The sequence below is a fragment of the Macaca thibetana genome, chromosome 17 (genome assembly GCF_024542745.1).
Source record: "Macaca thibetana thibetana isolate TM-01 chromosome 17, ASM2454274v1, whole genome shotgun sequence".
Taxonomy (NCBI): domain Eukaryota; kingdom Metazoa; phylum Chordata; class Mammalia; order Primates; family Cercopithecidae; genus Macaca; species Macaca thibetana.
Genome location: NC_065594.1, coordinates 89655627 through 90232342, shown reverse-complemented (window position 1 = coordinate 90232342; position 576716 = coordinate 89655627). Strand labels below are relative to the sequence as shown.

The 576716-nt window shown below is 47.3% G+C and overlaps 5 protein-coding genes, 2 long non-coding RNA genes, 1 other non-coding gene and 1 pseudogene across 19 annotated transcripts in view; 5 read left to right on the top strand and 4 right to left on the bottom strand.

Moving 5' to 3' along the window:
• Window positions 1-60552, top strand: part of CARS2 (cysteinyl-tRNA synthetase 2, mitochondrial) — a 66207-nt gene extending 5655 nt beyond the window's left edge. For 4 of the 8 annotated variants that reach the window (XM_050766611.1, XM_050766610.1, XM_050766607.1 and 1 more), the window contains 13 exons: window positions 1999-2049; window positions 6130-6247; window positions 16886-16957; window positions 17079-17184; window positions 22087-22170; window positions 28216-28345; window positions 37775-37908; window positions 40927-40994; window positions 50506-50572; window positions 54302-54440; window positions 55507-55630; window positions 57083-57181; window positions 59446-59994. In XM_050766611.1, coding sequence (XP_050622568.1) covers window positions 6194-6247; window positions 16886-16957; window positions 17079-17184; window positions 22087-22170; window positions 28216-28345; window positions 37775-37908; window positions 40927-40994; window positions 50506-50572; window positions 54302-54440; window positions 55507-55630; window positions 57083-57181; window positions 59446-59754 — 1386 coding nt within the window. In that variant the 5' untranslated portion in view covers window positions 1999-2049; window positions 6130-6193 and the 3' untranslated portion in view covers window positions 59755-59994. Of the gene's footprint in view, window positions 1-1418; window positions 1722-1998; window positions 2050-6129; window positions 6248-13928; window positions 14027-16885; window positions 16958-17078; window positions 17185-22086; window positions 22171-28215; window positions 28346-37774; window positions 37909-40926; window positions 40995-50505; window positions 50573-54301; window positions 54441-55506; window positions 55631-57082; window positions 57182-59445; window positions 59996-60362 lie in introns of those variants that run through there. The other 4 variants (XM_050766605.1, XM_050766604.1, XM_050766606.1 and 1 more) reach the window with 4 other exon arrangements.
• Window positions 46572-48389, bottom strand: LOC126940615 (uncharacterized). The gene is made up of 2 exons (XR_007720832.1): window positions 48294-48389; window positions 46572-48216 (listed from the first exon to the last, which is right to left on the bottom strand). It is a non-coding gene; the product is annotated as an uncharacterized LOC126940615 (long non-coding RNA).
• A 1451-nt stretch (window positions 60553-62003) lies between the features above and the next one.
• On the bottom strand, window positions 62004-86566 carry NAXD (NAD(P)HX dehydratase). 3 transcript variants are annotated; one of them, XM_050766616.1, is made up of 11 exons: window positions 86376-86566; window positions 79658-79808; window positions 77759-77804; window positions 76746-76834; window positions 76406-76468; window positions 74487-74595; window positions 67545-67595; window positions 67364-67468; window positions 66528-66648; window positions 64701-64821; window positions 62004-63645 (listed from the first exon to the last, which is right to left on the bottom strand). In XM_050766616.1, the coding sequence occupies exons 1-11, from the start codon at window positions 86473-86475 to the stop codon at window positions 63495-63497; spliced, it is 1107 nt and encodes a 368-aa protein (XP_050622573.1). In that variant the 5' UTR covers window positions 86476-86566; the 3' UTR covers window positions 62004-63494. The 3 variants fall into 3 exon arrangements, with proteins under 3 accessions (XP_050622573.1, XP_050622574.1, XP_050622576.1); XM_050766617.1 differs by lacking the exon at window positions 76406-76468; XM_050766619.1 differs by lacking the exons at window positions 79658-79808; window positions 86376-86566 and adding an exon at window positions 78381-79220.
• Window positions 86567-124642: 38076 nt separating this feature from the next.
• Window positions 124643-161550, top strand: RAB20 (RAB20, member RAS oncogene family). Its single transcript, XM_050766627.1, has 2 exons — window positions 124643-125175; window positions 160422-161550. Exons 1-2 carry the CDS (start codon window positions 125004-125006, stop codon window positions 160952-160954), a joined length of 705 nt encoding a protein of 234 aa, XP_050622584.1. The 5' UTR covers window positions 124643-125003; the 3' UTR covers window positions 160955-161550.
• Window positions 161551-169037: 7487 nt separating this feature from the next.
• Window positions 169038-177545, top strand: LOC126940614 (uncharacterized). Of its 2 annotated transcripts, XR_007720831.1 has the most exons (4): window positions 169038-170250; window positions 171442-171568; window positions 173563-174600; window positions 175142-177545. It is a non-coding gene; the product is annotated as an uncharacterized LOC126940614 (long non-coding RNA). The 2 variants fall into 2 exon arrangements; XR_007720830.1 differs by lacking the exon at window positions 175142-177545 and having other exon boundaries at window positions 173563-175029.
• On the bottom strand, window positions 172370-372731 carry COL4A2 (collagen type IV alpha 2 chain). 2 transcript variants are annotated; one of them, XM_050766586.1, is made up of 48 exons: window positions 372653-372731; window positions 372234-372321; window positions 372059-372113; window positions 320977-321057; window positions 254796-254930; window positions 254667-254711; window positions 251074-251190; window positions 249705-249776; window positions 249211-249246; window positions 249040-249102; window positions 246984-247019; window positions 244902-244943; window positions 242954-243052; window positions 241245-241280; window positions 240625-240675; window positions 239511-239555; window positions 233495-233548; window positions 232514-232580; window positions 229663-229773; window positions 228998-229147; window positions 221773-221865; window positions 220309-220472; window positions 217060-217132; window positions 216862-216968; window positions 213654-213855; window positions 213203-213262; window positions 212196-212252; window positions 209954-210061; window positions 206466-206687; window positions 205264-205425; window positions 203035-203205; window positions 201903-202046; window positions 199284-199406; window positions 198789-198970; window positions 195583-195646; window positions 195306-195380; window positions 193761-193868; window positions 192927-193034; window positions 191641-191712; window positions 189588-189713; window positions 184062-184178; window positions 182568-182729; window positions 182390-182488; window positions 181877-182023; window positions 181601-181717; window positions 179415-179606; window positions 177813-178099; window positions 172370-173463 (listed from the first exon to the last, which is right to left on the bottom strand). In XM_050766586.1, exons 2-48 carry the CDS (start codon window positions 372275-372277, stop codon window positions 173206-173208), a joined length of 5139 nt encoding a protein of 1712 aa, XP_050622543.1. In that variant the 5' UTR covers window positions 372278-372321; window positions 372653-372731; the 3' UTR covers window positions 172370-173205. The 2 variants fall into 2 exon arrangements, with proteins under 2 accessions (XP_050622543.1, XP_050622542.1); XM_050766585.1 differs by lacking the exon at window positions 372653-372731 and having other exon boundaries at window positions 372234-372390.
• Window positions 216156-222515, top strand: LOC126940601 (uncharacterized; annotated as a pseudogene).
• On the bottom strand, window positions 265331-265434 carry LOC126940911 (small nucleolar RNA U13). The gene has a single exon (XR_007720981.1). It is a non-coding gene; the product is annotated as a small nucleolar RNA U13 (small nucleolar RNA).
• A 281-nt stretch (window positions 372732-373012) lies between the features above and the next one.
• Window positions 373013-526851, top strand: COL4A1 (collagen type IV alpha 1 chain). The gene is made up of 52 exons (XM_050766582.1): window positions 373013-373236; window positions 434104-434163; window positions 462052-462141; window positions 462241-462285; window positions 463461-463505; window positions 463600-463662; window positions 464156-464209; window positions 464405-464431; window positions 465847-465930; window positions 466017-466079; window positions 466632-466667; window positions 467485-467526; window positions 468800-468886; window positions 469409-469435; window positions 469592-469642; window positions 470774-470818; window positions 470906-470959; window positions 472688-472729; window positions 474756-474840; window positions 475418-475453; window positions 477115-477279; window positions 480548-480643; window positions 482775-482858; window positions 483399-483469; window positions 488369-488560; window positions 489137-489305; window positions 491994-492086; window positions 492173-492277; window positions 493877-493974; window positions 495836-495986; window positions 496221-496334; window positions 497016-497183; window positions 497318-497407; window positions 498215-498367; window positions 498541-498639; window positions 498752-498841; window positions 499900-500039; window positions 500508-500634; window positions 500731-500811; window positions 501259-501357; window positions 502456-502506; window positions 504944-505129; window positions 506493-506626; window positions 509024-509096; window positions 510093-510164; window positions 511364-511492; window positions 512781-512879; window positions 513894-514106; window positions 514942-515119; window positions 520608-520722; window positions 523303-523475; window positions 525366-526851. The coding sequence occupies exons 1-52, from the start codon at window positions 373153-373155 to the stop codon at window positions 525445-525447; spliced, it is 5010 nt and encodes a 1669-aa protein (XP_050622539.1). The 5' UTR covers window positions 373013-373152; the 3' UTR covers window positions 525448-526851.
• Window positions 526852-576716: the final 49865 nt, after the last annotated feature.

Here is a 576716-nt window from a genome sequence, read left to right as displayed (position 1 = left end):
GAGTACAGTGGCGTGATCTCAGCTCACTGCAACCTCCACCTCCCGGCTTCAAGCGATTCTCCTGTCTCAGCCTCCCCAGTAGCTGGGACTACAGGTGCACGCCACCACGCCCGGCTAATTTGTGTGTTTTTAGTAGAGACGGGTTTCCCTGTATTGGTCAGGCTGGTCTCGAACTCCTGACCTCAGGTGATCCGCCCACCTCAGCCTCCCAAAGTGCTGGGATTACAGGCTTGAGCCACTGCGCCGTGCCCAATAGAGGCACATTTGTCAAGGTAATGTGAGTAACTTTCAGAATGTTTTTGTTCTCAAGATACCTGATCATGGAACTTTTAACCTTAAGATGAATCACAAGCAGACATTTCTGCTATACATATCTGATGAATGTAGTTTCCTAGCTTTGGTCATTTCATCCAGAGACCCCAGGAGAGTGTTGAAGTGCAGACATGGTATGTGTGGTGGGGGGGATACACGCTGTGTATTGGAGTGCAGGTGTAGTGTGTGTTGGAGTACACACTGTGTATTGGGGTGCACACTGTATTGGGGTGTAGATGTGTGGGGGCCCACACTATATTGAGGTGCACATTGCATTGGGATGCAGATGTGTTTGCTGGGATGCACACGTGCTGTGTTGGGGTGCACACTGTACTGGGGTGCAGACATGGTGTTAGAGTGCACAGTTTATTGGGGTACACACTGTATTGGTGTGTATACTGTACTGGGGTACAGACATGGTGTGTACTGGGGTGCACACTGTATTGGAATGCTGACGTGGTGTGTGCTGGGGTGCATCCTGTGTATTGGGGTGCACACTTACTGGGATGCAGACTGCTGGGTTGCACACTGTGTATCGGGGTGCACTGTGTTGGGATGCTGACGGTGTGCTGTAGTGCACACTATATTGGGGTGCAGATGTGTGCTGAGGTTTACACTGTATTGGGGTGCAAATATGTGTGCTGGGGTGCACACTGTATTGGGGTGCAGATGTGTGTGCTGGGGTGCACACTGTATTGGGGTGCTCATGTGTGTTATGGGGTGGACACTGTGTATTAGCGTGTTGACCTGGGGTGTGCTGGGACGCACACGTGCTTCGCTAACAGGCCGGGGCCCAGCAGCAGAAGCTTGCACTGTAAACGCTCCCCCGGGCGCCGCGCACACAGGTCCAGGCTGGTACGGGGCGCACACGGACGCCTCGCAGGACCTGGGCTAATAAGGAGAGGAGATCGGCACGGTCCCGCCTCTTCCTACGGCCTCCCGGCGCGGCACCGCCCTCCTCCCTCCACCCCTGGCCTTCCCCGCCCCCACCCCTTCGGGCCCAGGTTCTCCACCCTGGCGGCGGGCGACTGGAGCCAGGCCAGAGGCAGGCGCTACCTGAGGACCGCTTCCGGGAGTGGGCGTGGCCCCAAGGGCGTGGGAGGGGCGGGGCCGTGCTGCTTTTGCGCGCCGGGCCGCGTCCCCGGTGTGGCTCCTGTCTCCGCCCAGTCGTAGGCTCTGGCCGCTGACATGCTGAGGACGCGCGGCCGAGTCCTGGGCGCCCCGCTGCTCCAGGCCGCGCTGGGCCTCGGGCCGGCTGGGTGGCACTGGCCTGCGGGCCGGGCGGCGAGCGGGGGACGCGGGCGGGCCTGGCTGCAGCCCACGGGCCGGGAGACGGGCGTGCAGGTGTACAACAGCCTCACTGGAAGGAAGGAACCCCTAATCGTGGCGCACGCCGAAGCCGCCTCCTGGTGGGCCGCGCGGGACTGGGGCACGGGCGGGGGCCGAGCGTGGTGGAGACTTCCCACAGCTGAACGGGATCTGGGCTCGGGGAGGGCGTCGTTCTAGAAGCTGGGAATGCGCAGTGCATTTGCAGGTTTGGGTATGAATTGAGCAAGTATGATAAACCCCGGCTATTCATCCCCCAGAAGTGGTTACTTTAAAAATTATATGATAATTATAACTGAGAATCGAAAGTCCTTTCTTGCAAGTATGTTCCACACGATGGATTTTAACTTTTTTTTTCAGGTATAGCTGCGGACCAACTGTATATGATCATGCGCACCTTGGCCATGCTTGGTAAGTTTCCTGGATTTGAATTTTCAAAGGACCATTTATTTTTGAAAGCCTTTTGCTGATTTATTTTATCTCTTAAGTGGCAACTTAGGGATGTAGAATAATTCCTACATTGCAGGCATTGTGGGAGATGTTACAACCTCGTTTGGTTCTTACAGTGATTCTGAGCACTTACGCTCATTTTACAGGTGAGGAAACTCAGGGAGGCAATGTGGAGCGCTGTAAAATGACCTGTTTTGAAACTAGATGTTTTTTGCTGGGTTTGGTGACATCAAGAGGCCTTTGCGGGGTCCCAGGGTCCTGCTGGTCAGTCATTCCTGGGCCCTACCACTTCTTAGCTTTTCAGCACTGGGCAAGTCACTTTATTGCTTTGAGTCCTGGTTTCTTCATCTTTGTGATGGGGATGATAATTTGGATCTTATAACAATTTTAGTAAATAATGCCCATAAAATGCTGCTTAACACAGTACCTCACATGTGAGATGTCACAGGGCTCGATAGTGATTAACTTTCCTAAGAGTACAGATTGAGGAGATATTGGAACTGGGGTGAGGCTTGGTTTACCTGACTGCCAAGTAGTTGCTCTCTTAACCTCTTAACCATAAGATGTACTGCCTCCTACATTTGCCAAAATTACCACTTTTCCTAATATTTTGTATATTTACAAATATAGTGTACAAAAATTACATATTGTAGATTTTTTAAAACTTAGTATTGTTCAGTCCTAGACTAAAAGTAAAAAGTTACATTTACTCTGTATACTTTTGTTTTTCTTTTTTTGAGACGGAGTCTCTCTCTGTTGCCCAGGCTGGAGTGCTGTGGTGCAATCTCGGCTCACTGCAGCCTCCGCCTCCCAGGTCCAATTGCCGCCTCCTGGCAGCAATTCTCTTGCCTCAGCCTCCGGAGTTGCTGGGATTACAGTCATGTATCACCATGCCCAGCTAATTTTTGTGTTTTTAGTAGAGACGAGGTTTCAGCATGTCAGCCAGGCTGGTCTTGAACTCCCGACCTCAAATGATTCACGTGCCTTGGCCTCAAAGTGTTGGGATTACAGGCATGAAACCCCGTGCCCAGCTTACTCTGTATACTTTATATGTGTGTGTGTGTGTGTGTGTGTGTGTGTGTGTGTATATATATATATATCTATATATCACGGAGCAAGATCGGAGCCTTTTTTTGTGTTTTCTTATAACAAAAATAAAATCATCTAGGAGTCATTTTTCCCCTTTACCTTGGGCTAACATACTGTTAATTATCAAAAGCATATTTTGACATCTTTCTTGAATTATAAAATATGTTGGGGAAATGTTAAAAACAAAACCCCCATCCTGGAAAACCTCTCCACAAAGGTAGAAGAGAAAGAAAAGAGAAAGAAAACAGTTCTGTTACTTGAATAAGCCTTAAACCAGAAGGAGATGAGCTAAAATAACTGCAGAGACAGAAATCTCATCCTTCTATAGAGCTTTGAGGACACAACCTGTCTCAGTCTATGAGTCTGCTATAACAAAATATCCTAAAATGGGACTTATAAATAATAGAAATTTCTTTCTTTCTGGGGCTGTGAAGTCCAAGATGAAGGCACCAGCAAATTTGGTGTCTGGTGAGGGTCTGCCTGCTGTGTCCTCACATGGTAGAAGGTAGAGGGAATTCTCTGAGGTCCCTTCTGTAAGCGAATTAACCCCTGTCAGGAGCTCTCTGCTGCCATGACTTCATCACTCCCAGAAGCTCCACCTCCTAAAACCATCACCTTGGGGGTTAGGGTTTCAACCATGAATTTGGAGTGAAGACAAACATTCAGACCACAGCATAACCCATTGCTTCAGGTGAGTTACAGTGTGGAGTCAGATGACAAGGTAGGCCCATCTCCTCCCAGGACACTGGGAAATGGGGCATTATTTTCCTTGATTACATTTCAGAGGTGGGTCCCAGGTTTCGAAATTTTCTTGGGTTGTAAAACTGCCAAGAGGTTTATTTAGCCATTTAAAAGACTGACATGCATTTGAAGAGGACTGAGGAAGAAATCCTAAAAGTTGTTAGGGAGGGAATCTCTTCTCATTTCCAACTAGGATAATCAAGTCTTGCAGTTTTAATTTGTATAATATTTACCTTTATGAATACAGAAATGAATACGCATCTCAAGTGCACAGCTGAATACCTGTTACAAGCTGTGTCCACACAGGGCCTTCCCAGGGGCTGGTGGGAGCTGGGACTCTCCCCTTGACCACCTTCCTGTCAGCCTGGCCAACCCCTCCAGGCCTTCGCTGGGCTGGCCTGCCCCACCTCCCTCTCCCCGTCTCAGCTCTCCTAGCATTGTACTCCTTCAGTGGTTATTTATGCAACCATCTGACGTCGCTAGCATGATCTAATTATTTCAGCTCCAGCAGGGCAGGAATCCACACGGTGCCTGCGGCAGAAAGGTAGTATTTGAGCAATGGGTAGGACTCAGTTCACTGGAAAGAGACACCCTGAAAAATAGTCTCCACCGTTTCCAGAAAAGGTCAGAGGGATGGAAACCCTGCTTGGGGAAAACAGATAGACCAGTTTGGTGCTGGTGGGAAGGAGCAGGGGAAGGGATGGGGCGTCAGCTGCAGCCGGACTGGGGAGGGTGCTGCGTGGTCTGGCCCAGAGAGTTTGGATTTCACGCCATGGTAGATGGAGTCACCCTGGAGCATTTTGAGGGAAGACTCTTAGCAAATGAATCATTTCAGCAATCACCCAGATGAGCGCACTGGGTTCACCCAGTGGATGGAAAAAACGGGGCAGAAAGAGTCGGGCTAATGGTCTCATGGTTCATGGTGGAGTCACAGAAGCAAGTAGAGGTCTCCTGATGCCATGTTCTTCTGACTCGGCTGCCCGGCACTTGCAAGGGGTGTGTGTGCGTGTTTGTGTATAGAGTGGCCCCTGTGGTCACAGCCTGCCTGCACGTCTCAGGGTCTCAAGTTGCTCATGGCCCTGCATTCTGCAGCTCTGCCAAGCTGTGGAGCCTCTGCTGTCTCCAAGGGCAGTTCCGGGACTCAGCCTGGGCTCCTCTGGGCCAAGCAAGGGACTTGACTCTTGTTTTCATTTGCTTTAGGTTCCTGTAATTTTTTTCTTGTAAATCTCACATCTTTAAGAGTCTTTCCCAACTTGAGGGGAATGAAGAGCATGGTGATGAGAATGGTAATAATAGCTTGTGCTTTTAGAATTCATGCTGCACAGGCAGTAAGACTGGACAGCAGTCCTGTGGGGTGGTGGGACTTTGCCCAATTTATAAGCAAGCAGACTGAGCTGTCAGAGGTTAATTATCTTGTTGAGGAGTTTTGGAGATAGTTTTGTCCCTGGAATCAAGATTTGGTCTCAGCTGTGTTTGGGGAGGGGGCGTGTGGGAGGTGAAAGTGATACAATAACATGGCTAGGATTCCCGCACACCACCCTAAGAGAAAACAATTTTATGAACTAAAATTTAGAGAGGCCACATGGGTAGCAGAGGTGAGCGTGACATTAGGTAACCTTGAGTTTTAAGGTTACTTTTACGGGAAAACAGATGCTTGTGATGCTGAGTAGATTTTAAACCCTTTTAGTTTTACAAGTCTGAGTTACCCCAGTGTAGTATATAAATAAGCTGGCATTTTAAAATATCCTACACTAGTGTATGCATTCTTAGGAGTAATCTTATATGGTTTCAGTGGAATTGTACTTGTTTTGATTTGGTATTTGCTTCTGTGTGTTTTGTCATAGTGACAAATTAGAATTACTCTAGAACATGAACAAGAATGGTGAAAACAGTATCTTAACTGGGAGATTGTATTATGAGTGGATTTTTATACAATTAAATAGACAAACTCACTTAACTCCAAAATTAAAAATGCTAATATTGTGTCCTGAAATGGATGCAATACCTTTGTCAGTTTCTCCTGAGAACCCTTGCAGCCCAGGCCCTGGTGTCATCAGTGAGACAGAGTTTCCTTGTACCTGCTCTGCTGAGCTGTCCGTTGTGTTACACAGTGGAAGTTACGGAGCAGCATGTTAAAATGTAATGGATTTTTTACAAAGATAACTGAGGACTTTGTGTATGAAAGACATCCTGACACTTTTTTTCTTTCAGCTCGTATGTTAGATTTGATATCATTCGAAGGATCCTAACCAAGGTTTTTGGATGCAACATAGTCATGGTGATGGGTATTACAGATGTAGATGATAAAATCATCAAAAGAGCCAATGAGGTAAGTGGAGAAGAGCTACGTTTATTGATAATGCCATTGGTTAGTGTTCTGAGCCCTTCCTGAAAGTGGTTCTTGGCTGGGAGCAGTGGCTCACGCCTGTGATCCCAGCACTTTGGGAGGCCAAGACAGGTGGATCACTTGAGGTCAGGAGTTTGAGACCAGCCTGACCAACATGGTGAAACGCTGTCTCTACTAAAAATACAAAAATTAGCCAGGTGTGGTGGCAGGCTCCTGTGATCCCAGCCCCTCAGGAGGCTGAGGCAGGAGAATCACTTGACCCTGGGAGGCGAGGGTTGCAGTGAACAGAGATTATGCCTCTGCACTCCAGCCTGGGTGACACAGACTCTGTCAAAAAAAAAAAAGAAGATGGTTCTTGTTTGCGTTTTACAAGTAGTTCTCACATCTTACTGTCCATGTGTGGCCAGCGGGTGTAATCTGAGACATGAAAGAGTGGTGGCTCACCAGGGCATCTTTGGTGTCCTAGTAAAGGAAGTTAACATCTATCGTATTGTGTATTGTGATAGTGTTGTGTATTGTGATCGCTGAAGCCTTTTCTGTGGCCTTGTGTCATTACCTCCTTCTGTGGTCACCTGGCTTGAATCTTACTCCCTCCCCTGGCCCCTCAGCCTCCAAGGGAAATGACTTGACTTTCTCTTTACTGAGGGAACCAGGACCACTGTTTGGACATATTCATATTTGTGCTAATGATGCCTTTCATGTCTGTGTCTTTATAGTTTAAAAAGTACTTTTTGTATCTATTTCTATTTCAGTCTCAGAACGACCCTGTGTGCTGTGCAGAGCAGACCTTACTGTGCTTTTTTAAACACATTTTATTCCGTGTTAAAAAAGTATTTGAAGTGATTTCAGATCTACAGAAGAATGACAAGAATAGTACAGAGATCTCCTGCCGCCACCCTGGGTTTCCTCGTGGCCATTGTTGCGCTGCGTTGGGCCATCATCTCCCTGTTCTAGACTTTTCCCACCAGGCCGCCCTGCCTCTCTGCACACGCCATGCAGGCCTTCAGAGCAAGGTCACTGGCTCTCGAGGCCCGCACAGCCCTCCCAGCCCTCCCAGTCAGGAACCGGACATCGATGCAGTGTGCTGGTGTGGGTAACATGGATGTCAACCCACGGGTGTTGTCCCTGTCCCCCAGCGCCTCTTTCTTTTCTGTCCCAGAACCCATTCCAGAGTCCTGTTGTCTCCTCGGTCTCCTTCAGTCTTCCGTGGTTCCCTGTCTCATGTCCTTGGCAGTGTCAAGGATTATAGGACTTTGATTTTGTAGGTGGCTCTCCACTCAGGTTCACTGGATGTGTCCCCATCTTGAAGAAGAGTCAAGAGGTTAAGGTGATCGCATCTTGAGGTTGCACAGACCTTCAGGGGCAGGACTGCTCCCAGGGCTCTGACTTCAGCTCTCTCCGGGCAAGTCCCCCTGCCAGGTGGGAATGGCCTGCGCGTTTGTGGCGGGTAGCAGAAGTCTCTTTCCCGTGCAGGCCGAGGCCCCACTGGAGTCTGGCCCACACCTGGAGTGTGGCCCGCACCTGGAGTGTGGCCCGCACCTGGAGTGTGGCCCGCACCTGGAGTGTGGCGCCCGGCAGGCTTTGGGAAGACACAGTGGATGAAGTTGTACAGGTAGGTGAGACATTGGAGGCGCCTCCTCAGGCTCTCCCTGATGGCCGGGGGCCAGTGCCCCGCACATCACTTCTACCGGAAGAGCTTTGGTGGGTCCTTTGGCTTTACCTGCTGGTGAGGAAGACTTTTCCTAAAGAAGTCGTTCTGATGAAACGCTGTCGCTATTTGCCGCACGTACTGTCTTGCGTCGGCTGTCTCCATTGTGGGTGCTTCTAATCACCATTCTCTCTGGACATTTTTGCCCATTTTCACAACTCACTGTGGTTTAGCATACAAGACAGTCTATTCATTTGTGTGTGTGTTAGGATGACTGGCTGTTTCCTTTTCCTGAATCTGATGAAGGAATTTAAGTAAAGCTGACCTAATTTTGATGTGAACAGTTATCCTAGACGAATTGTAGTCTTGTGATAACCTTTGCCAGTTAGCACTGCTTTTACCAGCATTTGTTACAGTGGAAATGTTCTAACATACGTGAAGTAGAGAGAAGAGCATATGAACCATGCACCTGTCACCGGCGTCCATGGTCAGCACCTGTTCCACCCCTGTTCTCTCTGCTTTTTGTGCAGATCACCTGTGGAGTGTCCCGTGGTGGGCTGCTGTTTGGCAGTTTAACACTCCAAGAGCAGATTTTTCTATTTCGTTTTCCAATGTGGTGCTTTTCTGAAGTCTGGCTAATTAGACGGTGTTTGTCTTAGTCTGTTTTGTGCTGCTATAACAGAACACCACAGACTGGGTAGTTTATAATGAATAGAAATATATTTGCTCACTATGCTGGAGGCTGGAACACTAAGATCAAGGTGCCAGCATCTGGCAAGGGCCTCTTACTGCATCTTCCCATGGTGGAGGGCAGGAGGTCAAGGGGAGAGAAAGAACCCCTGCCAAAGCCCCCTGCCCCCACCCCTCCTTTGTTTTTTCTTTTTTTTTTTTTGGAGACAGGGTCACACTGTCGCCTAGGCTGGAGTGCAGTGGTGTGGTCATAGCAGAGTGCGGCCTTGATCTCCTGGGCTCAAGCAATTCTCCCATCTCAGCCCTCCTCGTGGCTGGGACTCAGCTGTGCACCACCACACCTGACTAGTGTTTTTTTCTTTTTTTTTTTTTTTTTCTATTTTTAGTAGAGATGAGGTTTCTCTGTGTTGCCCAGGCTGGTCTCAAACTCCTGAGCTCAAGCAATCCTCCTGCCTCTGCCTCCCAAAGTGCTAGAATTACAGATGTGAGCCACTGCACCTGGCCGGAAAGCCCTTTTAAGAAGGCATTAAGCCCATCCAAGAGGGTGGGGCCCTCAGGCCTAATCACTTCTTCAAGTTCTCACCTCTTAATACTGTTACAAGGGCAAATCAATTTCAACATGAATGTTTGACAAACATTCAAACCATAGCAGTATTTCTGGTGGTTTTTAAAAAGAACTTGCTGGGGTTTTTTTTTTTTTTTTTTTTTTGAGACAGAATTTTACTCTTGTCGCACAAGCTGGAGTGCAGTGGTGTGATCTCGTCTCACTGCAACCTCCACCTCCTGGGGTCAAGTGACTCTCCTGCCTCAGCCTCCTGAGTAGCTGGGATTACAGACACCCACCACCGTGCCTGGCTAATTTTTGTATTTTTAGTAGAATGGGGTTTCGTTGGCCAAGCTGGTATCGAACTCCTGACCTCAGGTGATCCGCCCTCTTTGGCCTCCCAAAGTACTGGGATTATAGGTGTGAGCCACCACACCCGGCCTGGATTTCTTTTTTTGAAAAAAAATTTACATATACATACTTTTTAAGTCAATGAGATATGAATTATAGCATTTGTCTGTCATTGTGGCTTCCCTTCCTCTTTAACCTCCTGTCACACCCATGCATCTTCCTTTTGTGAAATGGGATGGAACTAGTGACTAAAGATTTGGATTGGAAGTCAGAAGCCACCTTTGGGCTGGGGCGTTTATCTGAAAAGAGGCTGAACTTTGTCATTTGTTGAGTGAACAGAGCCTTCCCTTGTCTCTTAGGCATGAGTCAGAGGAATGGTGTGAGGTCCTTGGGGAACATTTTCACTGAGGTCGCTGTCTTCCTATTTTCTACTGATGTGTCTTTCTCATCATTGGGTAGTCTCCCACCGTGTGGGACTGTTTAGCAGTTCCAGCCTTTTCCCAGTTGTTATTTGTATTGCTTTTGGCTGTTAAAAAGAGTGCTGCTATGAACATACATGCTTTTGTTTCGTTTTCTTATATTTCCTGTGGCTGGGCGCAGTGGCTCACGCCTGTAATCCCTGTACTTTGGGAGGCTGGATCACTTAAGCCCAGGAGTTTGAGACCAGTCTGGCCAACATGGCAAAACCCTGTCTCTACTAAAATACAAAAAATTAGTTGGGTGTGGAGGTGTGCACCTGTAATGCCAGCTACTCGAGAGGCTGAGACACGAGAATCGCTTGAACCCGGGAGGTGGAGGTTGCAGTGAGCTGAGATCATGCCACTGCACTCCAGCCTGGGCCACAGGGTGAGACTCTGTCTTTAAATAAAAAGTTAATTTTCCAAAGCGGAATTGCTAGGTCAAAGGGGAAACAGTTTATTTGATATCTTGCAACTGAGAGTCAGATCATTTGAGAGACTGGCAGTGCTGGAAGTCGGCTCCCACTTTAAACATATTTCTTCACATCCTTACCCCCAGCCTGTAAGAGTCTAGTAGGCTGCATTTAGAAGGCAAGTGCGTGATGTCTAAGGCTGTGCGTGAATGCATAGTCACCAGGTAACCCTCAGCAGAGGTGGTGTTTGGAAATGCCCCGCTGGTAAAGAAGGAAGGTCAGCGGTTCAGGGCTTTCACCTGCCGTCCGTCGGGGCAGCCAGAGCCTGAAACAAAGGCACTTGGTAGCTTCGTGCCTCTCATGCACCTTCAAGATCGGAAAGATTGTGTCAGTCCCCATGTCCTGGTGGCAGGGAGCTGGTAGAGGCTGAGACACCGGCTGAGTTCTGGAGGGAGCCCCGTGGGACAGAGAGGGGGCCCAGCAGGGGATGGGAGGAGAGGTGAGGACACAGTGTACTCGAAGGGTGTCATGGGAGCGATGGGGAAGGTGAGGCAGGAACATTGCCATCAGAGAAGTGGGACAAGAGCCCTGAATCCAGGGAGGAGAGAACTGCAGGAAGGAGGAGGTGACCAGCATGGTAAAGGGAGGAAGAAGCAAGAATTAATTTTACAGATGCCCTGAAGAAGGATTGGTTGTTAACTTTTTAAAAAATATTATGATTAGAATATGAAAAACTTGGTAGAATTGGTGTAAACATTCTAACTGTAGAGAGTATTTAATTTTTGAACCAGAGAATTTCCATACTTGGTACACAGCAAGATCCTAAGATGGTATTGAATAGTTTCTTTCCTTAAAATAATATCTGACTTCAGTGTGATAAAACATGTATCTGAAACCCATAGTTGTGAAAACCTCTGTTTTTTAGTATTTAGTGAAAAGGTAATTCTTTAAGAAATGCAAATCAAAACCACAATGAGATAACACCTCATGCCAGTTAGAATGGCGATCATTAAAAAGTCAGGAAACAACAGGTGCTGGAGAGGATGTGGAGAAATAGGAACGCTTTTACACTGTTGGTGGGAATGTAAATTAGTTCAACCATTGTGGAAGACAGTGTGGCGATTCCTCAGGGATCTAGAACCAGAAATACCATTTAACCCAACAATCCCATTACTGGGTATACCCAAAGGATTATGAATCATTCTACTATAAGGACACATACACATGTATGTTTATTGCAGCACTGTCCACAATAGCAAAGACTTGGAACCAACCCAGATGCCCATCAGTGATAGACTGGATGAAGAAAATGTGACACATGGAATACTATGCAGCCATAAAAAAGGATGGGTTCATGTCCTTTGCAAATAAATAAAGCAAGAATAGGAAAAGTCTATAAAAGAAGAATACTGAGAGGTACTAGCCCTATCAAATATGAAAACTTTTATTTCATTTTATTTATTTATTTTTTTTGAGACGGAGTTTTGCTCTTGTTGCCCAGGCTGGAGTGCAATGGCACGATCTCGGCTCACCGCAACCTCCGCCTCCTGGGTTCAAGCGATTCTCTGCCTCAGCCTCCCGAGTAGCTGGGATTACAGGCATGTGCCACCACACCCGGCTAATTTTTTGTATTTTTAGTAGAGACAGGGTTTCTGCATGTTGGTCAGGCTGGTCTTGAGCTCCTGACCTCAGATGATCCATCCATCTCGGCCTCCCAAAGTGCTGGGATTAGAGGCGTGAGCCACTGCACCCAGCCACCAAATATGAAAATATTTTAAAAGCTATAGAAGGTTTTTGTTTTCATATATATATGTATATACACATATATGTATATTATATATGATATATTAGGATATATAATATATAACATGTATCATATTACATCATAATATACATCACATATAATATGCATTATATTACATATATTGCATATATTATATATAATATATATTTTCTGCACAGCTATATGTGGTAGGATATTATATATTATAATATATAAAGCATATTATATATTTTATATTATATACTATATATCATATATTATGCCTATTGTAAAATTAATTATATAATTATTATATAATTTATATTATACTATATGACATATATACTATATATTACTATATAAGGTATAATATATGATATATATCATATAATGTTATACATTATACATTATGTTATAATGTATTATGCATACAATATATTATGTATTTTATATATTATATAATACATAGTATATGTTATGTATTATATGTGTTATGTATGTAATATATATTTTATATGTGTATATATTTTCTGCACAGCTTTATGTGGTAGGATTGACCTACAATAGATTGCATGTATTATTCAGAAAAGTGCAGTTTGCCAAATGTTGACCTAGGGGTGCCCCTGTGGACGCATCCATCGTCCCTGTGTCTGTGCCCCTCGTGATTCCTGCCTGCACCCTGTAACCCCTGGTGCCCAAAAGCCTGCAGAAATTAAGCTCCTGTACAGAGCGTGCATAAACAGACGATGGAAAACACCAAGAAGTCCAGAACCAGCCTCGATAATTAACGGGAGTTTGTTTTATGATAAAAGATGGCATTTCAAATCAGTGGGGGTGGGAGGTGGATTATTCCATAGCGTGTTGGCAGCTAGGGGTCATCTGGAGAAAAACAAGCCAGAGGTGGATAGAGGCCTCACAGCCACATTCGTGGCAGGTCGGAGATTTAAATATAAAAGAGACCCCAAGGCAAATTTGATAGCCTTATATTGGGGAAGGCTTTGTAAGTTTATTTCCAGATCTAGAAGCCATTTATGAGAAAAGATTCAGAAATATGAAAGATTGCTAAGTATAAGAATGACAGTTTATACATTTCATGAAATAACCATAAAGTTGAAAAAAACTGTGGAAAAATGGAAATTATATCAGCGATACAAAGTTAATTTATTTAATATAAAAATACTTCCGGCCTGGCATGGTGGCTCACACGTGTAATTCCAGCACTTTGGGAGGCTGAGGCAGGTGGATCACCTGAGGTCAGGAGTTTGAAACCAGCCTGGCCAACATGGCGAAACCCCGTCTCTACTAAAAATACATAAATTAGCCAGGCATGGTGGTGTGTACCCGTAGTCCCAGCTACTTGGGAGGCTGAGACAGGAGAATCGCTTGAGCCTGGGAGGCAGAGGTTGCAGTGAGCTGAGATCGTGCCATTGCACTCCAGCCTGGACAACAAGAACAAAATTCTGTCTCAAAAAAAAAGAATTCCTAGCATCCAATAAGAAAAAGACCTACACCACTCAATAGAAACACAGGCATGGATAACTACAAGTCATTTAATGCAGACGGTTCCTAAACATGTGAGATGTTCAGATTTACTCAAAATAAAAGAGTTTAGCTTAGAGCAAAGCACTTCTCAGCTGTCACGCTGACACCATCTGAAAGTTGGCTGACCCTGCGGGTGAGGGCAGAGGAAGACAGACACCTCCAGGTGTTGCTGGTCGGGTGTAGCTGGCACAGCTTGGAAGGCAGCTTACATGAGTGGCCCAGTCCATGAGCCTGTGCCCTCTGTCTCCCACCTAGGACTGTAGCTCAGAAGTGCACTTGGGCTGCTGCGAAGTGACCTGTACACGCTCGTGTTTGTCATGGTGAGGATGGGATGTGCATTGGGACAGGACTGGGTAAGCACGTAGCGACACATCTGGAAGGGGGAGTAGTGGCCACTTTGGAAGGAGCGAGGCAGCTCAGTGTGTCCAGCACGACGGACGTCCCGGGCTTCTGTGTGCTGCGAGGGAGAGAAGCCAGCAGTGCAGAGCAGAGTGTGGAATAGGCTGCATTTGGGGATTCCAAGAAAAAGATGCAAATGTATCTATAACCACGTTCGTGCTTGTGAGAAAACTGGTCACACTATTTTCCTTCTGGGAGGGAAGCCAAGTCTGGGCACCCCTTTATGCCATTGACTTCTCCTGGCAATAAATTACCTCTGCAGAAAAATACAGATGAAGCAACCCGCTGATTTTTATTATTTTATTTTTTATTTTTTTGAGACAGAGTCTCGCTCTGTCGCCTAGGCTAGAGTGCAGTGGCGCAGTCTTGGCTCACTGCAACCTCCACCTCCTGGGTTCAAGCGATTCTCCTGCCTCAGCCTCCTGATTAGCTGGGATTACAGGCGCCTGCCACCACGCCCAGCTGATTGCATTTGCAGTAGAGATGGGGTTTCACCATGTTAGCCAGGATGATCTCCATCCCCTGACCTCATGATCCGCCCACCTCGGCCTCCCAAAGTGCGGGGATTACAGGCGTGAGCCACCGTGCCCAGCCAATCCACTGATCTTTAGGCCCAAAATTGTGTGGAATTTGAGACTTCTGAAGCGGCAAGAAGACACAGTATTTTTGGGCTTTTTCCTTTGATCTTTTGTCCCCTGGATAGACGTATATTAACTCATTTATTGTTGTAAAGGTCTGCTTTGCCACAAAGCTGTACCTCAAGATAGGGGCTGAAGTGTTTTGGAGTACCCACTATGTGCTGGGTGCTGTGTATTTTCTCTCTTTAATGTGGTGTTTATGTAATGTTTTCTTTTACAAAGCTGTCCTGTCCATATATACACACAGTGGTTCTTCTAGCAGTCTAAGGGGGTTATTAGGTAGAATATCTCCATGCTGTAAAGAAATTGAAGGCTAAGAGGTTTGATTATTGATTTGCCCAAGACCCCAAAGCTTAGCACCTGGGTAGCAATGCAGAGTTTACCAGCTTGCTTTCTTCAGTGAGTATTCATTGGCAGGGGTTTCTGGGTTGACTGTGCCACTCAGAGCCCTGGGCCTCAGGGTGACATGGTTGGGACCTGCCCCACGTGTGGCATTGTGCTTGAGAAAGTTTCTCAGTATTCTGGAGTGGTAATTCCTTCACCTGTGAAATGGGGAGACTTGGTTCCTGAGGCTGCACGGAGCGGCTCAGGGAGACTAGCAGGTGGCAGGTGCTGGGCTTGGGGGGGCCACTTGAGCAGGACCAGCAGTTATGATGCCCAGTTCCATTCCAGAGCTTCACAGCGTCTTGTGCATCACTTCATGTAGAGTTTTTCATTGAAATTATGAAATAACATGAGCACACCTCGTCTTGTGTCCCAGCCTCCTTGGATAATGTGGCAGGGGCTGCAGATGCGTGCCCCCAAGGCACCCACATTCAGAATTGATTGTACTGATTTGGTGGTCTATCTCCAGAAACCCAGCCATGGGACCCGAGGGAATGAATATTCCATTAAATCCCAGTTGTAGTGTGTTAAATTACTTCCAAAATATTTCTTTAGAGGTTCCTTTTTAATCTTTCTCTCTTTTTTTGGAACAGAGTCTTGCTCTGTCACCCAGGCTGGAGTGTCATCTTGGCTGACTGCAACCTCCGCCTCCCAGGTTCAAGCGATTCTCCTGCCTCAGCCACCTGAGTAGGTGGGATTACAGGTGTGCACCACCACGCCTGGCTAATTTTTATATTTTAAGCAGAGACAGGGTTTCACCATGTTGGCCAGGCTGGTCTCGAACTCCTGGCCTCGTGTCATCCGCCTGCCTCAGTCTCCCAAAGTGCTGGGATTGCAGGCGTGACCCACGGTGCCCAGCCGCCTCTTTAGTATATTTTTGACTATTTTTTTTCTCCTGAGGATTAAGGGATAAAATAGGAGCCCAGTTTCTTATCATACAGACTAGACTAAGATGATTTTGCCCTTGCCTTAGAAAAGTGGAGGATCCTTGGTATGTTTTGTTTTCTGTTTTACTGTATTTTTATTTTTGTTTTGGAGATGGGGTCTTGCTCTGTCGCCAAGGGTGGGATTGCAGTGGCGCGATCATGGCCGTTTGCAACTTCAACCTCATGGGCCCAAACAATCCTCCTGTCTTGGCCTCCCAAAGTGTTGGGATTACAGGCGTGAGCCACTGCACCCAGCTGGTTTTTTTTTTTTTTTTTTTTTTGAGACGGAGTCTCATGCTGTTGCCCAGGCTGGAGTGCAGTGGCGCGATCTCGGCTCACTGCAAGCTCCGCCTCCTGGGTTCACGCCACTCTCCTGCCTCAGCCTCCTGAGTAGCTGGGACTACAGGCGCCCGCCACCGCGCCCGGCTAATTTTTTGTATTTTTTTTTAGTAGAGACGGGGTTTCACTGTGGTCTCGATCTCCTGACCTTGTGATCCGCCCGCCTCGGCCTCCCAGAGTGCTGGGATTACAGGCGTGAGCCACCGCGCCCGGCGCTGGTTTGTTTTTTACTATGTAATGGAAATTGTGACATTATTTATTCTCTAACCAGACGACAAGGTCAATAAGCCTTTTTTCCTAGCTAAGCTACTAGTGTAAATTCAGTACCTAAAATGAGTGCCCCCGCTTTGGTGAGTGGGCAGGGGCAAACTGAGGCCGAGGCACAGTGGGGCCACGGCCAGCCCATTCACCGGAGGTGGCCGGGGTACGTTTGCTGTCGTGTTGCGCAGGTGGGCATTCTTGTGTCTGGGTGGTTCTGTTGCGAATGCCCCAGCCTCATTAACGTGCACATCTAATCCTTCTGCAGATGAATATTTCCCCCGCTTCCCTCGCCAGTCTTTATGAGGAAGACTTCAAGCAGGACATGGCAGCCCTGAAGGTGAAGTGTGGGGCTGGTTGTTCCTACCATGAGGGTGACAGGGGTGAGCAGTGACAGCTAGTGCTGGCTGACCTGTGCTTCTGCACAACGGAAACACGGTCATGTCTCCACTTTCTTGCAGGTTCTCCCACCCACGGTGTACTTGAGGGTAACCGAAAATATTCCTCAGATAATTTCTTTCATTGAAGAAATCATTGCTCGTGGGCACGCTTATTCAACGGCAAAAGGTAGGGTTTATGTTCCTTTTTTTTTTTTTTTTTTTTTTTCCTGAGACAGTCTCACTCTGTCACCCAGGCTGGAGTACAGTGGTGTGATCTCAGCTCACTGCAGCCTCTGCCTTCCTGGTTCCAGCGATTCTCCTGTCTCAACCTCCTGAGTAGCTGGACTACAGGTGTGCACCACCATGCCCGGCTACATTTTTTTTTTTTTTTTTTGTATTTTTAGTAGAGATGAGGTTTCACCATGTTGGCCAAGCTGGTCTTGAACTCCTGACCTTGTGATCCGCCCACCTTGGCCTCCCAAAGTGTTGGGATTACAAGTGTGAGCCACTGTGCCCGGCCAGTTTATGTTCTTAAAACTAAAACATTACTAGGATTTGGAGAAACTGGACATATTTATGAGTTGCAGGAACATACTGAAATTTACTGTCTGTCTTGATAGAATTTCAACAGCAGAGCTATTGTGGGGTTTTCTACGATATTGTGTCTCTTTGCAAAATGGTTGAATTAATTCTTTCTAAAAATCTTTTGCAGTCACAGGGAGAGGCGAACATCTGGACAGCTAGTCTTGGTAAGAGTCATGGAATCTAGGTGATAGGTATACAGGTGTTCAATGTGTTATTTCATCTTTGTTTAGATATTTTCCTCGCAAAAAGTTGGGGACAAACACAGTACCTCCAGAGACCTGCTCCCTTCTTGTTAAAAGTCAGCCCAGGTTATCCCCCTCTGTTTGGCTATCATTTTTTTCACAGGCCATTAAGAGTGAGTCGCGGGAGTCGGAGGTTGCAGTGAGCCGAGATCACGCCACTGTACTCCAGCCTGGCGACAGAGCAAGACTCCGTCCCCTCTCCCCCTGCAAAAAAAAGAAAAAAAGAGTGAGTTGCAGGGTCAGGCTTGGTGGCTGACGCCTGTAATCCCAGTACTTTAGGAGATGGAGGCAGGTGGATCACTTGAGGCTAAGAATTTGAGACCAGCCTGGGCAACATGTTAAAACCTTATTTCTACTAAGAAGACAAAAAATCAGCCGGGCCTGGTATCGCATGCCTGTGGTCCCAGCTGCTCTGGAGGCTGAGGCATGAGAATTGCTTGAACCCAGAAGGCATAGTTTGCAGTGAGCTGAGATCACATCACTGTACTCCCGCCTGGGTGACATTGTGACACTCTGTCTCAAAAAATAAAAATAAAAAAGTGAGTTGCAGGGCTGGGCATGGTGGCTGATGCCTGTAATCCCAACACTTTGGGAGGCTAAGGCAGGTGGATCACTTGAGTCCAGGAGCTCAGGACTGGCCTGGGCAACATGGAGAGACCCCTTCTCTACAAAAATAAAATATAAAAATTAGCTAAGCATGGTGGCATGCTCCTGTAGTCTCAGCTACTCAGCTACTCAGGAGGCTGAGGTGAGAGGATAGACTGAGCCCAGGAAGTTTGAGGCTGCAGTGAACTGTGATTGTCCCACTGCACACCAGCCTGGGAGACAGAAAAGAAAAAAAAAAAAAAAGCGTGAGTTGCAGATGTTCTGACGCATCAGTCTTGACACTTCAACATGCATCTCTGCATAAAAGGAGTTCAAATGTCATGGTCAGACCTAAGACAGTGAAGAATTTGCAGCTAGCTTCGCGTGTCCTCTCCATATTAAATGTACTCACTTGTCCCCAGGTTTCTTTTATGCTTGACACCCGCCTCCCCACACCGTCATCTAATGAAGGGCATGTGCTGCGTATGCATTTGTTGGTTGAGTCTCCTCACTTTTAACCCTCCTCATAGACTCTTTCTTTTTTCTATTTTTCTCTTTTTCATTTTTCCTGGGTAAACACATGTAGACTCTTTTCGAGACTCCGACAGGTCAGTTTTCCTGCGCAGCGGTCTGTGTTTAGATTGGCATGTTGCTCACTGCCGGTGCTTTCCTCAGATGGCGGATACTAATCTGTCTGGTGGCCCCCAGGCAAGGCTGGCGTCCTGCTGTTTTGCTGCTTCCATGATGAAGCATCTCCATAAATCTGAACTAATCCCACCCATCCCGGCCACAAACCCTGACCACGGTCTCATCTCTCCATGAAGTTCTCCTTCCACCAGCACAGCTGAAAGTGAACTTACTTTCTCAGCCTTGATATTTCTGCTGTACCATTTGGCAGCCAGTTCCGCGCTGCCATAGTTTACTGTTTAATGTATTCGTATTTTGTCCCCGTCTAGATCATAAATTCTCAGACCATAAAAATCTTTTGCTTTATTGAATGACGCCTTAGACTATCCAGCCCACGGCTGAAGATACGCGGGTATTGAATGTTTGTTGCAGTGAGTCAGAAAACATGAAGTACTGCCCTGGACGTTCCTGTCCTTCCTGAGTCCTGCCTGGGGGCATAAGATGAGCACCTGAGGCCCCGAGGACCTGTTCAGTGTGCTCTGCGTATGGAAGTAGCTTTTTACTTGTTCTAATGTGGTATATTTAGAGTTTGTTTCCAAGAAAAACTTTTTTTTTTTTTTTTTTGAGATGGAGTCTTACTCTGTCACCTAGGCTGCAGTGCAGTGGCACAATCTTGGCTCACTGCAACCTCCGCCTCCCGGGTTCAAGCAATTCTCCTGCCTCAGCCTCCCAAGAACAACTTTTTTAAGGACTTAGGTGGTTGAATTAGATTTTGCATCAGAAAACACAGGAATTAGTTTTTTGCTTTCGTGTAACTTGGAATAAGATATGTGGGCCTGTGCTTCTATTTTAGGAATAAACTGATAAATGTTCATGAGTCTTTAGGGATTCTCGTCTTCACAGGCTTGAGGAATGAATGCTATTCGTTGTTTTATTATTGTGTTTTATTATAAACATTTAATAATAGCATAAATATAATTAATTCAAAATACACTTACATTCACTCAAACCCCAGTAATTTGGACTTTGTGACAATTCCACAAGGGCTTGGTTGTAATTTGATCTTTGAACTCTTGCTGAAAAACAATTTGTTCAGCAAACTGATAACATAAACCAAAGTGAAGGGGGAGTGTTTCCCCTGTTTAAGGGAGTGGATTCTCTCCAGTGAAGCCCTCTCAAAGCACTGTTTGTATTCTGACTTTATAGAAAGCAGCTCCCAGGGCCTGGATGTCTCCGTACTGTCCTCTGGTTCATCCCCAGCACCGAGTGCCAGCTTAGTGGTCAACCCTGAATGACCAGGGAGGATGCTGCAGAGACAGGGCAGCATTTTCTGTTGAAACATCTCCTGGCTTTGTTTGCCCAAGCCACCCTGCCCTTTCCTCCCACCAGTGACCGCTGTGCTCAGGGGGGCCTGTCCTGTTCCTGTGCGCCTAGGACTGGAGGCAGGTCCTGAGTGCAGCTTGTGTTTGCCAGTTGCAAAGTTTCCTTGACCTTACCAAGACCAGTGTCTGCAGTAAGAAGGACAGTACTGATGCAAATTAGTAGCTGCGTTAGTAAAGAAGAACGTGAAGGCTCAGACTGTGTAAAGGCTAAAAGTTGCACCCACACCTGGGCCCTGAGGACAGCTACATGCTGCTGTGTGGTTCGAGGGTGCTGGATGGTGACTGCAGATCTGTGGTACTGAGAGTGGCCATAGTCGCAGCCCAGGTGAGCATTGCCTCCTTCCTAGGGAGACACGTGGCCTGGAACACACAGCGGCTGCAGCCTGGCAGCTTTGGAGCATGGGTTGGTGGCGCTGGCTTCCTGACAAAGCTCCCACTCTGAGCGCCTCCTCCCCAGCTCTGCTTTCCAAGGCTTTGTGGTGGAAGTGGCAAGGGCAGCCCAGGCTTGCAGGAGGCTCTGGCGAAGGTTTCTGACCTCAGTCTGCAAAGTGGACCTTGGCGTTCAGCCTCACAGATGCTTCAGTATGCAGATGATTTTGTTTTGTTTTGTTTTGTTTTGTTTTTTGGTAGAGATGGGGTCTCATTATGTTACCCAGGCTGGTCTTGAACTCGTCAGCTCAAACAATCCTCCTGCCTCGGACTCCCAGAGTTTTGGGATTGGAGGCATGAGCCACCGTGCCCAGCCAGGTGCTGCTTTCAGTCTGAGTGACAAGGTGGTTTTAGAAGATGACTGGGGAAAGCAGGAGTGTCTTTGCCAGCTGGTGTGTGACATAAAGAGAGAGTGTCTTTGTTACCTGGCAGGGAACACAAAGCCCAAGCTCTAAATGAAGGTCAGTGATGACACTTCCTTTTTTCTAATTAAATAATTGTCTCAGCGGTTTCCAGAGAACTTACATTTGTGTTTTCACTTTCATATCTGTGTACTCATGATGTGTCCAAATCGTGCATTTATCGTATAGTATTGTTTTTAATTCTGGTTAAAAAATATATTAAGCCAGGCCGGGCGCGGTGGCTCACGTCTGTAATCCCAGCACTTTGGGAGGCCGAGACGGGCAGATCACGAGGTCAGGAGATCGAGACCATCCTGGCTGACACGGTGAAACCCCGTCTCTACTAAAAAATACAAAAAACTAGCCGGGCGTGGTGGCGGCGCCTGTAGTCCCAGCTACTCGGGAGGCTGAGGCAGGAGAATGGCGGGAACCCGGGAGGCGAAGCTTGCAGTGAGCTGAGATCCGGCCACTGTGCTCCAGCCTGGGCGAGAGCGAGACTCTGTCTCAAAAAAAAAAAAAAAAAAAAATATATATATATATATATATTAAGCCAGGCATGGTGTCCTGCCTGTAGTTCCACCTACTGGGAAGGTTGAGGTGGGAAGACTGCCTGAGCCCAGGAGTTCAAGGCTATAGTGAGCTATGATTGTACCGCTGCACTCCAGGCTGAGCAACATAGCAAGACCCTGTCTATAAAAATATAAATACTATATATGTATATTGGGGCCAAGTGCTATGTTCTGTATTTACATTCTAATTACTTGTTAGATGTTAAGCTTGTCTATATGCTGATATTTAGACTGAGAAGTGATGGATTCATAATTGCCTTTATAAACAGGCAATGTCTACTTCGATCTGAAGTCTAGAGGAGACAAGTATGGCAAACTGGTCGGCGTGGTCCCTGGTCCAGTCGGAGAGCCAGGTGGGTTGGCCGGGCTCAGCCCTGTGGGTCCCTGACCTCTGCCTCGGGTCCCAGTTCTGGGGAGATGAGATCTGGAGCGCAGATCCCTCCATTTGCTCAGACACTGGCGGTACCCAGGTGCCACCTGTGTTTTAAATTTAATTCGGTTTCTCTGGATGACTCCAGCTTGTGAGGCATAAAGTTCAAATGGCAAGTAGGGCATTGTCCACCTCCGCCACCAGTGCGCCTGGCTGCACTCCCTGGAGACAGTGCTGGTCTCCTGTTTCCTTCCCAGGATGCAAACCTCATACACGTACACATGCAACATACACATACACATACACATGCAAACCTCATACATGTCCGTCATATTTCCGCATTCTTCTGTGTTTTGCTGTTACCGTACGTTTAATTCCCATATGTGTCTTAACCATGTGTTAAACTTCCAATCTATTTGAATCTCTTCCTTGCTCTATTCTATTCCAGGGAGTTATTAGGTCAAAACCATTTTTATGGAGAAGAAATAGTAAGTGCAGTATATGGAACTAAATTTAAAATAATTTGAAAAGCGTAGTGTTTAACGGAACCAAACAAGAATAACAGGGACAAACCCCAAAGATTGTTCAAGGTGTTTCTGGTTGTAGGCACTGTCTTTCTGCCCCATAAACTGTGCTGATGAATCCTGATCATCCACAGCACTGACCCCTCCGGTTCGTTCCTTCACCCTTTGTGCTGTCCTGTCCCACTCCCTGCACGGGCCGGAACACGGAAGCTCATGTCTTCCACGTGTGAGGCGTGGCTACCAGCCGGCCATGTGGGCTGTGCTTAACACATGTGGAGAAGTTTCTGAGAGTTGTACATTCTGGCATCAGGAAGGTTTTTAAAAATTATTTATTTAATAGATTTGTTTTTTAGAGCCATTTTAGCTTCACAGCAAATTTGAGAGTAAGGTACGGAGAATTCTTCTCTACCTGCTACCCTCCACATCGTCCCCCACACTGTCAGCATCCCCCCCGCATTGACACATCAGGTTCGCCCAGAGACCGGAGTTGGCGTCAGGGTTCACTCTCGGCGCTGTGTGCTCTGGGTTTGGGTGAATGTGTAGTGACATGTTTCCACCGTTACAGCATCATACAGGATACTTGCACTGCCCTGAAAAATCCTCTGTGGTCCGTCTGCTCATCCCTCCCTCTTTCCCATCCCTGGAAATCCCTCGTCTTTCCACAGTCTCTAGTTTTGCCTTTTCTAGATTGTCGTATAGTTGGAGTCATATACTGTGCACCCTTCTCAGAACGGCTTCTCTCACTTAGGAATACACAGTAATTTTCCTCCATGTCTTTTCATGGCTGAGAGCTCGTTTCTCTTTAACACTGAGTCACATCCCAGTGTCTGAATTTACAGCAGCTTACCCACTCACCTACTGAAGGGCATCTTCACTGCTTCTGAGTTTTGGCAATTATGAATAAAGCTGCTGTAAACATCCATGTGCAGGTTTTCAGCTCATTTGGGCAAATACCAAGGAGCACAATTGCTGGGTCCTCTGGGAAGAGCCTTATTTGTGTAAGAAACTGCCCAGCTTCTTCCAGAGTGGCTGCACCATTTTGCATCCCCACCAGTGAGGAATGATTCCGTCATTCCACATCTTCACAGCCGTGCTTTTTAAAATAAATATTTTCTTATACAAAAGCAACATATTTATATAATTTATAATGGTACAAAATTAGGAAATAGAATTATACAAAACAAAGATAATAAAACCACCATTTTTACAAATGGTGAAAAAAGATTTTAATGCGTTAGTGTATGTTATTTCCAAAGCAATGGTGTTTTCTTTTTAATTTTAAATTTAAATTGTTATAATAACACAATAGAAAACACTATTAAAAAATGTCCAACTTGGTTGAGCATGGTGGCTCACACCTGTAATCCCAGCACTTTAGGAGGCCAAGGTGGGAGGATCACTTGAGGCCGGAAGTTCAAGACCAGCCTGGGCAATGTAGTGAGACCCCTTGCTGTCTCTACCAAACAAACAAAAATGCCCAGCTCAGTGAATTTGTGTTCAGTGGAGACCCTGCGGTCACCCCCTAGTGGAAGGAGACAACAATGGCAAGGGAGTGAAGGCACCTGGGTCCTCCGGGTCCCACGCCCTGGCCACCAGCCTCCCTGCCCTGCTTTGGGGGCAACTACTGCCCTAACTGACAGCGGCTACCTCCTCATCTTTCTGAGTGGGTTTAATTGCTCAAACACGTGTCCCTAAATACGACACTTAGCCTTAGCTGTTTCTTATTTGTGTCTTCTTGTTTTTAGTCCTTACGTCCCTCCCCTGGCTTTTCCTCCTTGCTGCTCATTTGCGGGAGAAACATCATGTGTCTCACGGTTCCTGCAGTGGGATTTCGCCTGCTCTGAGTTTTGGAGTGTCTGTAACATTGCCCTCTGTCCTGTGTGTTTTTTGCAAATTGGTAGTTGAATCTAGAGGCTTAATCCAGTTCTAAATTTCTGGAGAAGGCTACTTTGTAGTTGGTGTATTCCTCACTGGGAGACACCTAAGGGCTGTACCTCTCTGTGTGTGAGCAGCCCTGGCCGCTCTAGGCTTAGATCCTTCACTGCAAAAAAGAGGTTGCACGGTGGCGCGACTCCCATTCTATCATTTCTGCTTTATTTGCTGGAATGCCTTTTTTGTTTGTTTGTTTGTTTGATTTTTGAGATGGAATCTCGCTCTGTTGCCCAGGCTGGAGTGCAGTGGCATGATCTCGGTTCACTGCAACCTCCACCTCCCAGGTTCAAGCAATTCTCCCTGCCTCAGCCTCCAAAGTAGTTGGGATTATAGGGGCATGCCATCACACCCAGCTAATGTTTGTATTTTTAGTAGAGATGGCGTTTCGCCATGTTGGCCAGGGTGGTCTTGAACTCCTGACCTCAGGTGATCACTCCCCTTGGCCTCCCAAAATACTGGGGTTATAGGTGTGAGCCACCGCGCCTGGCCCATTTGCTGGAATACTTTTATACAGGCAGACTGTCATCTGCTTACTCAGTGGTACAGTTTGTATAAGAAAGGTAGGACCTTTTCCTTAATTGACCAGTTTTCAAAATAAGGAGTTGGCTTCCATATCTTCCTGTGGCGGTGACCAGTTCCTGTTCTTTCATTGTTAAGAGCTCGTGGGCTTCACTACACGTGCTGTTTTAATCCATTGCTGCCGTCACCTTATTGAGCCTCGGCTTGCCCCCGCTTTTGCTGATGGGAGCAACTCCCAGGTCCCTAACACTCAGCCCTGTTGTAGTTGATAGTTTTGTGGCTGTCCGATAAGATATTCGTGGCTCATCTTGAAATAAGCTGTTTTTCCTGGGAGCCCCATTTTTCTCTTTTCTTTCTTTCCTTTTCTTCCTTTCCCTTTCCCTTTCCCTTTTCCCTTTTCCCTTTTCCCTTTTCCCTTTTCCCTTTTCCCTTTTCCCTTTTCCCTTTTCCCTTTTCCCTTTTCCCTTTTCCCTTTCCCCTTCCCCCTTTCCCCTTTCCCCTTTCCCTTTCCTTTTCCTTTTCCTTTCCTTTCCTTTCCTTTTTTTTTGAGACAGAGTGTCACTGTTGTTCAGGCTGGAGTGCAATGGCGTGATCTCGGCTCACTGCAACCCCTGCCTCCCGGGCTCAAGCAATTCTCCTGCTTCAGCCTCCAGAGTAGCTGGGATTACAGGTGCCCGCCACCATGCCCGGCTAATTTTTGTATTTTTAGTAGAGACGCGGTTTCGTCATATTGGTCTGGCTGGTCTCGAACTCCTGACCTCAGGTGATCCACCCGCCTCGGCCTCCCAAAGTCGTCCTGAGTTTCTAGGCGTGAGCCACCGCGCCCGGCTCCCGTTTTTCTTTTGATGGGAAGCGGTGTTTTGAGAACACAGCGTGGGCACCACGGATGCTCGTTGCTGCCGTCTGTCGTTGTTTCCTGGCCTCTCCCGTAGACTGAGGTGATGAACACATGTGCTCCATAGGTCGCACTGATACTCAAATTCCAGGCCATGGGGTTTCATTAACCCCTCTGTCTGTTCACATGTGTGGTTCCCTTTTCCCCTATGGCAAATCCTGGCCTTTTTTTTTTTTTTTTAGACGGAGTCTCGCTCAGTCGTCCAGGCTGGGGTGCAGTGGCCGGATCTCAGCTCACTGCAAGCTCCGCCTCCCGTGTTCACGCCTTTCTCCTGCCTCAGCCTCCCGTGTAGCTGGGACTACAGGTGCCCGCCACCGCGCCCAGCTAAGTTTTGTATTTTTAGTAGAGACGGGGTTTCACCGTGTTAGTCAGGATGGTCTCGATCTCCTTACCTCGTGATCCGCCCATCTCGGCCTCCCAAAGTGCTGGGATTACAGGCGTGAGCCACTGCGCCCGGCCGTAATCCTGGCCTTGAAGGACACCAGGCATGACAGGATACCCAGTGGGCATCCACCTGCTTTAGTCCATCATGGACCAGCCGTGCCCTAGGCTTGACCACGATTATAAGGTTCCCATGCACGTGCCTCCTCCCCACCCCCACGTGTCTGTGTGTCGGAGTGCCCAGCCTCTGCCTGCCCTGCCTCCTGCAGCCCCGTCCACTCTCCCCCGTTCCTGCCGTCTCCAGGTCTGCGTTCTCCCTGTTGTTTTTGAAGCTCATTCCCCAGCACTTTCTGAAGAAAGAGCCCTTTCTTGGGAACAGTCTTCCCTGAATTTGTGCCTGTGGATGACAGTGTGCTGCCTTCCACCTCAAAGTCAGTTTGGCTGGAAATACAATCCTTGGCCACATTTTCTGTCCTTAAGTATTTTCCTTCAGCATAAGGTGTTCCTGATGCTCTCATTTTCCATGCACTGTGTAGGAATTGTTCTGTTTGCTCGGGTGCCCACAGGATGTTATCCTTAGTGAAATGACTAGCCATGAAAACATAGCCCGTCCAGTCCGACCCGGAAAAAGCATCCGTGTCCACCAAAACGGTTCAACCTCTTTAAATGCATCAAAGGTGTGGACGCCTGTGTCAGCGCTCCCGGGTGGAAAGGGTGATGTCAGGATGTTGTGCACATGGGGCATGCCTGTCCTGGGCAGATGGGACAGTGGGTTTTGGTGAGCATGCACCCCTGGCAGCCTCGCCACACGGTGACGGGCACGTCGCTCAGAGTCTCGGGTCCACCAGCCGCGTTACCTGACATGATCACACGCTTTTCACTCTGTGATTAGTATCTTTTTGGAAAAAAACAGCCCTGAAACTCAGTTACTGATAAACAGAGCATTTCTCGTCAGACAGAATAAGGAAAAATGGGAAAACCCCACCCAGTCCACAGTACACTCCTGAGAAATGAGCCTCTGTGGGTTCCCGGCCACCCACCTCTCCCTGTGCGCTGGGGCATCTGAGATGAAAGCGTTGCCAGTGCTCCTGTTCCTCACGTGGGTGGAACAGGAGTGAGCAAGAAGTGCAGGGCTCCTTCAAAGAGAAGCAACCCGGGGCGCGCTGCCCACCAGCAGCTGGAGGGGCTTCCGTCGGGGTGGCTGGCTGGGTTTCTGTGGTGGGGGGTGACTGGCTGGGCTTCTCTGGTGGGGGTGACTATCCGGGGTTCTCTGGTGGGGGTGAGGTGGTGGTGACAGCCTCGGCTTCCCTGGTGGGGTGACAGTCTGGGCATCTGTGGTGGGGTGACAGTCTGGGCTTCCATGGTAGGGGTAACTGGGTTTCCCTAGTGGGGTGACTGTCGGGCTTCCATGGTAGGGGTGACAGTCTGGGCGTCTGTGGTGGGGTGACTGTCTGGGTTTCCGTGGTGGGAGTGACTGTCTGGGTTTCCGTGGTGGGGGTGACTGTCTGGGTTTCCGTGGTGGGGGTGACTGACTGGGTTTCTGTAGTGGGATGATTGAGTTTCCGTGGTGGGGTGACTGGGTTTCTGTGCTGGGGGTGACTGTCTGGGCTCCTGTGGTGGGGTGACTGGGTTTCTGTGGTGGGGTAACTGTCTAGATTCCCATGGTGGGGTGACTAGGTTTCCGTGGTGGGGTAACTGGAGATGTGGTAGGGGTGAAGATTATCCATGGTGGGGTGACTGAGCTTCCTTCCGCTGATGCACTGTTTGTCATCTGCAGCGGACTCTGACAAGCGTCATGCCAGTGACTTTGCCCTGTGGAAGGCAGCCAAACCCCAGGAGGTGTTCTGGGCCTCTCCCTGGGGACCCGGGAGGCCGGGCTGGCACATCGAGTGCTCTGCCATCGCTAGGTAAGGTGCCTGCCGCTTCGTGGGGGTTGGGGCTCACGTTTCCCTGGTGCCTGCTCAGGGCAGCAGAGGATGTGCATGGGAACAGGTGCAGCCTGGCATGTGTGCCCACAGGTGGTTTTTTGGGAAGAGATTTTCCTGGAGTGTGACAGGCCATGGGAGGCGGTGAACCAAACCCATGACACATCAAGCTTTCCTGACCTCAGCACTCTCCATTTAGTGGAGGGGCTGCTTTTTGGTTCATACTTGCAGCTGCCCTGTGCCCTTACCCTTCTCTGCAGTTGCTGGTCTTCGGGGCCCTGGAGGAGAGTGCTCGCACCTACATCCCCCCTCGCTCTGCACTTCTCTAGCCCCCAAATCCCTCTCCGCCTTCCCGCCAGCTCTTCTAGCTCAGGCAACTCATACGCCAGGGTGCTCTCCCACAACACTGCTCTCCTGACCCACTGTGGCATCCCCTGCTCTGGAAACACCCTCTCTGTCCCTATTTCTGCCTCTCACCGGAGCCTTCTCCGCCTTCTCTCTGGTCCCCTTTGGACATGCCTCAGGTGTCCACACCCTATGGCTCTGCCCGCAGCCAGGGGCCCCTTAGGTGGGGCCTGTGAAAGGCAGCATACCACCCGTGCCCTGTGTCACGCAGCTGCCCATGGGGCTTGCCACGGTTAGTTTTCTTTCTTTTCTTTTTTGAGATGGAGTTTCGCTCTTTTTGCCCAGGCTGGAGTGCAATGGCGCGATCTTAGCTCACCGCAACCTCCACCTCCCGGGTTCAAGTGAATCTTCTACCTCAGCATCCTGAGTAGCTGGGATTACAGGCATGCGCCACCACCCCGGCTAATTTTGTATTTTTAGTAGAGATGGGTTTCTCCATGTTGGTCAGGCTGGTCTTGAACTCCCGACCTCAGGTGATCTGCCTGCCTCGGCCTCCCAAAGTGCTGGAATTACAGGCGTGAGCCACCGCACCTGGCACACGATTAGTTTGTTACCGTGGTGCTGGTTTGTCTGGCCTGACCCTCTGCAGGCAGCAGGGTACCCGGCTGCACGTTTAGACTGTTCCCAGTGTTTCACTGTTACAGATCTCCCTAGTGAATAACTGCGCGTATGTTTCCTATTTGTAGAAATGGGGTTGGTTTGTTTTGTTTTTCCATTATACTTTAACTTATAGGGTACAGGTGCACAATGTGCAGGTTTGTTACATTTGTATACATGTGCCATGTTGGTGTGCTGCACCCATTAACTCGTCATTTACGTTAGCTATATCTCCTAATGCTATCTCTCCCCACTCCCCCAACCCCATGACAGGCCCCGGTGTATGATGTTCCCCACCCTGTGTCCAAGTGTTCTCATTGTTCAATTCCCACCTATAAGTGAGAACATGCGGTGTTTAGTTTTTTGTCCTTGTGATAGTTTGCTGAGAATGATGGCTTCCAGCTTCATCCATGTCCCTACAAAGGACATGAACTCATCCTTTTTTTTATGGCTGCATAGTATTCCATGGTGTATATGTGCCACATTTTCTTAATCCAGTCTATCATTGGTGGACATTTGGGTTGGTTCCAAGTCTTTGCTATTGTGAATAGTGCTGCAGTAAACATACGTGTGCATGTGTCTTTGTAGCAGCATGATTTATAATCCTTTGGGTATATATCCAGTAATGGGATGGCTGGGTCAAATGGTATTTCTAGTTCTAGATCCTTGAGGAATCGCCACACTGTCTTCCACAATGGTTGAACTAGTTTTCAGTCCCACTGACAGTGTAAAAGCATTCCTATTTCTCCACATCCTCTCCAGCACCTGTTGTTTCCTGACTTTTTAATGATCGCCATTCTAACTGGTGTGAGATGGTCTATCGTGGTTTTGCTTTGCATTTCTCTGATGGCCATTGATGATGAGCATTTTTTCATGTGTCTGTTGGCTGCATAAATGTCTTCTTTTGAGAAGTGTCATCTCTTCATATGCTTCACCCACTTTTTGATGGGGTTGTTTGATTTTTTCTTGTAAATTTGTTTAAATTCTTTGTAGATTCTGGATATTAGCCCTTTGTCAGTTGGGTAGATTGTAAAAATTTTCTCCTGTTCTGTAGGTTGCCTGTTCACTCTGATGGTTGTTTCTTTTGCTATGCAGAAGCTCTTTAGTTTAATTAGATCCCATATGTCAATTTTGGCTTTTGTTGCCATTGCTTTTGGTGTTTTAGTCATGAAGTCCTTGCCCATGCCTATGGCCTGAATGGTATTGCCTAGGTTTTCTTCTAGAGTTTTTATGGTTTTAGGTCTAACATTTAAGTCTTTAATCCATCTTGAATTAATTTTTGTATAAGGTGTAAGGAAGGGATCCAGTTTCAGCTTTCCACATATGGCTAGCCAGTTTTCCCAGCACCATTTATTAAATAGGGAATCCTTTCCCCATTTTTTTGTCAGGTTTGTCAAAGTTCAGATGGTTGTAGATGTGTGGTATTATTTCTGAGGGCTCTGTTCTGTTCCATTGTTCTATATCTCTGTTTTGGTACCAGTACCATGCTGTTTTGGTTACTGTAACCTTGTAGTATAGTTTGAAGTCAGGTAGCGTGATGCCTGCAGCTTTGTTCTTTTGGCTTAGGATTGTCTTGGCAATGCAGGCTCTTTTTTGAACTTTAAACCGTATGAACTTTAAAGTAGTTTTTTCCAATTCTGTGAAAAAAGTCATTGGTAGCTTAATGGGGATGGCATTGAATCTATAAATTACCTTGGGCAGTATGGCCATTTTCACGATATTGATTCTTCCTATCCATGAGCATGGAATGTTCTTCCATTTGTTTGTGTCCTCTTTTATTTCATTGAGCAATGGTTTGTAGTTCTCCTTGAAGAGGTCCTTCACATCCCTTGTAAGTTGGATTCCAAGATATTTTATTCTCTTTGAAGCAATTGTGAATGGGAGTTCACTGATGATTTGAGTCTCTGATTGTCTGTTATTGGTGTATAGGAATGCTTGTGATTTTTGCACATTGATTTTGTATCCTGAGACTTTGCTGAAGTTGCTTATTAGCTTAAGGAGATTTTGAGCTGAGACGATGGGGTTTTCTAAATATACAATCATGTCATCTGCAAACAGGGACAATTTGACTTCCTCTTTTCCTAATTGAATACCCTTTATTTCTTTCTCCTGCCTGATTTCCCTGGCCAGAACTTCCAACACTATGTTGAATAGGAGTGGTGAGAGAGGGCATCCCTGTCTTGTGCCAGTTTTCAAACGGAATGCTTCTAGTTTTTGCCCATTCAGTATGATTTTGGCTGTGGGTTTGTCATAAATAGCTCTTACTATTTTGAGATATGTCCCATCAATATGTAGTTTATTGAGAGTTTTTAGCATGAAGGGCTGCTGAATTTTGTTGAAGGCCTTTTCTGCATCTATTGAGATAATCATGTGGTTTTTGTCTTTGGTTCTGTTTATGTGATGGATTACGTTTATTGATTTGCATGAGTTGAACCAGCCTTGCCTTCCAGGGATGAAGCCCACTTGATCATGGTGGATAAGCTTTTTGATGTGCTGCTGGATTTGGTTTGCCAGTATTTTATTGAAGATTTTTGCATTGATGTTCATCAGGGATATTGGTCTAAAATTCTCCTTTTTTATAGTGTCTCTGCCAGGTTTGGGATCAGGATGATGCTGGCCTCATAAAATATGTTAGCGAGGATTCCCTCGTTTTCTATTGATTGGAATAGTTTCAGAAGGAATGGTACCCAGCTCCTCTCTGTACCTCTGTTAGAATTTGACTGTGAATCTGTCTGGTCCTGGTGTCTTTTTGGTTGGTAGGCTATTATTGCCTCAATTTCAGAGCCTATTATTGGTCCATTCAGGGATTCAACTTCTTCCTGGTTTAGTCTTGGAATAGTGTATGTGTCTAGGAATTTATCTATTTCTTCTAGGTTTTCTAGTTTATTTGTGTAGAGGTGTTTATAGTATTCTTTGATGGTAGTTTGTATTTCTGTGGGGTCGGTGGTGACATCCGCTTTATCATTTTTTATTGCGTCTATTTGATTCTTCTCTCTTGTCTTCTTTATTAGTCTTGCTAGCAGTCTATCAATTTTGTTGAGCTTTTCAAAAAACTAGCTCCTGGATTCATTGATTTTTTGGAGGGTTTTTTGTGTCTCTATCTCCTTCAGTTCTGCTCTGATCTTAGTTATTTCTTGCCTTCTGCTAGCTTTTGAATGTGTTTGCTCTTGCTTCTCTAGTTCTTTGAATTGTGATGTTAGAGTGTCAATTTTAGATCTTTCCTGCTTTCTCTTGTGGGCATTTAGTGCTATAAATTTCCCTGTACACACTGCTTTAAATGTGTCCCAGAGATTCTGGTATGTTGTGCCTTTGTTCTCATTGGTTTCAAAGAACATCTTATTTCTGTCTTCATTTCGTTATGTACCCAGTAGTGATTCAGGAGCAGGTTGTTAAGTTTCCAAGTAGTTGAGTGATTTTGAGTGAGTTTCTTAATCCTGAGTTCTAGTTTGATTGCACTGTGGTCTGAGAGACAGTTTGTTATAATTTCTGTTCTTTTACATTTGCTGAGGAGTGCTTTATTTCCAACTATGTGGTCAATTTTGGAATAAGTGTGATGTGGTGCTGAGAAGAATGTATATTTTGTTGATTTGGGGTGGAAATTTCTGTAGATGTCTATTAGGTCTGCTTGGTGCAGAGCTGAGTTCAATTCCTGAATATCCTTGTTAACTTTCTGTCTTGTTGATCTGTTTAATGTTGACAGTGGGGTGAGTCTCCCATTATTATTGTGTGGAAGTCTAAGTCCCTTTGTAGGTCTCTAAGGACTTGCTTTATGAATCTGGGTGCTCCTGTATTGGGTACATATGTATTTAGGATAGTTAGCTCTTCTTGTTGAATTGATCCCTTTACCATTGTGTAATGGCTTTCTTTGTCTCTTTTGATCGTTGTTGGTTTAAAGTCTGTTTTATCAGAGACTAGGTTTGCAACCCCTGCTTTTTTTTTGTTTTCCATTTGCTTGGTAGATCTTCCTCCATCCCTTTATTTTGAGCCTATGTGTGTGTCTGCATGTGAGATGGGTCTCCTGAATACAGCACACTGATGGGTCTTGACTCTTTATCCAATTTGCCAGTCTGTGTCTTTTAATTGAAGCATTTAGTCCATTTACATTTAAGGTTAATATTGTTATGTGTGAATCTGATCCTGTCATTATGATGTTAACTGGTTACTTTGCTCATTAGTTGATACAGTTTCTTCCTAGCAAGGATTGTCTTTACAATTTGGCATGTTTTTGCAGTGGCTGGTACTGGTTTTTCCTTTCCGTGTTCAGTGCTTCCTTCAGGAGCTCTTGTAAGGCAGGCCTTGTGGTGACAGAATCTCTCAGCATTTGCTTGTCTGTAAAGGATTTTATTTTTCCTTCACTTATGAAGCTTAGTTTGGCTGGATATGAAATTCCAGGTTGAAAATTCTTTTCTTTAAGAATGTTGAATATTGGCCCCCACCCTCTTCTGGCTTGTAGAGTTTCTGCTGAGAGATCCGCTGTTAGTCTGATGGGCTTCCCTTTGTGGGTAACCCAACCTTTCTCTCTGGCTGCCCTTAACATTTTTTCCTTAATTTCAACTTTGGTGAATCTGACAGTTATGTGTTTTGGAGTTGCTCTTCTTGAGGAGTATCTCTTCTCGAGGAGTATCTCTGTGACGTTCTCTGTATTTCCTGATTGTGAATGTTGGCTTGCCTTGCTAGGTTGGGGAAGTTCTCCTGGATAATATCCTGAAGAGTGTTTTTCAACTTGGTTGCATTCTCCCCGTCACCTTCAGGTACACCAATCAGATGTAGATTTGGTCTTTTCACATAGTCCCATATTTCTTGGAGGCTTTGTTCATTTCTTTTTCCTCTTTTTCCTGTCAACTTCTCTTCTTGCTTCATTTCATTCATTTGATCTTCGATCACTGATACCCTTTCTTCCACTTGATCAAATTGGCTACTGAAGCTTGTGCATGCGTCACGTAGGTCTTGTGCCATGGTTTTCAGCTCCATCAGGTCATTTAAGGTCTTCTCTATGCTGTTTATTCTAGTTAGCCATTCATCTGATCTTTTTTCAAGGTTTTTAGCTTCTTTGCGATGGGTTCGAACATCCTCCTTTAGCTCGGAGAAGTTTGTTATTACCGATCGTCTGAAAACTTCTTCTCTCAACTCGTCAAAGTCATTCTCCGTCTAGCTTTGTTCCATTGCTGGCGAGGAGCTGCATTCCTTTTGAGGAGAAGAGGTGCTCTGATTTTTAGAATTTTCAGCTTTTCTGCTCTGTTTTCTCCCCACGTTTGTGGTTTTATCTACCTTTGGTCTTTGATGATGGTGAGGTACACATGGGGTTTTGGTGTGGATGTCCTTTGTGTTTGTTAGTTTTTCTTCTAACAGTCAGGGCCCTCAGCTGCAGGTCTGTTGGAGTTTTCTGGATCCACTCCAGACCCTGTTTGCCTGGGTATCACCACCGGGGGCTACAGAGCAGCAAATATTGCAGAACAGCAAATGTTGCTGTCTGATCATTCCACTAGAAGCTTTGTCTCAGAGGGGCACCTGGCTATATGAGGTGTCAGTTGGCACCCAATGGGAGGTGTCTCCCAGTTAGGCTACTCGGGGGTCAGGGACCCACTTGAGGAGGCAGTCTGTCCATTCTCAGATCTCAAACTCGGTGCTGGGAGAACCACTGCTCTCTTCAAAGCTGTCAGGCAGGAACGTTTAAGTCTGCAGAAGTTTCTGTTGCCTTTTGTTCAGCTATGCCCTGCCTCCAGAGGTGGAGTCTACAGAGGCATGCAGGCCTCCGTGAGCTGCGGTGGGTTCCACCCAGTTCAAGCTTCCTGGCTGCTTTGTTTACCTACTCAAGTCTCAGCAATGGCAGACGCTGAGCCTCCCCCAGCCTCACTGCTGCCTTGCAGTCAGACTGCTGTGCTAGCAGTGAGTGAGGCTCCATGTTCATGGGACCCTCCAAGCTAGGCATGGGATATAATCTCCTGGTGTGCCGTTTGCTAAGACCATTAGAAAAGCGCAGTATTAGGGTGGGAGTATCCCGATTTTCCAAGTACCGTCTGTCATGGCTTCCCTTGGGTAGGAAAGGGAATTCCCTGACCCCTTCTGCTTCCTAGGTGAGGCGATGCCCCACCCTGCTTCAGCTCACACTCCGTGGACTGTACCCACTGTCCAACAAGCCCCAGTGAGATGAACCTGGTACCTCAGTTGGAAATGCAGAAATCACTCTTCTTCTGCATTGCTCATGCTGGGAGCTGTAGACTGGAGCTGTTCCTATTTGGCCATCTTGGAAACAACACCAGAAACGGGGTTTAAAAAAAATCACTGTTAACTCATGGATTTTAGTATACTTGATAGCAAATATTTATTTTAATGAACAGTTTTAAAAAACTTACAAACACAGGAAAGGATGATTAAGGTAAACATTTTAAGCTATTAGCTACATCAAAGATTTTCAGATGGATAAATCCAGTCACCCCGAAACCTGTGGGCATCGTATCGGGGATGTGTTTCCTGGCTGGGTGTAGAGGGGGTTGGGTGGGGATAATTATCTCCCATGCGAGGACTTTGCTCCATTCATGGACTCCCAGACTGCTTGAGTGAGTATTCAGCCCTGAGTGGGGTCTCTGCATTCCACCAGGAGGGAAGCCTGGTCCCCCACGACCTGCCTGTCTGAATTTTGGTGGGTCTTCTTTAAGACCCAGAAAGAGATTCCCTTTGCTGCTAAGCCCCCACCACTTGCACTGTGGTTATGCAGCTCATCTGGAAATGCTTCTGTCATTCCTCAGACCTCAAGCTCTGTTGTTAGTAGGAAGCATGGGCCTGACTTTTGATTAAAAAAAAATTAAAAATGTCCAGTCACCAGTCACACTTTTCTTCTGTGTGTTTATCAATACTTAATAGCAGACCGTGGCATATAAACTGGGTTGTAGATTCGTTTTTTAGATTCAAATAATTTCTCTAAAGCAGGTAGAAAACATTTCGTGAGTTTGACGTGTAATGTTACTGTGAAATTCCTTATTTTTGTAGAAAGATTAAATAATGAAGAGACCATTGTTGTTCCTTCTGAGCCTTCTCTGATTTTAAAATAGGTATTAATGTAGATATCAGGAGCGAGACTAACATCGTGAAGGCTGTGGCCCCATCGTTCAGCTTGTGAAACTTTCACGTCGTTGTGTTGGCTTCAGATATTCGTAAAGGAGAATTGCCCATCCAGATACAAATGAGGCCCCTCCCATCTCCTCCTCAGTCCTGGTCCCACGGTCTCCTTCCCAGCATTTGAACTGCAGGGAATGTTAGAGTTACCCTGAGACGACCCATCGCTAAGATGTAAAAATCTTAGAACGTCACGCTACAACGTGTGTTTCTGTGATGCCCGTTTCCTCAGGCTTGAGACCTGCATGTGCAGTCCTTCCCCGAGCACGGGGAGCCAGACCAGTGGGAGCAGGAAGGACCTCCACGGGGTGCTGGCACCTTAGAAACTTCTATATCTATTATCTTAAGAAACTCCACCAGACTGCCGCATCGCCATGCTTCTGCAGCTGGTCCAGGGACACAGCTTCGACTGGCCTGGCCCAGCCTCATTTCCCCCATCAACCCCGTTAATTTTAGTGTGTGGGTTTGCAAAAATGCGGTTTTTGTGGATGCATAGCACAGTGCTGTAGGAGAAATGGCAACATGTGTTGCTTTGAACTCTCTTACCTTGTTATTCCCGTGTGACTGTTAGTTACCTTTGCAAAAGCCAGATGAAACATTGTCACGATTTTATAGTTCCATCTCTTGTTAAAGTTGGAAAGTCACTAAACTCTACCTATTGAAAGGAAGTAAAGGTGGGCCAGGTGCCGTGGCTCACGCCTGTAATCCCAACACTTTGGGAGGACAAGGCGGGCGGATCATGAGGTCAGGAGATTGAGACCACAGTGAAACCCCGTCTCTACTAAAAATACAAAAAATTAGCCGGGCGCGGTGGCGGGCTCCTGTAATCTCAGCTACTAGGGAGACTGAGGCAGGAGAATGGCATGAACCCAGGAGGTGGAGCTTGCAGTGAGCCAAGATCACACCACTGCACTCCAGCCTGGGCAAGAGAGCGAGACTCTGTCTCAAAAATAAATAAATAAATAAAATAAAGAAAGTAAGTAAAGGTAACTTTTTGAGTTAAAAAAATAGAGAAAGAAAGAAAGCAAAGAAAAGAAAGAAAGAAAACAAAAGAAATGAACAAACCTGGAGCCAAAAGAATGTCCCTTTACTAGGATGAAAAGTCCTGAATTATGGGTTTGTGATGACAGGATTTCAGTTTTCATTTGAATCAGTTAAATTATCATGCAAATTGATTTAAAATTGCGATTCATTTATTCATTGAATTAAAAACGCTGGAAGGAGTAAATAGTTGAGGTTAGAAGAAAATATGCTGCTTGATTGAATGAATTCACTACTTTGTACTGTGTCTTGCAGTATGGTATTTGGAAGTCAACTGGATATCCATTCAGGTGGGAAAGATTTAGCTTTTCCACATCATGAAAACGAAATTGCACAGTGTGAAGTCTTTCATCAGTGCGAGCAGTGGGGAAATTATTTTCTGCATTCTGGTAAGTACTAACTTCAGATTTAATTTGTTCTGTTTCAATGCTGGCAGTTCTGCCTTTGTCGGCGGAACAGCTACATTTGGAAATACATAATAGATCAGCTAATAGGTCAAGAAATGGATTTGCCTCTTAAATTATTTTTGAGTTTCAATCATTTGGACATGAAATTCCTTGGATTGCAGCAATGATTATACCTTTTTGGAACTGACTAGAATATGGAAAATGTTTGGCAATGCTGTTCTATATATATTTCTTTCAAGTAAAACTATTAGGAAGGAACTTCAAGTAGTACAATGTAGTGATAATTATGAACACTCCTTTCTGAAGCTATAATATTGTCACTAGACATCTCTGCCATCTTCTAAAAATATTGCCCTTTCTTCCACTGTTCAAACCCCTCATTGATGAACCCCAGCTGTCTGCTCTCAGAAGTGGATGCTACACCATGAGTTAAGCAACACCTCGAACCCAGCAGTTTTGGAATTCACCTGGATGCACTGGAAGAGTCATTTCCAAGTTTACAGGGCCAGAATTAGCTAGTCTTACTACGTTTTGGGAATGGCCAGCTAAGGTATTTGAGACGAAGAAATATAAAGAGTGATAGGATTTGGAGATGCAAACTTTGACATCTAAAATACAGAAAATTAACAAGTACTAGTTTTTGAAATCCTTGAAAGGGAAACTAGGATGTCACAGTGAGGTGACATTAAATGCAGAAGTGCTCCGGTTTTCTGGTCCGCAGCAGGGTTCACTTGGGTTTCTTCATGAAAGTAAATAGATGAGGCTGATTGCCCCAAAGTCACTTCCTCAGTGACTTCGTTCAGGGCTCAGTTCAGCACCCGCTGAACTGTCTGAGGAGCTGGCGTTGCTCCCTCCGCAGGCGCGTTTCTGTCTGCAGATTTATCCTCTTCAGTGGGTCAGGGTTTGTCATTGACACCACGACCTGCCATGAGCCCTTCAGCGAGTGTGGAGCTGGGGGCAGAAAGGGCAGCCTTAGCTGTGTGACGCTTGGCCCTGTCAGGTAATGAGGAGGGCGGGGGTCTAGAAACAGAGGTCGTCTTCACCTTCTAATGTGGGAATGGGAAAGCATTTGCTGTTGTTGTTGTTGTTGTTGTTGTTGAGACAGTCTCGCTGCATCCCCCAGGCTGGGAGTGCAGTGGCACTATCTGAGCTCACCGCAACCTCTGCCTCCTGGGTTCAAGCAATTCTCCTGCCTCTGCTGTCGTAGTAGCTGGGACTACAGGTGCACACTACCACACCCGGCTAATTTTTGTATTTTTAGTAGAAGCGGGGTTTCACCATGTTGGCCACGTTGGTCTCGAACCCCTGACCTCAAGTGATCCACCACCTCTGCCTCCCAAAGTGCTGGGATTGTAGGCGTGAGCCACCGCACCCCGTGGGAAGGTTTTGTTGCTATCTTTCCAGTGATTTTTGTTTTGTTTTGTTTTTTACCACCTATTAAGGTACCAGGAATCTTTTTCATCCTAGTTTGGCCCCAAACAAAACATCAGTGTCTCCTGACACAGGAGAAGTTACACCTGTTCTCCTGTACCTAGTGGATGGAAGAGCTACGTGGGGAGACGCTATCCGAGCCTGTTAGGGCTGCTATAGCCAAATACTAAAAGCGGGCATCTTATGAACAGCAGCAATGAATTCCTCCCGGTTCTGCTGGCTGGAAGTCCTGCGTCCGCGCACTGGCAGATTCGGTGTCCTGGAAGGGCCTGCTTCCCATTCATAGATGGCTGTCAGCTCTCCAGGGGCCTCTGTTATAAGAGCACTGATTCCATTCACACTGGCTCTGCCCCCTGTGACCTTATCACCTCCCACAGGCCCTGCCTTCAGTTACCATCACCTGAGGGCTGAGGATTTAGACAGGAATATGGGAGGACATAAACATTCAGGCCTTAGCAAATGTGTTTCGTTTTCCAAATACCAATTTTGGTGTAATCACGTTATATAGAATTACATATTCAAAGTTATATATGTTTTTTGGAAATCACAATCTAATCAGTTTGTTTGTTTGTTTGTTTGTTTGTTTTTGAGGCAGAGTGTCGCTCTGTGGCCCAGGCTGGAGTGCAGTGGCATGAACGTAGCTCACTGTAGGCCCAACCTCCTGGGCTCAAGCAATCCTCCCACCTCAGCCTCCTGAGTTGCTGGGATGTTGGAACTGCAGGTGTGCCCCACCACGCCCAGCTAATTTTTAATTTTTTTGTAGAGACCGGGTGTTGCCATGTTGCCCAGACTGGTCTCCAAACTCCTGGGCTCAAGCGGTCCTTCTGCCTTAGCCTCCCAAAGGGCTGGGATTACGGGTGTGAGCCACCATGTCTGGCCTGGAGCACTGCTATTTGTGTCAGAAAAAGAGGAACAGTCTTCTGTTAGAAACAGAAAGCACTTCTCTTGGAGATGAGCCTTGTAAAGCTACAGGCCAGGGAGAATTTCAGGGTCAGATTTAGGAATTCCTTAAATGGGTTTGGTTTTCCTCCTGTCTTTCACATACATAGGGGATTAAATAATACCCGTGTCATCAAAGTCTGTGAAAACAACTGCACAGAACCTCTGATTCTTCCCACTCAGAGACCCACAAGCACCACTCTGTTTTTGGACAACGGTCAACAAGCTTCACCGCCAAGTGCCTGATTTGCCAAATGAGAGCTTTGTCTTTTCTTCGGATGCTGTCCGTTAAATCAGTATCTCTGAATTACAGGAAAGGGGAAAATAGATGAAATACTGCTGTCGGCACCACGGTTGCTGGTTCTTGTTTAGCTTCTGAGTCAGCTGGGACACCCCTGCCATCCGCCCTTGGTGTGGGGCTGTGTCCCTGAACCATGGAACAAGGGCAGGTCGTGTCTTCCCAGAAGGCCCAGCACGGGTGAAGATTTGGGGGCAGGTTTATACCAACATACACCGGTCTGTACATTGGATACGTGCAGGTTCCCATTCGTTTCCCGGGAAGCCATGTGTCCCTGAGGCCAGAGAGCCTCCTCACCCAGCTCACACTGAATGCTTTTGTTTTTGTTTCAGGGCATTTGCACGTGAAAGGCAAAGAAGAAAAAATGTCCAAATCGTTAAAAAACTACATTACTATTAAGGTAATGTGCTTTTTGTACAGTATCTCTGAGGTGCTGATAGCTTGTGGAACCCATCTCAGAGGCTTCTGTGTCATTTGAGAACCACAGAAACCCATTCCCAGTGCCCTCTGGCCCCTTTCCTAGGACGAGACCTGCCTCACCCTCCCTCCCACGTTACGTGGCTCTCCGCCTAATCGCGCTCTCAGCTGTGCGCCTCCTGCGGGTTTCCTCAGTCTCTTCTTGGTAGAGCTTACCTTTCTCTCTCCGGGTTTCAAGGCCGGTGCCTTCTTCCTTGTCTTTTCCTTTTATAATGGTTGTTTCTCTCTTGGCACATCTGCTAACTTCCTTCCCTCCCTCATCCACTGCCTCCTACTAGTGTGGCTTTGGGATTTGTTTGGGTTTTGCTGTTTGCCTTTAATAGGCTCAGAGCTGGCTGGATCCTTAACCAACCTGAACAATGTCATCGTGCTGTGGTGCTGACACATGGAATGGGAATTTCCGTGTGTGAATGAAAAACAGGCGCACACACGGAGGGCTCTGGCTGACATAGTTTGAGCTCCTCCTTTGTCTTCTGGCCTGTCTTTAAAGCCAGATTTAATTTAATTGCAAAATAAATGGAGAAGAAGTATCCAGATCTCACCACCTAAACAGCAAACCAGTGAAAGCTGTACCCGTCAGATTTAGGATAAACCAACAGGGACTGCTCCTCACAAAATAATTTGTATATAGTTTCCTTACGTAGACTTTTTCCACTTTATCCCGGGCAAAATTTCAAACCTACAGAAAAGTGGAAAGAAACGTCACTACGGCTGCACCCAGATTCAATGGTTGTGATTATTTTGCTGTATTTGCTGTGTAGGATCTTTTCCTCCTACCCAGCTTAGATTCTCTCGCCTAAATTAATTAGTAAATTAGACTGGCCAAAGACAGATTATCAAGAGAAGAGAAATGTATTAGCGCATGCACAGCACACGTAGAAGTGGAGCAAGGCAGTTGCATGACGCAGAGGGGGGTCGGAGCCCGGCCACAGGGTTGCATGATGCAGAGTGGGGTCGGAGCCCGGCCACGGGGTTGCATGACGCAGAGGGAGTCCCAAACCAGCCACGGGGTTGCATGATGCAGAGTGGGGTCAGAGCCCGGCCACGGGGTTGCATGACACAGAGGGGGGTCAGAGCCCGGCCACGGGGTTGCATGACGCAGAGGGGGTCCCAAACCGGCCACGGGGTTACATGACGTAGAGTGGGGTCGGAGCACGGCCACAGGGCTGCATGACGCAGAGGGGGTGGGAGCCCGGCCATGGGGTTGCATGGCGCAGAGAGGGTCGGAGCCCGGCCACAGGGATGCATGACGCAGAGGGGGTGGGAGCCCGGCCATGGGGTTGCATGGCGCAGAGAGGGTCGGAGCCCGGCCACAGGGATGCATGACGCAGAGGGGGTGGGAGCCCGGCCATGGGGTTGCATGGCGCAGAGAGGGTCGGAGCCCGGCCACAGGGATGCATGGCGCAGAGGGAGTCAGAGCCCAGCCACTGCAGGGACCTTGCTTTATTGAGCTTCACTTTAGCACACTTCGCAGATGCCGTGTCTTTACAGATTGAAGGTTTGTGGCAGCCCTGCACCAAGCAAGTCTGTTGGCATGATTTTGCCAACAGCATGTTCTCACTTCGTTTCTGTGTGTCATATTTGGGTAATTCTTACAATGTTTCAAAGTTTCTCATTATTAAATCTGTTATGGTGATCTGTGATCAGTGATCTCTGATGTTACTGTTGTAATTGTTTTAGGGCTCCGTGAACCACACCCATGGAACTTAGTATGTGTTGTGCGTGTTCTGACTGCTCCACCAACTGTCTGTTCCCTTAAATCTGCCCCTCCTTGAGCTCCCCTGAGACACAAGGTTCATGTTTTTCATTTGTATGTTGTGTCTTTTTAGTTGTTTTTTTAATGTGGTTAAAGAAACCACGTAGTATAAAAGTTATCGTCTTAACCATTCAGTTCAGTAGTGTTAATATGTTCACATTGTTATGCAACAGATCTCTAGAATTTTTTCATCTTGTAAAACCAAAACTGTGGACTCATTGAACAACTTCCCATTTCCCCTTTCCCCAGGCGTTGGCAACAACCCTTCTACTTTCTGTTTCCATGATTTTGGCTGCTCTAGATCTCATGTAAGTGGAATCATATAGTAATTGTCCTTTTGTGACTGGCTTATTTCACTTAGCATGGTGTTCTCAAGATTTACCTATGTTATATTCCATATCAAAATTTCCTTCCTTTAGGCTGAATTATATTTCATTGTTCTTTCTAGGTTTCTAATCTAATCTACAGCAGTATCCACTTTTGTTTTCCCTGTGGTGTTGACTTTTTGAAGAGATTGGGCCACTTGTCTTGTTGAACATCCCACATTTTGGATTTGTCTGTTTTGCTGTGGTGTCATTTAGCTTGTTCTTCTATCTCCTGTAGTTCCTTTCACTGGAAGTGAGGGTTAAAGGGTCAGTTTGACCCAGAGAGAAGCTTTTTGGCAGGAATACCTTGTAGTTGATGCTGTGAACTCACAGTGCATTCCCTGGGGGCTGCAAGGTCAGGTTGTCCTGTGATTCATGATGGTGAGTTTTACCATTTGTTAAGGAATGACTACCAGATCCCTGTACTGCAGAGTTTATTTTCTTCTTATGAATATGAAGCATCTGAGCAGTGGCATGCTGTGTGGTATTTTGTACCCTAATAAGCTTCCACCCTATGGTTTTAGAGGCTTCACTTTGATCATGTATTTCATTGGTTATTGCAAAGTCATGGCTGTCTTATTGTTCCCTCTTTTACATTTATTAGTTGGCATTCCTCTTAAAGAAAAGAGTTTTGTCTTTCTTTTTGTAGTAGACAGAGTCAATGATTTATATTTATTCAGTGTATTGTCAATTCAGTCGTTATCTTTTTGGTGTTGAAATCATCCTGGATTTAGCCAGGGAAGGTTCTTCTGATTGGCTCCGGCCCCCCAGGGACAGGCCCCTTGGCCTCTCTTGTGCCCTCCTGCACCTGCCTGCCTTTTGCTTTCCTACCCAGACCTGCTGTTTCTCCAAGCAGCCTCCCTGCCTTTAAGGGGAAATGGGATTTTGAAGGCAAGATTTGGGCACTGCGATGTTGATCGCTACCAGAGTGACACTGCATCTAGGCTTTGTCAGGGGTCAGAGCTAGGGGAGAGGAAGATAAACCTATACATACAAAATAGATTCATTATTTGGGTTACTTTTGATATATCCAAATAAAATTTAATATCACAGGGCTTTTTAGTTTTAGCTCTTTATTTTCCTCTCTTACAGTAAACATCTTATAAGAGCATATCAACTTTTTGTTTTATCTTAAAATACACACAAAATAAATTTAAAAACTTAATACCAATATTACTGTTAAAAGTAAAACTATTGAGTAAAACTTAAGGCTTCTTTTTATTTCTTTTTAAACTAATAGCTTTATTGAAATACAACACACATACTACATAAGTCACCCTTTTAAATTGTGCTGCTTAGTGGTTTGTAGGATATTCACAGTTGTGAAACCATCACCACTATGTAAGAACGTTTTTATCACCTCAAAAGAAATGCCACACCCATGGGCTGTCACTTTTCACTCCCACCTCCTCCTAGCCCCTGACAACTTTCTGTTTCTGTGATTTGCCTATTCTGGACTTAAATTTCTTTTTCTTGTAGACTGCATCCCACTAAAGCTCTGTGGTCTGAACATATACTCACAGTGTGTAATGATCTCCTTTCATTAACACAAGAGGTTCACTTGTTCTGTTTGTTTCTGGTGTGATGGTCTCTCTCTTCCCCTTTCCAATTTACTTTTTGTTTTGTTTTGTCTTTTTTTGAGAGAGAGTGTTGCTCTCACCCAGGCTGTAGTCCATTAGTGTGATCTCAACTGACTGCAACCTCCGCCTCCCAGATTCAAGCGATTCTTGTGCCTCAGCCTCCCAAGTAGCTGGGATTACAGGCCCATACCACACACCCAGCTAATTTTTGTATTTGTAGTAGAGATGGGGTTTCACTATGTTGGCCAGGCTGGTCTTGAACTGCTGACCTCAGGTCCACCTGCCTCGGCCTCCCAAAGTGCTGGGATTACAGGTGTGAGCCACTGCATCCGGCCCCAATTTACTTTTCTTTGTCATATCTGTGAAACATTTGCAGGGTTCAGCATTAACACTAAAGAGAGCATGGAGAAGGCCGGCCTGGAGCCTGCCTGCACCCATTCCCTCCCCAGCAGCCACAGTTGTGTTCTCTGTTTTGGATTCACTTTCCTGTGTTCCATTGTAGGAATACGATAGGCCAATATGCATAAACCTTTCTCCTCTGTCTCATTCATGAGGCAGTGTCATATGCGTGCCGCCTTTTCCCTAACAATTTAAGTGAGGTTTTAATTTGATTAGTGACGTGATGGGTTTAATTGCAGAAAGTTTGGAAACTGCAGACAAGACAGAGAAGCAAACGGTAGAAAAATTCAAAGGTACTAAGGAAGGAAAGCGGGCCTTCTGCCCGACTGCATTCACTGTTGCCCGGCTTCTCTCCTGAAGCAGCGGTTGCTTGGTTTCTTCGGAGCAGGTGTGTGTTCGCACATCTCCCCATAGCTGTGCTTCTCATTTTCTCTTCACACACAGCGGTGTCGCTTTGCACTTGCTTGATTCACCTCTTGGCCTCCGTCGCTTTTCTACCATGTGGAGTTGGTTCATTCTTTCGAATGGCTGAGTAGTCCAGTGTGTGGGTGCCGCTTAATTTAAAGAATCCCCTACTAATGGTCATTTAAATCCCACTGCATTTTCCACTAGGGTATGTGCATTTTAAATTTTCACAGACATTGCCATGTCTCCATTATTTTTAATCTAGCGGCCACGTAGTGGCTCGTGGCAGTGAGGCACCACGATTTTATTTCCCCGTTGTTGGACTTGTTTGTGAGACCTGTACTCTGCAGGCTACAGTGCTGTGATGAATATCCTTTAGCTAAATATCTGTGCACATCTAATGGTGAGTGACTTGAGAAAAGTGCCTTGAGGTAGAAATCACACATCAGAAGATACAGGCACATTCAGAAGGTTTTGGACACAGCCCCTGGTGATTTTATCGAGTGTCATTTACATTCCCACTGGCAGTAGATGAAAATAATCTGTTTCCCAGGTCTCTCCATCATCAAATTAGAATTGTAATCAGGTTACCTTTTGTCATTTTTTTTTTTTTTTTTTTTTTTTGAGAGAGGGTTTCACTGTCACCCAGGCACCAGGTGCAGTCCCAGCTCACTGCAACCTGAAACTTGTGGGCTCCAGCAAACCTCTCACTTCAGCCTCCCAAGGAGCTGGGACCACAAGCGTGCACTACTGCACCTGCTAATTTTGTATTTTTTGTAGAGACGAAGTCTCACTGTGTTGCCCAGGCTGGTCTCAAACTCCTGGGTTCAGGCAATCCTCCTGCCTTAGCTTCACAAAGTGCTGGGATTACAGGGGTGACCCACGGCACCTGGCCCATTTTTCGTGTTAATTTGTGAAGAACGACAACTGGATTTTAAATTTCCATGCCTTTGTCTATTTGCTGTGTTGATTTGTCTGTATGTATTTACTGATGATTTTTCTTTTATATTTTTGGTAGCTCGCACCTACCCTCAGCCCATAGTTCCTTGGGAATGTTAAGGTATTGCCTATATCTGAAAAACACACGCCAAATTCCTGGTTTCCAGCGTAAGACCCTTTTCCTGCCGGTCCTCTTTGTCTTGGAGATAGACTTTAGAGTAGCCTGGGTGGAAACCCAGTGCTTTCTGCGTAATCGAGGCCACGGTCCACGTAGAAGGAGCTCAACCCTGGAGCTCAGATATGGTTTAAAACCTGCTTTCTGGTTACTGTACCTCTCAAAGCAAGCTAGGGCCTAGCCCAGAAGAGAGGCTCTGGCGCCCGCTTCTGCCCAGGGGCTCCAGGGGTGTGTGCAGCGCTGGCATCATACGAAGTCCCTCGGCAGCTGGCATGTGCACCCAGCGGGCTCCCTGGGAGTGTGCATCCTGTTACCTCGTGAGCTCACTGGGGCTCACATGGCTTGTTACCGTCCCCACCCGAAGGCCTCTGGCCTGGGCTCTGGGAGTTTGCTTACCTCCTGGAGAGTTCCAGCGCGAGCTTACCCTGCCATAGCCACATTTTGCCTCTCAGGTAGCCGTGGCAAGTTGCACGGTGGAACCAGAGTAGTGCAGAAACTTGCTGATATCAGCTGGCACAGAGCAGGAACACGCTAAAAAATTAATGTCCATGAGCACCCACAGTATTCAAGAGTTTTCACATCATTGTGAGAATACTGGGTAATGAAGAAGTTATAATATGTTTCCCCTTTCTGTATTATTAGGAAACAGTCCATAGAAACTCAATGCTCTAGAAAGATTAGATTCCAGATTTCTGTTAGAACTACTGTAGCTCGCTGCAGTAGCTCCCGCCCCCCCCAAGAGCGGGGAAGATAAGCCTTTAATGTTGTTGGGGTTTCAAAGAACTACTAGATTTGTAAAGCACATTGAGGCTAATTCTGCATATGTTTCCATTCTGAATGAGAGGAAAACGCCTTTGAAAGAAGGCCAGGTGGAATCCTCTTTGGAATGAAGTAGAGAGCATGGGAGCCTGTATGCGGAGTGGTGTTTCCACACCGAAACGTGGAGACCTAAATAGGGCGCAGCCTGAACCGAAACCAGCAGGACGTGGCTGTGTGTGTTAATTGGAACCACAACACCTTGGGTGAGGGAGGGTCTTGAGTGAGCCTGCGAGTTGCGAATTAGAGGACCCAGGAATAATACCGCTTTTTTCACAAGTTGGGAAGGAGCACCCAGGAGATGGACAGACGGAAATTGAATTCCAGTGTGATTACTGATGAATTACTGTTGGATTGGACAGGGGCTCTTCACACACACGCACACACACACATACCCCCCAGCCCCCCTCCCCACCCCGGGCCCCTGTGGCTGCCTGGTGAAGTCTGTGGACCCAGCCTTACAATTTGCTTTAAATACATAAAATAAAATACATAGGATCCCAAAGGCCGTCGATACTGAAGTAGAGGAGCATGTGCTCTGCTTGACTCAGTGGTTAGCTCAGCGTGGGTGGGGTCTGATTGCTGCCGTCCTCTCGTGATTTGTGGCGTGTGGTGTCATCCCTGAGGGGTCACCTGTGACGGCTGTGGCCACCGCGCCAGGCTCTGTGCTTCGTGATTTGTGGCGTGTGGTGTCATCCCTGAGGGGTCACCTGTGACGGCTATGGCCACCGCGCCAGGCTCTGTGCTTCGTGATTCATGGCGTGTGGTGTCATCCCTGAGGGGTCACCTGTGACGGCTGTGGCCACCGCGCCAGGCTCTGTGCTTTGTGATTCGTGGCGTGTTATGTCATCCCTGAGGGGTCACCTGTGACGGCTATGGCCACCGCGCCAGGCTCTGTGCTTCGTGATTCGTGGCATGTGATGTCATCCCTGCAGGGTCATCTGTGGCAGCTGTGGCCACCGTGCCAGGCTCTGTGCTTCCCGATGTGTTTGCTGCCTGCACTGACCATCGAAGGAAATGCCCATTTTAGTGCAAGGCCGGCAGAAATAAACACATAACTGTTTAACCATCCCAGTTCACAGATCTCCCCGCCCTCCCACCTTCTCTCTGTGGGCCCCTAGGAGGTCTGTGGACCCCAGGTTGAGCACCCCTGTGTTAGGGGATTGGCCCAGCAGCTTTCTCATTATGCCACCCCACATGAGAATGGCTCTCACTGCCTCAGGCACAGGCAGACAGGGGTTGGGCTGTGCGGTGGGGGCTGACCTCCTTCCTGGTGGAAAGCAGACCAGACCCGCTCAGTCCTCTGAAGGGAATGAGCCCCGGAGGCAGGTGGAGCAGTGTGCTCCTTCTTCCTGCTCAGCAGCCCAGGGAGTCTCCTCCTTCCTACCGGGTGGGTGGGTGAGGCCGCGGCAGCCTGCCGCAGGGACGGCCCCTTCTACCCCAAGACGCTCTTCAGTTGCATTTGTTTTGCTCTCGGTACGGTTGTTGAGCAGCATGGCCTTAGGCCAGTCTTTTATGCCTTATAAAATACCATGCGTTGAGATACAGTATTTTGAGCTGGACTCCGCCGTCTCCAGCTCACTCTCCCCGGCAGCTCTGTGCTCCCACGACCACGCTGCGGAGGACGCGGGTGTCCGAGCTCTGGCGAGCGGGTGCAGATTGCAGGCTGGAGTCAGCCCCTGTGCTGTGGGCTTGTGTCGCTGCCCATCAGCCTAGAGATGAGGGGATCAGGTTTACCCGAGGGAGACGGAAACGCAGTCCTCACTCCAGCAAGGCCGGCGACAGCTTCCTGCACAGAGGACAGGCAAGGGGTGAGCCAGTTCTGTCTTCTGAGGTGGTGGCAGGAAAGGGGGCTTCGGTCAGAGCTGGCAGCATGTGCTGCTGATCCAGGCAGGGAGCCACGCGGGCTCCCGTTGGAGCGCGTCCCTCGCCGGGGGTGCAGCCGGAGCTCAGCTTGCTTTCTTGGGGCCACGCTGGAAGCCCAAGCTGGGCAGAGCCCTCTTCCTTCTCTCCCCCGCCCTGAGTCTCATCTCATCTCTTGAAAGTAGCTGCCAGAGCGGAGCCCTGAGCGCCCCACAGGAGGCTTTGCCGAGTGCCGTGCTGCTTTTGCAGTGCCTCTAATGACCTCTCCTAAGCCTCCTCATGCAGAAAGCTCCACTTCTTTCTGGACAGACGTTTTCTAAATGATCTACAGGACCATACTGGTTGGGTTCTGAGTTTTACTTATGTTTAATCAGAGGCAGGGCGGTTTAGTCTTCAAGAGACAGACTTAGCACATGCTTTAAACTCAGTGTTTACGAGAACTGTGCCACCAAATAGGATGAGTGAGGCTGTCGCCCCTTGGCTGGACTGAGCCGGAGGTCAGCTGGGTCTGAGGTTAACCGCAAGCTTCTCCTGGGGGCCTGCAGGCAGCCAGAGCTGGTGTGCCTCCCGCCGCCTAGCTGGTCTCTTCCTGAGCATAGCATCCCTCCATGCGGTCTGTCCCACGTCCCTGTCGTGTAGACAGAGAGCCCAGGCTGAGCACAGCATCTCTCCATGCGGTCTGTCCCACGTCCCTGTCGTGTAGACAGAGAGCCCAGGCTGAGCACAGCATCTCTCCATGCGGTCTGTCCCACGTCCCTGTCGTGTAGAGAGAGAGCCCAGGCTGAGCACAGCATCCCTCCATGCGGTCTGTCCCACGTCCCTGTCGTGTAGAGAGAGAGCCCAGGCTGAGCACAGGACACTCCTCCCGGAGCCTGCGCAGGTGGGGAATTTCAGGCAAACCGGCTTTCTCCTCTTGCTCTTTCCACAAATACTGAGATCGAACATGGAAAGTTCAGTGAGGAAGGAAATCACCAGGAAACAGGTGGTAATTGTGTTTGGAGGGCTCATTTTCATCAAGATTCCTGATTTCTTGATAAGTAGAGATAAGTCATGTAATTGTAGTAAATAACATATTCTCTGAACAGTGCAAAGCGTAAACGCAAAGCCTCGTGACTGCCTGTCTCTCGCTTTACCAGGACTTTCTGAAGACCTTTTCCCCTGACGTCTTCCGGTTCTTCTGCCTGCGGAGCAGCTACCGCTCAGGTGAGCCGGGCGCACGTGGAGTGGACTCCTCCCCAGCTCGGAGACCGTCATTCCGACAGGACTGAGAACAGCAAAATGCAGGCCAGAGAATAGGCAGAACCTTGTGAGTGCAGCTGCTGGGGCCTGGAGGTTCAGGTTGAGAGTGAACCCAGAGGACGAGGGATCCCAGTGCTGGCCCAGGCTCAGCCCGTAGTGGATGTGGGCTTCCTCGTCAAGCTCGAGTCCTCCCCACTCCTTCTCTGTGGGTCTGGACAAGTCGTGAACCCGCAGCACGTCGGCTTCCTGCTCTGTGAACTGGGAAATTGGAAGGGGCCAGCCTGGCACGGCCCCTGAACATGGGAGCCCTCAAACGTGACCCTGCCTGTCCCACCCAGGGACAGCGCTTCCCTGAACAGTGTGTAGCAGAGCCAGGTCTCCTGGATGGGTGATGACGGTTCCTCCCATGCTGCACGATTTTGTTGCTGCCCCAGGCTAGGCTTTTGGCCAGGAGTTGTCTAGCACTGGCCTGGCATGGTGGCTCACGTGTATGATCCCAGCACTTCGGGAGGCCAAGGCTGGCAGATGTTTTGAGTTCAGGAGTTTGAGACCCGCCTGGGCAACATAGCGAGATCTCGTCTCTACAAAAAATACAAAAGGCCTGGTGCGATGGCTCGTGCCTCTAATCTCAACACTTTGGGAGGCTGAGGCAGGTGGATCACTTGACGTCAGGAGTTCGAGACCAGTTTGGCCAACATGGTAAAACCCCATCTCTACTAAAAATACAAAAATTAGCCAGGCATGGCGATGTGTGCCTATAATTCCAGCTATTCAGGAGGGTGAGGCAAGAGAATTGCTTGAGCCTGGGAGGCAGAGCTGCAGTGAGCCATGATCATGCCACTGCACTCTAGTCTGGGCGGCTGAGCAAGACTCTATCTGAAAAAAATACAAAAAATTGGCTTGGTGGCAGGCATCTATAATCTCAGCTACTTGGGAGGCTGAGGCAGGAGAATCACTTGAACCCAGGAGGTGGAGGTTACAGTGAGCCGAGAAAGCACCACTGCACTCCAGCCTGGGTGACAGAGCAAGATCCTGTCTCAAAAAAAAAAAAAAAAAGTTGTTATCCAGAGCTGGATCCCTGGTGACGGGTGAGGGCTGGGGACAGTGGCACTGCCTGCCTGGCTTGACCACCTAACTGGCAGTAAGGTCCCAGTGTATGGCTAGTGCTGCAGCAGCAGGGCTGGTGTCCTCTGAAGATGGTGACAGTTCCTTGCTGGTGAGCGAGGGTTGCTGCCCTTCTGGCCTCTGGTGTCCCCTCTGCTCCGTTGACACTGGCGTGTCCCTGGGCCACTGCTGTTGCCACGCCACCTCACTCTCCCGCTTCTTGTCCTCCTACGTAGCACTCTTGCTCTCAATTGATGATTTCACCTTTTTAATGAAGACGATGGGGGTGGGGACATGCAGCCAAAACAGTGGATTCTCATTCCCCCACGGGGTGAGTCTATCTGGCCAGATAGATTTTATCTTTATGTCACACACAAAGCTTTGGCGGGTTTGGGTGAGCCCCTGGGCTGGTCCCATCCGTCTCCCTTCACTGTGCTGTGCCTGCAGAATCTCACCTGGGCCACGGCCTGGCACAGGCTCCCGGCCTGCGGCTCTTGTCAGCTTGAGTGGGGCACACAGACACCTGCATGTTTGACCACCGAAAGGCTACCTTGGGCCATGTCTTTATCCTGGCTTCGACACCATGTTGGCTTTCTACTGCAAGTTCAGGGTTTCTGAGATGGGGTCTGAACCTGTCCCCTGGTTGGAACTGCAGTGCATCAGCCTAGGGGACCTGTGCTCACAGGCGCGCCAGCCTGAGACGGAAGTGTCACCAGCCTCGTGCTCACCTGACCTTGTGCAGCATCTGTGTGTGGTGTGCACTTAAACACAGTGAACACAGACCAACCACGCCGTGACAGGAAGAGTCGGGAGGCGAATGGGCTGGAGAAACTGTTCCTGCCTGGCTCCGTGTTGCTGGAAACGGGCAGAGGCGGTGGGGATGAATCCCGTGTGCAAGTGCAGAGCTTTCTCCCCGGCTCGTGCTTGTTCCCCTTGTGGCTGGGGGCTGTGGTCCTTTCAAAGCTGTTCCCCGTGGATCCCTTCCCAGGGGCTCTTTGCCCTCAGAGGCCCCTGCCCCCCTTCTTCTCGCAGATTGTGGCAGGATTAGGGGCAGCGCCTTGCATGACTGTCCTAATCGTGTGCAGTTCCTTTCGAGCTTTGAATATGAAGTTTGGTCTGAAAAGCAGCTTTCTCAAGCCTGGGCAGCTCTTTCCGGAACACATTCCCAGTGGGAATTTCGGGTGGGATTCAGGAGGCACCGATCTGCCGGTGAGGGATTTCTAGGAACACAGGGTTAGCGGGACGTGGATCCCCACGGTGGGCACGACGCCCCCTCGAGGTCAGAGGTGGCCATGAGGCGCTGGGCCGTCGCTTGCTGTCTGAGCTTCCCGCGCGAGTGGTGTGGGAGTTCAGGATCCTCCCAGACATGCTTTCTTCACCTTTGGGAAGACGGAGGGTGACAGTGGTGGCATTCCCGTGCCGTCTGTGCTGTGCTGACACTTTGGGGAGGCGTCCCCGTCTGTAGAGCAATCCTTGTTGGAGGAGTGCAGCTGTCCTTGACTTTGAGGCACAAGGCGTCTCCGTGCTGGACATCTGTCTGCCCCACCCCTCTGATGCCCCATCGTGCTGTGTCATTAATGGTAATCTTATTCTAACAGCCTCCCATGCGTTTTAAATGTTGTCAGATCACTTTGTGGGTTTCTGGCTTTTTCTCTTCTGTCAAGCTATTCAAAGCAAAAACTGAAAGTGAATTTGGAAAAAAAGGAAAAATGTTAAGTGAGATATTAAACAACCCTGGGGGAGATTTTCACTGTGTTGCTTCCCGCTTGAAGCCGTGTCTGACTTTGGAATTCTCGTTTTGAAATCAGGACTTGTAGGCATGTTAGGATGTAATTTTCGGCATATGTGTCCAGATAGGCTCTTTTTATTCCTGTGGTTTTCAAAGAGCTTTTTGAAGCAGCGCTCCTCAAAAGCACGGACTGTGGCCTCAGACAGTCTGGGAAGCAGAGTAGGCACAGAAACGAGAAGAAGGTTTTAGAAATGTGTGGCTGGCTCTGCTGATACGCAGGGATGTGTGATCACTGTGAAGCGATTCATTCCTGTTGTGTCTCACTCATCAGAATGCAGTAGACTAGAAACCACCAGAAATGAACAGATGTAAACAGAAACACTGGCCCTTCATCCAGGTGGCCTAAGCAACACCCACAGACTCTAAAGCTAGGTCTGGGGACTGCTCCTCCCTCCCGCTATGGGCCGCCCCATCACACACGGGCACTTTCCAGGGGGCGCCTTCCCTAGAGGTGCCTCTGACCCCAGGGTGGGGCTCCCTCCATCCAGAGCCAGCTGTTGATCCGCACCTCCATCCATCCATCAGCGGAAATGCGCCTCTCAGCTGGAAGCCCCGGGAGCATTTCTCCACCACCACCTTGTTCTCCTAGGGCAGGTGACACTGAGCTGGGACAGACCCTGTGGTCTGTGTCCAGTGGGCCTAGGGACTCGCGGTCACTGGAGGGCAGTGAGGGCCGCATGTCCCGCTCTCCGTGTGGTCCCCGGGTGGCAGTGCCCTCAGAGAACACTGTGATTCTGCTGGACGAGGGCAGGGGCACAGCATGCTGGGCACCGCCTCAGGGACCATCTCTTCCTCCTCAGCCATTGACTACAGCGACAGCGCCATGCTCCATGCCCAGCAGCAGCTCCTGGTGCTGGGCTCTTTCCTGGAGGACGCACGTGCCTACATGAAGGGGCAGCTGGCCTGCGGTTCTGTCAGAGAAGTGATGCTGTGGGAGAGGTAAGAGACCGCCCAGCACGCGGCGTGGCGCCCCTCCTGCGGCCTGCTAGGCGCTGCTGGTGGGCTCCTGAAGGGGAAGAGCGGCCCCAGGAGACAGGGCGCTGGACAGGTTTAGGGTCAGGGACTTTGCGGAGCGGCCCCCAGGAGACAGGGCGCTGGACAGGTTTAGGGTCAGGGACTTTGCAGAGAGGCCCCAGGAGACAGGGCGCTGGACAGGAGGTTTAGGGTCAGGGACTTTGCGGAGAGGCCCCCAGGAGACAGGGCGCTGGACAGGTTTAGGGTCAGGGACTTTGCAGAGAGGCCCCAGGAGACAGGGCGCTGGACAGGAGGTTTAGGGTCAGGGGCTCCCGAGACGTCCCAGGGAGACAGGGTACTGGGCAGGAAGTGTGCCTGGGGCCCTCGGGCTCTGAGCCCCCTGCTCAGAGTGGCTTTGGGCTTGGATTCCCTGTGCGAGGAGCAGAGCTGCTCATCCCTCCCGGTCCTGACCGTGAGGAGCCAAAAGCTGTGAAACACACAGGACTGGGCCCACAGCATCGCCTCCACTCCCCACCCACGGGTGTCCTGGGCAGTGCTGCACATTCATCCCAGTGTGCAGAGTCTTCCAGATGGTCTTGGGGACAACCCACCCCTGCCGCTTCAGCAGGGCAGGCTGCCAGTGGCCACGGGAGGCGGAGATCCAGGAGCCCTGGGCCGGGCCTCCCCAACCTCTCTTTGTGAGTGGTCAGCCGTGCTGTCTATCCCCCACTGAGTCTTCCCTGCCACTCCCCTCAGTGTCTATTGATTTTTAAAACCATCATGGAAATGCCCACGTGTATCTTGTGTGTTAAAATACAAGTGTCACAGGTGACTCTGCTCTGGGACTTTTTCCTGGGGTAACATGACAGTTTGCAGTTGATGTTACGTAATTTTCTGCTACTCAGGAACTCACAAGTCTGGGAATATGACCTAGACAGAGTCCCCAAATTAAGAGCCCCCAGCGTGTCTGCCTGGGGAAGGACTGGCACGGGGGCCTCCTGGGGAGGGTGGGGCTCCCTCTGCCGCAACAGTTCCTCTCCTCTTCCCTCAGGCTCGCCAGCACCAGGAGCGCCGTGAAGGAGGCCCTGGCAGATGACTTTGACACACCCAGGGTAGTTGATGCCATCCTGGGCCTTGCGCACCACGGGAACAGACAGCTCAGGGCGGCCTCGAAGGTAGCTCAACGAGCAGGTGGCCTCGCGGTCCCGCTGCCAGGGGCATGGGTCGGGTCCTCTGGTGGGTTTTTCTCATGTCGGCTGGGCGGGCTCTCTGCTGATTTCGCCTCCCGCAGCAGCTTCTGTGGAGGAACTCGTGGAACCCGAGTCTGCGGCTGACACAGGATGGCACCCAGCTCGGGGCTTGACCCTCCCAGGCCTCAGGGCCACCTGGAGAACAAGCTCTCGGGAGCCCCTGAAGCTAAGAAATTATGTGTGCGTGATCCTCAGGGGACACATTTCATGTCCCCACTGCGTCCATGGCACTTTCCCAGAGAGCTTTTGTGGGGAACTTTTAAAGGAAAGACCCATTTACCCCAATGCACTGTTATGCAGTCTGCACCCCAGTGTGACGACCACACCAAGCACCCCGGGGTCTCAGCCTGGACCTGAGAGTCACTGAAAGCGTTTGGGGGGGTGGGACAAAGACCGTGGAGGCGGCGGCAGGCTTTGGTTCCTGCACTTCTCAGGGTTTCCCCTGCCAGGCTCTGGGAGGCGCAGCGTCAGGAGCCCTGTGACCTTTCATGACCTGGGAAGCCGAGGCCATCCGTGCCTCTCCCATCTCTGGAAACACCTGTGAGCTCTGGCCACGTGCTCTGCTAGCTGGGCATCTCTGTGGGGGTCTCCATCCCTGGCTGCCTGCAGTGTTGGGTTTCAGAGCATCAGCAGGTGGGGCAGGGTGCCATGTGCCTGTGCCAGGTGCCTTTGGTCCAAATACTGCAGACGTGTAGGGCTCACCTCTGAGGGGAGCGGGCATTTGAGTCACAGCTGGGTGCAGGAACAGGCTGCCGCACACTGAAGGCAGCCAGGCCAGGCTGGGGCAGGTCCCGGCCAGGCTGCTCCTGCACGGGAGCTCCTCCTCCTCAGCCGTCCGCCCGCACACTGCCGGCACTACCAGGCTGGCCCAGGTCTAGGGCAACAGGGGCCTCTTGTGGCAAGGGGTGGGGACAAGTAAAGAGGCTGGCGCCTGCGCTTTTCCTTCCCAACCTTTGCAATTTTGGGGCACCTGCGAACTAAGGCTAGTGGGGGTCTCTGTGCTTGGTGACTGACGTGAGCCACATGCCAGGATTTCCTTGTTTTCTGAGAAACCCAGCCCAGTGCCCACTCAGCCTCCACCTACCATGCGCCGCCTGCCATACTCCACGGTCATGCTTTACCTGCAAAGCCTCATGGGCTAGTCACCACCCACATGACTGGTGGGTAAAGTGAGGCACAAGAGATTCCTCATGCACCTATAGTTGTATGGTCTGCAGTGAGGTAGCCGATGCCAGAGCTGTGTCCTCCCTCCATAGAAGCCAGGAGAAAGGCCAGACTGGTGACCTGTTGAAGCCTTTGTCTTTTGACGTTGAATTCCATTTGCCCACTGCCATCAAGACCGCTTTTCAGGAGATTCCGCTGCATGGTCTCTTACAGGAACCTGGAGTGCCGAGAAGTCCTGCTGTGTTTGGTGCCATCATCTCTTACTTTGAACAGTTTTTTGAAACTGTTGGAATTTCTCTGGGCAATCAACAGGTAGGTCGTATTATTTTAAATGCTTAATTCTGGAATTTTCTCCATTTTTGTCCTAAAAGGATAAAGGGACAATAACCTTTACCCTTTTAACTTGGAATAGATCACGATGATGCCACACTAATTTATTTACCTGTTTAAAAACATGTTATTTTCCTGGAAAAATAAACACACTCAGAGCCAATCCTTATTAATTGGAATTGCACAGTTCTACTTCTGCAGTTGGCAAACTCTCGTGCGCAGAACCAGAGATGAGTCCCTCTCAGCAGCGGTGTCGCCAGCTCTGCACACACGCTTATGTTGAAAGACTCGCAGAATGTGCAGAAGTCACAGGCACACCGGTCACATTTCTTCCTGACCCATTTGAGGGCAAGTTGGCGGCCTGAGCCCCCTTGCCTGTCGCATGCTTCCTATGGACAGGACAAGCCCCCCGACAGGTACGAGTTGCACCTGCACCTTCCCAGCGAGGCTCACCCTGGCTGCGCAGTGAAGGTGGACATTGCCAGGCTTCACATTCCTCCTCTTCCCTTGTAACTGGAGCATTTTTGCAGAGAGACTTGGATCCTATGAAAATACCCCCTTCCTTACCAGGCTCACCTGGAACTTGATTATTGCATCAGTACGGATTTGAGGTTTCCTGCCGTATTCTTGAAGTCCCCCCCCAATCGCTTTTTATGAGTATATGGCTGAGGAGGCCCCTTGGAACTGGTGCTGTATCCCTGAACGTCCCTGTCATTCTCTGGACGCCCTTGGAGAATTCTAGCACAAGGCGCTCTGGCTCTGTTGGGGTGTGGCTTGGCGGCTGCTGCCTGGACGGAGGCTGCCACTCTAGACCAGCTGCCCAGCACCCCAGGGTCCCGCTGCTTGGGACTGGGGCCCGAGCAGGTGTGCTGGAGGCCTGGCTCTGGGCTGGACACGTCTCGCTGGCTCTCAACAGAGAACGATATGTCTTTTCCAAGTTTGGCTCATTTATATACCTGTTGATCACCTGGTAGTTTCTCTTTCTGGCAGTCCAGCGTCTGTTGCCGATCACGTAAGAGTCTACTGGTGTGAGATGACCAAGTCTTTGCAATGTACATGTTCATTTTTAGGGTGGCTTTCCAGAGTCTGTATTGAGTAAGAAAAGTGGGATCTGGCCAAGCTCTGCCTAGTCCTTGTCAAAGATACCTCATTCACCTTCCTCCGGCCACAAGGGCTAACGTCTGGGCCCACTCTGGGCTCATATTTTTGTAATAACAAAAATCGTCTTTTATCATGGAAGCACTAACTGAGGGGTGTATGCACTTAAGTAGTTTGACACCAAAGTATAAGGTGGTCTGTCCGTTTCTTTTTTATTTATTTATTTATTTATTTATTTTTTGAGACTGAGTCTGGCTCTGTCGCCCAGGCTGGAGTGCAGTGGCCGGATCTCAGCTCACTGCAAGCTCCGCCTCCCGGGTTTACGCCATTCTCCTGCCTCAGCCTCCCGAGTAGCTGGGACCACAGGCGCCCGCCACTTCGCCCGGCTAGTTTTTTGTATTTTTTAGTAGAGATGGGGTTTCACCGTGTTAGCCAGGATGGTCTCGATCTCCTGACCTCGTGATCCGCCCGTCTCGGCCTCCCAAAGTGCTGGGATTACAGGCTTGAGCCACCGCGCCCGGCCGTCTGTCCGTTTCTTATTTTACACACATGAATTTAACAAACAGGTACAGCTGCCCCTTCCATACTGCCCCAGGATCCCTTCTCAGTGGGAGGACAGCGCACAGGCCTTCCGCCCCAATCCCGTCCTCAGCACCTGCCCCTTCCACACTGCCCCAGGATCCCTTCTCAGTGGGAGGACAGCGCACAGGCCTTCCGCCCCAATCCCGTCCTCAGCACCTGAGGCTGTGACTCTCAGACCATTTGCCGAAACACATCTGCAAGCGCTCAGCCGCTGCCCCCAGCCTCATCCTCAGGTTGCTCCTGATACCTCGGCCACACTTGCGTGGGGTCTGGAACCCAGGGAGCACTTGTGTTCAGGGCAGGGTGGTGTGCAGCCCCCAGCCCATCCTTCTAACTCCCAAGTGAGCATGAGTCAGCCTTGCTTGGATGACAGATACTCAGAGTTGAGAGTGGAGACTTGCCCAGAGCCCAGCGCTTGCGGGCTGTACCCAGCCCTGCCAGGCCCAGAAAGAGGCCCAGCTGTAGGCAATCAGGGAAGCCCAGGGCTGGGTGGGTCTCAGCCCAGAGCCCAACCACCTGGGTGTCCACAGTCTCCAGGGGATGTAACCGTGCCCTGCCGGCTTCAGTGTGTTTCAGGAGACGGCAGCGAGGCCACCTTGCGTGGTGTGGTGGAGGAGCTGGTGCGGTTCCGGCAGAAGGTCCGGCAGTTTGCGCTGGCCAAGGCCGAGGCCACGGGGGAGGCCCGAGGGCAGCAGCTCCTAGAGAGGCAGCCCCTGCTGGAGGCATGCGACACCCTGCGCCAGGACCTGACTGCCCATGGCATCAGCATCAAGGTGAGTGCTGCACCCAGGTCAGGGACATCACCTCAGGAGCTAGGTAGATCAACAGGTGTCACACAGACATGGAGCCATCGGAGGCCCAGACATCCCCCGTGACCATGCTTGTTTTTCTTTTTTTTGAGACAGTTTTACTCTTGTCACCCAGGCTGGAGTGCAATGGCACGAACTCGGCTCACTGCAACCTGTGCCTCCCAGGTTCAAGCGATTCTCCTGCCTCAGCCTCCCGAGTAGCTGGGACTACAGGCGTGCGCCACCACGCCCGGCTAATTTTTTTTAGAGAGATGGGGTTTCTCCATGTTGGTCAGGCTGTTCTCAAACTCCTGACCTCAGGTGATCCTCCTGCCTCAGCCTCCCAAAGTGCTGGGATGACAGGTGTGAGCCACCGTACCTGGCCCATGCTTCTTTCTGAGAAACCCATCCCTGTGATAAATGAGGTGGGAGGGCCGTGACGGAGGGGCCAAGTTGGCTGGAGGGGACGCTGAGCACGGGCACGTGGGTCCTGCTCAGCCCCCGCCACCTCCTACAGGTGCTGCACAGCTCCTGGCCTTCTGCTGGAGGCAGTGGGGCCCTTTCTAAGCGCCCGGCCAGCTTTTTAGGACAGGCCGGTGAGGGAACAGGCATCCTGAACCTGGTCACGCTCGTCAGCCCCCTGTGCCACGTGACGTGGTGTCTGCTCAGAGTTGGACCTCACTTTTCTTCTCCAGGACAGAAACAGTACAACGTCCACGTGGGAACTGCTGGATCAAAGGACAAAAGACCAAAAACCAGTGGGCTGAGGATGCAGCACAGCCATGAACCTGCTCACGACAAGATGCACCTGTGCTTTATGTTAAAGGCTTTATGTTAAAGCTTCCTGTCGGGGCTGCTAGATCAGCATTAAAGTAAGGGAACCAACAGTGTCCCACTGGCATCTGTTAGTAATTAAGCCTAAACATTCACTGCGTTCTGTGGCTACAGACTGTCGACTGAGTGAAGTGGTGTCAAACATTCAGTAGCATCCAACAGCACATGTGCCTGTGCGTGAGACCCACTGGCCCTGTGCCCAGGTAACAGACAACACAGGAACAGAAGAGCAGGGACCCAGGGAGGCGGCAGGACGCAGCCTGTCTCCTCCTGAGGGAGGGGCTGGGGATGGGTGAGGTGGGTGGGCCACGCAGCAGCACAGTCAGGCAGAGCAGGAACGCCAGGCCATGCTAACTCTGGGAACCCCTCCCCCAGCAAGAACACAATCTTAGTTTGTTTCTGTGGTTACAAAAGTATCACATTCACCATAGAAAAAGTGCAGCTGAGAACCTGTCTGCAGTCCCGCTGCCGTCCTGACAGCCGCAGGCCATCTGGGTCGTCATGGTCTAAGCACAGCAGTGACGGGTCGAGCTGGGCCTGGGAAGGGTGGTTCCGGAGGAGTCCGGGCAGCCAGGCTGACAGCCAGCTGGCGAGGTGTGACAGACAGGATTCCTGAGCGGGAGGTGGTGGCCAGTGCACAGCAGGCTGCCTGGGCTGCAGGTGGCCTCCTAAGCACCCGCCTTGCGCCGGACCTCGCCTTTCTGTAGTAAGCCCAGCACCACAGCTGTCAGTGACTCAGCAGGGCGACCCTCTCCACTCTTCCCGCTCGCAGAGCCTGGGCCAGGCCTCTCCCTGTCGCACTGGCATCTCAATCCCACGGGCACAGGCAGCAGCAGGACCTGTGACTGGGGGTACAGCCTTGCTCATCGTTTAACCTGAGGCACAGGTCTCCTGTCTACAGAGAACAACGCCAGTTCAGAAGTCACTCACCTAGAAAATCGCCCTAGTAAAGCTACCCACATAGAAAAAGTCCCCAGAGGGCTCTCCTTACAATGAGGCATCTCGACAGAGCTGCTCAGTACTGGGGCACTCTGTCCCCCACAGCCAGGCCACTGCCTCACGGGCTGCCCACCCACCCGCACACACTTCCCCGTTGGCTCTCCTGGTCCAGGGAAGCTCCTGGGAGCCTGTCTGGCTGGAGTGAGTGCATGAAATACGTGGGTTTGAGAAAGAACAGGGAAGCAATGAGCTGATCGTAAAAAAAACCCATTCTCTCCTTTAAGTAAAGGGATGTTTTACTTAGAACAAAAATTTAGTCATAAAAACCATACAAATAGTTCCTGTGACTGCTGAATCCTATTTCCTAAGGAAAGAAGGGGCTGCCCTGGGCTTATCCTTCAAGGCGCTTTATCGAAGCCATCATGGGGGGGAGGCGCTGGCAGTGAGGGCAGTCTCACAGACAGGCTTGTATACTTTTATCTCCCTGGTAGCTCACCATATCCTCACCTAAGAAAGTTGAAAGGTGAGCTTTAGCTGTTTAAGGAAAAAAATACAACGCTCAATTTAAATTAACCAGATCTGTCTTTTAATAGTTACCAGAATCTGGATGTTAATTCCCCAAAGGAAAAATGTCCATAGCACAGTTTTTCTGGAAAAGTTCACATTAGACGTGAAGCTTCTTAAGTTAGGTGTCAGATTAGTAGTGACAATCTATTTTTTAATCTTCAAAGTTCCTAGTTTTAAAGAAAGTAGAATCCATTTGGGGCGTGCCTACATCGCAGGGTATCACTCAAGAGTCATCATCAGGCCAAAAAGACTCTGAAGGGAACCAGGAGGGTTTGGCCCTTGCAGTGGAAAGGCGTTCCAGAAAGTATAAGAGAACACCCTAATGCATGCGTCAGGCACAAAACTGTACCAAGCCCCACTAAGACATGGGACCAGAGAACATGTCAATGTCAGGCCGCGCCAGGAAAACCACCCATACAGACAACAGAAGCTAACCCGAGGTCGACACTGCCATGAAGCGTATTAGCTGAAGTGCAGTTACTACTGTCTTTACTGGACGCAAACATCCCTGAGGACACGGCCGCGCTGCTTCCTAAGCACACAGGACCACGACAGTCTCTCCCCGGGTCTCCTTAGTGCCATCGCTGCACCAGGCCCAGCATGCCCCAAGTCCTCCAGAGCCTTCTCCTGAGACAGCGCTAGGGGCCATGTCAGATTCCAGGCTGCAGCCCTCCATGGTGCCCGTCCCCGGTCAAGTCTGCTCTGCTGGGGCTGGTGGGTGTCATGGGGACCTCTGTGCAGACATGGACACTGGAGAGCGTGGGAGAGGAGGCATCTAAGCTCCCCGCCCACCCACTCAAGGGTCAGCGTCACTCATGTTTCCTTCTGTTCCCATGGTGCCTCCAAAACGGTTTCCAAACAAAGTGATCACTGATTACCCTGGAGGATGTCAATAAGCCAACCAAATACCAGCAGCCAGATACCACCACGCTAATCACCACTTGAAAAGACGACGAGCTGGAGAACGAAGAGCCCTCTGATGGGCCAGTCAGAGGAGGCGCAGTCAGTGCAGTCAGGACTCGGAGACACCCGGGGACCCGTGCCCGGCTCCCTGCCGGAGGAAAGACTAGGGGAGGGAAGCAGGAGAGAAATGAAGGGCGTTGGCAGAGAGAGAAACAAGTAGAAACTTCGCTGATTTGGGAGCACGTTCGAGAAATAAAGAATTCTCTAGCACGTTGAGCTGCTAAAGAATTCTTCATTCTCACGTGATTTTCTTCATTTCTGTCTTCTCAGTTACTACCAAGGAGCTAAGGAGAGTTCAGGAATACTTTGTTTAGTGTCACCATAACATCTCCAACCACGCATTAAGTTTAGCCCAAAACTGCAATATTCCAAATTCTTAAATTCTCAACAGCAACCAATTTATGCTCGAGTTGAAACTCTGGCAAGCACTGTGCGCCTTCAGCACACACGTGGCTCCGGATTTTCCCATCACACACACGCTCTCCCCCGTCCGAGGTGCCTACTTCCTTCTGGTCTGCGTGGGCTCAGGTTTCGAAGAGCTTGCGGAAGGCGGCCCCCACCTCGGCGATCATGTCGGAGGTGGTGGTGGAGCGACCGTGCTTCTGGAAGGCTTGGTGGTTGCACTGCCTGGTGAGAGAGCAGGCGCCGAATGCAGCCACCAGGAGAGGGCTGGACCTGCGGAGAGGGCGACAGCGGGAGGTGTGGGGAAGTGGGCGTCGTGGTCCGGGGGCCACAGCCACCCTGGGCTCTGGTTTTGACTCCTGTTTCAATCTTGGGACCCCAAATTGTCAATTTCAAGTCTAACATGCCTCTGAGGAGAAAGCAGCTTTAGCACAGCGAAAACCACCATTAACCCTCCACTGCTCCCTGGCAGGAGGCACATGGGAAGTGTCCATGTACTCAGAGACGGGGCCAGGGCCCGCGGCGCGCCAGCTGTTCCTGGGGAGAGCCAGGCGGCACATGCTGCTCAGCCCTGTTTGTGCTCTCAGCGCCTGGGTGTGGAGGGCATCTGAGGTCTGAGAACGTGGATTCCTGCTACCAGGGCTCCATCTCCCGGGAGAGGGGCGGAGGGAACCAGAGTGAACCCAGCAGAACGAACGGGAAGACTCCTGCCCTGCCCACGCCCCGACCTCCTAGTTCATGTGGGCACACCTAGTTTGGGGGCTGGTCCCAGACTCTGCCATCCCGGCAGTGAGGACAGACGGGGCCACTGGATGACAGGCCTGCCCACCCTCCAGAAGCCCAGGCTTGCCGCACCCAGCGCCTGCAGCCGCCACCCTGACGGGCTCACACCAGAGCGACAGAGGCGCCCAGAGGCGTGGGGACTGCTCGCATTCATAAAGCCCTAGAGTTCTGCCGTCTCCTAAAGAAAATTCACATCTTTCAGAACAAGTGCCTAAGCCAGCCTTGACCCTGTTTTCTATGTAAACCACTCAACTTCCTAGAACAGCGTGCTGCTGGGCCTTGATTGCACCTCGGAACTCTCTGGAGCACTGTGAAGACCACCTCTGCCCCGGGCCCCATCCACAGTGAATGAGGGACAGGCCCAGGCCAAGTGTGGGGTGGGAATTCTGCCAAGAGGGTTCGCCTGTGCCCTGAGATCTCTCCAGTGAAGCCTAGAGTTCGTTCTCAGTGTTTCCAGGGCTACTTATTCAACGCGTGAGCTACTGAAATAGCTTAGAAAAATCAGACGGCTTCAAAGTAGAATAAATGAAGACATGTGGCCTTACCCATTTGTTTTCTCCGGTCCAGCAAGGAGCGCCCAGTGTACCAGGACACCCAGGGAGCCCGACAGGAGGTCTCCTTGCCCTCCACACCTGCGGCTGCTGCCTTCCTGGCTGCACACAAGCACTGCACAGGGCAGAGGCGAGAGCAGGTGTCAGCATGGCCATGTGGACGAATGTGACAGTAGCCATGCATGTGGAAGGCCACACGGCAGGCAGAGCCACACCCTCCAGGAGCAGCCCGAGGCTCCACTCACATCCTGCCCGCTACGGCTTTTCCCTGTTTGTTCCAAGGGTTGGAGGCAGCCTCTGTTTTACAAAAGAGGAAATCAAGGCACACAGTGGTGAGGCTGCCCCGGACCCGGCTGTGTAGCACAGCAGGTTGGTGGAGACACCTGCAGCTCAGAACCGCCTCAGACAAGCCCAAGCAGGCGGCTCTGAGCAGGGCGGCACCAGCCTCCAGCTCCTCCTACCGGCTCCTGGAGGACGAGCCCTCGCCTGCAGCCCACACTCCAGAGCGCACCTTAAACCACAGCTCAGTCATAAAGCGCAACACCAAGCAAGGCCTCCACTGGCCTCATAACGTCACCTGTGCCTGTGTATGTGGGAATTCTCTGTTTCTTTGGAAAATGTTTTGAAAACCAGGTGTTACACTGTCTGAACCTGTTAGACCCAAGAGAGCCTTCCAGTGATTAAAAAACCCTCATCTCAAAGGTGTCAAGAGTCCCTCTGAGAACATGTGCCCTGTGTTCCTTGTGCACAGGTGTGTGTGAATGTGTGTGAATGTGTGTGTGAATGTGTGTGAATGTGTGTGAATGTGTGTGAATGTGTGTGTGAATATGTGAATGTGTGTGAATGTGTGTGAATGTGTGTGTGAATATGTGAATGTGTGTGAATGTGTGAATGTGTGTGAATGTGTGTGAATGTGTGTGAATGTGTGTGAATGTGTGTGTGAATGTGTGTGTGTGAATGTGTGTGAATGTGTAAGGACGTGTGCGAGGCTGCGAGCACGACCGTGCATGTGTGTAAGTGCATGAGTGTGCGAGGGCGTGTGTGAGGCTGTGTGAGCATGACTGCATGTGTATGAATAAGTGCATGAGTGTGTGCAAATGTGTGCATGTGAACGTGAATGTACAAATGTGGATTGGGCACACCGCCCACAGATGCCTCAGTGTTCTACCCTGATTTTGGTACCTACTCAGCAGCCTCACAGCTCAACAGGTGAGTACATTCGCTATTCATCATCTCTTCAGGCCTGAATGGAGGGGGGCTTCCATTTTCAGAGCTAACAAGGGCATGGCTCCCCAGATGCCTCGCTGACGCTGGGCCCGGCCTCCGCCCCGCTCTCACTTGGCTCTTGCGGAAGCCTCCCCAGGCTCTGGCTGAGACTCGCCACACTCAGCGCCTGAGATTCCACTACCAGCAGCCCCAGGGCTTTCTGCACTTTCCAGTCACTTTGATAAAAGAGAATGAAATGCAATACAATACAGAATAACTGCGGGGATCATGGATGCCACAGGTGAGACGAAGGTGGCAGCTGGGGAATGCCCTGCTGTTGCACGCACCCTCCCGCCACACTGCCTCTCATAACTGAGGCATGGGAATTCAGCCGGCGGGTAAGGCCCATGGCTTTCACCACGGTCACCTCCCCCGGCAAAACAGTGAGAAGTCAAAACATGGACTCCGGAGAAGGTGTGGGTGACAGCAGGAATCCCTTTGTGCGAATGCGCGTGAACACGTGTGCACGGGAGAGGTCTTCCAGGGCTCGCACTCAGCACGGCCACGCTGACTGACCTGGCACCAGCCCATGCACAGAGGGCAGCCGCCACTCACCCTGCTGGCCATTGGAGAGGATGTCGCGCTCTCCTTTCTGGACCACCGTCACATTGCCCAGGGCCTGGCTGAGTCTCAGCACAGATCCATGGCGGTCGTCGCTGTCCACAGGGCCTCTGAGCTATGACAACACAGGAAGAAACAGAAAAAGCAAAGTCTTCCTCAGACACACGACACACGACGTGACGGATGGCCCTGTCCCGTCCGCCATGAGACGCACGCTCTCGTGCCTAAAGGGATCACCCAGGCACCTGCTAAAGGCCACGTAGGTGGAAGGAAGCCCAGAATGTCGCCTGCAGCGAGTCCTCCGGGCAGACGCCGACACGGTGCCTGCTGCAGTGCCCGTCCTCTACTTGGTCAGAGCAGGCTGAAGGAGGACCGCCCAAGGCTGGGTTCTGAGAGCTTTGTAGGAGTAATACGAATTCCAGTTGTACTGGACGCTAACACTGACGGGACACTCACCGTGTGGGACTCACGGCTTCACACAGGGTTCCTCATCTCATCCTCACAACCCCGTGAAGTAGATGCCATCATCACATTACAGACGAGGCACTCAAGACACAGAAAGTGATCTGTCCACAGTGTGCTGCAGGAGGGGCTGGCTGACCCGAGTCCCTGCCTGTCCCAAGCCCACTACGCCATCATTCATCCAATCCAAGAGCACTAATGCGAAGACGGGCCATCCACCGGGAGAGGCACAGCGATTACTTGCAGGTCTGCATCCCTGCAGAGATGTGCCCACAGGGACAGGCTGGGCAGAAGCATGGAGCGCGTCCTTCACCCTCTTCAGGACGAATGGGGCTTGCATCCACCCTCCAGGGAGTCCACTGACTCACCACAGCATCATACAGTCTGCTGAACTCCATGTGGTTGGGGGTGAGGACCGCCTTCTGGTAGCCTTGGATGAGGGCTGGCTGCTGAGCGACCAGCCACAGGCCGTCCTGCACAGAACAAGGAGCCGTGCTCACTGCACAGGCCTTCCGGGAGTCCGAGCCAGGAGGAGAGAGGTCAACTCACCGCGTCAATGACGACAGGGATGTCCCTGGCCTTTGATGCTTCCAAAATGCCCTGCCAGAAGAGAAAACCAGGCTGAGTACCACGCCTGCTGCCTCTGCTATGGTGTGGATGGTGTCTCCTGAAAACTCACGGTGAAACTTAATTGCCAATGGAAGGGTCCTGGGAGGTGGAGCCTTTAAAAGGTGATGTGGCAGTGCCCTCATGGGTGGGTTTAATGACCTTTAAAAGGGGCATAAAGGGTCTCTCTCCTGCCCTTCTGCCCTCGCCAGATGGACATCCACCTCCAGAACTACGAGCCAGTAAGCGCCTGTTCATTGTCAGTTACCCAATCGGTGGCACTGCTATAGCAGCACAAAACAGACTAAGACGCTTTTCCCAACAGCAGTGAAAGAACATTGAGCAGACTCTTAATTAAATGCAACATCAGGTCATCAAACAATAAATGGAAAATAATCAAGTAAATGAATAAAATAGAGAAGCAGAAAGACCCAATGAACTAGCAGAGCCCCTAAATAAGGCAGGACACTGGGAACTCTGAAAGGCGAAGCCCAGTGGAAATGCTATAAACAACAGCTGGGCTCTTAGGCTAACTCATGAAGACACACCCCCCGCCCCAGCGAGGGCTTCCAGTTCTCCAACAGATACTAATCCGCAGCATTCGGAGGCAAGAAATCTGAATTCCTGAGAATTCCCCAAATCATTAGTCATGATGTATTTTTCATATCACTTTACTTGCATATTTTAAAGTAGTAAGTGACAATAATAAACAGAATCATTTTTCCCTGATAGGATTACAGTGAAGGTGTCAAAGGTTTTCTATTAAAAAAAAAAAAAAAAAACTAGATGTATAGATACATACACGTATATGTAATCAATATTTGGTGGCTTTTATTATTATGAACCAATATATTGTGATAAGATTATATGCCGCAGTAGCATGTAAAGTGATCTTGACTTGATAGACACCTGATAGTAGAAAACATTAAGATAGAGAGCATTAAACAAAATACATGCCAAGTCAGAATAATTTAAGGTATTGAAAACTAACGTCAGGTATGTGAAATGAAAGTTGAAAGCTGACAAAGCGTTAGCTGCTCGCCTAACGAAGCGCTCGTTCCAGCTTGTTTGTGACGCCCATTCCAGCTGTGGGTAAGCGTATACCTGGCTCTGACACGGGTCGGAGCATTAGCAGTGTGTCCTGAAGCCCGTTCCCAGGAGGTGGGTACCTGAGACTTCCTGAAGCTGATTTCCTTTATTAACAATAAAAATTCTCTGCTTGCCCTGAGTTTGGCTTCACCGGTAAAGCCGGCAGGCTTCTGCTAGTTCAGATTTTAGATCAGCTTCTGATTTCGTGTTGCAGGATTTGGCAACAATCTGACATTTTCATCTGTTTCTGTGTTTTCTTTTAATGTATTCGCAAAGAGTAGTCAAAAGTGAACATTCAAACCCTGGAAAATGCAGTGTTACATGGGTCTCCTAGAAAGATACGCGCATCAGAGCACCCAGCGCAGCAGGGTGTCCCCACCCGTGGGAAAGCAAACCACAGTATGCTAGGGAGAAATCTGGAGGCATCTCTCCAAAACTGAAACGTCCATACTCTTCGATTCAGCAACGGAACTTCTAAAAATTTATCTTCTGACACCCAAAAGAGTGGACAAAATACATAGGTTCAGGACACCACTGATGTTAACACGAAAAAAGCGGAAAACAGTGTGAATGAACTAGTTAAACACACTGCAGTAGATCCGTAGTAAATTCTGATGTAGCTGTTAAAAATAATGAGGAATATCACATACCCTGCCGTGAAAGTCCCCAGGACACACTGTTAATGTGTGTGAAAAGAGCACAGTGTGAGGACCAGGACACACCGTTAATGCGTGTGAAAAGAGCACAGTGTGAGGACCAGGACACACCGTTAATGCGTGTGAAAAGAGCACAGTGTGAGGACCAGGACACACCGTTAATGCGTGTGAAAAGTGCACAGTGTGAGGACCAGGACACACCGTTAATGCGTGTGAAAAGTGCACAGTGTGAGGACCAGGACACACCGTTAATGCGTGTGAAAAGTGCACAGTGTGAGGACCAGGACACACCGTTAATGCGTGTGAAAAGTGCACAGTGTGAGGACCAGGACACACCGTTAATGCGTGTGAAAAGTGCACAGTGTGAGGACCAGGACACACTGTTAATGCGTGTGAAAAGTGCACAGTGTGAGGACCAGGACACACTGTTAATGAGTGTGAAAAGAGCACAGTGTGAGGACAGGTGCATTGGTCAAGAGCCTGCGCTCTAGATTCAGACAACGTGGGTTCAAAGTCAGCCCAGGAGCCAGAAGACTTAATGTTGTTAGACATTCCCCAACTGATCTTCCGTTTCAACATCATCCCTACCAAAATCCCAGCTGCCTGCTCCACCAATCAGCAAGCTGATCCAAAACTGGAACGCACAGGGCGCGGGAGAGCCGAAACAACCTTGAAAAGAACGAATGTGGAGGACGCGGGCTTTCTGATGTCCAGGCTTCCTATGCAGCCACAGCAGTCAAGACTGGGCAGTTGCAGGACAGCTATACAGACCAACAGAACAGAAACAAGAGTCCAGAAATAAGCCCTCACATTTAGGGTCAACGGATTCTCAGGTAGGATGACAAGACAAGTCGGGAGGAAAGAAGAGTCTCTCCAACACAGGGTGCTGCAACAATGGGACACCCACAAGCAAAAGCCTGATGCCGCAGCCTTCCTTCTACCACACCATCAGCTCAGCATGCACCACAGAGCTAAATGTAACAGCCAAAACAATAAGGCTCTTAAAATGTAGGAGTAAACCTTGGGTTAGGCATATGCTTCTTAGATAAGACACCAACAGCACAAGGGACAAAAGAAAAAACAGCTAAATTGGACTTCAAAATTAAAAATCTGTGTGTAAACAAAACCATCAAGGAAGTGAAGAGACGACCTACAGAATGAGAGGATATCAGCAAATAGTCTGATAAGGAACCTGTGTCTAGAATGTATATGAAGAACTCCTAAAAGTCAATAATAAAAAGGCAGTTTTCAAAATGGGGAAAGGGTATGAGAACAGACACTTCTCCAAAGAAGATACCCAAACAGGCCACGCATGGTGGCTCACGCCTGTAATCCCAGCACTTTGGGAGGTTGAGGCGGGCAGACACCTGAGGTCTGGAGTTCGAGACCAGCCTGGCTAACATGGTGAAACCCCATCTCTACTAAAAATACAAAAATTAGCTGGGTGTGATGGTGGGTGCCTGTAGTCCAAGCTACTCGGGAGGCCGAGGCAAAGGAATCACTTGAACCCAGGAGGCAGAGATTGCAGTGAGCCAAGATCATGCCATTGTATTCCAGCCTGGGTGACAGAATGAGAATCTGTCTCAAAAAAAAGAAAACAAAAAAAGATACCCAAACAGCCAATGAGCCCATGCGAAGATGCTCAACAGTATCAGCGGCCAGGAAAACGCAAACCAAACCACAGTGAGGTCACTCCACGCCCACTAGAGTGGCTGCTAATAGACAACAACAGTAACGAGTGCTGGGGACAATGTGGCGAATCAGAGCCTTGCACCCTGCTGGAGGGAATGGAAAATAGCGCAGCCGCTATGGGAGACAGTGGCAGGGCCTCAAATTTTGAAACACTGACACCCAGGAGAGTGAAAACACATCCACACAAAAAGTGGAAACCAATTTTCCATAAATTAGTGAACAGATAAAGCAAAGGTGGTGTATCCATGCAATGAAATATTAGAGGTAGAAAAAGGAATGAAGTACTGATACATGCTACTACACAGGCAACTCTAAATATAAAATTATGCAGAGTGACGTAACTAGTCACTAAACAGCACACGTTGCGTAATTCCATTCATATGAAATGTCCTAACAGGCGGATCCAGAGGCAGACAGCACACTAGCTGAGTGGCTGCCAGGAACTGGGGAGACTGGGGAACAGGGAGCAGATGCTAACGGGGATGGGCTGCCTCTGAAGGCAATAAACATATTCTAAGGCTGATCATGGTGATGGTTGCACAACTGTGAATATACTTGAAGCTACCGAATAGTTCACTTTAAATGGGTGAAGGGTATGGTAGGTAAATCATCTAAATAAAGTCGCTTTTAAAAAACCACCTCTGCAATTTCCTTGCTATGAGACCCTGCGGGCGTCTTGAACCCTTGCCAGGACTCAATTTGTCATCAGAAGAATGGGGATATGAATAGAAATCGACCTAAATGGGTTGTTTTCAGGCCTACACCAGATGATGACCTCATTCAGGAATGTCAACGAAGTAGGAAGCCTCTGCTCCGCGCCAGGCACGAGCTGGAAGCTGACGAGGCGGCGGCGGCCCACACTAGATGACCTGAGGGCTCTCAAGACCACGGTGAGAGTGTGCGGGAACCTGAAGGCAAGGTCCGGAGTCTGGGCAGCAGGGGCAGCGATGGACGCCCTCACCTCCCACCTTTCACACTTCCACGCTGCAGAGTGGCTTTCTAAGACACCAGTTTTTAAATTATGAACTAAATTCACAAAGAAAAGAACCTGAAGCAGAGAACTCTGGCTTGTTCACCTTTAATTCATCCGCACCCCCAGGATGCAGAGCTGGACAGGGAGCAGCAGCCGTGCACCGCAGACCCACAGCTTGCAGATGGGACTCCCCACTGACAGCCTCTCCCCGGGGATGACAGAGGGTTCTCCTGCTCCTAAACACGGCCACCTCCTACTTCTCGGTGAGCGGGTGAGACCTTAAAGCTCAAAGTCGGGCTCTGGTGCTAACTCCATGCTGCTTTCCCTGGTCTGTGCAGTGCCAGCCTGCGTCTGCCTGCCTCTCAGATGACTCATCCTGCACTGCTTGGCTCCGTCACTCGCCGCCTTCAAGCCCCGCAGCCTCAGAGACCCCTCCGTTAACTAAGCACTCAAGAGAGTGCCATGCGGATGGTTGGCATTTTCAGGGTGACTGCTGATCTGGGGAACACAGAATGGCCAGGCACTTTCTAAGGGCTTTAAGCATAGTCCCTCACTAATGCCCGGCCTCTGATCCCCATGCAAGCACCACGCCTTGCACATGTGAGCGCCCTGCGGCACCAGGCTGTCTGGCACACTGTGTCTTCCCCCAGGAGCTCTAACAGGGGTCCCCTGGAACTCGAGAAAGGGCCTCAGAGGGCAGTCCCTGAGATGCATCCCCACAGGAGCACAACCCCTAGCAGAGACACACACCAGCCCAGGGAGCATCAGAGGATGCAGGGAACACAGAGCTGACAGCCATCCCATGTTTTTACCGCCCCTGATCCCAGGTGGTATTTATTTACAGCAGACACAAAGTGATCAGAATAATTTTCATCTTTTTGGATTCAGGTGGGCATAAGATGAACTTGAAGAAATAAACAGCAGCATCAATGAGAGTACATGTGCATGCATGTGGACACGGACAAGCTGGCCGTGTCACCTCACAGCCTGATGTCAGCAAAGCATGGCACCAGGGCTGTGCGGGAACAACAGCCCAGGAGGCTGAGGGAACCCCACGGTCCCCAGCGAGAAGGGGGTGGCCTGGGAGGTACACTCAGGCCTGACCCCAAACATCTGTCAGCTCCTCAATCCTGCTCACCCTCTCCTCACATCAGGCATAAAACATCAGAGCAACTCCACACACACCTGCAGCTGCTCCGTGAGAAGCAGTTGGGCCCGGAGGGAAGCAGATGTCAGCACAGCTCCTCACCACCTTTGCACTGTTTCTCCTCCGTCCCTCAAATCTTATCTCAATCATGCCACGAAGAGGCGCACAGAACACTGTTGCGGGAAGTCAGGGACCCCGAACGGAGGGACCGGCTGAAGCCGCGGCAGAAGAACATAAATTGTGAAGATTTCATGGACATTTATTAGTTCCCCAAATTAATACTTTTGTAGTTTCTTAAACCTGTCTTTACTGTAATCTATGAACATAAATTGTAAAGATTTCATGAACATTTGTCACTTCCCCAATCAATACCCCTGTGATTTCCTATGCCTGTCTTTACTTCAATCTCTTAATCCCATTTAATCTCTTAATCCCATCATCTTCTTTGTAAGCTGAAGAGGATGAATGTCGCCTCAGGACCCTGTGATTGTGTCAACTGCAAAAATTGTTTGTAGAGCATGTGTGTTTGAACAATATGAAATCTGGGCATCTTAAAAAAAGAACAGGCTAACAGCGATGTTCAGGGAACAAGAGAGGTAACTTGGAACTGGCCGCCGGTGAGCCGGAGGGAACAGAGCTATATTCCTCCTCTTTCATAAGCAAATAAGAGAAATATCGCTGAATTCTTTTTCTCAGCAAGTAACATCCCTGAGAAAGAGAATGCGCCCTGAAGGTAGGCCTATAGACAGGCCCTTAAATAAGCCCTGGTCTCCTATAGTGCTCCCAGGCTTACTAGGACGGGAAAATTCCCACCTAATAAATTGTGGTCAGACAGGTTGTCTGCTCTCAAACACTGTTTCCTGATAAGATGTTATCAATGACAATGTGTACCTGAAACTTCATTAGCAATTTTAATTTCTCCTCATCCGGTGGTCCTGTGATCTCGCCCTGCCTCCATTTGCTTTGTGATATTTTATCAGCTTGTGAAGTATGTGATCTCTGTGACCCACACCCTATTCGTGCACTCCCTCCCCTTTTTGAAAATCGTTAATAAAGACTTGCTGGTTTTACGGCTGGGGGAACATCACGGATCCTGATGTGATGTCTCCCCTGGACACCCAGCTTTAAATTTCTCTCTCTTGTGCTCTTTCCCTCTATTTCTCAACCCAGCCGAGACACTTAGGAAATAGAAAAGAACCCGCGTTAAACATCGGGAGCGGGTTCTCCCGATAGAACACTACACAAAAAGGAAGAGAAATGCCTCTGTTCCAACTTCACGCCTACGGGCTAAGCCTGTCATGAGGAAAGTGAGTGAGTATACACATTACCTGGACATTTCTGAGAAGCACATCATCTCTACCCAAGCCAGGTCCTACGACAAGAGCGTGCAGCCGGGGGAGCCACTTCTCCACCTCATCAACAGCACTGGGGCTGTCGCTAAAGAAGGAAAGGAAGGCCAGGATGGTTACCCACAACTCCTCATTTATTTACTGTCATGTATTTGTTTACATTTTATTTTGAAAAAATAACTTACAAATAGTAATGACTTTTAAATAATTTCTGTAATTTAGATTTATTATTTAATCAGTACAGAAGGCTCCCATGTACCCTTTGCCCAGCCTCCCCTGAGGTTAACGCCTCACACACCCACATTCCGGATCAGCATAACTAACTTCACATTGGTTCAATACCATTCATTAAACCACGGCATTTTCCAAATTTCCCGTTTCCTCTTGATGTCCACTTCCCGTTTCAGGACCCAAACCAGCCCCACACTGCATGTGGCCATTGCCTCTCCCTGATCTATCTTTTAATGCCCAGATTTAGATGCCCAGCTTTCAACAGTTAAGTCAGAAAAAGAGTGATGGCTATTTTCAAAATAGCCAGTTTGTTTCTATCGCATACACGTGTGGCTGTAAAGCCTATGTTGTGTGCTTACACACCAGGCCCCACACAATGCACTGATCCTGCTGCAGTTTCTCATTCAGAACAAGGCAGGGTTTTGCTTTTTCTGACCTCCTTCCTGTTTGGTGTGTCCTCTCCTTGAGCCCACTGTTAAGGCTTCTGTCCCCTTTCCTCCCTGACAAGCTCCCTTCTCAGGGTCACCAAGAACCCTACACTGTGAGATGCACCATCTGTTCTCAGGCCTCATCTCAAACTGACCCAGAGTGGCACACATAGGCCCTTCTAGTACTGTCTGGAAACAGCGGCTTCACTGACTCCTGAAGCCCCTGCTGCCTCCTCCCCAGCCCATGCTCCCAGCATCTGAGTGCCAAGCCCCCTACCCAGCACCCCTCTGCCTCTTACTCCCTCATCTTCCAGTTTTAAGCACCGTCCACATGTGCATGACTCCCAAGTCCATGTCCCCACTGTCCAATGCCCACTAGCCACATCCCTTGGATGTCTGACTGGCAGCCAAACTGCACCCCACACCCAATGCCTCATCTTCATCCCACCCAAGCCCGTTTTTCCACCACGTGGAGTGACACCTCGCTCAGACCAAAACCCTTGGTGGAGTCCGTGCCACCTGCCTTTTCCAATCCAATCTGTCAGCAAATTCCGCCCCCAAACTTTCCAAACATACCCAGAATCTGACCCCTCTCACCATCTAACTGCACCCTTCCCTCCCACAGGCCCTTAACACAGCCTCCACCCCGGCCCCAGGGGCCCAGCCCAACAGCCGCCAAGGAGCCTTTATGAGCCACACTGGCCCTGCCCTGCCCACTCAGTGCCGCAGCCACAGCCCTAACAGCAGCCCCACACCCTGTGGGGCCCAGCCCTGCACCTCTTGGTCACCCGACACATCACAGCGCCCCACCTGGAGCTCTGCGCTGGCTCCTCCCCGGTGTGGAGAGGCCAGGCTCTACCCAGGCGCCATCACACTGTGCTGCCGCCCCAACCACCCCTCTGCCCACTCTCACAACCCCCTCCCTGCTGCCGCTCTCTGCGGTTCCTTCACCACCTGACATCCTGCTCTCCCTTGTCTGTCTCCAAAGCAGCGCAGCCCAATGCAGTCTATGTGAACACACACAATTAAAAGCAAACAAGAGCAAACGCTCCGCTCCTGCACCTCCCAGCTACATTTCAAGCACTCAGTGGCCACAATCCTGGACGGCAGAGAGAACACCTCCACGCAGCAAGCTCTACAGCACAGGCTGTCTGGAGGAGCCTCACGGGGGCAGGTGTTTGCCTGCCCAGTTTGACGCTGACCCATGGAACGCAGGCTACGGCCTGGCACCAGACATACCTGCTGAGTGCACGAAAGGTCTTGTTACTGCTCAGCGGCCCTTCGTTTCCACCTTCTGCAAACCTGTCAGACACAGCCCACAGGGCCTCACTGCCTCTGGAGCTGGGCCCCGGCCATTTCCAACAGGCCCAAGTCCCCCCAACCCACCTCTCACCCCTCCGTGTTTGTCTTATTCTGACCACAGAAGAATGGGCTCTTTTGTTCCCTACTTCCTTTACAGCACCTGCTGACAAACTCAGAGGATGGAAAATCCATCAGACACTTCCGGTGTCAGTGCAAAAACCCCAAATGGTGCAGGAGGGAAAGAGAACCCACGAGAACCCGGCGCAGAGCGACTCACAGAACTGGGTGGACGATCAGCTCCGGACTGTAGGCCTTAATCACAGGCGCGGCCGCACTGGCGCAGAACACGTGGGACAAATCTGCGCCCTGAAGAAGGAGCACAAGAGGCTGACTCAGGAACCTGGTCCACAGGCACCGGAAGGCTCCGGCGTCGCTGCCCACCCACCAGACACAGGTGTCCAGTGCCCTGGTGACATGCGCGAGAAACGTACTAGTTCGGGTTACACCCAGCCAGGTGGCTTAGCAAAGGGCCAGGGCGCACAGCACAATACAAGAAAGACTTTTGCCGCCGCCACAGAGGCAGGGTCAGAGCCACACACACCAGCACAGCCCAGCTCAGCCTGGTCACCCTCCAGGAGGAAGGGTCACAGAAAGAGGCCGGTCATTAGCACTTGCTTCGTGCATGGGAAACTGCAGGATCAACTGCTTCAGCTGGGACCTACAAAGGCATCCCAGGTTCACTGTGGTGGAGTACAATACAAATCACACTTTAGGTTTTAAAAATGGGCTTCAATTGAGGCCAGGTGAAGTGGATCATGCCTGTAATCCCAGCATTTTGGGAGGCCAAGGCGGGCAGATCACGTGAGGTCAGGAGTTTGAGACCAGCCTGACCAACACAGAGAAAACCCATCTCTACTAAAAATACAAAAAAAATTAGCCGGGCTTGGTGGCAGGTGCCTGTAATCCCAGCTACTCGGGAGGCTGAGGCAGGAGAATGGCTTGAACCCAGGAGGCGGAGGTTGCTGTGAGCTGAGATCGTGCCACTGCACTCCAGCCTGGGCGACAAGAGCAAAACTCCATCTCAGAAAAAAGAAAAAAACAAAAATGGGCTTCAATTGAAGTGATCTTGTTCATGCACAGGATGTCAGGATAGACTTAAGGGTGTTTCTATTATCTATGACTACCTTAAGAAGTTATTTAGATTTCCATCAGAAAACATTTGCTTTAATCATTATTTAATCAAACTCTCCACCAGAAAAATCCCAATGAAGAACTTTGAAGTAAACATACCACTTTGAGAGCTGAGATTGCTGCAAAATATGGGGCTCCAGTGTACCTAAAAAGAAGGTATTTAGAGTCAAAAACTTCTCAGAATAAGGTAAGCATACCTTGATCAATAAATAGTTTATCAATAAAAAATAGGCATAAATAATATAGACATGGTTTATCAATAAATAACAGACATGAAGCACAGAGCACAAATCCAACGCCTAGAAGATGCTCAGTAAATGTTCAATGAACATGAACTGGGTTAGACTAGAAATGTCTATCTTTTCTTTTTTTTTTTTGAGACGGAGTTTTACTCTAGTTGCCCAGACTGGAGTGCAATGGCGCAATCTCGGCTCATTGCAACCTCTGCCTCCTGGGTTCAAGCGATTCTCCTGCCTCAGCCTCCCGAGTAGCTGGGATTACAGGCATGTGCCACCACCCCCAGCTAATTTTGTATTTTTAGTAGAGACAGGGTTTCTCCATGTTGGTCAGGCTGGTCTCAAACTCCCGACCTCAGGTGATCTACCCGCCTTGGCCTCCCAAAGTGCTGGGATGACAGGCATGAGCCACAGCGCCCAGCCAGCAATGTCGATCTTTTACATAAAACCTTCATGCATTTCAGGAGAGGGAATCTCTGGCTTACGTAATGCCTGCAGTCTCTCTGCAATGTGAATGTTCAAGGTAAGGAGCTGACCGCAGGCTTCTGCCCAGAGAGAAGAAAGTGACAACCACATGTTCAGAGCAGTCGGGCATGGAGAGGGTCCCAGATCGGGCAGACCCCGTCCTCCCAGAGTAACAGTCAACAGAGGCCAGACGGGGGCCACTCAGGACAAACAAGAAACAGCACCCACACCCAGCTGCCTCCACCTCACTGTTCTGGACTCGCTGCACTCCAGGTCTAAGGGCACTTCAGGCACAGAAAGGAAGAGCCTTGTCCTGGCATCAGATGGGCAAATGCAACCTTTATGCCCATTCCGAGCAGTGAAATGTTTTGCTAACTCAAGAAAAACAGACCTGGGCAAATGCTGACACAAGTCACCTTACATGGCCTTCTCCTGCAAAGCGGTGTCAACAAAAAGTGTTGTAAATGCAAAAGAAAGGACAGACCAGGCAACATACATGCACACCCTCTCACATCATGTGAAAACGAGCCTCACTAATAAGAGAAATGCATTAACACAAGAAGTCTGTCGACTTGACTAGCAAAGGTTTTCCTCCAAGGGCTGCAGGGAACAGGTGCTCTTGGGAAGCAGCTCACAGTAACACAACGGAGGTCCGATTCAGCAGCGGCACCAGCATGTAAATGCATGCACACCTGATCCAGTCACAACTCTCAACACACCCGATGGCACGACCAACAGCTGCAAATGGAGGGATGGGCAAAGAGAGATACCACACACATGCAAACAGAAAGCAAGCAGCAAGAGATTTCCGTCAGAGGCAGAAGGTATCCTTCACACCCAAGGACAACTTACAAACAGCTACGCACCAAACACAGCAGCAAAACAGAACGGAGGCAAGCTGGGGATTTGTCAAATTTCATAAATGACTTTCAGTAACATCTTTAAATTGACAAAGTAAACCCACAGGCTGCTGAGCGTTTCTATCCTAAACACAAAAAACATGCTTGTGGTATGAAGTCCGGTTAAATACGGAAAAGCAAAAAGTGGAAAAACAGGCTCATTCCCCCACTACAAGCAAAACTTAACACTGACACACACGAGGGAACACTTCAGGCAGAGCTCCTCAGAGTTGTTTCCTAGTTAATGAAAAAGTGGATCACTGAAAAATACTGAGTGTCCTATCAGGCTGCACTTGGAAATGATTACTGAGGTCAAACTAGACGGCGTGAATGACAGGCAGGTAAGCAGCCAGCCAGCAGCTGACTTTAAACACCAACGTTGCACATCAGTTACTTACTCCTGACAGCCTCCAACTACGCCTATTCTTCCATCTTGTCCTTTGTGCTTTGTGGAAGACAGAGGAGGGATAATATTTCTCACCAGCTGCAAAGTATTTTCCATATCCTTTATTGAATGTACTTTACGTAGCGAAAACGCTCTCTCTAAAACTGAAAGACAAGAAAGATGAATAATTCAGAAAGGTAAACAGATACTGTTAGTACACATCATAGCCCATTAGCCAAAACTCTCTCCAAAGTTAGTATGAATGCTATAGATTTTTACCCAGTGGTTTTATTTCTGTAAGCAAATACGATGTTCAAAATTATATTAACACATGTCATTTTTTTTTTTCTTTTTTGATATGAACTCTTGACTCCGTCACCTGGGCTGGAGTGTAGTGGCGTGATCTCAGCTCACTGCAACCTCTGCCTCCCAGGTTCAAGCAATTCTCCTGCCTCAGCCTCCTGAGTAGCTGGGATTATAGGCGTCCGCTGCCACACCTGGCTAATTTCTGTATTTTCAGTAGAGATAGGGTTTCACCATGTTGGCCATACTGGTCTAGAACTCCTGACCTCAAGTGATCTGCCAGCTGCAGCCTCTCAAAGTGCTGGGATTACAGGCGTGAACCACTGTGCCCAGCCTGAACACATGTAATTAACACATATAGTAACATATGCTATTTATTTATTTATTTGAGACAGAGTCTAGCTCTGTCACCTAAGCTGGAGTGCGGTGGCACGATCCTGCTCACTGCAACCTCCGCCTCCTAGGTTCAAGCGATTCTCCTGCCTCAGCCTCCCGAGTAGCTGGGATTACAGGTGCCCACCACTACGCCCAATTAATTTTTTGTATTTTTAGTAAGGACGGGGTTTCACTATGTTGGCCAGGCTGGTCTTGAACTCTTGACCTCATGATTCATCTACCTCAGCCTCCCAAAGTGCTGGGATTACAGGCATGAGCCACCATGCCAGGACAACACATGCTATTTCGATCAGGTTTATTTTTCAAATGTATGAGAAATTTTGGAAGACCATTTAATTTTCCAGAAAGTTTTACCATTTTATCAAGTCAAAAATGCATTATTACTTAATAAACTATCTTACTTCATTTCAATTTCCCTTTAGGATTATTAGGTCTTTGCTCTCCTCACAAACTGGAAAGCAAGTTCCCACCTGTAATCCACTGGGATGCTCAGAAGCCTGCCAGATTCCTCATATTACTCCCAACTGTATTCCAATACTCCACTGGATATTAATTAAATAACCTAAAAATTGCATTCTAAATATGGCACACTTCTTAAATTGGGTTCAAAGTGGCACTTAAAGTAATTTCATCATCTTGAGTTGTCTCTAAACGGCTACACTTTAATTGGCCTTTCTTGAAGAGCTTCCTGTGTTGTATATTTTACCTTAATATTTAAAACAGCTCGGCTATGAGAGAAATGCTGGTATGTTCTATAGAGCTCAATGAATAGATAATAAAGCATACATTCTCCCTAGAATGAAAGGATCTTTGCAAATATAAACAGTATTTTTTCAAACAAGGCGCTCAATATTTTTATCCTTCCAATTATCTCAGCAGCAGAGAGAAACCAGATGTGTCACAAGTTCCACTGACGGCAGCCCAAAGCTGACTGAGCGCCTCATGGCAAAGAGCTTCGTCTTTTAACTCTTACAGTTGGCCGGGCGCGGTGGCTCAAGCCTGTAATCCCAGCACTTTGGGAGGCCGAGACGGGTGGATCACGAGGTCAGGAGATCGAGACTATCCTGGCTAACACGGTGAAACCCCGTCTCTACTAAAAAATACAAAAAAAACCTAGCCGGGCGAGGTGGCGGGCGCCTGTAGTCCCAGCTACTCGGGAGGCTGAGGCCAGAGAAGGGCGTGAACCCGGGAGGCGGAGCTTGCAGTGAGCTGAGATCCGGCCACTGCACTCCAGCCCGGGCGACAGAGCGAGACTCCGTCTCAAAAAAAAAAAAAAAAAACTCTTACAGTTTTACTTTTTAACTCAACACAATTTTTAAAGGAATTTTCTTTCTGAGTAGATGTAACTGCCTTAGCTGACAGAGCAGATGCGGAGATCCCCCAAGATAAAAAGATCCTATCAATCCCCATCAACCCAAAACCCTCAATCTCCTGACCTTGTGATCTGCCCATCTCGGCCTCCCAAAGTGCTGGGATTACAGGTGTGAGCCACCGCACCCAGCCCAACCCCAAACCTTTTCACCTTCTTCCAGACCAACACACGCTAAGACCCGGCACAGAATCACTATAATCTGTGGACCTAGAAGAGACACAATGAGGCTTTCTGTGCTACCTGCAGGGGACTGATGCGCCCATCCTTGAAATTCCTCCAGGCAGGCTAAATTATGGTTTTAAAATAATACACTTGTCTAGAAGAGACATTAATGGGGTCGGGTGTGGTGGCTCACAGCTATAATCCCAGCACTTTGGGAGGCGGAGGTGGGTGGATTACCTGAGGTCAGGAGTTCGAGACCAGCCTGGCCAACATGGTGAAACCCCATCTCTACTAAAAATACAAAAATTAGCTGGGTATGGTGGTGCACGCCTGTAATTCTAGCTACTCAGGAGGCTGAGGCAGGAGAACTGTTTGAACCTGGAAGGTGGAGGTTGCAGTGAGCCAAGATTATGCCTGGGTGATACAGCGAGACATTGTCTAAAAAAAAAAAAAGAAAAAAGAAAAAGACATTCATGGATATCGATCAGCACCCTGTCTCTGTCATGGGGAGCTGTTCTATGCACTGAAGGATGCTAAGCAGCATCCTTGGCCTCTACCCAGTCAGCAGTGCATGCACACACACCCAGTGGTGACAACCAAAAATATCTCAACACTCCCAAACGTCTTCTGCGGGGGGCAAAATGAGCCTGAGTTAAGAACCACAGTAGAGATGCACGCGTGTAGTTTTAGCACCTTTAAATATACCAGTACTTCAAATTAAATCATATTTAAGCTCATATAAAATATAAATTGTGACTTATCACAGAGAAAAACAATTTAGTCAGACTTCAACTTACAGATATTAAAAATTAACATCTATATCAATGCACCCTGCCTGATGAAACCAACTCCGAAATGGTAATACTCAATAAATGTGTGTTTCTCACAATAAGGAAAGGAATAAAATGGTTACACCAGATAATACTGTACATTTTCCAGGAAGCTTCTTTCTTCCAATATGCAAGATTCATATCTTATGAACATCTGTATCTTAAATTTCAGATTTAAGTCTTAAAAAAAGTACTAGAGGTGAGGTATGAAATATTTAATGTTTATATCAAAAAGGGCAAATATCATAAACCGAGATTTAACTACTCATTTGCACTTTGCCTCATAGTTGAAACAACCCACACATTACCAAAAAGGATTTGACACAAGATCAGGCTGCATCCGCAAGTCGAGGTGGAGCACCTGTCGGGTGGAGGGGAGCACTGCTGCCCCCGTGCAACCAGTGTCGCCCAACACCCCCCCAGGAGGGCAGGGCCGGGCCGCCTCAGGGCCACAGCTGCAGCGCCAGAGCTCCCAGGTGTGCTGTGTTCCAAGTGCTTGTCCTCTCCACACCTGCTCCTCAGAGCGGAAAAGCTTCCCTTCTGCACCACACTTTGCTGAAAGTCCTCCCATTGCTTTGGCACAGGGGTACTGGGATAGTACCTTTTTGATCTTTTTGGTTATGAAAGAGGAGATGTGCTAGTCCAGGCATGGATATGCTTAAAGCCTACAGGTTTTAAAGCAAATAATGATTTTTATTGTTATTCAAATAACGACAAGAACACATACAATTTTTCTTCCACTTCAAGGTAAGCCTTATTAAAATGGCAAGATATCAGGGGACTTAACATCAAATACCATATACAAATATGGGCCACTTTCTAAGGCAGATTTACAGTAGGTTAAGCATTAAAGTCCCATTTAACACAAGCCAAAAATGTCAACTCTGATTTTGTGAAAACACACTACATCCACATAGCAATCTTTATAATACTTAGAAAGAAAACATGGGGGTAAATCCTGTTTTGAGCTATTCTTTCATCTTATATAGAAGGTAGTGTTTTGGAGCCCAAAATGTGCAAATCACCTTCATAGCAACTTGATTAACCCATCAGCGGGAGTCGCCTCCTCCTCCTGTTACGTTGTGAAATCTGAAGACTTTGTCAGATTCCCAGTTCCCTGGCCATGATGCTACTGTAAGGGCTGGGTCTAAGAACCTGGAGAACAAGCAGCATCATCCAGAAACTGAATATTTAAAGACTTACACATGAGAACAATGGTTCTCAAATGTAAGCTAGCTTAAAATTATTTTAAAACCATAACATAATTGATAGTAACTTTTTTGCTATATAATTTTAAAAATTCAAAGTGATACCAAAAGTAACTTTTATTACATGTGGGGTTCTGAAACCTTTCAAGCACACAGACAACCTACATGGTAGGGGTTGACCTGGACATAAGAAGGAAGTTCTTATGTCTGGACTGGTGGAGAATCACCACCCTACTGTCTGCCCGCAGGAAATGTGGCACCTTCCGCACACTGCAACACTGACTGCTTCCATATGGGACTCTATCACCTCGAACACAGCCTGGCACAGAACAAGACACTTGATAACTATTCGATGAAGTAAAGACATCGCGATTCACTCTCCTCACTAACAGCCAGTTTATCTTTCTTTTACAGAGAAGGAAACTGGCGCCCAGAGAGAAATCTGTGCAGATGCTATGGGTAGTAACAAGCCAGGCCACGAGACACTATTTTACCAAAGTGCTGCCATGTTTTTGTTTTTATTTTTGTGGGCACATAATAGGTGTAAAATGCTGCCATTTTAAGGCAAAATAAGAAGTACAGCATTTTCACTTAACTAGAATTGTATTAACGCCAAGTAAAATCCAGGCTGCTCACCAGCGTTCACCTAAGATAAACAGCTTCCGTTAGCAAAAGGGCCAAAGCAGGTCAACTACACTTCCCAGCATTTGGCAGTGAGGCAAGTTCCAGCTGGCTTACTGACGTCACCATTTGAACTTATCCACAGAAACATTTACATATAAACATCAAAGCTCTGAAGGATAAAAAGGCCTTGACAATAGGTGGCTTCAGATTTATCCCATTCAGTAACTCTTCAGCACAATTCTGAGTCTGGAAGAACAGGTCATATCTGTTTGGCTTTTGTTTTAAGGAAGCATGTCTGGGGAAGACTATCATTGCTGCTTTGTGCTAAAAGTGCTTTTAGTACTAGAAAATTCTACCTAAAAAAAAAAAGTACTTTAAATTAATGTGAATTATAACTAATTCAGAGCATCTAACAACAATTCCTAAGGTAACTGAAATATTCCCTAAAGCCTGGATGGGAAGTCAGTAATATACAGCTCTACATGGCTTTTCGTAAATGTTTAGCAAATCAGTCTGATAATAAATGCTCAACCAAGTGCAATGAAAAATCTTGCTACTAATCATGGTGTGTGAATTTAAGGTAAAGAGCTACAAATAAATCTCTAATTAAAGTGGTGTTAACAAGCCTCCCTGCTGGTGTGACTGAGGTACAGTGTAGAGTACCCTCTCAGCGCCACCCAATGCATTCGGAGTGTGTGATGAAAACAAAAAGCCAAAACTCTGACGATTCCCAACATATACACAAGGTAAAATCTGTCTAACGACTACAGCAACAAATGGTGCATTTAACCATTTCGGCCACTTACTGGCTGGAGAATCCTGGCTAAGTCACTTTCTCTGAGCTTCTATTTATCTTCTATACCAAGATGGATAACACCAATCTGTCCTTATGAGAAATGAGATATACAAGAGCTACTTCCTATATAAAATACGTTAGATACACCAATACCCACAAGGCAAACAGAAAGAGAAAAAACCCTATGAAGAGATGGGGCTCCAAGCACTTGCTCAGCTCCTGCTTACATTCTGTCTACATAATCCGTTCTATTTGAAAAGGCATCTCAGCGTGCAAGGACCAGCCAAGGCCAGGGCAGAGCCCTCGGGGGCATCTGGTCAGCGCTCCAGGTTCTGGGGATGACTCAGGTGAGCCTCCCTCCCCAAGGGACCTCCTGCACGCACATACACACCCTGGCACGGGGCGGGCGAAGGAGGCCTGGCTGGTCGAGTCCTTTTCTGCGGTCCTAGCGTCGCAGTATCCAGTCCCTCTCGTCCAAGGACGTGGAGGGTCTGTACTTGCACAGTGGCACTGGGGCTTCAAGCAGGGGATGTAGACGCAGCCCTGCTCCTGGTGTGCGCGAAGCCCGCTCAGCCGGGCAGCTCGCCTGCACGCCCGCCGCGTCCCTGGACCCCAGGAGGGCCCCCGTCTCCACCTCGGACCAAACAGCAAGTCCGGAGTTGGCGAGCATCTTTCCCAGACCGGGAGCGGGGACACAGCAGAGCAGACGGATCCGACCAGCGCCCCACGGCGCCCCAGGGTCCTCCTACCGGCCCTCGGCCCCCCGTTCCCCGGCCGCCGCGCGGGCTCCGCCGCTCACGCCCGCTCCCGGGACGGGCACGGGCTCCAGCCCCGGTGCCACCTTCTGCCCGTCTGTCACCCCGCGCAGAGGCTCCCGTCACCCCGAGCCGCGCCCAGCCGTCGCAGCGCCATTCCAGGAGGCCTCCCGCCTTTCCCTACCCCGCCCCGCAGGCCACACGGCGCCCTGGCCCAGCGCGCGGGCTGCCCCTCGGCGACGCCTCCCCATCGCGAGCCAGCAGAGGCGGTCTGCGGTAGGGTACCTGCGTCCAGTGGTGGCCTGTACAGCGCGAGTGCGGCCGAGAGCAACGCGACAACAGCCGTGGCGGCGACTGCAGCCCCGGCCCCCGCCCGTGTGACCATCCCCGGGCCAAATGGAGTCGACCTTACCTCGCCTGCAAGCCCGGATTGCCCCACAGCGAGGACTCAGGGCCATCGGGCAGCATTCCGGGTTCCCAGCTGCCCCCGCGCCGCCGCCGGAAACACAGTCATTGGAAGCTTTTTCCGGTTTCCCGACCGCCCCCGCGCCGCTGTCGGAAGTGGGATCCCAACTCGCTCAATCACACCCGGTTCTAGATGATTGACAAGCGCGACGCCCAAACCGGCCTGGCCCCAGCTCTGGCCTAAGAGAGTTCGGCTGGAAGGCAGGTTGAAGAGTTAACAAGGGTCTGGGTCTGGTTTGTGTTTATTGGCCCATTTTCAGGCATGCGGCGTTATAGAAAATGATTTTGCCGGCAGGTGGAGTGCCGAGGCCCACTATTTGCCCCCAGCGTGGCAGTCAGGTGCCTTTCTGCTCCAGGCGCGGCCTCTGCCTTGAACCTCAAACCAGCTCACCGTGAGGCCCCCTCAAAGACTTACAGCCATTTAAATAGTCTAAGCCAATGGAATGGAAGTGAGCAGGCACTCATTAGCCTTCAAATCTCTTTTAAGCAACATAAGAGCCAAAAACCAAAAGTCAAAAGACAAGGTAACAAAATTATGTGCATTGAGCACATATTTATAAATTATGAATGCATTGAGCACTTATTTATAAATTATGTGCATTGAGCCACCATAATCTGTTCGTAGCAATTAGCTATACAAAACACAAGCATTTTGTTAAGCTGCTGAGGCATCTCTGTGCCCATCCTTGCTTTGGAGGATCTGAATTAATTTTATTCCTCAGAATTGGCCCTTACAATCTCATGCTGGGCCTGGAGGGATTGTATAGTTCAAATTCTGGAAGTACAACAAACACAAGGAACTAACAATATTTTAAATAAAAAGGTCACGAGCCCTGCCTAGTTTTGCAGATGATAGAAAAAAATTAAACCTTCAAATTATTTAGTATCTAGGCATAGAATAAATTACATTATTTCAAATAAAGGCAAAATTATTAAATGAACCTTAATGTTTTTGAATATAGGCCTGTCCCTGTGTTTTATGAAAGCAGTTTACTTTGAGTGTCACCTTTGCCCGGATCTAAAGGTGAGGCTTTGGTCAACTTCAGTTTGGTGTCAGTTTCTGGTAGGAGTCAGTGCCTTCTTTAGATGTGATATGTGTACCCAGGAGTCAAGGCCCTGCAACTTAACAGCACGAAAATTAGTTAATAGACCCTGATAAGTACTTTCTCAAGGGGCTAAGGGAGTTCTTCAGCTGATTTGCTTCCAGTAAATGTAATTATCAGGCCAGAAGTCGTGATTTTGGAGTTCATGGTCTGACTGGAAGCTGTGAAAAGGTTCTACAGCCGGGCTCTGCGGCTCGTGCCTGTAATCCCAGCACTTTGGGGGCCGAGGTGGGCGGATCATAGGTCAGGAGTTCAAGACCAGCCTGGCCAATATGGTGAAACCCTGTCTCTACTAAAGATACAAAAAAATTAGCCAGAACATGGTGGCACGTGCCTGTAATCCCAGCTACTCGGGAGGCTAAGGCAGGAGAATCACTTAAACCTGGGAGCCGGAGGTTGCAATGAGCCGGGATCTTGCCATTGCACTCCAGGCTGAGCAACAGGGTGAGACTCCATCTCAAAAACAACAAAAAAAGGCCGGGCGCGGTGGCTCAAGTCTGTAATCCCAGCACTTTGGGAGGCCGAGACGGGCGGATCACGAGGTCAGGAGATCGAGACCATCCTGGCTAACACGGTGAAACCTCGTCTCTACTAAAAAATACAAAAAACTAGCCGGGCGAGGTGGTGGGCGCCTGTAGTCCAAGCTACTCGGGAGGCTGGGGCAGGAGAATGGCGGGAACCCGGGAGGCGGAGCTTGTAGTGAGCTGAGATCCGGCCACTGCACTCCAGCCTGGGCGACAGAGCGAGACTCCGTCTCAAAAAAAAAAAAAAAGGTTCTACAACCTTGCAGCAATTAATTTTTATAGTTTTAATAAGCCCAGCAATAAGACTACCTCAGAGACTTAATTTAGGATTTTGATTTTGAGGACGTTTATTAAAGATGTTAAAAGGCTCAAAACATCTGATCCAAACAGAAGCACAGGTTATTGTAAAATAACACTTACTTACTTAACAAAAGTAATAATCAAAAGACTTGAAAGACAATACAGAAGGTAATATGGATGTAAAAACCTTGACCCTTTTACATTTCAGTTTGTGCATTCAAAAACCTAATAAAGACAGCATCAGAATTATAAAATCTTGTCTCTTAAGCCAGTTACCAAAAAAGCAAAGAAAAATCTTCTGCAGTGACTGCTTCTCCTTATGAGAAGCCCACTTAGATAACCTGGAAGTCAAGTTTGATGAAAAAGTACTGGAATTTAATCAGACACAGGAAGAGTGTGTTCAAGGTTATGAGTATACCAGGGGAATACATGACTCTTAGGAACAGCATGAGAAGTTTCTTGATTACACTGAAAATTTAGACATATCAAAAAAAGCCTAGAGTACAGAATGGAGGAAAACAATGTTTTCTGTTTTGACCTTCAAGATAAAACATTTCAGCCTTAGGCCATAACAGTCCAATTGAAACCAGAGGAAAAAAGTTACAAGAGCTGACAAAAAAGCTGAAGGAGAGAGTTATCATCTCAGGCCTTCTCAAGAGAGAAAAATCAGAAACATTATAGAATTATTATAAAAAGCAAAAGTTCAATTAATTTTATTGAAAGCAAATCGATACTTCAAGGCAGCTTTGTTTTAACATACAGGACTATTATAAATGATTTCCTTTTTTAAAACTTCCATTAAAAACAATTTTTAAAAAATTTTTTTTCTAAGACAGAGCCTGACTCTGTCACCCAGGCTGGAATGCAGTGGCACAATCTTGGCTTACTGCAACCTTCGTCTCCCAGGTTGAAGCGATCCTCCTGCCTCAGCTTCCTGAGTAGCTACAATTGCAGGCATGTGCCACCATGCCTGGTTAATTTTTAACTGCTTTTTTTTTTTAGAGACAAGGGGCTTGCTATGTTTCCCAGGCTGGTCTCAAACTCCTGGCCTCAAAGGATCGTCCTGCCTCAGCCTCCCAAAGTGCTGAGATTTCAGGCATGAGCTACCACTCCCGGCTGCAAGTTTGATTTTGAGGTAAAAACAAAACGAACCCAAAGCAACAAAGCAACAGGGAAATACTTGCATGTGCTGCAGTTTCATAGCTACTGTTTCTGAAGCTGTATTTTAAAATCTTGCTGTTCTCTCAAAGTGCACCGACTCCTGGGAGGGGAGCGCTTTTCCCCTCTGCAAAGCCAGCTATTGCTGGGGCAAAGGACACAGGAGGGTAAAAGCCCTGGGGCTGGCTGGGTGGGAGGGAAGGAGGGCTTCCTGCTGTAATGGTTAATCCTATGGTCAATTTGTCTGGGACACAGCAACCAGATATTTGGTCAGACACATATGAAAATTGCTGTGAAGGCATTTTTAAGATGAGATTAACATTTAAATCAGTTGACTTTGAGTAAAGCAAATTATCCTTCACAATGGGGGTGGGCCTCATCCAATCCGCTGAAGGTCTTAAGAGAAAAGAACCACCTTTCCTTAGAAGCAGGGAGCTCCGGCTGCAGACTGCTTCAGGCTCCCTGGCCCCCAGCCTGGCCCCTGCCCTACAGACTGTGCATCTGCCAGCCTGCATGATTGCGTGAGCCAATTCCTTAAACCTTTCTCAACACATGCACACACACATGCACTTGCATGCACACACACCCTACTGGTTCTGTTGTTCTGGAGAAGCCTCTCCAATACAGCCACCAAGGGTGAAAAAGGGATAAAAAGGCAGAAGGCTGAGTACAGTGGCTCATGCCTGTAATCCCAGCACTTTGGGAGGCCGAGGCAGGTGGATCAGCTGAGGTCAGGAGTTTGAAACCACCCTGGCCAACATGCTGAAACCCATATCTACTAAAAACACAAAAATTAGCCAGGCATGGTGGCGGATGCCTGTAGTCCCGGCTACTCAGGAGGCTGAGGCGGGAGAATCGCTTAAACCTGGGAGGTGGAGGCTGCAGTGAGCTGAGATCATGCCACTGCACTCCAACCTGGTCGACCGAGTGAGACTCTGTCTCAAAAAAAAAGAAAGAATAAAGAAAAAGTAGATAGGCAGATAGCACCCCAAACAAAAATCCGACAGGTGAGGTCTGGGGTAGAGGAAAGAAGGTCCAACTAGGAATTGGGGGCTGTGGGTTTTAGTTTACGTTCTGCTAACAAAAGGGATATGTGATTATTTTTCTTATTTTTTCTTTCTTTTTTGAGACAGGGTCTCACTCTCTCACCCCTGGCTGGAGTCCAGAGGGGAAATCAAAGCTCACTGTAACCTCAAACTCCTGGGCTCAAGCGATCCTCCCCTCTCAGCCTCCCTCTGCTTTCTCATGTGTAAAGTTAGGAGGTGGGGTTTGGTATCCGTGGCCTTTCTTGCTCTGAATGTTGTGACTCAAGCTCTCATTGTTCCTCCCGTGGCCAGTCCTGTGTGTGGCTTCCGCCTGCTCTGGGCAGTGAGGTAGGTCTGGTGCCGGTTGGCCCCTCAGCTTCAGTCTCCGTGTGAAAGGCCTGGCACCTCATTCTTCAGGAACAATATTCAGAAACAGATGGTAGAACTTACATTTTCTTTATGATTGAAACTTGATCTTGCTATATCCAAGTGGAGGTCACATAGACTAAAGATTAGCCATTCGATCATAGATAAGAGAGGACATGTGTGACCAGGCATAACACAAAATTAAAAGCAAAAGAGCATCTTCTCATCCCAGGGAGTGGGTAGCTGGTGGTAAGATCCGTGGGTTCGTGATGGAAGTCCAGCTCTGTCTCCAGAACCTTCTCCTAATCCCAGCCCAGTCTCCCCCCTAGCTGTGCTCTGTGTACCCGGCCTGAGGCCACATTCTCAAAGTTCCTGAGCATGCTGGCCCTAAAACCCTGGCCCCTCTGGGGACTCTGCTTACGTTTTCCGTTTTCCCGCGGTGCTCAGGAGTTCCTCACAGTACTTTCCCACGGCCTGTGGGAAGATGCCCTCCACAGAAATGGTTCAGGCCAAGTTCCCAAAATTGATCTCTGGGGCCGAGTTTATGGGGAGACATGGCATGCCAGGAGCCTGCTCAGGAAGGGGGACCCTGAGCGACCTCTTTCTGGCCTTGCTTTGCTCCTTTTGTCTAAGCCAGGGGTGTCCGATCTTTTGGCTCTGGGGGCCCCATTGGAAGAATTGTCTTGGGCCACACATAAAATGCACTAACACAAAAGACAGTTGATGAGCTAAAAAACTCAGAACGTTTTAAGAAAGTTTACGAATTTGTGTTGGGCCTCATTCAAAGCCCTCCTGGGCCACATGTGGCCCGTGGGCCTCGGGCTGGACAAGCTTGGTCTAAGCGTTTTGGTTCTCGACAGAATTTCTCTGCATTTTCCCTGTCCACGTTTCTGCCAGGCCACCTCTCCTGTCACGTGGGACGCCTCCTACGTATTTATTTGCAGGCCCATGATCTCCAGGTTTCTCGTAGTTTTAGACAAGGGCAAATCTGGGGAAACCCTTGGCTGCAGCTTGATTCAGCAGAACCGCGGAGCATGTGCCCTGGCAGGTGTTGGCTCCCCGGGTGGAGAGCCGCAAACCAGATCTGCCCCACCTGGTTCTCAGGGCCTGGCAGGGAAGGCACCCGGACCTGCTCAATTTCTTTTGAGCGCATTTTCTTGTACAAAATAGCCTTTCGGTCTATTTAGTGCAGTTTGATTTTTTTTTTTTTTTTTTAAATTTAGAGACGGGGTCTTGCTATGTTGACTGGACCGGTCTTGAACTCTTGGCCTCAAGCAATCCTCCCACCTCGGCCTCCCAAAGTTCTAGGATTACAGGCATGAGCCACTGCACCCAGACTGATTTTTAAAAATTATTTCATTATTGTGGTAAAATATACATAAGATAAATGTTAGCATTTTAATCAGTTTTAAGTGTACATACAGTTCAGTGGCATGAACTGCCTTCACACTGTTGTGCAACCATCACGACCGTCCACCTCTAGAACTTTTCATTATTTTAATCAGAAACCCTGTACCCATAAAACGCCGACTCCCTGGTTCTTCCCTCCCCCAGTCCCTGGTCCCACAATTTCACTCTCTGTCTCTATGAGTATGACTGTAATTTTTCAGAATTAAGGGGAATTACTGAAGAAAAGAAACCAAACATTGAGTAAGCACAAAGGGACTGGAATTAGCAAAACACTGACAAATAATTGCATTCTTATTAATTTAATTACGTTGGTGGGAGGTGCTGCTTTTCCTGCCTAGTGAAAACCGGGAGACAGTGTCTTTGTTGTCACACCTTACCCATCATTTTCAGCTTTATGATGAAGGAGAATATGGTTACTGGATACAGCCAGAGGAAAAAACAAAATTTATTTCCAGGATCAGGCAAACTTTATCTTTCAGACTTAAGGAAAAACCGGTCTGGCTTGGGTAGACTTCGTTCCCCTGGGGGCTTTTTTGAAAGGCAGAAGCACAAAGGTACATGTTGTTACCCATAAAAATTAAGTCGTCTATTTTCTGAGTGATTGCCATGATTCATCATCTATTTCAAAAGCACAAATGATCAGCAAAAATGTTGATGCAGTTATGGATCTGCTTGGCCGCGACTGGGATGCTTCTCTCCTCAGCCTTCTCTCTCAGCTGTCAGTTGCAGCAGAGGCAGCACCCTCAGGGGCGGTGGGGGAGACACAGGCAGGGCCCCTGGAGGAGCACAGAGCTGCCTCTGCAACTGCACTCCCACTGCAGCTCCACACGTCACTGTCACCGTGCTGGGGCCAGGGAGCGATTCGTTATCAGCATCTCAGACGACCACGGCCCTTCCCATGTTCCTCACACGTGTATGTGGTGCTGTCGGGGTATTCTTATTCATTTTCTCCTACATCAGACTGCCACTGCACCTGACCTTCATGTTAATATTTTAATATGTTTTAATTTTTTGTGTGCATGGAGGACTTCACAGGAAAGAAATGAGGATGCACAGGAGCAGTTAAACATGGGGCTGGGAGCCGGGCGTGGTGGCTCACACCTGTAATCCCAGCACTTTGTGAGTCTGAGGAGGGCAGATCACCTGAGGTCAGGAGCTTGAGACCAGCCTGGCCAACGTGGTGAAACCCCATCTCCACTGAAAATACCAAAATCAGCCAGGCGTGGTGGCATACACCTGTAATCCCAGCTACTCAGGAGACTGAGGCAGGAGAATTGCTCGAACCCAGGAGGCAGAGGTTGCAATGAGCCAAGATTGTGCCACTGCACTCCAGCCTGGGCGACAGAGCAAGACTCTGTCTCAAAAAAACACAAAAACCAAAAAACAAAACAAACCCAAAAAACAAAAAAACAAACAACAAAAACCATGGGGCTGGGGTTCTATGCCCTTTTAACAAAGGGCTATAAATTGTGGAGACATGACAAGACAAAGGAAAAAGAGTTTGGGCTTCTAGAGGTGGTAAACTGTGGAAAGGTGAGCATATGAGGAAAACGAACAGAAGGGAAGAGTTATTTAGTAAAGCTAGTTCACGCAGATGCATCCTGGTGCTCTCTCCATCGTCACTGATAATGCTGTTCTTCTCTTCCTGGTATGAGAGATGGGGACACCCTCATGAGAGAAATTTACGCCCAGCTTTTAGGCAGAGGGGGGAGGGCAAAGAGCCTTTCTTGTGTCTACTTTTTCTCAATTGCCTTCCAGTTCAAAATCATCTTTACGCCAAAGTGGCATATCTTGAGTTGGCATATTCTAATCCCCTTCTATTGTAATATATAATGGAAACTGAGACTTCAGCAGTGCTACTAGAACTTTCTGTGATGACAGAAATGTTCTATGCCCGCACCGTCCTATATGGTAGCCACTAGCCACGTATCTATTGAGCACGAGAAATGTGGCTTACAACTGAAGAGCTGAATTTTAAATTTTACTACATTTTCATTCATTTAAATTTAAATACACATATGTGGTTGGTGTCTGCCATTTGAATAGTAGAGCTCTACAACATTAAGAACTTAATCAAAAAACACTCACTTAGCTCTGAGCATGAGAAATTTTACAGCGTTGTGTTACCTACGACACCTAATACTCCAGGTTAAGTTTCCTGATGGGACATTTACTTTTTAGTTTAATATTTGCCTGTAGTGCCCTCTACTGTCTCTAGGATCACTGTGTTGGGAAACGTCCCCAACTTGAGTTCCTTCAGATGACATTCGGTTCCGCAAGCCCTGCAGTTTAGCCCAGAGCTATCATTATCAGATGGTTTGTATTTAGGTCTGATCCTTCAAACATAACTTCTGATGAAGATAACATTTAAACCAATAAAGAATTATGGGATTCTATCTTATTAATGAAAGGATCATAGACCTTTGGGGATTTTTTTTTTTGGAAGGAGTTTCACTCTGTCACCCAGGCTGGAATGCAGGGGTGCGATCTTGGCTCACTGCAACCTCCACCTCCCGGGGTTCAAGCAATTCTCCTGTCTCAGCTTCCTGAGTAGCTGGGATTACAGGCATGAGCCACCACACCCAGCTGATTTTTGTATTTTTTAATAGAGATGGGGTTTTGTCATGTTGGCCAGGCTGGTCTTGAACTCCTGACCTCAGGTGATCTGCCCGCCTCAGCCTCCCAGAGTGGTGGGATTACAGGTGTGAGCCACCACGCCCAACCTGGGATTATTGATTCTCCATTGTTTCGTTCAATCTTTCCTTCTTGACAGAAGTAATAACACTGGGCATTGTTAAGGGCTTATGTCTAACATGCACGTTTATATTCTGTGTTAGAGTAAAAACAGCCAGGAAATCTAGGACTTGATTTGCACGGGTCTGAGGCATATGTGGGGCAAAACCGCAGGAGGCTCTGAAAATGATGTCAAGGAAATCAAGTCCAATCCAAAAAGTGTGGAAACCCAAGGAGTCATCTTCAGGAGGGGGTTACAACTGCCATTTGTTTTATAGATATATTAATTTTATGAGTCAGAATCATTTCTCATAGTTGACTCAGAGGCAGGGGAAAAAAAGAGAGAGAAGTCAGACTGTGTTCTGCTTAGGGGATATGGAACTATGAAATTCAAAACAGTATTTGGCATAGTTAAACTTTCGTGGAGAGAAAAAATGATGGATTTTAGGGAGGAAGATCATTTTCATACTCAGTATGCCACATGAATCATTAAGTAAAAATTCAAATATCAAAGTTTTATTAACTTCCCTCTAGAAGACGGGAGGACAATTGGAAACATGAATAAACTGAGCATGATGGCTCATGCCTGTAATCCCAGCACTTTGGGAGGCCAAGGCAGGAGGATCGCTCAAGGCCAGGATTTAGAGACCAGCCTAGGCAATATAGTGAGATCCCATCACTACAAGAAAATTTAAAAAGTGGCCGGGCGCGGTGGCTCAAGCCTGTAATCCCAGCACTTTGGGAGGCCGAGACGGGCGGATCACGAGGTCAGGAGATCGAGACCATCCTGGCTAACACGGTGAAACCCCGTCTCTACTAAAAAATACAAAAAAAAAAAACTAGCCGGGCGCGGTAGCGGGCGCGGGAGGCTGAGGCAGGAGAATGGCGTTAACCCGGGAGGCGGAGCTTGTAGTGAGCTGAGATCCGGCCACTGCACTCCAGCCTGGGCGGCAGAGCGAGACTCCGTCTCAAAAAAAAAAAAAAAAGAAAGAAAATTTAAAAAGTTAGCTGAGTGTGGTAGCATGTGCCTTAGTCCCAGCTACTCCGGAGGTTGAAACTGTAGGATTGCCTGCACCCAGGAGTTTGAAGCTGCAGTGACTGCACTCCAGCCTGGGCGACAGAATGAGGCCTCGTTTTTAAAAATAAATAAATAAATAAATACACAAAAGTAAAAACAAAAGAAAACATAAATAAGAGTACAGAAATTCATATAGGTTTAGATGGATCACAAATAAATATTTTTATTTTATTTGTTGTTTTGAGAAATAGGATCTCACCATGTCACCCAGGCTGGAGTGCAGTGGTGTGATCTTGGCTCACTGCAGCCTTGACCTCCAGGGCTCAGGCGATCCTCCCACTGAGCCTCCCAAGTAGCTGGGACCACAGATGGCACTCCACCACGCCTCGCTATTTTATTTTACTTGTTTGTTTATTTTATTTATTTATTTTTTTGAGACAGAGTATCACTCTTGTTGCCCAGGCTGGAGTGCAATGGCATGATCTCGGCTCACCGCAGCCTCTGCCTCCCAGGTTCAAGCGATTCTCCTGCCTCAGCCTCCCAAGTAGCTGGGATTATAGGCATATACTACCACACCTGGCTAATTTTTGTATTTTTAGTAGAGATGGGGTTTCTCCACGTTGGTCAGGCTGGTCTCGAACTCCCAACTTCAGGTGATCTGCCTGCCTCGGCCTCCCAAGGTGCTGGGATTACAGACATGAGCCACAGCATCCGACCTATTTTATTTGATTTGTAGAGATAGGGTCTCACTATGTTGCCCAGACTGGTCTTGAACTCCTGACCTCAAGCAAGCCTGCCTGGGCCTTCCAAAGTGCTGTGATGACAGGCATGAACCACCACACCCAGCCAGCAAAGAAACATTTTAAAGAAAAGCACAAAGAGCAAACAATAACACTGTCTTGTCTTCACCTCAAAATGCCAGATGAATAAATCAAACGTAGGAGTGCTCGGTAGAGCAAGAAAAATTTGCAGCTCTGCATCTGCGGAAATTAAGAGACACTCTAGGTAGCAGACTTGGCGCCTGATGACGTTTCTAATCTGGACCATCATGATATGGTTATGGGTATAGATTTAATTAGACATCTGAGAGGCAGAATCAAAATAATGAAGGCTATTGAATTCAGTTCAACAAATATGTAACTATGCTTCATATGCACAGATCATCTGCAAGATGCTGAGGATAAATACATGAACAAGCACAGTTTCTGATGTTGACCCGCTTAGATCTGGTGGGTCCAGGAAACACAACTCAGGTGCCCAGAGCCACGCACGTTAGCCCTGTGGAGTCCTGAGAAAGGAGGAAGAACAGCTTCGGGGGGCCACCCAGAACCTTCACACTGGCTGACATGGATAGAATTCTGCCACTTGAAGCAGGAAGGCTAGTTCTGCCTCCAGGTCTGGAGGTAAATCCATTCGGACCCAACCTAAGCACTGAGCTCACTTGAGCTCAGGAGTTTGAGACCAGCCTATGCAACATGGTGAAACCCCATCTCTGCAAAGAATACAAAAACTAACTGAACATGGGAGCGCACACCTGTGGTCCCAGCTACTAGGGAGGCTGAGGTGGGAGGATCACTTCAGCCCTGGAGGCAGAGGTTGCAGTGAGCCGAGATCGCGCCACTGCACTCAAGCATATGCAACAGAGGAAAACCCTGTCTCAAAAACAACAACAACGAAGAAGTACTTTCATATGCTACAACACGGATGACCCCTGGAAGCATTATGCTACGTGGAAGAAGCGTGACACAAAAGTCACATGTTGGTTCAGTTGTTGTGAAGTATCCAGAATAGGTAATGTATGGAAACAATGCTGATTAGTTGTTGCCTAGGGCTGGGAGGCAGTCGCTGCTCATGGTTTCTTTTAGGAGTGATGAAAATGTTCTAAAATTGAGAAAACAGTATGAGTGGACTTGCCCTACTTGCTGCTAAGAGCTGTTATCAAGCTATAGCCATTAAAAGAGTGTGTCATTGCCGAGAAGACAGGTATACAAACGGAACTGAATAGAGAGCCCTACACAGACCCATACACCTACAGGAACTCGGTGTCTTCCCTTTCACTCCACGACTTACTTCTTGCCTTTCTAACTGCCTGCCTAAACGGGGCTAGGGGCTTCTCAGACATCTTCCAAGTGGTGCCATGATGATGAATTTGACCCTTATGAAAGCTGTATTAGCCTGTGCTTACGTTGCTATAAAGAAATACCTGAGGCTGGATAATTTATAAGAAAAGAGGTTTAATTGGCTCATGGTTCTGCAAGCTGTAGAAGAAGCATAGAGCCCATATCTGCTTCTAGGGAGGCCTGAGGAAGCTTCCAATCATGGTGGAAGGTGAAGAGAAAGCAGACATGTCACATGTGGAAAAGCAGGAGCAAGAGAGAGAGAGAGCGAGCCAGGGTCAGGGGCGGGTGGGCGGAGTGGGGGGGCACTCACACAGTTTGCAACAGCCAGATATTGAGAGCATGCTATCACGAGGACAGCACCAAGCCATGAGCGCTCTGCTTTGTAACCCAAACACCTCCCACCAGGCCCCACCTCCCACACTGGGGATTACATCTCAACATGAGATTTGCAGGGGACATCCAAACCATATCAGAGGCGTTTTACTTTTGCAAGGAGAATCAACACTTTGTTCCAGCCACAGATTCTGTAGCTAGCTCACAAATTCTTACTTTTCTCATCTCTACTGAAGAGTGTCCTAACACTGTTGAAGCCTTTCACTGCAACTGCAAACATAATTTGAGAGCCTGGAAGATGTGTGAATTGCATTGTTCTCATACTTGAGAAAGGTGCCAGATGCCTGTGTGTGTGTGTGTGTGTGTGTGTGTGTGTACACGTTTTCTTTACAAATTTAGAACCAACATGTGACCTTTGTGTCACACTTCTTCCATGTAGCATAATGCTTCCAGGGGTCATCCATGTTGTAGCTTATGAAAGTACTTCTTCGTTGTTGTTGTTGTTTTTGAGAGAGGGTTTTGCTCTGTTGCATACGCTTGAGTGCAGTGGCGTGATCTCGCCTCACTGCAACCTCTGCCTCCAGGGCTGAAGTGATCCTCCCACCTACACACCCAGAGGTTGGCTGAACCCAAACATGATAAATCAAAAAGAAAAAAAGAAAAAAAAACACGGGCCGTAAGACAATGGTGCGATGAGAGGTGGATGGAGAAGGTCTCATCACAATGAATCTTCCCACCCGGTCCACGCATGTGCTGTGGCTTGGGGTTTGCAAACTCCTGCAGTGAAATGTTGATCCTTGACCTAACTAAATCGCTGTGGTAAATCAGCTCTGATGTGCATACAAAACGGAGTTAACCAAAAGAAAGAAACATCAGTCTGTAATACTCATCCATTGGTGTGGCCTCCAAAACCTCCCTTCGCTTAATTAATATTTTAGAAAATTATTTGGTTGAGGAAGGTGAGTCCCAGAGGTGTTGAGTGGGATAAACTAACTGGAGCAGGAGCAAGTCCCAGAGGTGTTGAGTGGGATAAACTAACTGGAGCAGGAGCAGGGAAGGTCTGTCCTCAGATCCCAGCTCTACCGCTTCTTAGCATGATGCGTGATATCCACGCCTCTAGGACCTCCGAATGTGGCCTTGTTTGGAGATTAGCTCGTTGCAGATGTGACTGGTGAAGCTGAGGTCATGCTGGGGTGGGTGAGCCCCTGACCCCACGTGTCCTTACAGGAGGAGTTGGTGAGAGGATGCAGACAGGGGAGAAGCAGGCGTGGAGACGTGCGAGAAGGCAGATGTGAAGGTGGACAGCAGAGGAGTGTGCTACAGGCTGGGAGCATGACCAGGAGCCACCAGGACTAGAAAGAGGCGTGGAATTCCCCTGCAGGCTTCAGAGGGAGCACGGCCCTGCTGGTGCCTTGATTTCAGACCTGCGGGACAATAGATTTCTTGGTTTTAAGTCACGCAGCCTATGGGACTTTGTCACAGTGGCCCCAGCACACATAGATAATAGCATCTATCTCAAAAAGTCACTGTGGCCGAAGATGAAGTGGTTCCACCGAGTCCACCTGCAAGCTTCCTCTGCAAGGCATTCCACAGACAACCAGCCTGAGGAGGCCCTGGAAGCTGGAAAGGAGAAGGCAGCTGCCAGCACTTTGGGGCCGGTCCAGGATGTGCTGGCGACTGCTTGGGTTTTCTCTTTGCTCCTTGAATCCCAGACTTGGTGTTGAAGCAGCAGCAATCCAGAGAGGCCAAGGGACACAGTCAATAAGAGCCCCTGAAAGCCAGCTCTGAAACCAAAGCCCCAGGAAAAGGGCACTAGCGGGACCGAAAACGCAGACAATTATTGTTCTCTCGCAGCCAAACACCTGCGCCAGAGAAGGCCAAGAGGCGGGCCGAGGCTTCGAGACCTCCACCCTCACCAGGCTGCGGTGAGGCCCCCAGACCCCCACCCAACCCCTGACCTGCTGGGGTGGCATCAGAGAAGGCCAAGTGGGGAGCCGGGACTGTCACCTCTGTCAGGCAGTCATGAGCCAACCCACTGCACTGTCAGTGGAGACCATGCTGGGAGCTGCCACCCACTGAACAGTAATAGGGAGCTGTTTCTTGGGTGTCAGTAGAGCGCAGGTGAGGACCTTGGATTTGTAATCCCCCCCTTGGGAGGCACCTGTGTGCCCTCCCTTAGCTCTGAGGGAGCAGCATCAGGGGAAGCCACAAGACAAGGCTTCATTAACATCCAGACTGTCGTAACATGATGTGCAAGCATACGGCATTTGCCAGACAGCCACGTACCACACCCAGACCAGGAAGCACAGCATGTTGATGAAGAAAACCGTGAACAGGTGCCTGCACTGGAAGGACAGAGGTGGGACTCCCTGAAAAGGATTTTTTGAAATAAATGAAACATTCGGCTCAGCAAAGAAATAGAAGTTATAAAGAAGAAGCAGATAGAAATTTTAGAACTGAAAGATCCAGTAACCAAAATTCAAAATGTAATTTATGAACTCAATAGCAGAACAGAGGGGCTGGGGGTAGAGGAAAGAATCAGTGAACTTAAAGACAGAAAAATAGAAATTGCCCCATCTGAAAAAAGGAGAAAACCTACTGGGGGAAAAAAGAGAGAGAGAGAGAGAGAGAGAGAGAAATGAATAGCACCTTGGAAACCTGCGGGACTATAAAAAAAGATGACATTTGAGTGATCAGAGTCCTGGGAGGAGACAGAGGGGCGGGGCTTAAAAGCTACTTGAAAAGTGACTGAAAACATCCCAAATTTGGCTAAAAACATCAACCTACACACCCAGAGGTTGGCTGAACCCAAACATGATAAATAAAAAAAAAAAAAAAACCCATGCCAAGACACATCGTAATTAAACTTCTGGAAACTTAAGACAAGGGAACAATCTTGAAATCAATGAGAGGGAAACGAGAAAAACAGTTCCAATAACAGCAGAATTCTCCCCAGAAACCTGGGAAGCCAGAAGGAAATGGTGCAACAGGTTTCAAGTGCTGGAAGAAAAGAATCCAGTGTCCTAGACCCAGTAAAAATACCCTCCAGGAATGAAAGAGAAATCAAAACATTCTCACATGAAGGCAGGAGAGTTTGTTAGTGGCCAAGCGACCCTAAGTAATGGCTAAAGGAAGTTCTCTCCACAGAAACAGTTGTTCAATAAAAGGAATCCTGGAACACCCACAAGGAAACAAGAACACACTGGGCAAAAATCAAGGCAAATGTGACAGACCTGCCTTCCCTTTTTGAGTTTTCTAAACTACATTGGATGTTTGAAGCAAAAATCATAACACAGTCTGATGTGGTTCTAATTGTATATGTAATTTTAAAGGACATTGCTGGCTGGGCTTGGTGGCTCACGCCTACAATCCCAGCTCTTTGGGAGGCTAAGGTGGGAGGATTGCTTGAGCCCAGAAGTTGGAGACCAGCCTGGGAAGCGTAGTGAGATCCCACCTCTACAAAAAATAAAAAAAAATTAGCTGGGCATGGTGGCACATGCCTGTAGTCCCAGCTACTTGTGAGGCTGACACAGGGAATTGTTTGAGCCTAGGAGGTTGAGGCTTCAGTGAGCTGTGATTGTACCACTGTACTCTAGCCTGGGTGACAGAGCAAGACCCTTTCTCAAAAAAAAAAGAAGAAGAAGAAGAAGAAAATTACTCAAGGTGGATAGGAGGACATTATATAATAATAAGACGGTCAATAAATCAAGAAGACATAGTAATTCTAAAAGTATATGCAGCAAACCACAGAGTTGCAAAATATGGGAAGCAATGCCTGAAGGAGCTGAAAGGTGAAATAGACAAATCCATAATTATAGTAGACTTCAATACCCCTCTCTCAACAATTGATAGGACAATTACACAGAAATAAGCAAGGGTACAATAAAAGAATTAAACAACACCGTCAACCAACAGGATCTAACGGACATTTACAGAATAACAACAGCAGAACACACATTCTTTTCTTTTTTTTTTTTGAGACGGAGTCTGGCTCTGTCGCCCAGGCTGGAGTGCAGTGGCCGGATCTCAGCTCACTGCAAGCTCCGCCTCCCGGGTTCACGCCATTCTCCGGCCTCAGCCTCCCGAGTAGCTGGGACTACAGGCGCCCGCCACCTCGCCCGGCTAGTTTTTTGTATTTCTTAATAGAGACGGGGTTTCACCGTGTTAGCCAGGATGGTTTCGATCTCCTGACCTCGTGATCCGCCCGTCTCGGCCTCCCAAAGTGCTGGGATTACAGGCTTGAGCCACCGCGCCCGGCCCATTCTTTTCAATTGTCCATGGATAGACTATATCCTGGACCATAAAAGAAGCTGCAACAATTTAAAATAATCTAAAACATACCGGTATATTTCTTTGACCATAATGAAATCAAACTAGAAATCAAAAGCAAAAAGATAATAGGAACATCTCCAAACACTTGGAAACTAAACAGTACACTTCTAAATAACGCATGGGTCAAGCAGGGAGTCTCAAAGGAAACTAAAAAAGACATTAAATGGCTGGGCAGGGTGTCTCACGCCTGTAATTCCAATATTTTGGGAGGCCGAGGTGGGTGGATCACTTGAGGTCAGGAGTTCGAGACCAGCCTGGACCACCCAGTGTGGCAAAACCCCAACTCTACAAAACATGCAAAAATTAGTTGGGCATGGTGGTGCGCACCTGTAGTCCCAGCTACTTGGGAAGCTGAGGCAGGGAATCATTTGAGCCTGGGAGGTCAAGGCTGCAGTGAGCCAAGATCATGCCACTGCACTCCAGCCTGGGTGACAGAGTTAGAGCAAGACACTGTCTCAAAAAAATACAAAAAATAAATTTCCTGTTTTATGCCAGGCATGTTGGACTTAGGGCCCATACTACTCAAGTATCTTAACTATCACATCTGTAATCCCAGCACTTTGGGAGGGCAAGGTGGGCGGATCACTTGAGATCAGGAGTTCAAGACCAGCCTGAACAACATGACAAAATCGTCTCTCTACTAAAAATACAAAAATTAGCCAAGTATGCTGGCATGTGCCTGTAATCCCAGCTACTCAGGAGGCTGAGGCAGGAGAATCACTTGAACCTGGAAGGTGGAGGTTGTAGTGAGCTGAGATGGCACCACTGCACTCCAGCCTGGGTGAAAGAGCGACACTACATCTCAAAAACAAAACAAAACGAAACAAAACAAAATAAATTAGTTATATCTGCAACAACTCTCTTTCCAAATGAGGCCACAATCTGAGGCACTAGGATTAGGACTTCATTGTATCTTCTGAGGGACATGAGCCAGCCCATGGCAGGCGGCCTGAGTATGTGTCCCGCTCTCACTTCTGCCAGGTCAGGGATGAGCAGCTGCCCACGTTGCTCTTCCTTCCTTCACCCTACTGGCCCCATCTCCATGTGCTCCAAACTCCCAGTGTCTATTTCCATGGCTGGTCTACAGCAGCGGGCTGCGGTTATCATGAACTCATGCCCACGAGTGGCTGTAACTCAGACCCAGGGGACCTGGAGTACACAGCGCCCAAACATCCAACCTGGAGGAAGAGGCTGGAATCTTCACCGCAGAGTGACCTGAAGGAACCCCCTCCCATTCATTCCTTCAGAGATGATGGTTGCTGACAGTTTAGTATTCACATCCCATACTTTTTCTTTGCGTATCCAAATATACGCCACGTAGAATTAAGAAAAGATTTTACTGAATCATCATTGCACAACTTTGGAGAAAATAAAGAATTCAAAAGTTTTCTTTTCTTTTCTTTTTTGAGACGGAGTCTTGCTCTGTCGCCCAGGCTGGAGTGCAGTGGCCTGATCTTGGCTCACTACAACCTCCGCCTCCCGGGTTCACGCCATTCTCCTGCCTCAACCTCCCGAGTAGCTGGGACTACAGGCGCTTGCCACCACGCCCAGCTAATTTTTCATATTTTTAGTAGAGACGAGGTTTCACCGTGTTAGCCAGGATGGTCTCGATCTCTTGACCTCGTGATCCACCCGCCTTGGCCTCCCAATGAGCTGGGATTACAGGCGTGAGCCACAGCGCCCAGCCCAAAAGTTTTCTTTTAAGTGAAAGAAGCCGATCAGAAAAGGCTACATACTGTATGATTCCAACTATACGATATTCTGGAAAAGGTAAAACTATGGAGACAGTAAAAGGATCAGGGGTTGGGGGAGGGAGGGAAGGATAGGAAGAGCACAGAGGATTTTTAGGGCAAACTATCCTTCATGAGGGCCGGGTGCGGTGGCTCATGCCTGTAATCCCAGTACTTTGGGAAGTCGAGGCAGTTGGATCGCTTGAGCTCAGGAGTTTGAAACCAGCCTGGACAACACAGAAACCTCATGTCTATAAGAAATAAAAAAATTGGTTGGGTGCGGTGGCTCACAACTGTAATCCCAGTACTTTGGGAAGCCAAGGCGGGCAGATCACGAGGTCAGGAGATTGAGGCCATCCTGGCCAACATGGTGAAACCTGTCTCTACTAAAAATGCAAAAATTAGCTGGGTGTGATGGCGCGCACCTGTAGTCCCAGTTACTCGGGAGGCTGAGGCAGGAGAATTACTTGAACCCGGGAGGCAGAGTTGCAGTGAGCCGAGATCACGACACTGCACTCCAGCCTGGTGACAGAGTGAGACTCTGTCTCAAAAAAAAAAAAAAAAAATTAGCCAGGCGTGGTGGGCACATGCCCCTGGTCCCAGCTACTTGGGCGGCTGGGGTGGGAGGATCGCTTGAGCCCAGGAGGCAGAGATTGCAGTGAACCAAGATGTCACCACCGCACTTTAGCCTGCACGGCAGAATGAGACTCTGCCTCAAAAAGAAAAAAAAAAAAAAAAGGAAAAAAGCGGCAGAGTGAGACTCTGCCTCAAAAGAAAAACAAAAAGGAAAAAAAGAGAAGAAAAAAACAAATTATCCTGCGTGAGACTATAATGGTGGATACAAGTCATTATACAGTTGTCCATACTCATAGAAAATACAACGTGAAGAATGAACCCTAACTTAAACTGAGGACTTTAGTTTACAATTATGTATCAATATCAATTCTGCCATTGTAATATCTGTGCCAATAGTAATGCAATATTGACTCATCCACTGTAACAACTGTACCACACTAATGCCACACTGTTACTCACAGGGAAAACCGCGACAGAGGGAGTGTGAGGGGGACATGGGAACGCTGTATTTTCCACTCGATTTTTTTGCAAACCTAAAACTGCTAAAAATCTATTTATTTAAAAAAATTTTAGGCCGGGCACGGTGGCTCAAGCCTGTAATCCCAGCACTTTGGGAGGCCGAGACGGGTGGATCACAAGGTCAGGAGATCGAGACCAGCCTGGCTAAATACGGTGAAACCCCGTCTCTACTAAAAAAAAATATACAAAAAACTAGCTGGGTGAGGTGGCGGGCGCCTGTAGTCCCAGCTACTCGGGAGGCTGAGGCAGGAGAATGGCATAGACCCGGGAGGCGGAGCTTGCAGTGAGCTGAGATGCGGCCACTGCACTCCAGCCTGGGCAACAGAGCGAGACTCCGTCTCAAAAAAAAAAAAAAAAATTTTTAGTGGCTGTGCATGGTGGCTCATGCCTGTAATCCCAGCACTTTGGGAGGCCAAGGTGGGAGGATCACATGAGGTCAAGAGTTCGAGACCAGCCTGGCCAACATGGCGAAACCCAATCTCTACTAAAAATACAAAAAATTAGCTGGGCGTGATGGTGCACACCTGTAGTCCCAGCAACTTGGGAGGCTGAGGCAAGAGAATTGCTTGAACCCGGGAGGTGGAGATTGCAGTGGGCTGAGATCACGACATTGCAGTGGTGCAATGTTGGTTCACTGCAGCCTCAAACTCAAGGGCTCAAGTGACCGTCCTGCCTCAGCCTCTGGAGTAGCTGGGACCACAGGCATATGCTACCATGCCTGGCTAGTTTTTAAATTTTTTGTGGAGACTGCATCTTGCTATGTTGCCCAGGCTAGTTTCAAGTGATTCTCCCCCTTCAGCCTCCTGAATCACTGGGGGGAAATGTGGACAACTTTCTATGTAACCAGCACAGAGATGAAACTAGCAAGGCACCTGGCAGGTGTCCGCGGAGTTTATTTAAAGAGCAAACCCACTTGATCAACGGGAGATCCCTCGGGAGGTAAAGGATCCTGTGGTCAGGTGGGTTGGGAAGGCCCAGGATCAATTTTCAAAAAGAAGGAAGTGGGGAACAGGGTGCAAGACAAGTAGATTGAAAGGCTAAAGCGACTGCGAGACTGGTCCCTGCCAAGGTCGCAGGTGACATTGGTTTCAGTGTCTGCTCTGTAGGAGCAGGTCCCCCAGAGTGGGTGGGGGGATGGACAAATGGGCAGCGGGACGCCCAGCTGCTGTGATGACCTCTGGGGCACGTGGGAGGGAGGGAAGGAGAGAGGTGGTTGTGTTGGGGAAGAGGGACCTCTGTCTGCGAGCCCACAAGTCGCCCTATGGTGGTTTCGTCCCCACCGTTTCCTTCTGGGTGAACTTTTCTATTTCACGTTTGGTGACATTGGGGAACTGACATTGGCCTCCCTGCTCTCATCTGACTCAGCTCTCCCCTGCGGTGAGGGCAGGGCTCAGCTTGGCCGTCTCTGCACAAGTTCTCCATCCAGCAAGAGAAACTGACCTGCTAACCAACGAAGGCTGAAAGAGGAGCCAGGGCCAGGTGATCCTGCCAGCGGAGGTCACCACGGAGCTTCCCCAGAGGCTGCACAGAATGAAGCGGCTTGCTGGGCAACAAGGCTCTGAGGTCAGGGCTGACATCGGGGGCAGGAGGGTGAGGATCAGAATCAGCATCCGGTGACGTCAGCCTGCATTTGGGAGCCACCCAGAAGTTCCATGAGTGTCAGAGAGAGGCTGGAAGAGCAGATGGTAGCCCCTGGGGAAGGCATCCTGTCCAGCGAAGAAATGCGTTCCTTCTCCTGCAGGTTGTGAAGAGCAGCAGCAGATTTAAATTTAGTAGGAGCAGATGCATTGCTTCAAATTCTGGTTTTGAGTCGTGTTGAAGCCAGATACACTTTTTGCTCAAAAGTAGAAAAAATGCCCCTAAGTCCAGCATAACGAATTTGCTGAGTGCACTGCAGCCATCTGAAGATACATGGATGTGTGAAGCACAACCACATTGCACATCTTAGAATGTGGAATGATTTTGCACACCAATTCCTGGTGATTCCACTAAGGAAGTAAAAATAAAGGACTGTGCTGTCTCTTTCATCTCTGGACTGCGGGGGTCTTTGTCCAGGTACTGGTGGGCAGCTTGGACCAGTGGAGCCTGTGGGAACTGCCGCTCAGCTCTGTGGCTCCTGCCTGATGTCCTTGGTGGGGGACGTCACCTCTCATGATCGGTTTCTTCTGTAAAGTTGGAAGACAAAGCTTGCTTCCCAAGTCTATTGTGAGGATTAGCCTGATAAATGTATCTTCCAATGCTATTGTTGAGTCTTTTTTTTTTTTCCTAATGTGTAAGTAGTCACTTCAGATCTTGATTAAGGAGTGGTTCCTGTCTGCAGGTTTTGGGGGGGTCTCTGTGCAGTGTGAGCTAGTCTGTGACCTGTGTGGCTCTACCTAGAAGGGAGTAGATCCCCTCTGCTAAAATTGATTGAAAAATCACAGTGGCTGATTGTTTAGCATCCTTGAAATTTGTAAAATCTACAGCAAACCTAACTCTGATGTGTCATACTTCACATTGTCAATATGCTCTTCTATTGCCTTCTCAGAGTCCACGTACTGTTAGTGAGGGATTTTGGCTTTTCCAACAGGTAAGACTAATTTTGGTGCACACTGAGTATGCCACAGTGCTTTACTAAATCCTCTGGATCTTTAACGGTATGTTAGTTCTCAGAGGCTGCTGAAACACGTACCACCAACTGGGTGGCTTAGAACAATGTCAGCGCCTTGTCTCCCAGCCTTGGAGGACAGAAGTCTGAGGTGTCAGCAGGGAGCCAATCTCCTGAGGCCGCGTAGGAGCCTCTGTCCAGCCTCTCTCCCACTCCCGGCACCTCCGGTGTGCTGGGGCTGGTAGATGGCGTCTTCCTCTCAGTGTGGCTGTGTCCAAATCCCTCCCTTTAATCAGGGTGCCCGCCTATTGGATTGAAGCCCACCCTAATGACCTCATTTTAACTTGATTGCCATGTAAAAACCTTATTTCCAAGTAAGGTCACATTCTGAAGTACGGGGGGTAGGATTTCAAAGTGTCTTTTTTTTTGGGGGGGGCACAATTTTACCCATAATAAAGGGCATCTTTGCTTCTGAACCATTAGCTGATTGTCTTGCTACCATTTAATGAAAATTCATTTGTAGTTACAGTTGTGCCATCATTTCATTTTAGTGTTTATCTCTAAAGAAACTAAGTTTGGTTCTTTATTTTCTTTCTTTATTCTTTTGTGATGTGAACATATCATCATTTAATTTTTATATGGCTTTTTAAGTGGATGTGACTCTTGGTTCTTTTCTTCCAGCACTAGATTCACTCTAGAAAATGACACAGAGTGCATCGCACAGAAGTGGGTACAATCCTAACTGCAGAGGAAGTTTTTCTTAGTAAAGTGCTGTATTTTAAAAATAAATGATTAGATCTCGCATAGAGGAATCCTCCCTTACATTCTGGAAAGAGCTTGCAGTCTATCCAGTTGAACTGACCTTCACTGATGAAATTAAAGTGTAATTCAGCTGGAGAGCAAGTACTCAAACGGAGAAGAAGAAAGGCAGCCCCTCTGGGCGGGTTTGTGTTTTTCAGCTGAGTGTGGGGATTGTGAACAACGGATATGTCCTTGTGTGGAACATCGGGCCTCTGTTTCTTAGGAGTTACAGATGTGGGGAGAATTCATCCATCTTTCACCCAATTATCTATTGTTTGTCTTCAAAAGGTTTCTCTTTTCTCTTTTCCTTTTGTTCACTTGAGGTAAAAGTGTCTCTTGTCGGCCGGGCGCAGTGGCTCACCCCCGTAATCCCAGAACTTTGAGAGACCGAGGTGGACCTATTACTTAAGGTCAGGATTCGAGACCAGCCTGGCCAACTTGATGAAGCCCTGTCTCTACTGAAAATACAAAAATTAGCTGGGCATGGTGGTGCATGCCTGTAGTCCCAGCTACTCTGGAGGCTGAGGCAGGAGAATCACTTGAACCTGGGAGGTGGAGGTTGCCGTGAGCCGAGATTGCGCCACTTCACTCCAACCTGGGCGACAGAGCCAGACTCTGTGTCAACAAGAACAAAAAGTGCCTCTTGTCGAAGATTAGGGTCATAAAATCAGACCTGTTTCAATAATTTAGTTATTCAACTGCCTTAAACTAAAAAAGACAGAATCCCTTAGGACCTAGGTTAAGGCCCCGGACAGCTAATAGGAAGTTGTCTCGGATGTCTCGGCATTGCTGTGTTACCCTTTTGGGTTTACATCTGACATCAATCACCTTTTCACTTTTTTTTTTTTTTTTGATGGCTCTTAAGTTAGCTTATCCCTTACTATAGCATGGTCCAGACAGTTAAAGTTCTCAGGGGCTACTTTGAATTCTTCAGCTACTCTGGTAACAAAACCATGAGTGTGCCTTTGAGTGAAGGGCTCTCCACCCTACCTCCCTGCACTTGGGAGAACTTCCTCCGTCTCTGCTGTCCGTGCTGCAGGAGTAGATGCTGCAGGAGTAGATCCTGCAATGCAGGGACACCTGGAGGCTTTGCCATCAGCACCCTGCCTGATGCAGGCGACGTGGACTCACAGAACACGGGCAGGGGGTCAGCTCTGTTGGGCATCGCCGTGCACTGCGGCTGGGTAGGGACCCTCTTGCCATCTGCCCTGTCTTTTGCCTGCAGCATCCCTCACTGGTGCAGACGACCCGGTGCAGACACGTGGACATCTTCCTACCCTCTTTTGTACAACGTCTTTGGTTCCATCTCTTTAACTGCAGTGATCAGCTCACTCCTTGCCTTGCTTCTTGACTGATTTGCAAGTCCCAAGATCCTCCAGGGTGTGCCTTGGGAGGGGATGTGTCTCAGGAAGGACTTTGAGGGGCTTCAAGAGACAAAGAAAGAAGGATGCTGGTGTCAGCGTGGCAGCCGGGCATGCTCCTGGTCAGAGGCAGGGTCCAACCTCGGGTTCAGGTTTGGGGGCTGCCCCGGCCTCTCCCTGCTCCTCGCTCTCTGCCCTCCCGGTACAAACACCTGTTTTCTTTCTAAGCCCCAGGCGTCACCGGGGTGTCCCTGAACTCACAGGACACCTCTTCAGTTTTCCTCGAAGACTTTGGGTCCTTAGGGTGTGGGCCATTTCTTTCAGAAATCTTCAGGTCCTTATAACCTAGTAATCAGGATGCTTTTCCTCTGGGTTCCTCAGTCCGAGAACATCTTAGAAACGTGAGTTCTCTGACCACAGCCCAGGCCTGCTGAGGAAGTGCTGGGTGGAGCTGGGCTGCCTCTGTTTTAAGGTCAGCTGGGAGCCTCTGCCCTGGGCCAATACCTGGGTTTATCTCACAAATGGTCCCTGGTCCCATCCCCCAGGCTGGGGGCCCTGTTATCCATCCATCTCACATCGGCTCCCTCACCAGACATCTTTGCTCTTGTTCTAAGCAGGGCAGGTGTGCTCAGCAGGTGAACCCAGCAATTTCGCTCCCTCAGCCTCACTTATTTCCAATGTCTGAGATGCCCATCGTCCGCATGATGTTTGCCCAGGCTGTGTTCCTGTTTCTGCTTCTCTATCCACGGGCCCTCAGCAAATTTCTTCCAGGAGGCCTGGCTTCCCCTAGTTCTAAGCATCACCGCATCTACAGTGCTTTTGAAAACATTCACAAAGCATAACAGAGTGAGAGAAGCGTCCTCCCCTCACACAAGTCCCAGGTTTCTAGGATTTGAAAGACTTATGTTAAGAAGGTTTTAAAATAGTTACATATTTTCCTCTTTTTGTTCTTCTACCTCCCCTCCAAATGTAGGCAATTCCTTCTTTATTCTTCCCCACAGTTTATTTTTATTTTCTTTTTTTTGAGTCGGAGTCTTGCTGTGCCACCCAGCCTGGAGTGCAGTGGCGCGATCTCGGCTCCGAAGGAAATGAATGAAGGAAAGGAAAAGCATGAAGGGAAGATTATGCTTATCTACATGGATATCTGTGTTTAATAAGGAGAATAACAGCTACCAGATATGAATTGCTGGATAGTGGAAAGTCACAGGACTCAAACAGCTTTCCTAACGGCTTGCTAACTGCAACTTCTGTCTCCTGGATTCAAGCGATTCTCCTGCCTCAGCCTCCAGAGTAACTGGTATTATAGGTGCGCCTTGGTAATCCGCCCGCCATGGCCTTCCAAAATTCTGGGATTACCGGTATGAGCCACTGCACCTGGCCCTTCCCCATAGTTTAATACTTTAGGCTTAGGTTTTTCTTTTAACAGTTCAAATTCCCCTTGCTAAGCCCTGTGAATAGTCCTTTGCAGATGCAATAAGGAACTATTCCAAAGTACTTGCTGGCCGGACACACTGGTGCACGACTGTAATCCCAGTACTTTGGGAGACTGAGGCAGGAAGATCTCTTGAGCTCAGGAGTTCGAGACCAGCCTGGGTAACATGATGAAATCCCATCTTTACAAAAATACAAAACTTAGTCAGGCGTGGGGGTGCACACCCGTAGTCCACCCCACTTGTGAGGCTGAGGTGCGAGGATGGTTTCAGCCTGGGAGGCAGAGGTTTCAGAGAGCGGAGATCATACCTCTGCACTCCAGCCTGGCCACAGAGCCAGACCTTGTCTCAAAAAAAAAAAAAAAAAAAAAAAAAACTTGTTGAGAGCTGCGGTCTCACTGTGTTGCCCAGGCTGGAGTGCAGTGGCTATTCACTGGTATGATCATAACTCACTGCAGCTGAACTCCTGGGCTCAAGCAATCCTTTCACCTCAGCCTCCAGAGTAGCTCAGGCCACCACGCCGGGCTGAATGTTTTTAACATTATACCTACAGGTCTTTTTTAAGTTGTGCAAATTCATCCACTGTTACCTCCTTGACTTACTTGTCTTACCAGTACTGCAGCCACTGGCTAGAGCATCAGATTGTCTCTGACCGAGGAGAGAAGAGATGATGGTTTGTCTTCTCTGTGAAAGCATTGCCTTCTCTGTTGTGGATGTGCCCATGTTGAAATATTTCACTCCTTACTTTGTTTTTGAGACGGAGTCTAACTCTGTCTCACCCAGGCTGGATCGCAGTGGCGTGATCTCAGCTTAGTCAGCCTCTGCCTCCCGGGTTCAAACGATTCTCCTGTCTCAGCCTCCTGAGTAGCTGGGACTACAGCCACCCACAACCACGCCTGGCTAATTTTTGTATTTTTAGTAGAGACGGGGTTTCACCATGTTGGCCAGTCTGGTCTTGAACTCCTGACCTCAGATGATCCACCAACCTTGGCCTCCCAAAGTGCTGGGATTTCAGGCGTGAGCCAAGGTGCTTGAACACTTCTTCCTTTTTACATCTCTTGATTTTGTATTCCTCACTGACTCCAGCTCAAGTTTTCAGACTCATTCAGTCCACAGATATTTATTGAGCATAAGTGAGTGCTGAGAATGTTGTCCACCCCCTCTCCCTTTTCCCTGACTTCAGCCCCTGGCAGTGTGGACCACACGTGATGCCCATTATGTCTCGACGCTCGTCCACACATCTGTCTCATGATGCATGTGGGTCTTTATGTTTGATTTCCCCCAAACGGACGGCCACCTCCTTGGGAACAAGGACAGAGGCCTCTTTTCCCCCTAGTGTGCCTGCGCTGCCACAACAAAGCATCCAGACCTGGTGGCTTTGAAGCATCTACATTGTTGTCTGGGGTATATACCCTGGGGTTCGCTGTCACACACCAGGAAAATTTAGGACATGGATGCACAGCAGGAGTTTAGGAGGGGAAGTTTACTAGGCAGAAGAGAAAGAGAAACAGTTCTTTCCATAGAGAAAGGGGTCTCCAATCGGAAAAGACTGGCTGGTGGTGAATGCGCTGGTTTTATAGTCCAGTTTGAGGAGGCAGTGTCTGATTTACATAGAGCTCACAAAATGGTTTGATCACGTATGGCGTTTACATAGCATACCAGGAAGGCTGGTCACCCCACCCTAATCTTATTATGCAAATAGGCTTTCCAGTTGATGGGCGATCGGTGCCATTTTGTCTGCTCCTTTACCTTACACGTGGCTGGCAGAGAAGGGAAGATGGAGCCGCCATCTTCAACATTTCTAGTCCCTAGTTCCTGCTAGCATTCACCTGTGCACGCTCCCAGCCTGCTTGTCCATGTCTGTAGCTCCACTTTACAGGCTGCTCTTCGTTAGAAAATGATTTGGGGCTGCTTTTCATTAAAAAGAAAAGCCTTATTGAGGACTCTCATACCCTTACTATCTGCCTAAGTGATTTCTTAACTCTTATATCAGCTTCCACAACAGACCTTTGTTTTCTCACAGTTCTGGAGGCTGGAAGTCCAAGATCAAAGTATCGGCCGGGCTGGGTTCACCTTCCCACCCATGTGAGGCCTCACATGGCTGCCCCTTGGTCCATGTGTCTGTGTCCTAATTACTTCTTATAAAGACACCAGTCACATTAGACTAGGACTCTCTCCAGTGACCTAATTTTAACTTAATCACCCTTTCAAGGCCCCCTCTTCAAGCTCAGGCTCAGTCTGTGGTGCTGAGGGTTAGGGATTCAGCGTGAATCTCAGGGGGACTCAATTCCACCCTCAACACCTGTATTCTCTAAGACACTCGTGCCGTGAACAATAACATGGGCATTTAATTGATTATGCTCTCTCCGTTTTTCACTATTTTTAAAAGATGTGTTTATTTATTATAGTATTCCAAGCCCTGTGCTCAGTGCTGGTGCCATAAAGAAAAGACAGACGTGCTTCCTCCCACAGAGGGGCTCAGAATTCCTTCAGGCACCGCTCACTTTTGGGATGGGCAGAGCAGGCTAGTGCTGCAGAAGAAAAGATTTTCTAAAACTGTTAAGCAACATACGAACATACGATTAAACATTATTCACGTCCCACTGAAATACTGAGGGTCACTGCTGTCTCACTATCCATCATTACGGCTTTGGTGATTTTTAAGCAGGGGAAGTGGTTTCCACATGGTCTCCGTTGATTTTCTCCCACCTGTGAGTGGATGTTTATGGCTCTGTGAGTCAGTGTGCCCAGCAACCCCGTAAAGAGGACAGAGTCCTGGATCCCCCATTTTGATGATTTAATATAAGTTCTTATATAAAATTATAGTTAAAATGTCAGCAAACCCAAAAATATTTTCTTCACTCCAAGCTGTCCTTGAGGCCATTATCAAGTCCCAGTTCCTAGTGCGGGACCCTCTCTCAGACCCCAGATGTGGGCTCACGCCTCTAGCACTCGACCGGAAATAATAGCAGATGCTTCCCCCCCACCTCATTCCAGCACCCCTTTGAATAAGACAGAATGTGCGGGCAACCTCCATGAACGAACGTCAGAGGGGGCCATGGCGTCAGGACTGCACTAACAAGTGCTTTCCTTATCTGTGGTTGTCACGCGTTCTACACAGTTTGCTGTGCCTCATTATTGAACAGAGGTGCAGAGAGGAATGTTTCTGTTATCAAGAGAGGAATGTCTCTGTTGTCGGTTCAGTTTAACCTTTTTTGGGGGCGAAATATACATATGGAGGCTAAAGCATCTCCACCTGGGATGCGATCTGCCAGGTTCACTTCTGACTAACCCCAGTTCTGGGAAGGCCTCTAGGATTTCCAGTTTATCTTGTGCTCCTTGAGTAAGAGCAGGTCCTCATTGTAAATCCTGCCCCTAGGCTGAAACAACCTTGATGTTATCATCCTTCAGTTGCCTTGTACATCCCCTCTGAGTCACCCTTTTGCTTTAGTACAGAAGGCCTGTGTCTGGCAGGTAAGGGCACCCAAGACACAGACACGGTTTCTGTTTGTCAATCTTGATTAAATGTTTCTTTTCTCTTCTCTCCTCTCCTCTCTTCTTTCTGTCTCTCTCTCCCTCCCTCCCTCCCTCCCTCCCTCCCTCCCTCCCTCCTTCCTTCCTTCCTTCCTTCCTTCCTTCCTTCCTTCCTTCCTTCCTTCCTTCCTTCCTTCCTTCCTTCCTTTTCTTTCTTTCTCCTCCCTTCCTCCCTTCCTCTTTTTCTCTCTTTCTTTTCTTTCTTTCTTTCCTTACATGGAGTTTCACTCTTGTCACCCAGGCTGGAGTGCAATGGTGCAATCTGGGCTCACTGGAACCTCCACCTCCCAGGTTCAAGCAATTCTCCTGCCTCAGCCTCCTGAGTAGCTGGGGTTACAGGTGTGCGCCACCAGGCCCAGCTAATTTTTGTATTTTTAGTAGAGATGGGGTTTCACCATGTTGGCCAGGCTGGTCTTGAACTACTGACTTCAGGTGATCCACCCACCTCAACCTCCCAAAGTGCTGGGATACAGGCGTGAGCCTTCCCACCTGGCCTTAAATGTTTATTTCTAGGAAACTGGGTATGTCAGCTCTTTCTTCAGCCTGTCAGTTTCCTTGGACTTCAAGGGTAGGTTTGCACAGACCTAGCCACTGCAAAACAACACTGATCTAAAATTCACCACTTTGGCCGGGCGTGGCAGCTCATGCCTGGAATCCCAGCACTTTGGGAGGCCAAGACAGGTGGATCACTTGGTGCCAGTAGTCATGGCAAAACCCCATCTCTACTAAAAATACAAAAATGAGTCAGGCGTGGTGCTGCACACTCGTGGTCCCAGCTACTCAAAAGGCTGAGACACAAGAATCGCTTGAACCTGGGAGGTGGAGGTTGCAGTGAGCCTAGATCGTGCCACTGCACTCCAGCCTGGGGTGACCACATGAGACTCTGTCTCTAAGAAGAAAAAAAATTATAAGATTGTCTTTATACCCGAAATCCACCTTTTTGAAGCTCATAGTCACTTTATTTCCATTTCTATAAAATTCCATTAAATTAGCTTTGAAGACCTAGGATAATTTTTATGATAAACAGAAAATGAACTGAAGGAAGGCACCAGTGTTAAATCAAATGAAAACAATTTCTGAAATCTAAGAAAAAATGGTGCGGGCAGATTGTTGATGTAAGTCCTTACCTCATTCTAGCACTCACTGAAATTCTATCTTTGTCGACATCCTGTTTAAAATGGAACCCCCTGCCACCGCCTCAGCCTGTATTCCTCCCGTCTCCTCCTCCCTTTTCTTCATCTAGCGTTTAATCAACACCAAGGGTGCTATATCCTGTGTGTTGCTGTGTATTTTGCTGGCTGTCTTTCTCCCAGCAGGTGCTGAGGCCCAGGATGCTGTCAGTTTCCCTCACTGCTCTTTCTGGGTTGGGACTTAGAGTAGAATGGGTGCTTTTGCTCCTATCTGCTGAATGAGTACATAATAAATGGGCAATACATTTTTTGTTTTTTTTTTTTTTTTTTTGAGCCGAAGTCTCACTCTGTCCTCCAGGCTGGAGTGCAGTGTCGTGACCTCGGCTCACTTTACAGGCTGAGGTAAAGTAACCTCCGCCTCCTGGATTCAAGCGATTCTCATGCCTCAGCCTCCCAAGTAGCTGGGATTACAGGTATCCACCATCACGCCCAGCTAATTTTTGTATTTTTAGCACAGATGGGGTTTCATCACGTTGGCCGGGCTGGTCTTGAACTCCTGACCTCAGGTGATCCACTTGCCTCAGCCTCCCACAGTGCTGGGATTACAGGCGTGAGCCACCGTGCCCGACCTACATTTTGTTTTTAAGAAAGAAGAAAAGTAGCTTAAAAGATAGTTGTTCTACAACAAAGTACCTAAAAATGCTCCTTAGCCATTTTGCAAAATCTAACAGAAACAATCATATTTTCTTATTTCTTTTATGAGACTATTAATGGTCACAGAATTTCTCAGTTTGCATCTATTTACAAAAAATGAACCACATAATTTTCTTGGCCTCACAGCACATTTCACTGATGAAACTGGAAAATTAATTACCCTGTTAAGCCAGTGGTTTAAACCAGACAGAATAAACATCTAACTTGGTGCTAAACAGCTGGTTTAAATAGACCCTTAACCCTGTACTACCTCCTTCCTCAACACTGCTTCCTGCATGTGAATACGGTGATTTATAGTCTTTAAGGCATTTTTGTAAGGAGTGGCTGAAATTCGACATGGAGACATTCTCTTGGTTTAGTTTTTCAAACTGCTGGAAAATTCCTTTAACGTTTTCAACAAACTTGCTCGGTGAATTCCAGGTGCCAGGCACTGGGGTAGGTGCAGGGAACAGTCCCTCCCTCCACAAACTCTAAAAGCAGCAGTGAGTGTTTCACGTGGTGTTTCAGTTCACTAGTGAATTTATTAAAATGTGTATTGATTGAGCATCAATTGCCTTCCAGGGCCAGGCACTTGGGAGACATCAGAGAAACAAAACACAAAGATTCCTGCCCTCATGAGGCTTCTTCAAACATTTACTGAGTGGCAGAATGTGCTGAGAAAGGGACAATGCACTCGGTGAGGTGTCGAATGAGGTTAGGACCTGCTCCCTGACCCGAGAGAAGTTTTAAACTGCTAGAGATGATGACAGTCAAATGAGTCCGTGAGTCATTGTCAGGGGCTAAACTGCATGGAAGAGGCTAGCAGGGTGGTAGAAACTCAGATGAAGGAGCAGGAAAGGGCTCCCCAGAGGGAGAGGATTAGAAGGGGGTGTGCCTGGGCTGCACCTCATGGAATTCCTGAGTCCTGCACAGAATTCCAAACCTGCACAGATGAGGGGTTGGAGGGCTTTTGAAGTGGGCAAACTCAGTGAGCAATGAAGTGTAGAAATAGCTGGTCATGATATGCTTATGGGATGTTGCTTCTGGCCTCACCAGGGAGGGGAATTCATTCATTCTTCTGCGACTCAGTGCTTTCTTCAGTGCCCATTGTGTGCTGGGTGCAGTGGTGTTCACCAGGCACAGTGGTGAACAACACAGAGGTTTCTCCCCCATGGAGCTAACACCCTAGAGAAGGAAACGGCACCATCAAACCTGTAAATGAGCCACATACAGGGCAACAGGGGGTAAAGTAGGTGGGAGAGCAACTGTAAAAAAGGGTGGTAAGTGTGAGTGCGTGTATGGAGGGGGGCAGGATTTGAACTTGTGGAGATAGAAAGTAGGGAGCTGTGGCAGGTCTCTGGGCAGAGAAAGCAGTGGTTATGAAAGGTTAGTGTGACAGTGATTGGGACGGCAGGAGCTTGGCGTTAAGGAGACCAAATAGGAGTGGATTCTAACTATTTCGGTGTAAGAAGGTTCCAGACAAGTGGGTGTCTGTGGGAAAAGAGAGAGAAGATGTTAGAGGGATTTATTTAGAAGGGAAAATCCATTGGGCTTGGTGATGAATTGGATATGGTTATAAAGATGGTGAATGAATGAATGACTCTGCATTTAGAGAAGGGCAGATGAATGATATGGTGGGTTGCCATATTGAGAGATCCATGTGGAAAGGCTTAGTAGGTGGATGAAGAAATGGACAAAGAGCTCAGGTGAGAGAAGCAGACGGGGGGTAACATTTGGAGAATCAAAAATCATGCTCCAGGAAGTGATTCAACTTCCTGATGGTAAAAAAGTAGAAAGAAGTGTAAAAATTCTAGGCGAGCCTTGAACACCTGCTGAATAAATGGAGAGGTATACCATGTCCATAAATGGGACATTTTCATATTATAAAGATATCCACTCTTCCTAAATTTAACTATACATGTCATTAATGTGTTTCCTAAGGTTAGATACATTGATTTCAGAATTCAGATGGAAGAGTAAAGGTTCCAGAATAGTCAAAGGGACTTTGTTAAAGAAGGATGAGGGGAACCTGCCCTAAGACAGTGTGGTGCTGTCCAAGGTTAGAAAAATATAGGAGTTGGACAGATAGAGGGTCCAGAAATTGATACTTATGTAACTGACTTTAGCTGATGGTTTAAAAATCAGTGAGAAAGGATGAGCTGTTTAATCAATGGTAACAGGTCAATTTGCTTTCCAAATCCATAACATAAAAATAAACTTAACTCCCTACCTCCTCCCATAGAATAAATTAAAGATGGGTTAAAGCTTCACATATGAACATTAAAACCTCTCATAGACTAAAGAGGGCTACAATTCTTTATCATTCCTCCCATGCAGACATAGAGTGGACTTCCCTGGCCCTTGAAGCTGGACCAGCACTACACTTTCTTGACCCACATGGAGAAGTCATGCTGAGACTTCTGACTAGGCTGTAAGAGGCCTCGTCTCTTCCACTTCATCTCTTGGCACATGCTCTTTGGAGCCCCGAGCTGCCTAGCAAATAGTTCAGCTGCCCTGCCGGAGAGGACATGTAGAGGGTCCCGGGAGCACGGTCTTGTGGGGATGACGACCACATGAAGGAGCATTGGAACAGCAAGTGTGTGAGTGAAGAGTCCACTGGGGTCCTCCAGCTCCACTCACCTCCAGAGACTCAGTCCCAGCTGCTGTCTGCTTGCAGCTACCTGAGAGGCCCGAGTGAGATCAGCCGAGCTGCCCAGCCAGACCTAGTTACCAGCGGAACCACAGACAGAAGAATTGTTTTAAGTGACTCCATTTGGTGGTGGTTTGTTATGCAGCAATGGGCAACTGAGATGACGCCATACATTGTCTATAACTGCTGTCGTGTGCTGAATTGTGACCCCAGAAACACGCTGAAGACCTCACCTCCGATGCTGTGTTTGGAATATGTGTGCACCTCCAAAATTAAGTTGTGTTGGAACTTAAACAACAAGGTGATGGTATTGAGTGGTCTTCTGTCTCTTCTGCCATAAGAGGACACATGGACAGCATCATCTATGAGGAACAGGCCCTCACCAGACACTAAGCCTGCCAGTGCCTTCATCTTGGACTTCTAGCCTCCAGAACTGAATACATTTCTATAAAGTATCCAGTCTCAGGTATTTTATAATAGCAGCACAAATGGACTAAGACACTCAATGTTTCAGAATATGATCTTATTTGGAAACAGGGTCAATGCAGACGTAACTAGTTAAGACGGGGTCATACTGCAGTAGGGCAAGCCTTAATCAAATACAATTCATGACCTTATAAGAAGACAGAAACTTGGACAGAGAGAAGAGACACACAGAAAGAAGACAGCTACATGAGAACAGAGGCAGAGGCTGGAGCCACAAGCCAAGGAGCTCCTGTGGCTCCTAGAAGCTGGCAAAGGCAGGAAGGACTCTCTGTTCGAGTCTTCAGAAACAGCATGGCCCGGCCGAGGCTTTGATTTGGATGCCTAGCCTCAGAACCGTGAGACAATAAACTTTAGTCGTTTAAGCCATCCAGCTCATGGTACTTTGTTATGGCAGCCCCAGGAAATGAATAAAGCTATGAGCATACATGGTAAATTACCTTTCAAATGGAACTGAAAGGCATGTACCGAAATCAGGAACATGATTACCTTTGGAGGAGGAGAATGTTAACCTTCTGACAAAATCAGTTCTTGGAAGTAGGGACACAGCTGGCATCTTTCATATTATTCTCTACTTTAAATATATTTTCCAAAACAAACAAACAAACAAACAAACAAATCTCCAGGTAAAAGGATGAGAGGATTGAAGCTATGTGAGAACATGGAGGGATGTGAATCCCAAGAGGGAATGCCAGAGGAACACTGGAGACCCGGAGGGCACAAAAGCACATGAGGATGGAAGGAGCTCGCTGGATTTAGAAACAAGCCAGTCCCGGCTGGTGCAGTGGTTCGTGTCTGTAATCCCAGCACTCTGGGAGGCCGAGGCAGGAGGATCACTTGAGGTCAAGAGTTTGAGACTAGCCTGGGCAACATAGCAAGACCTCATCTACACAGAAAAAAAATAGCCAGGCATGGTGGCACACACCTGCAGTCCCAACTACTCAGGAGGCTGAGGTGGGACGATCACTTAAGCCTGGGAGGTCGAGGCTGCAGCGAGCCATGATTGCACCACTGCACTCCAGCCTGGGCGACAGATGAGACTCTGTCTCAAAAAAAGGAAACAAGCCAGTCATTGGCGGCCTTAGGAGGCAGCTTCTTTAGAGAGAGGTGGGCACAGAAGTGAGATGGCGCAGGCGCAGGAGAAGAGGGTGCTGAGGGAAGTCTGGCCCTGAATGAAAGGTGACAGGGAAGATGGTAGTGAGAGGAGGCTGCAGCAGTAAACACAGGTGCCTCAGCTCCCAGAAGGAACAAGGAGGCAAGGGAGCAGCCAGCTGCACTCCTCAGCGTGTAATGAGCACAGGGCCCCGTGCAAAGGAGAAATCAGCTCCACTTGGAATCCAAGTGATTCCAGACCATTATTACCAGTCATACAAGCATGAGAACCCTCTCCTCTCCTCCTGTCACAGACCATCCCTGATGTTTGTTTGGTGCTTTTTACCCTTCCAGCACTTTCCTGGGCAGCACTGCGCTTGCACCTCCAAACACAGGATTGGGCAGGATCGATGGGATGACTGGCAGATGAGGAAACAAAGTCAGAGCTCCAGCCTTCATACCCGCTTCCCTCTCTTGGTCTCAACATTCAAAAAGATGTGTGCGCTTCATGAAATTCCAGGGCTTTGCTTCCTCGCTTTGTGGCCAGTGACTCTGTGGGGCTGGGGGTAGTGCACATTGATCCGTGTTGGATCACCTGGTCTCCAAGCTCGAGTCCCAGCCCATCCTCATTGTCCCTGTGCAGTGGGCCATTTAGACCTACTCACAACCTTGTGGCCTTGGTTTAGTTTGTTTAAACAAAGCTATTCACGTTCTATTTCATTGTGACCCTCTCCAGGGCAGAAACGAAACTTTTTTTTTTTTTTTTTTTGAGACAGGGTCTTATTGTCTCCCAGGCTGAAGTGCAGTAGTGGCACAATCACGGCTCACCACACTCTTGACCTCCTGGGCTAACGTGATCCTCCCATTTCAGCTTCCTGAATAGCTAGGACTGCAGGTGCACACCACCATGCATGGCGAATTTTTTCTGTCTTTTTTGTAGAGACAGGGGTCTGCCCATGTTGCCCAGGCTAATCTTGAACACCTGGGCTCAAAGGATCCATCTGCCTCAGCCTCTCAAAGTGCTGGGATTACAGGTGTGTGCCACTGCGCCTGGCCAACAGGAACCAAACCTGATTCATGTGTCACCCCAGGCCAGGCACTGTAGCTTGTGTGAAAATTGTCAGAATCGAAATGGAGTCACTAATGTTAAGAAAACCCTGACAAATAGAGCCAGGGAAGGCCATGAAGAGAGGGTTTTTTTTTTTTTTTTTTTTTTTTTTTGAGACGGAGTCTCGCTCTGTCACTCAGACTGGAGTGCAGTGGCGCAATCTTGGCTCACTGCAAGCTCCGCCTCCCGGTTCATGCCATTCTCCTGCCTCAGCCTCCCGAGTAGCTGGGATTACAGGCGCCCAGTAGAGACGGGGTTTCACTGTGTAAGCCAGGATGGTCTCCATCTCCTGACCTCGTGATCCACTTGCCTCAGCCTCCCAAAGAGCTGGGATTACAGACGTGAGCCACCGTGCTCGGCAAAGAGAGGGTCCTTGTGCCTGGTAACAAAAAGGACTCTCTGGAAAAACCGCAACCTTGCACAAAGGTCACTGCAATCTCCCACAAAAAACAAGTCCTGCAAGGACATGGCCCAGCCACTGGCTGTCCTACTTCGAACTGACATTGCCTTCGTTATGGATCTTTGTAGCCACAGATAATTATTTTCAAACAATTGTGCAGTCCGCCTTATTTTTTAAAAAACCTTTGCTTTCTTTGCCTCCCTGAATATGCACAAGTTTACTATGGCATGCATATTTCTATTGCAATGCTCTATTGCAAAATAAGTATCTTTTTCTTTTAGACATCCTCTCTGTTATTTAGGTTGTCACTTGCATGCAACAGGCATTGAATAAATGCCGAATTGACTGAAATTTGTTCTGAGGATGAAGCAGTGCTGGCTGAGAAGGAGCCGGGGTCTCCTGGTGCATTTTCCATGCCCCAGAAGGTCCACTTCCACCTCAGCCCCACACTGCTCAGTCTCAGCAACCTGACGTGCCAGGGCTGAGCAGGTATGATAGGCCTTGGCATTCCTGCCTTGTCGGAGTCTCAGGGTCTCAGGGCACCTACCGAAGGAGGCAACGGGCCTATTTCCCTTTACAGGACACCGGTTTTAACCTGCTCAGGGTCTCACCGCCTTTCTCAGCCAGGCCAGCGGCCAGAGCGACACTGTCCCCAGGGTTCAACTTAAAGTCCATTCTACCTCTCATTTTCTCTAAAAAACCCCAACCAACCAACCAACAAACCAAATTCCACACGCTGCATATTTTAAAAGCATTTCAAGGTTTACTCTAAAAAGTAAGGAGGACTTGAGAGGCCGGGGCGGGTGGATCACGAGGTCAGGAGTTCGAGACCAGCCTGGCCAACATGGTGAAACCCTGTCTCTACTAAAAATACAAAAATTAGCCGGGCATGGTGGCTCATGCCTGTAATCCCGCCTACTCGGGAGGCTAAGGCAGGAGAATCACTTGAAACCGGAAGGCGGAGGTTGCAGTGAGCCGAGATCGCGCACTGCTCTCCAGCCAGGGCAACAAGAGCAAAACTCCGTGTAAAAAAAAAAAAAAATAATAAAAGGAGGAAATATTTCTCAAGTAGCGATTGCAACTTCCATAGTCAAATTTTCATTCCAAGCCATAAATGGAGATGACTGTCCACTTTTCAGGTACAAAATAGGATAAAAGGCTTCTTGCAAAAGTCAAACAGCAAAACCAAAATCCTCCACAAGCAAAACCCTCCACTAGAAAGCGCCCCCATCTGTAATCTCTAACAGTGAGAGCCTCAGGACGGGCTCCGCAGACGCTCATTTAAAGCAAACTTTTTCAATGACCTTGAGGGTGGTTGCACTTACACGCACGCGGAGAAGCAAATCGACCGCAGCTGGAAAGGCGCTGGGTCGAGCGTGAGAGGAACACGCTCTCACGTGTTCCTCTCCTAAAGGAGCGTGGAAGAGAGAAGGGGGTTCCCCAAGGGCCCCGGCCCTTCCACCTCGCTCGGCCCCGCGGCCAGGCTCCTCGCACCGCAGCCCCGACCGTGCAGAAGCGGAGAGGCGGAAGGTGCTCCCAGAACTTTCATTTTCCATCCTGCAGCAGTCCCGAGCCTCGGCTGGAGAACTCCCGTTCTTGCGAAAGCGCGAGGTCCGGCAGGGGCGGGGTGGGGGCGGTGGGGGGAAGGGGATGGGGCGGGGCCGGGGCGGTGAAAGGGCCCGGGGGGCGGGGCGAGGCCGCCGCGGTCCGGGCCCCCGACGTGCGCTCCGGGTTCCGTAGCCAGCTCCTGCCCGGGCGCGCACACGCGCTTCCTCTCTTGCGCTCCCGGGCGTCCGGAGGCGAAGGTCCCGGAGCGTTCCCGAGAACCGGGTCGCGGCGAGTCCAGGGTCCGCTCCACCAGCTGCGCGCGGGGCGCACGAGCCGGCCAGCCTCCGGGAAAGGGTGCGGGGCGCCGGGGGTTCCTGCGGGAAGATGAGGAAGCCCGACAGCAAGATTGTGCTGCTGGGGGACATGAACGTGGGGAAGACGTCGCTGCTGCAGCGGTATATGGAGCGGCGCTTCCCGGACACGGTCAGCACGGTGGGCGGCGCCTTCTACCTGAAGCAGTGGCGCTCCTACAACATCTCCATCTGGGACACCGCAGGTGAGGCCGGCGCCGCCTGAGCCACGCCGCTCTGGGGCTCCGCCGGGGACCGGGGGCGCGGGGCTTCCAGCAGGGCACCCGGCCGCGCACAGGGTCCCGGCCTCGGACAGCAGATGCCTTCTTCTCGGGGTTTCCCACTCGTCCTCCCTTGCTGGTTGGGCTGAGATCTGCCTGCTGAGCCACTCAGTGACCTCAGCGACAATCCAGTTTGCAGAGAACCCGCTGGTCACTTGTGTACCTGAGCGGCCTTTGCTCCCGAGCCCCGCGTTCCTGCTCTGCTGCCCTGGGAACCAGAGACGCTCCTCGGTGGCTGCTTTGTTGGGTATTTTCAGTTTTTACGTACCCGTAGGAACATGATCTCCTTTAAGATTCACTTGAGGGAGGCCGGGCGCGGTGGCTCAAGCCTGTAATCCCAGCACTTTGGGAGGCCGAGACCATCCTGGCTAACACGGTGAAACCCCGTCTCTACTAAAAAAAATACAAAAAACTAGCCGGGCGAGGTGGCGGGCGCCTGTAGTCCCAGCTACTCGGGAGGCTGAGGCAGGAGAATGGCGTAAACCCGGGAGGTGGAGCTTGCAGTGAGCTGAGATCCGGCCACTGCACTCCAGCCTGGGCGACAGAGCAGACTCCGTCTCAAAAAAAAAAAAAAAAAAAAAGATTCACTTGAGGGGTGAGCAGAGCTGGTGTTATTAGCCCCTTTTTAAGAAAGAGTAAAATGAGGCATAGAGTGGTACCCTGCTGGGTTTACTCAGGAGAGAGGAAATAGAACTGGAGCCTCCGGACCTCTCAGCCCGGAGCATATCTGCCTTTTACAGTTAATCTTCTGCTTGATCTTGGCTCAGATACGTCATATGGGTTTGGAGTGACTTCCGGTGGAAGCATTTGTAAGATAGGTAATGAGTTATTTTTAGTGTGTAGTATTTGTGACTTTTCAAAAGTACAACTTAGAAGATCTCAATTCAAGCTTTCTGTTTAACATTGGAAAATAACACTGGTGATTGTAGCATTGCAATGGAATATATTTCCTTCTCCTTACAAAAGAATAAGATATTGTAAGTGAAGAAACTGGATTCGTGTGACACATTTTCAATGAGTGTGAGTTTTTAGAAGCCTGAAACTCTGAAAGTTCTGACTTCTTTTATGTCAGCATTTCAAAAAGTCATATACCCAAAGGCCCCGTCCAGAGTTCTTAAATTGCCATCTTGGGTGCGACAGTATGCTGAATAAACAAGATGATAATTAATTCTCTCTTTAAAACTGAATTAACGAAGCTCACAGAGGTACTTCCAGTTCTCCCCCTCCCTTTTGCCTTCTTTGATGCTTGCTTTTTCGTTATTATTATCCCAGTTAACATAGTGACTAGTTTATTGGCAATCATCTTGTGAAAACAATGTCCCCAGGTAAAGAGGTGCATTTCCCGGATCTTTGCTCCAATTCTGTCTTCCGCCCCAGGCTGCAGGGTGAGGTTTACTGAGCTGACTCCCTCACACTGAGCATTTGTTAACGATGGAACGCATGCTCTAGAAGTCAAATCGAACCCACTTCACGAACCCAATTTCCTTTTGTACAAAGTCAAATGGAACCTAATTTGCTTTTGTACAAAGATTTGCCCCTCTGCTGCTTTCGCTGGCTGGCTGGGATTTACTGCTGCCCTTGGTTTACAAGTAGCAAGGTTAATGTAGGAGTGTTATTGGGGGACCCAAACCGAAACCCCTGTAGTGGCTGCCGTTGGAGGCAGACTCTTACCACACGGGGTGTTTCTGGAACAAGAGCTGCCCTGCAGTGCTAGAACAGCCCCTGCATTGGAGGGAATGAAGTAGCAGTTTTGTTTCGACTGGCCTCTTGCTTCTTCAGCACCAAGGACATGATGCAGCTGGAATCTTGATCACCAGAGGATTTTGCAATTGTGCTGATGTGATGCCCTAGATGTCTTGAAGCGTTCCTGGGGGCAGCAGCTCATTTCCTGGCATCCGAGGCTGCTGCTGCTTGTTCGAAAGATCCTAAGGGTGAATTACTAGAACTCCTCAGAACAGAGGGTGACCAGGCCCCTTCTCCACATTCCTGACTTCCTGTGTACTCAGGCGGCCCTGGCCCAGAGTTGGCAGGGACACAGGCCACCCTTGCCTGCCTCCTCAGTGGTCTGTGGCCTGCCTGGGTACTTGAAGGAAAAAGAGAGGTAGGAACAGATACCTTTTCTATAATTATTGGAAATTCAGAATTTAACTTTTAGGGGACCTTATTCTTTTCCTTCTTTTGTTTAGCTCCTAAACTTTCTCTCCATCACACAGACATTGCTTTTCAAGTTGTTTTTGTTGTAATTGTCATAACCGAGGCAGAACCGATAAGGACCAGCCGGAGCAGGAACCATTTTCAAAGTTGCTTTTAGCAACACAAGGCACGGTGGGCTGGGGTGGAGGCGCAGGTGTGCGGAGGGTGACAGGATGTTTAATAGTAAAAACGATTGCACGGGGGTCGGTGTATACCCAGTGCCTGGCTGCTTGTAGCCTGTAAGGCAGGATGGAGCTGAAGAGGGTGAAGAGAGTTGGCAGGGTAGATGTACATTACCCTATTCCATTGACACAACAGCCCTCCAGAGGGAGGTGTGATTATTTGCATGTTAAAGATGGGGCCGGGCGTGGTGGCTCACACCTGTAATCCCAGCACTTTGGGAGGCTGAGGTGGGTAGATCATGGGGTCAAGAGATCAAGACCATCCTGGCTAACATGGTGAAATGTTAGCATAAACATAAAAAATTATTAACATAAATAATTATTATATCCTAAACATACAAAAATTATCTGGGTGTGGTGGCACACACCTGTAGTCCCAGCTACTCGGGAGTCTGAGGCAAGAGAATCACTTGAACCAGGGAGGCGGAGGTTGTGGTGAGCCAAGATCGCGCCACTGCACTCCAGCCTGGCGACAGAGCGAGACTCTATCTCAAAAAAAAAAAAAAGAAAAAAAAGATGGGAAGACAGGGCCACATGGTGGCTCCTGCCTGTAATCCCAGTACTTTGGGAGGCTGAGGCGGGCAGATCACCTAAGGTCAGGAGTTCAAGACCAGCCTGGCCAATGTGGTGAACCCCTGTGTCTGCTAAAAATACAAAAATTAGCTGGGTGTGGTGGCTGGCGCCTGTAATCCTAGCTACTTGGGAGGCTGTGGCAAGAGAATCGCTTGAATCCTGGAGGAGGAGGTTGCAGTGAGCCAAGATCGCGCCATTGCACTCCAGCCTGGGTGACAAGAGTAAGACTCTGTCTCAAAAAAAAAAAAAAAAAAAAAAAAAAGATGGGAAGACAGCAGAAGTTAAGTGGGATTTAGACCTTGGTTCAGCCAACTCCAACTCACTTGTCTCATTATGCCGTTTTAGGGGGCACTTGTCACTCCCAGCCCTCGTCTAATTGGGCACACACATGTGGAGTGGTTGCTGTGCATGGGTGGGCGCATCCAGGAAGCAAAAGGAGGTTGCCCAGCGAGGAGGCAGAGCCCTCGAAAACGTACCCCTGTGCTCCTCTCTGTCTGCTGGTTGCTCAGGACAGTCTAAAGTGTTGCCTGTTGTTGGCAAATATAAACTGAGCTTCCCTGGTGCCAGATACTTGTTCCACAGCAGTGAGCAGGCCCGCTGGCTGCTGCTCTGCAGGCTCTGGATTCCAGAGGAGGGGGAAAGGCAGGCAAGAAGTGAGTGGTACAGCTTCACATCTGATCATTACTTTGAAGAAAATACGACAGGCTGATGAGAAAGCGGCTGGTGTGCCCAGCACAGACCTGGTCCCCAGAGCCCTGGAGACAGAATGCCCTCCGCATTTGTTTTCCTTCCCTTCTCAAGGCCGTGGCCTGGTGGGTGGTGGGAGGGGGGGCACTACCTGACTCACGTTTGCATCCCCAGCACTTGGCCCCTGAAGAGCCAGCTTGGAAGGCAGCGGGGAGCCCAGACTTGAGCCGCTTCCCTATGCTGGCATCCAACTCCAGCTGTGTCTCTGGGGACTGGGTGTTGGAGAGGGTGAGTGCGTTTTGCATGTGGAATGGAGGCATGTCTGTGGGAGCCTGAAGCCAGGCTGTGACAGACAGAATAGTGGCCACTGCAAAGGTGAGACATCCTGGTCTCTTGAGAGTCCTCTGGCCTTTGGGTCCTTCTGAGGCACCAGCAGAAGGTTATGTGGCCACACCAGGGCCTCCTCTCCAGCACAGGCATTCTGGATGGTGGACCTCTTAGTGTGAGCCTCCCAGCAATCTGCCTGAGGACTTCCCACATCACCAAGTCCTGCTCTCTTCCCTCATCCTATCTGTTCTTCCTCATCTTAATATAAACAGCCAGGAAAATCCATACCTTCAACACTTTGCTTGGAAATCTCCTCAGCTAAATATCCAACTTCATCACACATGGTTATGCTTCCCTCACAGCTGTGGGGCACGACTCAGCTGAGCTCTCTGGCACCCCATCCTCACTCCTCCACTTCCGATAACGCAGTCCTCATTCCGACCCCAGGCTTCCACCTGTAATTGGCTCCTCCTGGTGGAGGTGTTCACTCTGAGGATGCAGGTTTTCTCTGCCATGCTTCTCGCTTCCTTCTGATTCCTCACCAGCAGGGCTGTTCATGTGCATCTTCCTGCCAACCATCTGTTTAGGCCAATCCAGGCTGCCTTCTCATGATCCTCAAATCCTCCCAGATCTGCCATTGCCCAGTTCTAAAACCACTTCCATGTTCGTAACAGCCTCTCTCTGCTCCCAGTTCCAAAATCTCTGTCAGTTTCCTATTGCTGCTATAACAAATTAGTTACTTAAAACAACACAAATTTGCCTGGCATGGTAGCTCCTGCCTGTAATCCTAGCACTTTAGGAGGCTGAGGTGAAAGGATCGCTTGAACCCAGGAATTGAAGACCAGCCTGGGCAACACAGGGAGACTGTCTCTACAAAGAATAAAAATGTTAGCCAGGTGTAGTGGGGCGCACCTGTAGTCCCAGCTACGTGGGAGGCTGAGGTAAGAGGATTTCTTGAGCCTGGGAGCTTGAGACTGCAGTGAGCCATGATCATACCACTGCACTCCAGCCTGGGCAATGGAGCAAGACCCTGTCTCAAATAAATAAATAAAAATTAAAACCATAGATTTATTGTCTTTAAGTAGTCCAGAGGTCAGAAGTCCCAAATGAGTCTCTCACTGGGCTCAAGTCAAAGCTTGCAGGATTGCATTCCTTTCTGGAGGCTGAGGGAGGAACCTGTTTCTTAGACTTTCCTGGCTTCTGGAGCCTGCCTGATTTCCTGGCTTTATCCTCTCTCCGAAAAGGCAGTCCAGTTAGGTCTGTCCTCTACAGCATCCCTCTTCTAAGGGTTTAAAGGACCCCTGTGATTTTGTGGGATCCATCCTGGTCCTTGTTTTTAGGGTGGCTGACTGGCAGGCTCAGCGTCCCTCACCCACGTGACGTGGGCACAGGTTCTGGAGATCAGGGCATCTGCTGACCACAGCCGTGGCCGTGGCTGTGTCACCTCCTTTTGCATCAGACTCCTCCTGTATAATAAGGGGAGAAAGGGGCACCTGTCTGAGCATTATTAGGAGTCAGCAAGTTAAGACTGGCAAAGTTCTCAGAACAGCGGCCAGAATGAGGAAGCACCATGTGAGTTTTGCTAAACAAACATTTGTCTCCTGGCCTTGGGTGCCTGTCACTGAGATTACACCAGCAGGCATGTTACAAAGGGAGGAGGGAGGCTCAGCTGGGCCCCCAGCAAACAAGTCTCTAATAAATGGGGAGGCCATGGCGAGGGGAGGGAAGGTGGGGGACACTCGCGGTGGCCATGGTAAAGAGTGAGAATAAAAGTCGTCGTCCGCCATCCGAGGGCTCAGCAACCTGGGAGACCCGGCCATACTGAATTTCTTCCTTCGCTGTTTGCAGTCGAGCAGGGGGCTGGTTGATGACTGGTTTCACCCGCAGAAGGCAAAGGCTGATTCACGTTTGCACTTCCCTGGCATCCTCTGCCCGAGCTGCGAGGAAACAGTTCCTCTATCTGTCTCAGCTGAGCTTTGGCGTGAGCCTTGCAGACCCCAGCGTTCTTGGTGCCAGAACCCAAGGATGGGTGGACGGCAAAGATGTGGAAGAGAGATGGGTCCAGCCTCTGGCCTCTTTAGAGGATGCTGATGGCTGACCCACCTGAGAAGGGATCAGGGTGCAATGGTCCTGGAATCTGTGTCACAGAAGGCAGGACTGAGAAAATGGGGGGGTTCTGTGGTGTGGAATAGAGAGGACTGGAGTTGCAGTCCCAGGAACTGTTTGCTGGAAGGTTGTCATATGGAAGAGGAATTCAAGCCTCATTTGAGTTCTACTGGGGCGTGTTAGAGTAGTGGGGGGACTTGTGGCGGGAGAGCAGGTGTGGCCTGTGTGTAACGGCTGCCTCTGAAACTCGCGCTTCCAACACTTACAGTAATTGCCACTGTATGCGGCTTCCTGCCACGTGCCAGGCCCTGTGCAGGCTCCATACTCCTGGGCTACATCCTTTTCTCACATCTCTGCCTGGGAGGCGTCAACGTTGCCGTCCTACAGACTGGGAAACAGCATCTTACAGAGGGGAGGCGGCTCCCACAGTCGATCCCTGACCGTGCCAGGGCCGCTCAGCTTCACAGCCTGGTCTTCCTGCCCTTGGGAACCCAAGGTCTCGATGCTGCTTGGCTCAAGACCTAGAGTACGGGTTTCTCTGTGGATCAGGTCCCTCCCTCCCAAGCCGAAATGCAAGGATTTTTCAAGGAAAGGCTCATGATGGATTTAGGGTCTCAGGTTCTCCAGGTCCTCTCTGGCCTCAGAGATGCTGTGAACCCAGGCTGGGCTCTGCAGCGAATGAAGATGCTGCTTTGCTCATGTAGGCTCTTTCCTAAGCCCCGGGCGAGATTCTGAGCAATTGGTTTAAGAACTTTCTCTTTACTTGAACAACTGCAGTGCAGCCCAGGAGAGGATGCTGGAGTTTTTGGTTATGGAATCTTGGTGCCTGGAGGAGGGAGAATGTGAGTGCTCATTCAGGTGAAGTTAGCTGAGAGATTGGCCTGCATCCTGTGAATGCAGACTGCTGTCTGCCCAAGGCAGAGCCCAGGTGGCTTTTGTGAAGGACAAAGGTGGCTTGTGGGTGAAGGTGCCGAATGAGAGGGACAGTTCAGCTCTGAGGACCGCGAGCCCCCACCTCTCTCCTTCCAGTCCACATAGAAGCCTCAGCCCCCAGCCCCATGACAGCTGCTCCTTAGGGAATGGGTGGAGGCTGTGTCATACGTGTTGCTGCTTCAGGTTGGAATTGTGGTGATGCTGTGGGTGGGCCTGGAGAACAGCTCTCTTTGGCAGGGACCACAGGGGTGGCTGAGGGTCCACACTTTTGACTGACCTGCGAGGACTGCACATTTTTTAAAAGCCTTGAGAGATTGGTGCAGAAGTGAATGCACAGCCTGCAAAACACGTGGAGCTAGGGGGATTTTATTTATTTATATAATTATTTAATGTTTTTGAGACAAGGTCTCAGTCTGTTGTCCAGGCTGGAGTGCAGTGGGGTAACCACAGCTCACTGTAACTTCAACCTCCCAGGCTCAAGCAGTCCTCCCACCTCGGCCTCCTAAGTAGGTGGGACCACAGGTGTGCACCACCATGCCTGGTCAATATTTAAATTTTTTTTTTTGTAGAGCCAGGGTCTTGCTACATTGCCCAAGCTGGCCTTGAACTCCTTGGCTAAAGCGATCCTCCTACCTTGGCCTCCCAGAGTGCTGGCATTACAGGCGTGAGCCACTGTGCCCAGTCAGGAGTCAGATTTTAGCTGGCTTTCCTATTATATTAGTTCCTGTTTTAGCCTCACTCAGGAGAGGCTTCTGAGTGGTTTTTGGGGTCTTAATATGGTGACCCTCAACCTGACAATTAGTGTTTGTGTGACTGGAGACCATTTGGTCAATTACATGGTCTTTCTACAGATCCGGGGGCTGACGCAGGCCTGCTGCTGGTTGTTGTAAATAAAGTTTTATTGGCACAGCCACATGCATATGCATACAGTTAAATGCATTGTCTATGGCTGCTTTCACCTTGTAATGGCAGAGTTGAGTCATTGCAACAGAGACCAGACAGCACTGAAAGCCAAACATATTTACTGTCTGGCCCTTTGCAGAAAACATTTGCTGATCCCTGGTTTAGGTTGTGTAAAGGAGATAATGCTTCTCTAGAAGTCTGTTCCCATAGGTATAGACACTTCTAAAAAGGTTTAACATTCAGCAATTGTAGGACCCCAAGATTCAGTTCAACTCAACAAGCAGCTCTCAAGTTTCCACTGTGTGTGTGTGCTGAGCTAGAGTGGAGTGAGGGTGGATTTAAGATGAACATCAGCTCCTACTGAACGAAAGATCTTGGGAGAAATGCCAGTTAAGGTTTGTATCTGGAAGGTCAACCTGCAAAACCCCAGGTGCATGTGGGTCCACATGGTCACCTCTACGGAGGACTCTGAACGGGTGCCTTCTGGGTGCAAGGCTTCATTTGTAGAGTTCCTCTGCTTTATTGGCCAGCAACAGTGGCCTGAATATGAATGTGGGTATTAAGATAGGGGAAAGAGAATTAATTGATTGTCCTGGCCTCAGCAGGAGTGGACAAAGCGACATTATACTCGGAGATTGCAGAGCACAGTGGCCGCTTGCGAGCAGTGTGCGCTGGGAGGCTCGGCCCACAGCCTCCTGGAGTGGCGCCTGGGAATCCCGGGGTGCCAGGGGACCTTGCGGGCTCTTCAGTGCGCTGTGGTTCAGGGGAAACTTAATGAAGGTCAACTGTGTTTGTTAACGAGCACCTGAGTCGCATTGAATGCCTTTGGGAGACACTTTCACGCTTTGTTATCTTTAAGTTCTCTGGAGAAATACAAAATTTTATTTATTTATTTATTTATTTATTTATTTATTTATTTATTTAAGATGGAGTCTCCGTCTTTCATCCAGGCTGGAGTGCAGGTCTCGGCTCACTGCAAGCTCCGCCTCCTGGGTTCATACCATTCTCCCGCCTCAGCATCCCGAGTAGCTGGGATTACAGGCGCCCGCCACCACGCCCGGCTAATTTTTTGTATTTTTAGTAGAGACGGGGTTTCGCTGTGTTAGCCAGGATGGTCTCGATCTCCTGACCTCGTGATCCGCCTGCCTCAGCCTCCCAAAGTGCTGGGATTACAGGCGTGAGCCACTGCGCCCGGCCCTATTTATTTATTTTTAATTTAAATTTTTTTTTTTTTTGAGACGGAGTCTCGCTCTGTTGCCCAGGCGAGAGTGCACCGGTGTGATCTCGGCTCACTGCAAGCTCCGCCTCCCAGGTTCAAGCGATTCTCCTGCCTCAGCTTCCCGAGTAGCTGGGATTATGGGCTCCCACCACCATGACCGGCTAATTTTTGTATTTTTAGTAGAGACAGGGTTTCACCATGTTGGTCAGGCTAGTCTTGAACTCCTGACCTCAAGCAATCCACCCACCTTGGCCTCCCAAAGTGTTGGGATTACAGGTGTGAGCCACCGCGGCCATCTTATTTATTTATTATTTTGAGACAGGGTCTTCTTCTGTCACCCAGACTGGAATGCAGTGGTGTGATCTTGGCTCACTGCAGCTTTGACCTCATGGGCTCAAGCAATCCTCCCACCTCTCAGCTGGGACTACAGCACCACCACCTCTGGCTAATTTTTGTATTTTATTTTATTTTTTATTTTTGTAGAGACATGGGTCTCAGTATGTTGCCCAGGCTGGTCTTGAACTCCTGGGCTCAACAGATCCTCCCTGCTTGGTCTCCCCAAGTGCTGAGATTACAGACATGAGCTACCATGCCTGGCTGAAAATTTATGATGCCAGATCAAAATTGCTCTTCTTTCTGTATTGAGATTTCATATAACATCCCTCTCCAAGAAAAAGAAATTTTGTACAAACATACACACATGTACACACACACACACACACACACACACACACACACACGCCTAAACAGCTGTTGATTCTTAGGATAATGGATTCATCACTGCAATGACAGAGTTCCGTGGTCCAGCTGGCTGCGAACGCTGGCCCAGGCAGGTTCCAGCTTCGTTTCAACCCTGGCTTCCCTGGTGCTGTCTCCTCTGTACCTCACTGAGGGGTCTTTCTGCCAGGCCTCCTGGATCTGGTCAGCTTCCCTGCCCAGAGCCCCTCCAGCACTCCCCAGCTTATCACTCCTCTTGTCTGGCTGCTGGCACCTGAGCCCTGATGCAAGATTTGTAGTTCGTCCTGTGTGCTCTTTTCTCTGTTCTCACAGGGGCTTACAGCATTTCTGTCTCCGGGACTGTCCCCGCTCCTAGCAATTCCCAGCTTGAATTTTATCCCATCTTTCAGTGAAGTATTTCTTGGTCTTTGTAGCAGAGGGAAGAATTCCTCCTTTCACCAAACTGCTACAAAGTGACCTTGCACCCATAGTACATACTGCTGGTTGTCTGTTTTTCTGATCTCTTTTTCTTTCCTTGGATTTATAAACTCCTTGGGTTTTACTCACTTCACGTTTTCCATAGAATGTAACATTTTGCTCTGTGATATTTTTGAAACTAAGTTTTTGCTGAAGGAAACTTTTGAAAACGGTGGGAAAAATTCAGAGAGTGACATTAGCAGTTTCATTTTCTTAGCGATGTATTGACCTTGAATGATAAAATTAGTGTGGAAATATAATTGTCCTGAGTGCTGTGACACAATAGGCCATTGTGTGCGTGGTAGGAAACTGTTGGTCCAGGGCATTAATTATATGGTATCCTAAAAAACTTCTTTAGTAGCTCTTGATTTCTTTTGAGTTCAGTATCATTACAAATCTATTGAAAAGACTAACACACCAGGACCGTGCTTCTGGGAAGATGGAAAAGATGTATTTTCCCCTACTATTCCCTCTAATTACAGCCAGAAACCTTGGATTTTATATTAAAAGCAAATGTAAGACTCTGGCAGGTGGCAAGGAGAAGGCAGATCCACTAGGGACCTCGGGAATGTGTTTCAGGAAAAACTCTAAACCCAAGTTTCTCCTTTGCTCTCAAAGCGCCACAGTAATCATTGACCAGGAAACTCCTGTGACCGAAGGTGCAGGGTTTTCCCCAACACCACGCAGTGGACACCAGCTGGGTGTCCTCCAGTTTAATTCCAACACTATCCACCTGGAGGTAGCGTCTCATACCACAGGGTGAGGGCTCAGTCCCACAAGACGGCCCCTTCCTTCCCCTCAGTCTCAATTCCAGGCCTCTGGAATTTCTGATCCACCGGCTTCAGGTGAGGGTTCCCACGACCCCCTCTTTGGGTTCAATTACTTTGCTGGGAAGTGGTTGCTTATGTTTGTTTACTGGTTATTAGACAGGATATTGCAAAGGATACAAATGAACAGCCACATGAAGAGACACATGGAGCAAGGTGTGGAAGGGGTGCCACGGAGTTGGGGTCCACGGAGTTGGGGTGCCACAGAGTTGGGGTGCCCTCGTGGCATGGGGGTGAGTTCTTCTTCACCTTCCTGTCGGCCTCCACGTGCTCGGCTTTCCGGGAGCTCCCTGAATCCTGTTTTCAGGGCCTCTTATGGAGACTTCATTGGTTGTCTGTGATTGAGGCATGGGCATCATGTCAAAATGTGATTGGAAAGGCCGGGTGTGGTGGCTCAGGCCTGTCATCCCAGCAGCTTGGGAGGCTGAGGAGGGTAGATCACTTGAGGTCAGGAGTTCGAGACCAGCCTGGCCAACATGGCGAGACTCTGTCTCTACTAAAAATACAAAAATTAGCTGCGCATGGTGGCGCGCGCCTGTAGTCCTAGCTACTCAGGAGGCTGAGGCGAGAGGGTTGTTTGAACCCAGGAGGCAGAGATAGCAGAGGTAGTAGTGAGCTGAGATTGTGCCACTGCACTCCAGCCTGGGCAGCAGAGTAAGACTCCATCTCAATTAAAAAAATTAAATTAAAAAATGAATTTAAAAAAGCGTGACTGGATAAAAAGGGTGCAATCTAAGCCCAGCAAGGCCTGTCTGTTTAGGTTCCTCAAGGCTCTCTGCAGCATTCCTTCCTCTAGGGTATGGGGCAGGCCCTCTCTGGAGGGAGGGTCTAATGACCCCCTGTCAGATTAGAGTCCTGCCTGGGCCAGGTGAAAGGAGGGCAGGGGAAGGTCAGAGAGAAAGATTTTGTTCCTGAGGCCTAAGGCACCCAACATTATAACAAAAGACCGTAACAATGGCTGTAAGAATCCTGAGCTAGGTGAGTTCCCTGGATTCCAGATTCAGGGCTGAAGAAGCTAGAAATTCAGAAATGCCAAAGGGCACAGGCAAAATGAATCTGCATTCAGGAATTCAGCTTTTGTCTGAAATATTCCTTCCTGCTTAACCCAAGCTGATACAAATCAACACACTTAACTTTTAGTAACTTATATTCTAACACAGACCAAGCTAAGCTTGTAGTTCCAAGCAAAGCATGTCGTAAATGTCAGGCCTCTGAGCCCAAGCCAAGCCATTGCATCCCCTGTGACTTGCACGTATATGCCCAGATGGCCTGAAGTAACTGAAGAATCACAAAAGAAGTGAAAATGCCCTGCCTCCCTAACCGATGACATTCCACCACAAAAGAAGTGAAAATGGCCGGTCCTTGCCTTAAGTGATGACATTATCTTGTGAAAGTCCTTTTCCTGGCTCATCCTGGCTCAAAAAGCTCCCCCACTGAGCACCTTGTGACTCCCACTCCTGCCCGCCAGAGAACAACCCCCCTTTGACTGTAATTTTCCTTTACCCACCCAAATCCTATAAAACGGCCCCACCCTTATCTCCCTGCACTGACTCTCTTTTCAGACTCAGCCCGCCTGCGCCCAGGTGATTAAAAAGCTGTCTTGCCCTGTATTCCCAGCACTTCGGGAGGCTGAGACGGGCGGATCACGAGGTCAGGAGATCAAGACCATCCTGGCTAACACGATGAAACCCTGTCTCTACTCAAAAATACAAAAAACTAGCCGGGCGAGGTGGCGGGCGCCTGTAGTCCCAACTACTTGGGAGGCTGAGGCAGGAGAATGGCGTAAACCCGGGAGGCGGAGCTTGCAGTGAGCTGAGATCCGGCCACTGCACTCCAGCCTGGGTGACAGAGCGAGACTCCGTCTCAAAAAAAAAAAAAAAAAAAAAAAAAAAGCTGTCTTGCTCACACAAAGCCTGTTTGGTGGTCTCTTCACACGGACGCACATGACAGTAAATATTTGCTGATTTGTTTTGTGGACTCACAAGATGCTGATGGCAACGGATGTCTTTCCTCCCTCTGGGCTGGCCGCTGTCCACACACTGGTCTGAAGCCTCCGCTACCTAGTGCTAGGGTTCTGCAAGGAAGTCAGGGCAGTGTCCTGTGAAAAACTGGCCTGGAAGGTTTTGAATCATCACACACATGTTCAGGCCTCTGGGTTCTGTAGGGACCCAGCCCTTACCTTGCTGGGGCCCCTGGGCTGTGAGAGTAACAGGCATTTATCGTGCTTCTGGGTGCCAGACATCACACTCAGTGCCTTCTGGCATCGTCTGTTGTTCCGGCATCCACTCTGTGTGCTTGGTGTTATCCTCACCTCTCGGTGCACATGAGGAAGCTGAGGCCCAGCGAGCCTAGGGAGCTTGCCCCAGTTGCATTCCAGGTTGGGGAGTGCAGATTTGAGGTGGGTTTTTGTCAAAGTCCACCCTTCCTGGCACTGAGCTGGTTAAGAGGCTGCGATGGAGCCAGGACCCCTCACATTGGAGCAGTGCACACAGACACACCCCGCATGAAACAGGAACAGAACAGACCTAACCAAGAAATCAGGTGTGCCCACCGTGCTCCCCTGGTGCCTTCATGAGGATGGAGGCGGGTGAGACTGAATTGCGGACATTTCTAGAATGACAGGAGTTTTTTGCGGTTTTTTTGTTTTTGTTTTTGTGTTTTTTTGAGACAGAGTTTCATTCTGTTGCCTAGGCTGGAGTACAGTGGTGTGATCTCAGCTCACTGCAACCTCCACCTCCCAGCTTCAAGCAATTCTCCTGCCTCAGCCTCCCGAGTAGCTGGGACTACAGGTGCACACCACCACACCCGGCTAATTTTTGTATTTTTTGTAGAGATGGAGTTTCACCATGTTGGCCAGGCTGGTCTTGAACTCCTGACCTCAAGTGATCTGTCCACCTGGGCCTCCCAAAGTGCTGGAATGACAGGCGCGAGCCACCGTACCCAGCCGAATCATGGTGTTTTCTAATCTATCATTCTGCCTTGCATTATTTAAAATTAAAAAAAAAAAATTGTTGGATCAAAAAGATGTAGCATTCTAACTGAAGTTGCCTTGAGGATACAGCGTCTTTTATTTTTGTATTCTGTTGACCAGGTTTCCTATTTATATTTTGAAAGTTCTTAATTTTATTACTAAGAGCCTTCACGGGCATAAAGAGTTGCTCTGGTGGTAGATACACAGTTATAGAATACCTGCTACAGGAAACTGTTTTTGCTCCAGGTTATATCTGAAATGCTTACCTATATTTGAAAGTAAGTGTTTAGATACAAAGAATAAATGGGACGGCCTATTTGCAATATTGTTGTGTGGGCTGATTAGCCAGCATTAGCCTGTGGGGTCACGCAGTCTTCCCAAGACTGAGGTTCCAGTCTGCAGACTTTGGCCTTATATTATAGCTTTGGCCTTAAATTATAGCCGATGCTTCCACAACACTTAGTATGTGCCAGAGGCTATGCAAAACGCTTCCCCATTTTAGCTCCTTTAATCCTCTCTGGGACTGTAGTAGGTAGCAAGGTTTTTCTCCAGGAAGTGGTGGAATGGGATCTGATCTGGGCAGACCTGCCCGAGGGCTTATGTACTTAATCTCACCACGCCTGCTGTGTCCTTCATAGAAGTGACTTCTGTCCTAAAGTGAGAGTGAAACCGGAAAAGAATTGCTCCAGATATGCATTTACTCACACAATGTAATAAATGTACGTCGGGCTACATTCTGTTTTGTGCATGGGGTGCCTGTGAACTAGAAGAGTCCTGCTGCACCCAACGGTGGTAAATGAAAAATAGTTTCAACCTGTGGCCTGTCTCATCACTAACAAGATTAATGTATTAAGATTCCTGTTAACACTTTCCCCAGGTGGAATTACATGCACTTCATTCACGTAGGAAGCTTGCTGCACCTCGTGTCTGAGATGCGCTTTCTCATTTATGCAGAGCCAGCTGGTTCAGTGTGTTCGAGGCAGGGGTCCGTTCCCTTCCCTGACCTTGGCTGCTCTAGCTCAGGACAGTCTGGTTAGAGGAGGCGCCGTGTAGACCGCTGTGATTTGGCACAGCAGTCAGCTTCCTGGCCTTGACTGGTGGCATTCCAGGTTTCTGACATATGAGTCCTTGAGGAGGAAGAACACTTTCTATTGTTTGTGGTACAAAAGTTCAGCTTGGCCAGGCGTGATGACTCACGCCTGGAATCCCAGCGCTGGGGGAGACTCAGACGGGAGGATCCCTTGAGGCCAGATGATAGATACCAGCCAAGGCAACATAGCGAGACCCTGTCCCTACTAAAAATTGAAAAAAAATTGCCAGGCATGGTGGTGCACGCCTGTATGTTCAGCTACTGGGGAGACTGAGGTGGGAGGATCACTTGAATCTGGGAGTTTGAAACTGCACCACTGCACTCCAGCCTGGGCAACAGAGTGAGACCCTGTCTCAAAAAGAAATAGACAAACAACCCAAAGAACAAAAAACAGAAGTTCAGCTTGTACTGTTCACAAATGCTCCAGGTCGGTTAAGATTTGTGAGCCTGTGTGTCACCCAATGCCATGCCATGACACACGCTTAGTGGCCCTGTCACACAGACCAAGGGTGGCCTGCAGAGCTGCTGAGTGCATCAATAAAAAATGAGGCATATCTACTTAGAAATGGAAGACTCGTGTAACCGTGCTTCCCTGTGGGTTGGAACTGCCTTTCGGGACGCTACCATGTCATGGCATAACTTGAAATGGCTTACGTTGCCCAGATAGATGAATTCAGGGGTCGTACCTTTCCCTCACAGCTGTATTTGGCATCAGCAGGTTTTCCTTTTAGATGAATCAGTTGGAGCACTTGTAGAAAACATGATGAAGATATGATCCTGTCTCTGAGTCTCAGTGATCTCGTCTTAAAACTGCAGTAGTAAACTTTATTTCCAGGGACAGCTTAAATAAGATGACAGATGTACAGGGGCCTAGCATGGTTCTCGGCTCTCGGTAATACAATGTCGTCTTCTTTCTCCTGGCACATCGTAGGTTCCCTTAACCTTTGTAAAGGGTGATAAGGATTAAATGGCTGAGGCTTTTTTTTTTTTTGGTGCCTGTCTCATGGGGTTTCTCTGCTATGTGAAGGAATCACTTTCAGAATTATGGATTGGAACGGCTCTGGTTGGACATTGACGTTTCGTCTGCCTTACTGTATGCTTGGTCCTGGTTTCCGAGTGAAGACTACGGGATCCACGGTGTTTCTGTGGAGTCAGATCATGAAACAGGAATGTAGAGCTCAGAAGTAAATGCAACATTTTTCCCCACGTCAAGGCTCTGTAGTGATTAATTGCTTAATAATAGAGAATGAAGGACTGTAAAGAGGTCCTTAACATTACAGGGCGTATTTTATAGACTCCTATTGTGTCCTTTTTATATGTTGCTTTATATTTCCTTCTTTTTGAGGGGGAGTGCAGGAATTTTATCCTCTTCCCGAGGCGGCACTGATGCACTTCTCTGGACTTGTCCAAGCTCCAGGGGGCCCATGTGTCCACCTCAGTCACCACCTCAGCACAAGGAACTTCAAGCTCCTTCTAGTTTTAATATCCTGATGTGTGTAGAGTGAACACTCAGTGAGTGTGAACTTGCTCATTCGTTTATTCAGCACTTTTTGGAGGACTGCCCATAAATCAGATGCTCTGCTAAGCGTGGGCAAGTGGCAGCAGATAGAATACACAGTCCAGTTGGGGAGACGGACCACAGACAAAGAGCATTCACAATACAATTTCCAACACGGGCTGTGACGAAGAGTAGGGGGTGCTAGGATGGGCACTAATTTGGGAGATCTAATTTATTTATTTAATAATTTTTAAATTTTTGTGAGTACATAATAGGTGTATATATTTATGGGGTACATGAGATGTGTTGATATAGGCATGCAATGCATGATAACTGCGTTGTGGAAAATGGGGTATCCATCCCTCAAACATTTATCGCTTGTGTTACAAACAACCCAGTTACACTCCTAGGTATTTTTTAATGGAAACTGTGTTAGTCCGTTTTCATGCTGCTGATAAAGACATACCTAAGACTGGGAAGAAAAAGAGGTTTAATTGGACTTACAGTTCCACATGGCTGGGGAGGCCTCAGAATCATGGCGGGAGGCAAAAGGCACTTCTTACATGGTGGCGGCAAGAGAAAATGAGGAAGAGGCAAAAGCAGAAACCCCTGATAAAACCATCAGATCTCATGAGACGTATTCACTACCACAAGAGTAGTGTGGAAAAGACTATGCCCCCATGATTCAGTTGCCTCCCCCTGGGTCCCTCCCACAACATGTGGGAATTCTGGGAGATACAATTCAAGTTGAGATTTGAATGGAGACACAGCCAAACCATATCTAAGACCTACTTGAGATTTGAGGGTGTGTGGTGCGTCACTTTCCCTCAGTGAGGCGCTTTGCCTGTGTTTCCACTCTCACTGTGGCACTCCTCTCTGGTTCTGCATGTGTCTTCCTAGATGTCACCCTCCACAGGCTCTGGTATTCCTGTTTGTCTATGCCACACGTCTCCATGCCTTCTTGACTTCTTTGAGCTGGTTATGACCTAGGCCTGGCTCCTGCATTGAATGAGTTAAATGAGATCTTTAATGTGTCTTTATTTTTACATCTGTATTAGAGTCATGATTTTGCCCTTTTTGGAAAATTATTTTTTAACATGTGTTAGTGTAGACTTGCTTTAAAATCCCACTCATAGATTCAATGCAATCACTATCATCATTCCAATGGCATTTTTTACAGAAATGGAAAAAAAATTCTAAAATTTATGTGAAACACAAAAGACCCAAAATAGCCAGCAAAATTCTTGCTCAATTTTGAGCAATAATAAAGCTGGCAGCATCACACTGCCTGACTTCAAAATATGCTACAAAGCTATAGTAATCAAAACAGCATGACCTCAGCATGAAAACAGACACATTGACCAATGGAACAGGGTAGAGTGCCCAGAAACAAATCCACATGTTTACTGTCAGTTGATCTTTGACAAAGATGCCAAGAACCTTTGGGGAAAGGACAGCCTCTTCAATAAATGGTACCAGGGAAACTGGATATCCATATGCACAACGAAACCAGACCCTTGTCTTACACCATATACAAAAATCAGGCTGGGTGCCTGTAATCCCAGCACTTTGGGAGGCTGAGGCAGGTGGATCACTTGAGGTCAGGAGTTTGAGACCAGCCTGGCCAACATGGTGAAACCGCATCTCTACTAAAAATTAAGAAATTGGCCTGGTGTGGTGGCAGGTGCCTGTAATAGTAGTTATTTAGGAGGCCAAGGCAGGAGAATCACTTGAACCTGGGAGGCGGAGGTTGCAGTGAGCTGAGGTCACACCACTGTACTCCAGCCTGGGTGACAGAGTAAGGCTCCATCTCAAAAAAAAAAAAAACAAAAACAAAAATCAACCCACGTTTGATTAAAGATTCAAGCATAAGACCTGAAACTATAAAACTATTAGAAGAAAACATAAGAAAAAAGCTTTGCAGTATTGGAGTATTGGTCTGGCTAATGATCCTTTTTTATGTGACTCCAGAAAGTACAGAGAACAAAAGCAAAAATAGACAAATGGGATTGCATCAAACCAAAAAGCTTCTGCAGAACAGAAGAAACAATCAACAGAATAAAGAGAGAACATCCAGAATGGGAGGAGATATTTGGAAAGCATATAGCTGATAAGGGATTAATATCCAAAATATATAAGGAACTCAAACAACTGAGTAACAAGAAAACAACCAGATTAAACAACGAGCAAAGGGCCAGGCGCCGTGGCTCACACCTGTAATCCCAGCACTTTGGGAGGCTGAGGTGTCAGAGGATCACTTGAGGCCAGGAGTTCAAGAACAGACTGGGCAACATAGCAAGACCCTGTCTCTACAAAAAAATAAGAAAAAATAGCCAGGTGAGGTGGTGCACGCCTGTAGTCCCACCTACTTGAGAGGCTGAGGCAGGAGGATCGCTCGAGCCCAGGAGTTTGAGGTTACAGTGAGCCGAGATCACACTACCGCACTCCAGCCTGGGTGACAGAGTGAGACTTTGTCTCTAAAATAAAAATGAAAAAAAAGTAAAATGAGTAAAGGTCCTGAACTAAATAGACATTTCTCAAAAGAAGACATACAAATGGACAACAGGTATAGGAAAAACATGTTCAATATGACTAATCACAGAGAAAGCCAGGTTAGAAGTACAATGAGCTGTCAGGTCACATCTGTTAGAATAGCTGTCATCAGAAAGGCAAAGGGTAAGTGCTAGTGAGGATGTGGAGAAAAGAGAACCCCACACGCTGCTGGTGGGAACGTGAATGGGTATGGCATGGTGGAAGACATGATGGTTCCTCAAAAAATTAAAACTAGAACTAACAAACGATCCAGCAGTCCTACTGCTGGGTATCTATCTAGAAGAAAGGAAATCCGTATTTCTCAGAGACATGTGCACTCCCGTGTTCACAGTAGCCAAGATACAGAATCAGCCTAAGCTTCCATTGATGTGCACGGATCAAGAAAATGTGGTAAATATACACCGTGCAGTACTATTCAAGCTTAAAAAGGGGGGAAATCCTGTGGTTTGTGAACCTGGAGGACATCATGTAAGTGAAATAAGCCAGATACAGAAAGATGAATACCACGTGGTCTCACTGATGCCTGGCATCTGAACAAGTTGAACTCACTGAGGCAGAGTGGAATGGTGGTTACAAGAGGCTGGCAGGTGGGTGGGGAAAGGGAATTGGGGAGCTTTTAATGAAAGGCTACAGAGATTCAGTTCTGCAGGCTGAATCAGTTCTTCAGGTCTAACACAGAGCCCCAGGCAGGTGACTGTAGTTAACAGTACCATGTCATAGGCTTGAAATTGGCTGAGAGTGTGGAGTTGAAATGTTCTCACTGGACACCCATGGTAACTATGTGCAGTGATAGATGTGTTAATTAGCTTAATGGGGTAATCATTTCATAATACATCAAAATATGTTGTACATCTTAAATATGTACCAATTTTGCTTGTCATTTATACCCCAGTAAAGCTGAGAAGAAAATACAGCAAGTGTTCTGATTAAAAACAACAACAACAACAACAACAAAAAACCAACAAACACCCTTATTATTTGGCAGTTCCTTCCCCAGGCTGATTGCACCCTGTTCCTGTTGGTGGTGATCACTGGTTACTGTCTCTGTGGGTGAGCATCTGGGGTCTCTCATTCCAGATGTGTAAAATGTGGACACAGATAGTGGGGAGAAAGAAATGCAACTGTGAGTACGTGTATGTGTGCATGGCATGTACGTGCATGTGTGTGAGTGTGTGTGTGTCTTGACACTCTGCCTGACCCATGAAGTAAACTTGCAATCAGCTCTTAGGGAAGTCTGTGGAAGGAACACTGACTTGGTTAAAGGAATCAGATCCAGTTGATTCAGGGACACTGAGGAAGCTGAGCCCCAGGCAGGCGAAGGGCTCTGGCCCAGATAATTCCACTTATACCAAGATTAGGGCAGGCAGTTCCCTGCTAACCTGGCTGCTTGTCCTGGAAAATGAGAAGTCAGAAGGAATGGAGGAAGTTTTAAATACTTTCCAAGTTGACATTGTCACTGGAACTCTTCTGGTGAATCTTGTGTGAATGAGAAGGTAAGAACGAGGTGAGCTTTCAGTGTGGCAGTTGTATTGCTATTGTGCCTGGGCTGATAACAATTTCTGGATTGTTTGAAGACACTTTGTTCCCATTTGCTAAAGCTGTTGCCCTATTGTTTACTTAGCCAGGCACTTTTCTACAGCAGTTGCAAAAGCACATTCTAAACCTAATTAATTCCAAATCTGATTAACTCTGGCCCTACCCTGTGCCACAGCCCCAGGCAGAAGGGATGTTCCTAAGGCCTGGGGTCAGCTTTCACTGCTTGAGGAATCTGTTGCTGTGCTGTGACCTGCTGTGACCTGTGACCGTGACCAGGTGGACAGTATCAGAGGAAGGCAGGAGAGTGGTGAGGTGTGAAAAGATCAACTGTCAGGTTTTATTTAGAGTGAGGGGGGTGGTCGACTCTCACCTTGGGTTGATGAGAGGCTGAAGCGTGGCTGTCTCCTCCTCTGCAACGTCCTCAGGCTGGCAGCAGCAAAACCCAGGACCCAGCCAGGCCTCCTGAGCCAGATTCTGCACTTTAACCCGATGGCCAGGTGACTCCCATTCCAGGGGTGTAGGCAGCTGCGCAGGGCTTGCTGCAGCCCAGCAGAGATGAGCCCCGTGAGGGTTGGGCAGCGGAGAGCATGCTGTTCCAGCTCCTCGCCTTCTTCGTAGACACTATTTTGCATGAGAGAGAGAGATACGTACATATTCCATATATAATGTGGAGGTTTTTTTTTTTTTTTTTTTTTTTTTGAGGCGGAGTCTCGCTCTATCGCCCAGGCTGGAGTGCAGTGGCGCGATCTCGGCTCACTGCAAGCTCCGAATGTGGAGGTTTTTATTGTGGTGTAATATACATAACAAAATGTACCATTTTAACTTTTTTTTTTTTTTTTTTTTTTTTGAGACGGAGTTTCACTCTTGTTGCCCAGGCTGGAGTGCAATGGTGCGATCTCAGCTCACTGCAACCTCCGCCTCCTGGGTTCAAGAGATTCTCTTGCCTCAACCTCCCGAGTAGCTGGGATTAGAGGTACCCACCACTCCGCCTGGCTAATTTTGTATTTTTAGTAGAGACAGGTTTTCACCATGTCGGCCAGGCTGGTCTCGAACTTCTGGTCTCAGGTGATCCACCTGCCTCGGCCTCCCAAAGTGCTGGGATTACAGGCGTGAGCCACTGCACCTGGTCTCCCTGTTTAGATTTAAAAAGTTTTCTTAATATGATATTTATAATTAAGTCTTGACTTTGAAACAGGTTAGAACGTGCTTTGAAAAGAGCTGAAATAATTTTAGTTTTACTTTATTTGGAGATGTTAGCAAATACCTGCACGTTTGATAATCTCATTCTAAAAATTCATTGTTACAGGATAACAGAGTATCTATTGAAAGTAAAGGAGATTGGATTAGATATGCTGGCATGTGCCAGTGTGTGTTGTAAAGCTAAATCTGTTATATAAGTGTATTTTTTGGGACTTGCCTGTTTTTGTTAATATCGGAGTATTAAAGAACATCTCTTTGAGTAATTTGGTTTTGTCATTGAACTATTTTTAGTAAATTCATGTCTGAAGAGTGACATGATTTGAGAACTAAGCATCTTATTGCTTTACATTAGTCATTTTTCCAGAAGCCAAGTAATGAGCCACAGGATTGGAACTACTTTATCGGCAGGTAGTGATTTGAGTGGTTCATATGGCCTAGGACACTTGCTTTGTTTTTAGTTTATCCTTCAAATCATTGAGCAGAGACAACAGAAATGACACATGCAGGTTTGGGTAAAAATGCATTGATGTGGCCAGGCGCAGGTGCTTGATTGAGCCGCTCGTTACGTCTAGGACATGGTGTTGGTCCCACCCTGAGGTTGGTCTGTCCATGACGAGACATTTTCCTCCTCATGAGTTTAATGGCAGCTTCCTCTTCAAGGCGTGGACAATTGATGGCTTCTTTGGCTGGACAAATCATTCGTTTTTCTTTGAAAATCATTCTTAGAAAATCATTCGTTTTCTAAAAATTAAAACTTTTTCAGTCATTACCGCCTCTTCTCATATTTCTGAAGAAGGACAGTGAACTGGACAACTTCTTGTTGTGTAAATTGGGTTAGAGGGCATTGCTTATTCTTATACTAGTGGCATGCGGTTGATGTACAACAGTGAAGCTGCCAGGCGTGGTCGCTCACGCCTGTAATCCCAGCACTTTGGGAGGCCGATGTGGGAGGACTGCTTGAGTACTGGAGTTCCAGACCAGCCTGGGCAATAATAGTGAGACCCCATCTGTACCAAAAAAAGTAAGAATAAAAATTACCCAGGTGTAGTGGCGCCAGCCTGTAGTCCCAGCTACTTGGGAGTCTAAGGCAGAGGATTGAACCTGGGAGGTCACAGCGGCAATGAGCTATGACTACACCACTGCACTCCAGCCTGGGTGACAGAGCGAGACCCTGTCTCAAAAAAAAAAAAAAAAAAAGTACAAGTAAAATAAACAGAAAAACAACCCCCCACCCCGAAAAAAAAAAGCCATTTTAGATATTCCTGTGCATGTGATTTCTGTGAGCTGTAACTTGTTTCCGGAAGCGAGCAGTTCTGCTGATGGGCCTGGAGGTGACCCTGCCTCCTCCTCTCTGAGCTTTGGTTGTCTGAGTTCAGTGTTCTCTGGCCCATCCTCACTGACTTCTCCTTTAGTGGAGTTCACTGAAGTTCATCATCATCTTGATCTTCCCCCCGCTTTCCTCGGGGAGAGGAAGTGGGGAGGCAACGGAAGCAGAAGCTTGTCTTGGCTGCCTGACTCTCACATGGACTTTGGTGAGAGGAGACGTCATTCTTCCTGACTTTCGGTGCCTGTCTAGGGGGAGGCCATCCACCTGCCGCCCAGTCCATGCTTTAGTAGGGGTCTGAGTCACCAAGCCCCACAAAGTGGGGGGCTTCAAACAGCAGAAGCTCATCCTCTCCCCATCCTGGAGGTGGGGTCTGAACTGGCATCAGCAGGGCCGTGCGCCTCGGGAACCTCCAGGGAGAGGCTGTCCCCGCCACTCTGCAGCTCCTGACTCGTGCTGGCCGTCCTTGCCTGCGGAGCTGTGGCTCTCATCTCTGCCTCTGTTTCCCTGTGGTCTCCCCCCTGGGGGTCAGCCTTCACCTCATCTTCGCCCGTGTGTCTGTGTGTCTTCTCTAATAAGGACACCAGTTAGATTGGATTAAGGGTCTGCCATACTCCATGGGGTCACATTTTAGCTCATCACTTCTGCAGAGACCCTGTTTCCAAATGAGGCCACATTCACGGGCCTTCATCAGAGATGAAGACTTGAACATATATTTTTGGAACCCATAGTAATACATTTATGATTTCATTTTTAAACAAAAGTGGTGTTTCCTGCCCTCTGGCTCACCTTCAAGGAGAGAAATGAAATCCATTTCTGTGTTCGAAGGTCCTGCGCGGCTTCAAACAGGACCCGGAGCCTCGGGCACTGCTGCTGGGCCGAGAGCTCGGTGTGGTCCGTGGGCGCTTAGCAGCGCGGGTCCAGCCCCTGCGTGGAAGGCCTGGGCCCGGCGTGCGGGTGCGTGCGGTGCTTCACGGCTGCCTGTGAAAAGTTAGTCACTGCACGGGCGTTTTATGGAAGGGCCCAAGCTGTGAGGCGCTCAGAGCAGGCAGGAGGAGGAGAGGTGGAATCGAGAGAATGGGCTCTAATCCCGCCAGCAGAGTCTCTGAGCCTCGACTTGCTGATCTGCGAAAATAGCAGAGACTTCCCAGGGTAATCTGAGGATCCACGAAGACGCGACCCACGCAGTGGTTGTATGAATTAGCCCCGTGCGTTATTTATTCATTTCTGTAACTTCACGTCTCCGTCATGCCTGTTCCGAGTAGCCCGTGAGTGTCTGCTGTGGTCCAGGAGCTGTACCTGGCGTTCGGGGTGGGTTCCGATCGGGGGTCTCCGGCTCTGAGCAGAGTCTGCTCTGTGCTGTCCAGCATGGTAGCCACTGGCCACACGTGGCTTGGACTTAGAGATGTGGCTAGTTCTAGGTGAGATGTGTGCTTTTCACGAGGAAGAATTCTGAATTTAAATTCCTCATTACATTCTCCGTTTCCCTGCCAATAAAAGATGTTCCTGGGCTGGGCACGGTGGCTCAGGCCTGTAATCCCAGCACTTTAGAAGGGTGAAGCGGGTGGATCACTTGAGCTCAGGAGTTTGAGACCAGGCTGGGCAACTTAGTGAGACTGCATCTCTACTAAAAATTAAAAAAATTAGCCAGGTGTGGTAGTACATGCCTGTAGTCCCAGCTGCTTGGGGGGCTGAGGTGGGAGGATTGCTCGAGCCCAGGAGGATGAGGTTGCAGTGAGCCATGATTGTGCCGCTGCACTCCAGCCTGGGTGACAGAGCGAGACCCTGTCTCTATTTAAAAAAAAAAAAAAAAAAGATGTTGCTGGATATGTCTTCTGCTGTTCGTTTTGGAAATCACATTTTTCCGACTTTACTGTGTCGTTGTTGAACAGCTGGCAGGAGAGGACTTGTGCATTTATGGTGAGGTCCGGTTTTGTGGAGCTCACACTCTTTTTGAAACCTGCTAGGAAGTCCCCCGGGGTGCACAGTAGGGGAGGTTCCTATTGGATCAGCGTTTAGAAAGATAACTGCCCGGGCAAGGAACCCTCAATGAAGAAGTGGCCAGTTTGGGTCAAAGTGATCCTTGCAGTTTTCTGAAAAGCCCCTCTCATGCCACTTCCCCTGCCCTGGACATTTGGCTGAGGGGCAAGGCAGGCATCAGGGCGTGGTCGGCACCCTTGGCCGGCACACCCGTACATCGTGGTGGCAGCACCTCTTTGCTTGTGGGGGGCTTGGCCTTAGGAGACAGCCTGAAAAGGGGGGAGCTGCACGGGCCTCTCTGGAGAGCGTCAGCTTTGCAGACAGCCTCCATCCCAGGGAAGCAGCCAGGCTTCCCCAGAGAAACAGACCCAACAGGGTGTGTGTGAACTGAGGCAAGGTTGCTGTGTCGCTGTCTGGGGGCTGAATTCCTTCCTCTCTGGAAGAGCTCAGTCTTTGCTTCTCGGGCCATCAGCTGATTAGACACGGCCCACCACATCACAGAGGGCCATCTGCTTTCTCACGTCCACTGATGGAAATGCTGATCCCACCTAAAAAACACCTTCCCGGCCATGTCCAGGCTAGTGCGGGACCAAACTGCTGGGCACCGGGGCCCAAACACATACAGTTCCCCATCACGGTGGGTGGAGACTGGCAAGCCCGTTGGCTCTCTGGAGGCGCTGGTGCATGTGCGTTCTTGGGGGAGGGCCTGCCCACTGCATGGGGCCTCTGCCTGCTGGCTCTCCACTTTCCACATACTGGCGGGGACAGGTGTGTCCAACCAGGCCCTGTGCTGGCTCCAGGCAGCCCAGCTCCATTCATGCACCTGGGGACTCTCTTGGGCCCTCCTTATTGCACTAAAATCAACAAGCAGTTGAATACAGTGTTGGTTATAGTAATCAATTATTCTTTTCTAATGCTTCTGAGGGGATGGTTACTTCCATATTTCCCTTCCCTCTTTTTGAGGTAGGGTCTTGCTCTGCTGCCCAGGCTAGAGTGCAGTGGCACTATCACAGCTCACTGCAGCCTCAGCCTCCTGGGCTTAAGCGATCCTCCTGCCTCGGCCTCCCTGAGTAGCTGGGACTACAGGCACATACCACCATACCCAGCTAATTTAAAAATTTTTTTTGTAGAGACAGGAACTCACTGTGTCACCCAGGCTGGTCTCTAAAACTCAGGGACTCAAGGGGTCCTCCCACCTTGGCCTTCTGAAGTGCTAGGATTACAGGTATGAACCACTGTGCCTGGCCTCAACACACCATTATTTAACCAAGTTCACTATCAGATAGTTTAAAACAACAAGCCTAGAGGGAATGTAGATCATGCCTGTGGAGATGGCCCCATGACTCTAAACTTTACCCAAACCTCATCAACTTTACAAAATAGAACTAAAATAACCTTTTGGCTTGTGTTTGTGGATGCAACCTGCAAACACGCGAAAAAACATGTATTTTTGAACAATGTCTGATGAGAAGTACGTCACAGCTGCTCTAGGCTGTGCTGCTGCTGGTGCCATTGCTGGAGTTGCTTATTTTGCTCCCATCTCTGGTCTGAAAGGAAAAGATTCACTTTTCCTTTCCTCAGGCTGTCACATTGATGTTTTGTGAGCTCCCTGCCAGGGGGCTGTCCGATCTGGCAAGGCAGAGAACTCATCTTAAAAGTTTCTGTTCTCTGCTGGGCACAGTGGCTCATGCCTGTGACTCCAGCACTTTGGGAGGCCAAGTTGGGAATATAGCATGAGCCCAGGAGGTCAAGATTAGCCTGAGCAGCATAGTAAGTCCCCATCTCTACACAAACATAAAACAAATTAGCTGGGTGTCGTGGTATGCACCTGTGGTCCCAGCTACTGGGGAGGCTGAGGTGGGAGGAACACTTGAGCCCAGAAGATGGAGGCTGCATTGAGCCATGATTGTACCACTGCACTTCAGCCTGGGTGACAGAGCAAGACTCTGTCTCAAAAAAATAATAATTAAATAAAATAGGCCGGGCGCAGTGACTCACGCCTGTAATCCCAGCATTTTAGGAGGCCAAGGTGGGTGGATCACTTGAGGTCAGGAGTTCGAGACCAGCCTGGCCAACGTGGTGAAACCCTGTCCCTACTAATAATACAAAAATTAGCTGGGCATGGTGGTGTGTGCCTGTCAACCCAGCTACTAGGGAGGCTTAGGCAGGAGAATTGCTTGAACCCGGGAGGTGGAGTTTGCAGTGAGATCGCATCGCTGCACTCCAGCCTGGGCAACAGAGGAAGACTCTGTCTCAAAAAAAAAAAAAAAAAAAAAAAGTAAATAAATAAATAATAAAAGTTCTGTTGTCTCAGTGTTTGCATTTCCTGGTAGGGCTCACTTTTCAATGAATTGGAATACCAAGCTTTCTAATTCTTAGATTTCAATAGCTGCCCTTTGATTTCCCACTTGCATTGGCTAAATTGCTGATTTTCACTCCTGGTGCACGTGGTACTCACCTGGGGAGCTTTTAAAGCTGATACCAATGCCAGCCCCACTTCTGATCCTGGCAGCTGGGTCAGGGTCTGAGCATCAGCACATTTTAAGTCTCCCCACCCCATGCTTAAGATGTGAGCCAAGGGTGTCTGTGGTTTCTGATGGCTGTCTCAACCCACTCTCTTATTTACACCATTAGTAAAAGCGACACAACCCTTGGGGTAGAAGCGTGGCTGTGTTTGGCTTTGGGAAGGCTGAAGAGTGAAATGGAAAGCACTTGCGCAGTTTTCAGTTCCCCAACAGCAGATCGGGATTACTGTGGCTGCTGACTTCCCTTCCTCTTGTGCCTGAACCCTGGGCCACGTCCGCTCCACTGATCTGGCAACATCCGGAGCACCCCCAGGACCAGAGAGAAGGTCATCATCTGAGAATAAGAAACGTAGAAGACTGGTACACTGCAAACATGCCCAGTCGGCCCCAGGAGGTAGTGTGTAAATGGAGGGGTGACGAGACCCGGTACATGGGCAGCCCTGGGATGGTGGCGTCTATCCTTAGGTTTGGGAAGAATCTCACGATTTATGGAACAAACATTTCTATTATAGGGCCCAATATGCTGGGCACAGCTCCAGGCAGTTTACCTGTGTGCAGATTCTGGTTTCTCAGCCACCCTTTGGCAGGTGTGACCCACAGTTTAGTGACGGGGAAACTGAGGTACCGCTTGTCTAAGTGACTTGCCCAAGGTCAAGTGGTGCGGATTTGAATGTAGTCTGTCTCTAGAGTGGGGGCCCTTTACCGGAATGCTCTGCGGTTCCTGCGCAGTGAATTAGCCGGCACTTCCAGGATAGTTCTCTGCGTAAAATGTGGAGCTCCCGGGAAGGCGGCTGCGCTCTGCAAATGCCTGTGCTCTGTGGGATCACAGGGTGGAGGGAGGCTTTTCTCCTGCCAGGCAGCCCACCTTCCTCTGCTTCCAGGGGTGGTTAGACCAGACTCCCTGGGGTGCCTGTCGCCAGTGTGCTTGTCAGGGCTCCACCCCTCCTGTGTCCGTTGCCTACTTCCTTCTCCATCTGTGCCTCAGTTTCTCCTGTGAAACATGGGAAGGGGAAGCCTGCATGAGCATCATAAACCCTGAGGACTCACACTGTGCTGGCCATGCTTCTTCCCATCGCTGATGCAGCGCTTCCTGTCCTTGATACGGGGACGGGATCGTGGAATTTAACAGCTCATTCCCTGCTATAAATTACCAAGTCCTGTTCTGGCTTCCATTTCTCTTGTTTAGACAGAACGTAAACCTCATAAAGTGAGTGGAATTAGCTCTTCAGGTGAACAGACACAATTGTGTTTTTAGATCTGTAAATTCCAGAAACAAACCTGGTGGGACCTGCCTCCCCAGGGCCCTGTCTGCAGTTGGGGGCGGGGCGTCTTCAACTCTGGCCGCTCTGGACTCGCCAGTTAAAATCCTGGTCAGTTTTGCTGCGTTGCAATGGTTTGTCTAACAGTGTGGCTGATCAGACACTGGAGGCGTTATTACAGATTCAGGCTTCCCTCACCACCAGGGGTAACTGACGTCTTTGTCTGTATGTGCTGGTGACATAAAGCTTAGCAGATCACTTATGGATTTGCTACATAGACGAGTAATAATTCCTGCACAAGTCGAACCTAGAGCCCCAGGCTCCTGTCACTCACCCATCTTCCCATCTGCTTGGCCCGAAGACAGCCCAGGCTAAAAGGCGGGAGAGTTTGGCGGAAGGCTGGGCTCCCTTCTTGGGCTCAAACCCCTGCCCCCAGCCCTGATGATGTGCTGGAGCAGCAGGCCGGTGTTGGTAGTGGCCACGCAGGCTCGGCAGCCTGGCTCCGTTCACCAGACCAGGGTTGGCAGCTCACTGATCCTTGGCTGCACTGGTTGAATTTGAACCCATTTGTGATTTTTCTCTTTTGCCCTGTTTCTGGGGCAGCCTGAGGCTCTGGCATCCCCAGAATTGGATGTGAGGCAGTTTATTTCTCCAGGAAAGTCCAAGTAAACTATCAGAATTCTTAGCGCTTTGGCTTCAGGATTGGTACTGAGGGACTCCAGTATGGGGGAGAAGGCAAGAGAGAAAGAGATGCCTGATCCTGTTTCCAGGGAGAGGGACTTTGAAGTAGCCAGTTTAAGCCCATACTTGTAGACAGGAAATCAACACTCTGAGAGATACAGGGGCTGACATATGTATGGGGTGGGCAGCAGGGGCTGACGGCCCAGCTCAGAGCATGTTCACAAACTACCAGAAAACCATGAGGGTCCTTGGATTCAAATACACTGTAAATCCATCAAAGCCAAGTGCAAAAGGTCAAGTTGTAGTGACACTATCTTATCTTCATTGTCTTATGTTCACTGTCCTGCCTTAAATACCAGAGCCCCTACTCAAATTCAATTAGGATTAAATTAAGAACTTCTGTTCCCCGCGGGACTGGCCCTTCTTGGTGTGGACAATGCGCTCATTGACAGCAGCCTGAATATTCCATTAGCAATCCTAAAAGCTATACATTATCTCCAAAGCAGTATTTTAGAATTTCAGATATGAAAACTGCTTGCTTGTAAATTCTTTAGCTGGGGCAACTGCATTTAATTGTTTTGCATTCATTAATGGGGAGATAACAGATTATAGAGTTCAAGCAACAGTTCTTACTTTTTTCTGGCTAGCATTTGTGATTCTTCAGTGGCCACTTCCTTTCATTACTAAGATCTTTCCTTTTGTATTATTATTTCTTTTTTTAGTTTCTTAAAGGCGAAGCAGACATTTTTATGCGGAATGAAAAACTATTTTCGGCATAGGCATCAACAGTTCTCCCTTTGGTCCTAGTGAACTATGTAACAGAGACTTGAAAAAAATTCTTCTGGGGTAGCTGGAATGTCCCTCACTCCGCGTTCCCATAGTCACACTCTTGTGAAATCTGGTAGGTAGAAGCTGATGACATTTTTAGCTCACGTAAAAACCTCGTGATGCCTGGACTGTTATCTATGGGATTAGTGTGCCTGAAACAAAAGTCTTAGTACTGTGGCAATTATGGAGAAGCATTTTTCTTTCTTTTCTTTTTTTTTTTTTTTTGAGATGGAGTTTCACTCTTGTTGTCCAGGCTGGAGTGCAGTGGCACTATCTCAGCTCACCGCAACCTCTGCCTCCCAGGTTCAAGCAATTCTCCTGCCTCAGCCTCCCGAGTAGCTGGGATTACAGGCATGCACCACCACGCCCCACTAATTTTGTATTTTTAGGAGAGACGGGGTTTCTCCATGTTGGTCAGGCTGGTATCAAACTCCCGATCTCAGGTGATCCACCCGCCCTGGCGTCCCAAAGTGCTGGGATTACGGGCATGAGTCTCTGCCCCCGGCCTTTTTCTTCTCTTTATTATTACCATTTAAAATTTATTTTAGAGATGGGGTCTCACTCTGTTGCTCAGGCTGGAGTGCAGTGGCATGATCGTAGCTCACTGCAGCCTCAAACTCCTTGGCTTAAGTGATCTTCCCTCCTCAGCCTCCCGAGTAGCTGGGAGTACAGGCATGTGTCCCCATGCCTGGTTAATTAAAAAAAAAAAAAAAAAATATATATATATATATATAAAAATATATATATATATATATATAGAGAGAGAGAGAGAGAGAGAGAGAGAGAGAAGCTGGGAGTACAGGCATGTGTCCCCATGCCTGGTTAATTAAAAAAAAAAAAGAATATATATATACCTATATATATACACACACACACACATATATATACATTTTATATATATATATATATATAGAGAGAGAGAGAGAGAGATAAGAGCCTTGCTGTGTTGCCCAAGCTGGTCTCCAACTGCTGGCTTCAAGTAATCCTCCTGCCCTAGCCTTTTCTTTTTTAAGCTAATGCCTGCTATATTGGGGTTTAAAGGCTCTTGATCATCATCTTCTGTAGTGGGAGAATGACTGGATCTGGGGGACACTGTTTGGTTTCTGCCTGCTGGGGTCCAGGCCAGCTTGACCGGAAACGGACTGACTTCTCAGTCTGAAGCTGACCCCGGTAGGCATGCGGAAGGGAGGAATGTTGCCCTTCAGGTGCTGAATTCCAGCGCACAAGCTGCTTGCCAACAGGGTGGCTCTGTCGCCCAAACCACAGCATTCCCAGGATGGCTTTTCCCAGAAGAGGGAGGTGACCCGGCTAGCTCTGGCACTTTGACCCTCAGACTGGCAGCAGGGCACATTCTTCTGCCTCCTACCAGAGCTGGTCTGGGCTCAGCTCCCAGCTCACTTTCCCTCCCATCCCCGAAGGGCACACTGTCGGCTTTGCTGAAGGGGAACTGGAACCCACGCTCGGGGCCTGGGAGACCACAGTGGTCAGTAGTCAGGTCCGTCTGGCTCTTCTTGCAGGACATGAGTGTGTGTCTCTGTGGGATCCTCTCCCCAGGGTTGCCCAAAGGGTGACCAGCCTGCCTCAAAATTCAGGCAGCATCGCCTAGCAAGGTTTGAGGACTTGGTGTCATCAGAATGTGGCCATTTCAGGAGACTGGGGATGGAAATGGGATGAAATTGGGTTGTGTTTCTTGGCTATTTGGCTCTGAGCGGTGGTTTATTGGCAAAGGACAGTCTGCCTTAGGGAGCCACATATGTGTAGGTGTTGTGCGTTCAGTCCATGCTCCAAAGCCCCACAGACCAAGCGTCCTTAACTTCATTTGTGTCAAGATCCCCTTGGCCCCCGAGGCATATGAGCCAAGGACCCCTTCTCAGAACGCTGTGCCCAAGTACGTGTAGCCACATACAAAGGTAACCAGCTGTCCTTAAGTACAGCCATCCAGAGCCTTTTAAAATTACGATTGGTATGTGGTCCATGGTCCACATATTAATGAATGAAGGCGTGGCAGGCCTGAAGGGTCGTCGGCATCGCACTGGAGTGTCTGAGGCGGCTGGCATGCGGATGGAGGCACCTGCTGGCCTTGTTGGTGATGAGTGCCCCTTACCGCCATTTCTGCAGTTTGCTGCCAATATTTATAGTGGAAGGAAGTGGTAAATTTCAGGTAGAGCGTGGTGAAAACAAAGATGACATTTTCTCCCACATTCAAGGTCATGGACCCTATGAATTTGGTTTATGACCCCAGTGGTTAAGAGCCCTTGCTACTGGTCGATGCTGTCCACACACTCAGGGGAAGTTGCCCTCAGAGTGACATGGGACTTCTATAATTTAGAAGCTGCCGATGATGGGCCAGTGTTGCATTTTGGTTTGCCTAAATGTGATCTTTAGAACATTTTGAATTAGTTTTGAATGCTTAAAACTTGGGAGATTAAAATCCACATTGTTAGCTTCTTTTTAAAAAATCAAAATCAGGCTTACTTTTCCCAGGGAAGGGATTGGAATGGGGCCTGGACACTCCCTGGGTGCCACCTCTCTCTGCCCCAGCGCCCCAGCAGCCTCATCCTTGTTCAGAGGCACTTGACCTTGCGTTCTGAGCTTGAGAGTGGAGGCCAGTGCTGTTGTCAGTCGTTCCAGCTCTCCCTCCTCTTGGTCTAAGGGCATGGCCCGGGAGGCCACACATGCCCCGGGGAGGAGGGGAGGAGCTGGCCTGCAGCTTCCAGGGCTGTCTGCAGAGGCTCCTCGGGATGGCGTCTGAGCACAGGTCTCAGTCTCATTCCTCTTCGAAAGCGTGCCCCTGGCAGGTGTGGTGGGGAGCAGGTGCTTTGTGGTTGGAAGATCTCACTTAGGGTTTGCTCGTTGGTGATTGAAACAGATTCATCACCAGGAGCGCCTGTGAAGCCCCTTCCTGCCAGCAGGGAGGGCCCATGCCACACACAGCCTGCTCGGTCCGCCAGAGGCAGGTGGGGGCCATAGTGCATGCTGCCGCCTCTCCCACAGCTGCTTCCTGAGAGCTCATCGCCCCATCGCGGCAGATGTGCCCAACGATGAAAAGCATGCCGAGGCCTGGAGGACATACCAGCAGGCGTGCTCGGCTGGGCCCTCCCTGCTGGGGACTGTCACCTGCTGTGTGCACTGCACCTGTCCCAGGAACACCTCCCCTTGTGGGAGTCTGTCCTCCAAATCTGAGTATGCAGAAAGCTTGTGCTACAGGCAGGAGTGTAGAATTCTGCCAGAAAGTTCCTGGGTAGCCCTTGAGTGGACTGGCAGGGAGCTGCCTGCCGGTGGGGAGGTGAGCAGGCCCCCTTGGGGATCTGTGCACTGCTGGTGGGATAGAAAGGTGGCCCTGGGGCAGATGTTGGGAACAGGACACCATGGATGTGCAGGTGTTACCTGTGGAGAGTGTATTCTGACCCGGGTTGGTTTGGTTAGATGATTGCATTGTAAAAGTACACAGAGACCAGGACCTTTTAATCCCCCTTTTTAGCCATCAATTTGGGGGCCTCTGCATTTATATACAGGGTGCTGGCGGGTGTTCCAGTGCCCTGGCCCAGCCTCCCTCGAGCGCTGCTGTGCCTGACTCCCCCACACTTCAGTCTCCTCGTGGAAGGCGTGTGTGCCCTCACCGACCTTGTGAGGCCGAAGTGCTGGGGGCACGGGGAGAGCGGAGGCCCACGCTCCAGGCACTGCAGGGTGTGTGCCAGCTGGTCCTGTTCCCTGCCAGACCCAGCGACAGACAGCACCTTGTCAGCAGCCAATGTGTTGGCGTTGAGCCGTGTCCCGAGGGTTTGATCTCGACCTGGAAATGTTTTGGGAGCAGGCTCCCAACTTGCCTGCAATTGCGCGCACCTCTGTCTGTTTTAAAGCCTGGAGGGCAGGTGGGGCTGCGGCACCCGCAAGAAGTGCAAACGCTGAGGCCTGGCTCCTCAGGGATTCAGATTCCAGTGAGGGAGAGAAGAGGTCCACTGTGTCCTAAAAATACTGTGAACACTGCAAGGTGCTGTGTGACTCTGGTAGGTAAGTGCAGGTGTGGTTTACAACCCCTGTTGCGAACTCAGAAGCTCTCCCCGCAGCGCCTCCTGGGCAGGGCAGCACGGGGCAGCTGGGAGCACCCACGGGCTGTAGGAGGAGGAGGGTGAAGGGACATGAGCACACTTAGCTTCCAGAGCCTGCGTTCCTGAGTCAGTTTCTATCTCAGCAAGGGCCTTGGCCGTCACTGCCTTTTTCTGGATATCGGTTCTTGATTCCTTCCATCTCCAGCCACGGCTGGGGCCATAGCTCCATTGGAGTTGGTGCTTGAAGGCAGGGAGGGCTGTGTGAATGCCTGAGGCCTGTTCTTCCTGAACATTCTTAGATTCGATTTCCCATCTACTCTGGGCACCCAACAGCTTGTTTTCTCGAGGGGCTTCCTGCTCTGGGGATGGTGCCCATGGGTGGCACGTTCTCCATCAACTATGTTTAAGCGTTTCATCCTGTATGTATTACCCTAAAAATAAACATCCCTGTGGGACGCTCCCTTGCAGTGTGACTGGTGGCTGTGTTCTGAGATGAGAGATAACCAGTCTTTCTGTCCCTCTTATCCCACCAGGGCGGGAGCAGTTCCATGGTCTGGGCTCCATGTACTGCCGGGGGGCAGCCGCCATCATCCTCACCTATGATGTGAATCACCCGCAGAGCCTGGTGGAGCTGGAGGACCGGTTCCTGGGCCTGACAGACACGGCCAGCAAAGACTGCCTTTTCGCCATCGTGGGGAACAAAGTGGACCTCACTGAGGAGGGGGCCTTGGCGGGCCAGGAGAAGGAAAAGTGCAGTCCAGATACGGATGCCGGGGACTGTGTCTCCCCCAGGGTGCCTAAGCAGGTGCAGCTGGAGGACGCCGTGGCCCTTTATAAAAAGATCCTCAAGTACAAGATGCTGGATGAGCAGGACGTGCCGGCCGCTGAGCAGATGTGCTTTGAGACCAGCGCCAAGACCGGCTACAATGTGGACCTCCTGTTTGAGACCCTGTTTGACCTGGTGGTGCCAATGATCTTACAGCAGAGAGCCGAGAGGCCGTCACACACAGTGGATATATCTAGTCAGAAGCCGCCCAAGAGGACCAGATCTGGGTGTTGTGCCTGACTTTCGAGGGCCTCCTGGACTCAGACTGTGCATGTGGGAAGGGGTCTGACCAGGCAAGCTGTGATCTGAAAGGATCAAGGAACACCAAGGAATTATTTTTCCAGAGTGACACACGCAGCAGAATGTTGGAGTGGAAACGATGGCTGGCTATGAAGAGGAGGGCAATGTGCGTGGTCTCCTCGGTCTCTGTCAGAGGGGTGGGGAGGTGGGGAAACAGGAATCTTCTGCAAAGCCCAATCTGCAGAGTCGAGAGCCCTGGCACTCTCTGCCTCACTGCCCGGCACTGGTCCTTTGCAGCCAGCCTGCGACGGCCCCTCACCCTTGCACAGGCAGAAACCTGCAACTGCACCTGCACCTCTGACCCTTTCGGCACCCTGGGTTGTTACCACGTCCTGCAGCTTCGACATTTCTTGTTCCCAAGCGTTTCTCTTCACTGGGAGTTGTCTTTGGTCCTCCCACTTGGTACTTGTATCTTGATGCTTGATAATCCTGACTCTAGACATGCTCATTTGTACAAAATCAGGAATAACTGTTTTTATACTGATTGCAGCAATGTGGGTTTCATGTATTATTAAAGAGGATTTTGGGAAACACTTGGGTATTGAGACTGAACTGACTTCATTTGCACCCCCAGTCCCAGGGACTCTTTGTGGGGTAGGGTGGGGGGCGCTGGGGAGATGGCTGCGAACTTGAGATACGTCTCTCTTTCTGCGGAAGCTGTGTGAAATCCTTACCAATTGCAGAATATTTAGATTGGCCCATCTGCCTAGTTTTCTTGATGACTTGAATTCCAATAATGGTAGCAAAGCTAAAAGCTCTGGTTCTGCTGAAGTGTGGGGCACCCGAGCACCCAGGTCTCTGAATCAGAAACCCCCCTCAGGTCTGCTGCTGCTGGCCATGGGGTGGCTACTTTATTGGAAGATGCCAGACAGAGACGCCGGGAGACAGTAGATTTGTTTTCCCAGAAATGTGACTGAACGAAAGCAGGCCGGGGTCGGGGCTATGTGTTGGGAGGCAACATGGGGTGGATGGCGCTGGGCAGCGGGTTTCATGAGTGCTGTTTTTCTTTCTTCCATCCTTCTCTTCCCTCCCTTCCCTTCCCTCCCTCCCCTCCCTCCCCTCCCTCCCCTCCCTCCCTTCCTCCCTTCCTCCCTTCCCTCTCTCTCTTGCTTTCTTTTCTTCTTTTTTTTGTGATAGGGTCTTGCTCTGTCACCAGGCTGGAGTGCCATGGCGTGATCTTTCACTGCGGCCTGTACCTCCGGGGTTCAAGCAATTCTCCCACCTCAGCCTCCCAAGTAGCTGGGATTACAGGCATGCGCCTCCATGTCCCAGTAAATTTTTTTTTTTTTTTTGGTAGAGATGGGGTTTTGCCATGTTGCCCAGGCTGGTCTCAAATCCTTGAACTCAAGCGATCCTCCCGACTCAGCCTCCCAACATGCTGGGATTACAGGGGTGCTTTGTTTTCTGGGGAGCTGTTCCTAATTTGCTGAAGGCCTGTGCTCTCCGGTTTCTGGGCTGCTGCAGGCCTAACTTCTCTGCTCCTGTGGAGTGAGTGCTTTTCAGGCAAGGAAGGGAGCTTGGACCCCAGGAGGAAGCACTGAGGCAACCCCTGCGATTGCAGGTCCTCAGCCCCGCTGAGATGCGGTTTCAGATTTAAAACTTCAGTTTCGCAATAGCAGCCCATTGAGAAGTGAACACAGGTCAGCCTGACTCATGACTTTTTATTGACTTGACTGAATATACCACTTAGGGACAGAAGTTATATTCATTTTCTATAAAGTGCATCTTTACTAGTGACACATCTAGGAAATATGCTAACCAAAGAGACTTTGGAATCTTTTTTTTTTTTTTTTTTTGAGGCAGAGTCTCACTCTGTTGCCCAGGCTGCAGTACAGTGGCACAATCTCAGCTCACTGCAGCCTCAAACTCCTGAACACAAGTGATCCACCCACCTCAGTCTGAGTAGCTGGGACTACAGGGCTGTGTCACTACACCTGGCTATTTTTTTTTTTTTATTTTTTGTAGAGATGAGGTCTTGCTGTGTTTCCCAGGCTGGTCTGGAACTCCCGGGCTCACGCAATCCTCTTGCCTCGGCCTCCCAAAATGCTGGGATCATAAGCATGAGCTCTGGCCAGGCCAGAGTCTTTCTCTGAAGGCTGTGGAGGGAGAGAAAGTATCATACGGCATTGTCTTTGCAGTTGGTGCTTGAAGGCAGGGAGGGCTGTATGAATGCCTGAGGCCTGTTCTTTCTGAACATTCTTGGATTCGATTTCCCATCTGCTCTGGGCACCCGACAGCTTGTTTCCTCGAGGGGCTGTGTGCTCCGGGTACGGTGCCCACGGGTGGCACATTCTCCATCAACTCTGTTTAAGCATTTCATCCTGTACGTGTTGTCCTAAAAATAAGCATCCCTGTGGGCTCCTTTTAAACGAGTTCCTCTGAGCAGTTGGTGCTGCAGTCTCTCCTATGCTAGAACTTCCAGCTGCCCTTACAAGTGCTTTTGTAAGGGCATGAGGGGTTCATTCATTCGGCACATCTCACTGAGCAGTCACTCTCTCCTCAGCCCTTCCTGGAGCTGAGCGATTGGGACAGTTTCAATGACGGTGTGCCACAGGTACCCTGTGTCCTAGGCTGCATTCCAAGTGGACTTCGGATGCCAGCCTGGCTCATGTGGCCCGTTTCCTTCCAGAAACCACGTCAGTTCTTGGAAAGCTTGAAATCTCTCAGTTGGGCAACTCAGCCGTTGGAGATGGCGCAGATTTCCCCACTGGGTGTGGGTTTGAGCGCGTGACCTCGAGCATCCGTCTTTCCTTTGTGCAGAGCAGCCACTCCAGGGAGGAGAAGAGCAAGTGACGGTCCGGGGTTAATGGCGGCGTGTGGTCTCGGAGCTCCCTTCTGCACATTTCCAGCTGTGTCCCCGTGCAGATGAGAACCCTTTCCTCAATGACACCTCATATTCAGGTATTTCCTGGTGCCCTCAATGACACCTCATATTCAGGTATTTCCTGGTGCCCTTGAAGCTTCGTCCCTGGCGGTGGTGTCAGGGAGTCTTGGGGTTGGGTATGTGGTAATCTAGGTGCTGTCAGTCAGAATGTCCCCTTCCCCAGGCTCCCAGGCCTGGTTTCTTAAAGAGTATGATGTTGCCATTTCTGGACCCAACTTCCTGGTTTAAACAGCCCCTGCTGTGCCAGGAAAACAACCTCACATGAATGTTCCCAGCACACAGATCCCCCCAGCACATGGGTGCCCCCCAGTACATGGGCTCCCCCCAGCACACAGATCCCCCCAGAACACGGGTGCCCCCCAGTACATGGGCTCCCCCCAGCACATGGATCCCCCCAGCACATGGGTCCCTCTAGCACATGGATCCCCCAGCACGCAGGTGCCCCCCAGTACATGGGCTCCCCCCAGCACACGGGGGTCCCCCAGCACACGGGTGCCCCCCAGTACATGGGCTCCCCACAGCACATGGATCCCCCCAGTACATGGGCTCCCCACAGCACATGGATCCCCCCAGCATATGGGCTGCCCCCAGCACATGGGTCCCTCTAGCACACGAATTCCCCCAGCACACCGGTGCCCCCCAGTACACGGCACCCCCCAGCACACAGATCCCCCCAGCACTGGGTTCCTCTAGCACATAGATTCCCCCAGTACACGGATTCCCCTAGCACACGGGTCCCCCCAGCACATGGGTCCCCCCAGCACACGGGTCCCCCTAGCACACGGCTCTCCCCAGCACACGGTTCTCCCCAGCACACGGGTCCTCCCAGCACACGGGTCCCTCTAGCACATGGATCCCCCCAGTACACGGATCCCCCCAGTACATGGATCCCCCCAGCATATAGGTCCTCCGAGCACATGGGTCCTCCCAGCACACAGTTCCCCCCAGCACACGGGTCCCTCCAGTACATGGGTCCCCCCAGCACACAGTTCCCCCCAGCACACGGGTCCCTCCAGTACATGGGTCCCCCCAGCACACAGTTCCCCCCAGCACACGGGTCCCTCCAGTACATGGGTCCCCCCAGCACACAGTTCCCCCCAGCACACGGGTCCCTCCAGTACATGGGTCCCCCCAGCACACAGTTCCCCCCAGCACACGGGTCCCTCCAGTACATGGGTCCCCCCAGCACACAGTTCCCCCCAGCACACGGGTCCCTCCAGTACATGGGTCCCTCCCAGCACTCGGATCCCCATAGCACACGGGTGCTCCCAGCACATGGATCTCTCCAGCAGAGGCGAGCTGCTGCTCAAGGCCCATGAGACAGACCCCATGAGACACGGAGATGGTACTTGTCTTCCAGAGAGAAGGGGCAATGGCTGTGGGCTGGGCCTTCACTCCGTGCTCCTAGGAGACTCTAACCAGGCTGAGTCCCTACTGAGCAATGACCACAAACCTCTGAAGGAGGAAGAAGAGTGGGACCCGGACCCAGAGACCCTGATGGAAGTGCAGTAGGGTGGCCTCCGGGTGTTTGTAGGATTTCAAAGGCACAGATCCTCCCAGACCTGGTTGGTGGAGTCCAGCTCGTATCTTCCTTTCTGTGGCCAGGCAGGGTGGCCTGTGCCCCTCGTCCTCTTACGTGCCCTTATTAGGAGCACAGCCTCTTCTCCACAGTGTGCAGCGGTCTTCCATCCTCCCACTTCGCAGAGCTGGATCTTTCGAGCCTCACTGTTGAAACAGGACAGAGGGGCTGGGTGCGGTGGGGTGGATACACAGCTGAGACCCTGCTCACACAGTGGAGAGACCCTGCATGCACAGTGGAGAGACCCTGCACTCACAGCCGAAACCCTGCACACACGCACAGCCGAGACCCTGCACACACAGCCGAGACCCTGCACACACAGCCGAGACCCTGCACACACAGCCGAGACACTGCACTCACAGCCGAGACCCTGCACACACAGCCGAGACCCTGCACACACAGCCGAGACCCTGCACACACAGTGGAGAGACCCTGCACACACAGCCGAGACCCTGCACACACAGTGGAGAGACCCTGTTCACACAGCCGAGACCCTGCACTCACAGCCGAGACCCTGCACTTACAGCCGAGACCCTGCACACACAGTGGAGAGACCCTGCACACACAGCCGAGACCCTGCACACACGCACAGCCGAGACGCTGCACACACAGCCGAGACCCTGCACGCACAGCCGAGACCCTGCACACACAGCCGAGACCCTGCACACACACAATACCGCCTGCACTCACAGCCGAGACCCTGCACGCACAGCCGAGACGCTGCACACACAGAATACCGCCTGCACTCAGCCTCCTCCGTACCTGCTCTGGAAGCTCTTCGGCCCAGTCCTCCCTTGTGGTCCAGGCTGCTTCCTTCAGGGAGAGCAGATGCCTTCAGAGCAAGTGTCCTTGCGTGGTTATGAAGCTCTGTGTCCCTCCCCTTCCCTTTGTGTTTGCCTTGAACCCACTGGCCCAGCCCTCAGGGATCAGATCTGGAGGGCACCTTGTTTGAGGATGTGCGGACCCAAGGCCAGAGAAAGTGTGTCCTGGGCCAGGGTGTCAGTGGCCGGAGTGAGACACGCCCAGGCCTTGGCTCCAGCCCCCCACACTTCCTCACCAGGCCCTCCCAGCTCAGTCTACAATGGCTATTTTCCTGGGATGTCAAAATATGTGGAAGGTCCTGCCTGGGGCATGGTGCCTTGGGAATATGAGCCTCGGACTTTCAATGCCATGTTCCGGTTGCTGCTCTGTCTTTCCTCCCCTAAAGGTGGGCTTGGTTGATCGGGCTGCAAATGGTGGATACCCACGGGTCCAGGACAAGCCTCAGCCCTACCTTTTTTTTTTTTTTTTTAATCCCCCATCCAGATTTTCCCACAGGGAGAAGGCATTGGGGCCTGGAACGCTGTCTCCTGGGAGCTGGTCTCAGTTAAGTGAGCAGACTTGGCTTGTGCCTGCTCTCAGTCTGAAGGTGGCAGGCCTGGGACTGGTCACTGTCATCCCCAGTAGCACCTTCAAACCCTCTCCCTCAGCCTCACTGCATGGCAGCCTCGTTCACCAACCCCTGTGTGGCGGGCGGCTCCCATGGCCGGGGGCGAGCTCTCCCTGCTTCGAGGGAGGTGTGAGAGCCCCCTGGACAGAGTCCTCATAATCCGAATGCAAGAATTCCTTTCCCGGGAATCCTGCAGATAAAATGGATTGTTTTTGTGAGTGTACAGTTAAGAATAAGCCAGTTTAAGGCAAAGGATTGGGTCCCACCTGGAGGAGAGGCGGGGTCCTGTCCCATGCAGGATGAAACGGCCTCTGTAGGAATGGCTCCAGCTTTAGGGCTAGTTTATGTCGTCACGGGACCCACATCTTCTAAGCGGGCTCCACCCCATCCATCTGCCCTTTGTTCTTGTACTTTGGCCATGAATGGGAGGAGAAGGTCCCTGAGTCACCCCTGCATGTGGCAAGGTCCCCTCAAGTGTGAATCTGCAGGTGGGGTGGGGGAAGGGGGCTCCTGGGTGTATTTTAAACTCGGGAAGACAGCAGTCCCCTCCTGCCCCATCTCATGTGGCTTTGCAGCTGCAGCCTCCCATCTCTAAGTGTGTGTTCCTGGCCTCTGAGAAGAACTTAGTTAATTAAAATGGGCTTGTACAGTGAAATTGTGAAATACCCCTCGGGTGCAGGGACTCTGGCAGTATGCGGAAATGACCCCCACTTTGAGGCTTCTGAACCGCGCAGGTCATGTTGTGTGAAGTGCCTCGGGTGCCTGGCACATGGTTGATGCTCAATGGTCGCTGTTTTTAGGAAGTCAGCCCGGTGTAGAGGTTTGGCTTGAATGCCCCCTGAGTACATGTGTTGTGTTATCTTGTGCAAGTTGATTTGCCATCTTTGGGGAAAATCTCTTTATGAAATGGGGAATATCGTTCCTACTTCACAGAGGAGTGGGAGGCAGGAAAAGCAGCCGGGAGACCCTTTGCAGAGGGGCTGGACCACAGGAGGAAGATGACTGTCCTCTTCCACCTCCAACCCCAGCGGAGAGATGTCACCGTGAAGCCGCCACTAGAGAAAAATGGCCAGAAAGCAATGATTTTCCCTTTTTCAGTAATGGCAGAGAGAAAGCCAGCTTCGCTTTAAAGCACATTGCCTTGGGGCTGGGCGGGGTGGCTCATGCCTGTAATCCTAGCACTTTGGGAGGGGATCACTTGAGGTCAGGAGTTCAAGACCAGCCTGGCCAGCATGATGAAATCCCATCTTTGTTAAAAAATACAACAAAATTTAGCTGGGTGTGGTGGTGCACACCTCTCCCAACTGCTCGGGAGGCTGAGGCAGGAGAATGGCTTGAACCCAGGAGGTGGAGGCTGCAGTGAGCCAAGATCCTGCCATTGCACTCCAGCCTGGGCAACAGAGCCAGACTCCGTCTCAAAAAAAAGGGCACATTGTCTTTGTGACATTTCGTTTTTCATGTCCCTTGGTTTTGGCAGAATTGTGAGACGTGCCTGACGGGGAGGTGTACGAGCAGGAAAGGTGCTTCTCTTCTGGGGAGGGTGCACACGTGCCACACGTGCCACTGCACAGCTGCACACACACGTGCATCAACATCGGAGCCGTAGCTGCCCCGCACAGCTGGGCACAGGCCGTGCAGGAGATACGCCACCCATGAGCCGCTCTTCCTCGGACACCGTCCAGCCTTGAGGACCTCGCTGGGCGCTGGGAACAGCAGGTCATCCTTAGAGAGGAAGGCTGAGGACTCAGAATGGACTTATGGATATTGATTTTATACTTTGGGTTGTTATCTAACACTTTCTTACTTTCTTGTTCAGATGGCTTCGTCTTGGGTCTTAGGGAGCTCTTTCAGATGGCTCCCGTGTCACTTCCACATATCTCCATTTGGGGTTTTATTTGAGCACTTCCTTACTTTCTGGCACTACAAGATGTTCCAGTCTCATCGTCTGTATTTCCTGCCCCAGTCTCAGAATCAGCCATCTCCCCGAGGAGCCTCGGGTCCTTTTATTGGAGAAGAGTGTTAGAAACCCAGATCTGGGGCCAGGTGTGCTCACTGCTCCTGGGGGCTGCTTCTCTCAGGCTCTCCCAGCTGACAGAGCAAAGAAATACATGCGTGTGTACTAACCCCTATATATACACACACCTACCCCTATATCTACACACACCTACCCCTATATGTACACACACCTACCCCTATATATACACACACCTACCCCTATATGTACACACACCTACCCCTATATATACACACACCTACCCCTATATATACACACACCTACCCCTATATGTACACACACCTACCCCTATATGTACACACACCTACAGATATTTCTTTATGCGACTATAGGTGTCTATAATAGGCTAAACCTGAGTTCTTCTGATATCTCTGACTCTAATCATTGTGTCATTTTCCCACTTTGCTGTAAATTCTCCTCCAATAAGAAACATGGCTCCCACCGACCATCCACTTAATTAATGGTTCAGTTTTTTGTTGTTGTTGTTGTTGTTGTTGTTTTTTTGGAGACAGAGTCTTTCTCTGTCGTGGGATTACAGGTGTGAGCCACCGTGCCCAACCAATGGTTCAGTTTTAGCATGAATGCAGTGTCAGCACTGTTCACCAGTACTCCTGCAAGAAACAACTTTATCCACTAGAGTACAATGCTGTGTGCAGTTCTCTTTGCCTTTGGTCTTAGAGACGCCACTCATTTCCAAATTACTTATATTATTAACAGCACCTTTCCCCTACTGGCTTCAGTGAGCTCCTGAAACTTCTGCAGGGTTTTCTTTTTAAATAAGTGGATGGCCCTTTTCCAGGAAGGCGGCCTCAAGGAAAAGCCACCTCCAGGTGTAACCAGAAACACTGAGCATTTCTCAGCGGGGAGGGGGAGGACAGCCTGACATTTTATTGTCTGAGCTGAACTTACGCTGTATGAATACAAACAGCTCCTAGATATTTGTAGCGTGGTGGCTGCCTGAGTCTGCAGAGTGAGGTTCTTGCTGCACCACGTGTGGGAGGTGAGGATGCTGTTCCCTCGTTGCCTTCAAGACATCTGCTTGGGTTTGGTCTGTCACTTTAAGATCCTCCTGGTGGCTCGTGTTACCCTTCCCTCCCATGTCTAGCATGCCGTGGAATTTACTTTCCAAATCATTCTACTCCCTTCCCTGTACTGTGCATTTGAAATCATAGTGCTCAACCTCAACACATTTAGAACTCCCAAGTTGCAGCGATTCTCTACCTCCTTCCTCTTAGGTCCTGGACACGTACGAGTGCATACATGCCTGCAGCTTAGGCACGTTCACGTGTAGTGACTGATCTGATTCTCCTGACGTCACTCTGATGCACAGGTACTTCGATGCATTTTACCGGAGGCCCGGCTCACTGAAGCAACCCATCCAGGCCATCCTTGCCAACTTGCTTTTCTTGGGTGGATTAAAGGCTGATGTGCTCTCCAGGGGCTTGTGAATCTTCTGGGTACCCCTACCCAGTCAGGATGGCTGCAGATGCATTTTTATGCACATTCCAGCAGCATCTCTGCCAGGGGTGCTGAAAGTCACTGTCTAAAGCAGCTGGGAGGCAGAAGTGATCCTGACTTTGGGGCACCCACTCTCTGGAAAATGTGGCACATCATTAGTTGATGGTTCAAGCACGCTCAGCTCTCAGGGGGCAGTTATTCCTGGCACCAAGAAACTAGCCTGGAAAAATCTGTCTTATGCAACATGCAGGGTCCATGAAGGGCAGAGCTCTGATTTTCAAGGTGTGGGATAGCCAATGGTTCGATTCCAGATGAGGCATCTCCACTCGCTATACTTCAGCGGGATCGTGGGGTCCTTGGCACAGATGTCGGGGTTATGAATTGTGATTGATTTATATTTTATAATCCACATTTTGGAAACCAATTGTGTTGAGGATCTTCGTCTTCTCATGTATTTTAGGTCTAAGGTGAAACATTTCTTTGATGTTTAACACTGGGTACTGACGCTGAAGCGTGACCACCACACAAGGTATCCAGCCTACCCCAGTCGAGCAGGGGTCTTCAGGACCGCAGCATACTTTGTGGTTGCCTCCTTGGCAGTGGGGGTGGAGTCTAGAATGACTTGCTGCTTCCCAGCTTCTAGAGTTGCTGTGGTTGCAAGCTCTGGTCTCTTGATCTCCGTCTCACACGTTCTGGGCCCACCGTTTTGCTGCAGCTATTGCTGTGGTGACCGGCCACGTGCAGGTGTGGCCTGACACACCGTGTCTCAGCTCTGCCTGGTTCTCTACCACCTCTACCTGGCATCTGGCAGGAGCCCGCTCAGCCGTGGTGGTGTGTGGCGCACCCGGGAGTGTGAGGGAATTAACACCCTCAGGCAACCCCCGACCAGTCGAGACCACAGCTGATGGAGAACACTTCCCTTTCCAAGCCATGCCTGGACCATCTGAGGCTCCTTCCTTGGTGGATCCCAAGCAGGATCAAGCCTAAACCATCCACATTGGTAACCCCCTTAGTCTCACATCCTTGAGTTGGCTTTTCTTATTCTTGGTTTCTCCCCCTCCAGGTCCCACTCAGGCTTCCTGAAATCACCTTCCCACTTAGCCCTGCTCTGTAGAGGTCCTGGCCTCAGCCAGCTTCTGGGGGAACGTGAGCTACGGCAGCTGTTTATCTGTTTCAAATAACATTATAAGGTAGGATACTTATTTCATAATGTGAACATTTTTCTTAGGAAAACTTCAATTTGAGCTTGCATTTCAGAGAGTCAAACTCTGTGAACTGAATCTCGGAGACTGTTTCTTTGAAATACTGAGCTTTGACTTGGGAAGTTATGTGGGAACTTTTTTTTGTAGACATGGGGTCTCACTATATTGTCCAGGCTAGTCTCAAACTCCTATGGCTCAAGTGATCCTCCCACCTCAGCCTCCCAAAGTACTGGGATTACAGATGTGGGGCACTGCACCCAGCCTATGTTGGAACGAATTGAATGACTTTGGAAATACATTTGTGAAGTGCCCTTTCTCCAAATTCCCACAAGTGCTGGTTGGGGTGTTTTTCTCTCTTTTTTTTTTTTTGAGATGGAATTTCACTTTTGTTGCCCAGGCTGGAGTACAGTGGCACAATCTCAGCTCACTGCAACCTCTGCCTCCCGGGTTCAAGTGATTCTCCTGCCTCAGTCTCCCGAATAGCTGCGATTATGGGCGCCGACAAATTTTTACATTTTTAGTAGAGATGGGGTTTCACCATGTTAGCCAGGCTGGTCTCGAACTCCTGACCTCAGGTGATCCACCTGCCTCGGCCTCCCAAAGTGTTGGGATTACAGGTGTGAGCTATAAACATAAACACATTCCCTGAGAAATGGCTGCAATACCACGAATGGGTTCAACTCTACTGAGATGGATAAGAACAGCAGCATGGGTGGAGGCAGTGCCTTGCATTCATCAAACATTTTGCTCTGTGAACACGATAAGATTAAGGCAGTCAGCAACGTGGGGTTTAAAAATATTCAAAACTAGTTTTATTTTGTAGTCGTTACACAGGAGGGGGTAGTCAGAAGAGCACAGCTCACCCCCAGCAGTGGAGGGTTAGATCTCAGGGACAACGTGGGGCAGTGGGGACAGCACCTCCGACCCTATGGGGTGTACCTTCAAGTAGCAGGGCTGACAATGACGCCTAGAAAGGTCTCCACTTCCGCCTGAGTTTGGCCAAACCCAATGGTCTATAGGGATATGGCAAAAGAATGACCGACCGCTATGTGATTATCAGTGTTTTTTACAATAAAGAGCACAGTTTTGCCTTGAAGATAATTCACATCAACGGTATTTGGGAGAACACAGAGCTGGCATAACATTGGTGTAGAAAGCAGGGCCAGGCCCACCCACAGGGCCCTCATGTGGGGACGGGTGCCTGAGCCCCTGAGCCCCTCGAGCCCCTGGCCACGGCTGGCTGCCTGTGTGCTGTTGTCTCGTCTATCCCACCCCGAGAAGTGAGTTGAACAATGTGAGTTGTCTGTGGCATTTGAAAGTGCAGTGGTTACATGGGTGTGTGCGAAGTGGTTAGCTGTGCCTCCAGGCGGCACATCTAGCAGGGGTAACGGGGGCCAGGGTTGCTCCTGGCTTTCTATGGGCAGGGCTTGCCCTGCAGGGGTCCCGAGTGCTTGCACCCGCTCGATGACAGTGGCTGGCAGGTCTAAGTGCTGCTGCTGGATGCAAATTCCTTTGGTAGACTTTTTTTTTTTTTTAAAGAAAAAATAAAACCAATTTTTGGGTTGGCACCTGAGGTAATAAGTTAAGAATAAGCACCAAAATGGCCCTTCCTGGCACACGCCGGCTCACAGGTTCTTCATGCACACCTGGCAGCGGCTGATGTGTGTGCGGATGAGGCCGGCCTTGAGTGTGTCAGCGGAGGGCGAGCCCTGGAAGCTCTGCTCGGGAATGGTGGTCAGCCAGAAGCTGTACTTATTGGCGTAGTAGTGGCAGGTGCCGCGGCCTCCATTGCACTCGATGAATGGCGTGGCGCGGAAGTCCTCCAGACAGCTGCCCGGTGACACCAGGGACTGGCCGCCGCCTTCGTCTCCCGCCGCCGTGTGCTGCACAGAGAGGGGCAGGACAGGGTTAGGAATCACAGGCTGCAGGTGGCACGGGGTCAGGGCATAGCCCTCTTCTGTGCATGTGTTTTTACTGAACAGCAAACCATGACTATCCGTCGGTGTCAATACGGACATGCGGCATCCTCACGAATGCACCTTCAGCAAGAGGGGGTTGATGAAATACACCCGGGCCCCTGCAGGAGGCGGCCCCAGGCACGAGGATGTGCTGCGGAGGCAGGTGCGTGGACACTAATTCGCAGCCAGGCTGGCTGTTCAGTAGGAACTAGAGCAGGGACAGCAGGTATGAGCCGCAGATGCAACTGACGACATTTCAGTAACAAAACAAACCATCTACCTAATCAACCATTCAGATAAAAATACCTGGCAGAAGAGAGAACACAATGTTTACTCTTTTTAAAAGAAAAAAATAAAACGTAGGCTAGCATCTGAGGCTAATAAGTTAAAAATAATCACCCAACCAGGCCTCCCAGCCCCTTCTCTGAAAATGCTGATGATCAGGGAGGAAAGAGAAGTGGTTTTAGTTATTTTTTAAAAAATCTGTACTTGAGGCCGGGCGCGGTGGCTCAAGCCTGTAATCCCAGCACTTTGGGAGGCCGAGGCGGGCGGACCACAAGGTCAGGAGATCGAGACCACAGTGAAACCCCGTCTCTACTAAAAAAAATACAAAAATTAGCCGGGCGAGGTGGCGGGCGCCTGTAGTCCCAGCTACTCAGGAGGCTGAGGCAGGAGAATGGCGGGAACCCGGGAGGCGGAGCTTGCAGTGAGCCGAGATCGCGCCACTGCACTCCAGCCTGGGCAACAGCGTGAGACTCCGTCTCAAAAAAAAAAAAAAAAAAAATCTGTACTTGCTGATTTTTCACAATAAATATGTATTACTTGTGTAATTAAATAATTTTTTTTCAATCAGAGGTTGTTAAATAGTTAGCTGATCCTGAGGCTGGCTGGGAGGTGGGTGAGGTCTTCAAGGGAGCCATATATATATATATTTTTTCATTTTAAGGTTCTACTTTCTGTTGTGTCAACATGTTTAGCCTTTCTGGAACTGCATGGCAGGCCTCCTGGGCCCCAGAGTTGGTGTATAAGTGCCATTTGGCTTGGCCGAGCAGGCTTTGAGGGGTAAGTGGGCTTCGGAATCTGTTTACTCAGAATAGAAATATCTCAGTTTGGCCGGGCGCGGTGGCTCAAGCCTGTAATCCCAGCACTTTGGGAGGCCGAGACGGGCGGATCACGAGGTCAGGAGTTCGAGACCATCCTGGCTAACATGGTGAAACCCCGTCTCTACTAAAAAATACAAAAAACTAGCCGGGCGAGGTGGCGGGCGCCTGTAGTCCCGGCTACTCGGGAGGCTGAGGCAGGAGAATGACGTAAAAACCCGGGAGGCGGAGCTTGCAGTGAGCTGAGATCCGGCCACTGCACTCCAGCCTGGGCGACATAGCGAGACTCCGTCTCAAAAAAAAAAAAAAAAAACAAAGAAATATCTCAGTTCAGTTTGCGGGAAAAAGGGGCTGTACTATGATGTATTTGGGCAGGGGCCCTAGTTTAAGCTTTCCTTTAAACACACAGAAACCAAAAATCCTTTAAAAAGTGTTCTGCTCACAGAAGGCAGAAGCCTGTCCAGCCCTGAGCTGCCTGCTGTTTCTTGTCTGCTAATGAGCAGGTAATAAGAAGTGGAGACGTCCTCCCCGGCACCTCTGGCTTCACTGCGGTCTGCAGGAGCTGAGGCCTGCTAGGAGCTGCCCAAAGCAGACACGTGGGACTCCCAGAATGAGCTCAGAAGGGAGCGCAATGTGTGAAGTCTTAGAGGCTGGCATAGCCAGGTAAGAGCTGAGTTTGCTGCACACACACACACAAGCATACACGCACACATGCACACACATGGTGTACACTCATGCACACACAAATGCACACGTGCACACCCATGCACGTACACACACACTCAGTACATGCTTGTGTACACACCCCTGTGCACACACGTGCATAAGTGCACACAGTGCAGGCACACGCACTCTTTCCGATGTGCTCCTCTCAGTGGGCAAGCCTCTGGCTTTGGTACTCACAGCAGCTCATATATCTTAAGAGAACTGCCTGGATGAGAGGCTGACCTGGAGAAGGGGCTGTGAGGGCTCCAGATTGTAGCCAGAATTGAAAAAAGAGGAACTAAAATAACGGCCAGCTAGATACTGTAGCTTCCACCAGACCAGCTTTGAGAGAGGCCACCGAGGGGAGGGGAGGAAAATGACTTTTGCTGCTCCAGTCTGCATCCGGGGCTCTGCCCTCGTCCTCCCTCCCACGTGGTGCTCGCTTGTAGGGAATGCAGAAAATGCATCCTCTGGGGCCACCTATCCTCATGGACAAAAGAAGGGTGAGCCGGGTGCTAGCCTCGGCACTGTTCTCGCCTTCTGTGTATCCACTGGGGACAGTGGGGCAGTTGCTCTCAGCCGAGCTGTCCTCTCCTCTCCAAAGTCAGCTCTCATTATGCTGAGATGCCAGCAGCCCTAGCGGCACCATACGCTTGTCACCACACGGAAGGGACCAAAGAGTATTTAAAGCACAGACGAGGCACACAGCTGTCTTGGTTTAGGTCCTGTCTCCTAGACAGCAGTCAGGACACATCTGGAGGGGGCACATCTCCAGTACACAGATGTGTCTGCTCACTTATGTGTCCATCGTCAGGGCCAGTGGGGACTTTCTGTTGTTCTCAGAAGTCAAGGTACTTCTGGCCCATCTGTTCTGACCCCTGCATCTGTCAGCAGGGTGACAGGAGCCATCTCAACCCATGCCTTTTGGGGCTGTCAAGTTCCAGGCTTGCTGAGGCTGTCAGCCATTTATTTGAGCAGAGAGTTGTGTGTGCAGAGGATAATGCCTGCTTATCTCGTGACAGTAACTTGAAACCTGATTGCTAATGGAACAGGGGATGCCTGACCTTTTTGGATACTGTGTAATCATGCCCTTCACAAGCGAGAGGCTCATTTATTTTGAATTTAACAATGGAAGTTAACAAATAGGAGCAATCAAAGCTTACTTCCTCCATGACACAGGAGCACCCCGAAGGTCACTGTGAAACAAAAGGTTGCTCCAAAGTCACCTTCCATGATATGCTTCTGGAAAGGCAAAATGTGTGCCTGTCCCAGCCCAGGATTTAGTATCCTGTTGCTCCAACTTATCATAGCAACAATACCTGTTAAAATGCCAATACTGTTTGTCTTTTCCTTCCTTTCCTAGAATCTGGATTTTTTTTTTCCTGTTGTTTTGAAAGATTAGCAATCATTATGTAATTTATATTTTATGTTGTGTATATATATAATTTGTGAAATATTTAACATGCTGGGCATCTGATCCATGTAGTTGGAGTTATGACAGTTATAATCCCTATAAATAAACTCAATGGAAGACCCACTGTGCTCAGCAAGACTCTCTTTTCTCCCTACAAGAGTATACAGATGGTCCCCGATTTGCCATGGTTAGACTTCAATGAGTTTTGACTTTTCGACGGTGCCAAAGCAATATGTATTCAATTCACTATTGGATTTCTGGTGGGGCTACATCCAGATAAACCCATCATAAATTGAGAATGCACTTTCAACTTAACGATATCTTCATCTTACAATGAATTTGCCTGGACGGGACCCTACTCCAAGTTGAGGAGCCTCTGCTTTAAGACGTAATATTGCAAAAGACACTACGGTGCTGTGGTCTCTTCCCTGGAGATTAAGCTAAACCTGATCTGGCCAAAGCTGAGGGTTCTCTATTTCATACCCAAAGGCAAACTGGCAGGGTGGGCGGCACCTTCCCAGGTCCTGGTTGTGCACCTTCTCCTGGATTTCAAAGTACACAGGCTCTCTGTTTTATACCCAAAGGTATTCCAGAATTTTCCTCATGAATGTATATCCATTTTAAGCCAGACAGTTAATAGGTATTTCTTGAAGGTATTTAAGGTTCCAGATAGATTCTAAATAAGATCAGGATTCTGGAGAAAAGTCTTCCATATATTTAGACTTCTGGTAAACCCAAAGCAACTGTAACTTTGGTGTTGGTGTTATACTAGTAAGACGGATGACAGGCAAATTCGTCCTGGTTACACTCCTTACGAAGGCCTCGTGGCAAATTAATGAGCCCTTTCTGGGTGGGGGAAGCCCTGTGCCCAGCATGTGGTTCAGCTAGCAAAGTGTAAGCTGTATTCCAGCTCTCTCTCTCTCCCTGGGCCAAGTGCCCTCGTGCAGTGCACATCCTGAACTGCCCTGTCCGATTACTCTTACAAAGGCAGGGGTTCTTGCCGTGTCCCCAGCCAGGGTGTGGCTGGGGAGGGGAACTGGGTAAATGCCACGTACCATGAGGAAGGAATATCCGATCCACAAGCTCCGCCACCCAGCTGGGCAGTGTGGAATGGAGACATCCTGACTGTGGACGGCGATGGCGACGGCTGGGGCCTCACACACCGAGCAGCGGCTGATGTAGGGCTTGATCTCATCCTCAGCCACAGGCATCATGGGCAGCGGAGCCGTGGTAGACAGCCAGTAGGACTTGTCGTTCCGGCTGGCATAGTAGCAGACATCACCAGGGTTGCAGTACAGGAAGGGCATGGTGCTGAACCGCGCCAGGCAGGAGCCCGCCAGCCCTGCGGAAGGAGGGGTCATGAGATCAGTGTTGTGTGGCTAGAAGGCGCACCTGCCAGCCCCGGCCAGGCCCAGGAGGCTCCGTGTCACGGACTTGTCCCAGGACACCTGGTGGAGTTCAGCCACCTACTGGAGGGCCAGGCTAAGGCTTCCCAATTTCTTTCTTTTTCTCTTTCTGATCAAACAGACTACACTGGCATTTCAGAACAGCTCTGTTCTTCTACAAGTTCTCACACATACTGGGCCAAGCTGGATCAGCAGGGAGTGGTGTCTTCATGGAATAGCATTTTGGGTGAGCCTTACCTTAGTGGGGTCTTAACAGCACTGGCCCCAAGAAAACTCTGATGGCCTCCAAGGGGTTGCTCTTTGACCTCAAGGAGCCACCCCAGAAGGAGCCCTGGCCCCTCTCCCTTCCATGTAGCCTTACTGCTTCTAGAGACGAAGACAGCCTTTATCTCCTGGCCACGGTGAATGATTCCCTCTTCACAGGGACTACGGATAAAGCTCAGACCCAGAAGTGTAGCCACCTTTAGCAAACATGCCTGGGCTAGGCCTGCCTCCTTGGCCCTGTTCCCAGATCTATTCTAGGCCCTTATCCTCGGCGGCCTTTGCCTCACTGTTCTTTAGAAACTCATTGTGGAAGTGGGGCGCACAGGCAGGAATGTGCTGGCGCCATGAGCCAGCTCCACACTTTCCGGGGGCAGAACGCCTGGTGTAACCTGCACTGAGGAGGCAGAACGCAGCCAGTGTCCCGGAGACCCTTCCCGTCACCCCCTCAAAGAGGACCTCAGACTAAGCCACCTTCACTTGTAATTTGTGTGTGTTGCGTTTTCTGTATTCAAAGTCACATTAATGCCTTTTAAAGGCTTCCTTGAATAAGAGCGTGCACACGTGTCCATGGGTCCATTTTCCTGGGATCCTGTATGGGAGAGTCTTATATGAACCCCAGCACCTTATGGCCCCTGCCTGACTCCAAGTCTACAGAACTTGGGTCAAAAAGCAAGAAGGAGGTGAAGTAATTGGTGGTCTCCACTGGAGAGGGGTCAAGGGTCAGACGGGTCACATGGGAGCCTGCGGAAGTCGATACCAAGTTAAAAGGCAGGTCCCTGGGTTAACGTCCTGAGGTTTAAGGGCTTTGTAAGGCTTCTGCTTCAAAGGCCTTTTTAATCTTTCTGCACTTCCAGGAATGTGGGTGGACCCTTCATCAGGGGAACTTATCAGCCGTGAAGGGTTTGGGAGTCTCGCTGTGGCCCTTTGACCTTAGCCACTTCCAGGCCAGCCCTGAGCAGATCATGGGGGCCAGGTGGGGGAACCTACCCAGGTCCTGGTTGTGTGCCTTCTCCTGGCCCTCAAAGTACAGCAGGCTGTACCCACTCCAGAGCTTGTTCATGCCCACCGGGCACATGGGCTCCTGTTCCGTCTGGCTGTGCTTCACCAGGAGGTAGCCGATGCTGACGCTGCGGCCTGGCATACCCGGCAGGCCCGGGCTCCCTGGACGGCCTGGTGCACCTACAGCCCGAGAAAGAGAGAGAGAGCAGCCCCCTTTACAGCCGCCCCACAGAAACCTGGGGACCCAGCGGTGCAGGGCAGTTTCCAGGTGCGCCTAGCACCGTTGCTTTCCTTCCCCAGATGTTGGCGCTGTCTGTTGAGATCAGGAGACTGTTGGGAAGGATTTCATCTACACTTTGTGCTTAGCAGCATGAAATGATGGCAATGAGGGCACTGGGCACAGAGGAGTGGTCCTTTCTATAAAGGACCAGAGGAGTATCGCAGGCCAGCCCCCACCCCCAGCAGTGGCCTCCCTCCGCTGGACACTTCCAGGAGACGTGGCTCATTGCAGGCCACGCTGATCGCGCACTTGACCACATCCTGGGTTAGAATGTTCTTTCTCTGCGCAGCTGAGATCCGCCTCCTATAACTCCTACCAGGGAGCACACGGGGTGGCTCATCTGCCTCTGGCAAAGCAGCTCTGTGAACGTTTCTCAGCTGTCCCTGGTGAACATTTGTCCCACTGTCCCCTCCCCTTCCAGGGGACACCCATGGTCATGGCCCTTTCTCCCAGGACACTTCCCTTCCGCCGTCCCTAGCTTGTCTCCTGCCCTGGGCGGGCTCCGATTTGCCGGCATTTGTTTTCAGGTGCACACCACACTACCCATAATTTGCCGGCTGTGGATCTGACCCCGGGGCAGGGGACTGCTATTGCCTTTGACTCGGACACCAATAATGCTCCCTATGTTTAATTTTTTTTTTTTTGAGATGGAGTCTCACTCTGTCACCCAGGCCAGAGTACAGTGGCACAGGATGGTCTCGATCTGACCTCATGATCTGCCCACCTCGGCCTCCCAAAGTGCTGAGATTACAGGCGTGAGTCACCGCGCCCGGCCCCTATGTTTAATTTTTTTTTTTTTTTTTTTTTTTTGAGACGGAGTCTCGCTCTGTCGCCCAGGCTGGAGTGCAGTGGCGCAATCTCAGCTCGCTGCAAACTCCACCTCCCAGGTTCAGGCCATTCTACTGCCTCAGCCTCCCAAGTAGCTGGGACTACAGGCGCCCGCCACCATGCCCGGCTAATTTTTTGTATTTTTAGCAGAGACGGGGTTTCACTGTGTAAGCCAGGATGATCTCGATCTCCTGACCTCGTGATCCACCTGCCTCGGCCTCCCAAAGTGCTGGGATTACAGGGATGAGCCACCGCGCCTGGCCTTAATTTTAATTTTAATGCTGAGACCATTGGCTCAAACTGAGCTCAGGTTAAGAGAAATTTTGAGAATTTTTTTTTTTTTTTTTTTTGCATGAATAGCTGTTATTTCTGGCCTATTTCATTCTGCATATGTGCAAATAATTAAAAAAAAAATAAGACGACCGGGCACGGTGGCTTACACCTGTAATCCCAGCACTTTGTGAGGCTGAGGCGGGTGGATCACTCGAGGTCAGGAGTTCAAGACCAGCCTGGTCAACATGGTGAAACCCCGTCTCAACTACAAAAACAAAAAAGTTAGCTGGGTGTGGTGGCACATGCCTGTAGTCCCAACTACTTGGGAGGCTAAGACAGGAGAATTGCTTGAACCTGGGAGGCAGAGGCTGCAGTGAGCTGAGATCATGCCACTGCACTCCAGCCTGGGTGAGGCAGAGTGAGACTCTGTCTCAAAAAAAAACAACAAAAAAAAGTAAGACAGGGCTTTGCAATGTGGCTCTAGTAAATTTTAATAGTTGGTTTTTGGCTACTTGTCTAATCCCGATCCTTGATGTCTACTGATCCCTGCCGCCCACTCCGCAGCACTGCAGGTGTCCCAGGAAAAGGAGGGAGGCTATCCCGGGACTCGGGATAGGTGTTCTGCTGCCCACAGGAGTGAAGCAGCATGCTCAGACTGGGAGCAGGAGGGTGGGGCAGCGCCTCATTTCTGGCTTTTCTGGGCTCTCACGTGTCCCTTTCCTGCAGACCACAGTCTGTGAGTCAGACCCATAGCACTAGGACCTGGGAAGGTCCTTCCCCACTGGTCACTCACCTTCTTGGCCAATCGGCCCCTGGTGGCCTACGGGTCCTTCATCTCCCCGGAACCCGGGAACAGCAGACACGCCACCTCTTCCTTGGGGCCCGGCTTTCCCTGGAGCCCCACGGAAACCTGCAAGCCACCAAAGAAGTGTGAATGTGGCTGGAAACCGTGACGACGCCTGGCACAGCTGGCGATCAGCAAAGAGAACACAAGAGGACGTAATGCCAGCAGGCCCTGGCCTTGCCCGGGCAGCCCTGAGGGGCTCCAGGCCCCAGCTCAGCACTCTACCTGGTTCTCCGGGGGGGCCCTGGGGCCCCATCTCCCCTGGTGCTCCAGGGGGGCCTCGCCTCCCCTGCGGACCCACTGTCCCTGGTGGGATGGCAATCTTCTGGGGGATTCCTGCAATCCCGGGCGCTCCCACAATCCCGGGGGCACCTGGAAGGGAAACAGAGAGGCCCCAGTAAACACACAAGGTCATTCCACTCTCTTGCTCTGAGTGCTACCGCGTTTCTCACCCGGGGAGGCCCCTTTTGGAACTTCCGGACAATTGTGCTTTCTAGAGATGAGCCAGACACAAATGGGCCTGAGCCGTGACTCAGCGCCTGCCGTTTGAATACTAAACTTTCCATTCACCAAGGCCCTGTGACAACATCCGAGTCGCAGCCTTGGTTTCCTCCCTGCTCTTTACAACATGTGACCCATGCTGGAGAGGATCCTGGCCGTTTGACCTTCAGGATGTCCCCAAGCCTGGAGAGGCTGGGCTGAGCCACTAGCTCTGCAGGTATGCAGACGGTCACTTACCAGGGAATCCTGGGTCTCCCTTGGGTCCCTTGGGGCCTCTGTCGCCCACCGCACCGGCGGGTCCAGTGTTCCCCATAAAGCCTTGTTCACCCCTGGGCCCTGCAACACAAACAAGACGTTAGGGACACGGAAGTCTGTGGGGATGGGGCTTCTCTCACTGTGGCTAGGGCACTGTTACCTTTTTCTCCCGGGAGACCGAACACACCCGGCCTGCCCTGGGGCCCGGAGTCCCCGGCCCATCCCTTGGTCCCTGGGGTTCCTGGAGCTCCTGGGTTCCCTGCGTCACCTTTGCTTCCAGGAAGAGCAGCAGACCCGGGTGGCCCTGGCGGGCCCCGATAACCTGTTGGCATTAGGGACAAGAAAGGAGGGTTTAAACAGGACCCCAAGGCCCCTGGGGGCAGTCAGGTACTCAGTCACCCATTCAGGGGACAATCTCTGACAAGTCTGTGGCATGGAATGACTTTGTCTTTGTGTTTAAAAAATTGTCATAAAATACATATAACATAAAAGTTACCATTTTAATCATTTTTAGGTGCACTGCTCAGTGGCATTAAATATATTCACCTTCACCACTGACTATCTCCAGAACTTTCTCATCCTAAACTGAAATCTGTCCCCGTTATACACTCACTCCCCATGCCCTCTCCCCTCAACCCTCAGCAACAACCATTCTACTTTCTCTTTCTATGAATCTGATGACTTCAGGGGCCTCATATGTGTGGGATCACAGGATCCGACCTTTTGTGACTGGTTTCTTTCACTCAGCAGAATGCCCTCAAGGGTCATCTAGGTGGCAGCGGGTGATAAGAGTTCCTTCTTTTTAAGACTGAATAAAGGCTGGGCGCCGTGGCTCACACCTGTCATCCCAGCACTTTGGAAGGCCGAGGTGAGAGGATCGCTTGAGGTCAAGAGTTTGAGACCAGCCTGGCCAACATGGTGAAACCCTGTCTCTACTAAAAATACAAAAACCAGCCGGGCGTGGTGGTGGGCACCTATAATCCCAGCTACTCGGGAGGCTGAGGCAGGAGAATTCCTTGAACCCAGGAGGCGGAGATTGCAGCAAGCTGAGATCGTGCCACTGCACTCCAGCCTGGGCAACAGAGCAAGACTGTTCCAAAAAAACAAAAAACAAGAAAACAACCAAACAAAAAAGACGGACTCCTCTTGTGCTAGGTGCGTACTGACTGCATTTTGCTTAATTCCTCCGTCGATGGACACTGGGGTTACTTTCAGCACTTCGAGCTTGTGAATAGTGCTGCTGTGAACCCTGGTGCACAAATGCTTGTTTGATGGGTGACTTCATCTTTACGCCATCTCTTTCCAATATTCAGCTCATTTGTCATTAGGATATGCAAATTAAATTTAATATTTGTCTAAACACAATACAGTGAGGAAGAAGAAAGCCGTTCATATTGCATATTTCTGAGTCCCCTGCAGTTTGAATATCTGCTATTACAGCAAGTAAATGACATGGCCTGTGTCTCGGCTTCCCGGGGACCAGGTCGTACAGGTGATGGAAATGACACCGGAGGACCATGATGGCCCCTGCCCCTTTGACCGGAGTCTGGGCACGGTGTGGAAATGAACGTCTGTTCTCCCCCTAGATTAAGTGGGCCATTGCCAGCTCCTGCCCCTAGAGATGTCGAAGCACAGATGCATAAGTCCTGCTTACCTTTCAGGCCAAATATCCCTGGCGCCCCTTTGTCACCAGGTGCCCCAGAGATGTTGGAAGGGGGCGTGATGCCAGGGAACCCCTGAAGTCCTGGACTCCCAGGTGGGCCTCGTTCTCCTTAGGATGAAAACAGAAGACATTATTTTCAGCATTAGCACCCAACTTTTCAAATCTACTGTTTTCCCTCCACACCATCACCTGCGGTGGACCAGAGCCTAGTGAGTGAGACAGTGATGGGAGGCGCCCTCAGGCCAAGGATCATCTCATGATGGGGCTGGGGAGGCTCTCAGGGTGGGGTTTGGGAGGCAAGGGCTGTGAACCCCTCCCCCAACTCCAGCCTTTCTCCTGTGAGGAGCCCTCCACTGGGATCCTTCTGCCTGTGCTCCACTTCCCCAAGGCACTGCCCGATCATGCTTAGATGGAGCCTCAGCCCCAGGCGTGGCACAGCCGCTCAGACTCTGATCCTGATACATGTGGACAGTGGTCAGCACACGTGATGGACGGAAGGTTGAAAATTGCTGCAAATGAAGCTTGCGATTGACATCAGTATGGTCAACTCTCCCTGTGGCTGTCCTCCAGTGCCTTGGATCCCAGCTTGGACAAAGTGGGTCCTCATTATTCACAGATTCTGTATGTTCCAACTTGTCTGCTCACTAAAACTCACTTGGAATCCCCCCAAATAAACACTGGCATTCACAGTTACACACAGAGGCAAAGTGAGTCCCAGCTGAGGTCCAGCAAGGTGACACTCCTGCCTTCTCGCTGCAGCTCACACTGTACACACATGTCCTTGTCTTGGTCTCTCTAGTGCCCTGTTTTCCACATTTTCGTGCTTTATGCTGGTGATTTTGCCGTTTCAGATGCCCCCTATGCATTGTGTTGAAGTGCAGCCCAGTGTTGGTAAGTGCAAGAAGGCTGTGAAGTCCCTTATGGAGAAACACGTATGTAAGAGAAGCTGCGTTCAGGCACGAGTGAGAGTGCATGTTGAGTGTTCATGAATCAGCAATCCACACTAAACGAGGTGCCGTTACACAGAAAACCAGGTTACATATTGATCACTGATAAACATCTTGTGAGCAGAGGCTTGCAGGAACCTAGCCTTGTATTTCCCCTAGGAGCAATGGTTCAGTATTCACAAAGTCAGGGTTCTTGGTGACTTCAGAACATAACTACGGTGAATAACGAGAACCAACAGTTTTTGGGTCAAAGATTGGAGCTCTTTGGCACTAATAGGGGAGTAAGAGGGAAATGGCTACATAAGGAAATCTGTGGAAATTCCACTCCTTCCTGTGCTGTCAGCCAACAAGACACTAATGGAGCTTTGTGTGCTGTAGGGCAGTGGTGGGTAGAAATCAGTGTGGACCTGAGTCTGGGCGGATTAAGTCTACTTTCTCTCCTAACCACCTGCAGTCTTTTGTTTTTCCTGAAGGGCTGGGGACCAACATTAGTATTAGAACCCTGCAAAATGTCCGAATGTCCAAGTGGGCAAGGAGGGCATCATTTCCGCTCTGCAGGAGAGTGAGCTGGGCCAAACAGTGCAAATCTATAAAAATGAGAAAACGTAGCAACAGTGGTTTTCTGTTTCCCCTTTGGCTTTACGACTAATCTATACCCATCAGTAGCAGGAAGAGATTTTCCCTTTGGAAGATCCTGGTATCCATTATCCATCCCATGGGAAAGGATTCCATTCATGCGTGCTTCCAAGTAGGACAAAACAAACAGCAGGAGAAATATTGAGAGAGGTGAGGCTTGTCTCACAAATCACAGACAACACGCAAGTGGGTTCATTAGCCCTGAGGGCATGAGTGAGCCACCATCTGTGGTTTGATATAAAATGACACCAATTGAACTGCTTCTAGCTATTGTCACAAACTCCCCGAAACAGATGGTGAGTGTCAGTAAATAATGGCAGACTCCTGAGTTAGATGATCCAGTGCAATCCCCAGACTGGCAGATTCCCACGAAAACATAATTAACTTAACTGCAGTGATGAGGACTCTGTTAATGAGAACATTTAGCAAACATGAGTCAGTTTGCTGGAATCTAGATGAAAACCATCAAGATTTCTCAGTAGCCCCCATGGATCGTCCTAAGTACTGACATAAAAAAGTCTCGCTAACAGGGGTTCCATGAAGGGCCATGTTGCGTGACTCAAGGCCAAATCAGGAACTGATGCTTGAATGTCAGCTGCAGACACAGGTGAGGTTGCAAATTCTAGCTTCAGTGAACTGTGATATGGTTTGGCTGTATCCCCACCCAAATCTCATCTTGACTTCTAGTTTCCATAATCCACACATGTCGTAGGAGGGATCTGGTGGGAAGTAATTGAATCATGCGGGTGGCTATCGTCATGCTGTTCTCCTGATAGTGAGTTCCCACGAGATCCGATGGTTTTATAAGGGGCTTCCCCCCACCCTTTACTTGGCACTTCTCTCTCCTACTGCTAGTGAAGAAGGACGTGTTTGCTTCCCCCTCTGCCATGATTGTAAGTTTCCTGAGGCCTCCCCAGCCATGCAGAACTGTCAGTCAATTAAACCTCTTTCCTTTATAAATTACCCAGTCTCTGGTATTTCTTCAAAGCAGCATGAGAATGAACTAACACAAATGAGATGCAACTCATGCAAAGGAAGATAATGGATTCAAATTATTCCCATATTTTCAGAGAAGAGTGTGTATCCTGAATGACATTGTATCAGTGTGTGAACATCATCATGGAAAGTCGTCTTTCCCTCATCACTAGCCAGAGGCAGTGGCCTCATATGCCAAGGCCCAGTGGCACTGGGCAGTGTCTGCTCTGGTCTCCAGGACCTGCTCTGAAGTCATCAGCTCATGGGCCCACTGTGATGTTCGTGCAGGTCGAGGGTGGGGGCATGGCTTACAAAAGTCAATATGCCTCACGGTGGCTTGGAAGCCGGGGACACCGTCCAGGTCCCTGGGATGGAATGCAGGGAGTGCCACAGGAGGTCACATAGAGTTTAGATAAATGGGTCCCACACAGATCAAATGTGTAATAAGGCCATCAATGTTACCTTAGGGGTGTTGCGAGCTACATATAACTCTCCACTGATGTCAGAAAATTATCCTACAATTTCACAATATTCTTCTCCAACAAGTATTTGTTGAGCACTCACTCAGGGACAAGCATTTTGCTGAGGTGTAAGTGGAAAATAAATGAGGTAAATTTCTGCCCTTGGGGATGGAAATCTTAATTTTTTTTTGTGGTCAAGTACAGGGCCTGAACATCATGCTGTGTGAATCAAACTTTAAAAATGCATGGTCATGCGAAATGCCAGCAGCTGTGCTCTGTGACCCCCCCCTACGGCCCACTGTGTGCACCCTGTCGAAATCCCATCTCAGTTTCCTCCACCCCTCCCTGTGCCGGATCTCCTCTCCACATCTCCTGGCCAAGTCTTCCCCATTGCTGAGTTCCCAGATGGCTTTCAGGTGACAGACTGGTAAAGTGATCATCATGACACTCTGAAAACAATGCTGTTTCGAGGCCTTTAAAAATAGCAGACATTTATTGCTGGCCTCCTGTGTGCAAGAGCTTTACCTGTAGTATCTCATTGTATCCTCCCAACACTCACAAGCGCATTTTTATTCTCATTTTACAGACAACGCCAGAGACATTCAATACCATGGCCAAGGTCACATGGTGAAAATATGGCGCATGTGAGATGCAGAACAAGAACCCAACAGGTGTCTGATTTAAAGGTCATGGGCATGGTCAACTCTACTGTTGGGCTCCTGGGAGGCTTATGCTAGTGGACTGACCCTAGATCGTCACCCTTGACTGAAGCTGTGCTGGTGGACTGACCTAGATCCTCAGTCCTGAGTGGAGGTTGTGCTGGTGGACTGACCTAGATCCTCAGTCCTGAGTGGAGGTTGTGCTGGTGGACTGACCTAGATCCTCAGTCCTGAGTGGAGGTTGTGCTGGTGGACTGACCCTAGACCCTCAATCCTGGTTGAAGCTGTGCTGGTGTACTGACCTAGATCCTAACCCCTGAGTGAGGCTGTGCTGGTGGATTGACCTAGATCCTCACCCCTGACTGAGGCTGTGCTGGTGGAGTCACCTTAGATCCTCACTCCTGGGTGGAGCTTCTGCTGGTGCGCTGACCCTAGATCCTCATCCCTAGCAGAGATTATGCTGGTGGACTGTCCTAGATCCTTACCCCTGACTGAGGCTGTGCTGATGGACTGTCCTTAGATTCTCACTCCTGAGTGGAGCTTGTGCTAGTGCGCTGACCCTAGATCCTCATCCCTGACTGAGGCTGTGCTGGTGGACTGACCATAGATCCTCACCCCTGACTGAGGCTGTGCTAGTGGACTGACCCTAGATCCGCAACTCTGACTGAGGCTGTGCTGGTGGACTGACCCTAGATCCTCAACTCTGACTGAGGCTGTGCTGGTGGACTGACCCTAGATCCCCATCCCTGGCTGAGGCTGTGCTGGTGTACTGTCCTGGATCCTCACCCTGACTAGGGCTCTGGCAGCACCACGCAGCCTCCCAGGATAGTCTGGCTCCTGTTGGTAGCACCCCTCCTCTTTCTCCTATCTTCAGATCAGTGCTGTGGAGTTCTGAGGCTAGGGGATTCCGGAGTTTCCAGCTCTTGATGAGGGGAGAGGGCAGGCAGCAGATCCTGGAGAGTCAGATGTGATCTGCAAGCCTTGAGATATCCCTGCACCCCAGGAAAAGTCAGGGTTGCTGGCCTCCTTGGTTCTGACTTCCTTTCCTGTGGGTGTCTGGTTCTAGCTTCATGGGGAGTTGGCACTAGAAAAACTCAGGCTTTTGTGCAGGGAAGCCAGAGTTTTTGTTTCCACCATGGAGCCCAGGGTGCCCAGACTGTCCGTCCAGGTGTGCTGCCCCGCTCCCATACCTGAGCCAGGAGATGCACCTGGTCGGGCTGGTGAGGTGGGTGGGGTGGGGGAGAGGCCCACTGATCTCAGAAACAGACTCTGGGGCTGTGGGATCATGCACAACGAGACCACAACACGCTTAGCACACTGGCTCCCAGGAAGGTCCTGGTTTCTGTTTTTATTTAGGAATGCTTCTCACTGCCATTTAGACTTCAGCCCACCTTGACTGGTGAGCAGGGAGGCTATGGGGTGGGAAGACAGGTTTCTGATTATTTCCTACCCAAGTATGGTTCAGCGTGGCTCTGCTGGGAGGTTTAATGCATTTATTTATTCGCGCATTCACTACCCAGAGTGCTTGTTATGGCAAGGCCTGTGCCAGTGCCCCGGGCACACGGAGGGATCTGACGGGGTCTCTAGGCCAGGGAGCTTATCAGTGACTCCTTGCGATGGCTGGTCAGTGCCTCACCAACACAGACGGGAAGAAATAAATTGCCTCACAAACTAAGACTAGCTGGCAGGTTCTGCAACAGGTAGTCCTCCCCGGAAAAACCAGCTCTTTCCTGCACTTCTGAGCAGCCTCTCCCACCCCACAGACACTCCATGGCCCCCCCTCTGGGTGGGTTCTGGTTATGGGGACGGCAATGTTGGCTTTGGAATGTGTGGCCTCACCTGGAGCTCCTTGCTCTCCTTTCTGTCCTGGGACTCCCACAGGGCCTGGAAGGGTGTTGGCGTCTCCTGGGTCACCTCTGTCCCCAGGAGGGCCTGGGAAGCCTGGGTCTCCGTGGATGTCGGCACCTGTGGAAGAGTTATAACAGCAGCTGAGGTCGGTGTTTCCAACCATACAGCTGACTTTCCTAAGGGAAAGAACAGCTCGGGGTGCCTCGAAAGCAGAGAAACAGAGGCAGCCACGGCGGTTTCAGCTTGCATTACAGTGTATGGCCTCCAGGTCGCAGGAGCTGAGATTTGGAAGGGATCTCACAGAGATCACAGTGGAAGCCCTTGGCTTTATGGATAAGAGGATCGAGGCCCATCAGAGGGTCCAATTTCACAGAAACAGTGGGTCAGGGAGCTGGGACCCGTCCCGGGCCTCCTGGCTCCTGGGGGCTGCTCTTCAGGCTATGCTTAATTATGTTTTCAAAGTAAACACTGTCTAAAGTCTTCCCCGTTCTCGTAACAGGTGTTCATCGCCATCGTGGCAGGAAACAGCAAGACAACTTGACAAGGATCTCCTGCCACTTGCCCATTGGAACTGGAACGGAGTGTTAATGACGCAGGAGTGCGTGAATTTACATGTCATATACACACATACAAATTCACCTGTAGACAGAGCAATATTTGGTTATATGAAACGTCTACAAAGAGCACATTCTAAAAGCAGCTTTAGGATTATGGGTGCTTTTCTCCCTCTTAAATGTGTTAATTTTTAAATGTGTTTAAATGTGTTAATTTTTTTTCTCCACTGAACATAAATAATTTGTATACATTGAAAAGAAAACAAGGTTATCTTTTGAAAAAAAGACACAATCAATAATAAAATGATTCCCCACTTAGTGCCTGATGTCCTTCAAATGTTATTTTATTAGTCCTATAATAGATTACAAAATTAAATGAAAAGAGAAGGACATTAAGATTTAGGGTGAAAATAGCTGAATTTAAAATAAAGAAGTTTCAACAAGCTGCCAAGCCTTCCTGTACTATTGCTATCTCAGCTTCTTGGGGAGGACAGGGTTAAAGGGAGGCCTTCTGTGGGAAAGCCTGATGATCCTTGTGATGAATAAATCGACATCCAGCTGCTGTTATTATATCCTGGAAGGGCTCAGGATGGAAACCTTATCCTGCCATTGGTTGTTAGAAATAATGAGGCTTTATATCCCCTTCAGGGAAAAAAATGTGCTACAATAGTTTATAAAATAAGCCAGAAAATGCTATGAAAGGTGTCAGTTTCTTTTTCCTGTGGAGTAAGAAGCCCTTGGTTCGCCATTGCTGTGGACTGATGGTGTCATTCTCCCCAGCCCCAAAGTTCATAAGTGGAAGCCCTAACTCCAGTGTGATGGCATTTGAAGGGGGGGCCTTTGGGAGGTAATTAGGGTTACGCCGTAAGGTCATGAGGGTGGGGCCCCAAGATGGGGTTACTGCCCTTATAAGAAGTGACAGGGGAGAGCAGGTGCTCTCTCCTGTGAGGACACAATGAGCAGCCAGGACGTGGTCCTCCCAGAACCCGACCACGCAGGCATGCGATCCCAGCCTCCAGCCTCTGGCCTCTGGCCTCCAGAACTAGGAGGAAACCCATTTCGGTTGTTTTTGGCTCCCAGCCTGTGGGTGCCCACAGACTCAGCACTATCACTGTCTCCAGCATCAGAACTGCCCCGGGGTAGGTGGAGACCGCGGGCTTTCTTATGCCAATGAAATGAAAGATCACAGACACACACTGGGCAGAGCGAATACTCTGGATGCCTGAGGGGTGCAGATGCGTCCCACCCTCCACACAGTGCTGCTGAAAAAGCAAGGACTCTATTTCTCTTTCTAAAAGCCTGATGGGTCCATTCAACACAGCAACTGGCTTGAGAAACCGATTCTTAGGGATCACATCTTAGCAGCGTACAGGACCACAGGGCCCGGACCCGCCTCTCAGGGCCCATCACATAGCACTTCAGGAAGCCCACCCAGCTCTCTGAGACCCTCCTTTCCCTGAAGTCTGGAGGGCAGACTCAGCACAGAGTACCTGGGGATCCTGGAAAGCCTTTGGTGCCTGGCAAGCCGTGTAAGCCGCGGATCCCACGGAGTCCCGGAAAACCTGTGAGGGTGTCACTCATTGTTATTTCACGTGTAGGATGGCACAGGGAGTTCCGGGTGGGAGAAACCCTCAAGATAACTCAGATGTGTTCTGTTGGCTCTGAAACTGTCACCTGGTACCGTCACCCATACAATCCTGCTAAAGCCCCACAAATAGGAAGCAGCTAAGCCATATGCTCAACTTACACGACGTGTAAACTAACTACTCTTATGTTACCTAGGAAAACCACTGAACTGGGACACTGTCTTCATGGAATCTTTTTAACAGACTCACTAGGCCAGAAGGGGCCTGGGGAGGGGTGACATGTCCCATACCTCTTCTTGACGCCTGGCCACTGTTGTATGTTTGGTTTGTAAAAGCTGCTTGGAACAAATAGCCCGGTGTCATTTCCATTCCCTCTGGATTTCTGAGGGTAAATATTTCTAAAGCAGGACACAGCAAACGGGTGGCAATTCCTTCTGTGACGTGGGCAGTAAGCATGGCAGGGTGGCCCATCTCGGGGTTGCAAGGGGGCTGTAAGGGGGCCCCGGGGCGGCCTGTGCGGCACAGTGGGACACTGAGGCTGCTCCTGCACCCTGATCTCACTGTGCATCCCTGTGTGGCGATGACAAGTGGACCCTGAAGCCTCTCTGGGAGGCTTTCATTCATCCTTCTGGGAGGTGAAGTCCTGGGCAGATTTTATTATTATTATTATTATTTTTTTTTTTTTTGAGACGGAGTCTCACGCTGTTGCCCAGGCTGGAGTGCAGTGGCGCGATCTCGGCTCACTGCAAGCTCCGCCTCCCGGGTTCCCGCCATTCTCCTGCCTCAGCCTCCTGAGTAGCTGGGACTACAGGCGCCCGCCACCACGCCCGGCTAGTTTTTTGTATTTTTTAGTAGAGACGGGGTTTCACCGTGTTAGCCAGGATGGTCTCGATCTCCTGACCTTGTGATCCGCCCGCCTCGGCCTCCCAAAGTGCTGGGATTACAGGCTTGAGCCACCGCGCCCGGCCCTTGGGCAGATTTATGCGTCTGGCTTGATTCCCAGTCGCTGGGGGCACCAGCATACCCTGTGCTGCTATGTTGGTGCAGACCACCACAAGCCACAGCAAACCTGCCTTTGCTCTCACATGGGCCTTCGAAGTCACCCTGCGAGAGGCTGGCCTGCTCAGCGGTGCCTCCTGCACAGCTCACGACGCTGGGTCTGGGTGACCGTGTGTTTTGCGTGGCCTTACCTGGTAAGCCTGGAATTCCCGGCCAGCCATCATCTCCTTTGCCACCAGGCAGTCCAATCCGCCCCGGCTCTCCCTGCGACCCTGGAGGCCCAGTTAGCCCTGGAAAGCCTGGGAGTGAACACAGCAGTAAGTCTGAGCACACAGGACACCTTGGGCACTGCCTGGTGAGGTCCTGGCGGAAGGGGCAGCTGCTCTGGGAGGGGCTGAGGGCTGGAAAGGCTGCGGTGCCAGTTGGAGGAGAGATTAGACCTGTCCCTCAAGCTGGGGATGCAGGTGGTCTTAGACCCCACAAACAAATTCAGTAGGATTTGCTCAGCCTTGCCAGAGAGAAAATAGCGTGTCGTTTTAATTCTCGCCCTATTATCCAAATAGACGTCTGGAGAGGACCCCGAGGCAGAGCCTAGAGATATGAGCCTCCTGGCGTTCCCCGGTGCTGAGTAAACACAGCCAGGAGCAGCAGCAACACCGTGGGAAGCCAGCCCACTGTCCGCTCTCCTCTAACCGAGGATGTTCTTAGGGGGTTCTGCGTATTCAACGCAAGCAAAGGGATCCCTTACAAACTGTCGGCTTCTATATGATAAACAAAGGCTCGGCGGAAAAGGCACTTCTCATTCACCCCCATGCTTCTCTCCAGTTCTCAGGTCTCCCCCCAGCCCAGGCGGTTGTTTCTCTCCACGCCGTCAGTCCTGAGGAAGGCTCCTAAGCGGGCAGCAGGCATGAGTGAGCTTCCAGGGTTGGGTGTGATTGGAGGAAATTGACAACATTGGCCGCCTTTGTTCTGGGGTCTCTGGAGGGCCCGCCTGAGGAAGGCTGTGTGGCTGTGGGAGATTTTACCTGTTTGTCCTTTAAGCCCAGGAGGGCCTTGGACTCCAGTCACGCCTGTTATCCCAGGGAAGCCGATGTCACCTTCTGTTCCCTTCTCTCCAAAGAATCCCTTCAGACCTGCAACCACAGACATGCTGTTGGAACAGACACCGCACCCCTGTGGGCTCCAGGGAACCCCAGCTCTAGTATGTACAGAACCACACAGCTGCTCCTCCAGGAATGGAAAGAGGCATCTAACCGTGCTCCTTCCTCAGCTGATTTTTAACCTAGTTCCTCCCTCTGAGCCTGCACTAGCCAGCCTTCAAGGCAGCACCCATGCACCCCTCACTGTCTTAGGGAAAACAGGACACCCCCAGGGACGATGGGCACAGCTGGCCCCACGCTTCCACTGTGGGACCGCAGCTCTGAGATACTGTCTCCTGGTGATGGACACAGGGGAGGCTCCACTCTAAAGCCTTTCTGGCCCCAGAGTCTAACAAAAACCAAAATGTTCAAAGGGTAACACCAAAAATAATTCTTGGGTGGGGGTAGCGTCTCTTCCCTGACACATTTTCAGTTGAACACGTGAAGGCATCATTAGAGACGCATGGTAATGATGGTCCACGTTTCTGTCTTTATAAACCAAATGGCCAGAGCGATGGCCTAGGGTGGGAGACGCAGCCAGCCAAGCGTTGGATGGCTTAGCAGCACAGAGCTCCCCAGTCACTCAGGAGGAAGCCACTGGGAGCCCAGGTCACAGATAACAAAGGAGCCCGGGAGGGCTGGTAAACAGGGGCGCCTATTTCCCAGCGGCAGTTCTCTGATCCTGTGCTCAACCGAACACATCTTTGCATTCCAGAGCAATTTCTAGACAAAGAACTAGCCCAGCAGTCTCCCCACTGGTCAACCGTGGACAGACTCCTTTTCTCCCACCAGGGCCAGCCCTGCAAACACCTGGGGCTCCAGCAACTTGAGCAGTGTGGGGTCCCCCCAAACGAAAATCCCCAGAAAGAAGAAAACTATCACAGGCCCCTTGAGACGTCACTGCAGGCAGGAATTTAGGAGTGGAACCTCAGTGATGCGCAGAAGGGAAGGGAGCCACTGTGCCATCCCAGCCCCTCCCAGCTCGCTCGGGCTGGTCACCTGCCTCCGTAACTCTCTTAAGCGATGGCCTGACTGCCACTCCCCCTTTCCTGGACCCTTCGCTGTTTCTGAGAAGCTCGGCTCAGCGACCACCTGCTGCACCCCCTCAGGTGTTCCGGGAGCCAGGGTGCTAGTTGGATTTTCACCAGTTACACTTTACGGGCTGCAGTGACTCTCATTCACCGAGTGTCCATTCTGGCTATTTTCAGTATCAACGAGAGACACACAGAGAGAGAAAGGCGTCTTGATTTTGCCTTCAGATTTAACTTAATTAAAACTGACGGTCTTTCTTGCACATTGGGCTTGAAAACCTCATTCCCTATCAAGTGCTTTCTGGTTGTTACCAAATTTGATCTGTTTGGCAAGTCGGGCTCCTAGACGAAGGCTCAGGGCTGCTGTTGAAGATGAAGACACGGAAAATAACTCGTGTACCTGGGATTCCAGCGGTGCCCTGCTCCCCCTTCAGGCCTGGTCTTCCTGGTAAATTTATAGTGTCCCCAATGTCACCTGTTAAATGCAAAAAAGATGGCTAAGAACAGGACTTTCCACCGGGAGGCTGTGAGTTTTCCAACTTCTATTTTGTTATATTCCTAACAAGAATAATTTGCTTTAAAATACCTAACAGCACTTGCAGGTCTGATACTGGCTCACGTGCTCAGAGAGCTCTGAATCGTGGACTCCCTGTTTTCACTGGACGGGCAACACTCACCGAAATCACCGGTCGGGCCGATCTCGCCATACAGGCCTGCTCTCCCCGGGGCGCCTTTGTCACCCTAAGGACAGACACGAACCATCTTAGAAGGCTGTTAGTGAAGTCAGCTGTCACTCTGAAGTTAGCTCACTTGTTTAACTACCCAGTATGCTAACAACTATACTCAAGGTGTGTGATCTCGTCATTTTGCAGAAAACTTGAGTTTTTCAGTGTGTATCATAGGTGGTTTGCTTAGCTGTTCTTTTTGTTTATTTATTTTTTTCTTTGAGACAGGATATCACTCTGTCACCCAGGCTGGAGTGCAGAAGCACAATCATAGCTCAGTGCTGCCCTGATTTCCTGGACTCAAGCCATCCTTCCGTCTCAGCCTCCTGTGCAGCTGGGATTACAGGTGTGAGCCACCAAGCCTGACTAATATTTTTTAAATTTTTAGTAGAGATGGGGTCTTGCTATGTTGCCCAGGCTGGGCTTGAATTCCTGGGTTCAAGTGATTCTCCCTCCTCTGCCTTCCAAAGTGCTGGGATTACAGGACTGAGCCACTGTGCCTGGCCTTGCTGTTCTTATGGAACTGTGAAGTGATCAAATGAAACAAGCTTGGCAACTGCATCATAATTAAGAGCCCAGGTCTCGATCACGACGGTGTGGTGATGTCAGCAGCGGCGGTGACTCGGACCACATGCTCGCTGTGCCATGCCTTCCCGCGCACACATGGTGGACCCCATCTCAACGGCGTATTCACGCCTCAAGAAAACCCTGCCAGGTGGGCACCGTGACTTCCCGGCGACAGGCAAGGGAACTGAAGCACAGACAGGTTTTGTTTAAGGTCACTCAGCCAGCAAGTGGCAGAACTGGGATTTCCATGTGGGCGGCCAGACTGCAGAACTTGCTCCCTAGATTGTAACAGAGACATGGGGCTGTGCGCTTCCATCTGTGCACAGAGGGAAACTCCTCCAGAAGGACGTAGGTGGCTGGTGAGGAGGTTGGGAAGATGCCTGGGGTGCTTGGTGGCTTCCTAGAAGCCCTAGTTTTCCTCTCCAGAGGGAGCATGAGAATTCTGGTCTGCCCTGGTGCCACGGGACTTCAGTACTACAGCATCAATGCCCAAGCATGGCCTAACATGAGTCACTGCAGTATTAACATAGCCAGGCTGGGCACGCTGGCGCAAGCCTAGAATCCCAGCACTTTGGGAGGCCGAGGCAGGTGGACTGCCTGAGGTCAGGAGTTCAAGACCAGCCCGGCCAACATGATGAAACCCTGTCTCTATTAAAAATACAAAATTAGCTGGGCGTGGTGGTGCATGCCTGTAATTCCAGCTACTTGGGAGGCTGTGGCAGGAGAATCGCTTGAACCAGGAGGCAGTGGTTGCAGTGAGCCGAGATCATGCCATTGCACTCCAGTCTGGGTGACAGAGTGAGACTGTCTCAAAAAAAAAAAAAAAAAGCTCCTTTGTTGGAGGAAGGGGGAGGGTATCCACAGGTACCTTTGTTTAGATAATGCTCTATTTTTCTTTCTCAAAGTTTACTTTTCTGAGGCATAACTTAAATACAGTAATGTCCACTCATCTTAAATGCACAGCTCAGTGCGTGTGAACTCGAGTGTCACTGAAAGACACAGAACACTGTCAGCACTCTATGATAACCCCACCTAAAGCTGCCGTGCTCCCAATACCCCATCAAACAGCCTTGTCAGTTCTTGAACTGCACATCAATCAAACTGAATCATGTGTCCTTTGCTGTTTCTGGTTTATTTTGTTCAACACAAAGTTTGGAAATGAAGTTAGGTTGTTGGATTTTACCAAGAATTCTCATTTATTGCTGCGTATGGAGATAAAATGCACAGATAATGCTGTGTCTGGTCAGAATATACCATGTTCATTTATTCTTTTCCCTGTTGGTGGACATTTGGGCTGTTTTCTAGTTTCGAGCTGTTATGAATAAAGGTCCTTTGGACGTTGTTGGAGGTGTCTTTGGTAGACACAGGCATCTTTCTTTTTTTTTTTTTTTTTTTTTGAGATTGAGTCTTGCTTTGTCACCCAAGCTGGAGTGCAATGGCGCAGTCTCGGCTCACTGCAACCTCCGCTTCCTGGGTTCCAGCGATTCTTCTGCCTCGGCCTCCCTAGTAGCTGGGATTATGAGTGTACACCACCAAATCCAGCTAATTTTTTATATTTTTGGTAGAGACGGGGTTTCACCATGTTGGCCAGGGTAGTCTCGACCTCCTGATCTCAAGTGATCTGCCTGCCTTGGCTTTCCAAAGTGCTGGGATTATAGGCAAGAGCCACCACAACTGGCTGGCATCTTTCTTTTTTAAAGTGACCTGAATAGCACACACAGACTGTCTAGAAGATCCTCTCGGCTGCAGATTTTGGGAGTGAGGGGAGGAAGACCCCTGAAGAATTCTGTACACCAAGGTGGGCCAGACACACAGGCAGGCCCTGGCCTGCCACTAAGGGTTCACACCAAGGGGCCCAGACCTTCTGATCTGCTCCAAATGTGCCCATCCCCCTGGGAACGCCAGCTGCGGGCTGGGGACTGTGAGAGTACACTATCCTTACATGAAAGAGGCTAGAAATGGAATTCTAGGAAATGCAATCTATGGGGAGCCACGCTATGCTATGTTATATACACTGTTTATACAGCACTCAAGAAAACTGCAAGGTAGCTACCACCTTCATTCCGCAGCTGAGGGAGAAGGTGTGGAGAAGAGAGCCCTGCCCAGGGTCAGGGCCATCATTGTCACCATCACAACAGGGTGTCTGGCCCACGTCAAGTGCTCAACAGACATCTGCTGAACAAAGGCTGAGTGGATGGCGGCCCGGATGGGAAGCCAGGCTGCCCGGCCCCAGGTCTACACTGTGATTCAGCCATGGGCTCTCAGGCCTGGTGTCACTGATGTGCTCAATTTCAGAGCTCCGATCCCTGAAAATTCAAGTTTTCTTCTCTCAAGGACCCCATAAAAATGCAGACAACATGCTTCACCCAGCACAAGCCCACAGAAGGGCCACAGCAGCTGGGTGGCCTCACACCACATCCGCACAGTGTCCACGTGCAGCAGCTCCTTACAGGGCTGTGTGGACCGCGCCAAGCCTGAGGCTGCCCTGAACCTGCCGCTGACACTCTCACCCTAGCAAATGCCAGACCAAAGCATGTTCATTAACAAGCAAAGGGGAGAGGAGCTCACAGAACAAGGGGAGTTCCACTCACCCGGCTTCCTATGAATCCTGGGAACCCTGTAATTCCAGGGGGGCCAGCCACCCCAGGGAATCCTGGCAAACCAGGGATGCCCGGGGCTCCGATGTCTCCCTTGACTCCTTTGATGTGGCCGGGCCTCCCAGGCAGCCCAGGGATTCCTGACAGTCCTGGGATGCCTGGCATTCCTTGGATACCTGCAGGAAGACCCTGGTGTGTAACACTCTGGTGAGGACGCAGCACCTGCCCTCCCGAAGTTTTCAATGTTGCAGCCTGGATGCATTCTGCTATCCTAAGTGCTGCAAATCTTAAGATGGGAAAGCGAGGTTACTCAGGCATCAGAGAACAACCCTGCATGGGCTGTGGGCAAACGGGGTGCCCAGAGACGAAAAGCACGAAGAAAGCCAGGTGTAGGGCACGGGCGTCTCTGGGGACGGAGAGCAGCAGGAGCTGGGGCAGGCTGGGGCAGCAGGGACGAGGGGACCCCTGACTGCAGGCCAGAACACTCACCTTTTGCGCCCAGGTATCCTTTCAGTCCCATAGGCCCTTCGTCTCCTTTCTCTCCTTTAATGTCTTTCATTCCTGGCAGGATGATGGGAGGTGGTCCTGGGGGCCCAGGGTCGCCTCGGCTGCCTGGAAGGGAATGGAGTGCTGTCATTTTCTGGGGGCTCCAGACCATGCAGGAGAACACAGGTGGAGACCTGGTCCCTGAGGCACGGGGGCTGCGCGTCTCCCGCAAGCGGGGAAGCCTCGGAGAGAGACCGGGCGCCGGAGAAGCCTCTCCTGCGTCCATCGGAGTAGTCGGAGTTGGCGGCGGCTCCAGGGTCCTGGGCCTGGGGCCGGAGTCACTGAGCACACAGCACCACAGTGGGTGGATGTGCCTGCCAGCGACGCAGAGGGAGCGGTCAAAGCCAGTGCGGCTTCCAGAGGATGTTTTGTGACAGGGTCATTTTGCCATGTGTGCTCCGACGGGACGGTGATGGACCTCGGTCACAAGTAGGAAGGCCCATGAGGAGGGTGCCAGCTCCGTGCCCTCCTGTAGGCACCTTCACAGGGAGGAGAAGCATGGAAGGGACGTCCTGGGGGCGTTCTGAGGAGCTGAGGAATTCCAGGAGGGGAGGGGCCCAGAGCTGCAGGTGGGGCGGGAAACTGTGCTAGTTCAGGCTGGGGATGCCCCGGAATCCATCCTCACTGGAGGAGTGAGTGAAATCTGGCTGAGTGAAAATAACTGAGTTTCATTCTCTAAGCATTTACTGTGTATTCAGTACTTGGCTAGAGGCGGATGGGATCAAAACCATAAATTGGTCCTGACCCCACAGAGCATGCCCACCAGTGGAGGGACAGACACCTCCACGGTTAACTTCACCCCAAGGAGGCTCGAGGAAATGATTACAGTGGAGCTGAAAATTAGTTAATCTTAAAATGCCATTTTTTTTTTTTTTTTGCGTGAAATAGCCTGAAATCTCTGTTAACATGAAGACTATTTGAAAACGCAAGTGTGAGTAAAAATCTTAACAAAAGTGAGCACCCAAGATTGCAATTTTTATTTTGCTGAAAATCTGTAAAAGCTGTAACTCTGGAGAGTAATTAAGATTTTCTAAAACAGCTTATTGGGCCGGGCGCGGTGGCTCATGCCTGTAATCCCAGCACTTTGGGAGGCCGAGGCGGGTGGATCACGAGGTCAGGAGATGGAGACCACCCTGGCTAACACAGTGAAACCCCGTCTCTACTAAAAATAGAAAAAATTAGCCGGGCATGGCGGCGGGCGCCTGTAGTCCCAGCTACACGGGAGGCTGAGGCAGGAGAATGGCGTGAACCCGGGAGGCGGAGCTTGCAGTGAGCCGAGATCGCGCCACTGCACTCCAGCCTGGGCGACAGAGCGAGACTCCGTCTCAAAACAAAAAAAAAAAAACCCGCTTATTGATGTATAATTTATATGCCCTACAACTCACTCCAGTAAAGAGAACAGTTACATAACTGCAGTGTATTCACAGAACTGTGCACGAGCAGCACTATCTAACTTGAGAATACTTTATCCCAGAAAATGAAACCCTGGAACCACTGACAGCCATTCCCTAATTCTCCCCTAACCCTCAGCTTTAGGAAACTGCGAACCTACTTTTCATTTCCGTAAATTTGCTTACTGTGGACATCTCATATACACGCGGTCAGACGACACGTGGTGCAGTGTTCTCAAGGCCTGCCCACGCGCCATGTCTGAGAGCCCCATCCTTCTGCAGCACTGCATGTGCCCCTGCACAGCTCTGCCGTATTTTACTCATCCATTCATCAGTCGATGCATTTTCAGGCTGTTTCCAATTATGGCTGCTATGAAGGATGCTGCTATGAAGGATGCTGCCATGAGCATTTGTGTCCCCATTTTTGTCTGTACCTATGTTTTCAATGATCTTCATCTAGGAGTAGAACTTCTGGGTAACTCTATGTTTAGTTTTATAATTAACTGCCAAACTGTTTTGCACACTGACCGCAGCGTTTTACACTCCTGCCGGCAGCCTATGAAGGTTCCCATTTCTCCACCTCCTCACCAACACTCACTCTCAGTCATTAAGTTTTTAGAGACCACTGTGATTATTTCAGAACAAAAGCATCTGAACAGAAGTCACGAAAATGTGACTTCTTAGTAATAAACTCAATGAACGAGCGGCCTGACCTGGGGGGTCTTGAGATGCCTGTCCGCGTGGGGTTTGAACCCACCTCATGTGTGGCCCGCGTTCTCTCTGGCACTGTGTTACATGCTTCCACTTGGAAAGCTGTGTCCTCCTGCACCGGATGGCACTCCCTTCTCTTGGAACTCATCTGTTCCCTGCTTTTCACCAGCCCCCCTTTATGTTTACCACAATATACTCATGGTGGAATATGTTTTCATGACATACTTGGTTCTTAGCGATGCCATCATTTTGGTTCTCAAGAGTTTCCTTTGGTTAGGATTATTCCCTTATCACATGGTCAGTGTGTTGAGGCAGGGATAAAGCCTTTGAGTTTTTGTTAGTTCATTTTGTTTGTTTCATCTAGCTTAGGGTTCCTGGACGCATGGGTTTTCAAAAATTCATTCTGGGCAATGTCACGCCACCACGAAAGGGTTAGGAGGATGTTAAGAGAGGGACATACCTTTAAAACCTGGCTCACCAGCCAGACCCTTCAGACCGGGTATTCCGAAAAATCCAGCCTCGCCTTTGCTCCCTGGAAACCCGGGTCTCCCTTTGAGTCCAGGCATGCCTTGGAAACCATCCATCCCAGGTGAGCCTCTCTCTCCTTCAGAGGAAAAGAGAAAAGTGCTGGGTTAGACATGAATAAAACACATGGGACATTTTAATCTCACGTCTCTGTAACGTTTTGGCAATGTGACTCAAGTAAGAAGATTCTGAACCTAAAACAGGGATTTCCGGGGACACCATCTTCTGAGCAACTCTCTCTGTTGATCTCTGCTATTAACAGACAGTATTCCAGAGTCAGCCTGTCTTCAGACCAGACACTGGCAACAAGGAAACACACAAAGGTCAGGCAGGAAGACTAGGAGGGAAATCTGAAGGTGATGCAGGTCCACTGGCCCACAGGCCCATCAAGACAAAGGCAGAGGGGCGCGCTGGAAAGGAAGGCAGCAGCAACACTGCACCTGGCACGGAAACGCGACACAGGACCATGGAAAGGCAGACCAATGTCTCCAGCAACGTAAGGACAGACCAAGGTGTCTCCAGCAACCGAAAGACAGACCCATATGTCTCCAGTAATGGAAAGACCAACCCATGTGTCTCCAGCAACGGAAGGACAGAACTGTGTGTCTCTAGCATGTTCACGGCTGGAGGGCTCTGCTTCTAGACTGGCCTGCTTGTGCTGAAATAAACCTATCCCTGTAACCAACTACTTTGCTTTGCTTTGGTTTCAAATTACCAAATAACCTCTGGATCTGAATCCAGGCTCCTGAGTGGACCTCTCCACACATCTCCCTGTGTGTGGTCACATTTACAGTAAGATGATGCTTCCCAGGCAAGAGCAGTTTGTCTTGGCAAATTCATAAACTGGCTTTGTTAGGCACGTTGGTCCCACCAGCGTCTAAGCAGCATTAACCAGCCGTCCTGGAGCTGCTGTCTCCTGGGTCAGGAGAGTCCCAAGGCCTCCAATCTGCAGACGTGTGAGGCCAGCCCCGTGGCCCACAGAGGTGCCCAGCAGAGCTGTCTCAGGTCAGAGTTTATCAGACCCAACCTCCCCGCAAAGTGATTCCTGGTCACAGTCACACAATTACCTTTTAGCCCGGGGGTCCCAGGCATTCCATCAATTCCTTTAAATCCAGGGCTTCCTGGATGGCCTCGCTCCCCTGCCAAGCCAGCATCTCCTCTGTCACCAGAGACCCCTTTCATGCCCACAGGGCCAGGAGCGCCTATGTCCCCAGGGTCCCCTCTATCTCCAGGCAGACCTGTCGGGAAGAGGAGCAAATCAAAGAGGGTGGACAAACACACACACAGAGGAAATCTCTCTTCTGCTTTTACAGCAGAAAGAACATCATTTTACTTTTGAGTGTTCGGTAAGAAAAGCTTCTTGGAAGGAAAGTGGAACGCCGCCATGTTGGGGTGAGTTTCCAAAGTGTGGCCTGAGCGGGACCCTGGGGCTGGCCTTTCAGGAGAAGTCTTTATCTGGAGGTTGAGGCTGTGCTGGGGGGTGCCAGCCAACATGGCTTTCCCACTGCATCCTTCAGAAGCCAAGGGACGAAGCTGTTTGGATGCTGATGTGAGCGGGGGGCCCTGGTCACTGGGGCTAGTCAAGAGCTGGCCTGTTCCTCGCAAACATCACTGGCTCCAGCCCGGAGTTAGTCTGGGGGACCCTCCAGCTGCCCACTGGCTGCCGCTGCCTCTTTGGTCTCCGTGCTCCCATCTCACCAGTGCCACTGTCGTGAGCCTGGCAGCTCCCAGCCCATAGCTGTCCTCGCGCCTCCCCCGACTCCAAGCCGTCCGAGGACTGCCTGCTGGGTCCCTAAAATCCCTTCTTAATGCATTTCTCTGTTAAAAACTCCCAAAAGCCCGCTCTGCCTGGGGGCTGTAACTCCTCAGCTCCAGCATTCACTCCTCCCAACCTTCGGCTCAATCTTCCCATCCAAACCCCCAGCACCCCCATACCAGGTTCTTTTCCCCAGCCGGTTTGGGGGATCACAGGCTCCAAAGTGTTCCCTGGGCAATCCTGCCTCTGCTGGGGTGGTCCCCCTTTCCTAGAGCGCACCCTGCATTCGAGTCCCAGCCTTCTCTCCTGCTGGTGCCAGGTACTTCTCCCCTTGGGCTTGCTCTGACCTGCCTGTCCCCGCCTCCTCTGGGTCACTGGGGGCCGCGTGGCCTGGTCACTCTGCTGGCTTGCCCAGGGCAAGTGGGAGCCTTTTAATGTGTGTGTCTCTCTCCCCACATAAAGTGCAGGCTTTAGTTCAGGACAGGCTTTCCCATGGGTCTCGTAAGCACCACATGAGGCTGTGTTCAGCTGATTCTCAGTAGCTGAGAACCAGCACTGCCCTGTCAATACTGAGATAGGAGCCTGAACCTCTGATTCAGGTTTGCTACCCCGGGAAGCCAGTGGCTAGTGCGGCAATGGGGGAGTGAGCCCTGCCTGAGTCCAGCTCCCAGCTCTTGGACACAGGCGAGGCCCCACATGGGGGAAGCCAGTGTGCGTCTTCCAGTGGTGCGGCAGTTCCCTAGAAAGACCTGCTAAGGTCCTGGACAAAGTTGTCGCCTGACTGGCAAACCAGAGAAGTATGCTAAGACTGAGAGTTTCTAGATTGTGGTCCATGGAGACCACTCCTTACTAAGCAATTGCATCTTTCCCACTTTTCAGTTACAGTGTCCTTTGGTGACATAAGACACTTCCTTAAAAAGCTGTTTTTCTGGACAAAACAAAAAGGTGGGAACGTGTATTGATTCCTCCAACCTGCACTGACAGTTTCACTGGACCATGAAGTGTGGAAGTCTGGGAAACTGGCTGTGCTGAGTGCTGGGAGAGTGGCCTGGCCAGCGGTGGGTGATGCCCATGGATGCTGTGCCCTGCTGTCTTCCGGGCCACCTCTGCCACCTGCCTTGGCCTGTGTGTGGTGGGCATGCAGCTGAGGCTCCCCTCCCCGCTACTCTGCTCCAGCCTCCCCACCCCAGTTTTCCACCTGCTTCCAACCCACACCTGCACTTTCATAAAACAATTTCTCCTCTCCACATCAGAGCGGCGATTCTGAACTTTTGCAGTGGGAATTTCTTCCTTTTTCTTTTTTCCTGATGAAACCTCCCCTAGATCCTTAATATACATAACAGGAACAGAGGATGAGCCGATGTCTCCAGCTGTTTATGTCTCCTTGTTAGGCGAAATACATGTTCTGGTTTGGGAACCCCTGCAGCTCTTAAGGGGTTCCATGGAACAGAGTTTGAGAGCTCCACAGAGAAGGCAGTGCTAGTTCTCTTGGCAGGACCAGTGAGGACCCTACTCGTTTATGGGAGGGCTGGAGTCTTACCTTCAAGACCTGGGATTCCTGGCAGCCCCAAGGGCCCCTCTTGGCCAGGAGCTCCTGGAAATCCGTGCTGTCCTGGAGGCCCGGACAGGCCTGGCTGGCCGGAAGGTCCCGGGAGGCCCGGCTGGCCCTTCAGCCCTGGCATCCCAGGCATCCCTTGACTTCCTGCGGGAATCAGAGACAAGAGCTGTAGGGGCCGACTCTGGACTGTTCGTCACAGACAGCATCTCCCTCCACACACTCATTCTGTTAAAAGAGTACTTCATGCTTTTCTGGACTCTAGAGAATCAGGAAAATGCAAAGAAGTATAAAGGATAAAATCAAGGTAACACACACCATCACTCAGGGATAATGACTACCACTGGGCATTTCCTTCCTGCCCTTTTCCATTCCTACAAATAACTAGACACTGGCAGAGTGGACATGGCACAATAAGTACAGTTTTAACCCAGTTTTCTTCACTTGACTATATTTTGAACACTGTGCCACATTTAAAAATAGTCTTTGAAACATTTAAATAACTACATGAATAAAACTCTATCACTGGAGACATTTAATGTATTCCATCCCCACTTCTTTCACCCAGTGTGAACACCTGCTGTCCACGGCATCATCTTTCATTAAAGCTTGGGGCCGGGGTTCCCAAAGCCGATTTGGCATCAGTTGAACCCTTAAAGTCACTGGGTGCCTTGTCACTCATGAAACGTGGGTGCTCTGTCTACTTTGATAGAGATACATTGATAACATTGTAAACAACATTAACACATTTAAAAAAAGTATTAAGTTTTACACCAATAAAATTGCATTTCAGATTATTCCTATTTTCCTTCTTCACCTCTGACTAAGCATGGTCAGGCCCATCATCTTTTCCTCATACCAACTGTACAGATTCTGCCAAGGAAACCGGTGAGCCTGTCACGGCCCCTGTCACGGCCAGGCATATGCAACTTGACAACAGATTACATCAGTTAATCCACACCTGTCAAAGTTCTCAGATGGCCAGACTGCACCGACTACGGCAGGTATCACGGTGTTGTCACAGACACTTTCTAAAGGAGCACTGGAAGGCCATGGGAGAAGATACGCATGGCTGGCACCATAGGGTACTGTTGCTTCCTACCAAATGCCCTGGAAGGGATTGGGGTCGCCCTTGGAGGCCCTGTGCAGCTGGGATGGGGCCCCTGGCTCCCCGATGGGGCACTTACCTCTGAATCCAGGGGGGCCTCTGTCTCCGGGAAGGCCTTTAAACCCAGGCTGTCCAGGCACACCAGCATCTCCCCGTGGCCCGGGCTGGGCTCCCAGGACTTCTCCAGGAAGGCCCCTGTCCCCAGGGGGCCCGTCTGGCCCTGGCAGGCCGATGGGACCTGGGGGTCCATCTGGGCCAGGGAGGCCCACCGCACCTTTGGATCCTCGGGGTCCTATGAACCCTGAAAGGAAACATGGGTGGGCCCCAAACCACAAGTTAGCATGGTGACGTTCTAAGAGAAGTGTCAAAAAGAGGCTGGAAACAGCAAATGTTTGGCTATGGGGTCCTCAGAAGGCATTCCTCAGCTCGAGCCCTTGTCCCTGTGGCCCTTCTTGGAACCTACAACCTTTGCCACGTTGTTCTGTTGGTTACGTTTCTTCTGCTTCCCCCGCCATCCAGCCCCCAGCCCTAAAACTGAGCGAAGGTGGACAAGCCCTTAAGAACGCCTCCTCGGACCCAGATTTGCATAATTCATGGGTTCCCCTGCTTTGCAAATAAGAACAGCTTTTTGTAGGACCTTCTAGGTTGTGGTGAGTGAGGAACAGCGAAATCCCAGGGAGGCAGGAACGAGCAGGGCCATCAAAGCCAAAATGCTGCCTGCCGTAACATCTCCCTGGTAGAAACCCATCACTGTCAGTTTGGAAACGCTTCAAAGAGGAACGACACCCCTCTGTTGTATGGACCATGAAAATCACCAAGCCCCATCTGTGGATGGAGGGAAGGTGGCTGTCCTGTGTCTCTTGTGGCTGCCACTGGATAAAATGATCTCACAGGTCACTTCGTTTTTCGGTGCAGTCAGCCCTGACGTGGCCTCAGAATGAACTCCCATAGCTGACAGTCACGCTGTGCTCAGAACGAAAGGCTTCTGAGGTCACCACCCCCACTGTGCATGCAGGAGAGAAGCCTGCAACGATGAGACTGGCAGGTGATTCTGTGGGACAGGATCAAGCACACGACAGGCTCGGCACTCCTACGTATGGATATGGAAAAGGGAACGTTCTCTGTGTTCTCTGGGGTGTATCCCACCAAAAAGATCCAATAAGCAGGGCCTTGGGCCCTCGTGGGCCTGTACAGCCATCCCCGCCTGTGAGCTGGGAGTGACTGGAACACAGAATAAAGGATCTGGATTACCCTGATGTTAATCAGCTAGACCGTACTCAGAGTTTTAACGGTGTGATTTACTCACAATGAAGAGACACGACTTTCCCTGGCAATGTTACAAACTGTACCCGGGGAGCCGTGTGCTTGGGTGTGCACGTGTGGGTCTTAGATCTGGAACAGACTCTTTCTGATTTTTGCAATCCTTGAATTGGGCGTTTTATCCTCTTCTGCATGTGGCGACAGAAGTGCAGTATATTTCAGCACCATAAAAAGTGACGTGCGTTTCAGAAACCGGTCAGTTCCTCAATCACCACCCACCCCCGGCCTGCCTCAGCCTCCCTGTTCATGACGTAAGGGCTCACATTTGATGGTGGAACAGGCTCCCAACTCACGTGGGCAACTGTCCAAATTGCCTGACAATGGGCACATCCCATCCATTCCCCGCTACAGGGGAGCCCCGTATGGCGTTCACACACACATGGCTGTGCACTCCAATCATAATTACCAGAGAACTTTCATACTCACAGCAGGAAAATGTTCAAGAATTATCATCCTCCTCTCAAAATCATGAATGCTTAAACTTAGTATATATGAAATCATGAGTGGCAATGTTGCACTTCTAAATACTAAATAAATACCACCAGAGACCCATCCCTGGGGCAGAGGCACGGAGACTTCCTTTGCTTCACTCGAATGCAGAGCTGTTTTGACCAGGGTCTTGATACAGACACAGAAAGTCTGCTTCCCAATTTTGAAAAACATGGAGAAACCATCATAGGAAAGGAAACAGGGTCGGGGTTTGGAACAATCCCTATGGGCTGCAGCACGAAATTCAGAAAGATACCACCTATCAGGGACTGACAGACACTTCTGCACTGAGGCTTAAACCAGCTATCTGAGTGGAGATCAGGGGAGGGGCAGGGTTCAGTCAGTCTTCACTGGGAACATCTGCAGGATGCTCAACCTAAGGGTGCAACAGTCCTGACGTTCTGTGTGATATTCCAGATATGGGGAGCGCTTTATTCAGTTTCTAGAGCCCAGCTGGAAAGGAATCCTGAAAAGTGGGGGTCCTAGAAGGTTGCTCAGAATTCCAATGGCATGGAAAGATGTCATTACAAGAAAGTGTGTGTTCCCGGGGTCAGTTCTGCCTGTTCATGAGACGTCTGTGGGAGATGTGGCCCCTCTCTCAGGGTGTGTGGTTACGAGGAAGTCAACTGTGTGGCTCAGGAACAGCCCAGTGAGAACTCTCTGGGAGGCAGGCTGTATTCCAGGGAGGAACTTTCCAGCAACAAGAGGGTTCCAATGTGCCACAGGTTCTAGGTGACAAGCGAGATTCCAGCAGAGGCTGGAAGAACCTGCCCAGGACCCTGTGGAAGGATGTTTTATCTTGGGTGGAAAGTTGTCCATAATGGCTTCCATGGTTTCACTAGACACACACTATTGAAGACGTGTGTGGCCGGGTGCAGTGGCTCACGCCTGTCATCCCAGCACTTTGGCAGGCCGAGGCGGGCAGATCACCTAATGCCAGGAGTTCAAGACCAGCCTGGCCAATATGGTGAAACCCCAGTCTCTACTGAAAATACAAAAACCAGCCAGGTGTGGTGGCATATGCCTGTAATCCCAGCTACTTGGGAGGCTGAGGCAGGAGAGTCGCTTGAACCCTGGAGGTGCAGGTTGCAGTGAGCTGAGATTGTGCCATTGCACTCCAGCCTGGGTGACAGAGTGAGACTCCATTTCATAAAAAAAAAAAAAAAAAAAAAAGACGTGCATGCCCCTGCAGTCAAGGCAGTGCCACCACACTCATGCACATCGCCTGTGGCACAACTGCAGGACACCTACATCTGTGGACGCCAGGCTGCATTCCAGAGCACACTGACATGCAAGTGGGTGCTCCTCACCAGAGCTGGTTAAGGGAAACCTCGTTTTCCTCCACATACAGATTAATGCCTTAAGCTCTTGCAGCCACATCGTGAGAGGGCTGTTTATGCCTTTAAGGGTTCTCTCAGGAAAGGATAACTTTGTGTTGCCTTTAGAATGTTTAATATTAATCATGATTAACACTGAGGACATACCCGGGAGACAGGTGTTGTGGAGGACAGCCATTCTGCAACACCTGTCTCCTTTTCCCTGCAAGATCTGTTAGGTAGCTTCTGCAAAAAGCCAGTACAATATCAGTGATGAAAAATCAAGAATTTCTAATCTCCCAAGGACAAATGCAAAAGTTGTCAAGTATCTGTCAAAACAGTTTCTACAAACTGGAAGATAATAGAGCTGGATGCTGACGAACCACACACAGGTCCCCGCCCTGGAACCCAGGGGCTGAATGGGGGTCTGATCTCAACTCACCTGGGGGTCCTGGGAACCCTTCACGACCTGGGTCTCCTGGCAAACCCTTGGGCCCTGGTCCTCCATCAGCTCCTGAGAAGCCTGGGATTCCTCGGAGGCCTTTGGCACCTAAACACCCAAATAAACCACAGACCACATCAGGTCCCACGAGGATAAATGGGTGTGGTCATGCTTGGCATCCAACTTAATGTGGATCTCATGAAACTGGGAAATAACGGGGCTGGGGGGAATGTCAGCCTGAAACAGCACCTCCAGGCTTACAGAATGATTTTCAGTGTTTAAAATCCTGTTTACGGACTGGAACCATAAGAATAATAATATCCAATATTTACAGTGCTCTAAATGAGGGCTTTGGCGGTGGGGTCAGAATGCCTGGTTGTAAATTTTGGCCCTACCTATTCTATCCATTCGACCACTGACAACTTTCTGTGCCTCGGTCTCCTCATCTGTAAAGTGGGGAGAATGACTGCCTGCTTCATGGGGACGCCATGAGGACTATGAGTTGACTCTTCTCAAACACTTGAACCCTGCTTGGCCCAGTGTGTGGGCTCTAGAAGTATTTTCTGATAATTGAAGGGCTGAGGTTCCTCACCAATGTCACAAAACCCAACTGCCACGCTTTTTCATCCCCGTTCCTGGCGTCTGGGGAAGGGGATGTGTGTGATGCAAACCCACCCACCACTCTTGGAAAGTGGTGTGCAGACAGCAGGAGTGAGACGGAGGAGCGGACGGGAGGCCAGCAAGGGGCTCCCAGCAATGGGGGCCTGGGTGTGAAATGGAAATAACTGGGCATGGCTGGGGAGCCCCGAAGCCACAGAAACCCACACTCGGGCCTCTGAGGCTTTCCCGGTGACCGGCCTTGGCACACGGCTGTGGTCCGGGTGTGTGTTGAGCATGCTGGCCTCTGGTTCTCCCTGACCATCTGAGACATGCGGAGTTGTCACCATTTTGGGGGTTGCTGTATGAGTGACGGTGTTGAAATCCAAGAATGGAATTAGACTCGGGGCAGGTCTAACGGGATGCGGAAGATACAAGCTCAGTTCTCAGAAGACAACACAAGGAGCCTTTACCTCTGCTCATGGTGCAAATGATGCCTCTACATTTGTCCTGTGGTTCCCAGACCCTGTGATCATGGTGAACTCCGCAGACGTCCTTAGGCGCAGGGCACACACAATGTGTCTATCCACTTTCCTAACTCTCAGTGCTGTTCGTACTACACTGGTGTCACTCTTTACAGTTTATCACGGGAAGCGGTGAGGGTATGATTTGTGCAGCAGGAAGCGTCTAGAATGCCCGTCTGCACTATTCGTCTTGCACAGGTGGGGACTCAGTTGCAGAAGGAACAAGTGAGAACAGCTCTGGCTGTGTCTCGTGCTTGCAACACTGTTATCCAAGTGACCTGCTTCCCCGGCTCCATCACAGGCGGAGTGGAAGAAACATCCAAAGCGGAATTCCTACCGCTCAGAGAACTCGCTTTCCTCAGGCTGATGGACACGGGCACAGGGCCACCTCTCAGGCTCCAGCCCTCCTCCGGCTTGAGTGGAAGCCCTGGCTCTGTGTTCCCCGATGCTCACAGGCCCACAGAGACCCTGGAGCGCAGGGCAGCAGAGTCTGGGTACAGGCAGGGGATCCCAAAAGCAGTGGTGGCTGGCCAGGGCCCCACCGCCAACACTGGACACGCCATCCCCGAGAAAGCATGGGTGGCCCCAGGCACGGGCTCTGTGAAGAGCGCCCGGACTCTTTCTCACACGGGCTGGGAGATGGCCTGGGCCAGCAGACTGAAGCCCAGGTCCTCCCAGGTGCTAGCGATAAACACTCTAGCCTTGTTTATTCCTGTTCCCTGTCAGTCAAAACCCAAAAGACAGAATCCTCTCCTGTAGGTTCTTCCCCTAGATCCTGGGATGGAAAGGCATAAAGTGAAAATACATAGAGGTACAACCCCTTTCCAGTCCTAAACACGAGGCTTCCATCTCTGCCCCGGGGGCGTTCCCCTGCAGCCATGGCTGAATTTTCTCTTGCAGCCTGGCCCCAACTAACTGTCAGCTACCAGACTCCTTTTTCTATAGTGGCAAACGACAGTGGGCTCCCCATAGGTGCAAGACCAGTTTGTGCTGAGATGCTGGACACGATCATGTCTGGGACGGGGGATACAGGATCAGAGGAAAGATACACAAGGGAGACACAGAAGCGTGAAGATGTGGGAGGAAGGCTGAGTGCACTCCGGGTTCCCTCTGTGCATTACCTGAGGGTCCTGGGGGTCCTGGCAGGCCTGGCAGTCCCTTGGGCCCTCCTATGCAACCTGGAGACAGAAAGGAGAAAAGATGAGCCCAAGCAATCCCCAAGGTCAAAAGCACGAGCCGTGCAAACCAGCTACCATTCTGGGATCAGAGTAAGTGAATGATTTAATTCATCTTGGTTCTGATGTAAATACAAGTTAACTTCATTGTGTAATGAAATCAAAATATCCGTATAAAATGCAAACTAAGCCAGTCTAGTCGAATAAAAACGGACACTGCGCTGGCAAACAATGGAGTCCCTCCTGCAGGGCAGTAGCCTGGGTGCAAACCGAGTTAATCCGGCTGCTACCCTGCAAGTCAGTGTGGATGCTTCTCTTTTGTCTGGAAGCGTCTATCAGCGATGGAGATAGCCTATGATTTCAAAATGAATTATTTGACTTCTCCTTTGGGACTTTATCTACTTTCAGAGTGAACCACAGCAATTAGACACCTTAAAACATTAAATCAAGGCTGCGGGCACTTCTGGTTGGTGTGGCCGCGAGCAGTGACACTCCAGCTGGGGTACTGTGCTGTCTGCCCTTTGTCTAAGAGGATCTCTTGCAAGAACAGTTATTCTTGGAGCTTTCTTTTGTCTGTGAGCCTGGGAATCTGGACCAGGCTCCCATCTTGGCCTGACATCCTGGCCACCGCCTGTGTTCTGGGCTGGGCTCTTCTGCCTGGACCCTCCTGGCAGCACACGTGCCTGTGGAGCTGACTTGGAATGCACTGGCACTTTCCAGTGAACAAGGATTTCTGATGAGAGGGGACTGGTCAAATGTCTCGCCGTCTCCACCAGGTTGTTATTCATGCAATGTACAGTGTTCACCAGGCCACTGTGCTAGTGCCGTGGAAATCAAACGTGGCTTGCACATATTATTAATATTTCCTATCCCATGCACACTGCAAGAGCAAAACCAGCAGACCAACTGAGAGTTCCCTAGTGTCCTAAAGCCACCTGCACGTCCCAGAGTACCTGGCTGGACGGCCTCCTGTCTGTCACCTCCAATGGGCCTTTTCACATCTGTGTCACAATCTGGGGGGAAGACAAAGGACAGGGTGAGGCAATTTTGAAACAGGTAAGAGTGACCGGCTCGTGTGGGGTACGCACACGTGTGAAGGTATGTGTGTCGTGTATGTTGCTGGAGGGGGCAGGAAGGCTGTGGCGTGGGCAGGGAACGGGAAAGCCATCTCTGAACTTTTGGGCAAGGCCTCTACCGCTGCAGTCCTAGAGGAGAGGCTGCGTGTTCCAGCTGCTGAGGAGAGGCTGGTGGGGGCCCAGAAACCCCACAGTTGGATCCTCCCTTGTACATGTGAGAACAGATGAGGCCAAACAGCATCCTCATCTGACTCTCCCGGGAAACGTCCACAATGACGAAGGAAAGCGTGGAACGTCTCGGGACTGTGAGAGGTAAATTCCTTCATACCTATTTGTCCTGGGGTCCCTGCGGGGCCAGGAGGGCCCGGGAAGCCTGGTGGTCCAGGTAAGCCGGCATCTCCAGGGAAACCACGTTGGCCTTTGAAGCCGGGAAGGCCCAGTCCTGGGGGACCCATTTCTCCCGGAGTACCTTTCGTTCCAGGAATTCCTGGATAGCCCGCGTCCCCGGGAGGGCCCTTGATGCCATCGCCCTGTGTGAAAATTCAGTTTATTCCTTAAAATATATACTAATGTTAAAGATCGCCTCGACTTCCCTGTTTCCTTTCCTGTTTCCTGGAATTCTGAGCTATGGATCCAGAACAGAAAGACAACGGAGATGAACAGGAACCTACTGCCACGGTCAGCCAGGTCACAGGAGCCAGTGACAGACTGTGTAGCAGTCTAAGCAACGCCACAGAAGCCGGTTCTGGAAGTCAGGTGCACACGTTTGAGCATTTCTCTCTTCCCACCCACCAGCTCCCCTGCATCAGCCTGGGCCTGCATCCCCAGAACAGTGAAGGCCTGGGCTTCTGTTCTACTGCGGGCGGAGGGAGAAACACAGGATTTTGTTGTTATAATTCAGCATCGGTGAAATGGCTCCTATTCATAGGGGATGCTATGTTGTTAAGGGAAAGGAAGCTAATGTGGACAAGGAAAGAGCCGTGTGCCTCTCAAAAGTCGGGAGAGATTACAGGATTGGGAATGGAGAGGGGCTGCCCTGTGGATGAAAGCACCAACTAGGGGGTGCTGGCGGGAGGTGCAGGGATGGGGTCGGGAGACCGGTAGCAGTGATGCTGGTGTGATCTGTGCACACACCACGGCCCGGCTTGGTGCTGTCCCCACATGCTGGTGAAACAGCCGTGCACATAAACCCCAGCGCATCTGCCGAGGCATGGGACGAAGCTGGGTGTTCTCACAACAACGAGGCAGCTGCTTGTAAGAAATCAAACCCTGCTCTCCACCGGCACCACAGCCCCTTCTTTGTCAAAGGCAGGACGGAGCGGGACAGGGACACCAGTTCAGCCCTCTCTATTTATGGGACCCTGATTAAGTGGTGCACCCCTGTGTTTTAGCTTTTTTTCATAGGGGAGGGGGACACAAGGCTGTTGCAGAGATCACAGGGCAGATGCCCCGAACTTAGTGGACAGCGATGGCGATAATGCCACTGGAAGGTGGCGAGGGCAGGATCATGAGTTTTCTAAAGTCAGAAGTTGACATTCTTGGCTTAGAGATGCTACCGAACAAGGCAGGCACACAAGCACTGGGAAAAGCCCCTACACCCCGAGAATGGGAAGCTGAGGCTGCAGGGTTCTCCCTGACCCTAACCCTCACCCCTACCCCTACCCTGCTCCGACCACCCGCCCCCAGCTGGGCTGAGACTGGCAGCCAGGCTTAGGAGCTGCAGGGGTGGGTGAACCCCAAGGCTGGACAGGTGCACCTCCTGATCACCAACTTCGTAAGGCACCGACTCCAGGGAAGGCCACCACTACTGTAACAAATCCAGACTCAAACAGACCACACACACACAGAGCACACCACACACCACATACACACTCACCACCGCCACCCCACATGACACTGAACAGGCCAAAGACTGTTCCAACCACAGGAATCATCACTCATCCTCCTCTTCTGGCTAAAGTGACCAATTATGGCTTTGCCTCTTATTTAACCCTGTTGCCTCCCAGATAAGATTTTTAAGACACCCAATCATAGAATTATCTGTGTTCTCTAGCCCCCAAAAACTGCACTTAAACTGTAAAGATGTGGGCCAGGTGTCGTGGCTCATGTCTGTAAAACCAATGCTTTGGGAGGCCACGGCGGGAGAATCACTTGAGCCCAGAAATTTGAGACCAGCATGGGCAACATAGAGAGATCTCATCTCTGCAAAAAATTTTAAAAATATTAGGTGGGTGTGCTGGCGTGCACCTGTGGTCCCAGGTACTCGGGAGGTTGAGGCAGGAGGATGGCTTGAGCCCAGGAGTTCAAGGCTACAGTGAGCTTTGATTGTACCACGGCACTCAAGAGTGTTGCTACAGACATGACCCACATTAAAACTAGAGAAGACATGGGTTATGGAATGAGGCAAATAAGCTGCAAACAGAATTCAGGTGTGAGGCTCTGAGGAGGAGGAAGAGAATTATGAGTTCAACCGTCCTCCCATGATGCTGAAGTCTTAACCCCCAGGACTCAGACATGTGACCTTATATGGAAATAAGGTCTTTGAGGGTGCTCAAGGTCAGATGAGGTCTTTAGGATGGGCCCATTTCAATGTGACCGCTCTCCCTCTAAAAAGAGGAAATTTGGACCCAGAGACAGACACACAGAGAGGACAGATGATGGGAAGACACAGAGAGAAGACAGCCATCTATAAGCCAAGGAATGCCAGAGCTCCCAGAAGCCGGGAGAGAGGCAGGGACAGATCCTCCCGCACTGTCTCAGAAGGAAACAGCCCTGCAGACACCTTGATGTTGGCTTCCAGCCTCCAGAGCTGTGAGACCATACATTTCTGATGTCTAAGTCGCCCAGTCTGTGGCATTTTGTGACCTCAGCCCCAGGAAACCAGTACAAAGAGCTTAAGGAGGCATAGGCTTGGCGACCAGAGGGAGGAAAATGGAATCTAGACAATAAAGACGTGAGAAATAAGGTTGCAGGCTCCTGAGAAGAGAACGCTCCAGAGCTGGCAGTGGGAAAGGCGAGGTGGCAGGGGAGGCTCAGAGGCCGAAGGGTGCACAGGAGGGGGTATTGTCTCCCTCTGTGGCTGCCTCCCTTGCTTCTGACCCCAGCCTCCACCGAGGAAATGATGCTGGGGTCTCTGCAGGCTGCTAGATAGCCCCTCCTTCAACGCCAGTGTGTGTTAGTTGCAAAAATGAAATTGTGTATTTTACGATTTACCTTGGAAAAACAGGGTTCTGTCACCCATTTTAGAATATTCTACTTTTTTTGGGCGGGGGAGTCTTAGTCTGTTACACCACGACAAATACTTATTTGCTCATTGACTTTTAAATGTTCACTCGGAGCTTGGCTTCCAACTTCAATCACCGTTTCCTAAAAAATCTGATTTCTGCTCATCAAAAATAGAATGAGCAGAATGAGCAACCTGTCCTATGCACGGGTGGGTTTAGTGCTCGCGTCAATACTGTTTGCTTCTTGGGTGTTTGGAGAACCTGAAGGATGAAGAAGAGAGGACGGAGCTGCCGCAGTCTGTGGCTACTCACGGGAGGGCCTGGGAGGCCGGGGAATCCATCGAGCCCATTGCGGCCTGGGCTGCCATCATCACCTTTCATCCCGGGCACACCTGGGACGCCGGGCTGTCCCCGCTCACCTGGAAAGGGATTTGTATGTGAAGCTGCCCAGGCAGGCGCCCACAGGAAGGCTCAGTGCCCCAAGAGCCACATGGCCAGAGAGGAACTGACCTTTGGTCGTGATTGTTCTGGAATCTCCTTTTGCTCCTTTGGGCCCAGGAGCACCAACGTTGCCAGGGACTCCCTGTGGAAAACAGACAAAGAAGTGTCTTCCTCCTTCATACTGTGAGGGCATCTGAGAAGATGGTTGGCAAGCTTTTTCATCTCACACAGCGGGCAGGCAGTCACCCGTCCCCAAGCCGAGCGCCGCCCGAGGAGCACTTTCTGTGACGCTGGACACATCCCCATCCAGCTGCCCAGTGTGGGGCCACTGGCCGCAGTGGCTGTGGAGCACTGGAACTGTGGATGGCAGGACGGAGGAACCGGATGGTACCTTTTCTTTAATTTTAAATAATTACAATGCGTCTGGGCGCAGTGATTCACTCCTGTAATCGCAGCACTTTCGGAGGCTGAGGCGGGAGGATCACTTGAGGTCAGGAGTTCGAGTCCAGCCTGGCCAACATGGTGAAACCTCATCTCTACTAAAAATACAAAAACTTAGCTGAGTGTGGTGGTGGAATACGGTGGCGGGCGCCTGTAATCCCAGCTACTTGAGAGGCTGAGGCAGGAGAATCACTTGAACCCGGGAGGTGGAGGTTGCAGTGAGCCGAGATCTTGCCACTGCATTCCAGCCTGAGCGACAAAGCGAGACTCTGTCTCCGAAAATAAATAAATAAATAAACACAATGCAGTGGAAGTAGCCACGGGTGGCTGGACAGGGAAACCCAGGTCCTAGGCCCATCTTCAGTGTCCCTGGGCTCTGCCCAGTGGTGGAGATCTGTAGGCTCCAGCCCGGGGCAGCTGAATCATTGCCTTTGTGTCCACAGAGGCCCCAGGGATCCACGGGCTCAGCGCCTTTTGAGAAGCGCTGAACTAAAGGTCAAGGTGGCTTCCTCTAAACCACGGCTGTTTAGGAGGCAAGTAGGTTAATCCAGGTATGGAGGATACAATTTTGTGATAATATTGAGAACAATAAATGGTATTTAATAGACATTTGTTTCCTGCACTGAGGTTAAGGTTGGGAGAAAAAGATACTTTAGAGAGAAGCTGCCTGCAGGGACTCTCAAATCGCAGCCTGGAAAATCGCGTCTAGCTCTTTCCACGATGAGCAGGGTACCCGTCAGGGTAGTGTTTTCAAATGTGAGCTGTGCTAGCTTTTGGCATATCTTGGTTGATGCTATTTCCAAGAATATGGGAATGTGTGGAGTTGCTTTAATTAAATGGAATGTTGCAAGTGATTGGGAGTTTCCCTTCTCCTAGAAAATTCCACAGATTCTTGATGTATTTAGCACTTTGCAACATTACTTTAGAATCTAGGAGAGTTCCTCACAGACAGACCAGGCCCAATCAATCAATACATGTTGGTTACATGGATGGAGGGATGGACTTATTGATCCACTCCCACACTTCAAGCACCCTGCCAGACTCTACCAGCACAAATATTAAAAACCAAAAAAAAAAAAAAAAAAAAAAAAAAAAACCACCCAAAAAAAAAATGAACCAAAAAACTCCCAGATGGTCTCAGGTATTCCCACTGCAGTGGGGTTTCCAGACACACAATCACAGCATTCAGTGCAGGACACCAGGCACAGCCAGAGGCGTCTGAACAAAAGTTCTGCGGACGTGTGTGCTCGGAAGGTTTTAGACATTTCAGGGGTACAGAATGGGATCCATTTGGCTTCTAGGAAATATTCGGTCACTTTTTAAACAACTGAGGATCCTACTAGCTTTGCCATTGGTATATTTGCAGTTCTCACCACATGCACTTTTTCTGAATACTGGAGCCACTGTTACTGCTAGACAGCCGTGATTCGGAGACCGTATCCTTTTTAAGCTGGTATAAAACAGAGCACCTGCTATTTTTTGTTAAATTTTCCTGTTTGTTTTCTGAGAAAACCTAGGGCATGGATCAGCGAGGTGCCCGGGTCTCATTTTCACCTGCACAGCTCCGTGCTATGAAGCAGCGGGGAGTCATGACCGTCAGCAACACGGCTCTGTGGGGCTGCAGTTCTCTTCCATGCTGTGGACTCAGATCTGTTACATTTCCTTGGCCAAGTGTCCTGACCAACTGTTTTTCCTCTATTGCTGAATATGCAAAATAATGAACTTTTTGCTTTATAAATTTCCCAAAGTTCTTTTTTGAAGTTAAAAAATCAACAAAAAGTATAATTTGTCTCCATCTGAAATTCACTTTGAACTCTTTGGTCAGCTAAAATCTGCCATGGAAGAAAGGTCTGCTGCAGATGATCTTTTCATAAGGCACAGAATAAAGGCATGAGCTGATGTGTGTGGGGTCCACACCTCCACACAAGCACATGTACGGTTTAAAAACCAAAAGGTCTTGCTTTTTATCGGTGAAGGAAGCCTTCCAACAATGCTAAATCAGGTCTTGCTAAACTTGAGAAGGTGAACGTTTGATAAATAAATAATGTCTTTTACATGAAAAATGATAGGTTTTTTTGAGATATAATTCATATGGCACAAAATTCACTGTCTTAAAGCATAAAATTCGGTGATTTTTAGTATTTTCACAAGGATGTCCAACCATCACTCCTATCTAATTCCAGAACATCTTCATTACATCAAAGAGAAACCCCATACCCATTAAGCAGGTACTCCCCACCCCCACTCCCACCTGTGGCAGCCACCAATCAACTTCCTGTTTCTAGGCTGCCTGTGTGGACATTTCATGAGAATAGAAAGAGAGAGCATGTGATAGCACATGTCCTTCTGTGTGGGTCTCAACCCCCATGGCATAACACGTTCCAGGTTCATCCACAGTGAGGTATGGATCAGCACCTCACTCCCACGTGAAGGTGAGCACTATTCTATGGTTTAGATGCTGTATAGATTTAGCTGATCCATTCATCAGGTGATGGACATTTGGATAGTTTTCACCTTCTATTTTGAACAATGCTGCTCTGAACATTGGTGTATGTGTGTTTGTGTGGACACGTGCTTTCAAGTCTCTTGGGGATACACCAGGAATGGCATTTCTGGGGCAAGTGGTGACCCCCTGTTGAACTCTATCAAGGGCTGTTGGCTGCGGTTCCCACAGCAGCGCCCCTTCTCAGTCTCACCAGTGGACGTGTACAAAGTCCACCCTGGAGTATGCGGGTTTTTGAATGGTTTAGCTATGCCTTGGGTCCATGAGTGTTGCTGGTCTGAAGCTGCATAAACTTAGGAGATAAAAGGCAAGAATGGGACACCTGGGGAGGCCTCACAGTGTCCTGCCAGCTTCATGATGAAGTTGTTCCTCACCTTGAGCCCTGGGAACCCAGGGAGGCCGTGTTGGCCGGGGTCTCCTTTGTCCCCTTTCCTCCCCGGCTCCCCGTTGATGCCTGCGAAGCCCTTGGGTCCTGGCAGTCCCGGAAGACCTCTGACAGCTTCGTCGCCTTCTGCACATCTGCAGTCCCCAGCGTCACCTGCAGAGGAGGGAGAGGAGGGCCTCCTTGTTCCGCATTCCTCTCAGCGTGGCGGGGAGAGTGGGGCGCCGCACTTGGTGCTTTATGGACACTGCCTGTTCTGATGGGCACTAGGACCCCCATTTCTTAGATGGGAAAACTGAGGCTCAGACTGAGCGACTCAAGTGTTCATTCACAGTCTCATGGGGTTCAGAATTTGACTCTGATGTTTACTAAAGATACTTAAAAACTGGGACCACACCCAGAGGCGTAGGCTGAGTTGTGGGGAGTGTGAAGGAGGTTAAGGAATTCGGCACTCGGAGCTGAAGATTGCCACCACTGGGCCTGCGGGCCGAGGGGAGGAGCTGGCTCCAGGGAGCTGTCAGGGAGGGCAAGAGCCCTGGCCTCAGAGGCCAAGGTCATGAAAGGTCATGGGTGAGCAGGGAAGACATGCCTGACCTCTTCCTCTGTTTTGCCACAGCTGAACCCAGGGAGCCTGGCGCAAGGGAGGACTATGCTGGCAGCAGGGGTTGGCTTCCCCTGCTGGGCAGAGATGATGCCCAGTGGGGAGGCCCCGCTTCCTCCAGGCCCTGTGGTGCCTGCTATCAGGCCATGCCCATCCACAGTGGGCTGCTGAATGCACCGCACATCCCACATATGCCAAAACGGCCAGGGCGTGGTGAGTGCCAGGAAGTGCCCCGCCGTGTTCCGGGAGGGGAGAGCTGAGCAGGAGCACACTCTGCACCACGCCGGGCCCACAGAGCCTCACAGAGGATGGCCTCGAGCTAGGGGCAGTGTCCCTGAGGTGACTGGTCAGGTGCAAAGACCACCTGTTCCAAGTTCACCTCCTCATCAACAGGAAGGGAGACCCAGGCAAGCCACGTCACTCCACCAAGTCTCAGTGGCACCAGGGATGGTGACTATACCAGCACCTTGCCATGGACAGAGCTCTCTACAGACCTCTGTTACAATGCCTTGGAGCTGAGCCCTTGAGACATTACCTGAGTGCAGCTTAAGAAATAACTGTTGTCCCTTTTAACCCAGCACAGGACTCAGCATCGGGCTCAGTGCTGCTAGGAAGGTCAGTGAAGAGGAAGGAGAGCAGGGACGGTGAGCCTGGGGGCCAAGTGCTCAGACAGCACCGCTGGCTCCATGCGACTCCCTCTCAGTGTCACCGTCATGGGGACAGGAGGCTGGGAGGGACATGCAGGCTCATTTTCATCTCCAAACACGTGAGTGGGGGACGGATTTCACCTTCTGTAAGGTGAGGGAGTCGGAAAGGCCAGGCTGTCCTTATCCCATCCTTCCCAGACGTTCTTACCTTTCCATCCCTTCGGTCCACGGGCTCCAGGGGAGCCGGAAAGCCCAGGGAAGCCTGGTGTTCCTTTTGCTCCTTTCCGCCCAAACAGGAAGCCTAGAGAGACAACCACAGACGCAGGGCATCAGCCCCTTGGATGCCTGGGGTCCCACACAGACGCAGGGCATCGGCCCCACGGATGCCTGGGGTCCCACACAGACGCAGGGCATCGGCCCCACGGATGCCTGGGGTCCCACACAGACGCAGGGCATCGGCCCCACGGATGCCTGGGGTCCCACACAGACGCAGGGCATCGGCCCCATGGATGCCTGGGGTCCCACACAGACACAGGGCATCGGCCCCATGGATGCCTGGGATTCCACACAGACACAGGGCATCGGCCCCATGGATGCCTGGGATTCCACACAGACACAGGGCATCGGCCCCATGGATGCCTGGGATTCCACACAGACACAGGGCATCGGCCCCATGGATGCCTGGGGTCCCACACAGACGCAGGGCATCGGCCCCATGGATGCCTGGGGTCCCACACAGACGCAGGGCATCGGCACCATGGATGCCTGGGGTTCCACACAGGCGCAGGGCATCGGCACCATGGGTGCCCGGCGTCCCACCCAGTTGTGGGGCACCAGCATCAAGGACACCCAGGGTCCCCCCCAGACACAGAGCATGGGCACCACAGAGACGCCCGGCGTCCCACCTAGCCCAGAGTGGCTTTCAGCCAAGCCTCCCCAAATGATCCATAAACCCCAATTTCATAAATAAAAGCACATTTTTTCAAAAGAAAATGTAGACTGTTTTGTGGCGACAGCCTTCAGGGTTGGAAAGAAATGTAAGAGTCTGCAAATTTAGTTTTTCCATTAAAGTAGAGGAATAACAATTATTCCTTTTGAGAAACATTGAGTCCAAAGAAAAGTTTCGATTTTTTGATCATGTAACTTGGATTCCAAGACCGCTACTCACTTCTGGTTCCCCCAAAAAAATTAAAAAAAAAGATAAACTCAGTTTCCCATTTTGATCTTTTTCTGATATAGGAATGGAGGCACACGTGTGCATCCCCCCCGAACACTGTTTCCTCTTTCACGCCTCACATGCACACACACGGAGTTAGCATAACTAAGTGTTAGGCTAATTAAATATTGTGGCCAATCTGGATTCAGCATGGTCAACCATATTGGATGACCTCACCCACCACCTTCCCTTTCTAACCCTCTCCCCACCAACTCCTGCAGGGCTCAATGATCCAGGCAGGGGCATCCCTGATGGTTGACGGTGCAAGAAATGCGCTCTTAACGCCAGCAAAGTGTGCACCGTCACATTGGAGAAGAAGAGTGCCATCTCGTGGCAGAAGGAGGGTGCACGTCTGCAGGACACACAAGCGGCTGCTGGGGGCAGGCTCTGCAGGTGTGCCCTGCAGCAATCTGTTCTCCTCACTGTTCACTAATAGGGTGAGAGCTCCAACGGGCAAACGGCACTCCCCCCAACAAATTACAAGGCATGTTGCTATACACACTACATGGAACCTGAGAGGAGCAGGGAATGAGGCCATTACACACAGGAAGGTGAGAGAACTCCAACTTTAAAGAACCCAGCTATCTGCTTGGAAAACAGCATGGGAGTTTGCATATCAGAGAACTGCCAGGTGAGGATAAACGTCTGAGAACGAGGACACAGATACCGTCCCATGCAGTTTGCTCACTGCACGTTTACCATAGCTCATTCATTCGTTCGCTCATCAAACCCTCATCCCGTGCCTATGCTGTGCCAGGCTGTGTGCTAGGTGCTGAGTATACAACTGGAAATGAAACCGACGGACTCTCACGGAGCTTACAGCTTAGATGTGGAGACACACATTCAACACACAATGCAGCAAACACACTAATGCGGATTTTCCAGTTATGGCCCGTGCTGTGAGAACAGGGGAAAGCAGCAGGGAGAGGCCCAGGGAAATGTTTTGGGGGTCGTCAGGGGAGTCCTTTCTGAGGAAGTGATGCTTAAATTAAAGCCCAGAGAAAAAAAAGGAGCCCCCGCAAGTGGGGAGCGGGAGAGAATGCTCCAGAGTGAGGACAGCGTTTCTGAAAGGCCCTGAAATAGGGAGAAGGCCAGCGCCCAGAGGGTGGTGAGTGAAAGGCAGATCTGCGCAAAGGGAGGGGAAGAAACCGGACTTGGCTTTTATCCTGAGGGCAGTAGGAAGCCATTAAAGGGCATCAAGGAGGGAGGCTACACGGTCTGCCATGTGGGTCTGCCGTGTAGACGACGGGCTGGCCAGGGGAGGAACAGCGGGTGTCATCCTAGCAGGCTGCGCAGGCGGTGGTGGTGGAGAGCAAGGGCACACACAGCATTGGAGAGTGCGACCCGCCAGGATGTGCGAGGGAGCCAGTACAGAATGGGTGAGGTACGCAGAGCAGCCCAGGGTTCTGCTAGAGCTCCCGGGTTTGTGCAGGGGGGTGAGGACCAAGGGAGAGGCCTGCGGGGTGGCGGGGGGTGAGGACGGAGGAGGCCCAGAGCTCCATCTTGGACATGGAGAGCTTGAGGCATTTGTGAGACACATGCATAGGGTTGACTCTGTGTCAAGTTAACGGTTTCTGTTAGTAGCTCAGAGCACAGAACAGGGCCGGAGAGGAAATGAGCGAGTGACCAGCACACACTGCAGGTACTTTCATCTGGAGGACGAGTTCATCTAGGCGGGGAGCGCAGGGAGGGGCAGGGACTTCAGGGGAGAGATGTCGGGGGGGCAGCAGGATTTCCCGGGAGTGGAGGGGAGAAGACAGCGTCTTCAGGAGGAGAGGCTGCCGCACCCCACACTGCTGGGGACAAAGGGTGACCGGTGACCAGGTCAACTGCTGTGTCCGGTCAGTCGTGGACTTTGTGAGTTTTGCTCTATGTCTCCAGGCTCTCCCTCTGTGTGATGAGACATGCAGTGTCACAGGTAGAGAAATTTAACCACACACACTTCAGAGACGCCAGCAGTGTCAATCAGACATGTCATTCATTCAGGACAAAGAGCTTGTGGGCGCTCCTTACAATGGAAGCATCGGATGCTTTGCAAATTTAGTCCCAAAGGCACACAGTGGCTCTCTGAAGGTGACAGCCTTCCTCTGCCCCCTGCTGCTCTCTTTTTCTCTACTATATTAGTCATTTTAAATAAGTCCTATAGAATAGCAGTGTGCCTCTTAGATATCTGCAACATGATTTCCACCAACAGCCCCTGGCCAAACAAGCCAGGCCTATTTTGACTTATGCTACAGTGGAATAGAACTTCCCGGAACTCAATTCAGCTCACTGAACTAGAGCGGGGGGAAGCAAAATATTTCACCCAGAAAGAAAACTGTCTTCCTGGTTTGATTTTACTGGAGCTGCAAAAGACTAAACATTCTGGTTTGCATCAGTAGCAACCTATAAAACAGGACGAAACGTAGTTAACAAGAGAGGAATCTAACAATTGCATTCCAGGGGAAGAGTCAGAGAACTCCATAGGAATCAAGGTCATTCCTACTAAACTACAACCACACGCACATTTTCCAAAGGACATTATGGTGGACTACTTTTTGTATAAGAACTTGCTTTAAAAATGTTGATTTGGAAACCATGTGTCTCACAGGGGTGACACATATAATTAGAGGACTTAAGTTGTATGCTTTTAACATTTTCAGCTGGTAACATTGATCTGATACCATTCCATTCATTTTTTTATTTTCCTCATCAGCCTACAATACGGATCAGAAATTAAATTGTTCGCAGTTGACTTACGCTAGTAAACCACGGATTTACCAAGCAAGACTTGAAAAGCAAGATGGCATATGCTAGGGACTTTATCAAAATGGAATTCAGTTACAGGAATAATGGCGACGTTAGCCTTTGATCACAGTTCTTTAAAGTGGAATATTCTTTTCTTTTTTTTAAATTGAGATGGAGTTTTGCTCTTGTTGCCCAGGCTGGAGTGCAAAGGAGCGATCTCGGCTCACTGCAACCTCCGCCTCCCGGATTCAAGTGATTCTCCTGCTTCAGCCTCCTGAATAACTGGGATTACAGGCACGCACCACCGCACCTGGCTAATTTTGCATTTTTAGTAGAGATGGGGTTTCACCATTTTGGTCAGGCTGGTCTCGAACTCCTGACCTCAGGTGATCGGCCCACCTCAGCTTCCCAAAGCACTGGGATTACAGGTGTAAGCCACCATGCCTGGCCATTAAAGTGGAATATCTGTATGCTTTTGTTTTTAACATGTCACGTTCTGCTCCAGAAAAAGAAAACTCAAAAGATACCATTTGCTTAGGAAATATAATGTTCACAGAAACTTAGCCTTTATCACAGCAGTCCAGGATAATAAAAAAATTTAAAGGCCAGGTATGGTGATCATCACACCTGTAATCCCAGCACTCTGGGAGGCCGAGGTGGGCGGATCACCTGAGCTCAGGAGTTCAAGACAAGCCTGGGCAACATAGTGAAATCCCCGTCTCTACCAAAATTACAAAATTAGCCAGGTGTGATGGTGGTGCTTGCCTGTAATCCCAGCTGCTCAAGAGGCTGAGGTGGGAAGATCGCTTGATCCCATGAGGTGGAGGTTAAAGTGAGCAGAGACCATACCACAGTACTTCAGCCTGGGACACAGAGAAAGACCCTGTCTCAAAAAAAAAAAAATTAAAAAAATAAAAAATAAAAAATAAAGTTCACACTGCTCAGACTCTTTGGCAGGTTCATGATCCAGGGAAATATCTGCACCTAAAAATTTTCAAAATAATGTGGGAATATGTGGATTTTCATTAAGTTAAAATTTTACTTTAGAATATAGGCCGGGCGCGGTGGCTCAAGCCTGTAATCCCAGCACTTTGGGAGGCCGAGACGGGCGGATCACAAGGTCAGGAGATCGAGACCATCCTGGCTAACATGGTGAAACCCCGTCTCTACTAAAAATACAAAAAAACTAGCCGGGCGAGGTGGCGGGCGCCTGTAGTCCCAGCTACTCGGGAGGCTGAGGCAGGAGAATGGCGTAAACCCGGGAGGCGGAGCTTGCAGTGAGCTGAGATCGCGCCACTGCACTCCAGCCTGGGCGACAGAGCGAGACTCCGTCTCAAAAAAAAAAAAAAAAAAAAAAAAAAAAAGAATATAAAACACACACAAGAAGTGACTACTACTTTTTTTGTTTTTTTTTTGTTTTTTGTTTTTTTGAGATGGAGTCTCGCTCTGTCGCCCAGGCTGGAGTGCAGTGGCGCAATCTCAGCTCACTGCAAGCTCCGCCTCCCGGGTTCACGCCATTCTCTTGCCTCAGCCTGAGTAGCTAGGACTACAGGCGTCCACCACCTCGCCCGGCTAGTTTTTTGTATTTTTAGTAGAGACGGGGTTTCACCGTGTTAGCCAGGATGGTCTCGATCTCCTGACCTCGTGATCCGCCCACTTCGGCCTCCTAAAGTGCTAGGATTACAGGCGTGAGCCACCGCGCCCAGCTGACTACTACTTTTAAAATAGAAGATATTGCCTCTAATAACTCCAGTGATTTTCCCTCTAGATATGTCAGAGAAGTCATCTTCCAAAAACAATTAAAACAGAGGCTTTGAATTTGACCTGTAACTGAAACCAAACACTGTCCATTAGCAAACATATTTTTCCTCCCTGAAGGTAGGAGGCTATGAGAGATTATTAGGGGCAATGTCAGGGAATTTAAAGTAAACTATTTTGGAAAGAAGAGGCAGTTAATTTTTGGTCAACGTCACATAGAAAGAGACTATGACCTCTTATTTTCTCCCAATGTCGCCTATATTTGCTCTTATGAAACAATGAAATGTTCCCATTAGGCATTTCACAGTATCGAAAGCAGGAGTGTCCAATCGTTTGGCTTCCCTGGGCCACATTGGAAGAAGAATTGTCTTAGGCCACACATAAAATACACTAACACTAATGTTAGCTGGTGATATGGTTAGGTTTTGTGTCCCCACTGAAATCTCATCTCGAATTGTAGTTCCCATAATCTGCAGATGTCATGGTGGGGACCTGGTTCACAGGAGGTAACTGAATCATGGAGGCGGTTTCCACCATGCTGTTCTCATGATGGTGAGTGAGTTCTCATGACATCTGACAGTTTTATAAGGGGATTTTTCCCTCTTCACTCTTCACTTCTCCTTCCTGATGCCATGTGAAGAAGGACATGTTCGCTTCCCCTTCTGCCATGATTGTAGATTTCCTGAGACCTCCCAAACCCTGCGGACTGTGAGTCAATTAAACCTCTTTCCTTCATAAGTTACCCAGTCTTGGGTATGTTCTTATAGCAGCGTGAGAATGAACTAATACAGCTGATTAGCTAAAAAAAATTGCAAAAATGTTTTTAAAAAGTGTATGAATTTGTGTTAGGCTGTACTTGAAGCCGTCCTGGGCTGCATGTGGCCCGTGGGTTGGACAAGCTTGGTCTTTAAAGCATAATTCTTTGAATGCTGAAGCTGAAAGAACAGCCTTTTCTGATAGCAAGTCCCAAGCGGGACTGCATGTTTCCCTGCCGCCTGAGACAGGTCATTCTCAACTCAAGCTGAGTCACTTAACGTTACAACCTGAAAGAGCATCTTTGCTGATTCAGGGATGCACTACCGGGTGGTAGGTGGGTCCGTACTCCTGTGCCTGCTGGCTTTATTGACCTTCATGGGCATTTGTCCGGGCCTTGGCCAATAGCTGTCACTTATTTTTGCAGATAATGCAGCCATCTCTTTTTGTCACCAGCTACTCCCACCTGTTCAGTTGTAGCTTTGTTCAGTTGTAGCTCTGACTGCACACGGGCTGAGAAGGCAGATTATCAAGTTGGCTTTAATGTGCTGGGGTAACAGAGGAGAGAGGCTGCCAGTCAAGGGTGAGGCCCCCACCCTGGATTAGGTTTGCGGAATGTATCACCCCGACACAGAGGCAGCGATGTTGGCTCACATCTGTTTCCAGACTGCACAGCTCAGATGTTTCGCTGAAGGACGGATTTCACCGAAGCTGCAGCAACTAAACCTCACTGTGTGGCATCCATGGGGTTGTGATACTTACAGGCTTACAGGACTTCAGTTTCCACCCCCAGCTTCTGCGTGGACTCCAGAGAACACCCACTACACCCTAATCTACCTGGATCCACCGCACTCTAATCACTGGCCTACTGGATTCGTTCGCGGAGTGATTTAGCAGAGAATTCCAAATCACCTCCGGCGGGGACCAGGCTTCATCTGAACATTAGCGTACACCCTCCCTTTTGTTGCTCTCCACTCACCATCAGGTCCAGGTGGTCCAGGGAGCCCGGGGGGGCCTGGAGGCCCTGGCTTTCCATCAGGTCCAGGTGGGCCCGGGTAGAGCGCAGGGATGCCGGGGTCTCCGATGAAGCCCTTGGGTCCCATCTCACCCGGCAGGCCTCTCCTCTGATCTGAAACCAAACAGCATTCACCTGCAGCGTGAGTCTCCCATACTGCACCGCTGCCTTTGTGTTCATGTCCAGAGGGGCCCACCGGCAGCACTAGCGGGCTGCATGGCCCTGTCAATAACTCTGACGGGTAGAAGCCATTGGTATAGTTCACTATCATTTTTCAACATTAAATACACCCCCTCCCTGCCCCTCAAATAATGGCTTGATAGTTGTGATCAACACTGGGCAATGGCACCTCATAATTCTCCATTTTCTTCCCAACCCACTGGTGGAAGCAGGCCAGTTACTCATCGTGGCACCACCTAATCTAGTTGGGGAGCTACTGTCATGTGTGCAGCGGTTCTGTGAAGGCGTCCAAAGCACGTGTGTGGGGCTCCTTAGAGTTGCTAAGACTAGTCAGTGAGGAAAAGTAACAACAACATAGCTACGCTGTCAAGGAAGGCTCACTTGTGTGTGCTAGGACTTGAGCGCAGGTGCTTTGGGTCTCCGGTGTTGATATCATGAAGCCACATTACCTTCATCTCCGATGGAGAGGCCAGGGGGTCCTCGGGGGCCCGGGTCTCCTGGCTCCCCCTGGCTTCCTGGCTCCCCTTGGGCCCCTGGGAATCCCGGGTCACCTCTGGCACCTGGAAGCGAAACAAGTCCCACAATAAGAACAAGACCGTGGTCTACGGATCGCAGCTGGCGTTCGCTTTTTCACTGACTACATATTCACCAAACGCTCCATGTGCTGTGTGGGGCCTGATGAGGAGTTAAGATGGCTAATGCATGGGGTGGTCTCTTTTTATACGGGGCTCATTCGCCAGCAGGGGAACAGGATTAGTGAAAATCGGGTGAGTCCAAAGCTTGAATAAAGAAGGAACTAATGTGGTTGCCAATTTTACTGGGCGAGGAGGCCTCACTTCCCTGAACCCCACTCTGCCCCTCGACCCCAGCTTTAATCCCATTGGTCTTTTATTCTCATTCTTGCCTGCTGGATGAGTAACAAAATTTGGCTTTTACAAACTTTCACCCCGGAACAAACAAAGACAAAGTGGCATGGCTATGTTCCTTTGCTGTGTAAATACCAACACTTTACTATAGAACACATTTTTTCTAGAATATAATTGGGAAAGATGAGAAGAAAGAGAAGAAAACAGGACTTTTTATCATGTAGCCATTAGGAATTTCGAGGAAAGCTTTCACTCTGCGTGCCATCTTACGAAGTTCCTTAAAATAAGGAGAGGGCTTGCTGGGCATCACACTGAAGACGCACTTGCAAGGGACAGAAGGCCTGACTTTCGTGTATGGCATCTCCTGCGTGGGCAGCTTCATGCCAAGTGTGCAGGGGGCTGTGCTCCACAGCCAGAGGCCCTGGGCCTGAAACTGGCTCCTCCACTTAAATGCAACCCTGGGCAAGGAACTCAAATGCCCTGCACTTCCATCTCTCCCTTAGCAAATGGAGCCAAGTCCATCTCCACCTCGCAGGGTCACCCGGAGGGGTAAACACACTGAAAAGTACAACTAGGACAACTTGGAGCATCGTCTGGCACACAGTGCAACCTACACACCTGTTAGCCATTGTTATGATTCCATAAAAAGAGACAAAATCGAAAGCCACAGACGTCCCTTGGTTAGAAGAACAGCAAGATTACTTTTATTTCTAGTTACCTTGCAATCATTTAATACAAACCCCTCTCTCCTTTTTGCCTTTTGACAAGTTCATGCAATGTTACCTTGAAAAAGATACACTGACTGCCTCTTTTCCCTGAGGGAATCTGCTGGTTAGTCAACCTTTGACTTCAAGAAACCCTGGAATGTGAGTCAGTCACATTCCAGCTCACCATTAACCGGAATGTTGTCCAGGAGAAAAGGCGGCAGGCAACCTCCGCATTTCTGAATCCGCTTGTGGGGAAAAGTGAATTTTGAAAGCACCCGCCTTTGCAGTGTGATTTCCAGGAATACAGTGCGGTGAGAAGGGAGGGGCTGGTGAGAGCTAGGCTCTCAGTCAGCGACATTTTAAAAAAATGCAAAAGAAACATCGCCAGCATTAACTTAAAAATTATGTTCCTAAAATCTCAAAGAGAACATTTCCATTTTACCAAAATCATTAATAGTGAGTCAAGTCAAACGGGGCTCATGGCCCTTTTTAGTGGGTCTCAGGTTTGGCGGCCACATGGGCGCCATGGATGAGGCAGGAAATGCCAGCTTCACAGTTACGGGCATCACAGAAGCTGAGCACGGATTTCAAAACATCCCCATTCATGGCTCCACGCCTCCACAGACAGACATCTCAGGGGCTCCTCGAGGCACTGCCCGTGTCCCTGTTCTGTCCTGTATTTTGATCAGCATTGGATGAAGACATGCAAAGCCGTCATCGAACTGACAGAGGGCTCGCGCCTAAGCAGGGAGGTGAATTCTTGACACCTAGGCTTAGAGGACAGGGAGACCAGGTGACCTGCTGAGTTCAAGGGGTAAACTCTATATTTAAAAAACCCTACCCTTCACAATGCCTGTCTGATGTATGTTTCGGTACGTGGTTCCCTCACACAGTCAGGCATCTGCTGAGCTCCAACTCTGTGCCTGTCCTGTTCCAGGCACTGTGAATACAGCAGTGAACAAGACAGGATGAAATGTCTGTCCTCACAGAGCTGCCTATGACATGGGTAAATGATCCGCAAAGATACATATGCACGATTACCAGGAGGAGGTTCTCGAAACATTTTTTAACCTAGAAGGATGCGCATTCTACAAGGTTCAGAGCCAAGTGCTCTAGTTGGAGGACTAGGTTCAGATTTCCATATGATCTTGCCAATTTGGAAGGCTGAGCCTTAATAACAAGATAAGCATTAGTGACGACATGCGCAAAGTCCTTCATTTACACTCCAAGGTCAACTGTGACGGTAGGGAGTGGTCGTTACGTGAAAATATCTGGGAATTTAGCTGCCTTGAAGCCTGAAAGCACGTGACTGTTCACTGGTTATGGGTTATGATCAATTCCAGGTGTCAGGCTGGCAAACAGAGGGCTTAAGAACCTTGGTACATTAGGAGAAAAAATCGGAAGGTGGCTGGGGTTGCTGCCCCTGGATTTCTTCAGTGATAGTCCAGACAGCAGAACTAGAACTCTACAAGTTAAGCAGAAATGAAAGAATTCCCCAATGGAGGAGATTTCTCACGTGTAGGTGGTGAGGACTGTCTCATGCACAGGCAACACGAGGTCTCCCTGTGATACATTTAAGCACGAGGGAAATTGTACATGAAGTTATGTTCCAAATTTCGTTTTTGCTTTGCTTGGAAAACCTGTCTTGAAAGTTCATGGCTCTGTGTCCCTAACAGGAAAGAATGTGTATGTGATACTCAACTACGCAGGTGAAATTGTTCACACACCTTTTGCTAGGGAAGGGTGAGGGGAGTAGGCAGGTAGTCCGGGGGGCCCTAGGTCTCCGGCTTCTCCCTAGAGAGAGAAAAGAGAAAAATAGGATGTGAGAATAGCTTTTGGAGTTTTTGACAGTATGCATATTTCCAAAGAAGAAACCCGAGCGTGGACCGTCAGGTTGGCAGAGCAGCTATTTCAACCAGTGGAACCACAGACAGTGCCTGGGGCAGCATCCCCATGCTAGGGTGGCAGAGCCTGGCATCCCAGCCACCAGCCACAGGTGCCCAAAGAGAACAAGACAGGCAGGGGCTCATCTCATTTTGAAATCCTTGTCGAATGCCAGGAGACTGTGCTTTCTGTAGTTCAGACTATTACATTTTGGGTAGCGATAGCCGAGCCGCCTGGCGAGGGTGGGCTGGGAGATGATGCGGCCGCAGGACCCCCGTGGAGCGCAATCTGTGTCGTAAGGCAGCATTTGTCATAAGGCAGCACCCCACACACCGCCTTCACCTCTTTGAGCCTCACCAGGCTCAGAAGTCCTCTCCAGGTGTGCCCCGACCCAGGTTCCTCAAGGGTGAGTTCCCCTCTCAGCTGGACCAGCAGCACCCACCTGGTCCTCCACCTAATGGTCTCCCCTCCCTGCAAGCCCAGGAATTACTCACACAAGCCACATCCTCCCTTGGAAACCAGGGGCACCTCACCCTCTTGTAACTACAAAGTCTGCCTGCCCCAGGTCTGTTGGCCCCCTCTGTGCCTGAGTGCACCCCTGCGTGGCCCTGAGTGGCAGGCGGCACCCTTCTCCCTGGCTGGGAGCACACGTGGCTCAAAGGTCACCATCCACCTCGTCTGTCCAGTGTCAGGTGCCGTGTGTTTGGGGATCTCGTACTTTTTAGGACAGGGGACGCCTCCACACGACACCATCAGGAGGGGAGTAAGGCCAGCCAGGGTGGGTGAGACACCGTAAGTGGCAAAGGCATGAGAAACAGGCTCACCTTGGGTCCCCGGGGCCCATCAGGGCCTTGGTAGCCATCCAGGCCTCGGCTTCCCTGCAAGAAAGATGTATGCTTTTCATTTTTGTCTCTAATGTGTAACTCCAAAAAGTGACCATAATAGCATTATTGTATCTCATAAAATTAACAACATTAAAGTCATGCATTAACCCAGTCTGTGTTCAATTTTCCCTGACTTTGGTCCCAAAAGTGTCTTTTGAAGGTGCTCTGTTTGAACCAGGAGCCAAAAAAAATCCAAATATAACACTTGGCTGCTATGTCTCTCAATTCTCATTTAATCCACAGTAGTCCCTTCCTCCTTTCTTTGTTTTTAATATCATTTTGTGGCTGTTGAAGACACTGGGTCGACTGTGCCGCGGATATTCTGTGTGGTGGGCTGCGGTCGGTCTCACCGCCGTGGGGTCGTACAATCTGTTCTTCTAACCCCATGTTTCCTCCACACGAGTCATTAGGGCTGGAGGCTGCCCTAGGTGCAGGTTCCCCTTTTCAGCAGGCATCGTTTGCAGAGGATGCCGGGCACCTTTTCTCCTACAGAAGGTACAAGTGCCGAGTTGCTTTTACGACTGATCAGTGGGGTCAGGTGTTGACAACCTGAACCAACTGTTGAAACCCTTCCCCAGGGGGGGATTTTGAAATTTTTCATTTGGTACCAAAATAGATGCATTAAAGTCTCTTAAGTTAGAGTTTTTTTCTCTTCATTAAAAAAGATCTCTGCTGGGTGTGGTGGCTCATGCCTGTAATCCCAGCACTTCGGGAGGCCAAGGTGGGAGGATCGCTTAAGCCCAGCAGTTTGAGACCAGCTTGGGAAACAGTGAAACCCTGTCTCTACAAAAAATACAGAATGTAATCAGGCATGGTGGCAGGCACCTGCAGTCCCAGCTACTTGGGAGGCTGAGGTGGGAGGATCGCTTGAACCCAGGAGTCTGAGGTTGCAGTGAGCTGTGATGGTGCCACTGCACTCCAGCCTGGGCAACAGAGCAAGACCCTGTTTCAAAAACAAAAACAACAAACAACTATAACACTAAATTTTGTTTTCTCATTCCCTTGAACATTTTTTGAAAGAAAAAGTTTACCACTGAGTCGTATCATGAGGTATCTGGATAGAAGAGTAAAGCTCTCTAAAAATCTAGCAATGTATTCCCTCTTTTAAAGAATATGCATGGTTCAGCTCCCAAAATTCAGAATGCCAGACGCCACAGGGAGAAGAAAGGTCCATTCTGTGATTACTTTCGAGGTTATCTTGACGCTCAGGAGTAGCTGTGCTGAAAGTCCTGTTGTTGAGACTGAACTGAGACGGGCTTCTCTCTGTGTGTTTTGTTGTGGTACTGTGGTTTGGACCCGGATTTGTCTCACACTAGGTGGAGCTGAAGACTCAAAAGTAAAGACAAACTTGTGTGATTTTAAAAATGAGGTCCTGTTTAGAGGCCACGTCCTGAGATAAGCTAGGAATCCTCTAGTACCTGCCAGGATGGGAGCTGGCAGCTGGACACTCCGCGGGAGCCGTGAGCACAGCCACAGACTGGCCAGCTCAGACGGTACCCTGGAATGTGTCAAATCTGAGCTTCACTCTGGGCCACAGGCATCACACACCCATGCTGTGGCATCCTCAGCAAACAAAACAAGCACCCCAGACACCACGTGTCACCATCTCTGCTGAAGCGTCCAAGACAGCATGGGCAGTCTGGAAGTACGTCTGCACCATGTGAAATGCACTGGGCATTATAGAAAACCCACTGGGGAAGGGGGACAACTTAAGGAGCACTCAGGATTCCTCTGAGGCAGCTGGAACCCCAAGAGCCAAAGCAATGAGGTAAAAGTCTCCAGGGAAATTCCCAGTGGCAGGTCAGCAGGTCAACGGACTGGGGTTGGCTGAGGGTTATGCATGACTTAAGGAGAAAATGCACCCTCAGGGTTCATCTGAGACCACTGGCAGTGAAACCCAAATAGGCGGGAACCCTAAGTCAAAATGCCGATCGAAACTTTTTCCTTCTCTGTTTCTCAGTGGCAAACAACAGGGTCAGGGAGGCGCAGGGATGGCCAAGGAGAAATCACCCAGGCGCTCCCAGAGTCAGGCTGGCGACCACCCCAGGAAGCAGCCAGCGGGGGCTCCGTGGGGCTCCCTGAGACCCTGCTTCCAGGCAAGGCCTGTACTCCTGCTAGCAAGCTCACCACAGAGCCCACGCTTAGGGGAAGCTGAGGTCAGGAGACTGACATGCAGATCACTATTTTAGAATGGATAATTACGAAGGGCTTTGAAACTGCACACTCCTTTCTCCCAGGCCCTCCCCCAAATCTAGTAACATCACTCATTTGAATTCAGTGAGTTCATATACATGATTCATGGGAAGTTCTGATTATGCAATTTTAGAAGTACAAGGTTGATTTTATGTTTTTCAAGGGTGGAAATAACTGGAGTAAGGAAAATCCTTAGGCAGAAGTCCTTAGGGACTAGCTAGAACAAACAGATGAAAAGAATGTATGGCTAGACTTTTTTAGGGAAATGCATGCTTCTACAGCTTAAAAGCAGTCTGCTGTCTCTCATGGTGTGAACTGGCCCCTGTTATCTTTCTGTTCTTCATTTGCCTGTTGTACCCTTTTCATTTCAGTGGTCGAGGGAGCACCTGCTAGGCTAAATAGAACGCATGTGCCTCCTGAAAGAGGGGTGTCTGCAAAGAAACGCTGCCAGCCTGCAAATGAGATGCAATTTAGTATAAAAGACGAAAGAGAGTGAGAGTTCCATAAAAGAACTCAATCTGAGGTCACGTCTGCCACTTCAAGCTCTGCAGAGAAAACCTACACACAGCCACAGGGAACACTGAGGCTGGATCTGGTGAGAGTCTAAGTCATCGGCACTGCCACCGGTGCAAATGCAGCGTCCCTGGAGTCCTGGACGGTCCTCACAGAGGACAACGGTCCTATTGAGGGGGGCTTCCCACAACATGACGCGTGCCGGTGCAGCATGTACTCCTCAAAGGAGACTAGGTCTCAGTGAACACTTTAAAAAATAACTCTGTGGAGTTATTTTAAAATGATAAAATAACACTGGGGACAGCATTTGCTCAGTTACTAAGGATATGTTTACCCCAGAAAAAGGAGGGGAAACCATCTCTAATTTCTCAGAAAATTGAATATAACCGAATTCATAAACGCTACGTCTCCATTCCTTTTTAGAAAAGGTTGGAACGAATAGAAGTTCTGACAATCTCAGTAGGGATGACAGGTGACCAATCCCGTGTTTACATAGAGGAGGGCAAGTTCCTACCCAGGATATCTCTTTTTTTTCTGGTTCCTCCCATTTTGATGCACTGTTTACGTTACCGAGCAGTTGCTCCTTGGAGGGGCTTCTGGTGTCTGGGGGGAGGGGTCGGGTGGTGACAACTGAAAGTCGTGGAGTGACGCCACCTGGCCAGTGGGATGACAGAGGGCAGACACAGCTGCAGTGCAGAACAGTGCTCATAAGCAGGGTGGCTGCGTCATTTGTGTATGTCTGCCTGTCTCCCATTTCTATAGTTGAGTAAACTGCCTCCCCGTAACCCACTTCACTGGAAATATCTGCGTCTTCCCGGGTTGTTGCAACTGTAGAAAGGAAGCTGGGAAATGAAAGCCTGACGCCTCACCATCCTCATGTCTGGGCCCCAGCCCTGGAGCTGCCAGGTGGCCACTGTTTGCATAGCATCTTGTCTTTCATTAACTTTGAAGTTCCAGGGAGCAGTTCTGTGGAACTGCACCTTTTTTTTTTTTTTTTTTTTTTTTTTTTGAGACTGAGTCTCACTCTCTCTCCCAGGCTGGAGTGCAGTGGTGCGATCTTGGCTCACTGCAACCTCTGCCTCCTGGGTTCAAGCAATTCTTGTGCCTCAGCTTCCCGAGTAGCTGGAATTACAGGCATGCGCCACACCCAGGTAATTTTTAAAAAAAAATATTTTTAGTAGAGACAGGGTTTCACCATGTTGGCCAGGTCGGTCTTGAACTCCTGACCTCTATGATTCCCTCACCTTGGCCTCCCAAACTGCTGGGATTACAGGCACCTGGAAATGTACTTTTAAACACTACAACTCCCTTGTGTTGAAGATGGAAAACTAAAGATAATTATAATTTTACTAGCACATGGCAGGAAATTAACAGCAGCACTTCAATCACATGGGGTAGGTGGAAACGGGTTACTTTTGAATGATAATGTCTGCTTTAGCCTCTGTCCCTTTACAACATTTGCTTTTCCTAAGCCATGAACTAGAATGTGGCCTCGGGGTGGGGTGGGTTTGGACAGCTCTTGCTGTAGGTGTGCTGCCTTTGGGAGTACTCCTGATTGCGGCAAAGCCTGGCACTGGCTCCCTGGGCTGAATTTAGCATAAAATAACAGGAATGGGAACAGAAAGATCATTTGAGGTTGCAGGAAGTCAGCAAGATCGGTGTTAAGTTTGAATGGTCAAAACCAGAATGCTGGGTCAAGACGACCATGCCTAGAGCCAGTGGAGGTCAGAAAGGGAGTCTGGGAGGCAGGTCCATCTGCGGTCCTGGAACAAGCACGCAGAACCCCCACCAGGCCTGCCGAGCTTCTGCACCAGCTAACCGCAGCCCGTGGGCCTCCAGATGCTACACTACCTCCGTGCAGCCCTGAGCAGGATTCAATGGAGTTGTGATTCCGAGGCTAGGGATTTTGATAATACTCTATCTCTATGCACCTACTAGGACTGAGCGATGGACATACTAGCCCATGGGCAGGCAACCAAGCCCTGTGTACACCGAGGTGACTGCATGTTTGCTGGAAATACGAAAACCACCTCGAGGGGGCAAGGAAATACGACGCATCCACTGACTGCCATTCTCTGCAGCTTTAAAGAACGAGGCAGATGCGTACCTGCCAATGTGGAACACTCTCTAAGTGGCACTGGGCAGAGTAGCACAGACACGGTCATTTCTTTTGTTGCTCCGTTATATGCATGTGAAGCTACACGTCTGTGTGTGTATGTTGGCATGAGTGCCATGTGAGACCCAAGGGGCTGTCAGTGGTGGTGCCGGGGCAGTCTGCCGGGCCTGCCGTGGGAGGCGTGTGCTGTGGGCTGTGGGGTGGGACCCGTAGGCACAGCGAACAGTGAAAAGGCATCAACCACTGAACTAAAACATCGTGTATGACCTAGAGTTCAGACGGTTCTAAATCTGACCTAGATTCATAATACATCTCTTTTTTAAAATTTTATCATCATTATTATTTTGAGATGGAGTTTCACTCTTGTTGCCCAGGCGGGAGTACAATGGCCCGATCTTGATCTCAGCTCACTGTAGCCTCTGCCTCCTGGGTTCAAGTGATTCTCCTGCCTCAGCCTCCTGAGTAGCTGGGATTCCAGGTGCCCACACCACTCCTGGCAAATTTCGTATTTTTAGTAGAGAGAGGATTTCACCATGTTGGTCAGGCTGGTCTCAAACTCCTGACCTCAGGTGATCCACCCTCCTCGGGCCTCCCAAAGTGCTGGAATTACAGGCATGAGCCACTGCTCCTGGTCCATAATACATTTCTTACCTAACATTTTTCTCCTAAAAAAAAAAAAAAAAGCCGAAAATCTGTCCACAGAACTCATGATAAAAATAATTGGGTTGTCATTAAACGTAAATGAAGTGTCAGAGTATGGGTCGATCTATAAAAACATTGAGGTGGACCCTGGGTTACCAAGTCCAGGACCTTCCTACGAGCGACAAGGACATGGAGGAGGGGTGTGGGGCTGGACGATACAGAAGCCACGGCTGGTGGGGTCGAGTGACGGACGCTTTGAAGGGGAGGAATCAAAAGACAGTTTGCAAAAATGAGAGCCAAGGTAATGACCCAGCTCAAGTATTGTGAATGACCTGGGAGGCAGGATTATCTGTGTGACTGCAAATACGAGAACCGTTTTCGATGTTTTTCCTAGAGATGAATTTTCTTTCCTGAGATGCCAAGGCCTACTTACTTAACCTCTGTGGGATGTCGTGGGCCCAGAGTAGACTGCAGTTCATGCATCCAGCTTACCTTCTGTCCTGGTGATCCTTTTTCACCACTCAAGCCAGGGGGACCCTGGATTGAACAAAAAACAGAAGCAAACAGCTCAGAATATGCAGTAACATTTCCAGAGGGCTTGACTACGGCACCTGGCTGTGACTACAGCAAAATGCTCACAGACAGACTGAACAAGTCTCAGGTCCAGACTTTGAAGAATAGGAACAAATTGTCAAATTCAATACCAACTATTAATATAATTCTTCCCTCTTTACAAAGTTGTGGGGGGTGGCGGTGGGAAATAATGACTATGATAAAAAGGCTCAAAGAAAGCAGAATCCATCCTAATCTCAAAGGTGCTTCACTACGGAAGGCATCAGAGCCATCCCAAGACTTTCATTTCCTGAGGGACATACATCATTTTAGCAATGCTTTCAGAACACGCATCATTGCTACCACTTCAAGAAATACAGAGAAATCCACCAAGACAGCACAATAAAAAACTAAAAATACAAAAAGGCTTGTACTCCAATGTTCTACTGTGTCTCTCTATTCTTATTTTTGGAGAATGTAAAATATGGTCTTTTGAGTGGTACCAACTGCCAGATAGTCACCAAAACTCTGTTCTCTTCCTGGGCCCAGGGCTCTGACCACCTGTCCCAGCCCTCAGCTAGGTGTGGTCGTGGAGTGAGTGGGGTCAGTCCAGGCTGGGGCTCTGAAGCTGAGGTCTGTCTCTCAGGTGGCTGAAACACCGTGGACAGGGACCCCTTCCTGCCCCTTACAACTAGGGACATTTTTGTTGGGCTCTTGGGACCGTCGGAAATCAGTGTGTGTTTAAGATATTCTACATTTTTGGTTACCAGACTAACTGAGCTGAACGCACACAAGCAGGAAGGTTTGTGCGGCACTCGCGCCTCCTCCACAGAGGGTGTGTCAAGGTGGTTCACAGGATTGTAGCCAGTGCAGCCCCCAGAGCAAGATGTTCGTGCTGGAGGGCTGTGTGTGTGTGTCGGGGGGGAGTAATAATGGGAAATCTCTGTACTTTCTGGTAAATTTTGCTGTGAACCTGAAACAGCTCTAAAAAGGAAAGCCTACCTAAAAAAACCAAACCAAACCAACAACTGCAGTAATAAAAGGCGTGGTTTACCCTCGGTCCAGGAAAGCCCATGATTCCTTCTTCTCCCTTCAAGGAAATGCCCTAGGAGAGAGCAGAAGGGGCATAAGGAGCAGCCCAGGGGTGGCCCCTCCAGCCGGCAGGGCCCACGTGTCATCCTCTGCTCCCGGGTTCTGTGTCCTCAGCCCCGATGGTGTCCAGACCGCCTGGCGATGCTCAACTCAGGCGCAGTGCAGGGCACGGTCCTAGGAGACCCGCCAGCCTTCCTGGGCTGTCACCCATCCAGGACTGCGTGTGTCACGTCACGTGGTAAGTGACCGTGAAGCTCTGAGGACAGGCAGTGACAGAGGGGACAGAGGGCAGAACCTGGTGGCGCCTGAATGGAAGCCACGCCCCTCTGCCATCTTCACGCTCCCTTCCCAAACCTCAGAAGATGATTAGCCAGTGTTTACGTTACCAAGAGGAAGACATTCTAGAACTGACTTCTGGAAACAGAGTGTAAAAATGCATGCTAATACTGTCCTGCTACGGACAAGGGGATGAGAGACTGACGGTGTGCGGGCCCCGAGCGCACGGCGCACCCCGTCATGCCCGGCAGAGCGCCGAGCACCCAGGAGCCACAGGGGAGGGAGCAGGTGCATTACTCGACTTACTCTTATTCCTGGTTCCCCCTCACTGCCTTTTTCACCCTGTGAAGAATATGAAAAATAAGAAATGCTTATTAATTTAAGGATGGTAACGGGTAAAAATCAATCAAGGTTCATTACATGGGCTGAAAGTACTGAATCAATCCTCAAACAATCATTATCAATTGACTGCAACACACGACTCTTAAATTTTGCAGCTTCAAAGTTCAAGGGAAAAGATGTGCTATTTCTTCTAGATTTTCACAAGACAAATTAATTCATGTATTCCTCTTGGTACAGGTGAAAGTCTGTCTTTCCTTCTCTGTGTTTTCCTTTATCCCCCACACAGCTCCAGGCAGATGTTTACATCCCTATCGTGGGAGAACGTGCCCAAGGAAAAGCCTTAATGAAAATACTCTTTGGAAGAAAACGTTACTAGGACGTCCTCTGAGGAGAAGATACACATGGAACATATTGAAGCAAAAGCGGCTGTTGAAAACCATGTCAGTATCATAGATCAAAAACACGATCTACATTTTTCCCACTTCTCTGTGTCTAAAATGGTGAAAGAAACAGCAACTGGCAGGTCCTCTGTCCCCGTCATTCCTGGAAGGTACCTTCGATTGCTGCAGCTCACAACTGTCCCTGCAGGTTGGCCATGCTCAGCCCTGGATCCCACCATGGCCTGGGTTGTAGACAGGGTGGGAAGCCTGACTCAGAAGATTGAGCACCTCCACACACATCAACCCTGCTCTGGGCTCCCATCCAGAAGCTGGACAGAGGCCCTCCCTGCTGCCTCCCAGGACACTTTTGTCAACAGTCACTCATAATTTGGGCCATAGCCACCTAGGTTGATTTCCCCCGCAAGGCAGTGGTCCTGCCTGCCAAATCCGCCCCAGGACCCAGGACCCAGGACCCAGGACCCACGACCCACGACCCACGACCCACGACCCAGGAACCAAGCCCCATCCTGACAGATGCTCAAGAGTTGGGAATCAGATTCTATTTGGAAAGATAAGATCTCCACATTTGGGGTTTCTATTTTAGTTCCCAGGTATTCTGTGTGCCCCACATGGTACTGAGTGTTTCACAGTCGCCTGCAACCTCCTCATCAGCTCCAGGTCAGTGTCACCATCCCCATTTGACAAGGAGAACAGGAAGCCCTAGAAAGGCTGCAGGACCTCCCTGAGCGAGTGGGTGGCACAGAAGCCTTCAAACCCAGGCAGAGTGGACGGCAATTCCTATTTCAGACTAAGAGCATGATTTCAATTAAGCAAAATGTTAATTGAACGATTCAGAAACTGTCAAAAACTGACTTTGATCCTCCAAAAGGTGCTTCATGTCAGCAAGGAAGTAGGTTTTATTTTGCTGAACACATTTTGCTAGATAGTTCTGTGATTCTGGCTTTGAATGACGGTATGACCATTAGCCTCCATCTACACTGAACGTAAGGATAGACGTGAGGTTTTTATTTTTTGATGAATTCTCATGTTGCTTCAGATTCATTACAATTGTCTGAGACGATGGACTGACGAAGCAATTGCACTGTGGATCTAGTAACGGTCTGCAAGCGTTGAAAACATTCTGGGAGGACTTGGTTATGTTTTCATGCGTAATTTTCCAAGTTGGTGGTGAGGCTTTTTCTACTCGGAATGTGATTGAATACAATTGAAGAAATTTACTTTTACTCTCCTTTTTTTAGTTCAACTAGGAAAACAGTCAATTTTGCTCTTTACCTTGTACTGATCTGGGTGGAAGGTGACTCCCGTGGGCGCGACGATGGGGTGGAGGGTGTCCGATGGAATCCCATTGGGTCCCGGCTGCCCTACGTCACCCTGCAAGTTATTTAGCAAAAGCAGTTGTCTTTAAATAGAAAGGAAACCACAAAACTCGAATACAAACACAATACGGCCAAAATACCGCAGTTTTAACCCTTTTTGCATATTACTTACCATATGTATACCTCTTTATAGTATAATAATCACAAAATAGAGTAATCCTGGTGTAAGCCTTTTGTATCCTCCTCTCATTAGCAATCATTTAGAATTTATGCATAAAGGCCATGTAGGTTGTTCACAATTCTGAACTGCATTTGTTTCTGTGGGGTTATTGCCTTACAATGAATTTCTACATATGGGAGTTATTAGGTATGAAGACTTAATGTCTTCATGGTTTCTGACAGGTATTACTCTACTGGTTGCCAAGATGGGCACCAAGATAAAAGAAATGCTGAAGAAACAAAAGACTACTTCCCCAGCTAAAGATGTTGTTATATAATAAAAAGCAATCTTGAATAAAGATAATATCCCAAGATTGCTTTAATTTGCAATTTTATCATTAGCAGAAAACGCTTTTTGATGTGGTGCGCAGATGGTGAAACCAATCTATCTAAAACATTACTGGACAACTATCCTTGCATAATATTCTGGCTTTACCTCCCAGAAACGGACACAAAAAGAACATTATTGTCTTTTCCTTTGTTTCCACATTAAACTATATCATACAAGTCTGAGCCCGGATATCACATAACATGGACAGCAGTAAAGGGGATGATGGATCAGCTACAGAAAGTGATACTCCATAGTGCACGCCGAGTGTCCACTAATAGAGTATCTTAAAATACCCAAACTGTTTGTTCTCCGCCCTTGTACCTGTTGGGCCCCTGATGTTCTTTGCTAATTATTTGCATAAGCCCTTTGTAGACTGTAGACTCAAACTTAATCTCCATTACATTCAACAGGACTATTCTCTTCTCCCACCAATGATTTCTTCCCAGATTTCTGGTTTTTATTTTATTTTATTATGTTGTACTATTTCATCGTATGGGGCTATACATTTTTATGTGTTTGGATCTTCAATGTTTTTCTTTCTTTTTTTCCCAGAAGCCCTCTGCTTGCTAATTGTTCTTTTCTGACTTCTTCTATGGCATTAATGTAAAGAAGGAAGAATTTCCTCTTCAAACATGAGCAGGACTTGATTCAACTTTCTGTGCTGTTCCATCAAAAAGCAGAATGGAAAACAAAATAGAAATGTTCCAGTCATGAAGTCAAGGGACAGGTCTGTTTTACAGTGGGTACATGGATTTTGTGGTGAATGCAATGGGACTGTGTTGGTGAGGTTTTGCTTGCGGGGTGTGGGCGCTGCATCAAGCCTGTCGTGCATGTGATCTCATATGTTCCTCTCAAAGGTCATGAGGTCTTTGAATCTTAGCACTGTTCTAAGATTCACTGTTCTAAGGAGAAAAGCCACATGGTCCTTATGGCTGCCTTTGTGGCCTACCAGGGCTGGTCCCTGAGATCCCCTGGTCTCTGTGGTGGCTCCATGTCAGTCTCTGGTTCTAGTTTCAGTCCCCTCAATCACCTCTGGGTTCCACACATGAGAAGATGCCCTCAATGGCATGTCCTCACCTCCACCTGCTGAAGATGAGCTGAGTTTATGTCTCTGTGTCAGAGTCTCGGCTAGCCTAGATGGTCCATGTTTACCATCTTGTTGATGCAGAATTAATCACTGGCATGTGGGTGACAACTTAGCACTTTGCAATGATTATTTCCCTACGCAAATGGTCTGTCTGCAGACCAACTCAAGGTAAAAATTTTACAGCATAGAACTTAGTAATTAAAATGATTTATTTCCTGGCTGAGAAATGCTGCATGCCTCTGCTGGAACTGACCAGGCTTCCTTTACCTTTTCACCCTTAACTCCGTAGAAACCAAGTCCTCTGTTGCCCTGAAAAGATAAATAATTTCTGTAAGTTTTAAAAAGCTAATAATCAGAGAGAAATAAAATTATTTTTCTTAGAAAAAGATACCCAAGACCTATGTATCGGCAACTTTACTGAGCAACTGTATTTTCATAATATTCTTGCTTTGCGTTGTAGAAACTAACTGACAGTTTGTCCTATCGGTTGACCGAGGCCTCAGAGTGAATGAGTGGGAGCTGAGATTGGACTCCAGGTGGTGCTGGCCCTCAATTGTGAGTAATGGTCTCTGCAGACTGTAGTCTAAGAGCATATCCCTGGGTTCTGGCCCCTGTAGATAGAGGAAGCAGCCCCGTTTCACTCCCTGGACTCTGCATTTGAAGACCATGATTTGTCTTTTCTTCTGGCTTAGTCTTCTCTCATTTTGGCAAAATAATCCTCATTTCATATAAACTCTACCCATCTTTTTAATAATCTTTGGAAATTTAAAATCAATCAGAATATAATGATTTTAGGTGATTCTCCAGGCTTTCTCCAGCCTTTCTGTCTCCCTTTTTGCTTAAGAAGCAAAGCTAGGCCCAGTGTCACAGTAAGGATTTAATCATTTCATGAACGCAGTAGCCATGTGTGGGAGGACTGACAACGCTGACCTCTAAGATTTGTGCATAGAAAAAGCAAGACGACAAATTTGTGCACATCATAGGCACAGTCCTCTTCTACTCCCAACAGCTTTGCTTGTTTCCCAGGGTTGCTGTGTTCCCACAGTGACAACAGGGTCACACAGGTCCTATCTGAGCTCTCTCTCTCTGCAGTCTACCGTCCGCCCCCTCCAATGTCCAGATATTTTCTGAAAACACAAACAAAGCCTTCAATGAATTTTTGCCTTTTGCTTCTTCCCCACCTGGCGGGGAGCTGAAATCAAAGCCCAGAAACACAGCCAGGCTAGATTAGAATGCAATTTGTGTGAGTCCCCCACGGTCCCTCTCTGCCTCCTGAGCTGGTTGTCAAAGTCACCAGGAAGTGACTTGGTCAGGGGTGAGGAGGGCTGTTTATGTTTGCTGCAGCAAGGGGAGATCTGAGGCTCACGCCTGGGCTCAGGGCTTGGCTGTTGCCTCCTCAGCCCGGCCGCCCGGTCCTATTTCTGCTGCTCTTGGCCTGCAGCCCATCTTATCCTGCTCCAGGCTGCCAGGCGGTGGGGCGTCCAGCAGCCTGCGCAAGCTCCCCATCCGACAGGAAGCCGTGTCAGAGGGGACAGGAGCCTGGGGGCATGGGCGGTGGCAGCTGTGGTCACCAGGGGTCACAGCAATGGGCAGGCATGGCAATGTGTGGCCTTGGCGCGTCCTCCATCGGGACACAGGGCAAGGGAAAGGTTCCTAGATGCTTCCCGTTGGCAGCCCAGCATTTCTGAATTATGTCGCATTTTGATCAAATACTTCCCTTGTCAACTGCATTCGTTTGTCTTGGACATTTATCCAGCTTTCCCAGATAATAAGGAACCCTAGTTCTGTCCTCCGAGTTTCTAACAAACCACCTACTTTGCTGTGTTCCAACCAATTTAATAACCTTTCTGGGATGAAAACAGTACATAGCTTTGGGCTCTAGCCTAACTTGACTATCACTGAATATATCCCTAGAGGCTGACATTAGACTCCTGTAGAACCTAATTCTAGCCGGGTAAGAAGAATGACATTGGCCTCCCTACAACAGATAGAGTTACGTTTTATCCATTCTCGTAAATCAATGCACTTGAATAAATGTGAGCTGTCCCTAAATTGTTCTAATCTTCATTTTCAATCAAATATTCATCCGTTTGGTTTTCATATACCAACAGGCGTGTGGGAATTAATTTGCAAACAACAAATCATTCCACCTATTCACTTTTTTAATGTCCAGAGGCACCATGGATCTATCCTTGGAGTTTAACATTAAGTCTTAAAAACCTACAAAACCGTTTTCATCATAATATAAACAATAAATACTTGTTAACCAAGAAGTTTTATGGTAAAAAACAGACCCACAAACACCTAAGTACCCACTTCCCTCATCCTCAACCCCCAAAACCAACTTACTTGCTGTCCTTTTGGTCCAGGGGGTCCGGGTGGTCCCTGTACAAATACAAAGAAATGTGTAAAGTGTTTTCTTTACCCCAGGACCCAGACAACATCCGCTGGAAAGCTCTGGGAAAGCCATTTACTGTACATTTAGGACATTGTGTAGGATGCATGGAGGTTTCTGATGCATTTGGCTTGGCAGGGATGACATACTGGGGGAGAGGGACTCGGGTCAGCTCCAGTTCTCAGAATCTGCCGGCTGTCTACAGACAGCTGTTTCTGCTTTGCTTTTGTGTGTTTAGGCTTTTGACTTCACCCATGTCCTCTCTGTGTTTGTTCTGATCCCTTTGCAAGGTCCCAGGCCCTGTGACTGCAGAGACAGTTTCCCCAAGTTCCTCTGGGAGTCCCCACGAGACTCCATGCGGCACTTCTTCCTGGTAGCTTGGCCAGTGTTCATGGACAGAATGAATCTATAGGCTGGCACTGCAGGGTGGAAAGTCCATCTGCAATGTCACAGTGTGTCTCTCTGCAGAGCATTCAGTGTCAACACCGTGTTTAGGAGTAAAGCATTTCAGATCAGAAGAGTGTTTAAGTACAAATAAGTGGATACAAAGGAGCAGACAAGGAGGGGGTTGTGGATGATTGCCTGGCTCATGTGAAGAACCAAAAGCTGTCAGAGCAGCTAAGGACCTAGCAAGTACAATCTGTTGTGCCTGACTTCTCTGAGCTGTGCATTTAAAGTATGAAACCCAGGCATTGGCCGGGCGCGGTGGCTCAAGCCTGTAATCCCAGCACTTTGGGAGGCCGAGGCGGGTGGATCACGAGGTCAGGAGATCAAGACCATCCTGGCTAACATGGTGAAACCCCGTCTCTACTAAAAATACAAAAAACTAGACGGGCGTGGTGGCGGGCGCCTGTAGTCCCAGCTACTTGGAGGCTGAGGCAGGAGAATGGCGTGAACCTGGGAGGCGGAGCTTGCAGTGAGCCGAGATCGCACCACTGCACTCCAGCCTGGGTGACACAGCGCGAGACTCCGTCTCAAAAAAAAAAAAGAAACCCAGGCATGTGGCAGGTGTGCTGTGACTCAGCCGACAACTGAATGGAGTGAAACAGCAAGGGCGTCTCGTATGATCCTGATTTCAGTCACCCTGACCAGGTCTTTCACAGACAGGGCTACTTGCAAAAATGACTTTCACAGCACCAGGGAAATTTGCTTTGTAGAGACAAAATCTATTATTATTATTGTTATTTATTATAATCTGAAGAAAATAATAAGTACCCCCACCCCCAACTGTTAGTTTGACTGAGTCTCCCCAAATATATATGACTTCATTTTTTTCCTCAGTATCTGTCAAGGAATTAGTGTTAGTGTCCCTTGATAGCTTGTCTTGGTCTTGAGCAATGGCTTCCTGTGAGAAGGTCCGCTTACCTGCAGCCCAGATCTCTCCTTGTATAAGTTAAGGCCTGTTTATCCGATTACTAACACACGTGGGGAATGAGAGTCAGGAGCTCTCGCAGTGGCCAGTTCACCTTCCAGGTCACTGTACAGTGGTGGGAGTGGCCAGAGAGCTGCACAAGCCTTAGCAAGTGCCTTTTTCTGCTCTTTCCTACTTGCAATGAGCCCTCTAGGGCCATTTTGTTAAACAATGGCCAATATCTCACCTGCTGGAATGAGCCCAGGTGTGATGCGCCTGCTAGCACGGGTGTGGCCCAGGCCAACCCCATTTCCTCCTTATGAACCTGTGGGACTTTGGTTTGCCTTGCCCAGGGATGATGGGCTCTTTGTCACTGGGTAGGTATGGGGTGGGGATGGAAGGGCACCCTGCCAGGACCAAGTCAAAATTTGACATAACTGGCACTGAGCTGGTGACCATAATTTTAAGTTCTTATTCTTCAACCTTAACAGCAGCAGAATGTGTGCAAGGAATGGTCCGTTTTAATGTTCTCTGCTACACCTGTAAGCATCATAATTATTCTTAAAGCTCTCATCTGGATTCAACCCCTAAAGAAGTGGCATCTGGAAGGGATGACCTGATGATGGTCCCAGAGTCGGCACCTGTGTCCCAGTACTTACTGGTCTCCCTGGAGCTCCAACTGGACCCATCTGCCCCACAGGCCCAGGGCGGCCGGGAGGTCCCTATGGATAGGTAGCGAGAGAATGTTTTTAAGAGAGGTAAACTGGTACTTGGAGTTCTGAAGCTCTTAAACTTTTGCTTTGAATTTCGTCTAATAAAAATAAACTTACCTGGAAACCGACCAATCCAGGCTCCCCAGGTTCGCCCTAACGGAGAAGAAATAATTTTAAGAGTGATAGCTTTTAACCATCTTCAGATTTAGTTACCTTCTATTGCAGTTGGAAATAAGCATATCAAACAGATCAGCCCTATCAGGACTTAGTAATGTTAACTTACTAATATTAATTTTTACTAACATTGTGATTTAGTCAGAATATATTTTAGTAATATTAATATTTACTAATATTAAGTACAAATACTAACTTGGCTTGGAGTATTGTGAATATGGGAAAGAGATAAACACACAATTAAAAATAAGATTGAAAACATCCTGATCAGAAACAAGATGACTTTTACATTCAATGTGACTTGGGTTATGCTGCCATTCTCGGCATGCCTTCAGTACATTCATTCTTACATGCAAAGTTCACTTGGCAATTAACTTTGCTAGTTGAGAATTTATACTGGGTCCCTTCATTACCCCTCCCATCTCTTGCAAACGTACCCGATATCTGTCGCGTTCCTCTCTAGGCAGTGCATAAGGCTCACCTTTCTGCCCTTTTGGTCCTTGGGGCCCCTAATTAGCAGTATATTGTAAAAAGAAAAAACAACAAAAAAAGTCCATTAACATTCGGTGCATCTATGATAATTTGGATGATGGAACATTGACTTTTGTAGGCAAGGTCTAATTGTTCTTATGGTTCATGGGGGTTATTCTGAACACCAGCCCCATATTCAGCAACAGGTGAGACACCTTTAATTTCCTATTGACCCAATCGTATCTTTCCTAGAGTTAGAACAGAAATACTTCGGGATTTAAATTATTTTCAAAACCCAAATGAATCTCTGTCAACCAACCCTCTAGTATGCCAATGTTATTTTTATTCTGATAATACTACTATGTGCTTTCTTTGGCATGAGTGTACTAAACGTATTAACTCAAGCACCCATTTGCGGGATAGATACTGGGTCATTCTTTAAAATTGGAATTGTATCAAATATAAACGGTAGGTATATACATATGTGCATGTGTAAATATCTTTCAACATCTACTATAAGAACCACTTAAAGTAATAGATATGTTTCTTGATAATGAAATCGATGATATATAGAGTAGAAGTTGATGTAGTTTATTGAAAAATTGAACCACATAAAACAGAAACAGCTGAGGAAAGGGGAACTGGCAGGTGAAGCTGGAACTGAGCAGGAGGAGAAATCTACTCGCTTCAGGTGAAAACGTGATGAAGGTGATTAATGACTGTTCCTCCCCCCTACTTTAGTTTTTTTTTTTTTTTTAAATAAAAAGTCTCACCAAACAAAATTTTAGTAAAACCCTGAATTTGCAAGATTTTCTTGGAAATAAGGTAGCAACATACTACTGAAGACATTATTTCAGGACGTTTTACCAAGACCTTAAAAAAATAAATGAGGCTACAAAACAGATGACTATATAAAAGTTCCTCCATTAAAAAACAAACTCCTGCCTTGTATCTGCTGGAGAATAACTGCACTCCCACATCACAAAGTATTTCAGAATCTGATAAGGATGGTGATGGACAGAATTCTGTCAAGGTTTCAGGTTTTTAATTTTCATTTTACGACTCCACTATTCATCATGAGAATTTGGGAGAAAATGAAGTGACGCTTAGGAGACTGGGAGAGTGAACAACATCAACCACAACGATTTTCTATCTAACATTTAAAGGATATGAAAAACGAAGTTATTTGAATCCAGAAACATCATGTCTTGGGCGTCAACAAGCAGTTATGCTTCCGTTCTGGCCATAATGAGCGGGAGCCCCCCCAGGTTATAAAGGTACGGCTTAGCAGGGGTCTGCCTGTCCCTGGAGCGCAGACACTGTGGGGATACTCACGGGAGGCCCGGTGAACCCCTCAGAGCCGGGGGGCCCCTGTGGACCTGAGTCTCCCTGGGTTCCGTTGCAGCCATCATAGCCGGGCCTTCCCCTGGGCCCACCTTGCCCCGGGTGTCCCTGGGAAAGACAGCAGTGAGAGAATCAGCCAACCAGCAGGTTTCTAGTTGCCACGTAACTGTGTGATAAAACAGTCTTAAATATTCTCATAAGCCACGTTCCCGGCATGAATCCAAGGAAAAGACACCTCAAAAGTGAACAAATGAATGAATGAAAGATTAAATCAGTGAAGGCATAAGGTATAGTTCTAAGCAGGGAAAAGATTTCGAAGCAAAGTTCTGCTTTACTTGGGCTTGGGTAAGAAGTACACTGTTGGGGTTTCTTCTGTCTTACTAGTGGAGTGACTGTCTATTAGCAGGGACAAGTAAAATTACATTTCAGAAATTCTAGAAGAGATTTTAGAAGCAGCTACTTCCTTCTCAGGGGTAACAGGAAGGTCCTTATCCCTGTAGAAAACAAGTAAAGGTACATTTTAAAAATTCTGGGAGAGATTTCAGAAGCAGCTACCTCCTTCTCAGGGATAACAGGGAGGTCCTTATCAGTTGTGCCCAGCTGAATTTTAGATAGTGAGTTTCACAGATCCACATCCTAAACAGAGAAGACACACCCACAACATGATTTTATCAGTGGCCTTGGCATATTGAAAAGAACTGATTGGCTCTTGTTTGCTTTCTTGGGAAACATGACCTTTTAGATTTTAAACACGAATATGAAGCATGTCAGGTTTTCTGAAATGTCTGCGGGTGGGGAAGGCAACACAGCCAAGTGTCTGCAGTGACTAGAGGGACTCAGGCTAAATTTGTGGGCATTTTCACTGCCTTAAGCTAGTTCCAGGAGATTACAGGGGCTGGGTTAATAATCTATAATGTATGCACTACCTGGCCACAGCCTGTTTTGCTGTTTTTTTAAACAATAGGTATTTAGCTACATGCTTTGTTATTGTGTAGTTACTGTTAAACTTTTAGTTTTCTTGATAATAAACCAAACATACATTCCAGAGTGATTTTTGAGATCATTGGGATGTCTTTTATATTTACTTTGAGGAATCTGGAAAATGTCAAGATAAAGAAACAAACTTGGCTGGGTGCAGTGGCTCGTACCTGTAATCCCAGCACTTTGGGAGGCCAAGGCAGGCAGATCACTTGAGGCCAGGAGTTCGAGACCAACCTGGCCAACATGGTGAAACCCTGTCTCTATAAAAAATACAAAAATTAGCCAGGCATGGTGGCGAGTGCCTGTAATCCCAGCTACTTGGGAGGCTGAGCCATGAGAATTGCTTAAGCACAGGTGGTAGAGGTTGCAGTGAGCTAAGATCACACCACTGCACTGCAGCCTGGGCGACAGAACAAGACCCTGTCTCAAAACACGACAAAACAAACACGACAAACAAACCTCCAAAACCCCACGCAACCAATCCTACATACAGTGCCGTAACCGCAATGATATTAAGAAATACAATAAAAAAGTGGAACTTTTATTTGCACATCTCTTTGCTTCCGAGGTCCACAGCCATTGGTTGAACTGGTACCATCAGATGAGAGATCTGACGGGCTTCAGTAAAACGCTCTGGTGAGCCAGAGGAATCCCCATTTGTGGGCAGCTTCTCCATCTGTTTGCAGAGCTGGCACGCTAGTGGCCCTTGAAATAAAGACATAAGGGGCCCTTGCACTTCAGCTCGAGAAAACAGCTCTCCACATATTCTGCTCCAGATTTTTAGTATCCTGTGATGCTTTTGCTTAAAATGAACTGTAACATTTAAATTCTTCTCTATTATTTGTCTGCTGTTGGTCTTTCTTACTTGCTTAGAGCTGATCTAAGTGATTTGAAATGGCATGTCAATCTAATCTTAGTTTGAAATTGTGCTTCAAAGAAAAATTTCAGTTCCATTGAGTTAAATGTTTGTCTCTGCTGAACATCTAATTAGATACTCTGCGATATGAGACCACGCTAAGATTTTACTGCATATCACTTCTTACATATAACTTCTAATCAGCTAAAATGATCCAGGTCCCTCAAACTCTACATTCATTAACTGATTACTTATGGCAGGTGACATTTATGTTAACTTAATTCGTAGGATCAGAGTTCTGCAGTTAAGGGAGACTGGATCCTTTGAGCAGCAGGTTCTGTCGAAAATGGTCCTCACCTGCTAACCACAATCATTCCTCCAAAATATGATTAGTTCTTCCCTAGTTTGTGAGACATTTGCCTCTGATATTAAATGAGTATAAAGTGGAAACATGAAGGAAACCTGGTACAGATGAGTTGCAATTGCTTTCCATAATGTCACTCCATTATAACTCAGATTTCAGCTGGAGACAAAACTGAAAGACGCTCTAAGGAGTTCAAAAGAGTAGTTTAAAAATGTGTGATTTAGATTCAGACCATTAACATGAAAATACTTTCCTAATTTGTTTAATCTTTGGAAGGTGCAGATTCTTCATGTCTGTCCATTTCTCAAGATTCTGACTGATGTGAACGTTATTCCCTTATTTGTTCAGGGCTGTGTGAACCCAGGTGTCTGTCTGAGCCCACCATTCAGGTGACCCCGAGATCACTGGCTTGCAGCTCTTGTCTGGCAAATGCGACTTCCTCTATTTTGCCCTGTCTCCTTCTGCTCTGCAGATGGCTCCTTGACAGTGGGACTAAAGATCTGATGCAAACGCATGAGTTCTCTGGGACTGCCCCCCACTCACTCATTCCCTCCTTCTCTTTTGCAAGGCATGGCCCTCCCTACTCGTGCAGCCTGGGAATGGAGTCTCTCCCTGTGCGTGTGCGTGTGTGGGGATACAGAACCTGCCTCTGCAGGACACGGGCACACACATCTGTGTATATGTGTGAGGTTTGTGGAGCAGATGTCTCAGAACCACAGCAGTAGCCGGATGGGAGGCGGGTCAGAATGTGCGATAAACACATTGATCCCTGAGGTCAGGTCTGGCCAGGAAGCCAGCCCTGGGAAATCTGCTTGTGGGTCCCTGTGAAGAAGGCTGTGAGTCAGGCTGTTTTGTTTATTTTTTTATGCCACAAGAAGTAAAGTAAACTAGGTTATAAAAACACATTTTATTGCATTTTGAGATTTTTCTCATGAACAAACCATGCCTTTTCTTTTTCTTGTTTTACGTGAGGTTGCTGTAAAGAACTTGAGAAGCTGCACGAATGCTCGGCAGGGCTTCATTCTGCCCATGCTCTTGGCTGAACGACTTTATATGCAGGTTGCTCTATAGTTCAAACGAGATCGCAAGACTGGCTCTTTAGGGCATATATCTGGATAGCACTCTAGCTTTTTATTCCCAAACAATGCGCAGTTTAGTAAAGTGGTCTCAATTCTGAAGCCAAGTCTATAAGGACTTTTACAAAGCAAACAATTTGTTCACTGTCTGACTGAATTCTGTGGGGAGAATATGCACGTATAGCCCCCACACATTTTATGTTATAAACAAAAAAGGAGGTCTCATTCAAAATGTTGCTTTAAGTCACAAATGTATTGCCTAGAATGCACGCAACGATTTACAATTCCAATCTTCCATAAAACTTACAGGAATCCCATCGGCACCAGGGAATCCAGAAACGCCTCTTGCTCCCTATGGAGAAAGCAAATGAAATTAACCACGGCTGAGATACCCGCCACCCTCATGAGGCCAGGGGAATACAACAGCGGTGCGTACCACGTCACCCTTGGGTCCTGTTATTCCGGGGGCTCCCCTTTCACCCTTGTCTCCTTTGCGTCCCTGCAGTCCTGGGAATCCTTGTAATCCTGGTGGCCCGTTGTACCCCTGGGGGCCCACTGGCCCAGGCTGACCCTGTGGGAACAACATAGGTTCAATTTCCTCAATTAATCACAATAAATACTCATGATCAGTTACGGTTACTTTCAAAACTACTTTTTTTGTTTGTTTGTTTTTAAAGAGTTATAATCTACAGGGAACATTATACGTAAACCACCATCTACTGCCATGATAGCTAACAAAAGAAGTCATAGAGTTTAAGAAGAGAAAATACGGAATGTGAGAAAAAAATTATCCTAAATTTCTAAAGTCATGTCTTTGTGAAATGATAATACTGGGTTGGGATGAAATAATTAACTTATTTGGGTTTTTTTTTTAAAAAGGCCTTTTCAGTATAAAAAATTTTCCAAATGAATTTCTACAATTTTATCTCTATTTTTCTCAATATAATGCATACAGTAGGTGTGGAAATGCATATTGCATTCAGATATCAAAATGACCCTCAGATGTTTAAGTGGTTAATCTCTCCTTTTGTTCACACAGAGGGAAAAAAAAAGAGCTTCTGAAACATACAAAAATGTTTGTCCAAACTAAATAGGATGGCTATTATTAAAAAAAAAAATTGTAAGTATTTGTGAGGATGTGGAGAAATCAGAACCTGTGTGTGCTGCTGGTGGGAATGTGAAATGGTGTAGCGCTTTGGAAAACACTCTGGCAGCTCCTTAACACATTAAAAAAAAGAATCACTACAGGATCCCACGATTCCACCTCTGGGTATGGAGAAAGCAGGGGCTAGCACTGGTACGCTCTGTGCACGGCAGCTTGATTCCCAACCGCCAAAACGTGGAAACCACTCAAGTGTCCAACAATGGACAGACGCCCACACAATGGACCAGCACTCAGCCTTTAAAGAGGAAGGACGTAGTCACCTAGGCTGTGACGCGGAAGAACCTTGAGGACTCTGTACTGAGTGAAATGAGCCAGTCACGAAAGGACAAATCCTGTATAGAGTCCCCTTAGATGCAGTCCCTAGAACAGTCAAACCCACGGAGACAGACAGTAGCATGAGGGCTGCCGGCCGGGCCGAGAGGGGCAGGGGGAGTCAGTGTTTGATGAGGACAGAGCTTCGGTTTGGGAAGATGAGAAAGTTCTGGAGATGGACTGGTGGTGAAGGCTGCACAACAACATGAAAGAACTTAATGCCACTGAATCAGACACGTCAATATGACCCAAAGGGTAACTACGATGTTATTATTTTATTAGTACCCTGGAACTTAATACAATAAAATATCAACCCATCACCTAGGTGTTAAGCCCAGCCTGCATTTGCTGTTTGTCCTGATGCTCTCCCTCCCCTCCACCCGCCCACAGGCCCCGGGGTGTGGTGTTCCCCTCCCCTGTCCATGGGTTCACATTGTTCAGCTGCCACTCATAAGCGAGGACGTATGCATATTTTTATGCATAAATTTTTATGCATAAATTTTAACAAAAATTTTAAAATGTTACATTAAAAAGATTAAAAATAAATTTACCACAATAAAAATGTTTTAAAAATGAGAAAAGAGGGGAGGGAGAGTTCTGTCTCTCCTATGGATGGAACTAACTATTGTATTATAGTTCTGTTTTAACATTTTACAGGCTAGCACAAACTTAAAAAAATGTACGTCCTGATTTCCTCTTGAGACGAATGAGTCTGCTATTGATTCATCACATGGCACCTTTACCTGCCAAGGCCCATTTGCTATGAAATGTCAAATTCCTGTCTCACCCTGAGATTGAGGGGGACTTGAGCCATTTTTCTAGGCTTTTCTTCTGTTGCCTCCAGGTAACTTTTCCTGTGTAAACTGTTCAGCTGAGAAGTGTCTGTCTTTACAGAATGTTCATAATGCCATTCTCAGCAATCCACACAGTTGAAGTGAAATGGGAACTTAAAAACGCATCCCAGGGTACAATGTTAATGTCATCGAGGCGGGAGCATGGAGGGGTGTGGAGAGATCTCATCTCCAAATTCATTACCGTTCCTCAATGGCAATTCCTTGAGATGTTAGACTCCAGGCATCAGGGGAAGGAGTTAAGACGATTTTTTGGGGTGGAAGCTATTCACGCAGATTAAGGCTGTGGATGGAAGATGATGTATCCTGAATCTTGGGACCCCTGTCCCCTCAAACCAAGGGGAGCTGGGAAATCTCCCACAGGGCAACCTGATCTGGACCGAAGTCAGAGTTTTAGAGACGGTGGGTTCTCCTCTACCCTCCATGTGTCCCAGAGGGGTCCCGTCAATGACACATCAGTAGTCACCTCAGGCAGCCTGGTCTCAGGCCTCCTAAGTCACAGTGAAGCCTGGGCACTTTAGTGTCTTTGGAGAACATTCTACAGTGGAAGCTATTGCCACTATCTTTCTACCTAGATGAGGAGACTCACGGAAGATGAGTGGCCCTGGCCCTGGGCGCACGATATCCCAGGCTCGTCCCATCTCCAATGCTTAGTGGTTTCCTACTCGACATTTGTTGTAAGTTTGGGAACAAAGCATGTTTTGATTGCAACTTTTGTGGGTCCTTCCCAGTGGTGCTCATTTTTGTTTAGTTTGTGGCTATGCTAGACTATACCCTTCTTAAGATTACATACTATGCCACGAAGCTCTACATTCCCTCACTATGTCGAGGCTTGCGGTTTGTTAGTGTCTACCGGCTGTCTTCTGGGGGATAAAATGTTTCTTATCGGGACTGTTAACTTTTATTGCCCATAAATTCATATCTTTCCAGTGGGATTATTATTTTTTAGCCAACCAAACAAGCAGCAGTGACCAGTGGGATTATTTCATACAGCCAACTCAAAGGGAACATCTGCTACTAACCAAAATGGAAATATGCACGTCTTATTGATAAAAACCACATTCTTATCTGCATTCGTTAACCCTTCCTCAATTCCCTTTGATGGGGGAAAGTGGCTAACCACATCACGTACTCATTTTCCTTTCATTGTCAGTAAACTCCTTTCTCATCTTTATTTCTTGGTTAGGGAGTCTGACTTTGGAATGAAAAACTCTAGTCTTCCCTTTTCTGGAGCATGCTGTAACCTTTTCTTTTTACTGAAGTGAAATTCACTTAACATAAAGCTAACCATTTTAAAGGATACAACTCAGTGGCTTTTAATACATTCACCATGTTGTGCAGCCACCACCTCTATCTAGTTCCAAAACATTTTCCTCACCCCAAAAGGAAGTCCCAAACCCATTATCAATCACTCCCCATTCCCCTTCCTCCCAGCCCCTGGCAACCACCACTCTGCTTTCTGTCTCTACGGATTTACCGATAAACAGAATCAATCATACGATGTGTGACCTTTTGTGTCTGGCTTCTTTCAGTGATCATGTTTTTGGGATTCATTACCTCATTCACTGATGGCTGAATAATATTCCACTGTACGGATAGACCACAATGGGTTCATTCATTTGTTCCTGGACATCTGTGGCGTTTCTATGTTTTGGCTACTGTGGATAGCACTGCTGTGAATATGTGTGTATGAGGGACTACTTGAGTCTCTGTTCTGAATTCTTCTGGGTGTGTTCCTAGGAGTAGAATTGCTAAATAATGCTGCTATAAATACGTGTGCACAAGTATCGCTAAATTTCTTTTTCCACACTGACTGCAACCTTTTACATTCCCACCAGCAATGCGCAAAGGTTCCAATTCCTCTGTATCCTCACCAGTACTTGTGATTTTCCATTTTTTGGGCTATAGCCATTCTAGTGATTGTCAAGATGGCATCACTTCTAAACAGTCCATCCTGAGCTTCTGAGGAGATGGGACATTTCACAGAATTCCATCCAGCTTTCCCCACTGAGAGAGGGCCGGGAAGAGCCTGGACAGAATGTGAGTTAGACCTCAGTCCTCCCAGATGGAGCCCTCACCGCTGTGCACATTGCAAAGCCTGCATTGCTGGGATTAAATGGACATTCACAGCATGGCCCGAGGAGGCCACTCTTGGTCATCAGGATGGAGCTTTTCCCCAGGATTTCCTGCCCACTAAGGAAGTGTGGTGCATCTATAAAGAGCAGCTGGGAGGACCAGGTACATGCCAAGGGTTTTCCTTTGTGCTAATCATCGTCCTTATCAACTTCCATCCTCAGTCAGAAAGTCCCGACGGGAAAAGTTATTTTCATCTCTTTCTTTCCTTTTGCGATAAGTGACATTAAAAATAAAAATTACTCCCAGAAAGTGAGAAGAGTCTAGTTTAAACATCTTTGCATAAATCTCAAAAGCTTCAAAATTTCGAAAGCTCCTAATATCCCTCCAACATCCTTGAGAACAATATTTCCACAAAGTACTTCTCAGAAGCCAGCAGACGCTGTGGACCAGAGTGATAATGTCACGTCCCCTGTCCCCCGCCTGATCCCACCACCAGACCATGTAAAGGTACCATTTCCTAGGAAACAGGATAATGAACAGTATCGTTTAACTGTTTGTGTCTTTTGAGATGATGTGTTGTTACAGGTTTTAAACATGGTTTCTCTCATTTTATCCCCACGGCAACTGCTCCCGTGGAGAGGAGAGAGGACAGGGGCTCAGACGGGACCAGTGTCAGGGCTGCCGGGGTGCACTCAGCTCTGGGGAGCCGGCTGACTCCACCAGGCCCCTGCTGCTCCAAGGGAGGTCTGTGTCAGTGTCACCTGGGGGCTTGCCATAAATGCAGAGTCTCAGGCCTGGCCCCAGAACTCCCGAATCCACGTTTGAACTGATCCCCAGGAGACTCCTTGGTATATAAAAGCTTGAGAACCACCGCACGAGACCACCATAACCCCCATCCTGGCATTCTTGAGGGAAGAGATAGGTGATTTCCAATAAGAAAAACCTCTTAAGCGTGGAGTTGGAGCTCAGTAGAAAGGTCTGGCTTACTGGGTCATGCAGAGGAACACACAGTATTTATGTGGGTTAAATATTATTTCTAATTAAATCAGTCTTGGCCTTGTACTTCAGTGATATCTACAAGACAGAATCCATTCTGATTACTGTGAGGACAGCGGGGGTTGCACATTGCTTTTCCCTGTCTGAAGTCATGGCTGGAGCGCACATGGGACATCCGGGTTGGTTTTGGAAGCTGCAGTCTGAAAAGGCGGAGACAACAAATCCAGACTTGAACCCACATTACTCAAATACCACGACTGTGGAGAGAATGCGCTCAGGGTCCTGACACTCCAGCATTCATGAATTGGGGAATTTCACTTCTGAGAAAAGAGGCAAAAGATGTTCAGATACGGGCACATGCAGTGTAGCTCTACAGCTTCAGACTTCAACAAAGGTGGACAGATGGATGATTCATCAGGGCCCCACATCACACAACCCTGTGGTTTCCATTCATTGGTCATTAACCTTAAAATATGCCTTGGGTAAGGGAGTAGAAAGAGTTGCATTTATCTGAGAAGGATAAAAACAATGTTGCCTAGGATAAAACTTGCTTCACTACACATCAGGATTTTTAATCTACAGTACAGTATTTTACTGGTAGAATAAGAATGAGCTTTTCATGACTTACCAGCCGAAATCTGAATAGTAGGAAATCCCTTCTCCTTCCTAAGCGGACTCTTCCTGTCTCACCTTTTATGGGCACTGGCGCCCAGCAGACGCCCATATCCTCTCCATTCCCCAGGGCGGACCCTCCCTCCCTTCCGCAGTGTGTTCCAGACCTTCAAGGCCTGTCCAAGGCTGCAATTCCTGGTGATCCTCCGGGGATTCCAACCTAAGTCCTAGTTAATTTCTGTGAGCTCTTTGCCACACATTTGAAATATGTAAAATGTCCCAAAAGGCAGAAAGGACTACTTTTTAGGCTCTAGAAAAATAATTCCACTAGCCACAATTTAGAAATATTCATTGTTCTTAAGGATGGTGAGTTAGCATTTCTGAGCAATTTTTAGACTACCCTGGCAAGAAGAAATTAGTAGCATGTTCCAAGGTAACAATAATGTAAAGGCTAGTATTTGTACAGTATATTACACAGACAGCTATCAGCAGCCTATTCCATGCAACACAGAGCTGAGGTTAAATTGGACACCTTCTGTCTCTACCTTCTTATTTACTATATAAAACATTTGTCCCACCCCTGGGTACTATTTATTAAGAATTTCAGTTATATGAGGTAGAATGATATGGACCTTTAGAATTTCTGCCCTCCAAAATTATTTGATGCAGACTGTAGCACTAGTGTCAATACAAGGTAAATAACATCCACAGGTAAAGAAACACACCTTCACCTTCACCTTTATGTCACTTGATATGCAGACACTTAACTCAAAATGGACCTAAATGTAAGAGCTAAAGCTATATCGCTTCTAGAAGAAAACACAGGGGAAAATCTTTGTGAGTTTGGATTAGGCAAAGGTTTCTTAGATAAGACACAAAGATTACAACCTATAAAAGAAAAAGTTGGCTAGGTTAAAAAGGTTTGATTGTCAAAAGATACTGTTAAAAATAAAAAGGCAGGGGACAGACTGGGAAATGTATTTGCAAAATACATATCTGATAAACAACTTCTTCCGGAACATATAAAGAACTCTGAAAACTCAATACTAAAGAAATGAACAACCCAACTGCAAAATCTGGCAAAAGATTTGAGCAGACACTTCACCAAAGAAGTTGTACACATGAAAAGATGCTAAACTTCAGTGGTCATTAGGGAAAAGCAAATTGAATCCACAGAGAGCTGTAACTGTGATGGACTAAAATGGTGAATATACACAGAAAAAGGTGGCCACGCCAAGAGCTGGGAAGGATGGCACCTTGAATTCCACTGGCTGCCGGCAGGAACGCACAAGGGTGCAGCCTCTTCGGAAGACAGTTTGGCAGTTTCTTCTAAAGTTCACAGAACCCAGCAATCCCACTCCTAGGTATATACCTATAAGAGAAATGAAGGCCTATGTCCACACCAAGACCCGTATGAGAGTGTTCATCCTGGTTTTATTAAATGAGCTTACTCCTGGGATTGCTATTCGGCAATAAAAAACAACCAAGTGCCCGATGTGTGCAGCAGTAAAGCTGAATCTCAAAGGCATTCTGCGATGTGAAGGAAGCCAGACACGAAATGCTACTTACCGTCTGATGCTATTTTTATGACATTCTAGAAAAGGCGAAACTAAAGACAGAAAACAGACGAGTGGCTGCCAGGGCTGGAGGTGGAGGGGAGGGACTCACTGAGAGGGCACAAGGAAAGTTTCTGGGGTAACGGACCCGCTCTATGGCATGATTCTCTATGGTTGTATACATTTGTCAATATTCAATGACTTGTATGTCAATTATGCCTCAGTAACCTTGACCGAAAAACAAACAAACAAAAGAGGAGCTGAGGAAAGGCAAAGATGAAGAAGACAAAGCGTGACATCACAGGCACGCTGCCCGGCGGCCGAGATTATGTCCCTTCCAGGTATCCCTGCAAGGGAGCTTACGCGACACAGAACGGTTAGAAAAGGAAGGAGAGTGTACACCTTTAAAGTGACATTTGGAAAACACCGTCTGGCCGAATGCTTTTTAAAAATGTCTGCCAGGGGCCGGGCGGGGTGGCTCACGCCTGTAATCCCAGCACTTTGGGAGGCTGAGGTGGGCGGATCACTGGCCAACATGGTGAAACCTTGTCTCTACTAAAAATACAAAAATGAGCCAGGCGTGGCGGCGGGCGCCTGTAGTCCCAGCTACTTGGGAGGTTGAGGCAGGAGAATGGTGTGAACCCGGGAGGCGGAGGTTGCAGTGAGCCGAGATCACGCCACTGCACTCCAGCCTAGTGACAGAGCGAGACTCTGTCAAAAAAAAAAAAAAAAAAAAAAAAAAAAAAAAAAAAAAAGTCTGCCAGGGAAATAATCTGAAGAAATCAAGACCTAGCTTTCCTTGTACGGAATGTGGTCTGTCTGACGGTGATCCTGACAGAAATTTCGAGAAACTGTCTGGGGCACAGCCCACGGGGCAGGAGAACTGAAAGTGGGTCAGGACCGAATTAGATTGAGGAGTGAAGGCGAAGTCAGGGAAGCCACTGGTTTCTGTCATACTTTATCTCCATAGACAAATCTTCAGATCTCAGAAGGTACTACCTATAATTCTAAGATGCTATTACATAGTTTTCTCTGAAATGATTTGACGGGGGTAGGTGTACATTTTAAAGCAGAAAAAAGTGGATGATCTCTTCTTCCCCACCCATAGTATCAGTGTCTGAAAACCCCTGCTCCTTACTCTAAAAATAGGCAGCACATGGGCACTTGTGCTCAATGGCTTTTAGCCCAAACTTTTTATAGTCTGGATATGATTTTGCCTGGCATGTGTTGGAAAAGTTGATTTTCTGGGAAAGCCTTTTATTATCTCTGTGCTTTTAGCAATAAAGACATTTCATTTGCCTAAATGTGAATCATTGCGTAATAGACTGACGTGATTTCCTAAGCCTGCTTGTCCTCTAAGAAGTCTTGGAGTCTGACTGTGGATGAGTTCAGTGCCCTGAGAGCCCAGACTGCACCTGAGGAAGGGGCCAGGAGGAAGCCGATTCTGGAGTCACAGGCTCCATGTGCAGAGAGCTTTGGCTGTCAGGCCTCGAATGGGCATGAAACGCTCTTTCTAATTTAGCACCGCTGACATGGCGTGTTTCAATGCCCAGAGCATCACCCTCACGCAGCCTGGAAGTAGTAACGGATGCTGTGGTGGTGGCCTCCACTTACATGGTTAGAGAGTGACAGTTAGCATAGGGGACAACTACTGAGCTACCAGGATTACACGATGACTGGCAATTACAAGAGTTAATTGTCTATACTGATGACCTCCCTCGCGGGTTACTAATTTTCATGTGCCAACTGCACGTGCCAATATTTTCCTGGTATTCTTAGGTCATCTTCACACCCAAGAGCATGGCATGACTCACGGCCGAGATGGTGTGCTCCTACTGCACCATGTGCCTGCCATTACCCCATGCACCTCTGCAGGTAGTAAGCAGCTAACAGCCCCGCAGAGTCTGCCCCAGGTGGAAGCAGAGAGGAAAGGTGTGTGGGCAGCTTTCCAAAGGCGGGCTCCCGGTGAGGTGAGCAAGCAGGCCGCCTGTCTTCCAGGGTGACTGCTCAGTATCTGTGGCACAGCCCAAGGACAGGACCAAAAGTTATATCTATTTTGCATTTAGACTGAAAAGCAGTCTATATGTATGAGAGAAAAACATTCTTGGAGTTAGCATTATATTGAATTGGTTCTGCTATGATAAAACAAGCAACCACCACATTGGCCAACTAAGAAAAAAGGTTATGAGCCAAGGGTGGAGCGGTGGGCATGGGGAGGGGGTTTGAACTGGCTGTGATGTACAGCTTTTTTCCCCTCGTATCTTTATTTGAAATGTTCCTGAATAGGACATGCTTTAAATAGAACTCCACCTTTTCTGTTGTTAGAAAATGCTTGATAACCACCATTGTCCTCCTTCTCCTTTGGCTACTGCCTACTTATCTGTTATTTTAGTTTGACTTCGTTTTCTTCCTCCTTTAAAAAATATTTTATCTTTTAATTTACATATAATAAAATTCACATTTTTGGTGTGTTATTTGGCGTGTCGTTAATAAATGCAGAGTTGTGTAGCCACCACTATTAGCAAGAGACAGAAAAGCTCCATATCAACCCACACTCTGGGTGCTGCCCCTTTGTCATCAAATGCTCCCTTCGCCAAACCTCGGTCCATCCCTCATGTTTCTCCCTCCATGTAGTCTGCCTTTTCTAGACACTCACAGAAATAGAACCATACAGTGTGCAGTCTTGAGCCTGGCTCCTTTCACTTAGCACAATGCATTTGAGATTCACCTAGCGTGTTGCTGCTACAGAAAGACAGGGGAAAAAGATAATTAACAAAAAAAATCCTACCATACAGAAACTAAAGAGAAACACGGCTCCGAAGTTCTTACCTAGAGTATAGATTCATTTTATTTTGGATAAAAGAATATTTCTTTCTCATACATTATGATACAAAAACAACCTTTGTCTTCCTTAATACGCAAACATGAGCCTCATTTCCTAGCAAGAGTCTTATAGATTACAGACAGTGATAGCCATTTGAAATTAGACCAAGACAGTATCACTTTTCACATTTACATCTCCGCTCTTTGCATTGATAACCGATTACTTTCCCAAAGGCTTCATAAAATGTTGGACTTGGAAGGGACCTCAGAGAGCATCTGGGGCGTCTGAGAGAGATCGGGGGTCAGCAGCTTGAGAGTCGCCCGGGGGCTCATTAGCAATCAGGGCGCTTGGGCCCTCTCTTGTCCTGAATTTTAACAGGGTTCCGGTTGATCGTTCTGAAGTGGTCCCTGTCCCAGGACTGGCCTGGGCTGGCCGCCCAAAGTACCAACTACGGGGAGTCTCAGTCTCAGACCTTGTGAATTTTCTGGTCTAGCAGTTTGGGAGTCAAGGGAAGGAGCCTGGGAAGAATTTACATATGTATTTTTCTTTTTGCTTGTTTTTTTCTTTTTAAGTTTTTCATGTGAGATGGGTCATGTGCTGACATCTTAACAAATTTTGAGAGAGGCATGTCTCACACATGAGTGTGAACGTCCCGGCATCATGCTGATGACCCACAAAAGGACAGGGAATTTATATATATGTAATACATATTTTTTGAGTCAGGGTTTTGCTGTTGCCTGGCTGGACTGCAGTGGCAGAATCATAGCTCACTGCAGCCTCAAACTCCCGGGCTCAAGCCATCCTCCTGCCTCAGCCTCCCAAAGTGCTGGGGTTACAGGCGTGAGCCACCACCCAGTCAGGAACTGATGTTTTCGGCAAGGCCCCCAAGCACTTCAGATTCACAGGCAGGTTTGGGAGCCACAGAGTGTGTCTAATTGTCACGTAGACAGGTGAAGGGACAGCCCCGAGAGATGAGCCTCTCACCCACAGCACCTCGACCCAGTGGTGCTCTGCATGCAGCAACACCTGCTTCCCACGCCCCGAGGGTCCCACGTCACGGTCCGGGCTGCTCCCCACAGCTGAGCACCGCCGGCTCATGTCTCATTTGTGAAGGGAAGGTGGGGGCGGGGGGCTCTGAGAGCCCTGTCTGCTTTGCCCCCAAGCCACCGTGTCAGCTCTGCAGGCTCTGCGAGTCACCACACCCCACCCCGCCATGGCCTTCGGGGTTTTTTGTCCCCTGCTGCCCTGGCACACCCCTTCCCATGCTGGCACAGTGTGCTCCACGCTCCAGTCTGCTAAGTGCCTAGCGGTTGGGCCAGTTTTTCTGGAACCTGGGAGCCATGGCACACTCAGCCCTCACTGCCTGCGGCTCTCAAGGGCATGAGAGGATGTGACTCAAGCGCGGGCTCTCTGGGGGCATCTTCCCCTCCTCACAACTGGAGGAGGCGGCCAGAGCTCCTTCCCCAAGGCACACTGCAGGGCACTGCCACGTTACATCTCTGTACCCACATTTCATGTGGGGCTGCGAGGCCCTTGGAGGTAGGGACCATCCCACATTCACACTCTGTCCCCAGCATCTCTTGCAGGATTTGACACACAGAACACACTCCATGTGCTGCCTGTAAAACACATGCATTATGGCACTGCTATTTACCCCCTCTGCCTGGCTCCAAAATTCATGTTCTTTCCACATGGAATCTTCTATTTTTAGACCACATTTCTGACCATTATAATGACTTCCCAATTTCTGAAGTCGAGCATCAGCAGTTCATGCCATGGAGGACTTACCCTCTCCTTTGGTCCCCCCCACCCTCCATTCAATTCCTTCATTCACCTTCATCTACGAGAAAACATCATCCACAATCTCAACTCTTCTCTGAGCCCTGTGTCCGCCCAGTGGAATTTCTGATTGTTCGTTCCACCAGATGATCTGGTTTTATCACCTGCATTATCAGGGAGAATGTTTTCCAGGCCTCTCAAGTGGAGTCATAAAAAAGGAGACCACCAGACTTGTTTGTGGAAAGGAGGGCTGGGTCGGTGAGGCCCGCGCTCAGCATCTGATTAGATAAATCAGACCATCTGCTGGGATCCCGATAGAAAATGAGGCAAGGGCTCTGGAATGCCAGGACTCCCTCCTCCAGATTTAGTTCTGGTAATATTTGAACCAAGTGTTTTGAGGACAACTGTCAGTGATAAGCCAGACCTGCGTAAGCAATTCAGGGCAGCTACTGTGACTCAAGGGCTTAAAGGTTATGGAGGAAAGGGGTGAGTTTGCCAATGTAGGTCTGTGAGAAAGCTATAAAAGGAAGATGTTTAATGCTTACTGAATGTCTCTGTTTTAAAATCAGATTTCAACCTTATGTCCAAAAAAGACACGTTTTTGTTTGGTCTTTTTACCGTTCCTGTGCCGGGGTATGAGGGCAGCAGACTCGTAGTGACGTGCAGTCCTGGTGGTGAACACGAGGTGGCAGGCGGTAGCATCCACCAGCCCTTGGCTGGAGGCACAGATTTGCAAGCGGCAGTGATGTCAAAGGTTTTGAGATTGTTTTGGGTTACAGTGACTCATCTCGGTGGGAGAGAGGGCAGCTCCCTCATTTGTCATGGGGAGCTCATGTCCCATGGGTAAAGTCCTGACTGCAGAGCTCCAAAGATATCAAAAGAGCACATCGAATTCCATTTTCCTTTCTACAGGGTGGTTGAACAAACTCAGTCACTGATTTGTTCAACGATTCCCTTCTCTTTGACTTGCTTAAAGGAAAGTGTTCCAAATTTGTGTACTGGCGGACCTGTTAGACCCAGCCCATTGCAGAGGTCCATGAGACAGTGTTTCAGGTTATTAGCTTTGGCCCCTGGTTGGGACTAAGCTATAACAGTAGCTGACATTTTCAGGCTCTAGAGCGGTTCACTGTTTGGAGCACTTTCCAACAGTCAGCCTATGGAATCCTCACAAAGAAACGTCTACGAGGTAGGTACTGTCATTGTACCCATTTTATGGGTGAGGAAACTGAGGCACAGAGAGGTTTGGGCCATTCGGCTGCCATATAAAAGAGAGGATTCATATGGGGCTTTTTAAGAGTTCCATAGGGCATTGTCATCCACATACAGAATTCCCTTGAGGAACAGACCTGACTTTAGATTCTGAATATATCTTTTCCACTGATCTTCCTGAAGCGGGAATTAAGCCAAAAGTAGATGGACAAATTGTCTGTGAAAATAAACAATGTATGTCTGGGGTTCGTGGAAATCCATACAAAACCAAGCCAGCCACAGTCCTGCAAAGGTGATTTAAGAACATTGCTTCTCTGTTTTAACCCTACCCTGCTCCACTGTAGCCATTTCATGGCTCATTAATCCCCTTCCCTGCTACAGAGTGATGGGTAGAAAAAGAAGGTGAAACCCAAACAAGTCATTTCTGTTACTTTTTAGCAACGCCGGTCAAAAGGTATGCAGAGGAGGGCCCTGGAGCTGCAGGCTAATATTCTGAAATATTAACACACTCCAGGGAAATCTTTAGACATAACCTATGCTTTCTCTAGCTTCTCTGAACAGATTCGTTGTTGAAAACAGGCTGCATTAGGAAGATTTTCTAAACAGCTGTGGAGTTCTGCATGCTAAAAAGGTTGGCTGGTTAAGCATATTATGAAGCAGCGTTTAGCTGGACCTTGGAGAGGACGAGCTGTGTGTTCCAGGGGAGTTGTGGGAAATCAGGAGGCCACCTCGTGGAGGTACAGGTTCCTCAGGAGAAGGCTGTTGTGGCTGAGAAGACCTGTAGGGAGGCCTGGGTGCTGACCAGATAGGAGCTGGGATGAGACACGGGAGACAGTGGTAGAAGTCCCTGCAGTGACCCCACAGGCGGTGAGCGAGGGCTTAAGAACATCGGGAAGAAGGCAGCTGAGAGCAGAAAAGGGCAGAATGGTGGCCATCAGGTTTGTGAACAAACCGAAGTGATTTAACACTGGTCAGTTAAACACGGATTCACGGGATTTGGAGCCCCGTGCGGTCAAGAAGGAAGAGTCCGGATTTGAAGTGCAACCTCGGTTGAATCCCAGCTCTGCCAGTTCTATGACCACAAGCAAGTCACTGCCCTTCCCTGAGCCTCAGTTTCTTTATTTGGGAAATGGAAATATTCACTGATATCACCTGGTTGGGTTTTCTAGGAAAGGACTGACGTTACTGTTAAATCAGCTCTGATTATCTTTCCACCAGACGGAAGAAAGATGTCACTGTTTTGATTTCTGAAGAAACCAAACTGATGTAACAGTAACATCAGTGACATATTTTGTCGTGAAGAAAACACAAGGGTGTGTCAGTGGCTTCGAATCTGACGTCAAGAAGAAAAGGAAAGATAGGGGAGAAGAAGAACAGGTGCCGGGGACCATGTATGAATGGGAAGGTTTTAGGGAGGTGCCATACGACAGCACCAGTGGCAGAAGCCCACACATCAGATGGTGAACTTGGAGTCCATGTCACTGAACACCAAGGGGCTGTCCGAGAACAGAGTCTCCCAGTGATCAGAATTATGTCTGTTTACAACCAGAAGACACTCTCAGGATGTCAGCAGCAACCTAAGGTATCTAAACATACATTTGGCTGTGAACATGCGAAATTATAAGCTTGGCAACAACGCCTAGAGAAAAACCTGGGCTGACTTTGAGTGTGATGACTGCAAGCCCTGCGAGGGGAGAGAGGACGTGGCCCGTGAGTGGTTCAACAGCCTGGTTTCTTGCTCACGGATGTCTCACGCTCCATGTTGCCTTGAAGCTTGGTGTGAGGAAGGTTAAATGGCGGTGAGTAAAAGCCAGATGCCAGTTCGGTCTTCCTCATCTCTGTCTTTAAAGGTATCTAATATTTTGGAAATCACCTTGCTAGGAATTTGTGCAAAGCTACTGTCCACAGTAACACTGAGTGTCTGATGCTGGTCCTGGAGCCACTGGCTACCAGGGCCACTTGATGGCCCTAACGCTGGCCCTGGGACGGGGTGTATGTGTGGGCCAGGTTTCACCACGCCGGGGTTTATTGTCTGTCATCTCTCTGGTTAACAAAGGGCTGGTGCTATCTGGACATCCTGCGCTCCCCTTAAGACTCCCCGGTTTGGAAGGATTATTTGGGCGAATGCTGAACAGACATCCGCAATTAAAAAAAGAACAACAAACCGCAAGAAACTGATCTTTCTTCAGTCTGGTGGAAAGATAATGCATGGCTCATTTGTCCAGACATGAAGCCTGGGGTTCTGGGTAAGAGGAAACCAAGTGACATTAACGTCCATTCCAGAGAAGTGACTCAGCTGGCGCCCTGTTCTCATGACACAGGCGAAAACAGCCTCCAGAACACTGGTTCTTCCCAATGGCACTTGTTAAAAGAGAAATCAACAGCAGTTTTCATCCACGAAATAGAAGGCAACAATGGAGTGCAGCCATGCTGCGCCCGATACGCTTCTTGCGCATTTGGTGTTCGCAGAGGTGTAGCGGCAGCAGCGCAGACCACCAGAGATGCATGTGGTTCATTAGGCAGCAAGGAGCATTATGGGGAGAGGGAAACTAGAGACCTAGGGTGGGTCTGCGCTGATCACGGTACATTCTTGCTTTCTTTGGGGTTGGAATATCCATATTGTGATTTACCCGCCACAGCCTGAGTGGTCAGCTTCGTAGTAAGATTATTCCCAGAAATCTTCACCCATGATGTTTTTGTGAAATTTTGGTGCAAGAATGTGTGTATATGTGTGCATGTGTATATGTGTGTGCATGTGTATATGTGTGTGCATGTGTATATGTGTGTGCATGTGTATATGTGCATATGTATATATGTGCATGTGTGTGTACATGTGCATGTGTATATGTGCATGTGTATATATGTGTGTGTGCATGTGTATATGTGCGTGTGTGTATGTGTGCGTGTATGTGTGCGTGTATGTGTGCATGTGTGTGCATGTGTATACGTGCATGTATGTGTGCCTGTGTGTGTGTGCATGCGTATGTGTATGTGTGCGTGTGTATATGTGTGCAGGTGTATATGTGCATGTGTGTATGTGTGCCTGTGTGTGTGTGCACGCATGTCATGTGGCTGTTGTGATCTTCTGTTCTCATTATGACCTGAGTTTGTCTCACTGTGAATGTGCTGTTCAGCCAGGCAGGAGCAATGCTGCAAGGATGTTTGGAGCTTTCTCTCTGTGTCCACGCCCGGCCATATGAAAGGCCTTTCACACCAACACATTCTGCTTCCTCACTCCTAAAGGATCCATGACCCCGACGATGGCCAGAGGGCGGCCGTGCATGCCTGGAACTTTGGATACACTGCAGTGGCAACACCTCTCACATTGGACAGGAGCGGGAGAAGGGGCAGAACTTGGGGATGGTGCAGCCAACTATCCTGCCCTCACATCCCAGAGTGCGGGTTCACTCTCTTTTTGGGAAGCATGGTGATGGGGGAAATTTTTCTCTATTCAAATAGAACCTGGACATATTCCAAAGCCATTTCCTGCCCGCCATTCACACCATGGCAAGCTGGTTTCTGGCCTGACACTCTTCTCCAAGGGTCTGCAACGCCACCATCCCCAGCTGTGAGGGCACCTCCCTGCCCTGGGGACCCTTGTGGCCCCAGCACGGCTGCCTTCCCTCCCTCCTGGAATGGGCTCCCCTGGTGGCCACAGACCCGCCTGGGTTTCTCCTCACACCTCTGGCCCCTTCCTGATTCCTGTTCTGCTGAACGTCGGAGTTTTGCTGCTCTCTTTCCCTCTGAACTCATTAGGTGGGATGCCTCATTCACACCAAGCAGCTTCAGTGAACGCTCAGAGGCGGACGGCTCCTTCCTCCCTCCTGGATGCCTCTGATGAGAGGGTCTAGAGATACTTTAAACTCAGCAGGTTTCAAGTTGAACTTCTTACCTCATTTCTTCCAACCTTGCTCTCAGCAAAACTCCAAAAAACAGAAACAACCCCCCTTTCCTTCTCTGCTCCTTAACTCAGTGAATTGCAAGGCCCTTAAGCCGGGCTTCAGAACCTGACATGGGGGAGACACTGCTGACCCCCGTCCTCACACTGCACTGGGAGGGCACTGATTCCAATGGGCTTTCTGCCAAGCGTCTCCGGAGTCTGTCGTTTCCTCTGCATTCCTAGCACCTCCTTCCTGGCTCTGGACTTCCTCCTTACTTGCTTGCATTAACTCTGGAATCGCCTCTGCGTACCCCACCCCCCTGCACCCTCACGCATCCCCTCTCTTAGCTGCCTTCATTCAAATTCTGAAATCCAACGGTGCTCTCCAATTCCTTTCTAATGTAAAAACATGAAGGCCCCTCTGCTCCCTGCAGAGTGAAAGTGGGGCGGGTGGGTGTGATGCCCAGGCCTCCCGGGGCTGCCTGTGCCACGGGGCGGGTGGGTGTGATGCCCAGGCCTCCCGGGGCTGCCTGTGCCATGGGGCGGGTGGGTGTGATGCCCAGGCCTCCCGGTGCTGCCTGTGCCATGGGGCGGGTGGGTGTGATGCCCAGGCCTCCCGGGGCTGCCTGTGCCATGGGGCGGGTGGGTGTGATGCCCAGGCCTCCCGGGCTGCTGTGCCATGGGGCGGGTGGGTGTGATGCCCAGGCCTCCTGCCTGTGCTGCTGTGATGCCCAGGCCTCCCGGGACTGCCTGTGCCATGGGGCGGGTGGGTGTGATGCCCAGGCCTCCCGGTGTTGTCTGTGCCATGGGGGGGGGGTGGGTGTGATGCCCAGGCCTCCTGGGGCTGCCTGTGCCATGGCTTTCTAGGTGCAGCTCCTCTCTACCCTGCACTCTGGTGGCTGGCGCCCGCGTCCATGGTCCCTTGCTGTGTCTGCTGACATCTCCACAGCTGTGTGGCGCTCTCCTCGCTACGCTGGCCTTTCCCGCGTTTCTCCTGGTGAACTGAACTGAGGCATCATTCCTCCTCGCTCATTCTTCAGTGTCCCAGGAGGGAGCTTCTCCAAGCCCTCTCCTGCAGGGGTGGACTCTCCCACACCCGCTTTCCCACCGGCGCGGTGCAGTGCTGCCCTGGGCCAGAGAGAGTGCTCGTGAAGGGCTGGTTTCATGGTCAATGCAACTAAATATCGATTATTTGAAATTATCTCCTTCATCCCACTGGGTTTATATCACAGAGATTCCCAGCACCATGGAGAAGCATTGCCTCACAGCTGCCCTGCCCTCTTCCCTGGGAAGGCAATCAGGGTGGGCTGCGTGGATACCAGCCACCTTTTGCAGGATGAGCCCCAGGAGCAGGAGACCCTGCTGGGCCCCTGAAGGCATAAGGGGAGCAAGGCAGACTCCGGTCCTCTACCTTGCAGCCCGCAAGATTCAATTCCTCACAGTTTACCAGTCCTCAAGTGTTTAGTAATCACCAAAGGAATTAGGACTGCTGCCAAGGAGACATACACACACACGCACAGATGTATACATGTATACTTCTTAAATTTAGAAGTGTGAAGAACAGGTAACGGAGAAAAGACATGAGAGAGAACAAAATGTATGAATTCTATTAGAAGTTAACTTCTGGCACTGTAGTAGGAAAGGCATCTCGGCTAATGTATAAATTACCAAGAAAAAAAAAAAAGTCCCACTAAAAAAACCAGGTACTCACATCTAAATTTCTAATTAAATTACAATTACTTTCGAAGCTCATCCCCCACAGAGAAACTTCTGCTGGGATGTGCTCTAGGATAGACCTGAGTTTTGCTTCTACTGGAGCATGCAAGAGTGAGAGGTGTCCGTTTGCAAACAGAACTGCATGCAGGGTACTGCTGTGAATATACTGACATGCTCCTGCTTCTGCCGTCACCTCCTGAAGACCAGACAGCCTGTGAACCTTGATGTGTATTTCCAGTCCTGTGCAGGGCTCTCAGCCTGGGACTGCTTGGGGACTACACCTCGCCCACTTCTCCCCGCATCTGCATCGATGAAGGAAGCCATCAGTGACCGTAGGGGCAGCAGATCAGCTTCTGCAGGCCTCTCCAACATTTCTCTGATTTCTGACAGTCCGCTGGTTATGAATGACAATGTACTATCTGGTTTACATTTGGGAATTATGGTGAATGCTGTCATAGAATTTACTGGCTGCTCAGTTTGGCAGTGATTTCTTTGAGCCAAATATTACTTTGTCATGTAAGACAGTAGCACTTTCTTGGAAGCTGTGGATGTGACGTGCCAGGAAAGAATCCAGGCGGCAGACACTTGATCACTGCAAGAGCGGCCATAGCTTCCCCCGATCGTGATTCATCAGAAAATGACCTTCAGCCACAAATGTGCTTCATTTTTTTCAGTTGTTCTTCACTCACCTTCCCAAGCTCATTCCCAGAGACCCCAAAAATGTGCTGCTGGGCTGATACCAGCAGGTTCCTGGGATGCTGGCTTAGAATCCACTGAGCAGCACTGAAACCAAGGCCACCTGCTAGTGGGCAAAGGACATGAGTCACTCTCCCCTCTTAGAAGACCCCAGAAACCAAAAACCAAGGGAAAAAGTGAGCTGACTTCGATTAGTATATAAATTGTTCAATATGTAAGTTGTCCGTACCTGCAGCTACCACCTCTTCACAAAAAGGGCAACTCAACCACGTTCACCTCCACAGAGCCAAGATCAGGTGAATGGGCCTGGACTGTGGGGCCATTCACATCCTCCAGCCTCTCCCCCTGCCTAACTTGGAGGTCCCCTCCTGGTATAAGTTCTATGCCCTTCTAGGAAAACGTTGGGTGATGGAGAAGGGTCTGGGAGCGGAGCAGAAAGCCAGAAGGGGCAGGAAGGGGGAACCCTGCTCTCATGCTCCTGGGGTGGGGCCCGCGGGTGGGTCCCACACCGGGACCCACTAGTGGACGTTTCCTGGGACACAGACTCAACCCAGGTTTCCAATGGCCTTGTCTAACACATCATGAGTCCCACCCTTCCCGAACCTCCACGATATCCACCAGCGTCTATTTTGTGTTGGTCCATTTCCCAGCCATAGTTCACCTGTTGACCTCTGAAATAATCTGCTGCGTTTGGATTTTACATGGATTTTCTAAAACGTTTCTCTCTAGCCCAGCTCTCCCTCCAGGTACCACCCTCTTCTTCTTCTCTCTTCCCAGCATGTTTTAATTTTATTTATTTCTTTATTTAATTCTGAGACAGTGTCTCACTCTGTCACCCAGGCTGGAGTGCAGTGGCACGTTCACAACTCACTGTAACCTCAACCTCCTAGGCTCAAGCGATCCTCACTTCTCAACTACCTGAGTAGCTGAGACTACAGGCATGCACCATCATGCCTGGCTAATTTTTTTGGATTATGTTGCTTACTTAGGCTGGTCTTGAGCTTCTGAGCTCAAGTGATCCACCTGCTTCAGCCTCCCAAAGTGCTGGCATTACAGTCATGAGCCACCACGCCCAGCCCCAACTCATTTTAAAGATGGTGTGGATTCTACCTTCGTCTCCCAGAGGCACTGGGTCCTGTGGACCACTCCCTCCTCCTAACCTCCTCTTTCTCTGGGAGACCTGCCTGTGGCTCCTTTCCTGTCTATCTACTTGGTCTTCATTTTCTTTTCAGGGGTTCCTTCCTGGACTGCCTAATCAGTACTATTTCTCAGACCCACCTCCCTGGTCCTGGTCTTCTTCTTACACACACTCAGCAATGGTGGGTCCATATGGGGACCCTCCGGTGAGCCGTGGTGGCTCCTCCTTGTTGTATTATACTCCCGGCACCTCCCTGTTGGCCTAGCACAAGTCATGCCTTGTGTCTTAGCTGGGAACAGCCTCCTGGCCTCCCCCTGCCAGGCAGTGAATTCTGAGAGAGTAGCTGCCTGATACAAGTCTGCACTCCCAGCCCATATCACAGAATCCTTCACACAGTAGGTCTCAGCATGTTCGCTGAGTATATGAATGATTGGAACACACTGATTTTTATAAGTCTGGTATTGTAGAGGAGTAGCAGAACCTTCAAATATGAGTCTGCATCTAAATAGCTCAATTGACCCAGAAAGTTTACCTTAAAAAGGCAATGAGCATGACTAAAATAAATCTAAATACATCATACTTACATTATTTGCTAGCTTTTACTCCTTTGTTTTGAGCAATAACTGCTGTGGTCTGAATGTTTGTGTCCCTCCAAAATTCATGAGTAGAAATCTGATCCCCCAGTGTGTTGGCATTAAGAGGTGGGGACTTTGGAAGGTGAGTAGGTCCTGGGGGTACAGCCCTGGTGAGTGGAATTAGTGCATCTCTCAAAGAGGCCCAAGGGAGCCTGTTGTCCCTTCTGTCATGTGAAGACAGAGCATCAAGGTGCCATCTATGAAGCAGAGAGCCCTTACCAGACACCAAATCTGCTGGTCACTTGCTCTTCAACCTCCTAGCCTGCAGAACTATGAGCAATAACACTCTGTTGTCATCAATCACCTACACTTAAGGTATTTTTGTTATAGCATGAACTATGAATGGACTGAGACAGAAATTGGTACTAAAAGTAGGGTGCTGGGGTAACAAATACTTAAAAATGTAAAAGAGGCTTTAGAACTGGGTAATGGGTAGGGTCTGCAATAATTTGGAGGTATGTGCTAGAAAAAAATCTACATGGCCATGAACAGAACCTTAAGGGTGATTCTGATGAGGGCTCCGAAGAAGAGGGGGGGCTGTAGAGAAAGCTTCAACCATCTTAGAGATTCCCTAACTGGTAATGATCAGAATGTTGGTAGAAATGTGGACAGGAAAGGCCATTCTGATGAGGTTTCAGAAATAAGGAGTATGTTACTGAAAACTGAAGGGAAGGCCATCCTTGTCACAAAGCAGCAAAGAATTTGGCTGAATCATGCTCATCTTCTTGTGTTTTGTGGAAGGCAGACTTCTGAGTCATAAAATGGGATATCTGGCAGAAGAAATATCTAAGCAAAGTGAGGGTGTGGCACAACTTTTCTTGACTGCCTATAGTAAAGTGTAAACAGAGAGAAACAAATTAAAGATGGAATTTATCAAGAAAAAGAAAGCAGAACTGAAAGATTTAGAAAATTCTTAGACTGGCCAGGTAGTAGAAAAGTAGAAAACATGTTCAGGAGAGAACATCGAGATTGTAGTAAAGCAAACATTTGATAAAGAGATGAGTATGGTGGAAGGAAGCCAGATGCTGCTCATCAAGACAACTGAAGAAGGACCTCCGGAGGCAATCTTTGGGGCTGCCCCACACATCTTAGGTCCAGAATGTCAGGACCTTGGGGCCAGAACAATTTCAAGTCTCTGCTCCCTGCAATCGGGTGCAGTGCTCAGCTGCCCCAGCTATGGCTCCAGTGGGTCCAGGTGCAGATCAGATGGTCTCTCTGGAGGACACAGGCAGGAAGCCTTGGTGGCCTCCACAAGGTGCCAACTCTGCAGGCACACAGAGTGTAACAGCTGTGAGACTGTGGCCACCTCCACCCAGCTTCCAAGGCATGCCCTGGAGAACCTCAGTGCCCAGGCACAGACCTGACACAGGAGCAGGGCCAATACAGAGAGCCCCCACGAGGGCAGTGGTGTGGGACTGGGGCTCCTCACTCCTTATGGTGAGGGCTCATAAGAAGAAGAGAGCTTAGAAAAAGCCTCAGTCTAGTCTATCAGAACATCACGAATAATATTCTGTTCATAGCAGTGTAGGTTTCTTCTAGGTGGGGAGGTGTGGGAGTGGGGCTGCACCCAGCACGCAGAATGGTGGAGTGATGAGTGTGTACCTCCACTCTGGAGAGCTGCAATGAAGGCTGTGCCCAGAGAAGCCATGGGAGGCAGGGCTGCCCCGAGACTCGAGGAGCCAATCCCCACCCCAGTGTGTCCAGAAGGTGGGATATGGAGTCAGAGATGGCTCTCAAGACTTAAAATCGAATGTTCTTTGCCCTGTTGGGTTTTGGACTCACCTGGCATCACCTACTCCTTTCTTTTTTCCTGTTTCCCCCTTTTGGAATAGAAATGTCTGTCTCATGCCTGTCCCACCATTGTATTTTGGAAGCACACAATCTGTTTGATTTCACAGGCTCATACTGGGAGAGAAATGTGCCTCAGGATCAGTCAGATCTGGACTCTCACTTGTATCTGATTTGGATGATACTTAGAAGAGACTGTGGACTTTAGGCTTTTTAAGTTGATTTTTGGAAAGAGTTAAGACGTTTGGGGGCTACTGGAATGGAATGAATGTATTTTGCATGTGAGAAGGATACAAATTTTGAGAAGTTAGGGGTGAAATGTTACGGACTGAATGTGTCCCTCCAAAATTCACAGGCTGAAATCTAATCCCCAATCTGCTGGTATTGAGAGTTGGTGCCTTTGGGAAGTGATTAGGTCATGAGGGTGGCGTCCTCATGAGTGGGATTAGTGCCCTTATAAAGAAGGAAGCATCTGTCCCTTCTGCCACGTCGGGACACAGCAGCAGGGCACCCTCTACGAATTCAGGGCTTTCATCAGACACAAAATCTACTGGTGCTTTGATCTTGGACTTCCCAGCCTCTAGAACAGTGAGAAATAAATTTCTGTTGTTTATAAATTACCCAGCCTAAGATATTTTTGTCATAACAGCCCAAGTGGAGTAAGACAGTAATTGATTCACAGAGATTCGGTTTTCAAGACCTTTTAGACCAAGAGAACCCATAAACATATAGGTGGATGTAAGCTGGTTAAATTATCTTGAGTTGGCTGTGCTGAGCATATCAGTTTCTAATGATACAAAGCTACTTAGAAAGTAACAAAGCTGAAAGTTCTTCTAAAACAAAATGAGAACTTTGAAGAAGCTTTTTAAAAATAAGTTTTGTTTGTTTGAGTTCCCCTGTGTAGGCAAACATATAAACAAAGCCCCACTGTCTCTTCAAAACCCACTTAATTAGGTTTTCTCAAGTTCATATGGTAAACACTTTTGTGGAGTTTATTTGACACACGCCATACTTCATACTATTTTAACTACTCTTATTCATTTTGAAGGATACAGACGGTACTAAAATGAGTTGGGCTGAGTCCCTTGAGCAAAGGCAATGCTAACAATACAAAGCACCAAGCCTCATCTACAAAATAGGTTTTAGTTTTGACAAAGTTCCTACCCGTGAGCTTGTTTTCTGCTCCTCCTCCACACCTCCCAATTAACAGAAGGTAACCAATACTTACGCAATAAATAAATGAGAATGAATTTATAATAAAGGGCAAAGCTGAACAACTGTTTGGATGGGACAGTCAGCTATAAAACTGAAAACTGCTGAAGCCAACTCACTGGTTAGGAAAAAAGTTGGAAACGCGTGGGTGTGTTCTCAAGGTCTTAGGAAAATTCCGGAAGTCCAGCAGATGTTTTCGGTTAAGAGGCGATGGAAGCCCCAAGAGCTACATCTTCTTCTTCATTCTCTTAATTATAAGTTTATTTACGAAACCATTTTTTTTCTTAAGTATTTCTCTGCCAATACTTACAAAATAGAAGGCTGGCCAAAGTGTTCAACTCATGAGCCTTCCTGTCTAACCAGAATATGTGCACGTGGGCATGAAATCTCTATAGGAAGCAGAAATCTAGGTCCATCATTATAAATGCTTTATCTTCTGAACAACTCTTTTATTTACTGAAGTGGAATCACAACTTTTTCTTTAATCTTATCAATTATAAAAGTATATTCAGATTTCACTGGTTATAATATTTCTCCCCCTTTGGAAAATGATGTAATTAATAGTCATCATAGTAATTTTTCTGTTTTTTTTTTTGGTTCTCTATATAAACATTAATAAATGGGGATAGATTCAAGGAATCAGAAGTTAGTGAAGCATATTTAGAACGTTTAGACGTTCTGCTCTCTTAATTTTAATTTTGAATACACGTTTGTATACCTATGAGAGGCTACTTTTCTTCCTGCATTTGCTTTACTATCTTCTGTTTTATGAAATCTAACCATCAACTCTTTAGGCAGAGGGAATGAACATTTCCGTCTGACCAAAGTTTCAAAAGTCATGAGGTGAATTTATATTCAGAAAATATCTAAACTCTTATTTAAATTTCTCATCTGCTTAAGAACTTTTTCACTTTTTTTTCCGTAGTAGGTATCTGAAGACCAACTTTTTCACTTTTATTACATATGCAAATGATCTCTAAAAGGTTTATAAGAGATTGGGTCTATATATCAAAAGGTACTTTATGAATGAATTAAGAAGGGAGTTTCCTATCTAGGCTGGCTAGTTAGTGAGGTTGCAGAAGCAGTCGGCATGAAAACCTTGTTCAAGTTCAGGAATCCAGCTGGCTGCGTGTTTTGGAGAATTTGTCTGATTACTACACATGGTTACTAGATCTATTGTGAATATGGAACAAATTCAAGAACATTAGATTCTCTTGGCCTTGTGGAGATTACTCAATTCATCAAGAATTTTAATCGAGCATCTTACAGATGGAACTTCTGCAATTATCAAGCTTCAGAAGCCATGACTAAAGCAAACCTCACTCAAATCCTGCCTTCTCTTACCCTCGAAACAGAATGCTTTCCCCGGAAAGAAGCAGGTGGCCTGTCATTCCTGCCAGGAAGATCATGGAGGGCAGGCATAATCAGATTAAAATCAATTAGATAAATGGTGTGGGAATTCGTGTTTTAAACATTTTCATGGCACATCCCCCCAAATTTAGAGAATTTTTGAAAAGTTCCAATATTTTCATATATTTCACAAAACTCGATTGTGTCACCAAGGGAATGCTATGCATCTGGAGAATAAAAGGTTTCACAGGACCTAGGTTCAGTTCCACACATTTGTTTTTATCCTCTGTGGGAAAGGAAATAGGTAAAGTGGTTCAGAGATGCAAGACTTTAGGTCTGGGGCCAACCAAACTCAAAGAGCTGCTTTAAAGCCCATTATGGGTAAAGCTAGACTTCTTCATTCTCAGACCAAGTCAATACGGGAGCTCACTTATGCCCCACATGCCAGCATGAATATGTCACTAATATATGATGGCTGTCAAGGTTCTCCGGTGGTTTTGTGAATGTTATCTCTCAACGAGGTGTCTGACATCACAGGCTCTGAGGGCTTACGGGAGGAATAGATTTTATCTTCACTCTCCTTGGTGATCTAGACACATGGTTGAACCTTGGGCTCCTGTGCAGATGTGTGAGTTAAGTAGCTAGTGAGGGAAAAATGTGACAGGTGTTCAATACATTTTCTTCACCTTTCTCTCCGATGCCCTTTCATTCCTTTGACCTGCTTCTTAAACATCCTTCACAATAGTTACCAGAAAAATGGGCACAGAGTGGCCTGGCTGCTTAACAGCTTACACATTCTCCCAGTTTTCCTGCCAATAAAAAAAAGCTTCTTACAACTAAAAACCGGCAGGAATTTGTGGTTGATCTCTTTCGATAAAATGGTCTAAGTAAGCCAAAAAAGATACAGTTATATACAAATAAGGCTAAAAATAGTGTTTTTTTTTGACTTTGCTAGAAAAAAAAAATTGTTAAAAAAAAAATCAACCTAAATTGATTTGGTTGATGGACTAGATCTCCAACTCCATCCTGCCTCTGGGCTGGATATGTCTGATATCATATAATGCTGACTGTGCTTTTTGTTATTTTGTTTGTTTGTTTCTTCTTTTCTTTCTTTCTTTTTTTAAACAGAGTCTCACTCTGTCGCCTAGACTGGAGTACAATGACGTGGTCTCGGCTCACTGCAACCTCCGCCTCCTGGGTTCAAGCGATTCTCCTGCTTCAGCCTCCCAGGTAGCTGTGATTATAGGCATTTGCCACCACTGAAAACTAAAACCACTAAACTGAAAACGAAACACTAAAAACACCATTTGTGTTTTTAGTAAAGATGGGGTTTCGCCATGTTGGCCGGGCTGCTCTCAACTCCCAACCTCAACTGAACCATCGACCTTGGCCTTCCAAAGTGTTGGAATTACAGGTGTGAGCCACTGCGCCCAGCTCGTTATTTGACTCATAAAGGAAATGATGACTCTACACTTATATCTCTGATCTTTTGCTTATTCACATTTACTGATGTCATTTCTATAGGCGGTTGAGGTTTCCTCATAATAAACACGCATTTTATTATTTTCAAAAAGTTGCGCTTGAACGTATTTCACACAGTATCTTCCCCCCACCTAAAGGGACATGTAAAAACAGCAACAGAAACAACCAAGAAGGAGAAGGGACAAGAGAAGAAGAAAAAGGAAAAGGAAGCAGTAGGAAAAAAGAAAAAAAAAAGAAAAAAATCTGATTTTTGATTTAGATTTTTGAGCTTTTCTAAAAATAACTTCAAAGCCCTTCAAAATGTAATGGTGTGGAGAGTTATCGTTCACTTTAGCCTGCATCTGTTTGCGAGTTTTCCCAACATAGATGACTTCTTCTCCATATGATACGGCTGCTCTTAAAGCAAGGATTTGCCCATCTTTTCCGATCATTAGGGGGTTGTTAAAGTTTAACGCTTGCGAATCTTTCTGTTGGACTCAAAATAACATAAATAAACTTGTGAATATAAAATATGGTGTAAAAGCCTTCTTCTGAGTGTCCTCTCACAGCCCCCAAACACAGAGCTGATTCTTTTTCCTGCCCCCATACCCACCCACTCCCTCTCCTTCCTGCCCACAAAGGACTATTCATCCACATGCGGCTGACACGCCTGTCTCAGATCGCTTTCTGCGTGGTCCACATGATCCATTATTCCTTCTGCTACATCGATTTGCAAGTGGCAGTTCAGTTCAGAGCCAGTACTTCTGGCCTCCAGTTTCAATTTACTCCAAAAACGTCTGCCTTGCCAAGATTGTGAAATATGCCACCTACAATGTTCTTAAAAACTGAAAAAAGTTCAAATGTTTATTGATGGAAAAACGTGCATCCATTACTAAGTGGAAATGAGAAATAAAAATTCATTTAAAAAATGCTCCTATGGCTTATTTCCCTCCAATCAAGCCTACAAATATTGACAACCTGAAGCCTGAATCCCTGTTTAAATGACAGGGACACAGAGCGATGGCTTGTGATGCTCTGAGGGGTTCTTTGGTTCCGGGGCTGCCCAAACCACTTCCCTGTGAGACTTGTATTTGGCAGAACCTCCGTGCAGAAGTCCAAGACTGTTCTGACGCATTTGTAAGTAAACAGACTGTATAACTTATCTTCAGACAAATATCAATGGGGGCGGATAAACAGTCAGCCAGAGGAGGTTTTCCAAAAACTCTCCGACTGTCATGTGATATTAACAGGGCTACACTGTGGTCTTGGCAGGCCTGCTCGGGCCTTGAGCAACGTTATGACCAAGGATGGTAGTAGGCTGTGAATAAACTCCTATTAGTCATGTCCATGAAGCCTGGGTGCTCAGGAGAGAGAGCAAGGCTCAAGCCTTGTGGAATTCAGTGCTCTGGCTTCAAACTCAAAATAAAACCACAAAACATTTGCACATTGACTAGACCTTTTCTCTGAAATCTCTCTATGCATACCATCTGACATGTTCAACAGCTTAAAAAATGAAAGGAGACAAAAATTTGCTATTCACAAGAAAGAAATTGCAATTCTCTACAATTTGATGCTGGTTTTATCATTAGGGATTGGAAACCGCCTTTAATTCTCTCCTCACAAGGAAAAAGGGTCCACTTAATCATTTCTAGTAAGACTCTGAATGGCTTAATCTTAGACTGCTATGGGATTTAATGACGGGGTGGTCAGTCCTCATCATCAGCGATGTTAAAGGAGGGCATGGTGGGATGTCTCATGATCAAAGGGTCATGAAGGCATGTTCTCCAGAAAACACGAGTCCCATTTCACAGAACTTCTTACTGGCCAGATTCTACCACTCTCGGAGCTTTCTTGAGTATGAAACAATGCCCCTGCCTCAGCTGAAGTCCAGAGTAATTCGACCCAGAGGGCTGCTCAAGAAAAACACGGGGCGTGGAGTTGGACTATACACGCTCCCCCATCTCCAATGCAAGCTTGCATGGGAACCACCTTGTCCCTCTTATTTCAGAGTCAGAGAAACTTCCACATGTTTTTACAAGCATGGGCTGGTTGTTAAAAATCGTTCGCAATCTGCAAGATTCAGTCACACAAATCCCCAAAGTCAGATTCACATTTAAAAGAATAATGGAAGGTCAACATTGGTATCAGTTGTAGCAAATGCAGCACACTAATACAAGATGTTAATAATCAGAGGAACCAGGGGTAGGAGGTAGTGGGAGGGGGTAAGGGTACTCTCTGAATATATATATATATATATTTTGTAAATCCAGAACTGCTTTAAAGATCAAGTCTATTACAAACAATAGAAGAGACAGAAGAGTACATTCATTTGCATTAAAACCTTTTCCTTCTTTTGACTCTTTACTTTTTATGTATTTTATTCCATATCTCTCAAATGGAATTAGAAATGGACTTTTATTTTGAGACAGAATCTTGCTCTGTTGCCCAGACTAAAGTGCTGTGGTGCGATCTTGGCTCACTGCAATCTCCGCCTCCTGAGTGCAAGCAATTCTTGTGCCTCAAACTTCTGAGTAGCTGGGATTACAGGCATGTGCCACCAAACCTGGCTAATTTTTGTATTTTTAGCAGAGACGGAGTTTCGTCCTATTGGCCAGGCTAGTCTCGAACTCCTGACCTCAAGTTACCCGCCCTCCTCGGCCTCCTAAAGTGTTGGGATGACAGGCATGAGCCACTGCACTCAGCCAAAAATGGACTTTCACATTTGCTTCAAAAGCATAAAAACTTTTGGGGAAAAAGTTTTCAATTAGAAACAAAATGTTATATCCAGTTGAATATAATGACCACATCTAAAAATGTAACATGAAAATCACAGGAAAAATGTGTCACACTCGCATTTAACTTTGCAACATGAGGAGTGGGGCAGGGAGTGGAGAGAGACAGACAGGCTGAGCAAGCACTGAGACTGTGGGGCACCTCCCCTGCCATCCTCCCCGTCAGCAAATCCCCCATGTGCCTTCATACAGTATCTGTCCACAATGAATGAAACCCCTCTTTAAGGACTGTCCTCTGTCACACAACATGGCAGTGGCAATCACTTCCCAGGCAGTGCTCCGTAGAAGGAAGAGCGAGACTTGTTCTAATGTTGAAGGGAACTGGCTTTGCTGGACCTCCTAAGACACAACCACTGTGCTCCAAAACTGCCCTACCTGAAGGATTTGTAAGGGAAATGCTGGCAATACCTAACTGTCATCTTATGCATTGATTTGAGACCCAGTCCTCCCAGGAGGAGACAGGTCTCCACTGTTGACCTCTGGGCACTAGGGCCAACCCTGTGGAGGACCCTTGGCTTTGCAGAAAATGGAGGCTGCCAGGAGTTCTCCAGCTCTGGCTCCCTGGAGACACGCTGCACCCTGTCTTTCCATGTGTCTCCAGCAAGAAGCTGTGGATAATTTGACATGTGTCTGCTAATTCCCTGAGATCTTTTTTACTTGTTTTGTATTTGTTCTGAATTGAAAATCAAATCTATGTCAGCAAGCTGTGGAAGTGGAGAAAAATTAGGGGGTGGCCAGGGGATCTGAGTGAAGAGCACCGGACGGGCCAGAACTCTGGTGTATGTTTTGATGTATTACATAATGGAATGCATCTCACTCTAGCAAAGGCAAAGGCAGGTAATTCACGGGCGTACACGCGAAGGTGCGCACCTCTCCAGCAGCAGTGTGGGAGACAAGGCTGACTGAGGTGTGGCAAATGGCAAGGCGAGAACAAGGAACTGAATATTGGCCAGAGAATGGACTGAGAGGTCATGCGCACCAAGACCATCCTTGTGCAATTGCACACGTCAGGAAATGAACATAGGTCAACACAACTGGGGTACGGGTCATGCAGTCTGGGACGCATGCTTGGATTTCTGGCTGTGAAACATCTCTAAGGTATGACAGCGCTACCAGGAGACCTGTGACTCAGAAGTCAACGTTCCTCTCTCTACTCGTGCGAATGTCGTGTGACTGTCCTATCCTCCATGTTCAAATGCTGACCAGTCCAAACAGGTTAGAAACAGCTGACACGTGGCAAATTACTGAGCCTCTCTGTTCCTCATGTTAAGGGGGGAAAATAGTAATAGGCGAGTTAATTACACACACATACACACACACACACGCACACAGGGCAAAACAGTGCCTGGCACAAAGTAAGCACTACATCAATGTTTTCTCTTGTTTTATGATTATAAAATACCTATTTGCCAAATTGTCAAGGGATTTAAAAGATTCTTAACCTAAGGACCTGTGAGAAAAATTTTTTAAAGTCAAGCACAGGTGTTTCCAGCATGGATTCTTCCTTCGCGCTTCCACTGTCCCATCTGACTCTTCAGCACACAGATATGGTGGAGAAAGTCCTGGTGTAGTGGCGGGGGCATGGCCAACACCTCATTCTGCTGGAAGGTTTTCACTATGAGTCCTATAGTAATGCTTTGGGCAAAGATACTTTGACCATCATTGTATCTGAGTCATGTAAAAAAGAAATTTTTTTTTTTTTTTTGGACAGCATCTGACTCCCTCGGCCAGGCTGGCTTGCAGTGGCGCGATCTCGGCTCACTGCAACCTCTGCCTCCCAGGTTCAAATGATTCTCCTGCTTCTGCCTCCTGAGTAGCTGGGATTACAGGTGTGCGCCACCACACCCATCTATTATTTATATTTTTACTAGAAATGGGGTTTCACCATGTTGGCCAGGTTGGTCTCAAACTCCTGACCTCAAATGATCCATCCGCCTTGGCCTCCAAAAGTGTTGGGATTACAGGTGTGAGTCACTGCACCTGGCCTTTTTTTTTTTTTTTTTCTTTATAGTGGGATTCTCTTAAAATGGTCTAGAATTTCAGCACTAAATATAGCTGAAAATTGAGTAATTAAAATCCAATAATAAAATCCTCACTACTCAGACAAAGAATTGAAATACATTTCAACAGAAATATTTCATTTTATATAGCCTTATGTTATACTGGACTGTATTCATGAAAATAGTAGTCCTAACATAATTTCCACATCCAAGTATTGCCATTTATAAATTCCAATCTCTTGAGATTATTCTTGGATGGGAGAGCAATTTAGCATTAAGAAATTGAGCCAGTGAGAGGTTCAGCTTGATATTTTAATTTTATGTTTCCCTTAAATAGCCTTTAAAATGAGCTTGTTAGAGAAAAGAAAGAGCTCAATTATACCTCACAAAAGAAAAGCACATGAGATGAACTGTATTCAGCATTTTTCATGAATCTACATTGCCAGAAGGGATCTGAAGCCAACTTCCACACTGTTGCCTTCAGCACCACCACAGCCACTCCTCCCAGGTGGGGGACACCAGGGGGAGATCACCAGCACCTCGCAGCTGTTGCGGGGGTGGGGGATACTTGCTGAATCACTGTGGAGTTCTCGCTCCAGCCTAGTCAAAATCCTCCACGTAAGTTTTTCCTTCTTACTCTCTACATGGCGAGGATGAAAATCAACCACCTGCCCCATGGCTATCAGCCCTTTCTACACTTACAGACTCATACAATTATTTCTTAGCTTCACTTTCTTGGTCCTAAACTGCCTCAGTTCCTCTACTTCCTTATTCTAGGACTTAATTTATAGTTAAAGAGGAGGGAGGATAGAGGGCACCACAGCAGACCGGATGGTTTCCAGAGCAGGAAATAGCCAACAATTATTCTTGACCACAGTTAGATAAGGGTCGGGAGGGGATTTTAAAGCAAGGGATTCTCAGGCATCCCCTGAGGAAACAGGAATGAGACAGGCGTTGTACTAATATGGTCTTTCTTTCTGCATGGGGTAGGGGACGTCTGCTGCTGCACAATACATTTTTGGGTGAACAATTCACAAACATTTTTCACATACTGAGTGGACACACAGGCAGAGGGGCCGGAAGAGCCCTGCGGACTCACAGCGCTGCTGTGACCTCCTCTCCTCCCACTGCCCTCGGGGGTTCCAGCTCCTGGTTCCTGCAGACTTTGGGTATTCTGTCCTGGCTTCCTCCTCTTCAAAACCCACTTTCCCCCCTGCATCTCGGAGATAAATAACCAGACCTCCTCCATTTACATTTCAACTATAGCACCATTCTTTGAGTTTACTTAAATTGTTTTGGAACGTGAGTGCAAGAATAAATAAAATAAACAATTCTTGAGACTCTTCATATTGGTTCTTTTAAATCAGTCAAGTTGTTGACTGACTTGTTTACTTGCTGATTCTTTATTTTACTCTTAAATTCTCACCATATTCAACCATGACTTTCAGTATTTCAGTATTTCTTTCAAGCTCCTCTTTTTTTCCTAGAATCTCAAATCTGAAGTTCTTCACTTCCTACCATTTGTTGTTGAAAACCTGGCTCTTTGTTACGACTCTCCTCCAAATCCACCCTGGGAGCAAACAGACTGCGTGGGGCCAAGAGGAGAGAAGGCCCCAGAGGAGACATCTCCCGGGATGTGCAAGACACGTGGGGGCAGAAAGAGCCCAAGAAACCCGGGAAAATATCCAGCAAGGGCAGAGTGAGATTTCAGAGCAAACTGAAGAGAACCAGCAGTCCACGCCTGCCAGCCGGGAACACTGAAGAATGCAGTGGTTCACTCTCAGGACGGTGGAGGCCACCTTTTAGCGAGCACCTGGGGACCAAAGATCACTAGATACTGAAGATTACTTCGTCTACCTCAAATCCCAACGACGACTCTGCAAGAAAGGTGTTGCTCTTCTGTTTTGCAGAACTAAACACTGAGGCTTACAGATGTTAGGGAATTCCTCAAGGGCATTGAGCTAGTAAGCTGTAGAGCCAATTTTCAAAGGAAGATCTGCTGGGCTCTGAATCTGTGCTTTTCACGACTCAATTTCTTCTTCAGAAACATCCTTAATGACTCAGACAAAGAATGCATTGTTATATCTCTGGATATTCTTTTAACTCAAACAGATCATGACTATGATAAAACATTTGCACTGGCAACAGCAGGCAAGCAACAGAGATCCTGGAACCCCGGCTGCAGGACTCCTCACAAATGACCAAGTCTGGCTACTCTTATTGGTAAGGTTTGCTGATAGTCACCATGTTGCTTCTAGTTCTTTTGTGAACTAAAGTCACATCCCTGCTAATAGCAGAAGGGGTTCTGTAGAGGCCCTGTAGATACTGCAACTATTTAATATTTTCTTGAAGTATGAGTTTGATACAGGCAGTGGGTTATGGACCCCACCGCAGCCAATCCAGCATTGTGGAAACAGAGCTTCCAACAAGACTCTTCTAGAAACAAAACCAAAGAACAAACAAAAACACACAATCCAAAGCACTACTAAAAATAAATGCATTAAAGCACTACTAAAAATAAATGCATTTTTTCATGAATGCGGGAGTATCGTAAAATGAAGTCTTAACCCCCAAGCTTCTTCCTTAAATTGATGAATTCATAATTCACTTGGGACCCAAATGATTGGATAAACAGTTTGAAAAGATAATGTCAGATACAAATGAAACAGCTTCCACTTGACATATGTCTTTTTAGAAAATGAATTCCAGGCGGGGCGCGGTGGCTCAAGCCTGTAATCCCAGCACTTTGGGAGGCCGAGACGGGTGGATCACGAGGTCAGGAGATCGAGACTATCCTGGCTAACACGGTGAAACCCCGTCTCTACTAAAAAATACAAAAAACTAGCCGGGCGTGGTGGCGGGCGCCTGTAGTCCCAGCTACTCAGGAGGCTGAGGCAGGAGAATGGTGTAAACCCGGGAGGCGGAGCTTGCAGTGAGCTGAGATCTGGCCACTGCACTCCAGCCTGGGCATCAGAGCGAGACTCCGCCTCAAAAAAAAGAAGAAGAAAAAAAAAAAAAAAAAAGAAAACGAATTCCAATATAAAAGATGAGGGTTGGATTCAGATTTGGTGATAACTGCAAGTGTTTAGGATAGCATGGGAACAGGAGGGAATCACCGGCCACAGCCCTAAACAAGCGGATTACTCAGTCAAGTGTAACTGCAGGCTGCCCTGTCGCTTCTCAGACCCGTACACAGCCCTGTCATATAGGATTCCTCTGGGGGAAAACATCCTGAGAATGTGTCATTTAGAATTAACATCAAGGAAGTCAAAGGGCATGAGAACGGACTTTCTAGTCCCTAAAGAATGGTTTTCAGCTGCCCTATGGAATAACTACTGCTGAGTTCAATGAAGTTCCCAAAAGTTTTAAAACATGGCTTAACAGCGTGTCAGTTTACCAGAGTGAGTGTGGACCAGGTTCTGCTCCTCACCTGTGGCACGGCGTGGAGTGCTACACATCACACTGGGGGTGCCACCCACAGACTCCCAGCGCTGGGCTAGAAGGTGTGTGGGGTCCCTCTGGCTCCAGCTGTAAAGGTTTCAAGGCTCCCTGTGCAGGGTCACTGCATGACCTTTGGGAATCTGTGGAGACAGAGGCTCCAGCCACCTTCCGTGGAAGACTTCCCGGGATTCCCATCGAGCTCAAGAGCCCTGGTACTCCTGTGATGGGACACAATCTAGAAACCCCCTGAGGGGAGTGGGTCTCTCCGAACTTTCCTCTTCACAGGGCATTAAAAGTGCACAGCAAAAAGTCCTGAGTGGGGTGACTGTGTCTTATGAATATTTACATCCTTGCACCTAGCATAGTAGCTGGCACCCAGTGCAGGCTCAATACATGCTTTTTGAATAAATGAATTGAAGCCGTAACACTGAGAGTCTTCATCTTAAATCATCCCATGCCGATAAAATAGGCAGTTAATAAAACTGAGTAATTTCATCAAGTGTGTAGTATACTTGGCCAAATGCTACTGACGAACTTAGGAAACACTGATGTTTTTGAGAAGGGAGTAAAAGTCACCTAAGAGGTAGGGTATTTAAAAATGTTTTTAAACATTTTTTTTTTTTTTTTTTTGCTTTAGAAAGAAAACCACCCACTATCACAATAAACATGAAAGGCTGCTTAAACCAAATGCCGCGAATGCTTGTCTTGGTCAGCTGGAGTTCACCTAACCAAGGACTGGACCAGGCAAGGAGGCCCTGAACAGCAGCCTGATTCCGGGGCCAGCTTTCCTCTTGGAGCTGCAGTCCTGGAGAATCATGCTGAGAGGCGTCAGTGCTCGTGAGAGCGCACAGAGAAGAACAGCCTACAGTCGATTTGATGTCCATCATCTTTCCTTGCATGGAGAGTCTGGTGGACCATGGGGAAGACAGAGGGGTCTGAGAAGGACTCACTGAGCCGGGCCCTCCTGAAGGGAGGCGATGCTGACCACATCAAGCACGGGCTCCCCGGCCGTGACGGTCATCTTTGCTGCTGCTGATCGCTGCTCCATGATTTGTTAAATCACGAAGGATGGAGTCTCGCACACGCACACTCCTACAGATATGCACATGCACAGATTAGGGAGAAGGGTGATGGTGCTTCACAGACATGAAACATCCTCCAAATGATGCACTACTTTATGGAAAAGGGAAGTGATGTGATCTTCGGCCGGGGTGATGGCAGGTTTCAACTCCTGCTCTCACACTGCCAGGGCGGCCACCGCTCATTCACGGGTTGGGCTAGGTCTCCTTGAAGAAGCTGATCTGTGAGGATGCCCTGCATGGGCTGCGAGAAGTGTCTTGCCTTTATAAACCCAACCAAAGACATCAGACACAAAGGAAGGATGGGTCTGAGTGTCAGCTGCTTAAAGAAAGGATGAGGTGGAAAATCTGTCAGAAGGAGACAGGACAGAGATCACAGGGCCACAGCCACGACCACAGAGGGTGGGGGCAGACCGTGAGGAGTGGAGACAGGGGAGCTGATGGGTCAGAAGGGCCCCAAGGAAAAGACACAGCTTCGAAGCAGCTGGCCTGTGAGATCACACGGGGAATCTGTCCCCTGGGAGGCAGCGGGAGGTCCCGGAAGCAATGGAGACCAGACCTTTGAAGTTTGAGCAACACAGTTTATCATGCACACATTCTGATGTCAGAGTTTTCCCTCAAGTTATATTTAAATTTGTGTCTGTGCTGCACGCTAGTAAAACTGCAATCAATGAGCTAATCAAACCCTCGTTTATGTGAGGGGTGAAATAATTTTTTTTTGCTGACTCATCACAGGGACACTTTTTCACCATGTGCCATATTTAAAGTTGCAAGTATTGCTCTCTGATGGATTAAAAACTGTCTGTCTCATAAACACATTCCTTCCAACAGCATTCATCTTGCTCTGTGGTCTAAAAATGGGGCAGCAGTTTGGAGCATGACAGAGCACAGGGCTCACTCTCTTTTTCGTTCAACAAGTAAAAATAAATCTTGAAATTTGGGCGGAGGAGAGGCCGTGGTGCCAGGAGTCCCAGAAACCTTCCCTTTTCAAGTAGTGTCTGGAGCACTGAGCCACGCCCACACCTACTGGCCAAGAGAAGTCACCAGCATGCTCCCAATGCCTCCCAAGGTGCTGGTATCTGCCTGGCTTCGGCTGGGGAAATGCAGACTGCACTTAAGGGCTCGCTTGCCACCACCCTGGAGGGAGGTTTGGTGACCAAGCTATTATTAAGCCTTGTTCTCAGGTTTCATATTGCACAGAAATGTTACCTTACAGCTTAGGAATTCTGTTCCCATCAAGCTTACATAGGCCCCTGTCCCTCAGCCTTCTGGGCCACCCTCTAAAGGTGGCACTGTGAAGCCTTCTTAACATAATCATCATTTCGTTCATTTTCAGTCATGTAGTCCACGGGGAAGCTTTAGAAACAACCAAAGCACACGTGTTTGGAATGCAGGTAACAAGAGCAGGCAGGAGGGAAAATACACTCTCAACGCAGTTCAAGCTCTGCTTCTTTAATACACACTGAACTGTCCCAAACCCAGGCACAGCCAAGCCAGGGCAGGCCAGGGCTCCGCAGAGGTGGAAGCCGAGGTGGCTGCGTGCAGCTGCAGCAGCCAGGCGGGAGGGGCCTGGGGAGAAGCCTCAGAATCGCCTTAAAAGAGGAAACCGTGATGTCACTCTTGAGGCTGCCTACTTGGCCCCATTGCCTGCCTCTGAGTCTCCAGGCTGAGGTGTATTTAGAAAAACCGAACTCCAGATCCCGGAAGCCACCTATTCTTAGAAACAAGTGCAGGGCTCCCTGGGGGCTGCAGCCGCCTGCGTTCCTCCCCAGCTCAGGGTCACTGACTGCCGGGCTGCCTCCTCCGGCAGGTGTGAGACTGCAGTGGACTGGGGGGGGGGCGGGGGGGGGGTGAATGCAGCTGACACTTGGCTTCCCTGGCATGGGTCCTTGTCCCTGCACATTTCAGATCCCCTCTGGCCGCAGAAACATCCACATGAAAGCGCCCATGCTGCCCGGGCACCACAGTTCTGTCCGTGGGGACGTGGGAGGCCATTCTCAAGGCCTCCAGCAGCTCAGGGTCCGGCCCTCGGCAAGGCTGACCTTCCAGCCTTTGGAAATACTGGTTGTGCTAATGCACCTCGTATATGTGGGTATCAGTCGCTCCATTTTTTTTCTTTTTTTTTTTTTTTTTTTTTTTTTGATTTGGAGTCTAACGCTGTCTCCTGGGCTGGAGTGCAGTGGTGGGATCTTGGCTCACTGCAACCTCCGCCTCCCGGGTTGAAGTGATTCTCCAGTCTCAGCCTCCCGAGTAGCTGGGACTACAGGTGCCGGCCACCATGCCCAGCTAACTTTTTGTATTTTTAGTAGAGATGGGGTTTCACCATGTTGGCCAGGCTGATCTCGAACTCCCGACCTCATGATTCACCTGCCTCAGCCTCCCAAAGTGATGGGATTACAGGTGTGAGCAACCATGCCTGGCCTCAGTCGCTCCATTTAAGTGAGTTTTCTGGATAATGTTTCCTCATTTAGCACCCAACCGTGGGCCATTTTCAGTAGACCCCTCTAGCAGCCCTTGAGGGGGACGGCCCCCAGCGTGGGTTTTGCACGTCCTTTCCCAATTTAGTGGAAGATCCCACGCTTCTGTCTCTGTTCCAGATCATGGTCTTCTAGAGCTAAGCATCTCACTTTTCTTTTTTATCTGAGTACTCTCTACATAGAAGGGGCTGAATTTAGGTTTGTGGGCCAAAGTGGAGAAATAATAACAATGCTATTATTATTATAATTACATATTGATACATTATATATCAATGTATTATATACTACATATATTAATTACACAATTATAACAGCAATAGCATTTTTCCACTCCATATGGTGCACTAGTTGCCTCATAAACTCCACATAAAATCTATGAGTATTTTCATTTCCATTTTTACAGACAAAAAGGGATCAAAGATACTAAGGGATACACCCAAATCGCACGGCTAGAAATGATGGCTGAGATTGGAGTGGGGGTCGGCGATCCCCAGGAGCCAATGTACTTTTCTGGCACCATGACTTACATAAGAAACACACCCAAGTCTCTCTTCTTACACAGCGAATCCTGCAGTTGTTTTGTTCTCTAACTTGAGCAAGTGTCTGAAAACCTTGGAGTATTTGTTACACCAAAGGTTGCTTGGTGCAATCAGGGAGGCTGAAAGTTACTTAGCATTTCTCAACACTCTACACACTTTAACCAGTGTATCCACAACTGCAACCACAATCTATCCATACAATGTAACCACGGTCTATCGACACACTGTAACCATGGCCCATCCACACACTGTAACCATGGCCTATCCACACACTGTAACCACAGTCTATCCACACAATGTAACCACGTCCTTTCCACATGCTATAACCATGGCCTATTCACACACTGTAACCACAGCCTATCCACACAACATAACCATGGCCTATTCACACATTGTAACCACGGCCTATCCACACACTGTAACCACGGCCCATCCACACACTGTAACCACGGCCCATCCACACACTGTAACCACGGCCTATCCACACACTGTAACCATGGCCCATCCACACACTGTAACCATGGCCTATCCACACACTGTAACCACAGTCTATCCACACAATGTAACCATGGCCTTTCCACATGCTGTAACCATGGCCTATTCACACACTGTAACACTGTAACCACAGCCTATCCACACACTGTAACCACGGCCTATCCACACAGTGTAACCATGGCCTGTCCACACACTTAACCATGGTCTATCCACAAGCTGCAGCAATGGCCTACCCACACACTGTAACCATGGCCTATCCACACAACATAACCATGGCCTATCCACACACTGTAACCACGGCCCACCCATACACTGTAACCACGGCCCATCCACACACTGTAACCACAGTCTATCCACACACTCTAACCACGGTCTATCCACACGCTGTAACCACCAACTATCATAATCACTGTGCCTCCCCAAGCAGACGCAGACATCCAGGATGAGGATTTTCTTCATGGGAACAGTCTCAGATTTCTAAGCCCTTTTAGTTCATATTGTGGTTTTTGTGTTTAACTTTTTTGTTCCTTGCTGTCAGTTGTGAATATCATTTCTTCCATACAGTGTACCCTCATCTCCTCTTTTCTCGGTTCCTTCTAAACCCCTATTTGCAGGGAAACTGGACCACCGAGCTTGCCGCGGCCTTCCTCACTAAGTGCTGCTCCGCATCAGCTCTATGCAGTCCACGGGGGGATGGAGAAGGAAGACAGCAGCTTTGGAGGCTGCTAAGGACACAGGGCTGGGCTGTGATTTGGCCCGGGAAGGCAGGTGTTTGGGACCAGCGTCCCCCAGAAGGTGACATTGGGTGTGGGCTTCCAGCATGAGCAGGAGACAGTCAGATAGAGAATGAAGGCAGCAGCCAGGCACTCCAGGCACCAGAGGACATGGCACGTCCAGGGGACTGGGAGTAATATTAATAGCTGGACGGTGACCTTGTTGGAGGAGCAGGGGGACTCAAGCCACCACCTGAGAGCAAGGGCATGCAAGAGTCCACCTGGCGTGTGACTCCCCCCATGAAGGGTTGAAATTACTGGTTAATTCCCTTGGGACAAGTGTGATAGTGCTTCACAACGAATCACAGAATTGGATACTTAAGGAGGGTTTTAGAGTTCACCTTGGACTTTCCCCTGTTTTAATAAGGTGTCAAAATTCCCCTAAGTAATTAAGAATAGATGAACCATCAAGATGGTAGCTATTTCTAGAATATCCTTCCAGGTCTTCCAAGTACTTCTCTGTCATCGATTTATGATGGTGACCTAATTTGCAGCTTTTAGGGCAATTTTGCTACTTTATAGATGGCTTTGGTATTTGATTTTCCTTCTCACACAGAGTGAGCCACAAGTCTAAGCACATTACCACTCTTTTGATCATATTTACTGTGTGTGGCAGTGACCAGGGCAGGAACCTTCATCTGTGCAGTCTGGCAGATGCCATTTACCGCCTGCACAGCAGTCCTTCTGTCCTCTGTACATCGTCTGCCAGCAGTTCACCTCTCAGTGGCCAAGTGCATCAATGTGAGTGTTGCTTCAGTTTGAAAAGGGCTGACACAGCCAGGCGCGGTGGCTCATGCCTGTAATCCCAGCACTTTGGGAGGCCGAGGTGGTCAGATCGCTTGAGACCAGGTGTTTGAGACCAGCCTGGCCAACAGGGTGAAACTCATCTCTACTAAAAATATAATTAGTTGGGTGGCACGCGCCTGTAATCCCAGCTACTCAGGAGGCTGAGGCACGAGAAATCACTTGAACCCGGGAGGTGGAGGTTGCAGTGAGCTGAGATCGTGCCACTGCACTCAAACCTGGGTGACAGAGTGAGACTCTGCCTCAAAAAAAAAAAAAAAAAAAAAAAAAAAAGAAAAGAAAAGAAAAGAAAAGGCTGACACAAAATAACCACTGATTGCATCCTACTAGCACCTTGGTTTATTATGTGTATAAAACCTCCTTCAATCTAAAAATCACCCCACCAACAAAATCTATTCTTGATCTGATATCAACCAATCAATGTAACTCTCAAAACCATAATTGCACTGCAGTACAATATTACCTTTTATCAGACAAAAGTACAGTTGATTAATTTCTGAATCCATCAACCCTTAAAGGGTAAAATTTGTAAAAGATTAGCTTGCAATATTCAGATATAATTGTTCTTTCCCTCTCTTCCTTTTGTCCCCCATGAGTATTGTAAATGGTACATATGGGTAACGAAGTCAACAAGAAAATAACGAGTGTCCTATTTGTTTTTTCTGGACCCCATTCTGACAGCATCTTCCATAGCTCAAAAAGGCCACATCCTAGCGTGGATACGCAGAACGCGGCACTATCCCCACAAGTTTGAGCAAACATTAAAAAAATAAACAAGGGCCACTTAAAAAATGTGGTCCATTAAAAGTGATGCTTACAAGAGCTAGTTGAATTGATTCCCTGTCAGAATCCTACAGGTGAAATTAGATAAAATCATCAGTGGAATTTTGTGTACATGTTTTATACAATAATATCCACAACTCATAATGAAATGGCCACTCAAACTCCATTCTGAACACTTTCTTAAGGTTAATATAAACAGAAATTACCACTAAGGTGAGTAAAAACCTTTAAAAAATTATCTGCAGATTATTTTTCTGTTATCCAAAGTGTATATTTTCAAAAGGAAAAATGTGATGCAACATTTTTGACCTTCTCAAAAAACGGTTTGGGAAATAAATTATTCACTCATTCAGATAGATCGCTAGAGTTCCTTAAAGTCTGAATACAGGAGGAATCTGTGTTGTGGCTGATTTCTCCTATTCAAATTCCTCTTTCAAAATTGGACCAATTCAAGGAAACAATTTAACATAATTGTTAAAGTGATATTTAATAGATGCTTCAATTTTGTTTACTTTGTATGACATTGTATTTATTTTATATAATTCATTGTAAATAGAAATTTATGCACAGACTTACCATAAATACACGCTGTTTTATTTACAAAGTATCTAAGGAAAAAGATGATTCATGCTCCCTAGTCTCCAGCACCTGTTTTGATACTTTATTCATTTACTGCTATGTGATTCATACATTTCTCTCTGGGGAAGTGGGCGGAAGACGGGTGCACATTGTTCTATGAAAACTTCAAGTCTTGTTTTTTTCCCCCCTAAGTCTTTTAAAATGTGCTATGGAAAGAACTTATTCTAGTTGGCTAATCAACAAGGATGCTATAGCACTATGCAGCTGTTTATGAGAAAAACCTGTCCTCAAATACGTGTCCACCATAATTGCTTTGTTTGAAGACATCTGGAGTGGAGAGGTTTAGTAATGGATAGAAGGGTTTGTTTTATTCTCTATTTATGATTCGATGAATGGAAATCCTTTTAGACTAGCTAAACTACTTCTATTTTCTGATCTCAGAGTAGTTGTCCAACAGCAGCAGGACACAAACGATGCTGGATTTACATATGGCAACCTTGAACAATTCAGTGATAACAAATACTGCAGTTCTAGTGCAAATTTGTCCCATTGAAATAAGTAATAATCCAGGCATAGCATCAGGCTTCTAGAGAAAAAATAAAATCCATCAGAAAAAGTGAGAGCATAAAATGTCAGTATGGGTACTGAGACCTAGGGAGTGGGGTTATTATCACCACCATCATTTTGGAGTAATAACAATGATGATATGAAGATGATGGTGCAGTAGGTGCTTGGCTGTGTGTTTTACAGACTTCCCCTTCATCTGTTTCTGAAGGGGAATGAAAAAGGAGTGGGGCAGATTCAATCCCAGACTCTGGGCCCAGGGTCACCCTTTCCACTAACAGGAGGATTCCCAAATGCAAATTCAAGGAGGTCAACAACAAATTGTTGACCCGAAGCTCCTTTTCTGACCTGTCTTTGAGAGTTCGATCACGTGTTCACTGGTATCTCCAGTTCTGCGAGAAAATCACTAATAGGGTCATAAGGACCCACTTGGCAGAAAGATGCATAGCCTAACTTGATATCTGGTGGCTCCTGTTGTCTGATGTCCCTGAGAGGAAGCTGCCCCTTTTCAGAAGCCCTGGTGCAGCCGCCTGAGACCAGAAGGTGCAGTCTCCTCTGTGCCTGCAGAACTAGGCAGGTGCGGATGGGTCAGGGCCAGGCAAGACTACAAACAGGGCCCAAAGGCCCCCAGCTCCATGATCTCCCCTTTACAGGAGCCGGAGGGTGCGTGAGGCAGGTCCTTGTGGGACATGGAGGCTCTACCTCCTCTGAGGCAGCTTCCATTCATGACTGTGTCCACCGACACCAACGCGGACGTCTCCACCATGAGCACACTGTGGAGAAGGAAATACACCGCGGGACCGAATTCCTTGTCTAAGGACTGTCTAGGTCAGACTGGGAACATTCTTCCCAGTGGTTCGAAAGGTTTTGCTTCCAAACTATCGTTCAAATGCTGTCTGCAGAGAATGCTGCGTTCACGAAGTGCCCACTGGGGTGGCTTTTCATGCGACTTTTCATACAGATGGCATTTGCTTCAATTATTTCCTTGTAAAAGAAACTTTACTGATTATTTCTGTTTCTTGGAAACAACTCACTCCATTTAGTATTTTCTCTTAGCTCTTTAAATCAATCTTAAAGGGCCTCCTGATTTAGCTGTAATTCCAGAATCTTTCTCTATCTCAGTGAATCTCCTGAGGCGAGGGACCCGGAGGACAGGGCCTCGTTCTGTCTCATAAGGCCGCAGGTGCACCTCTGGACCATGGCGGGCCTCGGTTTCCTCAACCGGGAAAGGAGACTTGCTAGTGTATTAGGTCCTTCCTATAGCTACAATTCTCTGAATTTGTTCCGTCCCTATTTTTTTTTTGGACAAAACTTTTATACTCCCTTGTCTCTATTTCCTTACATCTCAGTTTTATTTACAAATGATTTGACCAGCAAATCCTTGATACTTAAGGTTACGCCAGTGAAGACCTTGAATAAAGGGAGATACAATTAAAGCTGCATACATCTCATTTTAGCCAAGAAAGCAGAAATCTCTGCTCAAAAAGAACAAAAGCCAAATGAGGCCTGTTGAAGTTCTTCAGTTCACGTTACATCTTGATTCAAGACACCTGGGCTATTCCTTTTGCCAAAACTGTGTAAAATGTGACTGTGGTTTTAATATTCTTAAAGGCCGTGGGTTATACTTCTGTTGAATTCCCACAAGTCCTGTTTGTTGTTTTTCAGAACAAACCACTCACTTTTCCAAACTGGGTTTTGATTGCTAACAAGAGAAACATTTTGAGAGTATACATTTTTTTTTTTTTCCAGAAAAGTTCTGCAAAGAAGAAAGTTTTACTGAAATATACTTGTGATATGTTCAAATTAGGTCTGAACAAAACCATTAAGTATTAGGCTGAATTTTATAAAGCATGTATTTGGATGATTTTACCTTCTTTAACATGTTTTTCTATTATCTCTATTTTTAGTATTGTTTCACCAAGGTTAGCTCAACATAATGAATTTCTCCATAGTCAAAGCCAAAAAAATGAAGGCGGGGGAGGAGTTTCTGTAAAGAGTTGGTCCTTGGGGATTATTCTGAAACTCTTTTCCTGAGTCAAATGATTTTAATGGCATCACAATTCCCACCCTCCTGATTCCCCATGGAAAGCCCATTAGTTCAGGGGAGCTCCAATCCAAGTGGGGGTGGGGTGGGCACACCCAGGAGCAGCTGCAGGGATGTGCTGGGTCCTGGGATCGAGAAGGATACAGGGAGAGTTTGTGCCCTTGCTCAGTGTACCTCCAGAGCCAGCAAGTAAACTGGAGGGTCAGGAGAGTGACCAGGCAGAAAACGCAGGCAGGAGTGAGGGCTAGGCTCACCACAGAGGAAGGACAGCTGCAGATGAGCCAATAATGACAGATGCAACCAACGCTGCATCTGGATTAAAGCACTCTGACCCCAAGCAAGGGCAGAGATGGCATCCGTTGCCTGGAGAATAGAGATGTCCTAACCAAGAACCATCTGACAATGCACTCCGGTGACCATGAGCAGAATGCCACAGCTGGCACGGTGGTATAAGCAAATATCCCCACCCCACCCTAGCTCTTTCAGGTGTGCAAGACACACCCCATCCAAGTCTCAGCTGGTGGGATAATCAATAACCGAACATAGTGACACTCAATGTAAGAAGTAAAATTAAAGTTTTCCCCTGAATAAGATGAACTGCACTGGCCATTCCAAAGATCACTGAGTGAAGACAGGTCTAGTTCCATATCGCAGCAAGAAAGATCACTTTTAGGATATGTCTTCTAGGCATACAATGAATTATCTGCTTCATAACCTGGCCTCACCATGGCAGGCAGGATGTGTCAGTCTCAGGAGAACACCTGAGGCTGCACTCGGCTTGGCCTTGGCTCTCCAAGGGGGTTTCAGGAAGGTCCTCGGGGGCCTTGAACTCCAAGTAGAGCCCCTGGGCCAGCAGCTACCATGTCACTGGGGAGCTTGGGGCAACTGCAGAACTTCAGGCCCCCTGAGCCTGCTGCACTAGCATCCGCGCTTTACCAAGGGGCCCAGGCTGCTTCATGCACACTGCAGCGTGAGAGGCATTCCTGTTGATAATTTGCAACATGAAACAAATACGTAATGTAAAAATGATGATTTTTATTAAAAAAGTAAAGCTTCCGAAACCCAATAAAAAATTTGTTAAAACCCTCAAAACTATCAGAAAAATAGTGATTTTTTTTTGGGGGGGGGGGCGCTAACGATTATTAAATAATGAATCACAATTCATCTACCAAGAATATGAATCGAGGCAGTATGATTAAAATGTAGTTAAGCAGGTCAGAGGCTCACGTGATATCAAGCAGCAAACAGAACGGTCACTCAATAAAAAGAGGCTCTCACCTTCCAACACAGACAGTTCCAGACTGTTGCTCTGCCAGCACCAGCGAAGGGGGTGGAGATAAGAGACCATTTCCTTGCTTATACCTTACCTAGTTCTTCTCAGTGAGATCAGAAGTGATACATAAGAGATTTAGGAATGCATCTCATACCATCATGAACAAGCAGGAGACCACTCTCGACTGCAAGCTATCGTGTCTCCCCAAATATCCCTAAGCCAGTGAATGTCAGATAGTTCTTTCCTTAGCAAAAAATTTTGTTCAGCTGAAATCAACACTGTGATTCTACTGTTGCTTACTCTGCATAATGATGTATAAATTACCCAAATCAGAACAGAGGCTGACAAAGCCTTTATTTACTCAGGGAATGTCAAAAGCCCAGGAAATGCTTCTGCAGCACAGAAGAAAAATTAAACAAATAAAAACTTGTAGAGACTACTCCTGTATAAAGATGTAGCATAATCATGATGATTTTCTCTGTCAATTTTTTTTTTTTTTTTTTTTTGAGACAGAGTCTCGCTCTGTCACCCAGGCTGGAGTGCAGCGGCGTGATCTTGGCCCACTGCAGCCTCCGCCTCCAGGGCTCAAACGATTCCCCTGCCTTAGGCTCCCAAGTAGTTGGGATTATCAGTGTGCATCACAGCACTAAGCTAATTTTTGTATTTTTAGTTGAGATGGGGTTTCGCCATGTTGGCTAGGCTGGTCTTGAACTCCTGACCACAAGTGATCCACCCACATTGGTCTCCCAAAGTGCTGGGATTACAGGCATGAGACACTGCACTCGGCTCTATCAAAAACTTAAAAAGACTCAAGATCCAAAATACCTCCTTTATGAGACTTTGATGGGAGCCTTATTTGCAGGGATGCTAGCCCACAAACCCAACGGCCCCCGCGATGCCCAACTGACTGGCATTTTCCGTCCCTTTGAGGATGACTGTTGTGCAAGTTCCACAGAAAGAGAAAACATGATCGTATCCAGCATTTGTTGAGCCTCTGCACAATGACAGGCATTGCACTGATCTCTCAATAACATCGCCACATTGGAGTTGCTGGAGGCAGTAACTATGATTCCATTTTCAGAGGCAGAATTCGATGGCAAAGGGGAACATGGTTCACCCAGGAGATGGGACAGAGGTGTAAGGGCTGGAATTTGACGCCGAAGTCAAGATGCTTACCCAGTGAGCCATCTTCACACCCGAATGGCGAGAAGTATCACATCTCAGAGTCCAATTGGGCAACAGCTCTAACCCCACACATCTCATAGTGAGGAATGTCTTCTATGTGCCTTATTTGAGTAGATAAGGACTAAGGTAAAAGGGCCCCAGGAAAGAAAGGACTTAAAACCAGGAGCTATAAAAATTACTTTTAGGATTAAACAATCCTCTAAGGAGATTAATTGGCAGAGCTACACAATATCTCCCCCTGACCTTGAGGGTAAGACTTGAACAACTTCCAATGCATTCAGGGTGTTCCTGACTCAGGAATGCTTCTGAAGAGGGGAAAACTAACCACTTAATGAAACTACAGAAGTATAATCAGCATGAGGTTAACAGAGTCAGGGGTGGGGCAGTGGGACACAGCAGGAGAGCAGGAGGAGAGGCTAACTAGTATGGATGGAGATGAGGAAAGCATTTGCTGTATTTGGAGAACCTTTCTGGTTTACAAACAGGAGATTCCCTGTGAGCAAAGAGGAAAGCAAAAAGAGCCAAATCGATTTGCCAATTCCTGGAACAGAGCTGCTTCCAAAAGAGGAAAGAGAGTAGGACAAATGCGAACAGATGGGGAAAAGGATGGATATTTAATTCACAAAACTGTGGCCTTACAGACTTTTGCTTCTCTGGTTTAGTGATTTTGTTTAGGGAAAGAAAGAGTTGATGTGGAAGTTACAGGTTGACAAAGAAAGAATAATTCTGAACAACTGAGTTTCAAGGTGCAACATCATAACCAGATTTTCAAGGATGCCTCTCAGGGAAAGTTAAGTGTTGGCTCCAGATCTCGGGTCAGAGTTTGGTTCCTTAACTCTCTAATGATATGATTTTGGGCAGCTCATGTCATTGTTCTTCACTGAATTTCCTCCTTGTAGAAGGGGGTTACATCAGGGAGCTGTCCTAAGGAGGAAGTGTGAATGGATGTAAAGTGTCCCCACCGTCCCTGGGCCACCGTAAGCTGTCAATCAATGCTGGGTAGGTATCATGACAATGCATGGTGACCCAACGGGGCATCATTTTCTCCTTTTTCCTCTAACTCATACCAAGTGCTAAAATTGGACATGACACGATTACGATGAACATTAATAAAACTTCAGTTCAGTTGAAAACTCTCAAGCTGGATAATCGGTGGAGTTACTCCAGGGCGCCAAGTCTCTACTGTGGCCATACAAAAACCAACCACGGCTGCACAGGGCTGCATTATATCTTTGAAGAGCCTTAGGATCCAAAAGGGGGTAAAAATAAAACGGATGCTGCACCTTGGCATGTGCCCGATTAACTTACACTCAACAAGGGATAAGGAAAACACAGAGGCAGAAAGAAGCCAACTCCACAGATGCTGGAGGATGGAGGCATTAGGATGTCATAGATTCTCAGGCAAAGTTTGGCAGAGTTTGATATAATTTTAGGGATACCCTGGATTTCTATGTCCTCACACACCCTGCGGCTTGGATATTTATCTCTCACATGCACAACCAAACATGTGTGAGCAGTGGCTGTACCTGGAGGCCACTTTATTCAACACAGGAGACACCCCTGAGTGTGACTAAGCCACACATAAGGACAGGAGAGAGTAGCCTTTTGCTTAAATCCTAAGTTTTACCTAAGTCTAACAGCTGCTTCACATTTCTTATTAGCTGATCACATCAGGAGGACTGTTCTATAAGTTGTTCTGATTTTTGCTTTTTAAAGAAAAGTAGTCAAATATTTCACTACCCAAAGCCCTCTACCACAGATGCCCTCTGAAGGCGAAATTTAAAACGTTCTTAAAATTGTACTTGCTACCAATGGTCCAACTAAATATCAACTCTGTGAAGGTAAAGAAGGTTAACATTTGCAAAACATTTCCCTACCTATAAAATGCATTCACAACACAGTTGGTACGGGTTGGGTGGCAGGTGGAATGGAAATCCTACAGTTTGGGGTGCTCCAACAATACGAATATTCTGCAGCCCACATGTGCTATTCAAGTGGATCAGACACCCCAAAGGAGTCATAGTGCTGGCCGAAAAAACTTACAACGAAATCATTATGCTTCCTTTTAAATTGTGAAAACAGGTAACTGACATCCCAACTCAGAGAAATATTATGTATAAAGAAATAAACTGTTTAGTCACTAAACCACATGGCTAGTAAGAAATGGGTACACAGCCACACAGCAGCCAACATACATCAGAACCCATAGCAGAGCTTGGAAATAAAATCATGTGAACCAGAACAATGACCTTCCATGACACGCATTGTGCATGTCCCAGACAATGGGAAATTTAGATGAACAAACAAAAGACAAACAACAAAACCTGCCCAAAGGCATAGGAAACACCTGCAATTTTTAAAATGGAACAAGATACTAATGATTATTTCATATGAAGCTTTTAAAATAATATTTGCTTCACTGTAGTGGCCACAGAGTAACATTTAAAGCACTGTAAAAAAATCAATTAAATGATATCTGCAGTTTAAGTTGGAAATTTTCTGTCTTTTCAGGTTCTCTCTCTTGGCAACAGGAGAAGAGATCTTTACAAACAAGAAAAAAGCTTGCCCGCCTTCCAGCAATAACACACATTGAGAAAGAAAGGCAATGATACACAAAGAGTAAAATGTCTCCAAATTTGAAACAATAGCATAACACTGATTATTTTTATTAAAAAATAACACAAGACAAATTCCAGAGAAGAGAAACTCTACAGGATGACACTTCTCATTTCCACATTCCTGACCTGTCAAAGAGAGACTTACGAGATTCTGAAATAGCTCACAAATCACATGAAAGAAAAATGGGTCAACTGGCTTGGGGTTCAAAGACGGAAACATTATTATTTTTTTAAACAAAAAAGTCTGTTGAAGGGTTTTGGGAAAGTTTACTCTTTGTGCTTGAACCCACCCCCACACAAGGTCTTCTGCCTCCTCTCTCAAGGAACCACCTCAACAGTGGAATGACGGCCGGCCCGGTGTGGTGGGCTCTGAAGACAATGGGATGTTGTCAGTCATTCATCAACATACCCCGTTGTTCATGCTTCAGTTATGTTTTAAGTTCCTGTCAACCAGCACCAGAGTAAGGACAATTGGAAACCCCCTGAGTGGGATGTAGCATTCTTAGAGAGAGAGAGAGAGAGGTGAGCGGAATCTCCCAGCTCCTCAGGGTGCAAATGTGGTTCCGGCCTTGTCCACCCACTCCTGCCTCCTTTCCCATCCATGAGCCAATTCCCTATTCATTTCAGGAGTTCCTATTGTCTCAAAGCCAACAGCATATAGAGATCAGTAGGATAAGAACTGAGGGAGACGGCAGAGCCAGCATCAGACCCCAGACAGAACAGTCTGCAGCGCCCAGGCTCCCAGGCTTTCTCATATCCCAGAGGTCCCGGCCGCCCACCCTGCACTATTCTCAGTGAGCAGGGAGTATCGATGCTCACGGCAGAGCTATGAGGGGAGTGACTGATGGTTTCAAAACCAGCTATTGTTCAAAACACGTAGGAACATCTGGCACAGGCTTGATATAAAAACATGATAAATTTTAAAAAGCAACAGTGTCTTCTAATAAAGTTGCAGGACATTAAAAAAACACACACTGGGCTTCATTTTAAGTTCTCAGATAAGATTAAGTGCTAAAAATAACTAAAATCCTATATTGAGCACTAGAAGTTGAAAAGATTTTCTAGGACAGTACATTGTTATTCTCCTGGAAACACACGCATACAGAAAATACATAAATACTTGGTAAATATAAGATGTATACAATTTCAGAACACCAATGTAAATAGATCTAGGTATGCGTACATGCACACACACATATGGTGCACATTATGTTCACTTTAAGATCCTGAGCTTCTTTATTGTGCTTTAATAGTGCTCTTGCCCATATGTATCTTAATTCTAGGAATAATTAATAATTAATTCTACGCAATAAGATAATTCCAAAGGCTTCTCTTACTATTTCAGCAGCTGCTAGAAAAGGATGCGGGGTGCTGGTGAAGAACCCTTGTCCTCCATAAATGCCAGTTTTAAAGGACGCATCTTATTCATCTTTGTGATTAAGGGATTTCCATTACTCATCTTTCCTTCCAAGATAACTGACATTTTTGAAGGGCACCCCTTTTGTTAAACTTTATTTCCTTTTACTAAAGAAGTCTTTTTAATCTTCTGGAATTAAGGAGCTCATTTCCATCCACAAAGTTCTTTTTGTTGACTTCCTCAGTCTGATTATTCGACTTGAGAGTATGCAGATAGCTGCATAGCTATCCCTTTTCATCCCTGCTATCCTCAAAATAAAGTCCCAAAAATACTAGTAGGAATTAACATTTAGAAATCTCCTTTTTGGTCAATAGCCATCTTCACGGACTGTCTATGAATCAGATCAGTATTAGACAAGCAAGAGAGAGGGAGAGAGAAAAATCAAGGGCAGAAGAACACCCTCTACTTCCCCATCTCCACATCAGCAACTTTAGCTGCATCTTTCCACAATTTAACAGAAATCAAAACAAAATCCTGAATCAAGTTCAAAAATTAAGTGCACAAGTGGAAATCCAAGAGTGAAAAAGCAGAAATTAAAAAAAAAAACAAACCCACAAAGCCAGGCGTGGTGACTCACGCCTGTAATCCCAGCACTTTGGGAGGCCAAGGTGAGCGGATCACAAGTTTAGGAGTTCAAGACTAGCCTGGCCAACATAGTGAAGCCCTGTCTCTATTAAAAATACAAAAAATTAGCCAGGCGTGGTGGCAGGCTCCCAGCTACTCAGGAGGCGGAGGCAGGAGAACTGCTTGAACCCGGGAGATGGAGGTTGTAGTGAGTTGAGATCGCGCCACTGCACTCCAGCCTGGGCGACAGAGTGAGAGTTTGTCTCAAAAAACAAAACAAAACAAAACACTTGTTGAAAGAAGAAAAAAAAAAACCTTTTTTTTTTTTTGATAGAAATACATTACTAGTGAGCCAATGCAATGCAATAACGTGCTTGGTAAAAGAGGGTGATGCGATTTGAGGACAGAGTTTTAGAAGCACAGCTTCCAAATCCAAGCGGAAATCACTTCACTTCACTCCATGTTGATCAGGCAGCAGCTAGAAAGTCAAGTTGAAATCTTAAGGCCAAGACCTAAGAAGAAAAGTGAGATGCTCAGAAGAAGGTGATTAGAATGAGGTACAAGTTTTCCTATGAAGTCAGGGTATATTGCAGCTATTGATAATTAATACTTTAGGATGGAAAAGATTAAAAAAATCATGTTCTTCCCTACGCTGTGCTGAGATCAATGAATTGAAGAAAGTAGGGTTGGACTGAGGGCTGGTGGGTAGATGATGGGAGAGAAGGCTCATCTGTGCGATGGGGAGCTTTGGGGTGAGGCTGGCTGGAGTCATCCGAGTATCATTGAGGTATCTGAGTTAGTGCATATTTGTAAGGTAGGGCGGGAAGGGTGGGATTCCTGAAGAGAAGTAGGCATATGTCAAAGCTAAAATTTTCCTACGTTACAATTTTATTAACCATAGCCTATGCCACGGTGCCACCTGCTGAGTGCTGCTGATGGGCATTCTGGTTGGAAGCACCACTTGTCCAGTGTTAACAGTGCTCTTGCCCATAGCATTAATAGTGCTATTTCCCGTAGCGTTAACAGTGCTGTTGCCCGTAGCGTTAATAGTGCTGTTGCCTGTAGTGTTAATAGTGCTGTTGCCCGTAGCGTTAGTGCTGTTGCCTGTAGTGTTAATAGTGCTGTTGCCCATAGCATTAATAGTGCTCTTGCCCGTAGCGTTAGTGCTCTTGCCTGTAGCGTTAATAGTGCTCTTGCCCGTAGCGTTAACAGTGCTCTTGCCCGTAGCGTTAACAATGCTGTTGCCCATAGCATTAATAGTGCTGTTGCCCGTAGCGTTAATAGTGCTGTTGCCCGTAGCGTTAATAGTGCTGTTGCCCGTAGCGTTAATAGTGCTGCTGCCTGTAGTGTTAGTGCTCTTGCCCGTAGCGTTAATAGTGCTCTTGCCCGTAGCGTTAACAGTGCTGTTGCCTGTAGCGTTAACAGTGCTCTTGCCTGTAGCATTAATAGTGCTCTTGCCCGTAGCATTAGTGTTCTTGCCCATAGCATTAATAGTGCCGTTGCCTGTAGCGTTGATAGTGCTCTTGCCTGTAGCGTTAATAGTGCTCTTGCCTGTAGTGTTAATAGTGCTTTTGCCCATAGCATTAATAGTGCTCTTGCCTCTAGCGTTAGTGCTCTTGCCCATAGCGTTAATAGTGCTCTTGCCTGTAGTGTTAACAGTGCTCTCTATGAATGGTGTGAGATTTTAATCACAATGATTGAAGCTCATCAGAAGGTGAGTGCTCCTTATCTGACATGCTTGGGACCAGAAGTGTTTTGGATTTGGGAGTTTTTTGAATTTTGAAACATCTGCATATACTTACTGGTTGAGCAACTCTAAACTGAAAAATCTGAAATCCAAAATGCTCCAACGAGATGACCTTTGAGCGTCACATCGGTGCTCAAAAGGGTTCTGATTTTGGAGCCCTTCAGATTTTGGATTTTTGGATTAGGAATGGTCAACCTGAATGGCCATACTGTAACTCTAATTGCATTATTTATTCATTTATTTATTTATTGAGACAGAGTCTCGCTCTGTCACCAGGCTGGAGTGCAATGGCGTGATCTTGGCTCACTGCAACCTCCAACTCCTGAGTTCAAGTGATTCTCCTGCCTCAACCGCTCAAGTAGCTGGGATTACAGGCATGCGCTACCACACCCAGCTGATTTTTTTTTTTTTTTTTTTTTTTTTGTATTTTTAGTAAAGACCTGGTTTCACCATGTTGGCCAAGACAGTCTCCATCTCTTGACCCCGTGATCTGCTCGCCTCGGCCTCCCAAAGTGCTGGGATTATAGGCGTGAGCCACTGCGCCTGGCCTAATTGCATTATTTTAGAGTTCTTGGATTTCACATTAAACATCTTAATGCTATTATTTAGCTCAGCCCCCCTTTTCTTTGGCCTTAGTTGATTGGGAAGTAGAAAAATAGCTTAAATATAATACATTAGGGCACTAATATAACTATTCTATCATTTGCAGAGATTATACATGTTCTCAGGATGCTTCTTGACAATACTGGCTTTCTGCAGTGAAACCTCGTCCGCTCAACTCCTACACAATCCTTGAAGATGAGCAGCTGGGTATCACTCCCTGGTCATCTCTCCCCTTCACTCTTTACAGTGAAAACAAACTCATGACAAATGCTGTCCAGACGAGCAATCATTTCTAGAAAGAGGTGAAACTGATACGGAAATAGAAAGAAACCTCCTCTCTATTTATTTTCTCTAGAAAGCATGCTTACTTTATGTCTAGTCAAAGGCATGTCTACCATTAGGTTTCATTTAGTGGAGCTGTGAAATGAAGCTTATTGCTTTGAAGTTTTAAGTGGGACTGAAAGTCTCTAAGTAAAACCTTATTTTGAAGAAGAGGAACTTTCTTAGTTCAACTTTTGGGAGTTGGATATGTAATACTTTTAATGACTTGAGGCCTTTGTGAATTTTACTCTGGATATATTTAAACCTACGCCTTTTTCGTCTTTCATTAAGTTACCAGTAAAGTCTGTCCAATTTCTCTCCCTGGAGTCCTTAGAACAGAGTGGATATTCATTGGTCTCCAATGCATTCTTCTGTCCTTCCTGAATACGGGGCTGGGAGAAGACGAGTCAATGTTCTAGACCGATAATTCATCATTCTTCTAAGAAAAGGCCAAATATTTGTAAAATTTCAGGTGCTAAATGATGAGGAATTTACCCCAAGGCCTTCAAGTGCAGGAAGCCTGGCTTCCTGTTTCAGAGTTTTGCTTGAATTTTCTGGACTGCTTATTCAATCCTCTCTTTCTTTCAGGTTGCAATGGTATGGTCGGTTGGGGCTGTGGACATGCACAGTAAAATCTGTTAAAGATTTATGGATCTTGCCCTCTGTGGCTGGCATATCCCAGCTGCCTGAGGGTATAAGATCTGCCACTTCTCTAAGCGGGGTTGAAATGAGTAGTATGCTAAAAGCGACACAAACCAAAGCGAACTGCTTCCTCCAGACTCATAGGATTCTGTTAATTTTCCTCTAAATTAGTGGAAACTCATCAGTCCTTAAAGACCATGGCAATATTCCTTTCACCAAACCTGAGAAAGGCTGGTTTCATTGACAGATGCTACGCATGGGTGCAATGCACAAAACTGATTTTGATAGTAAGGTTCTCTTGACATACATCTCTTATTTCCATAAGACTTTTACAATGCCAAAATCACCACCTAAAGTGCATTTTCTTAAAAATAATTACTACCATGCAGAACTAAGACCTGCCAGAACTTTAATTTTCATTAGAGAGAGATCACGCTCACTATAGAATTCATCCAACCTTCAGTTGCTTTATTCAAAACAGACTTTAAGAGGAAGAACTGGAATAATGCCTCACAAAGACAACAATTTAACAGAAAACACGGATGCTGACAATGGAGCCAAGAACTTGTTAGGCCAAAGATATTATTTACCCAACATTAATTACTTCCATTTTATTTTGTTCTTTTTCTTTTTCTTTATTTCTGGTTCCAAACCTCTAAGAGTTATTCACCCTAACAGTGTTTTAGACACAAAAACTTTTGTTCCTACGGCGGGGATTTTTCACGCGCTCACAGTGGCTTCGCAGGAAGCTGCCATCGATACGGGGCTGGCATCGGGTTCTTGGGAGGTGTCCGGCTGCTGCCATTCTCCTAGAACGCAAACTTCTAGGCTGGACACAGAAAGCAAAGGGACAGGGGTCTTTTAATCTTTCTAATCGGTGGGGACATGTGGCCTTTGGAAGACCCGCTTTGTCCTTCCCAGGTGAGTCAGACCTTGGACGCCTTGAGCGCTTCGGTTGTCTACACCACAATGAACAAATTTGGGTGAGATGCCAGAGGGCTCAGAAGTGCAGGCAGCTCAGGGCCTCAGGTTGACCAGTTTCCGAAGGACATTTTGAAATGACAGTTTCATTTAAAAATACACTTACTATATGTTCATTTACCCTAATGCCAATGATAGTAATACACAATGTATGCAGCATCTTCACCGTTCGAGGATGAAGGACACTAACCATGTCCTTCTGATTCAATGATGGACAAAATAAAGCAGAGATGAAGGGACCCCCATTTCCTCCTCCCTGGGGTTCCTCCTTCCTGGCATACCCACTGCGTGCCGCATTTAGCTGGCAAATTCAAAGGCCCCGCAGTGAGGAAAATGCGCGTACAGTTCCTTGGTTTGATCATTTCTGCCATTTTCTCCCCTTGGCTATTATTTTACTGTTTCCAGAAGAAAACAACCACCGTAATTTCAACATGTTGCAAAACAATCTAGTGGTTTTCTCTTTATTATTAAAGCAGTCTCGTAGAAGACTGTTTACAGACAGGAACGTTTAGACTCTTGTGTAGACCACCTCTAAAGGACTGCTGACACAAACCCCACTGGGAAGACTGACTGTGGACGCTGTTTCTCTACGAAGGTACCATAGCTTTAGACATTCTTCCTGCTGCATGAGGGAAGACAGATTCAGAGAAAACATTTCTATTCAAAGTAAGTTTTAGAAAGCATCTCATTGTCTGGTAACTACTATGGTCTGGTCTTTTAGAAATCCTGCAATTGTTTACTAAGAATGAATTGGAAGCCAAGAAAACAAAACGATGGTCTTTGAAGATTGCCATTTCTTCTCTAACAGAGAGGGGGAAATGATTCAGTGCTATACTTGTCAAAACTTTCCATCAGATGGTCAGAAAGAAGGATTTCGAAAGTCAGCGTTTTTGTTTGGTTTATAAGAATGCAACTATGAATTCCTTTTACTCTAGTTTATCAACAGTTCTTTGGAGTCTGTGTGAGGTTTTTAACCAAGACATGAAATAGCTATTATTATCTGATCCCAGCTAACCTGTCAATCTGATGGAGTGTTGAGCTTCGGAAGTGGCATTTTCTTTCATCCTAAGAAAGGTCCTAGCTTCCTTTTAGCAATGGAGTTTTACATTCCTTCAACACTCAAATATGTAGTTTCTATCAGCTACTGCATGTAAGGCACTGATCTAAGAGAAGGGAAGAGTCAATGAACCGGGAAGGAGGCCCCAGCAGCAGGGGCTGCAAGGGGGCCACAGTGACTCTTGGAGAGCCAAGGGTATGCGTGGAGAAAGGGGAGGTGCAGAGAGAAGGATAGGGTGAGGAGTGTGCAAAGCTCTGGCAGGCCCATTTGAGCAAGGTGAGAAGCCCTCAGGAGACTCATTTAAAGAAGTCATGTGTCCTACCCAAGGTCACAGAGCCCTTTGTGACAAAGTCTCGAGGTTCATACTTTGGTGCTCCATTCAATGAGGATATAGTTCTAATTAAAGAAAATGCCAGGCCAGGAACAGTGGTTCACACCTGTAATCCCAGCACTTTGGGAGACGGAGGCAGGCGAATGACCCGAGGTCAGGAGTTCGAGACCATCTTGGCTAACATGGAGAAACCCCATCTCTACTAAAAATACAAAATTAGCCGGGTGTGGTGGCGCATGCCTGTAATCCCAGCTACTCGGGAGGCTGAGGCAGAAGAATGACTTGAACCCAGGAGGTGGAGGTTGCAGTGACCCGAGATGGCACCACGGCACTCCAGCCCAGGCAACAAGAGCAAAACTCCGTCTCAAAAAAAAGAGAGAGAAAATGCCTTGAAAGACAGGAAACTTGGCCCCTAACACAGGCAGTGGATTATGCATTGCCACAGTTGGCTACTAAAATTTAAAAACAATATGTATTCATTCAACAAATATTTAGTGTATATCTATCATGTGTCAGGCCCCACGTAGGCCCCAGGAATACAGAAGTAAACAGAGCAGTCATCTTCTGGAGCTGTGGCTATGCGAGTACTTGAGGTGTGGCTGGTGAACGGAAGAACTGAATTTGAAATTTCATTTCATTTTAATTAATTAGAACTGAAATTGAAATAGCTGAGGCCGGGCGCGGTGGCTCAAGCCTGTAATCCCAGCACTTTGGGAGGCCGAGGTGGGCGGATCACGAGGTCAGGAGATGGAGACCATCCTGGCTAACACAATGAAACCCCGTCTCCACTAAAAATACAAAAAAACTAGCCGGGCGAGGTGGCGGCGCCTGTAGTCCCAGCTACTCGGGAGGCTGAGGCAGGAGAATGGCGGGAACCCGGGAGGCGGAGCTTGCAGTGAGCTGAGATCGCGCCACTGCACTCCAGCCTGGGCGACAGAGCGAGACTCCGCCTCAAAAAAAAAAAAAAAAAAAAAAAAAAAAAAAAAAAAAGAAATAGCTGAATGTGCCCAGCAGTTACCACACTGAACATCCAATCCCTGTGAGTTTGCAGCCAGGGGTAGAGGGAGGATCTGGGGAGAGTGGAGAGACGGAAACTCACAGAAACTGTGTAAGACTATTCTAGACAGTAAATCCTGGATGAAAAGAAAATGCAATATAAAGTCAGGGTTTCAGGAAAGTAAGACCAAGATGGGTGACCTACTGGGCTTAAATATTTACAAAAAGAATATTTTCTGAAACTTGGAGCTTCAGAACATAATGCGGCTCTTTCTTTCCATTGAGATTTAACCATTTTCTTCATTTTCTTGAAGTGGGACTTTTAATAAACTGTCGTAGAATTGAGTCAATTATGCAGCTGATGAAGAGAGAAGCAATTACAAATTTCTGGCCCCTCCTCCACTCGCCATCCCACCCCATATGATAAATATTTTATGTCAAAAGAACCATTATAACACCATTGAGGATTTGATAGAAAATGGGCCAGTTTGGAGCTCACCCACAGACCCAGTTGCTGCAGCACCAGTTGCTGCAGCCCCTGCAGTGCTGGATGAGCCAGGCCACCTTTGCTCCAAAGCCACACTAAAAATAACTGCGTGGTTCTGAAAGTGAGTGAGAGCTATGTGCAGACAGGGCTATAAAAGCCTGGAAGCCAAGTAGTGTTTCTGCTATGTCTGACTAATTTCTTGCCCTTTCTGTGCAGCGTGTAAAATGCTGGAGATTTCTTTTGCTAAGTATGCTGGGCGCACCATTAAAAAGTTTCTGTCTGGAAAAACTGCAGGTGGTTTGCAAAGCGGTCTGCTACAGCACTGACGTTTTAATTCCACACAGGCACACATCTTCAAAGAACTAAGACAGAGGCTGGGTGCGGCGGCTCACGCCTGTAATCTCAGCACTTTGGGAGGCCGAGGCGGGTGGCTTGCCTGAGGTCAGAAGTTTGAGACCAGCCTGGCCAACAGGTGAAACCCCATCTCTACTAAAAATACAAAAATTTCAGAACCCCTCCAGCCACGGGAACAGCCACATGAAAGAACCCCTGCTGCCCGGGCCTTGCAATTCTCTCCTTGGGGTTTTATTTTAAAATCTTGGCTCTCTACACAGAAGGGTAAGGTTTATGATTGGCAATACACAATAGAAGATGCCGTTGGCAAGACCACTGCTCTCCTTAGAGGGAATATCTTGCTAATGGCTTTGCTTCATATCTGTGTGGGGCACCCTCTCCTTTCCTTCCCGGAGGCTGGGAGCTCATTTTTTTTTTTTTTTATCTCAGGATGACCCCTCTGAGCTGACAGCAAGAGCCAAAGACAAGGAATTTTCTTGGCTTCTCATTATCTGCCTCCATCCCACTCTGAGCACCCATTCCCTCTTCTCTTGGCGGCTTTTTCTGCTCAGTTTCTCTCTGGTTTCTTTTACTTTGATTTATATTGTTGAATTTAAGAAATCTGGTGAGGCTAAGGATTATTTGACCCAAGTCCAGGGACCCATAGACTGTGGGAAACTCTGAGTTACATGAAAAAATGTACTCACTAAACACAACTTGTTGCCCTGCACACTCAGCCGCTGCTTACTTGAGCGAGCTTGTCAATTGCAACCTTCCGGAAGCATGGTCTCCAGGCTCTCAGCTGCAGCTGCCAGGCCACAGGGGGCACTGTGGGCCCTGCTTGGATGCATGCTGAGTGATGTCGGGACCTACACTCAGTAGTTCAGGGGCTGACAACGTGGGTTCTCTTTTCCCTGTTGTCATGCGGCACAGCCATCTGCCCATCTCCTAGTTCCCAACAAGTTGGAGTTATCCAACCAGTCTTCACATTTACTAATTTCTGGAACACCCAAGTGCCTTAGGACACAGGAGGTGGCCTGTGAAGGTCGATGTCCTTAAAAAAATTAAAACAATCTATCTGATCAGAGTTTATGGTCAAAAATCAGATGTTTGGGGGGAACAGGAACCTGGCTAAGTTATTGAAATAATGAACTAAAATTAACCTTACTTGGAAAAATCCAAGACTTTCACAATATTCTAGGTGAGTTAACAAGCAAAGCAAAGTCGTCTTCTCTGTTGACTCCGATTTCCTACCTGCCCCTCTACTGCTTTCTATACTATTAACCTTTACATTGCATGGTGCTGATAACTCTATTAGAAATTCTGTAACTGAAACTAACTTTGATGCTTTCCATTCAACTGCCTTCCATCTCCATGGTGTATAAAGAAAGAAAACTGAAAAGAGAATAGAAAAAGAAGGCTGGGTGTGGTGGCTCACACCTGTAATCCCAGCAGTTTGGGAGGCTGAGGTGTGCGGATTGCCTGAACTTAGGAGTTCAAGATCAGACTGGGCAATATGGCAAAAACCCATCTCTACAAAAAAAAAAAAAATACAAAAATTAACCGGGTGTGGTGGTGCATGGCTACAGTCCCAGCTCCTTGAGGGTCTGAGGCAGGAGAATTGCTTGAGCCTGGGAGGGCTGCAGTGGAAGGTGCTAGTGGAAGGTCTAGGCAGCCTTGTCTGGATGATTGCCTGGTATTCAGTGGAGGGGTAAATCTGAGAACATGCAGTGCCAATGAATCAGAACTTATAATTTATAATTATTCCAATATACTTACTAGAGATTATTTGAAATACAGACCCTCACATAACAATAAAGTCCTGATCATTTGTTAAAGTTATTTTTTTTAATTCACAAAACAACTGAAGAGGTGGTTAGAGAGTTAACTAGGGAAGCATAACTCTTGCATAACGAGGGGAAACTCTCTTCTCATGCTGCCTGTGTTCTTCCCTGCACCCCGGAGAGCCTCACTCTTCTAGGCTGACACATTGGAAGAGGAGTATGGACACAAAAGACGACTATGCTGGAAAAAGAATTTGTCTAAGTCCCCAGACTTCAGTTTTGTTTTGGACTCTACCACAATCTGGGTGTGAGATTTGCAGAAGCCATTTCCCTCCTGAAGTCAGTGTGCTCCTATGTGAACTACAGGACATGGGCTGGCTCCTGGCTCAGCTCCTCCCAGCTCTGCCCAGGGAGGGGAAGTGGGTCATGCCCAGCAGCTGGAATACAGCTCCCACCTTGCCTCTTCATGCCTCAACTCTGTGGCTTGCTGGAATTATCTATGGGACCGGTTGGTTCTGTCCAGGAAGCAATTCTCTCCCTGCTAGGAGAGTCCATCACTCATCGCCCAAGGATAGAGAACAAAACTCCATAAATTTGACCCAAAGCTCATTCACTGGTCACATGAGAATCCATCTGGAACTGGAATCCATAGTATGCTTGTGATTTCTGCTTAGTGTCCAAAAGTTATCCAGTGACGTACAACTTCCGATGTTGGCTGTCACCATGGTGATGCACAGATGAGCTGGGGTACCATGCCCATAAAAGGCTGAGCTAGCCAAGGGCTGGGGCGTGGAGAGTCTGCAGCCAGGCATTTCCAGGGCTGTTACAGTAGCACCAGAGGGAAAAGAGACGGGAGTCACCCCAGGGGAAGCTGTGGGAAAGAACAAACTATGCACACAGCCCTTTCGACAGCAAGTTCTGTCCAGCTGCTATTTTTATGTATTATCTTACTTCAAAAAAATACTATCAATGCAAACGTAGGGCAGACAGAGCTCTGCTTCTGCAAGAACGCATTTGGGAAAATCTGTTAATTAAAAAATAGTTAAGCCACATGCACTGGATTTGTAGTCTTGAAATAGATACTCTATCTTAAAAATGTTTTAATACAATAGATGCAACAGTCCTGAGGGTAAATGTCTCCTGTAACATACAGGAGACTATCTCCAGGAATATACTCTGTAGAAAATGATAAATGGCATCACTGATCTCTTTCTTACCTTTTATCATCAGCCATTTCTATCGCTTTATTGGTGAATGTCCAGGGTCTCACCTGAATTAACAGGGCAGCCTGTGTGCTGATTGTTAACACACCCCAGTGACTGGCTCTGTGTGGTCCCTTGGCAGCATGGGTCTCGGCCCAGTGAAACGACAGTGTCAAGCATCACGCAGTACCCAGAGGTACAGGTACAACCAGATTTCAGGCCGCGTGAGCACAGTGGATCCCACAGTCCAGGCCTCGGGGCAGGGGTATCGTTTGCCTCTGTCTTTTGTGCAACCCTTCACACAGCTGCCAATCACAGCCTAATTGGATCAGTGTTGATAACCCGTCTGAATAACTAGCGGAAAGCCAAGCACACACAGAGTTCTGCATTACTCATGTTAATCACATTAACCAGAAGGTGTCGATCTTTCATTTTACTTGGCAAAGTACAGAAAGAGACTCAAGGTGTTTCCTTCCTTAGGGACACTGGGAAAGAAAAAGGTCTCAATGCCTGCACTGTGGCTTCACGAAATCACAGAGCCTTGGGGATCCTTAGAAATTCCCTCTTAATAACCTCATTGAAAAAACCTCTGGCATCACGTAACAGTACACTGCTATGCAGATGCCATTATATACTGAAATAATCTGAACTAGCTATGTTTGCTGAAGAATAAAATTCTCCTAAAGGCACTATGGAAAATGTTACTATGTTGATTCTGCATTAAATAATCACAGAAAGTGAAAAGGAACAGACCCGGTCACCTCTACTCAGTTTGTTTGGGTTCTGTTTGTCTGATGACATGGAGAAGAATGCAGAGTCCCGCTAGACAGTAACTCCATCCCACACAGCTAGTCTCGCAGATACGTGTATACCACCAATTCTATCCATGCCCATATAAGGCTGAGTCAGTCAAGGGCTGCGGGGTGGAGAGTCTGCAGTCAGGCATTCTCATCACTGCAGCAGAAGCATCGTTGCGAAAATCTATAGCATGGGACCCGGGGGAATTTTACATCTCGTGAAATGGCTTCCATAAACTTAAAAATTATTTAGCCTTGTTAAGTGCTGATAAATGATCTTCAACCAGCAATTTCTAAACCATAAAGTCCCCACTGCAGGCAGAGGAATGCTTAACCAAAACAGAAACAACTGCTTTGAGAATTGCAACTAATAATGAACGTAGCAGGTGGAGAGACGGGAGCTTTGATCCAAGGGGCAGGAAGCCTCCTCAGTTGTGATTTTTGACAGTGAAATAATGATCGGTCACAGGTCAGCAAATAGGATGACAGCATTTATAAAGAGGTTCCCTATCACGAACTGTGGCCGCTTGATTTTGTCGAGCGGACACAGGAGAGGAGGCAGCGGCGTCGCACCCCAGCCCCGGAGGCCAAGCTCCAGCAGAGGGTCGTTCCTCCTGGCAGGTAAGGATGGGGAATGGCTACGGTAGAAACTGACTTCAGGATTCAACTTGGGGAAACTCATTTGGACACCCAAGGGCTGTTATAATTTCTGATTCCAACAACAACAGGGCAATGCAGGCAAGAGTTTCCAGTTGCCTTGACAACCTGGCATTTGCCAAACGAAGGTGTAGACAAGCATGAGTCCTAGGGCAGATGCATGAGTCCAGAGAATAAAGGCAAGGAGGCTGTGTCATAAAATAAAATGCTACTCCCTACACCTTCGCAGATGCAAGATGGACTTAAACGTGCACATATAAATAATAATTTTTAAACCAAGTAACACCAAGACTCAGTTTTAAAGGCATCAGTTTTAAATCCAATATTAAATCCAATATTAGGGCAATATTTCAAATTCTGCCAGATGTAATGGTGATAATTTGGGGTACCCTTTTTTCCTCTTACTTATCTATCAGATGGACCACATAAAAGACATTCAGGGAATGAGTATTTTCAAAGTGAGAATTGTTAGCAATGATACAACTGCCAGTGCCCTCTAGTTTGTATAACTATATTGCAGTATAAATGCAACTAATTACGCTTTTCTTTACAGAATATTTTTATGACATTTTTGCTTATGTAAAAGTATAAAACATCATTGCTTTATATATGTACATATAAACACACATGCAAACACACATATGTACTTACAATGAACAATGAACGAAAGAAAAGATGCTTGTGAAAATTAAAATTGTTCTCAATTTTGTAGGAAAGTGGTATACATTGACCCAATTTTGCATTATATTATTGTTTGTTCTAGTGGAAGAGAATACAATTGTATTAAATTTCTTAGCAAAGTATGCAATGACTTAATCAGGCAATTTAAGACACTCTCATTTCACACGGAAGTACAATTAGGCACCGCATCACGACTTTTTGGTCAACAACAGACTGCACTGAAGACAGTGGTCCCCTAAGATGACACCAGATCTGCCCAACGCATGACTCACATGTTTGTGGCGGTGCTGGTGTGGATAGACCTACTGCGTTCCTGGTTGCATCAGAGTGTGGACATGCAGTTACATGCAGTGTGTGACACTTGGTGATAAGCAACTGTGTCCCTGGTTTCTGCATTTACTATACTCTACCTTTTATCGTTATTTTGGAGTATACTCCTATTTATATGCTAAGTGTAAAATAGCCTCGGGCAGATGCTTCAGGAAGAGTCCAGAAGAAGGCATTGTTCCCAGAGGGGAAGACGGTTCCATGCGCGTTACTACCTGGAAGACCTTCTGGTGGGACAAGATGTGGAGGTGGAGGACAGTGATACTGATCATCCTGAGCCTGTGTAGGCCTCAGCTTCCATGTCTGTTTCTTTGTTTTTAACAAAAAAGTTTAAAAAGTAAAAAAACAAAAATTAAATAGAAAAATCATTGAATAAGAACACAGAAAAAGGAAACACGTTTGTACAGCTGTACGACGTGTGTTTTAAGCTAAGTGTTATACAAAAAGAGTCAACAAGTTTACAAAGTTTAACAGTTTGTAAAGTAAAAAAGTTATAGTAAACTAAGGTTAATTTATTACTGAAGAAAGAAAAATATTGAAAACTTAAGTGTAGGGCCGCCTAAGATCCAGCGTTTACGGAGTCTACAGTGGTGCCAGTCACGCCCCAGGCCTTCACATCCACGCGCCCCTCACTCCCTGATGCAGACAGAGCAGTTTCTAAGTCCCGCAAGCTCTGTTCGTGGTAACCGCCCTATACAGGAGTCCCATTTTAAATATTTTTACTGTACCTTTTCTGCATTTAGATATACAAATACTACTGTGTTGCAATTGCCTACGTGTAGGTTTGTAGCCTAGGAGTGACAGGTTCCATCACATAGCCTGTATGTGTAGTAGGCCACACCACCTAGGTTTGTGTGAGTACTCTCTAGGATATTCAAGCAATGACGAAATTGCCCAGCCACATGTGTCCCAGAAGGTATCCCCGTCGTGAAGCGAGGCATGACTGTATGAGGAAGATAATATTACTTATTGCAATGCTGTGACTTACACGTCCACCTTTCTCAGGGTAGCACTGGCAGCCCCCGCTGCAATCTCTTCCTCCGCAGGGCACATCAAACTTCTTCACACCCTGCAACAATAAAACACAAGGCAAAGAAAAGTTACCTAAAACACTGCCAACTACGACATGTATTAAAATATCATCTGTTGAGATTCCTTCCAACTCTTGAAACTATTCATTCCAAACATTCAATAAGGCTTTATTAAAAAATAGACTAACTTTTAGAGCAGTTTTCAGTGCACAGCAAAATCGAGTGTAAGGTCCAGAGATTTCCAATATACCCCTGTCTCTCCCACCTCTGAAGTTCCCCACTATCGACATCCTGCACCAAGATGCACAGGTTGGAACCAACCTGTACACTGGTTACAATCGCTGAGTCCGCATGCATCACCGTCACCAGAGTCCACAGTTGAGACCAGGGTTCACCCTTGGTGCTGTATATTCTATGGTCAATGAGCCTTTAAATAGTGCCCACTAGGCCGGGCGTGGTCGCTCACGCCTGTAATCGCAGCACTTTGGGAGGCCAAGACGGGCGGATCACAAGGTCAGGAGATAGAGACCATCTTGGCCAACATGGTGAAACCCCGTCCCTACTAAAAATACAAAAATTAGCCGGACATGGTGGCAGGCACCTGTATTCTCAGCTTAGGAGGCTGAGGCAGGAAAATCGCTTGAACTCGGGAGGTGGAGGTTGCAGTGAGTTGAGATCATGCCACTGCACTCCAGTCTGGGCCACAGAACGAGACTGTCTCAGAAAAAAAAAAAAAGTGCCCACTAAGTGCCAGATGCCAAGCAAAGTCCTGGACCTCCAGCATCAGGAGAACATTCCCAGAATCTGGATCCATGTGAAGAGAGGAATCAGGAAGGAGCAGGCCTGTGGCAGGCATGAGAAACTCCGGGGCACGGGCAGCAGCTCTGCCTTCTGCCTGGACATGTGGAGCGTGCGCCTGGAGAAAATGCTTGCGAGGAACCCAGAGAGGTGGGCAGGAGTGGACCACCATGGAGGGGAGGAGGCGGCGTTGGTGCAAACGGTGGCTCCCTCACAGGACAGACATCATGGTGATCAGAGGGAGGGCCGTGTGAGGAAGCGGGACTGGCAGGACTGGCAGGTGCATCTGGTGGGATGCCAAACCCTCGCCTGCACCACTGATACCACTTTCGACTTCAACGGAGGGGCGTTGGCAGAGTAAGTCCACTTCCTTTCCCCTTCGCCCTGTGAGACATACTTATGCTCAGAAAGGAGGAGGAACACCAGGAAGAGGCTTTTCTCAGGACCTATTCAGGCAAGTGGGTGACCCCACTGAGCGTTTCCTCAGAGAAGCAGATACAGCCCTAAGTGAGTCAGTGGGAAACGGAGGGAGTTCCCTGGATGGACAATCCCGATGGGGCAAAAAGGTATTTCTCATCCTTGATCTCAACATTCAGATCAAAGATGGACTTGGAGATTGGGCTACTGGACAAGCACCTTAGCTCTTCCTTTCGGACTGTGACAGTATTAAACGTTTTGAGATGATGGCAATCAGAGTGACCCTCTTTTCTTCCCTTTCTGATCAGCCGGGCCTCAGCGCAGGCCTCCCCTCCCGACAGATGAGCTAGTACAACCTTCATTCTACAGGTGAGCCAGTGCTGCCCTCCCCGCTATACAGGTGAGCTAGTACAGCCCTCCACCCCCACACAGGTGAGCTATAGTAGCCCTCCCCCACAGGTGAGCTAGTCCAGCCCTCCCCCATCACACACAGGTGAGCTAGTACAGCCCTCCCCCCACACACAGGTGAGCTAGTACAGCCCTCCCCCCACACACAGGTGAGCTAGTACAGCCCTCCCCCCCCACACACAGGTGAGCTAGTACAGCCCTCCCCCCACACACAGGTGAGCTAGTACAGCCCTCCCCTACACACACACACAGGTGAGCTAGTACAGCCCTCCCCCACACACACAGGTGAGCTAGTCCAGCCCTCCCCCCCACACACAGGTGAGCTAGTACAGCCCTCCCCTACACACACAGGTGAGCTAGTACAGCCCTCCCCCACACACACAGGTGAGCTACTACAGCCCTCCCCCACACACAGGTGAGCTACTACAGCCCTCCCCCCACACACACAGGTGAGCTACTGCAGCCCTCCCCCCCACACACAGGTGAGCTAGTGCAGCCCTCCCCCCACACACACAGGTGAGCTAGTCCAGCCCTCCGCCCTACACACAGGTGAGCTACTGCAGCCCTCCCCTACACACACAGGTGAGCTAGTACAGCCCCTCTCCCCCCACACACAGGTGAGCTAGTACAGCCCTCCCCCCCCACACACAGGTGAGCTAGTACAGCCCTCCCCCCACACACACAGGTGAGCTACTGCAGCCCTCCCCCCCACACACAGGTGAGCTAGTACAGCCCTCCCCCACACACACAGGTGAGCTACTGCAGCCCTCCCCCACACACAGGTGAGCTAGTACAGGCCTCCCCTACACACACACAGGTGAGCTAGTACAGCCCTCCCCCACACACACAGGTGAGCTAGTCCAGCCCTCCCCTACACACACACACAGGTGAGCTAGTCCAGCCCTCCCCCCCACACACAGGTGAGCTAGTCCAGCCCTCCCCCCACACACACAGGTGAGCTACTGCAGCCCTCCCCCCCACACACAGGTGAGCTAGTACAGCCCTCCCCCACACACACAGGTGAGCTAGTACAGCCCTCCCCCACACACAGGTGAGCTAGTACAGGCCTCCCCTACACACACACAGGTGAGCTAGTACAGCCCTCCCCCACACACACAGGTGAGCTAGTACAGCCCTCCCACACACACACAGGTGAGCTAGTCCAGCCCTCCCCTACACACAGGTGAGCTAGTCCAGCCCTCCCCCCACACACACAGGTGAGCTAGTCCAGCCCTCCACACACACACAGGTGAGCTAGTCCAGCCCTCCCCCCACACACAGGTGAGCTAGTACAGCCCTCCCCCACACACAGGTGAGCTAGTGCAGCCCTCCCCCGACACAGGTGAGCTACTGCAGCCCTCCACCCCCCCCTCCACAGGTGAGCTAGTACAGCCCTCCCCCACAGGTAAGCTAGTGCAGCCATCCCTCACACACACAGGTGAGCAGTGTCTCACAGGTGAATCTTAACCTAGCTTTTCACCCTCAGCCAGCCTTTGTCAGAGCCTCCCTATTATCACACAGTCACACCCAAGGGACCCTGCACAAGGCTGGCTTCTGGTGTTCACGGATTCAAACCTTATCATGCAATTAAAACTTACCAGATGACAGAACCCTTTCCAATTTAAGCAAATTGTATTTTACCACAGCCTTTTCACTCTCTTCTGAGTTAAGTCTCAATGACTAAACGGGACTATCACCGGGGGACTCCCTCTGTAAGTTTTTTTGTGATAGTGGGTCTGCTGGAACCTTCCCCATTCCTGTCACCAGCTGAAATGTCCATGTAGAGGTGAAGCGGCATGGCCAGGCCCATTCTGCCACTCCCACCCAGCAGAGTCTTCCAGACAGTCCAGGGCAGGTGGGCAGGACATGCAAGCTTCTGACCCAAAACCTTCTGGCCAGAGTTGGCCTCGGGTCCCAGCAATGACTCCACATTCCTTTTGTATGGGTAATTTTGCTTTTTTTCTTTTAACTAACAATTTTCTACTAAAGAAGTCTCATTTGAGAATTTCACATTTTTTTACGTTCTTCTTATAATTCTTTACCTAATATAGTATCTGATGCATCAGTCGCTACCATTAAAAAAAAACCCCAAAAGTTGGAAAGTCCCAAACCCTTTAGAGAAAACAGTACCTTGAAAGCCTTTCACATTTCTTTTCAGTTATCTTTTTATCTTTTTGCCTTGAGTGAGGTAATGAGGCAGCTGGAGTTTATGGTGTAAAAGTAAACATATATAAAATCCTCTCATGCCCTTAAAATAGGATCCTAGGTATTTGCCAATTTTTTAATGGCTTCAATGTTTATCTGTAATGGGGCTCATAAATCCCATGATTTGAATATGTGATTTCTAGAAATCCGACTCCACACTAAGCCAGAAAGTTTAGCACCAAAGCTCAAGTCTAGATGAACTGCTGCATTCATGCCTTTTACCACACACGAGGGAGGCATGAACAGGCGCTTGGCAGAGGTCCTCAGTTGACCCAATAATTCACTGGCCAGTTGTCTGGGAAGGGCAGGCGGGCCTCCTGGGTCTATAGGGTAAAGCATCAACTCATATTCTCCATCTGCTGCTTCCCATGCTATTTTTAATTTTGATTTTCAAGCCACTTGCCAAATCCCTCTATCTAAATGAAAGGTTGAAGTGATTTTAATGGTTTCAAATTGATCTAACAGACTCCTTATTCTAGGTTGAGGATATTCACTGTATTTAGTTGTAGCAAGTTATTCATAACCCACTCAAAACTGAATGATGCATTCTTACTTTTGGAACTAGGGCTTGTAGGCTGACTAAGATACCTCCCAGTAACACTTCTCTACACATAGCGATGGCTCCGGTGCTGTATGGTGAGGGAAGGAATACCTCATTGAGAGGCAGCCCTGCTCATTCCAAGCCAAGGCAGTTTCCATGGACATGCTAGCCGTGTGTGCACACATGCACGTGCATGTGTGTATGTGTGTTCCCACTGACATCTTACCTGTCCTCCAGAGAGACTCTTAGGAATTCCAACATCTACAAGAGCCCGAACTGCCACACTTTGGAATGTCAGGCCTCCAGGAGGAACAGAAATATTGACTTATTAGGGCAGGGTGTGTGCTCCAGACAGTCTCTTAAAAACTGAACAAGTCTCTGACCTGAGCCTTGGCATTCCCCTGAGAAGATATGGGTCTCTGAAACAGTCTCGAGACACGAATGCCTTCCTGAGGACCTCACATGAGGAGTGTGAGGACTGCTATGTGGGGTCCCATGTCTGTGGCCTGGCCACTCCCTCCAGCAGAGGCATACTGACTGCACGTACCTGCCGCCACCCTGCTCCCAGCCCTCCAGCCTATCCCTTCCTTTTACTGCTTAACGCAAGGCAAAGACAAGACGCGATCCTATTCTTGTCAACTCCTTAATAAAAATGATGAGTTTCCTCTCGCTCTGCACCCTCCTCAAATCTCTGTTCACCCCCTTCATGATAAACACTGGCCCTGGTCCATGTTTGTAACTTCAGTCTCCATGAGGCCCGTTTTTCCCTACAAGGTCTGGTTCGCCTCAGTGTTTTTTAGAGAATCCTTCATGGGTCTCACCAAGCACTTGACATGCCTCTTTTTACAACAATCACAGACTCATAAAAGAAACATCAATTCAATCCTCCATTGATTTCTCATTTCAAGTCTGAATTTCCAAGGCAGCAATTGTGTAGAGCAATTCCAATGTCTAGCTCTCACTGAGGCCCCCTGCAGGTGTGCCTGGCTGCGGACCCCTCTGAAGCTCCCAGGGCCAGGAGGCTCCTGCAGCTCCCACTGTAGGTGTGGAACGTGCTCCGGGCTCTTGGGGCATGCTACAGCCGTTCAGTCCTGCTGGCCAACTCCTGCGGTTGTCTGGGTGTCCTTCACCCCAAGGCAGGAAAGGACTCAAGGCCCGGTGGGACCAGTTCTCCAGAAGGCCTGAGAAAGCTGGTGGGGGCACCCCACTCCCGGGAGAATGCCTGACTCTTACTTCCTCATAGGCACACAGAACCTCCCTACCCAGGGAACTTGGGACCACCAAGGAACCTGAACCGTATCCTGCACCTTCCTTCAACTACACCAGTGAGAGGACACCTCACATCCCCAATTCCAAAGTAACATGACAAGGGGCAAGGGGCTGGGAGGTCCTTCATCTACCTTTCACTTTACAAATTCATTCACTCACGATCACTGATGTGAATTGCCTCTGAGCCATGCACTGTGCTGGGCTCTGGGTATACAGCAGGGGGCAGATTAGACATTGTTCCTGCCCTGTGGCAGGTGACCAAGTAGACAAGAAGGTGAAATAAGTAAACAAACAACTAAATCCACATAATTTAAATTCTGGTAAGAGCTGCGAAGAAGAGGATGGTTAGAGAGCAAATAAGGAACAGTGTGGGTCCTTAAGTATTGTGTTATCGTGTTCACAGAGAGGACTGGCTGTGCTCAGGCCTGTGCCCTAGGGCTCTGCTATGCTCCACTACTCCTTCTATGCCTACCCCCCAAGGCCAACCTCCCTGCCTGACAGCCTGAAGCTCTCACAGCTGGAAAGCAGAGACAGACTGGCTACCCCTAACCTCCAGGCCTGAGAGGGCACCAACTTCATGCCATCATCATCGTCATCATCATCATCATGATCATCATCAGGGAATCAGGACCATCCTGACTGCAGTGACTTGAAGCCCATTCTTCCTATGACTTTCAGAATGCTCCAACACTGCTGTGCACCCCCACGTGCAGCTCAGGGCTCTCCTTCAATCTAGTGCCGCTTTCGGTACCCACAGTTGAACATCCTTAGTCCCCACTCAGCTGACAGCCAGCTCAGTGGCTTCCCAGGCGCATGGCCAGGAAACTTCAGACCTAAATTCCAAATCATGGAAGGAGTTTGCCTAGGGGATGAATCATGACTTCTCTCAGCAAACCTTGCCAACTATCTCATCACACACCAACCTGGAGGCCAGACCCCATTGGACTTATCTGCTTCTTCAAGAAAGATAAAGGAATTAAAGAAGCTGGCAGAGGCACTGTAGACAAAGGGAAGGGGCTGCTAAGTCTGATATTGTAAGCTCTTGACACCTTTAGTGTTGTGGAACCAAAAGGAATAGTCATGGAAAATAAATGTGAATTATAAATATTAGGAAATAAGAGAGTCCAAAGCAGCTTAAACCTAAGAAGTACAGTAGACTTGAAAGTCTCTGAGCTGCAAGGAAGAGATGAAGGACGGGCCATTCTTGCACCAGTTCATAGGGACAAAACCCATGCTGTCAAGGGAGGAGAGAGAGTCACAAGCAGCAAAGCAGCAGGAGAGAAGGCTGTGTGCGGGGGCTCACGCCTGTAATCCCAGCACTTTGGGAGACCAAGGCAGGCAGATCGCTTGAGCTCAGGGGTTCAAGACCAGCCTGGGTAACAAGGCAAAACTCTGTCTGTACCAAAAAAAAAAAAAAAAAAAAAAATAGCTGAGTATGGTGGTGCACGCCTGTGGTCCCAGCTGCTTGGAGGGCTAGGGTGGGAAGATGGCTTGAGCCTGGGAGGTGGAGGTTGCAGTGAGCTGAGATTGTGCCACTGCACTCCAGGCTGGGCAACAGAGCAAGACCCTATCTCAAAAAGAAAAAATAAAAGGAAAGAAAGAAAGAAACAAGAGAGAGAGCAGGTAGCAAAGAAGACACTGGATAGAGAGTTTGAGGAAGATTTACCTGGAAGTCGCACCACAAATAAAACGCGAGGGAGTAAGAGGGAGAGAGAGAGGAATACTGATCAGAGGCAGGGACTTAGACACAAAGTCAAAGAGGTCACGAGTGCTTGTCTGAAGGGCAGCTGCTCTCCCAGCTGGCCCCCGCCATGGCAAGCGTGCTGTGTGGACAGGCCCTATCAGCATCACCCTGGAGCTAGTGAGGAATGCAGGCCCCACCCCACCTTTCTTGGAGCAGATCCTACTTTCTAGCATGACTTCCAGGTTAGCACACTGAGGTTTGCAAAGCCCTACGCTGGGTGGTCGGACGGGCATTATGAAAACAGGCTTTGTCTAGAGATAGCAAGAAAGCTGGAAACCACTGAACCATCACCCTGGGTGCAATAGAAGGTAGGATTTGTTACAGATTCAGCATGTTCCATGACTCAGTGGACCCCTGGCCTGTCTGTCCTAGAAAAGTGATGGCCTTTGGACCTTGCTTTGACCTTTGTGACCTGCGCTGCATCTGGGGCGGCTCCAAGCCCTGAGGACTCAGTCACTGAACCTCTAATTCCTCCAAATGCAAAAAAAAATGTAGTTCTCTCTTTCTATTCTTTTAAAATTCAAAATATCCTTCTAGAGCTCTTCTTTTTCCTCTTCTGAAACTGGTAGCCAGCATTGCCGTGCCAATTCAAAACTACAGGAATTGGAAACGTTAAGGAGCCAGTAGGCAGTGTATGTAAAGGCTAAGATGTGTTTTCCAAAAGCCTTAGATTACATTCTACTCAATTGGAATGCAACAGACATTTTTTCCAGGTGCAGAATGGGAATCTTTGGGCGAGGGATTTCTTGGTTGACTTCTTACATGGGAATTCTCTTCCTTGGAGTCTTATTTAAGACTCCATCATTACATTTAGAAAGATGTGAAAACGGGGCCGGCTGTGGTGGCTCACGCCTGTAACCCTAGCACTCTGGGAAGCCTAGGCAGTGGATCACTTGAAGTTAGGAGTTCAAGACCAGCCTGGCCAACATGGTGAAACCCTGTCTCTACTAAAAATGCAAAAATTAGCTGGACACAGTGGCTCACGCTTGTAATTCCAACTACTCACGAGGTTGAGACACAAGAATCACTTCAACCTGGGAAACGGAGATTTCAGTGAGCCGAGACCGTGCTACTGCACTGTAGCCTGGGTGACAGAATGAGACTGAGTCTCAATTAAAAAAAAAAAAGAAGATATGAAAATCCATCTGTTTGCATGGATAGATTTACCACAGACATCAAATCCCTCTAGATGTACAATCTAGATTCCTTGGTGAGTCTTTTACCTCTGGAAGAAGAAACGTCATGGAACCCTTTAAGGAAAACCAGGTTCTAGTTTCTTGAACCAGGCTCCTATCAAGATCGAGTGGAGAATTTCTTGCTTGGAGTCACCGGCTCCCTGGCTGCCAGCAGAGACCGTCATTTATCAATGGGATTCAGTGGAGTTGGAGCAGAGATCAAGAATGGCAGCTGCAGGATTAAGAGGACATCCGGTCCCCCCCGGTTGCTGCCCTGGCTCTTCTGTGAGTGACCCAATGACAGTGAGAAGAGAGTATCATGTTGCCTTCACCAGGATCCTGTGCCACCAGGCGGAGGGAGAGCCTTTCCTTTGCCACCTGGGAAAAGAGGGTCCTCCTCGGTAGATGTCTGAGGAATGGCCCCATCTCCAAACGTGGAGAAAACTGCCCAAGGTCACTCCTCTTCATGGCAGATTGGTCCTTATATTTAGGACACTAAAAAAATAGGTTTAAGTGACAACCTGAATGCCAGAAAACAAAACATATAAACAATGTAAACTCTTTGAGACTAGCTATTTCTCTACTACCACTGCAAACTGTCAACGTATAGCAAGGGAACAAACCATGGGAATGCACCCAGCCCTCTGCAGACATGAGTATCGTCTAAAGTGGATGCCATGTAGATGAATGAAAAAAAAAATGCTGGTGATTGTTCTCAGCTTGCACATAGAAAATAAGCAGTAATCGAGTTATATGAAGTTGCAAGAACAAAACTCATCTGTCCCAAAACAAAGAATATTTTGTCCTCTACATGTTCCAAGAAACTTCTTGTCCAAGGAAGTCTTTTTAAGCCAATTTACCTCCAGCCAACAAGAGCCATCCTCTGAAGGGAATTTACAGATAGTTGACAACTGGATTGTGCCCAGCATCTAACCCAAATTCCCTCCAGAGAGGAATACTGAATAACCCACGCCAAGTGACATACAAGATCAACATTGCCTATTGTTAAAAAGCTATCATCTTTTTAAAAGCTAAAAAGTTAACATTTCAAGGCAAAAAAAAAAAAATCTATACAATTCTTCATCTTTGACACAAGTCCAGTCAAGCCGGACTTTTAGAATTATTATTTTAATCAAAAAAGAGGCCAAAAGAAAAGAAAGCCAATTCGGGAACAAGGTTCTCAGTAAAGTTCTATTAGTTTATCAAAACAGGAAATATAAGCCATTTCCGCACATGCAGCTTTAGAAATTAAGGAAATAATTCCAACATGGTATTAGCAGGGCAAGGTATATGGAAGAGGAAGTGCAGGTCACAACTGCACCACCCAGAACAAACCCTTCTCCTCCATATGCCGGGCAGAAAAGTCAGCCAATTCAGCTTCCTTTGTTTAACAGTACTTCAAGGGCATCCTAAATAAATGTGTTCACTCTACAGAATGGGCTTGAACTAGTCACCAGCTCGAGATGGTGAAATGCCTGAAGGACGGGGTGCTCCCCCACATACAATGATGGAGTGCCAGTGAGTACCAGCAGTTAGGACTGCGTCAGTGCGTCCTCATGGAACTGGGAGACTCAGAGAAGGAAGGAGGAGCTCAGGCTGTGTATCTGGAACAGGAGAACCAGAAAGAAATGATAGTAGTTCAACAAGAGTCGGGCTAGACACTCTTTAGGAAGACAGACGTCCTTCCTGTCTGGAAGCAATCCTTTATTGTCTCCCAGACGAATACCTGAGGAATGGGATCATTCCCCGTCCTGGTTCAACACGGCGGCAAGACATAACCAGGAGGCATGACGTTCGGTGCCCTCCCGTGAGTCACCAGCAACAAGCCCCGTGTTTTCATATCTGCACACCTATACATTTTAACAAGCAATGACTGGCCAACTGGGCCACCTTCCATTTCTCCTCAGGCAGCCTAACGTCTGGTGTTTTCCACACACAGCGTGCTATTGGCAGGGCCACCTCTGACAGCTGTACTTTAGTGCTGGAGCTTGGGTCCTGATGGGCAGGACTGGCTCAAAAAAAAAAAGAAGTCAGGAATTTGACTGCCAGGGCATGCAGTGTGTGGTGGGCCAAAGACCAGGGCCAGAACTCATCCCAGTGACATTAGTCATCCTGAGACATTTAAAGCAGGCTGAATGACAGTGGAGGAACGGCGGGCGGGGCCCCAGGTGGGAACTGCTGAGAACCTGGGAAGCTGAAGAGCAGGTGTGAGGGGCCGACCGGGAACATGAATGATGTGGCAAAGGGCAAGACAAAGGGCAGAGTTTAGGCAGAGAAGTGACTGGTCCTTCAGAGCCACAGCATCTTCTGGACAAAGGGAGGATGACGGCACCCTTCCGCAGGGCAACTGTGAGGGTTTGGGGATGTAATTCAGCCCCATGAGCCTTTCCAGCTGAAGGGTCGCCAACACCTGGCACCCCGGCCTAGACTCCTGACACGTGAATGAGAGCTGAAGCCCAGACAATGTAGTCTGAGCCAACACTGCCTTGGAAATACGTCGTCCTGGGCTAGAGATGATCTCAGAGCATGGGTGGGCCTGGCCTCAGGTGAAGACAGGTGGGCCATCTGGCTGAGCTAGGACAGGGGGCTTGGCATTTCCTGACACACGTCCCCTGCCCTGGCCACTTCTTCAGAATTCACACTCAGTGCTCTTCTAGAGGCAAAAAGCAGCGCTGAGATGCGCCTCCTCACCAGCGAGGAAGGCAGGCGTGCACAACGGCCCAGCATGCGGAGGCGTGGACCCAGGTGTTCGCACTTGGCAGTGAGCCATGATAAGCGCAGAGGATGAGGCTCTGTGCAGAGCCAGCCCTCTCCATTCTTTCATGACCTCCCCTTGGTCAACAGAGCACCCTGGCCTTCACCCGGGGAGGAGCTGAGCCCTCATTTATTGGGTGGTTTTATTAGGTGCTGGGTGGAGACTCACGGGTGCCTCATCTTGAGTCATCTGGTCTAGAAGCCTGGAACCTACACAGCAAACACCCAGGGTGTGGACATGGGCGTGGGGCCGTCATCAGGAGTCAGGGAGGCAGGACAGCGACCACAGGGGCCGGGTTGAGCTGGGCAGCACATGTGACAAGCAGTCTTTGCAGTGGGCATACAGCAGGGTGCTGGAGCCACAGAACAGGGCACTGAAATGCAGGCAATTTCCATCTCAGAGCACTGGAGGGTGTCCCGTCAAAGTATGAGTTGCCTTCATTTGAAGGTTTCCTTGCCTGTCTTCGAATGTCTTGGTCACTTAGAGTTCTGGTGCCCCTGCTTCTCTCAATCTGAGTTACTTCCTGAAATCTGTTCCATTACCCCTGCCATAGCCACTGCTCCTTATACTGTCTATGGTGACTACGGGATCAGTGGCTAAGACTGCTGAAGATTTATTTTCATTGCAATTTAGATGTATTTATTAACCCACGGCTAAATTCTCCTTTGAATAGGGTCTTATTCACTGGATTCCAAAAGTTAATCTTAAATGACTTTCTGCCTCAGATTCCCAAGGCTTTGAGTTACACACGAAACACACCTCAAAAGCCTCAAGCGAGAAAGAGTTCTCTTTCTTTTCAAGTATTTTGATGCTGCTCCTTCAGTACCCCAGGAAAGCTCCCCATTTCCAAATTCGCCTCTCACTGGCCTTCACGGCCGGTTCCCGGCTCCCTGGTTGTGAAGGTGACGGAGGCAACCCAGGATCCTGGCTGGGACTGCCTGGATACATCAGCAGCACCCCGGAGCTGGGTGTGGGCAGGATCCCAAAGCCTATCTTCTTGATGTCATTATGAAGTGGACACACAGGTGGCACTATTCTGAGAACTAACATGCACCCCAGCTACCTTGCAGAAGGTGGTCCCCCTGTGCACAGGTACACCTGCCCAGGCACAGATGAGACGGAACAAGATGGGAGCCCGGGTGTTGCTATCTGAGTCATGTGACTTCTGTCCCACACAGCAGCTGGGGGTCTGTCAATGGTCCATTGCCAGAAACCACCTTCCCTTACCCCCTCTCCTTCTCTACCCTTAATATAGATGGCCACCCTTCATGTTTTTGTCAATCACTAACGGCTGGCTAGGTGGGTACTTAGCTAGCTGGGTGCTTCTGGTATTGACCCTTTAGTCGAGAGACCACATCGGGTTAAAAAGAACAGGTGGGGGCCAGGCGCGGTGGCTCAAGCCTGTAATCCCAGCACTTTGGGAGGCCGAGATGGGCGGATCACTAGGTCAGGAGATTGAGACCATCCTGGCTAACACGGCGAAACCCCGTCTCTACTAAAAACACACAAAAAAAATTAGCCGGGTGAGGTGGCGGCGCCTGTGGTCCCAGCTACTGGGGAGGCTGAGGCAGGAGAATGGCGGGAACCCGGGAGGCGGAGCTTGCAGTGAGCTGAGATCCGGCCACTGCACTCCAGCCTGGGTGACAGAGCGAGACTCCGTCTCAAAAAAAAAAAAAAAAAAAAAAAAAAAAAAAGAACAGGTGGGGACAAGATGTGAATCAATGTGAGTCTGACTTTCTTCTTCACCAGGTGAGTGGCTGGTGTGTTTGAGAGAGTCTCAACTGCACTGACAGGGAAGGTGAGGGTGTGGAGCCAGCATCTGCTGTCCTCTGATTCCTCCACCCCACTGCTTCCCAGGAATAGCAGACTTCACTTCTCCTGAGACCCGCCAACTGGGGTTCTGCTCCCCTGCATCCACTGTTCCCTCCACTTTCAAAGTCTCTTTTTTCTTTCAACTACAGCCGAATGCTTAATCACATATTTCACGTGCTGAGGGAATGTGAGGATTTTCAATGCATGGAGTATGAACACCTCCGGGGTTCCATCCTCGCAAAGAACTTGCCTTTGTACACGCTGTTCCTTCAGCTTGGAATGTCCTCCATACCCTCACCTTCCTTGTCAGTGCAGTCGAGACCCACTCAACACACCAGCTACTCACCTTGGGAAGAAGACAGTCAAATCACACTGATTCACATCTAGTCCCCACCCATTCTTTTTAAGAACAGGCATTTCTGCTGTAACACAGTATATGACTGTTTCTCAAACATTCTCATACTCTGCAAAACCACACACCAAACCACCGAGGTCCATGGGAAGAAGAGAGCTGGGGCAGACCACTCAATACCAATGCAACTTTGTAACTAGGGCCTTAATAAAATTGGTAACAATCCTGATAAAAATAATAGCACAGTTTAATAGCCATGTTAACTTCCCAAGTAAAGAAATACTGCAGTACATAAAGCACTTTATCTTAAAGAAAAGTGACAGCATAGTTTTACAGAAGGGGGTGTAAGGAAGTGCTAACACTGCTATGTTGCAGAGAGCAAGGACAGGACAACCAAAGATTGGGAAGAGCCGTGGAGAAAGCATTTCTGAGGAGACTATGCGGCCTGAGCAAGGCAAGAGAGAGAATACTGGGGCTTTGGAGTCTCTACAGCATTTCATTCCTTGACAGTTTGCTGTGCTGATGTGTATTCTTCTACTTACCCTTCAGCTACCCTGTTACTCAGTGGGGCAAACACCACGCTGGGAAAAACGTCATGCATGAACTAACGTGACTTCCATCTCATACTGACATCATTCTCTTCTGTTCCAATTACCTATCAGCAAGTATGAGTTAGAGGAAATGTGCTGTAACAAACAGCCTACTTCAATATTCTCTCATTGGCTACTCATTTAAATGTCATGTTGTCACCAAATAACTAATAATAAGAAAATTGGCTGCATAAAAGACCATGTTTAATGAAGGCTATTTGTCATGTCGTCCTTTTAATCGCCGTAGGGATTTTGTTCTGTCTCCGTCTTGAGAAGAACAAGTTACAAGGAGTTTTTAACTCTTGTTCAAGAGGCCATCAATGTAATCATAGTTAGAAGCGAGTTTTCAGACTTGTAAGTGCACACGCAGTGAAGAGTTTTACATGTTACATTTAGAATAAATGCCCTTACATATTTGTGAGCTATGTTGTTTTTGTTCTGCTCAGTTAGGGAGAGAGTCCACCGAGACATCATCTAATATAAGCATTACCTCACACATTATCTACACTAGATTTTAATTATTTATATGGCATGCCAGTTCTTGGTATTCTTTGGCAATGAATGAAAATGTGTATGTTGTTAGTACTGGCATATAGGTCTAAGGTAAATATTTTGCACTGTTTGTAAGAAACAGAGTGGCTCCATCTCTTGAAGCTATTTATTCCAGAAAAGTACATTCAGTTTGAGAGTTCCGTTCAAAACCCGCCCTCTGTGCTAAATTTGGGAGAAAAGAAATCTGAAAAGCATGAAATGAAAGAGATCCAGCAATCCTTTTTCAGAACACAATAAGATTTCTGTTCTGGTTGGTGAAGGCTGGTCTAGGCAAGGAAGGTCCCGGTTTGCACCGGCACACAGAGCAGCGCTGCACCACCCAGGCAGGCTCAGCCTCAGGTGTCTGCAGCTTTATCTTTGCAAACGTGACCATCAAAGTTCCAGGGGCCATGGGCAACACCACACCCACGCTACAGCCACTTTACCTATCTGCTGGCCTGGCTTCTGGGTTAGAATTTCTGCACTTCTGCCCCGCCCTTTCTCCTGGAGGTACGCTGCCAAGTGAGTCACACCTGGCAGCTTTCAGACGGCGTATACCTATGTCTTCCCACATCAGCAAGGATAGAGGATGCCTTTGCTGTGAACTCACACTCAGTAGTTTTTCCTTTGCCTGGAGGAAGGTCTGTGCATAAAATCTGCTCTAAGTCATAGCAGACGCCTACTCCTGGGGCCAGGAGAAGAGAGCACCCATTGAGTACGGACAGGCGCAGGCAGCACTCCGTTATTTGGCAGTGGATTATCCACCTGGATATTCCAACAGTGGATTTTCAATCCCACTCCTCTCTGCCCCTCAGTAGGTTGTTGAGATTTTAATTCTTGTGTTTGATGCACAGTCAGAGGCCACATAGTCATTGCAGTATCAAGCTACAAAGATTGCATGTTCCCCGGACTAGGTTAGACCAAGTTTTTGGACGCTAACCTCTGTCAATAAGGCTAATTCAGAATTAGCATGCACACATTTTTAGGTTTGAGCACAATTTTTAGAGTGTCCTGAGTGTGAAATCTTAGAAGCCAGTTCTACCCTACTCTCCTATACCAGTGCATGAAGACAGTTGACTTTTCTAGCCTTTTTAAGCTTAATCTGGAGTGTTTGCAAGAAGATGGGTTCTTCCTGGGCTGCAGAGTGCTATGATCCTGTCTTGTGCCTTTGCCCTGCCCTAAGCTTCCAGCTGGGTGTGCGGGTCTCCAGTGCTGCAGATATGGTTTGTTCTGAATGGCACTGTGTTTGCGAGAAACTTGATTTGCTTTGGACCGAGGGTGCCTGGGCTCCAGGTCAGTGTTTTGTGGGGTGGTCTTGTGAGGAATGCTCATCCCACATGCCCTGCAGTGTCCTCATTTAAAAAATGGGTAGAACTCACCGTTCCTTCCTCCTGGGGTTGCTGTTAGGATAAAACGAGATTAACCCATGGGAAGAGGTGAAGATAGTGCCCGGCTCCCGCCAGGATGTACCCAGCATCCATGGTCCATGTTCTTAACCTGCATTTTATCATCTTCCCCTAGTGGGGAAAGATGCTGGTTTATTTCCATCTCATGATACAGACCTGGAGAACAGCAGGTGTCAACACTGTCATTGTTCAAGGAGATTGCTCTTTATGGAGATACTTGCATGTTTTAGGATTTTCATTCAGTAAGCATGCATACAATGCTGACCCTATATGGCTTACGGAATTTACCTTAAAAAGGTCTTACTTGATTTAATGTTAAGTGCTAGGTACCATCAATTTCTCTGAAGTAAGATTTCAAAAGGAAAAAAATTTAGTAAGCTAATTCCTCTCTAATAAGTCAAATTCTTAGCTTTCTTTATTCTCTCTCTCTCTCTCTCTTTTAAAAAATTCAGTGAGTAGCTGGCTTAGGCACAATTTAAATGGCTCAACTATGCCGAACCTTGTACCCAAGGTCAACCAATGAGCCAGGGTCACTTGGGATCCAGGCCAAGATCCCCATTCTCTGTTCGTCACTATGAGCCTAAGACAAAAATTCATGAGTCCTGTCTAAGCAACAAGGCTTGTAGTCCTCCTATGTATCAAAAGTGCTCTTATCATATTACAAACAACTAACATGCTGAGATTATAAACATCCACAAATGCGGACTTCCTCCAGTATTCTATGTGATGTCATCTGGCCCTTCTTTCATATCCGCTTTTATTATGCTCCTGTCCTTTCAAAACAGACTCTGTGCCACAGTACAACAAAAGCCAGGAAACGTCGGCCCTCTGGCAGCGAGACAGAGCTGGAAACAAGGAGAAACTGATAAAGCAGAAACACCTCCAGATGGAGAAGTAAAGACTCAATCCTGACACAGCAACTCAGCCTGGCGTCTTTAAAGCCGGTGTCCCCTTACACACACCAACGGAAGGCTCCTGCTCTGCTCCTCTCAAAGCGGAGTTGTTACTGAGTTGCTTTCACCAGTGCAGGTGGACACTCCCCAGAAAACGTCCTCTAGAAAACACTTCTGAGAGTCTGCTAAGTGCTAAAGATCTAAAGGCCAACAGGCAGGCCCCTTGTGCTTGGGAGAAGACAAGCCAGTGGCAGAAACCAACAGCCCTGAACAGTAAATCCTTAACAACACCTAATCAGCCACAAACTATGTACAGTTTGTTCACCTAACCTGAGGCTCGCGAGTGAGTCCCACAGCTGCCCTTAGTCACTGCTCCACAGGGGCTGGACGGCCAGCAGCTGGAACTCCTGGCTATGGGTGGGAACACGACACAGCAGGGAACACAGGGCTTTGGGCAGGGCGGTGTTGGTCTGACACTCTACCGGGGAGAAGTCCCTCGTCCCGATCACGCCACGCGCTTGGACATGTCTTAAAATGGGGTTCTGATGTGAAGGCAGCGCTGGCCACCGACCTTCTCAGGGAACACCGGAAGTGGAGGGCGGGCTTCTTTCCCTTCTCTGTCCTGATTTAGTGCTTCCTGTCACCCCCAGCACACCCCTCCCCACCCCCAGGGAAGCTACTGCCAGGAACCAGTTCCCTGACATACCATAAACAGTCAAACACTGACGACGCTCCCTCCTGCCAGGTCACTGAAATCTTTTCCCTTAATAGACAATACTCCTCCTCCTGTTGGGAGCAACCCAGACGCCCGAACACAAGTCAGAAAGGAACAGAGTCCTCTGAGGTCCCCAGAATCGCATGGTTGAAAACGCCCTGAGAGTACCCAGGGGTCACACGCACACACGCAGAGCCTGGAGCAAGCGAGAAGCTGGGGTTTGCTCTTGGGTAACCTAACAGCCAAGGACATAGAGAGATCTCGAGACCCTAAAGAATCTCTGTTTCTGTGCAGTTCTTTGTGCTTCGTAATGTCTTCACGAGCTACAGGACTGCTCTCTTTTCTTCTGCAGCTGCCCCGGAAGACTGGATCTTTCTGTCCCTGGGCTAGGAGAAGCACCCTTCAGAAGATTCTGCCAAAGGAACTCCCAAAGGTGGGGAGGGGACGAACCTCAAACATTTTCTTTCTACACTTCCACTCTTCTCAAGTCTTCTCCATCCTCTTCCTTTATCCTTTTTCTTTCTTTTACATCTTTAGAATGAAGTCTTTGGAAAGGTGGATTTGCTATGTCTGTAAGTCTGCTTAGATGAGGACCGTGGCCGTATCTGTGGCTAGAGTAAATTGTCCTCGGCTGGGTGCGGTGGCTCACGAGGTCAGGAGTGCAACACCAGCCCGGCCAAGATGGTGAAACCCCATCTCTACTAAAAATACAAAAATTAGCCAGGTGTGGTGGTGTGCACCTGTAATCTCAGCTACTAGGGAGGCTGAGGAAGAGAACTGCTTGAACCCAGGAGGCGGAGGTTGCAGTGAGCTGAGACCACGCACTCCAACCTGGGCAACAGAGCAAGACTCCATCTCAAAAAAAAAAAAAAAAAATTCCCCTCTTAGACTGGACTCTGCAGGGGTACCAGGTGCCCATTGGACCAGAGGTTCTCAGGCTCTGTGAAACAGGAAGCCCATTTATTATCCACTCTACTTGCCACCCACCCTCAAGGATTCAAGCCATGCTGGCAACGTCATAAACCGCCGGGACGAACATTCTTCCTTCCAATCAGTGTGAATAGTGTTGGTGTTCCGTACTGGGTTAGTCACAGGACACGTTATGAGTTTACACAGCTTCACGGAGTGCCACTGTTCCATTTCTGGAACGCTTCTGAAGTGCCACAGACTGTCATTATTTGGATGGTCCAGGTTAGCAACTCCTCAGCACCCAGCACCTCTATTTTAATTCCTTTTTTGATTTTTCCTCCCACCAAGTTTACTGAGCATCTATTATGGTCCCAGGTATTGTGCTAAGACTGAGGATACCAGGTTCAAATATCAGATTTCCAGAACTGAAAAAGATGAGCAAGATGATTAACTCTGGGAGACTCCAGTCTTTTATTAATGAAAGACCTAGTTTTGACCCTGTTTTTGTTGTTTTCCCCGAAATCTGAGGCTTGTAAAGAAAGAGGCTGCCCGCTGCTGGGGACTGAGGCTGACACGCACTCCCTCTGGCTGAGTCCTCACGATTGGGTCAGAGGCAGTAAACTCGTTTGAGACTGACTGGCCAGGCTTCCGAGGTCAGGGAAGCCCCTGCTCCCACGACATTCCTCCCACGAAAACTGGGCACTACAGAGAGTTTAGGTAACTTCCCTAAGATGAGGTCCCAAATATGCAAGCACCAGTGATTCCCTCCATCCAGGAATCTCATCACAAAGCTGTTGCGATAACAGTGCTGTCCCTCCCACATCCACTGTCATCAGAATTCAGTCCTCTAGTCTCTCCACGAAGGCTTTCTGCACAAAAGGTGAAAGAAATCCAACTGTCTGGCCCATTTAAAATCAAGTAACTGAACTTTCTCTGCACTCTGTCACACTCTTCATCTCTGAGGTTCATCTCTGTTCTCACCAGATGATAACGTGAAAAAATGGCGTCTTAAAGAGCTGACCCCATCAGCTCCCGAAAGGATGTTAGGGAAGGTCTGTGGAAGGCATGGGCCTGCAGTACTGAAGGCAGCGGCATCACTGCCAACCACAAGTCACTGATTACAATCCAAGAGCACCATTTTCTTCCTTTTATGGGGCATAGGACTCTTCCAAACATTGTCCTGCAGATACTTAAGAAAACCAAACAAAGCCCCAAACAAAAATCCAAGCTTCTTACTCCACATGTGTTGTGACCTCCCGGCTCAGGGCAGCAGCCAGTCGCTCTTGGCTGTGGGAGAGAACCTGGGAGGGCGGCGAAGAGCAGCCAGACATTTTTTCAGCTTGTGTCTTCAGGGGCCAGAAACGAGGCATTCTTTCCTTCAGCGAATCCAGGCTGCAGCTCAGGAAAACAATCACTCCTCTTCCCAGCCGCAGAGATGGCCGGATTGCCTTGGCTGCCTCGCACGTTTCTCCCCTCATCTTCCAGATAAACCATCCCTGGGGTCCCAGGTTTAGCTTCTCAGCAGAGGCCTGTCGTTTTCAGTGAGTGCTAACTGGGAAGGCCCAGGCCAGCTCCCTCCTGATCTAGTAGAATTATATGGGTTCGACGGGCTCCCTAGAGCCTCAGTGTGCTTCAGGGGGAGCATTTTACCCACACCCAACACACGACATTTTCTGTGTCTTTTCTCCTAGTTTTAATAGTTGGCCACATGGCTCCATAACTGTGCTCTCTCCTCTCTTCTCTCTCTCTCTCTCTCTCTCTCTCTCTCTCTCTCTGTCACACACACACACACACACACACACACACACACACACACACACACACACACACACACACACACAGTTTTCCATTGCATTTTTCTCTTTCTGCCAGCTCATGGCAGAAGCTCACCATTGGAGCCTTGCTAGGGTTCCTCAGCCCCAGCTCTTCCCAGGCAGTAACTGCTCAGCCTTAACGGAATATTCCTTCCTCTCTTAAATTGATGAAAGACACTTTTTCTCTAATTACTAGAATCAACTAGTGAAATATTTATAGACTATAATAAAATGTACATAAAATGGACTCAACAAGGGATCACGGAAAGATCTAATTTAAAAATCAGCTTAGGATCCAAGTGAGCAACACACGGTCCCTATTGTGGTGGCGTAAATGGTTCCTTTGGAGAGTTTTGTGTGGTTCCAGAATGCTGTTAATCCGCACCCCTGGCCTCATTAACCCGCAAAGCAACAAGAAAAGGAACGTCAAAAGCTTTTGGCATCATGCTGTTTACTTTCAAGGCATGTTTACTGAGTGAATATATGCTCACTGCATATATTTCAGTGAGCACATACATCTTCACAAGTATCAATGCTGTCTGTATTTTTAACAGGTAAAAAGTGTTTGCTTTTCCCAAAGCTGTCCTGAAGAATGTCTTGGGGACACAGACACACATAGCAGAACCTGCTGCAGGGACTTCCCTGGGACGGGCAGACTTCAGATTCTTAGAGCCACTAGTACTGTGTCGGAGGGCTGCTTGCGGTCAGTTGTGGAGCAGGACCTTTTGGACAGCAAGGGTGTGGCTAAGTGGGGACATCAGCCTAAGCCTTTAAAAGCCCCTGGACTGGACCATGGACCATGCTTTCTGAATTCCAAGGCAGCCCTCTCTGAGCCTGCCACCAGCACATCTGCCCTCTGACGCTGGTCCAATCTCACTTCCTTCCACTCCCCATCAGGGGCTTCCTGCCCGTGCTGCTCTGGCTTGAGCCTGGCAACAGCCTCCAGCCCTGGCAGACGCTGCTGGAACACCTCCTGGGCCCATCACTCTGGACTCCACTGCCCATCAGCTGTTGAGCCTTCACTGGCATTTATGGGTTAGGAAAATCCATTTTAAATCTTACGTTTATGATTCCAAACAGCAGGGTACGGTGTCCTTCACACGAGCCCAGTGGTTTCCAAACTTGGCTGGTGATCAGCATCATGCTGGGTGCTTCTAAAACACCCGGCGCCCATGCCCCATCCCAGAACTGCGGAATCAGAGTGCCAGGACTGCATCTGTCACTGCCCTACAAGCTTACGGATCGAATGCAGTGAGCATATATTATACGTCCTATGTCTACAAAACAGCATCAGCATCCACAGACACACGTAGTCTGTTTTCCTCATTTCCCCTCTTTTCTCCTTGGAAATTGAAAACTGCATTGCTAACCAGCGTAGTACCCAGAGTGGCATTTGGGAACTTCTGATGTAACCTGTACAGGAACTGGTGTGAGTGTCCCATGAAGGAGCACAGAGGCAACCCAGGCCACCTGGGATGGATGCTGTCGAGAGGATGCCAGTCCCAGGCTGAATGTGGTGACTCTTCCCATGAACTGCTTCGGAGGCAGCAGAGGATGAACTGCCTTTGCTGGAGGCTTCCAAGCAGCGTTGCTGCTGATCAACGAAAGCTTCAGGAAGAAGGCTCTGGGGTCAAGGCTCTGTGTATAATATGTTCAAACATCCTCGGGAAGGAAGCTCCCAGATGAGCTGCTTGCAGATGAGACGCCACCCCCTGAGGTCCATGTCCTGCCTCCTATATTCCCCCAGCAAAACCCCTGATGCAGATAAAAAGGGACCCCCTTTTCCCCGGGAAAGGGAACAATGGTATGTTTAACTCCTTCCTCCACAACATAGTCCTTTACAGATAAAATGAGGCCTACTTGGCCAGGTCACCGTAGGGATCAGAAAGAAGGCCCAGCCCTGGGCAGCGTGCAGGAGCCCTCCTCCAATGGCAGCTATTGTTATCCCACCTCCCAGGCTTCTTCTAAGACGCATTTTGTTTTACAGAGCCTATAAAAACATACTTGTTCAACTTCATTTAGATATTCACTTCCCATTTTTTTGAATTCATCTATTTTCATGAATAGCACCATTATATTCAACTTTCCAAGTGCAGCGCCATTATGATTCCCTGCGTGTTCATGAAAGATCAGTTATGCTTGAGACAATCAGACATATTATCAAAGACAGCCATCAGAATATTTTCCAGGAAAAGAGGAAATGGCCTACTCTACTTCAATATACTACAGCAGTGGAGAAAATAGTTCAAAATAGCCTAGACCAAAAAAGTCAAAAATCAAACAACTCCAAGAAGATACCTAGAGGCAAATTTTCATAGTTTTTATTTTCACATATGTCAGCTCTGGGTGGAAAGGTGGGTTAGAAGTAACGAAGTGGCAGTCCACAGGAGACTGGATGAGTCTACGTTGCCAACAGAAGCCACGAGAGTCTTCTTTTTGCAAAGCACACTACAGGGGAGCAGACTTTTAGGATCTTGTGGAGACTTTGAACAGTGTGTGCCACAACTACCTGTTTCCCACCCTTGTTTCAAAAACGCAATGTGAAGATAGTGAAATAGTATATGTGAAGTAGTTCAAACTCCACAGAAGAAAGGCATCTTGTAATTTTGGACCCAGAATTTTATCTTCTTTATTTTGAGAGTAAAATGTCACCACCTTGGAGACGGGTGGCCAAGCCCTGTCATGTGATGGGTTTGGATCGGCCAGAGTGGACACCGGGGACCAGAAACTGGAGCTCCGTCACCACTTTGGGCACCAAGGGAGCTGTATTAGTCCATTTTCCCGCTGCTGGTAAAGACATAAGTGAGACTGGGTAATTTATAAAGAAAAGGGGGTTTAAAGGACTCACAGGTCCATGTGGTTGGGGAGGCCTCACAATCATGGTAGAAGGCAAAAGGCACGTCTTACATCGTGGCAGACGAGAGAGAATGAGAGCCAAATGAAAGGGGTTTCCCCTTCTAAAACCATCAGATCTCATGAGACTCACTCTACCACAAGAACGGTATTGGGAAACCGCTCCCATGATCCAACTACCTCCCACTGGGTCCCCCTCAAAACATGTGGGAATTACGGGAGCTACAATTCAAGATGAGATTTGGTGGGGACCCAGCCAAACCCCATCAGGAGCCGTGGCTGAAGCACTGCAAAGAGATCTCAGGAGTCGCCTGTGTTGGAGACACGGTTGCAGGCAGTGGAGGAGGTCAGCGGACTCCCAACCACAGGATCAATGAACAGGATCCGTGAATGCCTGCACCTGAGCCCAGAGGGCCAAGGAGAAGCCCAGTGACGAGAACTGTGACACAGGCTGGGGGCTCAGCCTCTGCAGAGGGCAGATGCCCAGGGATCAGGGTGGCAGCACAGGTGAGGGACAGACAGACAATTGAGGTCACCTGGAGCTGGGCCCCCAGCTCTTTATTTTCCTCCTCCCTGGACTGAAGACGGACTGTCTGAATCTGACTGTGCTGAATCAGACCGAGAGGCGAAGCAGCCCTGCTCCAGGAGGAACTTCAGCATCTTTCCCTGGTCTTTTCCCTTGCACTTCTTTCTACATAACTCGGATCATACTTTCTATACAATTCTGCATCTTTACTTTGTCTTAACATTAAGCATTTCTCCATACTCCTAAATGCTCTGCATAAATAAAGCATTGATAAATACTGGCTGCATAGCATTTGTTCTTGGGGAATAGAATTTTCTTGACCTGTCCCACAATATCCTGCATGGAGGCTTTTCCAAGTTTCTTAGACTATAAATCCACACTGTAAGGAGCAAATATGTTCAGCTCGTAAACATCTTGAATGAGTGTGCCATGACCACGATACGTATGAAGGAAATGGAATGTGTTTCTACTTGGGAACGGAAGCAGCTCCCAAGTGCGAAACCTGGATTTTAGTAGAAATGAGCATGAGCACTCCCTCTGGAATGCGGCCGTGGGTCTGCTCCCCAGGCAGACGGCTGCTCTGTGGTCTAATCTAAGGGAAGCCTCTGGAACAGAATCCTTAGGGCATCTTGCAGACCAACATGCAGATGGCGGTGGTGCTCATAATGAGTTAGATGCGGGCCACGTCTGCTGTGCTTGATAAACAAAGGAACAAACAAACAAACTGAGCTCCAAAGCTGGGTCAGTCTTTCTCAATGTTAAGAAGCCCAATTTTACTGCCCAACCTAAAGGCACGCGCAACTCAGCCCCAAAGAGAGGCACTGACTGTGCGTCATATTGTGCTTTTTTTTTTTTATCAAACGCCTGTGTGTTCAGGCTGTATCTAGGCACCTGGGGACACAGGCTGCACCTGGGCGTGACCCTCACCCTCAAAGCAAGCATGGTCACCGTCGTCCAGCAGGAGCATGGGGCCAGCACCCGAGTCCAGCTGCGTGGGCGGTGCTGGCCCCACCATAACCTGACTTTCTGGACTCGGTTTCCTTGTCTGTGAGATGAGGATGACATTAGTTCCTATCTCAGAGGGTTAATGTAAAGGTCACTTGAGGTCATTCGTGTAAAGCACCTTGCCCAGGACCTAGATCGTGACAAGAACTTATCACACATGGTAAGAACTCTTATTATTTATAATCATAACTACACAGCAAAACAGATGGGACTGCCCAAGGCCCAGAATAAAAGCACAGAAACATGGCAAAGAGTTCAGACTCGCAGAGGGAGCGGTCGTGTCCCGATAGGAAAGGTCGTACGTTATTGGAGTGTGGGAGCAGAACCACAGTTCGTGGGCGGTCCTCTTCCCATCTCAGGTGCAGTAGGTCATAGCCAGGGGACACCTCAATCATAACCCACCTTAGGTAAGCTAGAAAATGTTTGGAGAAGAAAAAGTGCCACGAGAAATCGCCCCCAGGAAGAGAATTAGCGAAGAGATGGGTGAGGAGAGACAGCGCTCACAGAGCCTGTAGGTACCAGAACACACCCCCTGCAGAAAGCAAAGCTGCTTCCGGATGTCACAGCAAACAGCTCAGAGGACCTGGCTTGGATGAAGCAGACTGGATGTGGGATGGACATGGGGTCCCAGGACATCAGGGCTGCAAGGGGAGTGGGACTACTAATGTTTCCCAGGAATTTGGAGGTGGAAGCATCTCAGATTTCATCAACAAAGAGTAAGCAGTGGCCCTTCGGTGATGATGAGAGCTACACCTCGAAGCAGGCGGCATTCAAAGGGTGCACTTCCAAGTAACAGGGACAGGGGCCTTCAGGTGGTCACCACACCCCTGGAGGGGTCCTAAGTCAGCGTCAGAAAGTGGGGCGCAGCAGTGGTTTTCTTGGACACTCAGGAATATCTCCTTAGGATGATGCGACTGACCACAGGTACAGCCGCAGCCCTTCCCCCTCTGCCCTCTCCAGAAGCAAGCCTGGCTGCCTGCAAGGACCTGCTGGGTTGGGACACCTCATGCACCTACTTCTTGCTGGCTCAGAGATACAACTTACATAGCAACCATGGGAATCTGGGCTTCTGGAAATATCACTGTGTGTTCAGATTATGAAGGACTTTGTGCTCAGCAGTGAGCTTCACCAATGTCGAAAGTAAGCGTGCATTTGAGAATACTGTTGATGCAGAAATATGTGACAAGCCAATTACTAAGGAAACCAGGAACTACCGGAAGGACTCACTGGTCACCTTTCAACATAGAGCTGTTAAGGATGGCAACACATGGTATAAACATAGAAGGGGATTCCTCTATTAAAAGTTAACATAGTAGAAATCTGGATGAATTCGTATTTCCGTGGGCCCAATTTTTCTCTCCCTCTATGTGCCTGTGCCTGTCTTTTCAGGAACATCACATACCACCATCAATGTTCAAACTCAAGAGGACAAAAGGAGAGAAGAGGAGGAAAAGTGCTCTAGAAGAAGGTGCTACGTGTGGGAGCTGTCCCGTCTATCACTGCAACAGGAGAAGCACGAACTTGTGCTGCTGTCACTATCACTTTGTCCCTGGTTTACATCCCTCTCGCATTTGAATCTCTGACCAAAACCTAATTAAAGATGAGGAGGACTTGGAAAAAAAATTGTTTGCCATGGCCCTTTCCATTCAAAGGTAGTCCAGAAAGCTGTTTTGGAGATCCCACGATTTTAAAAGTGAGCTTGGGTTCTGCAAATAGCTTATGTAGGTTCCAATATGCATTTCAAAGTTTTTTGGTGAAGTCTACTTAATGTGTACTTGGCTAATAAACCTTTCTTGATTTAACATTGCTAATATATTCTAGACAGTACAGTAAGGTTAAAAAAAGGACAAAAGCATAAAGACTAAAAAGATGTAAAACCATCATTATTTGCAGATCGCATGATTTTATATATGGAAAACACAACGGAATCTATTGTAAAATTTAGAATTAATGAATGAGTTTGGGAAAACACGAACCATAAAAAATTGATAAATTGGATGACAATAAAATGTAGGCATCCGCTTACTGGACATCATTAAGACAGAAAAGACAAGCCACAGAGTGAAACAAGGTCTTTGCAACGCAGGTAACCAAATGGGGGATTGTATTTAAAATATAAAGAGCTCCCCAGTGCGTATGGAGACTGACACCCAACAGAAAAATGGGCACAAGGCTGGAGCTGGCAGATCACAGAGAGAAGATCCAAATGGCCAGTAGATCTATACAAAAGTGCTTGACCTCACTAGGAATCAGAGAAAGGCAAACATTGTGAGAGTAAATACAAGATAGCACATTCTTTTGTTGGTTGCTTTGAGTCGGTGTTTGGAATATTGCCCCCATTCCTCCTACTGCCCTTGGTCTCAGAAACTTGGCTTTGTGGTTGTGAACGATTTGAATCAAGAGCTGCCCGGGGTCTGTAAACACATCACCCTCCCCACCTCCCATGGGCGGTGGGGTCTGTGAGTGCACCTCCTTTCCCACCTCCCAGCACCACGGAAGTCAGCGGCCCAGAATCGAGGGTCAGGCGTGCGTCTGCATGGGCCAAGGCAGCCATGGCCCACTGCCCTCCTGGCTCCAGGACTTCATCACTGTGGAGGTGAACAAGCCATAAAAATTAGGATGCGTCCTCTCTTTCCAACAGCATGGAAATCTGAGACGTGTAAAAGGACAACTACTGCAGAAAAATTATTATGGAGATTTGGGGTAGGTTTTCTATCTCTCAAATAACTTTGTCCTTACATCCACTTTTAGGATGACTCTCAAGTAATTGGGAACTGTAATATACGGCTTTCACCGTCCTTTGCAATGGCCTGGCACGGTCGCACGATTTTACTGGCATATTTTAAGACCAGTATAACATGTTCAAGCTGATGTTTGGAGGATGGTAAGACCATTGTGATCTTTCTAGAAGAAAATTGTATCAGTAAATTTCCTTTTCTTAAAGAAAAAAAAAGCAGCATGGAAAGAAAAGAATATTACTGACCCTAAGAGACTCTGAACACCCAGGGTTTATTTAAACAGCATTTCATGAGCAGCAATGGCATGGCGAGGTCGGGAAGATGGAAGACACACCATAGAGGAATGTGGCAGGGAAGACTCCCCAGCAGCCTAATAGCCTGATTACCAAACCATTTAGAGAGGAACCACTCAGCCAAAATAGGTCAAAACAGGCAACTCTGCTGGCAGTTACTGCTAGAAAACTCTTCTTAATTGCTGTTTTGGAAACTAATTGCTCTCAGCAAAAAGTATCTAGTAGGAGGTCTTGTATTTAAAGGAGAAGGGCCAAGTCAGCCCTGCTGCATGTAAGCACAGCCTGGGAAGGCACCGCAGGCCAGGGGTCCCCATCGTGCCCCGTGGATTGGAGGAGCGCTTCCAAGAGGAGAGGTAGACAGACACCGGACACTTGGAAAAACAAAGAGATGCACTCTGCTTTGAACCATAACAGAATCCCAGAAATACTGGCCTGAGGAGGTTTATCCTCTTTTCAGAGTTGCTTAGATGAATTGTGAACAGGCAGATGGGGAGTTTCAATAGACTTCAGGGGATTTGCCCCAATCAGACTGACATTCTGGCTGGGAAGAGCTCTGGAGTTGGGGCTGCCCCCCCGCCTCCACCCCACGCCTCCCAGCTTCATTCCGACTCGCCACCCACCTACACAATGAAGCCACCGAGTAAAACATCGTGTTACAGCAGTATCTTTCCACACTCGCCCCGAAACCTTACCCCTTCTAATCGCTGACACGTCAGTTGTCTGCTTAGTGACCGTTATAATACTGAAAATTCCTTTATTTAGCTTGCTTGAGATGAAGTCATGCAGCTGTAAGAGTGACTCGCAAAACAAAATCAAGGTCCATTCTCAGTTAAAGGGGCCGTGGAAAGCCTTGAGTCCTTAATGGTAAAACTCATTCTCTGTCGAATTTCATTGGAAAACTGTCACAGTGCTTCCAAACTTTCAGAAGAGTAATTTGTATTTATCAAAAAACAAAATACACACAGGGTTCATCTGGCAACTTAAAGACATATACTTATGGAATCTGCCACACTTGGTCTTGTCCTTTAAACAGATGAAAAGTTGGCCTCATCGTACCGCATTTCACTGCAGGTACCAACTCCCCCTTCACCCTCTGGAATTCTGCACTTTGCTGGGTGTGCTGCACCATCACTGGGCGTTTTTCTCTCCTCCTGCCAGTGCCATGGTGGTCATGACATTCCTCTGTCTCTTCCATGGGGTGGCTGAGAATATCAGATGGATGCATCCACCAAAGTACTTCTTTTTTTTTTTTTTTCTGAGACGGAGTCTCACTCTGTCACCCAGGCTGGAGCGCAGTGGCGCGATCTCGGTTCACTGCAAGCTCCGCCTCCCGGGTTCACACCATTCTCCTGCCTCAGCCTCCTGAGTAGCTGGGACTACAGGCGCCGCCACCTCACCCGGCTAACTTTTTGTATTTTTAGTAGAGATGGGGTTTCACTGTATTAACTAGGATAGTCTCGATCTCCTGACCTTGTGATCCACCCGCGTCGGCCTCCCAAAGAGCTGGGATTACAGGAGTGAGCCACCACGCCCAGCCCCACCGAAGCAGTTCAAACAGAGCTGTGTGGACCTGGAATAATTCGCTTGGGACAAACCCTTTGAGTAAAAGAAAGTCAGGGTTCCAACACCAGCTCTTCACAAACCAGAGGCCTCAGGCATGTTACTGACTTCCACTGGCATTTTTTTCTTTGTATTTGGTCTGACTGCACCTGTGCCCTCTATTTCCAAGGATGCCATGAGGATAAAGTGAGATAACACCTATGAAACTTGTCTTTGACAAGAACAAAGAAACTACAACAAATCGAAGGCACCCACAGTAAGGGAAGAGGGTGGGAATGTTCGGCGGTATGGAGTGACTATTAGACACCTTTCCCTGCAGGGCATGCCCACCTATGGCTGGCTCTATCTTCCTTCTCCAGCTCCAGAACAACGGCAGCAAGTACGTTTTTAAAGTGTTGATTCGAGGTGATGTTAGTGGGGCGGTGGAGGGTGGCTGCTGCTCTCAGAGGTGTACTGAGAATGTGAGAGTGATTGCAGTGGTGTCTCACATTATTTCAAAATTAGTGTATCTTCGAAAACATTTGCATTAAAAAATTGAATACCCCCAGTATTGAAGTAACAAGTGACTTGCTTAAAGGTCTAAACTCCATTTATTTACTTATTCATTTTATTCAGACTGGCATGTTTTCTATTTCTGTACCTGATTATGGACTTTAAACATATTGTGCTAAAATAGAAGAGTTTATTTTTCGCCAGAATACAGGACCTCAAAGAAGTATGAAGTTTGTTCCATAATGTCGTTCTACAAAGCTCAATGGGTTTTGGCCTAGTAGAAGGTTCTGTTCATCATTTCCAAAACAAGATTTTAAAAACAGTGAGTCATGTAATTTTCTCAAAAAGTGATCTAATATGTAGAGTGATTTAGCTAGTGAATTAGATGACAGCATGTTTATCAAGACTACAATGGACGAGGGCTCCACGGTAGTCTTGGATCCGCCAGGATCTCAGATCTGCTAGGAGGTGCTGCTGGGTGACGGAGCCCGTCCGTCTCTCTGGGCATCTCTGGGCATCTCTGTGTCTCCTCTGAGCCCCTGGCTCACCTTCACAGCAGTCTGGGCGAGCTGGTCTAGAATGAGCCCTTCACAGAACAAGGTCCTTATCTACCATCCTTAGCACCACACAATCGTTGAATTAAACGTGCCCAGCAGCCCATTGAGCTAAATGTATCTGTGGCATCGATTTCTTCTGAAAAGTGCAATGTTCTATTTTCATATTTCATGAAACCAAGGGATGAGACAGAGAAAGCCAGTAAAATGCTCAATGGACACAAATCTCAGCTTGCACCATATCTGCTTCGGTTAGCAGTGAACTTGCCTGCCAGAGGTTGTCTCTTCCTCCATGCCAAGCCAGAGTGGAAAAGATTCCTAATTTTATTTAATGGTGGAACAGAAAAAAATATCTGAATTGGACAACTTTGAAAACAGAAACAAGGTTGAACTGATTTTTAAACAATCCAACAATTGAGCAAGGAACTCATGATCGTCCGACAGAGGCTCTTCAGGATGAATTAACACATTCGTAACATTTATCAAGAACATTTGCTTTTTGCCCACAAGTAAGTGTTCCAGAAGTTCCTGAAGATTTTTTTCTTAAACAGATTATATTCCTGATCAACTTTTCCAGACTATCAATTTAACTGAAGACTCCTTCTTGCCTACAGTTTACTGCAAAGTCAGAATGATTAGTCTAGATTGATGAGGTTTGTGGTATATGATTTTGAGTTAATAGTTCTTCTCTTCATCACTTCATCATTTAAAAAACTGTTTCGTAAAAATATTTTAGGAAAATATTATAAAAACCTATTTAGACTTTACTAAGACTATGAGAAATGAATCATTTCGTGTATGTGACCAAAAGTTGCAAAGCTGCTTACAGTCACAACTTTTTTAAGTGTTAAGTTTTAAAAGATGATGGACAAGTGCTAAAACTTCACCCAGGACAACTGCCTGAACTCATGATGAAAACAAAATTAGCTGGGGTGTGGGCCACAGCAGGGAACTATTTCTCTGGAGCTGCTGGGGGGATTTTAATGCTTCACTGACACCCACAGAATGAATTCCTCTCCTAAAACAACACAAGCTGACTACTTCAAGCTGAATTTCTTTGTTTTCCAACCCAACACCCCACCCCAATCTCTTCACTATAGAAAGACACACACTTAAAAACCATCTGGGACTATTTAAGAGACTCACTCTAAAGCACATTCAATTGCTTGTCTTTTAACGACAAGAGTCAAATGTAAAATGCTGGGTTATGTTTCTGAGATTGACCTGCTGGGAGGGCTGGTTGGGTGGTGGAGGTGATATCACAGATTGTGTTCTGGATGGAATCAAATGTGGTCTGTGATGCGAGGAGAAGTTTGTCTGAAACACCTGGAGTGGGTGATTGTGTATGCTGAGCTCTTGGGGGTCGGTGAGGACCCCCGGGAAGGGCAGGAAGCAAGCCAGTGGAGGGGTAAACAACCCAACCAGAGCAACTGGTGAGGCCGAAATTCCATCGGTGGGGGCCCCCTGGGAATCATGAGCCAGGGAGGGAGCAGATGTCAGAGTATGTGTGCTGGGGACAGGCCAGCCTGGACTAGCAGCTTGGAGCTGGAGCAGGAGGGGTGCGTGTGTGCTATGCACCGGCCAGCCCAGGTTAGCACCTGCAGAGGAGGAGCAGGGGTGTGTGTGTGCTGGGGACAGGCCAGCCCATGTTAGCAACCACAAAGCTGTAACAGGGGACAGGCCAGCTGAGGTTAACACCCGAAGAGGAGGAGCAGGGGTGTGTGTGTGCTGGGGACAGGCCAGCCCGGGTGAGCAACCACAGAGCTGGTGTGGGAGCGGTGTGTGCTGGAGACAGGCAGAGGTAACTGGGTTGTGACTCTAAGTCACTAATTGAATATTTCTTAAAACTTTTGGGAATAAGAGAAGGGGATACATTATACAGGCTTATCACGAAGCCAAGCTTATTGTCTATCCCTGATCAGGTCACAAAGTGGTCACGTTCTTGAGAGGGCAGGTGACTGCCATCTGAGACTACGTGAGCTGCTCTGATGTTGGGAACCAACCCCACACTCAAGGGAAGGCAGTGCTGTCCACAGGCTACAGAGCAGAGGGCCAGGTTGACCACCAGGAAATAGATTAGGAATCGAACGGGATGTAGGGGGTTCCACCGGGCACCTCCCACCAGACCAGGAGTCACTGACGAGGCAGCCAGACAGGCGCGGGGCAGCAGGAAGGGCCCAGTGTATCCCCTCTGTGTGACCTCGCGCTGAAGGCTGCAGGGCGTGAGAAGGGCCCCAGCATGCTGGGGTAGTGAAAGCTCGAATGACAGATGTCCTCAAACAGCCTGTCTCCACAATCCCTGGGGCCTGCGATGTGCCGAGGGAAAGACAGGCTGAAGACTCATCTCTGCATTGAAACACTTTGGGGAGTACTTGCCAAGGCGCCGTGACTCAGGGGAGCAGAAGGCTGGGAGCTGCCACTGGGGAGAGAGACAGAGGAGGCTGAGGTTTAGGTGGATGAGGGTAGAGAGAAAAGTGCAGGAATCGCACCTTTTGGGCGTTTATTCTATGCCAGACACTGTGGTTAAGTACCTTATGTACACTGTAGAGTTTAATTCTACCAGCAACTTGCTGAGGGAGGATTATAAATTCATCTCACAGGGGATGCATTTTCCAATAAAAAAATGCAGATCTCCTCCCAGGTTGCACAGGGACTGATGGAGCTGGATTTGAACTGAGGTGGAAGCTCCTCACTCCTGGGCAAAGGGCAGGAACCACCTGGGTTCTGAGCAAATGACTTAAAATGAAATTTGGGGCTGGGCTTGGTGGCTCATGCCTGTAATCCTACCACTTCTAGGAGGCCAAGCAGGGAGGATCACTTGAGGTCAGGAGTTCAAGACCAGCCTGGCCAACATGGCGAAACCCCGTCTCTATTAAAAATACCAAAAATTTAGCCGGGCCTGGTGATGCACGCCTGTAGTCCCAGCTACTTGGGAGGCTGAGGCAGGAGAATCGCTTGAACCCAGGAGGTGGAGGTTTCAGTGAGCTGAGATCTCACCACTGCGCTCGGGCCTGGGCAACACAGTGAGACTCCATTAAAAAAAAAGAAAAGAAATTCAGGAACAGGACACATTCATAAGGCAGGAAGTGCCCGTTTCTCCTCCTTGACAATGCACAAAGCAAAGTGCAGATTCCGTGCCCCGAAGGGAAGGGCAGCACCTACTGCAGTAAGGAATCAGAGAAGACAGAAAGGCTGAAGTGATACGGGGATTAGAAGCCTCCAGGAGGAAGCCTCCAGTGATCAGGCAGCCTTAGTTAAGTGTTCAAGCCTAGCATCCTTTACCTCCGTCACTGATTTTCCAATACGATTTCCCTGGAAGGCACTTCTACGATATATCTGGCTACTGAACCTTTGCTTTTATCTCTAATAGGTGGTTTTCTTTCATGGAATTTTCCAAAGGACTCTGTCTCACAGATGTTTTAACTGGAGCCCATCAATGCATGGCAGACCATCACCAGGGAGAATCAAGTATCACTCCAGGAGAAACGGCTGCCTTTAACAACTTAGGAAGGTAACAGGTGGGGAGGAATGTGCTTTCGACTTCATTTCAAAGAGAAAAAAATCTTCAGGTAAACTCTCCACAAAGCATTAGTGTCACTTTCTGTTTCTGATCATTGGTTCTAAATGCTTATTAAAAATGTGTTGGTTTCTGATTATTATTATGGACACACGTGGCCTAAACTTTGTTAAAAGGCTGAGCTAAGATGGATGGTGTAAGAAAGTCCATCTTTGTAGGGATGCAGATGTTTTCACACAGTCAGTTATGATACCTCTTGTTCCCATCCTCTTTGTGCCTGTAAAGGCTGCGTTTGCCGTGCTCAGGGTCGAGCTTGCTCTCAGGCATGACATGATCCTGGAAGGCTCAGTCCCACAAGTCAAAAGATAAAGAGCTTTGTAAATGAGAAACTCCTTAACCCTTCCAAAGAACAGATGAAAATTATCTTTCCCTCACCCAACTCCTAAAGCTGCATCAACCAGTAGGCAAGTGTAGGGTAGTCCTCACTGCGTTTTAAAGATTGGCAGTAAATTCCAGGGGCCGGCAGGCCCCACCTACACATTTTTCTGATTGCTAGAAAGCAACCATTCAAGGGAGAAACAGAATCCTGAGGCCAGAAGAGCCCTCCAGAGGCGTCTTCTAGGACTTGCTGCTCACTGTGGCCCCCTGGGCAGCGGCACCACCATCACCTGGAAGCATCAGGAATGCAGAGTCCCAGGCGCCCCAGACCTGCCTGATCCAAACTGGTTGAGTCAAATGTGCATCAGTTCAAGCAGTGCTGCTCTGGCCCATCTCTTCTGACCCCCAGCCAGGACGGGGGCTTTGTGTCCAGCCTGCTTTTTCATGCATGTAGGCGAAGAGACCTCCCCTCCCCTGTGGACTCAGATCCCTCTCCTCGTGGAAGTGCCTTCTCAGGCAAGCTCCTTCCTCCAGTAGCCTCAATATCAAGAGCCCGGCAGGACAGGTCTCAAGAAAGAGTGAGTCCAGTTATCACCCACGAGTGGGCATTGGTGGACAGTGACCACCACATTCAGGAACTGTGTGGTTCTGGCCACCAGACCACCTTCCACATTCTTACCCTTGACGTCCATGAAACTGAGTTTCTGGGAGTGCAAAGAAGGCCACTGGCCAACCTCTGCCTGCCCTGAAGAAAAGCACAGCTCAGCTCATAGACTGCTCACTGGCCAAACGCCTGGCCTCTCTTTGGGTTGAAGCTCAAGAAAAAAAAAAAAAAAAAAAGCATGCTATTAAATTGAAATAGTTTGGCACTCTGTCTTGCAGTTGAAGCATATTTTGCGTTAGTTTGACTTTGCAGATAAGCCAATGTCTGTCTACCCAATAATTTTTTCGACTGTAATTCAAATCAAGTGAAACCAATGAGAGAGGAACCTTCAGTTGACCCAAGGTGCACATTTTTGAGGGTCATGCCTTTTGCACTGAGCATAATGATTTGTGTTGTGATTCTGAACAAAAAGTCCCCAAACCACTTAGCTTCGGTCCTGGCCAGGAATCTCGCCTTTCCCTCTCTCTTTCCTCCCACCAGCTCTGTCTATTGTGTGGCTTAGACTCCAGCTGCTACAGCAGATGCCCAGCTGGGCACTGGGGGCAGCGTGCCCATGGCTTGGTCCCTGTCCTCAGGGAGCCACCTGGAGCCTGTGCTTAGATTTGGTGTGGAGGAGGAAGCCCCTTTCCTTTGCAATTTTCTGACTTCACCTTTGCCTGCCCTCATTGTATGCAACACTGCAGGCAGCAGGTGGGGGAGGCTGGCACTGGGCATCCTGCACGCTCTCTCTGTCTAGAAGAGGAGCCCACAGGCTGGCTCCCAGCTTCCCAGACACTCATTCTCTTCAGCTCCAGGTTTTACAGCTGCAGAGACGTCATATTTAGCATGCGTAACTCAAAAAATATAAAAGCAAACAGCAAGATGGGTGTCCAGCATCCACAGGGGAGCCCCTCATCGTGATGCCTGACATCATCTCAGGCAAGGGGCTGCCAGCAGATGCGCTCCTCCTCCCAGGTATTGGGGCATCACCTGGTTAGAGCTTCCTGACCACAGAGGGCGCGACAGAAATTCCAGAGTCACCAGTGGGCCTCTGGTGTCCAGTCATAGGAATCTAAGGCAGTGGGGCAGCAACAGGCCCTTGAACTCCAGGGAATGTAGCTCCCAACCCCTGTGGTATGGACTTCACGTGGACTGACACCCCCCCTTAATCAGCTGCAAGTTTTCATAATCAATGGATCCATATCTTTGTCTACTTGCTCCTCCTAGACTGTGCAACAGTGCACTGGCTGGGTTGGTTATAACAGTTGGTGTTGGGGGTCATGCCAAAGCCTTCAAAATGTAAAAAGGAGATGGAAACACGCCCTTCGTTCCTGCTCTGGGCATCCACCCTCCCGCTCCAGCTGACCTGACTCGGGCGGCCTCAGTAGTCTCTGATCATGCTGCCACCTGCCCTTGCAGGGAAACCTTACCTATCTTGGGGTCGCCGTGGAAGAGTTAAATCATATACCAATTTAATAAAATTACTACAGCATCTACGTGAAGGTCCCTGCGCTGTGGGAGGATCTGGTGATGAATAAGCCAAGTTCTCAGCCCTCGGCAGCCTGAAGTGCAGCAGGGAAGGAGAACGGCGGTGACCAGAGGTGGACACCGGCTCACTGTCTCCACTCTCCATCTTCTGACCCCAGTACCACAGGAAGAGGGGAGGCTGGTGACCATCAGTTTGGTGAAGCCGTGGGGAAGATCTAGGCCTGCACCTGACCACAGCCTCCTCTCACAGCTCCTCCCAGGGTTCCCCATATGTCTTCTCCCCTTGTCTTGATGCATCCATCCCCTATCCTCCTCCTGAGGAATCTCACGCAGCTCTGGGGCTTCAGTAACTGCTCTAGGAGAACTGCTCCAGGTCTGCTGCCTGTACCTGTATGGGCAACCCAGGACCTCACTCACTGGCTTCCCACCCAGACACCCGGTTCCCTCCTGGACAGTTTCCCATGCCTGTCCCAGAGGGAACCAACTCAGCGTGGCCCAAGCCAACTTCCTTTGGAAGAGTGGTGAACGTTTACCAGAAAGCAAAACAAACGTCAAGAGGAGAGGCATGGGCAAGCCGCCTCTAAGAGACAGAGAGGCAGGTCATCCCCAGGCTCTCTTCCCCCCCTCCCTTCATCTGGACCTGGGCCTTGCATCGCCATTTCTGAAACCTCTTTGATTTGCAATTCCTGACATTAACCATTTGAAACCTGTCAACTAAAGGAACAAAACTGAGTTTAAAAATAAGAACTTTAAAAAGTATAGCAGTGTTACTGAGGTTTAAAAAGGAAGGAAATTCTGCCATGTGCTACAACGTGGATGCATCTTCAGGACTGATATGGTTTGGCTCTGTGTCCCCACCCAAATCTCACCTTGAATTGTAATAATCCCTACATGTCAAGGGTGGGGCCAGGTGGAGTTAACTGAATTATGGGGATAGTTTCCCCCATACTGTTCTCATGATAGTGAGTTCTCCTGAGATCTGATGGTTTTATAAGCAGCTGACATTTCCCCTGCTGGTACATTCTCTCTTTGCTTGGTGCCATCCATGTAAGACATGATTTGCTCCTCCTTGCTATCTGCCATGATTGTGAGGCTTCTCCAGCCACGTGGAAATGTAAGTTGATTAAACCTCTTTCTTTTGTAAATCGCCTAGTCTTGGTTATGTCTTTATTAGCAGCATGAACATGGACTAATACAAGGACATTGTACTAAATGAAATAAAACAGTCACAAAATGAAAAACACTGCATGATTCCACTTCTATGAGATCCCTAGAGCAGTCACACTCAAAGTGACAGAAAGTAGAATAGATTAACAGAGGGTGGGGGAAGGATGGATGGAGAGTTATTTAATGCACATGGAATTTCTGTTTAGGATGACGAGCAAGTTCTGGAGATGGACAGTAGTGATACTTGCACAATAATGTGGTATGCTTAACGCCACTGAACTGTCACTTAAACATGGGTCAAATGGTAAATTTTATGTCATGTATATTTTACCACAATTTAAAACAATGAAAAAAGTATTACAAATGGACACATTTGTAATATATATATTGCAATATATATATACACACATATACATACTCTCTGTGTGTGTGTGTATGTGTGTGTGTATATGTGACATTAATAAGATTACCTTCAGATGGTTAGTTTATAAACACTGTGTTTGTAAGGTAGGTGTTATATTGATAACGTGCCAAGATTTTATTTTTTATTACAGGAAAGTTACCTAGTTTTTAAACACATGAAATATTTAGAAAGAATAAAGATCTAAGGTAATTTTTTTACATGTGAAAGACTAAGAAAAGCCCATGAAACAGACCTTTTTTCTATGTTTATTCTTAGACACTCTAGTTAATTAAACCCAATGAGGAAGAAAAATCAACATGAAGGCAAAAATGTTGCCTGAATCAACAGTTGTAGCCTTTTGTTCTCTCTCACTGATGAGCTAGAAGTGTTGAAAGCGGAGATGTTTTTGAAAGATGCTATAAAAAGGAGAAAAAGGCAACTTTTAAAATGGATGAATTCTATCTCTCTATGATCTTTCCTTTTAAATACATTTATTTTCTTTGAGACGCTGCTCCGTTTTTATATAAAGAGAAGCATATGGCCTCAGAGTTAGACTTTGTTCAGAGGGAACTAAACTTTCAAGTTATTTGAAATATCTATCGGCGTCATCCCATTTCTTGTTCTAAAACTTCTAGGCAGGATTCAGTACTATTCTTAATTACTTTTACTTCTTAAGTAAAGAATTCTTGGATTAAAAAAAATCAAGCGCCAGCATGACTAATCTGACTTCCTTCCCCCTCCTGAGTGAAATAACTCATTTGTTTCTAGATCATTAAATTCCAATCAGGTGAGAAGCAGATAACAAATAACTCATGTTGGAGAGCAGAGAAATCGCCCAGAAATCACAGCACTGGGAGCCCAGGGGAGGTGCCAGTGGCACCCACGCGGCGGGGGGTCACCGTAGGGGGCCAATGACTGGGTCACCCAGTGCCCGGAGGTGACCTGGCAGTGCCACCCGCCAACTCCGCCTCGCCACCTTATGTAACGGGTTAGGACTGTTCCTGGGTTGTGCGGCTGCACCTGGCAAAAGGAGAGCCCAGGATGCGAGAACCAGAACCTTCAGGTGGACAGACACACATTCACAAAAGCCAAGGCAGACAACTGAAAACTCACTGCGCCGTGTGCCTTAACTAGAAATGTGTTGACTTTTCCAGCCTCTGGTGCCTTGAAGTGGGTAACCACAACACAACCTGATGTCTGCACATACCGGCAGGAAATCGACATATCACCGAAGATATACAATTTTGGCCTACTTGCTGTTAAGATTCCTTGTTTTACAATAGGAAGGAGGAGGCTGGACAATAACAGCTGATGACTAAGACTAAGGAAATCCTGTCTGAGCTAAGACTGTCTTGGGAGGAGAAGGGAAGGGGGCGCTGAAATCTGGCAGGAACAGCTAGGAAAGGAAGGTGGATTTCAGACAGGAAAGGAGATCACCTCAGGTCCCTCCTTGGTCTTGAATTGTAACTTGGATGCTTGTTACAATTAGGACAATTACCAAGTAAGGAAGAAAGGGAAGGAGGTGAGGTTCTTCCCTGAAATTTCCAGCGGGAATCTTCCTCAGGGAACCCACGCCTTGGCCTGACTCACCTGGCTGTTGGAGGGTATAGGCTAGTCTGGGAGGCCTTTCCATGCTAATCTGAGAAGTAATTGCCCTGCTAGGAAACGGTATGGAGGGAAATCTTTCTGCTCTCTCAAGAAGGAAACTCTCTCCTAAGATTCTGTTTTGCATTTTTATATCATGTGGCCAAACCAAAGCCTCTTGAGTTTTCTTGCTTCACTAAATTATACCTGTGTCTCGTGGTTATTTGAACCAATTGTTCTTTGTTTATAAGTGTTTCCATTTGTTTTGGAAATAAGTTAGCTACACCTTGACTGAACTTTAATTAATATTAAAATGTTTCCTTTGGGTGACATTTCCTAACCTTAAGGAAAATGGAAATAACCATCTCAAGGCATTGGGAAGGCACATCTCCACCAGTTCTCACTCAGCGACCACCTGCTCAGAGTCACCAAGACACCGTAGGGTCTCAGCACTCCAGGCACCAGAATCGTGGAGACCAGAACTTCCTGCTACAGGTCCCCCACACCCGCCAGTCCTGCTGGCCCGCTTCCTCCTGTCCCAGTACCATGGTTCCCAACAGTAACTCTAGTTAACTTGGACTTCACTCTCTGTTCAAGTTCTCTAGGTAATGAGGACGAAGACCTAAAAAACAACAACCTAAAGCCACGTAGACATGAACTAGTGTTGATCCTTTAAGGGCCTCTCCTGAGTGCAGTCATCTTAGCCTTCATTTTTCAGAGTTCATGAGGCTACTCAGTCACCCTCGTGCCTCTGTCCAATTTAGCAACGCTAAGATTGCTAAACTCTCTACAGCCAATTTCTTCTTGCTCCTCCAAGCACATGCATAAGAACTATTTTAACCCCCGTTTTACAAATGTAACTACAGTGTAAAGAGTTGAATACTCACACCAACATCACCTGACCAGGCGGCAGCAAAAGTTTCAAACCCAAGACCCCAGTTGGCCCTATTCCTGTGGGGCCCATGCTTGAGCCCTGATATTTCCTGTGAGCAGGGTGAGTGGGGGGGCTCTCACAGGTGCTTGCTGATGAGTACAACTGTACATGAGATCAATCGTACTGAAAGTCTCATATAGAACAAATAAAGTGGCTCTCAAATAGTGAACGTCTGCAGGTTGCTGTCTTACCATGAATAATCCCAGATGACATATTTAATGTAAAATTTGGTCAGATGGTTGGACAACCCTACACCATACACGTGTGCGCACACACACACACACACACACACACACACAGATCAGACTTCACGGTTCCTAGCTTGTCCTTGCTCTGACCAGACGTGAGTCCATGGGAGGATGGATATTCTAGAACTCGTGAGTGAATTATTCCCAGTAGCAATCAGACATGTTCATTTAATGAACAAATGTCACATACATGATCCCACTGTGACCCTGGGACATAGTTTTTACTACTCCCGTTTACAGATGAAGACAAGCATTCTCAGAAAGGAAAAGTGACTTTTCCCAGATGCTGGGCTCAAGCCCACAGGCTCCACCTCTTTTTAACAGACCACACCTGTCCTCCTGTTGGCCCATGGGGACGTCCCTGAAAAGCAGCAGCAGAAACACAAGGTAGTGAGAGAAAAGCCAGCGTAAGGAAGCTGGCATTCGTCCAGGGAAAATGGAATCCCCCCGTCTCTCTGTAGTGTCCACTGCGTTTCCTGCACGTCTAAGATAATTTTAGGAAGGTCTCTTTTGCCCACAGGACTTCAGTAAGTCTTTCTCTAAATTAGGACTAGCAGCATCTTCCAAGAGCCAAACACAAAGCTGTGTCTGCCCCTCCTTTTCCCCTTTACACGGCTGCTGCAGCATCTGCCTCAGTAGCCTGGGGTTTTAAGCCAGACTTGGAGAGGGCCGGTTGGGGCTTTTGTCTGCAGGACTCTTGGTTCTACAGGTGAAATTGTCCCTTTGCCCATTCTCACGTATTTCTTGGTCATCCTTTAAGGGCCTCTCCTGAGTGCAGTCATCTTAGCCTTCAGTTTTCAGGGTTCATGAGGCTACTCAGTCACCCTCGTGCCTCTGTCCAGCCTCTCTGCAGAAGGAACCCTAAAGAAACAGGTCTGTCTGATGCTCCCCAGAGGCAGACATAGTCTCTCTCTGCCTTGGCTGTCCCCACAGAGAAAAGAAACCAGGAGCATCCTCTAAGTGTGTGTGTGTGACAGGATGTGTGTGTAGGTGAGTGTACATGTGTTTCCGTGTGTGTGTGTGACAGGATGTGTGTGTAGGTGAGTGTACATGTGTCTCTGTGTGTGTGTGTGACAGGATGTGTGTGTAGGTGAGTGTACATGTGTCTCTGTGTGTGTGTGTGACAGGATGTGTGTGTAGGTGAGTGTACATGTGTTTCTATGTGTGTGTGTGTGCGTGTGTGAGGATGCGTGTGTAGGCGAGTGTACATGTGTTTCTGTGTGTGTGTGTGGGGTACAAGTGTGTCTCTATGTATGTATGTGCATGTGTGTCTCTGTGTGTGCATGTGTACATCCATGTGTATGTGCATGTGTGTGTGTGCATCTGTGTGTCTGTGTGTGTGGGGGGGTACAAGTGTGTGTCTGTGTGTGCATCTGTGTGTCTGTATGTGTGTGTGGGTTGTGTGTGTCTATATGTGCGTGTGTGTCTATGTGCATGTGTATGTGCATCTCTGTGTATGTATGTGGGGTGTAAGTGTGTGTCTATATGTGGATGTGTGTTTCTGTATGTGTGTGCTGGATGCATGTGTGTCTATGTGCATGTGTGCATGCATCTGTGTGTCTGTGTGTGCGGGAGTACAGGGTGCATACGTATGTGTGTGTTCTCTCTTTTATCTCTATCATCTATCTCTGTATATTCCATGTAGATTGATAACATTTTCTGCACATAATACACATACCTATGTTTTACATATACAACAATTTATGTATTTTAGACGTGTATATATGTTCGGTGGCTGGGGTTTATTCAGCTAGCCAGTGGTTAAAAGCAGAGTTTTAGAATCATCAAGTTCTAGGTTTCACTCCCCACCTTGTTCCTACCGACCCTACCAGGTGCCCTCCAGCACATGCCTCAGTTTATCCAGCTGTGAACCCTCCATGGCTTAGAGCAGTTTCCAGCCCTAGTGGCTCAGCAAACAGGTGTTGCCGTGTTTCTTCCCAGGGTGTTTCAGCTGCTCCGAGAGGTTCTGGAATATGCTGGAAGCATCTTCAGGGATGCTCTCTTAGGTTTGGTTCTGGTGATCCCACAAAGAATCTCCCAGGGGACCCCTTCCTTTCACCCAATCTGGAGCCAGTATCACTGGAAGGCGGGGAGGACAGAGGGGGAAGGAGAGCTGGGCTGGTGGCCCCAGCGCCATCGCGTCGCTGCGATACTCCTCAACACCAGCTTGCAATGACTGCACCACGGCTGCTAATCAGCATTTCCTTCTAACCAGCATCTCCTTCTAATCAGCATCTCCTTTATCTCACGGACAAACCACAGCTTCTGACGCAGTCCAGGGCGTGTGTTTGACCCTGTGCATGAACAGAAACCCTTTCCCGGATCTCACAGGGTCCCATTACTCCACAGTCAGGGATCCAAAAACACTCAACATGCGGAAAAATATTGTTATATAATATCTACCAGGTACCAGATAATCAGTCCATGAAATTAAAAAACACACATTCTTCTCTAATTCCCACATGGGAGATCACTGAACTGGGTAAAAGCAACAAAACAGGAATTCTATGGGTGGGGTTGAAACAATCCCTTGGAAAAAATGCAAATCTTTCAGACTGATCCACTATCCCTTTATCATCATATACAGCTAGTTTTATCCAGTGGGAGAAAGCAGATAATTTGGGGAAAAAAACCCACAGTAAGAATAAATACATTTTAATCTCATCTTTTATTAATAGTTCCATGACTGTACTCCTCATCCAAAGGATTTGCTTGCATTGCTGCCAACTAACTGCATTTATTTATGTAACAAGTTCTGTTGACGGCCCACTGTATTCCAGGCCTCGGGCAGTTAAAGGTATCCGTGAATCATTCCATGAGGGCCGATGCAAGATGCCCCGAACTTGGACTGTGGGAACAGCAATGTCAGCTAAGGAAGACACGTTTCTGGAGAAAAAGTGGATGATGGCTGGGCGTGGTGGCTCATGCCTGTAATCCCAGCACTTTGGGAGGCTAAGGCGGGTGGATCACCTGAGGTTAGGAGTTCGAGACCAGCCTGGCCAACATGGTAAAACCCGCCTCTACTAAAAATACACAAATTAGCTGGGAATGGTGGCTTGTGCCTGTAATCCCAGCTACTTGGAAGGCCGAGGCAGGCGAATTGCTTGAACCCAGGAGGCAGAGTTTGCAGGGAGCCGAGATCACGCCACTGCACTCCAGCCTGGGTGATGGAGCGAAACTCTGTCTCAGAAACAAAAACAAAAACAAAAACAAACAAACAAAAAGGTGGATGGTGGGTGAAGACAAATGTTTCAAGTCTATGGGAGTTACAATCATGACTTATAATCCTTGATCCTAAAGAATATAAAATCCTATCCGTGGAGAAGACACTTTAGCTAGACCCTGAAATGGGCCTCAACTGCAAAGGACAGAGGCTCCAGGCATGTGCAGGTGTGTGATACCTGCTGCGGGTCACCTGGTAGAAAGGGACAGGCCATCCTTATCCCCCAGAGACGAAGGCCTGGAGTGCAGTCAGGGTGTGCAGAGCAGAACTGGCAGGGGTCAGGCAGAGGTGGCTCCGCTCATGCTTCTCATTTCCAGTTATCAATAGCAGGGTGATGACAGGCAACCATGCAAGGCAACCGCCACTGGCCACTGGCCATCCTCATTCTGGGCCCCTTTCCCTTGGCCCCTAATTAACACAGAAGCTGTGGCCACTGACAGGCTGGGACTCCGAATCCCACCGCCATGGCCTGCAGCAATGCAAAACTATGGCACATTTTTGTAAAAACTAAGAAATTAACATTATCACATTGAACTGCAGACTCCACTGGAATCTCACCAGTTTTTCCACTAGTGTAGTTTTTCTGTCCCAGGACCCGCCCCAGGATACCACACTGCACTCAAAAGGAGCAGGTTTTACCAAAAAGCTTGTTGCTTCAAAAGCCAGCCTCATCCAAGGCAACAGAAGACACTGAGGCAGGGCACTCAGGAGCCACATGTGCAGGCGGCCTAAGTCCTCCACCAGCCACCTGCCAGCTGCCCGTCCCTGTGGCCCATGGGGTTTCCTAAGCAGGCGGGAAGGGGGCTCCCATTCTGTGCTGCCCAGAAGGGCACGAAGGTACTGCCTGATGCGTTCCTAAGGGTGAGCGGGTATGAGCAGCACCGGGCTCCTCCACAGTCATGTTTTCTGTCCTTGCAGCAACACTCTAATACAAGCCTGCCCTTCCATCCTGGGCTCAGGAAAACAATGGAGCAGCCATTTCCCACCCCAGTGAGGAAGAGGCCCCATGACAGCTCCACCGGGCCTCCCACGCGGTGCTGAGAAACTCCACAGGGAAACCTCCTCATCTTCATAGACGACTCCAACCACGGCCAGGGGACAAAAATCCCTTTACTCAGGCTTCGCTTGGGTCTACCTCTCCTGTATTTTCCACTCAGCGAAAGGGACTTCTGTTCACTTACTCTATTAGAGAAAAGAATGGGAGCAACATTTTCCTCTTGCTGCCCACATCTGCTCACTCGAGAGTGGCTGTTTTTCAGCCTTCTCCACGCACTTGTCCATCTGACTCATGCACACCAAATGTGACTGGCTGATGACTTCTGGGAGCATTTTAAAATTCTGAAGCAATTGACATTTGCAGAAGAGTTGCAAAGAGAGTACAGAGAGTCCCTGTGTACCCTGCACCCAGACATCATGATGTCATATTGACATTTTATGAAACTATGGCACATTTTTGTAAAAACTAAGAAATTAACACTGGTACAGAAATTAACATTATCACATTGAACTGCAGACTCCACTGGAATCTCACCAGTTTTTCCACTAGTGTAGTTTTTCTGTCCCAGGACCCGCCCCAGGATACCACACTGCACTTAAAAGGAACAGGTTTTACCAAAAAGCTTGTTGCTTCAAAAGCCAGCCTCATCCAAGGCAACAGAAGACATTGAAGCAGAGCACTCAGGAGCCAGCCAGGAGCTCAGGAGACAGGGGAGGGGCTAGAACCCAGCACCTGGGTAGGAGCCTGCTGGGTGGATATGGGCTGCTCGCACTTCCTTTGAAATTCACTCTCTGACCACATCAACAGGACTGGAGACACCCATGAAGTCTCCCTAAAATTAGACACTGCCTTCTTCTTTCATGGGTAACCAAAATAAAAATTACAGTCCTCCAGAGTCACCGATGAACTCAAGAGCAGTGAGTCAGTTAGGCCATCACCTGTCCTGAGAGGGTCTCATTAACTGAAGGGGGTGGCCACCAAAGGGAAACATCAAGAGGGGACTATCCAGGAACTCTGTCCTTTCTCTCATCTCAACTGAGACGTGTCACATATTTACTGGATTCCAGAAGCTTCTTGACACCATGAAGATAAAAAGTCCCATGTGGCATATTGATTTCTAAGCGAGGTCCTGGTGCAGGCCGGATAAATTCTATTCTGGAGCGTATCTGGAAGGGCTTTCTATCCCCAGCATCACAGCGGAGACCTCAGCTCACCCTCACAGGTCTTAGCACACCTGCACAGCCCAGCCCTCACCGCTGACTCTCTAACTTACTCTTGGTATCTTGATCACCTGAGAGATCCATACCACACAACATTCTCTTCCAGGCTCCAGAGCCAAAGCACGTGAAGTGTCTTGCCCTGAAGTCAGAACCTGGTTAGCAACAGCCTGGATTAGACTTTATGGCCTCTCAAGACTATTGCGTCGTTCCTGGTCCCTGATTCACAAGCTGAATCAGCCAAGGCCGGGGGTTGCAGACGCTGCCTCCCACCTTCAGCAGTGATCACACAAGCAGACACCAGCAGACACAAAGCAAGAGGCCAGTTTCAGAGCTTTCTCTAACCCTCTAATCAAAGAGAAACATTCTTCTTCAGATAAAAAGAATGAGACATTCCCAAACCACTTTCCAGGTGGTGATCTCTTCATTACATTATCAACAGTGTTGAAAAGTTAAATCTCCATGGCACTTAGCTTTTCCCTTGAGTTTCTCTATTATTTAAACTACACACTCGTTTTCTTTCCCTCTCCCCAGAAACACAATTAAACACAGTCCTTTGATTTTTATTATTTCAGCAAAATTTTTTTTCTATTCTAGAACCTTTTCCTTGATCTTCACCTCTCTCTCTGATGGTAAACATAGCCTCCTGGTCGCACAAAGCCTCTCTCCTCTCCTGCGCTTTCCAGTTTGCCATTCCTACCCACCTCTCGTTCTGGGATGCTGTTGACAAATCTCTGCTATTATTTATCGTGGCCAAGTCCTGCAAGCCACCCCCAGAGGAAGACTAGCCTCCAGAGAGCTGAGATACGCTCGTTTATCCACGAGCAGAGGAGGAATCCGTGCTTTTCTCTTCTCAGAGGGCCATCTTTTGAGCAATAGAGCTTCAGCTCCAGGAAACGTAGGAAAGAACTGTCCTTCCTGATCCTTACAGAAAGCTCTGGGCCTCATGCGGCACTGAACATCTCTTCCCTGTTCCAAAGTCTGCGGAAAGGACTTGCCACCGCAGCTGCTGGCTTGGAGGGCAAGGAAGGTGGTGGCAACCAACAGGAAGGTCAGGCGAATTTCCGGGGGCTGGAGCCCCGAGGACAGCCTGGAAACTAAGCGGCAGGCAGGGGCCCCGCACTGATACCTATGTGAACCCACGTCTTTGTGGCCCCAGGTTGCGGGCAGAGGTCCTCAGGTGACCGCCCAGCCGGCTGCATATTTGATCCCTCAGGCTGCTGCCAGCCTCTGGAGATAAGTGACAATGCTCACAGCGGCTACAGTGAGTGCTTTTAAGCCTCCATGAAGGTTAGAACAGGCAGCCGAGGGGATGTCCCTTAAACAGGCCCAGGGGATACCTCCTGGCTCCCGGGCTGTGCCAGACCCTCAAGGCACTTCACATGCACCCACACACCTCACGGCACTCCCATCTATGAGGTGGGTGGGATGAGTAACACCTCTGTTTTGGGGGAGAGAACTAGGATGCAGAGGCTTGGTGAGTACCCACCCTAGGCGGCAGCCCCTCAGTTGCCCACCAAACTGAGAACTGCACCCCGTCACCTGCCTCTAGTCTGGGATGGGACCCCTGTGTCACACTGCCTTACACGAAGGCACTCTGTGCATCTTGGCACTGCATTCAAACAAGGGCACCTTTAGAAAAGGCACCTTGGACAGCCGGGAGTGTGTCCTGAGGTGCCCACACAAAGCACCTGGGTTCACACTGAGTCCAGAGCCCAGGCTGCCCCGTGGGATTTCAGCTTCCTTTCCTCCCTTTGGGAAAGGTCTTGCTTCTCTCCTTCACTCGGTGCCCCTGATGCTCAGAGTGGGAGAAGCAGAGGAGGAAGGAGGGGGAGAGCCTCCTTCCTAGGAATCAGTGCCGGCTGCACTTAGTCCAAGGTCAAGACCAAGGAGAAAGCACCCACACCCCAGGAGACTCAAAGACTGAAATTCAGGAGTGCCAAACTCCCGGCCACCTTTCAGGCCCTGGGAAGCTCAGTATGGAGGAAGAGGCCTGAGTTCTAACCCGTTTCATTCAGTTACAAAGACAGGAACCTTGGGCAAGGGCTGCAAACCCTTTGTGCCTTTTCTCACCTGTAAAATGGGGGTAATAATAGTTACCTAGCTCATCAGTGTGCTTTCTTGTGAGGATCAGAAGCATTAGTACAGAGTAATTGGCACACAGGAAGTGCCCAATAAGTAATCACCCAGGCTCTTCACTACCCATCCTAGCTCTTCTGAAACAAAACTTTTCAAGGACCCGGGGGCAGCCCTTTTTCCTGAACTGACCTACCCAGGAAAGAGTCCTTGCCATAATTAAGAAAAATCTTTAAGTTTTCTTAATTGATACAATACAGTCGAAAATTGAAACATTATTTCATGAGAAACAGCCATTAAAGCCAGTGGTTACCAAATAAGTAAGCAGAAGACCGGCCCCTTGTTGAACATAACAAACTACAAGTCTCTTAACAACACATATTAGTAGGTCCCTAGTAAAATGATTAAAAAGATCTATTTTTATTTGTTGAGTTAGAATCTAAATCCCAGGGAAATGAAGTGAATTGGCAAGTAATCTCAACTGCCTCTCAACCCAGTACTCTAGCTCAGTGGTTCCCAGATTCCGGTATTATGTGGGAAGGCGGAGTCCTGGACTCCACCCCGGAATGTCTGACCAGAAGGTCTGAGATGGGGACCTGACTTCTTAACAAGCCTTTCCAGGTGATTTACGTCTGGGGTTCTAAGGCGCCTGCACTTTGAGAAGCTCTGCTGGGCAATCAATGTTCTTGGTCCTATCCCAAGATCAAAGAGTCAAAGAGACTGAGGGTGAGCCTGCAGCATTGATGAGGTTTTGGGGAGGCACAGAGGTGTCCTACCTGCCTTAGGGTACTTGGCCTCTGTAAGAAGCCGTACTTCTTCAGAGTATGGAAACTGAGGCTCTGGATTTAAGAAATTAGGGCAGAGCTATGTTTAGTACCTAGGGTTTTTTCTTGTTGTTATTTCTTTTTTTGTTTTGTTTTGTTCTGTTTTTAGACAGAGTCTTGCTCCGTCTCCCAGACTGGAGTGCAGTGGGGCTACTTCGACTCCCTGTAACCTCCGTCTCCTGGGTTCAAGGAATTCTTGTGCCTCAGCCTCCTGAGTAGCTGGAATTACAGGCACGCACCACCATGCCTGGCTAATTTTTTGTATTTTAGTAGATAAAGGGTTTTACCGTGTTTCCTCCAGGATGGTCTCGAACTCCTGAGCTCAGGCAATCCGCAGGCCTCAGCCTCCCAAAGTGCTAAGATTATAGGCGCGAGCCGCCGCGCCCAGGCTAATACCTAGGTTTTTTGAAGACCTAGGTGGTCGGTGGTCTTTCCACCAATTTTAGGATGAGTTCACAAAAGAATTCCTGGGACTCCCACCATCCTTAGGCACGAACATATGGAAATTATAAAAGCGGCTCTAGCGGACAAAGGGATGCGGGTGTCAGTACAACCAAAGCACACACAGCCCGATTTGGTATTTTCTATGGATCGCCCCCTTCTTTGAGAGTGTGTGCGTGCGCGTGCATGCACTGCTTCTGGTTCATAAATCTGAGACAAGTCTTACACGCATCACAGACATGTGCATTAGAATTCACAGGGTCACTGGGCTACTTCAAATATCTAGGTTCTGATCTTAAGTCGGGGCTGGGACGGAGAGACACAACTGAACTGGAAGAAAACTTTGGCCTGGAGTGCTCTGGTCAAAGTCTCCGAGTCCTCCTCTTACTTCCCAACCTGGGCTTTGAACCGGAGCCAACAGCAGCGGAAAAGTAAAGTTAGCAGCTCTTTCCCGAGTGGGAGTAGCTCCTCATCACTCACTGCCCTTAAAATCCTGGTTTGTTTTCCATTGGGGCAGAACGATGTAAAAACAACAGAATTCAAATGAAATCACGAACACCTTTCCCCTTAGTACCTGCGTGCTGCTCTGGCACGGTGCGCGCTGAGGAGGGGAGGGGTCGCTCCCAGGAGGAATCTACCTGGGCCCTGGCTGCCACAGGCAGAGCTACTCCATAGGCCACAGTAAGGCGAGGAGGGGCAGCGGACATCTCCGAAAGCTCCCTACACTTTCAGATCCTGTCTAAACATTCGAGTACTGCACTAAATTCACCCAGCAAACCTGTTCATTTAAGCCATGGTTACATAAAGCTCGGTAAAAGTGGCTCCTATTCTTTAAACGAAACGCATAAAATGTACAAAGCCTCTCGCAGTGCAGTGGCCAGCTGCACCCACGGTAACGGCAGGGCTGTGCATGGCCGGCGTGGAGGGGCAGGCTCCGCGAACAGGGGCCCAGAGTGGCGCCCGGAGCAGATCTTCCAGGGCCGGAACAGGACTTGGGAGAAAACGCGGTTTTTCTGCCATTGTTCCCTCGCAATGGTTCGATTCAAACAACACTAAGGTTGTCTTGTTCGCCTCCTCGCCCCGCCCCTTTACCCAGAGACTCCCATTTAAAAACACAAAAAACCCTCAGCCCGTGACAGAGCCTCCCCACCAGCTCCCGAGTTCCAGGAAAACATTTTTCGCCCGAAGCCTGGCGTCTCACTGCCAAGTGACTGACATTCTTTCCTGGCCTCTACGGCTGCGGCTTTTCCCAAAGCAACGAAAACGGTGCCTCAGGCTACATTTTAAGTTCTCAGCTCCCCTGAAAGGGCCGATGCCTGCAAAGCACAGGATTGACGCGGGGAACCCACGGGAAGGAAAGGTGGAAAGCACGAGGAGGGAAGAGCAAGCTTTCTCAGAACCTGGGTGGGCAGGCTGGCGAACACCCACACTCACACACACACTCGGGAGCGCACGGACGAGCTGCCTTCTCCACGGCCACTCAAACGTCCCAACCATTCTCGGGCGCGCAAGTCCAAGCGCGTGGAGCGGGAGCCAGGACTTACCGCCAAGACGCCCTGGGCAAGGAACCCCACGGTCACTGTCCCCAGCAGCAGCCACCTGCACGAGAAAGGGAGAAAGAGGCACGTGAGCGTGCGGGCCCGGCTTGTCCGTCCCCGAGAGTTACAGGGAAGGTCCATGCGCGGGGGACCCACGGGGACCAGGCAGAAAGTCGCTTACCGCCGTAGGGCAGGGCCGGCCACCGCGCGCTGGTCTCTCCCCATGCTGGCGGTTTGTCCACTCTGGGCCCGGGTCAGTCCCTCTTAGCCTAGAGGCGAGAAACAAAGCGAGTTTAGCGCAGGACGAGGGACGCAGCCCATCCTCACCGCTGGTATCCGTCCGCGAGACGCGGAGACTGCGCGGTGCGCCCCCCGCATGCAGGCGTGACCAGAGGGCCGTTCCCCCCACGACCCGGAAAGAAGGAGAGCCTCCCGTTAGGCCCCGGTGGGTGCTGCTTGGCCGAGGAGCTCGGTCTCCGCTCCCCCACCCTCCCCCGTTCTACTCCCAAGCACGAGAGCGTGCAGCCCTAGCCTGCACAGGGCGCTCCAAGCCGGTGCTCTCGGGCTAGGGTCTGGGCGCCGCTCGGGGGTCGCTCTCACCTCGGGGTCGGCTTCAGGGGCTGCTGCCCGCGCGCATTGGCCCTTCCAGAAGCACCCGCCGGCGGCACACCGGCAGGGCGGCCGGCCTTGCTGGACTCCCTGGGCGGCGGCCCCGGGGGCTCAGGCGGCCCCTCTCGGTCCTCGGCCTGGATCCTCGAGCGCGCGGGTTGGGACGCGGGAGCCTCTGAGTGCGGAGCGCGGAGCCCTGGTGTCCCGGCGCACAGCGGCCACACTCCCGAGCCGCGCGCTCCCGCCGCCTCTTACCCGCGCCGCAGGGTCCTCCCCTTTGAGGCGCCGCCCGCGCACCGCCGGGGGGAGGGGGCAGCGCCAACAAATTGGGGAGCTCGGCCCGCCGCGCTCAGGTCTCCGCTTGGAGCCGCCGCACCCGGGACGGTGCGCAGCGCTGGAAGTCCGGCCTTCCGAGAGCTAGCTGCCCGCCGCGGCCCCCGCACGCCCGGCAGCCGTCCCCCGCCGTCCCCCGCCGCCTCGGGCGCGCCACCATGGGGCCCCGGCTCAGCGTCTGGCTGCTGCTGCTGCCCGCCGCCCTTCTGCTCCACGAGGAGCACAGCCGGGCCGCTGCGAAGGTGAGTCCCCGGCCAGCTCCGCTCCCCGCGTCCCGCCCCGAGCCTGGGCGCCCCGAGAGGCCCCTTTGTCCGCGCCAGGAGCCGTCCGCCTGCCCCTCGGCGGTCGCGCGTGGCACGACCAGGTGCATTCTCTGGGCCGGTGCTCGCTGGGGGTCCCTGTAGGCTACGATCGCGCATTGGGGGACCGAGCCTCCTTTGTTATGGTATGGGTACTGGAGAGTTAGGGAACTCCTCCGGGGAAAGGAGGAGAAACAGCCCGCGCTGTGGCGGGGAGAGGGATTTGAACCCGCGTCGCGGTGATGCTCGGCGACTGGGCGCCTTCACCCGTCCCGGGTGCGCGAGGGAGTTGGGGGCGGGAGGGGCGGGAGCGCCCACCTCGCGCTGCTCAGAGACCCACATTGGGAGCTCCAAGCTCCTAGCGCCTGGGAGCAGCTTTGGGTGTATTTCTCCTTGTCTGGAGACCCTGGTGGCTGAGGCTGAAAAGCTCTGGGCCCTTTGCCTGGAAACAGCTGTATCTGAGCTTTCCCACGACTGCTGCCTAAGGCGCGCTCCAAGGCAGAAGTAGGGCTCTTCTGGACGCCCCGCTTGAAGAAGCCACCATCCTCAACTCGTTGCCTTCTATTAATACATTTTTAAAAAAATTATAGCCACATTCATATTTGAGCATGAAACCAAAGTGAAACTCCGTGTCATTGTTCCATGCACAAATTGTTTTTCTAGTTTTCATTTCCTCTGGTTATGTGCTTGCCCAGAAAGGATCTGGGAGATCGGTTTGCAGGAGTCGAGGCTTCCAGCCGTGGACAAGCCTGGACTGACTGTTGTTTCCTTTTTTCCTTCCCCTCCGAGAGAGTAAAGACTTCAGCTGTTGCTCAGTGTCACAGCCATGCAGTCCCACAGCCCGGAAGGTGTGGCTTCTGAACACATTTTGCAGTTTCTCCCTCAAATGCTTAAAAATGATTTTTGCTACTTACCAGATTTTCCATACTTATTATTTTACCGTTCTTAATCTTGTTCTTTGTTTTCCTTTTTAAAAAATTTTTTTCTTCTCTCCTGCAAGAATGATATTCACTAAATTCACCTAACTGTATAGAAATTGTTAACTGTTACATGCCAGAGAGAACTACACACACATCTCCTAATTGAGAGCTTGTCTCCCTGGAGGCAACTTCTCCATTGGGGGCTTTTACATTACATCAGCAATTAACTTGAGATTGTTCCTCCCAGCCCAGTCTCCCCAAATTTCATAGTCGGTTATTTAAACACACTTTGGTAGAGATAACAAAACTTTCCAGAGAGCAGGCTTGAGAGCACTTTATTTTGGTCTAGAAATATTGACCAAAAGATTGAACGCTTCCAAGGTTCGAGATGGTGAAGCCTGATGATGGTAAGGTAAATCAGAGAAAGTTCTTCACTGGGAAATAGGAGCCGTTTGCATTTCGATTTTCTGATGGATAATGTTAGCAAAGCAAAGCTAACTGTAAGAGCTGACTTTCCAAACATTCAGGACTGTAGAAAGAAAGAACCACTCAGTTACGCAAATCCTGTTCTCACCCGGGAAATCAAATGCGTTAATGTTGAGTTGGAGATAATTTTACTTCCCTTTAATCATTTCCTAAAGCTCAATTAGATTCCCGGCCACTGGCTTTGCGGTGTCCCTTGAGGTGCCATGGACTGTTTTTTAAGAGATGCAGCATGTGGGCAGTTCTGATCACAGCTGACCTCACAGATATTATTGTTACTCTGTATTTTCCCTGGTTTAATTAGAGAAAAGTGCTTAATGTGCAGATGACGTATGGGTATACAAGAAAATCACTTAAAAACTGAATCTGCCTAATTTTAAAATTTGTCTCACTTTTCATGCCATCAAGAACATTTTGGCTTACCTCCTTCCAAAATCAGCTGTTAGATATACCATAACACTGAAATAGCTTCAACACTGATCCAAGCAAAACATAATTTAAAAGTACATTTTGAACGATAAGATGCTGAGGATTTGATCAGATCCTAATTCAGAAGCCAGTGGAAGTGACTGTTGGCTTACCTCTCCTTTGCACTGTCTGAATCAAACTTCACCTGCATTTGTACATCCAGACATCACCTGCTGTGTGCCAGGCATGAATTGCACTTACTGTTTTTTCTTCATGAAAGGCTGTTTAATTTTGTATTTGCTGTATCTGCTATGGTCATATTGTTTATGTACTCATGGGTGGATTTTCTAAACCATTGATTTCATCCCATGCTGAACCTACCACTCTACTCCCCGCTCCTCCCTTCCTCCACTTTTCTTTAGCAAGAAAGGAGGAATAGCTTGCAGGCTCCAGACAAACACGTGCCAGTAGTGTTCTGATGGCGAGCACCCTCTGCTCTTAGTCACACAGTTGCACTGGGTGGAATGAACCCTTCCTTCAGCAGCCTTCACACTCCCCTCTAGCTGGTTCTGTGTGATGCTTCTTAACAGATTATTTCTCAGGATTAGAAATGTGAACTTTCCCCTCAGTGTGGTGATGCTTGTCCAGCAATATTGTCATCTCCTGACCATTAGTCACCACCTCTGGGACTGAATGACCTAGAGTTCAAACTAAGTGAGATTTCATTTCCATATAAGTATGGACCATGTTCTACTGGAAATGTAGTTTAGATGAGAAGGCTGTTTTCTGAATCAGTCCCAAGAAGAGCAGCATTGCCCAGGATCTCAGGAGTGATACCGGTGAAGCTATTCCTTACGTCTGCAAGCTGTTTATTAATAGATGGAATTGGACTAGGGTGAAGGGACATAACTTTAAGACCAACCAGAAGACACAGTGTTCATATGCTCTGACTAGATTCACGGAATTACCAGTGCTATGCATTATTAATAGTTACAGGTACACAGAATGAGTGTGCTTTAGGCACCAGAGGATCTTACATTTATACCTGCTTTAAAAAGCAGAGGATTTGGAGGTACTCATCGAACTCTATACCTCAGTTTCCCTGACAGATCTGTTCCGTCCTCACACGGACCCGTTTGTGCCTTCCTTCATTCCACACGTGCATCTGGAACACCTCCTTCCTGCCATGACCTTGCCAGGTGCTGGCCATGCGGCAGGGACTCACCCCCACTCTCTGTCCGCAGGAAGGTCTAGTGAGAAATACTGGAAAAGAAACAGACAAGTCTAACTCAGGCTGGTAAATGTCACAATCAAGGGAATCGAAGGGCTATAGGAACACCGAATGCAGCTTTGAGGAACTCAGAGGAAACTTCTGGGAGGACCTTCTGCCTCTGAGATATGAGAGAGAAATAGGAACTATACACCAGCATGTCATTTCCATGTGCGCTGTGATGGTGTACTGTCCACAGAAGGCATGGCCATTCTGCCTGTCCACTCTCAAGTCTAAGGGTCTTTGCACTGAAAGATGACCTTCAAGTTTGCTCCTTTGAGATGCCAAGATGTCATTGTTTCTATGGTTAACAATCTTGGTGGCTGAACTTTGCTCTCAGAGGGGTGGAAAGAATTGGAAGGGTAGGGTTTAGGAGACCAGTGATAAAAAAGAGCTCCCAGCTCCAACTGAGGCCCCAGTATGTGGTCCTGTCCCTTTTCTCGGAGGTGGCAGGTAGGCAGGCAGGGGATGTTTGGAAAGTTGCGGCATGGATGACTGATTCTAGTCAGGAGTGCCTTTAGGAACTGACCCAGAAAACCTACCCTTACTTGGGCCAGGCCATGAGGGAATTCACAGAACCCTACATTATTCATTAACAAGACTGTTGGCAAATTTCTGAGAACTGGCAAGGATAGTCATAACAAGTTCAGTTATTTAGTTAAGAGCTGGTGAAGGTTTTGCAGACAAATGGAACCCACCAGTGATGATCTAAGACAAAACTTTGTAGACAGTGGAAGAACATCAAGAAGTGAATAAATGACAACAGCGGTTTTGATGAATTCTATGATATTTGTTATAATAATTGTTCCCCAAATTGAAGAAGGATTAACCTCATTAAAATGTCTCACAAGGAGGTTTGGTATTTTGAGTTCTTGAGCTAGAGTCAGCTCAAGCAACAATAGAATACCTAAAATAATGTTAGAGCATTGTTCTTCCTGCTATTATTAAACAACCATGAAAAAATGTCAACTATAGAACAATACAAAAGACATATTCCTACCATTCTTATGCATACAATGAAAAGGGATATAAACCAGAACATGTTTTAATGGTGAGTTTCTTCTGAGGCTTTTGACACTGTAGGAATGACTTTGGGGTGAAGACTTTGATAGTATGGTACACAGTGAGCTGGTTCCAGCCTCGTTTCCCTCCATTGTTCTCCTCGTCCTAACTCTGGGACGTGGGTCCCTCCTGGCGCTCTTTCCGTGTCTCTGCTTCTGTCTTCTTCCTCTTCCCATGCCCCTCAGTGTGGGTGAGCCACAGGGGCAGCCCTGCGTGCTTCTCTTTGTTCTTTGCACTCTCTAACTTCCACCGGGGATCTGCTCCATGATGCACCATTACTCCCTGAAGGGGACTCCAGACCTCTTTCTTGAACTCCAGGTCAATGTCTTCACATTTCCATGCGACACCTCCCCTTGGCTGTCTTGCTTTGATCTCAAACCGAGCAAATATGTTCGGGACTGAACTCATCTTTTACGCAGACTGACCACCCTTCCCAACTCTGCCATTTTGGTCCTGGTGTGCCCCCTGATGTTTCTGGATACAGAGCCCAGAGACTATGAGGCTTTAGCCTTTCCTTTTTATCCTCCGTGTCTGCTCAGTCACAGAGTCTCCCACTTCTTCTTTCTGGATGCTTCCCAGAGGCACCCGTAGCTTTCCCTTCCCATGGCTGGGACTCTCTTCCCATGGCTGGGACTCCTTTCCAGCTCTCTTTGCCTTGTGCCAGGATCACCACCGAACCCTGGTGGCCCTGCCCCTCCTCCCAGCTCTCCTGCTCTCCAGCCCATCCCTCAGGGTGTGAGAGGCTAATTGCCTTCAATTCCCTCAGTTATGGCCATAGACTTGCTGGTTCAGTATCTTGGTGGCCGATGGCCACCTACTGTCTCACTGGGGCTCCACCTCTTTTGGGCTTGGCTGTGCATTCCCTTTGTGGTACGGATCTGCAAATTTTTCTGGCCTCATTCCTTGCTACTCCTCGACATACGGCTTTGGTTACTGTAAGGAAGGACTCATCTCTGCGTTCCACAGAAGCTGTTTCATCTTCTCCTGCTCCCCGGCCTGCAGTGTCCTCTTGTCTTCCCTCGGCTTGCATGCATTCCACTGAAGCTCCTAAAACAGTTCTCAGCCTGCCCCTTTTCCATGCAGTCCCCTCTCGAGTCAGACAGTGGTAATGTGAAATATTGTTGACTATCTGGATTTTAAAAAATCTGGCCTAAATTGCAGTTCTTGCTCTGCCATTCAGTAGCAGTGTAATCTCTTTGAGCTTGGAGTCTCTAATACATACAGTGAGGGTAATCGCCATGTCTAGGGAGAGCATGCACACATGAAGTAAGAACTCGAGAAATGCTGGTTGTGGTTGCTGCCACATGGCTTGGAGTTACATTGTCATTTGTGTCTTGGTTCCAACACTTGCCAGGACATAATCTTCTTTTTAAAGCACCCCACCATGTTTGGGAGAGTGCCCAACACAGAGGAGGAAATCGGGAATTAATTACTTGTGATTGGTTCAATTTTCTAGCTGCCATTCTCTTGGGAGTCCCCCCTCCAACCCCCGGAGTGTCCTAGAGGGAGTGCCTGCTGGCTTACACTGTCCACCCCTGTGGTATTATTAGTGAACACAAAGATGAATCTGGGCAAACTAGGGTGTTTCCCCTTAATTTGGAATTTGGAGTAGATATTCCACCACAGACTAAACATGACTTGGAAATATGTACACTGCTGAACACTTTATGTAAATAGTTTATTCCGTGGTTTAGTAATATTCTCTGTGGAAGCTTTGCTGGATTTGGTTTTTAATCTGAGTACTATAAAAACATTTTATTTTTTCTGAGTTTTAAAGCTCACGTTATCTTTAAGGTACAAGACAAATGCCAAGTGTCCAAATCAGATATTAAAGCAATCTTTTCCAGGCCGCTTGGGCTTTTGTGTATCTGTTGTTGTACCTCTTACCTGATAAAGGAGGGCTATTCAACCTCCTCATCTTCCGTTGCTCTTGGAATCAGCACATTGTTCATTTGTAAAATTATCATTGTTTAGTAATACATGTACATACATATCTTAGTGTACCATGGCCACTTATTTTAGCAAGGACCACAGCTAGAGATACTGGCTGTGAGCTGGAAGCATCCAGTTTGATGTCAGTTGCTCTATTTTCATTTCACTAAATACACCAACAATTGGGGAAGCCATTTGTATATTCACTCATAGAGAGTGCAGCTAACTTAAATAAACATTGCCCAATTCAGCAGAAGATCTGGAGGCACAGTATTCCTGTATTGGACACAATTAAAATTGTTTAAAGATTTTATTAAGTTTCTGCTTTAGAAAACACGGATATTCCTTTGTGAAGAACAAAACCCAGTGTGTTCTAACTGTAATTCAATGTTTTGAAAGCTATTTCCACAAACTTTTCCCAGCAGCCACACTCATCCCCAGAGATGATCCACATTCAGAAAAAAATGACAGATGATGCACATTCAGAGGAGAATACCATGTATCCTCATTGCAGACAGATAAACCTCACCTAACACTCACATTCAGCACATGGGGCGTTTTTGAAGGTACTAGGTCGATATTTGTTTTTGTTTCAGCGTTGTACAGATAAACCCAATGATGACCATTTTGGTATTTTCCCTTCATATTTGTTGAATAAATAATATTAATATCTGATCTAATTGGTGGAAGATTTGGTTTTTACATCTCTAATAATTACTTATATATATTACTATGTAATATAAGATAATCAAAATTTATTTTAAAATCCACAGTTCCCCTTGTATGCAAGTGATGCTTTATTTCTGAGCACAGGAGCATTTATTTTCACATCATCCAAGAGCAGCAGCTTTGAAATGTCATTTTAAAATATAAACAACTCTCTTTTATCATTAGCTTGAATTTTTGAGTTGCATTTTAGAATTTTTTAAAGAATGCAATGCCATTTTAGTGTTACAGAATTAATATGGAGTTGTGTGTGACATACTTGCTGCCACCAGACTAAGGACCCTACGATTAGTCTGGCAAAAGAAAAGTCTGTTTCTCAAAGAAGCTGGCATTAACAGGTCAGATGTGGACACAACTTTTTGGAAAGGCGATGGCAGTGCGTCAACTGCATCCAGAGAGGAGATGGTCCAGGGACACGCTGCTTGTGCACCAGTCACAGGCCCTGCAGGGAAACGTGTGGGCCCTGGTCTTCCTCATCTGTATGATGGGGATGAGGGCAGTTGCTTTCCTTAGGGAGCAAATGTAAGGATTAAGTGAGTTAATGTCTGTCAAGCAGTTATACCCAGCTTGCTTTGTGCCACGTACTACTCTTAAATTAAAGACAAATTCAGAAGCATAAACAGCAAAGTAATGACATCGAGACTGCTTGGGGCTGGAAAGGCCCACACAAGGATCTCCTTCACCAGCCGTTGTCCAACGTGAGCTCACATCAGCATCAGCTGGAGGGCTCCATGAAACAGCCCCAGAGCTTCTGTTTTTGGAGGTGTGGGGTATGCCGAGAATCTGCATTCCTAGCAGGTGAGGCTGCGGCTACTGATAGCCCGACTTCTTTCACTGCGGCGGCAGCGGCTTGTGCAGCGTTAGGTGCAGGCCTGCACCTGTTAGTTTGCACTCACTTTGAGGCTGAACCCCTGCGTGTAACATGGCCCTCCCAGTTCTCTCTTTGTCCTTTTTTTCCACTGGTTTCTGCTGCTGCCGGCAATCCCGGTTCCAGCTGTGTGGTGCAGTTTGGAAGGTCAGATGGGCGGGGGAAGAAGGTTGAAGTGGAGGCTCCTGAGTGAATCTGGAGAGGGCTGGGCTGATGGCAAGTGAGCACAGCGGTGCCTGGAGCAGACTCTGCCCTCCGTGGCCTTCTCCCCTCTTCGGGAGCCTGGCATGGGTTTCTCAGAACTGATCTGCTTTCAGTCTGAGTTTTGCCATCCTCTGTGGTGAGCCTGTGAGCTCGCACACCTGCTCAGGATGCGCTCAGCGCCCTAGCTCAGAGGCCAACCCAGGGCAGAACCAGTCAGTGGGCCCTGGGACGCAGGACCCTGAGCACGGGTCCTCTACCTCCTTCCCACCTCCTCCAGGCCCAGCCACTCGGCTTCCTGGTGAGGAATCTTACGACTACCAAATCCGGTTTCTGGAGATTAAAGATCCTTCAGGGTTAGTGGTTTAAAATAACTGCTAAATTTTAGTCCAGAAATGGCCTAAACAATGAAGATAAACTTACCAAAGCAGGAAAATGGGTCAGTGATGGGGGAAAATACCATCCACGGAATGGTTCGTTAAGCCTCAGCATCCGATTTATTTCGGGTACATACACAAACCCGGTCCAGAATCAATAATATTCTCTGGAAAAGGGGATGACACAGTTTTTATTATGTAGGATATGTAGTGGGCTATCTTCTTGAAGTATTTCTCATCCCTAGCTTATCTCTAACAAACATGTTTTTCATGTAAACATTATGCTAATGCCAGATGCTTTTTATCAATTGTTAAAGCCAGTCTAGTCTGACTAAATAGCCATTGGGCGCCTCCATAATAATTAGATTTTGTTTTCCCAAATACTTGAAAATAATAAGATTGTTATTTCTTCTGGAATTTAGGCTTTTAAAACTTTAAAAAAAATTTTATAATTCATACTTCTTCATTATTTCATGTTGATCATATTTTCTCTTTTTTCATGGAGGTTATCAAGTAATATATTACGATATATGGATTTTTTTTTCTCTTGACTAGATCATTTATTTAAAACATAAATAACTTTGGGTATTGTCCTAGGCCAGAAGCCAGTTTGTAACCAAAAGCCCATTTCTTTCTTTTCTTTTCATTTTTTTTCCACATCAATGAACGTAAAACGATTAAGAGTAAGAATTCAGATGAAAACAAAGTGGAAAGTAATAGTTTGATAGCTCAGTATCTCGTTTCTGGCATTTAAAATTTGTTCAATAAATGTGTGTTCAGTGCTTACTCTGGATTAGGAAATATGCAGGTGGTTAGGATTGCTCTTACACTTTGCAGTTGGACATGTGCCCGAATTAAAGTGAGAGTAATTTTGGTAATGGTATGATAGATGTTATGTTGAAAATTTAGCACTTGCACTGTTCTCTTCTGGCTCCAGATCTTTTCATTTAGGTTCTGAGACTCTGCAAAGGGCATCATATGGTTTTGGACTCTGGATTCAGATGAGATGGATTTGAATTTTTGATGACCGTTTTAATGATGGATTTTAATAACAAAATTAATAAAAATAAATTTATTTGCCCAAAGAGCAACTAGCTGTTTGACCTTGGGCAACCTTCTTAACTTCTCTGTGCCTCAGTTTCCCCATTATCCATGAGGGATGATAATGTGTTCGTTTATTGTGTTGTGAAGGTGGAAGACAGGTGATACTGGTTAATGAGTGACAGCCATAAAGATTTCATACTGTGAAGTAGATCTTTGGTCTTCCTCTTGTTTCTTGGCATACAACTCCTAAAATTTTTGGAATCTCTGAAGTGATAAGTGTCTTTGTATGTTAATGAATTGACTGGTGGCTGCCCCACCCACCCCCCACCACAGCTTCAGAGGTGGGCTGGTCCCTGGGAAAGACCAAGGCAGGCTAAAGGATGGATTCAGCCCCACTCACCACCTCTGGGGAGAGGGACGGGGTAGGAGGTTGAGTTAATTACCAGTAGCCAATGATTTAATCAATCATGTCCCTGTAAGGAGGCTTCCACGAAAGCCCAAAAAGACTGGGCTTGGGGAGCTTCCCGCAGCTGAAGATGTGGAGCTGTTCCTAGAGGGTGGCGTGCCCTGGTAGGGCTGGAAGCTCCGCCCCTTCCCCTACACCTTGCGCTGTGCCTCTCTTCCATGCTCTGGCTATTCATCTGTGTCCTTTGTAATACAGTAGCCTTTATAATAAATCAGTGAACATAAGGGTTTCCCTGAGTTCTGTGAGCCTTCCTAGCAGATTAATCAAACCCCAGGCGGGGTTCATGGAAATTCCAATTTATAACCGATGGACGGAAGAATAGGTGACAATTTATTCCTGGCAATGGGGTCTGAAGTGGGGCAATCTTGTGGGACTGAGCCTTCATCTGTGGGCGCTGATACTGTCTTCAGATAGATGGAATCAGAATTGAGTGGAATTAAAGGAAGCCCAGCTGGTCTCCCCTGAAGAACTGATTGCTTACTTGGTATGTGGGGAAACCTCCCACACAGCTGGTGTCAGAAGCTTGTGAGTGCAGAGGAAAAACTGTTGTGCCTCTCTGTGTCTTCAGATGAGCGTTCAAAAAATGTTAGCTTTTACTACTGGTTGCATGATTATGCTATTGATATTCATATGTACTTAAAACTATGAAGACTGAAAAACATCTTTCTTTTACTATGACTTTATTTCTTAAAATGAGATCAACTTCTTGGATAATTTACAAAATATTGGGATTATAATGATATTAAAACAATTAAATACATCTTGAGTGTGTAATTTTTGAGGGCACAATTCTATTCCTAACGTATTCCAAGATGGAGCCCTAGGCTTCGAGAAGAAAACAGTTTCTGCCTTTTATCGTGCTGAACTAGAAATTATTTAAAAGGATGTCCCTCTTTGCTATTTTAGGGATGGTTCAGCCTCCCAAATTCAGCTTTGTTAAAATAGTTGTAAATGTAAGGAAGACACTGGAGTCCTTTATAGGAAATTGTGTCTACATCGTGTCTCTAAAGTACATTCATGAGACTAACAGACATTGAATTGTTTCAATTTTTGGAAATTTTGAAATATCTCTCCAGTAGGAAATGAGTTTGCAGGGTTCTTCTGTCTTCCCTGGGAATTAAGCAAAGCTGGCCATGGGAAATACCACTTGGATTTAGGATGGATGAAACCATCAGATGTGGAAATACCAGATGTGGGAACGGGAGGGAGGCTGTGGACAGCAAATGTGTTTCTCCAACATGCAAGACTTCCTGGCACTTTGATGAGGATGTTGTGTGTCACAACTGTAATGATGCAAGAATGTTGTCCTTTGCCTTAAAATTGTGTTGCTCTTTGGCCATGTTAGCTGGACCCTGTGTGAAGGGGCAGGAGGCAGGCAGAGAGAAGAGATGCTTTTGTAATCATCAGGGACACACCCCAGACCTCTAGTTCCACAGGACCCAAGTGGTTGTGCCCCCGTCGCTGCACAATGGCAACCCTCAGGGATAGACTGTCACAATGTATGGCAGCCCAAGAAATTAGGGGCTTGTCTCCTCCAGCTCAGCACCTGCTCAAACCTGGAGGAGTTCTGGTCACAATGAGCACTTGAGCCCTTTTTGAGAGTCAAAATTAAAATGTGGTTCTGAGGACCAAGGCTTACAAGGTTTCCTGGGCAAAAAAACCCCTAATTTGTGAGTTAGGGATAAATGAATCAGAAACATGAAAACTGTTGCTGTGAGAATGCTCAGAGGCTTAAACAAGGAAACACAGGTCAAAGTTCTTGGCAAAATATGTTGGCGAATTGTCCTGGACAATTGGCAGTGCATGTCCCACATTATCCTGCAACAGTGACAAACTGTTAATAAGGGAAAGGGTATAACGTGAAAAGCTCTGATGAACTGTGTTAGGTTACTGAGCCTTTTGGGCGGAAAATAATTGTAGAAATGGTCCTTAATTTGATTCCTTAATTGGCAATTGTCTTCTTAAAATGTCAGAGTGAGGAAGATTAGCTGGTGTTTCCAGTATGTTCAAGCAGCATGTTCAAACCCTGAGTTCGGGTTGCCGTATCTGAGCCTATCTGCCGTCTCCGAGCAGAGTCAAGTGTCATATCAAGTCAGACGATTGGCAGTAACTCCTAGAAGATAATGTCAAATTTTTAATACAACATTTTCTAGTCCTATATGATGTGCACTTGTGCCATTTCAGAAACTGTAGCATTGACTTGAAAGCTGTAGTTGACAAAGCAGTTAGGTTGAGTTTCTTATTATTCATAGCCTTCTAGGTAGATGCAGCAGCCGCTAGCTCTACAACATTTTACCGACTCTTCCCTGGGTCAGAGTGATGCCACAGGTGCGAGCCCCCAGCTTTGGCAGCCTGCAGACGTCCAGAAACACTTCTCTAGGTGCCACAGTCCTACGCATCTTTGGTCATATTTGCCTAAGCTTTGGGACTTTGCTAATTTGCATGGGAGGGCTAAGCTTCCAGCCCCCAATGGTGGCACTGGGCAGTGGACTAAGCGTTCCTGCCAGGTGACCTTGAATGGGTATCCAGCATTTATCACTAGTTGAAAAAGAGTGACTGCGCTTTTAGGGGGTACTCTGGGTAAGTTGTGTAGGTGGGAATTGAGATTTTAAACCAATTTATTTTCCCACAGTTCTAGAATCTACTTATGAATTTGAGGCATGATATCTTTGGCTATTAAGTGACATACATTACCTGGCAGTTGCCTTTGCATGCTAGTGAGAACCCTGGACATGTCCTGTTTCTTCTGACCCTTTACGTAGAGATAATTGACTTGATGAACCATTGATCCCATCTGCCTACCTGCCAGTCATCATCCTTTGAGTTCCTGTCCCTCCCTATGTGTTGAGGGAGGGACCTGGTGGGAGATGATTAGATTATGGGGGCAGTTTTCCCCCATGCTGGTCTCATGATAGTGAGTGAGTTCTCATGAGATTTGATGATTTTAAAACTTGCACTTTCTCCTTCGCTCTCTCTCCTGCTACCATGTAAGACATGCCTTGCCTCCCCTTTGCCTTCCACCATGATTGTAAGTTTCCTGAGGTCTACCAGCTGTGCAGAACTGTCAGTTAATTAAATCTCCTTTCTTTATAAATTACCCAGTCTCAAGTAGTATCTTTATAGCAGTGCGAGAATGGACTAATAAAAACACCCACCCCCAGATTAGAAATATATGAAAAGTTGAGAGTCAAGAAACTATAGTCCAGTCTAGACCACAGCATGGCCTCTTTTTGGGGGGGGTCCGTGAACCCTTTGAGATCATATGCACATTTTTATGAATCTGTGCACAAGTGCATTTTTAAGAAGACAATGCCTGGAACTTTTATCACATTCTCAGAGATGTATGCCACAGACTGCTGGTCTAGAGGGACTTGGTAGCAGATTTTTATAGTAAGAACTGTCGAAAAGATTTCCCAAGGAAGAAGACCCTGAATTTGGCAGTAGATAAGAATAGAGCTAAATTTGACAATGCTTCCAAAGCTTTGGCTCTCAGCGGCAGGCAGGATGCAGGCACTTCTGAGGGTGGTGGGAAAGTCCGTTGGAAAGACAGTTTTGGCGAATGTTAATCTTATTGTTTGTATAAAATGTTTGGCATGAATCTCTCGAAAGGCATGTGTGCAGACCCCATCTTCTCAGCTGCATTTTGGTTTCTTTCTCCATGCCCCTCCAGGGATGGCACAGTATCTGAGCATCGCCATGTAGAATCTGTGCTCAGTAAGTGTCTGCTGATTGACTAATTGGTTGTCAAGGTCATGCTAGAAAATGGAAATTTGAAGGTGAATCTAGATTGGTTCATCTGCAGATGGTGGAACCCGGCGATGATGATGACTCTAGGAACCCAGCTCAGATATCTTGAAGAGGCAGACATGAAGTAAATAACCCACTAAAGAAGCTGGGTCTGGTCACAGGAGAGGTGTTTCTGTGAACACTTTTATGAAAAGGTGCTATGGACTTGGGGGCAGTCAGGGCTGTGCACACTTAGTGAAGGCCATTGCATTTTCAGCACTTGCTGTGGGGTGGGTGATAAAGAAACCGATAAGTCTAGTCCCTGCCACATGGTCAGCCTCGCAGGGCCGAGAAGGCGGTGGGAGAGGGCTGACTCATGGTCTGCTTTGCCCAGGCCAGCATGGTCCATGCCGTGATCTGGGTGAAATTACTAATGGTGCTCCCATGCACCCCTAGCACATGCCGACATGATGATGAGTTCTGTGGACAGCCAGCTGTGAGGAGATGGCATGGTTAAAGCTCCCTTGCCATTGCCACCCAGTTGTAGAAGAATATGGGAGATTCGTGGTTGCTGAGAAATGCTGAAGAAATGAAAAGACAAGATCAAGAGTTCGGACAAATTTAGTGCAAAATGTAAAGATGATCAAAGAGATAAGTGGGTGGTTAACGTGATGCCAGGCTACTTGGCATCGGTGCACTTTTTCTAGGCACCAGGTCCTCAACACACCTTAAGGTCAGGAGGGGAAGCCCCAGTGTTCTCGGACAGGTGAGGTGGGAGCTGTGAGTGTCCTGAGGAGAGGGGCGGGCAGGACACTCACGTCTGTGCACGTGCTTCAGGACAGGACAGCCCCACCCACCCTGTGGGCACCTCTGTGTTGGTCTAAGTGCAAAGAGACCCACTCTTGGGGGATGTGCAATCACCCTTGGCTTCTGCCACTGCATGGTGACCCCCCTGCTGAGTTTCACTGGCCACCCCGGGCAAAGGAGAGTAGCAGACTATCCATCATCACCGGCAGGATAGATCCAAAAGTGACACCATCATTTTAAAAAGTAGGCTGGTCCGAATGCAGTGATATTGAGAGATCATTGATCACAACCAGTTACAGATTGCTTTGTTCCTTCTCCAATCTCCACTTGACTAACGGTGCTCTCATGCACCCAAGCTTCACTTGCTAAGCTTTAAAATGTAAAACAAAATAAAAACTAAAATAAAAGTGGAGTGGAGAGTGGGTCTGGTAGGGGTGTGGACAGGGATGATGAGCTGGAGGTGACTCCAGAGTGAGTGCTCAGAGATTTTGGTCACCTGGGGTGGTTGATGACTGGTTTGGGAGTGAAGCTAGAGTCCAAAGGGAAGGAAGGATTGAGGAAGCCGAAGAAGCCTGTGGAAGGAATGCTATGGGTTTGTAACCTTTTAAGGGAATCTTGAGTGTAGTGTAAGCATGGTGGTCATTAGATGCACTGATTAAGAGGGTAAATCATAAAAGAAATTATGACTTGGACATAAAATTTAAACAGTGCAAGGACATTTTAATGATAAAACAAATGCTACACAGTTTGTGTTCCCTCAGAAGCCGCCGGCCGAGCGCTTGTTAGCTTGCAACGTGCTCACGTGTGCCTGTGTAGCTTAGTGTGTTCACACTGGTTGTCTCACCAGGAAAATTAACTTTAAAAGGCCTTCAACTAGGCTTTAATTAAGAGGAAAAGATGGCAAAACCTACATAGCAGCATGTCAAAATTACCCAACATGAACCAGGACTCTTCTGTTTAGAACAACTCCGAGTCACCTTTGGAAGGAGTGACGCCCATGCTAGGGTGCTGTGCCCCTCGGTAGCGTCCTTCCAGCCAATCCTTCCCTTCACGCCCCTTTTCAGAAGCAGACCCTCTCTTATTACTTCCCGGGGCCTTCAAACCCACCTGCTTGTCCTCCATGAGGATGTGGGTGAAGCGCTAACCCTCATTCCCTGTCCCGGATCTGTCCACTGGAGGCAGAACACGTTTTATTGGAAGACTGAGGAAGAAGCAGTGGGTGGTCCCTGCGAGCCGCCTTGAGGAGCAGCCTAGGCTCCTGAGCATCTCATATTCCTTTTCTTCTTGAGTTTTCCATGCAGCAGGAGCCTGAGACGTTGGTATTTAGCCCCGAAGGTGGCTGTGGGTATTCTCTATGCGCTTTTGGACTTTAACCCAACATACAGATAAGTGTAATTTGCAGTGTAACATCTGACGTGTTGAGCTCTTTACATATTCTGTAAAGGATGAATCTGCAATGCCACTGATTTGGAGTATCTCATCCGTTGTCTTGGGTGAGGAAACACTGACAACTGACCAAGAAATCAGTGAACTCAAGGCCTGCAAAGAGCTTCCTGAGAAGGTGGACAGGAAAAGTAACAGGGCAGCCTGGGGCGGTGGGGGGTGGGGTGGGGGTCAGGGTGGGTGTGCAGGGCTCTGTCCTCTCACAAGAACCAGCTGATTGCAAGGTGATTAGGAGCCAGAGATGCTGGAGAAGAGGGGAGCTGTTCTTTTGCCTTGGGAAGGGTCTCCTCTTGGTCGGGGCAGTGAATGGCACCCTGGCCTGGATCATGTTAGAGCTGGAACTCATCACTCCAGCCCTCTACCTCCAGGCTTAGGCGCAGGGCCATTCAGACCCTGTTCTTTGAGATCAAGATCCCCTCTCCCATCCAGGAGAACTCAGGAGTCCAGCACTCGCCAAAATGAGGAGATTTGGGATGGAAGCCATTGCTCTCCCTAGATACTCACTGCTCTTAGTCCATTCTGTCCTCTCCCCTCCACTGAAGGGCTAGGCTGTGACATGCATATGTATATATATATAATTTTTTCTGAAATGGAGTCTTGCTCTGTAGCCCAGGCTGGAGCGCAGTGGTGTGATCTTAGCTCACTGCAACCTCCACCTCCCGGGTCCCAGTTCAAGCAATTCTCCTGCCTCTGCCTCCTGAGTAGCTGGGATTACAGGCGCATGCCACCACATCCAGCTAATTTTTATATTTTTAGTAGAGACAGGGTTTCACCATGTTGACCAAGCTGGTCTGGAATTCCTGACCTCGTGATCCGCCCACCTCAGCCTCCCAATGTGCTGGGATTACAGGCATGAGCCACCGTGCCCAGCCTGACACCCATCATTTATAGGTGGCTCCTGAGGCTTGAGGCATTTCAACAACCTGTCCAGGGTTTTACACAAGGACATGGGAGGAATGAGAATGGAAAACCAGTCTGTTATGCTCAAATTGTCAGGGTTATTCAGTGCTCATTATTTCCTTTCAAATGACATACACATTTTTGTGATTTTTGATTTTTGTCTGTGCAAAGAAAATACATATACTAAATAAAAATAGGTATCGTGAAGTGGGAACAATTCTGCTAGTGGCTCTACCCTGTGGTTAGATAATCCTTAAAATAGACATTTTGGTTGCAAGAGACAAAATTCTGCTGATCTCCTGAACCATGGATTTTTCTAGAAGTGGCAATAGGACTCTCTTTTCAGATTTTGCTATTTTACCAGCAGGATCAAAGCCAAGTTTCAAGGCTCATAGCAGCGACTCAAGGCTGCAGTCAGGCTTAATTTTTCTTCTCTTCTTTTTGTTTTCTTTTTCTTGAGGGGGACAGAGTTTTGCTCTTGCTTCAGGCTGGAGTGCAGTGGTGCAATCTCGGCTCCCTGCAGCCTCTGCCTCTGGGTTCAAGTTATTCTCCTGCCTCAGCCACCCGAGTAGCTGGGATTACAGGTGTCTGCCACCACTCCAGGCTAATTTTTTTTTATTTTGTATTTTTAGTAGAGATGGGGTTTCACCATGTTGGCCAGGCTGGTTTCAAGCTTCTGACCACAGGTGATCCGCCCACCTCGGCCTCCCAAAATGCTGAGATTACAGGCGTGAGCCACCGCGCCCTGCCCACTCAAACTTCTTGAATTCACCGATTTCTTGGTCTGTTGCCAGCGTTTCCTCACCAAAGAACTGATGAGATACTCCCAGTGGGTGCCATTGCCGCCACTGGAACGACTCTCTTCTGAGCCTGAAAATAGTTTGTGCTTCCTGTGCTGCAGGTAGTGTAGCTCCTGCATTAGCCCCTGAAAGGAAATGTTTCTCTTGGAAACACCAGTGTCGGGCTCTCTTGCGCTTCCCTCTTGTATATAGATCGGAAGTGTGTGTGATTTTCAACTTCATGTCCTTGAGTCCCAGACAGCTGCCCAGGCAAGGCCGTCCCACCGCATGGCGCTCAAGGACATGCTGGCTTCTTTCTGGGTGTCACAGCAGGGTGAGCACTCTGCCCAAGTGACAGCTCACGATGCCCAGCCTTCTGACCTCTAGAGAAGAGTTCATCCGATACCATGAGAGCCCCAAATGTAAACTCACTTCATTTCATTCCATGTTCCAATGGAAAAACCGAGCCTTGGCTCTGGTGGTGCTGCTTGTTTAGAGAGGAACCGGGAACTTCACAAAGATAAGATATTAATAGGACTGGATCCATTGTAGGCATGAAGTAGGGGAGTATTTAGATTCGCAGCTGTGTGCAGCCATTTAGACTAGATATCTGAGTGGCTGGCCTCCGGCTTTAGGGTGGGGACTGCAGGCTGTCTGGCTTGCCCCTGAGATGTCATGGGGCCTAAAGGAATTCTGTTACTATTGTTGAATGTCTGAATAAGAGCAAAGGAGGGCGTTCCTTCCCTCTGACACATAGTGGGGAAAAGTGCGTCTCCGCGTCTCTGCGTGTCCGGTGCCCTGTGGCTTAGCCTTGCAGCCCTCATGTCTACACCTGGGGTGCCCGGGGCCTCTCCTGCCTCTTCCTAGGTGGGTGGCCTCTGTGTGAAGAAAGACAAACAGCACCTCCGCGGGCCATTCTCCACCCTCAGCCTCAGGTTTTCCAAATGCCACTCCTGAATTTTCTGGAGTTTTGTGTCGTTTCCAAACTTGTTTCGAAGAAGAGCTTTGAACTAATGTTGCAGAATGCAAAGTGGAATTCTTCCCAGAAATGAATTCTGTTTAACTCTTTGGGTTGAGTGGAGCTGTTAAGTAGCTTGCGACAGTCAGAAGCACACGCTCTTTATCGTGTGGACTTGGGAAAACTGAGCATTTGGGATCTTCTGCTGGTCTTGCCCGAGTCCGGGCGTCCGTGTAATGCAAGCTGCTTCTCTGTGAGGCCAGCAGGGCCACAGAGCCTGGGCTCATGGTTCGTTCACCTTTGGGATCTGGGAACAGAGCTTTAGCCAGTCTCAGTGCCCCACGAAGTAACCCACTGTCTTTCTGGCACTGTGGGGTGCCTAGGATTTCTCTGTCCCTGAAGGCAGCTCCTCTGTATCCCAGCTGGGCGGTCTTACTGCCTCAGCCCCGTTTTCCTGGGAACTGTTCCTCCTCTTCCAGGAATGGATTTCTTGGCATGACACTTCTGCCTCCCCCCGCCCCCTCCAATCTAAATGCCACGCAAGGCTCTGGACCCTGAGACTCCTGTCTGGGCCTGACCGAGCAGCTAGCCCTTCCATGCATGGTCATTTCTCCCTTTAGCCTCCTCAGCCCTCCTACTCTGCCTGCAGCCACCCTCCGGAGCTTCGGGGAGCGTTCAGCACCCTCAGGTGAATAAGCTAGATGGTTATCGGCCTGGACATGATCCCAAGCCCCCATTTCCCTTCCAGTGTTAAGTGTGGTTAAGTCCCATTGGCTTCAGCATACCCTGAATCAGCAGCCACAGCCTTTGAGCCTGTGCTGTCCTTGGTCTTTCTTGGTCTTGTCAGCCTTCTCTCTCCACGGCGGTTTCTCCTTAGGTCATTCCCTTTCCAGTCCTTTCCCTCCTTCCAAGCCTTTCCACACTCATGGCTCACTCATATGAGGGAGCCGATACTGCACCTTTGCCCTCTGTACTATGAGAATCTGGGGCAAAAATTAAACTGGGTCCCATTCACAGAGGGTCTAGCACAAGGACTCGGACAGGGGATGTGGTCATCGAATGGTAGCTCTGTGAGCCAGGTTTCCCAGAGAAAAGGTACCTATATATCCAGATAGTTGATAGAGATATAAATATTTATTATAAGGTCTTGACTCACATGTGATCATGGGGGCCGAGAAGTCCCACAGCGTGCTGTCTACAAGCTGTGGAACTGGGAAAGCGATGGTATGCAGGCATGAGAACTGGCAGCACCAGGGGCAGGAGAAGGAAAGTGTCAGAGAGTGCTAATGCAACCTCCTCCTGCTTTTTGGATTTGTTCAGGCTCTCAATGGCTTGAGTGAGACCAGCCTACATCGGGGAGGATGGGTCTGCTTTACTCAGTGCACCAGTTCAGATGTTAATCTCATGCAGAAACACCTCACAGACACACCCAGAAATACCGTTTCACCACATATCTGGGCATCCCATGGCCCAGGCAAGGTGACACATAAAACTAACAATCTCAGTAGCTTAGCTCAAGTCCTGATTTATTATTAGTAGTAGTACTTCTACTGCAGAAGACAGACCCTTACTTCTATTCCTAATAGGGCTGCTATTCCTAATGTGTAAGGTACAAAGGCAGAGCCAAAGCTCTGTATTCAGGGATTCATGGAGACGGTCCCAGTGAGCGAAGCCCACAGGGTGAGGAAAGAGGCATGGGATTCCGCAGCACACATAAGACATAAGAGCCCATCCTGTGCCTTCGCCATTGTAGATTCACGTTTTTGGAATGTGCATTCCCAATGGAAAATCGATGCCTCTTGGCTTCAACAAAATGGAAGACTGGCTAGTGCCCTAGTCTTCCATTTTGAAGATAACTCATGTTAGAAAATGGATCTATTGGTGACGTTTTAAACATGAAAAGATCCAAACACCGCTCCGAGTGTTCTTTCCCTGAAAGCCTCAGTCCAGACTGACGGCCAACCCCTGTGCTGCTGTGGGCCTGCGCCTCGCTCCAGAAAGCCTCAGTCCAGACTGACGGCCAACCCCTGTGCTGCTGTGGGCCTGCGCCTCGCTCCAGAAAGCCTCAGTCCAGACTGACAGCCAACCCCTGTGCTGCTGTGGGCCTGCGCCTCGCTCCAGAAAGCCTCAGTCCAGACTGACAGCCAACCCCTGCGCTGCTGTGGGCCTGCGCCTTGCTCCAGAAAGGACCCTTGCCTTGTCATGGAATTATTCTGACATAGCCTTTAGACCACACCATCTGCTTTCCCAAGGGCACAGACGGTGTCATCTCTAGGCTCGTCTTCCTGGCCACAGCACATTGTCTGGCACTTGTCAGTGTTCAGTTCGCTTGGAGATGAAATAGGCAGAAAGTATTAGCTACAGTCAAGGGCTGCATCTTCTTTTCAGATGTTCAGGAGATGGTCATCTCCATCAGCATTTGCCTTGTTGTTCTGATTAAGTGAATACCAAGCCCATTCGAGCCTCTCTTTTTCGTATCATGAGGATGGAGCTGTGTTTCTGCTCATTAAAGGCTTTTACGAAAAGAAGACAGCTGGGGGAATAGTTTGTGTTCGCTCTATCTGTGTTAGGAAGTTAGTATTCGTTAATCATGTGCTACTTTCCCATGTGTTTTGCACAAAAATTGGTGGAAAACGATGGCTTTCTACTTCTATACTCTTGAAACATGTGCATTAGATTTTTCTATTTCTTAAGGGACTGAAGGCTAATATTAGGATATCATGTTGACTTCTCAAAAACCAAAAGACCTCTGCAGCTTCCAAATCACGCTTACTGATTTCGGGATTATGCCTCCAGCCCCCAAAACCAACACATATAATTTAAAAGCCGTGGGGGTCACATTAGTCAGATGTTAGAGAGATGCCTGTGGCTTGTGGGTTCCCAGATTCCAGAATTTGGACTTTCCTTCCAGCTTAGCTCTGCTTGTGACACATGTTTAAGTCAGAGAGACACTAAGAAAACTTCTAAGAGGAGAGGAGTGAAATTTAGTAGCCTCTTTTTAGATGCTTCTACCTGGGGGAGCACATCATGTCTGGGTGTGAAATCAAGAGCTGCGTGTTTCCACCTGCACCTCAGCATCCAGGTGCACACTCTCTGGCAGCCCTGCCCATAGGTGGCCTGACCTACCTTATGGACAGACCCTTTGCTGAAGGCTCCCGGCCCGTGGTCATCACTGTCATAGAGTGCTGTTCCTTGGGCTGGAGGGAGAGCCTTTGCCACCTCATCCCCCATCCTGTCGACATGTGACAGCTTTGCCAGCCCAGCCACAGTGACTAAAGCCTTCAGGGTCATGAAAGATAACCCCACAAATGCCACCCAGTGCTGCTGTCCAAGATCAGCCCACCAGCCTGAGTCCTGGCTTAAAATGGTGGGACCTGGGCATGGTGAGCCCAGGTGAGCTCACAGATGGCAGGCAGTCTTTGAGGGAAAGTTTGATGTGCATGTGTGGGTGTGTGCATGAGTGTGAGCGCGTATACATGTGCCTGAGTGTGCACTGTGTTCGTGTGTGCCTGTATGTGAGGGAGTGTACACGTGTCTGCATATGCAGATGTCTGTGTACACAGACAGGTATGTGCAGGTGCACATGTGCGTGTGTGTGTGCGAGAGTATGCGTGTGCCTGTGGAGTGCCCAGACACCTTGGCCCTTCCCTTTGTATTGTTCTTGCTGTTCTTAGTGAGTTTACATCATGGCTCGGGCACAGTTCACCTTCTCATCTCCCTACATTAGTGACATCAACACATTTCATTTTGGCATATTAGCCATTTCTATTCAATGTCAAAAAACAAATGTATGATTTAAAAACTAGCTGCTGACATAAAATTTTCTAGTCTATATTATTCTTTATTTTATTGAACCTCTCTTTTCCTGAAATCTCTGATTTGATAACTCATCTTTTCTGAACATATTATGTTGTTTGATGACAGAGAGAATCAAGTAATTACTCTTCAGTCTCTGGCTTTCCTATGGAGAACTGAGCGTCCTTCAGACTGGGATCACTAAATGAAACATGGGAAGGAGAGAACTGAATCACAGGCAAGGCAAAGAGAGAGAAAGATATCATGTAATTGCTTAAACTAACTCAAGCCTTTCTGCTTGGAGGTGAGGCCTCTCCAAATATGCAGGTATTTCCAGCCTCAGGGGCACCTGGAAGTGACTGGGATCACTGGCCCATTTCAATTTTGAAATGTGCAGAGGGGCGGGAAGATTGGAGAAGGTAATGTTCCGACTGCCACAAAAGAACAAGATTGAATTCCAGAAGTCACATATCAGTGAACTTAGCATGGACAGTTATATTTCCAAATGGATTTATTTGACAGAAAGCTTGTGAGTACTTAAATAAAGAGTTCATGGTCCCTGGAAGCCAACACAGGTGCCCCCAAACAGGTCAGGAGAATCAGTAGACACAGCAGGGATGCCATTCAGGGACATGTACGTCAGGGTACAGACCCTGTGCTTGGAGAAGCCATGCCCCGGGGTAGGACACACAGTTATGTGAGAGCACTTCATCTCAATGACCTTGGCAGGACCTCAAAATTCTCCCCAATTCAGAGCTCCTACAGCCATCCTTGACTGGTAGGAATTGACACTTGTGTTGAAACCTGCTTGCCATTGCTAATCTGAAGGATTTGCATTGGAAGTGAGGACAGGGTGACTTGCATGGCTACAGCCATGCCAGGGAAGGTGCAGTAGGGATGAAGATGGCATTAAGGAGACATAATGAACAGCTTAGAATGCACGGCATGAGTAGGAAAGTGATAATACCTAAGAGCCACCATCAGCTTCCCGTGATGTGCCAATACTCTACCTGAGTCCCCCACAGTCCGCGCAATGACAGTGTGAGGTAGGTGGTCTTATTCCCATTTTTTTGATGAGAAAACAAAAGGTCAAGGACTTTTCTCCACTAGTATTCAAACTCAGGTCTGTCTGAATCCAGGTTTACAATATTGACATTGATATGCCACCTCTCCAACACGGTAGGGAATTCTGACAAGCGGAGAGAGGTCAAATTGTAAAAGTTTTATGCACTAGAAACTGGTGAGTCATGGGTGATTTGTGGCCAAGGGTCTTTGCTGGGGAGAATCCTCTAGTAAGACTAGGTGGATAATGCTAAGCAGGCGGCAAGGTGAGGCGAGGGCCCGCAGCCAGGAAAACTGAAGGGAGCTGTTGTGTTTCAGGCAGAAACTGATGGAGATCTGAGCAGGGAAGGTGGCCAGGGGAATGGGAAAGAAACTGTAGATGTCAGGGCCTTTTGCAAAAAACATCCACAGAACTGTGTGCCGACTCTCTGAAGGGCAGAGAAACAGATGGGCTGAGGGAGTTTACTGAAATGTGAGAGGGGAATTGATGTTCCTGACAGATTGGTAAATGGCCATAACATGAGAAGAAGAGTCCCTTATTTTGTAAAAATTCGTTGGCTGAGAGTAACTAATTATTCTAGACAGTGGAGGTAAAGTGGTGTACTCTTTCATCAAGAGCTCTGTGATTTGAGTCTACCCAAATCTGGACTAGTCTTCCTAATTACTTAATTTATAGATTTTTGATGAAATTGAATTTCTCTGTGAGCCCCCATAGTGGAAATCTAAGCTTCCTACTGTATATTTTTAAACATTTTGTCTCTATATTGCAGCAGGTATCCACTCCCTCTTCCCTTCACTGCAGTTTCTGAATGATCTGGCTGTTTTTGGCTTATGGCAAATCTGGGTTCTCCTTTGGTCCTTCTCAAGGATTAATTAATGTTCATAAAGTATTTTGAAATAATGTCAGAAAATGTCCTTCAAGGAGCACAGAGTACTTTCTGTAACATTGAAAAATTCTCAGTATTTCTGCTTCTCACGTTTTGTTTTGGGAAATAAGAATTCTGGCTGTAGGAGATGGCGTGGGGGGCGGGGGTTCTTCTTCCCAGAGTCATGTCATCACAGAACAATGTTGCTCCTTACAGCTGTTATCCCAAGAGAAGAAAACGGGAGAGAGTGCCGGCCACGTTTTGTGGCTCACACAAGCCAGTTGATGGTGTCAAAGATGTTGTTGAGTTCTCTGGCCAAAGGATGTTCTGTTTTCTGAAAAAGTTTAGAGCTGCAAAATTGTTTTTATGCTCGAGTGGCTAAAAAAATGGGACACATGGTTGGGGTGAGGAGAAAAGCCATTGTGTGGAGTGATCCACACAAATTGGATCACTCCTGAGGCAAACAAACGATAATATGGCAATCTAAGTAGATGATTGCATATATTGAACACAAAGGCCGAGCAGTAGAGTAAGAAACCTTCAGCCAGATCTTGGATGTATTTCATAACATGTATTCATGAAAAGAAAGAATGTAAGACAGGCTCTAGGTCTTGAAAAAAGAAAGAAAATCCTCCTCCACATTTATATTCATGTGTTACTAGCATGATTACAAGTTCTCAGAATAGTACTGAGATAAAAGAGGCGTACCAGAATTATTGAAAAGGGGATTTTTCGAGGCCACTTATAAAACCAACACACCAAATTTGGTGTTGCAGATGTAGGCGTGGGATCGTTCTCTGTCTTCAGAGGTGTAATACGTAAAGCCCATGCCATGCGGTGCTGCTAGGCCAAAGCAAACCATGATTGGTGAGCAAGAACTTGAAGATTCTATATAATTCATTTTTTGAATACTTTCTCTTGTAATACAAGCATAGAATTGTTTTCGTTTTCAATGGCATAATGGTGACTTTGTGATGTATTCATGAGAATTATGAAGTTTGGAATGTGACTTTTATTTTAAGATTTTGAGGGAACTCCTAAAGGCATTTCACTTTTGACCTTTATCTGAAACTTGTGGCTTATTGTTGCTGGGTCTTAGGCACCAAGTGTGCATTTTTGTTGTGTCTGAAAATCTGGATGTGTTGTTCGGCACAGATGGAGTAAACATGTAGCAAACTAAGGACCGTCAGTGGCTTCCCACTGGCTCATGGAACAAGTTAACACCACTGCAGTATTTTAGTTATTTTAAAAACTAACTTTAAAGAATTCCAAGTTCTTTACACATGGCAAACTTCATCATTTGGTAATAGATTTGGAAATAAAAGTAAGCTCCACATTAAAAGAAAATTGCCAATAGAAACAAAATATTCATAAGGAAGGGTAAAATAGGAAAGGAGTATCAGGAAGGGAGAATCAAAGCGAATTCAGTAATGTGCAGACACAGAACCTGAAGCAGGTGCAATGTGGACGCGCTCTGGAGGTGTCTGGCAGACCCAGGAGAAGACAGTGGTCACAGCAAGGAGGGCAGCCAGCCCTCTCAATGCTGGCCCGTGGGAAATAGGCCAGCACTGCGGAAGAGACTCACTGAATGGTAGTGCCAACAAAGTCAGTGTTGAGAATGAAGGAAAATACTGTGCAATGGGCACTGGTGAGAAAGTTGAACAACAACAGCAAAATTTAAAATATGAAGTCAGAGAGGGAAAAACTACCTGAAGCAAATCATGTTAAACACTTCTGCGTGGCTGGGATTTGATACTAGGAGGTTTTCCCCTGCAAGAAAAGACACACACGATAAGAATTGGGCGTATTTTGGTTTCCTCCTATAATCTGTATGTGTGTGCGGTCCTCCAGCCTCCCAAAAGAATAGATTGAATGTGTCTAACACAGGTTCAGGATATGGGGAACCGAGTTTAAAAACACATTATATGGTTTGCACATTCAAGGAGCTTACAATCTTCCTGGAAACACGAGTCGTTGAAATGATATCACGATGAAACCAACCCGAGTGTTATGTACATGAGCTCAGAGAAGGAGCCCGTATTGTGGGGAGGAGCAGTACTGAGATGCATCGCTGAGAAGGGCATCAGGTGTAGAATTGGACTCTGGAAAACCTCACCTTCCATGGGGAGTGATGGTTATTGGTATGTGTGTGTCGTAAGAAGCAAAAATAGATCAGATATGCAGGGAGACATAGTTGGAAAAGGAAAGGGCGCTCCAGTGTATATGAAAAAGATTGGTTAGGTAAATGCCCCAAAAGTGCATGCAAAGCCAAGGAGGCAGAAACATAATAAACAGTAGGATATTGAGAGCACCTGTGGCCTGACTCGAACCACTTATGGAATATGGAATTGGACGAGCCCGGGTAAAGCGCTGAGTTGCGTTACACGGAGGACCTAACTGTGACAGTGGGCAGATGAGGTGAAGCTGGGCCTGAGGGTTTCGTCATAGTCCTAGATTAAGGGAAGATATTTTACAGGAAAAAATATGATTTTTAGTTTGAGAAAAATGAAAAGAAAGTGTGGGATGCCTCTGAGCTGCTGAAACATCTAACGCAGCAAATATGTACCCAGCAATCCCACCCAACGTTCCCACAGTCTAGGCAGAGGGAGAAAGTGAGCCTGTCAAGAGGCGTGGCTGGGAGAAGAGTGGCCATAGTTTGCAAGTCCAAAGAATACATAGAAAATAAAGAGGAGGAAATACCCATGAAGAAATCAGTTATGAAATCAATCAGGAGCATATTTGTTAAGCATTTACTGTGTGTGGAAAATAGAGATCCTTGGGAAGGAAAGCCTTTTTAAAAAGACCTTGAAGTCGGTACATGGTAGTTCGTAGATGTATATATATATGTGTGATGATTAGAAGAATTAATGAATGGATATGAATGGATGAGCACACCCAAAGGAAACGTCTAGGAAGTGCTTTCATAACCATTCTAGTGAGTCCAGAGTGTTGTATGAAGTGCAGTGCTTTCAAATTGTGGGAAAATATGCAGGTATTTCCAGAATCCAGGTCACAAAGACCAAAGAAGAATGAAAGGGCTAGGAAGGCAGAAGAAATAAGATAGTGCAAAGGGAATAAAAATCTCAGATGGGCTCATAACAATTCTGTGAATGCATTCTGGAAAAAGCTAGGTGGAAAATAGCTTTGGAAAGGAGGAGAAGAAAATATAAAACTCCTGTCAATGTAGGCAGTGTCTCCTTGAAACTCACTTCACCTTTTATGAGATTATCATTTATACCCATCTGCCACAATTGTAAGTGGCTGTATTGAAACTTACTAAGTTCTTCTGAGTTATTGGGAGATAATATTATTCTAAACACATTAACATATGTACTTCTCAGTGAAGGGGGCTGGAAATAAGAAACTAGAGTTCCATTTGGGATCCTTTTGAAAGGGGAAAAACGGCTGGGGTAAATAGGAAAGAATTGTTTAAAAACTTTCATCAAGGGCAATAATGCTAGCATGGGTTACTTAATAATTATAAAAGATGATGTGGGAATTAAGGGAAATGAAGCCAAGTGGAGATTGGGAAATCTGAAGAAAATGAAATTGCTTGTTTGAAGTGAGAGTGGCCTTTAACTTACTCAACATGCAAGACGTGGGTCAAAAGATAGAGGGGGGAGGACAAAGTATGTCCAGGGGTCAGCTCTGCAAGGGATGGCCTGAGTCACCCAGAGTGAAACCGAAATGCCTGGTTCCAAGAGATTTCCGTTTTATTTATGTTTACAGATTTAGGGGTTCCGAGTGCGGTTGTGTTACATGGACATACTGTGTAGTGGTGAGATCTGACTGGTGGGCGCCCATCACCCGAACAGCAGTTCCGAGAGATTTGAGAGCAGAGTGCAGACCCTGGGAAGCTGGACGTGGGTCCCACACACAGCTGAGGAGGAAAAGGGCCGTGTTGCCAGTACCCTGGCTATGAAGTTATCATAGTACCTTTGCAGGGAGGGATTATTATATTAATTAGCTTAAAAACCTTGATAAAAAGATGTTCCGAAAAGGTGACTCATCCTATCAGAGGTTTCAGGCAAAGACAAATTGAAGAAAATAAAGAATGGCATAGACAGAGCATGTCAGCAGCCAGTTTTTAAATGACATGTTTGTCATGTGATATTCACAGAAATGGCTACAGAAAAATGAAATTAACATTGTTAATTTAGCAATTAACAATGTTAACAATGTTAATATTGATGATACGGAGATATCCAATAAAAATAGCTTAAGAGAGTGCTTTTATGCCCTGGAACATAACTACAGAGGACCGTACTGATAAATGATGTGGTAAGATTTACTGGGTTGCACATTTCAATCATTTAAGCTCGATTAACATACTATACGTTGGTTATCTAAACTGGAGTTCAAAAACCCAGTTGACTACTGAGGTCAGGCAGATAAGTAGGAGCAGCCAGCTCTGTGAGCAAACACACATCCCTGCAAAAGGAGCCCAGTGTATTCCTGCTTTTAAAGGTCTGGGAAGGAATCAGAAGCCTAGGGCCTCAATTTTAAAATATTCATTCAAAAACTGCTAGAATATGGTGCAGGTCAAGCAGGGCACATCTGTGGCCTGAATCTGGCCTGCGGGTCACCAGTTTTCAATCTCTGTTCCAAAGTTAAAGCAGCGAGTACCTTTATAGTGCAGAGGTTTGAACTGTGTTGTATGGATTATGTGGCAGTCGTGGAATTAAAACTGGTCACAACAGCAGGAGAGCAGGTTCAAGGCCAGCGTTTGTTCTGAGTGGTTGGTGTGGAGTATCACACTGAAGGCTAGGGGTTTTTGAATGTTATTCTGCCTGCAGTCAGAACATTTACATAGTTAATGGAATGCATAGAAATTGACACTGAGAAATTAATTATTGCCTGGAATATTTGGATTTACTTTGTAGTAAATATCCTACAAAAATTTGGAAACCTCCCATGCAACCTGTATAAAAACTCTCCGGGTGTGGTGGAGCCTCAGCAGAGGAGATGGAGTTGGCGGTACAACGAGAATCAGTCTTGAAGGCCAGGACGCATTCCCTGGTGGCCTAACAGGAGGCTCATCAACATCTGCAGTGATTTATTGAACCAGGGTGCTGGAAGGAAAATGACAAAATATTTGAGTCAACAATAAAACAATCCTGCAGATGTTTTATGAAGCTCTGTTCGACTGTTTCACAATTTGGGGTTGTACACATGCAGGTTTTTATTTTTTAATGGAGTTGATTTTTAGAGCAGGTTTAGGTTCACAGCAAAATTGAACAGAAAGTACCAAGAGTTCCCATGTACCTCTTCTCTGGCACACGCATAGCCTCTCCCGTCATCTGCATCCCCCACCAGAGTGGGTCATTGGTTATAGCATGTGAACCTGCATTGACACATCACTATCCCCCTGTCCATAGTTTACGTTGGGGTTCACTCTTGGTGCTGTACTTTGTATGCATTTGGACAAATATATAACGACATCTATCCATCATTATAGTATAACATAGTTGTTTTACTGCCCACAAAATTCCTCTGTCCTCTGCCTATTCATCCCTACCACCCTACCTCTGATCCCTGGCAAACTGTGGATCCTCTTACTGTCTCCATAGTTTTGCGTTTTCCAGACGGTCTTATAGTTGTCTTACAGTTGTCATCATATGGTACGTAGACTTTTCAGATTGGTTTCATTCCCTTGGTAATATGCATTTAAGGTTCCTCCATGTCTTTTCATGTCTCGATAGCTCGTTTATTTTTAGTGTGAATATTCCATTGTCTGGATGTCCCACAGGTTGTTTATATGTTCACCTAGTGAGGCATGGTGGTTGCTCCCGAGTATTGGCAGTTATGAATAAAGCTGCTGTAAACATCCATGTGCAGGGTTTGTGTGGACCTCAGTTTTCAGCTCATTTGGGTAAATAGCAAGGAGCATGATTGCTGGATTGTGTGGTGTGTTTAGTTTTATAAGAAACTGCCAAACTGCCTTCTCGAGTGGCTGCACCATGTCGTATCCCCACCCACAATGATTGAGAATTTTTGTTGTTCCACATCCTCACCGGCACTTAGTATTGTCAGTGTTCTGGGTTTTGGCTACTTTAGTAGGTGTGTAGTGGTATCTCATTGATTACGTTTGCATTTTCCCCATAACGTATGTGGAACACATTTTCATATGGTTATTTTCAACCTGTTTGTCTTCTTTAGTGAAGTGTCTGTTAAGGTCTTTGGCCCCTTTTTTAATTGGGTTGTTTGTCTTTTTATTGTTGAGTTTAAGATGTCTTTGTATATTTTGGATAACAGTCCTCTATCAATCAAATATATCTTTTGCAAATATTTTCTGTGGCTTGTGTTTCCATTCTCTTGAATGCCTTTCCCAGAGCAGAACATTTTGATGTTAATGAAGTCCAACTTATTAATTCTTTCTTTCATGGATCATGCCTTTGGTACTGTGTTTACAATATTTGGTCATCTTCCTTGGAGAATCAGTGGAAGGTGACAGCTGCGAGCAAGGATTTTTGGAAGAGGGAGAATGCATATTTTGCTTTTGCCTTTGAGGTGCTGGAAACATTTAAGTAGAAAGTCCCTCAGTGCTGCCATCTGTCGCTGTGGCCACAGCTTCCCTTCTAGGGCCTGGCGTTGGCACAGTCACTGCTTTATGGACAGCAGTTCTCTGTTCTGCATGACAGGGAGGTTCAATTAGTACATCCCTAAGCTCTTGCTACCTATCCACTGTTACGATCTCATGAGCGGATACTGTGGCTATCAGTGCACAGCCAGACCACTCTTGGTTTCTTTTCCTGATACTCCTCCCATTGCATTTCAGCCTAACAATGGTGATGAGGTTGAAGAGAGCTCCGGGATGGGTGGAGTGCTTGCCACATCCTTTCACGTATGTTATATATCATTTCAACTCAGCAGGATAGATGATGCTGTCCCCACCTGACCGGGAGGAATTGAGAGGTGTAGAGAGTTAGTGACTTGCTCAAAGACAACACCAAAGGCAAGGAATGTGGCCAGATCCAAGTTCAGACCAGCCTCCTGAGGGCTTTGTGCTTTGGTTTGATCACCTGCTTCTCTCTGAATTATACGTGCATCAGATCAGAACATCTAATAACACTCACAGGAAAGGGGGTTTCCTAAAGGTGGAGTTACTGCAGGTATCCTGATGCCTGCTTTCCAACCTGCCTTGAATTTTCATTGACTTAAAGTTGAGCTACATACTATTTATTAGAGAAGAAAACCATGGACTTCTATCCCATTATAATAATTAGCTGATGATATTGTCATTATTCATACCACTGCTGTCTCCTCATTAGGTATTGTATTTGTTGAGAACAGGGCCTTAATATTTGCCCCTGTTTACCCCTAGTACTTAGCACATTTTATCTTTTATAGGCGTTTAATAAATATTTATCAAATATAAGCAAATGCATAATACAATAGTAACACTGTATTTTTAAATAAAATTGCATTTTAAATTTAACCAGGCCCCGGATCTTTTTGGTCTATCTTCTGAAGTCAGGGTTTTTGAAACGTACTAAGAAAGGAAGGGAAATGGGGTCATTTGGTGCTTTAAACTGCGGTGTAAGCACTCAACGTGTCTCGGTTGTAATGCTCTTTTGGCAAATGAGCGTCTGCAACCCTGAACAAGTTTCAGCCTCACTTGACTGATTAGTTGTCCTCATTTAAAAGAGGATCCACATCTGTGCAGCACTGATGGACACTGGGGTCAGTCTGAATGACCCTTCTGACCTCAGAATTAGAGGGTGAGTTTTCTAGACTTTATACCCATTCCCTGGTGCCTATGCTTTTGAAAGAAGAAAGAAGAAACATTCTAGGTGTTTAGTTCTTTATTACTCAGTTGTCATAAACAATTTAAACACATTTTTTTTCCAGCCAGCCAGTTAACTGTAGGATCTGAGTTTGGGACACAGACTCTGTCCTAGGATCTGTGTGTTTAGGAGCGAGCTCTGCTCTCTGAAGACTTCTTCCCTGACTAGGTGAGATACGCAGAGAGGACACTGCTGGATGGAGTTGTCACAAGGTGATTTAGGTAAAAAAGCTTCTGCAAAATGCTGTGGATGGTGGTCTAAGATGCACTCAGCCACTAACAGAGCCTTTTTGACACAGGCAGGTCATTCCATTGATTCTCAAGACTAACTCATAATAGACCTTTAGGTCCTTCAAAATATACATCCCGCGTTAGCAGGGACCTTCTCCACTTTTCTCCATTCTGGTACTCACAACAGTGACCGACAGTTACAGGAGTTAAATAGACATTGCTGAGTTCATATGAGTGATTTGCCAGGCCCGTAATGCCCCAAAGACCCAGTAGGCAGTCGGATCTGAAGCACTTTGTCTTTGAGACAAGATCAGGCAGCCATTTACTGTCTAAAACTCTCTGAAAATTTTAGCCATGATTATTTAAATTTTGCCACACATGTGCACACACACCCCACTTATTTCCCCGGAAGGAAGGCGAAGGGGAAGGAGAACTTTACCTTTGCTTTAGGGTTCCCTTTGTGCATATTCGGCACAGAGGAGCGATGCTTGGGGTCCAGCATCCCTTATCAGTAAGTTTCCATGGGCACCTTATTGATGGTGAAAGGTGAGGGGTCAGACATTCTGACATCAGCCACGTCATACTTCCATAGTAGAGGTGACACTCCAATGTGGCTTCCTTTTTACCTGCTCAGGGTGTAGCGAAAAGCAACTTTTGCCATGTCTCACTGTTGACATTTTATCTTGGCGAGAAAAGAAGGATTAGGCAAATAGGAAGTGAATCGTGTTAGGTACTGGCCTTCCCGGCTTTCTTCTTCCTTTCATTTGTAGCAAAGTGTCACCATTGTGGAACATCCATGTGTGCAATGCTGAGAAGAGTTCCCCCCCCTTTTTAGAGGGGACTTATGAGGGAGGAGGGAAGAAATGAGAATTTAGAGAGCCAAGCCTGGGCCACCTGCTCTCCCACAGCTGATGTGAGCTACATGCACGTGCTCAGAAGGGTTTGGGGGTTGCTCTGTGGGTTGAGGTGTTTCTTAGAAAGAAGTGTGCACTTTGGAGAGTGTTTCTGCTTCAATTTTGAGTCCACTATATATTGTGAGATGCAGAAAAGGCAGAGTCAACATTTGCCTTCTTCATGTGTGCACATATCTATGGTCTATGTGAAATTACAGAATTATTACTTTCTCTGTCTATGGAAAAATGTGTGTAGGTAGACTTTATTTTTTCTGAGTTACTGAAAGAGAAAAAAGAGGTCTTTTAGTTCAAAGCCATTTCTCCCCTGTGTGCTATACGTTACAGTTGTTAAAACAGAGTAAAACTTTAAAGAATATTTCTGGGGGAGACTTTTTTTGTTTTAAAGAGGCTATGACCAGAAATTTCTGGCCTAATTTATGTACTCCACTTTGATATTGAGTATTGACAAATATTACCTAATCTTACCCCTTGGATATGTCCATTCTTTGAATGGTGTATCTGTAAAATTGGCTTTGAAGACCACAAATAAGATGAGCTATTTAGGATTCATTTTTCAAGTAGTTAATAAAATTCTTAAATTTTGCAATAACTTCAGACTTAGAAAAAAGTTCCAGAGTATTCTTGTATATCTTTCATCCAAATTCCCCAAATGTTAACATTTTACGAAACCACAGAACAATGATGAAAATGAGGAAAATAAAATTAATATAATACTCTGATCTGATCTACTGACCTTTTTGGAATTTTGCCCTTTGTCCCGTCGGTGTCTTCTTCTGATGTGGGCTCCAGCCCAGGATTCCATATTGCATTTAGCTGTCACATCACCCTGGTCACCTCTACTCTAAACACATCCGCAGTCTTTCTGTGTGTATGTGGGTTGGGACCTGGGGCGGCGGGGGTTGACCTTGGCGAGTCCTTGCCAGTTGTTTTATAGAAAGTCGTTCAACCTGAGTTATCTGATGTTTCATGACTAAATTCAGGTCACGTGTTCTTGACAGAACTAGCACAGAACTGACGTTGTCTCCTCGGGAGGCGTGCAATGTCAGTTTCCCCAATGCCTGATGATGGGACTCTGAGGCTTGGCTCAGGTGGTGCCTACCAGGTCTCTCCATGAAGTTACTGTTTTTCTTTGGTTCCTAATATGTATCTTGTGGAAAGGGCCTTTGATGCAGTACAAATATCTGGCTGCTTCTCCTGCTTTGCACCGTAATGTGACCATCCCTGAGAATTCTGGCCTGAAACAGCTCTTGCTGCAACGTTCAGTGGTTGGCACTGCTCCGTCTGCGTCCCATCTCATTTGTTAGCTGGAATTCTGCAGAAGGGAAGAGCTTTCTCTTTGCTCCCATTTGCTTACGTATATTCCGTTATTTACTTAGATCAGAATGGGCTCAAGGATTAGTTTTATTCTATGAATTGTAATTCATTTCCATCATTACTTTGTTTTTCACATTGTCTTCGATTTGTTCTTTTGGAGCTCCTTCCAGTTGGCACGTGTGTCTTTGTGACACGTGCTGTCATTTTGTGAGCATGTCCTTGCTTTCCTGGAATCAGAAGTTTCAGGCTCACTTTGTTCTCTTCCTGCCCCATCCCTGAAATCAGCCTTTCTCTTAAGACTTCTGGAAGCTTCTATGGAAAAACAACATTTAGAAACTAAGTCAGGAGGGCTAGGCATGCCCATTGCTACTGTGGTGTGTTTGCTTTTAGACTTAACTGTAGGCTGTATTCCCCAGTGACTCAGTAAATGGTCACTGTTACAGAAATGGACGTCTCCACTAAGGCAGTTTCAACCAGTGCTCCCAGCCACGGCACATGTGGGTGATGGTGGAGAGGCTGTGTGGAGTGGTGGAAACGCTGGCCTGGGAGGTCAGAGACCCCGTTCCCATCTTCCCCACCCTAAGCCTCAGCACCTTCCAGTGTACACAGGGGCCATGAAACAACCCTACAATGATTAACCCTACAATGGTTGGTGTGAGAACAAATGAGATAATACAATACAAGCCTAAAACAACAGGAGAAACTAGAAACTGATAGCTTTTCCTTTTATCTCCTTTTCTTACTCATTTCCATCAGAAACTTATGTCATTTATGGCAAATGAGTTGCTTCTACCATTATTTTGATCATTTGAATAATTCTTCTCTTAATTAGATTTAGATTTAGATTCTCCTTCCTTGTAGTCTAATTAGAAAACTTTAAGAGGAAAGTTGCACTGTTATTCACTAAAAACCATATTTATCAAGGAAATCGTTAATGTACCGCCACTGGGTATGGTAGGATGAGCACAAGTCAGTTTCAGGTAGATGAACTTTCCTGTTATTTCTCTGAAGAAGAAGGTCCCAGCCTTCATAGCAGCTTCACAGTCTTGCCAGGTGACCTGCGCTGACATCTGGCTGATGCAGACCAAGTATTTCAAACCCAAACCAACAAGCAGCTGTTAGTTTTGGAGTGGGCTTTGGGGTGAAGGCTCTTCGGGGTGAAGGCTGGGGGTGCATGGAGAAGAACGCTCTAGTCCGTTACCAGGCCTGCTTTCATTTTGACATCTCCCCAAATCAGCTCACAGCCATTTCGGCATGTATGTGTTTCTGCTCTCACAGTGCCAGCCTCCTGCTGATGTTGCACTCTGTATGTGAGGCTCCAGACCCCTTCACCCAGCTGAGGAGGCTAACACGTTTCTTCCCTTCTGCTTGAGAGTTTTGGACCTGAAATATGATCTTTATGGTATAATCACTTCAGAGTCTCACACAAAGGCCCCTTGAGGTTGATGGTGTTGAGGGGAATGCAATTGGGATGTGCCCTGTGGTCAGCTGGCACCCACCCTATGGGGAAGGGACTGCCGTTTGTGTTGCATCTTCCATCACATGTCACCTGCGCTGGACACACGTGGAGACCTAGCCAGCCCCGAGAGACCCAGTTCTAGGTGCAGCTTAACTTTAATATGCCTAGTGTGTTCCAGGTGCAGCTTAACTTTTGTAATTTCTTGTTTCTGACACTGATCATCATAAATACATAAGATACATATAAAATAACATCACTATTTTCATAATTCCCAATGTACTTCATTACTTTGATTCTGTATTTCTTTTCTACGTGCCTATGAACTACAGGCCCAATCTTGCAGCATAATTCAAAAAGCATTTTTACGTTCTCTCTGTGTCGTAGGAAAAATATGTATGCTTCTGATTTTATAAAGGTTTTTTAAATAAAGGTTTTGAGTTTACTTATTCTACATTTTCCTATATTATTAAATTATATCATTATATATTGAATTATATCATAAATAAGGGTGTTTTAACATATACTTGGAGCCCTGGAGAATAGAAAAGTCTTATCTCACTGGCATCAGGGAATGGATTTTTTTCTAGACATGAGTTAGTTTTCTGGAACTTTCCTTCAAATGCTACAATTATTTTTAAAAATTTTCCATTGATGTCTTCACTGAAATAGGTTATGCACAGCCCTTTGTTAGTAGAGCATGCTGTCGATGCAGCTGGTACTTTTCCAAGTGGCCCCGGGTCATCATGGGGAGCCTGGGTCAGTTCTCTGTGCCCCAAGAGGAGGGCCGTGGTGCCGCAAGGCGTGTGGGGGTGCGGGGAGGTTTGGCTTTGGCACATTGGACTCCTCTGCTGGGCTCTGGAAGGTGGTGTTCCCGGTCGCTCCTCCCTGGGTTCCTTTCCACTTCTCCCTGCTTCAAACAAGTCCTGTCCTCCTTGTGTCTCACCTGCCCTCGGCTGGAAGATGGGCGGATGACAGAGTCAGATTTGTTGAGCCTCCCACGTGCCAGGCGTGTGGTCCCGGAAGTCAGCTGATTTCCTTGTCCTAGTTGTCTTAAGAGGCAGGTGTCATTCCCACATGGGTTCATGGACAAGGCACCCAGGTTTGGAGAGGTAGAGTCCCTTGGCAAGCCATGCAGCCAATGGCCGGCAGAGCACAGTGGCACGGCCAGCGTTTTAACTGAGGCTTGAAGCTCAGAATCATTTTCCCTGCCACACCACCCTGAAATCATCTGCAGAAGCCAAATGGCCAAGCTTTTCTGGCAGAGCAAAGTTAATGCTATCCCACTGTCATTCTTTTACTCAACACGTTTTTGTTAAAAGCTCACTTGGACTGGCGAGGATGGTTGCCTTCTCTCTAAAGAGAGCAGAGAGCTGGCCATGCCAGCTTCTGCGTACTCACCTCCCTCTCCCCCCCCCCTCCCCACCCAGGAAATCCCTGCCATCTTTTGTAGTCAGGTCCAAGCTCCTAAGCCTGGCACGGCAGGCATCAGCGTGCTCATCACAGGCGTGTGCAGAGCCACTCGTCATCCGTCTGCCTTTCCGGGTTTTGGACTGCTTTCCGGGTGCTGGTGCTCTGAGGCAGGACACGGTTGGCACTGGCCCTGCTGAACACAGGCCCTTGTCTTTATATGCCAAGGGTTGACTGAGGCCAGCGACTGTCTTGTATACTGTAGGTGCTAAACAGCAGTCTGTCACACTTTCCTCCTGGAGTCAAGTGCCATGAGCTTTGTGACCACTTCTTTCCAGAGTTTCCTTTTCCTGTGTTTTTTTTGGGTGGGGCAGCTGTGTTCCAGGTGTTGATGATGTTTGGAGCCTAGCCTGGGAGTAACAGATGTGCAGCTCCGTATAGGATCTTTACGGGGTTTAAAATCCTGACCTACGTATTTTTTATGTATACATAAATACACATACACATATAAATATACATATAATAATAATTACATATTGCTCTCAATGTTATACAGGACTATTTTTTAAATTAAACATCGAATTATGTGTCTTATTTTGAAGCTATTCCAGTGCCATTATTTGGGAACCATTGAACCTGAAAATGCTGAAATATTACAAATTTTATCATAGCTGTTATCTACTCCATGTTAATTTTCAGTTGTTTCCTGCTACAGATCAGTTTTCTTTGTCTAAGTGCTTCTTACACTCATGTCACTGAAAACCTGAAGAGTACAGAGCCCAGCCCCTGTTTTGGGTGCTTGGATAAGGGGAGTTTAGTGGTGGATAAGGAAAACTCAAGAGACTGAGAGCTCTCTGGAGTTATCGGGGCACTCCAGCACAGGGATGCTTTGCAAAGATTCCTCAAACCCTTCTGGTTGTACAACCACCAGCAGGTGCCTCAGAGAAGGAGGCACTGAGATGACAGCTATGCAATTCAGGATGCACCCAAGACAGAAAAAACACGTTCATCTTTGTGAGCCTGAGTTGGGCATCCTTACCGCCGTTCTCCCTCTGTCCTTCTTGGAGGTGCTGAAAGTGTGCATAGCTTCGTCTCCCTGCCCCTCCTCCCTCCACTGGGTCATGCAGGGGCTCCCTGGACGCCAGATAGCGCGAGGTCCTTCCCCTCGCCTGTGTGGATGGTGGGGAGGCTCAGGGCCCACTGGGTGACCGGAAATCCTTTCTCCAGTGGGCTCATTGTGCTATTTGTGCTCTGCTCAGCAGCCGCTGCCCTCACTGTGGGTTTCCTTTGTGGTTAATCCTTATCTGCTCAAAAAGGCTTGCTTCACATTTGCCCTGGGCTGCTGGTCCCTGGCAGAGTGCAACTCTGCTGCCTTATGCCTTTTTTAAGTTTTTGGATTCCTTTCAAATTTTCTCAAATTTCATTACCCTGATTAAAAATTTTTTTGATTACAAAATTAAATTTCTAGAATTATGAAAATCAACGCTGGCATGCTTTCCACTTAAGATTCATCAGTTGCTAACATTTTGCTACATTTGTGGTTTTGCTCCCTCTCCATATGACTCTTGATTTTTGCTGTGCCATTTGAGATTAAGTCATAAAGGTCATATCCCTTAGCCCCCGAATTTGTCAGTGTTAGACCCAAGGACAAGGATTTCCTTTTACATAAGCATGGTACCTTTATTAAGTTCAGGAATTATAACATTGTTGCAATTTTATATCCCATGTCCAGTGTACGCTCACTGTGCCAGTTAGCCCAGCACTGCCCTGTCTGTTTCCCCAAGTTAGCATCTGGTCTTGGCGACGTGCACTGAGGCCCCATATTGCCCTGCCTTTCTTTGGGCTGCTGTTCTTTTGCTAGATGAGTTTTGAGTTTTAAGGTTTTCTTACCCCCATCCAGCTCAGTGGCCACATTTCTGCTAGCACGACTCCAGGGCGGGAGGACCAGGGGTTGGCAGCCTTCTCTTGCTTTTCCTGAGCTAGGATTCGTGGCGACAGAGTTGGAACTACTCCAGGCGGGTTGTGACACGTCCGTCTCCCCACATGGACAGCAGTGGCTTGCCAGCTCCCCTCGCGTCCCTTGGGCTGGCCCGGAGCTTGGTGCGTGTGGATGCTGCCGTCTGTGAGCCCATTGTGAGACCGCACGGCTGAAATAGCTGAATGGGGGAATAGCTTTCAGCTCTTTATCTCAGTGGCGATCTTTTGCTGTGTGCAGTTTCCCGGGTGCAGGCCGGGGCATGACTTCATTCTTTAGGTTATGCAGCACCCCCCGCGCGGGCTGCTGGCTCAGTCCCCTGCTTGCTGTATCTGCGTCTGGGGACCGCCACCACCCGCATCTGTCTCCACGCGGTGGCCACCCAGGACTCTCAGTGATGGTGCCGCAGACGGTTGAGCGGGGAGCCCTCACACACCTGCAGGCATCGTCATCCCAGCAGGCGTGGTGGAGTCTGGGAGGATGCGCAGGAATTCCCGTGGGCTCTTAGAATCTAGTGTTCAGTGGAAATCTGTGCTGGAGATAAAGAATGGCCCTGGCTGGGAGTGGAATTTCGATGACTGCCACATCATCTTCAGGAGCTCCCTTGTATTCTACGGGCAGCTCCCAAACCCAAGACTACTGGCAGCAGAGAGGCCTTCAGAAAGGCACCTAGGGAGGTAGATAACAAATCCGTTTTATGTGCCGCATTTCCTCATAGGATGTGCACGGAGGGAGACAGGGTCTCCTTTCCTGAAAGCCAGGACTGGCGTGCAGCTCCCTGGTTTGGAACTGCAGCCACCTGTGTGGAGTCGGTTGGCTGGGCTGTGTCCTTGTCACCAGAATCAGCTCCCCTGACTCTCAACGTCACATACTTCCTGATCCCAGGCTCACGCCCTGTGAAGCCTAGTGAAAGCACACACGTGTCATCTCTCCTGGTTTCGCAGCCTGAGCTGGGAGCTATGAATGCGACCGCACACAGCTGTAGTTTAGGGTGCCTCAGTCTCAAGTCTGTGTGGGACTTGTTTTTGACGACTTTAATACTCTTCATCATTTAAAATGTACTCTCACGCCTTTTCTGGCTTTGCGATGTACTCAAATTGCCTTCGTAGAATTAGGAAATCTGCACATGGAAAATAAACTAAAATCGTATTGCAGTCGGCGCTTTCCTCTTCCCTCTTTCTGTGATTTTCTACCTCCCTACCTTTCTTTATCCTGCCTTTCATCTCGCTGAAAGGAAGTGAGGTCACACTCCACTCATTCCCAGATCACTTGAAGTATGTGGAGCATCACGGAGAATGGCGAAGGCAGCCAGAAGGTCTGTGAGTAGCCAAGGCCGACGATGGTGGGACGGCACCCACAGCCCAGTGCCTCGCAGAGCGGAGGTGGGCTGAGCTGCAGCAGCACTTGGCGATCCAGCAACAGGGAAAGAGGGGAAGAAAGCCCTCTTAAGACACAGTGGGAGATGATGGGAAAAGTGTAAATAGCATGTCCCAGACCTCAGAGCCTAATGCCCTGGGATCGCGTGGTGCAAGGGCCAGTGGGCCTGTCAGCTCAGGAACTCCAGCGGCCTTCAATCCCTCCATCAACCCCTGAGTAAGGGGAGAGGAAGGCAAGGAAGGAGAGATGGAAGGAAAGAGGAGAAAAAGAGGAACAGGAGAAATAAAGAGGGGGAAGGAGGACACAGAGAGAGAGGAGAGGCAGAGAGAGAGAGAGTGGTGGAGAAAATATTATTTAATACTTTTGATTCAGTGGACCAAAGGAGCATGTCAAAACAATTTCCTTCTTTAAATGTGAATACCTTTTGGATTTAATGTACGGGACTAGAGCTGGCATTCTTTGGTAGATTCTGAAGCATGAGGCCTGAATGTGCATCCACTGAAATACATTATTTTAACCTTTCACTTCTTTCTCCTCCTCTCCTTCCCTCCTTTTTTCCTTTGTCTTTCTTCTTTCTACTGTCCTCTGTCTGTCCTTCTTAGGAATATTGGGAATTTGGATTTGGATTTGGACGCAGGTAGGGGTCAGGAGGGTGGTTGCCAAGCTTCAGTTTTAAGAGGTGATCTGCAACCAGGTTAGTTTACTCAGCTAACTCCAGAGGACAGAATGAATGATTCTACTGGGAATGGCAAACAGGGTCCTGAGAGCTGAAAATACACATTTTATGAGGTTTGCAACTCCTTCAAGTCTATGTCTATCCCCCCCATGAAGAAGGACCAGAGTCTGCAGTCCTTTGACCTCAGAAATAATTAACCTGGACTCCCGAGTGGTGGGTGTGGAACGCCTCTTCCCCGCTCAGCCTTCATTCCTGGCTGGGCGGGGTTGGGGACGCAGTCTAGGGCGTGTGTTGTAAAGCAGTGTCTCGGAGCAGGCTGGGAGCACAGCTGCTGCAGCAGCCCTCTCCTGCCAAGTGGTGCGAGGGATGAGGATGTCCTGAACTTTTGCTTTTGATACAGTTTTTACAGATGTGTTGGCTCTGAAAAAATGCTGGCCTACTTTTTTCTTTTTAAATAATATTAAACATTCAGCTGTTGAATTTTGAGTTTTCCTTTATTTATAATGAGGAAGTCATTTTTAGTTGGTCCTAATGTGGATAACCTAAACTTACATTTCTTTAAATTTATTTAAAAGCCCTAATAAGTGTTTTTAAGAAATGATCTATAAAATAATATGCTATTTAATGATGAAGTTTATATTTTCATTTAATGTATAATTGGTGAACTGTTATTATCCACACAAGAGGCAAAATCTACTTTTTCATTCATCTAGGAGATAGCATCAAATTCTATTTTGGTGATAAAAATAGACACAGGAGCTGGGCGCAGTGATGCACGCCTGTAGTCCCAGCTTCTTGGGATGCTGGTGCAGGAGGATCACATGAGTCCAGGAGTTTGAGGTTGCATTGAGCTACGATTGCAGCACTGCACTCCAGCCTGGGCAAGAGAGCGAGATCCCATATGCCAAAATTTTAAAATAATAATAAGAATATGCAGCTTGCTTATTTTAGTGCATCTTTCAAAGTGGGTCTGTAAGGGGGTGGTGGGGCTCAGTTTATCTTAATAATTCGCTTTGTGCTTGATATGGTAAAGGGTGTCCCAATACTTCTTGGTTACACGCTGTATTCTGTCTTCTCAACTGAACCTCCGTTCCTGATTTTCAAGTATTGGATGAGGGGTGTGACATCATTCCTGGAGGCCAAGGCCGTCGTAAATTCACTGCAGACAGCTGTCTCTCCTTGCTCTGGGGTGGTTTGTCTCTGGGTTGGACTGAGAGGATACACTGTGTATTCTTGGCTTAGAGTTCCTTGACTGCTTTCTGCTGCGTGGGAGTTTTCCAGGCATGTTTGGAGAGTGGACGGGGTTCAGCCAACTAGACCTACCTGCCTGCTCTGGAGAAATTTGGTTCACTTGATTCAAGTTCACATTCACAATTTATGGTGTCCAACTCTGGTCCACACACTCAGGAGCTCCTCTAAGCTCACGAGGTCCTTGGGGGATCAGTGCTAGCAGCCACCTTTAGGGCACAAGTGTTGATGGACTCCTTGCAGCCCTTGAAATGAAATACTGGTTTTAAAATAGAGCCGTAAACTGGAAGGTTATCATGAAGGAGACATAGACCCATTGGGGAACACGTGGAAGTGAAGCAGATCAGGACAGCTGGAAATTCCAGGCAGGGAGGATTAATCAGTGCGGCAGACTCAGGAGATGCGTGTTTCCCTGAAACGTATTGTTTCACTTTCCTTCCCATTGTATGAACTCCGGACCCTGGGGGTTAAGAGCCTGGGCCATGCTTCCTCTTCTTGTACAGTAGCAGGAATGTGGGATGAAAAGCACTCTGAGATTGTTGATCTTTGTGTGATTTTTGTCTAAATAAAAAGTAGAATTAAGAGGGAGGAAGATCAATAAGAAGATTTAAAATCCCATACTTAAGTTACGCACATGAAAGGAACTTCTGAAAATGCTGTTGCCTTCTGATTTGCTCTAAATATACATCAGCTTCCAGCTGGACAGCTTAATTACCACTACTCTGGGAGGGCAGGCGCATTTTGAAGTAGTAGCTGCGTTTTGCATGTTGTATAGTGGCAAGGCTGATGGTGGAGGGCGAAAGCGCTGGGTCCTGCCCTGGGCGGCCTCAGCCTCGCCTTGCTGGCGGGCAGGTGCGGGACGAGCTCTTGGCCTTGCTGACCTCGCGGTCCTTGCCTGTGGGACCCAGGCAATGACACCCACCTCTCGGGGTGCGGTTACCATTAAGCAGGAATCTGTTTCTGAAGCTCCTGCCACACACACGGAGTACTCAAAAACACTGGTCCTCTTTCCATTCCTCCTCTAATGTGGCGTTGAAGAAACCACACTCCACTCAGTTAAACCCTAAGGTGGAAGCACAGGCCTCCTGCATGTTTCTGAATTCCCTTTAAACAGGACCCAGCATTTCCCAGCTTCCCGCCCGGTCACAGCTAGATGAAGGGTCCCCACCTGGCCTGTGCACCCACTGTGTGTTGGCCTCAAAATGAGTCATTTGCTATCACTCTGGGGGATAGCCGGTGTCCCGGCTCTGCTCTGGCCTCGCAGAAGCTCTGAACGAACATGTGACAGGCACTGCACCAGGCCCGGGGTGGGCAGAGGAGGCAGAGCGTCCTTAGGAGATGTCTGGCAGTGCCCCTGCCCCTGTGCCGCTTCCCGCACTGTCTCCGCCTGGGGAGCTCACAGGAAGCACCCTCAGCTCTGATGCAAATCCCCAGATGACGAAGAATTCCCCTTGGGTGCGGTTCCCTGGGCACAGCACGATGTGAGTTCTCTCTAGGAGGATGGAACCTGGGGAGTCCATCGCTTCTGTGTCTTCCTTCTTATCTTCCGTAATTTGAACCTTAAATTTTGAGGAACTCCACTTGATCTAAAAGCTAAGGGGTCCTTGGGCTGCTGGGAAGCCGCAGAAGCAGCACTGGGGCTTTTGCTCCCCAAATCAAAGCAGCGGTAGCACTTCAGGAGAATGCAGCAGAGAACCAGTGAGCTAGCAGGCCCCCAAATCCAGGAGGTGGAAAGGAAGCAACTTCAAAAGCTGTTTTCAGAGAATCCAAAATTGCCCAAGAGCCAATATCTTGGCTGTGACATTCCAGCAAAGGCAGTCCCTTCTGGGTGACGTTGTGATGGGTCGGGGGGCTTCCTGCGCCAGGGCAGTGTGTGGGGGCTCCATTCTCCCTTCCTGGGGGGGCAGCCTGGGGGGGCAGGCTGCCTCTTCTCCTCTCCTGTGGTGAGCTCTGCTGTGACCACACTGGGGCTGTAAGGGGAGTTCATGGAATTGGTGAACAAATCTTTTTCACATTTTTAAAATTGTGGTAAAATGTATGTAACCTAAGATGTACCACTTTGACCATTTTTAAGTGTGGAGTTACCAGCTGTGAGTACAATCATACTGTTGTGTGACCGTCCCCACCATCCCCTCCAGAACTCTTTTCCTCTTGCAAAACTGAAACTCAGTACTCGGTAAACAGAAAAAAATGTCGTACTGGATATCAGCACAAGAGGCATGCATTCCATCTTCATCTCTAGAAACCTTGGGCCAGAGATGGTCTTTTGTACCACCCTTGCCTTGGTGATACTTGGTTTTAGCTGGCTGTGACTACTAGGGATCTATGAGGTCAGTAAGTCACAAGCCTGTCCTGTGTGGAGAGGTTGCCTGTAATGGTGCGATGTGGTTTCACTGTATCCCTCCCAACATCTTGCCTTGAATTGTAATAATCCCCACGTGTTAAGGGCGGGGCCAGGTGGAGAGAATTGAATCATGGGGGCAGTCTCCCCCATACTGTTCTCCTGGTAGTGAATAAGTCTCATGAGGTCTGATGGTTTTATAAATGGGAGTTCTCCTGTGCAAGCTCTCTAGCCTGCCGCCATGTAAGATGTGGCTTTGCTCTTCCTTTGTCTTCTGCCATGATTGTGAGGCCTCCCCAGCCATGTGGAACTATGAGTTCATTAAACCTGTTTTCTTTATAAATTATCCTGTCTTGGGTATGTCTTTTTTAGCGTGAGAACAGACTGATATAGGTGGCATGGAGCAGAGGTGGCATGAAATAGAAGAATGGCTCCTGACTTCAGAGTGAATGAGAGACATGTAAGATGAGGTTGCCTGGTAGCATGATCTATGCACAGCAGCCTTCAGAGTAACGGGGATGCAGCTTTACATCCATTACATAAAGAAGAAAGAGCTGTCTGGGAAGTGGATATTTTGGCTGTGGCCCTACTGTGTCATGTGTGTCAGCTGACTAGTCCACCTACAGATTCAACTCTTGCACAAGAACAGATGCAGAGCCCAGAGGAGAAGGTGGCACTTAGCTCCCACTTCCTTTCTTGATCTGATTTCTGATTAATTATATTAATTTAATGGCCCATTTCGATTTTAAATTAGAATATTTTATCATGTTGCAAACACATTCTTAACAATACACTTTTAGTTTCGCTTGTTTTTGATGAACCAAAAAGTCCAAAAACTGGACAGTAAGCTCAGCACAGTGAATTGTTTCAGTAAAGATTCGCTCTGGTTTTGAAAAGGAAAATTTGTGTTAAGCCAGTTTCCTGTCTAGTCAGCAGAGTACAACAGAAAGGAAAGATGGACAACATTGATACCTTCACCTCCTTAGGCTAAAATAAGATTTCCCATCTTGTGTTTTGCTCCGCCTAGATTTTGTAGACACGCTTAAAAAAATTTTTTTTAAGTAGTATTGTTAATGAAATACTTTCAGTTTGTTTTAGATTTGCACAAAGTTTAGAATAAATATGTCCTGACTGGAGAGTGAATCATGCAATTAGTCACTGGACTGAGTGAGTTAGAACCACCTAATTAGGGTCAATGAGCTAAAAAATAAAAATAAAACAATTAAGGCTAGAAGGAAGAGGAGGAAATGGTGGTTCTTTGAAAAAAACAAGGTCTGGAGAGTATTGCCTTATAAAGGTAAAATGTGCAAATTAACAAGATGGAAAAAAACCATTGAGTGTGGTTCTGAAAACTGAGCAAAGGGCACACGCGTCAGAAATGACTTTGGAAGCCAAGGGCCTCACTCCAGGGGCCGGGCGGCCCTGTGTCATCTGAAGTCTTTGCATCCGCGAAGGATCCCGTGGGTTGCTCAGGATTGCCGGTTAATGAGATCCTCAGGTTAAATAAATACTTTGATGACAGACCAGGGCTGCATCTATCTATCATACATGTGTTTTCCGTTTTTAATGCTATGAAATGCAATTAAAGACATCTAATACTAAAACTGTGCTGAACATAATCTTTATTTTTTGAAGATATTTAATGATTTAAGGATTTAAACTATATGTATTGTGGGAACTACAGTGTATCAGCTTCTTTGCATGGTAAGACTACCAAAAGCTCTAGTTAAACTGAAATTGAAGTCAAAGCAACAACCAAAAAGTTAATATTGTTTATTACCTTATTTGCTAAATTATCATTTATATCACCTGGCAATTCAGATTGACTATTTTTTAATAAAGAAGAGGCACATAGTTGGTGTAAATAGATGGAAATACATTTTCAAATTCAAAATATTTATTACCATTAACATTTTATTTTATTTTTATATTATTTATTTATTTATTTATATTTATTGAGACAAAGTCTCACTGTGTCGCCCAGGCTGGAGTGCAGTGGCACAATCTTGGCTCACTGCAACCTCTGCCTCCTGGGTTCAAGCGATTCTCCTGCCTCAGCCTCCCGAGTAGCTGGGACTATATATAGGTGTGCGCCACCATGCCCGGCTAATTTTTGTATTTTTTTAGTAGCGACGGGGTTTCACCATATTGGCCAGCCTGGTTTCAAACTCCTGACCTCGTGATCTGCGCACCTCGGCCTCCCAAAGTGCTGGGATTACAGGTGTGAGCCATCGCGCCCAGTTTAAATTATATTTTCTTGAGTGCTGCCTGGTTTGCTTTGGCTCCACGTAACTGCTGCTCATTTATTAAGCTTCACAGTATGTGGTAGCAAAAGGTTTTCTAGAAGTTTCTAGATGTTAACGTGCTTACAAGTACTTTGTCTTTAGGAACCATATTTCTATTTCTACAAATCTTATAGCCTTGTTGTATTCATAGCCTTGTTGTATTGTATGCACTGTAGGCAATGGGAAAATAAGTATTCAAAGAATGTTAGTGAGAAAAGAAAGAAACGGGGGCTATTTGTGTATTACTCATTCAAATTGAAGGACCAGGGACATGGAACGAATTATATTTTCCATAGTTTATGTATTTCTTATTTATTTTTATAATAAATTATGAATGGCTTAAGGCTGCTAAATATTCTTCTTAGGTTCCTTTGGAAAAGACAATGGTTTCTGAAGTTGTAGCACATTGCTATACCTACACAGTATTACGCTTGTCAATTAAACCATTTGGTTTCAGCGGTGCTGGTAAACTCTATTTACGTATTCTCTGTTTTCATGTCTTAAGAGTGAGACTCCACTCTCAGGGTTATAGTGGGGAAGCGTGGTTTGGAAAGGAGGCCTCCGCACGCACTGACCTTGTACAGTTGACCACAGTGTCTCACGGGGTCCTGGAGAGAGAGCTCCTGACACCCTCTGCCACTGTTCACATACCAGCCTATGTCATTGAGAAACCATGGCTTTGACCAGCAGAAGTTCAACTGTTCTCTGTGGTATACCTCATTTTTTCTTCTTTAACCACAAATGTGGTACTTGTGCTTTTAGGTAGGTCCTTTGGAAGTAGCATTTATGGTTTGCAGAGTAGCATTTTTGGTTTACCAGCCATTATCTTCCATATTCTTATGGAGGATTTTAGTTGCTGTTCTGCTCATATTTGCTCATGACCTTGGAAGGATGTTACATGGAAGTCTCCCGGATGGATCTCTGACCACTTGTCAAATGCAGAGAGGGTTTGACGTGGGATCTCTTCCACATGTTCATTATTCTGTAGGGTTTATTACGTGCAGTTTCTATTTACATCATGTTTGAGTTTGCAAACCTGGTTTTAAAGATACAAATCAGATAATATTATCCTTAGAAGGTGATGTTTTAAAGAGTGATTTCTTTGGGTTTTGGGGGCTGTGCAGCAGCATTTCAGAATCTGTCATTTATAAATAGTATAAATTCTTTGATTTATTTTTGAAAAGTGGCTTGCAAGTGAGTGCAGTTATGAAAACTGCACTTTAGTTTCATTCTGGCTGGCTGGGATTAGTCTAAACATGAAGATTTTTAAAAGACATGTCTGGTGTCTGACAAAAGAGATGAACAGCTATGATTGCTATCATAGAGAGCGTTTAATAGTCCATCTGTGAAATGGAAGTAATATTAAATTGATCAATAGAATGCATTTGTTGAATGCATAGTGAGTGTGTGGTTAGATTCTCCCCCACAGGAAAGAATATCTATTTGCTATCCTTGTTACTGGAAGTATTAGATGGACACCCCCCTGGCCTGGGGCATGAATAGAGTATAGCTGGGTTTGAAAGGATGCAAACCCCTCACCACATGGCTGACCTCTGCATTTCCAGTTGCACCTGTAAATACACCAGGACTTCAACCCTCTTTAAACTTCCCAGTGTTCCTCAAACTCCCTGTGCATGTTCTCATCTCCATATTTGGTTCCCTTGCTTTCTCTTTCTGGAATTTCCTCTGTTGCTTTCCCGGGCACTGACATCCTTCCCGTGGTTCTGGGCTCTGAGGTCCAGTTCACCTGCTCCTTCGAGGACCCACGTTCACAGTGCCTGCTGGTTCCTGACAGGGCAGCACCACTCAACAAGTGGCCGTCCTCCTCTGCTGTCTTCTCCTCTTCCTCCCGGGTATCATCCTCATCCCAAATCATTTTTCCTTCTCCAGCGTCTTGTAGTTTTGTTGCAGTCATCCTGTGGAGTCATTTAGTTTTTCTGATGTGTTTTTCCCCCTAGACTAGAATATACCAGAAGGTAGAAGCCATGCCCTATTCACCCTGTCATATGGGGCCCAGGACAATTCTTGAACATCACGCAGGTTTATTTAGGTGTCCTGTCTCTAGCTGGAGATTTCATGGGGAGGAGGCTGAGATGTTAGATACGATTTTTAAAAAGTTAGGTAAGATTTAATAGATAAGAAGAACATGAGATATACAGCTTGATTCGTAGAATAAAAATCTTCACATAAAATTTGTCTAATTGACAGTAAAATTATCAGTCAAGAAAATGAGACCTATTACCTTCTCCTGTCATAAGATAAGGTCTGTCACAGTCTTTTCTTTCCTTTGCCTCCTTCCCCCTCCCTTCCTGCCATCCCCCTTCCCTTCCTTTCCCTCCTTTCCCCCTGTTCCTGCTGGCATCACCATCCTTTCGGTGGTCCTCACTAGGAAACCTCCTGTCTTCCCCCCATGACACTGAATTGGTCCTTGAGCCATGACCTGCCTCCCTCCCTTGCACTCTTCTTCTCCTACCTTCCCGCAGCTGCCCTGCTCTCGCTCCCATCCCCAAGGGCAAGGACTTGCAAGTCTCCTCACTTCCCTTCCCTCCTCATGCTAATCCACTTGACACAAGTCTCACAGATGAATGTCACCAAAATCCAGCGAATGGGATTGGTCTCCCTCATCTCTAAACCTTTAGACCCTCCCCAAGGCCTGCTAGAAAATGAGGTGGAAGCCACTTGGCCTTTCGTGGTCACAGGCAGCTGCCCCACCCGTGTCCTTGCAGCACTCTTGCCTTCAGGCAGCCCTGTGCAGGGCTGAAGCCAACACCTGGGCTGTTCTTCCGGCACACAGACCTTCTCCCCGGGAAGTGTGCTCCTGCTGGCTTCTCTGACCACCTTCCTTGTAATGGGCTTAGCATGGTAGGGGCCACAGCTTCTCTCCTCTTAGCCAGCAAGCTCCTTGAGAACACATGTCTAAGTCATCCTTTACCCTCCAGATTGCAAGTACAGTGGCAAGCACATAGTAAGTGCTCAATAAATCGCTACCAAGTGAGTAAGAGTAGCAGGCCTGTTCAGTTGCATATTCCCCAGTTCTGTGGAAAAGGAGGACTTACCTAAGTCTGCTTTTTAGAAGAGGAATTTATCTATTTAGGATGGGGACACACAGAGAATGGCGGGAGGTCATATGACTTGGGTTACATTCCACATCTCCACTGGAAGAGATGAGTGATGTCACTCTTCTAGGGGAGAAGATGAGCACAAAATCAGCAATGATTTAAAATATTTAATTGTTTAAGAAAAGTGGTAATACTGCCACCACTGGTTTTTCTAAACTCTGTTTTTGAGATGCATGTCTGTCATGCTTGAAATATTTCACTAGTCACTTAGGCTTTTCATGTTTCCTTTTAAAGTGTGTTACAAACTGTAAGGCTCCTTAAAGGGTCAGCTGGTGGAACGCAGTGGGATAAATAGAACATGGGCGCTGCTGTGTCTTCCTCAGAGCAAAGCCACCCTCTTGCTTCTGTGCTGTGTATCACTTCCAGGGGCAAGTGGAGCCTTCAAGATATGCTTCAAAGAGAGTTCTGTTGATGGGAATACTATCTGCGTACTCCCTCTTGCTAGCCGTCCAGTAAACGTATGGATCATGGTATTAAGCCAGACCATTTTTTTGGAATTTCTTGCTTAATGTGACAATATGCAGTGCACTTCCTGGACCACAGAGGGACAGACAGCAGCTGTTGGCTAAGTGATCCTCTGGTTTCAAATCTAGACCCAGTTAGGAGTTCTTCTGAAGGTTGAATGCCGTAAAGGTTGTGGGTGGGGTCAGAGGGCATGGAGTTTTCCATGGGTGGTATCACATCGATGCTCAAAAAGTTTTATATTTTGGATTTTGGATTTTGGGGTTTGGAATATTCAACCTGTAGTGCATTTATTTTACAAACCTTCTCCTACTCCAGTTAATCATGTTGATGGGCATGAAGACAACACATGATAGTTTTTATATATATATACACATACACACATATATGTATACATATAGTTATATATTATATATAAAATACATATATACATATGTACAGAAACATGCTTTAAAATTAAATGTTATTATAAATTTGGAGATTGTAGATGGAATAGATTAAAATGTAATTTATTTGGCTGGGAGTGGTGGCTCATGCCTGTAATCGCTTTGGGAGGCTGAGGTGGGTGGATCAGCTGAGGTCAGGTGTTCGAGACCAGCCTGGTCAACATGGCAAAACCACGTCTCTACTAAAAATAGAAAAATCAGCCGGGCGTGGTGGCAGGCACCTGTAATCCCAGCTACCTGGGAGGCTGAGACAGGAGAATTGCCTGAACCCGGGAGGGGGAGGTTGCAGTGAGCTAAGATCACGCCACAGCACTCCAGCCTGGTCAACAGAGCGAGACTCCACCTAAAAAAAAAAAAAGTAATTTATTTATGATGAGGAATTAATAAAGAAGACACTTACATCCAGTTGTTGGAATTTCTGTAAGTCTTCCCATAAATGTGTTGTCCCTTTCCAGATAGCGATTACAGACTCCTTTATCAGTCAGTGCTACTGGGACTAAGGAGAATTAAGGCGGAGAAGACTGTGCCTCTGCTGTAAGTCAGGCATGGGTTCAAGGTCTTTATGCTATGAGGCTGTGCGGCCAGGATCTCAAAAGTTAAACTCCTGTCTGCCTCGGGAATGTGCTGCCTTAATTCTGTACCGGCTCGCACCTGTGCCTGCCTGGCAGCCTGTTCTCGCCGTCTTTCCCTCATGCTGGGTTCTTCCTAGGTGAACAGCCCTGACTTTTCACAACTCGGCTGAAGTGCGCCCTACTTTGGGGGTCCCTGAGTCCCCCTCTGGCCTGCCTGTGGGTCTCTGCTCAACTCCCTTGCAGCCCATGTTGTATTGTAATTTCACTTTTCCTTATCCGGCTGGCTCGCACACTCAGCTCTGTATTCTTAGCAACGGGGGGTGCCTGGCCCATGCAGGCGTGCAGTAGATGGGAAGTAAATCTCACCACCTGTTAAGAAAAAGATGAATATGACTGGGCACTGCCAGGACCTGTGAAGGAGTGCCTGGCACAGGCCTGCTGGTGCTGCTCCTGACCCACCCGCTCACCCTAGTCTTGGGCATGGGGCCTTGGGGCTGTCTTGCGTGCGCTGGGCTTGGGAGTCAGATGTTGAAAGTGAAGGCAGAAGCCCGCATGGCTGGTGTAGGCCGGGGTGGCACCAGGGTGTGGAAGGAGTGGGCCATGGAGGATGAAAACCGGGGATAGCTGGAAGAACTTCCTGCCCTTCAGCACAGCCGGGAGCTGCACAGTTCTCCAAAGCTGGAAGAAATCATCCAGCATCTTTTTTCATGCCTGGCTCGGTAAAATCTGCTGTTCTTCAAAGGGTGCCTGTAAAATAGGCATTGGTGGAATGGAGGGGCTAAAGATGAAAGTTACAAAGGACGGGAGCAGGGCTGGTGGGAAAAGAATCCAGGGAACTGGGAAGAGTAGCTATAAGAGTGACAGCTCTGTGGGTGGGAGATTTCTCCTCCGGGAGTTTGAGCTTCATTGCGAGAACAAAGTGTCTCTCAAGTCTACACATTTGCCTGGAGCCGACACTTGGTTTGGGAGGGGCTCCGTGGGACCCAGATGCTGGGGCCGCGCTGGCCTTGCCCCACTGTGCTAGTACGTCAGGCCAGTGACTCACAAGCACGGGAGGGCTCGTCCCAGGTCATTCCTCCCAACAGAGTTTCCACCCTTGGGTCCCAGCGGACACATACAAAGCCCACCAACTCATTTCACACACAGCCATCCGAGGAACCACTGACCCATAGTCTAATCGTAATCACATCTGCTTGCAGCTGGACAGAGACCAATGACCTGAAGGTGAAGTGCTGGCCTTCATGGTCATTCCCTCCAGGCCATCCTATTCCCCAGGCAAGAACATTTAATGTCCACCCCCGTTTAGTGGGAGAAAGGGAAGAAAAGAAGTGAACAATTAGTCAGCAGAATTGTCTGACGGGGAAAATGAGACCAGAACTGCAGTCACATGTTGATCCTAAGTGAAGCCAAGAAAGCACCCTCATTTCCTCGAGACGTGTGGTTTCTTGGGAGCCTTTCTGCTCTGCAAACTCAGTCTCTGATGAGAAGCAGAATAGAGCATGTACCTCACATGTACAAATCTTAGTCATGCTACAGCACAGAGGCATGTTACATATTAGAAATTCACTGTTTCTCACATTTTTTGTGCTTTTTTTTTTCTTTCTTTTTGCCGAGAATGTATCAACTCTTGTTTTCAAATTAGGGCAGAAATATTGTGTAACTCTAAACAGTAGTAAGGACTATTTTGTTTCTGTGTGTTCCATTACTAAATGGAACCGAAATATTATTTTATTTAACTAAATTGTCCTTTCAGGGGAGTTAATGCTGAAGAATTATTTTCACATCTTTGGGGTCACATCTATCTTACGTTAGTCAAAACAAAATGATGATGATAATAAAACAAATGTAGATGAAAGCACATTGATTTTGAGTTCTGTGAGAATACGGGAGAAAAGTTAATTTTACCTTTAAAACCACAATACTAAATATATTTTTGGAAGTTGAAAAATGTTGTGCCAATGTAAGCTTTTAAGAAATCATTATTTGTACTACAACATTTGGCCTATTAGCAATTTTTAAATGCCATGGACACTTTTTTGGGGAGCTAACTTTTATTGAAGTTTAGAAACTTACAGAAACATATCGAAGGCGAAGGGTACAACTCAGTGCATTTTCCCCAAGGTGAACATACTAGTGAACCCAGACTGCGAACCAGAACATTACCAGAAGGCACGAAGTCCCCTGGGGTCCTCCTCTAGTCATTAGCCCTCAAGAGTAACCAGGATCCAACGTCATCTTGTTAGGCTTTGACTTTTATAGGAATGGAGTCACCCAGTTTGTCTTCTTTTGTGCCTGGGTTCAGGTTGCTCCGGGTGCTGTAGCTGGCCTGCCCCGGTGTGGCTGGGGACTCCCTTCCGTGAATATACACCATCGTTTCTCAGTCCCTTGACCTGTTTCCAGCTGGGGCAGTTGTGGATACTGCTGCTGTGAACAGGCTTGGGCATGTCCCTTTTTCTCTAATTTTATTGAAATACAACAAAGTGCAAAAATCACAAGTGCACGACTCGATGAGTTTTTACCCATGTATACACCCATGTAGTCACTGCCCGCAACAAGCAGGGAATGTTTCCTGCACCCTAGAAACCTCCCTTGTCCCCACCTTTGCCACCCCCTCCCCCCAGAAGGGCATCACAATTCTGACTTCTTTCCCCACAGATAGAGGCCCCTGTTCTTAAACTTAATATGATGGGATCATCAGAGTGTGCTCTCTTTGGAGAAGTTTTAAGGTTCTTTTTTAGGGCATTCCTGGGCCCTGGGGGTCCATGGAGATGGAGAGAGCCATTTCGCAGAACCTCACAGCCACAACGGTTAAAACAAGCGTGACACAAGCAGCATAGGCCAACAGGACAGAAGCTAGGAAGTCCGTTCTCCATATACAGTCTGTGAGGTTTCACTATCCGACAAAAGTGTGAGTGCCTGGTTCATCTGTGTGGTTATCTTTTACTCACCACACCAGCATTTTGTGTGTGTGTGAATGAAGTGGTATTTAAAGTAATAGAATTGAGGCCGGGTGCGGTGGCTCACACCTGTAATCCCAGGATATTGGGAGGCTGAGGCATGTGGATCACTTGAGGCCAGGAGTTCGAGACTAGCCTGGCCAACATGGCGAAACCCTGTCTCTACTAAAAATACAAAAAATTAGCCTGGAATGGTGGCCTGCGCCTGTAGCCCCAGCTACTTAGGAGGCTCAGGCAGGAGAATGGCTTGAACCCAGGAGGCAGAGGTTGCAGTGAGCTGAGATCACGCCACTGCCCTCCAGCCTGCGCGACAGAGCGAGACTTTGTTTTAGAATTGAAAAGATCAGATCCCGGCAGCACGTGATAAGGGTCAATGGGGTTTTGCCCAAGTTGCCTCAGTTGTAGAAATGTACCAGTGCGTCCCTGCTGTGTGGCCGTGGGGCTTATCCCTGGGAGTGGAATTTCGGGGAAGGAGCCGGGGCCGGGGCTCAGCTTCAGCAGGGGCTGCCAAGCGGCTTCCAGGGGGGTTGGGAATGTTCCGCTTGCAGTCCCACCGGGAGTGTGTGGGGCCCGCGCCTGCTGCGCACTTTTAATTCTGCCCGAGTAGCCCTAAGATACAGTCTCTGGTCTCCATACATTGATTTAGTCGGGTAGGTAATTATTTAAAAGACTCCCTGAGGAAGTGCTGCAACCAGGAAGAGCCCTGGACGGCAGTATCACCAGGAAAGTATTTTGACATTTTGCACAGCATAGGGAATGCGAGAAAGAATTTGAAAGATAAGCTGTTTAGACTTGGCAGATCTCCACATGTCCCTATTTGGTGGGATGTGAAACACATAAAAATTGTTAAAGCTGTGATGTTAAAGGTCTATCTTCCATCAAAAGCAGGAAAAAAATCAGAAAATTGAAGACTTCATCCTGTTTAACTCATTCCAAATATGCCTTCATCAGAAGACATGTCCTAGTTAAATTGTATAACACTGCACCCTTCTCCCCTCCCTCCCTCTCTCTCTCTGCCACACACACACACACACACACACACACACACACACACACACACACACACACACACACACACACACACCAGTAGCATAGCAGCTGGAGTTCTTCAGTTCAGTTAAAAAGGCATCCTCCTAACAGAGTGAGTGAGCTTTCCTCTTTTTGCATCCTCTCGAATGGAATTCACTTTAATCTTGAGAAGAGCGCCCTCTTGGTCTATAGATCCGAGAAAACCAGAAATAGGCTTTATTTCATATTAAAATCATTGACTTCTCTTCCTCCCGTTTCTTCTTTGGCACTCGTACTGCGTATTGTAAAATCTTTGTGTATTTTAAGAACTTAATATACTTTATAACATTAATACTGATGGTAGATCTCTGAATATCTTAATTGAGCATGAAAGAAAAGTTTCACAGCATTAATTATTTTAACATATCCTGAAAAGTTTAAGAGACTTTCAGAGAATATAAAAGATATTTGGTTTAGGGATTACTTTGTAGTACCTTTGCATTCCTTTCATATTGTATTTTTTGTTTTCGTTTAAGGTTGATCTCTGCTATTGGAGTTATGCGTGCGTGTGTGTGTCTGACAGAGTCCATTGGGGACTATTATTATTATTTTCTTTTCTGTTTCAAACACAGTTAATTCAGTTCAGCTTCCATTTAGAGATAACTTCTTATACTCTGTAGGCCACATGATCTACGGGGAAGAGGCTAACAGGACTTTCAAAAGTGACTTGGTTTTCATGAAGTTTGTCTACAGTTTTAGGAGCATAAATAATAAATTCACCCCCAACTCCAAGAGCTTTCTGGGATCCTTTTCTTCTGCATTGGTCTGGGGCACCTGTGTTGCTGTTGTCCGTGGCTGTTCTACTTCTATAAGAGAGACCGAGACCCTCACCTTTCTTTCCTTTGAGAACTCCCAGCCATATTCTCCGTCTTCCAAGTGGAGACTGCCTTCGTGACCGACTTTCGTCATCATGACCATTTGGGTTAAGTGTGTGCCTCACAGGCAGACAACACAGGCATTGCTCCAGGAACTTGGAACTCATTGACCCGAGAACATCAATGAGGGGAAAACCAGGAAGAGGACGAGTACCGCACAGAATGTTCCAGTTATTCCCGTTCTAGAATCTGAAACAGATGGGATGGGAACTCATCTGTGGGGTCATCCAGACATGGGGAGAATGCAGAGCCCTCATAAAGGCCCTGAGATGTGCAGCCATCAGGGGGCCGGTGGAGTCCACCAGTCTGTTTATAGCTTTAGATTTTTCTGGGAGTCCAGATACAAGATGTAATTTCTCAGGAAATGATGAAATGGTGACATCGCTTTTCACATGTCAGGTCACCAGTGTAATTGTGAACCTGGGTAACCTGCATTATTTATGTACCCCTTTTAAACATAGTAATTTACAACAGAGAATTAAGACTTGCATTACTTAAGGCTTTTATTTTGATTCACACCTGAGTGAAAGGGGTACTCAGGTCATCTTTTGTACTTTTTTTTTTCTTTTTAACAGTGAACCCTTGAATTGCAGCTAAAATACCTTGATATGCCAGGTTGAAACCCAGCACAGGCCCTTATATAACAGAAAGGACCAGAATAGTGATATTTCAAAACAGATTTTATTTAACCAAGTAAACATACATCTTAGGATATTTGTTTGTCATTCTTGTCATTCTAAAGGCTAGTTTTTTTTGTTTGTTTTCTTTTGTTTTTAACAAAACCATTTACATAAAATGCTAGACCACCCAGAATGTGACACAAAAATCGTGGTCTTAGACATCTTTTGTTCTGAAAAGTTGACCCTAATTTAGGTATTTCTGGAATGATCCATTTTTTAGAATTGCCTTCTGGGGCCAGAATTGATAATAAAGTTCCCTACACAAATAAAGCCATAGCTGTTTTTGGTCTGGGATTAAAAAAAAATACTTGCTTATGAAAAAGTGTAAGGTGGTGGGGGAAGCCAGGGGTCGGGGGTCAGCCCTTTCTCATCTCTGATTTTCCTCAGTGTTCGTTAGTACCTGAAGTGGTCCCCAGGGTGAAACTACCCACCCGCCTGTCACCGGCACCTGCCAGGGGTATTTCTGTGCCAAAAGCACAAGAAGCTCCTTGACCCCAGTGTCCACAGTCACAGCCCTGCAGCCTCTTACCTGCAGTCCCAGGCAATGGAGGCATTCACGGATGGCTTAAGGGCACAGTTCCAGGAAATTCATTTTTATAACCTCCCTCAAACTGCAGAAAGATGAGCTGCTGAGATTTTATCAACGTTTCGGAAAACTCCAGATCACCACATAGCCATGTTCAGCTTCAATCCCTTGAATCCCTGCTTAATCTGCTCTCTCCCAGAAAGCAGCAATTGACTCACAAGTCGAAAATCCACACTGCTTCAGGCTGGTGTTGAGTTTCTGCCAGCTAAGCCCAGATGACTGCTGGACATTTCCTAAATGGACTCAGCAGATACATGAGACTTAGCCTGGTGGGTTTTCCTTTTGATATCTGTAAGAGGGGGATGAAACACAGCAGAGTTTAAAGAACAGAGACGTGTCTCTGAACTTGTCTCAAACGCAAACAGGTTGTAGGCAGTAGCATAATCCCAGCAAAGAGGCTGTCCTGGAACCCCAGGGACTTGGAGATGACCTGGTGATGGAATAGCTGGTCCGGACAGCTCCAGGTGCCAGGTGCCAGCGCACTCCCCAGAGTCTCCGGCTCTTCCCTGGCTACTCTGTGATGTGCAGCAGTCAGGCAATCATTGCCGAGTTCCCTGTTTGGGGCTTTGTTGCACAGCGCAGTTGTGCATGAATGCACCGTGAGTTGAGGTGTGCGGTGCCACTGGATTTCCATCTACAGTTGTTATTTAAGGTTGCTTACATGGGCAACACCAGTAACAGCACCAAGAATACAACTGTAATTGGGTCCTGATTTCATCAGTTCTAAGATGTGCATTTATTGATGTTTTAACAACTCTGAAATTGGGATAGATCTAACAACTGATAATGTGTCATTGTTTAATTAGTGCCATTCTTTATTTCTTAGTATGGGTTTTACAGTTGATGTCATCTTAGATGAAACACAGCTCACATCAGGCTCAGTGCTACGGGAGCCGGGAGCCCGGTGTGAGCTGCAGGTAGGGCTGCCCCCGAAGCCCTCAGGGGGTGCCGCGGAGACACAGGAGTAAACAAGGAGAAACGTGGTAAGCCTGACAGTAGAGACATGCAGTCAGCTTTTTGCAGGAGCCAGGTAGGGAGCAGGTGACCCTCACCTGGGGATTAGGCACATGGCAGTGCTGGCTGAGTTAGGTGCCTCTGGTGAGGTCTCTCAGTACTCGTATTTGTCCATTTTGGAAGAATGTCCTGGAGCACAGGTTACAGATTTTTCGCCTCATCTCTTTGGATGCCTCCCAGTGGTCACCACAACCCAGATTATGAAGCAAATCTGTGCACATGGATTGATTTAAAATGTTAGGAGGTTATGAGAGTGTAGGCTGAAAATGGCCTAAAATGTGAGTCAGAGAAAAACACAGACCCATCATCTCTGGAGTTTGCTTGGACTGTTGTCAGCTGTTCCCTTTTCCAAAATATAAAATTGAGAACAGCTTACTGTCTTGGAGGCACTTGTTCAGATTTAGCTTTACAAAATAAATATCTCCAGATGTGATTGTTTTATGCAGACGTCTCCATGGCAATGCAGCTGAGGCTTGGATATGTTGTTAAAAATATACACTTTGCATGATCACAATACTATTAGTGGCAAGATTTTGTTTTCAGGAAATGACAATCACCTGAAGTGGAATATAAGTAAACAGTTTATATCAGACTTAAAGCAGAGCCTCTAATAAAGCTTATTAACCCGATTATTCATCTCATACCTCTTTACATTCCGTCCACAATACCTGTGTCTGTCATGGTTTAAAACTGGGATTCTTCTAAGGAAATTGCAAATGCGTGTATGTACCGACATATTTCTGTCTTTTCATGCGATGGCAGTTTTACATAATGGAAGTTGAAGTTGGGTTCTAATTTCCACTTTGTTCTAGCATGTTATAATAAACCTTCTAATTCAGTTTCCACATCTGTAAATGGGGATGGCACTACCCATCTTGAAATGATTGTTATGATCATTAAATAGGACGATAGCTGACTGTGCGTGGCACCTGATAGGTGTTTGAACACATGGTAGCTCGCTTCCTCTCCAGCTTTTATCACAGGCTTGGATTCGTGTCCTTGCATTTTTAACATTAAATTTTATGTTAGAAGTGAACTACAGGCTGGGCACCGTGGCTCATGCCTATAATCCCAGCGCTTTGGGAGACTGAGGTGGGTGGATCACCTGAGGTCAGGAGTTTGAGACCAGCCTGGTCAACATGATGAAACACCGTCTCTACTAAAAATACAAAAAGTTAGCTGGGTGTGGTGGCGGGTGCCTGTACTACCAGCTACTTGGGATGCTGAGGAAGGAGAATCACTTGAACCCGGGAGGTGGAGGTTGCAGTGAGCCGAGATCACGCCATTGCACTCCAGCCTGGGCAACAAAAGCAACACTTTGTCTCAAAAAAAAAAGTGAACTACAAGAATATTTTGTTGTTGACTGTTCTTTAATGGGACATTCAAGCTTTAATTGAATTCAAAAAGGAGTTCTTTAGGATTTGGGCTTAAAAATCAGCTCATTCCTTTATTCTTTCTCTGTACAAACTTTTTTTGCATGCCCGTGTGCCCTTGGGACCACGCCATTGGAAGCTCTCAGCCTCCCATGGTCTTAGGTCTGACACCTCTAAATAAGAAGGATGGACATTTTGGTAGCTTTGCAAATAGGGGTGGTGCCCTGTTAAACTAATCCCCGAGGGAGCCAACTTCAAATAGAAATTAACAAAGGACAAAGTGTATAGGTGACATTGTTCACTTTTTGGACTGTGTAACACTTTGATTTGTTCTACTCAAGGATCTTTGTTTTGTCTATTTGGGCCGGGGATCTGCACCCTAAGTGGAACTGCATGATGGCCCCATGAGAACCAGTGCAGATAAGACTGTGTCCGAAGGACAGGGCGGGCTTCGCTTATAAACAAGTCAGGATGCCAGAACCATCTCCATTTTTATATCAGCCTCGCTTTGAAAGTGTTCTTCCATTTAAAGATGTTTTCTCTTCCTTCCAGGGTGGCTGTGCTGGCTCTGGCTGTGGCAAATGTGACTGCCATGGAGTGAAGGGACAAAAGGTGAGTTGCCAAAATTTAAATCACAACATTTCTTTTTGAATTGGACAGTAAGTACTACACTAACAGTAACTAAATAATCAGCAATTCAGGTGAAAGCCTGATTACTGTTTTGATAATTTCCCCAGAGCAATACAAATGAAGCCCAACCAGGCTTGACATTACTTCTGAGTAGTAATATTATTATAATAGCTATTCTCCAAAGAATGTAACAGTATGTGGCAATTGACGTAGAAAAAGATATTTGGTTTATTTTCCTTTTTGACTCTAAGAGTAACAAGTATATTGGCAGAAAATCTGTTGAATCTATTGTACTTTTTGGAATTGATGTGTAAGAACTAACTTTAGCATTTTTCCAGAAAAAGAACGATGTCCTATTTTACTTGAGGGCCTTCTCTTCAAATTAGTATTTTTAAACCATCTTTTAATCCATCACACGCTTGTTTAGATTTATTTATAAAAATATTGCTTGAGAAACTTAGTGTTTCCCAAATGTAAAATTAAAATATATTTCCAAGCAGACTCTTCCCCTCCCTCTCATTTAAGAATCAGGGCTCCAGATAAAGATAAGTTTCTCTGGAAGGCGAGTTGAATGTGTGCATTTCAGTTGGTCGGAAAGAGGGTGCCTGCCTGTTTTTTATTCAGGGAACAGTGCAGCGTCCTGGTACCATCTGTGGGTCACCGTGGAAACCAGGTGTGGCCGTGAGGAAACACCACCACCTTAAGCCACTTGGCCTCTGGTGCAGGTGCGCGCAGCAGGTTGGGACCCTGTAGAATGGAGTGTGCTCTGTGGGATACTGTTTCCAGAAAACTGAAGGTGTCATTCTGGCCAGCGTGTGAATTCTTACTTCCCTCCCTGGGATGCCAGAGATTTTATGGGACCACAGACTGATGCTTTTGAAATTCAGCAAATTCTAGTTTACAGACAATTCTGTGGTTTCTTTTTGGCTGTTTGCTGAAATGCCAACATTATTATTTTAAAAAATATGCCTGATAGTTGGTGGCAGTAGTGTCACCTGGATGGTTTTTGAATGAATGGAGTATGTAAGGAAAGTATCACATCTTTTCTTATCAACTCTAATTTATCTTCATGCTCTGTTTGTTCTCTTACTTTGGAATTGTTTCTAGTGGTTTCCAGTATGCATGTTCAAGAGTTATTTTAGGCCGGGCGTGGTGGCTCAAGTCTGTAATCCCAGCACTTTGGGAGGCCGAGACGGGCAGATCACGAGGTCAGGAGATCGAGACCATCCTGGCTAACACGGTGAAACCCCGTCTCTACTAAAAAATACAAAAAACTAGCCGGGCGAGGTGGCGGGCGCCTGTAGTCCCAGCTACTTGGGAGGCTGAGGCAGGAGAATGGCTAAACCCGGGAGGCGGAGCTTGCAGTGAGCTGAGATCCGGCCACTGCACTCCAGCCTGGGCGATAGAGCGAGACTCCATCTGAAAAAAAAAAAAAAAAGAAAAAGTTATTTTAAAGTAGAGGCAAGTGTTTCTCATGCCACAGACATTTTGTTAAAAACCTAACTTGAAATATACATGTGAGCTCACCAAACTCATAAAAATGTCCTTAAAATTATACAATGGAGAGCTCTGGGCTACCTACAAAGACGAAGTTAAGGCCTATATCATGATTACTCTGTTTTCCATGTGCCTTTGAAAGCATCAGGGCTGCAGCCAAGTTGGCCCTGCTCCCTCCTAGGGAAAGGAGGGTTGATGTCCACCTCCATTTCCATTTACTTCTGTCCAGCCAGCAGGCCTTGGTGGCCCTTCCTCGGCTCTGGAGCTTTGCAGACTTTCTTATTCTATCCACATCTATAAACTTGTGTATATTTTTTAGGCCAGGCATGGTGGCTCATGCCTGTAATCCTAGCAGTTTGGGAGGCTGAGGCAGGAGGATCACCGGAAGATAGGAGTTTGAGACCACCCTGGCCAACATGGCAAAACTCAGTCTCTACTAAAAGTACAAAAATTAGCCCGGCGTGGTTGCGCACGCCTTTAGTTCCAGCTACTCAGGAGGTTGAGACAGGAGAATAGCTTGAACTCAGGAGGCCGAGGTTGCAGTGAACCAAGAACGCGCCATTGCACTCTAGCCTAGGCAACAGAGTGAGGCTCTAACTCAGAACCAAAATCCGAAAAACTTGTAATTTTTTTAGCCTAATTTATTTCAGTTTTTCCCAAAAATCCACTCATCAAGACATGACAAGGGAGAATCATAGGGTGCAGCCTTCCCTACCTGTCAACTGACATCTCCACAACCTGGTAACACCCCTCAGCGCCAAGCCACTTCCTCTCTGAGTGGGCTACATGTGTGTGGGGGAGGCAGGGAAGGCGGTGTCCAGCACCTGGCCTGAAGGAAAGGGGCTTCCAACATTTTATCTCAACATTGCCCGAGGAGGAGCCCTTGCTGGGGGCGGCCCCCTCCGCCCAGGCGAGGTCTGTGCCTGTCCTGGCTTGGAGCCTGTGTGGGGCCTGCCCCCTGCTTAGGACAGGAAGGCGGAGAAGTTGTGGGGCCATATGGAAGTTGTGTCCCGAGGGAGGTTCCATGCCAGCTTCCTACAGGGGCCAGCTTTAGCCTTGACACTGGGAGTCAGCAGAGTCCAGGCCGGGACTGGGATGGAAGGAGCAGGATCCTGCTCTTCTCCTTGTGTGGCCTTAGCCAGGTTTCCCACCAAGGGACCCAGGCCAGGGAGCCCAGCACCTCCAGGACTTTTTTTTAGCCTGATCTGCTCCTCTACACTCCTACTTCTCCATTACCAACTTTGGGGTTCTTACTGTTTAAAAAAAATTTTTTTTAATTCTGTAAAGAACATTTAAAATAAAATGCTAGCAAGCTCTACCTTAGACCATTCTGAATTTGTGACTTAAAAGGCAATGACGATTGAATGGGTTCAGAAGGCCTCTTGAAATCTAGGCCTAGGACAATAGCTGAATGGTTTAGTATTATATCATTTTAACAAAAATAGAGAAGGTCTATTTTTTTCTCATCTTGAGCATAAACATTTCAGGTCCTATGGTTCACACAGCATTGAGAAGGGGGAAGAGCCCTTCCTCCCACTGACAGAGGAAATTTTAAACTTCCCCTTATTGTCTTGGAAGCCCTGTTAAAATAATCAATTTAATGATGTGAAATGCCTCAGGCTTCACTGAGATAGGGTTTCAGAGCTGGTTCCCCTTCTGTCATCCCAAAGTCAGCCAAGAAAGAAATGTACTCTAGGCTGGCAGGTCAGGAGAAGAAATGGATCCTCCTGAGTGGCCACCACCTTCCACCCACTTTCAGAGAGTCCCAGCCCTAGAAATGCCGACCAAGTGTGAAAACAAAATGACTAAAGGGGTTGGAATAATGGAATGCAAATCTACTAGTTTAAAGCACTGGTCTGCTGATGAGCTGCAACTGAACGCCTTCTATCCTCATAGAAATTATTTTAATACTTCCAAATGTCTACACATTAAATTGATTTTGATTGGTTGTTCTTAAAACAGGACAGTAGGAGGCACAGCTCAGATGCGGCTGAAGTGACCAAGCTGGGTCAGAATGTCACAGCCTTAGAAATTTGGAAATTATTATTTCTGAGACATATTTTCCCAAGTCTCTTTGAAGAACACTTTGACACTATTAGTTGCAAGCCATCAGTATCCTCAACAGAAACTGGAATATCTCCAGTACAAATCTCTTTTGACTAAGTTCTGCTTTCTATGGAGATATGACAGAATGGACAAAATGTCTTATATTCTGTAGACACTATAAATACATTTTAGTGCAACAGATCATTGCTAGTATTATAATCTCATAGTTTTCATGTAATCAATAAATACTAGGTAGCTTGATCTGAGTTCAGCAGTTAAATTCAGCAGACTTCTACTGGATTTCAGAGCATCTTTGCTGAGTTGTTTATTTTCCCACTTGCCTGGAAGGCCACTCGTATCTTCAGATGTTTTCTGTTAGGTAATTAGTTTGGCCTTGCACACAGTGGCTCTGTGCTTCTCCAGAGACTGCAGCAGTGTGGGAATGCTATCTCCTCGTACTGATTAGGGTTTTGAATGCTTGCCTTCACGGAAATAGCCAAAAGTTAAGCTCTTCTTTTGCTTGATAATCTGATTTTCTCAACTATTTAAGAGAGTAGAAAAGGTAACACATTCCCAGAAGTTACTGCTATCATCTGCTAAGGAAATTAACCATTTATGTTTTGCTAAAATAGAGTTTGCACAAGACGTCTTTCAAATAATCTAACCTGGGAGCCCACGTTTCCATAACACTATCACCATAGTCTGTGACCCTACAGTGTCCAAAAAAGGGAATTTAAAGTTAAACTAGAGTTGGAAGACTGGTGCACATAAATAAATAACAAGGCGAGAGTAAATCATCAAATTCCAGGAGAAGCGGTTGAGAAAACAAATACAACAGTCTTTCTGAAAAGGAAGTGATCCCTGGGACCTGGAGCATAAAATCAAGGGACAACTTCCCCGATTCAGCAGGACCCCAGCCTCTCACGTCCTCACTAATTCACCAGGCTTGCTTGGATATAGACTAGGTTCATCTGTCACACACATGTGTGAAGACACATGTTAACTGAACTGCATGAATCAGAGAACACAGCTCTTGGGACCAGTCGATACAGGCTGTCATAACAAAGGTTTGAGGGTTTCTACTATAGTGACTCTCAAAAGGGACATTCTCAAGCCACAGTCTTGGGAGCAGAGTCTTAATTAAGCAGAATTGTAGCAATTCTAGTGAATAGTGACAACTGTGTGGGTATCTCACATCTTCTTGTAATACTTTAACCCTGCTGATACCCAGGTCCTTGGCAAAGATGGAGAGAAGCAGCACATTATCCTGTTATTACTAATTAGATTGTCTATAAATCACAGCTCCTGTTCACATTGGCTCTGCACTGCAATAATATTGTCATCAGATAGAACAACCCAAGATTGCTTTCCAGGCAGAGAACTTTGAAAATGGCCTTGCTGTCTGTTTGTCTAAAATGTGTACCTTATCTGATTTGAAAGGGCTGGAGAAGTCTGTGGCCAATCTGGAAGTGATTTCATTTCTGGCCCAGGAAATCTGGGAAGAATTTAATGTTGTATAGGGCTGAGTTTGTACAGGATACCCTTTCGCTTGTTACGGCAAACAGTTTGTAGCTTTACCAGCCCTTTAGCGTCTGGATATTTGACACAATCGGTGTATGTCCATGCCATACTTCTGTATAAACCTGTCTCTCTCCGCATCTCAACATTCGGCTGTAGCTGCTGCTTTTACACAACAGATCTAGGCCAGGATAGAAAAATCCTGGCTTGTGAGTGTCAGAGCAAGAAAGAGAAAGAGACTGTATCTTGGGCCAGGCCTGGGGCTGAGTGTGTTTTGTACACATTATTATAATATCTATGATACAGTGGAAGAAACCAGCCAGCCCAGGCTTTTTCCACTTGGTGGTATTGACAGTTTGAGTGGGATAATTTTGGTTGTGGGTCTGGCTGACAATTGTAGGACGTTGAGCAGCATCCCAGCCTTTACACATTAGATGCCAGGAGCACCCCCACCCCAGCAATCGTGACATAAATATATCTCCAGCTGTTGCTCAATGTCTCCTGGCAGGGGTAGGGGGTGCACACTCACCCTGGATTAAGAACCGCTGAACTAACCCATCTTCTATAGCTAATAAAAGACGAATAACAGGATTCAGGCACTAACCAGAGCACGACTCAGTTTCTACTTCTTCAGATAAGCAGATCCTAATCTGAGGAGTTGGGCCAGCTGAAGACACGGCTCAGAATATCCCTTGGTCTTGAGCAAGTTCCTTTCCTCTTACTCTGTGGTGGACCCACCGCGCCCCTGGCCACTTGCCAAGGACAGCAAGCCTTCTGAAGCCTTCCTCTAATGGGTCGGGACGGCGAGGACTGCTGGAGGACCGCAGAGAAATGAGCCTACTCCTCTGGGGCCCTGGGCAGACCTCCCAGTTCCTGTTCTAAAGGAGTCAACCTGGGCCTCCAGCCTGGTTCAACAAATAACCCACAGCAAGCCCCTCACGTGTGACAAGGGGCAGGTCAGACAGTCAGCAGCCACTCCTGCCCCACTGTCCCCTCCTGAGACAGGTTAGGGGTGCCCAGCCCAGCAAAACGTGCATCCCACCCCATTCGGGAGTGCTTTTCCCTGTGCATTAGGAATAAAACCTCTCTAAGGGAAGGCATTTTGAAGTAAGCCTGTTTCAGGCCTGTGAGAGGGCTGCAGAAACACCCCCAGCGTGAGCCCTGGGTCACCCCACGGCCCCTGCCTTTCAGAAATCCTGGTGTAGACTCCACTCCACAGGAAGCTCCTCGCTCTGCGTTTAGGCTGGTGGTCTTCACTGCGTCTCCGCGATTCCCCAGGACGCGGGCATGGCCTTGCTTCTCACGCATCCTCGCTTTGACTCACAGTCATCGACTTGTGCCTCTGCCTCCTCCACACCTGGAAAAGGCGCCTTCTTTCCCCTTTTCACAGACTCCTTACAGCTGGAGAGGGATTGCCTCTGTCGATCCTTAGATACATGATTAATTAATCAACGCATGTTTTTCAGTTGTTACTTTGCTGGGCACTTTGAGAGATGCAAAATAAGCATTCTTGGTATATTTCTCTCAAGGCCATACAAAATAAGGAGAAAAATATTATCAGTAAGGAATGCCATAAATCTAATACCTAAATACAAGAAGAGGCCACATCTTCCAGTGTGTTGAGTTAGATATGCCATTTTACATTGATTATTTTTTATTAGCTCCCAATGCGAGAGACATTGCAGCGTCTACATGAGAAGGAGTTTAGGCTTGAGCTTGCATGCTGTTTTTTTAACACATCATCTACAACATTCTAGTCGTTTTTGTGCTATATTGTAACAATTGTCAAAGTGCCTTAGAATCTAACATTGTCTTAAAGGTAAGGGACTCACTTTTCCCTAAGATCATAAATTTAGGGTATTTTCTTAGTTGTAATTAAATCTTAGGTGAAATTCCTTTTTGAGACAGGGACTGTACTTTATATTTTTGGAGAATTCAATAATCTTCAATTTATAAATATATTTATTTCCATGGTCTTTCCTCTAATTTATACATGGGTAACAAGAGACATAGTTTTAGCCATGTTTTCATTATGAAATTAAAACATACAAGGACAGAGTGCTTTAAATATTCCACTGTATAGATGGACTGGCTCTTCTCCTTTCATTCCTTGTTATTCCTAGTATCTGTGTAGAATAGATTTGCATCTCCAGTAATTATTAAAGAACAATCATTATCTTCTTGTGTGATTATCTTTCTTGCATGTCTTCTTTCTTGTATGTGTTGTTTTTAACAGAATATTAAAATTTTCCTATAAATTATATGAACCATTGTTTTAAATGTTATGCTTCTTCTTAGATATCAAATTATTTACTCAAGCACATGAAAGCAAATGTTTTTGTGTAGACTCTTTGAAACTTTGGATAAGTTAATTTATTTGAACTAATAAAGGTGAGTTATTAATAAGAACAGTAATTTATTAAGTACTTAATATGTGAGAGGCACTGTGCCAGATTTGACATGAGAATTTCAAATCTAGTCTATTTAAAAAGAAATTCAATTTTCTTACTTATAAGGTGTGAAATATATACCATAAAATCAAAACACACTGAAAATTACTCCTTAGTATACAATACTAAGGGGGTTTAAAAAATAAATATGAGATTTGTTTAGGTCATACATTAAGCATATTTGAAATTACTAATATTTTTGAGGCCAGTTGAACGCCTTTGTTTATACATGTTTTGAATATTCCTGAGAGACAATAGTGTCTAGTTTAGCCTTTCCCAAAATATGATCATCAGACCATCTTTAGGATGTCAACAGATGTTTCCTCCGGGATGGAAACGGGAAGAGGTTCCAAGGACACAGGCGTTTGGGGAAAACTGAGTTCAGGTTAAATGGACATTTGTTGTTTTGCCCTGGGATGTCTCAGAGCCTGTAATAAGATAGTGTATCATCTGGACCTTCCGTGGGTGCCCTGACCTGGAAATTCCCCAGAGTTGCTAAAAGAACTGAATGAAGGATACTGTACATAAAAACACTTAAGAAATTTAAAATATCATGTGGGGACATGTGCATGTCATGTGAATAGGAGCTGCATCTTGAAGTTGCAATAAATGTGAGGAAAGTGTGCTTGTTAGCTCAGTTCTAGATAGATCCATGGACAGAAAGACATAGACATGGATCCCCATCCAGCTAAGTATTTGCAATCGCAGGTGAAGCCTGGAAACCCAGAGAAATGGACCTGTTCCATCTGTAACAGAAGCACTCCCAGGACCTAAATTAAAGGGATGTTAGAATGTTTTGAGAATCTTGGCAGGACCATTAGGTAGTGTTTGTAGCTTTTGGATGCTTTTGGTGGAGGGAAAATGAGATGGGCTCACTTGGGAGGTCTGCCTGCAGTTTTCATCCAAATTTCTAATCAACGTTGTGGTTTTATCATCCATTTCCGGAATCATTACCCCTTAAAATGTGAGGAAAACGACTCTCCTTTTCTTCAATTCCCCGACTTTTCCAAATCCTGCTGCGAGTTTGTGTAGCCAACAGCTTTTCCCGATGTGCGTGTACTTACAGACGTCCAAACCCCTCCCTCCCCTCGGCCGGCCTTGCTTGGTCTAGCTATTATTCAAAGGGGAACATGCGTGAGATGTCACTTTGTTGTTGCCATCTAATGGATTCCAACCCCCAAAGTATCTGACTTGGACACTCAGGCTCATCTGCAGGGCCCGAGGTTGTCTTCCCTCCCCTCCCGTGGGCTGGCTAAATGGGTTAATAGAATACATTCTCTTTCCTTTTCCGTGTTTTGTCTGGCGTTTGCAATGCCAAGATTTTTTTCCAGATGTCCCCTATTTCCTATTTCCACATACCGCACATGAATCATCATCTGGCAACGGAATCGTGAGAATCCGTGTGATCAGCGTGGGTTCCCACATTCACCTACTTCTGTCTTTTTTGATAGTTCTTTGAAAACAATTAATTTTTTCAAAAAGTATGCCTGAATCCAAGGGTAAAATATCAACAACATACCCTAGAAAAGCCCCTGGAGGCAGATCCGTGCTAAATGGTTTATTTTATTCTGCACGTGAGGCCCACCCGTCGCTGGCTCCCCTCTGCCTTGGACGTCACTGACACACACACATCCCCTTCCCAAACAGGTAGAGTGAGCTGCACGTTCCCGTTTCCAGCTCCACTTTGTAGTTCTGCCCATCGCAAAGTTTGCCCTTTTGCCATGCGCTGTAGGACCTGTTAGACTCAGGAGAGACAGTCATACAAATCGATGGCTCTTGATTTACAGCTGTATCTGGAGCTCACTGAATCTAGTGCAGCTTTAAAAGTAGGGAGCTGATTCTGTTTCCCAGTTCAGAAGGAGCAGCAGAAAACGAAGTAACTTGAATGGCAGATCCCATGCCGTGGCTTTTAAAGCCCAGAGCACTCTCCGGGAGTACAGGCTGTCATCGGTGTGGCCCAGCACTGGCAGCCTCTGTCCTGACTATTTATGGGAAAAACTATTTTTTGTAAATATGATCTTGACAAAACATTGGCTGGCAGGAAAATAGCTTTCTTTTCAGAGGAGCAAAATGAGAGTGTATATTTTAATTCAAGATCAAAGACTTAACTTAAAACAAACCCTGACAAATGAAAACTGGGCAATGGGATTTTCCTTCTGTTTGTTGGTAGAATACTTTGAGCATTCAAAAACGTTTCTAGACAGCACGTTGTGATGCTAGATAATTATGTAGTGTGGGTGTGGAGAACTGCACGCTCAAAAATGGTATTAACAGAACCCTCATCCTCGTGAAGTGGGTTAACACAATGTGCAATTAAACAAAGGAAGAATTAGTCAGAGTTAATGAGCAAACCAGATGACTCTGGGGACGTGGTGCCCCTTTGTCAGATTTTTCTTCCTTTGGCAAATCCATTAAATATGGTAAAAGTATACTTGATATAGCTTAGCCTTGGTTAATCACATAGTTTTATGAGTTTAATGCCAACTGGCCCCAAATTCAGTGATTCTGGATTTCTTCACATGAGAATCTGACACGAGAAACTAACAGTGATTCCTGACTAATTTCTAAAAAGCTGTAATGAAATCAGAAGGGTTAAAGACCCTTGGTAGAGTTTCTCCTTTATTAGATATTTCAACAAATAGGTGAAGGTAGTGAATGATAGATGTGAATTTCTTACACACGTCTTGTTAGAGTCCAAGGACTTAACCAGAGAATTCTCTGTGGGTGTCCCACTGTAGCATGTTAGGGCCTTAGATTAGTTTGCCCTCCCAGGTGAGAAATCCACAACCCCAAGACTTGAGTTCCCAAGTCTGTGGCATGTGGCGATATGCTTGATTTTGAAGTGGTTTCCCCTAGAAGATTGGTAAAGGAATGACATCTGTCTGTAGTACAGCCAGTAGCTGGAGAACCAATGTCCACTCATCCCAGTGCCTCCTTGTCCTGTGGGTTCCTGCTGTACCAGTGGGCCTGGGTGGTGACCAGTGGCAGTCCTGGAGCCTGCCCTTACAGGTTCATGATGGAAGATGCTAGCCAGTAATAGCACAACTGAACCCCTAAGTGAACACTCTGCTAAGACCTCTGGGGAGGGAGAAGGCACGGCTGAGAGAATGGATGTCCCACAGGAAGAAATTGATCTGCAGCAGGCCAGGAAGGGCAAACCGAACGGTCATTCACAGGCCCCAAAAGCTCAGGCAGCCACTCAGGTGCGGAGGTCCATGAGCTACGCCTCCAAACTCCATTTCCCTGTTTGTTATCAGGCTTTTCCTGATTTGGAAATGTTGGTGCTTTGAGAAATGTCCATGGACAACTGTGCCTCCTCACTTCCCCCTTCTCACTTCCACGCACAAGACTCTAGAACGTTAAAGGACACATCTCCATGAGTGTGAAACTGTTTGTCACTGTTTGTCTCTTTGTGTCCCCATGTGGGGCTCCCCAATCTCATCGATATGTCCTGGGCAAGGGCAAGAGGCACCTCGGTGGATCTTGTTCCCAGATTGACTGTTCCCTCACCACGCGGGCTGGAATGCCGTGTGTTTTTCTGAGTCACGGCTTTGGGATGCAGCACCCTGTCTCTGGGTTCTTGGAGTTTTATGGACGCAATGTCATTAATCATCCCGATGGGGCTCATGTAGGTGGCAGTTGTTGGATTCTGCCTACTGATTGGGAGGAGAGGCTGGGTGCCCTGCCCTGAATGTGAATGTAGAGGCCATGGGTGAAGGAGTACGCCCTGTCCTGCCTGGACCACACATCGGGAGCCCTAGGAGCAGAGATTCTGGGCTGCTGGAGGCTGCCTCACTTCTGCCTCTGCACGTGGAACCTGCATTTCTTCGCAGGAGACCGTGGCTCCGCAGGTGTCCTGCCTGCCAGGGCAGAGGAACATAGCACGGGGGACTTCCAGCCAACATGAGGAAGAGCACACCGGCGTGACTGGGGCAGAAAGCAGAGTGGTGTTCTCTTCTTTGGGGGCCTTTGATAGGGACCTGGGCAGGGTGTGGTGGGGGCCGGAAGTGCAGTGGCTTCTACAGGAGGCTGGGGAGGCTCTCTGTGGTTGTAGAGGAGCTGGACCATCCTGCCCCACCTCACTTGCCCCCTTTACCCTTCTTTCCTTTATAAAATTTCTGCCCTTTCTGTTCCTCCCACCACAATTTCTCAATCTTGGAAACTGGGAAATTTCCCATCCACTTTTCCTTTCTCTCTGTTCAGGGCTCATGTACACCTGTGTGATTTTCCAGGGCATCACGACAAGCCCTGATGACTGGCGCCTGCCACCTGTGTGCTTTGTCCTCTCTACCTCACATGTGTGCATGCACACATCACGTGCATGCACACATCACATACATGCACACACCACACACATATACACACATCACACACACATACGCACACTTACCATGCACACGTACCACACACACCACATACATACACATAGAACACACACCTTGCACGCACACACCACACGCACACACTCACACACACTTTCTTCGGGAACCCCCTAGCCCTCCACCATGTGGCCTGAATGGACTCCTGATTGTCCACCTGCTTCGGGCTTGGCTCTGCTCCTTTTTCCTGAGTTGGGGGTTTTGGAGGGTGCTGCTCTTGGGCACTCAGTGTGGATTTGATGCTGTGGGAGGGGATAGGAGAGCTGGTGGGCCAAGCTAGGAGGGTGGTGACTGTGGAGTGAGAGCCAAGGCCAGCTGGCAGAAGTCACCCACAAGAGGGTGAAGGTCAGAAGTGGGGCCCAAGGAAATTACTGACCTTTTACAGGGCATAGGCATAGGGTTTTTTCTTTTCCTCTTAGTCTCCCCAGGATGCTGTAACAGAATACCACAGACTGGGTGGCTTCAGCAGCAGAAATGCGTTCCTCCCAGTGCTGGAGGCTGGAAGTCCAAGATCAAGGCTCCAGCAGGTTCGAGCTCAGCTGTGAACCCCTTCCTCATAGGCAGCGCAAGGGCGGGGACTCTCTCTGGGGTCTTTTTTCTAAGAATACTAATTCTGTTCATGAGCCGCGTCACCTCCCAAGGCCCCACCTCCATGCCATCACCTTAGGGGTTAGAATTTCCACACAGGAATTTGTTGAGGGGGGCGGGCATGGACATTCAGAACACAGCACTTTTATTATCCTGGGATGCAGGACATACCACACATGTACAGTGATGTGTGATGACAAAATGCATCCCAGCTGTGTTTAGGTAACTGTGTAATTGGCTGGAAATTTCTCAATCTGAAAAAATTTGAGTCATTCAGATTTAAAGTTGAAAACCTCCTAACAGGAAAGAGTTGGGACTCTGACCTCTAAAACCCTTCTAAATGTTAATGTCCTCTGAGTTGAGATCTTTCCTGTGAAGCTGGAGGTACTTCAATGCTCTGCTGTTACTGGCCTTTCTACAGCTAAAGCTATTTTACCGAAAAGAACTTTGGTATGCAGTACATGTCAGAACTGTCCACTCATTTGAAGTGAAGGAAGGTCAGGCCCATAATGGGTGATGACTTCACAAGCAGATATATCCTCAGTGTCAGCTATGTTTTCGGTGATGTATTCTGAGGAAAGGGGAGCGGTGACTCTGCAGTATTGAGCCAATGCGCCTTCATCCTCCCTGTCTCTTCACATCTGCTGATGGGAAAACCAAAGTCTGTTGAATCCCCAATGCCATCTGATTTCCTCCCCTTTTTCTTTTCTGAAAAATCATGATCCCCAAGTCGAAGGAATCATAGCTGGGAAATTTTGTTACATTTTTTCACTGTCTGTGGTTTTTTTTTCCGTTTGCTAATCAATTTGGTTCTCCATATTTTACTCCTAAAATCATTTTATCTGGGCATGTGAAGTGGACACTAGTACTTGAAGTCACTCTATTTAAATCTTGCCTGACTTTCTTAACCAACTGTTCTGATTACTGTCCCTCCTGTGGAGACAATTGACCAGATGCCATTCCTTTGATCTTCCTATTGGATAAGAACATGAACCAAAAGGGAAGAGGAAATAGATGATAATTTCGGAACATGGGAGTTGGTATAAACATCCCTTTCCTTTCCTGTCTCACTCACTTGGCTTAAGAAGTTATATTCTTAATCCAAAATGTGTGTCTTCCCCGTGTTTAAAAGAAGAGTCCCCCAGCCTGGAGGCTGCTCTTTCGCATTCTGGGTCACGTGTTCCCTTCCAAGGCGTCCCCGTTCTCGCTGCCACGTGGAGGGGGCGCAGGAGCCGCCTGCGGGGTGCGACGGAAGTGGGTAGTGACAGGCCCGGAAGTGGGTAGTGACGGGCCCGGAAGTGGGTAGTGACGGACCCGGAAGTGGGTAGTCATTAAAAACCTTGCACGGAAGCTACTCAGTGTGTGCCCTTCAAAATTGGATTTTTAAAGGAATCTGCTTCACCCAGTGATAGAGAAGAAAGAACACAGTGTTCTTTTCCATCCTGTCCAATATTTTGTTCCTGATGTACACACCCCCTCTCCCGCCCCCGCCCCACCACTCCTCAGGGGCGTCCTGAACTTGATCGCGGGTAAGTGTCAGCTCTGGAAGCGTGTGGGTGATTTTACTGCAGAAGCACATGACTTGGCAGGTGCTCCGCGATGGTCCCGCCCAGCTGCGCTTCCTGAGTCCTGTAAGGCGCGTGTATGTCTCTGTGCGTGCCTTTCCCACCTGTCACCGTGCACCTCTTGCCCAGCTAGGGTGACGTTCAGATGGGCACCTGAGGACTGTGTGTGCAGCGAGGTGTAGCTCCACCCAGGACGGCGTATTTAGGGACCATAGGGACCAGGAAGAGCTCTGGGATCAGTCCCTCCACAGCGGGGCTCCCTGGGTTCCCTGGAGACCCGAGACAGGGCTGCCTCCCCGTCCTTGCCTTATTTGTTATCCCGAAATTCTGGGCCTAACCCACAGCAGGATATTTATGTGGAATATCAAATAGCTGTTAAAAAGATGACCACTTTCCTCGTTTCTTCACAGAAAGTGCTGATTCCCCCTGTGGAGAACCAAGGGTGGGCGCCTGTAGGGTTAGGATTCCCATGAGAGCTCAGAGTTTCCAACAAGTTGGCAATTGTATATTTGGGAGTCAAGGGAAGGCCATTTCAGGGTACTTGGCTGACTGGCCCTCTCTTGCCAAAGAGAAATTGCCTCAGTGATGTGTCTGAGACCTCAGACCCTGGGAGTGGGGAGTCAGGGGGCATGGGAATCAGGTTCCCCCAACGTGCCTCTTCGTGAAGCTTCTCTCTCTTTCTGTCTCTCTGTCTTTGTCTCTTCATTTCTCTCTCTGTTTCTCTCTCTCTCTGATTCTGTGTGTGTGTGTGTGTTTGTGTGTGTGTGTGTCTGCCGTACCCATGCTTGGTCATCTGTCCTCCATTTGATATAACTTAAAAAAAAATTCTATATACATGGGAAAATATCACATGTTTATATACTCTACAATCTATTTTTGTTAGAAAGTTTATACCTAATAATTTACAAACTATAACCCAATTGGTCTGGTTCCACATCTTAGTTTCTAGCCAAAGATCTCAATATTTTAGTCTATTGACATTAAGTAGTTAAGAAAAAAAGGCAGGAAATGATACTGTAAGCTTAATCTTTAAAACATCTACAAACTAGGCATAGTGAAAATGGCATCAAGTAAGATCTTACTGATAAAAATTTTTAAATAATTGGGCCACACCTTGGATTAAAATATAGCTCCATATTATCTTTTGAAAACAGGCTTGCCAATTTTATGAATAGCATTGAGGTGAAGAGAGCTTACCAGCTCAGGGAAGACCATTTTTAAGTATTTATGAAGTAGCTATTTATCGTCTTAATTATGCACCAATATTTTGTATTGAGTTTGCAATTATGTGCTTTTCTTATCTATTCAGTTTTAAAGCCAAGATTTTAAGCAAAACACAAAAGAAAAAACTTCAAGATGTTGGCTTAATTTCTTTCTTTGGGTGAGTGTATATGTTTTAAAGCAATTAATGGTGTTTACTTAAAAGAGATTGAAATTCAGTTACTTATTAATTTAGATTGATCTCACTACTGCTTTTTCAAATTAATGAGGTTAGGCTAATAGTGGGTTTTGTAAAACCTCCAGCTCTGCCGAGATTACATTGTATTCTATGGGCAAAGTTGGTTTGTCAAGTTTTAACCTGGCAATTGTGTATCTGGGAGTCAAGAGAACTGTTCTTATCTCTTAGATTCCAAGTATGATTAATGGAGTATTGAAATTATTGCAGCATCCTGGGGGAAAATGTTATCAGTGATAAGATACAGACAAGTAACTTGCTTGGGGGTAAGAAAGTAATCTGGGGATTTCAGGCCTATGTATGTCATTAGCTACTTACAGACTTACCATGGAGGAGTGTGGTAGCTTTACTAAGACCCAGGCTGACCTGAAAGAATAAATGAATGTTCTAGGCTTGAACAGCATGAATTCCAGAGATATTTATTAAGGAGAAAGCACAAAACCTTGAGTATAAGATAAAGGGGGGAGTTTCTTGAAACTGTCATCTTTTTAAAATACTCAAGAAATTCCAATTTTCTTATGTCTGTCTTAGCCACAAAAACAGGAATGAGATACTTCCTAGGTCATGACTTGTGGGAACACTAGCAGTGTGTCCTTTTAATTCTCTTTTAAAACACTGTGTGGCTTCAGAGGAAATGCAGCTGGCTTGCTGGACATAGAAATCGTGAGAATAAACACAAAATATTTATGTGTTTAAAAAGCAGTACAGTCAGACCAGTTTCTTTCAGAACCATTTGTGCAGCATTTAACTGAATACTTGAGCACGTTTGATTTTTAAAATCATGCTGCCAGGTGAGCCAGGCAGGTGGACTCATCCCTGACTTACAGATGATGGTAAAGCTGATTTTCAGAGCGTCCCAGGGGTTGGCGCTGGAGCCAGCACCAGAATCTTCTGGTTCCAGGCTTTGGTTCTTTGCCCATCCATGCAGTGACTGAAGAGAGAGCACGGAAAGCAGGGCGTCCAGAGCTCCACGTGCTCACTTGGAGTGCAGGTGCTTGTTTTTGCAGTCGTTTGAAAATAGGGTTCCTAAATCTGTACCCTCTTATAGATTTATATCATTTTCTTGGGATCTTTTCTGATTCACTCATGAAAATATTTTTATTTATTTATTTTTTGAGACAGAGTCTTGCATCGTCGCCCAGGCTGGAGTGCAATGGCATGATCTCAGCTCACTGCAACCTCTGCCTCCTGGGTTCAAGCGATTCTCCTGTCTCAACCTCCTGAGTAGCTGAGATTACAGGCATGTGCCACCACGCTGGGCTAATTTTTGTATTTTTAAGAGAGACGAGCTTTCACCATGTTGACCAGGCTGGTCTTGAACTCCTGACATCAGGTGATCCACCCGCCTTGGCCTCCCAAAGTGCTGGGATTACAGGCGTGAGCCACCGCACCCAGCCCAGTCATGAAAATATTGAGTACTTACCCTGTGCCATCTGTTCGAGGTGCTGGGGGAGGGAACTAGAGGGAATGCCAATCACTGCCTCATGGGTTTCAGCATCTCCTGGAGGTGCTCTGTGTGCGGCTGTGCACGCCCTGGCAGGGAACCGCAGGGGCTACGGGACCACTCAGAGAATGGGGACCTGGGATGTCCCCTGGCAGGGCACCTGTAAAACCCATTTTTTGTAAACAATTATATCTAACACATTTTTAAGAAAAAAAATTAAAGTTTTTTCTTAATTGCCAGTGAGCAATTATCTCAGGGTTTAAACCTGAAGACTGTCTTGCATGCTTTTGTATTATTAACTATAATTCCTTTTTTTTTTTTTTTTTTTTTTTTTTTTGAGACGGAGTCTTGCTTTATCGCCCAGGCTGGAGTGCAGTGGCGAGACCTCCGCTCACTGCAAGCTCCGCCTCCTGGGTTCATGACATTCTCCTGCCTCAGCCTCCCAAGCAGCTCGGACTACAGGCGCCACCACCACACCCAGCTAATTTTTTGTATTTTTAGTAGAGACGGGGTTTCACCGTGTTAGCCAGGATGATCTCGATCTCCTGACCTCGTGATCCACCCGCCTTGGCCTCCCAAAGTGCTGGGATTACAGGCGTGAGCCACCATGCCTAGCCTATTAACTATAATTCTTAACTTCAGAGTATTTCCTCTGCATTTTTCAAGTTTACTTTTATCACAGACCAAAAAAAAAAAAAAAAAAAAATTCATCACCTACCTTGGGTGTTTCCTGCCTTTTCTGTGTCCTTGTTTTGTTCCACAATGCTGCCCCACACCCACATACATTATTAAGTTCTAGTTAATAACATCCTCAGCTATCTAAGTACTTAAGCACTAATTGGCATTTTTCAGCATTTCTGTTAATGTAGAACACGTCTTTCGAACCCTCAGGGTCCTTACTTTGGAGCTAATGAAAATAAAGCAAAGTGTCTTTATAAGAAAAAAAAATTAGGTCAGGAGCATTGGCACTTTGGGAGGCCGAGGCTGGCGGATCACCTGAGGTCAGGAGTTTGAGACCAGCCTGGCCAAGATGGTGAAATTCCATATCTACTAAAAATACAAAAATTAGCCAGGCATGATGGTGCGCGTCTATAATCCCAGCTACTTGGGAGGCCAAGGCACAAGAATCGCTTGAACCTGGGAGGCGGAGGTTATAGTGAACCAAGATCATGCCACTGCACTCCAGCCTGGGTGACAGAGCAAGACTCCATCTGAAAAACATATATATATTAATTTATTTTTCTTATACAAACTCAGAAGAGAGCTAACCTCTTATTGATATTTTGTTATCAATTATTTGTGTTCCTGCAGTTGTTCTTCTTCTCCCAAATCTTTAACTAAGTCATGACCTAGAATTGTGATAAATTTCATGGAACTTCAAAAACAAGACAGTTGTGCGGGTGAGCAGAGGCATGATTTCATGTGCAGACTCAGCAATCTTAAGTGTGATCATTCCTGCGATGGCGGGAGCTCAAGTTGGAAGCATTCATTTATGCCATGTTCATTTCTAGCTCTTTGAGGATAGTATTTTTATATCTCTCTCTCTCTCTGTTTTAATGGAGTAAGTAAAACCAAAACCAAAAGCCAACCAAAGTGTTGGCATTGGTGACTGGGCAGTTTAGCCCCTGCCCTGGATTAGGGCTCTCTTGAGGGACATTCCTCAGTTGGCTTCCCAACTCTTGGCAGGTCAGTACCAAGCCTCTAAAGTCTACATGGAGGCTGCCTCTTGGTTGGTGTGTCCTGACATCCTTGGGATGTCACCAAGGCAGGAACCCCCAGAGAGCTCTGTGCAACTTATTTGAAGGATGATTTTGCTACCACTGGGCTTTTTCCAGCTTTGTCATATTAGATAAAGGCCTCCTGCTGTGCCAACACCTAGCTTCAGTGGCTGATTTTGGCCCCTGATTGCTGCAGTGTGCAACATGCGCAACCATCCATACCGTCCATAGCTGCAGCAAGTGAGGTTCCAAGCCTGTAGCATAACACTTGTTTTCTGTACTGTTTTTCTCGTTTTAAAGATATTTTTAAAAATACGTATTTGAGAAACAGAATGTTAGGTAATAGGTTTAGGTAGAGGTGTCTGTGATTTTGGTTTTAATGAGTGTTCATGTTGATAGGTTAAGCAAAGGAGAGAATGTTAGTATCTTTTTTGGTAGCCAAAAAACTGGATAGATTTTATTTTTCTTTTAGAATTGGCAGAACTCAGGAGAATGGACTGAATTACCTTAATGCCTAAGTTTTCTATAACCTTGCAGTGGAAGAAGACCAAAGAAGAACCTTTAAATAAGTTTCACTGGCAGTGGGATGTTTAGTAGTGGTTTCTTAGAGACCCTCCTGTGATCACATTTGTATCGATTTTATGCATGTTTCGTAGAATTTAATTTTTTCAGTATTTTCTATTTCCATACAGTTATTTTAAAAATTGAATTTGCTATTTTTTTCTGTATTGTCATTAGATTCAAATACTCTCCCAGTTTATAAAATGGATGTGAAAATGCTATCCAGAAAATATCCATCATTCTCATAATTTATAGGCTGACTGCATTTTACCTGTAATGCAGTAGCCTCAATATTCAGGTTACTAGTTTTTATATTTAATTTTAATTAAATTTTGAATCCTAATAAAAAATATTTACCATAGAGTTCTTTTAGGCCATATCAAAGTGATTTCTCTCACTCTTCCCACAGCATGTGTTCACTGGCACTGAATATTTAATATTTTTATAGTAATATATTACTACAATGAAAATTTAAGGAAAAGGCTTAATACTTTAAGGTCCACCAGGGAGTTTTAGGTCATTTGGGGGAAAATGTATGGTCCCAGAGCTCCCTCTAGTGGCCAGCAGCTGCAGCCCACGGAGGCTCCTCACCCAAGACTTGATTCAGGCCACTGACTTTTCCCCTGGTCGTGTCACCGGCTGGATCCACTGTCTGCCAGAGTTTGGGTTTTCTCCAGATCATTCGGTGTCTGAGTACTTCTTCAACATGGGGATGCTTGGCTGAGATCCCATGGGTGTGTCTGAGGTGCCAGGGCCCGCCAGGGAGGGTGTGAATGTGCTTGTTTCAGATTGAGGCAGTGCTCTCCAATGTGCTGAGGGGTGCCAGGGCCCTGGGGTGCTGCTGTGTGGGTCGCAGGTGCCTGGAGGTGGATGAAGGGTGGGTGTCTATGGACGCCCCGGCCAGGAGCTTGGCCCTTCACATGGGCATTTGAATGTGTTGTTGATGGAGCCCAGAGCCAGGAAAATAAAAGGGTTTCCAGTGAACGCACTGTGTGCTGGTGTGGTTTGATGGGAAAACAGAATTAAGCTATTGATGAAAGATGCGCTGCCTGAGCGCAGGTACACATGGAATCTGACTGGGCAGGTTCACAAGCCTTTGGAAAAAGATCATCATCATATTTTTCTCCCTCTCCAACGTGGAAATCTGACTGCTTTGGGGGACTGACTTAACATGGTTCTGCTTAACAATATTTGAAATGGAGTACTGCCTTGGAGAAGAGTTAATGAGAGCGTTTAGGACTGTTTTTTTCTGATAGAAGATAAGAAACAAACTATTGAAGATAATAGTTGCCTCTGGAGGCCTTTGCTGCTGCTCACAGCTTTGCTGTGGGCGTCCATGAGTGAGTCTCGACCTTCATCACGGACAAATGTCCGGAACTTTGCTAAGATGTAAGGACCTTTGGAAATTTTTAAGATTTTTTTTGGCTGCCAGTAATTCATCAGCACTCAGTTCTCCTAGAATGTTTTTACTGGTTCGGGGACGTCAGATGGTTTGTTTGCTTTTGGATGGCTTTCGGGGAACTTTTAAATTGTTTATAAGAAGACCACACTGAGGGCTCCCTTGAGTTATTCTTGTGTGGAATGATAGTTCTTTAGAAAGCATTTTGTGAAGGACTCTTTTTAATTTTTTTTTCTTTCAAGCTGATGTGCAAAGTGGATTTTCATGGATCAGAAAATATCTATGGTTTTATTTCTTTGTGAATATGGATCTATCAGAAATATTCACCATGCATCTCCTTTGTAACCATCGCTTTCTAGCTTTGGATGACATATGACTTGAGTGTTCAGCTCTGTCAGTCAACTTCATAGTGAATGTTAAAATTCATATTAGAATACTTAAGCCTAGAATTATGCCAGAATTCATCATGGGCTTAGATAATGTTTCGACATCAGGATTTGTCCACCAGAAATCTCTCCTTGGGCATGGACTCCTGGAGACAGTTCAGCGTTCAGTGCTGCAGCTGCAGGCGGGCATTTGCTGAACACAAGGTGGACCTTCTCCATCACATGGACCTTGTCGTGAGGGCTTCGGATTTTCCACTCAAGAATCCTGGGGCCAGAAGTCCAGTATAAAAGTTACAGTCCAGGCTTGGCCATATGGAAGAAGGCGTTTTCACTTCTAGTTTATCCCAGTCCTCAGACCCTAGCCACTGTTCTTTTGGCCAGGAGGCTCCAGCACTGAGTTCTCTGCCATTCTTCACACAAACTTGGTCATCTCCATCATCGGCAGCCTTGGGAGTACTCAGAACAAAGCTAATGATGGTCAGAAGGAGGACAGTGGAGGCCCATGAAATGAGGAACTTGCCCACACAACCCCACATGCTTTCGAAGAGGACGAGTCCAGACGTCTCCTAGAAATAGGACAGCTCTCATGGTATCTGAAGGTCATGGATTTTGAAAGATCAGAATTCAAAATTCAAAATTTTGATCTTTTCCTGGGCTAACGTAGTGCGATAGCAACTCTCGCAATGCCAGTCAGGGGCCGCGAGCCGTTCTGGTTTTCACTTTTGATACAGAATTCAATAAATTACAAAAGATATTAAACATTTTATTATAAAACAGGCTTTGTGTTAAACAGTTTTGCCCAACATAGGCCAGTGTAAGTTTTTCGAGCATGTTTAAGGATGGCTAGGCTAAGCTACAATGTTAGGTAGGTCGGGTGTATTAAATGTGTTTTTGACTTAAAAATATTTTCTATTGGGCTGGGTGCAGTAGCTCATGCCTGTAATTCCAGCACTTTAGGAGTACAAGGCGGGCAGATCACATGAGGTTAGGAGTTCAAGACCAGCCTGGCCAACATGGCGAAATCCCATCTCTACTAAAAATACAAACATTAGTGGGGCATGGAGGCGCAGTACTGTAATAGAGCGACTGGGGAGGCTGAGGTTGCAGTGAGCCAAGATAGTACCACTGCAATCCAGCCTCAGTGACAGAGGGAGATCCTATATATATATATATATATATATAGTATACATAATATATAGTATAACATATATATGTAACATATATTTTATATATATATTTTTTGAGACAGGATCTCAACTTACAGTGGTCTTATTGGGACGTACTGCATCATAAGCTGAGGTGCATCTGTATGCGCTGCTCAAGCTCTTGCGTATACCCACATAGTTGATGGAGGGCCACTGCACACATTTCCTGATACTGTCTCAAGCTAGACGTCTGGGCTGGAGGGAGAAATAAGAGTTTCGGGAAGAAGATACAGATTTGCAGTCACACTTTTTATGTGTGATTGGTTTAATCTTTGCTGCTTTAATGTTAAATATTTAGATGCAAGAAATAACAGTAATGATAATGCTGCTAAGTGCAACAATCCACATTGTTAAATTTCATTCACATACTTCTAATGAACACATATACATCTTTTTAAGAGTTCTGTTGTATGTCTCATAGAGCAAAGGAGAGTGCACACTCACGCCTTCCTTTTAGGGAAAGCAGACCCTCTAGGGGATCTCCTTGCATCCTGTGCCCCCTCGTACTGCGGTGGCAGTATTCCTGCCCTCATGTCAAGCCTCATGGCGTTGGGGGAGCTCCCAACGGGGCCTCGCCACTGAGTTTTCCATGACCCCGCGGCACCGACCGCAGCCTTCCCACCCCTTTCCCAGCGGCGGCCTCCAGGAAATGGTCCCGCAGATGTGTCTTCTGATGGTGGTTGGGCTCAAGGAGTTGGCCTTGTGGAATTTCTGAAAGAGTTCCTCAGTCACACGCTGACTGTGACCCATCCTTGACATCATTTCCCTTTCACTGGGTACTTGGTGAGCTCTGGCTTCGAATGTGAGGGCTTTGGTTCGCTGAATGATTTGCAGTCTTGCTCGTAAATGGAAATCTCGAGGCGCTAGATGACAGAAAGCAGCAGCAGAGCCAGCGTGGTCCCGAATGCAGCCTGCCCTGCGCCTCTCAGCCACTGCTGCGGACTCCGGCCAGTCTGTAATGGTGCCCAGAATGCTTAGACTGCAAAGGTGATGGGGGCCGTGTCCTGCCCTCTAACCTTTGAATACCTCTTAAAGTTTTTAAGACTCATGTGTGGAATCCTGCCTCATGCTGAGCGTCATGTAATGCAATTGGCTAGTTCAGCATCCCATGACATTGTATTGAATTCAAACACCATGAATGAATAAAACAATTTCATTGCCTGTGAAGAAGTTACAGGGTCGAGGTGGAGAAGGAATTGCAGTCTCCCTGGTGAGCATTGCTTGTTTCTCATGATTGCACCCAGCGCATGGAGGCTGCCATACCCAGTACACTCAGTGCTTAGTACCAGACCCGGTATCTGCACTCAGTCCGTGCGTAGAGAAAGCCCCCGAGTGCTGGCAGCATCTCTGTGTGTGCTTCAGTCCATTGTGAAGATCCATGATCCTAATATTTCAGATTGGAAAAATCCATTAAAATTTTGATTTAAAGATACGGATTCCATGTCGGCCTCTGAAACAGACGTCACAGGGCCTTTGACAGTAAGAATTGTGATGACTGCTTATTCTAGGTATATTTTGTGTTCACGTCAGTTTTTGTTGTTGGTAATTGTATTTTCCTCCCACATTTAGAAGCTTCATGCTATTTCAACTTCAGCTGTCCTGGGTACTTGATTTGTATTTGAATTTCTGACTTAGCTATGACGGAAGCTCATTTGAGTATTTGATTTCCTGAATCGTGAACTTGTTTCTACAAGCCTTGGAAGAGGAAGGGAAAGAATTGGGTATTTATAAAATGACTTTCTCTCCACGCATTTTAAGGAGTTTTTAAAAGTATATGTTTGCTTTGGGTAATGCATTAAGCAAGAATTTTAAGTTGCTCCATGCATGAAACCCTATTTCATGCCTAATTTAGAATGCCTAATTTTGGTGCCAAGATTATTCTCCATGTTGTATTCCTTTCATCTTTATAGACAATGGCACTTTGTTCTCCCTCCACAAATTCTGAATTTCATCATTTGAGGACACAGCAGTAATCATCTCCAGTTTTGGTATAGAATTTTCCTCTTTTGATCAGTGCCCTACATTGCACTGATGTTCAGCAATGAGAGCACAAGGCTCAGCTGCATGAAAACTTTCTGTGTAGTATTTTTCAAGTTTCTTGTTTGTTTCTTCCACTTTAAATAGTCATTGCTGTGACAGACCATGGTTGTGGTTTTCATTTTGGCCTGGCATGAAGTCTGTGGCCGCCATGGAGTTTGGGACCTTGCCCTGAGCACACCAGGGGAAACAGACGATCGAGGGCCCTGTTGCTCCCTGCCTCTAACTGCTCACATTCTGTCTAGAGCTCCAGTGGGAGGGGGGTCACGGTGGCTGTGGTTGTAGCATTGCTAGTTGCAGCTGCAAAGTCTGGCTTGGACACTACTAGCTCCAATAACCTTTGCACAACATGTCCAGCTCTTTGCTCTTCTTATAATCCTGGTGGAAATGTGCTAAAAGCTCGGAGGAATAATTTGGCCCCATACTGCATGCTGGTCGCCAGCTAACTGTATAGCTGTTTAAGTGCTTATCCTGTCTGTCTGCTCTGCTCTGGTTCCCATAATAACCTTGGACAGGGTACAGAGTGTTAGATTATTCGTGTGCACTTTTATCTGGACAAAAGATTAAGAACATTAAAAAAATATGTGGGGAATGGCAAGAACCATGTCCATGGAGGAGTCACTTCCTTCTTAGCTCCTTCATTTCAAAGCTCTGGGGATACACAGATTGCTTAAGCTTTCTGGTGACATTTGGGAAAGAATGTGTTCTTGCGGTAAAAGCAAGGTCTGGGAATTTGGGTTTCTGTGTTCTGTTCCCAGCAGCATGAGGGGTCACCCAGTGACATATGACAAGTTAGTTAAGCATCGGAATCTTAATTTCCCTATCTGTGAAATGGACATAAAAGGGTGGGTACCTTGGGCTAACATTAAGTTGGTGAATTGTTTGATGTTCTGCTGGGAACCGACTTGCTCTAGTGACCCAGAAAAAACAGGGACTGTGGTGGAGGCTGACCTCATTTCTATTTCTGGCTGTAGTGCTGACTCAGTGAGAAACTTGTAGAAATCAGTTAATCTGGCTCTGGTCCTCAGTGCATTCCATGGTTAAATTGAGAATTATAAAATCTTATCGTCGCTGGTCTCATGGCGATACTGCCAATATTAATTAAGTTCTAAAAATACTGCACCAAATGTATTAGAAAGCTTCTAATGGACATGCCCTTCTCATTTCCTTCCTGTCTGATACTGGGTGATTCGGGGCTACACAACTCCGGATTTATTTATTTATTTTAGCCGCTGTTTGGAGTTCAGTCCTATTCTGGTTTGACTAGGCTTTTCCTACATCCAAAAACCGGGTGCCCCAGATTGGTGACCTTGTACGCCATAACTCCTTACAGCAGGACTTTGTGCCGTTGTGTCCTGGGGCCATCACTGCAGGCTGTATTTAAGGAGCTCTTCATTTGAACAAGTCCTGGTCTGGGAATGTTTTTCTTTCCTCACTGTAACAGGCCCCGGGGAGAAGGAGCCAGCCTTCCCTGTCAAACCCTCAGGGCCCTCGTGGGGTCTGTCTGCTCTTCTGGCCGGTTCCCTGGATGCTGCTGGCCTGAAGGGGCAGTGCCACACTATGAGTCTTGAGGTTCTTTAATCCACTTACTGTGTGATTCAGTTCTCTAGGGTTTGAAACAATCTCTCCCATATTTATCCACATACTGTGTCTAGACTCCTGACGTATCCTTTCAATGAAACACACAGCCCTGTGGAGGCGTGGCGGTTGAGTCCCAGGTTCATAACCTCCTCTCTGCATGTGTAAAAATGGAGCAGGCAGTTAATTCACCAGTAAGTGCCAGGACTGGCTGAGTGGTTTGGAAAGAAGGACGACTTTGGATGTTTATGTTATGTGACGTAGAGCTTGTCAGTTGATTTTTACTTTCAACGAATGCAACTTTGGGAAAGGCACTGAACACTAAGGAATCCTGCCTGTGATCTCCAAAGTGCCTGCCTTCTGTTTTTAAATCAGCTAACAGTCGTCACTGAATCTACCCAATTCGTATGGTAAGACTGCATTAAAGTGCACATCCTGTAAATGGGTTTTCTCAATTTCTTATCATGGTTATGGGTTTGTTGTTGTTGTTGTTGTTGTTTTGAGACAGAATCTGACTCTGTCTCCCTGACTGGAGTGCAGTGGCACGATCTTGGCTCACTGCAACCTCTGCCTCCCAGGTTCAAGTGATTTTCCAGCCTCAGTCTCCTGAGTAACTGAGATTACAGGCATGTGCCACTGCACCCAACTAATTTTTGCATTTTTTAGTAGAGACAGGGTTTTTCCATGTTGACCAGGCTGGTCTTGAACTCCTGACATCTGGTGATCCGCCTGCCTCGATCTCCCAAAGTGCTGGGATTACAGACATGAGCCACCGTACCCAGCCCAAAAAACACTCTTGAAAGACATTTCTCATTAAAGCGCACCATCACCCCATGATGGCCCAGGGCAGGCTCAGCGTCTTGCGTGAGGTTCACACCGTGGACTCTGCCCACCCTCACCTCCTAATGCTCTCTAAAGAGGAAGGCGTCTTGGAGGATCCATCACAAAATCTCAGCACTGAGACTGTTGCTAACAGGAGAGTTCCAATGATTGAGTGAAATCATAACCTGTTCAGTGAAAAATGCCTCACTATTTATTATTTTATTTACCCAAGAAATTATTTGGCATTTAGTATATAGAAAGGATAGTGCCAGGAATGAGATAGAAATATTTTCTGTCCTCAAGAGTTTGAAACGCAGTAGGGCGAAGCCGCCTGAAGTAGTCGTTGCTGTCTGTTTCCAGACACTCACTGTGGACTTGCGCAAGGCTGGGTGATACTTAGATTTATTAAGGGAAGTGGCTCATAGGATTATGGAGGCTGAGGAGTTCCATGATCTGCCATCTGCAAGCTTGGCAACTCGGGGACTCCTGAAGTGTGACTGGGTCCAAGGCCAGCGGCTGGAGAGCCCAAGGGGTTAGTGGTACAAGTCCCTGAATCTGAAGGCCGGAGAACCCAGAGTTCTGATGTCTGAGGGCTGGAGAAGATGGGTGTCCCAGCTCCGGAAGGGAGAGAATTGGCCTCTCTTCTGGCTTTTTGTTCTATCCGGGACTCAGCTGACAATGGCACCTGCCCACCTTGGGTGAGGGCACATCTTCCTTACTGTCCATGGATTCAAATGCCAATCTCTTCCAGAAACACACCCTCAAAAACACACCCGGAAGTCATGCTTTACCAGCTATCTGGGTATCCTGTGACCCAGTCAACTTGGCACTTAAAATTAGCCATCACAGAGCAGGCGTGGTAGCCCATGCCTGTAATCCCAGCACTTTTGGAGGTTGAGGAGGGTGGATCACCTGACATCAGAAGTTTGAGACCAGCCTGGCCAACATGGTGAAACCCCGCCTCTGCTAAAAATACAAAAATTAGCCGGCGTGGTGGCACGCACCTGTAATCCCACTACCCAGGAGGCTGAGGCAGGAGAATCCCTTGAAATCGGGCAGTGGACGTTGCAGTGAGCAGAGATCATGCCACTGCATTCCAGCCTGGGCAACGAGTGAGACTACATCTCAAAAAAAAAAAAAAAGCCATCACAGTTGATCCGCGATTCCTTCCTCTGTTTCTTTACTGCTGCCTTTTGCCTGACTTATGTTCCTCTTCTGTAGGGCGAAAGAGGCCTCCCAGGGTTACAAGGTGTCATTGGGTTTCCTGGAATGCAAGGACCTGAGGGGCCGCAGGGACCACCAGGACAAAAGGTAACTGCGGCTGTGGGATTGGGGGTGGGTGGATGTAAGATTGCCTGCATTCTTGAGATAACGGTGATCAATGACAATGGCATTTCTATTCTGTTCCAGGGTGATACTGGAGAACCAGGACTACCTGGAACAAAAGGGACAAGAGTGAGTACAGTTGCCACTCACAATCGATGATTCCACCCGTGGGACAGGCCCGCTCCCAGAGTCGGGCACCTTTCCCCTCCTTTCTCCGAGCCCTCGTCCTCCGTCTCCTCTCCCAGCTCACACAGCACGGGCAGGCAGGTGCGAGGCAGGCAGTGAGCAGCAGCCCATGACTCCCTGAGCCCCAGGCCTTCCCACGGGGGCTGTGCACAGGCTGGGCTCCTTAGTCCTTGGTTCTGCAAACTTGTTTTCCCCCGTTTGTTCTTCTTCAGGAATCTCTTCTGGGCATATTTTCATTTGGGGGAAGGTGTGATTGGTGATGCGTCCACAGTCATTAGACAGAGATGACTTTGTTTCATGGAAAAGTCGTGGTATTTTCAGAGCCAGCCTTGCTCTTCCTCCTCTCTGCCTCTTGGTAAAGGTGAAATGGGAGCAGAGTTATTTTGTGCATGGGCAGCCTTATGTTTGAAGGGATCAGCAGTCAGCTTTTTAAAAACTTATTTTTTTATTTTTTTTATTTCAATAGTTTTTTTTTTTTTTTGGTACAGGTGGTTTTTGGTTGCAGGATAAGTTCTTTCGTGGTGATTTCTGAGGTTTTAGTGTACCTGTCATCCAAGCAGTGTACACTCTACCTGTTACGTAGTTTTTTATCCCTCACCCCCTTCCAGCCTTCCCCTCACCGGAGTCCGGAAGTCCATTGTATTACTCTTATGCCTTTACATCCTCATAGCTTAGTTGCCACTTATAAGTGAGAACATACGGTGTTTGGTTTCCCATTCCTGGGTTACTTCACTTAGAATAATGGCCTCTAGCTCCATTCAAGTTGCTGCGAAAGACATCATTTTGTTCCTTGTTGTGGCTGAGTAGGATTCCTTGGTACATGGATTCTACCTTTTCACTATCCACTCATTGGTTGGTAGGTACTTAGGCTGGTTCCACATCTTTGCAGTTGCGAATGGCAGTAGTGTGCTTTGGGTGTAGCATTGCTCCGTAAGCCTGGGCGATCTGCCCTGGCCTGTGCCCTCCACTGCCTCTTGTGCAGAGTGCACTGTCTGCTTTGTGTGTGTGTGTTCCAGACACCAAAAATGAGGGCACAACTCCGTTAACCAGGTGGATGCAGTAGGAGGAAGCGAGGCTTCCGGCTTTCCACTGACATGCTTTTCCTTCCACCCTCACAGGGACCCCCGGGAGCATCTGGCTACCCTGGAAACCCGGGACTTCCTGTACGTATAGAAAATGCACTCTACTTCTTTTAGGAAATATTTTTCCGTCAGGTGATTTTCTATTTGGGTTACATTTTCACTTTCTTAATTGCAGGGTATTCCTGGCCAAGACGGCCCACCAGGGCCCCCAGGTATTCCAGGATGCAATGGCACAAAGGTAAATCCAGAACCGAGACCCTCCTCTTCGTGTGTGTTTATGTAATTTTGCATATTAAGGAGTCAGGTAGTGTGACTCTGTTAATAGAGTTTTATTTGCCACAGTTGGAAAGTTACTTGTCTTAAAATTTGCTTTATTTGGTAAGGAAATACAGTTTTCCCATATTTAGTGTACCAGAAAGATGTAATTGTTCCTTTCTTTTTTGTAGACTTTTATCCTAAAATTTCATTTAAGCATGAAAGTTATTACCGGTAATCATTTACTACATCGCGTAAGAAAATGCCATTATGGACCTTTGTCCCTATTAATGATACTATCAAGTCTATTTCTTCTTTCATAAAGTGGTACCCAGTAGCAGAGCTTGTGATAAACTGTTTTTAGGAAATGATTTTAACCAACGAGTGAAGGGTAGGGCAGAGTAACTCCTGCGGTGTCAGGGCTGATGTGTCTGCCACACACAGTTTGTACGAATGATGCTCTGCTGTCTCCGCAGGGAGAGAGAGGGCCCCTCGGGCCTCCTGGCTTGCCTGGTTTCGCTGGAAATCCCGTGAGTAGAGGTTATTTAGGACGGAACCTCTTTCTTTTAGTTACAACTTCTCTCTTCTCATTCCATTTCCTTTTCTTTCTTTCTTTGCTTATGTTTTAATAACTTATATTTTACATATAATATTATATAATAACAATTTTAATGCTAATGATATTTTGAGAAAAACAAAACTAACACCAAAACTTTCTTTTTTAGGGACCACCAGGGTTACCAGGAATGAAGGTACATTTTATTTTGTTTTGCTTTATTGGATTCATTACAGGGAATCTGTTTAAAACAAGTGCCATTTTCTTTAAACCACTTTGGCTGATCGATTGCTTCTGAACACATTTCCCTAAACTCTGTTACATTAAAAGACTATAAGTAACACACAGACTCAGATTTTAGACTCTAATGTTCAGACACTTGAGTGTCTTAATGGGGAGTAAGCAGTGGAAGGAGGCCTGGTGTGGTGGCGAAGGCTCACTTCGCCCAAACCAGGGAGGGCAGATGGGAGAATGGAGCTCCCTGGGTGCCTCTCAGACTTGCCAGGAGGGAACCTGTGACAGCTTTTCCCAGGCGGGGTGTTGCTGTCTTGGGGCTCGGCTGCTGGCATCAGCCCGACCTCCAAATGTGCAGTCCTGTAGTGTGTGGGCTGTGCTTGGGCACAGGGTGGGGACCTCGGGTATCTGGGTGTTGGGAGCAGTCCCGTCCAAGGGAGGCTTGTAGGTCTCAGCAGCTGCAGTAGAGATAACCGCTCACCTGGATGAGGCTGAGAGTCCCTGTGCGCCTGTGATTCAGAACACATAGGAAACAGATCCTCGTAATAGCCCTGTGTGTTAGCGTGCTCCAGAGACACAGAACCAGTAGCCTGTGTGTGTGTGTAGCCAGAGACAGGAGAAACGGCCTCTAAAGCATTGGTACTCATGACTGTGGCCGGCAAGCTCAAAACCTGCGGGCTGAGTGGGCAGGCTGGACACCAGGGAAGGGGTGGAGCTGTAGCCTTGAGTCCGAAGGCGGTGTGTGGGCAGAATTCCTTCTTCCTCCAGGGACGTCGGTCTTTTATCCTGTAAGGCCTTCAACTGATGGGATGAGGCCCACCAGCATTATGGAGGGCCATTTGCCTTATTCAGAGTCTACTGATTTAAGTGTCCATCTCATTTTAAAAATCCCTTCACAGAAACATCTGGACTGGTGTTTAACCCAATAATGTGGCCTGGCCAAGTTGACAGATAAAATTTACCATTACACCCTGCTCTTATAAAAGTATTCATCCTGAGCCTTTTCTCAAAAGAGAATTCTTGTTTTGTGAGAAGAGCCTGGGGTCACACAGTAGTCTTTTAACTAGAGACAGGGGGCCCTTGTCTAGAGTGGGGGATGGTCCTGTGCAGAGCGTTGCGGACCCCTTTGTTTAGCCGTCTCTACATTCAGTCCTGGCTGCGGCTGAGTTGACCATGCAGTGGTTGAAGCTGGTCATCAGGATGGCAATCATGATGGGAGGGATGCCAGGCTGTTGATTTCCAGTGTAGACGGGGTCTAAATCCCAGACTTAGGCTAGTCCTGTAACAGTAATATGTGCCAACTACTCAATGAGTTTTCAGTTTCTTTACGTGAATGTCAATATTTACAACTTTCTATTTTCTTTGTTCATCCTCTAGGGTGATCCAGGTGAGATACTTGGCCATGTGCCCGGGATGCTGTTGAAAGGTGAAAGAGGATTTCCCGGACTCCCAGGGAATCCAGTAAGCATTTGCTGCATCATTATGAACATGTGCCACCTCACCCTCCCAGTCTGCATCTGAACTCATTTCTTTCTCATGCATTCTAGGGCCCACCAGGACTGCCAGGGCTTCAAGGTCCTGTTGGGCCTCCAGGATTTACCGGACCACCAGTAAGTTTTGGGGGCTGTCTCTCCAAGACAATCATTTAAAGAACAACCATATTGAGGTGTGAAAATAAATAATAATTTAGTAAAAACTTTATACAGTTGTGGTCACTCTGAATATGGACATGGCAGGATCAGCTTCCCTCTTATTAAACGTTTGGCTGGCAGCCTGGTACCCGTATACCCAGAACTGTGGGAAAGGGGTGATGATAGCACCATAAACTGATATCCTGAAACAAATAATGCAGTCATGGTTGTGGCGGCTGGCTGGGTACCACTGATAGTCACAGCCTGTGGGAGTGAGTTCAAAGATGGACAGGCAGGCTCTGCCCCGGGTGACTTCACCGTGGAGCAGGGGAGACGGATTGGCATTGATATGGTCACACCTGAGGGTCCTGCACCTGCTAGGAGTCGGGAGGGAGGGGAAGCCCAGGAAAAATATTCCACAAATAAATTATCATGTTGACCAGAGAATCTTAAGATAACATCAGCCTAAAGAAGGTCTTAAAGCTCCCTATAGTTGTGAATGCTATTTAATTAAAATGCTCTCTCTCCCAGGGTCCCCCAGGTCCTCCCGGCCCTCCAGGTGAAAAGGTAAAGTTTTTTTTCATTTTTTGTTCTTTGGCGTTAGTATAAGGCTATCATGAAATTGCTATAGCTCATTCTTTCTCATTCTTTCAGTCTGTAAAAAAATGCTGGAAAATTAAGACTATCTTTATCTAACTATACCTTTAAGTATCTATCATTTATTATCTACTGATTATCTATCAATATATTGATCTTTTCTTTCATTCGTCCCGTAGTCAATACTTTGGAATCACCGATATTTCCCTTAGTTTTCTTTTTTTTTTTTTTTTTTTTTTTGAGACGGAGTCTCGCTCTGTCGCCCAGGCTGGAGTGCAGTGGCCGGATCTCAGCTCACTGCAAGCTCCGCCTCCCGGGTTCGGGCCATTCTCCTGTCTCAGCCTCCTGAGTAGCTGGGACTACAGGCGCCCGCCACCTCGCCCGGTTAGTTTTTTGTATTTTTTAGTAGAGACGGGGTTTCACCGTGTTAGCCAGGATGGTCTCGATCTCCTGACCTAGTGATCCGCCCGTCTCGGCCTCCCAAAGTGCTGGGATTACAGGCTTGAGCCACCGTGCCCGGCCTTCCCTTAGTTTTCTAACGCAAGAGTTTAAAAACTGTAAATTTTTAAAAATGTCTTTAGAATTTTTGGTCAGTCATACTTTAAAAACTTTTTTCATAGACATTGAATACAGCATGATCGTTACTTTCTGGAAAATTTTATGAGAGTTGTGGGACAAAGCTATTGCCCGAAATCTACCATCTTATTGCGTTTTGTGTGAGGTTTGTAGAATGACTTTGAACAAAGTAGACAAATCTAATAATGAGAGCCTAATTTTTAATCCACAGGGACAAATGGGCTTAAGTTTTCAAGGACCCAAAGGTGACAAGGTGAGTGCACATTGCTGTGGAGTGCTTTCATGTTGAAAACCACAGTTCTCACCTGACAGTTACCCACCTTTGGATCGACGTTTGGACTTATAAGTATAGTTACTCTTCTCTGCATGTTCTTGCATTTGGTAGTGTTTTCCTTAAAATGACAGCATGATTGAATTTATTCTAGCTTATTCAATACTCTAGAATTTATGGAAGTGCTCCGTGATCTGACAAGCAGAGAACAACGGGCTAACTCCAATTATCTGTACAGAGAGTTCAATCAAACTCTTCTTCGTCAGTGATGAGGTCAGACCTAGGATTTTAAGAGTCAAATTTAGGACTTGACCATTAGATGCATAACCGTGTAAGCCCTGCAGAGTGGAAGTCCCCCACCAGGAAATTAGGACTAGCATGGTTGGCAGTGGCCCCTCACCACCGGCCTCTCTTCTCAGAGGTGGACGCGTCTAGGGCCAAGTGGGTGTGAGGGGAGATGCAGTGTGGAGCTGGGAGGGCGCAGACCACAGCAGGTGGCTTCATCCTGCAGAGAGGAGGCAAGTGGTGGGTCCCTGATCCTCTCCAAGAGTTTCCCTGGATCAGACCAATGAAGCAGGCACTGACTGAGAAGGGATGCCTGCCATTGCGGTAGCCAGCCTGTGGAAGGCCAGATTCTCCTCTGACATCCAAGCTGGTGGAGGCAGTTATAACCACAGCGCCCAATGCAGTGGGGCCTGGATGAATCTGGATGTGCAGGTGGCCTCTGCTTGCCACCCTAGATTTTGGCCCAGTCTTTTCATAAACTTTGCAATATAGTGATGCTGAAATGTATGTGGTTGTAATTTTCAGGTGTACCCAGCAGTTAGGATGCCTGAGGAAGGAGATTCTTGATGGTTGTCTCATTTTGGAGCTACCTAAAATGCCTTCTTTCTTCTCAGCCTCTATTAGGCAGTTTGTATTCCTTTCCTCCGTGCCATCAGGAGCCAATACACACGACACAGGTGCACGCAAGTCCAGAGGTGTCTTGGCAGGTGTTCAGATTCTGTGGTTATTCCTGAGCTAGTGATTGCCCATAGAAGAAGTGAAATTCTCCTCCTGGGTTTAGATACTGGTTGTATCTTCTTCCTATTGAAATTTGATTTTCTGCAGAGGCAAAGGATGAGTAGAATAGAATAGAATATAATTACATTTTAAAAATAGGTGTTTTATTTTAGGCTTTTATCTCTCTCTGCAATTTTTCATCTCTGCATAATTGTTTCCATGCCTAATTAATTTTACATTTTTATGTCGACAGGGTGACCAAGGGGTCAGTGGGCCTCCGGGAGTACCAGGACAGGCTCAAGTTCAAGAAAAAGGAGATTTTGCCACCAAGGGAGAAAAGGTGTGAATAGGCTTCATCCAGTGAATACTGGATTTTCTAATTTTGGACAAATTCCAAAGGACAAAGAGAAAATGGGTCAAAATTCAGTTTTTCCAGCTACCTTCAATCCTGATCTGGAAAACAGATTTATAGACTGTTTGTTCCATAAACTATGAGCACCTCTGAGAGCAGAGGCAGCTGGAACTGGGTTGGTCCAAGCCTGATCTGAGGCTCACCCCGCTGGATCAGGGCTTCTTAAATGTGCCCCAAGTTAGGGGTGGCTTGGTTAGCAGGAGGGAGTCGGGCTCGGGGGCAGGGGGAGGGCAGGGCCAGTCACCATGGGTCAAGCATGATAAACCCTGCCCGGCTGACATTTCTACCAGTCAATGCCAAGTGAGTGCTGGAGATCAACAGGAATTTATTTGTTAATGTATCAGAAAAGGTTTTTTTTTTTTTTCTTTTTTTCTGCTGTGTGTTTAATGTAGCATATAACAATTGATATAGCTGTTTGATAGTACTGATCTGCCTCTCCAACTCTTTCAGGGCCAAAAAGGTGAACCTGGATTTCAGGTAAGTACTCAATTTCTGTCTATCATTTTTAGGTCAAAGACCATAAAGTACAGATTTAAGTTACACGCTTATTTCACCTAAAGTTTAATATTTATCTAACTTAATATTTTGCTTAAATAGAACGAATGAATCTCTTTGCCTTTTTGTTCATTTAAGGGAATGCCAGGGGTCGGAGAGAAAGGTGAACCCGGAAAACCAGGACCCAGAGTAAGTGCTTTCCCAAGTCCTTTTTTCATGAAACAATTCTCCTTTCATGCTGAAAATCGCAGATTCACAGAAACATAAGAATGGAAAAGGCTTGTAGGGACTTCTAGTTTATCCATTTCATGCCCCAAAGGGCTTTTCCGAGACTCTCCTGAGCTATGTCATTTGCAAGGCCTCCCAGGCAGGCGAGGTCCTTCCCTGTTTAAGGATCCAGCACTGAAGGTGCCACCCCCGGCTGTGGAAAGAGGCTTCTGAAGAGCCCTGGTCTGTCCCTGAAACCTTCGGTCCTGCTCTATCTAAGAGCAGCAGGTTGGTTGGACTTTGCCACCCAGAACACCAGACGGTGTTTGCACAGCCGCAAGCCTGAGGGACCGAGTTGCTTCTCACTTTAGGGATGGTGGTGACGTGAGACCCACCCCACTGCCAGTCCCCTGGGATGGTTCTGGTTTCTACCTGGAAGCAACATGCAGAAACCTGCATTCAATGAAGCATTTGCATAAGCTTGCAAATACTCAGCTGCCAGTAGGCAAACTTCTCTGATGTTAGCTTTGCTACCAAGATACAATCATATTTTAGAAGACTTGTAGCTCATCGGACTCTGCTCTTTAAAAATAGAGTTCTCTTCTATTGTAACTGTTTCATAATTATTCATCATATACTATATTACTTATTATTGTGGTATTGTCAGCTTACATAGAGCGCTCATTTACCTTGCTTGTGTTTCATAGGAGAGACAACATATTAAGCTATCTGAATCAGAGCTTTGGTGTTTTATCCGTTATTATTATTATTATTATTATTTATATTTTTGAGACAGAGTCTCACTCTGTTGCCCAGGCTGGAGTGCAATGGTGTGATCTCGGCTCACTGCAACCTCCGCTTCCTGGGTTCAAGTGATTCTCCTCCCTCAGCCTCCCGAGTAGCTGGGACTACAGGCGCCTGCCACCACACCCGGCTAATTTTTGTATTTTTAGTAGAGACGGGGTTTCACCATGTTGGCCAGGCTGGTCTTGAACTCCTGACCTCAGATGATCCACCCTCCTTGGCCTCCCAAAGCGCTGGGATTACAGGCATGAGCCACCACGCCCGGCCTATTATTTATTAAATACCAACATTTACGTCTTTATTCTACAGGGAAAACCTGGAAAAGATGGTGACAAAGGGGAAAAAGGGAGTCCCGTAAGTATCTCTCTGTGATTTTTACCAGCAGGCTCACTGTTCCCGCCACTGGCCTCTGACGGTTACTACTTCTCTCTTTGGTTTCAGGGTTTTCCTGGTGAACCCGGGTACCCAGGACTCGTAGGCCGCCAGGGCCCACAGGTAAACGCTGGCACCGTTGTGAGCCTTTATCTTCACTTTCCAATTCAACCCAGAGGTCTGTTTATTCTTTCCTAGAACTAAGGACTCTGTACTCAAGGGAAAAAAATCATTTATGCTTCTTCTGGGTAAAAACACAATTTAGCGGTTTCCTTTGTGTTCACGATTTTTTTTTCAAAATAAAAATACATGAAATGTACCACTCATTCAAATTTTTATGTCTTTTTTCGGTAGTAGATTATTTTTTCCCTGATCATAAAACAATAGAAAATACAGAAAGATATCATGAGGAAAAGAAAGCTTACCTAATTTTTTCTATTACCCGTTCAGAAATGGCCAGAGTTCACCTTGTTCCTATGTGCATACACAAGCAGGCAGCTTCTAAAGGTGATAGTGAACAATACCTCTTGCTTTTTCACGTCATGATAGAAGGAGGATATATTTCAGTGGCCATCAATGTAGTTATGATACGAACATCCAAGCCTTTTGTTGCGTGGTATTTAGGCCATTTTATGCTCACAAGTATTTTTGCTCATTTGGTCATTTCTCTGTCAAATTCCTGAAAGCGTAATATTGGGGTCCACATTCAGACACTTGTTTTGAAATTTTTGCCACATGCAACCAAATTGCCCCAGAAAGTCCTTCTGCCAGACCAGGGCCCTTTTAGTTGGGGAACTAACTTAAAAAAAAAAAATCTGAAAAATATTTGTCAATCTGACAGGCAGAAAAAAAAACTTCATTATTGCTTTATTTTTCTCTCTTAATATGAGACTAGGTAATGTAAATCTTTACTAATATAAGAAATAATTTTGGAATATTCATCACCAATGGCGAGTAGAAAGCTGCGGGGAGGGCCTCAGTAGCCCACAGTTAATTTCTTAAAGCCAGGGACAAAAGGAAGAAACCCTTGGCTGTAATTTTTTGAGGAAGTAAAATCCTGTAAATTGTAAATGGTAGATATATTTAGAATATAGTGGCTAAGATATTTATGTCCTCTAGATATTTCTAAAATTCTTCTGGTATTCATATAAGAAAAATCAAAACATTCAATTCTTGTTTACTGCCTTAATTTAAAAGGAAAAATATATACATTCATGGTATAATGTACATATCTTTGGACTGTTTTTAAGTCATTATGATGATGTTTAATTAAAATATTTGATATGAAAGGGTTAATTTCTTTTGAGTTTTTCATCTACTATGGATGAGATTAAACCTTAAAGTGATCAGAATTTATCAACTAATGTTTTCAGTTAATATTAGATTTTACATTATGACCTCCAATGCAAATTTGAGAAAATCTTCACCTAAAAACATCATATAAAACGATTTCCTTAAGAAAATATATTTGGGAATCATGCTTTTATATTATTTCATTTTTCTTTTTAAAATTGAAAAACCTTGGTTGCCAATTCCACTCATCAATGATTCTGTTTTCTGAGGAAGTGTGTAATCGACGGGACAAGTATCTGGGCTCTTTTGTAAGGAGAATAATTAGCCCCCAACTTACGCTTTGCAGAAATCTTTGTTTTCATGTATCATGCGTATGCAAAGCAAAATGAAGTCTATTCATTTTTGTTGTAATCGTCACAGAATGAGAGATACTACAGAGAGAAAAATAGTTTTAATGTACTGTAGGCATACTCTGTTTCACCGGAAGAAATGTTTAATCTGCTTTCTGCAAGACAGTCTTGTAAGAATATGCAAGGAAAGTTATTTTTTCTTTTGTAGGGAGAAAAGGGTGAAGCAGGTCCTCCCGGCCCACCTGGAATTGTGAGTAAGAGTACTGTCCCTGGGTCTGTGAGAGCACTGGGGGAAGGAAGGAGAGGAGATGCAGGGCACAGCTGTCTCTAGAATTGCATTTGTTATGTAAAGTGGTTCATGCTACTTGAAATGATTTTCTAATTTGTATTGTATGGAGTTTAGTATTTATTATTTTTATTATATTTTGACATTTTCTGCACATCTTTAAATCACTAAAACCTTTTCATGGATTTTGTACATGGATGAGAATATTAGCAACATATTTGACTCCTTTTTCTTGAAATAGAGTCCTGCTTTGTCGTCCAGGCGGGAGTGCAGTGGTGTGACCTTGGCTCACTGCAACCTCTGTCTCCTGGGTTCGAGTGGTTCTCCCACCTCAGCCTCCCGTGTAGCTGGGATCACAGGCGCCCGCCACCATGCCCAGCTAATTTTTGTATTTTTAGTAGAGACAGAGCCTGACTATGTTGGCCAGGCTGGTCTCGAACTCCTGACCTGGGGTGATCCACCCATCTTGGCCTCCGAAAGTTCTGGGATTACAGGTGTGAGCCCCTGTGCCTGGACTTGACACCTTTTTTTAAAAAACATGGTCCATTGAGGAAAATTTTTGTAAGAAAAAGAGGTCATCTACCATTTAACTATCCTGGCAAAACAATTTTTATTTTTGCAAATAACATTTTACTGCTGGTCAACATGCATATTTTGCATACTTGTCAGTGATGTGTGTGACATTTAAAAGTGGGCGTTCTCATGTTTGCAAGTATCTTCATGGTGATCGTTTATTTTCAGTGTCCTATCAGAGACTTGTGCTCTAATTTCTTTAGCCATTTTGCCCCCAGTCTTTTTTGAAATAATGAAAATGTTACTGTTCTCTCCTTTGCTGCCTTCCTTGCAGTGCCACAGGTAATACGTTCACACAGCCCAGTTTATCTATAGATTTACATTGAAGGGTTTTACTTTGATTTTTTTACGGACAAAAATTGTATATATTTATGGTATACATCATGATGTTTTATATATGTAACCTGTAGGGATGACTAAGTCAAGTTACTTAACATTGGCGCATTTTAATAATATCTATTAATTGATACAAAGGAATTATATTTTAAAGGTAATATGCAAAAGTTGACTTTGCCACTTGTCTTGAATTTCATTAATTTAGAATCAGGGTCAGTGAATTTTCTCCTTTTTAATGAGCCAAAAGTGCCTCTTCTTGTCTTGCGACCTTAAGGAAGTGCCTACTTCTGGTCATCAGAAAAAAAAAAGTAAAAAAAACTCTTCCAGTAAGAAAATTTGTGTGTTCCTATTACATACAGCCTAAGGAAATTTAAGAGTGTTCCTCTCATAATACCCTGTAAAGTAAAACATTCCATCTATGGCTTGTATGTACAATTAGAAATTATAAACCTAAGCCTCAAATTGATGTTACTCCAACTTTACCTCACTGGGGTGATACAAAAGCCGCTGCCAGGCAAACTATTACAAAAGGAAGCAAAACCGCCTGCCTGGCAGGGTCCTTTGCAGGGATGGTTACGGCCTGTTTATTCCATATGTTTTTGTTGTTGTTATTATTTGTTTGTTTGAGACGGAGTCTCGCTCTGTCACCCAGGCTGGAGTGCAGTGGCGCCATCTTGGCTCACTGCAAGCTCTGCCTCCTGGGTTCCCGCCATTTTCCTGCCTCAGCCTCCCGAGTAGCTGGGACTACAGGCGCCGCCACCACGCCCGGCTAATTTTTGTAGTTTTAGTAGAGTTGAGTTTTCACCATATTGGCCAGGCTGGTCTCAAACTCCTGACCTTGTGATCCACCTGCCTCAGCCTCCCAGAGTGCTGGGATTACAGGCATGAGCCAACGTGCCCGACCTATCCCATATGTTTTAGAGGCCTATCCTCTTCCTCCTTGTCCACTACCATTGCTGCTACTTCACTTTCATATTTCTTGAAATAACAAATATGTACATTTCTTCACTCATATTGCTTTACGCTACAGGACTAGCCACTCCCATGCCACGGGATGATCACCTTTTCCTTCTTGATGCAGGTTATAGGCACAGGACCTTTGGGAGAAAAAGGAGAGCGGGGCTACCCTGGAACTCCGGGGCCAAGAGGAGAGCCAGGCCCAAAAGGTAGCTTTCTTGCCTTTTTCCCCCCACCCTCCTCCTCCGCCCCGCCTCCTCCTCTTTCTTTTCCTCCTCCCCTTCCTTCTCTTCCTCCCCCTTCTTCTCTTCCTGCCCCTCCTTCTCTTCCTCCCCCTCCTTCTCTTCCTCCCCCCTCCATTCCTCCTCCTCTTTCTCTTCCTCCTCCCCTCCCTTCCTCCTCCTCCTCCTTTTTCTCCTCTTCCTCCTCCTCCTTCTTCTCTCTCTCTCCCCCCCGCTTTCTATTTCTTCCTCTCTTTTTTTCTAGTTTTGACCTGTGTTCATCCATATTTTGGAAGCATCTGCAGCCTTGTAGGACTGTCTGTGACCAGGTCTCCTCCAAGTTCCTGTTTCACTGTCACAGCGGGGTTCAGAAGCCGTTCGCTGTAACTTTGAGAGCAATGCATTTCTAGAGTGGGGGCTCGCGTGGTCTCCTGCTCTGTTTTCTACATTCCCTTTGGCCATGGGCACTTATCAATGCACCAAGCAAGACTTTCAGCAGAGAAATAAAAAGTATACAAATGGGTGAACTGTTCTGTTTGATCCAACACTCTCTTTCTCTTTTAAGGTTTCCCAGGACTACCAGGCCAACCCGGACCTCCAGGTGAGACTCCTTAGCTGCTTTGTTAGAGCATACTTGCACACCTTCTGTGCTGTGTGTATTCCGAATATATAATTTATCATGAATGTTAGATATTTGCACACAATGGGTAGCAATCTGATTACATCTTTTCTAGTTTTGAAAGCAGAATAGACAAGGGCTCGCAGCCTTTATGCTTTTTGCTTTGTTTTCGATGTTTACATTCTTTTTGTTTTTAATCCCCCTGTTTATTGTTTCATATATTTTTTCCTTTCCAGCTGGTCTAAGTTCTTGCGGAGACCGCTTTTTTCTTTTTTTAGAAACAGACGACACCCCACCCAGCCCACGCCTGGCTCAGGGCAGGGACTTTGTCCACTCCCACTCTCTCTCTTTTCTGTAAAAACTCTAAATCTACCCTTAAAAGCATCCCTTTTGTCTCTTCTTAACTCTTGGATTCTTCGGAATGTGTGACTTCATGATTCCTCGCAGAAGCCTTCTTTACTGTCTACAGCCTTTTGTCTAACCCTTAGTGGTCTCTTAACCCAGACGCTTGATAAAAAGCCATTGAAGTTGCTCTGGCTGGAGGAGTTACCCATGTCCCCCTTCCAAAGTCGCTGTGCTCCCCTCTGTCCAGCCCTGCCCTGGACTCGCCTGTGGCCTTGACCATTGCCTCCGCACCCCAGCTCCCTGACCGTCCTCCTCACTCTAAGGGTCTGAGTTGGCCTCATGCCCAGGGAGTTCCTTCATTTTCCTCTCCGTTAGACGTGCCACCCCTCCTCCTTCACCACTCAGGAAGGGCACACAGTATTTGGCGGAAGCCCACAGGGGCCGCCCATCAGGACCCTTGGCTGCCTTTGGGCACATTGTGCTTGTGGCTTTTCTCCCCGGTGACGGGCTGGATGTCTCAGACTCTGCGCCCCTTCGGTCAGCCCTTTTCCCTCTCCTCTCCATGCTGTTCTTCATTCACACCAAGTCTTCTTGCGTCCCGTTTGCCTCGACTGTCCTTTTCCTCACACTCCTCGTCACAGCCTGATGCTGGGAGTGGAAGCTGTCGCGTGCCTTGCGGGAGCAGCAGAGCTTTCTCCGTGCAGCCTCCTGCAGCACCACGCTCTCAAGCGTCGCGTCCCGGCCTCCGCTCTCCCAGGGGCACGTGGTCTTATCCCTTATGGAGTTACCGTGGCTGAACCTGACCTGATATGTTCACACCTAATGGCTACTTTGACTTCAAACCCTTTTACAGAACCATCTTCTGTGTCCTTCGTTTTAATTTTCTGCTCTTGCCTCTAGATTGCCAACCCAGTGACCATCCCTTTGCTTCAGGTCCACTTTAGCTTTGTTGAAGGACATTTCTATGCCCTCATTCGCCCAGTAGAAATGCAGTGCACCCTCTACAGCCTGTTTTTATATGTTGGGAATACTATTTGCACTGAGGGAAATTCACAGATTTTAATGTCTATATAATGAGTCCCTTGTTCCTTGAAGTTAATTTGTAGGAAACATTTGACTGTTAGCATGAAATGGCCAGACGCCTGCCGGCTGAATATGGTTTTACATGTCTAAAGCAGTTCCCTTTTCAGTGATGATCTGGTTGGATTTTTACCTTGAACAGAGTTAGGAGAATGAGTTTGTGCTGTAGATGCTAAGCGGCCTTGAGGTTATTGATGTGAGCTTCTGTGTGATTGCAGGCCCCCCTCTACCTGGGCAGGCTGGTGCCCCTGGCTTCCCTGGTGAAAGAGGAGAAAAAGGTGACCGAGGATTTCCGGGTGCATCTCTGCCAGGACCAAGTGGAAGAGACGGGCTCCCGGGTCCTCCTGGTTCCCCCGGGCCCCCTGGGCAGCCTGGCTACACAAGTGAGTTCCCTCAGAGATGGTTTAATGTGGTGTCCAAGCAGATGCCAGGGTGCCGGGCAGTCCCAGGCTGGGGGCTGTGACAGTCTCCCACAGCCAGAGTGTAATAGAAAGGCATGGATTCTTCTAATCATTCATATTCCTCTAAGGGAATCTTCACAGAATTAACCATGCTACAAAAAGCAATAGTTAAAATGAAAAAATAAAGCTGGTTTAAAGGAATAAAGAACACGTTAACCAGCTCTGAGACTCCTGGCATCTAACGTTAAAAAGCAAACCTGTTGAGTTATTTATTTTTATTGAAAACAGAATGCATTCTTCTTCATCTAGAGATACAAGTGAATACTAGGACACACACACACACACACACACGCAAACACACCAAAAGCAAGGAAGACAGGATGACACGGGTAAAGATTACATTAGTAAAGTCCAGAAAAGCCAGATTTTATTCCAGAAAAGCTGAACGTGTAACATGGAACTCAATGAAGGTGGCCCTGTGGTCCCAACACAATACCAAAGCAAACTCGAAGATCTCCGAGGATTTAAGCCAACCTGTACAATGGGAGTGTGTTCAGACACCCAGAGCCAGCCTTTGGAACCTGTTCAAAACCAACATGTGCTCTGTGGGGCCCCTGAAACACGAATCCTCTGTGGGGTTGATTGAGAAAGGACTCACAGGCTTCAAGTCCCAGCAAGATTTATTTGCTAGAATTCAAGCACATCTTTATGAAAGGGAGTTCTCATGGATGAGGCCACTGTAGGGGGTTGGGCCAGGGCTAGATAGAGCCATGGATTCCAGCCTGGCAGCTTCGATGGGGAATGTGATCTGCACGAATTTGGGTAGAAGAAAGAACAGATCACACGTGACTTGGGGGAACTTTTCTCCTCTGCTCTTGTGATTGCGTGAAACATGGGAAATGAAGATAAAATATTGCAGTCCTGGAGACACTCAATCCAGAGTCTCCTTTTCTCTGTGTGTCTGAGAGAAGGTTGTGAGACTGACCAAGGGGCTTTGGGTTCCGGATTCATTCAGCGGGGAAGGGAGTGCCTGGGAAGCAGCAGGCAGGGATCTAGCAGTGGTGACAAGACTCAACAGATCCTGCTGTCCTGGAGCAAGCATTCCATGGGGCAGACAGGGGTTACCCAAGACAAGGGAATTCTCAGGAATCCTAGAGATGATAAGAAGTCCAGGGATAAGCATAAGCAGGAGAGTCAACAGAGAGTTCTGGGCGGGGGTAGGGTGGGGCAGGGGAGTGTGGTTTTAAGCAGAGAGATTTACAAAGACATGAAGGGAGTGAGGGAGCCAATGGTGAGGAAATCTGGGAAAAGGACATTCTCTTGGATATTTGTAATTTTGCAAGCGACGAAATATAAACACATATCATGTAAAAATGTGAACTTCACACTCTTGTTAATTGAATGAGATGTGTTGGCTGAACACATTGTAATATTTACTATTCCACATTTTCTAGGTGGCCTTTTTGGTCCATCTAAATTAAGTAATTCCCAATCACAGAGTATTAAGTAATAATTTAGCAATGAGATTTGTATTAAGATTTATAGCGTATGTTAAAGAGGCTACATCTTAAAGCCATTGCTACCTCGGGACCACCGTGCAATGCAGCCATTTCTGCATCTAAGTTCCGCCACTGTGTTCTTGTCTCAAGTGGGTATAGCCAGCTCTAAACCATCCGTGGCTGCAGGTACCACTGCATAAAATGAATTTAAACGGACTTTGGTGAGGATGTACCTTTGTGGTTTTTTTTTTTTTTTTTTTTGGTCAGGGATGTGAAGGGATTCTGGTTGAGCTGAAGCAGACAGGAGTTACGTTCTGGAAAAGGAATGTAACAGTTACATGTCTCTCAATATTCAGGAGCATACATTTCTAGAGTCAAGGAATTAGTACACCCGAGGCTGGCAGGGCTGAGAGATGCGGGTTCTTTCAGTAAAGTAATTTAGGGGCTGCTCTTGGAAACATAAACATGGACTCCAGTTTGTCTAAGACAGATGTGGATGGTGCCGGTTGCACCAAGGTCGAAGGACCAACGAGGAGCCAGGCAGGACCAGAGTCACCAGGAGCAGGTCCCCTAACGGTGGCTGTTGGGGACCAGTGGTGACCCCACTCAGGCTTTCTTACCTCCTGTGCTTTGTGAGGAGAAACTCAGGGAAAGACACATAAGCACGTAAGCAACAAGCAAAGCAAAAGCACTTTCCCCTTGGTTCCTACGCAGCTGAAGCTACCTTGTTCTGCTGAGCTCTAAACCAAGTCATCAAACAAGGTTGGGGCTCCTTTTAGGCATTCCGGTTCTAGCTGGGGTGGGCACGCTGGAAAGTTGACCTTGGTTAATGCATCCAAGCCCGAGGGAGGGCCCCACAGCCCCACTCCACACGCTGGGGCCCTTCTATAGTCGGAGACTTGGGGTGTCCAGGTGACAGCTGGACAGAGACTGACCTGACCATGACTTTGTCATTAGGAGGAGACTCTGTAAGGGGGAGGGCAGGGCCTTCAGCACTGGTGCATGAATGTTAGGATTATGCCTGGGCAGAGATGCTGGATACCAAGTTGTTCACGGTGTCTTTTTTGTTCAAAGATCTTGGGGAAGGAAATATAAACTCCATCCCAATGTGTATCCAAATCGTAAAACAATGAACAATACTGATATTTTTTACTAGAACCTAGGACAGATGGTGTGTGCATTACTGCAGTTTATTTTTATGCTTCTTTACATAAATGATGCTCAGAATTGAATGTGAACAATTTGAGGCATTTCCTCACGGGCAGTCTGCCGCTCTAAGATAATGATTAGTTTTGCTGTAAATTGGGTTATAGGGGGAAAAAAGGAATAAAATTGTTCTAGTCTCAGGTTTGACTTAACAGAGGCATGACCCTGGACAAATCACTTAACTTTCTTGAGCCTCAGTTTCTTCATCTGTAAAATAAGTGATGGTCGGCTCTTCGCAAGATGAAATGAAACAGTGTACAGGACAGGGCTGACGCACCTACAGATACTTCAGAACTTGTGAAATAGCAGTGTTAGCAGTGTTGGCAGTGATGGCGTGGGATGGTGAGTGGGCGGTATGTGGTGTGTGCTGATTAGGTCTTGCACGTGGTTGATAGCTTAAGATTATTTTGAAACAAACTAAAGCTGAATTTCTAACACTTATCAGCCTGAAATATTTGGGTTTTATATTTGAGTTTTATAGGTTGAGTTAGGAGAGGGTAAAAACACCTGGCTATGATCCTATAACTCTGAAAACTCAATTTCAGATGGAATTGTGGAATGTCAGCCCGGACCTCCAGGTGACCAGGGTCCTCCTGGAATTCCAGGGCAGCCAGGATTGATAGGCGAAATTGGAGAGAAAGGTAAGATACTTTGATTTGTTTTAAAATGGTGGTTGCGTCTGTGCATATGATTTTTTCCCACATACTTACTGGCTTTGGAGGCAAGTGAGGGTGGGCGGAGGTAGGGCGTAGGTTCCTTTTATTTGGAACCCCCTTCAAAATCTATTCCTAGAATCAGCATCTTCTGGAACTTAGTCGATGATCTGGGAGGGAAAGGTGGAGACAGCCCTGAAGGTCAGAGTTTTGCCCTTTCTCCTTTCTAAGGACCATGGAGTCAGTCTTGCTACGGTGGGCATGGTCAGCAGATAAAACTCAGACTGATTTGTTCCGCAATCTTTCCATTCAGTGTTTGAGAAGAGACTTCTGTTATCAAAGAATGCTCTTCCCTCCTTCAGGCCAAGTCAGAAATCTGCACATGGAATGCTTACCAATTCTTCCAGTGGTGTTTGCATCGTCAGTGTGAGCAAATCTGCCACTGATGCATTAACCAGCTTCACTCTGGCCTCTCAGTTCCATCTTTAATCTTTCCAAGTGTTTGCCTTACCACCCGCACAGGACACTTATTCTTCAGCCATCCTGGACACAGAGGTGGATTATCACTGCATCAACAGTCCTGTCTTAGAGGGGAATAAGCAATGGATATTCTGGTATTTATATGCCTGTTAGTAACCTGAGAGTAGGACAAATAGGCTGTCCCCCAAATCAGCCCCGCTGTGTACCATTTCTGCCTGTGGATTGTAAACACGTTTTAGTCTTCAAACATGTAAAACAGAAACGATGTGTGGAGAAGTGTCAGCCAGTGTCTTAGAATTCTGACAGCCACGTACGCTGCAGGACCTGAGATGGAAGTGATCTTGGGCGTCCTCACAGGGGTGCCACTGATCTAAGTCAGGGCGCAGTTTGGGTTTTAATGAGTGTCTCCACTCTAGTTACCAGGCTCTCAGTACTTTGTGAGATGGGCTGTTCCATTTTATGACAGATCCAACATCCAGAGGTTCTTCACACTTCAATCTTAGCTGTCCATTCCCCAGATCCTAGGAGAAGCATCTTTCTTCTCGAGTCTTCGCATTCCTCTTTCGACTCCTTCGTCTGCTGGGAATGCACCTCGTCTCCCCACTCACCTGAAGCCTTGCAAACAGACACACCCACGAATGCCCTGGTGCCCAGAACTTAGCTGAGTTCTCAGCTGTGTTGCCCTGTGCCCCTTCCACTGATGGGCTCCTGGTCTGCCTCCTAAAAGAGCTCTAAATGAAACTGTGTGCCTGCTCCCACACTTCAGGGGCATGGCCTACCTGCACTGGCCCTGTTTTACTTCTGACTGAGGGGCGTCCCAGGGCGGAGTGGTCAATAGCAGTGCCCACGTGGGGCTGCCAGCCAGGGCAGGGATGGGAAGAAGATGGCCACACCGCCTCAAGGTCCCTGGCATGGACTTCTCTACGAGCACTTTTTGCCCTGTATTATGCCTGATTTGTACCTAGAAACCAGACATTTTAATATTTAAGACACAGGACTATCTAAGACACTGTAAGATCTCTGAGCTTGGTTTGAAAATCAAGACTTAAGATGTTAGAATTTCCAGAGACGAGCATCTCCTCCCCTCTTTCAGGGCTGCAGTCTCTCTCCTCTTCTGTCCTGGATCACATATGTGTTCTTGCTCTTGTGGCTTCTTGTTCCCAAGTCCACCAACCAGTGAAGTCCATGAACTGGACTAAGCACTCAACGAAAGAAAACGGGGACTAAGGCCTCCATCAAAGAGAAAGGGGATAGGTAGTTTTCACATGACAGACAAAATTACAAAAGTCAAGTCTTCTCAGGCCGATAGGCACAGTTGGATTTCTGGATCACTTTTTGCTGAGGCAGCCCCTGTCTTCTCCCTGGGAAAAGAACTTGGGTCTTTAAGCAGAGTGTCTGTGGTTACACGTGACGCCTGCTGGGGGCAGTGGGCTGTTCACTGACAGAGAGAGACGCGCATGTGACTGCAGTTTCCACCCGTTAGCAGAGAGCCATCTGGAGGAGCTGTTCAGTCACTGAGCAAACCTACGTTTGAATGTAATATGCTAGTGACAGCCTTGCCTTTTTCTGTTCTCTCAGTGCACTGCAGAGACTTCTGGTCACACGTTACATGTAAGCGCCTTTGTGTGTTCTTTTCTAGGTCAAAAAGGAGAGAGTTGCCTCATCTGTGATACAACCGGATATCGGGGGCCTCCCGGGCCACAGGGACCCCCAGGAGAAATAGGTAAGACCCACATGTGAAAAGGACCAGCTCAGCGTTTGCTTTGGTGTGTTGGCGTCTTTCCTGTGGAAGGGATTTCCCTCCATGAAAGGCCCGATTTTCTGCAGCCAGTCCTAGAGCATCATCAGAAGAACGCTGGGCCCCACTTCCAGGGTTTGTTCCCATTGCTGGGAGTGATCAAGATGGCCTCATAAAGATTTCCTAATAAAAGGCAGCAGCATGATCGTTCCCTCCGTGCCACACGTTCTGTTCTCTCACAAGCAGCGAACGGAATTTACGTTTGCCTTTAAGTGGTGCCCGGGTGTGTGGGCAGGAGAGCAGGGGAGGGTGCCGGAAGCATTCCTGCTTCTGGGTGTCCATGTGCGCTGGGCCACATGTTCCCTTTCTGAGTCCATCTTGGGCATTTTAGTTATTACTCTCTTTGGATTATCCAAGCAATCGTCCACTTCCTACACAGATTTTTATGCTGAGTCTTAAGAAAAGGCTTTAAGAAGTGTCTCATGAATGCTGTGTTGCTGTCTTTTTCCCTGTCTCTCATGAAAGGTTTCCCAGGACAGCCAGGGGCCAAGGGCGACAGAGGTTTGCCTGGCAGAGACGGTGTTGCAGGAGTGCCTGTAAGTAAACCTGTCTGAGTTCATGTACATATCATAAGTTGCCACCAAGCACATCAACAGAGTTGTGTCATTTTGCATTTGCAAGCGTAGCTTCTGCCTTGTGTGGGAGCTGGTAAGTGTTGCTGTGTCGAGGGCTCTGGAGGGTCTCCATGTGGCCTTTGTCTCGGGAGGATGCGTAAGACTGTCACCTACAGAGCCCAAACCGCAGCCGCCTTTCTTCTCACCTGGTCGGTATTTCTTTGGCTGCTGCCGACCTGTGTTCAGCTGTGGCTCAATGGGAGTGTGTCCTTCCCGCAGGGTCTCTGGGATTTCTTGAAACAAATGGTGCCACAGGAGCCACCCCTGCGCAGCCACAGTGCAGAGCCAAAGTGCTGTCTTTCTGTGTTACCGGTGCTGGTAACATCACATCAGATCATCTAAAAGCTTGTTAGTCAGTAGGTTCAGCATCAATAGTTTCTATGGAAAGATCAAGGAAAGCAGATCTGTTTCCCTCTGAGGATTTGAAATATGTTTTTATTCTTCTTCTTACAGTTGAAAATTTCTGTTACAACATCTATTGTGTAGTTGTTTTTTCAAATCCATAAATGAAATATCTGGATCACATTAACACGAAACCTTTCAATGGGACAAAATACCAGCTTCTTCGCTTTTCTAGTTTGTTTTAAAAGAATCCATCAAATAGAAGAGCATAATAATAATCTTGAATTTTGAAGGGCATTATTTTCTTGCATATAATCGCTTCTGTTTCTGAAGCTTTTAAATCTCAAGGCATTGTTCCTCTCATACTTTCTTTGTCCTTCTGAGCTTTGCGAGCATGGACTGGTTTCCACAATTCCTTTCATTCCTTTTTTTCTTTTTGTAAGATATTGAAAGTCAGATTTCAGTATTACTCATTTCTGATGTAGCTCTTCAAACTTTTTAATTTTTAAAGATATTGCTGGAAGCTTCTACAAAAGAAAACCAGGGCAAAAGCAAGTTGAAATAGCAATGACCCAGCTGGAATTCAGCAATCATTTTCTGCTTTTGAAGTTAGATCTTGGGCTTTTGCTCTGCAGAACTTCCCTGGTGCCTGGGGAGCTGAGTTAGAAGTTGCAATTGTTTAAAATATATCTAAATAAATTAGAAGTTCAAATAACTGGGTAGCCCTGACTGTAGTGGGGATCAAAGACCGAAGAACTTTGAAGGAAGCAGAAAGGACGTTTTTAACCTCTATCCACCGCCTCATCTCCTGGGTTTTCCTGGTGGACTTCCTGCCTCAACTCTGGCTGAAACGCAGTCCAGACAAACCTAATAAAGATGGAAAAAGAGGAAAGAGGTGAGAAAGGGGGAATATTGAGGAGAGATCATAATATAGAAGAAAAGAAGGAAAACATACAACCCAAATTCTGCTCCTTATGCCTTCATCAGGAGCTCCTTTCTTTCCGTAGATGGAAAAAGTCTCTAAAAACAGATTTATGGGTAAATAATTCAATGGAGAAGTTAGTAATTTTCGTTTTATTGGAAGATGTGTTTGAAGCTCCGTGGTTTAACTGGCTCAGAAATGTGGTTCTCTTACTTTGAATTTGGCCAGAGGCTAAAAGAGATATCCACAAACCAGCACACACGAGAGTAGATTAAAATTTAAAAGCGGTGAAATGCTCTGAGCTTTCATTTGACTTAGACAGCGTATCTGTGACATTTCCTTTTGAAAGGCAAGTGTTTGATTTTTGGGAAAGAATAATGGATCATGAAAGGCCGACTCCCTGAGCAGGTTGATGATGCCCAGGTTGATCTGAGCAGGTTTCATGGTTCCTGGTCCCTGAGAGGATGAACTGAAACTAACACTCCCTGACTTTTCCCACAGTGGCACCACTTTTTAGAGGCAGACAGCATAGGTGTCAGATTTTCTCCAATTAATGCCGCCAATGCTAAATTTTCCAGGCAGTATTTGATTCCTCAGCATTTATTTTCCAGGAGATGGATCAAAAGACCTTTGAACTACTTAGAATCAAGAAGTTCTGTGGCAAAGAAACCACATGAGATGTCCTAGGGTCACCAGTGTCACTGTTTTAAAAACCCAGATTTCTCCCATAAATAGAATGATGGCAGGCAAGGTCATCATTGTTAAAATAAAAAATTATATTTTCTCCCCCTAAGATCACAGTATTGGGGAGCTTTATATTTTTAGGCTGTGAATAATCACTATAAAATAATGTTATGATGTTTCCAGGTTGAGAAAAATGTATATTGGTTATAATTTCTTGCATTGGTATTTTTTAATTGATGAATATTGCCAGGTCAGTGTATACGTCCTCCAGTATCTCTTTTGTTCTGGATGCCAAGGATACAAAGACAGGAAACCTTGGTCCTACCTCCAGAGCCCTGAAATGCTAGTGGAGAGACAGCTCTGCAAATAGACTGTCCTAATGAAGCAAAGTGATTTACAGAATGAAGACCATACAATAGACCAGAAGGCAGCCCGCACCCACAAGAAAGGCTGCATAGAGGAGGCTAATTTTAGCTGGGATTGAAGGATGCATTGAAGCTAATATTAACTCAGAGAAACAGTTTAGAAATCCCACAACACCTTTCAAGTAAATAACAAATTTTCCATGACTCTCTGCTACAATTTCTGGCAGGTGGCTCATAGAAATAATTTGTTGCCTTTCCTGGGACCCAGAGCAAATAGACTGGGTATGTTCCACCTTTCCTGAGTAGGTCCAAGTAAAGTGTCCCAGGTCATAAGGGGCATTAGAGCATGGGGCCAGCTCAGACCACCAGTAGCCGTCCATGAGAAGCTTCTGCCATGACAGGAGCGTGCTGTGTCAGCACCATCTGATCTGGCAGCTGCTGGCCAGTGGTGGCTGTTGAGTCTTTGAAATGCAGTCACTGCTGGGTACGGTGGCTCACGCCTGTAATCCCAGCACTTTGGGAGGCCGAGGCGGGCGGATCACCTGAGGTCGGGAGTTCGAGACCAGCCTGACCAACGTGGAGAAATCCCGTCTCTACTAAAAATACAAAATTAGCCGAGTGTGGTGACGCATGCCTGTAATCCCAGCTACTCGGAAGGCTGAAGCAGGAGAATCTCTTGAACCTGAGAGGCAGAAGTTGCAGTGAGCTGAGATGGCGCCATTGCACTCCAGCCTGGGCCACAAGAGCAAAAATCCGTCTCAACGAAGCAAAACAAAACAAACAAAAAACGAAAACAAATGCAGTCACTGTGACGGAGGAACTGCATTTTTGTGTTATTTAATTTAACTTTCCAAGTCATATTGAACAGCGCAGAGAGTTGCCACATACTCTCTCTGTACTTTTGGAAGCCTGCTTGACAGGATTGGGCCAGGAGTCAGTGCATTGTGGTTGGCATGGAAGATGGAAACGGGAAGAAGAGCAGCTTCTCCCGTTCCTTAGCCTGCAATTTTTTAGCTCTTAGGAAGCAATTCAGGCAGGAATGCAAGTCAGCCCCATTTAGGTTAGTCCCATATTTGCAGTTTGTTTGACTTTGAGCAGGACAAAGAAGTCCTTCAAGCCTCACCTCTCCTGCTGTGTAACGGGCAGATTTTACTAACCATACCTAACTCTCCTTAGCACTCCAGGGGCACAGGCATAAGATACAAGTTTTGCAGCTGGAAATGCATAAATATGGATCCCAGTTCCAGCACTTTCTGGCTGGTTAGTCTTGGATCTATCACCTCACTTCTTTGAGTATCAGCTTCTTCCTCTGCTATGTCCTGGTTTCCATGCTTTCCTTGCAGAGCTGCAATAAGGGTCAGAGATGCTATAGAAAGGGTCGTAATGCCTAGCAGGCTGGTAAGCAATACTCGCCATATGTTCAATCTAAAGATTGGGCAAATGTTGGTCTGTCCTTGGTCTACCAACTCCCTCCTTTGAGAAGCACATAGTATATGCACACACAGAAGCGTGTGCATGTGAGTGATTCATATATATCTAAGAACCTTTTGAAAGGAAGTTTATGAAAAAGAATTCACATTAAGTGAATTGTGCCAGAGTTAAAATTCTGCCAAGTCAACAGGGAGTTTGAAGATGCCTTTCTCAGGCCTAAATGAACAAGTAAAAGGGACAATTACTTGAAACCTTTTCTGTGTTTTTTTTTTGTGTGTGTGTGTGTGAAATCCAAGTCTCAGGATGCTGGAGGAGAAACCATTGTGGGTATGGGTATTCTTTGCAGATTTAACTTTCCGGGAACTGAGCAATGTTCTAGTGTGAGTCTCTTGGGAAAGTCAGTTTGACTCTGCTGACTCGACATAACTTATTATAGAGCTGGCCCGGTGCCCACTCCGAGTTTCCTCTCTCACTGGTGCCCTGGAAGTCCTTATCTCTTCTGGAATTCTGGGCATGAGCATAAAAGGAAACCTGTTCAGTATTCACAGGAGTATTCAGCACTGGCCAGGAGGTGCTGACGGGTGGCTCACTGAGCCCAGAAGCTGGAGAAAAGGCTTCTGCGTGCCGGTGGGGCTGAGGCAGCAGGCAGAGCTGAGGACAGCGATTGTGCTTTGAGTCTGTCCATGACTGAAGCTGCATAATGAACCACACGTCAGTCAGCACCTCCTGATAGGTGCTGTGTGCTCCTGTGAATGTTGAGCAGTTGTTAGGGAAAGAAAGCTCCCTGAGGAGAGCTGGGTGCCCCAAGCCACACTGTAACTCCCTCTGCCCCATCCAGGTCTCTGTTTGAAATACCTAATTAAGATAAGTGTTTTTGTTAAAAACACAAGAAGTGCAGCAGACCAGGGCTTTGTCACAGAGCTCCTGGCTTGCATCTAGAAAATGAATGATGAGGTGTGAATGCATGACCATTTTCAAGAAGGCGGCTTCTTGATTCTGTGGTTGCCTGTGTTACAGTCACACTGGTGTGCTTCATGGATGGGTTCTTCTGTGGATCACAAAGCTTTGTTCTTATAGGGGCCTCAAGGTACACCAGGGCTGATCGGCCAGCCAGGAGCCAAGGGGGAGCCTGGTGAGATTTATTTCGACCTGCGGCTCAAAGGTGACAAAGGAGACCCAGGCTTTCCAGGACAGCCCGGCATGCCAGGGAGAGCGGGTTCTCCTGGAAGAGATGGCCGTCCGGGTCTTCCTGGCCCCAAGGGCTCGCCGGTATGTTTACCTCCAGTCTTTGAATGTGCATTTTACAATGTGGATCTGCAAAGAATCAAGAAATGAGTAATTTGAATCATATCTATGTATTTCTATCTCCTTGATGATGGCACAAATGAACTTGTTTCATGGTTCATGGAACAACTTAAGTCTATAAACCTAGGCATTGCCAGTTATTATTGACAAATAATTAGATGATAACAGATCAGTGTCTTCTGATGCATTTGAGGGAACAGAACAGATGTGTTTGTGTATCTTTTTGCTTTGGATAGGAGGTGAAATCTGAAGTTAATAGTATTCATGTCATTGTTTTCAAAAGATTCCAGGTATCAACATCTCGTTCTCTAAAGTATCTCCCTAAGTAGATGAGGGAGGGAGAATGCTCATCTAAGGGAGAAGAATGCTGGTTTCACTTATTAACTACAAGGTGGCCCTCCTGGGAGGGTAGATGAAGTAAATAATAGTGTGAACTAGTGAACTCTAGTACTTATTGACCACAGATGTCAGAAGAATGTGATAAGGACAGGGTGTTGGTTTGTCTCTGGTAACAGTGTCTTTTTCCTCTTCTCACGTCAGGGTTCTGTAGGATTGAAAGGAGAGCGTGGTCCCCCTGGAGGAGTTGGATTCCCAGGCAGTCGTGGTGACACCGGCCCCCCTGGGCCTCCAGGATATGGTCCTACTGGTCCCATTGGTGACAAAGGACAAGCAGGCTTTCCTGGAGGCCCTGGGTCCCCAGGCCTGCCAGGTGAGGCCTGAGAAACTCCTGGTGCAACATGAAATTGTAAACGGAGGCGGGCGCAGGCACCTCAGGTGCACACAGAGTCCCGGGGCTCGCATAGGCTGGGGCTCACGCTTGGCTTTGATTCTTCCAGGAGTTCGGGTGGGACCTGGGCAAGCCTTTAGCCTTTTGTGCCTTCCTTTCCTCATGTATGTGATGGGCCAGGTAATATGCAGGTTCTCCCTAAAAAGAACTTGGGTTTACAGTCCTCATAAGTAAGCATACAGCACACACCAGCTAAAATCAGCCTTTACGTAGAAGTCACACCGAGGTCAAGTCATTTTCCTCTCCTTACCCATTGGACTTTTCCCGATGAGCAGCCCATTTTGGCTTCTGTGTAGCCCGAGTGGTGTGATCTCCACTTCTTCACAGTAGGCAGACGCCTGTGAACGGATTTACAGAGGCCGCACAGCGCAATGGCGATTTCATTCCACGGTGGTTTTAGTTGTCTGCTGTTTTCTGAGTGAATCACACACGAAGCTCTATGCTGAGCATTGACAAGACGTGGTCAAAACCACAGATGTGGTCCCTGCCCTCTGGCACAGCCTGTTCAGAGGGTTTCCAGAGAACCGGTAGCAGGGATGAGTGTGGACTCCCTCGTCATTCTCCTCTCCCATGACTTGCTTATTTCAGGGCCAGTGGGAGGTGGGTGTGGCGCTGGGCCTTGCACACAGCAGGTGCTAATAGTTGATTAGCTGACTGCGATTCCCAGTAGACATGGAGCACTCCTTGTGCTCCCATAATGAGAGCACAATCCCATAATGAGACGAGGAGAGGCCAGGAATGCCTTGTGTGTAGATGAGGGAAGTAAATGCACGTTGCTAGGAAACATTCAGAAAGTTGTAAAAGTGAGTGAAGGGACTTAAAGTGATTAAAAATACATAACTAGTAAACCTTAAAAAACATAGTTATTTATAAAGTAGCTGGTGCCAGGCGTGGTGGCTCACGCCTGTAATCCTAGCCCTTTGGGAAGCCAAGGTGGGCAGATCACCTGAGATCAGGAGTTCGAGACCAGCCTGGCCAACATGGTGAAACCCTGGCATGTGTAATCACAGCTACGTGGGAGGCTGAGGCAGGAGAATTGCTAGAATTCAGGAGGCAGAGGTTGCAGTGAGCAACCATTGCAGCATCGCACCATTGCACTCCAGCTTGGATGACAGAACAAGACACTGTCTCAAAAGCAAGCAAACAAACAACACACACAGACACACACAGTCCAGTTCCTAAGCATTCCGGCATGGGAAATGTCAGCCAGCGTTTGATGGAAGCCCAGGTGTAGTGTGCTAACATAACTGTTGCTCTTATCCTTCTCCCTGCTGTGTCATCAGTGAGTCCTTAGCATCAAGTTCTGACACCGTTGATGGCTGTTCTTTGTTCAGAAGGGTCCCAGAAATGTCTCTTTTATGACTCCGTTAGAGGTAGGGTGATACCAGGTTTGATGGAGGAGGACTTTGGTGAACCAGGCATAGGGACTTCTGATCACTTTCCCTTGGGTCTCTTGATTCCACAATCAACAAATCAAGTGCCGTCTTTGTGCTTGTGACATCTGCAGGTTTTCGGAGCTGTTGAAGGGAATTAGCCTTTCTTTTGGCGAGAAACTACCATCAGAGAAACCAGCTGGAGTATTAACAAATATACACTAGCAGATGGGGAAGAAGGCTTCTGGGGAGGGGGGACAGGGCTGTTGATCCTCTGCCCACAGCTGTAGGGATCCTTGGCCATGCGGACCCAATTAGCTTCGAGATCAGAAAACAGACGTCTTTAATCTGCCAGAGCTGTGTTTAACTGTGGTGATCATAAAAGCCTGGTGCCCAGGGGTGTGTGTCACCAACAGCAGGTATTTCCTAGGGTCAGTCAGTTGATGTTTCCCACAGTCTATAGCTAAAGAATGTGCTGGCTGTTCTGGGGAGGCCCTACATAGCTTGAATCCTTACAAGGTATACGAAGATTCGGTGTATACATTCTTGAAGGGGAACCCTTTAGTCCTTTCTTAACAGCAAAACCCTGACACTCCAGTGGCTCTCCTAGGTATGAGTGCCCAGGGGACTGGGGCTGTGCTTCCTGGCTTGGGAGGAAGGATGGTTTTGCCTGTGCTGCTCAAGTGAGCACAGAGCTCTCCAGCTGCACCATTACGGATAATGAATCACTTGTAATCACCTACAGATCATGTTGTTTGGATAATTTACAACCAAAGGAATGTAATTTAGGTTAACCTCAAAGCAACTTAGATTTTGGTAAATTGAGAGAGAACAGCAAAAGTATTTTGACTTTTTGAGACCGACTCACTAAGAAATCACCGAAAGTCATCTCACATGTTGTTGTTGTAGATTTTTCAGCTGCTTGTGACTCTTAATTGTGGACTCTTAAGGGATTCTTATATCTAACAAACATCTTGGTCATTTTGGACATGCGTTTTGGGGAGAAGCGTAGCTCTCTGTGAAAGATCCTAGAAGCACTGGGGGAAGAAGTGGAGAACGCAGACAGAGGCTCTGCTCTCCGCGCAGGAAGAAGTGGAGAACAGACAGAGGCTCTGCTCTCCGGGCACTCGTGGTGCTGGGTGGGATGTGGTACGCAGCCCACCCGCTGCGTGTCCTCGCTCTGTTCCATGTGGTCCCCATTCCTTCATCTTTTGTCTTTGCTTTTTTTTTTTCCTAGGTCCAAAGGGTGAACCAGGAAAAGTTGTTCCTTTACCAGGCCCCCCTGGAGCAGAAGGACTGCCGGGGTCCCCAGGCTTCCCAGGTCCCCAAGGTACGGTTGGAATTCCGGCTCACCGGGACACCACAAGAGTTTCCTCACGTTTTTCTCACGCTGACCGTTGGTCTTTCTCACCACAGGAGACCGAGGCTTTCCTGGAACCCCAGGAAGGCCAGGCCTGCCAGGAGAGAAGGGTGCTGTGGGCCAGCCAGGAATTGGATTTCCAGGGCCCCCTGGCCCCAAAGGTAACCCTGCCAGATGGATGCGAGCCTTTGGTCTGCCTGTGACTTCCCTGAGAAAAGAGGGGGTAGTAGACATAAAAACACCACAGAAGCTGGTGACTGCTGTTCAGGGAGGCTTTCTGAGGAGCCCAAGCAGTGCTGAGCACAGCGATTTCAGGCGCTTCTATGCAATAGCTGCCTTGTAGTGTAGGGATTGGTTGGGAAGATGGGACGCTAAGGCTGTGCAAGCTGCATGGACACTGCCACCAACGGCGCCTGCTGAAACCCACCTTCCAGGTGTTTGCTTTTATCTGTGAGGAAGACTTGCAGTCCACCTGAACACAGCCAGCGTGGGTTGGGAGTTGCGGGAGCACCCAAGGGGAGGTGCAGGGAGTTGTAGGGAGGGGACTTTGCTCCGAGGGGAGGAGTCCTATGGGTGTTAGAGCCGTCACTTCCTGCTGAAGTGACACTGGAAGGAGGTAAGGAGGGAATTTCTTTTTTCCCTGCTTTTCACATTTCTTAGGTCTACTTGTCCTTCAGGTAGACTCTGATCAACACACTTGTCATCACATCCTTCTGTTCAGGACTGAGGAGAAGGTGCTGTGAGCACAAAAGGGATGTATTGTATAAGGAAGTTTGTCTTTGTACAACACACCATGCAGTCAAACTTAGGTTGAAATCTCCTCCAGGCTCCCAGGCTTCCTACCCAGCGGCTCCAGGCCCCATCCACCCTTACTGCTGTAGGCTGCTAGCTTGGAGAAAGGAGACGACAGCCCCTTTCCTCTGACAGCCACGCAATGCCCACCTACACCACGGCTGCTTCCCTCAGGCTGGGCAGGCAGCAGAGCGTCCGTGTTCAGGGCGGCCAGGCACTGAGGCCTCGCCACACTCACGACTCCCTCACATTCCCCCATTGCCTCACGCAGTGCCTCCTTCACTAGAGACCATGGCCCGTCTGACATGGAGTTGCTTGGCTTTGTGGCAGAAAGGAGGACAGCCACTCTAGGTCACACCCTATCTATGCAGCAGCCCTACAGCGGGTGTGATTCGGGCCTGTGCCATTGCAGACTTACAAATTACTGGACATCAGAGACCTCAGCGTTGCATACAAAGGGTCTGAACGAGTGGCTGGCCAGCTTCACGGCCCATCAGAGCTTCCAGGGCGGGGCACAGACAGTGGGCTGGTGTCCTTCAGTGACAGATCCTGTGGGATCTTGAAAAGTGGGCCTGCCTTATAGGTCCCTGGGGTCTGCATTTCTGATGAGATGATGGTGCCCCTGCCCCTCTAACCACACCTTGAGTAGATGAGTAAAAGTGCCCTTCTCATGGGCAGGCACCAAGGGGTTTATTTTGTTTGGGGAGAGTAGGATGGGAAAGAAAAGTTTGAAGAGAACAGAAGAAAAGGAAAGGAGAGAGAAAGAGGAGGGCAGAGGTGCTGGAAGAGGCGGCAGCGCACCTGACGCCCTCTGCTGGGCGGTCTCCCCTGGCCTCTTCCAGCCACCTCCGAAGGCCTCCACCATTGACCTTCTCAGATCAAGTCGGCATATTTGGGCAAGACTAAAAGTGAAGAAAGTGGGGAACAGCATTGTAATTGGAATTTTTTTTTTTAACTCTTCAAAACAGGTGTTGATGGCTTACCTGGAGACATGGGGCCTCCAGGGACTCCAGGTCGCCCGGGATTTAATGGCTTACCTGGGAACCCAGGTGTGCAGGGCCAGAAGGTGGGTGCCAAGCATTCCCTCAATGACCCTTCTCCCCCATCCTTATTATTAGTTGGACAGAAAAAACGCAGGTTATGAACCTCCCAGGACATGTCGGGCCAGCAGGTTTCTGTTTTTGATGAAATAGCATAGAATAGAAATAGAGAATATAGCACATGGAAGTGAGTATTTTGAGGGGAAATATTTGTTTTGATTTTATGAAACATTTGTTTCAATTTTATGAAATTGTATGACAGACATGTTCTTGCCTGTGTAAGCCAGAACTCAGGGTAAAATATGTTTCTTACTGTGAGAAGTAGATGAACGCTGTTTGAAAGCCACTGTCCTGAAAAAAGCATAGTCACCCAGGACAGTTTCTCAGCCTCAGCACCACTGGCATTCTGGGTTCAATAGTTCTTTTCTGTGGGGCCTACCCTGTGCCTTTGTAGTGCTTTTGGCAGGAGCAGCCCTCCCTCCACCGATGCGTCACCAAAAGAGCACCCCCTTCCACCCAGTCACAACTGAAAATACCTCCAGACATTGGCAAATGTCACTAGGGCAACCAGGTTGCCCAGCTTGAGAACTATTGGTACAGGGTGAAGTCAGGATTCTCCTTGCCCTCAAATATTCTGCTACCAACTTGCCTATACTTGAAATTCTGCTCAGCAAATGTAAGTGACTACCAGTTAGATCCTTTCCTGTCCTGATTGTAAGGAACCGATGTGAAACTGCTGGAAGGCATTGGTACCAAACGGGAGAAAAGGCCAACAGCCATTGATAAACGTCGCCAGTGACGGACCCAGGTGGGGCCTGCTCCCTGTCCATCAGGAGAGGGCAGGTGGGCACCACAGGGGCCGCGCCTCTGGGATCCCAGGGCGGGTTTCTTCCCAAGAAATACATGACAGCAGGGTGCCCTCCTCTGGTGGCAAGGCTGAAGAGAAACCTTTGGACCTTTGTTTTTGTACAACCCGCCACCAGCTTCCCCTGATAACCTACGTTGCATTTGAACATTTAGTCAACCACGGCAGCATGCGGATCATCTTAAACTTAGTGCAAGACTCAGGAGTTAGTAAATGCCTAATGGAATGGGAATGAAAGATTTAGTTTGTGATTTAAGATACCGTGCTTCTTCAAGAATCCCCTTAATGGAGTTCATTCCATTTTGAAAATTTCCTTCTGCGACGTGTAGAGAAGTTACCACTGCCCACTAGTGTCCAAATCCTCCCTCTCTGGAAATATCATTTGCAGACAGGGGACACCAGTGAAGCACTGTGACATCATGGCCACCTGCTTGCTTCAGAGCCTTGCATCTGTGCCTAATCCAGGCTGTTTCCAAGGCACCCTCACCCTTTATTTTAGTCATCTGTATCTAGCAAAGCCCAGTGAGTCATGCCATAGTTTAAAATGCTTAGTTTACTGTGAAACTTTCATTAATCCAGAAAACTAAATAACTGGTGTCCATGCTAGCCCTGGAACCTTGCCATCTCTTAGGCAGAACTCCATTAACTACTCACAAATCATATTTGGCATTTTACTGGTTACTTAGGGTCAGTGCTTTGTCACAGGCACCAGGCTGCAGAGTTGAGGGGACAAGGTCAGGACAGAAGACTTGAGAAGAATGTCATTTATCCATGGGGAGCCTTGCTTTTCGTCCTTTGTAAAATGAAAACAATATAAGTTACCCACCTACAGGGCTTGTGGTGAGATTGAAAAGATGTAATAGGTATGAGGAAGCTTTGCAAATGCTTGAAAAGGGTTGAACAGATAATACTCTTACTAAATGCATTGGCAGTATCTATTAAGTCTTCACTTACGCTATTGGTTTGATAAAAATATTGACTTTGCAAATCAATTTGCTTCTCTGTGCTTTGGGGATTTTCAGGGAGAGCCTGGAGTTGGTCTACCGGGACTCAAAGGTTTGCCAGGTCTTCCCGGCATTCCTGGCACACCTGGGGAGAAGGGGAGCATTGGGGTACCAGGCGTTCCTGGAGAACACGGAGCGATCGGACCCCCTGGGCTTCAGGGGATCAGAGGTAACTTCTTGCAGATCATTCTGGACGGTTTCAAGGATGGGATGTGCTTACTTTTGCATTCCCAGAGCCCCTACTGTGTATATTTGATATGTATTTGTTGAACGAATGATGCAAATCCTGGAGGCCTAGAGCTCCTGGCATTCTGTTGCTGGGGCCATTTGTGTGCGTGGGTCTCCTATACCGGGAAACATGCCACTGCTCCTGCACAGCTTATTCTCAGTTTTTCTTCTCCAGGTGAACCGGGGCCTCCTGGATTGCCAGGCTCCGTGGGGTCTCCAGGAGTTCCAGGAATTGGCCCCCCTGGAGCTAGGGGCCCCCCTGGAGGACAGGGACCACCGGGGTTGTCGGGTGAGTGACATGCTTCTAGAATTATCCCTTCCCAAAAGCATGCTTTCCTGAAGGATGGGAGATGAGGCTGAGGTCTCTATGAAGGGAAGCTTAGCACAAGGTGTGAGATAAAAAGAGAAAAAATAAAACTCCAGTTTGTGAAAATAGGTTTGATTGTTTGCTTAAATGTAGTCCCAGATTTTTTTCCCACCCACTGAGATTATGTGCCAAAGAGACCTTTCCTTTATTGTATACTCAGTCACATTTTACATTTTATTCTAACTGATGTCTCTATATTACCTTTCCAGAGGAGGGTTCATTAGTTGTGGATAATTTAATTGCGTCCATATCTAGAACCTAGCTTTGCCTTTGATGGTAATAATCATAGAATTAAGATGGTGCATGGAAATTAGAGTAAAACTAGCCCAAGTCCTAAATACTGTGGCAAGGCAGTGGTGGTGCTTAGGGTGGCGTTGCTGACTCTCAATGACAGGAAAGGGAGGTGCTTTTCTTTTAGAACAAGAGCCATTTGATTATCCTGATGACCCCAAACATCAACACCTAACAGATGATCCATTGAAGCCCCCAGTGTGGGCATGTTCACGTGCTTTCTGCAGAAAGTCATAGTTAAACAGAGCACTGTACATTGTAGATCATTCTGTAAATTCTGCTAAAAGTTATTTGCGTTTCGCCCAACTGCAGGCCCTCCTGGAATAAAAGGAGAGAAGGGTTTCCCCGGATTCCCCGGACTGGACATGCCAGGCCCTAAAGGAGATAAAGGGTCTCAAGGACTTCCTGGCGTAACAGGACAGTCAGGGCTCCCTGGCTTTCCTGGACAGCAGGGGTCTCCTGGGATTCCTGGGTTTCCAGGTAAGTGATTTTTGAACTTCTGCCTGGATCCGTCATGAGGACATGGGCCTCCCCTTATTCTTTTTGTGACTCTTAGCATTTGCCGTCAGCATTCAGAGCGAGGAAATGTTCACAGTCCTTTCCTTTGGCCACAGGTTCCAAGGGAGAAATGGGCGTCATGGGGACCCCCGGGCAGCCGGGCTCACCAGGACCAGTGGGTGTTCCGGGATTACCGGGTGAAAAAGGTAGGGGAACTGATAACCCTAGAAGCTCATCTTGTGTCTATTTTTCGATACCACTTGGGAAATTCCCAAGTTGTCATAGATCATGTTTCACTTTTAGAGGCCCACAAAAGAAGTTAAGAACATCAAGCCAAAGGCTAGGAGACCCCCTTCTTCCAGTAGGATTCCTGGTGCTCAGTGCACATGGGGTTGAAACTGTGCTTGGCCAAGCAAATCAGAAAGAAACTGGGGCTTCCTTCTTGGCACAGATGAGATTCTTCTTGTGAGAAATGGTGGCATCTTCAGCCATGCCAAGACACAGGGACCGAGTCCTTAGACTCAAATTAGCAACCTGCGCAAGTTTACAAGGCTTCGTCTTTATTTCTTATCTTGTTATTTGAAGTTGATCCAAAATAGTGTCTTTTAAAAAGAAATACTGCAAATATGACAGATGAAAAGGTCGTTTGTTTAGTAGAATGGTAACATTCCTGTTCTATTATTTTGTATAGAACTTGAGGGGCACTGTGAATAAGAGTGGTAAAGATACGTAGGAAGGAGAGAAATGTAAGTTATCTAAACCTGAAAGCCAAGTCACAAGCATTAGAGTTATTAGTGTATAATGAATTGTAGACAATGGCTTTTTACTGCTCATTTACCTGGGGTTGGATTCTTCTGTGTCTCAGACACTGGCCATTAATGCCATTTTGGACACGTTATTAGTGCTTTGTAGCCTCTTTGTCAGCTGCTCTCCCAGTCAACAAGAATGTGAGCCTTCTGAGCATCTCTGCAACACTGGCCCAGGCTCACCGGCGCCTTCTCTTTCCTCTGCAGGGGACCATGGCTTCCCGGGCTCCTCAGGACCCAGGGGAGACCCTGGCCTGAAAGGTGATAAGGGGGATGTCGGTCTCCCTGGCAAGCCTGGCTCCATGGATAAGGTGGACATGGGCAGCATGAAGGGCCAGAAGGGAGACCAAGGAGAAAAAGGCAAGTCCAGGAAGGCTTCTCATGGCCAAGCTCAGAACCACTATGTGTCTCTCCTGATAAGACAATGTGTGTTACCAGGTCCCCCATTAATAATACCAAACCAACCTGTGTTTCTGCAGCAACTTGCTTGCAAGCAAATGCAGGTCATTGCTATTTTCTTCTCTGATGTGTAGGACAAATTGGACCAATTGGTGAGAAAGGATCCCGAGGAGACCCTGGGACCCCAGGAGTGCCTGGAAAGGATGGGCAGGCAGGACAGCCTGGGCAGCCAGGTACGGTGTGCAGTTCCGGTCCCCAGTGTGGCAAGGGCTCGGGATGAGGCCTGTGTTCGCCAGCTCTTTCTGTAGATGTCAACCTGCCATATTGCTTTCTTCATGGTTCTAGGACCTAAAGGTGATCCAGGTATAAGTGGAACCCCAGGTGCTCCAGGACTTCCGGGACCAAAAGGATCTGTTGGTGGAATGGGCTTGCCAGGTAAACTGGGTTTAGAAGCGGGTTCTCTAGCATGTGTGCCTGTGGTGGTGGTAGGGCATGTCTGTAGAATGAGATCCTCTTCAGCTGAGACGGACAGAATCCAGGCAGCTGCGTCTTTCACACGAATTCGCATCCTCAGCTCTGAATGGTCTCCCGCTCAGGGATGGATGGCATTTGGCTGACAGTATGGCCATTGCTAAGAAAACTCACCATCTAATGTAATAAAACATGGGCTGTATACAGCCAACTTTTGATGATCTCCAAGTGACCATCCCCTTGGCTAGAACCCTAGGAGACGTTGGCTTCTCCATCCAGGCTTCTCAGCCTGAGTAGCTCATAGCTCCAGAGCCCTTTGTGTTAGTTCAGAAGGATTCTCTGGACTCCTCTGCTCCAAGCCTGGACTAGCCTTAATGCTTTGCCATCAGTGTCTATTGCAGTGAGAGCAGCCGGGAAGAGGAGGAGAGTGAGGGAAGGGCTGGGTGGTGATGGTCCTCAGAGCTCACTCAGAAAGGAGGAGAGTTCAGGTGGGAAGCACATCTTTCCATCTCCTCCTGAGTCTTGATCAGGTGCTGTTATCACTTTAATTAAAATATAGGCATCTAGGTTGCTGGTCATGCCTATGTGTGGATAAGCTTGGCTATCAACATGCATCACAGAACTGAGTGTGCACGGACTCCGGCCTGCCTGCCTCATGGTCCCTGTGATGTCTGGCTGATGAGAGCTGGCTGTGGAATAAAGAACATAAGATAGATTTGTATTCTGTTGAGAAAGTAAATATTCTAGGTGGTTAACGTATTTCTTCCATCTTATAATATGATGGTCTTAAAGGACAGGATAGACATTTCCTAGCGTGGCTCTGATGTGATCTGGGTGACTGACATGTGCTGGGTCATGAGCCGATTGACACAGGAGGGATTTGTGTTCTTGTGTCTCATTCTTGGCTCGTGGGGGAGTCACGTTCTTGTATCTCATTCTTGGCTGACTGTGGAAGTGCTTTTCCATTTGTAATACCAGCACTAGCTAAGCCCAAATCAAGTTTCAATTGTTTGTGTTTATAGGAACACCTGGAGAGAAAGGTGTGCCTGGCATCCCTGGCCCACAAGGTTCACCTGGCTTACAGGGAGAAAAAGGTGCAAAAGGAGCGAAAGGGCAGGCAGGCCCACCTGGCATAGGCATCCCAGGGCTGCCTGGTGAAAAGGTAACCAGCACTCTGCATGGAAAGGTCCCCTTCTCGCAGCTCAGTGGAGATGCTGTCTGAGAAATGCTCAGCAAATATCTCAGCACACTCAGTGAGTCATAACACACAGGGATTCCCGCAAGGCAGCACAGGCTGCCTCTCCTTCCCCTTGTATTCACTACCTCTCCCCCAAGGAAGAATCTAGAAACTGGTGAGATGCTAAGGTGGGAGACAGCTGTCACTGGGATAAAACAGAGAGGATGGAGGGCAAAGAGGGATGGCAAGTAGAAACCAGATGGTTGCTTCTGCTGTGCTTAAGTTTTCCTCTCCACTCAGAAGTGGACTTTGATTCTTTGGCGAGAAATCTGGAAATGGAGTTTTGCAATGCAATATTCATTGCACCAAAATGTATACCATTATCTATAATATGCCTACAGATGCATGCCCATGGACAAGTGTAAAGTTAACATGCCTGACTTTTACTTGCAGGGAGATCAAGGGATAGCGGGTTTCCCAGGAAGCCCTGGAGAGAAGGGAGAAAAAGGAAGCATCGGGATCCCAGGAATGCCAGGGTCCCCAGGCCTTAAAGGGTCTCCTGGGAGTGTTGGCTATCCAGGTAGGTGAGCGGGGCTTCTCTTGGACTTGGGGATCTAAGAAATCAAAGAAAAGCCCCAGACTTATGGATATTCTGGTGTTTTGTTTTTTTCTTTAGGGAGCCCTGGGCTGCCTGGAGAAAAAGGTGACAAAGGCCTCCCAGGATTGGATGGCATCCCTGGTGTCAAAGGAGAAGCAGGTAGAGGGCCCTCTTTGGGACACAGCCCGGGCACACAGAGAAGAGTGGCCAGGGGATGGGAGGCCCCAAGGGGTTCCCATCACAGATGGGGAGCAGGGAGGCCAACTCTCCTGTCTCCCATTTCCAGATGGGAAAACTGAGTCTAGTGCAGGTTACGGGGTCTTTCTGAGGTCTTGTCCCTAGCAGGATCTAGGACTCAAATCTCCAAACTGTTTTTGTAGCTGTCATGGAGTTTTTGTCACCAGCTTTTGAGGGTCAGGGTTTGGTGGTGTTGCTGAAAGCATGCAGGGTCCTTTCTGAAGGGAAGTCAGAACGGACCTCAGGAAAACCAGGTGTGCTTGGAAGGGAACGACTCCCTTAAAGGATATCAGCAAAGGACCATTTGGTATGGCAACTAGGGTGCTGTGAGAGGTTGTGCAGGTGTCTGATGTGACTTTTCTCTTTGAGGTCTTCCTGGGACACCTGGCCCCACAGGCCCAGCTGGCCAGAAAGGGGAGCCAGGCAGTGACGGAATCCCGGGCTCGGCAGGAGAGAAGGGTGAACCAGGTATGGTCCAATGCCCCATCTATCAGAATCAGCAGCGTGCACTCCCAGAGACCTGCAGACTGCCTGTGTTCAGTGGACAGAGCTGGGCACAGAGCAGCCCCTAGACTGCCCATCCCTGCAACTATTTAAACACTGATGTGGACGTGTGGAGTAGAATGGGATGAGAGGAGGGGAAGAAGGGAAGTGGGATTTATTATCCCATAAATACTTAGGGCATCTTCCCCTGAAATAACCTGAGCTCTCAGTGGTGAGTCAGAGACACATAAAATACCTGCTGTCAGAACACTTGCCATTTCCCTTGTGGTTACTATGACAAAACAAAGCAAAGCAAAACAAAACTCTTTTCTCTGCCCAGCATTTCCCCATTTGAGGGGGAACGGTTAGAAATATTGGTTGGCCCCTGAGTCTGCTCCTGTCACAGATGGGCCTTAACTTGGCCATAACTTGGACAGAAGTGCAGGTGTGATGATGACAATCACATACACAGTAATATTCATATTTAATGCAAGAGAGAGAGAAACACACCATTTGAAGCAGGTTACCCCTGAGTTGAGGGGACACTGGGAAGACCACCAAGAGCTTCCACAGCTATTGGTTCTGGCCTCTTTCTTAAGTTCATTTTTTTTATTCCATAACTTTATATTACATACATTCGTTTTTCTATACAAACAATTCATTAAAATACCCCTGCACTCCTTTCCCCCCATTTGAATCTTCCCTCAAGCCCTTTGCTGACATTTGTCATCTCCCCAGCATCTGCTGCCCCAAATCTCTTTGGCTCTCCCCACCTCCCTGAGAATAGCAATTAGCTGGATGATTGTCTGAGAATCCCATTTGCACAGATCGTTTCTGCTAAATGCCATGATGGTTCTGAGCTGAAAGGTACTTAGGAAAAAGTACTAAATTAGGAACATCCAGTCAAGGGTATCTTATAATAACTGCAGGAATATCATTTTATTACAAGGGTGCAATTAACTAATATCTATGTAGTCCACAAATATACATAGTATTACTGCAGAGTTGATAGTGCTTTGTGTTGTACCTGCCGATGGATTGTTTAAGTAAAGAGAAACATTGCATTTTATCCTCATCTTATAGGTCTACCAGGAAGAGGATTCCCAGGGTTTCCAGGGGCCAAAGGAGACAAAGGTAATCTTTGCTCACTGTGCTCTTCCTTTTCAACCAACCGCTGCTGCCTGATGTAGCAGAACAAGGGGCAGTGTCTTCAGGATGAAGCCCCATCCTTGTTGGCCAGGCAGCAACTGGATGGAGGACGGGTGCTGGGCCCAGAGGGCAATGCCTGCAAGACACGTGTGGTTCCCCTCTAATTAATGGATCAAAATGGCGTGCAGTACACTCATGATCAGAATTATCTTTTACTTGGACTAATTTCATAAAAATCCAGCAGAGAGGGGAAACCCCTGTCATTTTTATGCCTAGAAAGTCATCAGAATATTGAAATTCTGACTTTCTAGAACTAGTTATACTTATGTGAATGCAGGACAGTATGTAGCACATGCCATTAGACAAAAACATGCCCTGCGCAACCATGATGTGCTCAGTACTAAGTGCAACTGAGAGTTGGCCAGGAGCTTGGGAAGTCAGTCTCTTCTCAGAGAGCTGAGCGTTTCATGGGAAAGCAGGGGGGACACAGAAAATACAAGGCATGTGAGCCGCACGACACGGAACAGAAGCCACAGGTAGCCGCAGCCAGGAGCTCACACACAGCATCCGTGGGCATGCTTATGACGGGTGGCTGGGCTGGCTGAGTGATCCCACTCAGTGGGAGGATTCAGAAAGCCCTGGAAGGCTTTGGACTTCAGCTGAGAAGGAGCAGGGGCACGGAGGTGCTGCTTCTCCCAGCCCCTGGTTCTCCCCGAGACCAGCCCAGAGTGTTTCCTTGGCAGGGGTGTGGTCTGACACTGGGAACCCCTGGGTTGAGAAGGATGACCTGGTGCCGGGTGGGCTGCCTTGGGAATGGGCACTTCCCTCTCTCTTAACTCACAGACTCCCTCAAACACAGAGCCCTGCAAATGCACCTGCTCAAGGGGTCGCTGTGGGCTGTTCCCGCCCTGCCTTTCCTACCTTGCCATACGATCCTGCATACTCCGTCCGACGTGCCGCACTGCCCTTGCACAAACTACACATGCGATCCTGCACGCTCCGTCCGACGTGCTGCACTGCCCTTGCACAAACTACACATGCGATCCTGCACGCTCCGTCCGACGTGCTGCACTGCCCTTGCACAAACTCTACACATGCGACCCTGCACGCTCCGTCCAACGGCTGCACTGCCCTTGCACAAACTCTACACAGCACCTTGTGTTGTTCACTCACTGCTGTGTGAAATATCAGGGAGATGCGCCAGGAGAAGAGAATCCCAAATGACCACTTTAGGTCTTGACCCTATTGCATTCCCTTTTCCTTTGTTCTTGGGATCCTGCACGCTCCGTCTGACATGCCCCACTGCCCTTGTACAAACTCTACACGTGCGATCCTGCACCCTCCATCCAATGCGCCGCACTGCCCTTGCACAAACTCTACACATGCGATCCTGCACGCTCCGTCCGACGTGCCCCACTGCCCTTGCACAAACTCTACACAGCACCTTGCGTTGTCCACTCACTGCTGTGTGAAGTAACAGGGAGAATCCCCAGGAGAAGAGAATCCCAAATGACCACTTTAGGTCTTGACCCTATTTCATTCCCTTTTCCTTTGTTCTTGAAATAACCTGAGAATTTTGGCATTTTTATTGGTAAAATTTGGAAAATAAGTTTAAAACTAAACATGGAATTTTTTTTCCTACAAGCTGTTACTTTTTAATTTTTTAAACCTGCTCTATTGCGGTTTCACTGACAGGTAATAAACTACAAATATTTGAAGTGTACAATTTGATAAGGCTGACATAGGTCTACACCCATGAAAACATCCCCACATTCTAGATAACAAGCACAACCTTCCCCCAAAAGTCTCCTCTGCGGCTTCATAATCCCCCCTCCCGCCCCCTCCCCAGCCCCCAAGCAGCCGTCCATCTGCCTTCTGGTCCTCTAGGTTAGTTGGCCTTTTCTGGCAGTTTACAAAAATAAAACCGTGCACTTTGCAGTCTTTTCAGCCTGACTACTCTCCCACGACATAATTAGTTTGAGATCCAGCCCTATAGTTGCTCACTTCTTTCTATGACTGAGTAGTGTCCCCCTGTATGGATATAACATGATTGGCTTGTCCAGTCCATTCATTTGCTGGTGGAGTGAGGCTTTCGTTTAGCAGTGCAGTTGCTGCAGATGTCTCTAAACACAATTCAGATGCCTTTGCCGTGGAAAACGTCTTTTAAGAAGTATAAAAATGGTAGCCGGGTTCCTAGCATTCTAAGCTCTTTTTCCAGCCAGGCCATGGTCAGATTCTTGTGTGTTATTAAAGAGAAGGAGGGATCGGAGCCCTTGCTGCAGTTTCCCCTGGTGCCCCGGAAGCCCCCTCTGAGGGTTAGCTGCAGGATGAGGCACGCCTCATCCCATCCCTGCCGTCCACGCTGGAGATTACTGTTCTGCTGCTGCGTTTCCCATCGCCTCAAACTGTTTTTCTTGTTTAGGTTCAAAGGGTGAGGTGGGTTTCCCAGGATTAGCTGGGAGCCCAGGAATTCCTGGATCCAAAGGAGAGCAAGGATTCATGGGTCCTCCAGGGCCCCAGGGACAGCCGGGGTTACCAGGATCCCCAGGCCATGCCACGGAGGGGCCCAAAGGAGACCGTGGACCTCAGGGCCAGCCTGGCTTGCCAGGTAAGGGCGTCTCACCGGGGGCCAGGGCTGGGGACTGGGACAGAATTCACAAAAGGAAATAGTGTAAAAGAAATAGTTAAATGGAATAGTTAAATTCTCCACTGAGCTTTTTTATTTAGAAGGCTGCAGCATTTATTGCAGCTTGAAATTGTGTTTGGCCTCCATCAAGTCAAAGCTTTTCTTGTATCCTTTCTGTCAAGGAATTTATGTAATTAGGGAGATGCAAGAAAGGAAATGATTGGACAAGCCTGGACACACGTCCCATCTGTGGCGTTTGACTTAAGCCAGCGCAGCACTTGGGCCCACTTGTGGGTTCTAACGAAGACCCCTGTAGGGGTAGCACAGGTGCCCAGGCACCACTGACCACAGGCCATTTTGGACACGGAGCCAGTGGCATTTCTATGTCTATCTGTCCTTCCTCCCTCCCTCCCTTCCTCCTTCCTCCCTCCCCTCCCTCCTCCCTCCCTCCTCCCTCCCCTCCCTTCCCCTCCCTCCCTCCCTCCCTTCCTTCCTTCCTTCCCAGACCTGCCTCAATTTCTGTCTCAAGGGTTCATGCTGTTAGTCCAGTGTTGTACCAGAGACAGTGTTGTTTCTATTTCCTCCCTCCCTTCCTTCCTTCCTCCTTCCTCCCTCCTCCCTCCCTCCCTCCCTCCCCCTCCCCTCCCCTCCCCCCCTCCCCTCCGTCCCTCCCTCCCTCCCTCCCTCCCTCCCTTCCTTCCTTCCTTCCCAGACCTGCCTCAATTTCTGTCTCAAGGGTTCATGCTGTTAGTCCAGTGTTGTACCAGAGACAGTGTTGTTTCTATTTCCTCCCTCCTCCCTCCCCTCCCCTCCCCCCCCTCCCTCCCTCCCTCCCTCCCTCACTCCCTCCCTCCCTCCCTTCCTTCCTTCCTTCCTTCCTTCCTTCCTTCCTTCCTTCCTTCCCAGACCTGCCTCAATTTCTGTCTCAAGGGTTCACACTGTTGGTCCAGTGTTGTATCAGAGACAGTGTTGTTTCTATTTCCTCCCTCCCTCCTCCCTCCCCCCTCCCCTCCCCCCCCTCCCCTCCCCTCCGTCCCTCCCTCCCTCCCTCCCTCCCTCCCTCCCTTCCTTCCTTCCCTCCCAGACCTGCCTCAATTTCTGTCTCAAGGGTTCACACTGTTGGTCCACAGTGTTGTATCAGAGACAGTGTTGTTTCTATTTCCTCCCTCCCTTCCTTCCTTCCTCCCTTCCTGGACCTGCCTCGATTTCCATCTCAAGGGTTCTCATTGTTGGTCCAGTGTTGTATCAGCGAGGGGCCCGTGGGTGGCAGTATTGATAGCACCACAGCCCAGGGACACTTGTGCATATTTAACCTCAAATATGTGGCTTTCTTCTCTTCCATTAGGACTTCCGGGACCCATGGGGCCTCCAGGGCTTCCTGGGATTGATGGAGTTAAAGGTGACAAAGGAAATCCAGGCTGGCCAGGAGCACCCGGTGTCCCAGGGCCCAAGGGAGACCCTGGATTCCAGGGCATGCCTGTGAGTTATCGATTTGTAGATTTTTATTTTTAAAGGAGTATTTTCTGGCCACAAGTATTCATATGTGTCTATGTGTGTATGTATTGTGTGTATGTATATATATATATGTGTGTGTGTGTGTGTGTTATACTCCCACATCCCCACTAAATCAGTTCTTTCTTTCTTTCTTGCCAGTAACCCACATCTTTATTGGCATCAGAGTAGGAAACTATTGTAACATTTTTTTTACAATCCAGTTTTCCAAGAACCATAAAAGGGAAATGTTATACTGCTGGAAATTATGGCTCAATGCCTAAATTTAAGACCTATTTACAAACTCAATGTAAAAAACAAGCCAGTGTTGTTTTGCAAAGAACAATTCTGTAAAACTAGCCCCGCCACCTCTTAGGATTGGCAGGAGTACTGGGAATTGCAGTTGAACAGTTCAAGTCATAAAAGATAACCAGCAATATCCCATCTTTCTTTACTGGCCTGATCCAGATACAGAGTCTAAGTGGTGACTTAGACAAGCCTTCAGAGGAGCACATCTCAGGGTGCAGTAAGCGACCAGCAGCCGTTTGTGTTTGCATGTGTGTGTGTGATGTTACTTTGGCTCTTTGCTGCACCTGAATATGTAGCCCTTCTTAGTGGTGGTCATGGATCTTTGGTTTGATTTTTAACTTAACCACATCCATGGCTAAAGGATTGTGTTTACATGGCTCGCTCATTCAAATAGCCGGATTAGCAGAGCTTTATTCTCTGTGTCTGTCTCTCTGTTTCCTCTCTCTGTCTTCATCTGTCTGTCTGTCTTTCTCTCTCTAACACACATTAGGAGAAAGAGAGAGTGCGTCAGGGGAGATCGGGAGCAGGAGGGATTTGAGACAGACCTCTGCAGTTACGTTGGAGCAAACGAGGTTCTTCTGTAAGTCAGCACATGTTCTCCCTTAAAGGGAGAATTTGAACTGCTCATCAGCAGCAGACATATCTTAGAGTCATCAGACTGCTTTCCCAAGGATGGACACAGAGTAGCTAAGCTTGCTAGGTGCAAAACAATCTGTGGTGCTGATTTACTTCTGAATCAGTCAGTTATGAAATGCTTATGAATAATTACACAGAACTGGCTAGAAGGAGTTGCAGTAGTCATGTTTCTCCACTCCCTGTCCTCAAAGCTGTGTGCATATCTCACAGTATAGCGAGTGTGTATGTGAATGTGTTTTCGGGCCCCTACTGCTATATTGCAGTTTTCCAGTAACATAAGTATAGGTCATTTGTCAAATATTCATGTATTCCCATTTTTATTCCTCAGTAACATAGAAATACACCCCATTCCCGGCTGGGCCTGGTAGCTCACGCCTGTAATCCTAGCACTTTGAGAGGCCGAGGTGGGCAGATCACCTGAGGTGAGGAGTTCGAGACCAGCCTGGCCAACATGGCAAAACCCTGTTTCTACTAAAAATACAAAAGTTAGCATGGTGGCTCATGCCTATAATCCCAGCCACTTGGAAGGCTGAAGCAGGAGAATTGCTTGAATGCAGGAGGCAGAGATTGAAGTAAGCCAAGATGGTGCCACTGCACTCTAGCCTGAGCGACAGAACAAGACTCTGTCTCAAAAAAAAAAAAGAAAAAAAAAAAAGAAATGTATCCCATTCCTGGTGCCAGTCAGTGTCTGTCTGTCTCTTTATATATACATATGTATAAATATGTCTTTGTATATATGTTTATGTACGTATATATTTGTTCATGTTATTTTGGTTTGACACTTTTAAAATAAGGCTAAGAAACAAATCTACGTAAGAAATAAAACAACTTGTTACATGTTGCTGTCCACAACTAGAGAAAGGAACGACTGTGTTGAAATGGAAAGAAAATGAGCCCATATTTTAAAATACAAGAATATTGCCATAGTGTAAAGGAAAATACTTGTTCTTTAGCATTTCTTAATTTTCTTTGTATATTTAAAATCAGTTTTCAGATAAGACATGAAACTAATTCTAAAGAAAACTGACTGCACTCGAGGGTTAAGCGGAAAGTTTTCAAAAAAGCTCGTTGGGTGGTGCTGGATGGCTGTGTTGCCATCACAGGTGTTGAGGGGCCCTGGCTCTGTCCATGGCATCGTGCTGGGAGCTGGAGGTGGCAAGGGTGGGACATTTGCCTGCTCCTCAGAGGCCTCCCTTGCGGATGGACAAGCAGAGGAGACACATGGGAGGGAAACAAACGCTTCTACTTTCCAGCTTCCCGATTGAGGCACATGCAGAGGTGGTGTTATTCTATCATTTAAGAAACCACAAGGCACCATTTGTTCACAAATGTGCTTAGCAAAACACTGAGGGGCTGTTTCAGTTCTCCAGCTAGCAGGTTACGGGAGAGACTTAGCCTACATATCCTGAGCAATTTCCAACCTCCTCTTTGTGTGTCTAGGGCATTGGTGGCTCTCCAGGAATCACAGGCTCTAAGGGTGATATGGGGCCTCCAGGAGTTCCAGGATTTCAAGGTAAGACAGCACAGGTCTTGCTGCACAGCCTTTGCAGCAGGAGGTGCTGTGTGAAGAGCTTCCTAGCCTCGGGCACTTTAGCACCGATAGCACCGGTGCCATTACAGCGCGAGATACTGTTCTCTGAAAATTAAAAGCGGCATTTCTGTGTGGCAGCCCAATTTGTATAATCTTATGGATGCCAGTATAAAGACATTCTGGTTTTCTTATTAAGAATCAGTGGATCATTAACATCTCACTAAGAAGTCATGGATTTGGGCTATTCATTAATTTATTCATGTATTAAACACACATTTTTCGGGATGCTTACCAGCTCCCACTCACTGCAGTTTTTACTGCCGAGTCAGATACACATGAAAGGCGAATAAAACAGGTCTCAGCCTCAAGGTGTCTTGTGGTCCCACTGGGGACATGTGTGAATCAGATCAGGACCAAAAACAGAGGCCTGTGCCCCTCCACTAGTTGGATCATTTGACAGTTTGCTGCATGTTTATAAAAATGTAGCTTCTGGGTTCTAGAAAAAAGAGTTTCATCAAAAGTTTTACACAGGCGACCAGAAATAATGCTGTTTTCTTCCTGGAAGATAAATTGGAAATTTGTTCACCGTCTATGTGTGTCTATGTGTGTATATGCATATATGTGTGTGTGTGTGTGTATCTGTGTGCATATGTGTGTATATATGCATATGTGTGTGTATATGTGTGTATATATGCATATATGTGTGTGTGTGTATATCTGTGTGTATATGTGTGTATATATGCATATATGTGTGTATATGTGTGTGTGTGTATGTGTGTGTATATGTGTGTATACATGCATGCATAAGCAGCTGTGTGAATGTGTATATATGGGTAGGCATATATGAGTATATGTGTGTATATGCATTTATCTATACATTGGTGTACATGTATGTGTGTGCACTAGAGAGATATATACACACACATATTTGTATATCATTGGGAATTCTGTGCAAGACAATGTTTTCCCTCTGCTTAGGTCCAAAAGGTGTTCCTGGCCTCCAGGGAATTAAAGGTGATCAAGGCGATCAAGGTGTCCCGGGAGCTAAAGGTAGGAGAATTTGTTAATCTGTGAATACCTTACTGGTGCTTTGTGAAAATGTGAAAGCCAGGAATGCACAGAATTGAGGTGTTTGCTTTTTCATATGTAAAATGACTCAAAAATTATTCAAAACAGTTGATTGAGAATTCTTTGCAGCAAGTCAGGATTCCTGTAGTTGACATTTGAACCAGCAACTTGTCTGGAAGTAGAATCTGATAAATCCAGGACTGAGGGAACTCCAGGGGAGGGGTGGCTGAGGGTCTCGCTGACAGGCTCAGAATTCAAAAACTCCCCAAGGCTCTAAAGTTAACCCGAAATCAACCACTGAAAGTTATAATAGGAAAGAAAATCAATCTTGCACTTAGAGACGGAGCACATTCCTGCTGCACAGTAACCAATTCTTCCTGGGAAAGGTGCTGTTGGCTTCTCCACCGGTGGGAGCCCACAGCATGAGGGGCGCTGAAAACCACAACATCATCTCAAAAGGGAATGGTTTAAGCACAGTATTCATCCTGCCTCCTCTCTGTAGAGCAGACCATATTTCTAGGGCATCATTTAATTTTCAAAACCATGTTTTGGGAGAGAGAATGAGAAACCACATGCCCTGAGACGTGGAACCCAAGGAATGAGAGGGGAGGGAGGGTGCGTGGAAGGGGAGCGAGAGTTGAGGGTATTGGGCTGAAGACGGGGAGGCCGAGGGGACCTCACACTTTGTGTGGTTCTTATCACACGCCGAGACCTGTCATGCAGAAGGATTAAGTTCATTCATCGCTCAAAGACGAGGACCAGCGTGATACTGTACAGTAAGGCAGGTTTCAGAGGAGTGTGGGAAAAACGTCCTAATCGCAGAGGGCACTCTCCGTGTCAGAAGCGGGGGCTGCCTGGGAAGAACAAGCTTCTCTCCCCACTGGGAGGGCTGGTGTGAGGCTGCAGGGCAGTGGTCAGGGGTCCCAGAGCCCAGAATGCGGTGGGAAGTTACACTGATGCCCCAGTGCCTTTGCCCGAGAGTTCAGGATTTCAGGTTAAATAACAAAGATGTGCAGATTGGACATGTTTTGTGAAGATCTGATTACTTGGGTTTTGATAATGACTTCACCTTTGAGAAGGATATTCCATTTGGACAGCTTCACCTAGGACTCTCCTCCTACAGTTGTTTCCTCCCCAGTTGTGGGCAGTGAAATTGATCAATGCCTTCCCTATTCCCACAGGTCTCCCGGGTCCTCCTGGCCCCCCAGGTCCTTACGACATCATCAAAGGGGAGCCCGGGCTCCCTGGTCCTGAGGGCCCCGCAGGGCTGAAAGGGCTTCAGGGACCTCCAGGCCCCAAAGGCCAGCAAGGTGAGAAAGCTTGGCCTGTGCAGGGTGGTATGGGGAGCCCAGAGGGGTGGTGGGCAGAGTTCCTCGTCACCCATGTATCTAAAATAAGTTTCTGGGTAATGATTATACACACACATATGAATATGAGTTTCTTAACCTCCCTTCAATGCATATCAAAACCTATGACATTTTTAAAGGGGCCTAAAAAAAATCCAGAAGAAAATCCAGGAAAAGCTAGAGGAACATATAACAACACATCTGTGTTCAGTTAGAAAAACATGGGCTCAAAGAACCAGATCATTACCTTCCCCCTCCTGCCTCCCGCTCCACATGGGGGTGGCAGGTAGCAATCTGGAATGGTAACGATCGGTGCTCTCCATCCATGCCTCCAGGAGCTCTGCCTGATTGGTACCGTCTGTACCATTCTCTGTTATTTCCCAAAACCTTAACCTAGCCTTCTGCTTATTTGAGCTAAACATCTCCTATTTTAAGAGCTACTTATAAGGAGTGGGTGGGAAGTAAAGGAGAATGAAAACATTTAAAGTTGAAAGGTAGCATCAATGAAAATTTAAAGATACTTAAGAATAAGCCGGCCAGGCTCACTGGGTCACATCTATGTAATGCCGGCAATTTGGGAGGCTGAGGTGGGAGGATCACTTGAGCCCAGGAGTTCAAGACCAGCCTCGGCAACATAGGGAGAGTCTATCTCTACAAAATAATAATAATAAAAAAAATTAGCCAGGGATGGTGGTGCATGCCTGTAGTCCCAGCTACTTGGGAAGCTGAGGTAGGAGAGTCGCTTGAACCCGGGAGGTCGAGGCTGCAGTGAGCGGTGGTCACACCACTGCACTCCAGCCTAGGTGACAGAGCGAGACCTTGTCTCAAAAAAAAAAAAAAAAAAAAGAAGAAAAAGAATAAGCTACGTACATGAAAACAAAAAACTGTCCGTGTCAGTATATCTTTGCCTAAAAATTGAGACCCCAGTATATGGCCTAGAGGGAAAGGCTTATCCAGTCTCCCATTCCCTCCACATCACCTGCCTTCTCCAAAGCAATCTGCCAAACAGCGAGAAACCAGGGAGAACTCAGAACGAGGTGCCCAAACACACCCCCAGCTGAATATCCAGCTGCTTCTGCCAAGTCTGTACTCGGCTTTGTGGGAAGCAGCTCCTGTCTGTCCAAGAAAACGTTCTCGTCTGCATTGAGACTATGCTTGCCTCCTTGAATGCTGAAAAGGACATTTAAGAAGAGAAGAAAGAGATACAGCTTACTGCCATACGGGATCATAAATTATTTTTCCTCTGCCTCAGGTGTTACAGGATTGGTGGGTATACCTGGACCTCCAGGTATTCCTGGGTTCGATGGTGCCCCTGGCCAGAAAGGAGAGATGGGACCTACCGGGCCTACTGGTAGGTTGTGAGACTTCCAACCTAATTACCCTCGACCGGGATCTTTGGGACAGAAGCAGCAGACCCAGGCATGGGGGGGCTGCAAAATGAAGTTGGGTGTATTACTTGACAGATTTCCGAAGAAGTCTGTTTCTTAGAAGAAATAGGATCAAACAGAAGAGCTGAGGAAGTGTCCTTCTTTCTGTGTAGAGACAGATATTGATCAAAGCATACGCTTCCCAGATGTTGTTGAAAGGCAGCCAATAGTGGCGGCCCATGTGGTTTCCTAAGTGGGATGTGAGCTGCAGCTATGAAAATTCTATTTCAGCAAAGGACAAGGGAAAGTCGAAATGAGTATAATGCCATCTTTGGCCCAAAGGCATGGGATAAACTTGATCTCCTTCCTTAGGAGAAGGGACACTCGAGTGTTCCATGAAGGCCGTGATGCAGAAGGCTGAGGCTGCTGACTAACTGAACAAAGAGCTCAGCCCAGCTGACCTGCGCACAGTTTGGCACGTGGCACAGTTAGAGAAGGGACAGAAGCAGGCCTTGCCTGAGAGGTCCCCTACTGCTCCATTTCCACACGTAGGCTTTGGGCTGCTGTAGAAGAGAAAACGCCTTAAGATGAGGTTGTTTAATAATTCTGTGATAATCCTCCCCAACAGGAGCCCCACACTTCCATGTGAATGACATGCACAGAGTCACGTCATTCATTTTCATTTATTCATATGTCCATTTTCATATATGTCACATATTCGTTGAACTGAATTGTTCAGGCATCTGCTCTGCACCAAGGACTGTGCGTATAAAAATGTTTTGAGGTGGCAGGTGAAAAGAAGTCAAGACACCACGAAGGAGGCAGGCAGCTGTATTTAGTTAGCCATGCATTCTTTTTAGACTTTTTTGGTAACATGAATAGGTAGGATACTTTGTGGAAATATAAAATATTGAAAACTCTTTGGAGCAAATGATTTTGAAAGCCTTCAGGGGAGCGTGTTTGCAATTAGAGAAACTAATTTGTCTCCTGTCTTCCAGGTCCAAGAGGATTTCCAGGTCCACCAGGCCCCGATGGGTTGCCAGGGTCCATGGGGCCCCCAGGCACCCCATCTGTTGATCACGGCTTCCTTGTGACCAGGCACAGTCAAACAATAGATGATCCACAGTGTCCTTCTGGGACCAAAATTCTTTACCATGGGTACTCTTTGCTCTACGTGCAAGGCAACGAACGGGCCCATGGCCAGGACTTGGGTAAGAAGCCTGCAGATCCACACATCCATTCAGTGTGGGTGTGTTGAGTGCCTTCGGTGCGCGGCGCTGGACTCGCCTCTGCTGCTGCACTGAGGGCAGTAGCCTGTGAAAAAGCAGCCCGGCCCCATTTCTCTCCATTGATTACAAATAATCAGTTCAACAGCTGCTGTGTTACTAATGGCAAGCCAAGAAATGTGGAGACTGAATGTTCAAAACTCTTTAAATTAATAAAACTTTAGATCTCATCTTCAAATTATCAAGTAGGATCAAGATTCCTGGAGTGCACTTAATATCTTGCATTAATGCAACTTAACCATTGCTCTTTGTAAAAAATGTCCACGTTATCCTGTCTGAAATTCTGTACGGCTACTGAGCTTTGAGCTCTGCTCCTGTAGTTTAGGTCAGCAGAAAGCTACATATCTGTCCTCATTATCTTAGTCTGCCCCAGATAACCTCCAGCAAACTGTGTTTTAATTTTCTCTACCTTTAACTTTTATCAGGGTTAGAATCAGCAAGCTGCTATAGAAAGAGCATCTCTGCATTTTCTGCAAAACTATTGTTAAAGACATTGCCCAATTTGTTACTGTCCATTGTATAATGAACCGTATGTTAAGTTCCTTCTAGAATTCAGCTTTAGGAAAAGGTTTCTTTGTGCTGGTAAACTGGTTTTGTTTCCTTTCATCAAAAATGTCCTACAGAATCCTTTATACATTTCCATTTCCGTGATTATGTTGATAACATGTTTTTGCTTGTTGTCCGGCTGAAATCTACTTTACATAGAGATAGATTGTGAATGATAAAGAAAACCTCTCACATTGTCTTCTCGCTTGTCTAGGCACGGCCGGCAGCTGCCTGCGCAAGTTCAGCACAATGCCCTTCCTGTTCTGCAACATTAACAACGTGTGCAACTTTGCATCACGAAATGACTACTCATACTGGCTGTCCACCCCCGAGCCCATGCCCATGTCAATGGCACCCATCACGGGGGACAACATAAGACCCTTTATTAGTAGGTGAGTCGAGCATTTGTAGGAACAAATGCATAATTGAAGAGGAAAAGTGTCTAGTCTGGACAAACGTATTTTTTCTATTTTTCTCCAAAACATTCAATCCATTGCCATTTAGTTTATTATTTGTGATATCTGAGTTTTGTAATGGAAATCAACCATAAAAATTACTTGACGTAAAAGTCAGTTGGCTGGGCGCAGTGGCTGGTGCCTGTAATTCCAGCACTTTGGGAGGCTGAGGCGAGAGGATCGCTTGAGCCCGGGAGTTCAAGACCAGCCTGGGCAACATGACGAGACTTCATCTCTCCAAAAAATACAAAAGTTAGCTGGGTGTGGTGGCGCGAGCCTATGCTTCCAGCTACGAGGGAGGCTGAGGAAGGATCCCTTAAGCCTGGGATGTTGGGGCTGTAGTGAGCTGAGACCACGCCACTGCACTCCAGCCTGAGCAACAGAGTGAGACCCTGTCTCAAAAAGCAAAAAAATAAAAAGTCAGTTATTGTGTTTTAAAATTATGGTGCAGAACCATGGTGAGATAATACCGGGCTTGCAGAGAGAATTTCTGTTTTACCTCCTCACTGTGCTGGTTAGCTTTCCTCCTATAAGTAAAGTGATGTCACTGGATTCTTCAGCCAGTGTTGGAACAGTGTTTCTCAATCTTTCTTTTTAAAAAAATAGTAACTTCCCCAAGGAGCCTTTGAAGACATTGTTTTCTGAATCATCCCTGCCCCTATGAATTTTTTTAGAAATTATTTTTAATTTTGGTAAAATGCACATAACGTAAAATTTACCATCTTAATAATTTTTCAGTGTGCAGTTCAGTGGCATTAAGTACATTTGCATTGTTGTTTAACCATCACCACCATCCGTCTCCAGAACTTTTTCATTTTCCCAAACTCAAACTGTCCCTATTAAACACTGACACCATATCCCTCCTCTGGTGACCCCAGTTTTACTTTCTGTCCCTGTGAATTTGACCCCTGTAGACACCTCATGTAAGTGGAATCATATGATATTTTGCCTTTTGTCACTGGCCTATTTCACTCAGCATAATGTCCTCAAGGTTCATCTACATTATAGCGTGTGATAGGATTTCTTTCGTACTTAGGGCCAAATAATATTTTGTTGTGTGTAGGTGCCACGTTTTGTTGATCCATTCCTCTGTCAATGGACACTTGGGTTTTGTCCACACCTCAGCTATTGCGAACAATGCTGCTATGAACATGGGTGTGAAAATATTTCTTTGAGAGCCTGCTTTTAATTTTTCTGGATGTATACCCAGAAGTAGAATTGTGGGATCATATGGTAATTCTATTTTTAGTTATTTGAGAAACCGCCATGCTGTTTTCCACAGTGGCCGCGCCCTTTACATTCCTGCCACAGTGCACAGGGTTCCAGTTGCTCCACGTCCTCACCAGCACATGTCGTTTTCTGCCTTTTTGATAGTAGCCATCCCAATGGGTGTGAGGTGGCCCCTGTGAAATTGTAGTACCGCAGACATACTGTATATCTCCTCTGTTTGTGTGTTGTATGTCTATCTGTGCTTTATACATAAAATTATACAGATTTATACATTTAAAAATTATACAATAATACACACACTCCCAGTGCCACCAATTTTTGCTCCCTTGGGTGATATTGTACCCATTGAAAATGCATGTGTTTGGCTCAGCGATTTCCCTTAAGTGTTTATCCGCACTAATATCTGAAGTATGTTTTCAGACCCCAGGAGCCTCCCTGATAGGAAGTAAGATGGGAAACTGAAATTATTACGACTGAAAGTAACATGACTGTTCTCTCTTTGCCTCTTTCCGTCTAATTACAAGTTTATTGCTGGCCGGGTGCAGTGGCTCACGCCTGTAATCCCAGCACTTTGGGAGGCCACGGCAGGTGGATCACCTGAGATCAGGAGTTCGAGACCAGCCTGGCCAGCATGGTGAAATTCCATCTCTACTAAAAATACAAAAATTAGCTAGTTGTGGTGTTGCATGCCTGTAATCCCAGCTACTCGGGAGGCTGAGGCAGGAGAATTGCTTGAACATAGCAGGCGGAGGTTACAGTGAACCAGGATCGCACCATTGCACTCCAGCCTAGGTGACAAGAGCAAAACTCTGTCTCAAAAAAAAAAAAAACTTATTGCTTAGAAATACTCAGAAATAATAGGAAAGTGGCCAGTGAACAAATTCATTTGACTAAGAAGCTATTCTGTAATTTTACTTTTTACGTATTAAGATAATAAATGATAAAAAAGATTAAAAGGTTTTTATATTCCCTTTAAAGAAATCGGTAGTCTTTGAATATGAAGAAAGATGTAGCAGTATCAGCTAAGAAGTGCCCTGCATTCAAGAGAAAAGGGAAAAGGGAAGCAGATGCTTGGAATCACTCCGGAGCTCCTGCACAGCTGCCCCAGGCTGTGCCTTTAGCCCAACTCCTTTCATTAGATGAACATGCCCTGTTTCGGGGAAGACTAGGGTTATGTGCCAGGCAGGTCCTGGCAGATCACAGTTTAGTGAGAGAGCTATGTCACGTGGGACCATGGACCAGAGGGCTGGAAGGCGCCTCCTATGTGGGAAAATCTTAGATCTTTGATCCCCTTACATTAAGCTATCTACTGACCATTTTGTTAGATTTTTTTTTTGAACTATGAGAAAACTTATTTTATTGATGTTAAAATGGAGAATATCATTCATGACACTTCCTGAATGGCGCTTTTCAGAATGCAGGCAATACTTCACCTGTGCAAGTGGCTGCCAGATACTGACTGTTTTGAGACTTTTCTTGCTCAGAACCATGCCTGATAACTAGAAGGAAAAGTAACAACTTTTGTGGGTTTCTCTTTTTAGCTTCCTTTACACAACAGGTAGAAAAAGACTGTTCATTGGTATGTTTCCTATTTACTTTCTTGACGTTAACATTTGACCTTTATTCCGAGCTCCTTGACAGGAGCTCTGGCATGCCTTGGTGGTATTCCAAAAACAGGTCTCAGAGAAGCTGCGTGTCTGAGACCGGCATTGCTCTGATGCATTCCTTTCAGTAAAACAGCCCTGGTCTGTGGGCACCAAGAGTCTGAGGTTTCTGTATGTTTTAATCCTCAGACGGGCTTGTAAAACCAACTTGGAGCTGCTAAACCTTAGAGTCTACGCAAGGGGCACGGCATTTCCCACTTCATGTGTAATTGGACCAGAAAGTCCTGGAATGTCCCAGGACTTTACATTTCCAGATTTTTACGTCTGTTAGTTGACATCTCGAAGCTCAGCAGGAAGAGACCTTCCCAGGCGTGTACTTGAAGCCGCTCGCTGCCTTTGCATCAAGTCTGCCTCTACTTCCCTGTTGTAGAGAGGCTGCCCCTTTGTCCCTGTCTCTGAGCAGGCAGGTTTCCATGGTTACTGAACTTAGTGGTTTCCCACGACTTCTCAGGACTTACAGGTTCCTTCCCAGGTCTTCCCTTTAGGGAGGTCTGAAAGCTAAATTTTAGAAACAGCAAATGACACAAAAGCCTTCATTTTCAGCAGAAAAGGTGGCAGTTCCACTGCTTTCATCCTGATAGCAGGGCACCATTTTCTAAGTGCTTTCTGGCTTTCTGCAGACAAGACTCACGAGATAAATACTGATTGCTAATTGCTCTGATGAAAAGACCACTGGATTGAGAGCAAGGAGAAGCGCATTTTAGTTCTGTCTTGGACACAACTAACCCTGGCCTTAGTTTCTTCATATGCAATATGGAGAATGTGGCCATGTGAATTTTAAGGAATCACACAGCTCTTTAAGCCTGCAATGGGGCAGGACCACCCTCTCTATAGACCCTTGAAGCCCTCAGCCCAGAGACCGTCTGAAAAAGACAAAACGCTTCGCTCCAGGCTGTATTTCTAGGTCTCGTGTCTAGCAAACCAGATGGTGGCAGATGTATGAGGCCAATTTCAGTCACTGTTGTTTAAGTGAACCTTTTAATTCATCTGCATTTGGGTGAATAAAATAGAAAATTGCACACACCACACATACACACACGCACACACACACATGTCCATGGAAAATCAAATGACTCATTCAGCCCTATTCCCCCTTCTGATCCACTTTCATGCAAATGTCCCAATATAACTAGGTGTAATTATTAACACCGTTTATAGTCATTTATCAGCATTGTTAACACTCTGTTCATTTTGTGACTCGAAAGTAATTATTCACTGTTGGTGTTTAATTTTTTTTTTTTTTAAACAAAGCATTATCCCACCATCAAGGGTTCCCTTCATTGAAAGGGTCTTAGTCAGAGCACTGTGCTGTGTTAATTTATTTCTGGTGCAGTCCCAAGCCTGAGCTGAATCAGCCTGGCTTGGGGGGCATCCTGTCCTTGGGAGGGTCCTCTGCCGGTCACTTCAGCTGCAGTGGATACTGATGGCCTCAGACCTTGGACAGCTGAGCCAAGGGGGCAGACCAGAAAACAAGTTTCCCGCAAGAGGCCCACGTGGACATGCAGCCTCAAGTTCATTAAAGCATGCATTATTTGTCTTAGTTACTCAACTCACTAAGTGCATTTCTTATACTAAAGATTATTCATAGCTTCAAACAAACTGTTGCATTCCAAAAGGAGTAGCTCTTGGATTTCACCAGCATTTTTTCTGAAGCATTTATTGTGCTTGTGGAAATACATACTCATTGTCGAAAGATTGGAAAACACTCAAATGCCCGAAGAAGAAAAGCCGCCTGTAACCCCAGCCCCTCCGGGAGAGCCACTGTTAGAGCTTTGCCTTCCTATTTTTCCCTTCTACAAGACAGACAGTTAAATAACTCGTGTTGGATCTATTTTTTAAACAATTTTTTAGAGGCAGGTCTCGCTTTGTTGCCCAGGTCAGAGAGCAGTGGCACACAGGCAGGCCAAACATAGCTCCCTGCAGCCTTGAACTCCTGGCCTCAGGCAGTTCTTCTGCCTCAGCCTCCCTAGTAGCTGGGAGTACAGGCCTGTGTCCTGCTCTAATTTTTTCTTCTTTTTTTGAGATGGAGTTTCACTCTTGTTGCCCAGGCTGGAGTGCATTGACACGATCTCAGCTCACTGCAACCTCCACCTCCCAGGTTCAAGCGATTCTCCTGCCTCAGCTTCCTGAGTAGCTGGGATTACAGGCATGTGCCACCACACCCAGCTAATTTTTTGTATTTTTAGTAGAGACAGGGTTTCTCCATGTTGGTCAGGCTGGACTTGAACTCCTGACCTCAGATGATTCGCCTGCCTTGGCCTCCGAAAGTGCTGGGATTATAGACATGAGCCACCGCACCCAGGCATCCTGCTCTATTTTTGAATTGAATGTTTTAATCCTGAGATAGGCTTATAAAACCAACAGGGAGGTGCTAAACCTCAGAGTCTAAGCAATGGGCACGTTTCCCACTTAATACGTAATTGGACCAGAAAGACTGAGTGAGGGCGTTGAGTGTTGGTCATGGGGCAGTGCATGGAGGGCGGCCTCTGCCCTGTGCCCTGCTGTGCTGAGTGTCTCTGCTCCACTTCCAGGTGTGCTGTGTGTGAGGCGCCCGCCATGGTGATGGCCGTGCACAGTCAGACCATTCAGATCCCACCGTGCCCCAGCGGGTGGTCCTCGCTGTGGATCGGCTACTCTTTTGTGATGGTAAGTGTCTGGGGAGACGCTGTGTATCCTGGGAAGAGCCCCACTTTCACCCCATAGTCGCCTCTGTCTGCTGCCTCCACACCTTGGGGTTCTCTGCATCTCGCTGCTTAAGCCCCTCCTTCTTCCTCCAACCGTCCCCTTCCAAAGCATGCCTGGAAGCCTGGCCTGCTCTGCCTGGTGACAGCAGGGGTCTCCAGCACCAGCCAGAACACTCCTCTGCTCAGAGCCAGGGTAGCTGGGATGAGCATCTTCCTGGAAATGCAGGCCCAGGCCTCTGCTTCCCTGTGGCTGCTCCACTCAGGTGCTCTACAGCTCTGTTCCAGCACCAGCAATATGAACAGCTTCTCTATACAACCTGCTTCTCCATACAACCAGCTTCTCTCTATGAGCAGCTTCTCCATATGACCAGCTTCTCTACATGACCACCTTCTCTATGTGAACAGCTTCTGTATATGACGAGTTTCTCCATATGAGCAGCTTCTCTATATAACCAGCTTCTCTACACAAGGTTGAGGCCTCTTTCAGGGGAAGGAGGAAGAGAGCCTGCACATAGGGAGTACACATTCTACTACAACACGAACGAGCTGGAAAGCAGAAGCTTGAGTTAGGGAGAGAACACCCGAGGGCTGGCTGTGGCCTCCACGAAGGCTCTCCTGGGCCGGTGCCGCCTGGGACCCTTCCCACGGGGCAAGGACTGCTCTCCTAGCCCCAGGGCTTCCCTTCCCCACAAAAGTCAATTGAAACGGAAAACAAGGCCCGTTTGATACGCTCATTGTAGCTTGTTTTATTCTGTTACCTCAGTTGGCAGTATTGATTAAATATATACAAGTCGTGAACTTGTAAGATCAGAGTTATCCCGGAATTTGCCAATTCCCAGTAAACGACTCTACACACACATCTGCATCATCACTGGAAGTCCTAGTCCCATCTTCACACTGTCAGGAATGGGCGAGTTGTACATTTGACCCACAGATGAACATTATTTATCATCTGACTGACAGGGAACAGGGCTTCATAGCTATTTTCTTCTGTAAATTATTCCAATTGTAGAAAAAATTGGCAGGAAAACATTTTTTTTTTAATGTTTGAGTGAGGACACTGAGCGAAGATAACGAGAAAACTGATAGGTGGTGTGGCGTCTGCCCTGTGCCCCAGCCATGTGGAGGGTCTCTGCTCCACCTTCCGGACGTGCTGTGTGCGAGGTGCCCACCATTGCGATTTCCTTCTACTGGATTTTTCTTGTGCTTTTCTACGCATTTTTCCAAGTGTAGAAAAAGTTGACAGGAAAGCAATTTTTAAAATGTTTGTGCACATATGCAAGTTTGATTGTATGATTTGCTGGGTTGATTGTACTGCAGTTAGACTCTTCACGTTGCAGCACCACCACCAGATTAACAGGTTGTTCCAATAATTTGAAGTGCTGCATTGTAACTACTTTATCGAGAGAGCCAAAAAGGTTGAACATGCAGTATAGAGAAATCAGGACACTAACAATGATATAAGCATGCCATTTTCGTTAAAAGGTAGATTGGATTTGCCACTCCATAATTATAAGAAATGCTGAGTGGAATCTCGGTGTGTCAGGGAAAGTCCGGAGTTGCATTGAGGAACCACGGGAAAGCCGTTGTCACCCCAAACCCTTGTCCGGGTGTCACAAAGACCTGAAACAGTGATTGCCCATAATTTCTCGAAATCAGGAGCAAACAAGAATAATGACCTTCTAGAGAACAGTGTCTCCCAGCACCTCCTCTGAGTTCTCAGGACGATGGCTCTGGTCTGGAAGTCCCTGTCCTTGCCTCTGCTCTGCCTTCGAGCTGTGTGATCCTGGTCAGATCCCAGACTGTCCCCATCTGGGAATCAGTGGAGTTAGCCTTATCCTCAACGGTCCCTTGTGTCTCCAGAATTCCAGAGTTCACACTTCCCATATCTGAAATAATAGTCATGGGGATCTGTCGTAATGTCTTAGTCAAGGTTGTATGTCATTCATTTTAAGGTCTTGATTTCTGAGTACAGGAAGGTCCTACTTAAACCTGCTAGACCAAAATGCAATTTGATAAAGTTATAGTAGTCGCTAGTTTTTTTCTCTTACTCTTGTTTTTCTCTCTTTTTAAAGAAAAAAAAAATTGAATGATTATTCTTTACCTTAAGATAAATAGCCTCTAATATAGCAAATACAGGAATGCATTTGTAAAATCTGATTCCACATCCGTTGTTTGCAACATTATTTGAACATTTTGGCTGTTGTCTCATGCCCCACGTTAGAATGGGTTGGAGTGTTTCAAATCTAATACATAGTGAGCTCTTCTTTAAACTCTAATAAAGCTGGGCTGGTCATCTATTTGGGGAGCAGCCGTTAGATGATCCCTGGGGCCATGTTGAGCACTATGGGGCCCCAGCCATGCAGGCACTGGCTTGGCGGCCAGCCCGAGAATTTGGGCACAGAGTGTGTCTTGTGGTGACCACATGAGGCTGCAGTGTGTGGCTTTCCAGAGGGAACACCCTGGCGCCTTCCTGGGAAGGGTCGATCTCTCCCAGTGTTTGAGGAGGGAACCTCTGACTCACGGCTTGTCTGTTCCGCAGCACACCAGCGCTGGTGCAGAAGGCTCTGGCCAAGCCCTGGCATCCCCTGGCTCCTGTCTGGAGGAGTTTAGAAGTGCGCCATTCATCGAGTGTCACGGCCGTGGGACCTGTAATTACTACGCAAATGCTTACAGCTTTTGGCTCGCCACCATAGAGAGGAGCGAGATGTTCAAGTAAGTGGGAGCGCTGCTTTTTTGCAGGGTGCTGGCCCCTTTGTGACTTTATTTTTTAATCATCCACAATCCATAACATCTTCCAAAGCAAAGTCTCGAAGAACAAATGTAACGAACATTTGATGCTGTTCGACATGGGCAGATCACCGAGACGATTTTCAAAGGCAGACCTTGAGTCATAGGTTTAATTTTTTCATAAACTGAAGAACCGTGAAAGAAAAAGGTCACGTTCCATTTTTTCTAGGTGAATGTACTAAAATGTAATTAAAGCAACTGAAATCTCCAAACAGAGCATGTTTGAAATACAGTATATTTAATAATCCCAGGAAAAAGAAGTGAGCAGCATTCATTTTCATGCCATTTATAACACCGATCGTAATGTACACTTGGTGTAAGTTCTGAGTGACTTCACAAGGTATTTTTTTAGACTTGTGCAAATAAAAATTCATTTCAGCACAAATTCAGCTGAAATTGAGAGGGAAGACCCTTCCTTCCTTTTCCATTACCAAAATCTCACCTTTAAAATGACTGTCCCAAGTGGCTACTAACCTTGCTGGAGTTGACTGGGAGCCGGGCCGGTCCCCGAAGGCCAGGAGCGCATAATGAATCCTCTATCCAGAGCCCCAGCTGCAGCCCTGCTGGAGCCAGTGCAGGAGGCTGACAGACCTGGCACAGCTGCTTACTGTTCGTTTCCAAAACAAGTGCTTCTCACCCCTGGAGATAAGCCTTTCGTCTTCACCTTTTTGGAGAGAATCATATGGAACTCTGCTGTGATCCTGTCTCTTTCTAGCTTAGATAGTAAGAGACAGAACGACATACTCACTCCTCTAATTCGTTACTCATCCAAAAAGTGCCGCGTGCCTAACTGGTGGTTTATTGGAGCCTTTCAAGGCACTGGAAACTTGACATCAATGCTGCAGATAGAGTTTAGCCATTCACTACCAAAATGAGCACGCTTTGTTCATGCCTCAGCCCCTGCAGTGTCCTCTTATAGGGTTGATAGTTAATGATGGGTTTTGTTTTTTTTTTAACCAGCAGCCTGATACAATAAACTAAAATGTTTTCCCAAAGCAAATTAGGTAAGATCCCATTAATTTACATAATAAACTTGAGGGTACTGGAATTTGCACCGGAAGTTGCTAAAACAAGCAGCCTCAATTTTAGGATGAGGCACTCTCATAAATGGCTATTTTAATTTAATTTTATTTTTTTAAAATTTTAATAGAATTTTCTCAGTACCAATTTTAGTTCAGATTTTACCTTTTCAACAATCAAAATAATGCAGAGTTTCTAAGCTTGAGAAACATTTGGGACATTAAATGTCTTTCCCTCTTTTTGGCCTCAAAGCAGACCACAGAAATCCTTCAAAAGTTATAAAAGTATTTTGAGGTCTAGGGAATTACTCCAGATTTATTACTCATCACATCATTCCACAAATATTTAGTGAACACTTACTGTGTGTGTAAAGTGTTGCAGAGAAGAATAATATCTTCTTCTTACCTTGGAGGAGTTTATGATCTAATGGAGGAGAAAGGACCAAAAGTGAAATTGTAGTACAAGGAGGCAGGTGGCACAGAGGGGAATGCGAAGGCTTCGGAGCCAGACCGATGTGGCGGGACTTCAGCTCTACCTTAGGGGCTGTGGGCACTGGGGCAGGTGTTAGGGCCTGGGTGTGCAGATGGTAGGTAACCCTCAGTGTTCTGTGTGCCCTGCACCCAGCACATGCCTGCTCATGGTAAGGTGGACAGCAGTCACTGGGTGGTACCAGGTTGGGGCCTGATGCCAGGGGCTGGGCCGACCCCTTAGACATTTCTGAGCAGGGCAGGACTGCCATGTTTCTGATGTGTTGTGAAATGATGGCCAGTGGTCTGTCTCTGTGTTGTATTTTAGGAAGCCCACGCCGTCCACCTTGAAGGCAGGGGAGCTGCGCACGCACGTCAGCCGCTGCCAAGTCTGTATGAGAAGAACATAATGAAGCCTGAGTCAGCTAATGTCACAACATGGTGCTACTTCTTCTTCTTTTTGTTAACAGCAACGAACCCTAGAAATATATCCTGTGTACCTCACTGTCCAGTATGAAAACCGTAAAGTGCCTTATAGGAATTTGCGTAACTAACACACCCTGCTTCATTGACCTCTACTTGCTGAAGGAGAAAAAGACAGCGATAAGCTTTCAATAGTGGCATACCAAATGGCACTTTTGATGAAATAAAATATCAATATTTTCTGCAATCCAATGCACTGATGTGTGAAGTGAGAACTCCATCAGAAAACCAAAGGGTGCTAGGAGGTGTGGGTGCCTTCCATACTGTTTGCCCATTTTCATTCTTGTATTATAATTAATTATCTACCCCCAGAGATAAATGTTTGTTTATATCACTGTCTAGCTGTTTCAAAATTTAGGTCCCTTGGTCTGTACAAATAATAGCAATGTAAAAATGGTTTTTTGAACCTCCAAATGGAATTACAGACTCAGTAGCCATATCTTCCAACCCCCAAATATAAATTTCTGTCTTTCTGCTATGTGTGGTACTATGCAGCTGCTTTTGCAGAAATCACAATTTTCCTGTGGAATAAAGATGGTCCAAAAAAAGTCAAAAATTAAATATATATATATATATATTAGTAATTTATATAGATGTCAGCAATTAGGCAGATCAAGGTTTAGTTGGACTTCCACTGTTAAAATAAAGCTTACATAGTTTTTTTCCTTTGAAAGACTGTGCTGTCCTTTAACGTAGGTTTATAAAGACTAGGATATTGAATGTGAAACATCCGTTTTCATTGTTCACTTCTAAACCAAAAATTATGTATTGCCAAAACCAAGCCCAGGTTCATGAATATGGTGTCTATTATAGTGAAACATGTACTTTGAGCTTATTGTTTTTATTCTGTATTAAATATTTTCAGGGTTTTAAACACTAATCACAAACTGAATGACTTGACTTCAAAAGCAGCAACCTTAAAGGCCGTCATTTCATTAGTATTCCTCATTCTGCATCCCTGCTTGACAAACAGCTCTGTTGAATCACAGTATCAGTATTTTCACACGTAAGCACATTGGGGCCATTTCCGTGGTTTGTCACGAGCTGTGTTCACAGACCTCAGCAGGGCATCGCATGGACCGCAGGAGGGCAGATTCGGACCACTAGGCCTGAAATGACAGTTCACTAAAAGTCTCCAAAACATTTTTAAGACTACTAAGGCCTTTTATGTAATTTCTTTAAATGTGTATTTCTTAAGAATTCAAATTTGTAATAAAACTATTTGTATAAAAATTAAGCTTTTATTAATTTGTTGCTAGTATTGCCACAGACGCATTAAAAGAAACTTACTGCACAAGCTGCTAATAAATTTGTAAGCTTTGCATACCTTAGATCATTTTCATTTTGCACTTCTTCCAAATGAGAGTCACAGACTGGGGGTGATTTATAGTGACTACAACAAGGAAAAAAAGATTGGTGTTCTCCATCTCTTCCTCTTTCGTCGCCTCCTCACTCCCTCCTTTGCATCCTTCCATCTGTCCCCCAAGACAGCTGTCATCCATCTCTCCATCCATCCATTCATTCACTGTATAAATGCCACTTCCCAGGCATTGGTTAAATACAAGATAAACAGAGATGAATAGCACGCATATATAGCCATTAAGTGTGAATCCACTGGGGGGTTAGAACTGAGATTTTAGTTATATTAGGAGTGAAGCAGAGGGCTGGATTCCAAGTATTACTTGATGTAGCAAAAAAAAAAAAAAAAAAAAAAAAGATGACAGATCTCTTTTCCCTAATGACTAAAGCTTCAGTTTGAACTGGATCAGAATATAGTCCACGGAGAATGTGTGTGACTGAATACTCAGAAAAAAGCTCTCAATATGCTGATGTTCTCAGTTAACTCACCCAGAGCCATCGTGAAGACGAAGGACAGAATGTGAGCATGCGGCACAGTGCTCCAGGCAGGTCATGCGGCAGGGACCCGATTCGCCACCTTTTCCGCACTTCTGACAAAAACAGTGAAAAGTGTTCTTTGGTCTCCTTAGTATATAGAAGGGTAGAGAAGAAAATTAAAATCATTAGGCTTAGTTTCTACTGAAGTTACTGAGAGGTAACTGAAGTTATTAAGAGCCACTTTAGAGCATTTCGTACATGTAGATATATTTTGCGTACAAAATTTTGTACACTATATATATATGTATAAAGTTCATTTATCATGTCTGTTATATGCAATTTAGTATCTCTAGGAAAGTACAAAGAAGATAATATGACACTGTAGATCTCAATATTCAAATCCCATGCATCTTATACCCATTATTCGGAAAGCAGTTTTTATGTTTTTTAAATTAACTTACAGTAAAACTGACTCATTTTGATGTACAGTTCTATGAATTGTGAACTTACAAATAGGTTCACATACCCATAACCAAATCAGCACGCAGAACAGTTTCATCACCTAAAAACCTTCAAACCTGTACTATGTAGAACAGTCAGGCACCCTAACCTGGTCATCAACCATGGAACTCTCCCCTATCATAGATCGTCTATTCAAGAATGGAAGAATAGACTTGAAACTGTCTTCTTTTACTCAGCATAATGTATTTGACATTTTTTCAAGTCGTTATGTGTATCAATAGTTTATTCCTTTCTATTGCTGAGCGGGATGGCATTTTATACACATACCACCCTTCACTTACCTATTCACCTGTTGAAGGATATTTGGGTTGTTTCTGGGTTTTGGTGATTATAAATAGGAATAAACATTCACATTCAGGTTTGCCTGTGAATGTAAGTCTTCATTACTTTAGGATAAATGCCCAGTGCTAAGACAGCTGTGTCATAGGGGAAGTATGCATTTAATGCTCTAAGGAGCTGCCAAACCATCTTCTAGGATGGCTGCACCATGCTGCCTTCCCTCCAGCAACCAGTGGGAGCTCCAGTGGCTCCACATCCCCTCCAGTGTTTGGCATTGCCAGCAATGTGTGTGTGTGTGTGTGGTCTTCTCACAAGTGTATAGTGGCATTAACTATGGTTAATTTGCATTTCTCTAATGATTAATGATGTTGAACAGTTTTTGGCTGTCTGTATATCTTGTATATACCTTTTTTTTTTTTTAAGTGTCTGTTAAACCTTTGCTCAGTCTTTTTAAAAATTTTATTTTATTTTGTTTTATTTTTAGATGGGGTCTTACTCTGTTGCCCAGGCTGGAGTGCAGTGGCATGATCTCGGCTCGCTGTAACCTCCACCTCCTGGGCTCAAGTGATCCTCCCACCTCAGCCTCCTGAGTAGCTGGGACTACAGGTGTGTGCCACGCATCCAGCTAATTTTTTTTTGTATTTTTGTAGAGACTGGGTTTCACCGTGTTGTCTAGGCTGGCCTCAAACTCCTAGACTCAAGTGATCTGCCCACCTTGGCCTCCCAAAGTGCTGGGATTACAGGTGTGAGCCATCATATCCAGCCCCTTTGCTCAGTTCTTCAGTTGGGTTGCTCATCTTCACACTGTTGCATCCTGAAAGCTATTCACATATTCTGGTTACAAGTCCATTTTTGGATAAGTGATTTGCAAATTCATCCACTTAATGATGTCTTTCACAGAGCTAAACTTTTTTGCTTTTTAAAATTTCAGCTTTTATTTGAGACACAGCGGTGTACATATGCAGGGTTGTTAGATAGGTGTATAGTGCCAGATGGCGAACATAGTACCCAGTAGGTAGCTTTTCAACCCAGGCCCCGTCCTCCCTCCCCGCTCTAGTGTTCTGCAGTGTTGACTGCTTCCCTGTTTATGTCCATGTGTAAAGCTAAAGTTTTTAATTTTGATGATACCCAACTTACCAATTTGTGTTTTCTTCCACTGGACATGCTTTTGCTATTGTGGTTGAGAACCTGCTGATACACCCTAGCTCACAAATATGTTCTCTTGCATTTTCTTCTCAAAGTGTTAAGGTTTTACTTACTACATTTAGATTTGTAATCCATTTTTTAATTGATGAAATTCACATAATGTAAAATGCACCACGTTAAGGTGAACAATTCAGTGGCATGTAGTATATTCACAATGCTGTGCAACCACCTGCGTCCAGTTCTAAGCCACCTGCTTCTAGTACTAAACCAGCTTCATCTAGCGCTAAACCAGCTTCATCTAGCACTAAACCACCTACATCTAATTGTATACCAGCTGCATCCAGTACTAAATTACCTGCACCTAGCATTAAACCAGCTGCATCTAGTGCTAAACCACCTGCATCTAGTGCTAAATCACCTGCATCTAGCACTAAACCACCTACATCTAGTGTAAACCAGCTGCATCTATTTCTAAACCACCTGCATCTAGTTCTAAGTAACCTGCATCTAGTTCTAAACCACCTGCATCTAGTGCTAAATCCCCTTCATCTAGTTCTAAACCACCTGCATCTGGTACTAAACCAGCTGCATTTAGTTCTAAACAACCTGCATCTAGTGCTAAATCACCTTTAGTTCTAAACCCCAGCATCTAGTACTAAATCAACTGCATCTAGTTCTAAACTAGCTGCATCTAGCTCTAAACCACCTGCATTCAGTTCTAAATCAGTTGCATCTCGTACCAAACCACCTCCATCTAGTACTAAACCACCTGCATCTAGGACTAAACCACTTGTATCTAGTACTAAACCACTGTGTCTAGTTCCAAAACATTTTAATCACACCAAAGCCCCATCCCCATTCAGAAGTCACACCCCATTCCCTCCCTACCCCTCCATCCCTGGCAAACACCAGTCTGCTTTCTGACTCTATACATTTGCCTACTCTGGATATTTCATACAGTGCATGACTTTCGTGTATGCTTTCTTTCAGTTACTATGATGTTCTCAAGGTTATCCACATTGTGGCATGCATCAGTACTTCGATCACTTTTATGGCTGTATAATTTCCGTCATGTAAATATGCTACGTTTTGTTTATCCACTCACCCATTCATGAACATGTGAACTATCTTGATCTTTGGCTACTGTGACTAGTGTTGCTGTGCACATGCATTTGTTTGAGTTCCTGTTTTCTTTCTTTATTTATTTTTTGAGACAGAGTCTTGCTCTGTCACCCAGGCTGGAGTGCAGTGGCATGATCTCGGCTTACTGGAAGCTCCGCCTCCCGGGTTCACTCCATTCTCCTGTCTCAGCCTCCTAAGTGGCTGGGACTACAGGCGCCCGCCACCACACCCGGCTGATTTTTTGTATTTTTAGTAGAGATGAGGTTTCATCGTGTTAGCCAGGATGGTCTCGATCTCCTGACCTCGTGATCCACCTGCCTCAATTCTCTAGGATATCCACCTAGAAATGGAATTGCTGAGTCTGTGTTTAACTTTCTGAGGAATTGCCAAACTCTTTTCCACAGAGGCTGAACTGTTTTACACTCCCACCAACAGTGATGTGGGCTCCAATTCCCCTACGTCCTTGCCCACATTTATGATTTTCCAATTTTTGATTATAACCATCTTAGTGGATATGAAGGGGTCTTGGTTTTGATTTGCATTTTCCTAATTTTTCATGATGCTGTGCATCTTTTCAATGTGCTTCTTGGCCATTTATACATTGAGTAGACATTTGAAATGTTTACTCAATTTCTTTTCCATTTTAAAGTAGGTTGTCTTTTTGTTATTTATTTACTTTTGAGAGGGTCTCACTCTTTCACCCAGGCTGGAGTGCACTGACACAATCATGGCTTATTGCAGCCTCCACCTCCCAGGTTCAGGTGATCCTCCCACCTCAACCTCCTGAATAGCTGGGACTACAGGCATGCACCACCACACTCAGCTAATTTCTCTAAAGTTTGTAGAGATGGGGTCTCACTATGTTGCCAAGAATGGTCTCAAACTCCTGGGCTCAAGCGATCCTCCTGCCTGGGCCTCCCAAACTATTTGGATTACAGTTGTGTGCCTGATCCGTCTTTTTGTTGTTTACTTGTAAGCATTCCTCATATATTCTGAATAGTAGACCCTTATCAGATACATGGTTTGCAAATATATTTTCCTATTATGAAGATTGTCTTTTTACTTTCTTAAGTGCACAAAAGTTTTTAATGTTGATGAAGTACAATTTATCTATTTTTCATCTGTTGCTCATGCCTTTAGTGTCATATCTAAGAATCCATTGCCAGATCCAAGGTCGAATATTTATTCCTATGTCTTCCTCTTTCTATTTCTTCCTTTTCTTATTTCATCCCCCTACACACACACACCTCTTTTTCTTTTTCTTGCCTTTTTTGTACTCTCCAGAATTTTTAGTACAACGTTAAATTGGTGTGGTGAATATGGGCATTCTTCCCTTGTTCTTGATCTTAAGAAAAAAGCATTTAGTCCTTCATCATTAAATATGATGTTAACTACAGGGTTTAAAAAAAAAAAAAACAAAAAACAAAAAACAGATACCTTTATCCCTGTAAGTATCATGAGTGGATATCAAATGTTGTTGAATACCCTTTCTGTATCAATCGATATGATTGTATGGACTTTCTTCTTCAGCTTGTTGAAACAGTGGATAATAGTGATTGATAATCAAAGATCAGACCAGTTTTATATTTCTGGGATAAAGCCCACTTGCTCATGGTATATTATTATTTTTATATATTGAGCATTTCATTTGCTAGTACTTACTAGAGTTTCTTGTGTCTGTGTTAGTGAGAAAAATTGCTTTTAACTTTATTTTCTTATATTACCTTTGGCTTTTCTATCAAATAATGCCATTTGCAAAAAAAGAAAGAAAATGAGCTAGGAAATGTTCCCCCATCTCTTCTGTTTTCCAGAAGACATTATGTAGAGTTGTTATTTCTTTTTAGATATTTAATAGAATTTGTCAATAAAACCATTTGGGCCTGTAAATTTCCTTTCTTGGTAGGTTTTCAACTATAAATTTAAGTTACAAATAGTTATAGGACTATTCAGGATACCTATTTCATCTTGGATGAGTTAGATTACTTTTTCTTTCAAGGATTAGTTCATACTAAGTTGTTGTATTTGTGTCTAGGGTTATTCCTAGTATTCTATTATCTCCATGTCTGTGAAGCCTGTAGCAGCATTTATTATTTCTTTCCTGACATTGAACATTTTCATCTTCCATCTTTTTCTTTCTCAAATTCATTAGAAGTTTGTCAATATTATTGATCTTTTCAAAGAACCAGCTTTTGGATTTATTGATTTTTTTCTATTTTTCTGCCTTCAATTTCATCAATTTTTTTCTCTTATCTTTATTATTTCCTTTCATGTTCTTATTTTGTGTTTATTTTCCTCTTCTTTTTCTAGTTTCTTAAGCTGTAAGCTTACATGATTAATTTGAGACTTTTTTCTTTTTAAACATAAGCATTTGATGCTATATATTTCCCTCTAAGCACTGATTTACCTGCACCCCATGAATTGTGTTATGTTGTATTTTCATTTACATTCAATTCAAAATAAGTTTTAATTTCTTTGATTCTTCCTTTGATCCACAGCTTATTTGGAAGTATGTGGCTTAATTTCCAAATGTTTGTAGATTTTCTGTTATATTTCTGTTTTTGATATCTGGTTTAATTTCATTATGATCATAGTACATACTACATATGCTTTCAATAATTGTGCATTTGCTAAACTTTCTTTTATTCTTTCTTGGTGAATGTTCCATGTACAAGTGAAAAGAATATATATTCTGTTAGTGTTGGATAGATTGTTCTATAAATGTAGTTTATGATCCACTTGGTTGATGGTATTGTTCAGTTTTTTTAATATCCCTGTGATTTTCTCTCTATAGTTCTGTCATTTACTGAGAGATGAATGTTGAAGTTTCCAGTGTTTTTTACGGATTTTTAAATTTCTCCTTTCAGTTGGAACAGTTTGCTTTTTCTATTTTTAAGTTCCATTATTAGGGGTGTGCACAGTTAGTATTGTTCTGACTTCCTGGTGAGTCAACTCTTTTACCATTATACTATCTGCTATTTTACGTCTGGGAATTAGTTTTTGCCCCAAAATCTACTTTGTCTGATATTAATATAGCCACTCCATCTTTCTTTTGATTGCTATTTGCTTGATAAGTCTTCTCTATTTTTTATTTGTATCCTATCCATATTCTTATATTTGAAGCGAGGCTCTTGCTGACAGCATATAGTTGGGTCATATTTTTCAAATCTGTTCTGGCAGTCTTTGTCTTTCAATTAGTGTGTTTAGACTGGGCTTGTGTTTAAAGCAATTATTGGTACGTTTGGATTTAAGTCTAGCTTTTTATTATTGGTTTTCTATATGCTACTGTAGATTTTTTCTTTTTCTGCCTTTTTTGTTATTTACACATTTTCTAGTTTGCTATTTTAGCTTACTTGTGTTGTTTCCTACATTGATATATTTTTAAAACCCAAAAGAAGAAAAGTCTTTCATATTTACCCAGCTATTTCCCATTTATATTTTACTTCCTTTAGTCTTGATATTTCAAAGTATCTTTTAGTATCATTTTTCTTATGTTCAAAGAACTTCCCTTAACAATTATTTTACAGAAATATATATTCTTTTAGTTTTTCTTCACTTCAAAAATGTCTTTATTTCACCTGTACTGGGTATTTTTTCCACTGGACATAGAATTCTAATAGTTCTTCACCTTCAACAATTTAAATCTATTGTTTACTTTCTTTCCTTCTGGCCTCTATTCAGTTTCTGATAATAAACCCTGAGTCATTCAAATCAGTGTTCCTCTCTAAGTAATGTGCTATCTCTGGCTACTTTTAGGATTTCTCTTTCTTTTAAATTTTCAGACATTTAATTATGACATGTCTGTGTGTGGACTGGGTTCTTCAGCTTTGTGCATCTGTAGATGTATTTCTTTCTCTTATGGAAAATGTTAGTGTTTGGGTGTTTTTGCAGGCAATGATTGGGTCAGGTTCCGGGCTGCAAGTTTCAATTCACCTTTTATAGGTACATCTGTTTTTGCAGTACTATTCAGATCTGTCCTGCATGCGTGCCTGCCAGTGGCCTTTCTGGGTGTGGGCAGTGTGGGCAGTTTTCAGTTTGGGAGCTGTTTAGAGTCAGATCTATGCATGCACACATCAAAGATGAGTCCAGGAGTCCATGAACAATTTTACAGGGTCTCCTTCCCTCATTCCACCCTCCCCCTGAACTCCCCATTACTTTTCAGTTCCTAACATTCCTCTTGTTGACACCTTGTTTCTAAAATTGGGTCTTTACTTACTCTGCACATAATTTCTGTGGCTGCAGCCATATCTGGGCTAAACAGCAGGAGAACTGGAGAAAAAATATGGTAAAATTCTCCTGATTTGGTGGTACATCTAAATCTGGTGATGGTTATAAACAAAAGAAAATAAAATGGTTCAACTTTGGTCATTTAAAAAATCTTTTCACTCTCTTTTCTAAAGCTTGAACACACCATAATCTACTGATTAAGTTAACCATCATTCATGGGCTTCTCCATTTTAAAGGCTGTATGCTGGCTCTTTCCATGCATTTTTTCATTCTAGCTAACTGGACTTTAAATTACATGCATTGGCTTGTACTCATTTGGGGTACCATCACTTTCACACCAGAACTCTTAAACCCTAAGGCTCAGTGCACCCATCCTGTATCTGAACCCGAGTCATTTTGTTATCCTCATGAAACTAGACAAATCTGAGTGCAGATTCTGACTCTGCCACTTACAAACTTGTGACCTTGGGTAAGATATAAAACTTCACAGAGATCTGCACAAATTAGGTCATTTTTACTTGTAATTCTTCCAAATCAGAATCATAGACTAAGAAGGATTTACAAAAAAAGGGAAAACCTGTTTGGCTGTATCACTCACCATCCTTTTACTCATTCTCTGCTCCCTTCCATCTGTTCCTTCCATCCACTCATCCATCCATCATCCATCCATCCATCCATCCATCCATCCATCCATCCCATCCATCCATCCATCCATCCATCATCCATCCATCCATCATCCCTCCATCATCCATCCATCCACCATCCATCCATCCATCATCCATCCATCATCCATCCCATTCATCCATCCATCTATCCATCCATCATCCATCCATCCATCATCCATCCATCATCCACCCATCATCCATCCATCCATCATCCATCCATTCATCCATCCATCCATCCATCCATCCATCCATCCATCCATCCATCATCCATCCATCATACCTCCATCCATCATCCACCCATCATCCATCCATCATCCATCCATCCATCCATCCATCCATCATCCATCCATCCATCCATCCATCCATCCATCCATCCATCCATCATCCATCCATCATCATCCATCCATCATCATCCATCCATTCATCATCCATCCATCATCCATCCCATCCATCCATCATCCATCCATCCATCCATCCATCCATCCATCCATCCATCCATCCATCCATCCATCCGTCCATTCATCTGTTCATCCATCCATGTATCTATCTATCTATTTATCCATCCATCCATCCACCCATCCATCTCTTCATCATTCATATTCTGCATGCTTATGATTTCCCAAGTACTGAATTAGGTACAGGATAAATGGAAATCAATAATGTGGGGTCCTTAAGAAGTGTTGTGCAAAAAATAAATAATTGTGGAAGAAACCTGTAATTTGTCAGGTTAAGGAACTAAAAAAGTAGTTATGCAATAGATAGAGGGAGGTTGACGGTTGGATTATAAATGGAATAACAGTTTCCCACTTCAGAATGTTGCCTTGAAGATTAAATGAGAAATATGCAAGACGAAGTGCACACGGCAGCTCTTCCTTCATCCAGGCCTCGAGCAAAGCCCGGGGATGCAATGTCATGGCACAGCCCTTGCCTCAGGAGACTTTACACCAGTGTGGATTGTTTTCCTCTCTCTTTCTGCATTTTCCTTTACACATGTGTCTAAATTATTCTGAGGATAATTTTGTGGTAAACTTCATTTCTACCTGAATGACAAATTCCCTATATGTAAATCCCACGAAGCAAAAGTATCGTTTAGTTTTATTGGACCTAAGATGATCTCTCTGCAATATTAAAAGTTGTCCCCTAAAGTAATTATTAAGTATCTGGGGTTTTGTTAATAACCTTTGTTATTCCAGATTTAAGAGATGTTTTCAAGTCGTGTTCTAAGAAGCTTCTTATCCTTATCCTTCTGATCATTTGAGTTATACCTGTCTGACTCTACTATATCTCCCTGCTGGTTTGATGAAAGACAATTTCACATACTGTGGAGGTCATCAGTCAATCTAATGTTTATTAATCATCCCCTCCTTTCACATGGCCTTCTCTGGACCCCTTGGGAGGAGACAAGGTAATAAATCCTATCCTCCCTCCCAGGTTCATGATCATTTGGATAGACAAGGTATATATAGAGAAAATATTTAATAATTAGAGTCCAGAAGGATAGACTTTGCAGTGAACTTCAACATCTCAAGCCCCCTTCTTCTCCCACTTCCAAACCACACTGAATCACGCGGAGAAGTGAAAATATCTTTTAAACACATCAAGAGAAAAATATTTCACAAGCCTGTTCGATAACTTTCTGAAAAGTCATTGTTCAGGGTGCTGCTTAAATGATCTTTCTGCGTCTGCCCACGGCAAGGCCCCTCCAGCTCTGAAAGGATCCAGAGGGCAGGCCGTTGTTCCCTTAAAAGCCCACGCATCAATCACCTGGTCATCCAGCACTCAGTCAGCTCTGCAGCAGAACGTTTCTAAATGATTGTGACTGCAAGATTTTCCGCCAGCGGGTCCACGTGGGAACCTCTCCCTCTGGCTCTCCTTACACCTCCACATGGGTGCACACATGACCCCAGCCTCTGGAGAGATGGAGAGGGAGGGCGCTTCTGGAGAGAGGAGATCTGTCCGGGCTGGGGTCTCTCCAGCCCTGCACGTGGCACCCTGTGAACTCACAGACTTTCATACCAGCTCCTTCCCTGGTCCTCAGCCGTTTCCTCCGTGCAATTCAGGTCAATGGTCACCTGAACATTTGTTTTGACAGTCACAAATTCCCAGAAACAGGGAAACGGAACTCGCTAGCGACGTTCTGTGGATGAGTTTGCTTTAGGCTGGAACAAGCCTTGCCTTTGGGTAACGGGCTTCCGGGTGCGCTCTGGCACGCTGTGTGCGCGCGGGAGGCGGTCACCTGGGTCCCCAGGGCGCGCGCGCCGCCTGCCTGCCTGCCCCGCGCGCACCTGCAGGAGGCTCCGGCGCGCTCCCTCCCTCCCGCGCTGCGCTGCGAAGGGCGCGGGAGAGGGGGATTCTAGCAGCGCTGAATCACTTTCCCACAGCCTCTGCGTGGGGAGCGCTTCCTCTGATGCACGCCCTATTTGTACTTCCTGAGTGCGCGTGGACTGCGGGCCCTGCTCGCCGCAGACTTGCCCGAAATAGCAGCGCGCGGGCTCGGCTCCCCGCGCCGCCCGCAGCATCTGCCTCCCCCTCCCGCCTCGTGGGCAACCGGGCGCGGCTGAGTCACGGTGACACTGAGTCACTCGCTAGCGTCAGGAAATGCCTTTTTTAGACTTCCAGTTTGAAATGGAGCAGCAGGTGACTTTTTAAATTCGGTTTTGTGTTTTATCTTCAATTTCCCTGGGGGCAGTTCTTGCTTGTTTCACATTTCCCCACGACTTGCTGCTTGGGGCAAGTTCCGCACCAAATGTACCTAGGCTCTCCGCCTTAAGGGATATTCATTTTTTCCGATGCAAATGAGAGAATTCTGCAGACCGGTTTTGAAGCAGTCTTCGCTAGACACTCCATGCAACAGTGTGTATTTGCACGTGGGTGGACGGCTTGCTATCTGTGACGCCTTCCCAGGACAGACTGCAGGTGGCACCCGGGTCCCCTGATTGTGAAGTTCCACTTCTGCAGAACGGCTTAGGTGCAATTTATAGCAGCATTGTCCTTTTTAATTCAGTGTTTACCAAGGTTACCCTGAAGCAGGTTACTAGGTGCTCATTAGGATCTGTGGCCAGGTCCATGCATTTTTTTTTTTTTTTAAACGGGTAACTAACTGTGTTGGAAAGAACGTGGATGGAGAATTAGTCCAAATACACTAAATGAAGCCTTTCACCAGAGTTTGCAAATATGAATTGTAACAGTGAAAATACAATGAGAACACACATTTTTAAGGAATTACAATGAGTATCCGTGGCACTGTATGCGTCCTTACTGTCTTTGGGCGGTTTCTTCTTAAAGAAAGAAGCCCTCCTTGGTACTTAAAGAAATCCAACCTCTAGCACCTTGTGCCTTCCACCGTTTCACTGTTAACAGCTGCTGCCACACATGTATCTAGTAGAGGAAGGATTGGCAGCCTCACCTTGTTGCATGGAGGGTGAGCGTTCCTGGAGCACGTTAAGGAACTGAAGTTGCGAATGTGGTGAGGAGGCCTGCCCTCAGAAGCAATATGGCAGGGGAGTCCTGTGAGGATGGCTTTCTCAGCTTTTCTGAGGTAACAGGACACATTGGCTGAGACTTTCCCCATTGTCCGAATTCCTAATTAGAGCCCCAGCTAAAGCAAAAGAGGCCACAGCACTGCATATTCTGAAGAGAGCTGCCAGCCGTTGGGGGCAGAGTTCCCATCCTGCTGAAACAGCCCAGCTCCATCAGCCGCCCGAGCCCTCTCCAGGCCTCACCCCTTTCTGGAAGAAGAGAGGAGAGTGGGGGAGGAGGCAGGAGACCCCAGTCTGCGGGTCACTGTGCTTTCCCCTCTGGGAGGGTACATCTTTCTTGCCAAGTACCCTGCCCCCACGCCCCAGGACCACGGGAACATCTCAGACTTTGTGGGTGTCTTCGAAGAAGAATCTAGCTCTGGCTGGATTCTGCTGTCACCCCCAACACTTATCTGAGGGGCCAGTGCGGAGCTGGCGGAGCAAGGCACACCCACAGCTTTGCGGGGGCCCGGGGCTGAGAGCTTTGTCTGGGGGCCTGCAGGCTTAGCTTGAGCTCTCCTGGCCCTCTCTGCAGAGTCTTCTCTGGGGAAAGCTATGAGGCATGCTTTGGGGTGTGAAAGGAAAATTAATCTGAGGCCCCCCAAATCACTAAGCTAAAGGGAAAAGTCAAGCTGGGAACTGCTTAGGGCCAACCTGCCTCCCATTTTGGAAAGGCTCATCAGAAACTCAAAAGAATGAGACCATTTGTCTCTCACCCGCCTGTGACCTGGAAGCCCCCTCCCTGCTTCGAGTTATCCCCACTTTCCGGATGGAACCCATATTCATCTTACATGTATCGATTGATGTCTTATGTCTCCCAGCCACCTTGGACACATGTCGTCAGGACCTCCTGAGGCTGTGTCACAGGCGTGCATCCTTAACTTTTGCAAAATAAAATGCCTAAATTGACTGAGACCTTTCTCAGATATTCCAGGTTCACAGTGGGAAAGGGCCTGAAGCTGGAATGGAGAGAGAAGTCTGAGGGCTCTCCAGGGTGGAGGACCTGAGGAAAACTCATCTGCAGACCCTCCGTCCCACCCCTGCCCAAACAAGGAGAACGCCTGGGAACCACAGAAGGCTCAGGGCAGTGTGGGGAGGGCCTTCAATTCCACAATTCAGCTGTGAAAGACTGGTCCCCTCTCCCTCGCCCTGCCTGGTCCCCAGCCGGGAGGAGCCCGACGGGAGGAGGAAGAAGGAGAAAGATGCAAAGAAAGGCTCCGCCTGCTTCCTGTCCCTTCAGCCCAGGGTTCTTGTTTGTTTATTTGTTCTGTATGTTGTGGCAATTCAACAGAGCCTATGGAAATCTTTTTAGAAAAAAAGTTGATTTTAAAAAGGCATGTGCTAAAATATATAGTATTATAAAGAAAACTACTGTATTAAAATGCACTTATCAAAATATTTTAAAAATTATCAATAGAGTGATATACATATTTCTTTATTGATACATTAAATCATACTGTCTAGAAGGGGACACATTTTAGAACACTGCTGAGCATAAATAATATTTCATAATACCTGAAATTATTGTGATATGATACCTATTTTTTCTATTGGTGACAAAGCCTCAGATGCTGCTAATACTCTAGTGGTTTGTGGCCTTTAGTCATAATTGAGAGAAATGCTACATTTCGGAAGGTTGGTGAGAGTAACTGTGCTTTGTCCCCATCTAAGTTCATGGATGCTGGACTCCATGGAGCTGAATCTGAGGGTTCTTGAAACAAGAATGAGTACCCAGCCCAAGAATGGTCAGGGCCTGGGGGTGGCACAAGAGGATAGCTTTTATCTAGACAGGACTGGACTGTCCCTAGTCCCTAAAAGGAATCCAAAAGCTCAGGGGTCTGTCCAAGTTGGTATTAAGGGATAGGAATGACCACTTTGCCCAGTGCAGCTTGCATTGAGGGCAGGAAAGTGAACACTTCCGTGCGCATTCGCTGTTGAGTTCACATGGAGCCCTCAGATGTCTGTTTCAGTGTACTCAACAGAAATGTATGGGCTTTGAAACTGGACTGCCTGTGTTTGAATGTAAATGAATTTGGACAATTATTTACTTACTCTGAACTCAGTTTCGTCACGTGTAGAACTTTGTACGTTGTGGATACATTAGATGACCTGTGTAATGCGCTCAGAACGGAATGTGGCAAGGGTTCGAATGTGGGCACCAGGCAGTGTGACTCCCCGCCAGGGTCCTTCCCCCACACCCTTTCTCAACTCCACGAGGGTCTTTGGGTTAACGAAGAATCAACACGAGCCCTGTGATTTCCCAGCAGATGTGATTGTTCATTTCTCATCATGTTGCCATTGCTAGCAAACTGGTTATAAATAGAAGGAAACTCATGTCCTCGTTGCTATGTGATCCCCGTGGCTCATATGACACAATGTCCCAGGGAAGCCAACCTTCGTCACTACAAAATAGCTTCCTAAATAGGCCAGCAGGCATTATTAGCATCCTAATAGGTTCTGTGGATGAAGTCATCCTTATCAGGTAGTATTCCAGGGGCTTTGGGTGGCATCATTCAAACACAGTCAACCCAGCAATGGTCCATTTTAATTATCGCTACCCCGAGCCCTGACTTAGAAATGTTGGCTCCTCTGAATGTCCAGCTTTGTAACTTAATATTTGTAAGACAAGGACAATAACACCTTCATGGCCTTTTAATTTTCCCAATTGTTTTGCATGAGTTACGTTAAGGAAAGTCTCTCTGAAGATACTAAGATTTCCAGCTGGCTGCTCTGTGTCTAAGGTATTCATGCAGGAACAAGGTAAATGCAAAAACCAAACACAGCCCACTTATTAATACTTTGTGCTTTATTTTGTTTTACTTCAGTTATTTAATGATAGATTTCCTTGTTCCACTTTTGTATTCTATTTCCTTCTGTCCTTTCCAAATGGGATGGTTCCGTTTAATTGAACACAATTACATGAAAAACGCTTATTACTTTTAAAAAATTAAAAATCATCGCTCCTTAGCCCTTTGGTTAAGATCGAGTGTAATATCTGTTCTTATCAGTTTAAAAAATTAACAAAAAAAGTAAGAATTATAATTTTATAATAAAAGTATAAGAACATTTTAAGAATTATAAGTAAAAAATTAGGCAGTTTCAAGTAACCAGTTTTTCAATCATATTGAAACTTATTTTCGAAGTAAGACCCATTCTAATAGATCTCCCAAATGAAAATTACAACTCGTGACACATCCCTAAGTATCCCTGCGCCCTGGCCATCCAGGGAACATGAAGAGCCCAGTTCTGCTCCTGGGGCTTCACGCCCCCTTCCTGACTCTGTGTTGAGCGTCTGACCTTTGTGTTGGACTTGATCATGACGTCAGACATGAGAATAAATCTCTGTATCCGTTAGCCTTGGTTGAACAACAAGCCAACCCAAACACGACTTAAACCATTTTATCTGCTGACTGTTGTTCAGATGTGCACAGATCATTTGAGCTGGGCTCTCTATGGTGCTGGTTCATTCAAGCGCCTATCAGTGGATGGTCAATTGCCTCATTTATGTCTGGCATTGGCTGGAGGGCCGGAGGCATATCCTGCTAATCACGCTGCAGCACAGCCTGCCCCTGTGTGTCACACAGAGTTCCCAAGAACAGCAAGAGAGAGGCCTCAGTGCAAATGCACTTTCTTCACCTCTGCTGATGTCACATGTGCTGATGCTTCCTTGACCAAAGGAAAGCACATGGCCAAGCCCAGATTCAGGGCTTGGTGCCATGAATTCTACCTCTTGAGGTGGGGACAGGGGCTGCAAAGTCACATTGCAAAGGGATGTGAATCTAGGCACGGAAATAATGTATTGTTTTTCTTTTTATCATCTGCCATAATATACTTACATGATATCCTTATCTACCATAATATCCTTAACATAATGTTAAAGATCGATCATATATTCCTAAGAGAGAAATATGATCATATAATTCTAACCTTTCACAATATTTTTGACATTTTACTTGACTTTCTAGACATAAAATGAAATTCTGATTCCCAAGGGTTTTTTCCCCCAGTATTTAACATTCTTTTCGGGCTAGGTTTTTCTCCAGTCTCCCCTCTCCTTTACTACCAGGTTATTGAAGCTGTTCTTTTAAAACTACAAGGAAGAAGAAGCAGAGCGGTCTCGGGAAATGTTGAAAAAGCAGAACCCCATTCATCACAGCACAGGCTGAAGAGACCAGCTCTCCACGCCATTGCCAGAATTTCCATCACAGGTGAGGGTGTGCGTCCTACAGCCCCAGTATTTCACCAAAAAGCAGCTCTGTGTATGAGCTTTACGAAAAGGCAGAAAAGAAGTGGTGCCCGTAGGGTCTCCCTCCCTCGCTCTGCCTTCTGCTTTCACATGCAGCTCTCTCCTTCCTGGGCCGGGACGATGTGGAACCGTTACATGCGAGGGTTTCTAAGGGGGCGTTGTGAGGAGTCATCATTAGCAACCAACACTGCCGTTCTCACCAGTGTGAAACAGGCAGCCCCACCCCGGGGGCAGGCCCTCTTCCCCTGGACCCCGGGCTCCCTGGCTCCAGGCATCCTGACTCCAGCCGAGAGCCCCCACCCTTTGCTGAGCTCTGGGTCCTGTCCAGCCGAGCTCCCCGGGGGGCTGTGAGCTTCTTCCTCTCTTCCAGCAGCCTCCTGTGCCCTTGCAGGTCGCATCTCTGCCACTCTCCTTAGAGATAAGCCTACACACTCATTTTTGTTTTTTTCCTCCGGACAAAGGAATAAGCTTTTGAAAAGCAAACTGATGGATGAGAGCGGTGAAATCCACTGAGTGGGCTGTGGAGAACAGCTGTGTTTGAGAGGCAGCTCAGCGATGTGAATGAGGCCAGGAGGAGCCGTGAAGACAGCACTGCCTGTGGGGCCCCCAATAAATGATGGCACTGAGCAACTGGCAGGACCGAGGTCATGGGAGGGGTCCCTAGGCCCCACCCCTCTCTACTCCTGTTTGTGTAATTAGCAGCCTGCTTCCTATCAGGGGCTCTGCCTTCAGTGCTCTCTGCTGTGGCTCTTACCAGCGAGGCCTGGAGGGGCGGCTCCTTCACCTGCCCTGTCCCGATTTTTGCCCCGTGAGCCAGGAGATGCATTCACAACTGCTCTTTTTGATGTCTCTTTTTAAAAAGAGGCATTCCTTTGTGATTGCCTGGGGTCCTGTGGTTTACTGGATAAGATTCAGTGTGGGGAACCGTAGACTCTTCCCGAGAAACTCAATTCCAAAAGGAAAAGGAAAATGCCGACTGGGATTCCCTGATAGGCATTCGTTAGCTTAGCCACTGTCTGTGTCCACTGATAACTGGAGCTTTTAGAAAGGCATCCTCTGCAGCCCAGCATCAGCTTTGCCGCCTGCTGTCCCCTCCGGGAGGCAGCCCACGCCGCAGAAGCAGAAACCATTGTGCCTGGGGCCAGTGGGGTCTGGCCAACAGGGGCTGGATGGGGGGCAACAGCGGCAGGAGGACAGAGGAGGTGTTTACTCAGGGTCTCCTGTTAGGGCGCTGTGGGATGTTGGGTTTCTCTGCTGGAAGCTGCAGCTCTGGTCACCACCTTCTCAAACTACAAGGCTGCCCACCGGGCGTGGTGGCTCACGCCTGCAATCCCAGCACCTTGGGAAGCCGAGGTGGGTGCATCACTTGAGGTCAGGAGTTCGAGACGAGCCTGACCAACCTGAAGAAACCCCGTCTCTACGAAAAATACAAAATTAGCTGGGCGTGGTGGCACATGCCTGTAATCCCAGCTACTCAGGAGACTGAGGCAGGAGAATCGCTTGAACCCGGGAGGTAGAGGTTGCTGTGAGCTGAGATCACACCATTGCACTCCAGCCTGGGCAACAAGAGCGAAATTGCATCTCAAAAAAACAAAACAAAACAAAAAACTATGGGCTGCCCTCCAGGGCCATGGATAAGACTTCTCCCCCCTCTCTGCAGCCCTGAGGCTGGAGACCCCTGGTCTAGCGGACTAAACATCACTGGCTTTCCTAAACCCTGCCCCCGTCTTGGTAAAATGTCCCTTCATCCTAAGGTCCTTAATGTCAGCTGTTTGCTGCAGCACCCTGACTAATGCACAGCTGAGAGGCAGTCAGAAGCCAGCATCAACGAGGGTGATTTTAAAAGACCATGACGAATGCGTGCACGGAATACTCAGCGGCCCCAATCCCATACAGGTGGGCTACGAACTGCATACTAAGGTTCTGTAGGGAAATGAATTAGGATTGGTGGTAGATTTTCCACTGAATCTTCTTGTAATATGGCTAAGAGCTTCCCTGTAGCCACAGTTCTAAATGATCCTCAGTGGAGAGTATTTGTCTCTGTGTGTGCGTGGGTGCCTTAATACTTCTGGAAACATCCTTTTAACCCACTGTTTTCATTTATACACGTATCCCTGTTTCATGGCTAGGACTTGGTAGGATTAGACATACATGGGCCAAAGGTAACTTCAGTCAGACCTTGTTTCGTTATAAAATGGCAGAGTGAAAATAGATCTAATATATTAAGGGACACACAAGTTAATTCAGCCTGAACAACATTAATGGTAAGTAGAAACAAGCGAACGAAGGAAACCTTCTGAAGTGGCAACAGATGGGAGGTGTGGGTGTTGGCTCCTATTGAGTTGAGGACAGAGCCATTCCTCTCACTGATGTGCTTCTTCCCTGGAGGTGAGTGTGGGGTGCATGTGGGTATGCGTGGGGTGGATCCCACGCTGGCGCCAGCACCGCCAGAGTGTGTGTTGGTGGGGAAGAGAAGGAAGGGAGAGCAGGATCCAGTGTCCATTGTGCTGATTTTTTGTGGACACAGAAGTGAGAAGGCAGAGAAGATGTCCAAGTCTTTCGTAGGAGAGCTCACCCTCTCCTGGGTAGTTAAGGTCAACCACACTGCGTTCGGATCCTGCCAGGAACTTGGAATGCCCAGAAGGCTGGCGGTGATGCAGTGCTGGACATTCCCAACACGCTGGGGCAGCCGCGCTGGTGGCAGCAGGATCCACAGAGCTGCAGAAGACGTTGTGGGAAGAGACCATGGGGGAGCCACAGAAGCAGAAGCACCTCCCTCCCCACTCCCTGCACACTCACCCCCTAAGCTGGGAGTGCGTAACATGCAGCCAGAAAAAAAAATCGTTGAAGGCCAGTTCACATCTACTGCCTAGAGAGCAAAATCCTCAGCGATGTTGATTTCACGTATATGTCTATATTCGCTTCCTAGGGTTGCTGAAACAAAGTGCCACAAACTGCCTGGCTGAAAATAACAGGAATTTGTGTCTCACCGCTCTGGACGCTGGAATCCGACAATCAAGGTGATGTCAAGGTCAGGCTCTCTCTGAGACTCGGGGCGGAAGCTGTCCTGCCTCTTCTTTGGTTTCTGGTGGGGCCAACGGTGCTCACGGATGCTCCTGCAGGCTTGCAGATATATCGCTGCAACCTCCGCCTTCCACCTCACACCGTGTTCTTCTTGTGGGTCTCGGTCTTCATGTGGCGTTCCTCTTTGTTATACGGACAACGGTTGTATTGGATGCGGGGCCCACCCCATTCCAATGTGACCTCGTTCTGATTAATTACATCTGCAAGGACCCTATTTCCAAATAAGGTGACATTCTGAGGTCCTGGGGGTTAGGACTTCAACATCATTTTTGGAGAAAACAGATCGACCTTTAACAATGCCCAAGTAAAATGGTTTCATTTTTAGCAAGTGGACGTTCGAGTTCTCTATTTGAGGCATTTTTCTCGAGGATTTCTAACAATAGCTCGTGTTATAGGTTGCATTTATTTTTCACCATAATGATTTTTAAAATGTCAAAGCCTTGGCCCAACGACATGGGTGAGTTTGTTTTTATTGTTAGAAAGGATTCTATGCTACTTTCAAATGTCTGCAGGTTTATTTTTAGCAGGACAGGAAATGCATCTTACGCTCATGTTCATTTGTAGGCTGCCCCCTTTTTTGGAGGAATGTTATTGTTAGAAAACCACATTCAGTTTGGAGATGATTTTGGATTGAGCACCACGCAATCTAAGTTATAATTATACTACTCTCTGCTATAGATTTCCCAAAATCAACTTTCTGTTCATCAGAATTTGAAACTTTTCAAATAATGGCTCCATTTGTTATTCACAATTTCGCGGCCCAGCAGCTGCCTTTGATTTGTATTTAAGTGAAAGGTCAAGAGGTCTTGATTTAACCTGGGGTTGAATTGAAGGGAGCCTGTCCATGTAGTGAGATGTAAAGTGAAAAATAAAAAGCATAAAAATGCTATGTTGTGACCACATGATACCAGAGTCATTCTTATTTGTTATGACTAAACATCCAGTTATTTCAAAGGGAGGGAAATAGTTCAATCCAGACCTTACCTAAATTTTTCATTGTTTCAGCAGAGGGGTCTGTGATTTGGGGGAAGTTTACTTTTTAAGTGGAGGACCTTTCCATCAGACAAGCTGCTTGTATTTGTCGCTGGCGCCAGGGATAAGCTAGAATTTCAGAAGAGAGCAAGGTAATTCCATCCTAATGCCGTAATGAGGGTGACAGTGAGGTACAGGAAACGGTGGGACTTTCCACCTAAAAGTAACCGCCAGCAGTTATATTGTTGGGTGGCTGCGATCTCCATCTCCAAACGGGAACCTTTGGGGCGGAGGTTCTTTGACCTTCCTTGGTGTGATTGCCTGGGGAAAAGTGATCATTTCACGGAATGGTATCTGTTTCTCCATCCTCTTCTTTGAGAGACTTCTGAATGAATAAGGTATCGCTCTCACACCCCAAACCAACACTTTAACCCTCTGTTGAAATGCTATTTAAAGGATGGTTGCATGAGGATGGATCCTATTTTTGCCTATGACCAAATGCAATGAGTCTCAAAAAATAGCCTAGATTTCTTTCTGCTCTGCCTTGAATGATGACTACAAACACCCCAGCCTTTCATGTTGGTAAGCGCCACTCTTAGGTTCAGTAGTGTATCTGATGGTGACCAGTTACTAAGGTGCCTGCTGTGAGCCGGGCACATGTCATGCGTGTGGCACGTCCCCTCTCATTTAACCTTTACAACACCCAGATGAGTTACAACACCCAGATGGTGCTCCCTATGTCACCTTCACAGAGAGGTGACATGGTGGTATGGAGGTAGCCAGGATACACCGTGTGGAGGCTCTGACCATCCATCTCTTTGCCTTAGGTCTGGGATTACTTGCAGATGAACCATCTGCCCCCTCCCTTGGGCTTTCTGGAGGGATGGACAAAGTACAGTATTAAGGTTACAGCTTCTCTCTGTGCAAACAGCCCTCTTTCCGTTTTAGGAAGGGAGTTGTCTATGCTGGAGAGACCCCCATGAACCAAGGAGCAGCTCAAAGCGAACTTCCATGTCCTTCCAGGGGTCTGCGGATGGGTCTGCTCCTGCTTTAGCATCTCTGCTCTCCTCCCGGTTCCAGGCTCTGATAGAAGCCTGAGGGCCTCACTTCCCTTGCTCCTGGACTTGCAGCTAGGAATACATTTAAAAAGTCTCCTCCCTCTAGAGGAGCACAATTCCAGCTAAGCCAGTCGTCCATATGAACCTTCGCATCTTGGGTTATCGGTTTTCTACTGCAAGGGACGCACCTCGTTCCTTGGAGGGTTCCATGGGATTTGTTGATGTCGTAATTGATTGCCCATGTGATTTGGAAAGACGGACTCCGAGGATTGAAGCAGGATGTATCCTTCCACATTTTAATTGCTCCCAAGAATGATCAGATAATTGCCTTCCTTTGAAGGATCCATGAGAATGTGCTGAAGTGTCCCAGCAAAACAAAAGAGAGTCTCTGAGAGGCTTCTATTCTTGTCTGGCTCTGTTGACAGCGATTGAATGCTCTGGGGAAGAGAAAAGCCTGGCAGAGAGCCTGGGCCCAGAGGAACATGAGGAGAGCCCGGTCCCCTCCGAGAGACGTTAGTGTGCTGTGCTCATTAGAAGGAGAATGTGCCACTTGTGTTGCCTTCTGCTCACTGCCCCTCCTCCAGGGAGGACTTGTTGAAGGCATGAGAAAATATGAAGCCGGACCCTGGGGCTGGCAGCTGCCACCGCACCACAGAGCCTGCCTCCGGGAGCCAGGGTCGGGCCGACCTGAGCACACACTTCCTTCCGAGCCTTGTCACAAACATTCCTGTGAGATGGGCAATTCTAAAAGGCTTGGCTGGCTTTAAATGGAGATTGTGAAAAGGCTTAAGCACTTTTGTTAAGTCAGATGTGACTCATCTCCTGCCTGTCCTTATGACCTGCTGGTCCAAACAAGTGGATGTATTGGTGAGAAAAGAAAAAGGAAAGAAAAAGGAAAAAGAAAAGAAAATACAACCTTGGTATTTACTGTTTTGGTGGTTTCTATGCTTGATTGTCAAAATCCCTGGGGAGATTGGCCAAAGCTACAGTTTCTGGTGTGACTGTGGACCCTGGCTGCATTCAGGTGCTGGTGTCTACGTTTCTAATGGAGAAGATATTTCTTTTTGTGTCCAAGAGTCATGGGTTGGGTGGTCTGGGGTTGAGATGACGTCAGGGATCAGGCCACAGGGTGTAAATGCAGGAGGACCTCGACATTGTGGACTCCAAAGTCCTACAGCCAGGCTGGGCACAGGCAGCCCCAGCACAGTGCCTGAGACGGACCCTCTGCATCTTGAATAAGATCACCAGTCCTGCTGGGTGTTTCAGGGTTGTTATAAAGTCAGGCAATGGGACCAAGACAGAAGCTTTGAGGACCAAAACAGTGGTTCTGTGAGTAGTTCAGTAATGCAGAATCAGGGCCACAGGAAGCTCCGTTTCTGCAAACTGGTGGCTGCCTCCATAAAAAAACAGGTCTTTACAAGGTTCATGGCCACTGCAGTTACCTGGGATGTGCACTGGCTTTTATTCTGATCACTTATGAGTCTGCCTGTCTCCCTGTGTATTTAGTTGCCCTTCTGTTGTAAAGGGTTTAGGGCTTGGGAAGGGCTGAATTCCTGTCTCCAAGTCCTCACCCCTCCCTTGGACTAGTGCCATTGGACTGTGCCTTGGTTGTGTCCATGTACAGTTGTGCCTGTGAACAGACTTGATCACGTGCCCAGTGCACCAAGACATAAGGGCACCAAGTGCATCTCCTCCCCCTCTTGCTCTACTGAGCTCTGTCAGGAGACAGTGTGTCTCACGTGGCCCCCTGGCAGTGAGGCTGATGGGTGTGGAACACACCTGAACTGAGCCCAGCCGAGCTGCACCAGCCCCCTTCTGGCCTTCAGTGCCAAAAATAAAGGCTGTAGACCCATGAAGGTTGCACAGGTAATCCTGACCTAATGGCGGGGATGGGCTGGTGCCCTCTACCAAAGTAGGAGGGACCTCACAGTCCGGGATGAGCGTCTAGTTCAGGGAGGGTGAGGACTTGGCAGCAGCGATCCCGTCCACCCCGCTGAGCCACAGAGACTGTAGCTGCCGAGATGTTCAGAATTCATTTTATTAAGTAGCACAAATGGATGAATAGAGCATCTTCAGGTCCCACAGAGTCCTGGGTGAGCCTGGGTTACATGGAGGGTTAGCCGGGAGGTCAGAGGGACCTCAAGATGCAGAGCTGGGCCTGTCAGGACAGGAGGTTCCTGGCTGTAGAGACTTCGACAGGGGAAGGAGAAGGCAGGGAGCCCAGCCAGTCATGTTTTTCTCAAAGCCCGCCAATAGCAAAAGCAACAGCAGCAGCAGCAGCAAAACGCACAGACCTCATCATTCCCGTGGAGCTCCTTTCTGGAGTCCAGCCACCGCGACGCGTTGCCTTCCTGTCATTTGGGTGGTGTGTGCCGCATTCATGGTCATCATAGGGGGGGCGTCTCAGGAACCCCGTCACATCGCTGTCCCTTTCAATTACCCCCCATTTGATCTCCCTCTTTGAAGTGGAGTTTTAAAAGCACATTGACAGCATCATTTGGGTGATTGGCCCCGCTATTGTACAAAGGTTTAAGGAGATTAGCTCAGCCCCTAGACAAGATGGGTGGACTTCATTGCTCCTTGGCACCCAGTCATTAATCTGTTCTCAAAGCTGCTTCTTGAAGTGGGGAGTGCCTGGGAGACAGGCTGCAGAGCTCAAATCGTGAGGTCCTTTGTCAGACACACATTCTCAACAGCACTCAGCCTCCACTGTGCACAACAGACATTTTCCTGAATTATGGGAGGCAAAGTCCATTAAGTGCAAAACTACAGTGGAAGAATGGCTTTCACGCTTTCCTGGGAGGTAGCCCCTGTGATTCCAAATCCCACAAACTTTCATACATGAGAATTCAGCAGTAAGCCCTGAATTTCCCGGGGGACTGTCTGTTAGTTTTTGTCAGTCACAGCCTTTTGGAGTTCAAATGGTCTTCCTTGTGCTATCCGGAGTACTTCACCACCTTACAGTGCCACGATGCTGCCGTGGTCCATTTCTGAGCAAAACAGATACTCTGCAAACGACGTAGGTTTCCATCCTTTTAGGTCTTACTCTAATGTTGGAGAACCTACATGCACATGTTTTTAATATATAAATGCCATGAGAAGAAAATGTACTGATGAATTGTGTTTCAAAGCTGTTTTCAATTTTTACAAAAATTCCTACAGCAAAGCACTCTCTTGTGTAGACTAAGTTGGGGAGGGTGCTTGTCTTCCTGGACCAGCTCACACAGGCTAGATAAACCATAACCGCTGAGTTAGGATACCAAATCCTGCAGGAACTAACCACAGTATTGACAAAGCTTCTGTCTGTAGAAAAAGAGCTACACGTACCCTCTGGGAATTAGGAAAACATCCTCCTTGTTTCCTCTAGGTTCCAAACTCTCTCCTAGTTTCCCTCCTCCTCCCTCCCACGGACTTCGAAGGGAGAATGGAAGTCAGGAGCCGTGGCTGCTAAGACACGAAGGGCAGAGCCCTGGGAACACAGGGCCTCCCCAACAGCCCCAGCCCGGCTGAGCAGCACGATGGGGACTCTTGCGGGCACTATTGCAGTGGAAAGAGAGATTCAAAATCGCCGGTTCTGATGGGCAGCGGGAAGCATGGCTCCCAGGGCTGTTTGGCAGGGGTTTCCCTGGAAGTAGGATTGGACGCCTGTGGGTTTTGCCAGCACCTTCTTGCTGAGCAAGGTCTGGCGAAGCTGTAGAAGCCGGGGACCTTAAGTCGGTGGCCCTTTGTCAGAGATTCTGAATGGCAACCTGTTTCAGCTGTGATCCACAGAAGGCAGTTCCCGGCTCCCGCTGGGCTCCAGCCCAAGGTCCCTGGGTCCTCCCTGAGTCAAACTTGGGCGGGGGTGTGCTCGCCTTCATGTTCCGCTCTGTTAGAAGGTTTCCAAAGCAGCGCTCTTTGTGTCCCTGGGTTAAAAAATTCTTTCCTGGAAGAGCTGTTGCAGTTTCAACTTAAGCTTTCTTTTTCCCCTAAGACCCAACTGTGTGCCCACAGGACTGGACTGCGTGGGTGTCTGCAGCCAGCTCCCTGTGGAGTCTTTGTGACCAGTCCACTTTACACTTGGCTTTTCATTTTCTCAGAAACTGTGGTCTCCCAGGAGTCACGCCAGCTCCGGGAAGGTATGCTGTGTGGGTCGGTGCCACCATGAAAGGGGCATGCCCAGGGGCGTCTAACCCCCACGGCTGCCTTAGGTTCACCTGCTTTCCATTGGCAATTTGATTTGGCTGACAGCTCAGGTGCTCTTTACAACTTCTGTGGGGAAAATTAGAATCCTTATCTCATCAATTACATGAGGGAGCACTCTCTATGGTATCAGATACATCACTCCTTTTACATGTTCTTTAAAATTAGCAGCAGAGATGAGTGAAATACTATTAATAACTTAGTGGCTCAATCTCACTGACACAGAATTTCCAGACCCTTGATTATTTTCTGTGATGAGCTGAACTGTGTCTCCCCAAAAGTTCAAGTCCTAAGTAGGATACCTCTGAACGTGGCTTTATTTAAAAATAGAGTCATTGCAGGTATAATTAGATGAGGCCATATTAGAGTAGGGTGGATTCTAGCCCAATCTAACTGCTGTCCTTAAGAAAAGAAGAAAACATCGTATGAAGACAGAGATGCACAGGGAGAGCGCTGTGTGAAGATGACGGCAGAGAGTGCAGAGATGCTTAAAGAGCCAAGAACACCAAGGGTCGCCGGCACCACCAGAAGCCAGGAAAAGGCAAGGAGGGTTCCACCCAGAGTCTTGGAACATGGCCTCCCGATGCCTCGATTTCAGACTTCTAGCCTGCAGGATAATGAGACAGTAAATTTCTGTAGTTTTAAGCCACCCGGTTTGTGCTCTTTTCTTACTGAAGCCCTAGCAAATGAATACACCATTTGTTGTGCACACTCACCTAGACTGGTAGATCTTTTATCTCCATTTGAGGATAAGAACACCAGCCTCGGAGAGGTTGAGCAGTCTATTCAGTGTCAAACAGCTTTCCTGGAGCTAGAAGTGGTGCTTGGGCTGGTTGCTGTAGTTCTCGCCCCATCGTTTTGTTTGTTTTCTGCTTACCAAAAGATATATTCCCCTGGTTTGTGAAGCAGGTAATGGAAAGGACCAACAAAATGATTCAACAAAGTTTTGAGGTGTAATTTCCAGACATTAAGTGTTAAAATGAGTTTTGACAAGTGCACACGTCCATGTAACCCAAATCATATCAAAATATGGAACTTTTCCGTCACCCAGAGGGTGTTCCCATCAATTCCAGTCCTCCCACCATTGACCTGACTTCTCTCCCTACAAGTCGGTTTTGCTGGTTCCTGACCTTTGTAGAGGAGGGGCTCACTCTATCTGCTTGGCTTCTTTGTTCTGCATGGTTTTAGATCATCCACACCGTTAAGTACGTAGGGAATTTGTTTCTTTTTATTGCTGAGTAGTTTCATGATATGAATTCACCACAATTTGTTTGCCCATTTGCCTGGTGATGGACATTTAGGTTCTTTCCAGCGTGGGGCTATTATGATTAAAGTGGCTATATACATAGTCACACAGCCTTGTGGATATTGTTCCGTTTGTCTTGGGTAAATACCTAGAAGTGGAATTGTTGGGTTACACAATGCAGGTTTATTTAACTTTATAAAGCAAATGAGAAACCATTTACAAAATAGTGAAATCATACAAAGATGAAGGTGCTTGCTGCTCTGTGACGGCCCCTTCTTCCTCCCGTGACACAGGCACAGTCTAATCATGGTGAGAAAGTTAAATGGGTACGTTTGACTTGGTATCTTGCTGATCTACAACCACACGCAGACAGGTCCATGCAGGTGCTGCTTTTCACTGTCATGTTTCACAGATGTCTCTGGAGGGACACATTAGAGTCTCTGGAGGGACAAAGCTAATACGGGAAAATTTTATTTAGAAATACAGTTTTATTTAAAGATAGAATTTACTTAAATATAGAATTTGTACCTAAACATAGCATTGTTTTACTTAAATATGAAATTTGTTTTACTTAAATATAGAATTTTACTTAAGTATAATATTTGTTTTTACTTAAATATAGGATTTACTTAAATATAGAGTCAATTTCCTTGATTTCAAAAATAGCCAGCTCCTTTCCATAGAATTCACAGATCACAGAAGCTACCATTAGAAAATAACATGGATTTAGGGAGCTTCTTGGCATTTCAGTTTATCAAGCACGTTGGCAGAATGGGCAGTTTCTTCCACATTCGATCTTGTAGAAGGCTGTGGAGGACAACAGAGGAACAGCAGGTCGTGTCTCTAAGGAGTCTGGCACAACTGCTAGTGGGGAGAGGGGAGAAGGATGGAAGAGAGCGAAGGAAGAGGAGAGGAAAAGACGTGGGGAGCCAGGGGGAGCGGCAGGGGAGGGCCACGGGAGAATGAGACGAAGTCCAAGAGAGATGAAGAGGGGACAAGCAGCAGACACAGATGCTGTGGAATAGAAGGACATGGAATGCTAGTGAAACACTCACAGAAGGTGACTCACAGAGACTGGCTCAACATCTCAGGTGGATGCCACATAAACGTGGTGAATGACGTGGCTTACCCCATCACTGCATCAGGGACTCGCCAGTGGACACAGAGGTCTGCCCTGCACACACTGGTGTGGAGACGCAGTGAACGTCCACAGTGGGGGGCTTGGTTTCATCTTTAGCTTTGTGGATGACGAATTCTTGATTGGGAAATCCAGCATCTCCCTGATGCTGACTACTCTAGAGATGAAACATCCACGGAGCACAGCAAGTCCCCGATTAAGTTTTTCATTGCAAGGTGGATTGTTGCCCCTTGGGTAACTGTGTGTCCCCAGAGATGGCAGAACGCCACGGCAGCACAGCACCTGCAAGAGACCTTGCCTTGCAGTGTGGCGGGGCTGGTCCTGAGCATTGAGTCTGTAATAACCAACTGTGAACCTGGGGCTGCGTCTCTGCCTCTCTATGCCTCAGTAGGTTCCTCTATGAAATGGGCATTATAATCATGGAGTAGACAACATAACACAAACCACTGAGCCCTGTCCCCAGCATACAATGTGTGCTCCAAGGACACCAGCTCTTATCAATACTTCTCTTTACTCTTTTATTATCATGAGAGGAGTAACAGGAACACTTAGCACTTAGCTACAAAGCATTCTATCTTTAGAAAGGTTGCATGATACAGGGTGGGTCCATTTAAGGTCTGGAATCTACCAGCTGTGACCTAAACTTGTTTAACCTGTTATTTATTTTGTAAACCTACTAACATAAATTTTTGAATAGGTAATATTCATGTGGTTCAAAAATACATAAGAAGTAAAACATTGAGAAATCTCTCCTGTTCCATTCACTCATCTCCTGCTTGTGCCCATCTTTACCTCCCTAGAAAGCCACAATATTTGTTTATATGCTTCTAATATGTATTAATGCATATAAAATAAGTATATTTTTATTCTTCTTTCTTGAGTTTTTTGACAAAAGATTGCACACAATTCACATGTCTGACATTGCTTTTTATTATTAATTTAATCCACCTTGGAGATCTGTAAACACCAGTATGCATAGAATTTGCTCCATTCTTTCATTACAGTTGCATATATTGCATACTCTAGATGTACCATACTCTAACTAGTCCTCTTTTATGGACTCTTGAGTTGCTTTTCTAACACTTCACTGTTACCAAAAATCTTGCCATAAATAACTCTGTGCAGGCATATCTGTAGGGTATCTTCCCAGAATGGGTCAAAGAGTATCAGCATTTTAAATATATATATATATAGTAGATAGAGTCTCACTCTATTACCCAGGCTGGAGTGCAGTGTTATGATCTCGGCTCACTGCAGCCTCTGCCTCCTGGGTTCAAGCAATCCTCCTGCCTCAGCTTCCCAAGTAACTGGGACTACAGGCACGTGTCACCATGCCTGGCTAATTTTTGTATTTTTAGTAGAGATGGGTTGGCCAGGCTGGTTTTGAATCCCTGCCTTCAGGTGATCCACCCACCTTGGCCTCTCAAAGTGCTGGGATAACAGGTGTGAGCCACCGTGCCTGGCCTAGCATTTTAAATTTTGATAGATATTGTACATATTTTCCCTCTAAAATGGTACTAATTTACATTCCCACCAGCAGTACACAAAGATGACTATTTCTCTTCAGCCTCAACGACAGGGTGTACTATCAAACTTACAGAAATGAATCTAGGTCGCAAATACTATGAGTGAAGTTGAGCATCTTTTCATCTGTTAAAGGATCCTCTGATTTTTCTCTTGTTCATGTCATTTTCATACTTTTTTATTGGGTGGTTAGTCTTTTTTAAAAGTATTTTTTTAAATAATATCTGTGATGAAAATTACCTGTAATTCTGACATTCATTTTGTCCTCAATTTTGTTTATGGTATTTAAAATTATTTTAATTAATATTCCATGTTGGCACATAGAATTCTTAATACAAATTCAAAATTTTCAACTTTTTAAAGGCTTGTCTATACTGAATCACTAGTTTGCAAGTTCTGCTCTATCCCAAGACTGTGGAGGAAGTCCCCCATGTTTCCATGGCAAACCTCATGGTTTCCCTATTGACATTTGGGTCTGCAGTCAGTGGTGCGCTTGTGAGGGCCTGGGATCAGCCGTGGCAGAGTATTTTTGCCATGAAATTGGCAAATGCCACATTATCCAGGGTTTTTTTTTTTTTTTTTTTTTTTTTGCCATTTAGTAAGCACTTGTGAGCATGCTACTACCTTTAATCGACTTGAATTTTTAACCAGATGTCTGCCACTTCACCACAGCAGGGTTAGTGCCTCGCCTGGGACGGGAGGCAGTCAAGGGCAGGCACCGAGCCCATGAAAGGCTCGACACAGGCAGCTCTGCTCCCCTACGAGCTCCAGCAGGAAGCCTGCAAGGACCCATTTTCCCAATGTTCACAAAGCTGGACTGGAAATCTAAGCTGGTCCAGCCAGCATGGGCAGTCGGAGGTTGGAAACTGGGGGGCCTGCCACCTTTCTGCTGGATGCTGGGGCCCAGAGCATTGCACTTCCCTGTCAATGACAATGTTGTGACAAGGGGAATATTGGGGGTGCATCTATCACCTCAGGGGAAAAGCGTGAGTTTAATGGTGGAGGAAAGGTTGACCTTAGTATATGACAAATTGTTTGTTTGTTTTTTTCAATTGTTTGGGAGACCTAGATTTTCTGTAATGTTCAGGTAGGTGGGGACCAAGGAGGCAGCCAGAACAGAAGCAACCACAGGTGTTGAGAAGGGCTCAGGTCCCAGGCCGGGTGCTGTGGCTCATGCCTGTGCTCTTAGCACTTCGGGAGGCCGAGGTGGGTGGATCACTTGAGGTCAGGAGTTTGAGACCAGCCTGGCCAATATGAAGAAACCCCATCTCTACTAAAAATGCAAACATTAGTCAGGCGTGGTGGTGCACACCTGTAATCCCAGCTACTCAGGTGGCTGAGGCATGAGAATTGCTTGAACCGGGAATGTGGAGGTTGCAGTCAGCCGAAATTGTGCCATTGCACTCTAGTCTGGGCTACAGAGCAAGACCCTGCCTCAAAAAAAGAAAAAAAAAAAAAAGAAGGTCTCAGGTCCCCCAATTCCTGCTCAGCACCCGGTACCCAGCTCCCATGGGAGACAGCAAGGACACCTCCCACCTTCTGAACCTCCTGAGAGTCCATTTCATGTTACCGCCTTTCTTTTCGTGCTTGCTATAGATTGATCAGGGTCATTTAGTGGCTGTTTTTCTTCATATTTTATTTAAGCCAAATTCTTAAATAAACATACCTTGGAGGTGCAGGCAGATAATACCAGTGTGAGATTTTCCTGAAGTCCTGAAACTTTCTAACAATGGCCCTATGTGGAATTGTGTTCAGCACAATATTTTTTAAAAAAATTAGAGTAATTCTCATAAAAATAGCCGTTGACTTACGTTCATACAAAAGAATTTTGCCTCTAATTTTTTTCCTTTCCTTATTTTTTTCTCTTTCTGCCTAACTCTTCTGCTCCCCACACCCCAGAGGAAAACTTCGTACAATTCTTCCCTTAAGTAACTGTTTAAAGGATGATGGAGACGCTCCTGGGGTGACCGAAGGACAAAGGGGAAACCCACGGAAACATGAAATGAACTCTCAGGAGGTTCAGAAATTGTGTCTTGGGATATTTAAAGCTCAGCTGGGAAGAGCGTTAGATGCCTTACAGGGACTTCCCCAAAGGGCAGGGAAGTGTCAATTTGGCGCCTCGCTCCGTGCCTGACTCCCGGCCACACAGGGCATTGCCGCACCTCAAGGGCCCAGCATGGGCATTCCTGCCTCTGAGCCTCTCTCCCTGCTGCCCTTTCTGCCCAGCCAGGATGGCCACCCACTGCCAATGTGGGCTCACATGTCATCGTCTGTCTGGAGGGTCCTAGTTCCCACCCGGCCTTCTAGGCTGTATTGTTTCCCTTTTCCGTTCCCACAGCACCTTTGCTCATTTCTGTGAAAGCACCGATCCCATCACATGCAACACTCGCCCCCCGGCAGCACATGTCCTATTGCGGTGCGCTCTTGAAGAGTGGGCCAATCTTATCGTTTTAAAAAATTTCCTGTGACTCCAGCTAAATGCACATGGAATATTCTAAGCAGATGTTGAATGCATGAGCTTGCATGCACACGTGCACACACACACACACATATACACAGCCTTCCGTAGAAAAATGTATCACTTTTTCTTTATTTAAAACATTTAGATAATTCTGGCAAAATTATGCTCTGTTTTTCCCCATGTTTTCTTCCTTGTTTTGCAATCCCCTTGTCTACCAAGGATCTCAGCAAAAAAAAAATAATAATAATAAATAAAAATAAAAAATGAAGAAAAGGTCTTTCCCTTGGATAATGCGCGTATTAGCTTCCTATTGCTGCTGTGACACATGGCGACACACTCAGGGGCTGAACACTGCACGGATGCATTTCCTTCCGGTTCTGTGAGTTGGAGTCTGGCGGGTCTGTGGCTGCGCTCAGTTCTGGAGGCTCAGGTCGGGGAACCACGTCCTTCCCTTCGCAGCCTCCAGAGGCACCGGTGCTCCTCGGCCGGTCACAGACCTAAGCGTGCGCCTAGCCTAGGAGCGCTCGCGCCAAGTCCCAGGACTACCCACTTTTAGCTGGAGGAGGATCAAATGATGGCAGAGGAAAACACGCACGCACAAAATGAAATGGAAATGATAGACGTTTCCCATTAAAAGAAAGAACTCACTATTTTTCCTCCTGTATCTTCAGTATCTGTGCCTTCTTTTCTAACACAACACAAAATACAAAACTGTATAGAAAAACAAACGCGAATTTTTAAAAAAAGCAGTCAACTTGACTTATCACAAACATACGTGCAAGTTATGCTCTAGCAAATATATGACGGTGTATTTTATGTTAGTTCAAATTACGTAAGTCACACAACAGAAGGAAATATTTCAATTCTTCATGGTCTTCTATAAAGCACATAACTTACTGGAATTGTGAGTGCTCTACCATTTGCACACATTTGAAAATTTTGATCAGATCCAGTTGGTTTTCTTATATTGCATCCTTTGGTTTTCTGATGCAGGGCCTGCAACTGCATCTGCTTAAATGCTGAACATTTCTGGAAACTCCCTTCAGACCGCGGCAGCTTAATTCGCCGGTAGCCACATCAAGATTTGAGGTGCTTTTCTCCTGTTGGGCAGTCTCCGCCCTTCCTGTACCTTTTTGCTGCTGGCCACGCCCCACACAGCACACCTACGCCTTGCGCTGTTCCTCGAGTGTTGGTGAACAGATCAATTGTCTTACTGTGGCTGCTTCTCCTCAGCCAGAGAGAGAGACCACTGAGGCATAGAGGAATGAGAGGAGTCCAGCTATGGCCCGGGCAAGTTGCCTGGCCTCTTGGACCTCAGCCTATTTGCTAACAGAAAAAAAGTACTGCCCTGCACACGTCATGTGATACGATTGGAAGGGATAATGGTCACAAAAATAGATAGTCTTTTTAAAAAGTAGAGGAACTATCTCAGGTTCTTTAACCTTTCCTAACAGTGCCCATAACCTATTCCACTGGACAGGTCCAGCTAGTTCAGAGTGCAGTGAGACTGTTACACCTCCCACAGCCTGGACATCACACTGAGGACACCCTATGTCTGTCATTTTCTTTAAAAATTGCAGGGACATTATGCAGTTGGATCACCTCTGTAGACAGCAGGTAAGCGGTGAACCTGCTAAAAACATCAATCAAGTCACACACAATTGCTAAATGCTCAATAGAAAAACAAACCCTGCTGCAGGGAAGACAAAATTGGCAGAAGACATAGCACCACTGTCAGGAATTTATGGAAGAGTTGAGAGATCAGACGAAGCGCATAAAACCACCAGAGAGCAATATAAGACAATATGTAAAAAAGGTTAAATCACCTGAGGAAAGGCAGAAACTCCATTGGCCTCAGAGATGGGAGAATGTCAAGGAAGACTGCAGAGAGAAGGAGAGGGCACAGTCCAAGTCTGAAAGGTATGAATTTGAGCTGGAAGAGAGAGAGAGAAAAAAAAGGCTGAAATGCCAAGGAAAAAGAGAATAGCACATAGAAGGGCTATTTAACAAACATCTTGAATGAAAACAAACCAGTTCAAGGAGAGTTTATATAAGATCTGTAGATAAACACACAGTTGCAGGAAGTTGAGCTTGTTTGAAGGATACAGCTAACATGTAGGAAGTAAACCTGCCCTTTTCCCCAAATATCTCTTGAAGATGCTCTCAGAGAATGACCGTGTATCATTCCCTTAGTCATTCGTTTACCAATACAACTCGGTCACCCCCAGGTGACAGATGCAGGGGCATTGTGTAAATGGGGCACAGGGTCTCTCTCCCCTTGGGGGATTCCCAGCTTAGCTAGAAGGAAAAGCACACACACTCTGCTTTTATCAGCACGTACTCTGGGCTTCACCAGAGCGCTGTCTGCAGTGATTTGGGCGCACTGAGAAAGGAGCAATTCATCGTGCCAGGTGAGGGCTCTGGAAAGCATTCACATTGCAGGGGGCATTGCAGCAGGTTGAGGAGGGCACAGTGTTGCCCACATAGACGGGGACAGCAGGCATTCTGACAACCCTGCCTGGGACATCCACGGAGAGGCCAAGCACACAACAAATGTATGCAGTGGCAGACACTCCAGTGCGTCCCAGGGCCCCGTTCCAAACAGGGAGCTCATCAGATAACATGGAGTACTTTCCCCAAATGCACAGGGCAGGACCCCTCCTCTGGAGGTTCTAAGTGGCTGGATCCTGGGCTTGGGGATTTGAAAAATCTCCCTACAGGATTTTGGCATGAACCCTTTGTTAAAAAGCAAGACGTGGTGGTGAGGGTCATGGGCGGCTGGGGGTTGAGAAGGGAGGCTGCCCCAGCCTGTATGGTGGCCCTAACGGTGATTCACATGCTCTCTGACATTCTTCCTTTCAGGAGGTGTAGCTTAATTTCCCTCTTTTTGAGTGTGGTTTGGACTTAGCAATTCGTTTCTAGCAAACAGAATCAGGCAGCGTGAGGATGTGCAATGTTGGAGATGGGGCTGCACAAAGGCCGTGCAGTTCCTCTTTGCTTTCTCTCCTGGGCCTCTTACCCTGGAGAAGCGAGGTGCCTTCTCATGCAGACACCCCACAGCCCTCTGCAGGAACCCAAGTGGGAAGGAACTGAGGCCTCTGGCCCACAGCAGGGGCATGACATTAAACATGATCCTCCAGCCCCGGCCAAGCCGCCCAATGCCTGTAGCCCTGGCTGACATCTGGATTGCAACCTCATAAGACAGCAGGAGCCAGAAACACTCTGTATTCATCATATCATTTTAGTTCTAATGATTTGACACATCTCCTTGCTGACACAAGACAACCTGCCCCTTCTGGAGATAGCTCATTCCTAGAGACAGCAAACACGCTTTGAGCACGCTGTGGGTGCAAACCAACCTGGAATCCACACCACAGCCACCTCCTTTATAGGGCTTGCTCACTCTGGGCCAATACCCACCCTCCCTAAGTGCCCCAGGGCCAGCAACAGACAGTTAGGACAGACACCTCCAAGTGTGCTGATGGTGCCTCACCTCACTTTTCCCACAGAAACCACAGTAGAGGCAAGAACCCAGGTCTCTTCTGTTCTCTCTGCCCCTTGACCCACCTGGAGCTTCCCTATGTGTCCCCCATGGTGTGGCATGACTCCTTACTATGGTATGGTGTGCCCCTGTGCTTCTTTTCCTGGGAACTGTGAGAAACAAACGTTCAATGGCAATCATCTCCTGCCCCACTGGCTTCCTCATCCTTATAAACCACACATTATACAACACCCAGCTCAGCTGCTCTCGAATTCCCACCCCACAGAATGTGTGAGGTCATGAATGTAGGTTGTCTGGAGCGGGTAAAGTTTGTGGTGGTTTATTATACAGCAGCAGATAACTAACACAGCCTATGAAGGCCTGGAGGTTTGGAAATTAGGGAGATACTACAGTTTTCAAGGACAGCAACATGCTCAGTCTTTGATTTATTATTAGTTTTTAAAACAAAACCATTTATATTCTCAGTTTTTATAGGTCAAGACTTTAGGAGCCGTGGGGCTGGGAGGCTCTGACTCAGGGCTTTTCACAATGTTGCAGTCAAGATGTTGACGGGGGCTGCAGTCATCAGAGGGCTCGACTGGGGCTGGAGGACTCAGTCTTTGTTAGATAAGGTATCTGGTATAGCTGCCAAGGGGATGGTAAGGGGGTGAGCAGACATGGGAAAGGGCCATGTGGGACACTGTTCTGGCTCGTCACCCAGCCCACCACCCAGCCCATCACCCGGCCTGCCACCCTGGCCAGGCTTATCTTCTTAGTCTGTTAATCTTCTGCTAATATTGTTTGTTTGTTTTTCTAAGATGGAGTTTTGCTCTTGTTGCCCAGCCTGGAGTGCAATGGTGCAATCTCAGCTCACTGCAGCCTCCACCTCCCAGGTTCAAGTAATTCTCCTGCCTCAGTCCCCCAGGTAGCTGGGATTACAGGCACCCACCACCACACCTGGCTAATTTTTTATATATTTTTTGGTAGAGATGGGGTTTCTCCATGTTGGCCAGGCTGGTCTCGAATTCCTGGCTTCAGGTGATTCACCTGCCTTAGCCTCCCAAAGTGCTGGAATTATAGGCATGAGCCACTGTGCCTAATATTCTGCTAATATGACTATCCTAGACTCTGTAGTAAGAGATTCTAACTTTGAAAACAGCAGAGAGTTTGCCTGATTTTATTTGCTATTTTTTGAAACCTGCTGTTTCATCAGTGCCTATGCAATAATGTCTATTTTCCATTGCGAACCTGTCAATACCGGGTGAAAGAGGGACACCTGTCAATACCAGATCTTCTTGGCCACTCTACAAGAAGATCTGGTATTGACAGTGCCCCTCTTTCAAGCTCAATCCTTGTCTGTTTGGAGTCTAAAACAACCTGCGGACTTTCTTCTTCCCTGTGGGTTTTGCCTTGTTTAGTTTATTTACATCAGAAGACTCCACAAAGGGATCAGAGCTGACAGCTTGGGACTGAAGGGCACGTGGTGTCTGACTGGTTAGACAGTAGGGAAATAAGAGCTCCACAGAGGGAAGGGAATGGAGTAGCTAGTGCTTGGAAAGAGATGGCTGGGGGTTGACTTGGCAGCTTCTGGGAGTACATGGCGGGCTTATCCCTCTGTGGAGGACAGGCCTGACTCAGCCGCCTGTCTCCATAGGGGGAGGAACAAGGTGGAGGCGTGCATGGCTGGCCTGCAGGACAGCTCAGCAGTGGGAGCATCGAGGGCTGCCAGGGCCCTGCAGAAAGCACCACTTCACCACAGAAACTGTCTTTTACATATTAGGATCATGCTCCTCTAAAGGTGCAGCTGCTGCACCATGCTAATGAGCTCTTAAAATCTGTATTGCAGCACATAAGAAAAAAGTCTGAACAAACTGTCTTAAAGAAAGAAGAAGAATGAACCATCAGTCGCTGTTGCGAGCACTCTTTGAGGAGAAGAATGAACCATCAGTCACTATTGCGAGCAATCTTTGAAGAGGCAAGGAGAAGTGGGTTTTTAGAATTGACTGTATTTTAAAGGACACAACGCCATTTTCTTGGAATTGGAGCAAGATAGAAATGTATGAATTTGTTGTTCCAGAGGGTGGTGAAACTGTCTCTCAGGCAGAGTTCAAAGACCCCGAGGGACCCAGGAGACCTGTGGGAAAGTCAGTCGGTGGGTTTCCTTATTCCTGTGAAAGGCTCCAGTAGTTATCCAGGCATATTTAGGAGCATGGTGATGTGAATTTCCAAGACTCCTCAGGGTAGCACTGCAGTGTCAGACAACACAACAAAATGAAGCTTCCTCAATTCCGAGACATTGTTGGAGACTTAATCTCCAGTAAGGATCAGTTTGGGGACACATAAGGGAGACAGGCCACGCCTCCGTCCTGGTGTCCTCTAACACCCTTAGCCAGCAAGCACCTTACACTGCAGGAATGGGGACGAGGTCCCACTGATATGGATAGATGGTCCAGCAGGGGTGTTTCTGAAGCCTGTGCCTGGGGTCTTGGCACTTTCCCCTTCTCTCTGCTGGGGCTAGTCCCTGACTCCCGGCCCCTGCACCCTATCTGTCCTTTCTTGTCTGAGCCTAGAGACAGAAACCACCCAAGACCAGTGTCAACTTGCCATGTCAGCCAGGAGCCTTCCCCTGGGTGGCAGCACACTCCACACAAAGCCGGCAGAGCAGGCCCGCCGCAGCATCCAGGCCCCGCTGGGAGGGGATCCCTACGGGAATCGTACTCACTGTGTGATCAGCCTCATTCCTGGGCCTCTTGAGGTTCCCATCCATTTGCCAGAGCCTGCCCACACTTGCACTCCTACACTCACTCAGAAACACACACACACATGTCCCCCAACAGTCACACACACACTCACATGTGCACAACCACATCAACACTCACACACTTATTCACAAACTCACACACACACTCATACATGCACACAGGTGCACACTTGCTCATCCACACTCACAAATGTACATCCACATCCCACACAACCTCATGCACATACTCACATGTACACACGTTCACACACATCTCTACCCACACACATGCACACTCATTCACAAACTTATACATACACACACAGACAGGCCCACATTCACACACACCCAACACAGGCAGTCACACACGCACACACCGTCTCACCCTTGCACATGCACACACATCCTCACACACACTCCTATACTTATTCACACACGTGCACTCTGTGACACACTCATGCTTGTACACACATGCACACTCGCTCATACCTAACACACGATGTTACACACTCAATCACAGCACGCTCACGTTCGCCTATGCACCCACACACTGTCACACACGCACACGCGCGTGCTCTGTTGCACATTCACACTCTCACACTGGTGCAGTGCCTCCCTTGGGCCCCTGCTCTCTTTGGCGCTAAAGCTTAAGGAAGTGGTGGCCTTGCCCTGGCCAGGCCTAGTTGCTTGCTAGGACCTTGTTAATGGCGCCTCAGTGTGTAGAACAGTGGGAAGTACGTTTTGCTTCCCAGGGTGATTGATCCTGGGACCACAGGTTCCAGCCTGTCCAACGCCCCAGGGCGCTGACAGGAGCTGCCTCCTCTGTGGTTGCGTGCCATGTCCACATTAAATTAGGGGTCCTCATGTCCCCAAGGCCCACTCCCCGCTAGGCTGTGCCCCGATGTTCACAGAGGCAACACCCTCTTTGATGACTTACCAGCGTCCATAGAGAGGGTGACTCTGAAGGCCAGAAGTGCCGACAACTGAACTGGGCACTTGGCACCACACCTGGAACCTCTGACTGCCCCAAGCGTGTGACCTGGGAGCCTCCTGCATCCGTGCTGCTGCAGCAGCGCCCTCCAGAACTTCAGGTCCCATCGCCAAGGGATCCCTGAGCACAGGGCTGACAGAGAGCCCCGGCCACATGAAATGCACGGGAACACCCTTGATGTCCTGTGTGTTTTGGGAAGAGGAAGGACCTGGCGTTGCCGGGAAGGTCTGGGCCTGGTCTTAGCAGTGCTACCTCTTTGTGGAGGGACAGTGTTCTGAGACTCGCTATCCTCCTACAGAAAACAAAGGTTTTAGGACTTCGATTTTAGGGCTCATGAGCCACTGCAATGAATTGCCACAACCTGTGGGGCTTGACGTGAGAAGTGTGTTTTCTCAAAGTTCCGGAGGTTGAGGGTCCCAAATCTTGGGGTCCACGGGTCGTGCTCTCTCTGAAGGCTCCGGAAAGGGACCCCCTGCTTCCAGCCTCCAGTGCTGCTGCAGTCCTTGGCATTGCTTGACTTCCAGCCACATCGCTCCCGTCTCTGCCTCTGTGGTCACTCGAGGTCTTCCCCGTGTATCTCTGTGTAATTTTCCTCCTCTTAGGAGGACCTCTGTCATTGGATTAAGTCCCCAGGTAAGCCAGCATGACCTCATTTTAACTCGATCACATCCACAAATACCTATTTCCAAATAAGGTCCCATTCACAGATACGGTTTACAACTTGAACTTGGCTTTCTGGAGACACAACTCGTCCCTAACGCTGACCTTCAAGACTGTGACATCTAGAGATAATGTGTAACCAGAGATTATTAATATTACAGTAAATGACATGAAGAAAAGGAATAAAGTGTTAGGTGGGGCTGCCCACCAGCCTATGCCCTGGGTCCTGAGCACATTTCTGAGTCTAACTGGCAGTTCAGTTTGGGGCAGTTCTCACCCTCATCTGATCTTCTGCTGCTCAGGACTGAGAGTCCTGTTTTAGAATCTGCTGAGCCCTAACATCTCAGGGCCCCGCAGAGGCTCGGCATTCCTTCAGCAAGGCGGAAGAACCCGGGAGGTCTCTGAGATGAGGTATGGGGGAGTGCCACTCTGCTTCCTTATTAGGGGACGAGCTGTCTTGGAGCTGGTCTCAGTAAAAAGCTGTCTCCGCTCCTGCCCCCAGCCTGCTCTGCCATGCGGTGCCTCTGGGCAGCTTCCCAGGGCTCAGGTCCAAGCTGCAGCTCCTTGCCTCAGAGCACGCACTGCCTTTAGCTTCAAAGGCATGATCAGCACTCCAGCCCCAGCTCTCTGAGCCTGAAATTCAAAGCAATTCCCAGAGTCAGCGTGGCCTTTTGGAGGCACCCCCCATTATTCTTCGATGGAGCCCCCATTACCATGCCACGGACAGCCACATAATCACAGCTCCATCCTGTGCCAGGCCTCGGGGAATGAAGTTCATCCTCATGTTGGACGGCCGATGTCCTCCATAAACATTCCGCAGCTTTGTAAACTCATGGCTATCTCTGAACATAGGCTGTTCCTATCAGCCTTCAATCTTCAACTCTTCCCTTGGGCGACCCCTTCCCAGAAAACCTGGCGTTTCTACACTTCCATCTTTAACTGGGGGTCTTTGATATATGTTGTCACTTCTGTAATATGCTTGTGAAACATTTACTATGACTATTGTCGTAAAAGAGGAGACCAGTCCTCAAACCATGTAACAACAGCAAGAAGTCCATTGACCAACATGAACATATGTCTACATAATTGATGCCGTTTCCTCTAAACAGCTGCCTTGCATGTGAAATGAATGAGAGGCGCTGATAGTGAATTGAGAAGTAGTCGCCATGCGGCTAATGGTTCAAGGACCTGTTGTTGGCTCTGGAGACAGAGTGCTGAGTTAGGTATCATGGCTCCATCACCTGCTGGCTCTGTGGCCTCATGGAAGTGAGTTAACTCATCCAAGCCTCAGTTTAGGCATCTGTAGAATGGAAATACTAGTAGGGCTCATCTCCTAAATGGATTCTCAGCTTGCCCTGATGCTTCCGCTGCTGGGCTGTCCTGCGGGCTGGCCACGCACCCCTCTGCCTTGCCCTGAGGTAATTCACGTACAATTCCTTATGTGTTACTTGGTTCACAGAGGCACTTAGTAAATGTTAGGCATTTATTCTTAGCAATCACACTATTAACAGAAATAAAGTTAATGTTTCTTTATTTACTTTGGAACAATGGAACAGTGTTTCATTGGAACGGTGATAGAAAATGGAACAGTGATAGAAAAACCTGGAACTTGGGTTCAGAGTGAGCTCTTTCATGTTCTAGTGAAGTTTCTTCAGAAAAGTCAAAACTTCTTCCAGCCTCACCCACTGCACCTCTAAAATAATGACATTCCCTCACACGGATGCCATGAGACTGCAATGCACGGAAAGATGTGGAGATGTTATTCCAAAGTTAGTTATCACTAAAGTCATTCAAGCTCTGTTTTATTCCCAAGAAATAGGCAGGAGAGTTAGAAACATCTTGACTTTGTAGAATGAATGAGACTGCGTCTGCTGAAGTCCTTTAAAGTTTGTTAAGCTTTCACCATGTGGGGCACCACGATGGTTACTAAGGAAACACTGGGCCATAGACGTGGCTTCAAGTGTAGGTCTTGAAAAGGAGCAGGACTTGTCCATGAACCCAGGCTTGAATTCTGGCCCTCATTCCTGTCAATTAAGTGTCACCATGAGTGGCTGGGCCACTTTCGCACAGAGTTACTTTTGGTCAGCTGCCTCTTCCTGCCGTTGCTAAGTTCTCAAGAGAGCAAATGTCACAGCAGGCTGTGCCCTGGGAACAGGGAACGGGCCCCACACTATCCCTCCCACCCCATGGCCCCTGTCCTGTGCTTTAAAATATGACATTTAAGAAACGCAAACCTGCCAGTACACAGTGGAGTCTAATCTCATGACGTCAGAATACTTGGCAGGCCTTGAGATATTGTTGAAGATAAAGCTGAAGGGGGCACTATGGGAAGTGCTCCTGCCATACTGTGGGGAGAAACTTTTTCTAAAATAACATAGGAACTGTTTGTCAGGGATGGGAGACTTTTGGTGGCGGTGGTCGTGGTCATGTCTTGGACACCATCAAAGAAGTGGGAGGAAAAATCTGCAGAGGACCTGCTGAGACACCATGGGAAGCAGCTGCACGGGGGCTGCCCTCTGGGAAGGAGCAGGCTGTGTCGGGCAACTTGCCAGCTCCAGGGCCTGGGCACAAAGCTGTGCAACATGGGCCAGACTGGACCTCTCCTCGAGGGACCAGCTTCTCACTCACCTGGCAAGGCCCAGGCAGAGGATCGTGAAGGTGGGCCCCCACAATCACAGACCCAGTGCATTTGGAAACAAACAAACAAAAAACAAAACACCAGCTCTGGCTCCCAGATGTGGATGAGATGTTTCTGTCCTCCTCCCAAAGGCATGTGCAGGGCTTAATCCAGGTGTTTTCACAGTGGTCCCTGCACCAGCAGCTGCACCAACACCACCATCACCTGGACACTTGTTACAGGTGCAGATTCTGGGGCCCCATCCTGCACCTCATGAATTAGCAACTCTGGGCTAGGCCCCAGCAATCTGCATTTAGCAAGCTTGTCAGGTGATGCTGATACCAGTTCAATTTGGAAGCTCCAGGCTTGTTTAAACATAAGTCTGAAGATATATGTATACATATTTAAAGTTACAAGGGGTTAAAAATAAACTTCTTTTTCTTCTAGTTATTCATTTTCTAGGAATTTATTGCACTTCTAGAAATTTATTTTATGGATACACTCATGTAAGTATGAAAAGATGTGGGCATGAGTTCTATAAAAAATGAAAGTAATATAAAGGTTTATCAATAGAGCAATGGTTAAATAAGTTGTGTTATATATAAGATGAAAACTAGCTTCCCAAGTCTACGTCTAAGTATTAAAATAATGAGGTAGATTTATAGATACTCATCTATAAACATGACTAAGATATGTTGTTAAAGGCAAAAAACAAGTATACAGAATGTAATCCCCTAGTGTTTGTAAAAGGAGGCCACACACACACATACATACACATACACACACATACACACACACAAGCATATTAGTTTGTGTCTGGAAAATACACAACATGAACTTGTATTAATCTAATAATATTACAGCTACCCCATGATAAGAAACAAAAGTCAAAAAATTAGATGGAGAAAGTCTCCAGCATTTCTCTGGGCATTGCGCTTCCTTAAGCACCCCACTCTCTGGTCTGTTATTACCATCATCCTCCTCAGACCAATACATAAACCCACTTCCTGATGACTGTCCTCCGTGAAAACCACGATGGAAGGTTATCTGATGCTTGAAGGCATTAAGTAGCCCTTATCACCTTTATTTCCAGACTAAATAGTTTAATCTCATCATCTAATTTCTCCTCAAAAACCTTAGTCATCTCCTTAGTTTTCCTGTGGAACTGTCTATAGTTGTGTCAATTTAGAGATGTCAGGCTAAGGCATAATTAGCTTCCCCAGATAGATTCATGTTCTTAGGGTAGTTATGAATCAATGGTTAATCATGATTGTAGTGCTCACAGTCATCATTGGCTGAGGTAGATATTCAATTGACAGGTATGACAGGAGGACTTTTTTTTTTTTTAACCTTAAAATAAGTGTGGTGTGAATAAAGAAATGAAGGACATTGAGAGAGAGACGTGAATGTTAAGGTTTTCAATAATCAGCTCTTGCCCACGAGCCTTGGTTAAGACAGGGCTTGACAGAGCCTCTGTACAGGGTTAATGTCCTGGAGATCAAAGGTTGTGCAATGGGGTGCTCACGCTGATAAGATATTAAGACCATCTGTGAATCTCTGATGTGGTCAAATTGCAAAGTATCAGCAAGGACAGCTGCCTCCACAGAGGAGCATGGATTCCTCAGGCTTTCCAGAGCCTTTCAAAAGACTGGCAGAAGAGAAACTGGGAGGAGCATTCTATCAAAACCACTCCTAAAAGCACTGCTCTCTGCTCCAGTTGGGGGTGACAAACCACATGGGCAAGGATGAGTGCTTGCATGTACCTCTGCATCTGAGACCGAGTGCAAGGGAGAAGAAGTGAACTCAGCCATGAGTAGATGTGAAGAAAGCACAGTCAGCATGTCAAATCTGAGTGCTTTCTGTCCTTTCACCATTCTTTCTGAAGTTCTTTCATCACAAAAGATGTATTTACTCATTTTGTTTGGGGAAAAGAGAAATATGGAGATTGGAGTTAGTTTCCATGGAATTGTGAAAACCAAGTACAATTTTCATTTGGGTCCCGACTGTGTCGCAAATAGCTTGGCAGATGACCCAGTGTAATAACATCTGAATGGGGTTCTTCAACTTGGAATTCGGTAAGGAATGACAGAATTGTGAAGTATTAAAGCACAGCATGGGTAATGGATGAAAAATAGTGGTTGCATGGTGTCAAGGCCACATGGACTTTCCCCAGAGGCTGGAGGAGGAGTTGTGAAGACATCATCTCCACATCCAGACTGAGGTCCCATGGTGTGAGGAAAAGGAGCAGACTTCTCCTGTTGGGGTGTTGGGACAGCTGGTTCTTCAGGGAGACAATTCCGAGGGAACCCAGGCTGAGATCATGGGGGAGGTTGTGTTCATAGAATAGGAGCACCCAAGAGAACCATGGAAAAGGTTGGAGATGCCAAAGGAGCATTTTCTAGAATGGTCTTGAGTTGGGTACACAGAAGACATGAGTGGCTCTGGCTTATGTCTGTTGTAACATCTGAAGAATAAAGCATCCATTTACAGTGGGGGTGGTGGCAGTGGAGGTGCATCTTGTGGAGGACAGAGTGGGCCCGACAGTAGAAACACAGGTCTTCAACACTGGAGGGAAACTTGTTGGTCAACGGATTCAATTAAACCCAAACTTTCAAGTCAATTTGTTGAAGTATGGTTGACATACACTAAAATTCACTCTTTTGAAGTGGAGAGATTGATGAGTTTTGATAAACGCATGCCTTGCATAACCACTACCACAATTGAGGTAGGAAAGTTTTCCATCATTTCTGACATTTCCCTCATGCAGTCAGTTGCCCCGCTGACCCTCAGTGCCTGGTGGCTACTGACCAGCTTTCCTTCACCCTAGTTTTGTGTTTTCTAGAGTGGTATAGAAATGTAACCATGCAGTACAGTGTTCTTTGTGCTGGCTTCTTTCACTTCACATGATGCATTTGATTTGCAGCCACCTGGTTCTGAGATTGTAGTCCTTTCCTTTTCATTTCTGAGCAGGATTCTATGAAATGGACATACCACAGCATGTGTAGGAATTCACCCGTGAATGGATATTTGGATCATTTTCTGTTTTGAGCTGTTATGAATAAATCTGGTATAAATATTTACATATGGGCCTTTGAATAGAAATAGACTTTTCTTTCTCTTGGACAAATACCTAGAAGTGGGATTGCTGGGTCAAATATTAAGTGTAGTTTTAACTTTTAATAAAGTGCCAAAATATTTTTCAGAGTGGTTGTTCCATTTTGCATACCCACCAGCAATGTGTGAGAGTTCCAGTTCCTCCACATTCATGTCAACACTTGGCATGGTCAATCTTCCACATTTTATACATTCTAGTAAATGTGTAGTGTTATTTCATGTAGTTTAACATGCATTTCCTGAGTGACTAAATGTATTAAGCGTATTTTAATATATTTATTTGCCATCTTATTTGGTGAAGTTAGTCTTCAAATCTTTTCCTCATTAAAAAATGGCTTTTCCTTTCCTCCAAACCCTTCCCCCATCCTCCACCTCCTCCTCCTCTTCTTTATTCTTTTTCTTGAATTACAAGGGTTTTTCGTATATTCTTAGATTCAAGTTCTTTATCAGATATGTAATTTTGCAAATATTTTCTCCCAGTCTGTAATTTGTCTTTTCATTTTCTTAATACCATCTTTTGGAGAGTATAGGTTTTTCAGTTTGATAAAGTTAAATATTTGCTTTTTAAAATGTTTTTTGCTTTTTGAGTCCCAAGAAATCCTTGCCTATCTCAAGGCCAAATATATTTTTCCCCTGTGGGTTTTCTTTTATATACCTACCGTATTGGTCAGGGTTCTCCTGAGAAACAGAACCAATATGAGATTATATCTATACCTATACCTGTCTTTATCTATCTATGTTTATGTCTGTATCATCTATATCTATATCCATACTATACATATATCTATATCATCTCTTTATATCTATATCTAATCTATGTCTATGTTATAAGGAATTGACTTGTGTGATTATGGATGCTACGTCCCAAGATCTGAAGTTTGTGAGCTGCAGACCTTGAAGAGTTGACGACATGCTTCTAGTCCAAGTCCAAAGACCTAAGACCTGAGAATCAGGAGAGCCAATGGTGTTGTTCTAGTCCAAAGGCAAGGAAAAAACCCCAGCATCATATTTCAAACACAGCCAGGCAGGAGGAGCATTCTCTTATTTGGGGAGGGTCATCCTTTTTGCTCAATTCAGGCCTTCCATTTTTGGATGAGGTCCACTGCATTAGGCAGAGCCATCTGCCTTACTCAGCCCACTGATTTAAATGTCAAGCTCTTCCAAAAACACCTTCATAAAAACACCCAGAATAGCATTTGACCAAATATCTGGAACCTCATGTCCCAGTCAAGTTGACACACAAAAATAATAATTGCACCTACTTTTCAATGAGAAATAAAACCACCTAGCCAGGTATGGTAGCTTGTGCCTATAGTCCCAGCTACTCAGGAGGCTGAGGCAGGAGGATCTCTCGAGCAGCCCAGGAATTCTGAGCTGTAGTGTCCTATGCTGATCGGGTGTCTGCACCAAGTTTGACTCAATATGGTGACCTCCTGGGAGCAGGGGACCACCAGGTTGCCTGAGGAGGGATGAACCGCCCCAGGTCAGAAGTGGAGAAGGTCAAAACTCCTGTGTTGATCAGTAGCGGAATCGTGCCTGTGAATAGCCACTGCACTCTCACCTGGGCCATATAGTGAGACCCTGTCTCAAACAAACAAACAAACAAACAAACAAAAAACAAACCCTGAAGCCTAGAGAAGTTCTCAAATCATCCAGGAAGTTCAAGAAGTTAGTAGCATAATTAGTATTAGAACACAAATCTCTTGGCCCTTGGTTCTCTGCCCTAGTAATATCTAGCTGTCACTTTTCTTTTATTCTAATACATAGAGTTTTTGGCTATACATGCTGCTCTCAGTCATTGACCTTTTACCCTTTCACCCTGGCTTTTGCATTTTACATATTAATGCACTGTGCCTCTTTGCTACGCTGAAGACACTTCAACCCTTCATTCATTGTGTGTTGGCTCAGTTACTTGACCTCTGCTAACATATGTTCATTTTTTTGTGGTGCTTTTAAATCTGCTTCTCTTGGCAACATGGTCCCCTTACCACACAGTCGCAGGATTTATTCTCTAGGTGGTCATTTCTTTCCTGTCCTTCCAGTCTCTGTGGCCAGTAGAAGCATTATCCTGCCTGGTATTAGTGTAAGTGTGTTGTTTCCATGATTGCCACAATTCACCTCTCAGCCAGGTCTCTTGGCTCAGTGCTGTGGAAGTTGCCTCCTTTGCGTCTAAGTCATTTATAGAAGTGCTTCTCAAAGTGTGACCTGTAAACTCCTGTCAATTCTTGAACTGTTGGCTGTCTTTCCACAACAAGACGTAAGTGTAGAAATTGAAAGTAAACGTGCAGAAACGTTTCCAGCAATCTGACATCACCATGACATCCAAACACACCTACCAAACTAGGTATTGGGTATTGTCGGATATGCGAGGTAGGTTGAGTGTGGCATGAGCTGTTTAGTAGCCTGGTAGTACCACATGTTAGTTCACGGAGCCTTGGGAATTTATAAAGATACAGATTATTCATTTACCACACCTACTTTGAGAAGTACTGACCTGTGTCTCTTTCAATGCTTATAATAGCATTTTTTTTCTGACTCAATCATAAATGGTTGGCAGAGGGTGAAAGATACTGAATGATGAATGGATGTGTTCGGTGTGTTATTTATCTGTAGATTCAGATTGTCCCACTTATGGTCCTGCTTCCTTTAAAGATTCTATTTGTTCACCCCCAGACAGTCTGATTTCATAGGAGTGGGAGGGGCCTGGGAATCTGCATTACCAGCCCCCATCCCTCGGGGATTTTGATGCAGGCATATGGAAGGTTCACACTTTGAGAAGAGGTGACCTACAGGAAGAAGAAAATGAAAATGATAATGATACCAGCAGCCTCTCAGTTGTTAGGATGTTGGGGAATACTTGAGGGCTGCCATGTTATAAGTTGTGGGGGTCACTGGATTCTGGCCCTGCTTGGTACCAGGAGATGCTCTGGTTGCCACCTGAAGTCCCAACACAACCACAATATTTCTCTGGAAGAGCTGACTTCCTATTTGGAAAGAAAGAGGCTTTATGCTGCTTAACAGTAAAGTTTTCAAAAAACACCATGCCATGTTGGTAATGAGGTCCTACTCTCAGTTATTGGAGAACCCATTAAAACAAGGTGGGCACGCTTGGTCTTACTTCTTTTTCCTTTTTGGTCTCATTAGCATCATGACATGAGACACAGGACCAGCCAGCTCTTTATAGTAAAGTCATTTCAAACAGAAAACAGATTTTACATGGTCTGGCTCTTTTGCTGTCATGGTTTTCCTAAAGCAAAATTAGTATCTGGTTAAGTCACTTTCTCCGATTGTATTGTTTCTAGTGCCAGTTTTAAATATACACAAAAATCCCTTAATTATTTGGAGTTCAAATAACAAGAAAGGCCAAACAACCAGACCATTGTTTGGGGAATTCTCCATTTCTTGTGTTCTTGTCCTGCTGCTATTGAGATGCCAGATGCTGGTCCACCTGAATGATGACCAGACAGCATGGAGCAGTGGGGAGGAGACGTAAAGGTGAGCGCTGTTCACACCACCGGTGCTCATCCAGCCCCTAGAATAAGTCACACTGGGGTATTTAATATGGGGGTGTGGGTAAAAAGGAAATCTTCCCCCAAAGGCTCTGTAGAAGAAGCAAGGCTCTTTCTCCAGAGCACAAGGGCCTTTTCTCTATTTTTTGTTTGTTTGTTTGTTTGTTTTTGCTTTTGTTTTTGAGATGGAGCCTGGCTCTGTCACCCAGGTTGGAGTGCAGTGGCACTGCAACCTCTGCCTCTTGGGTTCAAGAAATTCTTGTGCCTCAGCCTCCCGCGTAGCTGGGATTACAGGCGCACACCACCATGCCTGGCTCATTTTTGCATTTTTAGTAGAGACGGGGTTTGACCACGTTGGTCAGGATGGTCTTGAACTCCTGACCTCAGGTGATCCACCTGCCGTAACCTCCCAAAGTGCTGGGATTACAGGTGTGAGCCACTACACCCGGCCCCTTTTCTCCTATTTTTGATAGAAGGAATTTTGAGAAATGGGATTACAAGTGTAACCCAGTTCTAAGAAATTTCCTGGCCAAGCGCGGTGGCTCACATCTGTAATCTCAGGACTTTGGGAGGCATGGCTTGAGGCCAGGAGGTCAAGGCTGGGGTGAGCCGTGATTGCCCCACTGCACTCCAGCCTGGGTGACAGAGTGAGACCCTGTTTCAAAAACAAACAAACAAACAAAAAATCCTAAACATCTTAAAGCTTTGAAAGTAAGCTCCAACCACAAACCCTAGGGGCAGAGCAGGCAGGATGATCAGAAGCACAGACCAGACATGGTGCTAAATAGAAGTGAATGCTGGTCAGATCAGCCTTTGAACATTTACGACTCTGGCATTTAGCAGACAAGGGCAGGCATGAGA

Coding starts and splice junctions, on each gene's coding strand:
- COL4A1 (XM_050766582.1), top strand. CDS start 373,153: ATGGGGCCCCGGCTCAGCGTCTGGCTGCTGCTGCTGCCCGCCGCCCTT. Junction 462,286..463,460: donor CTGGAACAAAAGGGACAAGA/GTGAGTACAGTT, acceptor CCACCCTCACAG/GGACCCCCGGGAGCATCTGG. Junction 523,476..525,365: donor GAGAGGAGCGAGATGTTCAA/GTAAGTGGGAGC, acceptor GTTGTATTTTAG/GAAGCCCACGCCGTCCACCT.
- COL4A2 (XM_050766586.1), bottom strand. CDS start 372,277: ATGGGGAGAGACCAGCGCGCGGTGGCCGGCCCTGCCCTACGGCG. Junction 202,047..203,034: donor TGGGACCCCCGGGCTAAAAG/GTAATTGTGTGA, acceptor TTTCCTCTGAAG/GAGAGAGAGGCTCACCTGGG. Junction 182,024..182,389: donor GGGAGACCCAGGATTCCCTG/GTAAGTGACCGT, acceptor TTTCCCTTCCAG/GTGCCCCCGGGATTGTGGGA.
- NAXD (XM_050766616.1), bottom strand. CDS start 86,475: ATGGTCACACGGGCGGGGGCCGGGGCTGCAGTCGCCGCCACGGCTGTT. Junction 76,835..77,758: donor CAATCTCAGCTCTCAAAGTG/GTATGTTTACTT, acceptor CTCCTTCTTCAG/GGCGCAGATTTGTCCCACGT. Junction 67,469..67,544: donor TCCCTGTCGTCATTGACGCG/GTGAGTTGACCT, acceptor TGTTCTGTGCAG/GACGGCCTGTGGCTGGTCGC.
- RAB20 (XM_050766627.1), top strand. CDS start 125,004: ATGAGGAAGCCCGACAGCAAGATTGTGCTGCTGGGGGACATGAACGTG. Junction 125,176..160,421: donor CTCCATCTGGGACACCGCAG/GTGAGGCCGGCG, acceptor TTATCCCACCAG/GGCGGGAGCAGTTCCATGGT.